The sequence below is a fragment of the Eucyclogobius newberryi genome, unplaced genomic scaffold, assembly GCF_026437365.1.
Source record: "Eucyclogobius newberryi isolate DKJ021-1_F unplaced genomic scaffold, fEucNew1.0.hap1 SCAF_9, whole genome shotgun sequence".
Taxonomy (NCBI): Eukaryota; Metazoa; Chordata; class Actinopteri; order Gobiiformes; family Gobiidae; genus Eucyclogobius; species Eucyclogobius newberryi.
Genome location: NW_027316532.1, coordinates 3,449,447 through 4,026,162, shown reverse-complemented (window position 1 = coordinate 4,026,162; position 576,716 = coordinate 3,449,447). Strand labels below are relative to the sequence as shown.

The following is a 576,716-nucleotide window of genomic DNA, read 5'->3' as shown; positions in this document are numbered from 1 at the left end:
CAAATCCACCCAAAACCCTCCCCTCAGCCACATCGAAACCTGCATCTCTACAATAAAATCATCACTCTCAACTTCCTCAAACTGAACAGTGACAAAACAGAGCTCCTCCTCATTGGCACCAAATCCACTCTCAATAAAACTGGTCCCTTTTCACTCAGCATCGACACCTCGACCATCACCCCCTCTACCCTGGTACGCAATCTCGGTGTCATCATGGACCCCACCCTCTCCTTCACTCCCCATGTCAGCCACATTGTCAAGACCTCATACTTCCACCTCCGCCGCATCGCCAAAATCCGACACTGCCTCACCCTCCCCGCTGCTGAATCCCTCATCCATGCCTTCATCTCCTCCCGCCTCGACTACTGCAACTCCCTCCTCACTGGCATCTCCTCCCATTCCCTCCATAGACTCCAAATGGTCCAAAACTCCGCTGCCCGCCTCCTCACCCACACCCGCCTCCTCACCCACACCCGCCTCCTCACCCTCACACGGTCCCGTGAACACATCACTCCCGTTCTCCGCTCTCTCCACTGGCTCCCCATCAAGCAGCGCATAAACTTTAAAATACTCCTCCTCACCTTCAAAGCTCTTCACCACCTTGCCCCCCCCTACCTGTCTGACCTCCTCATCCCCCACCGCCCCACCCGAGCTCTCCGATCCTCCTCCTCTCTCACCCTGACTGCACCAACATCCCGACTCAAAACTTTTGGCGACAGAGCATTCTCCCGAACAGCACCCCGACTCTGGAACTCCCTCCCCCAACCTGTCCGCCACTCTCCCTCACTCACAACATTCAAATCCCGCCTAAAAACATACCTCTTCACCCAAGCCTATGACCTCCCCTACCCCTAGCCTCCTCTACCCCATTGCCTACTCTTCTACCCCCTGTTACATCCCCATCTTTTTCTCTCTACTTCTTCTGTCTTGTTCATTTTATCTGTATATTAATGTGTATTGTACGTGTTGTCCCCCCCTGTCTGTAAATACCCCCCCCCTTTTTTGTATATGTTCAGCGTCTTTGGGTCACTGAAAAGCGCTATATAAATAAAAGTTATTATTATTATTATTATTTAGACATGCGCTTGAGCGCCGTTATTTTGCAATCTCATGTTTTAGAACAGGTGTCCCAGGCTATAGTTTTTTGTTGCCCTTAGACCTTGTACTGAATTAGATCATAGTCTAAATGATCATAGGCAGAACTTTTACTGTACTGTAATGCTCCCACTATAATGTAACATTGCATTAAATGAATGACAAAAGTCTTATTAAAGGTGGTGGTGAATGATTGTCTATGGATCCCCAGAATGTGGCGCTCCGCTTCGAATATGTAATACAATCATACATGCTAGCACTCCATCTACTGATGCAAGGGGACCTACCATGGGGAAACAAACCAAAGGCTAGTGATATTGGCTTTATTTGACAGGACAGTGACGTGTGAAATGGGAATGAGACTGGGAAATGACATGCAGCAAATTGTCAAGAGCTGAATTGAAACTCACAACACTGCTTCCTGCCCCACACGGGGGGCATATGTGCTATCTACTTAACCATGAGCGATACCTGACATGCTAATGTAAAGGGTCATCACACAGTTGTAATGATTGTAGTTTGACAGTGGAAATACTCAGAATGAGTCTGATTTATAGACTTCAAAACAAGATTCCTTGTAACAGAATGCATGCAATACAACTCCAGGTATGTTTTCATAAAAATAATAATATAATTGTTAACACATTTTAAAATCTCAAGTCTATTCAAAGTCTATTTTGCATAAAATGTGTATTTTAAATTGCAATATAAATATTTGAGCTGCAGGACTTTGACGATGATACTCAGTTTGATGCTATATTTTCTTAAACAATTCATTATCTGCATACTAATGCAAATGCAAACAAAACAACTAATACCAATATTTAAGACGGAAACAGATCAATCATTTGAAAAATGCAGTACACTAACCCTGTCCCTTGAGCATTTCCGCTATATTTTGTGCCCAATAATACAAATACAATATACCTCCATCACAATTCATCCATGTGGAAAGCTTGACTGCTGAAATTCACTTTTTTCACACCTTAGCTGGTTGCCAAGGGAGATTAAGGGTTTAAATCAATTCATAATCTATTGCTATCGATCTGTTGCAGAATTCCTTCCCACTGGCCAGTCCCGGGTGGAAGGCAAGGGAGATATTTTAAAATCTGAACACATTATATGAACATGGAGTCGGTCAAGCAAAACTGTGAGCATCAACAACATCTAACCCAGGGATACACGGGACCCAGAACTGCGGCATTGATTTAAGAACATTCAGGAACAGTTGTTCAAGGCACAAAGGACACACTGCATGGGCAAAAATGATGAGCTGAAATGTACACAGTCTATTTTAGCAAGGAAACGTACCATCCACACAGCAACACTTGTCCTCTGCATTAGACCCACCCTTACTCCATGAGAAGTACGTGCTTGAGTTATTTCCAGGTGTTTTATTTTGTAAACTGCCACATTGACTTTGACTCAAATTTCCGTTAGTCAATCTGCTTTTAAGTCAAAAAGAAGCAGGAAGTTCAAATCTGCACTAATTAGCCAATAATGCGCAAAGTGTGTGGCTTTGACAGGCCAGACTGTAGGTGTGTTTTGTCGAGGTTTAGGCCCTACAGCAGCAGCTCACCTCTCCTTGGACGTGGCCCCAGCAGCATTGAGGGACGAGTCAAATGCGCAGAAGGATTAGCGAGGTACACCTTAGCATTAGCTTGATTTGATTTTACCCTAATCACGCTTTTGTTAATGTGGGTATGTTACTGTCCGCATGAAAAATGGAAAGTTTATGTCTGAATTATTTAGTTTTATTTATTTCTATGTTCAGCAAACATTCAGATCTAATTATTTCTCACCAGTTTAATCCTTCAAGAAATACTAATACTGTTGCTAATAAGCGTAGTTCTATTTATGTTATTATTTGATTGTTTTATGTCTGTGGAACAATTTGTAATAAAATGAATTGACTTAACTTATCCTCGCTCTGACCCTGTCGGCCAGCTGTCTGAAAGGCAGGGCGGTCCTAGGCGAGGGGTTAGAGGTCTGTCAGGGGTCTGGATGATGTCACCTGGGACATCTAGACCACGCTGACAGTCTTCCCTGTCTTCCCTGTCTTCCAAGAGGCGGACCCGGGCTGTTGTTGGCGTTCATTCACACAATGAGGACCCAGTAAACAGGTGTAAATCAATTAATAAATAACTGCATGTTTAAATTGCTCTTGGCTCAACACGTTATTTTGATTTCTCAAAAATCTCGAAGAAGATGGAATTCAAACATGTACTGTACTTTCCGCTTGACATTTTATAGCAGCAAAAAAAAAACCTACCTTCTCCGGCGTGGTTTGAATATCCTCACATTTGACATGTTAAATTGGTGTAAAATAATCCCCAAAGTGCCGTCACACACTCCTACGTAGCGAGCGCGGACAGGACCAGAAAGTGAAAGAGAAGCCAGGAATAAAGTGGAAATGTCAAGAACAATGGAGCCACTGGAGATGCATGTGGGCCGTAGGACGCACAGAGTGACAGGCTTATTATACAGGCCCTGCTACTCCAATGCAAACTCATTTAACTCCAAAGCAGGTGAAAACAAGGGTAAACTGAATGGAGATTTGAAAAAGCAGTTATGGATAAACGAAACAAAATTAAGCGTGAAGTAGACTTTATTACCCGCACAGCTATCATTCAAGTCTGCAGGGGGTGGGAGTTGGTCCTGGAGGAGGGTCTGAAACTAAACCATGAAGCACATCAGAAAACGGTCAAATTTTGGGATGTTCCAATCACAGCTTATTTGTCGTGCGTGTCTCTCCAATGTGGAAGATATCGCTCATCAGAACCAAATCAAAAATGTCTTTAACCACAGAGATTTAGGCTCCATTTTCTTACATAAACAGATCTGCGCTTTCCAATCATACCGTTGTTGCTTTCACCACATCCATACGTCCCACGGTTTCTGATGTCAAGACAGTGTTCTAAAAAAGCCAGAAGAGGACGCTAAAAGCCAGGTACAGAATTGACCACAACGTAAGAAAAAGCAATAAAAGCAACCCTAAAGGTGCCCACAGAAGTTTTTAGATAATATTTGTTGAAAAAGAGTAGAGAAAACCAGCTGAGCAAAGCATTTATTCAATGTGCAGCTTGGTCTAGACATTATTTTGAAAGTTGAGCATCCACTGTTGAGCTACATTCACTACTGCCCCCAGTGGTCAGCACATGTACAGCACAGGCTCTGGGCCAGATGAACTGCATACAGGCAACAAACAACAGCAGACTACCAACAGAAGTCTCCGTGTGTGCTTCGATTGTAGAGCATAAATGAGCCTTTACAGAGGCTTCATGATTCTGGAGAGATCTGTGCTGTTTTTTTAGAATACTGTTATGGTTAATGTTAATGCGCCTGTCAATCACGCCCATCAAAATCTGTGGGGATATGATACAGTTCCAGTCTATGTCCAGTCGCATGTTAAATGCTGTGTTCACGTTGATAGATCTGTGCTTCCACCACGCCCAGTGTTCACACAGGTTGTTCGTTCTTTGATGCCAGTTTGACTTGTTCGCGTTGCTCGATTGCCCAAAATGCAGAAAATGCATCTCAGCTCACGACTGATAGACAGTGGAGCTGGAGCCACAGTCCATCTGCAAATTGAAGCACATCCACCTGTCCCTCGGAGGGAGATGGAGCTCTCCTTCACTGTGGAACTTCTCAAGGTTTCTATGCTGGGAAGCTGCAAAATTCCTACCAACATTGTTTGATCTGATTGTCGCCCTTCGGGGCAATCGTCTCTACTCATCTCTACATAGGGTAAACATAGAAAATGCTCACACAGACGTGTTGAATGTGTCAGTAGCTTTAGTCTTTAGTCGACTAGAGTGATGACACCAACTCTTGCTCAGTCAGAAGCTTTGTTACTTTAATCTGAGCCTTGTTTTAAACACAATCTAACCATAAAGAATTGATTTAAGAACTACTACATGTCAGCTAACAGGTGTGCAGTGAAATCTTTCAAATGACATCATAGAGAGGATTAGCAACAGTTCTCCTGTAAGTCACTCTCATCTTTCGTGCTGAAAAAAACACTAAATAAAACCATGAAATATCGTACTGATCACTGAAATCTGTTGTTAAACCATTATGTGTGTATTTTTCAGACCATACAAACGTATGTCCCTCATGTTTATGTATCTTATTGCCATGGTAACTAACCCCCAGCAATGTTCAAAAGCATCATACCTCTAATCCCTCAAAACATGATCTCCAAACAGAGAACGCTTTGGTCTCGGTCCTTGAGAGAATTATGTTAATTGCTTGTAATTGCTTGTAACTGCACTCAGGCTGTTTACATCCATACACTTTCATTAGGCTGACAATGGCTCCATACAAGGGCCAATGTGTACAGAACATTTCATTTACACAAAACAGAACATTTACAATTGCTTTGTCACAATCTTGAACTAAAACCACATTAATACTTTGAAAACCTCAATAAATTCAGACATTTGTAGTTGAAGAATAGTTCTCTTTTTTATAACATGCAATGCTTTTTAATTATTTATGTGTGATACATACAGACATGCGAACAGTAAAACTGAATGTGTACAAATATATTGCCTTGTTTGCCAAAATGGCAAACATTTTGAAAATACTTACTATCTCCTTAACTTTGCGTCACGGCTCTTCGTCTTTGCGGTTGGATTTCGTTTCCCCATTAGGGCCCTCTTTAGCCATCTTAATATTATTCAAATTAGTTTCGATGGCACTCTCCTCCAGGGGCCTAAAATCCTGCCGTCTCTGGATTAGTACAAGGACCCTGTGAGGAATGGGAATGCTAAAAGGAGGACGCTAAGTTTTAATTTCAAGAGTTGGGAAAGTCTAGCATGTCAGCGAGCTGTGGAATGATCCGACTATGGAAATAAAATGAGACACTTATGAGAAATGTGAGCAATAGAGAAAGCATGTACAGGATAAAAACAAGAACTTCATTTAGAGCGATTTGTTTTGCTAATTGCATGTAGAAGGATCCAAGAGGATAATGGTGTGTAGAATAGAACAACAATGAGGGATTTTTTATTATTTTTTTCTTCTGAGGATCCCGCAGCACCCGTTGGGGTCTTTTGGGGTTGTTTGGAACTGTACCTGATTTTTACCTTCTCAAAAATATGAATAGTTTATTTTTAAGTATTTTCAAACTTTTCCTAATGCATTCCAAGCATCTAATGATTCAGTGATAAGTGTATATATAGGGCCGTTTCACAAATTTCACGGCGGAGTTTTGACAATCAGCACGGTAGCGTTATTTAAGTAAAAACACGTTATAATTAGATGCAGACAGCAAATAGTAGTTTTATTTTTACCCTTAAAGCACGTACAATACATCTGAACTGTTCCGCTTGAGAACCGATTCAGTTAACGATTCCTCTTATCGATGCCGCGGTACCTTTCTACTGCCCGTTGTGGCGAGTCTGTGGGGATACAGGGTTCAGAATAAGTGGTATCGCATCGCAAAATGCGACGCAATTTCTCTCAAATGCGATGCATTCGTCAGAAAAAAGTGTGTTTGTATCACAGCTTTTGCAATGCAAAAATGTGTGTTCAATTGTATAACCAACGCGCCTAAAAGTTCTGATCACTCGTCAATCGATCGTCAACAACGACATGACACATGTAGGATGTGTGTTGACATGACGAGTCCCGCTGCTGTCTCAGATCACGAGTCTGAAAGTGGGAGGAGCCACGTTGGGTAAAGTTAGCGTCATATTCACAGATTCGGACTTCCGAGGTCAATAGCTCCTATACGCAAACGTCATACACTGCCAAAATATTCATATTTACACTGCCTAGAGACACGACCTCGTTTTTAACAGTCAGATGCGTATTTTGTGCGCAGCAAATCACACTGATCCGAATGTGCAGACGGAGCCGAGACGAGTGCTTAGGGATCGTCATCGAATGTGCAGCCGGAACCAAGACGAGAGTACTTAGGGACCGTCATCAAATAGCAAAACGAAAAATAGAAACGTTTTATAGCTGGAATAAATAAATAGAGCGGTACAATTTGAATAACACAATAAATACACCATGATGGACACCACAGCAACCTTTATTTTTCCATCAGAAGCTTAACTACGTCATAAGGCGCTGGTACAGCTAGCAGCCCGGTGTAAACGCTCCTCTTTTTTTTCACACTTATTGTGCTTTATCCGCTATATTGTGTAAATATTATTTTCTGTTTTACTGTACGATAGGGACACGCTCTGGAATAGTTTTTAATTCAACTGTTTTTGACTTTTTTCGGCTGGATTTGAGTGTTTTTCGTCGTGTCGTCGTGATGAGAGCTAGCTCTGAGTTAGCCCCCAGCCCCCCCGCGCCCTCCGGCCGCTGCTGACGTACAGTATGCCGCCGGTACACGTTTATATAGAAGAGGAACTTCACGAACGATTGGGACACGCACTGGTTATCGCTTTAATTCAACTTGTTTTGACTTTATTTGGCTGGATTGGGTGTTTTCGTCGCAATGTGCCTCGGCTCCGAGCCCCCCCGGCCCCCCCGCGCCCCCCGGCCAGCGCCGTACCGAGTTTACACAAAGGAAGAACTCATGAAACTGCGGAGAACAGTCGTCTTACCCGGAGATCGTCACGTCATCCCGGCGAACATCCTAAGAAAAACGAAGCGAAGCAGAAGGGCTGGACATAAAATCCGAGAGACTACGCCGGTTCCCGCCGTAGTCATGGGTAACGTGAGGTCCCTTCAAAATAAAATGACGGAAATAGTGAGCCTCATGTGGTCCCAGATGATTTATAGGGACAGCAGCGTCTTGATTTTCACAGAGACCTGGTTAACAGCAGAAATGCCAGACTCTATTGTAGGTTTGGACAATTTTCATCTGCTGCGGGCGGACAGAACGAGAGAATGCGGAAAGAAAAGAGGAGGAGGTCTGGCTGTGTATGTGAACACGAGCTGGTGCAAACCCGAACACTGCACAGTGAGGGAGCAGCTATGTAACAGGGATATTTAACTATTGGCATGAGGCCATATTATCTGCCCCGGGAGTTCTCACATGTGATTTTGATCGCCGTCTGCCAATGCTGAATATGCTTGTCAAGCACTGCTCTCCTGCACTTGTAGGCTGCAAACACAGCACCCACAGGCTCTCTTCCTTGTCTCGGGTGACTTTAAACACGCTTCTCCCTCTTCTGTTCTACCAACATACACCCAGTATGTTACCTGCCCCACCAGAGAGAATAGAACATTGGACTTGTTTTTTGCCAACACCAAAGAGGCTTATTCCTCTTCCCCCCTCCCTCCCCTGGGCAGCTCGGACCACAACCTTGTACATCTGAGGCCTGTGTATGAACCCATCGTGCGCAGGCAGCCTGTGGTGTCCCGTGAGGTGAGGATGTGGTCTGCTGAGAGTGAGGAGGCTCTGAGAGACTGCTTCAGCACCACTGTCTGGACTGAGCTCTATGGCCCACATGGGAAGGACATCAACACCATCACAGAGTGCATCACAGGACTACATAAACTACATTGTTCCCTCCTGGACGGTGCGGTGTTTTCCAAACAACAAGCCATGGATTACCCGTGAACTGAAGGCTCTGCTGAAGGAGAAGAAGAGAGCCTTCAGGTCAGGGAACAAGGAGGAGCTGAGGACTGTGCAGAAGGAGCTGAGGAGGAAGATCAGGCAGGCCGAGGCCGGCTACAAGAGGAGGATGGAGGAGCAGCTGCAGCAGAAGAACATTCAGGGAGTGTGGAGAAGCCTGAAAACCATCTCGGGCTTCAAAATCCCCCCTGCCCAGACAGAGGGGGATCTACAGTGGGTTTAAATTCTCACTTCTTGAGATTTGATCGGTCACCCGCCCCTCCCCCTGCACAGCTGCATGCTCCCTATTCCACAGCTGGACAATGCCCTGCATCTGTTCCTCTTCACTTCTCTGCCCCGGACCATCAGCTCCCCACTTCGCCTGGACTCACCCATCCCCCCAGCACACAGTCCCCCTGCCAACCACTGACTGTCTCAGCAGCACAGGTGAGGAGAGAGCTGAAGAGGATTAAAGTGAGGAAGGCAGCAGGACCTGACGGCATCAGCCCCAGGCTCCTTAAGTCCTGCGCAGATGAACTGTGTGGAGGTATGGAGCATGTCTTCAACATGAGCCTGAAGCTGAGGGTGGTACCACAGGTCTGGAAGACCTCCTGTCTGGTACCTGTGCCCAAGACACCGCGCACCAAAGACTTCAACAGCTTCAGGCCGGTGGCTCTCACGTCCCACCTGATGAAGACATTGGAGCGGCTGGTCCTGGACTACCTCCGCTCCACCGTGAGCTCAGCCATGGACCTCCTGCAGTTTGCATACCGGCCAGGCATCGGAGTGGAGGACGCCGTCATCTCCCTGCTTCACCGCTACCTCTCTCACCTGGAAAAGCCTGGCAGCTCTGTGAGGATCCTGTTCTTCAATCTTTCCAGCGCCTTCAACACCATCCAGCCGCTGCTCCTGAGGGACAAGCTGGAGACGGCTGGTGTGGAGTATGACCTGGCAGAGTGGATCCTGGACTACCTCACGGACCGACCCCAGTTTGTGAGAGCAGGGGACTGTGTGTCTGACACTCGGACCTGCAGTGTGGGGGCGCCCCAGGGCACTGTCCTCGCGCCCTTTCTCTTCACCCTTTACACTGCAGACTTCAGACATGACACGGACAGCTGTGTCCTGCAGAAGTTCTCTGATGACTCTGCCATCATCGGACTCATCACGGACGACGATGATGCGGAGTACAGAAGACTGGCGCAGGACTTTGTGGACTGGTGTCAGCGGAACCACCTCCTCATCAACGCGGGGAAGACCAAGGAGATGGTGATGGATTTCCGCAGACGCCACCCCACTGCCCCCTCACCAGTGAACATCCAGGGACGGGACATTGAGAGAGTGAACTCATACAAGTACCTGGGTGTTCATCTGAACCACAAACTGGACTGGACTCATAACACAGACGCACTGTACAGGAAGAGCCAGAGTCGGCTCTACCTCCTGAGGAGACTCAGGTCTTTTGGAGTGACAGGGCCACTCCTGAAGACCTTCTATAACTCTGTGGTGGCATCATCTCCTGTATGGTGTGGCCTGCTGGAGCAGCAGCATCACAGAGAGGGAGAGGAGGAGGCTGGACAAAGTCATCAAGAAGTCCAGCTCCGTCCTGGGCTGCGCTCTGGACTTGGTGCAGGAGGTGGGGGACAGAAGGGTCCTGGCTAGATTCACATCTATGCTGGACCATGAGTGTCGCCCCCTGCAGGACACTCTGTCCGCGCTGTGTGAAGGAAAGGTTTCGCAGGTCTTTCCTTCCTGCTGCCGTCAGACTTTATAACAAACACTGTTAGTCCTGAACACTCGCAATACTGACCTACCCATGTGCAATTCCGTCATATGTGCAATTACTGTGAAATTCATGTGCAATCCATGTACCGTCGTGACACATATTCATGTGCAATTACTGTCGTGATCACATGCAATGGTATTTATGTATTTATGTATTTATTTTTATCTTTATTATTTTTTCCCCTCCATCCCTTGTTGGGTTTTGTCTATGGGAGTTTTTGTTTATAGGAGATCTTCTACTGAGAGTGTTTTTCAGACTTCCTATAAGTGATCTGTTCTTTTCTTTTGTATCTACCTGTGTATCTACCTGCGTTGCATCAATAAAATTTCCCCATATGGGACAATAAAGGAACATCTTATCTTATCTTATGTGCTTCTCCAGGCTCCATGTGCACGTATTAGAGCCATTATAAAACACATATAAGAGATGTATTATATAATGTTGAGCTACATTAGCTTCAATGCTTTTAAAAGCTTTCCTTTGTGTTATTTTGGTCTGTGGAGATGTGATCAAAGGTTACACAAAGTGGTCCAATAAGCAAAAGCAACTAGATGTGAGACCCTTGTCCCGGTTATGGTTATAGTCCAGTTAGAGTTCCCAAGTAAATCTTGGGAAGTGTCACGTTTTTATACCGTCATTTTATTTTATTTCTTGGTTCAAAGTTTTCAAAAGGGGCAAAAGAGAGGAAAAGTAATTGCCACCGCCGGGTTGATGTTGTACAGTATGTATTTGGTAATTAGCAATGTGAATGTTAATGACTCATTTAAATTCGTCAAAATTATGCTAAATTTAGCTTTTTTGAGCTTTTAACCATGATCTATCATTGATCCCTCATCAAAAACATACCTGGAGTAGATTTTAACTTCATTCGCACTAGTCTGAGGAATCCTGGTTAGAAAATGTTCTCCCCTCCGTAGCCCTCCATCAGTCAGCCAACAGCCCATTCAGAATCTCCACGATTACTGATGTTTCTTTGAAAACTGAGATTGTTCTGACGTGGCTCAGACGTGGCTCTGATGTGGCTCTGACGTGGCTCAGACGTGGCTCTGACATGGCTCTGATGTGGCTCTGACATGGCTCTGATGTGGCTCTGACATGGCTCTGACGTGGCTCTGAGGTGGCTCTGACGTGGCTCTGATGTGGCTCTGGCGTGGCTCAGACGTGGCTCTGACATGGCTCTGATGTGGCTCTGACGTGGCTCTGATGTGGCTCTGAGGTGGCTCTGACGTGGCTTTGAGGTGGCTGACGTGGCTCTGATGTGGCTCAGACGTGGCTCTGATGTGGCTCTGGCGTGGCTCAGACGTGGCTCTGACATGGCTCTGATGTGGCTCTGACGTGGCTCTGACGTGGCTCTGATGTGGCTCAGACGTGACTCTGACTTGGCTCTGAAGTAGCTCTGACGTGGCTCTGAGAATCAGCTGTTCAGATGAGTACAACTGCGTGCTGAGACCAGGAAGGAAACCAAAAGAAATCTGGATGTTACACTGTTGTATGGTGGCGCCATCTAGCGGCTATAAGGGTTTATCACACTATTTGGAGTGTTGGAAATATATATAAATAAACATTTTCTTTTTTATCTCCAAACGATGAGATACCCTACTAAAAGTACTCAAGAGCATGTTTAAAGGTCAGTAAAAATAGAAATAAAGCATCATATCCCCCTTTAATCATCCACCTTGTTTCCAATATTGATGTCCAATGGTGAATGTATGAGTGAGACAACAGAGGAAAATTAACTCAAGGCTACAATCCAGCAGGTTTGCCACTTATTCATTTCATATACATTGTAAAAAAACTGAATCTAAAATTGAGCCCCTTCATAGGATCGGTTGAAGTTTTTCTGACACGTTTGAGTTGGCGTACATGTCCAGAGCATTACGGTTGCCAAATCCACCATAGACTTACGTGGCATTTAATTTACTCCAGTCTTCCGAGTGTCATTGTTCCACAACTTCCCGCTGTCAGCTTATGTCCTGACTGAAAGCAAGAGTGGCAGGGTAATTATGAGATGTACAGAACGTGATCAAGAGAACGTCTTATAACAATAACTATCAAAACACAGTGACATTAGCGATAAACGTTTTATTCACAGCAATTTATAACATTGTCACAATGTCAACGTTGATGCCAAATTATATGTAAAATGTGTGATGGTCTTTTGAACCCTTTCCAAAATATGTCCTGGAACAAGAACATCTGTTTGGAGTGTATTTCTGGAGTGTACTTCATATTTAGGCTGTACATAACATTATTGTCAGTTTTATCAATGATTTTATACTTTGCAAAATTATATTATTACTACTCAACAAAGCATGCATGTTTTGTTTTATGTTCATGGTGAAGAAGCCTTTCCTATTCTGATAAAACTGTCACGATGTTTCAAACGGTCGATGAAGCACAGTGTTTGCAAGCATGGCGGGATCTGGTAACGTTCTGCTTAGTTGAATGAGTTTACCCATGAAATGTGATGTACGTGATCAAAATCCTGGCTCAAATCTGCTTAAGTGGTGCTCTACGTGAAAATTTGGTATTAGAAATGTTTCGACTGGGTCTGGTTAATGAAGAAACTGATGTCACCCCCCCAAATGTTTAACAAAATAAACTTGTACCTGAATCATACATGTTACTCATGACGCTGAGCTCAGGAATTGACAAAAAAGATGTTTAGTAATTCCATGTTTGTGGCGCTGTGTGACGTGGCTAAAGCTACACTAAACAGGTGCCAGTTTATGCAAACTTTTTCTACATTTATTTCACCTTCCCTGCAATCGCTTCATCCCTTTTCAAACTACACATCTATATCTGAAATGTTATGTTCTGTGAATTACTATATGTACTGGTTTGAAACAAAGAGATTTAATGTGTCACTTAAACACATACATCAAACCACACACACAAAATTCCTCTCTTCTCTACATCACATTTTCACATCTCTCTATGTAATACGTTGGGTTTGTCTAATGCTAGATGCATTAAGAACTGGAATGGAAATGCAATATTTTGATGCAAATAGCGTGCGTCAATAAACAGGAATCCGCTCTTGTTAACATGTGCTAGCTGTGTAAGGCTAACAGTTCAGCATATAAGTTATCATCAGTAGAAATATGGCGACTTATCACAAGATCAAGTCGGCATTTGAGGAGGAATTATTATTTTCTGTTTATATCGCCTTGTATTTACCTGACTCAGCGCGGTAAAGACAGTGGAGACCCTTTCGGACCGTACTGTAGAAACATGGCTTGAGAGGTTGCCATAGCAAAGTGGCTGAGTGGGTCAAACACAGAGGAAATTCTCTCTATGGGGAAAATAACTTCTATAGTCAAAATAGAAGCATCACATTTGAATTATTAGCCAAGGCAATTTCTGCAAAGTTGGACGATTACAAAAGAACCCACACAGTCTGTCAAGGGCTTTGGAGACACACATTACAAATGGCCGAATCGACAGAACAAGCTCCTATTTCAGACACCAAGTTGACAGCGGGGGCGACGGGGTTGACACCGGTCAGAGAGGTCCCTAACTCCACCTGCTCCGCCTTCTGTCCCCAAACAAACGCTTCGCCCGAGCCTTCCAAGGACCGCACTTCACAGAAGGCATCTCGTTGGCAGCCGTTGTTCCGCACGTCGAGAGATCATCTACTCTGCATAAAGGTTAGCGGCAAGGACGGCGCGGTGGAAGTAGCTTGGCGTGTCCCTCATTAAAACACGCCTTTCTGACCAGGGCTCAGGGGAACGCTGGGTCTAATAATTGAATGTTTTCGCCACGCACAGCTGGTTGGCACAACACGCCGCGATCTCAATCAGGAGCAAGAGAAACAAGCTCTGTCAATCAATCTGACAGCGCCTCGGTGCCACGAGCTGCAGAGCTTTCACTGCTGCTGCGCTGACCGAAAAAACAGAAGGGCAAAGCGAGTAGCAATGTGTGAAATCAAAATGTCTGCCTTTTCTTTAGGGGTTTTATCTTGTGTCAAACCCCAAAACTCCGACTGAAAGAAAAGTTGATTCAGTGGTTCAGTTTTTGACATTGAACATTGGGGTTTGTCACAAAATAATGTGCATGACAAACAAGAAAATGATCACTTTTAACCTTGATATGAGAGGGAGGGATGTATCAAAACTATCAACACTTTCAATACCAGCTGATCTAATGAATGGTATCGATATTTCTGGAAAAGTACAGATTAATGATTTTCTTGAAGCTGCATCATCAATTGTCAGTCAATATATGATACGAAATACTGGAAGAGCTACTTTCATTAGTGCTCATTGACGCCATAACATTACCCATTCGCCAGACTGTTGACATTAAGTTCTAATGGTATAAATGTTTTAGAAATGTGCAATTATGTCTGATATACTTACATGTATTCTCTATATTTTAAATCAGTAATGTTAATGTTTATTTCAGCCTTGTTACTGATTAGAATTGCATTGAAAGGGATAAAAGATGGTATACACATCCTTGATGAAAAGTTCCTTAAAAACTCATATTCTACAAAATATAAGGTAGTTTTTAAGCCTGCATCAGCATGTTGGGGGCAAGCTAGGTTTGTTGCTGAGTTTTAAGTCTGATGAGGGACCGCTTCACAGATATAAAGTATTGTGTGTGTAACCGAGTGGAGGCGGGGGACTAGTATAATGCTTTCTGAGCCTTATTGATGTTATACTAAATCTGCCTTGCAAGCAGATTCTTTGTATGAAACATTAACATTAAGACTTTGTTTAAACTAATACATTGTCATTAATCTATTTAATATAACCATCAGCCAGTTTGATTTCACATCACCCCAATCGTCCATATATTCCAGTCCTAGTTTCTTGTTTGATTAAACGTGACTGTAGTATACTGATGCTGCTAACAGCCATGGCATCCTGGCGTGTGACGTCGGGGGGGAGAGGTCAGGTGGGGATGAGCCGGCCCCTTTTAAAGGCTACGAGCATCTGACATGTCCGCACAACTACATGTGCTTTCCTTATACATTATTTCTAAGTTCTAAAACATGACATGCCATAGCAGAGGTTCTCTTCAAATGGCAAAACAATATAAATAATAAGTACCCAAAGTACTTTGCATGGCACGACTCTTTCACTCCACACTTGGGCGTGATAAGATATTACTGTCACCCGAGGCTAACTGATGGAAATGAGGCTGCCAGTAGAGTAGGTGCAATGACCAGTGCTGTGTCCACTACAGAACCTGGTGTTCTCAGCGCTCTTCTGTCCAAGTGCCAACCAGGTCCACTCCTGCCCATCTTCTGAGATCAGACGAGGTTTGGCATTCTGCAGGTGGCATGCCTCTCTGTGACTGATACTTTCCTATCAGTTAGCGTTCAACCATTGACAATACAGTCTATCCTATTTTTTTAAATTTAGGAGAGTGATGACTTGCAGTAGTGTTGGATTTATGTATTTTATCTTACTAATGTATCATGTATATTATGCTTAACATTTAGTTTGCTTCAAAGTCTCAGAAGTGATTCTAAGTGTGTGAGCTGTTTGCAGACGGAGCAGTTTCTCATGAAAGACGAAAACAGATGGAAATACATTACTCGCTTCGCAACGACAGGACTAACTAACTTGTTAGCTTCACTACCAACCGTCTATGTCAACAGTGTAAAGTGCTGAGATGTATTAAAAGTGTGGGCCAGCTGTCCTAAATGTGACCTGTGATGTGACCTGTGATGTGACCTGTGATGTGACCCTTTTCCACTTAGGAAAAGCTGGTTAATGTGTAACTAAGGCGTTCCTAAATAAGAGCGAACAGACAAACTCAGAGCACTCAGAGCCGTGGGCCACTGTGCATGTCACTGAGGTTTACTTCTCTGTCCGCTCTCCTCCGGAGTAAAATACCTAATCTCTCTTGTCATCCTTTCTCTCATTTAATGAAATTTGGATTTTGTGCAGTTTTAGATCCATCAAGTAGCCAATGAGCAGATAGATTCCCTACATTTGTCTTTATGTTAATAATATATTTGGAAGCAGTAAAAGCAACAGTGTACCCCTGGAGGTTAAATGATAGTGTTGGAAATGAGACTGCACTAATGAGCCAAATTCAATTCATTAAACCTGCTGCTGGGAACATTTCAGAATCATGCAGGTTTATAAAAAGTTACCACTGTGCAGTAAAGAGGCCCCTATGGTTAAATGAGTCCTGAATGAGGCGATTACCTCAGTATTTTATTTCTATTTATCAATAAATGCATAATAGAAAGTGCCATGAGTGTGCTGTAAATGGCATGGAAAATCATTTATTTTCAGAATGTTTGTTTGCATGTACAGTATTTGAGTAAACCTTTCTCTCAAATGTGAGTACTTAATAACATATCAACACATAAAAATACATACATAAAAAGTAATCATCTCAACATTTGGATTTTTAGGCAAGGCAAGTTTATTTGTAGAGCACATTTCATACACAAGGCAATTCAAAAGGCTTCACACAACAGGATAAAATGCATTATAATGGCACAAACATGACAGGAATCACACAACAGTTTAAGCTATATAAGGGTTCGGGTTAGAAGAGTGCAAATTAAATCCTTTCAATCACATGCACAGCTAAACAAAACTGCTTTTAGCTTGGATTTGAAGATTGTCAGAGTTGAACCTGTCTCACATCTTCAGGAAGAATGTTCCGGGTTTTAGCTGCATAAAACTGAAACACAGATTCCCCATGTTTTGTCCTGACTCTGGCACCAGCAGGAGGCCGGTCCATGTTTAGTCCTGACTCTGGCACCAGCAGGAGGCCGGTCCATGTTTAGTCCTGACTCTGGCACCAGCAGGAGGCCGGTCCATGTTTAGTCCTGACTCTGGCACCAGCAGGAGGCCGGTCCATGTTTAGTCCTGACTCTGGCACCAGCAGGAGGCCGGTCCATGTTTAGTCCTGACTCTGGCACCAGCAGGAGGCCGGTCCATGTTTAGTCCTGACTAAAATGTGAAAATCTAAAATCTGTTAAATGTGTGATTAAAAAGAACTTGGAGAAATGTCACTTATATTACAGCTATGCTTTGTTTTTTTTTAATCTATACACAGACAGAAGAAGTCTGACTAACTTTATTCCCACTCCCCACCTCCGCATTTAAAATCAGCATAAAAATACGAGAACGTATTTTCAGGAAATTATGCAAAGAAGATGTTCACTTTCCTGGTTATACAAGAGAAAGAAATAAGACTGAAATTGAACATGCTCGCAGCCTCACAGAGCAAATTGCAGATCCTAATATGACCATTTGATGCTATCAGTGGTAAGAAAGAGAAAAGTAGAAGCAGAGATGAGTGAGACTTGTATGATATTACTCTCTTATTCTACAACTTTATATATGAGGGAAAAGCATCTTTCCTTTTCTACTTTATAATATAAATAATATGGTTTTGTAACAATCAGATTTGTGGTCATGTAAAGACAGTCTATAGTGTATATTACCTGGGCAGAAGCCAAAGCTAATCAGCAACAGATTTGTCATACATTTCTGCAAAACTTTGGTAAAAAGGTAATTCCTTATCACGAAATTCTGCTCCTCTTTACCAAATTAAATTATTAAAGATTGAATTAGTCAGAAAACGAAATAAGATATATGTGGTGTTATATCGTTGATGCTGCTCCTTCTGCTCCTTCTTTTGCTGTTGTGCTGTGCACAATAAATGAGCATAAAGCTGATGATCATGTATTTTCCCTTAATTCCTTTACACAGTATGAAGTATTTCATATGTTGCACTCCATGGATCCCAAAAAGTCCACTGGAGCTGACACTCTCAAACCTAGGCTGTTATTGTTTAACTCTTTTAATCTTACATTTCACACTGAAAGTATCTAATAACTGTGGAAAACTGCTTTTGTTCTACCTGTGCGCAAAGGAGGTCAGAAAAATCATTTGCATATTTTCTGTCCAATCTCAAAACTATCCTGCCTCGCATAACTCTTGGAGAAGGATTCGAATATGTAACCAGGTGTGTGCTTTCTTGACCAAATATTCAGCTGCCAGTCAAATTTTAGACCAGGGCATAGTACTACGAGTGCTGCTCCCAAAGTTATAAAGGATATTGCTATTCTGTTGGATAATCATGAAGAATGTGCAGCAGTTTTTGTTGATTTGTCAAAGGCCTTTGATTCAGTGGATAACTTACATACAAATTTTAAAAATGGTTTGAAGATTACCTTACAAAGAGAGCTCAAGCTCTTTCTGCTGATGTCTTTCAATCTGAATTTTGTTATCTTAACAAAAGTATTCCTCAAGGGTCTGTCCTTGGACCACTACTATTTCCAATTTATATAAACTCAATTGGGCATTATCTAAAACACAGTAACATCCACTTGTATGCAGATGATGTAATTAGGGATGCCAAGGCGCCTTCTGCTGCACAAATGATGTAAAATGATGGATTTAAGTGGTTTTTCACTCCCTCCAACAGAAAATTGTGTAGAAAGGTATTGGGACAAAGGTTAATAGGAGCGTTAAAGGGCCGATCATGAATGGCAACCTCCTTAGCCAGAAGGTTGTCCACATACTCTGGATTTGTGAACACAGATTGAAGATTGCAATGCTTTCATGCCATGATGGTGGTATTGAAGAGAGAACAGAGAAGGTCTCTCCTCAATGCTGATGTGGGCACGCACCGCTGCAGAAGGAGAAGGTGTGGCGAAAGCTCCAGTTGGACGATGCACAGCCCAAATCCTACCACCCTGATACAAGATGGGACTTCTTCTGTTCTTCTGTGTTGAAGAACGGTTGTGGGAAGGCACAGTTATCTAGCAGCTACTCCGCAGAGAGCACACAAAAGCGAGTTGAAAGCTGCAAAGACCCTGGAGTGCATTTGAAATCTAAGGCCCCCCAATAGGTGCTAAGTCTGCTCATTGTAATACCAAAACACAGTGCTCAGGTAAATGTCCAGTTCAAATCAAATCAAATCAATTTATTTTTGTAAGGCCCAAAATCACAACAACAGACAACAACAGTTGTGTTCTCCTGTATGGTAAATCTATTAAATTGAATCAGCAGAAAGCAAGAACAAACTAATTTGAAGTGAAATCCTTGGAACTCAAAGGGAGGGGAAAAGTGATAGAACAGAAGAACAAATTAGAAGGCTTTGCAGCTATAGGAACCGTACAACGTTGAGAAGTCCTCTGTCTCGCAAATCTCTGGGAGTTGCCTCTTCGCGAGGAAACGTCTATGGTGAGATCCATCCATCCATCTTCTGCCGCTTTATCCGGGGCCGGGTCGCGGGGCAGCAGTCTGAGCAGGGACTCCCAGACTTCCTCTCCCCAGACACTTCCTCCAACTCCTCCGGGGGGATCCCGAGGCGTTCCCAGGCCAGCCGAGAGACATAGTCTCTCCAGCGTGTCCTGGGTCTTCCCCGGGGCCTCTTCCCGGTGGGACATGCCTGAAACACCTCCAGAGGGAGGCGCCCAGGAGGCATCCGGAACAGATGCCCAAGCCACCTCAGCTGGCTCCTCTCGACGTGGAGGAGCAGCGGCTCTACTCCGAGGTCCCCCCGTGTGGCCAAGCTCCTCACCTTATCTCTAAGGGAGCGCCCAGCCACACGGCGGGGGAAACTCATTTCGACCGCTTGTATCCGCGATCTTGTTCTTTCGGTCACTACCCAAAGCTCATGACCATAGGTGAGGTCAGAATGTAGACCGACCGGTAAATCGAGAGCTTTGCCTTTCGGCTCAGCTCCCTCTTTACCACAACGGTCCGATGCAGCGACTGCATCACTGCAGCCGCTGCACCGATCCGCCTGTCGATCTCACGCTCCATCCTTCCCTCACTCGTGAACAAGACCCCGAGATACTCGAATTCCTCCACTTGGGGCAAGGACTCCCCACCCACCTGAAGAGGGCAAGCCACCTTTTTCTGGTCGAGAACCATGGCCTCGGATTTGGAGGTGCTGATTCTCATCCCAGCCGCTTCACACTCGGCTGCAAACCGTCCCAGTGCATGTTGCAGGTCCGGGTTTGATGGAGCCATCAGGACAACATCGTCTGCAAACAGCAGAGATGGAATCCTGTGGTCCCCAAACCGGACACCCTCCGACCCCTGACCACACCCTCCGACCCCTGACTGCGCCTAGAAATTCTGTCCATAAAAATTATGAACAGAACCGGTGACAAAGGGCAGCCCTGGCGGAGTCCAACATGCACTGGGAACAGGTCTGACTTACTGCCGGCAATGCGAACACAGTTCCTGCTCCGGTCATACAGGGACCGGACAGCCCTGAGCAAAAGGCCCCGGACCCCGTACTCCCGGAGCACCCCCCAAAGGACACCCCGAGGGACACGGCCGAAAGCCTTCTCCAGATCCACAAAGCACATGTGGACTGGTTGGGAAAACTCCCATGAACCCTCGAGCACCCGATGGAGGATATCGAGCTGGTCCAGTGTTCCACGACCGGGACGAAAACCACTCTGCTCCTCCTGAATCCGAGGTTCGACTATCGGTCGGATTCTACTCTCCAGTACCTTGGAATATACCTTACCGGGGAGGCTGAGGAGTGTGATTCCTCTGTAGTTGGAACACACCCTCCGGTCCCCCTTCTTGAACAGAGGGACCACCACCCCGGTCTGCCAGTCTAGAGGCACGGTCCCCGACCGCCACGCGATGTTGCAGAGACGTGTCAACCAAGACAGTCCTACAACATCCAGATACTTTAGGTACTCAGGGCGGATCTCATCCACCCCCGGAGCCCTGCCACCGAGGAGTTTGCGAACAACCTCAGTGACTTCAGCTTGGGTGATGGATGAGCCAGCCTCCGAGGGTCCTCAAAGTATTCCTTCCACCGTCCGACGACATCCCCAGTCGAGGTCAGCAGGCCTCCACCCGCACCGTTAACGGTGTTGGTGAGGCGCTGCTTTCCCCTCCTGAGGCGCCGGACGGTTTGCCAGAATTTCTTTGGTGCCGACCGATAGTCCTCCTCCATGGCCTCCCCGAACTCCTCCCAGGCCCGGGTTTTTGCCTCTGCGACAGCACGAGCCGCGGCTCGCTTGGCCTGCCGATACCTGTTGATGACCTCCGGAGACCCACAAGCCAGAGTGGCCTGATAGGCCTCCTTCTTCAGTCTGACGACATCCATTACTTCCGGTGTCCACCACCGGGTTCGGGGGTTGCCGCCACAACAGGCACCGGAGACCTTGCGACCACAGCTCCGAGCAGCCGCATCAACAATGGAGGCGGAGAACATGGTTCACTCGGACTCAATGTCCCCAACCTCCCCGGGACATGGGAGAAGCTCTCCCGGAGGTGCGAGTTGAATACCCTACTTACAGAGGGCTCCACAAGATGTTCCCAACAGAACCTCACAATGCGCTTGGGTCTGCCAAGTCTGTCCGGCTTCCTCCTCCGCCAGCGAATCCAACACACCACCAGGTGGTGATCGGTTGACAACTCTGCCCCTCTCTTCACCCGAGTGTCCAAGACACGCGGCCGGAGGTCAGATGACACAACAACAAAGTTGATCATTAACCTCCAGCCTAGGGTGTCCTGGTGCCATGGCGACTGATGGACACCCTTGTGCTTGAACATGGTGTTCGTTATGGACAATCCGTGGCTAGCACAGAAGTCCAATAACTGAACACCGCTCGGGTTCAGATCGGGGAAGCCGTTCTTCCCGATCACCCCTCCCCAGGTGTCACTGTCATTGCCCACGTGGGCGTTGAAGTCCCCCAGCAGCACAACGGAGTCCCCGGTCGGTGCACTGTCCAGTACCCCTCCCAAGGACTCCAAGAAGGCCGGGTACTCTGCACTGCTGTTCGGCCCGTAGGCCACCACAACAGTGAGAGACCTGTCCCCCACCCGAAGTCGGAGGGACGCGACCCTCTCGTTCACTCCAACACGTGGCGGCTGAGCTGAGGGGCTATAAGCCCACACCAGCCCGCCTCTCTCCGCGGGCAACACCAGAGAAGTGGAGTGTCCAGCCCCTCTCGAGGAGATGGGTCCCAGAGCCCAAACTGTGCGTGGAGGTGAGGCCGACTAAATCTAGTCGGTATCGCTCAACCTCCCGCACAAGCTCAGGCTCTTTCCCCCCCCAGCCAGGTGACATTCCATGTCCCCAGAGTTAGTTTCTGTGTCTGGAGATCTGGTCGCAGAGGCCCCTGCCGTCGACTGCCGCCCAGATCTCTCTGCACCGCCCCCTTATGGATCCTCCTGCGGGTGGTGGGTCCACAGGAGGGCGGCCCCACGTCGCTCTTTCGGGCTGTGCCCGGCCGGGCCCCGTGGGGTAAGACCCGGCCACCAAGCGCTCGCCATCGAGCACCCATCCCAAGCCTGGCTCCAGGATGGGGCCCCGGTGACGCCGGTCCGGGCGACGTAAACGGCCTTGTTTTTGATGTCATCATAAGAGGCTTCTGAACCGATCTTGGTCTGACCCGTCACCTAGGACCTGTTTGCCTTGGGAGACCCTACCAGGGGCTTGAAGCCCCTGACAACATAGCTCCCGGGATCATTCGGGCACTCAAACCTCTCCACCACGTTAAGGTGTCGGTTCAAGGAGAGGTATGGTGAGATCCATTTTGACTAATAACCACGGCCTGTATGTCTGTCACCCTGTCCAGAGCCTGGGTAATTAGAGGTGTGGTTTGCAGAAGGAAGAGGTTCAATAACATTAAATCTACTTTAACATAATAGTAGCATTCAGATCAGTTTTATATAGAAAGCTTGATTCAAATGCTGAAATTAAATTAAATCAAATTATTTTCTTATCTAAAAGTAATCCGTCTTTGGCAGTGCATAAAGGAGCAAATAGAGATAGGGACAATTAGGACTCAGTAACTTGTATTTCATGCCAGAATTATACTCTGACTAGATTGGTACAAATTTAAACCTGTACCTGTACTTGGAATAGTACAATTACAGCAATGTGAAAATGTGTACCGGTAATTCGTTTTCCACCCCTGTGTATATACAATATATTATCCAAATAATTGAAGCAATTTTCTGATTTCATCCATTCGAATTGTGCTTTTGAAATGAATTGTTCAGTCAAATGTAACATTCACGCAACATTAACATTACAATTCAAATGTACAATAGCATTGTAAAACTTGTCAAATGCATTAAGTAAATTAGATAATCCTCTTGAGCAAATTGGAACAAATCACCTGCCAGTTTTACGCTGTGTCAAGTAGGTATATATAGTATATTTTCATCTGGTGAAGGTTTGATTTTGAGGCTTTTGGTGTATTCAAAAAGTCTTCAAAAAGTGAGGATCTCTTCAAATTCAGCTTCTCAGTGGATTTGGTAACCAAGGATGAAACAATTGTGTTCCAGCCTTGACTTTTTAAAAGCACATGTTTTTGCAGGTATACAAATAAAACCGTTTTCTACTAACTTGTTTTCATCAGCTCACATTTGAATAGGTTTTGTTTTTGTGTAGAATTCAATGATGTCCACAAACATGCAATATTAGTCTTATGGCTTAAATCAACTGACAACAATCACATATTTGGGGTTGAATAATGATATAACAAGCTATTGTTAAAAAATATATGTATTTTACAAGAAAGTAGAAATTTTATTTTCATCTGGCTGGTATTTACAGAGATATGGTTAACAATTCTGACCTGTCCTCCAGCTCAATTTAAAACTGTAGGCATGTCACGAAAAATCAATACATTCTTAATTTAGGTATTTTACATTTTTTGAAGGTTATGTTTTACTGAATATCTGCTGGGAGTATGGAAATATGAAAAACAGAACTAGTTCATTTTAAACTGTTTGCACTGGTCTTACATTGAATGTATTGCTCACGTACGTAATGCTTTTCAATTATTCATGTATTATTGATTTTAAGTGTTAGTGCTTTTCACAACTTTCTGAGGCCAAAGCCTCAGAGATTATTGTCATGGTAACGCTTACAAACATTAGGATGTTAATGTTACTTTCTGCTTTACAAATAATATGTTTTATAATTAGATGCAGACAGCATCAGTCTCATTTTGACCCAAATAACTGCTGTTACAAAATATTTGTATTTAGGCAAAACAGATTTTACTTTAAGTGGAAATTAAATAAATTGGGTACAGCTTTTTAAAAGTATCTTACAATGAGTGACACTCAGAATGCTGCTGAAAAGGCCGAGGTCCTGTTGTGCCATTCTCCTGTTCCATCAGGCTCTTGAACACTTCAGACCCATAAGTTCATCTGTTGCCTAAATGACTGTGTGGCGATGCTGGTCAATCCCATGTTTTGCGCTATGCACCACAGTCCTCTGTATGGAAACACTGACACTGCTGTCTTTTATAATCCTGTTTGTATTATTGTCTTGTGCATTCTTTTTATTTTTGCTCTATGGACCATGAGACAGGAAATAAATAATTTAAGTACATATTTTTTTTTCATCACTTTCACCTGTTATTTTTTGCAATTTAACGCAAAACTTAATCGAGTAGAGCTCCCCCTGCAGCCCTCTTGTGAAAATACACTGTCAGAGGACAGACCCAAAGGCGTGTATTTCCCCACTTGATTGAAACTATATAATCACATATGAAAACATTTAATGTTCCTAAATATTTTAAAAAATTCAACAAATGCACCATAAATACATATTCAACCATCACAGGGAAATTTAGTTATCCTTTAACTTTACAAATATAAGATTGTATTGTCATTTTCTATTTAAGATCAATGCATTGTCAGGTCATTCACAACTGAACCATATGCATACATGAATAAAATTGATATATCTAATATTACTCTAATTTGTCATTCCCTTTGACAGGCGGGACAGGGTTGCCTCCTTGATTGCGTTCTTATCTCTGTGTTAGCACATTAAGCACATTTGATGGCCTCAACACTGCGTTCGTTATGAGAATAAATTGGATTAAGATGATTTTGATTAGCGTTGTCTTACACTTTGGCCGATAACTTCATCAAGAACATCTGTTAACGACAAAAACAATGCCCCGCAGCAAGACAAGATCAGACACAACCCCAACAACATGAGATTGTGTTCCGATAACAAATGGTAGATACGATAGGGGTGAAATGAAAGTTTGTTACTTTCGACGTTGGAAAAAGATGTTGAAAATCTTTGCCAGTTGAGCTCTCCGTCATTGTCGCTGGGACCAGTGCTGTAGTGTTGCTCAAGACCTCATAGTTCGGGTTCATGTAAACTAGTTTGAGTCAAGTCATTAAATCTGAGTCGTCAATGTTCAACTCCAAATTCAAGTCGGAGTCATTAATCATGCTTTCTCACAGTCAGCAGTGCGAGGACCTGAGAGCTATAAGTAATCAATTCAGGGGTCAGGGTTGAGTCAAGTCATCTGATATTTAGCTAAACCTGTCTGCAGAGCTGGGGGCCTCTGCAATGCAGCACCTCGGAACAGTTCTCCTGAGCCAGGATCTTGCTCAGGAATACCTAGCTGGAGGAGTTACCTAGACCGCTTCTAGTGTTTGTTAAAGAAACACCTCCAGTACCAGTCTACGAGTTAACGCTAAATCATTTCAATGGGAGAGTTAGCGTGAGTGTTTTGTTTAGAATTCATATTAGTTTAACTGTTTCGTTTTGTATTGCCTTTGGTTTTCGATAAAGTTAGTACAAAGTCAGGTGCATCACTTCCTGTTTTGATGTGGTAGTAGAGACAGGGAAGCCTCATGGTCGGCAGCTAGACAATCTGGTCGTATCCACGGCTAAGGACTGATGAATACATGTCGTAAGTTACTGGGTTGCATAATATGGGAGTTTATCTTTGTATATTGAACATTATTTAATTCAAATGTTTAATCATTTTGGCTAAAAACATGATAAATGTAATGCCACAGTTTTCACCCCTTGTCATGGTGAAAGAGTCAACAGTAAAGACTCAAAATACTACGTCGACTCTTCTCTTCGTCTTGAGTTTAGCGTGGTGTTTAGTCTACGGTCATTGCACCTTGATGAGAACACTATAATGAGCCTTCAAACCTCACAAACTATACAAATCCAGAGCTATTTTGGGTTGTTTTGTTTCATCAAGTGCCCCAAAACCTACAGTACCAAGTAAACTTTAGAAACTAGAGATTGAAGTTAATCTACAAAATACCAATTTTTTTTTTTTTTTAAATTTGCTGTCTCATTAAAATAATGGATTTGAAGTACCAAGCTGTGTGTGCCGTTGCCAGATTCCTCCCATTAGACTCCATTATAATCTCACAAATAGTTGATGGATTCCCCAAATGTTTGCCAGATGCTTTACCCGCTCACAAATGGAGAGAAAGGTTCCCCCCAAACCAGAGACCAAATTAAGCCCTGTTGTTTAGATTAAATGATATTAACGAGAACACTACCACAGAATACACAATATATCCACAATATAACTATAACAAGTTGTCACAAGCATTAAAGGCGTTCACCACCTTAAAGCCACGGGGTGCGCGCCAACGTGAACAGCACGCCTCTCATCACGCCCCCTCCCCCTCCAACCAGTACCAACTTTATACTACTTAATTCATCGCAGTGAGAGATGTTCTAACATTTTCACGGCCGCACGGTTGGAGATAGAGATATGTCCCCTTTAGCTTTTATGTTCAGTGTGATTTGGAGAATAGGTGTGCTAAATTTCACTTCACCTGTCTATGGTTTACATTTTTAACATAATACCTTGGGATTTTGACCCACTAACAAGAGCCGCTTACGTTAAGGACAGTTGAAATGTGTGATCTGAGCCGTCTTTTTTCCTGTATCAATGGCAACCCTTCTCACTTTACAGAAACAACAGAGCGGAGCTAATATGAGGTAAACAAATGCATTTACAATACAGTGATGAAGATAAGGTCATTGGAATTTTAGTTTGTTTATTACCAGCACTTTATTGTCCAAGTGAAAATCCTAACCACCTGAGACCTGCAAGTGTGTTTAACAGATGGCCACTCTCCTTAAATGGAGTTTGCAGATTCTCTTTCCATCTTCACCAATGCCAAATACTTCAGGATGCTGGGCCTGTTTTCCTCAAGACAAGAGCTTTACCAATTGGACACCGTTCCAAAACAATCCCTGGTTTCTCATTAGTGTAAGCCCCACTCGACTGGCCCCGACCATTTACCAACCATCAGACGGGATTATATTTTAATTGAAATTACCAGCAACAGATCCCAAAGGGTTAGTTTATTGAGAACAGTTGGTCTATCAAAGATTGCTCCAAAACCTTCTCTACCATAAATGTGTTGCCAAGTATTGTGATAAAACGTTTTTGGCCTCCCATGTAAAATGTAAAAGTTCAATTATCATTAAAAAAAAAACGTCTCCAGCAAGTGACTACGATGGTACGCTGTGGGTCATAATAAATGTGTATTCTTATTCCAAAAGTTAAAACCATGTTCTTCAGGATATTTTTAAAGGAACTGTATGTATCCTGTGTTTTAACTGTTTTAAAAAATGAACTACTGTCTTAAAGGAGGCACATTATGCTTTTCACAGGTACTTTGTATTAAGCTACAGTAAATCGATCAGTTACAGGACAATACAGGATTAAGCAAACAGGCAGGAATCAATCAAAATACAACTCTGTGTAAACTAATGGTGAGGAAACACTGTTGTAAGGTTAAAAGATCATTCCAGTAGATTTATTTCCCCTTCAACCTGCGCATAGAGGACACATATAACTGTTTGTCCTCAGTTTGTGAGGACAAACTGGCCCTTTCAGAAGACATCTGAAGAAAAATGTCTGCTTTAAAATAAAGTGAATTGGAAATTAGTTGAACTTCAGTGGATGGATTTGATAATTTTTGTTCATTGTTTGAATATTGACATTTCTCTAAATAAAATCTATAGAGACATTGTCTGTAAAGTTCTACTGTTGGAAGTCTGAATGCAAAAGTTTCTCATTTTCACTGGTGCCTTTACACTCTTGACTTTCGGACTGGCTTTCTCTATGTAATATTCAAACAGTATTCACTAAATCTGTCACAATTTCATTTCTGGCAAACAGCATGGTCGAATGTGCCTCAATTTGACAGCTCAAATTCACACAACCCTTCACATTCTATTTCCCCCCTCCTCTCCGTGATTGGCTGGTCCGGTGCGTCACGTTCCTGTGTCTCCGTCCCCTCTGCTGCCTTTTTACAGACTCAACAATTAAACTCAGAGCTGTCCTGCCGCATCACTCCATGTCACAATCAAAAAGAGTATGAGGTATATTTAACAAGACAAGGTGTTGGCAATGACTTGGGCTGGTTATAGCTATGGATGTGGTTGCACCTAATTTACTCTCAGGACCTCAGCATCAAGCAGAAGCCAGCAACAAGCCTACGGGCACGAAGGGGAGACAGGAGTGGGAAGTGCCAACGAATAATAGGACTATTATTATCAACTCCAAAACAGGCACGTAAGGTGAAATCCTCCAGCCAAGTATGGAACTCAGGTAGTTCTGGAACGATGAAACAAATGCAGAGGACTAATTTCCCAATAGGGACATAAAGTGTTCCTTGACCCGTTGATTTTCTGCTGGTGTTAATGAATTCACATATTAATATAAATGAGTAATTAGCCATTTTTGGAGTGGCCTGTGCAAGCTTCTGATGAAAAAAAGAAAAGGCAAAACAGTCCCAAATTTACAGTATACATATATTTGGTAATGGTAATGGTGTGGTGTAAAATCGTTTCGACCTAAAATTTGTGCCGTGACTCAAAAAAGAGCGCATGATTTAGAAACTCTTCATAACCATAAAAGTCAGATTATAAACCACAACTTTTTTTACACGCTTTGAACCCTGCGTCTAATATCACGATGCGGCTAAGTTGCAGGCAGCTCTCGCTCTCTTGCTTGCTTAAGCACAAGCACAAGGGACTGTTCGAACATGTTCTCTGTGTATGTCAATATAAATTCCGATGGTGCAGTTTATACTCCGGAACGCTCTATAGTCTGACTTTTACGATAGTTCAAAATGAGAAAATAATTTATTAAAAGTGCTGAACCTGATTTTGAATGGTATGGAACATGAAAAGTTCACTCTAAACTCTTTACAGGAGTCCATATGTTTCGTTCAATCCCAACCCTATATAAGTACTTTTCACAACTCTGCCGTCCCGGGTGCGTCATTTTCCCCCACAACTCAGTCCTGACCCGGGGAGCTGACCAGTTCTAACCAAATTAATCTTTCCTAATCCTAACCCCAGTGTTGTGCCTGAACGCGTTCATTGAAAGAAAGTTCATGAACGCGTTCATAATTTTGGTGAACGTGAACTGAACGAACGGTTTTACTGCTGAAGAACAAAACTGTGAACGCGTTCATTCTGGTGTCTGTGAACGGCAAAATTCGTTCTTTTTATTTTCGTTCAATAAAGTGTCAGATTTCTAGAGACTTCCAGGCGAAAAACACCGTTATGTTCCCCAAAAAGAGCCTGTGTCTGGCAAGTGTGAGAGCTCCAGAGTTGTAGAGGCGATAGATCACGCAGACAGAGATTTCGCGTGTCGCACCGCATTGCGCATGCGCATCAAAACAAAAAGCAGCATGGATGCGACCGCAACGTGTGAAGTGTGGTCAACAGCAGCAACGATTCGCCCTGCTACGACCAGTTACGTGAGTTTTATGATAAGGTCGGTGAGGATGGGAACAATCTAACATTTCTGTGCAAACTTTGCCCAGCAAGTTTTCCCTCATGTTTTTGAGAATATACTGTGGGGCTGAAAGCTGCAGCTGCTGCTAGTGTGGTGCTGAATGGACAGCAACACATGGGGAAGTCTGTCCCTTCAATGTGAAAGTAAATCCTGGGGAAGGATTCAGAATTGGATATGAAGACGAAATCTGACACATATTTTCAGCAATAAACTAATAAAATAATTGCTGCCTGTGATTGTATTTGGGCTGTGGAAATAATTTAGAACAATTATTGCATATATTGAAAAACAGAACTGAACTAGTTCATTTTTTGGAGCTGTGAACTTAGTTCAAAATTTTGAATAATGAACTATGAACTGAACTAGTTAATTTTAAAATGTGTGAACTATGACCTGAACTAGTTAATGTAGAAAGTGAACTTTCCCAACACTGCCTAACCCTTGCCCTAATTGCATAGCACAGCCACCTTTTTCACAGGAACAGATTCCTAGTACATACAAAACATCAGGTCCAGGAACAAGTTCTGTTTTTCACATTTCAAAATGGTAAAAATCAGGTACAGTGTCTTAAATGAGTAAGTAAGCTTAGTAACTACTTTATTACATGTGTTATATGAGTCCTTTTTAATGGGGTGTAATTAGCTTAATTAAATAAAATTAAGTCATATCTTAATTAAGGTTCAGTTATTATATAGAGGTACTGATAATTTGCCATTTTGTGTGTTTTAGATTGAAAGACACAAGCCTGGGACTCAAACCTTGGACCTTCTTGCCGTGAGGTGAAGGTGCTAGCCGCATGCCGACAGTACTAAACCTTAGACTAATAATAGGACCTGACCGGTTATGCCTGGAGGGATTGTGGTGACACCTAATTAACTGTCACAACCTGGACAATGGCACCAGCACCACGCCTGGGGGTGTGGAGGGTGAACGGGCAGAGAACTGTCAGGGCTGCCCAAATGCCCACTGTCTCACTGTCACATTATGAACACTGGTGGAATAGACATCTTTCATTAATGTATTCATGTGAACTTCTGTGATTTCTAACTTGCCAGGATATATTGAATCCTACAGTCTTTTAGGGTTTTACACTGGTTTTAGTTGTAGAACGTGAAAAGAAAGAAAAGAAACTAGATAGTATAACATACATTTTGTAGGGTTAGAGTTGGGACTTGAATCAGGGACAACTATGATTTGATGGCATATGGTGTATCCACACTATCTCTTATATGAATACATCCTGGATTGTTGGCGCTGGGAGGTAAGGTTCTGAGCAGGATTCAAACCCCAGTCTTCAGTCTCCATCTGCTGGGTCTACTAGTGACTACTTTTTGAACGTATTGACCTTATTCCGCCCCGCCCACTTTTCCCTCTTTTCCCACATGGTCAGCACTTCTGTTGTAATGGCACTTCCGATCCAGCGGGAAGTGAACTCGTTTGGTTTACAAACAATGCAAACATCTTGCCGCTAAAACATGCTATAAAGTAGACTGATTTGTGTAAAATGTCAACGTTCATGTGACCAACAAGTCAACAATGCACCTATTCTCTGGGCGGCCCGAAAACTGCTTTTTAGTGCGTGTAGAATTTATTTTCTCAGGAGGTCGATAGCTTTATGTTAATACAACCATAAGAAGGATTACATTGTACGGTGGAATGAGTGGAATAATTGCCTCGAATGCCAAAACACAAAACATTATACATTTGATTTTGACATGTTTTATACATGGGGGTGCACGGTGACAAAGGCGGTTAGAGCTCTTGCCTCCCAAGAAGAATCATGGGTCCGGGACCAGACCAACATAAGATGACCTCCCTGGGTGTAGTCTGCATGTTCTCCCCGTGTTACTGTGGGTTCTCTCCGGGTTCTCCGGCTCCTCCCACCGTCCAAACACATGCATGTGTTGGGCAAAATTGGTGACTCTAAATTGCCCCTAGTGAATGAATGTGAGAGTGAATGACTGTCTGCAATGTCTATGTCTCTGTGTTGGCCCTGCGATGAGTTGGCAGGGTGTACCCCGCCTAAGGCCCGAAGTCACTGGGATAGGCTTCAGTCACCCGCAACCCCGAAAGGGAACAAGCGGTAGAAAATGGATGGATGGATGTTTTATACATGCTTTATATTTGACACATTCTGACTCAAGCCGGTCTAATCGAGGTCCACACCAGAGCTGTGCACAAGCCCGGGGGTGTGGTGAGGCAACAGCTTGGAGTAGAGAACTGTCATGGCGGCCCAAAAGCTCACTGTCTTCCTGTAATGAGCAGTGGTGGGCCGGCTGTCTCCTCGCTGTGGTAAAATGTCGCTGGCTCAGACCCAAAAGTGCGAGGGCTGACAGGGCTGGAGGCGATGAAGCTGCCTGGCAGAGCAGCTGTCACGGCTCTGTGAAGGCCGTACAGCCACACTTTTTATCCTCCGCGGGGAAGACTCTGGCAGAAAGGGGGAGTAAGGGATTCTTGTTGCTAAGTTGCCCCTGATGTAAAGTAATGGCTACGTACTTTAGCACTGGTTATTGTAAATTGCTCTTGTTTGAATGGAGGTTTTGGAAAAAGCATACTATGTTTGGAGAAAAATAAATGTTGTTGTTTTTGTGGTAATTTGCTGAAATCTGATCTGTTAAAAGCCCTTCTAGAGACTGGTGTGCAAATTAGCCGTAGCAATGAACTGTGATACCTGCATCAGAATATTGTTAATCTATGTTTGTTGTATATGTCCCTATCAAACAAATAAATAAATGAATTAATAAAGATTAATGTTTGGCATATGGAGCACATTTTGTCAGTGGTAGAAGTACAAAAGCAAATGTACTGTACGCTATCTTTACACAAGATATTTTATTTTTACTTTTTTTTTAGAAAATGCTTCTCTACATTCTGACAGAAGCAGAATTGTCGGCAGCGCAATTATTTGCCTAATGTTAGGGGGAGAAAAAGGACACTTCAGAACTATAATATTAATATTTGCTTCATGAGTTAGTTGATTTATTGGAGACAGGGACAGTGCTCAATATACATTAACTGACATTGTACCAGGTGTAGCGCAAATGCTAATTTGCACCTGTCCCTGGGCAGCTGATGTTATTAAGTCCCACTGAGGGGAGGAGCTTGCTTTAACTGCACAGACCTCAAGTGCTTTTCAGTACCTTGAACAGCCTAGTGAACCCTACTGAGTCTAGCAGTACTGTATTGTAAAAGTCACCTTGTGTAGCTGTAGACCCATCTGTAAGTCCTGATTGTACTGTGATTTTTGTCTATTAGTGAAGTCATTGTGTCTCAGCTAAAACGTGTACACTTGATTGTGTTCCCTCCAAACTTCTAAAAGGTGTCTTTCATGTTAGTCCTTATTATGGAATATTATAAACACTTTTTTGAATACAGGCTTTGTGCCAAGTGCTTTTAAACATGCTGTTGTACAGCCCCTGCGTAAAAAGCTCAACTTGGAGGTTTGTCAAACTATAAGCCGATTATTAGCTGCCATTTCTGTCCAAAGTGTTAGAGAGATTGGTCTATCTATGGGCAAATCCAAAACCCATTTGGAGGAACAATGTCTCTTGGAAAAAAATCATTCTGCCTTTAAAAGGCGTCACAGTACTCAAACTGCACCTTTAGGTTTTTAATGATCTTATTTTAACTGTTAACTCTGGCTCCTCCACTCTTGTATTGCTTTTAGAGTTGACTGCAGCATTTGATACTGTGGATCATAAAATTTTGATTTCCTGTCTGGAGAACTATGTTGCTACCAAAGGTGTGGCCCTAAAATGGTTGGGGTCAAATCTGGAGGATGGGTGCTTCTCTGTTCAATTAGGCTCTCATAGTTCAGACATAGCCCAACTTGGTTTTGGAGTTCCACAGTATGTAGTATGCTACCCCTGGGGGGGGGGGAGTTCCTTCTACCACCCATCTGCCAGAAATCGATTAAAGTTTGACCAGAAAACCAACCAAGTTCTTAGATCTCAGTAAGGTGAAACAATATCTCCACCACACTGGAAAGTGTCATTCATACTTTTAAAACCTGCCACTTAAGACTACTGCAACTCCCTGTATTCCAGGTTGGACCAGGCCTCCATCCACCGCTTGCAGTTAGTCCAGAATGCAGCTGCTCGTTTGCTCACAGGCAGCAGAAAATACAATCATATTTCTCTGGCCTCTTTGCATTGGCTCCAAAGTGATTCAAGATTGATTTTGAAATATTGATGATGGTTTTCAAATTTTGAATGGGCTGGTTCCTCCTTATCTTTCAGAGCTTTTATCCGTCCATGTTCCTAGAAGAGCATTAAGTTCAGTAAATCTGACCTTGGATGTTCCGAGGTCACGTCTGAAAACAGAGGGGACCACGCCTTTGCAGTAGCAGGTCCCAGACTCGAATATCTTCCTCAGAGCAACAGCCAAATCTCTTAAAATTTAAAAACAAAAAATGTTTACACGGCTCTTAACACAAGAAAATGTTATAGCGTTATTCAACCCTGTTTTTTTTTTCTTTTTTAATGTATGTCTTGTATGTTTTATTGTATATTTTATTGCCTTTGTACAGCACTTTGGGCCATTGTGGTGTTTTTAAATGTGCTTTATAAATAAAACTTTACTTACTTACTATAAAACAAATTCTGCCTCAAGTGACGATATAAACTTTTATGCGATTTAAGCATTTCCACCTCCCGTTACGTATGTGATAGTTCAAAATGCACTTTAAAAATAAGGGGTTGGAAACGCAGTAACTGATAAATGTGAGCGTATCTGTTTTTCTACTGGTTTCTTTTTTGGCCGTGGCTGCAGAGCCGCGGCGCGGTCAAATAACCCAGCAGTTTCAGGAGCCGCGGCACGTCCATATAGCCTCATGGCTAACCCTAACCCTGACCCTAACTATAACCCTAACCCGGTGCGGTCTAACCCGGCTCGGTCAAATAACCCAGCAGTTTCAGGAGCGCGGCACAAAAAACCCATGCGCGCCGCGGCTCTGTAGACACTCGTTTTACGTGCTGATGTAGCCCATGTGGTCTTACAGTTTGTCAATTTCACCAAAAATCACATTTTCTTTGCAAATAACTATCAGATTGTACAGATGTTTAATGCGCAACTATATTAGTCAAAGGCTTTTATTTTGGCGGTGCTGAAGAATTAGCGAAGTCCTGACACCAAAACAGCCTCAAACAGATAGAAACGGAACTAAATTCACATTTGTTATTCGCTTTTCTTACGTATATTTAGATAATCTGTGCATTTCGTGAGGGTGAAAATTAAGTTAGTGACACCACTGGACCAAATTACAGGTCGGATCTGGGGAGGTTCTACCAACCGACCAACTGACTGACCAACCCACCAGAGAAGTTACATTGTGCACCTTTTCTAGCTGTGCTATGGCATTTCAACACAGCGTCGTCATGATGATAGCCAGCAGCACTGCAGCAGCGTATGTCTTTGCAGAACCCACTAGCGCTAGTTAGAAACTGTGTCATGTTTGCTCAACAACAATACACTCCCTTTTACCGCAAAGCCACTGCAGTCCCAGAAGCACCCGCCGCAGTTAATATGATGTTATGCCTCCTGCTAATGAATAGTGCTTGTTCTTGTTGGCTACAAGTCTGCAGTCATGTCATATTACCTCATGTACCCTGTGAATGGTGTCATTTAGGAGTGGAGTGTGCACACAGCCATTAAAAACCTCATTGGGGACTCTCGTTTGATGTGTTAACCTTTCAAGGAGAGCCACTTTAGCTCCCGAAATTGGCTCAGTTCTCTACTAAGCCCTTCACCACCTGTAAGTCAAAGCCTCTATGGAATAAAAGGAACAAAAAAAAACTAAAAAGAAACACACATTCCAGACCGAATGCAACTTGGGACCAAAATAGGAATGTCTAATTGCCAGTAGCTTAAATTGGCTGACATGAGCATCCATCTGCTGAAGGTGCAAGATGTTGCAGAGAGCTTTCTAATTAAAGATACTTGAAAGATAATTTGGGGAATTGGAGAGTGTTTAATGGTCGTTAATGTAATTCGAGAGCATTAGGAAACACAGGAGGAGACGCATGTTATTATTGGATATCTTAGAATAAAAGTGAGACAGGCAAGTAAAGAGGCCCGTATCTGATTTTGAACCGTGAGCCAGAAACATATTTTAGTTTGTTTATCCCACCAATTTTGACCCGATGTTTAAGGTGTTGTACAGTTTTTTTGATGTAATTAATTCAAATCTGTTTTGCTCCATTCAGATATATTGTATAAACAGCTCTTAGTGTTGGAATGAGATAAGTGTTTTCTTTCCGCCTCTGATTATATAGTGTTTTATTCTCAGCGAAGCAAGAAGTGCTCCTTTAGCTTGCTAATGTTTGTTAGCTTAATCGTGACGACAAAACTTGCACGCTCCCTTTAAACATTTTTAAAAGCGCACATAAACAAATGGAGAATAACAGTTTAAACAGTTTAAAATTAACTAGTTCTGTTTTTGGTTGGTTGGTTGGTTTTGTTGGTTGATAATTACACATGTTAATAAGTAGACCAGTCCTGGTTCAGTCCTGGTCCAGCCCTGGTCCAGTCCTGGTCCGGTCCTGGTCCAGCCCTGGTCCGGTCCTGGTCCAGTCCTGGTCCAGCCCTGGTCCAGCCCTGGTCCAGTCCTGGTCCAGCCCTGGTCCAGCCCTGGTCCAGTCCTGGTTCAGTCCTGGTCCAGCCCTGGTCCAGTGCTTTATCTACATTCTGTCCTTCCCTGGGAGTAGAATCTCTACTTGAAAGTGGTTTGAGGTCTCTACTTTTCCCCACAGGTTTTTTTTTTTATTTTAATTTTGGCAGTAGGATGGTCTAAGAACTGGGGATGCTCTGTGACAGTTCTTCTTTTGCTTAATTCCTGAGAACCGTGGTTAGTCTGCTTCTCTATTATTGACCAATGACTGTTTTTTTCTTCTCTCAATAGGAAGCCAGTGAAGAGACTCTGGCACCAGGGTGACGTACTCTTCTTTTAGCCCCTGTGGCTGCATTTTGAACCAATTTTATACAGATGGTGGACAGCTGAAATTATTATATAAACATTTTGTTGTGATACAAATAGTTCTTGGGTCTAGTCACAAAGAGAAATCATCAGGTTCAACATTTCTGAATGATCCTTTTAGATATTTCATGGCAAAGTCCAATGTAATCAATAGGAAAATGCCTCTTTCCTCCATCTGAGGTTATGACTGCCTCAGATCCTAGAACTTAAACATAACTTATTGAAAGCTTCTTATTGACACGCTACAAGCAGAGTTACAGTGGTCTAATCTTAATGTAACCAACATATGAATACGTTTTTGAGAGGAAAGATTTTTCTATTCTTCAAATGGAAATAGGCTGTTTTTCTGTCTCTGATTCATGTAAATCATTAAACTAAGTATTCTTCCCAATACTGATTATGCACATTTTCAAGTACATATGTAGATTATGGACACACAATTATGATAAAAAGTCAAACTGTACTTGTCATTGCAATTGCATGAGCATAATTCCCGGTGTTCTGTTTTCCTTGACTGTAAAAAAGTCCCGGGGTAAGGCAGGTGGAGGCTGCAGAGAATATGCACAATATTTATGAAGCGCTGTCAGTTTAATGCCATGCAACATTTATCGGCGCCATAATGTTTAATTTAACATACACAGCTGTAATAAGCCATTAGCCGTGCGCTACCATGATTCAGGGGTGCATGTCATTGTATCTGCACCTTGGACGGACAATATGCAGATAAATCTAACCTGGAGTACATTTATTGAGGAGATAGACAAGAAAAATACATGCTTTGGTGATCGAGGAGGTCTGCGTGTTCAAAGATGTGGCTGTGAATTAGAAAATGCAGTACAATAAAGATAGATAGGGTTAAGATGTTAAAGAACAAATATTATAATGTACTAACTTGTGATTGGCCTTTAAACATGCTCATGAGTACCTTTACTTGGGTATCTCATGTTTTAGAACACATGACTTCTCTCAGTCATGTGTTCACCACATCAGGAATTGAGCTAGAACTCCATCTACTGGCGGCAGGTATTTCAAAGGGGAGATATACAAATCTAGATTTCCTCTGACATATGCATGAGATGAGATGAGCCACAGTTCCAACTCTAATGATGGTTCCCCTCTGGGGATACAATAAAGCATTATCCAACTAATATAGGCAAAGGTTGCAACACATATACATTGTTTTCTTTCTATGCGCCTTTGTTAAATATGGCACATCCGTGGTGTGTTTTTGGGGCTGTGGGTCATTAGCAGCATTACAGCACATTTCCCACATATATTCTATACAAGTCTATAGTCTACTTAAAAATAACACAAACTTGTGGGTCACCAGAAAAAAAGTTTGAGCAGTCCATCTTGGGTAATTTCCTCAAGTCACAGTCTGACACTTCTCTGGGGTCTCTGATGCAGATTTGATATTATAACGACAAGTGTGAGCGCACCCTAAATGAGCCGAAAACCTCATGCTGCAAAGCTCTTATCAGCCTGTGCAGACCTCATTTCTCATTTAGTCACAGATAATAACAGACATAGGGTTAGGGCAACTCATATCTGCACTCATACTTCCCCTGCCACGCCGTGAGAAGACTCTGGACGTGATCAGGTGAACGGGACGGCTCTTTGGTCTGGATCCAGAGCAGAGTCCAACTTTTCCTGACCAGGATATAGAATCCTACAAACCCCCCCAAAAAAAAAAAAACAGTTAAACCTACTAAGACATTCGAGCAGGACAGAAATAACACTTGGAACAGAGAAGATTGGTGCTGCATATTAAACCAGCTGACACTGAATAGCGCCAGTCCTCCAAACCCATGGTCTTGACTATTAATCACTGTCGTGGGATACAAAATGGCAGCGGCGGTGAAGGAGACCTGACATTGGAGATAAACCCGGGTGACATTGTGGAAGTGTCCTTTTGTCCTGTGTGATTAATGCGTCTAATTTGCCTGTTCGGACTCCCCCCGATAGGCTGTGTGATTGGAGGTTTTCCCAGCATGCATTTCCACAAAAACAGAGTGGACTGACAGTGAGTTAGTGCAGGATTAAAGAGTAGATTATCACATCATAAGAAGTGACGGTTCAGCGATTGAGCTCGACGCCATGCGCATATGAATGAGCCGTGCACAAATGTGTGTCATGTTCTGTTTGGGAATCAGGTTTCAGAGTTCACGGTTGCCCTGTAAAAAAGAAGAAAAAAACATAAACTGCGCTTCACTTACCTTATTTTTAGAGCAAATTTGAAGTATCGCAGAAGTCACGGGAGGTGGTAAGGCTGCATAAAAGTTTATACACTCAGTTTAGGAGGATTTTGATTCAACTGTTTAAGTGAATTTTGGCAGGTGGAAACGTTGTTAGCTGCATTAACTCCTGAAGAGAATATTAAAATGTGATCGTCGGACTACACACTTGCACAGGAGTGGTGGATACAGGGGACGAACAAATCCAACATAATCCCATCAGGCTGGCTGTTTGCCCAACATCCTCCCGACAAACATTGTTACACCCCACACTGCATTCATTTCTGGCTAAAAAACTAAATTGTTGGCCAGCTAATGACTTGCTGTGATACATAAATGAGCGGTTTGGTCTTTTTTAAAGGAGAAACTCTAGGAAAGTTTATGCTTGTTCTTCTGCTTTGAGGCTAGTGTTCAGCGGTCCGTCTTTTTAACTTCATTAGTGTGCTTTGGCTAAAACGGAGGCACCAACCTTTAGTGTGGTAGTAAAACACAACGATTGGATTATTACATTTGAAAGGAGAAGTGAGTGACATTTTTATCATACTAAATGTCTGTGCGTGGCCCTGTGATGGATGGATGATTTGGAAAGGCCCAGTGCAATGTGCACTGGAGATGACTCAAATTATCCCAAAAAATCTTCCTTTAAACAACCTTGGCTATAATCACACATTGTTACATATTGTTCTTAACATAAAAAGTAACTACAGTTTAAGAATGGCTTCTTAATATAGGTTTTACGTGACCTTTATACTCCACAAACTGTATGTGAAATTAAGACAAACATAAAAATGAGTTGTGCCTCTGTATATTGAGAAAACGCTATGGGAAACATTGTCCAGTTGTAATAGAAATAACGACCATAAACCAGGTCAAAACATGCACATTTTGCAAGTGATAATCGTGCCCCGCCCTCCAACTAAATGTAATGGGCAAGTTAGAATGTTGTGTTGAGCAACAGGAACTTAAATTATTATCTTGATCGTTCTGAAGTCTCCAGCAGATTTTTGTACAATTGACATTAATTCGAGTCATTTCACTTTTTGTCGTGTAGCATATTGAAATCTTACTTCAATGAATATGTCTATGTTTGATTCTAAAGCGACAAAACATATAAGGCATGTTTCCACTGGTTCCCTCTGAAGTCTGTTGTAAGTAAACCGTCCCGAACCAGCACACGTTCACATGGGCATTGTTTTAATAAGCTGCAATGTCAACAAATATATTTCTAGTGTTCTTAAGTGTTGCATATGTGTTTCTTGTATTGATGATGGGAGAGAGTGACCACTGCACAAAGCCTTCTCCAGCTCATCCCAAAGATCAGTGGCAGACTTTGAAATTCGGGGGCCAAAGCGAAATTGAATTGAATTGTTTTTTATTCACTCTTTGTTGTGCATTTTTTTAACAAGAGTTTTTTTTAACAAGGGACCTGTGATCTGCTCCTGTAACAGACAACAAAAGAAGTGACTGTGTAGGAAAGAAGGAGTGATGCAACTGCTCGTGCGTGTACTCTAAACATTGGAAGAAAATAAAAAGAGGCGTAGGTTTGCTGCATAGAGTCTTGCTGATCTGTGGGGGGCGCTGTAAATCTGGGGACTGTACCCTACTCAACATGTCCCCACCAGTCTTACGTAACACATCAGCGGGTCCCCTCCCACTCAGGACGCACTCACGGACTATTCCATTCTAATACAGTGGGGGAGATTGCTTGGATAGATAAAATATATTTGACATTCAGAAAGAACATTGTTGGTCTTTTTAAAGTAATAATAATAATGCATACTACTCATAAAGCGCATTTCTACACACTCAAAGACACTTCCCATTGTATTATTCATTCACTCCGCACACAGTAGTGGTACATCATCAGTTACTGTGACACTGAGAAAAAAGCAAGTGTTTCAGGGATTTGTGCCAGTGATGGTTGGGGAGGGCATCTGTTCCTTCCAGGGGGCTCGAGGCAAAATCAGCCTGCTGCCCTAATGGTAAATCTGCCACTGCCAGAGACTCTCACTGGGGTTCAGATCTGTAGTACATTAGCTTCTGCTTCTCCTTTAGATGTTTTCTCTGCTCGATGCCACTGATTTGACCCTTCTCGAACACACTGACATCTTTTCCACGACCACAGGATTTGTCTTTCCACATGGTGGTTTCAGAAATGAGAAGCCGCTCACTGCATCAGTCTGATTTAAGTACCTAATATAATCCAAATATGAGATTATACAAAACGTACAAGGCATAATTTCCACTGGTTCACTTTGGAGCGGATTGGGACGGTCTGAAAGTGTCATCCCCGTCTGAAGTGAACCGTACTGACCCATTTAAGCGATCCAAAGTGGACCCCTTGTGGCTTTCTTCAGCTCCCGGAACACTTTCGAGCAAGATGATTGGATAAGAGAAAACAGAGGTGAAAACAAGACCGCAAAAGCAGATACAAACTGGAAAAAAAATATTTCTTACCAAACGCTGACTATATCTCCGTATTTCCAGTGATGATAACTTGGAAGACTTGGCAAAACAAAGCTAATTCACTTTAGGATTAGCCATTTCCTGTTTATCTATTGAGAAAACATTTGTTATATTTAGATGATGTCAGTTCCTCATGAAAGCAGACACAACCTGGGGGAGTTCCACAGTGAAGGAACTCCCCCAGGTTTCTACTTTTTCCCAAGGAGGTTTTTTGTAGTTTTTCCTGGCCGAGAAGGAGGCTCTAAGGACAGAGGACTCTGGAACATCGTCCCTCGCCACCACAGACATTGCTTGATTTGTTTTTTTGGCGTTACAAAAATAAATTGAATTGAATTGAACCTCCACATTTAACAGAAGCAAGCCCGAAGCGCTCTTAAGCAAACTGGTGCGCGGGATCAAGGTCAGTCGAAACTACAGACTTTATTATTCCATTCCTTTATCGCCAACACATTTTCAATTCATGAATGCTATTAATAAATCAATAATGATTTGGATATTCCTTTACAACATAGAGAATTTCTTATTACATTTGTATGTTTTAGTGAAGCAGTGCACTGTATGCGTCCCGATTGTGTACGAGATAGAGAAACTGTAAAAATCTGTATATTTAAGGTGCCAATGAACATCACAAACATCACTACATGATTTTACAAATCATGTAGTACCTTAAAGCGTCAGCAGCTCTGTATCCATTGTCCCATCTCCCCAAAACCATTAGTGCATTTCTGAGACTAAAATGTGCAAAAGGACAAAGAAATCACACAGGGACCTGAAATGAGCATAGCCGACACAAAGGAAGCAGCCAGGGGAAAGGAGTAAAAGAAAATTATGCTCTGAACTTTCAAATGAACTTTAAAAAATGTTTCATGTGTTACATTAGTGTTGAAACCCCAACGTGCTAGCGTGCGAGTGCATGGAGAGATTTGGACCGGGAAAGTAGACGAAATTGTGCACTATTTTAATACTAAACTGCAAATAATGAGTCCCACTAAACTCTGACGCTACAGGTCTGGAATTAAATGAGTTGTGGGAAAGTAAGCGTCTTTATCTTGCTGTACTTACTGAAGAAAATATGGTAACACATTGTATTATTGGCATCATGGAATTCCAAAGATGCAAGTGTGTAATTAAGTGTGGATTATTTATTATTTCAACTTTCAATAGGAAAAAAAGGAAATTATCCTGTTGGTTTATGTGTGGATTTACTGTATGGATTTATAAAAGAAGGTAAAACAAAATTCTTCACTTTTACTGTCTAATTTACAGTGTTTCACGATACTTATATAGACACATTTAAATATAGCGACATTGTAAAATAAATAAATAATATGGAGAGAGAAAAAAACTTGACTTGAAATAATAAAATTAATCCATAAATGAAAAAAAAAACATTAAAAACATTCACTTTGTATTTATTTTTGTTTGGTTTTATTTTTTTTACATCTTTGTTTTTTACCCTGCAATATTCTGTCTATTACTAACCGATTCACTTAGCTACAGTTTGCCTTTTACTTTTCTTTAGTGTGTTTGTCACATATTTTAAACACTGTGATGAGTTTCTGAGCTCATTTCACAACGTTCAGGGGTCAAAACACTGATGGTGTCACAGGACTGCTAAGCACCCCTAGCATGTTAATAATAAGATAAGATAAGATAATACTTTATTGTCCACACATGGGGAAATTTCATTGTCGGTAGATACAGAAGAACTCTTATAAACAAAACTCTTATAAACAAAAACTCCTATAGACAAAACCTCTCATTTCTTAATAAGGAATGGAGGGGGAAAATGAAGTAAATCAAATAAAAACAGCTAGCATAAGACAAAATATTACTAATAATAATGGTAAAATAAACACTATATTTACATCAGAATAATATATAATGCACCAGACAGTGCTACTTCGGGGTTTGGGATTGATGAAAACGCTTTATGCAGACGGCGCACAGCAATTCCATTTTTACTGGAATTGTACAAAATGCTACAGAGGCTTAAATGTCTAAATGTCTTTGAAATCTTGAATCTTCTGCTCCATGTGATATAAATATACACCAATTCATCTAACAGACAGGTTGTTTTTGTTACATTAAAACATAATTGCACAGATTTATCTTTCCCCAGACACTTCTTTTGGCCATTTGGAGGAAAACTTGTGGCATTGTCCAGGTCAAAAATGTTGCAGTCACCTCCATCTATCAGAGAAGTGTCATGCTTTTCTACGTCTGAATTCACACGATTCTAATTACGGTAGAACATAAAAGTCTGATCAATTTGACAAAATGATCATCAAATTAAATTTGTCAATACAAAATACAGATAACGAATGAAAACCTTTATTTTTACTTCCTCCTCCCAAAAGGATTTGTATTTATTTTTTTCAACTGATTCAGGTTATAGGTCAGATTAAAGGTGGAAAAAGTTCTGAAATGTTCTCCTTCATGGATATTTCATCCTGGATAATGGCTCTCAAATTCACTAGTCCACGGCATCCTTCCTTACGGCTAGTGTACAGTCTGAGAGTGCTGAATTTGGGGTGGAACCCTTCATGCATGGTGAGGAGCTTTCACGTCTTAACATCTGTGGTCTGTATCTCTTCCCTTGGCCACATTATTAATCCTGCAGGGTATCGGATCACTGGCAGGACGTAGCTGTTTAGTGCCCAGGACTTGGTTCTTAACATTGAGCTGGCTTCTTAGGACTTGCCTTACTCGTTGTAGGTATTTGACTGTTACCAATTTCCTTGTTACCTCTTTGAGGTTGCTATTTGCCTGTGGGATTCCAAGGTACTTGGCATAGTGTACAGAAACATCTGCCCAGAGTACGGGCTGGAGACCCCAAGGACAAAGTGTGAAACACCTCCAAAGATGGTGGAGAACGACCGAGCCAAGGTCCTCTGGGACTTCCAGATACAGACAGACAGAATGGTAATGGCGAACCAACCCAACATAGTGGTGGTCGACAAGGGTCAGAGGAAAGCCGTGGTGGTGGACATTGCAGTACCATGTGATGGTAACATCCGGAAAAAGGAACACAAGAAACTAGAGAAATACCAAGGCCTCAGAGAGGAGCTGGAGAAGGCCTGGAGCGTGAAGGTATCGGTGGTGCTGTAGTGACCGGAGCACATGGGGCAGTGATGCCCAAACTGGAGGAATGACTTGAGCAGATCCAGGAAAAACATCAGACATCTCGGTCCAGAAAAGTGCAGTGCAGGAACAGATACTGTATATATATATATATATATATATATATACATATGTGTGTGTATATATATATGTGTCCAGAACATCCAGGAGTCAAATGCAAGGCAAAATTTAGTCAACAAGTATTTACTTCATAAGGTTCATTCAATTCCAATTCATCCAGATTCAATTCGCCAATATGTCTTTTTTCTCTGCTTTTTGGTCTTCTTCTCTTACATTTACTCATATCAGAGGCAACGCACTGGAATTCATTTGAACTGAACCAAACATGGCAAGTGCGAAAACACCCCAAGGCCCGATGTGTTGTTTTGTCCTTGTCACGGAAGTCTGGACTCGCTGCATCGCCCCACCACGACACACGCATGCAATTTCACTGACCAGATCCCCAAGCTCTAGGCCAACTGCCAACGATTTTAACAGCCAAATTACATGGAAATTAGGTAGCAGAAGATGTCCAGCGTGATTTTCTGCCTGCTAATAAGGAACTCACTCTCTGTCACTCGAATAAGAAATGAAGTAATTTTAAAATGTTTTATTGAAGCTGAAATTCCTGTTCTAATACTCTTAATTTGTTTAAAAAGTCAACAACACTTGGTGTGTTGGGAAGTGTCAAAAATTCATACTTAGAATACAAATTTTGAGTAATTTTATTTAAAATAAGAGGAATACATTTTGGTATTCAATCATGAAATTTAGGCTTTGAACTGCACTGGGGAAAACAGAAAATGCATCTCTTATAGTGAGTGCAAGGGCAATTTTTCCTTCTCCATTTTGTGATAGCGGTTCTCTTATCTTATAAGTAAATGCTTGACAAATGGTGAAACAAAAACAAATCGTTTCAATCTTTTTTTCACTCTGAATTATGAAGTATTTCAAATACGGTACTCTGATTAGCCCAAGTAACGAAATACATTTTAATGCAGGTACTCAGTATTATTATTAACTAAATATATTTTCATTTGAACTGAGGAATTCTTCCCAACACGGTCCTTGGATAATACTAGTAGTTGCAGGATTAGTCGTAGTTATAGTAGTGGTAGTATTAGTATTGGTATTAGTAATAGTGGTAGTAGTATCAATCAATCAATCAATCATTCATTTTCTACAGCTTTAAGTTGCGCTTTCCACCCCCGTTCCAAAACATTCAAGATGGCGGACCCGGCTCGTGACCGAGTGTTTACTTCTGCTCTCGCTTCGGTTTGAACAATCAGGAGAGTCCGCTCTACTTGCCGTGATGAACGTGCGTTAGATGCGGTTATACGAAGGGCGTCATCGCGATTCAGGAGACATTTTCTGCGTTCTGGGACGGATAATGCGGAACACGCCTTGTTGACATGGGCTACGTAATATCCGGTTAAGCGTGTCGCGGTTTTTGCGTTATTTCTGGGTTTATGTGATTGGTTCTGTCTCTGCTCTAAACTCCGCCTTAGAAATTGAACCGCAGCGCTCGAGCCCCAGACCCACACACAGTTTTGATGAGTAGTTTGCCAAAACGTGTTGGGAATGGCTGGTCAGGCAACCAAAACCAATGCATGTCTTTGGACGGTGTGAGGAAGCCGGAGAACCCGGAGAGAACCCACAGTAACACGGGGAGGACATGCAGACTCCACCCAGAGACATCATGTGATGTAGGTCTGGTCTTCTTGGAAGGCAAGAGCGCTAACCGCCTTTGCCACCGTGCACCCATCAATCAATCAATCAATCAATCAATCAAATTTTATTCATAAAGCACAATTCATACAAAGTGCCATTCAAAGTGCTTTACAACAATAAAAACACATAAATCACAATAAATATAAAAACACATTAACATGGTATTTAAGATATAAACCAGATAAAAGTATTTCAGTCATAGGTGTGGCTAAACAAAACAGTCTTTAGCTTAGATTTAAACACAGCTGGAGTGGGGGCCTGTCTCGCAACCTCAGGAAGGCTATTCCAGACCTTTGCTCCATGGAACTGGAACACGGATTCCCCGTGTCAGGCCGGTCCCTGAGGTCCTCAGAGTCCGAGATGGTTCATATGGCACTAACATGTTCGAGATGTACTTTGGTGCTAGGCCATGGAGAGACTTGTACACAAGCAGAGCTGCTTTAAAGTCTATTCTCTGAGCCACAGGGGGCAGTGCAGAGACCTGAGAACAGGACTAATGTGATGGTACTTCCTGATTCTAGTCAGGACCCGAGCAGCAGCGTTCTGGATGTACTGCAGCTGTTTTACAGCTCATTTGGAGAGACCAGTGAGCAGGCCGTTACAGTAGTCCAACCTGTCCGGTCTGGTTGGTGCCCACATTTCTCTTGTCTGGAGCTGCTGTGTATGAAGATTGAACTTTCTCATTGCATTGTATGTTTTCATCAGTCTGGTGGGAAGGCTGTGTTGTATTTCTCTTAGTATTGGAACAACCCTCATTCATACATAGGCGCGGTGGGTGAAGTGTCTCGCTCTTAGACACAAGACCAGCATTCACTGATTGGTCTTAAATAAGGCTTGACACGTTTCAAATTCAGTGGTAAATGTAGAGTCTTACCGCTTGGGCAACCAAAATATTGTTTCTAGGCCTATGTCCAAAAACTAAAACCAAACATCAGAATTAAGCCTGTTTGGTGTGTTTAGGGGGTGCCAGAAATTGTTCTCATAGTGGTCACAACGGGAAAAAGTTTGCAAAGCAAAGCATGTAATTAATAAGCATTTAATATTGTATGCATTAATAAACCTTTCAGGGTTATGCATATTGGACACACGCACACACACACACACACACACACACACACACACACTGCACATTCTTGCTCTGCTTCTCCCCCAACCAACTTCTCAGACTGGGTCAAGGATCACAGCTCACGATCATATTAGGATGTTCTGGAAGGTACAGCCTGGTACGGCTGGTGCCAGAGAAGATCCACCTTCTTATGAATATTCATATTCTTTGCCCTGTGTGTGAGAAGCCCCCATTGCGCTTTGCCAGACGTCTGGTGGGAATTTGTGAGGACAGGACATGCGTGTTTTAATCTGTTAGTTTTGTAATTGTAGGGAATAAATTATTTTATTTTAATGACCATATCTTGTCTTGTTATTCTCAGTATATTAGAACCTAACAATGTGATCACCACAACTTGATTTGGTCTGGTTTAGGACGAAACACAGATTAAACTGGAACTAAATCTTAACCTAACCTAAAAATCATAATGAAAATACTGTATTATAATGGCCACTATCATTTCTTGCCTCAATAATGACCTCCTCCAGCATTTTCTGATGGTTCTTAGATTAATTGACTTGAATGATGATGAGTCGTGGTCTTTCCTCTGGCTCTGAACTCTGAAGCAGAGTCCAGCACTGTGTTTTAATGAGACGGACCTCATGCAGAGACCTCCAGGCTCAAGCACTGACGCTCTCGTTAGCAAACTTAGAGGAAACCTGCAAAACCAAGAGGAAATGAGGACAATAACAGTCCTGAAGCAATTAGGTCCACGCATTTCTACACACTTAATGGACACTAAAATACAGGTTCAGCAACCCAGTTTAGACTTGAAAGAACATTATTTATTTAGGTGTAGTTGTTGTCAATGTAATCCTTTATTCGTTTTGAAGTAGCCTCTAGGTGAAAAGGTTTCAAAGGTAGTCATCAGGACGATGTTTTTCAAATCAAGACATTTCTGCCATCTGGAAGCCATTGTCAATATGAAAGTACTGGTCTGAGGCACTACAATTTATACTGTCCTGAGGAAGGACAGTTAGATTACTCACTAGAGAACTTATTTCTTTACGATTGCATATCTACAACAAAGAAGCTTCAATTTTCAGTTAACCAACTAGCCTGTATCTTAAGGCCAGAACACACTACAGGATCTTTGTTGTTTTGCAAATGTGAGACCACAGACTTGAAGAGAATTGTATGATATTTAAATCTCATTATTTTGTGAGCACAAACACTACAGAGCCAAATGTAGCGAGCTAACGGAGCTAGCGCAGGTAGCATCAGCTGTTTCCTGGCCATAGCGATTACTTTGACTTTTGACTTTTTGATTAACTATAAAATGTTCAAAACAATCAACAAAGATAATTGCTCTTCTAATGTATATGGGAGTTGATACTGAACAATTATTATTTCGTAAAACGTGGATCCGAAAAATCTTTAGCACAGAAAGTTGGCTATAGACGACACAGGAAGTAGTAATGTTTTTTCTGTAGTGAACATTTGGCAGCTTCACGATACATGCGGCGTGAATACTGAACACGTGGGAATCTAGTTTAGCATTTTCTCACTTTTTTTATGTTTAAACAATGCTTAAGCTGGACTAATAGCAATGTTTATCATTGGGTGTCATTTGCACACTCGAATACTTTTGGAAAAAAGGACATGGATGAGGACGCTGCAGAGGTGAGTAATCTCTGCCTTTATTTCCTGTGTTATTTTATATTTTATTCATCCCACACATTTAAAACATCTGTAATTTAAAGAGCAAGCATATGGCAAGAAATCAAACATAAAAAAATATATAATAATTTAGACCCTAACATTTATTTTTAGATTAATTAATTTGTCAGTACAGATAAAAACAAACCCAGAGCAGGTTAAAACACAACTAGTGCTGGTAAAAAACAACCATTTTGTTAAGATATAATATTCCACACTGGATTCAATTGAATTGGTTTTCTCTGTTTACAAATTTAAAACGTATTCTTCATCTAGAAAACAAATCCAACAACAATAAATGGAAACAAAAGTATGAAAACATAAACCTCGTCAGTGGCCCTTCATGCGTGTGGCGACGTGCCCACTGCTTACCGAGAAAACATGGCACCTTGTTTGAGAAAAGGCTCGACCCACACAAGGGAAATGTTCCTCTTTGACAGTGTTTCCTGTGGCAGAGAGGACCACAGGGTTCCCCTCCTGTACCTTTGTTATGTCAGTGGTCCCTCCAGTTTCCTCTATAACCTCATAACCTTCTCAAAAAACTTTTAAACATTATCTTCATTGAAATCATTGACCCTTTTTGTTTTTTTCTCAGTTTGTTGAAATAGGAAGGTCAAGCCCACTTGTCCTGTTTCCCATTTAACTTGATGATTTTTAACATATTCCTCAGTCTCATCTTCACTCCCCTTGTGCCAGTATCTTGCAGGTGTTCTGTAGTTTATTAGGTGTTCTTAGCTATTCTCTATAATCAGTTTGTCATGTAGTCTCACATCACTGTAATACTTCTGTGTCTGACCCTTCTCTGTCCACCTAGCAAATGTTCTGACCATTAATATAAAAACATAAAAGAATAGCAGAGTGTTGGTCGTCATACCAAATAACTCTCTAATGAAAACGCATCATATTTCCTGTAAAGTCAGTTGAGAACGTAGCAACTTCACAATCTTCAAAGCTTGTCACGTAAAAATAAAATAAAACAACGCTATTAACGTTAAATTTTTCTTAAGGCAGCAATATCAGTAGAATAAGCTTACCACAACCACATACAAGTGAAAGTAAATGACCCACTGTACCACTTTGAGAAGCTTGTCAAACCTGAAAAATGCTAAATAAATCCAGCTCGCATACATTCACATATCCGTGTTCTACATAAAAATGTCCCTGGACAGTTGCCGACATACACACACTCAGCTTGTTTTGCAGTTTTGGCAAGCACTACCACTCTAACTAGTATCTTAACAAGCAGTGCGTGTGTAGCTCATTGTAACTTAATGTATGATTCATAATGTCCCTACAAGGCTTGGAACCTCAATCCAGTCTGACAGCTGAGGAGCCACTAAGGCGTATCCCTGGGAAAACCGCGACCCTGACAGGATATAAATAAAAAATGAAAACTTGCATGTTGATTGGCAGTGGGATGCCAGGGTTATATTTCTCTTTGGAGTGAGATTAAAGAAGAAATACCATGTTTTATTTGGGTTTTTATTGGCTTCTCACATAATAAATGACTATATTTTGAAAACACGCTTTAAAAACGACAAAATCTGATGTGCATTAGATCTCCCTCTGCTGACAGCAATTAGAGGCATTACTCATGAACAAACAACAAAGCAAACAAACATAGCAACGTGACTGACGTACTAACATGTGCACGCGGGTGTAGTGAGACCGATTTGATGGCAGACGTGCTCAAAGCCAGTCACGCAACTTTCCCATTATACCTGTTACATAACTGTCTGGGGAAAATTGAAACAGACTCTTTGTTCAGTCTCAGAGAAGACAAGCTTGGAAACAAGATTAAGGAAACAAAAGGTGCAAACTACTTTTTATAAGATTATCTAATATGCATGCATTATGGTCAAAAAAGTAAAGTTAGCATAATAAGCATTCTGTACGCGAGATACTTTTTTATGGAGGCTCTGATTTGCCTCACTGTGGGGCAAAAACGTGTTCAATATATAGATTTTCCTCATAGTGTATGTAAAAATAACTCTAAAAGATGGTACTGTTCTGTTCATTTGTGTCAATGTAATTTCAATGGCAGCATTAGCCTCCAAACTGTGAAAACCAGGGCTGTTGGCTACTAATAATAACAACTCAACGACACAGAAATTTAAGTGTTGATGTAGCAATTAGTGACATTTAGTATAAATGTTATTAACTACATAACATTTCATAGATCTAATGCTAGACAATAGTAACCAAACAAAGTTGACACCAATAGATTAATAATGATTTTTTTATTTATTTTATGGCATAAATGAGTGAACTTTAGAAACTAGAGCTGGTAGATAGTCCCTCTTAATTGCTAAATGTAATGAACATATAAACAAGAACCATTTGTCTTTGTCTACAAATGTTAAAATTATAGTTTATATTTTGATGCCTCTTTAAAATGAATGGGGTAGAATGATCAGTTCATATCAACACCAGGCTGTGTCCGCAGCTTTTTTAAATATGTCACTCTTGAGAAAGCTCTTGATTGGCCAGTTCCTTCTGGAGTGGGAGGGGATGGGAACAATAAAATAGGTTGAGAAAATCACTGCATTTTCAGCTTCTATTAAAGGTGCTGTACCTGATCTTTACGGTCTTCAAAATGTGTTGAACAGAACTACTTCATTTTAAACAGATGCAGCAGTCCAATTTTACTGCTCACTTACCTCATGCATTCTGAGCACCTTAATTATTCATCATAAGGCCTTTATGAGTGCTTTTAACAACTTTCAGAGCCCAGAGGAGAGTATACTGTCACGGTAAAGCTAACAAACAGTAGCATGCTAACAGCGTACTTTCTGCTTTGAGAAGGATTGATGCTTTATAAATACACAGCATACATCTAAAACAAGGATTTACCTCAATAGGGAAAAATATTAGGAGAAAAGCAATTCTTAACTATTAAAGGCGGTATGGACGATTTTTCGGCGATTTGAGAACGAAGGCGGAAGTGCGCATGCCACTCCCCCGTGCAGTCTGATACAACACACACGTGTGTTTGTTTATTAGCGCAACGGAGCGCATCGCTTGTCTCCCGTAGATTTCAGTCCACTTCTGCGTCAGCTCGAACTGTCTTTCTCCGTCTTCATTTTGCCCCGTACACTGAGGGAACTATATTATGATAGATCCATGCGCTTAGGCACGCGGAAACGTGGGGACGAGCCTGACGTGGCTGCAGGTGAGCGGTAGGTGCGTTTTATGATTGATACGTGGCAGGACAAATGATTTATCCACGACACGAGGAAATATGATAAAAAAAATTGCTGAAAAAAATCATCCATGCCACCTTTAACTATATATAAAAATAAAATCTGGTTATTGTATTTTAGACTCAACTACAAAACCACAATTCTGGTCCAATGAGGCTCGACTCCCGCGCCCTGCAGACTTGTCAAGGACAGCGCGGCACTGAAGCAGTAGCAGAGGTTATTGGACTGCATTTAGCGCTGACTGACTGCAGAGGGACCCACATGTGCCCAGGGCAGCTCAGCGTGCACCCGCCACTCCAGTCCCTTTTTGAACGGATTTTCAAGCTCAATCTGACATTTGCTGTTTGGCTCTGGGAATTGAAGGCCCGGTTTGTTTTTTTAGGAGGGTCCCATATGTGCAGAAGAGAAATACTGGTGACCTTAAAGTGAAAGTATGCATTGTGGGACTAAGACTAAAGGATTCATTTCGTGGTGTTTTGCAGCATAGTTTTGTAGACCAAAAATAACATCCAAGCTGTTCTTTCTGCTTGGATTTGAAATAATTCAAAAGTTGTGCTGCCAGAAGGAGTCATACGTTGTTTTTTTCTATTTAAAGGAAACATGCAATATAGACTTATGAGAGGGAATCTGTCTATAGGACAACTATTAGTCCTGCACTGCACAAATCTGGCCTTTATGGAGGCGTAGCATGAAGAAAAATATGTTGAAATGTGTGGGGGACACAGCAAACATGTGGAAGAAGGTCTGAAGGGAACAACATTTTTGGCCTAAAAACAAAACGCGATGTATTGCTGAAAACATGGTGATGTAGCATCAGGCTGTGGGGCTGATTTTTGTCAGCAGGAACAGAGAAGCTGCTCAGAGTTGATGGGAAAATGGATGGAGCCAATACAGGGCAATCTTGGAAGAAAACCTGTTGGTGTCAGAGGCAGAGGTTCACCTTCAGCAGGACAGATTCCTAAACATAATGGATCAATGGAATGGTTTAAAAAAAAATGAATGGCCCAGTCACAGTCTAGGCCTAAATCCAACTGAGTGCTGTGTGCACGCGCACTGGAGTTGAAGTCCCCCCATCACAATAGAAAAACCTGGGCAAACTGATAAACCACGAGGCCTGATATTGAGGCTTCTTAATGATTGTGTGAAGAAACGTGTCATGAAGGTTGCAAAGGTTAAAGAAGTCGTCCAGTACAAAGACAAGCGCGTCTTCTTTGCCCCAGATATTCCATACGAGGTGCATCAACACAACAAAAGTTCCAGCACATCTGTGAGGAGCTCAGGTTATATGGGTTCTCATTCCTGGCAACTCTTCTGGTGACTTCGGAAGGTAAAAAACACGTGCTCAGAACACCACGAGAAGCAGAAGTGTTTCTCAGGAGGATGCAAGACTCAAAGAACTGAACAGCAACTAGAGATGGAGCCACCAATGTGGGGGAATGTGGGGGGTGTGAATTCAGGTTGTGGTCACATGGTAATACATTTCTGTTGATTAGAGGAGACTGATGATAGTCAGTTGTTTTCAACATCTTTATGCTTCATGCTGACTGTCTGCTTTAGTACATAAACTCTGTGTCTAATTGCATCCACTCATCGGATTACAAATGTGGGCAAATGTACTTTTTGGACAATTGAAAAATACATATTGAGGGCAGTGGGGGAGCGTGATGGACTGAGGAGGAAGTGTGTCCAGTTCTTTGTTAGGATTTGAGCCGGAAGCATTCGGGGACATTTATTAGGAATGGACTTCTCTCTACTTTTTGGATAATTTACGATCAGGTTTTGGGTTACGTTTTCAGCATGAACCCTTTTGTTTTCTGTTATCCTTCCACCTGTTTCCTGTTTCCGTAGTTCCTGTGTTTATATATTGTGTTCGACCACAGAGTTTATAGCCACTCAAAAGGTATTAATGGAAAAATCAATCCAATCAACCAATGGCGTTGGGCGTTGTACAATTTGCATCCTTTAATATTAACAGCATATTGAACCCAATTAATCAATCAAAAATGTTAACCAAAATGAGAAAACAAAGAATAGATATTATATATTTACAAGAGACTTTGAACATCAAAAACCAACCAAATTTTGTTATGGAAAGTCGTGATCGTGGATACAAGCGGTCGAAATGAGTTTTCTCCGCAGGGTGGCTGGGCGCTCCCTTAGAGATAGGGTTAGGTGCTCAGTCACACGAGGGAAGATCGGAGTAGAGCCGCTGCTCCTCCACGTCGAGAGGAGCCAGCTGAGGTGGCTCGGACATCTGTTCCGGATCCTTACTGGGCGCCTCCCTGAGGAGGTGTTTCGAGCATGTCCCAACGGAAAGAGGCCCTGTGGATGAACCAGGACGCGTGGAGCTATGTCTCTCGGCTGGCCTGGGAACGCCTGAGGATCCCCCCGGAGGAGTTGGAAGAATTGTCTGCGGAGAGGGAAGTCTGGGAGTCACTGCTTAGACTGCTGCTCCCGCGACCCGGCAGAAGAAGATGGATGGATGGATATTTATTTTTTTTATTTTTAAAAAGCTATTAAGTATGCCAAAGACTCACCAAAAGCCAAATCAAATGGATGATCAGCCATTCTCTGTGGTCCGAGGACAGGGGATTTCATCAGTTTCTGGAGCATATCGACCCCTCTTATGCCATACCCAGTAACTACAATTTTTTTCCCTTTGGACTCCCAGAACTGTACGAGGACATTGCCAGGGGCGTACGAGAGCTTTGTACAGCAGCAGCATAATTGATCTCAGCTTTACAACTGACATACAGTATGGAGCTGCTGATATGTTGAGTCTCAGCTCAGTGGATTGATGAGAAGTTAAAGCTTGAAAGAGCCGTGTTGCATACAGAAAAAGCATTCTGGCTTGCAGACAGGCATCACCATTGACAATACCATAGACAGCATATAACACACGTGTTGGAGAGACAAAGGAGAGAGTACATGTAGTTCTTCATGATAACGCAGCCAATATGCAAAACATGACAAGTGTTAAAAGCCTCGGCTGCATGGCACACAAACTACAGCTAGCGGTACATGGTGGACTTTAGAGCCAGCATAATGTAACTGACTGTTGCTATTGCAATACAACAAATGGAGCAATTCAAGCACTCTCATCGAGCTACTTCAAGACCGCAAGACATTCATAGTGAGTAAGGCCTGCTCAATAAGAATCCTGCAAGACGCCAATGCCGATTGGAATAGTATGTATTATGTAATAGTATTGAACAGTTTACTGGAAGAATGGGTTGTGCTCGGGGAATACGGGGCAGATCACGAGGCAAGGCAGGTTTATTTGTGGAGCACAATTTGTACACAAAGAAATTCAAAGTGTTTTACATGAAAGAAAACAGAATACAATCTTAAAAAATATAATATATAAGATGCATGAAATTCACAGTACCGGTACAATCAGATTAAAACATAAAATAATCATGTCGTGTAATCCTCATTCGTCCAGGAGGGTTCCATTGTAGAAAATGTGTCCTTCAAATGTCCCGCTTCATGTTGGTAATGGCAGGTAGTTGTATAGCTGAACAAAGAGAGATGTTTTGCTGAGAAATATTCCACAAAACCATCGAGTTTGTGCACTCGAGATCGTCAGCAATAACACAATTATTTGTACCTTTGATAAATAACCCAACCCAAGAAGGAGAACAAACATGCCTTGCTTTTCTAGACAAACTAAATCATGTATAAAAAGGTTCAAATAGGTTTTCGTGGCCCTAAGATCGGATAAACTCCCTTTCACACAGCAATACCAAGTAGAATAAGGACAAGGCTGAGCTGCAACCAGGAGGTAAGTTTCTGAAAATCCAATAAACACCACAAAGTTTGTTTTGTTGTGGACGGTTCCCAACGGATTGCAAACCTCAAAATTGTCACAAACACATCTCCGGTTGAAAAGAACAGATTATTTTTCTGATGTTCACCATCCTGGAAAAAAATTACTGAAATGTTTATATTCGATTTAGCATCTAAAATGCACTTTTCCAGCTCGACAATGTTAATATGGGCTTTATAGATTTTTTGATGCTCAAATGTGAATGCAAGTGCCTCTCCTTTTCCAATATATTTAACTACAGCATTTTCGGAATATAAAGCTTAACACAATATGCTGTGTGTGAGGTAAAGCAGTGGAAGTAATGTACCTCCAGTAAACTGTCTATTTCTGATGTTGGTACATGTGAAGACCTCCAATGTCAGTTAGAAAGATGCACGTCTTATAACAACTATCTCTTTTATACCTTCATCGACCTGCAGCAGCTTCGCTCAAAGGACCCGAGTCAAGATGCAAAGACCCTTCATCTGCAGATTCGACTCAAAAGCTGATGCTCTTCAACAAATTCACTTCTGTTCACTACTTAATCTTTGAAATCTGAATGTGCAGTGAGAATGCTTTCTGGTCTTATGTGTCTGGAAAGTAGCGAATATATATCAGTTTTGAATGAAACATTTTTGTACGTCTTTGATAACTCTTAATATGATTGCTAAAGTGAACGAAGAATTTGTTACTGCTTGTTTTCGTCTTCCAGGTCAAGTTAAAATAACATGCGCTGTATTCTTCTGGGGCAACACAATTATATGCACATGGTTTAAATGCTTTCGAAGTGCATTCCACATTTTAAAGATACAGAGACAAGGATTATAAATATGTATCTTAGACTCAAATGGCTGTGATTCAATCTTTAGTGTTGGTGTAGAATTCGGTACCTTCTCTGAGCAGAGTTTGCACCGCCACATGTATAAGCTGAAACAGAGCAAACATTAAAAAACGATTTTACAATATCCCTAGTATCTTAACAAAAATGTAATACTTCTATGTGGCTTTAGGAACAATTGCCCATATTGGCACAAAAGAAAATACATAAAAATGTTCCTTTTGGATTTTCAGTCCTTCATATGTGAGATGATCTGCACTGTCAAAGAGTAAAACGTGAATGACTCTATACAACTTAAAGAGCACAGACCACACATTTCACTCAAATGTAATGAACATGATTAGGATTTCACCAAAAAATATGCCTATTTTTTCCCCAGTTCGACCATTTCAGTGACGTAGATTAAAGTAATTCCATAACTGTTTGCAAGAGCAACCAATCACGGGCCAATACATAAATGAAAAGGTGACAAATAATGAATACCTTCACGTAGGTGCTTTGGAAGAAGCCCGGGTTTTATTCAGTCACAAATGTTGCGTAAATGACAGATCAATTACCATGTAGACTCTTGTCAATTAGTTACCAAAAGGAAGTGGTTTGAAAAGGAATTATTCTTAAAATTGTTTCAACCACTGATAGTATTGGATACACTCAAAACAAGGTGCTCGTAAACACGACATGTTCAGCTAAAAACACCACAAATACAGTCGATATCTTGCACAAAAGCATTGATTTAATGACATACTTTCAATTAGCCGGCGTACTTACCAATATGTGGATGGATTGAGAGTTGCTTCACAAAAGTAGCTGGTAACAGACCAAACAACATTGCTTAACATATGGGAAATGGGCATGTGCAAGAATTGTGTGTGTGTTGTGTGCGGTTTCTTTGAATTAAACCTAAACTGTTAAATGTACATATAATACAATATAGTGTTTCTTTGATTTATAATGTTATCCTATAACTAACATAAGTGAAAGATTTATAATTCAACTTGAAAAAATAAATCCAAAACAAACTGTTTTATGTCTTGCACAGGACACCGAACCTCCACCAGGGGGCCCATTATGTCTTGTTTAATATATGACATTGCATAATCTTTCTTTGTTATAGTCGTCTTAACGGTAGAAAAGATGCACTAGTAAAGTTTCTCTACCTGTTTTTCTTTTTGGACATGTTATTGCTTTGCCTGGAAAGTTTTACAGTACGGCATTTAACTTATATTTAGCATAATATTCGATTACAGGTATTTTTACTGCTCAGAAGAATTAAAAAAAGCTTTACCATTTGGTTATTTTATGATCAGAAACAACTGCAGGTAATCCGATAACCCAAAAATGTATCATTGATATGATCAAATGAATCAAATGATTCAAATATATGTGGATATCAAACTATACATATTATATAGGTCTACATTTTTTTTAAGACATACTCACATGGCGACACCAGATGTGTGGTATTTACTACATAAGATGTAGTGTATTTAGAATCTCACACACAAAGGGCACTGGATGTATTGATTTCATTGATAATGAACAGTTGCACCTTTGATGTAGTCTTATTCCCTGTGGGTTACCAATATGTAAAATTAATACAAATGGTTATGTGTAGGTAATTCATCCATCCATTCATTTTCTACCGCTTGTTCCCTTTCGGGGTCGCGGGTGACTGGAGCCTATCCCAGTGACTTCGGGCCTTAGGCGGGGTACACCCTGGACAGTGGCCAACTTGTCGCAGGGCCAACACAGAGACACAGACATTACAGACAGTTCACGCTCACATTCATTCACTAGGGCCAATTTAGAGTCACCAATTTTTGCCTAACACATGCATGTGTTTGGACGGTGGGAGGAGCCGGAGAACCCGGAGAGAACCCACGATAACACGGGGAGAACATGCAGACTCCACCCAGAGAGATCATGTGATGTTGGTCTGGTCCGGGAATCGAACCCACGATCTCCTTCTTGGGAGGCAAGAGCGCTAACCGCCTTTGCCACCGTGCACCCGGGCACAAGGGCAGAAGCTGGACATTGTCCAGCAAAAACATCAATTCTGGAAGTTCTCGACTCAGTGAATAACTCTATAACTCCCAACGATCAATAATCCAGAAGGATTTTGTGTGGTTTTATATAAAAGGAAATTATACATTTGGTTATGCCAGGCTAGACCTGGGGTTGGACTTAGTTACAGGTTTTGCTGGTGACGCAAAAGTTCTTTGATAAATCAAGGGAAACTTCAACTACTTTTAATGCCAGACTTTTTGGCTCAGTCTTACATGTCAGAGGAAAGGCCGAGCGCTCTGGCTCATTGGGTCACTTGGAATTGTCCGCAGCGTGCTGATCTTTGTGCAGGGTTGAGTGTTCGAAGATGTTAAAGAGTCCGGTGAAGCAGCCTGGTGCTGAGATGTTTTCAGGAGCAGATTTTTCATGATCTCTCACATGTGCCATCTTTTGCTGAGAAATGGCAACTCTGGTCATTTTCTGAACTCAGAAGTGAGAGCAGGCTAAAGTTTCATATAGGCAAAGGAGCCCCACCCCAGTGGGGCAGTGGGGGGAGGGGCCTTGGGGGGTCAGGTAATTGTGGCTTGAGAGTGGGAGGGACTCTGGCTGAATCTCAATCGAACGTAGAGCCACTAATTTGGACAATTTGAACTTAAACCAGCACAGAACATATGTAACTATAACAAGATATTACACATTTTAGTGTTATGAGTATTGTGAAAAAAAAAACAACAACAGTAAAATCTTAAATGTTTCTTTCATTCCATTATCTAATATATACTGTTCCTCAAGTTTGTGACCGGCTTTACCAAATTGAACTTTCTGGATGACAAAATAAAGTGAAATGTGACAAACACAACCCAACAGTTCTTTACATTTAGGTCTATTTTTGGACTATATATTGAAGACTTAATTGTACCTCTAAAATTGTGACAATTATAATTTTTTTGGTTCCTCCCATTATATTGCGACCTGAATAATCACAGTTATCGATTAACCTAATAATCTTGACATCCCTAATTGTCAATGAATACACACATCATAAGCAGGTAATGAGGAAATGTACATTCTGGTATTATTTGTCTTTGAGAAAGTTCTTCATAGCTTGTCCCAAGGGGATCAAAGGGGATTTGTCACTGCAGGGGTCAGGTTCTTTGAATGCGACAACTTAAACTTAACACGAGTTAATTAGGCCCGAGCGCCACAAGCTGGCGAGAGGCCTATTAATCTCGTAAGGCCGTGCGAAGCACGGCTGCGAAAGTGCGCACGTAGTGCGCACAAAATCGAGCGCGAAGCGCTCGCCCACTTCCAAACACTCACTAACGCACTCCTCCACTCATGCACGCCCCGTGCATACTAATTAGTTGTAGGAAAATGGAACATTACCGTTGTAAACGGGCGAAGCCCGTGCAAAAGTTCGCACTAAACGAGCACTTTACATTGGGATGACGACCGCGAAGCGGTCGTCATCCCCATATAAAGCACTCATTTGCGCTAAGTAGCTCACGAATACGTTCCCCATCTCTTGCATGTTCCGTGCATATAAGCATGTAAGGCAAAAATTGAACATTATTACTGTATAGAGGGCCAAAAACACAAAGTGGGCGGAGCCCACTCAAAATTATCGAAAGTACCCGTCAGTGACCAGGGACCCACACCATGAGGTAGGAAAGCGCGAGCGCTTTCCGAAAATGTATAGTTTATGATATTTGAAAAATGGGAAACATTGTTTTCGCATCGGAATATTATTCTTTCTTTCTTTCTTCTTCTTCTTCTTCTTCTCGGGACCAACCCCCCTATTTTTCACCCAGTGAACATTGACGAAAAGTCACAAAAATTTGCACGCCTCTAAAAATCGTGCCTCTCTACATTCTGGCTATTTCCCTTTTCTAAAATTAAAAAAATTGGCGCGTCAGCGCCCCCAAATGTACCAAAAATGCATTGAGAGATGGGAAATGACCCAAAAAAAATCTGATCGTAGAATCATGAAATTTGGCGCAGAGGTAGATGGTGACAAGAGAAGTAAAAAGTATTATTACGGCAACGCCGTCCGCCCAACCAAATGTCGGCCATATTGCTTCAAAAATGGCTAAACATGACTTCGGAGTTTTTCCAAACGTCGTACTTTTACGAACTCCTCCCAGGGCGTTGGCCCTAAAAAGCTGAAATTTGGTGAAAATGCTACTGAGGAGTGGGACATCAAAAGTTATCCAAATTACATTGATACCTCTCACGGTCTCTGTGCGGCGAAGCCGCAAACTGTAGCTAGAATTTCAGAAATCTCCCATATTTAAAATTTCTGCCGTTTGCGCAGATAAAGTCCGAATTGCGTCAAATTAGAATCAGTTGTTAAACTCTTTGCCCTAAACCTACTTGAAGTGAAATAAATTCATTTGGCGCCACAGCGCCCCCTACAGATTTTATATGGAGGTTAAATGTTTAGTTTTGCGAAATTATATGAAATTTGACACACAACTCAATTTTAGCATCCCCATCAAAAAAGTCAATGACTCATGTCATAATTGTTATGGCGTTGCCGTAACGATGACCGAAACCTTTCATGTTATTCCAATGGGGAAATCGCCAGAACATGTTTACACTTTAGACTTTCACAAACTCCTCCCAGGGCGTCAGCCCTATTAACCTGAAATTTGGTGAGACTCATCTTCAAGACCATCAAAAGTTATCCACATTTTCATTCAAAGAGTCACGGTGTCTGTGCGGCAAAGCCGCACATTTTGCCAAGAATTCAAAATAAAATTGCTTTTTGATGGTAAAACAAAGGGGAGAAGATGTGACAGCGTCACAGATTCAGCAGTAGGCGTAATAAAAGGACAATTGGGGCGCGTTAGCGCCCCCTCCTCTTGCGGCGTGGCGGCGGCGTGGCGGCGGCGTGGCGAGGGCCGATCATTGCCGCTTGCGGCTATATTTGTCTTTTACTTTTACAGAGGTGTCAGAGTGCTGTGTGCCTTTGTGGTGATGAGTGAGAAGTTAGATGGTTTTGCTGTTTGCATATCATTCTAATAATCTAGATAATAATCATATTTTGAGTGTACGTGTAACACTCATGTACACTCAAATAGTCTTGAAATAATCTGACACCTCCAGAATTCAGATAATCTAACTCCTTAAAAGACAATATGTTAAATGTCAAGTTAAAGTGAACATATCCCCTAACCTGAGGGTCAACCACCAAGCCACTGGTCAGGGGTCTCATTTATAAAGCGAGTGTACGTACAAAATGTTATGGACGCTATTTCAAATGCAAAGTTTGTGACCTACAAAACCCTGATCTTTGAATATGTGGGCTTTCAGATGTGAGTCAGGAGACGATTGGAGCTCAAAGAGGAGATTCTCACTTAAATCAGGAAATGTGTTTAAGTTTGTGCTTTGTCTGTAATTACACTTTAATTCAAACGTTTATAAATGAGACGCCAGATCTCATTTATCATCAGAGCCTGCTAACTTTGACAATGCATGTTTTTCAAGGTAATTGGTTCAAAAGAGAACTGTTAAATGTTAAAGGTTCTGTTAAAACTGTTTTGTGAGTCCTTGTGATGGTTACATGTGTATTTCTGGGCCTTTGAGGTGTCCGTCGTCGCCCCCTGCTGTCTCCGGGCAGAAAACCAGCCTTACAACATTGTTCATATCCACCCGAAGATAACTCTCCTGGGAAACCCTGGCTCTTTTTTTATGTTTGGCACAATTTTTTATTTCTTTTTAATTATACTGCATTATTATTGTTTTGGGTCTGCTCTCTGACTGTGTATTTTCACGAGCTCCAAGGAAGTTAACAGTGGAGTATTCCAGGAAAAGCAATAACATCTCAATGAGAGAAGCAAGTATATGTTTTCTGATTTAAAAAAAAAAAGGAATGAATAAATAATCATTAAAACTGAAGTCAAAATGTACACTCTGAAATAACTTAAAGAAATATGACTAAATTCCTGCAGCTATGACTTTTCCTTTGAGTAGTTTCCGTCATCGTTACATTATTAGTGTCTTGTAAAAGTCCTTGAGAACGATCCAATGAGCTTCGAGTGTCATTGTGGATTAGAAAAGCTTTGGAAACCTCTCATGTCCCGAATGTGAGGACAAATTCTTCTCTCCTCAGTGACACTTTGACAGACTATAATACTTATTAAGCTGACAATGCCTCCACCGCTCCAGCTGCGAAAGAGACGGAAACAGAAAAATAGAATTTGATATTTTTGCTCTGCCCTCGCTCTGAGTCTGACAAACCCTCTTGAACGTCCCGAGTCAAGGATGTAAGTAGTAGAGGAAAGGCACTTTGAGCAGAGCAGGCTGGTGACGGAGGGAAGAACCTGCTAGTGAAAAGAATAGAAGTCATAGAAAACTCCAGAAAACCGGAAAGAAGCCCATAGCAAAGAAATTGATGACACAAACCATACAAACCTAAGGACTGCACTGACATAATAACAGATATTAGACAAATAGAAAAAGAAAATTTGGAGGTGGAAAGATTTGATGGACTTTGGACTAGGTGGGACTTGTGTTTTGAGTTTGATGTGCCGTGATTTTGTTTTCTATCGATGTTTGGTTGATGTGTTCTTGTGTTCTTCTTTCCAGTACCTCTAATTTGCTGTTTAATCTTTATTTACATTTTATCATTTGACATTTGCCATTGAATTTTGCTTTTTTGCCTCACCAGTAAAGTCGACATTGTCTTTTCAAAGTCCAGGACATTGTTTTATCTTCCTAAGTTCTAATAGGTGGGATTGACAAGCGGACAAAAACAAGTATTTAAAACTTACTCAAAAACTCTTAGAAACCCTTTTGCACAATGCTAGTATGCACGTACATGAGTTTTGTCTATCTACTGGCAGCAGAGAGAACTACCATAATACACAAAAGCTAGCTTGCCCCCACCACGCTAATGTAACCATGCAGTTGTAATGAAAGTGATTTGAGGCAGAAATGCTTGGAACGGGTGATTTTTTTCTGGATTTAGCACCTCTGGATTTCTGTATTCAGAATCACAAATCTGGGACATTTGAAACTGAAGATCAGCTTTAAACAGGATTAATGAAACAAGCGAAGTGAATGAAGCAAAATACAACTCCAGGTATGTTTTTGATGAGGGAACAAAGTTATAGTGACTTACTTTCAAGTATCATTTATATTATATTTTAGGTGAATTTAGACTTTTCTCTAGTTTTCTATTGAAATGAAATGTCAGTTGCAGCCAGATGTAAAAGTGAATAAGTTGAATAATTTTGAACTGCTTTTCAGAAAATATGAATAAAGAAAAGTATTTAACTGGGATTAGAGCGGTTTAAAAATTGGCCCATGTTCCAAAATACAAGGACAAACTGCTCTGACAGGTTCAAAGAGTTAAAATAGTGTGCAACCACATTTTAGCCTCAATGACACCAAACCTCCACGAGCCTGGAGTTAGCGTTAGCCCTGCACAGGAGTTGACATTGCGCTGTCAGACAAAGGAAGGCTGCGCTGACCTCTCAGTACAAACCCAAAAGAGTGGTTTTGTCAGCGAAAAGTCGATTTTTGGAGGCGTGAGGACTTATTTTTCATCGTCGTGTTGACATTTCGGAAGTGGGATGTTTTTTTTCAGCTGTAACTGGATAATGTCCTGACTGTGCACTGTTTAGAGGAGAGACTCGTGCGTTTCATTTCTTCATCTAAAAGGAAAAGAGAGGGTGAAGGCACTTCTACAGCAGAGAGGGGGATGAGGGACAAGCACAAAACACATTTATTTGGATGTTTTCAGTTTTGGGGGTAAAATTATATAAAATAAATGTATTTACAAAAAATAAATAGATACAATGCTCATAAAAACAACTGGTCTACAGTAATAGTAACAATAATTTACAAATATAGCCGCAAGCGGCAATGATCGGCCCTCGCCACGCCGCCGCCACGCCACAAGAGGAGGGGGCGCTAACGCGCCCCAATTGTCCTTTTATTACGCCTACTGCTGAATCTGTGACGCTGTCACATCTTCTCCCCTTTGTTTTACCATCAAAAAGCAATTTTATTTTGAATTCTTGGCAAAATGTGCGCCAGACACCGTGACTCTTTGAATAAAAATGTGGATAACTTTTGATGGTTCACCCCTGAAGATGAGTCTCACCAAATTTCAGGTTAATAGGGCTAACGCCCTGGGAGGAGTTTGTGAAAGTCTAAAGTGTAAACATGTTCTGGCGATTTCCCCATTGGAATAACATGGGAGGTTTTGGTCATTGCTACGGCAAAACCATAACAATTATGACATGGGTCTCATTGACTTTTGTGATGGGGATGCCAAAATTTAGTTGTGTGTCAAATTTCATAAAATTTCGCAAAACTAAACATTTAACCTCCATATAAAATCTGTAGGGGGCGCTGTGGTGCCAAATTCATTTATTTCACTTCAAGTACGTTTAGCGCAAAGAGTTTAACAACTGATTCTAATTTGACGCAATTCGGACTGTATCTGCGCAAACGGCAGAAATGTTAAATTTGGGAGATTTCTGAAATTCTAGCTAAAGTTTGCGGCTTCGCCGCACAGAGACCATGACAGGTATCAATGTCATTTGAATAATTTTTGATGTCCCACTCCTCAGTAGCATTTTCACCAAATTTCAGCTTTTTAGGGCCAACGCCCTGAGAGGAGTTCGTAAAAGTACGACGTTTGGAAAAACTCCCGAGTCCTGCTTAGCCATTTTTGAACCAATATGGCCGACATTTGGTTTGGCGGACGGCGTTGCCGTAATAATATTTTTTACTTCTCTTGTCACCATCTACCTCTGCGCCAAATTTCATGATTCTACGATCAGATTTTTTTTGGGTCATTTCCTATCTCTCAATGCATTTTTGGTACATTTGGGGGCGCTGACGCGCCAATTTTTTTATTTTAGAAAAGGGAAATAGCCAGAATGTAGATAGGCACGATTTTTAGAGGTGTGCAATTTTTTGTGACTTTTCGTCAATGTTCACTGGGTGAAAAATAGGGGGGTTGGTCCCGAGAAGAAAGAAAGACGAAAGAAGAAAGAAAACAATGTTTCCCATTTTTCAAATATTATGGGTCTCTGGTCACTGACGGGTACTTTCGTTAATTTTGAGTGGGCTCCGCCCACTTTGTGTTTTTGGCCCTCTATACAGTAATAATGTTCAATTTTTGCATTACATGCTTATATGCACGGAACATGCAAGAGATGGGGAACGTATTCGTGAGCTACTTAGGGCAAATGAGTGCTTTATATTCGCGGTCGTCATCTCAATGTAAAGTGCTCGTTTAGTGCGCACTTTTGCACGGGCTTTGCCCGTTTACAACGGTAATGTTCCATTTTCCTACTACTAATTAGTATGCACGGGGCGTGCGTGAGTGGAGGTGTGCGTTAGTGAGTGTTTGGAAGTGGGCGAGCGCTTCGCGCTCGATTTCGTGCGCACTACGTGCTTCGCACGGCCTTACGAGATTAATAGGCCTCTCGCCAGCTTGTGGCGCTCGGGCCTAATTAATATTATTTGTCTTAATTTTCTTTGGTTGGTTTTAAATATTATACATTATTTGTATTGTTGGTGGTCTTAAAACATGCTCTTGAATAATTTTGCTTTGGGATCATACGTAAAATACACACTACTTTCTATCAGAAATACTCCCTTTTGCCCAGCGCTGCACGCCAGCCACCCGTCTCCGTCTCTTCATTTCCTTTTCTTTTGTTGTCCACTACACATCACGTCAGTGGATAGTGGAAGCCCGAAAAGATTAGTTGTCAGTTGTACGAAATCAACATTTCCATTTATTTTATTATTGCAGTTGACAAAGAACAAGATGTAAGACAGTAATCTCCAAACATGATCGTTATTTACTAAATACCAATAAACAAGCACAATGTTTTCTTCATTGATCTTGTCGGAGAGCTAATGAAAACTCTTAAAAGCATCGGACTGTGGACTGGTGGAACTCCTGTGAAATATGTCGGTGGAATCCCTCATTTGTCCTAGAGAGTTCAGTTGTAAAAAAAAAATCAGGACTCGATTGGACTCTCATCCAAGAGTCATTCTCAATCTGCAAATCGACGGTTACATAGGTGAGACTAAACAACCACTTCACAAGAGGCTTTATTTACACAGCAGACATAGAAGGCTAATTCAGGGTTACAGGTACAGAGTGCTTCCAGAGAGGATGGGCTGAAACAGGGACTCACCATGCTGACTCATCCTGGTGTGTAGGCCCCGTCTGTCTGCTCATCCGAAGGGGAAGGATAGAGACTGTTCTCTAGCTAAAGAATCAAAAAAACACTTTTGGCACCTTTTAAAGAGGCAAGCTTTGTTAATCTTAATTAATCATTTTTTTAAATGGAAATGTTAAGGTTTAAGATTATTAATAGTGTTTTGAAACCCTGGAGTGGGGGGCATTCTGATGCTAATCTGGTCCTCAGTGAGGACGGAGCGAAAGTCAGGTTATAATAGGATGTAGATAGCCCATTACAGGGCTGTTAAAAAACAAAGAGGTTAGTTTCAAGTGAAACCAAAAACTCCCTTTATTGGGAGGTCCCGCCCGGTGGGCAGAGCTTACACAGAATGACTCTTGGAAGAGAGTCGAAAAGAGTCCAAATGAGTCCAGATGGTACAACTGAATGTTTTCTACTCCTGTGAAATAGTGTATATTTGTGGCTCTGGCAGCTAACACAGAAGGAGCGCTGGAGAGTTGGATTTATAAAAGTGTTTTTGAGAAAGAGAGTGACGTGTCGCTTCATGACAAGGACTGCATCATCTGCTCCATCACTCAAAAAGTCTTGAATCATGAGGCACCCACTGGCACCCGCACAACCAGGAAAGTTTAACGGATTAAGAACTGGCTTGGCTCTCCAATCCTGGCAATGATTTAGATGTATTACAGCATACGGTGAAAACAATCCAGCAAGACAACCAATTTAAACACATATTATCTTGGTATACCAGACTAAAAGGTGTAACTGCAGAGCACTGTATGGATTGGTTTATAGTAAGTAATACTACATCAGAAAATTAACCTAACCCAAAAGGCTTCAATTTCCAGTAAGCCTAATGTTAAACCAATGGAGATATCAGGAGGTCCATGTTAGTTCATTACAATAGATAATGGTTCAATTTATGAAGGAAGTAATCTCTGAAACCACAATAAATAATGGTAATTGCTGATAAATCATGTGAACTCATGCATATGCAATAAATCATGAATTCATGCATGGCTATAACAGTAGTTCAGGCATAAATCCATGTCCCCTTATTATAAAACGTTTCTGATTGAGGGTCTTCCATCTGTTTGTCTTCATGTGGATTGCTTTGCCTGGAATGTTTCATTCTTTTTTTATGGAATGCGTATAGCGTATGTAATGTTTCATTATTGTCTTATGGAATGCATATGGTGTTAAAGCAGAACCAAATAACTTGATTGTGAGGGCTATAAACACTGCTGCTCTGCGCCCGGAGCGCATCTCTGGTCTGGTCTCTCTAGTCAAATAGTGAACTAAAAGGGCTATACCCTCCGAAGTCAGATTTAAAGCACTTTGAGTTAAGTTTTGTATGAATTGTGCTATATAAATACATTTTAATTGATAATTGAAGTCAAAACTACTCACAACCAATCATATAGTACATTATATTAAATTCGATGTAACTCATTGAACAGCATTTCATTCATTCTCATCACATGTTCTTGTTCTTTCCGTTTATCTGTCGCCAAATTCCCTTTCAGCTCCATTTGCCACCACGGTGAGAATGAGCGCCTGTTTCCTGACACACCTGCCTGTCCTGACACGCCGCCTGAAATCAAACCAGCACATTTATCTACACGAGCCTGCTTCATCTCGCGCATGTGCTACACTCAATTTCAACACATCTCGGTGACAAATGACACCTAAAATTCAAATCACGTCGGGAAAAACGTAGAAATATCAAAATGTCATAACAGGAGAGGGAGAAAAAAACATTTTTTGCAAGTCTGGTATCAGAAGGAGGAGGTTTAGGTTGTCAAGTTTGGTGTTGCGTGTCATTACGATAACAGGGATTCGTAGTCTGTCTTCCACTCTTCTGGGCAGAGATTCTGGTTATTGTTCTTGTTTGACGGTAACCGGTGGTGACAGAATTATTTATTGCGACGCATGCAGGGGTTATTTCTGGAAGTCACTTCAATACGTTCAGCCTCAAAGAATATGTATCAGCAGATCACACGGGCGCTGCTGGAGAACAGGCAACAAGGTAATTGGATGGATTTGAGTATCTTATTTTTTGAAGCTCTGGAGAAAAGATTGATAATAGCAATGGTTTGTTCAGTATTTAACTTAATTTTTTATGTTTTTAATACATTTGAGACATAAAGCGTAGAGATATTTCATTTGAATGTGAGTTTTCTGGGGGAGCGTCTTATAATAAACTTATCGTAGAGTATCTCCACGGAGACAAGCTGGTGACTGGTCGGATCAGTTGTTTCTTGGATTGGACCTTTTACTGAGGAGTTGTAATTATCCCACAATCAATCAGGACCCGTAAGAGAGGTCCCCCTGGATGCTGCACGGCCAAAAAACAATATCGAAACCTTTAAAAATCACTTAAATTCAGAAAGTTTGCAACCAGCCATCCTGAAATATAGTTCAATCTGAAGGTACTGCCAACCAGATAGTATAAATCAAAAGAAAATAACGAAATCACGGTACAGCTCGACTCCGACGGTCCCTCATCTGCCTGAAGAGTGGGTCCAGCTCGACTCAGACGGTCCCTCATCTGCCTGAAGAGTGGGTCCAGCTCGCCTCAGTCGGTCCCTCATCTGCCTGAAGAGTGGGTCCAGCTCGCCTCAGTCGGTCCCTCATCTGCCTGAAGAGTGGGTCCAGCTCGACTCAGACGGTCCCTCATCTGCCTGAAGAGTGGGTCCAGCTCGACTCAGACGGTCCCTCTTCTGCCTGAAGAGTGGGTCCAGCTCCAGTCTCCCTCGTGTCCGTCTGTCCGTCTGTGAGAGTCGGATCTCTCCTTCACTGGAACTCCTCCAGGTTTCTACGCTTTTTTCCCAAAGAGGTTTTTTTGTAGTTTTTCCTGGCCGAGAAGGAGAGTCTAAGGACAGAGGACCCTGGGACATCGTCCCTCGCCACCACAGACATTGTCTGACTTCATCGCCACCACAGACATTGTTGATTCATTTCTCCCTGTGGCCCTCAGAGGCAACTGTTGTTGTGATTTTGGGCCTTACAAAAATAAATTGATTTGATGATTTGATTTGATTGAATCAAAACAAAAGTTGGTCGAATTTGTCCATTTCAAAACTAAGTCTGAATTTCATTTTTCCACATGTGATTTTGTAATTTTTTTTACATTTACCCATTCTTGATCCGTCAAATTAAAAGTACCCTTTCTTTCCCATTTATTTTTAATATCATTTGTAGAGTGGCTGCCTGAATCATCAATACATTTATATAATTTAGATATTATTCCCCTTGAAATTTCTGATTTATAAGCCTTGATAAAAGAAAATCAGGGTTACAATGGTCATTACTTTGTTTAATTCCTTGGTTATAATAACTCTTTAGTATTTTTAAATACTGTTTCTCCAAGTTAAAGGATTCTTCCAACACATCAAAACTTTCCATGTGATTATCTATTACAATCTGGTGAAAGACTTGTATACCTTTTGTAATCCAGACCCTGAATCTATGATCAGTTCTATTTGGTTCAAAACCTTGGTCACAAGCCAACCAGTTTAAGATTTCAACATCTTTGTTTAGTTTGTTTGTTTTGATCAGCTCCTTCCATGTTGTAAGCATTGATTTTACCCAGGGATTCCCAACGTCCTCCAAATGACTCAACCGTTTGTCATCTGCCTGTACAGGCCAGTACAGGAACATCCAGCGCAACATTAATCTCAATATTGTTCCTGCTGTGTTTGTTTACCTTATTGTTTACCCTACTGATTCATTTTATGCAAATGAAAAAAAAAAAACATTTTGCCTTGCTTTTTTTCCCACTCAAATCAAGATGAATGTTAAAATCCCAGAGTTTTTAACCTGTGTAGATGTTCTAGTTTTTGCAGAGTTGCAGTGACAAAAGAATTCATTTGAGAATTTTGTTTGGGAGCAATTATTGTAAATACTCTTTCAATGTTCGCTCAATGACTACATACAGAGATTTCCATTTTTGCACAGCAGTGTAATGTCTATTATTAAGATCTTTAGAAGTCTATTTTGCAAAGTCACATGCAATCTCTGAAAGTCTCTTGACCCTAGAGAATCCTTTTAGCAGCAGCCTGAAGCTCAATTCCCCCATCGTTTGGGTAAATCGCGCGGACATAACAGCATGTTGCCTGCTTAGTGCCATTCGCTGCTCATAAATATGTAAGACCACTTTCAGATCGCGAGTGGGCCCGTGTCGAACCTCCACAAAATTAGACGCAATGAAAGATGCGATTGTGCGTGGCATGGGGAAAAAACGTCTTAAATCTAGCATGAAATAAATTATACATTTTTTGATTGCATGTCTCTTTGTACAGTGCACCTTAACAACTCCGTAATGACCCAAAACCGGTGCAATCATATGCCGGCGATGCATGACAATATTTTCATTTCAGCAGCCCCCCATGCGTAGAACAAATGATATCCGGCCTTATCTCCAGAGATAGAAAACTTCACAGTTAAAGGTTTTTGAACAAAAGCGGAATCGTAATTACTCTTTCTTTCAAGGGGAGATAATTAAATGACTTGTGTTCAGTGTTGTTTGAAGTTAAATGTATGCATGATTCTGTTCTCCGATGGGATAGTCTGGTTGCTAAAAGCTTTTCTCTGTTCCTGTCTGCGGTGTTTCCCCAAACACATTAACACCTTCTTCTGACAGTCGATGCTGACCTCGGCGGCGTCCACTTTTCAAAGTGACTCGTACTGAAGACCGAATAGACTCTTTTTGACCTTGATTACGACCACTGAAGCTCTGGGACTGCACTGTTTAAAGATGCAAGAGTGCTACACACAGAAGGAATACTAGTTTGTGTGACATTCTTCATTTTAAAGGATCGTAAAAGGTGTTCTATATTGTTCTTGAAGAAAACGTGTGCTCTGTATTTGACCCACCTTTTCTTGATTATTTCTTCACTTTTACATGTACAGACACTCTATTGAACGTACGACTACTTGGGGAGACAATCTGCACATGCAGGAACCATTTGAGCTGAGCTGTGTTTAATTGCCCCAGGAAAACATGACTCAAAAGTCATGTTGAGGTATGTAATGCAATTTTTTATGCTCTAGTATCACAGAAGCATAAATTGATGAAGAAAAGTAGGTTTCTTGTTGTAATTTTGCCTATTTAGCCTCATGTTTTACCAGTTTTGGATAAGACAATACATGTCAAATTTAAATACATTTTATCACAGTAGATCACCCCTGGACAAATGAGGGATTACGCCGACAATATTATAATGTTGCAGTATATTAAACCACTAAAAGTTATACGTAAAGTTTTACTGTCAGATATTGATCTAATTAAAAGTTAGCTCAGATTGGTGGAGCTATTGATTTGTACCCATAGCTTTAGAAAGTGGTGCCATTATTCAACTCCAAAGACGTGCTTGTGGTCCACGTGGTGGAAATGGTGAATAGAAATGTCTGCTTTTTAAAGTTTTGGCCAACATACTCTATGTCAGATGTAGGCAAACCTTCCATTTATAGACACAATTATACAAGATTATTATTCTAATCTGAAGCTGCTAACACGTGTAATGGCAGAAAATGGGTCATGTCATGTCATTCTAATGTTGTTTTAGGCCATGACATGTCACGGAATTAATATCTTTGTTGTTCTCCTGTGCAGATGGGATAAGAATATGAGGTCCTGATTATACTGAATATCTACTGTCCGGCGCCTCTTAATCATCAATTAATGCGTCAGGACCGGATTCAGTGTGGAAATGGTCTTAGATTAAACCTCTGAAGAGAGAGCTGGAACCGTCACAGACGTGATAGTCTGGTCTATCTCTTTTTGAGCTGATTTGGGTTGTGATTATGTTATGTTTGTTACCACCTATAAAAGGTGTACTTTGTAACTTGTAAAGTTAGGTAGGGACAGAACGAACTTGTCTTAGGGAAAGTGAGGGTGTTTATCCACTGTGCACGTGAATAAACTTCCACCTTTTGAGAGAGACCGAGAGACTCTGTTTCTGCTTCAAGTTATTGCCTGGTTACTCTTTACTTGATCATTGTTTACAGGAAACTGCCGTAACACACGTTGCTCAAGTGGACAAACTTAGCAAAGTTCACTTCGGAGAAAGTCCACAAAATTATGCATTTGTAAAATATCTTCAAAAAAGCCTTTTTCCCCAGGCAGAATTGGAAAATGACTTTATTCTTTGCCATGTACTTTCTATGTAATACCCCTCCACTTTCCTAACCCTCCACACAAACACACTCTCGGCAGAACCGCAATTGCAACACTTGTCTCAAAGAAAAGACTGAATGAGCAAGTTTTGATTTGTTCACCTTTGGAGGCTGAGCGCCGCTAAAGTGAAGCCGGTGCTGAAAAATGAGCGTCCACAGAAGTGTGTCACAGAGAGCAGGTGCATGGCCGGGCTAGAATAATGCAGCAGGCCCAAGGACACCTGCTGCATGTGGACATCTGCTTCTGCAAAGGAGGGGCGCCGCGGAGGTGCTGTAAGGATCAAGATGTTAGGCGAACACGTGTGAAAGAAAGTCACTTAACTACACACAAGCGTAAAGTCTGCTTATTTACCAGAGCGAAAGGGGAAAAAAATAAGAAGTTGTTGGAAGAAAATGTCAACCCTTGTGCAGCAGTAAACGGAGAAACATTTATCTTTCGTTTTCTACCGCTTGTTCCCGTTTAAATTGGAGTGGAGTGTATCTTTTCATAAATATAATGATAGTTTATTCATAATTACAAAGGACATTGTAACCTTTAACATCCTAGTAATTATTACTTGAATTTCACTTATTATCATTATTCTAAGCTTTACAACTGGAACTAGGTGAACATTTTCAAGACATGGTTATAGTATGATTGTGCTTGTTTTATTGCATGGCTTTTTATTCAAAAGCAACATAAAACAGTAAATCTTTCTCTGTTTGAGATAATGAAACCTAATTGTTGAGTAGCAACTTGCAGAAATTGTGGAATATTTTATGGTCAAAAATATACATTTGCTAAGAAAATGCAACACATTTATCTCTGGCCTTGGAACGAAACAACAAACATTTAAAGAGAATAGACCCTGTGCACAATGGCGTGCTGGCTAGTTTTGCGCTAATGCTAACTTGTTAACCATACAATGTAAACAAGAGAATAATCAACAAATTAACATTTTAAATTAAGACTCGTTAATATACACACACACAAGTGTCTTCAACACGAGGGTCTTCAACACAACACGAGGGTCTTTAACATGAAGACAGTGACATCCACCCTCACCTCAACTCACCCTCTACCGTCTGATCTGTAAGTATTTATTCATTTTAGCAGAACGCGCCTGGACCTTAACAGATGTGCATTAGAAGCTGCAAAGTAAATGTGTTAAATAAAACAACAATGTAGTAAAGGTTGTGTTTAAAGTGGTGGCATTAAAAGATGCGTTGTGTAACTTTTCTGTTGGAGGGTCTGCCACCTGCTTGTCTCCATGGATAAGTTATGGCTTTTCTCCACAGCGTTGTACTTGTTTATGTACATGTTTATGTACAGAGGCAGCAAATCTATGAAAGAAACATGTTTGACAATGTGTGGTGTGGTGCAATTCTGGAGCCTGCAGGTCATTTTTTTTACCCAATTGACTTTATTGACCTGTGGGGACATTTTTGTCTTGGCCATTATTCAATGCCATTAGAGATGCCAGGGGACTCTTCTGCGGATCTCTAATCAGGAGCTTCTGCAGACTCAGGAAGACCAACGTAGCTGTAGCAAACATAGAAAGCAACTTGTTTTTCAGCAGTGCAGCAACATAACAACTGCTCCTTTGGTATGACATCCATGTTACTAAATTTGAGAAAGAATAGAAGAAAAGAGAAGTAATGACCATGATAGGCCTTTGACTGAAAGGGCTATCTGATACTTTCAAGGTGAATAATATCTGAATTATATTAATGTATTTATAATTTGGACAACCACACTACTAATTATATTCAAAATAAAAATGAAAAAGAGGGTAATTTTGTTTTGACTGACAAAGAATGGGAACATATATGCACATCCCAATGGAGAACCACAAAATCACGTGTTTGGAGGGAATTCTGTGGGAAAAATCTGTCACGTTTTTTCATAACACCATGTCCAAGAGCCCATCATTCACGGTTTGATTCTAATTGTTGGAGAAACTGTAGTTGCCAGGAAGCAAGCCATTTCCATGTTATTAGGACTGTCAGAAATATTGGCCCAAAATCATCAGAGAGCTGCAGACTATTTTTGACACTGCCATTCCATCTGATTTCAGAACTATGTATTTGAGCCTTAAAACTCCTGCCATGGAGTCAATCAATAAATATATTTATATATCCAAACAAAGAATAGAGGAAAAGAAAGCTGCTTGACCAACTTTTGAGCTGCAGGGCACATTTGTACGTATGGGGTGCAAAACTTTCTAACTAATTCTTAGTCAATAGCTTTGCTGTAATGCATTTTTTCGGCCAATCACAGCCTGCTACAGTCATATCTCAACAACTCTTAAGACAAAAAAAACAAACAAAAAACACACACAATGACAAAATACTGCTTCTTACGCCAGACGGAAAACATGCTGTGGAGGGGTGCAATGTCCAATGAAAATAGACTAACAGAAGGATTCCGGAGCACCTCGGCAACACCGCAGTGATTGTCGTGCTCTCGGAGCTACTCTTAAGAGCTTTGCCATTCTTGCGGCCGCTGCACCTCTGGTGCAGCTTGAGCCAGGAGTTAAACTAAACCTATCATAGCTGAACAATCCAGCTGCTGAAAGTAAGGAGGACTCGATGCAGGATTGGGTGCAAGACTACTTAAATAGTGAAACGCCTGTTCTATTGTCTGGTATATGTACAGACAACCACATATTTTTTTAAGGCACACAGTTACACAGTTTCTTACAAATTAGTAAAAAGGAAAAACTTACTATGGAGGGTTCAAGAGAAAAATAGGTGTGCGCTTTTTTTTCTTTCTTTTTTTGCACAATTGTCTTTGTTTCTCTTCTGCCTTTAAACATCTAAAGGTGTGAAAGGAGAGAAACGCAAAACAAATCCATGTGTTCATGCCCAGTGTTTAGTTAATCTAGAAATTTCAAATGAGAAATTTCGCCCTCAGAGGCAACTGTTGTTGTGATTTTGGGCGTTACAAAAATAAATTTAATTGAAATTAATTGAATAGGTGATGAACTATTAACCCTGCATCAAGCTGGCCCCAGTCCAGGGTCTGCCCCGCCTAGGCCCAATGCCACTGGGACAGGTTCCAGTCACCGGCGACCCCAAATGGGAACAAGCAGTAGAAGACTAATTAATGTTGAAATATCCTATATTGCTATCGGCTGTGTTTAAGTCTTAGAGGCGTAATGGACGATATTTGCCGATTTGAGAACTCAAGCGGAAGTGCGCAAGCGCTCTCCCCGTGCGGACGCACAAAAAACACACGTGCGTTTGTTTATTAGCGCAATGGATCGCATCTCTCGTCTCTTCCGTCTCTTCTGAGCCAGCTCGAACTGTCTTTCTCTGTCTTAATTTTGTCCTGTACACTGAGGGAACTATATTATGATAGATCCATGTGCTTAGACAAGGGAAAACGTGCTGCTCTCCTGGGAACGAGCCGACGAGGCTGCAGGTGAGCGGTAGGTGTGTTCTATGAAAAATTGTCCGTTACGCTTTTAAGTCTTTATCCCTTTAACACGTTGTCAGTGATGTCTACCCACACTGTTCTTCCAACTGCAGGATCTTTATTAATTTGGTGCAACTCTACAAAAACCCCATTGAGATGCAGGAACAGGAGCAGAAGTAATGAGGATAACATGAGGGAGGCACTGAGCACATTTAGATACAATCAAAGCCACAAGGCTCAAGACATGTCAAGAAATACATTTATATTTCTGTATGAGCCATCTTTTTATTTTTCTTCCATATTCATTTTGGCCTTGACAAGTTAGTTTCTTGAAGTTGAAGTGTTAATGCAGTCATTTTTATTTTAGCAGTGATTTTGCAAAACGAGCAAAGTATCAGTTATTTTTCTTTCTTTTGATGGATTTCTAAAATTAAACAGCATGTGACAGGTTTTCATGTCTTTCTGATTATTACTTAGTTTGGCATGATCATTTTCACACACTCAAGGAATTCGGGAAGACAATTTGAAAATACAAGTTTAAAAATACGGGAAGTAGCAGGAGTAAATTCATATCAAACAGCATTCCTTTAAACATGCTCTTGAGTATCATTACTGTGGCATCTCATGTTTTAGAACTTAAAATATTGTATCCATCAACACAAACAAATGTAGCATATATCAAGTGTTACAGAGTTGTTGTGAAACCCAGGAGCCCTCCTCAGGCACATGAATAAACATGTACATCTCTCATACACTGGCACAGAAAACTACATCAACAAACATCTCGTCCATTACAGCGTCAATTATCGATATCTTCTCCCTTCGCTGAGTCTTTTATTCAGAAACATTGAGTTGAGGATATTTTTAAGCTTTCTCCGCAGACAATTTCAAAGCAATTACATGAAAGCACGTTTTTGAATAGTATAAAGATGCTTTAGGAGGGCACTTATGGGATTCGTGTTTCGAGGTAACAAAAGCACCAGAAGGAAATAAAAAGGACTGACTCGATCTGAGCTAGTCTAGATTTTATTTCAGGGCTTTGGAGAGACCCCTTGTTTTTAATGGCCCACTCTTTAATTTAACATGTTCATTAAGGTGTTACCTCATCAAAAAATATACTTGTACTGTGTTTCACTAATGCATAAGTAATCTGTTAGTCTTTGCAGCCGTGTACGCTGAAAAACAATGGTTGTTCTTATCTTTGACTACTCTTCTAATTCCCTCCTACTCCAGAAAGTGTTGAACAAGCTTTGAATTATTTATCAGACAAATCATTACCATGTGTTGTGGGACTGTCCTGTCGCACAGAAATATTGGGCATGAATTACAAGGCAATACAGACTGTTTTGACACCGCTATTCCACTCAATTTTGGAACAATGTATTTAGGCCTCAAAGCTCCCGTCATGGACATAATGGATGGATATCTTTGGAGTGTAATTCTGGCTCTAAAATGGATGGATACAAACTGCTCCGATTATTAAGTATTGGAAGGACATCTTAAGTGACATACGCACCATGGAAAAAATAACCGCCAAAATCAACTTGAAAAATGGACAGATTCAATAAACAATGGACAAAATGGGACACTTATTTGTTCACACTGAATGCATTAACCCCTCTTTCCTTTTTATTATTTACTTATCCTGAGTTCTCTATGGTCCTGCCGAGCAGTTTTTTATTTTTTATGTATATTTTCTTCTTTTTTGCATAGGTAAGTTTTTTTATGTATTTAAAACATATGTAGATATATAACTAAATGCTTTATTGAGAGAACTTGACCAACATTGCTCCAGACCTTAACATCTTACTGATGTACTTTTTTTTTAGACTTAAATAGTCCTTGTGTGAAATTCCTGGTAAAGTGGTTACAGCAATTGCAAATCACTTGTTCCTATAGCTATAGGAGAATAGAAACCTTCATGATTCATATTTAAAGGCAACAAGGCATGAGACTGAAATGGAAAGAAATGGAGCTCTGACTAGGCTTGCTCTGTGCGAGCTACTTTTGCATATATTTTTTTTCTTCCTCCTTCCACTTGCGGCATGTGTCTTGCTCCAGAGCCCTCCTCATCAATAGTGAATGAGCTTATATGTGTGAACAGTGCAGTGGCTGTCAGGAGGAGCTGTGGCTCGTCTACTCTCTGCCACAAGACAAGTCTCCAGAAATACTTAACTCACCTGCTTCGGCACAGCAGCACCACAGACTCTGTCGCTCAGTCAAATGACACAAAAAGTCGTGCTGAGGACTTGGTCAATGCATAGTACATTTAAATGAATGCTATGCAGTACGTTCTAACTGTAGACTACGGCCATATTTTACAAGAACATTGGAATATGCTATCTACTATACAGCACAGACAGTTAAAGGCTAGAAATGGCATGATATGGTACTGTAAATTAATTACAATTCGCAACAATACTTCACTCATACCCATAAATGTGTTATGCAGTTCAGTTATAGATGGCTGACCTCGCTTCCATTTGTGTAAGCAGCTGTGGTTATAGAAGTAGCTTACCATCAAATGTGGAGGAAAAAAACCCACTGTAAATCCAAAATATGTAATATGCATTGAATATGTTTTCACAATTCAACAACAAAATTGAAGCTCTTAAAAGTTTAAACTCAGGCCCTTGAAAAACTACACCCGCAATGCAACTTTACTGTTGGATGGTCCACCGTCTGCTGTCAGTGCTTGGAATGTTCCACAGTATGGCATTAAATGAATCTATCTCCATGGAGACAGGCAGGTAATGCCGCCAGGACAAATTGGTCAGATTGTAACTTGAGATGTGGAGAGACAATGAGCAGAAGGTAAGGTAAGGTCAGTATAAAAATCATAAAACATAATGTTAAAGTAGACCGGTATTATATAGAAGAAAGGATTGAATTCCAAAGCAGGATGTGAGCAGGCTCTCTCGGAAATCCAACCCCTGAAAAGCTGCTGGACCAGACGGTGTCCCTCCTGCCACCCTGAGACAAGTGGAGGAATTCCACTTGTTCACAAGTGAGGGAAAGATGAGGGATGATGGGGCCTTTCTGTGTGGAGTTTGCACGTTCTTCCCGTGTCTGCGCAGGTTTCCTCTGGGTACTCCAGTTTCCCCTACCCCTAAAAACATGTTCAGCAGGCTCCTCCCCTCAGTGGGACTTAGTAACATCAGTCTGCCCAGGGATGACAGATGGATATTAGCGCTTGAGCTAAACCTGGTACAATCTATCTGTCCTGATACGATTAATGTTTATTGTGCACTGTCCCTATCTCGAATAAATAAACCAACTAAGTGATGCGGTCGCTGTATTGGACTGTTGTGGTGAAGAAGGAGCTGATTTGACAGGCAAAGCTCTCGATTTACCAGTCAATCTACATTCCTACCCTCACCTATGGTAATGTGCTTTTGGTGACTGAAAGGACATTACCCACAAACAAGTTTCCTCAAGGTGCACCCTGTCTCCAAGGGAGCTCAGTCTCACGGGGGGAGGTTGGAGTAGAGCCGATGCTCTGCCATGTCGAGAGGATCGTGTTCCAGATGCCTCCCTTGAGGGGGTGCTCTGGGCAGGTCCCACTGGGGACAGGCTGGAGAAATTGTCTTCCGACTGGCCTGCGAGCACCTCGGGATCCCCCCAGAGGAGCTGGAGGAAATGTCTGAGGAGCTTAGACTGCTGCCCCCTTGGCCTGGATACCTAGGATTGACAATACAAACTAAAATGAGCAAAAAGAAAGACAGTAATTCAAAGTAAGATTGTCATGGTTCTGCTTAGCATCTCATATCAAGAATAATGTTTCATAAGATCATTCAACAACCATCACGCTCTTCAAAACATAAACTTAATTGTCTTGCTGTAAGACAATTAAGCTTTAAGTATAATCTGTATTACTTGAACTCAAAACCCCATGTTGATGGATCCATCTCTTGTGATGGTTCAGTTCTTTGTGTTTTGCTTTTTTCTGGGGAACATTTCAGCTTCAGCTGGTGTTTTGAGCATGTGCCTTTTCCCCCTCAAACACCAGAACAGCTGTAAATGAAAAGCCATGCCTTAGTTGTTGCTTCTTGAATTTTGAACAGATGTGGCGAAACTTTGCACATTGCTGATGGATTTCATATCAAACTAGATAATGACTGTCTGCATTCTTGCGTGAAAGTACTACATGTGTAGTAAAGACTTTATTCTTGTTGCTCGTTGCTTCATTGATATTTCCTCCTTTTATGTTTTGAGACCTTTTTCCCAGTTTGGAGTAAATCAAGTTGATGACCAAAATGAGCTGTTGTTGTTGTATTTGTTGTTTTATGGCAGTTGGTATCCAAGTGTTACATTACCGCCAGACTTTATTCTTTAGACTTCATTTTTCAGAGTCCAACCTTTATTCCAGGGCTGACTCTTCATCTTTCCCTCCTTTGATGTTTGGTGCTTCCGCCGTACAGCTTTATCCTTTAGGCTTCATTCTTTAGGCTTTGATATTTCCACTGATCTGCATCTACGAGACTGGGCGAGGAAAGGAGACCGCCCCACCACCAGATCTTCACTCTGATCACACTGAATCCCCAAAAGTAGACCTCCGTCACTCCGACTCCCATTTAGCGCCTTTAGCCTGTTTTCCATTTCTGCCCAATCAAGCTCTTTTGTTCCAAGGAATCTTCCTGCAGCTTTAGCAATGATCCTGATCCTTTCAGTTCTCTTTTGAGTTTGAGCAGCACAGTTTATGACATCCACGATAAAGAGTACAACATCCTCTCTATCCACAACCAAGGTATTCTCCTTAATTTTGGAACCTGCACACTTGGAACCTTCACACTTCTTGGGAGCAACGCTGGCTTCCCTCACGTCGCTCTGGCCATGAGCAGCGCTGGCTCCTCTCTCTGTATTAACTTTAACCTCGTTACTTGACATTTTCTTGACTGCATCTGCATAGGATATACCTTGAGAGACTTTAATTTTCTGCACCTGCGCAGCTCTTTTGCTAAACCTGCATCCCCCGTAGGCAGAGCTATGTTCTTCCCCACAGTTACAGCACTTGAGTTTTGCTCCTTCGTCACACTTCCCATACTCGTGATCTCCTGCACATTTACCACATCTTTGCTTCCCTCTGCAGACCGCTGCAATATGCCCAAAGCCCTGGCACTTAATGCAACGCATGGGCGGTGGAACATATGGCCTGATGCCATAGCTCACGTATCCAAGGAACACCTTACTAGGCAGGCATTAGGCTTAGCATTAGCGTTAGCATTAGCATTAGTTGAAAAATATTCTGGTATGTAAAAATGTCAAAAGCAATAGCCCCCCTAAGATGGTGAAAGTGATCGTAAAGAGGTATAGCTTGTTGAAATCGGTGAAAGTGTTAAAGGTGCCATAACATGCTTTTTTTCACATTTCGTAGTCTATCCTAAGTGTATATTTGATAATAATAAGGGTTGTGCAACACCCTTAACATAATAGTTAAGAAATATCACCCAGACCTTGGACCCCCTCACCAACCCGGAAATGCGGGAGGCAGGAGGGGAGGGGGGATGATGACGCGTGCTTGCCCTTATGACGCGGTCTTGCCCCACCGCCCGTCAGTTTGGAGATTCGCGGAAAGGAGATAGTCTGTAATATTGCTAAAAACTGCGGGAATCAATCAAAAAAAACACTCTGGGTATATATATGAAGTACAAATAGCAATGTAAGAAGGTTAAAAGATGTACAAATGTCAAAAGCAACAGCAGCAATGAGACGGTGAAAGCGATTGTATAGAGGTATAACTTGTTGAAATTGGTGAAAGTGTCAAGGAGTGGAAACACGTCAAAAATCCAACAATCCTAAAAAGCAATAACATATAGCGTCTGCTTTATGACATCATAAGCAGACACTCAATATCACCTCCTTGCCTTTACACTGTAGGTCTCCTTAATCATCCTTCATGACGCGCTCCTTCTCATGATGGCTAAGGAACTGCATTATCAGTAATTCTTCTCCGCGCTATAGTGCTTTTATTATATAGTTATAATGAGTGCATCATGGACTACATCAACTTCTGTTTTGAGAACATTGTTCCCTCCCGGACGGTGCGGTGTTTTACAAACAACAAGCCATGGATTAACCGTGAACTGAAGGCTCTGCTGAAGGAGAAGAAGAGAGCCTTCAGGTCAGGGAACAAAGAGGATCTGAAGAGTGGGTCCAGCTCGACTCAGACGGTCCCTCATCTGCCTGAAGAGTGGGTCCAGCTCGCCTCAGACGGTCCCTCTTCTGCCTGAAGAGTGGGTCCAGTTCGCCTCAGTCGGTCCCTCATCTGAAGAGTGGGTCCAGTTCGCCTCAGTCGGTCCCTCATCTGCCTGAAGAGTGGGTCCAGCTCCAGTCTCCTCGTGTCCGTCTGTCCGTCTGTGAGAGTGGGATCTCTCCTTCACTGGAACTCCTCCAGGTTTCTACGCTTTTTTCCCAAAGAGGTTTTTTTTGTAGTTTTTCCTGGCCGAGAAGGAGAGTCTAAGGACAGAGGACCCTGGGACATCGTCCCTCGCCACCACAGACATTGTCTGACTCCATCGCCACCACAGACATTGTTGATTCATTTCTCCCTGTGGCCCTCAGAGGTGACTGTTGTTGTGATTTTGGGCCTTACAAAAATAAATTGATTTGATGATTTGATTTGATTTGATCTGAGGACTATGCAGAAGGAGCTGAGGAGGAAGATCAGGCAGGCTGAGGCCGGCTACAAGAGGATGATGGAGGAGCAGCTGCAGCAGAAGAACATTCAGGGAGTGTGGAGATGCCTGAAAACCATCTCGGGCTTCAAAATCCCCCCTGCCCAGACAGAGGGGGATCTACAGTGGGTGAATGATTTAAATGCTCACTTCTTGAGATTTGATCGGGCACCCGCCCCTCCCCCTGCACAGCTGCATGCTCCCTCTTCCACAGCTGGACAATGCCCTCCATCTGTTCTTCACTTCTCTGCCCAGTGAGCTGAAGAGGATTAAAGTGAGGAAGATAGCAGGACCTGATGGCATCAGCCCCAGGCTCCTTGAGTCCTGCGCAGATGAACTGTGTGGAGTTATGGAGCATGTCTTCAACATGAGCCTGAAGCTGAGGGTGGTACCACAGGTCTGGAAGACCTCCTGTCTGGTACCTGTGCCCAAGACACCGCGAACCAAAGACTTTCAACAGCTTCAGGCCGGTGGCTCTCACGTCCCACCTGATGAAGACATTGGAGCGGCTAGTCCTGGACCACCTCCGCTTCACCGTGAGCTCAGCCATGGACCCGCTGCAGTTTGCATATCGGCCTGGCATCGGAGTGGAGGACGCCGTCATCTCCCTGCTGCACCGCTCTCTCTCTCACTTGGAAAAGCCTGGCAGCTCTGTGAGGATCCTGTTCTTCGATCTTTCCAGCGCCTGCTCCTGAGGGACAAGCTGGAGACGGCTCCTGAGGGACAAGCTGGAGACGGCTGGTGTGGAGTATGACCTGGCAGAGTGGATCCTGGACCACCTCTTTCCTTCCTGCTGCTGTCAGACTTTATAACAAACACTGTTAGTCCTGAACACTCGCAATACTGACCTAACAATGTGCAATTCCGTCATATGTGCAATTACTGTGAAATTCATGTGCAATCCATGTGCCGTCGTGACACATATTCATGTGCAATTACTGTCGTGATCACGTGCAATGGTATTTATGTATTTATTTATTTTTATCTTTATTATTTTTTCCCCTCCATCCCTTGTTGAGTAATGGGAGGTTTTGTCTATGGGAGTTTTTGTTTATAGGAGATCTTCTACTGAAAGTGTTTTTCAGACTTCCTATAAGTGATCTGTTCTTTTCTTCTGAATCTACCTGCGTTGATCAATGAAATTTCCCCATGTGGGACAATAAAGGAATATCTTATCTTATCTAATTAATCATTAATCCCGTAGCATTCATCATCTCCTCCGTACCGTTGGCACACACGCCGACCTCTACTCCATAGCCAACGGGACCCATGCTGTCTTCTCCTCAATCGCGGCATCCTCTCTCGCTCTTCTCCCCCGCATTCAACCGGCCACCGCACGGCCTCAGCTCCCCGCGATGCCGGCCTGCAGTGGGCTCTGAAGTCGGAAGGCATTTATTTCAGACGCTACGATGATAAAATCTCCCCCTCCGGACTTCCTGGTTCCCTGTCCAGGGCATGCGATGACGTCATCGTCACTCCACGGCCCCGCAGCCTGACTTCTTAGCTCCCCCTGGTGGCGGGAGCCAGGTTGTTTAACCCCCTGTGCCTGCTCCCTCTGTTCTTAAAGGTTGAATAGAGGATTTTTTGCCGATTTGAGAAATCAGCAACTGTTAGTCCTTTTTTTTTTTGAATGTCGATGTCACCCCCTCCTTCCTGTTTTTTCTGAGAGGCTGCCTACAATCAAACCGCTGCAACACATGCGTTTGTTTATTAGCACGGCGGATTGCATCGCATCTCTCGTCTCCGCAGATTTCCATCTCTTCTGAGCTCAAACACAGTCTTTCTCTGTCGTCCCTCAGCCATTTTTGTACTTCGCAGTCCGAAGTGAGAAGCTACACTGAAGGAGCTCGCTGCTAGCTTCGTTAAACACACACCGGCATATCAACCACGCGCAGCCGGGGGAACGTGCCAGAACGAGCCTGCAGGTGTGCACTAGCACGCAGAGAATAAATGACATGTGGCATAACTACTCAGGTGTCCACGCCACGAGGAAATGAGACTCAAAAATCCTCTATTCAACCTTTCTCATCTCATACGTTCTCTCATCCCCCTCTTTGCAGTGTACTTAACCCCCACGCACATGCATTCTTCATACCTTCATCCCTCCTCTTCATCTACTGCTACAACCTACAGCTGAAATCCAAGGTACCTAACGTAAATTGTGTTAACGTAACTATTAGCACATATGACATAGACCAGGCTCTAAACCACAGGGCCTTCTCAGCCAATCACCCAAACATTCTCTCATATTCCATTGTTGTGGGGTGGTCCTTGCTAGTGAATGAGTGGTTAAATGAGAAGGGAAAACAACCAGAATATGGTTAAAAGCTCTTTGATTCTGCATAAAAGGTCTCTTTTGATAGATCATGTCTGATGATTACTAGTTCCATTCTTTTAGCCACTGCACTCACATTAACTCATTGTCATTCAGTGAAATGATACAGACAGAAGTAGGATAGAGGAGGACAATGCCAGAGCATTATTGATGGAAATGAAGGCAGTGCAGTGCATTTTACTGTCCAATAGTGCAACACTGTGTAAGAATGCTATCAGTTTATGCCAGCGTGTGTGGGCTGCTGCGGCTCAGTCAGTCAGAGATGTACATGTTTTTATGCTCTTGATGCATATTGATAACTAGACTAAAATCATGTGGTTCTTTTTCTACCTAAACAAAGGGTGGTAAACCACTGAAAACAGCTCTGCATGACCAATCTGTTGAAGCACTCTCCCACATCATGCTGCAGTGTGGTGGGTTGGTTTAAAGCTCGCAGCCCCTGGACAATGAAGAAGAACCACAGGGAGAATCAGTGCTGACACCTGGAAGTGGCTGACCCTATTCTGCTGCAGCTGCTCTGATTGGCCAGGCTCCAGCGCATTTATGTGTCCACTCTTTATTTTGGACTCAAATCAGTGTGCTTTAATGATGTAAATATAACAAAAAAATAGGGTCAACAGCTGGTCGACACAAGCCCAGAAATGTTTATAAGTTAAGTGACTCTCTTTACAAAGACCATGCCCCATCAAATAAAAAAATAAAAAAAACACAAAAAATCTGTTCAACATTGTCAAAGTCAATGACAATGTATTAAAAGGGGACACAATCTCGAACAAAACAACAAGGACCTAGCAATTTATTTGTCTGGGTTATGTTGTGTTGTTATTGAGTGTCTGCGTGATGTCACGCAGGCACTATATGTTCTTGTATTTCACGTATTTTGTATCATTATATTTTCCATGATTTTCCATTTAGCAAGTTTCAACTCCTTAACGCTTCAACCGATTTCAACATGTTATACCTCATTACAATCGCTTTCACAGTAGTGCTGCTATTACTTTTGACATTTGAAACACTTGTACTTTTTAAAGAATTTGCAAGAATTTGCAAAAGTATTAGTTTTCCCCATTTAAATGAATTTGGGCATTATGAGTGTCTGCGGAATTCTTAAGACTTTATTCTTTAGAATTTTGTGACGGAGCCAGGGAGGGAGAGAGAGAGAGAGAGAGGGGGGGGGGAGAGGGGGGGAGAGGAGAGATGCAGACACTCCAGCAATGGCAGTGGCAATGCAGATTTTCTAGTTGTTGTTGTTGTTGTTGTTAATGTTATTGTAAAAAAAATTGGCAATATATTGGTACTAAGATTAGTATTGGTCATATTGAGGAAAATTGCTTGCCGTAATTTTGTTCTACAGTGTTCTATTTATACTATACAGTAAATAGGAGAGCAATTAAGCTAAAGCGGTGGCTGTATGTATGCCATGGTGGCCATAACAGCTCAACAAATATCAGACATTGATCAAAACAAACAACATCTGAAACGATCTGAACAACATCTGAAACAATGCCATTAAACTCTCGTGGAGAAATTTAAGTTGAGTGATCAAAGAGCAGTGAAACAAAGAAAAGAGCAGTGAGACAGCTGTCAATCAAAGTCACAACATTAACCGCAATAGTGTTCAATGAAGCGTAGAAAACCTAGAAAACTTCCAACTGTCACTTTTAATGTCTCCAGTGTGTCTCCAGTGAACCACTATGGAAGCAATCCACTGTTGTTTTGAGTTGGTAAAATCAACTCGTTTACAGTTGTTACGTGGTTGCCATTGGTCTCGGGAGTAGAGTTCCAGTTCTCTGACAGCAGAGTGAGGCTGAGGAGACATGACTAATTAATGCTTGTGTTTACGCCCCATTAAACCAGGCTTTGTGACTGACAGACCCGGCCTTTGAGACATGGAACTCTTCTCCTCACATTTATGTGGTCGGCAAGGAGACGGCAGTGATGCTATAATTACAACTGTGTCCCAATTCAACGGCTGCATCCTTTGAAGGACCCTGCAGACGGACCCCGCTGCTCCTCCGTGTAGCCTCCATGGACCGCAAAGGCCGTGCCGAAAAGGGACGGGTCTGACCCACGAAGCTGCTCCGTCGGCCAGCAACCCTAGACTCGCGGCTAATGCTAACATTATGCAAATTACATCATAGTTTATCTCACCCAAATCTTATGTCTAAAACACACTTATATTGCAAACGTTCTTGTGATAAATCTCAAAAAATTACCTTTAAAAAACCTATGAAATATGCTGTCTCAATTTTGGAATAGGATTTTAGGATGACAAGGGGAATACACAAAAGGTCGAATGTACATTTAAGTCAGTTTATAAAAAGAGAGATCTATGTTTATGGAGAAAATGTGTTTATTAATCAGAAGAGACTACTTAGAATATCTAGAATTACACTCATTACATAAAATACATTAAAAAAGGTCAGTGAAACCATTTGTATATCCATAATAAACTTATATTTTGTCATATTTTATAGGAGCATCTGACAGTCAAAAATGTATTTATTTTCTTGCTGTTACTCCTTAATTGCAATACAACCCTACGTTAAGTCAGTAATTTATCTCACTATAAACCCAAAGTCTGTTCAGTTTCCTCCTCACACAAGCTAAAACGTAACATAATTATGGTGAATATTTATACATATATCATTATATATCATAATTATAGGACACATACGTCTTAATTTATGTAAAGACTTTATCTTTACATAAATTAAGACAGTGATGAAATTCAAGTCACTGTTGTGTAGAACAATACAAAACGTTGACTGGACCAAAGTGACCCATCCCCATGAGGCAGCTACACTGTCTCTACAGCGCTCTGATGACACAAAGGTCAATGTCATGTCACCAAATGACTCCAAAGACACAATTGAACTTCCCACTGCAGACACAACCCTTTTGTTTGTTCTCTTTGTTCTGCTGGATTTAAAGTTTCTCAGGCCAAAGTCTTTAAATTACTATATTTCTCATCTTAACAAACTTAATGCTTCACTGTGTGATCTAAGGGATCATCTCAAAATGGGTTGAAGCTGAAGCAAATTTTTTTCGTCTTTCTCTGGACCCCCTCCCCCCCCAAAAGACTAATGTCTGGCTTCACATAAAATGTTACGCGTTGATAAAACAATAGTAGTTTGATAGACCCTGCTCAGCTCTAGTGAACATCCCTGAACATCCTTCTACTGTTTATCAGCAGAAGTTATGAACTCTCCAAATAATGTCACCTGTCGCGCATGTTTGTTTACTCAATCAACATGGTCACGGGCACTAGGGGCCCTACGACCGTCCCATTCAACCCAAACTGTGAGATGACCACATTGATAACTCATGTTTCTTGACAAAACCTGTAATTGTCAATTGCCTGCGTTTAGACCTTAGACATGTCAGAATGACAGAAGCAGAACATGTGCTTTTGTCTCAGTGAGAATCTCACGTCTTCTGTGATTAGCCGAAACCTCATGCGGGGTTTGTTTTGTTTCCTTCTTCCGGTCAGTGCGTAGCATGTTACTAGAGCCAAATCTCTTGATCATTTGCTGCGCCGCGTCTTGTCGCAAAAAAGCTTTTCCATCCCCTGCACGCATCCGCCTTGCTCCCTGTACGCACGAGAGTTTTTTAGCATTTCAAAACAATTACTGCCACAACGATGTATTGGAGCTTCAAAGCAACAAAAAGAAAAATATTAAGTATTTTCAGCTTCAACTCATTTTGAGATGATCCCTAAACATGTAACTAAGTTTTAGTTTATTCAATTAATTTCAATTTATTTTTGTAAAGCCCAAAATCACAGCAGCAGTTGCCTCGGAGGGCCACAATGAAAAATGTATTAAACAATGTTCATAGGGACTTAGCAATGTCCCAGCGACCCCTGTCCTAAGACCAGTTTCAATTATTTTCTGATAAGCCCCCCTAGGAAGAAGAAAACACTTCGCGCCCCACTACACTCCGCAACGACTATAAATACGGTGAGCGTATAAACTCCGCACCCCCGATATGTTAGCGAAACAAAGTGTGTGTATTATTGATGTGTAATTTATTTGGCTTCATGCTGTCGCTGCCAACATTTGAAGACACAGTAGACACAGTGGTCTTTCCTCGTCTCCCACCAGTGAAGCCAAGTGCTACATACGCTTCGTCATATTTCCTCGTCTTATTAGATTTTGGGTGACTTTTGTTTGTTTCGTTATCAGGGATGTCAAAATATTCATTTTAGTCACGTTTATCGCGATTTTTCAATTATTCACAATTATCTCAAAAAATTAAAGAAATATTTGTTTTTTATAATTAACTTCCTTACTCTTTAATACAGCATATTCATTTTAAAATCAAATGGCCACAAATGGATTAAATAATATAAAAGTTTCCTTATTGGCCCCTCATGTAAACTGGATGCTTTGACGCGGCGGAGTGAATTGGCCATGGGGCCAGGGGGGCGCGCCCCACTATTTGAGAAGGACTGCCTTAGACTATCCTTCTCGGCCAGGAGTTTAGTTTGCCTTAAGAACTGTATTTGAAATGGGTTTATGTTTACTGCTAATGATATGTGTTCACTGACATTGTTACAATATTTTGTAATGGTAATGTCATTTTGCCGGTTTAAGTGAAATTTGTCTGACAGTTAAAAGCCAACCTTAACGTCACTCCCACTTTAAGCCACACCTTAGAGGTCACTCACACACTCTCTTCTCTCTCAGGACACTCAGACACATCTGGTCAGAGACCCCAGGGGCCCCTCCTCCATCAGGGTTGCGACCGAGTATTGAGGAGACAAGGACACATAGATCTAAAAAATGTGCTCCTGAAAAGCCTCAGGACTACGCTGCATTGTTGGACTCTCAAATACTAAACCTTGAACAAAGATCAGCACCACTGACAGCTCCACAGACCCAAAGAACTGAGGAAGCCTTGATTCACATCTATTCCCTCAGACTCGTAAGACCTGAAAGGGGCTGAAACTGGCAGAGGGGCAGTAAAGTAAGGTCTCCCTTTGATTAAATTACACAAAATTGTTCTGGTTTATAGACCCTTTTTATTGATATTTTATTGAGTTTATGAAGATAATTGTCAATCAATGAATCAAGTACTCCCTTTTCAGAAAATGAGACTGAAAAGGTGATAATGTTCACATGAATGTTCAGCAAAACCTTAACTATCTAAAAGTGATATCCACAATGTTTGGCTAGTCCCAGAGAATATACATTACATCTTTGTGACCCCTGTGGAGGAGCAGGATCTCCCCCCTACACATTGGTGCTTCCTCATGTGAGGACACAAATAATATTGGTGCCACCGTATGGCTATGAAACAAGACATATACACTACATAATACTATTCATCTTTGGATGTTGAAACACATCAAAGGAAAATCATTCACTGACAATGGTAATAAAACCTTTTATGATTCTCATCTCATAAAGCTGTTTAGGTGGTCGTCAGTTAAGATACAAATTTTGAGAAATCTGTAGAGGACATTTATTTTACTCATGCAATATATTAGAAGTTAAGTCTTAATTTTACAGAGACGTTTCTGCTGTGCCTGATCTACCCGGATACTGCAAATTGTGAGCTTGATATGGACCCCACAGATTTTGTGCCGTCAGCTGGAAGAGATCAATCACCACATCTTCAGTGACTCTGGACAATGCAGTGGACCACTCGGTTTGATGCTTGTTAATGACTAGGATCAAGCCAAGATTAACCAAGGCCTGGCTGAGAAGGTTCACACTGAGCAGAAAATGCTCTTGAACAATAAGATAATGGGTCTTGTGTCTTGTTGGTTTAAAAAACTGCCAGTGAAGTCAAAACCTTTCACGAAATGCACAATTTTCAGGCCAGCCATGCATTTAAATAAACACATCCAGGTGCATTTGCATTTGGGAGAAAATTACCTGCTGTTCCAAAAAAAGTAGCCACTTGGATTCAGCTAAGCCAGGGGTGTCCAAACTTGTTTTCACCGAGGGCTGCATTTTGTAACTTATACGGAGCAGAGCGCTACAAACAACCCGACAATGTAGAATGAATGCTTTATATACCGATACTATTATACTAGTCAAACCTTATGGGTGAAGGCATCTCAATAAATACATACGTTATAAACCAGGGCAGCCCAAACGTTTTCCTCCAAGGGCAAAACTTAAAACCGACAAGTTCTTATTTTGAAAGACAATTTATTAAATGAGTGTTGTATTTTCTGCTTTTTAATCAATGGAAATGGCATGCATCAAAGAAAATAATTGAACACTACAACAAACCTGTAGTCCAAACAAAAAAACAGCAACAACAGCCACAACATAACAGGCAAACAACAAACACTATGCAAAAAAGGCCAGGCTCGGGACGACGCCAGGAACTTAACCAGGACTTGATACTGATGAGACACATGCAGCTGGTCTTTTGCCTTCACTAGCTTCTCAATGTTAAGCTGCAGCTGCTGACTCACAAGGTTAGAATGTCATCCAGGTGTGAATCTGTCAAGTCTCGAGTCGTTGCGTGGGTACCGTTGTAGTGGGACTTGTGCATAAAATTCATAATCACACTGAAACTCAATCTGTTCCATCTGAGTCAGGGCATCGGGAGTCAGGGCTAATGTTTAAGGGTCAAAAGAATAGCTCCATATCACCAAGACTTTCCCTGACGTCCACAAAACCCAGCTCAAACTCCCTGTTTAGGTTCCAATTCAAATTAATTTCTGTTTATAAGATGAGCAGCCAGAAGCAGGTAAGCGCACCAAACCACGACAAACCCCAAAAGTTACCTACAAAATAAGCACCACGGACAGCGCATATTGGAACCCACACAGCGGCAAACACATTCAAGAGCACGCAATTGCTGGCCGTAAAGGCAAGAGCTGTATATACTGAAAGAAGACATTTACAAACCTGTGAAGTGTATCATGTTCTAACGCCAACCCAGATAAACGACAACAGAGTAGCCCCAGCTTCATTTGACAGGCCTTCACCGGGTCAAACATCTCTGTTATGATCTGTTCCTTTCCTTGAAGCTGAACATTCACAGAGTTGAGAAGGTCTGTGGTGTCCACCCTTAGAGTCATGTCACCAATAAAACTTTCATCTCACAGGACTTGGATGTAACCTTCTTTGGTTGTCAGAAAGGACGTAAGGGCGTGGCTCAGTTCAGAAAACCTTTTCAGCACTTTCCCTCTGCTAACCTAGCTGCTTTTCAGGGTGGTAAAGTACATCACTGTATGAATCGATTTCCTCCAAAAGAGCTGTGAACTGGCTGTGTTAATGGTATACAGTATTTTAATGATGTCACGCACAACGTTAATCATGGCAGATCCACAATCCGTAGTTATCACAGACATCTTCACCCAACACCTTTCTTTTTACCTGCTGCAAACAAAGCCTCACTTTTTGTTGTCCCTCGCAGCGTTTCAACACCAGCCAGCTTCATGTTGTCGACTTGCGCCTTGATTAAAATAACGGATTGTCAAGACAAAACGCAGCAAATCTGAAGATTTGTCCTTGAATAGTTCCTTAATGTCCTGACTCATGTCTTCAATTCAGCGGGTCAACGTGTGGCGCAAGAGGCTAATCTGAGAGAAGGTCCGGGTCTGGGAAACCCCTACGGACAGACCCTCCTTTAGAAACTCTTGAATGTCTGTGAAAAAGTATTCCTCTTCCCATGTTTGTTGGAAAATATATCAATGATTCAATATCAATACTCCAAGTCTCAACCAAGTCAGTGGGTAATGAGCTGCTAAAGTCCACCAGACATCCGGATATTATCTGGTATCTGGGGAGAACCTCCAGCCCACTCCGACCTTTTGCGTGTGTGAGTGTGTCTGCAATGTGTGCCTCTGCAGGTAAACTATGAAGATATAAGAATTATCTATTTTCATGGCACCACTAGCAACAATTCACTACATCTATAATTCACCATGTTTTCTGTTTTTCTTACTACTTTCCTTGTGACTGAATCTCCCAAGAAAACAACTAGACAATAAACTGACCTGCAGTAAACCTGCCGACAAGACATGTCACAGCAACATCACATGACCGCTCTGAAGAAGACTGCGAGTTGTCCAATCTTTATTGTTGCTTTTACTCATTTGAAAAGCATTTTCCTTTAATAAATGTAGCATTAAACATAAACCACTAATTAATTAACCCTACTCTTTAATTTCTTGCCAATATGGAAATTAAAATATGACCAGTCTAACAGAGCCGCTGAGTTATTCCCCCCAGACTATTGGGTAGTGCCTGCGCCAAAAGTTTAATGTGAAGAAAGAGAGAGCCGACAGTCCCTCTGGCTCTGTGGCTCACTTTTCCTGAATCTCTTTGTGTCTCCTTTCTCTTTCTTTCTCCTCCCATCTCTTCTAGCCTCCTTTTAATTCTTCTCTATTCCTTTTTTCCCTTTCCTCATTGATCTAGCTCTCTCTCGCTCGCCGAATGTCCACTTAAACACTGCACTTACTAATATGGAGGGCGAAACTCGGATCTCGGGAGTGATGTTTTGAGTGTCTATTACAGTAACAACCCAATCAAGCAGTGGCTGCTGGTGGTACAAATTATAGGGGGGGCTATTTGACATGACCGTGTTTTTGTTTTTTTTAAATGTCCAAAATAGAATTTTTTAACATTGACTGTATGGATACATATTTTAAATACACATTTACAACTGAATTAATTAAGTAAACACACTTTATTTCCACTTTTGTTAATGATAAGTTAGAAGTTAAGATAAGATAAGATAAGATAAGATAAGATATTCCTTTATTGTCCCACATGGGGAAATTTCATTGGTGCAACGCAGGTAGATACAGAGGTAGATACAGAAGAACAGATCACTTATAGGAAGTCTGAAAAACACTTTCAGTAGAAGATCTCCTATAAATAAATAAAAACTCCCATAGACAAATAAATACATAAATACCATTGCATGTGATCCCGACAGTAATTGCACATGAATATGTGTCACGACAGCACATAGATTGCACATGAATTTCACAGTAATTGCACATGAATTGCACATGAATTCCAACAGCAATTGCACATATGACAGAATTGCACATCAGTATTAGGTTAGGTCAGTATTGCGACGGGATAACGTGACGATCTCCGGGTAAGACGACTGTTCTCCGCAGTTTCATGAGTTCCTCCTTTGTGGAAACGCGGTACGGCGCCGTACCGCGATACTTAATGCTTAGCGTTAGCCTTATGCAAGTAATAAACTAAAAAAAAAATGCGTGTTTGTTGTCATGGTAACGTAGCACAGGGTTTGACAGATCACATGTCTCGGCTCGGATTGATACAAAATTAGCCGCTTTCAACACGAATAACGCCAGCAAACAGTTGAACAGCTCATTTTGAGTCGTTTTGGACGTACCTTTTGTTACAGACGTCTGTAGATGCAGTTTTAAGACGTAAACATGGAAAACACGGCGTGTGTGGCACTTCCGCGTATGCGCGCGCACATGCCTCAGTCTCTAGCGTAAAAAGTGTAGCTCCATGGCGTAACTACTACGTTCAAAAGGGCGCTTTCTGGAGCGCCCCAAAGTCGCTATTTTCCTATGCAGAAAACCATAGTGACGTAGTCACTTTTGATTGTGATTTGATTGGCTAAAAATCCCCATTGATTTTCTATGGGGCTCTGGGGCGCTATTCAAACCGCCCCACGGCTACGTAAGTATACATCTATATCTATTTATAGATATATATATGGATATATATTATTATTATTTTACACATTTACACTAATAAGAATATAATAAATCATATTGATTTCAGACACAAAAGAAATTGACGTAGTTGGCAGATTGACAGGGGGGGCGGCGCCCCAGCGCCCTTAATGCACCAGCCACTGCTGCAATCAAGTAATAAAAACTAGAAAAGTGCTAATCAACCAAAATGCAGGTCAATTTAGTAAATTAATTGACCTGGACATTGTTATTACATTTCTAGTTAAATAAACAATGTTTGAGTGTTTTCTTTTTAACTTGGTGCAGGTTCTCAGACAGCGGGTGGACAGGAGGGAGCAAATCAAGGCAAAATAACAAACTATCACTAATGGAGCTGTTGGGTGATTATTTTTTTAAGGTGCAGCCATGCTACATTTTCTAACTAGCAAGTTTTTGTTTTGGAATTCCAAGTTTGAATTTCCAAGTTCAATCAATCAATCAATCAATCAATCAAATTTGATATGCACAATTTGTGTAAAAACGCAATTCAAAGTGTTTTGAATGTTAAAAACACAATCCCAAAAGTCACAAAAAAACATAAAAATACTAGAAAATATTGTTTAAAAAGGTAAAAAACAGATAAAAATATTTGAGTCATATGCACAGTATCAAGCCTAGATCTAAACACAGGTGGGGGCCTGTCTCACAACCTCAGGAAGACTATTCCAGACATTTTCCATAGAACTGGAATGCAGATTCCCCATGTTTAGTCCTGACTCTGGCACCAGCAGGAGGCCGGTCCATGTTTAGTCCTGACTCTGGCACCAGCAGGAGGCCGGTCCATGTTTAGTCCTGACTCTGGCACCAGCAGGAGGCCGGTCCATGTTTAGTCCTGACTCTGGCACCAGCAGGAGGCCGGTCCATGTTTAGTCCAGACTCTGGCACCAGCAGGAGGCCGGTCCATGTTTAGTCCTGACTCTGGCACCAGCAGGAGGCCAGTCCATGTTTAGTCCTGACTCTGGCACCAGCAGGAGGCCGGTCCATGTTTAGTCCTGACTCTGGCACCAGCAGGAGGCCGGTCCATGTTTAGTCCTGACTCTGGCACCAGCAGGAGGCCGGTCCATGTTTAGTCCTGACTCTGGCACCAGCAGGAGGCCGGTCCATGTTTAGTCCAGACTCTGGCACCAGCAGGAGGCCGGTCCATGTTTAGTCCTGACTCTGGCACCAGCAGGAGGCCAGTCCATGTTTAGTCCTGACTCTGGCACCAGCAGGAGGCCGGTCCATGTTTAGTCCAGACTCTGGCACCAGCAGGAGGCCGGTCCATGTTTAGTCCTGACTCTGGCACCAGCAGGAGGCCGGTCCATGTTTAGTCCTGACTCTGGCACCAGCAGGAGGCCGGTCCATGTTTAGTCCTGACTCTGGCACCAGCAGGAGGCCGGTCCATGTTTAGTCCTGACTCTGGCACCAGCAGGAGGCCGGTCCATGTTTAGTCCTGACTCTGGCACCAGCAGGAGGCCGGTCCATGTTTAGTCCTGACTCTGGCACCAGCAGGAGGCCGGTCCATGTTTAGTCCTGACTCTGGCACCAGCAGGAGGCTGGTCCATATTTAGTCCTGACTCTGGCACCAGCAGGAGGCCGGTCCATATTTAGTCCTGACTCTGGCACCAGCAGGAGGCTGGTCCATGTTTGGTCCTGACTCTGGCACCAGCAGGAGGCCGGTCGATGTTTAGTCCTGACTCTGGCACCAGCAGGAGGCTGGTCCATATTTAGTCCTGACTCTGGCACCAGCAGGAGGCCGGTCCATATTTAGTCCTGACTCTGGCACCAGCAGGAGGCTGGTCCATGTTTGGTCCTGACTCTGGCACCAGCAGGAGGCCGGTCCATGTTTAGTCCTGACTCTGGCACCAGCAGGAGGCTGGTCCATATTTAGTCCTGACTCTGGCACCACCAGGAGGCCGGTCCATATTTAGTCCTGACTCTGGCACCAGCAGGAGGCTGGTCCATGTTTGGTCCTGACTCTGGCACCAGCAGGAGGCCGGTCCATGTTTAGTCCTGACTCTGGCACCAGCAGGAGGCTGTTACAGCAGTATAATCTACTGGAGACAAATGCATGGATAAGTCCCTCCAAGTCTGGTATAGACACTATACTTTTGATTTTGGCAATGTTTTTTAGATGGTAAAAAGCTGCTGCTGTTATTGATTTGATGTGGCTGTTGAAATCCAGGTCTGAATCCATAATTACTCCTAAAAGTCTTACTTTTTTTTTTTTTTTTTACAGGTTTTAGAGCGAGATTCTGGAGGTGACCGCTCACACTTTCTCTATGTTTCTGTGGCCAAAGACGATGATTTCAGTCTTGTCTCAGCTGAAGACAGTGGTTTGGCATCCACAAACTGATCTGTCGTTCCTTAATTTTTTGCCATAGAGGTTTAGTAAAGAGTTTAAGGGTACGGCAGTAGCTTTGTGTGGCAAATAATGTCTAAAACGTGGTTATTTTAGAATTATGCCCAGTGGTCAAGTGTTGTGTTGACAACTTACTGCATGACCTCCCTTCTCTCTCACCCCCATTTCACACTCAGCGGTCCTGTCTAATAAAGACCATGGGCAAAAAAAACCCTGCAAAATAACATGGCAGTTCATACAAAAAAACTTTAAAATGGATCACAGGCTCATTACTTACCACAGAGCTGATTAGCCATGAGCAAGAATTCACATACTTTTTGTTTTCAAAGCCCTAAGGCAAAACTGGATGGAAAATAATTTCCTTCTGGAACCAAGCGGTGGGCTTCACTGTTGAGCTCTATAGGTAACTAAACTTAACTACAGAAGAAAAATTCATTCATTCATTCATTTTCTACCGCTTGTTCCCTTTTGGGGTCGCGGGTGACTGGAGCCTATCCCAGTGACTTTGGGCCTTAGGCGGGGTACACCTTGGACAGTGGCCAACTCATCGCAGAGCCAACACATTGACATAGACATTACAGACAACCATTCACTCTCACATTCATTCACTAGGGCCAATTTAGCCAAACACATACATGTCTTTGGACGGTGGGAGGAGCCGGAGAACCCGGAGAGAACCCACGGTAACACCGCTTTTAGTGCAATTGCGATTGTTAAAAAGGCTCTATGAGAGAGACTGTCATGCTGGCCCTTTAAGGGGCGGAACCTAGACCACAGATGCCAGGGTTGGCACTAGGTCATATAGGGAATCGGACAGGAGGAAGTGACGACAAGGCCCGTAACAACAAGGCGAGGGCGACATGGCGGGAGCGGAAGTAAACAGGTGGTCGACCGTAGTAAACATGGGGAACGGTCGTATCATATTCATAATTTAGAAAGAAATAGTGTTAAATGGGCGTGCATTGAATGTAAAACACAGAATTGTGAAAATGTAAATCACATGGGTCTGGGTTTAACCCTAAATCCTAACCCCTGACCCTAACCTTAACCCTAACCTTAACCTTAACCCCTAAACCTAACCCTAGGTTTTAGGTTTACTTTGTTTGGTTAAAACTAGTTTATACCACGACTTTGTAAGCTAACTCATCCCAAAACAAACTAGACTGCAAAAAAAAATGTTGAACTCGAGATAATAAATCTCCGTGCAAAAATCAAACCCACAAATTATTTGCACAAAGCCGTGTCTCTAACCATCAGGCCAACATGTCTGCTGAGTCAGAGCTGAGAGACAGTAAATGTATCTCTCTCACCACCACGTGTAGCAAAATGGTGTAGCAAAATGGTGAACCGCAAGTGATTTGGGCCGCAAGAGTGCCGCCATCTTGGATTTTGTCACTTCCTGTCCAATTCCCTATATGACCTAGTGCCAACCCAGATGCCAGGAGCAGGGATAAAAGGAGTTTGGAGTTTGCCATCGCAGTTTATGAGAGTTTACAGTTTAAAGTAGTAGTTTGTTTGCATCCCAAGTTTTGTATTGTGTGCGTGACATAAGACCACACACATACAACCTCACCTGCAATCAAACTGTAAAGAATCATTCAAGCTATCAATAAACCACCCTCAAGTAAAGAGCGACTCTTCATTTGAGCTCACCACAGTGATTCGTCAGCCCACACCAGCACGATAATTAAAACCCATCTTTTAGCGATTATTGAACAGCTCAGTACAGTAAAGCTAACATCAGCCACTTAACATTGTAACGGTTTCTTTCAAAGCGGTTTATTCAAAATCAAGGCAAATCATAATCACAGTCAAACTTCTCTTCTCTGCTTTCATTCAGTCGTGTTGTGCCCAGTCAAACCCTGCCGCTACCCGCTTTTTTTTTTATATATATATATATATTGATCAGTCTAGTGACCAGCACTGGACACTACTTTCCAAGGGTCATTGTGGAAAGTTTTGAGTGCACAACATTTTCACCTGCTGGACAGTAGGAAATAGTGTGCACAATCTTGCTTTTCCACTGTACCTCTTTCTCTTCTCTTGCCCTTTTCTCTTTACTGTGTGTATCCTTTTCTCTCCCCTCTCTCTCTCTCTCTAACACTCCAATTGCTCCTTTCTCTTTTACCCTCTCATCCCTATCATTCTCTCATCTCTCATTTTCCCGCTTCGTTCTCCCTCTCCAACATTTTTCTCTCTCCCCGGTTCTGCTCCCACACTCGTTCCCTCTGCCTCGCCAATGGGCACTCGCCAATGTTTGACTGAGCTCGGGCCAAAACCAACATGGCAACACGCAATTAAGAGCTTAATAAATGAGGACATGGCAACCAGCGACAGAGTGTCAACACGGGATGGCACTGCGAGCGACACATAGGAGCAGACTAATGAGGAGTGATTCAGGGTTGGGGAGGGGTATAAGTACCGACACCGCAGCTCCCTGTGTTCTGGAGAGGCCCCGGGCCCTTGGGAGAGCCCTATTTTGGAAAGGTAATGATTCAAAAGTGAATGATTAAATAGGTTAGCATGTCAGAGGCCAGTCATTGTTTCAGATGATATGAAAAGAATGTAAAAGCATGTTGTGTTTGAGAGATGTGGACAGGTAAAGTGTCTGTTGTTGATCTGCACATTTTGTGGTTGGATAAAATACAATTACTAATAATACATAATACAATTCAATAAAATTTTCCTTTGGACATTTCTGATGAAAATACCACCTAGACCAGGGCTATCGCACTAAATATTAGATGCAAGATTAAATTCAAATAAAATACCGTAGCCTTTACCAACATTACTCTGGAAAATTGTGTTTGTGCTAATAACAACTCTGTCTGAACAAGGGCTGTCCAAGAACCAAATCTACTGTTCCATCATCTGGAAATAGGAATGTGTGGCACAACTACCAAGACATGGCCGTTCACCACAACAGGCCAAACAGCAGAGCACTGATCAGAGATGCAGCCGAGAGTAACTCTGAAGGAACTGCTGAGATCCACAGCTCAGGTGGACAGGGAATCTATCCACAAGACAACTATTAGTCACACAAATCTGGCCTTTATGGAAGAAGCAGGAAAAAGTCATTGTTGGAAAACTGCCATAAGAAATTATGTGTGCAGATTTCCAGAAGCCACGTGGGGGACACACAAACATGTGGAAGAAGGCGCTCTGGTGCGATCAGACCACATTTTAATTTTTGGCCTAAAAGCAAAACACTGTGTGTGGTGTTAAAATGGCACATGATTCTGAACACACCATCCTCACTGTCAAACATGGTGGTGCAGCATCAGGCTGTGGGGCTGCTTTTTGTCAGCAGGAACAGGGAAGCGGCACTGCGTTGATGGGAAGACGGATGGAGCCAAATACAGGGCAATCTCTGAAGAAAACCTGTTGGTGTCTGCAAAAGACTTGAGACCGGGGCGGAGGTTCACCTTCAGCAGGACAATGACACAAACGCTCTCCATCAAACCTTGAGCTTGAGCGGTTTTGCAAAGAAGAATGGGCAAGATGTCAGTCTGTCGGTGAGCAAAGCTGGTAGAGACAAACCCAAAAAGACATGCGGCGGGAAATCATGTATAATTTTCCTTCCACTTCACAATTGTGTGCCACTTTGTGTTGCTCTTTCACAAAAAATGCCAATACCATTTATTTAAGTTTGTGGTTATGATGTGACAGAATGTGGAAAAGTTTCAGGAGCATGAATACTTTTCCAAGCCACTGTAAAAACAGGACTAAAGCAGGACTAAATAAACCCAGTGAAACTTAATAATCAGGCTTGAACTAGAGCTGATCATAGCAGAAGGTCCAGGACAAACCCTAGTGTGGGTCTTGGGTCTAGTGTGGGCATTACATCCGGCGTGAACCACATCTGATCCAGGACTAAAGCAAGACTACGTGGTTTTAAATAAACATTACAGTAGTGGGTTAGGTGTCAGGTTTACTATAAATAACAGAGCTAATATTGCTTAGAGCTTAGAGAACAAACGCAGCTTTGTACTACATCTTTCTGTCCTTACCGTGCAGTCACAGGTTAAGCCCATTTGATGAACGATGAAGCCTGGGACACACTCTGTCTCTGGCCAACCGTGAAAAGCAACAGAGTGGCCGCAGATTAGCCCCAAGCAGCAATAGACCGTAGAGTGGATCCAGTCTGAAAAGTGGGTAGAGCGAGGCCAGTGCGCGGTCACCCAGACAGTAGTGCGGATACGCAGCCCGGCTCGGCAGGTCTTGTTTGGGACGGCTTATCCCCGTGCTTGGCCCAGACACCCAGAGGTCTTCCCCGCTCCCTTCATCTGAGCCGGGCCTTAACCAGAGCGGGTCTCCACTGGTTCAGTCGCCTGCATTCCTCACACTTGAACCAATGGATTTGGCTATATGCACTCCAAATATGAATTACAAATTAACAAGTGTAGACAAAGGCTCTTCTTGAATTATTTTATCCATCCATCCATTTTCTACCGCTTGTTCCCTTTCGGGGTCGCGGGTGACTGGAGCCTATCCCAGTGACTTCACTATTATTTATTTGTATGTAATTTGTGTGATTATGATTAGTATAATTTCCTGTTCAGACAAACGCTGTGTTTCTCCGTGTTCTGATCATCCATGCCATGAATCCCATGCGTGAGACCACCAGAAATATTTATATTTTGAAGCATTTAATTCAAATAACTGCGGCTCGTGCTCCTGGCAGGATCAGAGCTACTGAGTCTGGTGTATGGACAAATATACAGCACATCCGAAAAGTATTACACAGCCTTGACGCTGTAATTAGTGCCAAAGGTGCTTCCGCAAAGTATTGAGGAAAGGTTCTGAATACTTATGTACATGTGCTTTTTTATAAATATGCAAATAATTCAAACCTTCTTTCATGTTGTCATTATAGGGGAATTTTTGTAGAATGTTTAGGCAAATAATGAATTTAATCTGTTCTGGAATATGCTGTAAGATAATAAAAAATTTGAAAAATGAGGACCAGTCTCAGTAGAGCAAACAAACAAACAAACAAACACACAAGGCAACATTATGTATAATTAGTGACCATCTGGCATTACGTCTTTTGCATTGTGATGTCTTTGTAAACATTTTTGTTGAGTTTTGTTCTCAATGTTTTGCCCTCACAAGAACACAACCTGTTTTCTCCTCTTTCTTTTCCGTGACGGTCCACAAAGACCCAAACAGCTGAACCATGTGTTTCCCCGTGTGTGATTACTGCCTCACTCGGCCCGGCCGTTAAGGGCGGTGGGGATGGCACGGTCTGATATATGTGTTGTCACAGCAAGGTAATGGTGTTATTCCAGACGAAAGAATCATAATTAAAAAAAGAAAAAACATGAATAAATGTTTGGGCTTTGAACTCTGTGGAGAAAAAGAAAGGGAAAAACAACAAGCTCAAAGTGTGTGTTGTTACGTGAGTGATGAAAAATGTGCACCGTTGCCATAGCAATTAATGATTCAAAACAAATATGACATTTTCTGAATGGGCAAAAGCATAGACATGGATAAATGAGTAGATGTAGCTTTCGATATTGATGCTATTGATCACTTAGCACTCGGCTAGTCCAGGAAGAGAAGGACTCCGGAGCCGGTCTTTCTCCTACAGCTGTTATGAAGTATCCAGAACCACATTCAGGTCAAAGCCTCATTAAAAGTTATTTTGTTGTTTTATTTTAGATCATAATTATAGTGTAAAACTGGCATCTGGGCTATAGGGTAACTACGTAACTAAGAGTGCGTTCATAATACACTTCTGATCCAAATCAGAGTCCGTTTACCTGGCTGGTTCGGTTCGTTTGGGTAATTGTGAACACGTAATTGAACTCTGTGCCGGACCACAGAGGCAAACTCTGGAAAGGTCGGTCTCGGTCCGATTGAATCAAGCTCTGTTGTGAATTGTTTGAATTGTGAAAGCAAACGAACGACAGAGCAGAACAAACCAGGAAGTGACCGTGAAGTGAGCCACGCTGATACGCACGTGAGGCTCAGGGTCAGGAGAAAATGTTTCTTTTAAATAAGTATTGCAACAACCCCACCCCCGTACTTTCACCGGGAGAATATTAATTCAATGGGATCCCCAGGGCGCACAGGTAAGCATACCAAACACCGAGCCAGGTTCCAAGTTAGAGTATTTTATTTTACATTTTTAAAAATACTACATATTTCAATTTAAAATCACTATAAGAGTTAAAATGCTGGATCAAACACGCCTTCATGCACTCTTCATGCCTTTCCCACTCCCCTCAGGCCAGACTGGGTGCAGGACCACATGCAGCGAGCCAGGCAGCGGAAGGGCTAAACAGCAACACCGCCGAGAGGACAGAAGACAGAAAGAGCAAGACAAGCGAAGCAGCAACACAGTAGAACTGTAGAACAGCAAAACAGTAAAACAGGAACAGCGGCGTGCCCGATGCCGCTCCTGACCACTGCTGACCACTGCTGACACCTAGAAAAATAGTTTGTTAGAGATTGACTTAAAATAACCTAGCTCAGGCATGTCCAAACTAGGGCCCGGGGGCCAAATGCGGCCCTCAGACCAATTTTTGTTGGCCTTCCAGCTTCCTGCTATGTCGGCCTAAACAACAAAATGTAGTGCTTTTTATTGTGAAATTGGAAAATTCAGGCATATGGATGTTATACCAGCCTAATATTAATGTTCCAAGTCTAATTAAAAATGTGGAGGCTCATCGCAATTACGTCAAATGCAACATTTTCGAATTATTCACTTTGTCATTCAACAAATTCGACATTGTCAAGTCGTGTGTGGCCCTCTGCCCCGTATAAGTTTCAAAATGCGGCCCTTGGTGGAAAAAGTTTGGACACCCCTGACCTAGCTATTGCAAAAGCTCAATACCACAGGATAGATAGTCATTTAGAGGAAGTTATGTGTGTAGTCCACGGTGTGAGGCCAAACAAAAGGCGGCGTTCAGACAGACCTGTGAATGGACCAGGAGGAATGACCAACCTGCACTGCTCAGGCTAAGGTCAGCCGAGCAAGCTACAATAAAATAATCTTTGCCTAACGTTTGCTTTGGGACCGGAATTTACAATCATTTGAAATAAAACGCACCTTCGGCACAGGCTCCAATCACCGTCTTACCACACTTGAAAAGAATGAAAAGTACAAATACAGGAAGCATTTCGTAAAATCAGAATATCTACAACTATGTCAATGCTGAAAACTCCATCCAAAATGCAGGGACAATTCTGGGCCGCACGACAGTTTAATAATCAATTTAACAATATAAAGGTCTTAAATAACAATAATTAGACAATTTGAAGTTTTTGCCACATTTAACGTTATGAAAAACAGTTGAAATAATAGTTCTGAAGTTAATAACTGCGTTTAAGTCTTGGCAGATTTGAAGTAATTCATTCTGAATGCCAACATTTCCATATTCCCTTAAATCCTTCTGGGATGGGAAAGTCAACCATTCACAGCACCTATGGATCCACGCTAATCCAGCCAAGCTTTAAGGTTCAACGCTAAACACTTTAAATTAATTCATATCACAGCGATACATTTAAAAAGCAGAGAAACGCTACATTTATACAATAGTTGTAGGACTCTGAAATCAGCTTGAGCAGTTCAAAGTGGGCCGAGGGTACATGTTCTGGGTGTTAAGAGGAACACAACTTTGAAGACAGAAAATTAATACAAAAAATCCAAAGAGAAGGGAAAATGTTTCAATGTTTTCTAGCAACCAGGAAAACCTCTCAAATTTAGTCTCATTACACACAAATAGTCGTGAAAATGCCAAATGTATACATTTTTTCAAGCACAAGTTCTGAAATCAAAAAGATTCTTTCAAAATGTGGTGTCAATTTTTCCTCTCGTTTTCAGTTTAAACATTTTTTATTTGTGCATGGAATATCAACTATAATTTTATTTGCTAAAGAGGAATACAGCATTTAAATACAAATAGCAGTGTTTCTAGGGCTAACGTTGAGCAAGCCAAAATATCAACCTTTTGCTTTGTCATATATATATATATATATATATACATATATATATGTATATATATATATATATGTATATATATATATATATATATACATATACATATATATATATATATATATATATATATATATACACATATATATATATATATATACATATATATAATACATTTTTTTTTTGAGTATAATGGCCTAAAAAAATATTGAATAATAAAGTAAAGAAATGTTTACCGCATAAAATGTCCAACATTTATGTCCCATTTTGTTTCATCTCTGTACAACAAAATAGGCCAATCCTTAGTAAGGGGGCAATAACTGTGATGTTTGTTTGTTTGCCATAGATACGCTTTTGCTTTCTTTTTTCTTTTCCCTAACAATTAATGATTCAATACGAAATAGTCCCATCTTTTAAATGGCCCACCGTCCTCAAAATGGCCTTAAATATCAGGAAGCTTAAACCCATGGATACTTTTTGATACTTCAGTCTGTGAACTCAACAAACCTTGCTTATCTTGCTGTGTATTGTAACCTTTAAGGATTTTTTTTTTTTTGTGGAGAAACTGTGCTTTTGTCCACCACATCAACCTTCTACGCACCCACAGTTCTTCCCTTTGTTAGAACAAGGACATCTCACTCCTAGTTCAAATGCATTGTATTTGAGACAAGGAACTTAGACATCCGTCCTGTGGATAATCTATGCCCCCTGCTTTGCATTGTCTGTTATAATTAAAACCCAATCTCCCTTGTGTCTTTTGAACGCGCTCAAAACGGACTGCTATGTCCCGTTTCCCAGTGGGCAGTTTGCGTTGTCAATGGCGCTTTATCGATGGCTCCCATCTTCATCTTTCTCAGTCTGATACTGCACTTTCCTCCGGCCTTTTCCACATCGACCTTTAGCTGAGCGAGCTGAGCGAACGCCTCCCCGCGGTGCCACAGATTGTCTTTAAATCCCAACGGAAATTAACACAAGGCCAATGTTTTGCCTCCTATATTTGGCTTAATGGCTTTTTAATGAAACGGTAAAAGGGAGCGCTTCAATTTAGTAATTACCCGTTAAAGTTTAATGTTTACACAATGAGTCCGCACGGCACTTTTAACACAGTAGCCTGGGCCAGAGTTATAAGCGCTACTATATGTTTTAAATAATACTTATATATACTTTATATAATCATTTAATATGTGTCATTTAGAGATGATTGTAAGGATAAAAAAGTGCATTGCTGTTAGAATATTACTGTTAACATTATTAATTAAAAGGTCTAAGGTTTATTACACCATGTCTTTAGTTTTCATCTCAATGACACATACATTACAATAATACCACTAATTAGACCATCTACGTCAAGGCCTCCATGGAAGGACCCTCTCCCCAGCGCCATCATCGCACTCAAGCGGGCGTGGCCTGTCCGTCTGTGAGAGTCAGATCCCTCACTTCACCATGGACTCTCCCAGGTTTCTGCGCTTATCCCAAAGAGGTTATGCAGTTTTTCCCGGCCAAAGAAGGAGGGTGGAAGGACAGGGGACGTCTGCATCATGGCTTCCGCACCTGCTCCTCATCCCCAATCAACGCTCTCAAGTGACTCCTCCCCGCTCCCAATCAGCGCACAGGCGGTCACATTTAAGCCTCAGGCAGATGGCTCGGCCGCTTCAAACCGTACTGCGACCCACCACCTCCCCAGCTCCTCCTCTACATTCCCCTCATCCTCTACCTCCTCTTCACATCTACCACCACCAGTCTCCAGGCTCCGGGGGGAGACATCTAATACAAATAGATCATGGAGTGCCCATGATCGCAATGTCTTCCGCCGGGGTCTGAGCGCCAAATAACTCACGAATAAAGCTTGCTAAACAGTCCTTTCTCGTGGTCTCTTTGTCTCTCCAGGGTGAATTACTTTTCTGGTGGGGGTTCCATCACCTGGTTGTCTCCATGATGATAGATACAGTATGTTACTTTTATTCAAACAAAGGTAAAGCGTAAAGACTTGGGGCATGTTGATGGACGCATGGCTTTCATTTTGTGCCTGGAACTAATTCAGAGTCTTGTTTATGTTCAGGATCAAATTGAAAGACATATGTATTTGTTTTTAGCTTAGACAAAAAAAACAACAATTGAAACTGTGTTTTTATAAGAGAAACATAAAAATAAAACTAGAAGATTTCTCCCCTGTCTCCCCAGTACACATTGCCTCATATTGGGTGCTTTTGCCATGACTTTTGTAGAGTCATGATTTATATTGTGTTTGGTGGTCTTGGAGTCTTTGAAAAAAATGTATTAAAAAAATAATGTCCTTTAATTTGTGCTATTCAAATCAACAAAGGCATCGTTTAAAATAATCAGTATACAGTTTATAATTTAAGATAGTATTAAATGACCCATATTAAAATGATTGTACTTTATAATTACAACAGTGTCAGGTTCTCTGTGGAGCCTCGGCTGCCTCCCCGTGCTCTACTCCTGCTCTCAGCTCCAGGCGCACCGTCTGTGAGCTGCAACTCACACTGAACTTTGGACAGAAATACTAAAGGCTGAAACTTTTGTGAACACTCCTGAACTTACTGTATGTTTTATGTTGCTTTAATGAAGAATTCGACAAATATGTGTCAAAGCTTCACTGCAATAACTCGCTATGATATCCACTGAAGTGTAAATGCATCTGCTATATGTGCTTGTAATTCCTCAAATACAAGGCAAATTAACCAAAAACATTGCGTGTTGTGTGATGTTTAATGTTCCGGTACATTCAGCCTTTTATGCAGCTAAAATCTGGAACAGTCTTCTTGAAGATGTGAGACAGGTTCTACTCTGGCAATGTTCAAATCTAAGCTAAAACTGTTTTGTTTAGCTGTGCATGTGACTGAAAGGAGTCTATTTGCACTCTTTAATTTCTTTGACTGTTTTGTGATTTCTGTCATGTCTTTGTGATTTTAATGCATTTTTCCTGTTGTGTGAAGCACTTTGAATTGCCTTGTGCCCTACAGAAAAACTTGCCTTGCCTTACACAGTTAATGTCACTCTGAGGCCCTTAAGTCATCATGCAACCTCAGCATTTATCAGTGCAGATATCTTGAAATAGTAGACCGCTGTATGCCTGCATCTAATAATAAAGTGTTTTATCCTCCAAGAAGAAGGAAGTGCGCTCATGTTTCTTGGCTTTACTGTGACTCTCTCGTGGTCTGGGCTTTTCAACTCATTGGAGGTGGATAATTAGGATGCTCATACTGCCTTAGTGAGAAAATAATACTATTCGCACCACTACAAACAGTTTTTTCAAGACAGTAAAAATTAGGTACAGCACTTTGAACATCTCTTCCGTCAAGCTCTCCAACAAAAACATGCTATTAATGGGAATGGAACCGGCAAATCATTTTTAAAACCACATTAAAAAAGCACCCTTTCTCATCTTTCAGCATCGACAATTTTATTTAAGTCAGATCGGGATAGTCGTTGTTTTAAAACTGCTGTAAATCTAAAACTATGAGCTCTTTCTTATCTCCTATTGAAAAGAAAAAGCAGCCACTAGACCCATCCGAGACCAGGCGTTTGGAGATATTTCATCAAAATCATAAAGTGCGCTCGCTGCAGGCGCTGACAGCGGAGGTGAGTAAGAGGTTAGCATCTCTGTCCCACAAAAGAACGTTGTCCCCAGCGTACCCCGCGACCCTTTCTGCTGTAGAGTCCCCCCCCCCCCCTCGTCCCCCGTCCAACGGCATTCATCATAGGCCGTATAATGTCCGGCAGAAATATGCTGCTCTATGTATCATCGTTCACCAGTGTCAAAAGGCTTAGAACCCATTTGTCCAGCAGCCCATAAGAGCCCGGTCTATTCTTTAGGCCCAGATAAGAGAGGGACCACAGGGACGACAGGTGAGGACAAAATGACAACAGGGGTAGTGGTAAAACGCCAAAAAGAGATGAGTGAGCGCGTGGGCAGGATTGAGATTGATAAGGGGACGCTACTTTAGGTGTCCACATACAGTAGAAGCCGGCCGCAGACACACTGAGAAGGTTAGTTCTGTTTGGAATAGACTAACATGCCTTTTCTTTTTACGGTTGTCCTTCTAAAAGCGATGTTTGCCATGGTAAAGTGTTTTGTATTCCTCCACTTTGAAAATAAATTCTTCTTTGACCACCACGAGTCCTTTCTTGAGGGCTTGGATGCGATGCACATTGTGGTTGACATGTGTTTGAATGACCTAGTACGAAAAAAGGAAAGTATATAATACTCGCATATAACGTTGTTGGTGTATTTTCTGAGCAAACTGCTTTGTACGTGTAAACTGGGGGTTACATTGAGGACAACAACAAACATTCAATAACAGTAAAGATTCAGTTTGACTTCATTCTTAAGAAAAGAGATTTAAAAAAGCATATTTTGTCAGCTATGCTTCAGACACAGAAGGATTAAATGTTGAATTGTTAGTAAATTAAACCAAATCCATTACTAAGCTCCAGACAAAGAATGAACTTTTCTTCACTGTTTTGTGAGGTTATTGCTTTGCCCGGAGTGTTCCACAGTACAGAAGTATTCAAGGTATACAAATCATCTCATCATGTTTATTACGATGCACTGTCCCATCTAAATAAACCAATACCTCACTGTGAGAAGACCTCTCTCACAGTAAGGTATGTTTTTAGGTATTCTTGTGCCTCTCAATGCCTGTAATGAAATAAAACATCAAAGTACTAAATAAATACTGTGAAATATTCCAAAGAAATAACATCACCATGAGACAATCAGATGGCAGACTCCCCTTGCCAAGGTTACACGAAGAAAAGTACATTTAATGACACGATCTACACATCCATTCAGCATTATAGTTTTGTTCTGTTAATTGGATAAATGCCAAGGTCAATGGCAGCGTAGTATTTAAATGTCCACATTTCAATATTGTACAACTGTTTAAAACTCAGTTAAACAAGCATGACAAAAAACAGTGTTGCCATGGAACAACACCATGTTAGAATACACCAGTGCCAAAAGGTATTACATTTACATATTGATTAAAATGCTATTTCTTTCGCTACATATTTAGGTTTCTTCACCTTCTAAATTTGACACTCCACTCATTAAAATCGAAAAGAAACCAAAGGCTACATTGTCTCCAAACCGTCCCAAATGTTCTCGGATGAACCTGTTTGGTCGAGGTTCAAAAACAACATGCTACTCCAGGCCCGGCACCTCCTCTTTTATTTAACAGCATCCACTCAGATGTCGACACCAAAGCAGTACAAAGCCCACCCAATGAACTGCCTTTTTACTTATTTATAATCCACTCTAGATGTAGGAATAGCTAGCAAGTCAAGGAAATGTTTCGAAGTCGAAAGTTTTCAGGGGCTGCCACTCCGCCGACCAAACCAACAATGCTGTCAAATGGCGGGGAATGTTGCAACGTGGATTGGAGGGATGCGAACAGCGACGCAAAACGTGTCAAGCAAAAACCAACAAGGCACAACGTCGTCAGAAAGACAACCAATTTTTGAGAGAAACCTTCCCCTTTATCTATGTATAGTCGTTATCATCAATCAATCATCCGTCTACTTGGATTTGGACGGACTTTCTATATAAAGGTAGAAAAAGCTTCAGTTGTAGTCATCTGGACTCAGTTTGCAAAAATAGACGTTTCGACTCTCATCCAAGAGTCATTGTCAATAACAGAATTTAGGTCGAGAACTCCGATATTAATACTGTTCTGTGGTAAGACCCGCCCATTGGGAGGAGCCTTCCTGAAGTAGAAAGAGTTGTTTGTTTCAACAGAAACTCCCCCCTTGTATCTACCGAGCTAGCTTATTCAAAATCTTAATGGGCTGTTAGAATCCTCTTTGTCTTTGTGAGACCCTGGCTCAACCACCCTGAGTACCTGATTAACATCTACATGTCCTGGTCCTGGTCTTCTACCTTTCCAGGGGTTCAGTATACCATTATAGATACCAGGAAGATTGAATCTTAGCCCTCCATTTCTGTTTAAAGAAGGTCTTTCTTTTTTAGCAAAAATAGCTTCCTTGACTCCTCTTTCAAACCATCTTTTCTCCTGCTTAAAACCTTCACCTCACCGTCTTCAAACGAGTGATTAGAGGCTTCAAGGTGGAGATGCACGGCACTCTGAGGTCCTGAACTTGTATTTCTTCTGTGCTGATAAAGCCTCTTGTGTAGAGTCTGTTTAGTCTCACCTATGAAACGTTCTTTACAACTTTCTTCACTGCATTGGATCGAATAAACTACATTGCTCTGTTTTTGAGTCGGCAACTTGTCCTTTGGGTGAACCCAAGCGGGGTAACCACAGGCTGAGAGGGCATTACGGACATGTTTTTCCTCTTTCTTCTTGCCCTCTGAGCTGGTGGGCACACCTTGAGCTCTGTGTTGTAAGCTCAAGGTGTGCCCACCAGCTCAGAGGGCAAGAAGAAAGAGGAAAAACATGTCCGTAATGCCCTCTCAGCCTGTTGTTACCCCGCTTGGGCTCTCAACAGAGTGAAGAGAACCAAGAAGCAGGACAAAAGGGAAACTGAACAGAGAAGGAAGGGTGTCTCTATCCCTTATGTGTCTGGCCTCTCGGAAAAACTGCAGAGAATTTTTAGACAACACGAAGTCCCTGTTTATTTTAAACCAGGAAACACTTTAAGACAAAAACTGGTTCACCCAAAGGACAAGTTGCCGACTCAAAAACAGAGCAATGTAGTTTATTCGATCCAATGCAGTGAAGAAAGCTGTAAAGAACGGTACATAGGTGAGACTAAACAGCCTCTACACAAGAGGCTTTATCAGCACAGAAGAAATACAAGTTCAGGACCACAGAGTGCCGTGCATCTCCATCTTGAAGCCTCTAATCACTCGTTTGAAGACGGTGAGGTGAAGGTTTTAAGCAGGAGAAAAGATGGTTTGAAAGAGGAGTCAAGGAAGCTATTTTTGTTAAAAAAGAAAGACCTTCTTTAAATAGAAATGGAGGGCTAAGGTTTAATCTTCCTGTTATTTATAATGAGTTACTGAACCCCTGGAAAGGTAGAGGACATTCAGATGCTAATCAGGTACTCAGGGTGGTTGAGCCAGGGTCTCACAAAGACAAAGAGGATTCTAATAGCCCATTGAGATTCTGAATAGGCTCGGTAGATACAAGGGGGGAGTTTCTGTTGAAACAAACAACTCTTTCTACTTCAGGAAGGCTCCGCCCAATGGGCGGGTCTTACCACAGAACAGTATTAATATCAGAGTTCTCGACCTAAATTCTGTTATTGACAATGACTCTTGGATGAGAGTCGAAGCGTCTATTTTTTCAAACTGAGTCCAGATGACTACAACTGAAGCTTTTTCTACTATGGAACACGCCTGGACGAATGAGGGATTACACCGACATACTTTCTATATAAAGGCAAACGTGTTTTTTTTTTTGTCGTTTTAGCTTGGATGGCAAAACGGCATCTTTCAACGTTAGATGAAGCACAAACTTGATGATTATACTAAAAAGCAAGGGATTAAGTTGGGGCTCTGCATTTGTCCAACTCGTCAGTGCTTCTCGCTTGACATTTTTTTCATATGACCTCCCGGAGTTAAAATCAAAGTCGACATATCGTACAGGAAAATCATGGTCCCTAAACCGCGCACATTAAAACAAATACCATGTGAACGAGTGGTTCTCTAAGGTTTCATGTAATCAATTTTGGATGTCTTCTTTAAGAGATTGTTATAAGTTCTGCTCCAACTCCTCAAAGCCCTTCAGTCATTATCCGTTTTAGGTTCTGCAGTGCCTCCAAAGACAGTGCTAATGTTTTGCAAGGTGCTAGCATTCGCAATTTGCTGCAATCTCGGTCTGTCTTAACGTCGCACCTGAGAGGAAAGCTGCATGGAATAATATCACAACTGACTTTTTATCATGAAAGGTGTGATGGTCCAGCCCTATGTAGCGCACTGCTGTTTTTTCAGAGTTGCACTGGCCAAGTTGAGCAGTCCGGCAAGGGTTTCAATGCCAGTTCTAGCCATCATTTTAAAATATTCACACTATTTTAATAAGAAACCGATCGACTCCAGTCACTGAAATGTGAAGATGAATGACTGAAGCTTGTGTTTTTCCTTCTTTTTCAATTTATAACAAAAACAAACAAGCAAAAAAACATGAAAAGATTAATAGTAGTCTAGAATAAGCGAATGTTCAATGATATTTCCGTCCAGTCCTCAATAGTTGGTACCACCCTTGTCGTTCATCTCCTTGTTATTGCTCTTTATGCTGCAACAAAAAGTACATTCCATGAGTATCTATGTATAATTTCCCTTGTTGGTGTTTTGTGTCCATAGTTTAAAAGTTGAATGGAATGTCGATGTTGAAGACAGCTTACAACCAGCACTTCCTGTTAATAATGTGTCACGATGTTATAATATACTGAGATACATTTTACCAACAGAATTATGAGATTTTGTACTTCCCTGTCTGATCCCTCTCCAGGTCAGTTTTATTAAAAATGTCCCCTTTTTCCCATTTATGTTTCATATAGAATGAAGGCTTTTCAATTTATGTTTGCAATGTCACATTTCTGACCCGGTAGCATGGATTCTGTCAGTAAAATTATAATTGACACTATAGAAACTGTATATCGGGCATGGTGTTCTGGCTGGTTAAATCCATGGAGAAGGATGTAGTTCTGCAGTGTGAAAATAAATGTCTTGTCAGGAGCGTCAGCATGTTCAGGGAGGCTTTTCGGCAGCTGTGAAGATGCTGGGATGAGAATGGGGCGCCATGTTCTGTCAGTCAGTAAACAGTAGCCAGACCTGTCCCACTCGGAGAGGTGTCACATTCTTAGCGAGTGCGACATTGAATTATCTGGTATATGTAAGTGTCATGTAAGTCTATCCCTATTGCCTACAAGCTTTAAGCTATTTTCTCTTTTTTTTATATGCTTTTGAGTGTCTGCATGATGACGTCACGCAGACGCTATATGTTCTCGTATTATTTCCATGACTCATTATGATCGCTTTCACAGTAGTACGTGTGCTATTACTTTTGACATTTGAACAACTTGTACTTCTTGCAGAATTGTCAAAAGTATTAGTACTTTTTCCCCATTTTAAATGAATTTGGGAATTATTATGAATTCTTTAGACTTTATTCTTTAGAATTTAGAGAGAGAGAGAGAGAGAGAGAGAGAGAGAGAGAGAGAGAGACTGCGTGGAGGGAGAGAGGGGGAGGGGCGGAGGGAGAGGGAGAGAGACGCAGACACTCTAGCAATGGCTTCAGCTATTGCAAATTATCTAGTTTTTATTATTATACTTCTGTGCCGAACCTGTTTCTGTGCTTAATCTGTGTTGCACAACTGGAATTTCCCCATTGTGGCACAAAATAAATGTTAAAAAATAAATAAATCATTCATTTTGTATTCTTTTACATTTCACTGCATGTGGTAAAACTGTAAGTAATTTACAAGAAAACAACCTTGCCCTCTTATTCCCTTCTTTCACTGATGTTGAACTATGGCAAAACATGAGTCACATGCAGCAGTATCCTCAATGGCATTTCTCACTCTAATATACCTCTAAACTGTCTGGGACTGTCACAGAAAGTTTAATATGTGCATTATTTATAAAACAATAAACTAAACTACATATATACATAGATCTTATCCAGCCACGCTCTAAAAAAGACAAACAAAACTGTGTCTCTCAGCAGTGTACCTTTTACAATGCATAGGTTCATTTTCTTTCTTAAATACACATTTGAATTCTCGAATACCCATTACGCTGGTCAGGGTGAAGGAAATTAACCAGAAAAAAGAAAAGTCACATACCGACAGGACCGGTAAAAAATGTATAAATACAATCTTATCAGCGTAGGCTTTGTGCGTCTTTTCAAACCGTTAATAGGAAATAATCCACCTTTGACTCCACAAGGCGCCGTCGATCTGAGCAATGACGCATTTGTGAACCACTAATCATCTTCACCACCAAAATCTGTTCAGTCTTTTGAGAAATGGCTCGTGTGAAGTGCTGTTATCTGCCTCACCTCCACATGCACAGGCGTCTCTAATGAGTGCTGTGTTGGTGGAAACTGACGGAGGCGATAATTAGCCCTAGCATCTTTCCATAACGAGGCATGAAGCTGCGATGAGTGAAAGAGCAGGAGTTTGACTGGCCAAAGGTTGTCCAATAATAAGTCCAACGCTCACCCCCAGATGTGTCGCGCAATAAATTAGCGAGTGCTGCGTCCGTGTGATGGGAACATGACGCATGCGTGACGGGTCGTTTGTCTTCCTCTTCATCAGTGTTCACATCTCTGAAATCAATCATTGACGGTCCGTAAACTAGATCAAACTATTACAACTAAAATGTGCACCGAATTTGAATCTAGATTATTGTCACTGGGTTAGAGTTATAGAAATCATTTGTCGACTGAAGACAGATTTTACGATCTCTTGCAAAAAGAACAACGTACACAGAAAAGCACAAATTATCGGCTTATTTATACCCAAATTATGAAGCAGAAACCCAGACAGAAATTTGCACAATGGAAAACATTAAGTTCTGTCCAATTTGACTTTGGACTAAGTCGGACTTTTTTTGTTGGGATTGGACGGTCCGTAATTTTAATTTCTCTGTATGTCATGTGCTACTTTGTTACACTATGTTCTGTGTTTTGTATTTTTTTTTTTTTTTTTTGAAGAAAAAAAACAATAAACTGTCCAATCTCTCCCATAATTCCAGCTAACTCACTCCATGCTTTCTCCATTCCACATATAAATCCTTATAATCCTTACAAAAGAATAAGTCTGATTCAGTCTAATTCTGACATAATTACAGATTTTTTTTTATCAATATGCAATGTCCCTGAAATAAATAAATGAGCCCTAAATAAGTAATTACACTCCAAACATGAAATTTGACTTCAAATAAATCCTATGTCCTTTAAGTAGCTTTCTCTAAAATTCAAATAGTTATTTTGGATTACCATTAAGTCATTGGATAAGAAAAAAATAGACGTACAAAGTGAATCTACTTAAAACATATACTTTCAAGTAACATCAAATATTTTTGTAAGTAATGTTTGTCTGTCATTCAGCCAGAATCCAAGACACAACAAGACATAACACAAAATGTTAGCAATGTACTTCGTTTTAGTGTTGCATATGTGAAATTTACTTTTATGAGCTTTTAAATCAAGAATGTAATTCAATTTGCATTTAGCTTTATTCACGCTAGTTTCAGTAATGCTGTTTACGAGCTCGTTCTAAACCTTAGAAAATACATGTACAAACACATTTCAAACTATAACGTCAAAGGTAGACATCTGGAGGTCGCCTGTGCTGTATCAAAGTCCATTAAGCATCACCAGATGTGTTCATTTTGGCCGTCATTAGCATGTTTGGGCATTGTAATTACCAATGGAAGACAGAATGCTAACCCCAAATCCTGACGAGGGAAGGCCTGACTGCTAGAAAATTGTCTGTGGTTTTAAGTACATCATTTTAATTTATAAAACAAGAGATGACAAAGCAGACGTACTCAAGAACATAATTTAAAGCCAATAACAGTCCATAAAAGTATGTTATATGTCACATGTAGTCATAGCTCATTATCTGGAGGAGGTTTTTCTCATGGAAATCCACAGCTCCTGGTTTAACCCCAGCAGCATAGGACACGTTTCCGTCTGATCTGGGAGCTAGCACAAACTATTACCTCTGCTATGATTGTGAATATAACTAGATCAGTGAGAAGTAACTCTTTTTATTTTTTAGGGATTAATATGTAATGAATTCTGAAATAGTTTTGTGCTCGTTCCCTTCTTTGTTAAATCTTCAATTATTTTACTGTGGCTCAAATTAATATCTACTTCAGTAACGTCTCTTTTTCTTCTGTTTTTACTTCTGTAATTTTGTTCTTTAATCTAACTGAAACCCATTTATTTTCTAGTCGAATAGCATAGTGATTTTTAAAACGTCATAAATCCATATTTTAGGGGAAACTGGAACTGAAATTTAAACCATTCTTTTAGTCCCATTATCTTGAACCAGGAGTAACCTGCTGGAGGATAAGCTAATGGGGAAAACCGGATCAAACACAGCAAACTCTAAACAAACTCAGCATGGCTAGGGAATTGATTCTGGAACCTTGTTGTTGTTGTTGTTGTTGTTGTTGTTGTGTATCAGAAAAGACGATTCCAGCAGAGTCAAACACGTAAACAAGGGTACATTTCTACCTTCACGTGTCGGATCCTGAGCCTGTCTGATAAGGAATACAACCACGTATCAATCATTTTGACTTCACAACAATACATCATGGTTGAACGTATATGTAAGATCATGGCTTTAAAAAAAGGCAATCAGTCATCTGTGTCGGTGGGGTGACCTCCAAACTTAGGGCTTCTGGTAATTGCCTTTCGTGCCCCTTGTAAAGAATTGCCCTTGAGCTAACCCACCGTCACATCCATACGATATATATCAGCCAGTATCTGTATCAGTGTTCCAATGTACACATCACTAGCAAGGACCACAACCCCAGCTACGATGCAAAGTGTTTATTGGCATGCGAAAAACTTTAACAACACAAATGTAGAGAAATGGATGCCGTTTTGGGGGCTGTAGGCCCCCTGGCCTCGATACCCCCATCTAGGAGATGAATTTGAATAATTAGAACAATTAAAAAGAGGGTGGGATGGAGGGGCACAACGACATGAACACAGGTGTATGTGATCTGGATGCTTAAATAGTGTAGCCGCAGAAATCGGCGCGGTCCTGCTCCCGATAACATAACCAATTTATCTGAATTAATATCGGTATTAGCCAAAAACACAGAGACCAGTCCACCATTATCACGCTCCAGTAATTTGCAGAAACAGGAAGAAAACTAACGGCTGTGGACAGTGTCTTTCTGCTGCTATATTCAGAATAGGATGTGAACTGTAATCCTGTGTCGTGAGTTCGAATCCCGACTCTGAGCATTTACTGCATGTCCTCCCTTCTCTCTCCCCATTTCGCTCTCATCTGTCTTGTCCAATCAAGGCTACGGGCCAAAAGAAAAGTTTTAGACAGAACTTATAATTAAACATATGCACGCAAAAGAGAGAAATTGGAATAGCAATAGGTGCTAGCATACAAACTTGAAACCTGGTACGCCCTAAATTCAATTAACTGTAAATAACACAATGATTATTTGGGGTTGTCCTGTTGCCGCTGACATATTTGGTGACCCATTCAATAAACACAGGTTGGGGCCCTAAAAGAATTGCAGAGATTATGTGAGTGTTAAAATGTTCTATAATTTGAACAAATATGTAACATCGCCCCCTGGAGGCAAAGATAAGAATCATAGTTTTTTTAGGTAACTCAAAATCAGTATAGCTTTGTGGACCCCTGTGCTAAATTCTACTTGGGGGCCCTTGGTTTGCAAAATTGAGAGAATGCTCAGCTCTTAGATCATCAATCCAACTGTCCATTTTAGTAACAAGTAACAATACATAACAATACTGTTAAAAGGTATAAAACCAAAAATACCTACTGATGAACCCTCTTAATATATTATAACTGTCAGTGAGGTGAATCATCAAACACCTCCTCTTTTATTGATTAAACGTCCATTCATTTTAAATGTGCCATAACATGCTTTTTTTCACGTTTCGTAGTCTATCCTAAGTGTATCATTGATAATAATAAGGGTTGTGCAACACCCTTAACATAATTGTTAAGAAATATCACCCAGACCTTGGACCCACTCACCAACCCGGAAATGCAAACGGCTTGGTTTGATATTCGCCCCATGGATGTATTATAATATCTGGATAGGCCACGCCCCCTCTGCCTCTGGCTCCAAATTGAGTAGTGGCCACTTCGCAGAATGCAGCCTTTTGGTCGGACCATTTCAGGAGTTCGGCCTCTAAAATTACCAAACATGCTAAATTGTTTTTAGTCTAAAAATAAAATAGAAGGAATTTCACTCTTTAACTGTTTCTAAAATACTTAAAAAATAAATTTTTAACCTTCCGGTGAACGGTGTACGAGCACCGAGCGCGCACGTAAACCTCATGAACGAGCCTCGGGAGAACACGTGACGGAAACTAAACACAAGCAGAAGAAAGAGACGAGACCACGATACACGTAAGTTGTGTTTGTTTGTCATTCCTCACGTTTCACACATCGTTCCATATGAAGTATAAAACAACAATTACACAGTTAACACGAGCTAACACAAGTTAACACGAGCTAACGTAAGCTAAAGTTTAGCTACACAAAGATGCAACAACACGTCGTGATGGCTCGTGCTTCTGCAAATAAATAACTAATTATTTCTCCTACTAAATGTTCTAAGAGACAAAAGGTTAAGCACAGATCAAGGAAAACTGGAGAAAGAAGGGAAATAAAGTGATGTTTGTATGATGTGCAATCAAAAACTACAAATAATTCAAATATAACCTGCTGAAATGGGTCATATCTTACATATATAAATGTAAACGTATGTAAAAGTGACAGTGCTGTACTTACAGGGGCTGAGACGACATTTAAGGTTTTATTACCCATATAATAATGAAGTGTGCTGTGTTTAAACAGCAAAGCACACGCTTGTTTTCTATAGGAATGTTATGGATTTACTTCCATTGAATATGTAGAGATTTAGCAAACATGTCAGTTATGTTCTAACTTCTAAGGTTTAAACTTATGCATAAGTAAATGACTTTTGGTTCTAGCTTTAAAAATTTATGTGAAAAGAGGAACTTTTGTGTTACAGAGCGAAATGTAAATCTGTCAATAACATTCCATTTAACTCCGTTAAATGTGCAGAATATATCAATGTTCTAATGAGTATCTTTCTCATCTTCAGAGTGCTGACCAGTGAGTTTAGTCTGTCTGTGCTGACCAGAGCTCTACAGGTCACTGCAGGTCACTACAGGTCACTACAGGTCACTGCAGACACAGAGTGATCTCAAGTAAACTCCTGACGACTCCAAAGCAAAAGGTATTTTGATAATAACTTGTGCCTCGAATCAGTACTTTGAATTTATAAAATGTCTGTTTTGTTATGACCAAAAAAAACTAAATGATAATTGTTCTTCAAAAGAGCCACTGCTGTGTCACATGTGTCTGTGAAGCAGCTTCAGGACAAACATGTGAAGTGTATGTTCTATGACTTTTATAAATCTAAACATATGAAGTGTATGTTATGTGACTTGTATAATCTAAAGCTGTGACATGTTCTGTTTGTCTCAGTCATACGATGGAGCTGAACGGAGGAGTTACTGAAGTACAGAAGACTGCGTAGCCATGGAAACAAAGTCTTGTTAAATACTGAGATATTCAGTATTTAACACAATAATGTCACATTCATGTGCATATAACTGATGTAAAAAGAGTGTTTATTTTACCATTATTATTAGTATTATTTTGTCTTACGGTAGCTGTTTTTATTTTATCTTTATCTCTATTTCCCCCTCCATTCTTTATTAAGGTATGAGAGGTTCTGTCTATAGGAGTTTTTGTTTATAAGAGTTCTTCTATTAAGATCGATCTATTAAGAGTGTTTTTTAAACTTCCTATAAGTTTTCTGTCCTTTTCCTCTGTATCTACTGTGTTGCAACAACAAAATTTCCTCATGTGTGGACAATAAAGGAATATTTTATCTTATTCAGTTTGTTCCATTTGACTTATACAGGTTGTTTTATCATTGTTAATATTTTTATGTTGCACTGAATCACCAAAGCAAGTTCCACTGTTTGTGAATTCTGTTCTTTGACAATGGCAATACATTTTCTGATTCTATTAATGATGATAATAATAATGAACAGTACAGACTCCAAAACTCCTTAATAAGGGACTCCCACATTGTAGCTTTAAAACTCATTGTAGCTTTAAAACTCAACTAAAACTGGCTAAAATCAATTTATCATTTGTAGTTATAATCAGATTTGCATTTATTGAACAAGTTCATTCATGTTCATTATTCTTATTAAATACATTAATAAACAAATGTGTTTTGTATTTATTAAAGATTGACATGATACAAAAACGACACAAAAGGAAACTGAATATAATTAAATACTGCTTAACTCAATTATGTAACAGAATCGATGATTATATTTAGGCCCGAGCGCCACAAGCTGGCGAGAGGCCTATTAATCTCGTAAGGCCGTGCGAAGCACGGCTGCGAAAGTGCGCACGTAGTGCGCACGAAATCGAGCGCGAAGCGCTCGCCCACTTCCAAACACTCACTAACGCACTCCTTCACTCATGCACGCCCCGTGCATACTAATTAGTAGTAGGAAAATGGAACATTACCGTTGTAAACGGGCGAAGCCCGTGCAAAAGTGCGCACTAAACGAGCACTTTACATTGAGATGACGACCGCGAAGCGGTCGTCATCCCCATATAAAGCACTCATTTGCGCTAAGTACCTCACGAATACGTTCCCCATCTCTTGCATGTTCCGTGCATATAAGCATGTAATGCAAAAATTGAACATTATTACTGTATAGAGGGCCAAAAACACAAAGTGGGCGGAGCCCACTCAAAATTAACGAAAGTACCCGTCAGTGACCAGGGACCCACACCATGAGGTAGGAAAGCGCGAGCGCTTTCCGAAAATGTATAGTTTATGATATTTGAAAAATGGGAAACATTGTTTTCGCATCGGAATATTATTCTTTCTTCTTCTTCTTCTTCTTCTTCTTCTTCTTCTTCTTCTCGGGACCAACCCCCCTATTTTTCACCCAGTGAACATTGACGAAAAGTCACAAAAATGTTCACATCTCTAAAAATCGTGCCTCTCTACATTCTGGCTATTTCCCTTTTCTAAAATAAAAAAATTGGCGCGTCAGCGCCCCCAAATGTACCAAAAATGCATTGAGAGATGGGAAATGACCCAAAAAAAATCTGATCGTAGAATCATGAAATTTGGCGCAGAGGTAGATGGTGACAAGAGAAGTAAAAAATATTATTACGACAACGCCGTCCGCCCAACCAAATGTCGGCCATATTGCTTCAAAAATGGCTAAACATGACTTCGGAGTTTTTCCAAACGTCGTACTTTTACGAACTCCTCCCAGGGCGTTGGCCCTAAAAAGCTGAAATTTGGTGAAAATGCTACTGAGGAGTGGGACATCAAAAGTTATCCAAATTACATTGATACCTCTCACGGTCTCTGTGCGGCGAAGCCGCAAACTGTAGCTAGAATTTCAGAAATCTCCCATATTTAAAATTTCTGCCGTTTGCGCAGATAAAGTCCGAATTGCGTCAAATTAGAATCAGTTGTTAAACTCTTTGCCCTAAACCTACTTGAAGTGAAATAAATTCATTTGGCGCCACAGCGCCCCCTACAGATTTTATATGGAGGTTAAATGTTTAGTTTTGCGAAATTATATGAAATTTGACACACAACTCAATTTTAGCATCCCCATCAAAAAAGTCAATGAGACCCATGTCATAATTGTTATGGCGTTGCCGTAACGATGACCGAAACCTTTCATGTTATTCCAATGGGGAAATCGCCAGAACATGTTTACACTTTAGACTTTCACAAACTCCTCTTAGGGCGTCAGCCCTATTAACCTGAAATTTGGTGAGACTCATCTTCAGGACCATCAAAAGTTATCCACATTTTCATTCAAAGAGTCACGGTGTCTGTGCGGCAAAGCCGCACATTTTGCCAAGAATTCAAAATAAAATAGCTTTTTGATGGTAAAACAAAGGGGAGAAGATGTGACAGCGTCACAGATTCAGCAGTAGGCGTAATAAAAGGACAATTGGGGCGCGTTAGCGCCCCCTCCTCTTGCGGCGTGGCGGCGGCGTGGCGAGGGCCGATCATTGCCGCTTGCGGCTATATTTTATATTTCTTCTCATCTGATAAAAAAAATGCACATTGGCCAAATTATATTATGTAAATTAATAACTGAAAAGTTAATAACAAAATTAATACCCAAATCAAAAACTACAGAAAATGATGAGGACATTATTACACCTCTAAATGTAATTTATTGTCATTAAACCAGACTTTTTATCTTAACACTTCTTTATAATTCTCTTAAATATCAGAGCTTTACAACATGATACATGTATATTTATAGATGGATATAACAATTCATCATTATACGTTACGTAAAGACTATTTCAAGCCGAATCATTCCAAAAGTCCGTGTTGACTCTTCTCAGTCGTTCACGCTGCTGTGACGTGCGCGCTCCCGACGCCAAAGCCTCACGGCGATGACGTCACAAAAATGGGAGGAGATATACCAGTATTCAGGAAGTAATGCGGAACTAAAAAACTTTTTTGGAACCATGCGCCAATGAGCAGCTCCATAGGCTTCAATGGCGGCCATCTTGGCTTCCGGGGGCTTGATTCGCCCCCACCCTTGTGAAGAGCCATCTGGCTCCCCCGCCCAACCCGTGACGTAGTCTCATGGCCCGTTCAAACCGCAAACGCCTATTCGCGCGTTATGGCGAAGTTGGACGCAAGTACGCACGAAGAAAAACGCAAATACGCCGCGTTCTCGACGCAGCGGAGCAGAGACGAAGTATAGTAAGCAGACGCGCGTTTGCCGCGTGCGCATGTGCAGTGGAGGTGTTGTCAGTCTGGCTTCTCTAATGGCGGATCAAAGTTGAGACAGAGCCTTTTGCGTATTTGCTCTTCAAAGCCCAAAAACAGAGACGCTCGGCGGCGTGTCTGGATCCACCAGTGATCCGAGTTGAGTCAATAACATCATTTGCTTCAAGACTAGATAAATCTCGCTCTCAGCTGTAGTTTCGTTTGTCCCGGGTCCTGTTTGATGACTTGTTTCCCGCATTGGTGCGCGGACATGTACCAGGACAACAACAACAGACGCCTGTCCATCTGTCCATCAGGTCAGTACAGAAATATTCATGTTTGAGCGCAATAATAAAGTGTATCTGTTGTGTATGTGCTGTGTATCTGCTGTGTGTGTGCTGTGTGTCTGCTTGTGGTTGTGTATAAAACCAATGAAAAGTACATAGATAGTAAAAATTAATATTTTTTTTAGTAAAAAAAACATAGTTTTCATAGCGTTAATATTTTGTTCTAGTGAACCATTTAAAATTTGATTGTGGTATATTTAATGAAAGTACAAGTAAACTAAATTTAGGCTATACAGTTATTTGTTAGGCCCGAGCGCCACAAGCTGGCGAGAGGCCTATTAATCTCGTAAGGCCGTGCAAAGCACGGCTGCGAAAGTGCGCACGTAGTGCGCACGAAATCGAGCGCGAAGCGCTCGCCCACTTCCAAACACTCACTAACGCACTCCTTCACTCATGCACGCCCCGTGCATACTAATTAGTAGTAGGAAAATGGAACATTACCGTTGTAAACGGGCGAAGCCCGTGCAAAAGTGCGCACTAAACGAGCACTTTACATTGAGATGACGACCGCGAAGCGGTCGTCATCCCCATATAAAGCACTCATTTGCGCTAAGTAGCTCACGAATACGTTCCCCATCTCTTGCATGTTCCGTGCATATAAGCATGTAATGCAAAAATTGAACATTATTACTGTATAGAGGGCCAAAAACACAAAGTGGGCGGAGCCCACTCAAAATTAACGAAAGTACCCGTCAGTGACCAGGGACCCACACCATGAGGTAGGAAAGCGCGAGCGCTTTCCGAAAATGTATAATTTATGATATTTGAAAAATGGGAAACATTGTTTTCGCATCGGAATATTATTAGGCCCGAGCCCCAGCAGGGCGGAGGGCCTATTGCTCCCGCAACGCTGCCGAAGGCAGCGTTGCAACTGTCTGACCCCGTCGCCCCTGGCAAGTACAGTGAACTAGCCCATGCCGAAGGCATGGATCATGCATACTTACTCCTGCTATGACAGAAATAGTCAACAATGAGTGAATGTGGCTCAGTAAGGGGAAAACCCTCCTGGCATCGTCCCGTACGCGAGAATCCATGCCGCAGGCATTGGTACCCCGTCGCCCCTGGCAAGTACAGTGAACTAGCCCATGCCGAAGGCATGGTTCATGCATACTTACTCCTGCTATGACAGAAATAGTCAACAATTAGTGAATGGGCGTAGCCCATTCACTAATTGTTGACAACAGCAGCGCGAAGCGCTGCATTCCTTCAAAAACCCTCTTGGCATCGTCCCGTATGCGAGAATCCATGCCGCAGGCATGGGCCATGCTTGTATCTGCTCAAATCAATGGAAGTCTATGGGGAGTGGGCGGGGCATCCCGACGGAATAGGGAGTGACGAGCGCGTAAGCGCTCGTAATGATGATTCCACCCCATGGCGGCATCGGGAAGGCTTAGAGCTTTCAAACGATGTATAATTTGTTGTTATAGTCGAAACGGCTATATTGTTTTTGCTAAAAATATTATTATTATTTTTATTATTATTTTTCTTGTTCTTCTTCAGCGCTTTGAGCTCTAATTTGACCCCCTGAACATGCTCAAAAACTCACCAAACTTTGCCCAAAATTCAGAATCGGCAAAAAATTTTATTTTTTCTGGGCCATTTTTTTTTTTGTTAAAAAATGGCGCGACAACTTATTTTGGAATATTGCAGGTCTAAAAATTGCTCCCATTTGATCAAAACCAGTCCGATTAGGACCAAATTTGAATCATTTGTTAAACTTTCTAGTTTGGACCAGTTTAGGATGACAAAATTGAAATGGCAGTGATAGCGCCCCCTACAGAGTGACCTTTAAATTAACATTGAAGGTCAAAAATTAGTTTTACCAAAATTGTCTAAACTTTACCCAAAATTCTATTTTGCCGTCCCGATCACAAAAGCCAATCACAAAAATGCCTAAATTTTTACGCCGTAGTCGTAGCGATGACAGAAACCTCCCATGTTATCCCTATGGGAAAACCACAAAATCTCTCAAATTACCACATTTTTATGTTTCACACTTTAACGAACTCCTCCTAGTGCGTTTTGCCCACCAACCTCAAAATCGGTGTACGTCCTCTAGACAAGTGGTGTATCTAAAGTTATCCAAATTTTAAGGATAACTTTTACGGTCTTTGTGCGACGGAGCCGCAAACGTTTCCCAGAATTCTGACTATTTGGCCTTCAGAGTGGCCTATAAACAATAGTGTTTTTCCAAATGACATGATATTTTGAACAAAATTCTAATTTGCCATCCTGATCATAAAAGTATGAGAGCCAAAGTCATATTTTGTACGGCGTAACCGTAGCGTTGACAGAAACATCCCATGTTATCCTTATGGGAAAATCGTAGAATCGCTCAAATCACCACATTTTTACGCTTCACACTTTAACAAACTCCTCCTAGGGCGATTGTCCGATCAAGTTCATATTTGGAGAATATCATCTACACAAGCGGGGCATCAAAAGTTATCCATATTTTGATTCTAAGTGCTACGGTCTCTGTGTGGTAGAGCCGCAAATATATGTCAGAAATGGGAAAACAGCGAAATCTCTAAAATCACCACATTTTTACGCTTCACACTTTAACGAACTCCTCCCAGGGCGATTGCCCGATCAAGCTCATATTTGGGGAAAATCATCTACACAAGCGCGGCATCAAAAGTTATCCATATTTATATTCTAAGTGCTACGGTCTCTGTGCGGCGGCGCAGCAAATTATTACTTGTGTTCATTTGCACTGGATTGGCCATGTCCAATGTGTCGCCGTCTGTCAAGTTCTTTTTTTATTCAACACACAATAAGGGCGCCATCTTTATCAAGTCAAAAGCGCAGAGTCGGAAGGCCGGCGGCCCGCGAGGGCCGTTGGATGCCGCTTGCGGCTTTAATTAGGCCCGAGCCCCAGCAGGGCGGAGGGCCTATTGCTCCCGCAACGCTGCCGAAGGCAGCGTTGCAACTGTCTGACCAAACATGCGGGCGCAGCCCGCATGTTTGGTACCCCGTCGCCCCTGGCAAGTACAGTGAACTAGCCCATGCCGAAGGCATGGATCATGCATACTTACTCCTGCTATGACAGAAATAGTCAACAATTAGTGAATGGGCGTAGTCTATTCACTCATTGTTGACAACAGCAGCGCGAAGCGCTGCATTCCTCCAAAAACCCTCCTGGCATCGTCCCGTATGCGAGAATCCATGCCGCAGGCATGGGCCATGCTTGTATCTGCTCAAATCAATGGAAGTCTATGGGGAGTGGGCGGGGCATCCCGACGGAATAGGGAGTGACGAGCGCGTAAGCGCTCGTAATGATGATTCCACCCCATGGCGGCATCGGGAAGGCTTAGAGCTTTCAAACGATGTATCATTTGTTGTTATAGTAAAAACGGCTATATTGTTTTTGCTAAAAATATTATTATTATTATTTTTCTTGTTCTTCTTCAGCGCTTTGATCTCTAATTTGACCCCCTGAACATGCTCAAAAACTCACCAAACTTTGCCCAAAATTCAGAATCGGCGGAAATTTTTATTTTTTCTGGGCCATTTTTTTTTTCGTTAAAAAATGGCGCGACAGCGCCACCGACAAAAGTCAAAATACATTGCGCCTATGGGAGACGCCCCGAGGTCAACTTTGGCGTAAAGCTACGAAATTCGGGACACGCATTCCTCTCGTGAGGATAAACAAAAAAAATCATTGTGGCCACGCCCCCAAACTTACCCTATGGCCGCCATCTTCCTTTGAAAATGAAAACAAGCTGAGTTAGCCATTTTGTTTACGTCAAACTTTGACGAACTCCTCCTAGGGCGTTTTGCCCACCGACTTCAAAATCGGCGGACGTCCTCTGGACAAGTGGGGCATCTAAAGTTATTCAATTTTTTGAGATACCTTTAACGGTCTGTGTGCGGCGCAGCCGCAAAGTTGGACAACTTCTTTTGGAATATTGCAGGTCTAAAAATTGCTCCCATTTGATCAAAACAAGTCCGATTAGGACCAAATTTGAATCAGTTGTTCAACTTTCTAGTTTGGACCAGTTTATGATGACAAAATTTAAATGGGCGCGATAGCGCCCCCTACAGAGTGACCTTTAAATTAACATTGAAGGTCAAAAATTTGTTTTACCAAAATGTTCTAAACTTTACCCAAAATTCTATTTTGGCGTCCCGATCAAAAAAGCCAATCAGACAAATGCCTTAATTTTTACGGCGTAGTCGTAGCGATGACATAAACCTCCCATGTTATCCCTATGGGAAAACCGCTAAATCTCTCAAATTACCACATTTTTATGTTTTACACTTTAACGAACTCCTCCTAGTGCGTTTTGCCCACCAACCTCAAAATCGGTGTACGTCCTCTAGACAAGTGGGGCATCTAAAGTTATCCAAATTTTAAGGATAACTTTTACGGTCTCTGTGCGACGGAGCCGCAAACGTTTCCCAGAATTCTGACTATTTGGCCTTCAGAGTGGCCTATAAACAATAGAGTTTTTCCAAATGACATGACATTTTGCACTAAATTCTAATTTGCCATCCTGATCATACAAGTATGAGAGCCAAAGTCATATTTTGTACGGCGTAACCGTAGCGATGACAGAAACATCCCATGTTATCCTTCGTAGAATTGCTCAAATCACCACATTTTTACGCTTCACACTTTAACAAACTCCTCCTAGGGCGATTGTCCGATCAAGTTCATATTTGGAGAATATCATCTACACAAGCGGGGCATCAAAAGTTATCCATATTTTGATTCTAAGTGCTACGGTCTCTGTGTGGCGGACCCGCAAATATATGTCACAAATGGAAAAACAGCGAAATCTCTAAAATGACCACATTTTCACGCTTCACACTTTAACTCCTCCTCCTAGTGCGTTTGGCCCACCGATCTCAAAATCGGTGTACGTCCTCTAGACAAGTGGGGCATCTAAAGTTATTCAAATTTTATGGATAACATTTACGGTCTCTGTGCGACGGAGCTGCAAACTTTTCGCAGAATTTGGACTATTTGGCCTTCAGAGTGGCCTATAAACAAGAGTTTTTCCAAATGACATGACATTTTGCACACAATTCTCATTTGCCATCCCCAAAATAAAAGTATGGGAGCCAAAGTCATATTTGGTAAAGCGTAGCCGTAGCGATGACAGAAACATCCCATGTTATCCCTATGGGGAAACCGCAAAATCTCTAAAATGACCACATTTTTACACTTCACACTTTAACGAACTCCTCCTAGGGCGATTACCCGATCAAGTTGATATTTGGGGAGAATCATCTACACAAGCGGAGCATCAAAAGTTATCCATATTTTTATTCCAAGTGTCACGGTCTCTGTGCGCTGGAGCTGCACATTTGACCGACATTTGTGTTCATTTGCACTGGTTAAGCACAGCATTGTACATGTCCAATGTGTCACTGTCTTAGTTCTTAGACAATTGCGTTAGCGCCAACTCTGTAAAATGCAGAGAGCAGAGTCGGAAGGCCGGCGGCCCGCGAGGGCCGTTGGATGCCGCTTGCGGCTTTAATTTTTCTTGTTCTTCTTCAGCGCTTTGAACTCTAATTTGACCCCCTGAACATGCTCAAAAACTCACCAAACTTTGCCCAAAATTCAGAATCGGCGAAAAATTTTATTTTTTCTGGGCCATTTTTTTTTTCGTTAAAAAATGGCGCGACAGCGCCACCGACAAAAGTCAAAATACATTGCGCCTATGGGAGACGCCCCGAGGTCAACTTTGGCGTAAAGCTACGAAATTCGGGACACGCATTCCTCTCGTGAGGACAAAAAAAATATATCATTGTGGCCACGCCCCCAGACTTACCCTATGGCCGCCATCTTCCTTTGAAAATGAAAACAAGCTGAGTTAGCCATTTTGTTTACGTCAAACTTTGACGAACTCCTCCTAGGGCGTTTTGCCCACCGACTTCAAAATCGGCGGACGTCCTCTGGACAAGTGGGGCATCTAAAGTTATCCAATTTTTTGAGATACCTTTTACGGTCTGTGTGCGGCGCAGCCGCAAAGTTGGACAACTTATTTTGGAATATTACAGATCTAAAAAATACTCCCATTTGATCAAAACCAGTCCGATTAGGACCAAATTTGAATCAGTTGTTAAACTTTCTAGTTTGGACCAGTTTAGGCTGACAAAATTGAAATGGCCGCGATAGCGCCCCCTACAGAGTGACCTTTAAATTAACATTGAAGGTCAAAAATTAGTTTTACCAAAATTGTCTAAACTTTACCCAAAATTCTATTTTGCCGTCCCGATCACAAAAGCCAAACAAAAATGCCTAAATTTTTACGGCGTAGTCGTAGCGATGACAGAAACCTCCCATGTTATCCCTATGGGAAAACCGCAAAATCTCTCAAATTACCACATTTTTATGTTTTACACTTTAACGAACTCCTCCTAGTGCGTTTTGCCCACCAACCTCAAAATCGGTGTACGTCCTCTAGACAAGTGGGGTATCTAAAGTTATCCAAATTTGAAGGATGACTTTTACGGTCTCTGTGCGACGGAGCCGCAAACGTTTCCCAGAATTCTGACTATTTGGCCTTCAGAGTGGCCTATAAACAATAGAGTTTTTCCAAATGACATGACATTTTGCACTAAATTCTAATTTGCCATCCTGATCATACAAGTATGAGAGCCAAAGTCATATTTTGTACGGCGTAACCGTAGCGATGACAGAAACATCCCATGTTATCCTTATGGGAATATCGCAAAATCTCTAAAATGACCACATTTTTACGCTTCACACTTTAACGAACTCCTCCCAGGGCGATAGCTCGATCAAGTTCATATTTTGGGAAATCATCTACACAAACGGGGCATCAAAAGTTATCCATATTTTGATTTTAAGTGCTACGGTCTCTGTGCCGGTGAGCTGCAAATATACTGTCACAAATGGGAAAAACGCCAAATCCTTGAAATATTCACATTTGTGACTGACCGTGGCTAAACCAGTTACAAGTTATTCTGAAAGTGTGAATTCAAAGCTTTCCAATGATGTCTCACTCATGTAGATCTGATAATATTTGAGTAAGTTGTGGTCATTTGAATGTATACAACTCTAAAAACCTTTCACTGAGAAAACGGGGCTCAAAGTTTCTCACCGGAGTGAGCCCAGAGTCACAGGGGGGCGGGGCTCATTTGCATCTCATTGAGATAAGCCCTCCCCCCTGTCACACTGACACCACCTCCCCCTACAGCTGTCACTGAAGACTCAAGAGGAGTGTTGTTATTGATGGTAACTGGACTTGAATCAGAATTAGAAGTTACTATATTAAAATGGAAATACTTGGATTACAAAAGACCCTGAATAGAATCAAAGAATCAGAATCAGAACAGGGTTCATTGCATTTGTCGATAAACATAATTCACAGGTGATTCAGTGCCAGCAATGGTGCACTGAATGATTCAACACAAACAACAAAAGATAAGATAAGATAGCCTTTAATGTTACAACGCAGTAGATACAGGGGGAAAGGACAGTAACTTATAGGAAGTTTAAAAAACACTCTTAATAGAAGAACTCTTATAAACAGATGCCAGGGCCAGGTATACGAACTGCAACGGTTCCATGGCTTTGAATATATGAGATATGAGATAATAGATATGATATGTACACCACCAGAGTCCAATTACATCAGAGATCACATCCTCATCCTCTTCTTCGTCTGTGCACTCTTCTGTGCTGTGACTCTCGGCTCTTGGCATCAAAGCTGTAAACAAATAACAGGACATTTAAGAAATGGCTAACTATTTCACATAAAACACTCATTAACTATTTTTTTTAACACAATGTGAGAGTTTCAATCTAAATACCTGAAGTGCTGATAACTCTTGATCTTTGGAAGCCGTCTGAAGAAGGGACTCAGATGCTTCTGCCAGTCCAAGTTCTTGACAAACACTTTGCCATCCGCCGTTCAAACAAGCTGTGGGATATTGAAGTGAGACGTTGGCGGTGAGGGTTTGAAAGACAGCACATTAGATTCTGTTAGAGATCTGTGCGTGGCCTGCAGCTTCTGATGTGTGGGAGAAGCTGTTTCCACAGTGATCTGAAGCTTGATGTACAAACTGCAGGCTCACCTGAAAAACAGATGTTACTTATGGTTAATTATACTCTAATCATTAAAACATGAAAATCACCAAAATAATGTTTTACACTTACCACGCTCCTTAGCAGACTTCACGTAGAGACAGGTCATGTCAGTCAGGGTGTCTTTGCCAATTCTGAAAAGGGGGAAAAAAGGATTAGGGTTAACAGTAATATGGGAATAACACGCTTCACAGATAACAGTTCACATTGTGACGTTAACGGTGTATTTAAGATGCAAAACGCGGAGATATTTGGACATCTGCCCTCGGCCAGCGGGGCTAGCTAGCTCACTTGAGATAACACGGCTCGTAAAAGCAAAACACTTGCAGAACAGCACACCAAAACATAAACATACACTCGAGTTTAAAACCGGCGCACATTAAAGTGATTAAAAGCGGGTGTTTTAGTCGCAAAGCTTACCTGGTTCAGCCGTCCTGTTGTCTCTCCCAACACCGTGCACAGAGAGACACACAGGAAGCTGATAATGGCCAGGCAAGCGCGTGATTGGGTCGAGTGACGCAGTGCGTGCGTGACGTGCAACGTACGTAAGCCACGTGACCAGAAGTGGTATTGGGAGTTGTAGTTTTTTTTCTCTTCCCACGCCGAAAAATAACCCGATAACATAGCAAAGTTTAGCTTACAACTTAGCTCCGAATAGCTGCGTTTAGCTCCGGGCTGTGGGGCTAACAGCCGGTTTAGCACCATAAAAACACACACAAAGCACGACCCACGGGTCAAGAAATACTACATAAGTATATTATAATTTGTACGGACAAAACGCCAAAAATAACCCGATAACATAGCAAAGTTTAGCTTACAACTTAGCTCCGAATAGCTGCGTTTAGCTCCGGGCTGTGGGGGTAACAGCCGGTTTAGCACGATAAAACAGACACAAAGCACGACCCACACAACCCACGGGCCAACCCACGCCGAAAAATAACCCGATAACATGGTGGTAACAGCAAGTAGTCACATTAAGCCCGTATTGCAGAGTGCACTGAAGCAACATGTTAGCTTAGCATTAGCTCCACCGGAGCAGACAAGTAAGATTCTAAAGTGATCACGAGACCGCCTTAAAACACAGCGTTAAAGCAATAATTTAGTAGTAAAGTAAAAGTGTACCTGAGTAAACAGTTCCGTTGCAATGTAGTCCAGGAAATGTAAGCTCTGAAGACTGTGCTCTGCAGACGGTCTGGAGTAATGAGAGGAAAACACGGAGCACGCAGCTGGCCATGCGGATCACAGCTGATTGGTGGAAAATGTAAAAAATATGTTGGCTAGAAAAAGGTGACGCCCCCCAGGAGAGCAGGAAAAAGACCCCAAAACTCCACATTTTTAACAGCTTAATGTATACGTTTAAGACAACCAATAGTGTTATCTGAAGCACACAGGGGCTTATTCATAACTTCAACTAGCACATTCTGCAAAAAAATGAAAATCACACATTTGGGGAAAAAAAAGTAAAATGCTGTTTTTCTCAGTTTCACCGAGGCCGACATGGTCCGACAATTGCGGCGGCGGGGCACATTTACGCTTCACACTTTAACAAACTCCTCCTAGTGCGTTTGGCCCACCAATCTCAAAATCGGTGTACCTCCTCTATACAAGTGGGGCATCTAAAGTTATTCAAATTTTATGGATAACATTTACGGTCTCTCTGCAGCTGAGCCGCAAACTTTTCGCAGAATTCTGACTATTTGGCCTTCAGAGTGGCCTATAAACAAGAGTTTTTCCAAATGACATGACATTTTGCACACAATTCTCATTTGCCATCCCCAAATTAAAAGTATGGGAGCCAAAGTCATATTTGGTAAAGCGTAGCCGTAGCGATTCATCTTTAAATAGCCACTGAATGACCGCAAAATCTCTAAAATGACCACATTTTTACACTTCACACTTTCACAAACTCCTCCTAGGGCGATTGCCCGATCGAGTTCATATTTGGGGAGAATCATCTACACAAGCGGGGTATCAAAAGTTATGCATATTTTGATTTTAAGTACTAGGGTCTCTGTGCGGTAGAGCCGCAAATATATGTCACAAATGGGAAAAACGCCAAATCCTTGAAATGTTCACATTTATGCTTCGCACTTTAATGAACTCCTCTGTGGGCAATAGCTCGATCAAGCTCATATTTTGGGAAAATAATCTACACAAGCGGAGCATCAAAAGTTATCCATATTTTTATTCCAAGTGCTACGGTCTCTGTGCGGCGGCGCAGCAAATTTGACTGACACTTGTGTTCATTTGCACTGGATTGGCCATGTCCAATGTGTCGCCGTCTGTCAAGTTCTTTTTTTATTAAACACAATAAGGGCGCCATCTTTATCAAGTCGAAAGCGCAGAGTCGGAAGGCCGGCGGCCCGCGAGGGCCGTTGGATGCCGCTTGCGGCTTTAATTTTTCTTGTTCTTCAGCGCTTTGAACTCTAATTTGACCCCCTGAACATGCTCAAAAACTCACCAAACTTTGCCCAAAATTCAGAATCGGCGAAAAATTTTGTTTTTTCTGGGCCATTTTTTTTTTCCTAAAAAAATGGCGCGACAGCGCCACCGACAAAAGTCAAAATACATTGCGCCTATGGGAGACGCCCCGAGGTCAACTTTGTCGTAAAGCTACGAAATTCGGGACACGCATTCCTCTTGTGAGGACAAAAAACAAATATTATTGTGGCCACGCCCCCAGACTTACCCTATGGCCGCCATCTTCCTTTGAAAATGAAAACACGCTGTGTTAGCCATTTTGTTCACGTCAAACTTTGACGAACTCCTCCTAGGGCGTTTTGCCCACCGACTTCAAAATCGGCGTACGTCCTCTGGACAAGTGGGGCATCTAAAGTTATCCAATTTTTTGAGATACCTTTTACGGTCTGTGTGCGGCGCAGCCGCAAAGTTGGACAACTTATTTTGGGATATTGCAGATCTAAAAATTGTTCCCATTTGATCAAAACAAGTCCGATTAGGACCAAATTTGAATCAGTTGTTCAACTTTCTAGTTTGGACCAGTTTATGATGACAAAATTGAAATGGGCGCGATAGCGCCCCCTACAGAGTGACCTTTAAATTAACATTGAAGGTCAAAAATTAGTTTTACTAAAATTTTCTAAACTTTACCCAAAATTCTATTTTGGCGTCCCGATCAAAAAAGCCAATCAGACAAATGCCTCAATTTTTACGGCGTAGTCGTAGCGATGACATAAACCTCCCATGTTATCCCTATGGGAAAACCGCTAAATCTCTCGAATATCCACATTTTTCTGTTTCACACTTTAACGAACTCCTCCTAGTGCGTTTTGCCCACCGACCTCAAAATCGGTGTACGTCCTCTAGACAAGTGGGGCATCTAAAGTTATCCAAATTTTAAGGATAGATTTTACGGTCTCTGTGCGACGGAGCCGCAAACGTTTCCCAGAATTCTGACTATTTGGCCTTCATAGTGGCCTATAAACAATAGAGTTTTTCCAAATGACATGATATTTTGAACAAAATTCTAATTTGCCATCCAAATCATAAAAGTATGAGAGCCAAAGTCATATTCTGTACGGCGTAACCGTAGCGATGACAGAAACATCCCATGTTATCCTTACGGGAAAATCGTAGAATCGCTCAAATCACCACATTTTTACGCTTCACACTTTAACGAACTCCTCCTAGGGCGATTGTCCGATCAAGTTCATATTTGGAGAAAATCATCTACACAAGCGGGGCATCAAAAGTTATCCATATTTTTATTCCAAGTGTCACGGTCTCTGTGCGGCGGACCCGCACATTTGACCGACACTTGTGTTCATTTGCACTGGATTGGCCATGTCCAATGTGTCGCCGTCTGTCAAGTTCTTTTTTAATCCAACACACAATAAGGGCGCCATCTTTATCAAGTCGAAAGCGCAGAGTCGGAAGGCCGGCGGCCCGCGAGGGCCGTTGGATGCCGCTTGCGGCTTTAATTCTTTCTTCTTCTTCTTCTTCTTCTTCTTCTTCTTCTTCTTCTTCTTCTTCTTCTTCTTCTTCTTCTTCTTCTTCTTCTTCTTCTTCTTCTTCTTCTTCTCGGGACCAACCCCCCTATTTTTCACCCAGTGAACATTGACGAAAAGTCACAAAAATGTTCACACCTCTAAAAATCGTGCCTCTCTACATTCTGGCTATTTCCCTTTTCTAAAATAAAAAAATTGGCGCGTCAGCGCCCCCAAATGTACCAAAAATGCATTGAGAGATGGGAAATGACCCAAAAAAAATCTGATCGTAGAATCATGAAATTTGGCGCAGAGGTAGATGGTGACAAGAGAAGTAAAAAATATTATTTCGGCAACGCCGTCCGCCCAACCAGATGTCGGCCATATTGCTTCAAAAATGGCTAAACATGACTTCGGAGTTTTTCCAAACGTCGTACTTTTACGAACTCCTCCCAGGGCGTTGGCCCTAAAAAGCTGAAATTTGGTGAAAATGCTACTGAGGAGTGGGACATCAAAATGTATCCTAATTACATTGATACCTCTCACGGTCTCGGTGCGGCAAAGCCGCAAACTGTAGCTAGAATTTCAGAAATCTCCCATATTTAAAATTTCTGCCGTTTGCGCAGATAAAGTCCGAATTGCGTCAAATTAGAATCAGTTGTTAAACTCTTTGCCCTAAACCTACTTGAAGTGAAATAAATTAATTTGGCGCCACAGCGCCCCCTACAGATTTTATATGGAGGTTAAATGTTTAGTTTTGCGAAATTATATGAAATTTGACACACAACTCAATTTTAGCATCCCCATCAAAAAAGTCAATGAGACCCATGTCATAATTGTTATGGCGTTGCCGTAACGATGACCGAAACCTCCCATGTTATTCCAATGGGGAAATCGCCAGAACATGTTTACACTTTAGACTTTCACAAACTCCTCCCAGGGCTTTAGCCCTATTATCCTGAAATTTGGTGAGACTCATCTTCAGGGGTGGACCATCAAAAGTTATCCACATTTTTATTCAAAGAGTCACGGTGTCTGTGCGGCAAAGCCGCACATTTTGCCAAGAATTCAAAATAAAATAGCTTTTTGATGGTAAAACAAAGGGGAGAAGATGTGACAGCGTCACAGATTCAGCAGTAGGCGTAATAAAAGGACAATTGGGGCGCGTTAGCGCCCCCTCCTCTTGCGGCGTGGCGGCGGCATGGCGGCGGCGTGGCGAGGGCCGATCATTGCCCTCGCCACGCCGCCGCCATATATTTTGTTTTATTATTCAGATCTCTTGCCACTGGGGATTTCTACAGGACAATCACCAGCAGCTTCAGGTCCACAACAGAGGACTGAACGTCCACAACACAGAGGACTGGACGTCCACAACACAGAGGACTGGACGTCGACAACAGAGGACTGGACGTCCACAACAGAGGACTGAACGTCCAAAACACAGAGGACTGAACGTCCACAACACAGAGGACTGGACGTCGACAACAGAGGACTGGACGTCCACAACAGAGGACTGGACATCCACAAAACAGAGGACTGGACGTCCACAACAGAGGACTGGACGTCCACAACACAGAGGACTGGACGTCCACAACACAGAGGACTGGACGTCCACAACAGAGGACTGGACGTCCACAACACAGAGGACTGGACGGCCACAACAGAGGACTGAACGTCCACAACACAGAGGACTGGACGTCCACAACACAGAGGACTGAACGTCCACAACACAGAGGACTGGACGTTGACAACAGAGGACTGGACGTCCACAACAGAGGACTGGACGTCCACAACACAGAGGACTGGACGTCCACAACAGAGGACTGGACGTCCACAACAGAGGACTGGACGTCCACAACACAGAGGACTGGACGTCCACAACACAGAGGACTGGACGTCCACAACAGAGGACTGAACGTCCACAACACAGAGGACTGGACGTCCACAACACAGAGGACTGGACGTCGACAACAGAGGACTGGACGTCCACAACAGAGGACTGAACGTCCAAAACACAGAGGACTGAACGTCCACAACACAGAGGACTGGACGTCGACAACAGAGGACTGGACGTCCACAACAGAGGACTGGACGTCCACAACACAGAGGACTGGACGTCCACAACAGAGGACTGAACGTCCAAAACACAGAGGACTGAACGTCCACAACACAGAGGACTGAACGTCCACAACACAGAGGACTGGACGTCGACAACAGAGGACTGGACGTCCACAACACAGAGGACTGGACGTCCACAACAGAGGACTGGACGTCCACAACACAGAGGACTGGACGTCCACAACAGAGGACTGGACGTCCACAACACAGAGGACTGGACGTCCACAACAGAGGACTGGACGTCCACAACACAGAAGTGTTTTTGATAAAGGGATTTTCATATTTATAGCAAAGACCACATGCTCACTCAAGATTGAGCCCAAATGTCATGTTGTTTACACAGAATGAGATAAAGTTAAATGAATAAAACAGTGAGAAGCCTCTCAGCTCTTTAGTTCTCTGTTCTCTTTACTTCTGTACCTACTTGTGCGTTGTAACACTGAAATTTCCCCACTGTGTGGACTAATAAAGGATTATCTCATCTTGTCCTTGTTTGTTTTTGTTTATGATCTTAAATTGTGGTAAATTAAATAAGTTCATCTTTAAATAGCCACTGAATTTCCCACAGACTCCCCAGTATTATATATATGAAAAAGATGCATGTAAACAGGACACACATTTTATAATATAAAATAATTTATTTTGTGGAAAAATAGAACAGTAAATAATTATATATATATATATATATATATATATATATATATATATATATATGTATATATATATATGTATATATATATATATATATGTATATATATATATATATATATATATATATATATATATATATAGATGTATCTGAACTTATTTGCGGCGAACCGTTTTGATGCTTTGATGCTTTTACGCCCGTCAAAGCGTCTCAAGCGGAAAACGCAAATGCGCGCCCGCCTCGCCGCGCTCCTCGGCGAATCGCGCCGCAAATAAGCGGAAGCCGCGCCGCAAAAACGCAGGAGGTGCTCGACGTGCGTTTACATAGACTTTGAATGTAAACTGGACGCTTTTGCTGCACCGGTCTGAACGGGCCATCAGAGAGCTTGTGTGCCCCACAGCTGTTAGCTCCGCGGGTGAGTGAGAAAGAGTCTTTTGAGACTAAATAAAACTGGTGTTAATTCTATAGCGTGCGCAGAACAGATATATCTATAGATCTATATGTATATATGTATATGTATATATATATATATAGATATATGTATATGTGTATATATATATATATATATATATATATATATATATATATATATATGTATATGTATATATATATATATATATGTATATGTGTGTATATATATATATAAATAAAAGTCTTATGTCCATCGCGCTCTTATTTCCTGTTTTTTTGGTATCGGATAGAACTTCTCTCTGTTTATTGTCCCGGTTGCTGCATCAACTGCCACATAAACCTTCACCATTGTGATAATAGTAAAGAATGCGATATCATTAATTAATTAATAATTAATGAAGTTTCGTCGTAAATCGAAGCAGAAAAACTCCGGAATGGGCTTGTATGGGGAGACACGGGAGCCTTGAGCAGCGCGGAGCCGGGGGGAAGGGGGCGGGGGGCGGATGGAGAGGGGGGAGGGGGGATGATGACGCGTGCCTGTGGTTATGACGCGGTCTTGCCCCACCGCCCGTCAGTTTGGAGATTCGAGGAAAGGAGATAGTCTGTACTATAGCTAAAAACTGCGGGAATCAATAAAAAAAAACACTCTGGTACATATATGAAGCACAAATAGCAATGTAAGAAGGTTAAAAGCTCTGAAAAGTAAATTTTGCATGTTAAGGGACCTTTAAGCTATAGAAAATGAACAGGTACACACCGTACTGTTTATGCCAAGCCATTTTGCAATCCGATAAAACACTCTTCTCTTCGCTTTATTATTTCTCTTACATGCCTTTGAATTTGCACAAGCAACATTGAAAATAGCAGACCCTTCTCCTGCACAGATCGAATTAGCCTGTCTGGTAACACGATGTACTGGACTCCGTGTTTTTGAGTGTCTGCCTGCAGGAATGTTGTTACTCGGTATTGTGCTTGAATGGACGGCATGGAAAATAACTACAAAGTAATCCACATGATTCAAACCTGGGGCGGCCTGCGTGCTGACAGAGAGCGCTGGTTCAATTCTGGGCTGAGGGCGGAAATATAATGAAGCTGTCATGTATGATGCGTGCTCCACTAACACTGCACATTCACACGTCCACAGTCAAGCAACAGGGAGGAACAGGGTACACGTTTTATATTGTACAGCGTTCAACCGCAGAGGAGATGCGAGCAGAGGCTTTGGATATACCAGCTATTTTATGCAGCAATTTATGTAGTTTTATGTTGTGTTTTTTCGAAAAGTGAAAGCTTCTGCTGGATGGCTAGAAAACTTGATTGATTCATTGACTGCAGCAGACGGCGCTAGCATTGTGGTAACATTGAGCTACCGTTACTCTCCTCAAGGTGCATGTATGTATGTAAAAGAGTGAGTGCCCTGTTTCAAATACATAAAATAAAATAAAACATGATGGTCACCTTTGGATATAGTATTTTACATGTTAACTTAAATTAATATCCACATAATGGAAATGGCACTGGAAAAGTTTTTTTACCTGCATCGCAACAATACAGGGGAAATTCTAACAGACTAATTTGTTTATCAGAAGAGACGATCTTGTAAACAAAATGAATGGAACAGTGAAGCTAAAGTGTTTTTGATGAGGGATCAATGTCACAAGTGGGGGGCCACCATCAGCTCCCTCATCAAGAAGGCCCAGCAGAGGATGTACTTCCTGCAGCAGCTGAGGAAGGACAAGCTGCCAGTGCAGATGATGGTGCAGTTCTACACAACCATCATTGAGTCCACCCTCACCTCCTCCATCACCGTGTGTGGTACGCTGGAGCCACAGCCAGGGACAAACAGAGACTACAGCGCAGACTTCCATCTCTGCAGGACCTGTACGTCTCCAGGGCTCTGGGACGAGCAGGTCGGATCACAACCGACCCTTCTCACCCTGGACATGGACTATTTGAACCACTCCTCTCAGGCAGGAAGCCACTCCCCTAAGGCAGGAGGGTACGGTCCATCCGGACCAGAACCTCCTGCCATAAGAACAGTTTATTTCCCTCTGCTGTTGGACTCATGAACACTTCTTAAACACTGTCACTTTAACCATAATGTAATCACTCACTGCACTGTTCACTGCGCACTACATCTTTATATCTGTACAACTGTAAATATTAAGCCTATTTTTAATTTGTATTCCTATTTTTATTTCTGATAGCTTATTGTTATGACTTATTCATTGTTTCATTGTTTTATCTTGCACCGAATCACCAAGACAAGTTCCTGTTTGTGAATTTTGTTCATTGACAATGACAATAAACCTATTCTGATTCTGATAATGTGGGTAAAAGTTCCGTTTTGCATAATATTTGCCCATAAAGATATTAGTGAATAATATGAAAGTAATGTCCATTTTTCAAAGGACATTTGATTTAATCTCCATAAAACACCATTTGACTAGATCCGACAATTAAATAGATGATCTTGGACAAAGAATGAAAAGAGAATTACCTTGATGTAAAAGTGCCAAAGTGCTCAGGAAGTCAGCCATACCTTTACTATTCTAGCGCCATTGTTTGGCTTTTGTCCTCCTCTCCAATGGACTCCAATTCTTTCTGATTTATTCTTACTCAGAGAAAAGCACCACTTAATTATAAATCCGCAGACTCCAAAAGGTTTGCAATATTTCAAAAAGGCGAACCAGACAAAAAGTCAAAAACGGCATTATCATTAGCTGCCCTTTTTAAAGTTACTCTGCTGATTAAGTTTAAACGTTTTGAACCACATATCACAGCTTGGCACAATCACATTCTAGCTTCATAAATTCCCAAGCCTTTTATGAAATGGCACATTTGGCAAAAGTTGAATAGCTGGTTCATGCAGGCAGACTCGCGTTGTCACTAATGGAAGATATGATTTGTTGGGGACATGTTATGTACTCTGGCTTTGTTTGTTGTTTGTCTGTTGGCATATTTTGATAAAGTAGCACTTAAAGTATGCTACAGACGTTGACGCTCGGAATATGCATCTTCTCCCAGGGCCACTTAGCAAAGCATTAATTATGGTGTCGTCTGGGTCCGGCCTAAATCTGAGCATCGTTGACACCGGAGCTAATGCTGTATAATTTCATGGGGATGGGTCTACGAGTCAATAACAATAATTCCTCACTAAGGATTGCTTCTGTTTGTGCAACTGATATCATAAATTATGCTGCTGAGTGGTGTTTTAAGTTGGCTTCACCTGATGTAACCTGCTTTTAACTTTCATATAAAGTTAAAGTGCGATTAAAAGGGTTTTATGGTTTTATAATTTGGACTTTAGTTTTAGTGTATTTATACCTGTTGTAAATTTAAATTATAGTTTTACACCAATCAAGAAGCTGTGTGTGGAGAAAATCTGTATGAATTTACAGGAAGTGACAGCACACCAGAGACACTCATTCCATCCAAAGTTTATGCATAATTTACACAAAATAAACTACTGTTTTGACCCTCTAAACTGCAGCTAATCAACTTTATTTTCTTGAGGTCCAAATTTTTCGGAGGGCCAGGGCCTCTGAGCCAGCCGCACAAATAATCCCCAATACGGTTTCAATAAATTGCATTAAAACAGTAAAATGCGAGAAATAAAATATGAAATGCTTTATTGATATTGCCTTTCAAAATAGCCCATCCAGTTCTGAACCAGATTTAAACCAGGACTAGACTAGTACAAAACCAGGTCTGGAACCAGGACAAACCCAGAATCAAACCAGGTCTAAATTAGAGCTATCACCAGCTAAACCAAGATTTTCTTAAACTTGATTTGGCCCCAGGGGCCTTATGTTGAATAGCTCTGATCTAAACATCAATTCAACAAATAAAGGTGTTCATGTATTGTATGTATTGTTTTAGCTCAGTGGTTGCTAGGTAACGTCCTTGTGTGATGTAATCAATTACAACCAGGAAGTAAAATAATAAACCTGTAAATGTACTATACTGACAACTATCTTGGCCTTTTAAAAACTTCATGGTGTGTATGTATTTCTTGTTTCTGTCAGAAACAGTGCTATTTACTACGACTTGGAAAGGAATAAAAAAAAATGACGTTATAGTTTTGGAGACTGTCTGAGCCCTTCGGCTATAGCTGGAAAACTACCCACAAAAGTGCAGAAATATTGCTTTTTATTTTGGGAGATAAACAGTAGTAATGGATGATATACTTGATAGTGTGTAGAGTCTTGACTCAGCTATAGCCTGTTATATTCTAGAGCGTCAAGGTCATTTCAACTGAATGCTGGTGTCCTGATATCTCTAACCCTTTCATTGTAAATGTATTCGGACAATTTACAGTTTGGTGTGGGCGATATAGACAAAAAGAAATACCTCAATATTTTTAAGGATTATCACAAGCATGACTGTTGCAGAATAAATGAAAGTAGCCCGAGAGTTAAAAGAAGAGGCATGAAGTTGGAGATATAACACAGGAAAAGTTTATTTCCATCAGAACGGCACCCAGAGACATGAGCCCAAAGACATTGCGAGTGTGTGCATCCCAGTCTGATCCAGTCCTGTCTGGTTCTGCTTCTGTAATGTACCTCTGATGATGTAGGCTAAAGTAACAAGAGCGGCGCTGGCAGTATCTGTCAGGCAGTGGAGAAATATTACTTTCCCCAACAATGATATTCAGACAATATTTTAACAATGCATTGGAATGTGCTAAAATATGCCTAAAAAGTATTCAAGTCTAGCACTTAACAGGAATGGACTGTAACTACCCACAAAAGTGCATAAATATTGCTTTTTACCCTTGTTTAGGAGCTAAACAATAGCAATGGACGGAGTCCTTGCCCCAAGTGGAGGAGTTCAAGTATCTCGGGGTCTTGTTCACGAGTGAGGGAAGGATGGAGCGTGAGATCGACAGTTGGATCGGTGCAGCGGCTGCAGTGATGCAGTTGCTGCATCGGACTGTTGTGGTGAAGAGGGAGCTGAGCCGAAAGGCAAAGCTCTCTATTTACCGGTCGGTCTACGTTCCTACCCTCACCTATGGTCATGAGCTTTGGGTAGTGACCGAAAGAACAAGATCGCGGATACAAGCGGTCGAAATGAGTTTCCTCCGCCGGGTGGCTGGGCGCTCCCTTAGAGATAAGGTGAGGAGCTCGGCCACACGGGGGGAGCTCGGAGTAGAGCCGCTGCTCCTCCACGTCGAGAGGAGCCAGCTGAGGTGGCTCGGGCATCTGTTCCGGATGCCTCCTGGGCGCCTCCCTCGGGAGGTGTTTCAGGCATGTCCCACCGGGAAGAGGCCCCGGGGAAGACCCAGGACACGCTGGAGAGACTATGTCTCTCGGCTGGCCTGGGAACGCCTCGGGATCCCCCCGGAGGAGTTAGAGGAAGTGTCTGGGGAGGAGGAAGTCTGGGAGTCCCTGCTCAGACTGCTGCCCCCGCGACCCGGCCCCGGATAAAGCGGTAGAAAATGGATGGATGGATAGTCTAATTTTGCATAGCTCCAAAAAAACAATTGCAATATTTAGATTTGTTCTATAAATCTCCTGCTTCAATTTACAATTACATTAATACAGTGACTCTTATGAAGTTGGCACCAAAGACTTGTTTTGTCAAGCGACTGCAGTCCATGAAAGTCGGTACCAATCACAGTGCAATGACTTTCTCATGCATTCAATCAGTTTGGGTGTGTTTGGGATGCGGAGCCATCATAACAATATTCAGGCAATATTTTCACAAAACATTAGGATTGATTGATTTTTAAATGTGCCTGCAAATGTCTTGGTTAAGGTTTAAATATTGGACCAAATGTGAATGAACCATAAAAGTGCCCTTGTTTGGGATATTAAACTAGATATACTATTCAGCTTATTCCAGAAGGCCGTCTGAGCGCCATCATATGACGTATTCTTTCTTCCAGTTATATTAGTCAACATAGAGCTGCCGACCTCAAGAAGAAATAAGTTCTACCGGTTCGGGCCGCCCAGGGAATCGGTGCATTGTTGACTTCTTGGTCACATGATCATTGGAAAATTACGCAAATCAATCTACTTTTCAGGATATATTAGCAGCATGACTTTTCCCTCGCTCTCCATTTAAAAGAATGGCGTTCGGGTTTAACCAGATGTGCCATTACAACAGAAGAGAAGAAAAATAAGTAAAAGTGTGGGGGGGGGGCATAATAAGGTCAATAGATGATATACTTAATATTGTAATTTCGTATATTTCAAAAATAATAATGACATGATTTTTCAACAAATCTCCCATATCTTCACCAACATTTAAACTATAGTTTGCATAATTACTCTTTTTGTACTTAAAGGCGCTGTAGCTGTCGTAAAACATGAATAACAGAACTAGTTCAACTTAAACTGTTTGCAGCGTCCCACATGTCTTGCTCACTTAACTGATTCCTTCTGCGCATCATAACTATTCCTCCCTTTGAGTTTAAAAGCACTTTTCAGCACTTTCAGGAGGAGCAAGCCAGTTTTGCCGTGAAGCTAACCAGTATTAGCGTGCTAACAGGACACTTGTTGCTTTGCGGCATATTCAAAAATACTTATGCTTTTACAATATCTACAAATCTGTTTTAATAAATGTCTTGTATTTCGTATTTGTATTTTTTTGTAAAGATGACGCCATCGTTTCACATAGCCCTCAATGAAAATGTTTCCCTCTGACTTATTCCGGTGAAAATGCACGCCTGTGGAGTCCTGCGTTCGGCGGAGCGTACAATCCTAATTATAAGCTGCCAGTGCGAGAGAGTAGCTAATGTTTTGATGCTGATTTGTGTGCAATCACTCACGTGTGTCTAAGGCCCACCACCGCGCTTGTAAGATTCCTGATGTTCAAATGACTGCGCTCTGCTAGGCCCACTGTCTTTCACGGCCTCGGCACAATGTGATTTATATCCAAAAGAAATGTTTGCAAAGCAAAAACATCCACGCGCGAGATACAGGGACTATTTTGTGCAAACTAAACGCGTTGGGTCGATGTGTGTGGAGAGTCTGGGGAGGATGACTGATGACTTCCTGCATTATCCTTGCATGAACTGCGTGGGCACTCGACAGATCAATGCTCGCGGTAATCTTTAAATGTCAGCACACCGGACTGGGCAAGGCATTACATTCTAATAACCAGTTTACAGCTGCTAAGTCCTCTCATTTATTTATGCTGCCGTAATTACATAGGATTAAACAAATGAGGTGTTTCTTTGTCAGGTGATGTTGTAGTGATTGGGTTTTTTCAGAGTGCTTACGGTGGCTCAGTAAGGGGAATCATGAGGAATATTGAATAAGATCTTAAAAGGCACTGTACCTAAGTTCTTAAAAAAGTGAAAAACAGAACTAGTTAATTTAAAACTGTTTCCAGTGGTTCACAGATATTCCTCATGTACCTAATGTATTCCTAGTATTCTAATTATTTATTGCAATGAGTTTATACACAGAGGTTTAAGGTTCAATTCAAAAATATAAAAATATGGAACAGCATTTTGAAGGCCAGAAGCATCAGTCCAGACAGATGCTATTCAGGTACTCACCAGCGATGAAGGAGCTGCAGCCAATCAACAGTATGATTTCTATGGCCCATTACAGGGCTGTTGGGGTAACAAAGAAGATTAGTTTCAGGGGAACTTAAAGCAGTACAAACAATAGATGAACAGGACAGGCTATAATCAGGCGTAGGATAAATATCTGAGCTCTCAGGCCAGATCCACAGATTGAGAATGACCTTTGGAAAAAAGTCTAAATGTCTTGTTTTTCAAAAACAGTGTTCAGATAACAACAACTGAATCTTTTCTCTGTAATAAAAAAGTAAAGCTAATAACAACTAGCATGCCCACTTCCTGCTTCACGATGAATGAAACGCTTCATATGCAGACGGCACATAGGTCTCATTTTGACCTGAAGATCCCCTTTAATTGTTCTATGGATATGATGTAATGATTATACACTAACAAATCAAAGTAAATGCTACACAATATAAATATATTATCACCTTTTTCCAATATTTATATTTTTGTTCATCCAAAGCAAATCATTTTGATTTAATTGAGTTACAAGATTTAACATTAAACATAAAATCCTTCAACTCAAAAAGGCGATAGGAAGTAACTAAACATAGTCATATAATGAGTAGATGCAGCGTTTGATGCTCATGCTAATGATCACTTAGCAACTCGGCTAGTCCGGAAAGTCTACAAAGAACACAAGTTAAATTAAAATTAAATGAATAATCAACCTCAATTACGTCAAAAGCTTGTTAAAAGTCATTGTTTAAAAAAAAGAGTATAAACCTTTTGTTGTTTAAAAAAAAGAGAAGAGAAATAGTAAAACCTTCACCTCCTCAACCATAACCACCGTCTCCCAGCTGCTGCTGCCTCTGCAGCTAGCTCAGCTGGGATCCTTCGCCGGCCCCGCTACATCCACAGGGGCTCTGGTCTCTCCCATAACCAACACTCCAACGACGGCTCACCTATCCCCTCACTCTGGGCTAGTTTTCGCCCCCCCGTCACCCCCACCTGCCGCACTGCCAACCTCAGCAACCTCCGCCCCCCCACCCCTGCGCCCCCATCCATCTCCGCGCCCCCATCCATCTCCCTTGCACTGCTGAACTGCCGCTCCCTCTCCAACAAATCACCTGTTATATCTGAACTGCTACTGGACAATAACATTGATCTGCTTCTCCTCTGTGAAACATGGCAACAGCCCTTGGACTTCTATGCTCTCAACCAAGCCACTCCCTCCAACTACACTTACACTGCCAAACCCCGCCTCTCCGGGCGTGGGGGAGGTCTTGCTGTTATTCATAAAAAATCTACATCCATCACTGAACTGAACCTCAACCTTCCATCCATCTCATCATTTGAATACCTCGCCTTCTCCCTCCCCAACTCTATCACCGCTATCCTGATCTATCGTCCCCCAAAGCCCCACCCCTCTTTCCTCACTGAATTGTCTGAACTCCTCACCATAGCATCCTCTCTCTCTGCCCGCCTCCTACTCACTGGTGACTTCAACATCCACATTGACTGCCCCAACGCCCCACTGACATCCGACTTCCTCTCTCTCCTGGACTGCTTCCATCTCACCCAACATATTGACTTCCCCACCCATACCAAAGGCCACACTCTGGACTTAGTCTGTTCCTCTCTCCTACCCATATCTAAGCCCCACCCCCTCCCCTTCCCACTCTCTGATCATCTCTGCATCCTTTTCTCCGCCCCCCTACCCTCGCCCCACAACCCCAAAAAACGCACCATCACCTACCGCAATATCAAGTCAGTCAACCCCCTCACGCTCTCCCAGCTCATATCCTCTGCTTTCCCCCCTGACTCCCCCCCCTCTTCCCCCGACGACTATGCTGTCATGCTCAACACCACCCTCTCCGACTCCCTTGACTCCCTAGCCCCCTGGAAAACCTCCTCCGTCTCATACATCAACCCCGCCCCCTGGTACACCCCTGAACGCCGCACCATGAAGCAGACTGGCCGCCAACTCGAACGACTCCTCAAAAGAACCCGCCTCACCGTCCACGCCGAAGCTTTCAAATTACACATCTCCTCCTACCGTGACGCTCTCCAAGCCGCCAAATCTGCCCACCTCTCCACCCTCATCAACAGCTCCCACCGGAGCCCTCGCACCCTGTTCTCCACCGTCAACAAGCTGCTCCAGCCACCGGACATCACTCCACCCTCCTCCCCTGACCTCTGCAACTCTTTCCTCCTTGCCTTCAATGACAAAATTTCCAAAATCAACAGCTCCATGACTGCCGTCTCCATTAACTCCATCACCACCCCCACCCCTTCCCCCCCTCCTCTCCCTGACCACCCACCCTTCCCTCCCCTCGCCACCTTCTCCTCTGTTAACTCCTCTCATATCATAGACCTCATCACCGCTTCCAAAACCACCACCTGCTCTCTCGACCCCCTCCCAACGAATCTAACCAAGGCCTGCCTCCCTGCTCTCATCCCCCATCTCACCACCCTCTTCAACCAGTCTTTATCCCTCGGCCATGTTCCTTCCATCTACAAACTGGCCTCCATCACCCCCATCCTCAAAAAACCCACCCTAGACTCCGCCAACCTCTCCAACTACCGCCCCATCTCCAACCTGCCGTTCCTCTCAAAAACGCTGGAACGCATCGTCGCCGCCCAACTTCACACCCACCTCCAGTCAAACAACCTCTATGAACCCCTCCAATCTGGCTTCCGCCCACTTCACAGCACTGAAACAGCCCTGGTCAAAGTACTCAACGATCTCCTCACCTCTGCAGACTCCGGGGCCCTCAACATCCTGTTACTACTAGACCTCAGCGCAGCCTTTGACACTATAAACCATTCCATCCTCCTACAAAGGCTGCGCCAACTGGGTGTTGAGGGCTCTGCACTTGACTGGCTCACATCCTACCTCACCAACAGACAAGAGTTCATTTCCCTCTCCGGTCACTCATCCACCCTCTCCCCAGTAACGCAGGGGGTCCCCCAGGGCTCAGTCCTTGGCCCCCTCCTCTTCATCTGCTACATCTTCCCCCTTGGTCACATCCTCCGCCAACTCAACCTGGACTTTCACTGCTATGCTGACGACACCCAGATATACCTCACCACCAAATCCACCCAAAACCCTCCCCTCAGCCACATCGAAACCTGCATCTCTACAATAAAATCATCACTCTCAACTTCCTCAAACTGAACAGTGACAAAACAGAGCTCCTCCTCATTGGCACCAAATCCACTCTCAATAAAACTGGTCCCTTTTCACTCAGCATCGACACCTCGACCATCACCCCCTCTACCCTGGTACGCAATCTCGGTGTCATCATGGACCCCACCCTCTCCTTCACTCCCCATGTCAGCCACATTGTCAAGACCTCATACTTCCACCTCCGCCGCATCGCCAAAATCCGACACTGCCTCACCCTCCCCGCTGCTGAATCCCTCATCCATGCCTTCATCTCCTCCCGCCTCGACTACTGCAACTCCCTCCTCACTGGCATCTCCTCCCATTCCCTCCACAGACTCCAAATGGTCCAAAACTCCGCTGCCCGCCTCCTCACCCACACCCGGTCCCGTGAACACATCACTCCCGTTCTCCGCTCTCTCCACTGGCTCCCCATCAAGCAGCGCATAAACTTTAAAATACTCTTCCTCACCTTCAAAGCTCTTCACCACCTTGCCCCCCCCTACCTGTCTGACCTCCTCGTCCCCCACCGCCCCTCCCGAGCTCTCCGATCCTCCTCCTCTCTCACCCTGACTGCACCAACATCCCGACTCAAAACTTTTGGCGACAGAGCATTCTCCCGAACAGCACCCCGACTCTGGAACTCCCTCCCCCAACCTGTCCGCCACTCTCCCTCACTCACAACATTCAAATCCCGCCTAAAAACATACCTCTTCACCCAAGCCTATGACCTCCCCTACCCCTAGCCTCCTCTACCCCATTGCCTACTCTTCTACCCCCTGTTACATCCCCATCTTTTTCTCTCTACTTCTTCTGTCTTGTTCATTTTATCTGTATATTAATGTGTACTGTTTGTGTTGTCCCCCCCTGTCTGTAAATACCCCCCCTTTTTTTATTATGTTCAGCGTCTTTGGGTCACTGAAAAGCGCTATATAAATAAAAGTTATTATTATTATTATTATTAAAACGAGCATCTGAGCTAACTGAGCCTGAGCTTGACTCTAAAGGATGGTTTTTGAGTCACTTGTTGAAACTTGGCGCTGCTGTTTCTTCACTTCTCCTCTGCACATGCTCAGTTTCATCCTTGTTTCCCACACAGGTTTATTCAGTGTGGTTTGAGCACAGATCCATGGGTTTGAGGCTGTGTGGTCCTCAGAGCACATGTGCAGAGCTCTAACAGAAGCTGCTGTCCGCTCTGGTTCTAAAAGCTCATGTTCGAGAGCGGAGCATGAACGGACTGCGGGAGAAGAAGAACCAAGCTTCCTGCAGTACTGCTCAGTGGCCAGTAGATGCCAATAAAAGACAGTGACTTCCAGCCAAACTTCAGCAGCAGAAGTGAGAAAAAATAGGCACAATTTGAATATAGTTGTGACACACGGTCATTTTAATTCACTGCTTGCTTTGATTGCCCTGACCGCACGCCACTGATTTAAAGCATTCTCAATCATTATTATGATCATTATTGTTATTGTGAAAGGAAAGTAAACTATGCTGTTGAATGTGAGATTAGATTCAGGATCAGAAAAGGTTTTCAATAACATAATGTTTTGGATATCATTGTGAGCCTGCATGAGATTGGAAAACAAACTGATGCTTTTAGACAAATCACCAGAAAGAGTCAAATGCCAAGGAAGAAAATGTCTCCTTAATTGATTTGGTTCTAAAGAAACATGGTGTGATTTATGCTTAATGTAGTTACTGGGACAATAAACATGAAATCCAAACTGGCGAGAGTATTTTAAATGACAAATGATGATGACTATATAAACAAACAAACGTGCATTTTGAGATGATTTTTTTTCCCAGCCTAAAAATAAATTGTCAATGTAAATAATAGATAAAGACATTAATTAATTCATTCATTCATTTTCTACTACTTGTTTCCGTTCGGGGTCGCGGGTGACTGGAGCCTATGTGCCCCAGTGATATAGATACAGACATTTCAGTTAATACGCAAAAGAGAGACATCTTAAAAAGAACTTTGTAAACTAAAACACAGAGAAATTACTGACGAAAAGAAAGAAAAGGAAAAACAAAACAAAAAGCAGTATTCATGCGCGTGCTTGAAATCCTACGTTGTTTTCAAGGTTGGGAAAGTGCTTGAAATTCAGAAAAAGTGCTTCAACATACTTGAAATTTAAACTTGCCTGTGTTTCTGAGTCATTTTGACAGTTAAGAGCACTTGTAGCCTTCAATGTGTTTAGAAGTACTCTAACGTGTAATGAATTCAAGCAAATGAAAGAGAACATGTGCTGGGTAACATGGCGCTCTCGTGTCACAAAGTGTTATGTATTCATTTGGAGACCTAGAGCATGTTTAGGGGCCTAGTGTGGCACCACAGCATAACAATGTATTATCATTACATTATACATAAATGAAATGACTCTTAAGCCAAATGGGAACCAAATTAAAACTATAATATTGCTAGCCTTTTGTACTGTGGCTTTAAATGTTCTCAGCTCTCATCTATCTCCATTTATGAATTAATAACAAATTAAAGCTCATCCGCCTGAGCGTGGGAGTAAGATCTCTCCTTCACTGTGGTTCTCCACGAGGTCTCTACTTTCTCCCAAAGGGTTTTGTAGTTTTCCCTTGACAGGGACAGGGGGATGCTGGGACATTTGCTAATTTCCAATCAACAATCTGTTTTTCCCAGTCACCCCTCAAGGAAACTGCTGTTGTGGGAGTTACAATCTATTTCAATCAATTTCATTTTCATTTAAATTAAATGAGATAAAACAAACTACCGTAAACATAAGTTTAGAAGCCCAGAGGAACGCAATACAGGAGGTACGGGAAATAAAAGTGATTTACTTCCAGAAAAAGTCGAACTGAACCCCAAATTCAATGAATTGATTTAAATCAATTTATCACCCAGCCGTAGTCCAGGAAAAAACACAATTCAGGAATTCTGCATTAATATTATTATATTGATATTGGCCTTTAAATATGTTCTTGAGAACCTCCCCATCTGCATGTTTTAGAACTGAAAATAATGTATCTACTGAAACCACACATTACTTTATCTCAGATATTCCCTCACAGGCAATTGAGTTACAACTCCATCTACTGGCAGAGGTGAGGTAAACAAACCAAACTTGCCCTCAACATACTAGAATCTGGAAATGATTTATGGATCTCTAAATACACTAAAGTCCAGGAATATTGTTGATGAGGGTACATTGTCATAACACGATTAAACGCTCAAAGAAATATAATATGTGTACTTAAGTTGAATATTTTGTACTAATAATGGCCATAATGTAGTTCTACGCCATTGCAAGATGAACTATTTCTTTAATATGCAAAGACAACCAACAATGTGCAGTTCACGCTCCGTAACTTGCATCATATGTTTTCAATGTATTGTTTATGTGCTATTGCTTGAGGAGAGGTCTTAATGCGTATTGGAGAGCCCTCAAATATATAAAATCGGACCGTAACGCTAGAAGTGGCATTAAAATCAAATCACAATTACAGCCGACCACCACGCGTATCCCTGGTGCAGTTGGACGCTCTGACCTTTCCCTTAACGACTCCTCAACTATGGGTAATTACTGTCGGAGAGCGGCTGAACCAGACGCTGGGCTCCTTCATTCTCCGAGCTCATTGCCCAGGACTATCCATCTATCACAGGCAGATGACAGCCTACATATCATCCATGTAAAACGAACACAGATGATTTTCACAAAAATTCCGGGCTCTGGCAGCGCTAGTCCTGATAAGAGGCGGCAGAGTGGAGGGAAAGAGAGCGAATGGAGGGTCGATAGTCTGGATACGAGATGAGAAAGGGGAGATGATGGAAGAAGACTGCATTACTATGAAAGAACTGTGTTCAAATGAGCTTTTTACTGCATAACAAGCGCTGAATGCAGAAGGGCTCTCGGCGTAAGCAAAGAAATGACAGACAATTTAATAAACGGCACACAATTTATGCAAAAACTATCCAACGAGTTGTATTGTTGTACCTTTTGGTAAAATATGCTTTGGTAGGGTTTTCGAAATTGTTGCACAGCGATATTATGATATGTGCCCTTTTTATTATTCAAAAGAAATTCTATCATTGCCGACCATTAGTCAACTATCACATTTACACTTTCCAAGACTATGTATTTCCTTGTCGGTTTATTAAATGGCACATACATATTTTTATCAAACCGTCTTCAAAGGGCACTTCTGTAACTATTTATGCCTCTGGTTGTTTCATGGAGAGTTGTTTGCCTATGATCTTTTACTGAATGATGAAAAACTTATTTCTCTTCAGCGAGGCGAGCAGTTCATGCCACCAAGTCATATCTGTGGAGAGGTGACCCCACTCACAGTTTATAAATACTGCTATGTCCTCTACATTCCTTGTGCCAAGATCTTCAACAGCTCTGGTTGCCATGGGAATAGTGTTCTAAAAACAGAAAGATCAGTCCTGCTTTTTTTCATTGACAAATAACTTTCAACTTTGGTGTAATTTGAAGACAGCCAAGTCCTTTCCTTCCCGATGTAAATGTGCCTTTGAGCAAGACACCCTGTTGAAGTGTCTGCCTGAGTGAGAATGTGGTACACTGTCCGCTCTGGAGAGCAGCTTCAGTGAGAGACTGATCCACCCGTAATGTTGAAGGAGAGGTTTCTTAGGTCTTTCCTTCTGCTGCTGTCAGACTTTATAACAAACACTATTAGTACTGAACACTCGCAATACTGACCTAAACATGTGCAATTACGTCATATGTGCAATTACTGTTGTGATTCATGTGCAATTACTGTGAAATTCATGTCCAATCTATGTGCTGTCGTGACACATATTCATGTGCAATTACTGTCGGGATCACATGCAATGGTATTTATGTATGTATTTATTTGTCTATGGGAGTTTTTGTTTATAGGAGATCTTCTACTGAAAGTGTTTTTCAGACTTCCTATAAGTGATCTGTTCTTTTCTTCTGTATCTATCTCTGTATCTTCCTGCGTTGCACCAATGAAATGTCACCATGTGGGACAATAAAGGAATATCTTATCTTATCTTATCTTGCACAACCAAAGAGTGCGATCACACTCGAACTGTGCCCAAAGTCGAGGAATGTCCCAAAAACACAGTGCATTTGTCCAGTGTGAGCGCAGACAATCTGTGCTCAAGCTCGGCGCGCTTCGGACTTTGGCACGTTCGCTTAAGGGAACAAGCCCCGCCATGTGCGCTGATGAAATGGCAAGTAAACTCTGCTTCAAATAACGCTGCGGATCAGTAATCACCTTGAATAAGGACGACTATGGACAGCGACAGAGGTTCTGAAGTCTCTCGTCTCCTGTTGCCCTCCCTGCTCCGCGCTAAAGCTAAACGTCAATCCAAATCGGGGATTGTAGTTTGACGGGGGCTCGGATCGCCTTTCAGCTCTTTCTTCCGCTTTGCGATCAATTTCTCACCAAGTAATTTTTTCATAAAGTGCTGCTTTTATATACAGACGAAGGGGGGAAAGGAAAAGTATTCTCGCACAAGAATACAGTCAGGTACCCCACTGTTCCTTTGATTGAGAGTATATTTCATCACTGTCTGTAAATATCTGCTTCATTAGAACAGTCAAATGTGATCTTGCCGCGTATGCCCAAATAATTTCTCGATTTTGGTATTTGCGCTTAATTTGGTGCGTAATTTATTTTCATCTGTCATGGCCATGGGGAGCGTACATGTGTTAGAATCCAGAGTAATGTGCCTTAATGTCAGGAGATAACGCCCCTGCTGCGTATCATTACAACTGATTTGCATGAAAAGTGGTGGCTCATGGGAAAAAGCAGCGAGGTATCAACGTGAATCTACTTTTAAAAATCACAACAGTGCGGCGGAAATTTCAGCTTTTAGCGCGAGACGAGTGAAAACGCATTGCTTTTGTCAGCGTTTCTGGCATCGCGTTGAGAAATGGAAGTTTGAATATTTTCTTTTTCGTTCTACTAGTGCACATGCTGACAGAATTTTAGCGTACGTTTCCCCCAAGAGATTTTCCCATGAAGCCGGGAGGTATTTTAGCTACTCTTCTGCGGAACATCTACCTCCCCCAAGGGACTTTCAAGCAACACAAATCACTTTGACTTGTTTTCTTCTTACAAGATGTGGAAATCCGGCTACGAACATCCAACCGTCTCAAGCAGCGCCTCTCCACAACTTGTAATAAGTGCAAAGCTAGCATCTGCGCGGATAAACATTTAGCTGCCACTCAAAATGTGATTAAACGACGAGATTCGCTCAAAGTTGTTCACGAAATTGGATCTTGGTGGTACATGTAATGCTCGATTTGCAGAATGTTCAGCTCCCATGGGCTTGCGTTAGTTCATTTTGTTTGAGTTACAAAACCTGCGAATCAAGCGTAAAATACTGTTTGATTGAATCATGGCAGCTGAGCATGGTAATATGGAAATACTCGCGGTTCGAACAGGATTAATAAAAAAGGAGCTATCGTGGATCCCTAAAGTGTATTCTCTGTGTGCTGTCCATGGGTAATTAATGGATGTTTTTTTGCTCTCTGGTCCTGAGTCCCCGAGTCTCCTACTGCAGACCCCAACCTGAGTCCTCCACCCTGAGTCCACTACTGCAGACCTCCACCCCGAGTCTCCTACTGCAGACCTCCACCCCGAGTCTCCTACTGCAGACCTCCACCCTGAGTCCACTACTGCAGACCTCCACCCCGAGTCTCCTACTGCAGACCTCCACCCCGAGTCTCCTACTGCAGACCTCCACCCTGAGTCCTCCACCCTGAGTCCACTACTGCAGACCTCCACCCCGAGTCTCCTACTGCAGACCCCAACCTGAGTCTCCTACTGCAGACCTCCACCCCGAGTCCACTACTGCAGACCTCCACCCCGAGTCCACTACTGCAGACCTCCACCCCGAGTCTCCTACTGCAGACCTCCACCCCGAGTCCACTACTGCAGACCTCCACCCCGAGTCTCCTACTGCAGACCTCCACCCTGAGTCCTCCACCCTGAGTCCACTACTGCAGACCTCCACCCCGAGTCTCCTACTGCAGACCTCCACCCTGAGTCCACTACTGCAGACCTCCACCCCGAGTCTCCTACTGCAGACCTCCACCCCGAGTCCACTACTGCAGACCTCCACCCCGAGTCTCCTACTGCAGACCTCCACCCTGAGTCCACTACTGCAGACCTCCACCCCGAGTCTCCTACTGCAGACCTCCACCCCGAGTCCACTACTGCAGACCTCCACCCCGAGTCTCCTACTGCAGACCTCCACCCCGAGTCTCCTACTGCAGACCTCCACCCCGAGTCTCCTACTGCAGACCTCCACCCCGAGTCTCCTACTGCAGACCTCCACCCTGAGTCCTCCACCCTGAGTCCACTACTGCAGACCTCCACCCCGAGTCTCCTACTGCAGACCCCAACCTGAGTCTCCTACTGCAGACCTCCACCCCGAGTCCACTACTGCAGACCTCCACCCCGAGTCCACTACTGCAGACCTCCACCCCGAGTCTCCTACTGCAGACCTCCACCCCGAGTCCACTACTGCAGACCTCCACCCCGAGTCTCCTACTGCAGACCTCCACCCCGAGTCCACTACTGCAGACCTCCACCCCGAGTCTCCTACTGCAGACCTCCACCCCGAGTCTCCTACTGCAGACCCCAACCCGAGTCTCCTACTGCAGACCTCCACCCCGAGTCCACTACTGCAGACCTCCACCCCGAGTCTCCTACTGCAGACCTCCACCCCGAGTCCACTACTGCAGACCTCCACCCCGAGTCTCCTACTGCAGACCTCCACCCCGAGTCTCCTACTGCAGACCCCAACCCGAGTCCACTACTGCAGACCTCCACCCCGAGTCTCCTACTGCAGACCTCCACCCCGAGTCCACTACTGCAGACCTCCACCCCGAGTCTCCTACTGCAGACCTCCACCCCGAGTCCACTACTGCAGACCTCCACCCCGAGTCTCCTACTGCAGACCTCCACCCCGAGTCTCCTACTGCAGACCTCCACCCCGAGTCTCCTACTGCAGACCTCCACCCCGAGTCTCCTACTGCAGACCTCCACCCCGAGTCCACTACTGCAGACCTCCACCCCGAGTCTCCTACTGCAGACCTCCATCCCGAGTCTCCTACTGCAGACCTCCACCCCGAGTCTCCTACTGCAGACCTCCACCCCGAGTCTCCTACTGCAGACCTCCACCCCGAGTCCACTACTGCAGACCTCCACCCCGAGTCTCCTACTGCAGACCTCCACCCCGAGTCTCCTACTGCAGACCTCCACCCCGAGTCTCCTACTGCAGACCTCCACCCCGAGTCTCCTACTGCAGACCTCCACCCCGAGTCCACTACTGCAGACCTCCACCCCGAGTCTCCTACTGCAGACCTCCACCCCGAGTCTCCTACTGCAGACCTCCACCCCGAGTCCACTACTGCAGACCTCCACCCCGAGTCTCCTACTGCAGACCTCCACCCCGAGTCTCCTACTGCAGACCTCCACCCCGAGTCTCCTACTGCAGACCTCCACCCCGAGTCTCCTACTGCAGACCTCCACCCTGAGTCCTCCACCCTGAGTCCACTACTGCAGACCTCCACCCCGAGTCTCCTACTGCAGACCCCAACCTGAGTCTCCTACTGCAGACCTCCACCCCGAGTCCACTACTGCAGACCTCCACCCCGAGTCCACTACTGCAGACCTCCACCCCGAGTCTCCTACTGCAGACCTCCACCCCGAGTCCACTACTGCAGACCTCCACCCCGAGTCTCCTACTGCAGACCTCCACCCCGAGTCCACTACTGCAGACCTCCACCCCGAGTCTCCTACTGCAGACCTCCACCCTGAGTCCTCCACCCTGAGTCCACTACTGCAGACCTCCACCCCGAGTCTCCTACTGCAGACCTCCACCCCGAGTCCACTACTGCAGACCTCCACCCCGAGTCTCCTACTGCAGACCTCCACCCCGAGTCCACTACTGCAGACCTCCACCCCGAGTCTCCTACTGCAGACCTCCACCCCGAGTCCACTACTGCAGACCTCCACCCCGAGTCTCCTACTGCAGACCTCCACCCCGAGTCTCCTACTGCAGACCTCCACCCCGAGTCCACTACTGCAGACCTCCACCCCGAGTCTCCTACTGCAGACCTCCACCCCGAGTCTCCTACTGCAGACCTCCACCCCGAGTCTCCTACTGCAGACCTCCACCCCGAGTCTCCTACTGCAGACCTCCACCCTGAGTCCTCCACCCTGAGTCCACTACTGCAGACCTCCACCCCGAGTCTCCTACTGCAGACCCCAACCTGAGTCTCCTACTGCAGACCTCCACCCCGAGTCCACTACTGCAGACCTCCACCCCGAGTCCACTACTGCAGACCTCCACCCCGAGTCTCCTACTGCAGACCTCCACCCCGAGTCCAATACTGCAGACCTCCACCCCGAGTCTCCTACTGCAGACCTCCACCCTGAGTCCTCCACCCTGAGTCCACTACTGCAGACCTCCACCCCGAGTCTCCTACTGCAGACCTCCACCCCGAGTCCACTACTGCAGACCTCCACCCCGAGTCTCCTACTGCAGACCTCCACCCCGAGTCCACTACTGCAGACCTCCACCCCGAGTCTCCTACTGCAGACCTCCACCCCGAGTCCACTACTGCAGACCTCCACCCCGAGTCTCCTACTGCAGACCTCCACCCCGAGTCTCCTACTGCAGACCTCCACCCCGAGTCTCCTACTGCAGACCTCCACCCCGAGTCCACTACTGCAGACCTCCACCCCGAGTCTCCTACTGCAGACCTCCACCCCGAGTCCACTACTGCAGACCTCCACCCCGAGTCTCCTACTGCAGACCTTCACCCCGAGTCCACTACTGCAGACCTCCACCCCGAGTCTCCTACTGCAGACCTCCACCCTGAGTCCACTACTGCAGACCTCCACCCCGAGTCTCCTACTGCAGACCTCCACCCCGAGTCCACTACTGCAGACCTCCACCCCGAGTCTCCTACTGCAGACCTCCACCCCGAGTCTCCTACTGCAGACCTCCACCCTGAGTCCACTACTGCAGACCTCCACCCCGAGTCTCCTACTGCAGACCTCCACCCCGAGTCTCCTACTGCAGACCTCCACCCCGAGTCCACTACTGCAGACCTCCACCCCGAGTCTCCTACTGCAGACCTCCACCCTGAGTCCACTACTGCAGACCTCCACCCCGAGTCTCCTACTGCAGACCTCCACCCTGAGTCCTCCACCCTGAGTCCACTACTGCAGACCTCCACCCCGAGTCCACTACTGCAGACCTCCACCCCGAGTCTCCTACTGCAGACCTCCACCCCGAGTCCACTACTGCAGACCTCCACCCCGAGTCTCCTACTGCAGACCTCCACCCCGAGTCCACTACTGCAGACCTCCACCCCGAGTCTCCTACTGCAGACCTCCACCCCGAGTCCACTACTGCAGACCTCCACCCCGAGTCTCCTACTGCAGACCTCCACCCCGAGTCTCCTACTGCAGACCCCAACCCGAGTCTCCTACTGCAGACCTCCACCCCGAGTCCACTACTGCAGACCTCCACCCCGAGTCCACTACTGCAGACCTCCACCCCGAGTCTCCTACTGCAGACCTCCACCCCGAGTCTCCTACTGCAGACCCCAACCCGAGTCCACTACTGCAGACCTCCACCCCGAGTCTCCTACTGCAGACCTCCACCCCGAGTGCACTACTGCAGACCTCCACCCCGAGTCTCCTACTGCAGACCTCCACCCCGAGTCCACTACTGCAGACCTCCACCCAGAGTCTCCTACTGCAGACCTCCACCCCGAGTCCACTACTGCAGACCCCCACCCCGAGTCTCCTACTGCAGACCTCCACCCCGAGTCCACTACTGCAGACCTCCACCCCGAGTCTCCTACTGCAGACCTCCACCCCGAGTCTCCTACTGCAGACCTCCACCCCGAGTCTCCTACTGCAGACCTCCACCCCGAGTCTCCTACTGCAGACCTCCACCCCGAGTCTCCTACTGCAGACCTCCACCCCGAGTCTCCTACTGCAGACCTCCACCCCGAGTCTCCTACTGCAGACCTCCACCCCGAGTCCACTACTGCAGACCTCCACCCCGAGTGTCCTACTGCAGACCTCCACCCCGAGTCTCCTACTGCAGACCTCCACCCTGAGTCCACTACTGCAGACCTCCACCCCGAGTCTCCTACTGCAGACCTCCACCCTGAGTCCACTACTGCAGACCTCCACCCCGAGTCTCCTACTGCAGACCTCCACCCCGAGTCCACTACTGCAGACCTCCACCCCGAGTCTCCTACTGCAGACCTCCACCCCGAGTCCACTACTGCAGACCTCAAACCTGAGTCCACTACTGCAGACCTCCACCCCGAGTCCACTACTGCAGACCTCCACCCCGAGTCCACTACTGCAGACCTCCACCCCGAGTCTCCTACTGCAGACCTCCACCCTGAGTCCACTACTGCAGACCTCCACCCCGAGTCTCCTACTGCAGACCTCCACCCCGAGTCCACTACTGCAGACCTCCACCCCGAGTCTCCTACTGCAGACCTCCACCCCGAGTCTCCTACGGCAGACCTCCACCCCGAGTCTCCTACTGCAGACCTCCACCCCGAGTCTCCTACTGCAGACCTCCACCCCGAGTCCACTACTGCAGACCTCAACCCCGAGTCCACTACTGCAGACCTCCACCCCGAGTCTCCTACTGCAGACCTCCACCCTGAGTCCACTACTGCAGACCTCCACCCCGAGTCTCCTACTGCAGACCTCCACCCTGAGTCCTCCACCCTGAGTCCACTACTGCAGACCTCCACCCCGAGTCCACTACTGCAGACCTCCACCCCGAGTCTCCTACTGCAGACCTCCACCCCGAGTCTCCTACTGCAGACCCAAACCTGAGTCTCCTACTGCAGACCTCCACCCCGAGTCCACTACTGCAGACCTCCACCCCGAGTCCACTACTGCAGACCTCCACCCCGAGTCTCCTACTGCAGACCTCCACCCCGAGTCCACTACTGCAGACCTCCACCCCGAGTCTCCTACTGCAGACCTCCACCCCGAGTCCACTACTGCAGACCTCCACCCCGAGTCTCCTACTGCAGACCTCCACCCCGAGTCTCCTACTGCAGACCCCAACCCGAGTCTCCTACTGCAGACCTCCACCCCGAGTCCACTACTGCAGACCTCCACCCCGAGTCTCCTACTGCAGACCTCCACCCCGAGTCCACTACTGCAGACCTCCACCCCGAGTCTCCTACTGCAGACCTCCACCCCGAGTCTCCTACTGCAGACCCCAACCCGAGTCCACTACTGCAGACCTCCACCCCGAGTCTCCTACTGCAGACCTCCACCCCGAGTCCACTACTGCAGACCTCCACCCCGAGTCTCCTACTGCAGACCTCCACCCCGAGTCCACTACTGCAGACCTCCACCCCGAGTCTCCTACTGCAGACCTCCACCCCGAGTCCACTACTGCAGACCTCCACCCCGAGTCTCCTACTGCAGACCTCCACCCCGAGTCCACTACTGCAGACCTCCACCCCGAGTCTCCTACTGCAGACCTCCACCCCGAGTCTCCTACTGCAGACCTCCACCCCGAGTCTCCTACTGCAGACCTCCACCCCGAGTCTCCTACTGCAGACCTCCACCCCGAGTCCACTACTGCAGACCTCCACCCCGAGTCTCCTACTGCAGACCTCCACCCCGAGTCTCCTACTGCAGACCTCCACCCCGAGTCCACTACTGCAGACCTCCACCCCGAGTCTCCTACTGCAGACCTCCACCCTGAGTCCACTACTGCAGACCTCCACCCCGAGTCTCCTACTGCAGACCTCCACCCTGAGTCCACTACTGCAGACCTCCACCCCGAGTCTCCTACTGCAGACCTCCACCCTGAGTCCACTACTGCAGACCTCCACCCCGAGTCTCCTACTGCAGACCTCCACCCCGAGTCCACTACTGCAGACCTCCACCCCGAGTCCACTACTGCAGACCTCCACCCCGAGTCTCCTACTGCAGACCTCCACCCTGAGTCCACTACTGCAGACCTCCACCCCGAGTCTCCTACTGCAGACCTCCACCCCGAGTCCACTACTGCAGACCTCCACCCCGAGTCTCCTACTGCAGACCTCCACCCCGAGTCTCCTACTGCAGACCTCCACCCCGAGTCTCCTACTGCAGACCTCCACCCCGAGTCTCCTACTGCAGACCTCCACCCCGAGTCCACTACTGCAGACCTCCACCCCGAGTCTCCTACTGCAGACCTCCACCCCGAGTCTCCTACTGCAGACCTCCACCCTGAGTCCACTACTGCAGACCTCCACCCCGAGTCTCCTACTGCAGACCTCCACCCTGAGTCCACTACTGCAGACCTCCACCCCGAGTCTCCTACTGCAGACCTCCACCCCGAGTCCACTACTGCAGACCTCCACCCCGAGTCTCCTACTGCAGACCTCCACCCCGAGTCCACTACTGCAGACCTCAAACCTGAGTCCACTACTGCAGACCTCCACCCCGAGTCCACTACTGCAGACCTCCACCCCGAGTCCACTACTGCAGACCTCCACCCCGAGTCTCCTACTGCAGACCTCCACCCTGAGTCCACTACTGCAGACCTCCACCCAGAGTCTCCTACTGCAGACCTCCACCCCGAGTCCACTACTGCAGACCTCCACCCCGAGTCTCCTACTGCAGACCTCCACCCCGAGTCTCCTACTGCAGACCTCCACCCCGAGTCTCCTACTGCAGACCTCCACCCCGAGTCTCCTACTGCAGACCTCCACCCCGAGTCCACTACTGCAGACCTCAACCCCGAGTCCACTACTGCAGACCTCCACCCCGAGTCTCCTACTGCAGACCTCCACCCTGAGTCCACTACTGCAGACCTCCACCCCGAGTCTCCTACTGCAGACCTCCACCCTGAGTCCTCCACCCTGAGTCCACTACTGCAGACCTCCACCCCGAGTCCACTACTGCAGACCTCCACCCCGAGTCTCCTACTGCAGACCTCCACCCCGAGTCTCCTACTGCAGACCCAAACCTGAGTCTCCTACTGCAGACCTCCACCCCGAGTCCACTACTGCAGACCTCCACCCCGAGTCCACTACTGCAGACCTCCACCCCGAGTCTCCTACTGCAGACCTCCACCCCGAGTCCACTACTGCAGACCTCCACCCCGAGTCTCCTACTGCAGACCTCCACCCCGAGTCCACTACTGCAGACCTCCACCCCGAGTCTCCTACTGCAGACCTCCACCCCGAGTCCACTACTGCAGACCTCCACCCCGAGTCTCCTACTGCAGACCTCCACCCCGAGTCTCCTACTGCAGACCCCAACCCGAGTCCACTACTGCAGACCTCCACCCCGAGTCTCCTACTGCAGACCTCCACCCCGAGTCCACTACTGCAGACCTCCACCCCGAGTCTCCTACTGCAGACCTCCACCCCGAGTCCACTACTGCAGACCTCCACCCCGAGTCTCCTACTGCAGACCTCCACCCCGAGTCCACTACTGCAGACCTCCACCCCGAGTCTCCTACTGCAGACCTCCACCCCGAGTCCACTACTGCAGACCTCCACCCCGAGTCTCCTACTGCAGACCTCCACCCCGAGTCTCCTACTGCAGACCTCCACCCCGAGTCTCCTACTGCAGACCTCCACCCCGAGTCTCCTACTGCAGACCTCCACCCCGAGTCCACTACTGCAGACCTCCACCCCGAGTCTCCTACTGCAGACCTCCACCCCGAGTCTCCTACTGCAGACCTCCACCCCGAGTCCACTACTGCAGACCTCCACCCCGAGTCTCCTACTGCAGACCTCCACCCTGAGTCCACTACTGCAGACCTCCACCCCGAGTCTCCTACTGCAGACCTCCACCCTGAGTCCACTACTGCAGACCTCCACCCCGAGTCTCCTACTGCAGACCTCCACCCCGAGTCCACTACTGCAGACCTCCACCCCGAGTCCACTACTGCAGACCTCCACCCCGAGTCTCCTACTGCAGACCCCAACCCGAGTCTCCTACTGCAGACCTCCACCCCGAGTCCACTACTGCAGACCTCCACCCCGAGTCTCCTACTGCAGACCTCCACCCCGAGTCCACTACTGCAGACCTCCACCCCGAGTCTCCTACTGCAGACCTCCACCCCGAGTCTCCTACTGCAGACCCCAACCCGAGTCCACTACTGCAGACCTCCACCCCGAGTCTCCTACTGCAGACCTCCACCCCGAGTCCACTACTGCAGACCTCCACCCCGAGTCTCCTACTGCAGACCTCCACCCCGAGTCCACTACTGCAGACCTCCACCCCGAGTCTCCTACTGCAAACCTCCACCCCGAGTCCACTACTGCAGACCTCCACCCCGAGTCTCCTACTGCAGACCTCCACCCTGAGTCCACTACTGCAGACCTCCACCCCGAGTCTCCTACTGCAGACCTCCACCCCGAGTCCACTACTGCAGACCTCCACCCCGAGTCTCCTACTGCAGACCTCCACCCCGAGTCTCCTACTGCAGACCTCCACCCCGAGTCTCCTACTGCAGACCTCCACCCCGAGTCTCCTACTGCAGACCTCCACCCCGAGTCCACTACTGCAGACCTCCACCCCGAGTCCACTACTGCAGACCTCCACCCCGAGTCCACTACTGCAGACCTCCACCCCGAGTCTCCTACTGCAGACCTCCACCCCGAGTCCACTACTGCAGACCTCAAACCTGAGTCTCCTACTGCAGACCTCCACCCCGAGTCCACTACTGCAGACCTCCACCCCGAGTCCACTACTGCAGACCTCCACCCCGAGTCTCCTACTGCAGACCTCCACCCTGAGTCCACTACTGCAGACCTCCACCCCGAGTCTCCTACTGCAGACCTCCACCCCGAGTCCACTACTGCAGACCTCCACCCCGAGTCTCCTACTGCAGACCTCCACCCCGAGTCTCCTACTGCAGACCTCCACCCCGAGTCTCCTACTGCAGACCTCCACCCCGAGTCTCCTACTGCAGACCTCAACCCCGAGTCCACTACTGCAGACCTCCACCCCGAGTCTCCTACTGCAGACCTCCACCCTGAGTCCACTACTGCAGACCTCCACCCCGAGTCTCCTACTGCAGACCTCCACCCCGAGTCCACTACTGCAGACCTCCACCCCGAGGACCCTCAGTAAACTAAAATGACACAAATGATTTATACTGGAGTATGGTCGAGAACTATCATTGCCATCATGTAATAGCGATTGTATTATTGGAGGATTTATTTGACTATTATATTATATTATTATAGATTTTGATTTGGTAGCCTACACCGCATGTCCAGTTCATGTTGTATTTATTTTGTATGCAACGTTATAAAGGTAAATTTATTTCCATTACACAATACCAAACCTTTTTCCTAACCTTTAGTATAGTTATTCCTAATCTTAAACAGACACAGGGACAAACTACATCAGGCACATTCGAGTTTAGCCTTTTCTGATGATCAACGATCAATGAGAGTTGAAATGTCAACATCAACATGGATCGACACCATTCAGTTCTGTGCAGGTCAAGCTTAAGTAAAATCTGTCTACTAATATGTGTTACCTGTCTCATGTTATGCAAAATTGTATTTGTAATTGTATTTCAAGTGCTTCCCTCTAATTAAGTACGTAACCTTGCTTATTGTTCCTTGAGTGATCGGTCTTCTATATTGCTTTTACAGATTAAATTAACTAAACTAAAATAGTATAATAGTGATCTGTGGATGGAGGTCACATGAGGGTCCGCATTTATCTGGTCTCTTCGCCAACATGTAATAGAGGATGTATCATGGTCACTTGAGTCCTCTTGGAAGGACTTAAATCTCAATTTGAAGGGGTTGGACAAAAACATGTAAAAAGTAAAATCTGCTTTGTCCCAAACAGTAAAGATAGATATTAAGTAGTTATTCAGTGGTCGAGGGCCGGCTGCAGCGACGTGAGTTTAAATCCAGCTCTAATCATTTGGTACATATCTTAGCCCCAGTTCTCCAGGTTCCAGGTTAGCTGTGAAAAGTACTAGTAAACTCATTGTGAAGAGAAGTTAGGACGCTCAGATCGCATTAAGTAAAAAGGCAGTATATGTGGACTGTTTAACATGTACTGGCTCCTTTTTCACATTTTTAAGACATTAAAGCACCTCAGGTAAAGCTCAAATGCCAGGTTTACACACACTTGACATATAACAAGGCTTTGACATAAATGTGGTTGATGGGTTAAGTGCAAATCCTCTTGATCATCCATAATTTGCATTTTCGGTGGGCTAATGCTAACGGCTATAGGAAAACAAAAACAGGGGACAGGCTTTGGGATTCAAGCAAAGCAAGTCAAATCTTAGTCGAGTTGCTATGAGAAAAATGCAGTGTCAAATCACAAGTCTATGTTTTAAATGGTGCTTGTGTGCAAGATGTTAAAACCCACAATTAGGGACAGATGGGTGTTTTTATGGTACATCTGTGGGTCTAGTTACATCTTTGGTTAAGGGTTAAAAGATTAGATTATTGTGTCTAAAATCGATTTTATTTGGCTATACTGAAACCTCAACCAAGATAACAAAACTTCCGATGGATGTGTCAAACGTGCTTTTAGATTAGACTCTTTTAGATTAGACTCTTTTTTTAGACATTTTTCGTCTTATCTTCCCCTTGGATGCATCTCTTCCTTTGCATTTGGGAAGTCAAGCATTCATATTATAGCCTTTGCCAAAACCACTATTTATTTATTCATCCACATTAATTATGGATTGGATGATAGTCTTCCATCCTCACACATAACTGGCTCATAGTGACGGAAATAAATCCGCATGGCTGCCCTAGTTTAAAGGACACATATTATGCATTATTTGTATAGTTATTGACCTTTAAACATGCCCTTGAGTACATTTACTTTGGCATTTCCATCCATCCATCCATCTTCTGCCGCTTTATCCGGGGCCGGGTCGCGGGGTTAGGGTTAGGCAATTTGGCATTTCCTCTTTCAAAACTAAAAAATAAGTTTCATCCATGAACAATGGTCTTGGGAAATGCCAGGGTAACTGAGCTTTGGCTTCATCTAGTGGCCACAGCATCAGCATTGTTTGCAAAAGCATTACATTCTTTTGTTTTCGATTTTTTATAATATGATTTAATGTATTTGATCATGAATTTAGGTTTGTGCAAATCATCCAATATAAGTAAAACCTATTTTAATTGATTGAACTTACATTTTAAGAAATCTTACACTGTTGCACTATGTACTTTTCAGGTGTTTCCATAAAAAAAGGTCTGTGTGGAGCTTGCGTCTGCGTAGGTTGGACTTTCCAGGTTAAATAATGGTCATTACAAATTGATATTACACCATCTCCATAAGCGGCTGATGCCACTAGGCCCAGTTACAGGTCAGATATGTGAAGAGGTGACCCCCACAACACGCTACAGGATATTTTGTCCTATTTAGGCTTTGTTTTGCTTCTCCCCTACTTCAGGGGAGTGTAACCCGAGTTAGTATCCTCGTAAGCGATTTTTAAGCCACTGCACTCTTCATGTATGACATATCATAACCATAAAATATCCCTGCTGCAAGAGCCAATAAATCAGAGCGTCAGGAGCCAATGGTGTGACAAACACGGGAAAAGCAGCAAAAAGACAATAATGACCTCTTGTTAAGTTAAACTGCAACATTCTCAATCATGTCCTTTTATCTAATAGTATTCAACTACGCAAATGACACCCAGTCCACAATACATCGCAATTGTTCCAGTTGTAGCATTGAATAAACATAAAAAAGTGAGAAAAGGTAGAAATAGATCCTCACAAGTGTCAGTGTTTACTCCGCATGGGTCGGTGAAGCTGCCGCATGGTCGCCACAGGAAACACGACGGCACATGTCATCCGTCACCTATCCCCATCTTTCTGAGCTAAATAGTTTTCTGATACACATTTTAACAAATACTAATTGCAGTTTGGAAGCGCAATACTGTGATCGTTTTTGAAACAGCCGATGCTAGCTTTATTAACGCGCATCATTCGCCTCCGGAACGTTTGCGGATCATAAATAAATCTCACACACTATATGTCTGTGGTCTTTTTGTGCAAATTGTTCAAGGTTCAAAAATTCTGTAGCTTGTTCCAACCTTTACAACACTTCTTTTCCAACTTATTTTTTAGCAACGAAAACACCTGAAATTGAATGTATGTGAGAGGTATATGATTAAAACCATGCTGTGGAACGTTCCTGCAACACTCTGACATCTCCATAGAGACAAGCATGTGGATGTTACATAGAGCACCTTTAATTAAATGGCATTAACCCTACACCATAGAGACAGAATCCAGATGGTGAGACGGGAAGGTTTGAGGTGAGTAACAGCCCAAAGGACAAAAAACGTTTCAGTTTTCTGCAATCCAGGCTTCACTGTGTCTGGTGTCTGCAAATTAATGGGATTGTCAAGCATTAAAAGTATTACAATGGATTACTGTGATGATGTTAACATGTGCTGGTAATTACTTACATGGGCAGTGCAAATGAGGCAAGGGAGGAGAATTAATGGAACCATGATTAAAATCTGGATAAATTAATTACTTGTATGTAAAATCATCAGATAGCATGCTTGTTTAAATGGAAGTGCGTGTAATGCAAATGCTAATACAGTATTGGCTTTATGAACGTGGCGATGTTGGAGTTGGAGGAAAAGCTGGGCAGAAAGAGGAAGTCAGTGCCATTTGTCATTTTGCTGCTGACGTGATGTTCTCTGAAGCAGGTGCGAAGCGCTTGACTGCTCGGAAATATGCCCCAAAAACACTCAAAATCAAACAACATCAACATGTGAAATGTGAAATGAGGTTTTCCAATGTTTGAGTTGGGAATGATCCAAAGTGGGGCCTGTAGTAAAGTGATGATTACACTCAAATTACAACCAGAAAGTTCCAGGGTCTTTCTGTTCGCAGTGTCCATGTTTCCCCCACTGTCTGTCGCCTTCATCGACGACCACATCGTCCCTCATCTGTGGGTTTCATGGACTACCTGAGGCTTTAGCATTGACTACTTCAATGGAGGACACCAATGTATACAAGTACTTGACGTAACATATATTTTTTGCGTAATCAATTTAAATTACTTGCTAAATAATGTTTTTATTGCTCCAAAATCCAACTTGACATTGCACACAAATGTCCTGTGGCGTGGCCTTTACACAATTATTGTCACCTAAGGTCTTGGCATGAAGGTAAGTATGTTCTTTTATGTTTATCTCTAATTAAAATAAAAAAACAAGACTGAACAAAGTGTTTCCTGCCATGTGACATTAAAATTCACACATTTAAAAAGACAGTTCCACAAAAAGGAGGAGCTCATCTGTCATTTATGCGCCAGGTCAAATGAAATCATATCTTTATGTAGAATCCAACTTTTCTGAATTTTTTTTTTTTTTTTTGCAATGCGACAGCTTTTCCTAAAGAAAAGTATTCTATAGATCCATTCTAAAAAAGATACCCTTTCGAATGGGGCAGTTACATATAACTATAGACATTAAAAGGTACTGTATATGTTGTGCTGCAGTGATGCCTCAAAGGCGCAGGACTCGTTTTGAAGGCATGAGTGCTACTTGGATGTGTAGATGGTATAAAATTGTCCTTTTGGCTGTCTTCAGTCCAGGGATCAGTCTCAAATGAAAAGTACAAAGAAGCTGAGGCACTCACTAAAGTTCACTAAACCCTTTACCATCACCCATATATTCAACATACTCCACAATATCAGGGAATCACTGACAATTTCAATTACATTTTATATTACCAAGAATTGTCCTTGCATGGCACTTAAAGCTGTGCTCTTATGACTATTTAAAAGACATCATATCATGGGTGTTTTTTCCACACTATTAATTAGTAACTTTTGGTTGTTGTGCCTGCATCAGTTGCAATCTACACTAAGTCATGCTTTGTCATTTGAACAGGTTCATAGATTGTTATTGATATTTAGCCGTATACTCAATTGTTTTTCTTTTTGATTTTATATAGGTTGTTTTATCATTATTCATTGTTCAATCACCAGGACAAGTTCCTATTGTTTTTATTGTTCATTAGCAATGGCAATAAACCTTTTCTGATTCAGATTGTTGGGTTTCAATAATACTTAATACTGAAATCATTATTGTTAAGTGTTTGTTGTAATATGTTTGTTGTTCTAGGGCCTAGTCACAAATAGAAATGATCATGTTCAACATTTGTGAATTTACTTTTGAGGTATTTCACAACTGGGCCCTCCCCTCTCTGAAGTTATAATGTGACAGGTTAAAAATGTTGAATTGTCAAGAGACACTATTTTCTACTATTTTCATCTTTTATTTCATGCTTGTTGTTAAAAATGTATTCAGTACAAAAAGTATAAATACTAAAAAGTACATCTGACATATTTACAATGTCCATTTCTATTGGCTAGCGTAAATGTGTGTTATGCGCCTGCGCAAAGCTCTCGTTCTTGTTTTAAATGAAACGAAAGAGTGAGGATATGAATGTCTCATTTGTTTTGCACAAAAAGCAACTACATGCCTCTCCCAGACCGTCGGAGCAGAGGGCGCAACAATGACGTGATCCGAAAACTTTCACCAAATTGGTTGTTTGTTTGTTGTTTAATCATGTGCCTATGTTGCAGGGGTTGTAATTATATTTCCCTCCTGTAAAAACAGAACTGTGCACTGCCTACATCTATTAATAAAGTATTTTATCTTTCTCAAACCTGGAAGTAAGAGCCAAAATCAGCGCTCTGATTGACTGAGCCATCATTTATTTATGCAACACATTTAAAAAAACATCCAAAGTGCTTTACAGGTTCAGTTTCACCCCCGAAACATGCACACACACACACACACACACACACACACGCGCACACGCACACGCACACGCACACACACACACACATATATATAATACATACAGAAGAGTTCAAATAAAAAGCGCTTGTGAAAAGAGTAAAAGAGTAAGTCATCTTTTGCTCAGTTGCGGGCGGCTGTCCCACAGTTTAACTTCGTCATCTGAAAAAAAGTTGTTTAACAGCCAAACGCGCTCTCAAAATTATTGCAACTGAATATTTATGATGCGCCAAGGTGTGTGCGAGCGTTAGGAACTAGTTAGAGAGATATAAATACATACTTTCTCCCTTCGCGATTTGGAAATCAGACATTACACCTTTAATCTTGTGCAAATGAACATACTTCAAGGGACCCATATAGTGTTAAAAAAACATCCCAACAACAAAGCAATCAAATCCTACTTTAATTTGCTGTTGACAGTCCACTCGGAGCGACTCAGAATTACCATCTCCCCATTTGCATAGCGTACAGGTTGTATTTTGAGTGACTTATTTCTTGTCAGCCGCTAAAATATTACCGCCGTCGGATCCGCTTTGCTTCGCGTTGCCGAGTGGACGACCTTGATGAAGTGTGATGCTTTATCAGACAGAAAAGCAAAATGAATTACTTTTCCTCCAATTTAGGACCGCTCCAGGAGTTTTTCATCATCCGAGGCGCAACAACGCGGCACAAATAGGTGCGGGCACGTCGATGGAGCCTTCTTCCAGCCGTCACCTCCGATCCCCTGTTGGGAGACGGCGAGAAGCACGTGCAATTAATGGCTTTTTTGGGGGGGATAATTTATTGTGAGACGCTGGTGAATTTATGCCGTCTGACAAGCGCGCCATCAGCCTGTTAATCGTGATGGGAGACCAAATCGAGCAACGGAGACGGAAACATCAAATCTTTTACAAAGTAGGACTGATGATGAGGACGACCATGAATTTGGAAGTGAAGTAAACACGCTACGTACTCCAAATCTTCCACGGCTAATTGGTTGCATAGAAATGTTTACTGGTTCACTGACAGAAAATAAAGAGTACAAATGTTTATTGAGTCGGTGAAAGGTCTGACGCTCGCTTGCCCTGAACGTTCCATTATATGATGTCGAACCTGTCTTTTCAGAGCTTTTAACCAGATTATAAATATTTTTTCTTCTTCTCATTTGCCCAATTTCACCTGCCTCAGTTAAAAAAGTTTTGCAGCAGGTTCTTGTTCCGCAGCAGGAGACAGAAAGTCACATCATCCACATTAAAGTGTCTATGACAGGTTTTTACAGTTCTCTATTTGGTGTATTTTTAAATATTGTACATATATATTGTAGTTTTAGACCAATCGAGCAGGTATTTTTTGAGAAAATGTTGAAAACCCGGTTGAAAATGACAGGAAGTGACATCACAACAGGGACGTCCATTCCAAGTTTATGCATAAGTTACACAAAGAAAATATTTTATTACTCACCTAACATTAATTCAACACAATAAAAGTTGCTCTTGTATATTTTTATTTGTCTTTTTTTTTTTTTTTAATCTGACATCAGATTGGGAGATTAGTAATATCCTACACCTAGTGTGATGTCATCAATTACAAAAAGGAAGTGAAATTATAAACCTAAAAAATTGTTATTCTGTGATCATTTTGAAATATTTTTTAGCAACATTTTAAATAAATTTATATCTTAATGGCATTTTAGTTCAACCTGTCAGAGGCACTTTAAGAGCAGACAACCACAAAACCCACAGTGACTCAAGTGTGGCCTTCAGCTGTTTACTTACTTAAATCTAATGTTTTCATTTATTTAGGCTCAATTCAGAAGGGATTCGTTTTATCTCGGGATCTCAGGTAAATTGTAATCATTGTGAACGTCATCTGTGTTCTGCTCTGAGCCCCGGGCGCAGAGCAGCAGTTTAAGACGCTCCTCTGTCGCTGAACTCTAGCCCGCTCTGTCACATGTGAAGTGTTCAGATTCAAGACAGATAGAGACTTAATGTGTCCATCGTACAAATAATGCCAAAAAGTCACATCTCAGAAAAACTATTTCAGGCGTCAGACCAAATAACTTAAGGAAAATAACAATCACAAATGACACAAATATACAAATGAATAAACACGTAAAATGTGGACTGCTAAACATTAGAGCAATTTCCTCCAAATCGCTCTCAGTTAATGAATTAATTAGTGACTATAACATAGATCTTCTAGCTCTAACTGAAACGTGGCTTCAACAAGACGACTACGTCAGACTAAATGAGTCCACCCCACCCACCCATGTTAACTTTCAGACCCCCAGGACCACAGAGGTGGTGGTGTGGCAGTGATCTCACACTCAAGCCTACTCATGAGCCCTAAAACTAACAATGCATTTCACTCATTTGAAAGCCTCATGTGTCAATCACATGTCCAAATATGAAAAACCAAAAAGGAGTATTGTTCATAGTTATCTACCGACCCCCTGGTCCCTATTCAGAGTTTTTAACAGAGTTTTCTGACTTTATATCATACTTAGTGCTAGCCTGGGATAAAATAGTTATAGACTTTAATATCCACGTGAACATGAGTGATAACTCTCTCAGTAATGCCTTCAGCGCCTTGTTAGACAGCATTGGTTTCACTCAGAATGTAAATAAACCGACTCACACTCACAAGAACACTCTGGATCTTGTCCTAACGTATGGAATAGAGATTAGTGACCTCATTGTCCTCCCTCAAAACCCTATATTGTCAGATCATTTCCTAATTACCTTTCAGTTTATACTTAAAGATCATCCAGCCACACAGAATAAAGTTATAATGAAAAGGACAATATCTGAAAAATCTATCTCAAAATTCAAAGAAATAATAGAGCCAATATTCAGTGACATGTCATGTGATCATGTCATGTGATCATGTCATGTGATCATCTCATGTGATCATGTCATGTGATCATGTCATGTGATCCTGCTGAGAACAGCTTTAGTCCAAGGGTAAGTGACCAATTTGTCGACTTGACCATGAATTCTCTGAAGTCTGCTCTTGACGTTGTCGCGCCGTTAAAACAGAAGGTCATTAGGCCAAAGCGCGCCTCCCCATGGTACAACCAAGAACTGCGTTCACATGAACAAAGAGTTAGAAAGTTAGAGGGATTATTTCGCCGCTCCCACACAGAAGAATCCCTAAAAGCATGGAAAAGTTGCCTGCTGTCCTATAAGCAGGCTCTGCGTAAGGCCCAAACCAGATATTATTCAAATCTAATAGAAGTCAACAAAAGTAACACTAAATTTCTTTTCAGCACTGTAGCTAGGCTAACAAACTGTCACAGCGCAGTAGAGCCCTCAATCCCAGCTACACTCAGCTCTGATGATTTCCTCCTATTTTTTAACAATAAAATAAAAACAATCAGAGATAAATTAGATGAAATTACCCCCGCTATTAGCCCTGAACTAGCCCAAGCTGTAAAACTAATGTCCCATATAAATCCACCTGTAAACTTAGAAAGGTTCACAGCTGTTGATCAAGCAGAGATAACTTCAGCCATTATGTCCTCTAAAACTTCAACTTGTGTCCTAGACCCCATTCCAAGCAGACTCCTTAAAGACATTCTCCCCCTAATTATAGACCCTATTCTCAATATAATAAATACTTCACTCGAAAGTGGCTATGTTCCACAGTCCTTCAAACATGCAGTCATTAAACCTCTTCTGAAAAAGCCTAATCTAGATCCCGACCTATTGGTAAACTACAGACCTATTTCAAATCTTCCCTTCGTCTCTAAAATCCTTGAAAAAGTTGTAGTAAAACAGCTTTGTCGCCACCTGCAGGACAATAACTTATTTGAAGTTTTCCAGTCAGGGTTCAGAGCCCACCACAGCAGGGTTCAGAGCCCACCACAGCACTGAAACTGCACTAGTTAAAGTCACAAATGATTTGTTATTAGCCGCTGACGATGGACTGGTCTCAATCCTGGTTCTGTTGGACCTCAGCGCAGCGTTTGACACCATCGACCACAACATTCTACTGCAGAGGTTAGAATGTGATGTAGGTGTTGGAGGAACAGCCCTCAGCTGGTTTAAATCCTATCTATCTGATAGGTACCAATTTGTTAATGTAAACCAGAGCTCCTCACCAAGCTCTAAAGTAATTTACGGTGTGCCACAGGGTTCAGTATTCGGTCCAATTCTGTTTACTCTTTATATGCTGCCATTAGGTCACATGATCAGGTCACATGGCATTAACTTCCACCGCTATGCAGACGACACTCAGCTGTATTTATCAATGAAACCTGATCAGTGCGATCAGGTAGACAGACTTAGTGCTTGTGTGAAGGAGATAAAAACCTGAATGACACTAAACTACCTGCTTCTTAACCCTGAAAAAACCGAGGTCATTGTGCTTGGCCCTAAGCATCTACGAGACGCTCTATCTGAGCAGATAGTCACACTGGACAATGTCAGTGTAGCCTCCAGTTCTACTGTAAGAAACCTTGGAGTCTTATTTGACCAGGAGCTCTCATTTAAAGCTCATATAAATCAAGCCTGTAAAACCATACCTTTCCATTTGCACAACAAGAGCCAAAATCAGAAGGATCCTGCCTAAAAGTGATGCTGAAAAACTTATCCATGCATTTGTAACGACTAGATTAGACTACTGTAACTCCCTGCTTGCAGCGTGTCCTAAAAGCTCCATAAAAAGCTTTCAACTGGTTCAAAATGCAGCAGCAAGATTACTAACAGGAACAAAAAGAAGAGAGCACATTACGCCAGTGCTGGAGTCTCTTCACTGGCTCCCCGTCGAGTCTAGAATCAAATTTAAAATTCTACTCTTGACCTACAAAGCCATAAATGACATGGCCCCATCCTACCTCAAAGATGCTATAGAACCATATCATCCAAACAGAGCTCTTCGCTCTCAGAATGCCGGCCTTCTGGTGGTGCCAAGAGTCTCTAAAAGTACAGTAGGAGGTAGAGCGTTTAGCTACCAAGCTCCTGTGTTATGGAATCAGCTCCCGACCCATGTTAAATATGCTGACACAGTCTCTTCATTTAAGTCCAGGCTTAAAACGTTCCTCTTCGAAATCGCTTATGGTCAGAGTAGTTAGGAACAGAAAGATAAACCCACAGCTTCAGCTACGCTGCCCTAGGAGCAACTGTGCTGGGGGAAGTATGACAGCTTGAGCACTATCCTCTTCTTCTGACTAATTATGCTATCAAAAATATTTATTTTTTAATTCCACTTGCAAACTGTTCACCGCCTTCTTTCTCTTTTTCTCACTCCTGAGGACCTGTGGACCCAGATGTCCCTCTCCTGGTGAAGTGGTCCCTGCCCCGTGTGGTCGGTCCCTCATCTGCCTGAAGAGTGGGTCCAGCTCCAGTCTCCTCGTGTCCGTCTGTCCGTCTGTGAGAGTCGGATCTCTCCTTCACTGGAACTCCTCCAGGTTTCTACGCTTTTTCCCAAGGAGGTTTTTTTGTAGTTTTTCCTGGCCGAGAAGGAGAGTCTAAGGACAGAGGACCCTGGGACATCGTCTCTCGCCACCACAGACATTGTCTGACTCCATCGCCACCACAGACATTGTTGATTCGGCCCTCAGAGGCGACTGTTGTTGTGATTTTGGGCCTTACAAAAATAAATTGAATTGAATTGAATTCTCAATCCCGTGCGAATCGTCCACGTCTGTGAAAATGAACTTACGGTCTTTCAGCAAACATAAGAGATCCTTGAGTAAATCTAATCCCGTGTGAATGCTCATGTCCATATTTGTCCACAATTATTACTATTAATTTGCCACAGCCCATTCTTTTTTACCACCACTAAAAAGTAGAAAACACAAAACAAACCACAGTAAAGATGTGACCTGGTAGTCGTAGCGATGGAAGTTCTTTGGAAAGGTTTGGGTGTTTTTGGTGCAAAGTTTGGATCAAAAATCTTTACCAGCTTGAATGGACCATTTGCCTTTGGGCCAGAAAATATTACAAAAAGATAAAAGACAGAGGCAACGGCCGTTTTAGAAGAAATATAATTACGAGGATTGCAACGTCGCGATACAGGTATATATATATATCTGTGGCCCTCAGAGGCAACTGTTGTTGTGATTTTGGGCCTTACAAAAATAAATTGATTTGATTTGATTTGATATAATGCTAATAACACATTTGAATTTACGCTAACAATATGATGACTCAAGAGGTTATTATCATATATCAGTGTATTTACCTGTCAAAAGTTTCTGAATTGTAAGTCAGTAAAAACAAGTACATTACTGCAATTACTTATTCTTTCTGAAAGCACCAATGGAAAACTGATCGCATCTCGTCCCCATCCCAAATAGTGCTTTAATCGCCTGTACACGTAGTATTCAGCATTTTTACGGAGCAATTTTGGCGCTGATTTTGGCTCACGTTTCCTGCAGCTAAGTGGCCCCGACGTACGTGCAAAAGTCAGCAAACCTGCTTGTTTTATGAAATGGTTGCAGATTAGAACGTAGACTCTGGTCACGTCGACGTCAGGTTTGTGCCGAGAATCTAAACTCTATTCACAAACTTAACAACTTTGCATTTATTTTACTGTCCTGGTTTGAAAGAAGTCTATTCCATTCCAGTTGTCGACAATATATACAGTGTGTAGCGGAGGGCCTGTGGGCGTAAAACCACTCTATGAAAAGTTTATGGCACGGTGCTTTATGGAGGGCAGCAGCTGTGGCGAGCCCTCATTCTCTGCAGGTTCAGCACACAGTATATTAACTCGACTGCGCCTTCACTCTTAGAGACACTTATATTCTCCCCAAAAACGATATTTAAGTGCCTTTGTGTCAGCCAACGCGACCCCGGCACATGGCACTACTGTAGCCCGGAGCCGAATCGACATCTTGAACCGGGAGTTTTTGTCAGGCAGGGCTCATAACGGGGCCATTTTGCATCGCGGATTTTCAATATTTGCTTATCCCGCGGACATGTTTTGTGACTTGAGCAGGTCGAGGTCATGAAAACAACTGCCGGTATTTTGGCAAGCTGAAAAAGACTGGGAGGATGAATGTTTATCATGATACTGGTTGAGTAACAATGGTTTCAAATCACAGAGAGGTCCAATTTGACAGGTTTTTGTTGTTGCCTGGTTACTGTACTTGGGACCTCATTTCTGACATTCGTTTCATAAAATTTACTCAAAATGGTAAAATGTTAACATGACTACATTTTAAGTGCTGCTTGAGGTTACAGCAGAGAGAATAAACATGTTAAGAGTTAAAAAGTCCAATAGTGAAAGATCCTCTGCTTATTTATTTATTAACAATTATTTGCTTTATTGCTAGATGTGAACGCATTTAGATCGAGATTCTTTTTCAAGTGTGACCAGCTGTCAGTGTCATGAGATTGGTTGAGATCCTTAAATTCTATTCTATTCATTTAGGTTCTCCTGTTTTTCTTTTCTTTTCTTAAGAGGAAACATAAAACACAGAAGTTTAAAGCAGAATCCCTGTGACGTCATCAATGAGACCGTTTACCCTTAACTGACACACTTTTCTGACAGTTTAAACCATCATTCGACCAAATATAGGTGTTATATGGTGTTATTCTTTGTCAAATCCTAAAAATTGTTTATAGTATGGTTGCTAGGAAACAGCTGTAGAATTACATTTACCTATACCATATTTGTGCCCAACCGGGAAGTACAAATATAAGCGTTTACAAAAATGGTCAATCTGGGGACAAACAGGCAAAATGTTAAGTCAAGACTGAACTATAACTGTGTTTACTATGTTTTAGAGACATTTGTAGTTGAACCTGTCATATAGACTTTATAAAACACGTATTATGCATCGCTTGTATAGTTATTGGTCTAACAACATGCCCTTGAGTACGTTTGGTTTGGCCCCGTATACGTACTTGTCTATGAGATGCTGAGAATACTGTGCCATTGGATGAGTTTACACTTTTTTGCTGGTCATTTAATTTAAAGACAAAACATAAAACACAGAACAATACAGAACACAACATGACCAGAGAGCGAAAAACAAAATAAGAACACACGTAGACATCCACTAAATATTCAAAGGAACACAGCAGAATCATCACAAATACTGCACATGTCAATGATTGAGGTAAATTGTAAGTTGTAGAGAAGAATCTGTCCCACTTTACCCACATTCACCCTGCGTTGCAGTCAGTCGTGCTTGAGTCCTGCCCTTTGTTTCTCTTGCCGATCCCTCCAGCTGTCATCTTTATTACTCAATCATCTGCCCACATGAAATGACATGTACTTGTACTGACTTTTCCCTCCCTCTACAAAAGAACTGATTATATTCCATTAGGCTACACTGCCGCAGCACAATCCCCCCGAAGGTCTTTTGTACTATATTTCATAAAAAGCACATTTGCCTTATACCCCTTGTATAGGCTTTTCTTCTCCATAATGTCTTGTACAGCGGGCCGTAATGCTTCCAGATATTGTACATGACGAATTGAAACGTAACCCCGGGCCCCGCTAATGTCTTCTTTTTTACGCGGAGGCTAACGCATTCCACTTGGACGGTGGGGGTTGCGAGATAATAGAACAAATGCACGGCGTGACAACAGCTGACCTGGATTTAGTGGCTCGGCTGAGCTGCCAGGAGAAGTAAAAGAAGAGCGTTTTAGAATATGTCCCACAAAAGAGCGATAAGCAAAGCAGCACTCTGGTACCATTCATCACTGCCACTGTCTCCAAAACGCGCCTGCACCCTTCTCCGCTCGCCTAATGGAATGAGAAATTGACTTATTGTTGACAAACACTTCCTAAAAAGGTAATTACCTTTTTTTTTCATGCCTTCTTTCACGCAGCATTTCCATTTCCAAATTGTACTTGTTCAAAACAAGTTGCTTAATATTAAAAGACAAATAATCAAGATACTGGCCTTTTTCACAAAAGAAATAAGGTGCATTAAGCTGGTTTTCATACCTTACTGTATATAATTTTCAATATTAATTTAGTATTTTGTAAAATTATTAGAGAAGTGCATGCTAAAGCATGATTAGAGAGTGCATGCTTTTCCCAGGTACAATTCACTGAAGTGCACATAATCATTTTGCAGCCTTCTCTACCAAAACTAGGGGTGCCCATTACTTTGTTTAGTCCATAAATCAGGGGTGGACAACTAGTCAGAGACGAAGAGCCACATTTTTTACTGTGTTACTGCAAAGAGCCACATCATACACATGGCACACATGAACATCACCCCATCCCTTCCTCTTACACACACACCTCTGCTCAGACAAATTACATTAATTTACATATTATTATTAACAATATCATGTCACACACCAACATGATAATGACATAAATTGACTCCTACAGTATAAGACCACAAGGCAGTCATTTTCAACAATGAACATTGTGTCTCACACAAACTCTCAATTCAACAAAGTCCACAAACAAAAACATAATCATTTACAATAGCGTTTTTCACTTACTGTGCATGTTGCTTAGTGCGACTTCTGGCATTCCTTGCCTTGAACAATCCTCTTCAAATCTGGCTTGAAAAATATAAACTTTCCCACTCCTGCGTTCATCTTCATATTTTCGTTTAGCTGTGCATTTTTCCCCTGTCATTTTGAGAGCGAAATTGACACCTGCTTTGCACAATTTCACCTCATGCGCATGCGCGTTTGACGAAAATACTATATTGAAGTTCAATATTGCTGGTTTTCTTTTAGATGAGGGCCGTCTTCCCGTATTTTGGACGGGGTATTTTGAAATGTGGACGGGCATTTTCAAGTGCAAGGACAGGGTCATTTGTATTAATAAATCTTAGAAAAAAGGGAATATTGTCATTAAATCGGGCCGGGAAGCGTTTAAGTGGAAATTTGCATACTCCGCGCTGATTGGTCGAAAAAGTTTGTGTGCTTGGCTCTGATTGGCTGCCGAGCCGTGGTCCGGAGAATGGCAAAGCTCGGCGCCTCCGCGCACGCAGGTCGCAGTCTGACGCAACACTAACACAAATGTTGATATGAACGTAAAAGAGCCGCACGCGGGTTGGCCAGGCCTGCCATAAATCATAGCAAAATTGCTTCTGGGCATTTCTGCCATCAAATTGCATTTATTGCAACTGTATGCATATTGCGTCTGGGCAATCTAGATTTTGTTTTTTCTCCATGGTAATCCCTCTGCTGCCAGAAGATGGCGTGGTTACACCAAATCTTGATGAGATGAGAATGCTGTGTGGGTTTCAACACATACAAACGTAGGTGATGTAGTTTGCACTGCCATTGTGTGTTTGGCAAGACATTCAGCACACATCTCCATTGCTCAGCGAAGGTTGTGAGCATGTTTTTGGAGTGCGAACGGGTGAAAATTGAGCCTAATCTGAACCTAACCTCATTGTCTTAATATTACTTTTTATTATTTATTTTTGCAATTCATGAATAACAAAAGATTAAATCAGAATAATATTCTTATGAAGTTTGAAAACGATACAGCTACATAGGAAATGAAAAAGTCTTCAGGTTCATTTAGCTGAGATGTTTTTCGCAAACTAAATGATATACAATATATTAACACAATCTACATGATATAGAGTATAATTAGTTCCCAAATGAGCGTGAGTGAGGTTAGCAAGAGGGCGTTCTCATCACAGCAGGAAACGTTGAAGAGTGCTGCGAGGCCGACTTCAGAGCTGATTAAATATGGAAACGCTGTCTGAGCCTATTCACAGTCTTTATGGTTTTGTGCAGGTAATCTGAAGTGTCGCTACAAGTACAATGACTGAGGAAATCTATCAGCTGAATTAGACACTCCAACGACACGCTCGCACTTCTCCCCTGTGAGTTATTATAAGGATTACCATGGGAACTGGCTTTTTCAGTGTTAAAGATATCAAATATAAAAGCGTTGTGGGTGAATCATCTGAATACATTTTGATGGAGATTTTAATCATCGTCCCTGACTTGCTGTCTGTCTTTACACTTTCAGAATCATTTAAGATTCAGTGTTATTTTTTTTTGGAAGATACTTAATCCACGTTAACTGTTTGACTGCGTGTGATTGTAGTGGTCAGAGAAGCATGTGGGAGAACGTTATGGGAACAAGCAGATAGTTGACCCCCAAACTAAAGAGGTAAATAATCACGTTTTGACCGGTTCACTTCAGAGCAGATTGGGACGGTCCGAAAGGGTCTCCACTGTGTTAAATGAACAGTACTGGGCCTTGTTCAAGCGATCCAAAGGGCGCGGTGTCGGGTCCTAGCTTCCCAAGCAGCCAGGACGCTCAGCTCCTGGCTGCGTAAGCTAAGACGTGGCTAATGCTGTAAATGCACCTCAGCGAGATGATTGGATAAGAGAGAATGCAGACAGGTGAACATTTTCCCACAAGATTTTAGAATAATGTTCTTGGGCCTCAAAACCCCCATCATGGACACAGTGGATGGCTAACTTTGGAACATACTCCTGGCAACTACGACGAAGTTATGAAAAATTATGATTCAAACCTCTCCGACGATTGACGATTGGACTAATCTCATAAAAGACGTACACACAATGGAAAAAATAACCTCAGGACTCAACTTGAAAAAAGACAAATTTTAAAAAAACAGTGGACAAAATTCCACTATTCCATTATTATTATTATTTTGTTTTATGCCACTTCCTTATTTTACACTTTTATACCTTTACTTACCTTATGTGCTTCCTGGTCCAGCTCGTTCTTTGTGCAGTTTTTTGTGTCTGTGTGTTTGTTTGTTGTTATTGTGGTGTTGTTCTGTTGTTTCTGTTGTTCTATGTTCTAATAAAAAAGAAAATAGCAAGAAAAAGGAAAGCAGAACCAAACAGAAAATAATTATTTCTTGATCTAAACCGCAGTATTTCCATTGATGGTGACTTTATATGTTTAATCAATGTACTCAGCAAAAACATCAGCTGTTTCCTGTTTATTGATGTGTGGCACAAAATTGAAAATATTATATTTACTTTGCCATCATGTAGAGATGTTAAACGTGGTGTCGAAACATGGCTATAGCGCACCTTTTACAAAAACAAGATGCTTATGAATTGTTAGTATTTATTTCAACATTCTGGATTTTACAATGGCATGAACCCCTCTTCCAATAAATGGTGAATATTTATCTAAACTGCCAGAAGGCTCGTTTACTCGGAGCCCTGTTAACCTCTGCAGTACACTTAAACTCACCTTCGTTTAGTTGGCCATTTTTGCCAATTACTCTGTGACATTTAAGGGTTTGACCAGTAGGGCTGACAAAATACTACCATGTACAGGACCACAGCCTTTGCCTCTAAATGAACACGAGCCGGCATCATTATTACGCAGTGTGGTTAAGTCATTTTGTCTTCAGCTACTGCTATTTCTTCTATATTACACAGTGGAAATGTGGTGGACCAGATGAATAAAACATTGGCGACTGCTTCGTAATACATTCATAGAGCTCGGCACAGGGTTCACCTCCCAATGCCTCTGGAATACAAACTTATGTACCCTGCACATTTTGGCCTCAAATGTGTTTTGCGTGAATCTTAACCTGGCCAACTCAACCTCCGCTGTACAACGAGATTTTGCTGGCGCCTTGTCAAAAACAAACTTGGTGAGTGGAAGATTTACATTTGGATGAAGCAATTGGTGAAACAAAGCGATATTTCCGAAAGCAATAGGACGCTGGTGTGGTTTATACATATGGTAATAAAACTAGTGCAAAAATCACAAACAGGATTTTGGTAGCGGGGTTTACCTTAGTCTCATTGCTGAGATGCAAGAGCCACTACGGTATTTGTATTTCATGTTCAAGGCATATGTTTGAAAAATACACACGCAAAGTCCGCATTTTCAAGTGAATAAACTTGCGTTAGGGCTTCCCCTCTGCTGCCAATGGAGCTTGTGGGAATCACATTATTCGGAAATTTGGCAGTGAGTGGTAAAATTGTATGATTGTCAGAGGTGAGTAATTACATTCTCTCCTGTAAGAACTCAAATCACATCTGAAATGTAGAAGAGCTGCGACAATCTGATGTCAATTGTAAAAGTCTACAACACTGCTACAGTAGGCAAGGAAAGTTTATTTGTACAGCACAATTTGTACACAAGGCAATTCAAAGTGCTTCACACAACAGGAAAAATGCTGCATAAAACTGAAACCCAGATTCCCTGTGTTTAGTTCTGACTCGGGGCACCAGCATGAGGCCGGTCCTGAGGTCCTCAGAGTCCGAGATGGTTCATATGGCACTAACATGCCCAAGATGTACTTTGGTGCTAGGCCATGGAGAGACTTATACACAAGCAAAGCTGAGTTGAGCTGGAGAAAGTTGTTGTGCTCCACAAACTGATCTGTTGGATGCAGTGACAGAGTGAATCCACTGGTCCATATTCATCTGCGACAGTGAAACATAGATCTGACTCGTCTGCATCATTGTGAATGGACAGATTTTTGCTGCTTATCAACTGACCTAACAGCAGCATGAGGTTGAACAGGAGGGGTCCCAGGACTGACCCTTGGGGCATTCCACAGGTCAGGGTCATGTGGTCTGAGACACAGATAATGAATTCAACAAAGTACTTCCTGTCTTCCAGATAGGACTTTAACCAATTTAGGACAGTGCCAGTGATGCTCCTTAAATATGATGTTTATGATGAGTCCATGTGTTTAGGAAATTAGATATTGTGGCACGAGTTGAAGTGTCTCCCCCATACCGTTAGCAAACATGCTAGCAAAGCTCTGCACAGCTGGAGCGAAAAAGAATGTTGAGAGGTTGTCAGCATAACCTTTCAGTGACAAAAAACATAGTTTCAATCAATTCATCCAATTTCAAGTAATAACTTTAAGATACAAATTATACTTATTAAAGATATCCATGCATGTCCACTACCAACACAAACAGAACATGCTAGTCTCTGTTCTAAGTCTCATACAAGATCTGTTGAAGAATGAATCAGACCGTCATTGCCATGATTAAAGCAATTGTCTATATTAAACGTTAGTAAGTTCCATTAGGTCGGTTTGATCTCTCAACTTTCAACAGAATGACTCCCTTTATTTGGCCTGGCAGGTACTTGAGTCTCTTGTCCGTACAAAGCTCTTGGCCTTTGAACAGACTGTCAATTTAAAATATTCCAATGGTGAGGGCCATTGCTTTGTCGTCATAAGATAAAGGTGCTCAATCATCTTTGCCCGTTCCATTGAAACTTTATACTTTATTTAAATTTTCATTTTGTGCAAGCAGGAAAAACATCCTTAAGTGCGTAGTATTATTCTCCGGTTAATGTCAAAGTGTATTCACAAGGAAGTATTGGTTGTTGGAGAATGTGCGGCTGCCACTTTGCTCGTCACTATCATGTTTTGGGACTGTACTTTTATTCATAAATACTGGCCTGAGATGAATGAGGCGCTGCAAACTGTCAACATCAACCTTCCACTAGGTTTTAAAACTATGTAGCTAGGACGTAAAACTCCAATAATGGAAACAATAGATGATACTATGGAATATACTGTTGGCTGCAGTGCACTTATTCTGTGCATTACTGATCCATTGCTTATTATTTATTTGCAATCTATTATTACATTGTTAAAAACGTGTCCTTGACCATACATATTAGCAGAAACAATGAACACTTTTGGCCGATGGTCTGGTTTCCCTCTTAGTTCAGGGAGTTCAAATGATCAACAGTGCATCTTTTGAAAGGTTAATTGCATCAAATTATAAGACCGTCTATTAAATACCTGGCAGAATGGTTCGTTTAACAAAGTCATATTCAATTCCAGGATCAGCAAGGTACACAGTGTTTGAGTTTTTACCGTGTTATTGATTAAACTTAAATTCTTAAGTATTCGTCCAATTAATTTCTTCATGCCTCAAGCCAGTCCGTCTCCCATGGTGACATAATTATTTACTCAGTCCCTTCAGCACGGCCCTAGTATAAAAGGACAGCCATGTGTTGGTCATTGGAACATATTGTTTTTTTATCATATGATTAAAGATGTGATTTTTTTCATTTGTTAAATTGATGATCTCCCAATAGTTATGTTTTTGAATTTCAAGTTATCAGAGAATTGATAAATAATGTACAGCTCAATTCAGTGTTTTAGATAAAAGGGAAAAACATATTTATTCATCTTTTATCATTATCCAGATGACTAGTCTTGAAACCTTTGAGTCTATGAATCACTTCTGGACGCATTAGAGATTACATCAACATTTTCCCTGTCATGTACAGATTAACTTTTGGTTTATAACTGTTGTATATGTGTTTAATAGCATTGATTTATGGACAGTTCCTACTTGTTGTTTTTTCTCCTTAAAGGTCCCATAACATGCAAAATCGACTTTTCAGAGCTTTTAACCTTCTTACATTGCTATTTGTGCTTCATATATGTCCAGAGTGTTTTTTTTGATTGATTCCCGCAGTGTTTAGCTATAGTACAGACTATCTCCTTTCCTCCAATCTCCAAACTGACGGGCGGTGGGGCAAGACCGCGTCATAAGGGCACAAGCATGCGTCACCCTCCCCCCTCTCCACCCCCCTCCTGTCTGCCGCCTCCCGCCCCCTTCCCCCCGGCTCCGTGCTGCTCCAGGCTCCCGTGTCTCCCCATACAAGCCCCGGAGTTTTTCTGCTTCGATTTACGACGAAACACGGCTCAAAGAGGCACAAAGCTCTCTGAGACTACGTCACGGGTTGGGCGGGGGAGCCAGATGGCTCTTCACAAGGGTGGGGGCGAATATCAAACCAAGCCGTTTGCATTTCCGGGTTGGTGAGGGGGTCCAAGGTCTGGGTGATATTTCTTAACTCTTATGTTAAGGGTGTTGCACAGCCCTTATTATTATCAATAATACACTTAGGATAGACTACGAAACGTGAAAAAAGCATGTTATGGCACCTTTAAAAGACAGATGATTTAAAAAAGTTTCAGGTGCCTCAATAAGTATTCATATGTTAGAATGACCAAGTCACAGTTCAGACCTAAATCAAGAATCTGTGGCAAGATCTAAAAACCGCTGTTCACAAACGCTCTCCAGCAAATTGAGCTATTTTGCAAAGAAATGTCAGTCTGCAGGTGAGCAAAGCTGGTAGACACAAACCCTAAAGCTGTCAGCTGTAATTGCAGAGAAAGGTGGTTCATTAAACTATTGACTTAGGGGGCCTGAATAGTTTTGCACATTACACGCTGCACTTTTCAGTTTCTATTTTTATTTTTTTAAAGAAAAGAAAATCCGACAGTCATGTATAATTGTTTCTTCAAACTAAAAAAATGCAAATATTCATTTAAGTTTGTGTTTGTAATGTGACAGAATGTAGAAAAGTTTTCAAACTTTTTCAAGCCACTGCACGTAAATGCTTATTTACTTAACATCTTTCTGCAGCAAGACTTCTGCCTTAATCAGAAGAGTCCTCTGATCGGTTTGATGTGTCTCTAATCAGATGTTGTTCCCAGGCGTCGTCAGTTTGACAGAAGTGGCAGATCCATCAGATTGACGACGACTGTTCCCTTTTGCAGTGGTCACGTATTACAGCCAGATAAGAGACAAGAGGACCTTTATTTGTCCAACAATGGAGACATTCTGATGTTGCAACGCACAGCAGATGAACAAGAGCGTGCAATAAAAACTAGATACAAAACTTTAACTATAGACTTAAATCTAACAGAATGTGCAGGTAGAGCAACAACAACATATGTACAACAAGTACAGTGCAGCTTATGGAGTACTGCACATGAAGAGTGGATGACACATGTACAGGGCTAGTCATTTACTTGAGCTTTCTAGTCGTGTACTTGAGCTTTTCTTCTTATGGATAATGAGCCTATAGCTTTTTTTGCATAATTTCTCTTATTAGAAGAAACAAAACAAGAAGATATTAAAAATAAGACAGAATTAATTGTCCAAAAATATCAACATTTTCTAGTTTTATTCTTTTCTTCAAACTAGGTTAATTGGCTTGAAAACAGTTTGAAACCTAGTGTGTGTTGCTATCAATGATTAAACTATGTCACTGGATTTTTTTTAGAATTACATACCGTATTTTGCGCACAAAAAGACGCACCGGATTATTAAGCGCACCATCAGCCATTTGTGTACCATGTGTCCTGGTCCATACATAAAGCGCACCGGACGATAAAGCGCATAAGATAAACAAAACAGACAGATAAGTCAGAGTCAGTTGAGCTTTATGAAACGCGTTCAACTCATTCAGATCATTGTTCAACATCAAAACACACTCTGCTATCGCTAACAGACACGTTAGCATATCCAAATCAATTCTCAGTCAAGATCACTTGTAATCACGTAAAATACAAACACAGAACACACTCTGCTACCGCTAACAGACACGTTAGCGTATTCATAACAACTCTCAGCCTCGTTCAGTTGCAACAGGTAAAATACAACACAATTCACTCACTTTTCAGTTCATTCCTCGTCATCAAATCCTTCAAATGCAGCTGAAGTACATCCCGCACAGCTATGACCAGACGTCCTGATTTACCCGGGACAGTCCTCCGTGTCAGTGTGATCCCGCATCTCAGATCCACGCGGCAGTTCAGTGATGATTCCGGCCTCTGACCACAGTTGACTGATTATTTAGCCCGTAAGCGCATTTCTTGCGATAATATAACAGATCCAATGGTCTCTTGGCAGGAGCCATCTTGGGCCAAGATTCTTCGGGTCCTTTATTTACTGGTAGGTGTCTGCGTTGTGCCTGACTGAAAATGTTGTTACATTTTGACAGAGCGCCGCGTGCAGCTACTGTTCCCAGAATGCTTTGCATACATGTTGTATGCAAAGCATTAGTATATTTACAGTACTCCGGTTCCGGAGTACTGTAAATCTAGACGTGCATTAACGTCTCGTGTCCCAAATCTTCTTTATACACCGTGTACCACACAAAATATCTTGGCGGTCAGTAAGCACAACCAGAAATAAACCATATATTAAGCGCACCGGACTATTAAGCGCACGGACGGCTTTTGAGGACGTTAAAGACTTTTACGTGTGCCTTATAGTGCGGAAAATATGGTAATTAATTCATTAATCTTTAGACAATTAGACTGGGTAGTTCTAGAGTGAGATGCATGCTAATGTAAAACCGCAGCTGTAATGAATGTGATTTGATGGCAGAAATGCTCAGGATGGGTCTGGTAATGATTTATGGTCTTAAAATAGCACAAGAGATCTCTAGATTTCTGCCACAATTCTGGGAAATGTGAGCGTTTTCTGAAGCTCATAGGGGAGAAGACCTTGTTAACATGATTACAGAAACAACATATAACATAGATAAAGGCCTTAAAAAATAAAATGTTGCTGCTTGGTGGTTGATTGAATACACATGCCATGTGAGTTTAAATCCTGCTTTGACCAATTGCTGTATGTTGATCTCATCCCCATTTCACATAGTCCTGTCTAAAAAATCCAATTTTGCAAAGCATGCGTCTTTTAAAATGGTAACAACATAAGACAAAATCCAACCGAGGACTAAATCTCAGTAGTGTAGACTGCAGCAGAAATGACAGGTGAGTTTATAGAGATAATCATATAAATTCAACTATAGAAAGTATACTGTGCTTGTAAAAGTCATACAGACAGAAATCAAACTGGCATCCTAGGCAAGTGAGGAAATATGTATTGAAATTGGGTGTATGCGCAACCCGAACTTTGTAAACATCTCAAAAAAAACATCAAACCACTCTATTTCTCCCTCTTTAAATTGAAGCATATCCAGACATTGTGCCGCACTTTTGCCTACAAGGACGCAAATATGAGCTCAAAGTTCAGAGGTGAAACTAGCGCTGTCTGAACCCCATTAACCGCGCTGCATTCACTGCCCTTGGAGTAAAATGGGAAAGCAGGAACGGGACTGCTGCTGCTGAATCACTGCGCGGCACTTAAAATGAGAAGTGTTTAATGAGAGCAATGACCCCACACTCCGAAACATGACAAATGCACTGCAGTTAATTACACGGCCCTGATAGCACTGAGGAAGGACACTCCACTGGTACAAGAGGGTGATACCATTATGAGGACTACAATCATATAAACCATACCGTAGAAATACTCTATATGGGACTCTTTTTAAAGGTTCTTATTCTGCTTATTTTACTTTTAAGGATGTTAAAGAAGAACTAAGTAACTTTAGCAAAAGAGCTCCCCCTTTAGCTCCTTTGTGCAAATACACTTTCAGAGACTTCTTCTATTTTATCAAAATGAGACAGTATAATCACATCTTACATTTAATTTTGAGGGGGGGAGCTAGGTTTGTTTATCTCAGCTTTTGTAATTCCCTTTGCATCCAATAGATGTAATTCTAACACAAATCCAGGTGAAAAAAATGCCTGAGGATATTTTGTTTTAAATTGTTAACTGATATGGCAACGATCTTATATTTCAACCTTCTGAAACTTGTGGATAGCCTAGTTGGGTTGGCAGAATACACGTCACTTGATAGAAGCCTCAAAGATAATTTCATTTTGATAAAAGAGCTAAGTGGTTCTACTTTAACATTAGCTCAGATGACGAGACCGTTCTTTGTAACAGGATTCTTGGTACAAATGATCCTGACATGAGACTGAGATGATAATCAAAAAGCATTCTTGGTTCTAGCATTTTTAAATACTCCCTCTTCCTCCCCTTTTGCGTACTTTAGATTTTAAAGGACGCTTAGGCTTCACCAGACGTGGTGATGAGACCGGGGAAGGACACCGCAGCAAACCCACCACGCTGCAGGCCGCCTGCCTGGAGCACACTGTATCATTGCTCTCCTCATGTCAAGTGCATTTGTAGCACATCTCAAAATCCTGTCACAATGCTTGTGTTGCCACTTGCACACGCCACATCAAAGCTGGGACTAGACTATTACAAGTGGTAGAACACCCCAAAAATGACTGTCCGCCAGCTAAGACTACACACTTTGAGAGAGATTTGTAGTTTGGAACAGAATTCTTTCTCCAATGGGCATGACTGACTGGTGGGTAAAACAATCAGAGAAATGTTATGTCAAAACCAAAATTGCTGCTTATAAGTTAAATTAAAAAAGCGCAATGGACTGAGAAGCAGCGTGGCTTTCTCCAGGATCAACTATTGAAGCACTAAACAACGTAAAGGGGCTGTGATTGCATTGTCCCAGCATTGTTGAACTGTATGTTATGTTTCCAGACCCCTCTGCTTCACCAGGGAGTAGCAGACAACAACATGTATTGTTCCACCAGCAGGTCCCAAAATACATTTGTTTGTATAGCCATCTTTTTCTTTTTGTCAATTATAAAACAACAAAGGCCTAAATCGAGTGGCACCCACCTCATGTTCAGATTATATTATCATAAAAAGTGGATGCCATCTGCTTACATTCTACACCAGGCATGTCCAAACTAGGGCCCGGGGGCCAAATGCGGCCATCAGACCAATTTTTGTTGGCCCTCCAGCGTCCTGCTATGTCGGCCTAAACAACCAAATGTAGTGCTTTTTATTGTGAAATTGGGAAAATTCAGGCATATGGACGTTATACCAGCCTAATATTAATGTTCCAAGTCTAATTAAACATGTGGAGGCTCATTGAAATTACGTCAAATGCAAAATTTTCGAATGATTCACTTTGTCATTCAACAAATTCGACATTGTCAAGTCGTGTGTGGCCCTCTGCCCCGTATAAGTTTCAAAATGCGGCCCTTGGTGAAAAAAGTTTGGACACCCCTGTTCTACACCAATTATTTATCATTTCACCCCCAATCTACAGCGCTGAATGAAGTCAACCATATTCAGAATCAGAATCAGAAAGGCTTATTGCAATTGTCACAAACATAGGAACTTGCTTTGGTGATTCGGTGCAAACTAAATCATGTCCACTTTTGAGAAATGTACTTGTCTGTCTGTTTAATATCTCGCCCTGTCAACCAGTCAGAACACTGCCGTATGCAAATAGATTGTGACCAACAATTCTGGCAAAGGCAACCTAGGGCTCTCCTCGTCCTCTGCCACTCATCGCGGTCATGTCTTTATTCGTATCGCAAATACTATCATAGCTTCGTGTCATAGGTTTCCTGCATTGGGTGTGTTTTCGCCGGAAGGAGCAGGTTACATCACTGAGGGTGGCGCTGGAGTGAGATGAGCGGGAGTGAAACGCGAGGCAGAAGAGAGAATGGACACCGGCGTTTAGAGGTAAGCTTATATTAAATAGACAGTTCACTTTGCAGCTGCATGTTTGACTGAGTCTACCAGCTTTGATATTATACATGAAGCAACTGCTGTGTACGGCTAACGCTAGACATGACAGGCAAGCTATCCAATAACTTACTTTATTTTTGAGCTTTCCCTTACAGAGAGTTGCCACAGTAAATCACACACATCGCTTACTGCCAGCACATCACCAAGACAGGCACCTGATAAACGTCAAAGTCTGATAATGAGGTTTCTTAACAATCATGTAAAGGAATGCGTCATGAAGGTCACAAAGGTTCGTCAACAACAAGAAAAGTTTTGCTACGTCTGTGAGGAATTGAAGAGAGAACTGAGGCATAGCTTTTCGTTCCCAGCAACTCCTCTGGTGACTTTTGATGGTAAAAAAAACATACGATCAAACACTAGCAGAGACTGAAGTGCACAAACCTCAGGAAAATGCAAAACACAGAGAGCTGAACTGAAGAAATGGAACCACCAACGTGCGTGGGGTATGGGTAAGTTCAAGTGATGGTCACTTACTTAATCTGTCCTGTTGTTTTTGGCATCAGACTAAGTGCAAATGTGGGAGATTGGGTTTGTAGGAAAATATATATATATATATAAAGAAGTTGCTGGAGGAGAGTAGTGGTCTGGGTAAGGGGTGTATCCTATTATTTGTGAGGATTGGTACATGGAGCAGGCAGGGAGACATTCAGGGGACCTTCTTTAGGAATGGATATTTTTATGATCTTTTATATGATCATAAAATATATGTGCATTTTCTTGGCATGGACCCTTTTGTTCTTATCTTTTCATCTGTCATGTTTCTGTGATTCTTGTGTTCAAATGTTTCATGATATTAGTAAATTGAAAAGGGCTAAATCAATACAATCATCCCAATGGCATCAAAGTGTTACGATTAGCATCCTTTAATGTTAATAGTATATTGAACCCAATCAAACGATCAAAATATAATAAACAAAAATAAGAAAAGAAAAAAATAGACATTATATAGAAACTAAAAACAAACCAAATGTTGTTGATTTCGAACCGAAAAACCTTTGAACAAAGATTTAAATGTAAAGACAAAGCTGGCAGATATGGATATAGATACTGGTTAAAAGAAATATTAATGGAAAGGTTTTTACTCTATTGAATGTATTATGCTCCACCAGTGAGTGACATCACCTTCCATACTAATATTATGGACCTGATTGCAAACCACTCTGAGAGAACCCTGATCTGTGGCGGCAACTGGAATCTTCACATTCAACCTTCATTAGACGTATCAAACTCAAGAGGCACTAGAGGAGCAATAAATAACTAATTACATGAGTTAATGAAGAATATAGGACTGATTGACATCTGGAGGGAGATGAACCCTAGTGCACGCCAATACAGAGACAGATATAGACACAATAGACTTAAGTGACCATGCTTCTATCTACATTACATTTATTCAAATCTTAAAGTGGATCAGAGTTTTGCACCGAACAAAACAGATTTGAAATTTTAAGTCTGGATTACAAAAGGTATAAAGCTTTTCTACCAGATTGGACAAGATAATCACATGAAATGGAAATGTTGAAATAATCTTTTGACTAGGAGAAACCGGACTTTTATAAGTATTTACATATAAGGATTTAAGGATATAAGGATTTTATAACCAAGAAATTAAAGAAAGCAACGACCAATATTTATTAAAGCTTATAAATCAGAACTTTCAAGGGGAATGATATCTAGATTATATAAATGTATAAACAATTTGCACAGCCACTCTACTAATTACATTAAAAATAAATGGGAAAGAGAAGATATATTGATTTTGGCTGATGAAGAAAGGAATCTCCGTGGAGAACAACAAAATCACATGTGCCAAGTTTTTTAATAACAGCATGTCAAACAGTTTGTCCAATTGTGGTGGGGGGGGGACTGTCCTGTTGCTCAAAATATTGGACTGAGATCACTAAAGCGCCACAGACTGTCTTTGACCCCAGCGTCCCACCTGAACTATCTCTCTGGGCATCAAAACCCCTGCCATAGACACAATCAGTGGATACCTTTGGAGCATTCTCCTCGCTCCAGGAAAGACGGCAATTACAAAAAAAATCATGACTCAAACTGCACCGACAATCAAGGACTGGACCGACATTATAACTGACATACAGAACATTGAGAAGATCACACAGACTTAACTTGAAATTGAACATTTTGACCGACTTTGGACCAATCGAGACTTTTATTTTGGAGTTTGTGTATATTTTGGAGTAGTTCTATCTTGATTTTTTTTGTCTCCTATTTTCTCTCTGGTCTTGTTTCTTGTGTGTGTTCAGCCCATTAAACATGTTGAAATATTGAAAACAAATCAAAAAAGGAAACAGAAATATGATAATCTGTGGCTTTGTGGTGCCTGGCTCCGAAAAATTTGCTGAATGTCCTCCTTTTTCTCACTCCATTTTACGCTACATTGTCCTGTCTTTTAAAACTGGCCAAAAAACCCTTTAAAAAAATAAAATCTGCTTCTTGCCACAAAGAAATCCCATAATGTGGAGACAGAGCTTATCAGTTCTGAAGTTTTTAACAGGAAGTCAATTATTCCATTTCAATTATTCAGTTGTTTTGGATCAATATTGTGATTTACAATGACGAAAAAGTAAAATGATGATCTACACATTGTATGGTTTAGTACTAAATAGCTGAAAAAGGTATATTATGTTTCCTAAAATATGTAATCTATAAAAAGCGCACAAGAAAAACTACCAAAAAATATATATCAAAAACGACTTGGTTCACTGCATCATCTATTAATCAGATGAATCTTATTTACATTATACTCCTTGTGGGCTTGTTTATTAGCAGTCATTACAGTTACAAATGACACTATGATTATTCTATACAGGCATTGACAGTGTAACAAATCAGCAGTACGCCTGTTTGTACGTTTAACCAGCCGAAAGGTCATTATGAAGATTAATTTGTTATTTTCACAGCTCACAACAGCCTAATTATGAAATCTGGATCAATAATTCTGTATGTTCCATCACAACAGCCGCCGCACTCTATGTATCTTCAATGACAAACGCTTAAGGATTTTTTTAGCTGCAAGATGGAGGTATTTGTTGCCAACTCAGCCGTAACTGATCAATAATGATATAAGAATGCTGTTTTGATCCTTACATGTTTATCTGTGTTAGTGTAAAAGGTCACGCATTAACATTGTTCTCTCCTCAAAAACATACCTCGAGTTGTAATTAGCTTCATTTACGCTTGATTCATTAATAATGTTTACAAGGTCTACTTATCTTTGCTTCTTCTCTGAGCCCACACTTGGTTTCAAATTGACCAGAATTGTGTATCCGGGGGTCTCCAGTGCCGTTTTCAAGTCCAGAAATCATTGTCAGGCTCGTTCTGAGAATTTCTGAGTCAAATCAGATTCATTACAACTGCATGCTTACATTAGCATGCTTACATTAGCATGGGCAAGCTAGGTTTTGTTTATTTTCCTATGCCTATGCAGTCCTTCAGTCGTCCAGGTAGGTTCCATAGCAAAAGACAATTGAATTCTGTCAACTGGGCAATTGTTTTGATCGTGAAGACGTTTTGACACTGATCTACTACTTCTTCAGTTCATCTGACAGAACTGGTAACTGTAACTAGTAAATATGTGTTAACGACACTGGAAGTAACACAAGCTAGTTTTAAGGAGTATCTGTTGTTACTTAAGTGTATTGACTAACAAGCTTGTCTTAGTTTGAGTGTAGTTAGCTCCTCCCTTCAGACAGATATACGGCAGTGACTCACCATTTCTGTCACAGGAACTGAAGAAGCGACTTGGATGAGAGTTAAAACAGCTTCACTCTTCAAACTTTTGTCCAGTTGACAAAATTCAACTTTTTCCTTTGCTATAATTTCCCCATGGTAATTCCTGCTGCTGCCAGTGGGTGAACTGCTAACACCAATCCTGATGAGGTCAAGGGAAATCATGTGTGGTTTTCTTTTCTTTTTCCCTTCTTTATTATTGAATAGAAGACATTTATGTCCCACATGCGTAACCTGACCGTGTTTCTCTTAAACTGCAGAAGAAAACAACCGTAATAAACCAAAAGGATACAGTGGAAAGGTTGTACTGGTAATGACTATACTTTTATAATCACCAATTTAAAAGAGACTAGATATTTAATCTTTACTTATTTAAGTAAAGAAAAAACTATTCAACAACAGAAAGTTTTATGTGTGCTTTTCCACTCAAACAGTATAACAAATTAGATGCCAAAGCAAAAGTATTCAAGGGCATGTTTAAATAGCGAATACAAATAATGCAGAATATGTCCTTTAATATTTGAGTTCATTGAAGTTCAAAAACAACGAACCTGTGAAGTCATACATTTTAGTCCTCTTAATTTCCGACAATGTTCAGACAGCTCCAATCAATTACTCAGGCCTTTTACTCCTGTAACAAAGAAAAATAAATTAGGCTTTGCTAAGTCAACGAAGCTAAACTCACTTAGTTCCGTAAACTTTCCCAGCAATTTCCACAAATCATAAATATTTAGTGTCAATTTGAGCTAAACAAAATCAGTCTTAGTCACCACAGCGGGACACAAATCTCTGCTCCCTAAAGGATTGGTTTAAAGCTGGGTAAATTCGGAGTTCAGTGGAATGGTACGGCCCCACGCTGCGCCCGGGAGACGGGGGGGGGGGGCGCACGCTGACAGCTCGTCACAATGCCTTTCCTCCGCTTAATTGTAGTTTTCCGCAGATGGAAGACAACTCAGGAGTTCAAGTCTGAGTTGCGAACGGCACTCGAGACGCGCTTATAGAAATCAAGAGGCATTAGAGAGGAGCCAGCCAGAGAGAGACGCACGCTGGAGATGGGCGTTTAGTGAACTTGACGTAAAAGGAGACAAAATGCAGCTTTAACAGTGTTATAATGTTTGTGAGGCAAGCTTGACTAATCCTTTTTATGGAGGTGAGGTTGTCTGCCGTTAATTGTGTTCACAAAGTTGCTGGAAGCCTTTTTTTCCTGGCTCGGTATTGACTGTAAAATTAAAAAAAAACATCTCTCAGATCTAAATATACTTGAATACTTGAATTTGTTCACAAACTTTTTTAATAATTTGCCAAAATACCAATGAGAGTCTTATGAACATAATTAACTTAATGATTTGACATTTCCTACTTGAATATTTGCCACTGCGAATATGTGCTGTAATCAAAGCTAAAGGCAACAAAGTAGTTTTTATTTTATTTTTGGGAAGAGCCAAATATATTTCACTTAATTAACTCCCTTGTTGCTCCCTGTCAGTAAAGAAATCACAGCGACTATTGAAATGTAATTATGATTTTAAAGCACTGGTTCAGGACTACCCACAGTGCAGGTGCTCTTGTTTTACATGATTTTATCTCATATTGTATGTGTAAGTGTGTCGTTTTGCATTGTTGTTTTATTGAATGTTTGATTTTGATAGCCATTGTTTTTAACAATTTACTCACAATAAAATCTTTTTTCCTGTGTAAATAAAAGCGAAATAAAAATGAAATAAAATATTACATAATAAGAAATCTTCCCTGTTAACAGTGCAATATGTAACCTTTCTGGTGAAGGTGGAACAGGAAGGTCCCATTGAAATGTAGAGAGCTCGTCTAGAAACAGTGATATACCAATGATTGCGTCCAGGTCGTTCAGAAAGGTGCTAAAATGAGCAATAGGCACAATGGATTTTGAAGTTTAAATAATATATATCGCTTTCTGTACTACACGATACTGAAAAGACACCGTTACCCCAGAGCAGGGGTGTCAAACTCATTTTGGGCCGCGGGCCGAATTTGGACGCTCAGGCTAGGTCACGGGCCGAACATAATGTAAAACATAAAACAATTAAAAAATATATAAGAAATAAGTAGCTTTATATAACCTACGCTGTTTTTGAAGCAATTACTGGATCGATTAAAATAAATTACAAACACGTTTGTTCTCATAAACTGAAATGTATTAAGAAAAACAAGTGTCATTTCACCAACACTGAGCTTCAGTTTATGGGCATCACAACTTCAGGGTTGATCTACAGAGATAAACATTTAATCTATTGTTAAATATTGTTAAATAGGTATTTGGAACTGAAAAATATTGTATTTGACTTTATAACAAAATAAACTCTCAAGATTTAAAAAACCTTTTAAATGTACTAACTAACATTTCCACGTCTCTGTAGTTCTCTGTAGTTCTCTGTAGTTCTTTGTAGTTCTCTGTAGTTCTCTGTAGGTCTCTGTAGGTCTCTGTAGGTCTCTGTAGTTCTCTGTAGTTCTCTGTAGTTCTTTGTAGTTCTCTGTAGTCCTCTGTAGTTCTCTGTAGTCCTCTGTAGTTCTCTGTAGTTCTCTGTAGGTCTCTGTAGTCCTCTGTAGTTCTCTGTAGGTCTCTGTAGGTCTCTGTAGTTCTCTGTAGGTCTCTGTAGTTCTCTGTAGTTCTCTGTAGGTCTCTGTAGTTCTCTGTAGTTCTCTGTAGGTCTCTGTAGGTCTCTGTAGTTCTCTGTAGGTCTCTGTAGGTCTCTGTAGGTCTCTGTAGTTCTCTGTAGGTCTTTGTAGTTCTTTGTAGTTCTCTGTAGTCCTCTGTAGTTCTCTGTAGTCCTCTGTAGTTCTCTGTAGGTCTCTGTAGTTCTCTGTAGGTCTCTGTAGTTCTCTGTAGGTCTCTGTAGGTCTCTGTAGTTCTCTGTAGTTCTCTGTAGGTCTCTGTAGTCCTCTGTAGTTCTCTGTAGGTCTCTGTAGTTCTCTGTAGTTCTCTGTAGGTCTCTGTAGTTCTCTGTAGTTCTCTGTAGGTCTCTGTAGTTCTCTGTAGTTCTCTGTAGGTCTCTGTAGTTCTCTGTAGGTCTCTGTAGGTCTCTGTAGGTCTCTGTAGTTCTCTGTAGGTCTCTGTAGTTCTTTGTAGTTCTTTGTAGTTCTCTGTAGTCCTCTGTAGTTCTCTGTAGTCCTCTGTAGGTCTCTGTAGGTCTCTGTAGGTCTCTGTAGTTCTCTGTAGGTCTCTGTAGTCCTCTGTAGTTCTCTGTAGGTCTCTGTAGTTCTCTGTAGGTCTCTGTAGTTCTCTGTAGTTCTCTGTAGGTCTCTGTAGGTCTCTGTAGTTCTCTGTAGGTCTCTGTAGTTCTTTGTAGTTCTTTGTAGTTCTCTGTAGTCCTCTGTAGTTCTCTGTAGTTCTCTGTAGTTCTCTGTATTTATCTGTAGGTCTCTGTAGTTCTCTGTAGGTCTCTGTAGTTCTCTGTAGGTCTCTGTAGTTCTCTGTAGTTCTCTGTAGTTCTCTGTAGTTCTCTGTTGGTCTCTGTAGTTCTCTGTAGTTCTCTGTAGGTCTCTGTAGGTCTCTGTAGTTCTCTGTAGTTCTCTGTAGTTCTCTGTAGTTCTCTTCACACCTGAACTGACTCACCACTAAACACAAACACACGTGGAGCGTTTAAGCAGGTTAAGTTTCCCCTCAGGCCTTGAAAATATAGAATAAGTGCATGAGCCACAGTTTCCATCAAACCAAACTCTTTTCTCAAATCGTGGGCCAAATATTATGTACGAAATAAAACAATAAAAATATAAGAAATAAATAGCTTTCTTACAGCTTAATAATAGTTGAGACTGTTGCACAAATGTGCAGCAGGTGAAAGACTGAGTCCATGTTCAGCAGCAGCAGCAACAGGAACATGGACTTTTGATGTGATTTATGATGTGAAATGTTCATATCGCAGACATGTTTCCGTGGGATGTTTGACACCCCCTTCCCCAGAGTGTGGACATCCTGAAGACAAACTGTGAGGTCCACCAGGCCTGTGCTGAAGATACACACTTATAGAAAGCAGAACATGTGACACCAGAGGACAACAGAGGCACAGCTTGTTAGAAAGCACAAGGAGGCATGAAAGAGTGAATCCAGTGACTGTAGTGCTCGGGGCATGCATATTGATACGTTTTTAGGGGTCAAAAACCTGGGCACGTACTCCATAGTGGGCATGCAGAGGAATTTAGAGTTCCACGCGCTGCAAACTGGTCATAAAAAGCATCTGCTCTCGTAAGACACATCATAACTGACACGCTCTCGCAGCTCAGAGCAGGTGATTGACATCTGCTTCTGTAGCGACACGTTCTTTCAGCCCCTCCCTCTGTGCCCACCGCGGCTTTGGGGTCTTTCCCGTTCACTTGCGCGCTGGCACCGAGCTGGAGCACAGTGCCCTTTAGCAGAGGCGCGCCCTGGCCCTGGGGTTCGAGCCCCGCTGTTTGCTGCCCCGTTTTATCCTCTTTCTTTCTGCCTTTTTATCATGAATATGTCTTTGATGATTCCAAATCCGCGGTGAGAAAGGGTGGTGTTGCTGTGTGTCATCAAAATATCGCCAACAGCAGCCAGACACTTCTCGAGGCCCTTTAAAAATAACTAAATGCCTGTATTGTGGCTGCTAAAAGAGTCTTATAAGACGAGTACACTGACATGAGAAGAAGCAGCTGAAGCACAAGGATCGCCTCAGAATAAGATACTTTCTCATCTGAAGTTGAGTTTAAACTACAGTGGAAAGAGTAAAAGAGTGTATGTTTGTAGGGATAAATGATATGAAATACATTATGGGGAGTAAGCCTGCAAACCAGTCCAGAAAGAATCTCAAGAGTTTGATAATTTGATAACATTATTAATGAATGAGCTTCTCTAAAATTAGAATATAAAAACTGCAATGTGGCATTAGAATATATGACAAGAAAAAGTGTTGTGAGATGCGTCTACTGTGGCACTCGAAGCCAAAACGTTAGCCTTTTGATCCAACGTGTCGAAAGGAAAGATATTCTTTGTGGACTTTCCCCAACAAAGTTACATTTTATTTCATCATAAACATATCTGGAGTTGAGTGTTTTCGTAGCTTTGAGCTTGAGTAATCTTTTCTCCTGTCCTTGTGTGAGCTGAAAACTATTTGTTCTTCTTATCTCCGCCTATTCTTTCCTACTCCATAAATCACTGGCCAATCAGACAGCCCACATTCAGCCTTCTCCTTTTTTTAAAACATTTTATGGTGAAAAGCCAAGGTTTAAAATGAACGTACTACAGTACATTGGAACAGTTTCAGTCAAGAACCACAACTAAAACGAACAAAAACGTGTGACGAGGAAAGAATATTCTATTGTAGTTTGAAAAAGCAAGCACAATAAACACAATATCTAATACCATACCGCCAATTTTGGGGGAGACCGTTTTACTCAATCTCTGTCCCTTGACATTTTCTGGTCCGTGAAATGGTGCACATATATCGTTTGAAGCCTGGGAAGTCCTGCTCACTAGGGCGTCCCCTCAGGCTGAACGGAGAAGAGGAAAAAAAGCATGTGGCAGCACTAAACCTTGGAAACATCTCCGCGTTTCAAGAGCTGTCACGATTCTGATGATGACTCAATGCATTTGAAACACAGAGACGAGGATGGGAACGAGGGAACGGAGTGACAGATGCACGGACGTTTTGCTTGCTTTCATTTTTTTTATGCCATGAGGTGTTTTGTCTATGTTTTTGATGACGATGGAAAACGTTGGATTCAATGCTAGAGTTAATCTCGAATTGTTCTGTCACATGTAGTTTCTTGATTTTTCTACCAGCAACAATGACATGTTTTTTATTTTTTTCAATTCAATCTATTTTTGTAAAGCCAAACATCACAACAGCTTTGCCTTGCAGGGCTAGAGAACCGAACAATGAAACAGTCGTGGGTCAATCATGGAAAAGAGTTTATCCTACTCACAAGGACGAACAGGATTTCACAGAGACATTGTACATTCACGAACTTTTCTGGAAATGTATCAGAATATTTAGTCATCCTGATGGGAGTCCCCTGCTGGTCTCTCAAAGCCGTACTGTGGAACATTTCAGGAAATAACCTCTTCATGGGGTCAAGCCATTTACTAAGCCGTATTATCACCGGACTAGTTTTGTAGAGGGACCTTGGGTAAATTCTACTAGTTTATTTGTACAGATCAATGTGTGCACAAGGCAATTCAAAGTGCTTCACACAACAGAAAAAAATGTGTTAAAATCAAAAAGACATGACAGAAATCACACAACATTGAAGAGTGCAAATAAAATCCTTTTAGTCATATGCACAGCTAAACACAGCTTAGATTTGAACATTGTCAGAGTAGAACCTGTCTCAAATCTTCAGGAAGAATGTTCCGGGTTTTAGCTGCATAAAACTGAAACGCAGATTCCCCATGTTTTGTCCTGACTCTGGGCACCAGCAGGAGGCCGGTCCATGTTTAGTCCTGACTCTGGCACCAGCAGGAGGCCGGTCCATGTTTAGTCCTGACTCTGGCACCAGCAGGAGGCCGGTCCATGTTTAGTCCTGACTCTGGCACCAGCAGGAGGCCGGTCCATGTTTAGTCCTGACTCTAAGCACCAGCAGGAGGCCGGTCCATGTTTAGTCCTGACTCTAAGCACCAGCAGGAGGCTGACCTGAGACCTGAGAACAGGACTAATGTGCTCATACTTCCTGGTTCTAGTCAGGACCCGAGCAGCAGCGTTCTGGATGTACTGCAGCTGTTTTACAACTCGTTTGGAGAGGCCAGTGAGCGGCCGTTACAGTCTAATCTACTGGAGACAAACGCATGGATAAGTCTCTCCAAGTCTGGTTTAGACACTATATTTTTGATTTTGCCAATGTTTTTTAGATGGTAAAAAGCTGCTGATTTTATTGATTTGTCGTGGCTATTAAAGTTCAGGTCTGAGGCCATTATTACCCCTTTATTTGAAGGTTTTAGAGCGAGACTCTGGAGGTGACGCTAACACTTTCTCTTTGTTTCTGTTTGTTTCTGTGACCAAAAATGATGATTTCAGTCTGAGTTCAGCTGGAGAAAGTTGTTGTGCTCCAAAAACTGATCTGTTGGATGCAGTGACAGAGTGAATCCACTGGTCCATATTCACCTGCGACAGTGAAACATAGATCTGAGTGTCGTCTGCATCATTGTGATAGGACACATTTTTCACTGCGTATCAACTGACCTAACGGCAGCCTGTAGAGGTTGAACAGACGGAGTTCTTTCTAGTCTTTGTAAATTTCCATGTAATTAAGCAAACTCAGACTTGTGTGACTGATCATGTCTGTTATTTGGACTGTTTTTAGTCTGAGCGTTGAAGCTAATATGGAATATTGATGATTCCACTGACAGCTTTGAACTAAATGAATAATATTATGTCACCACAGACCAATCTTCAAGCCAATTATTGCTTTTTCTACAATTAAAAAGTACAAAAATACGTAACACTCCATCCCTTGTTGGGTTTTGTCTATGGGAGTTTTTGTTTATAAGAGATCTTCTATTGAGAGTGTTTTTCAGACTTCCTGTAAGTGATCTGTTCTTTTCTTCTGTATCTGCCTCTGTATCTACCTGCGTTGCATCAATGAAATTTCCCCATGTGGGACAATAAAGGAATATCTTATCTTATCTTAAAACCAACACAAGCAACATAAATTAAAAGGCTACTGTAATTTTTCATTGTGTTTATTCGATATTTCTGGAATAGAAAACATGTCAAGAAATGCTTACAAAAAATACAGATGTCGTGGAGTAGGTTTAATTTTACAGACGTCCCTAGGTACAACTAATCCAGCACAAATAAGGCTTTGGATTTCCTCCCTTGGATTTGTATTTTGCCTGTCAAGCCCCTCAAAGCTCTAGAGTAGGCCATTAAGTATTTGTTCCACACACTGTGATTAAACTTTCCCAAGTGATTTCCCTGTATCACTTGAACTTGCCCTGGGTTGACTATTGAAAACAAGGCTGCTAACTGTGCCTATACGAGCTTGTCTGACCTCAAACAATCATGGACTCAAACGCCACACCCACATGGCAGAATGTGGCGAACCTCACAACCTGCTCTGAGCACTGCATAATGTCATTGCATCCTTGGGCAAGATCCCCACTTGCCTGTGACTGTGAGGTGTTTGATTAGTGGAGTTTGCACAGATTGGCAGCCTTGCTTTCCCCCCAGGGCGGCTGTGATTAGAGAAGTGGCTTACAACTGTTGTCGCCAACAGAATTAAGTCACTAAATTTATTTTACAATTCACACATTTATATTAGATCGCCACACAAAATCCGGGAGGTAGTAATAGCTCAAAACAGCCACATTTCAAATCAGACACTCTACACTCTGCGATGGTAAGCTGCTATTGTAGCCACAGTTGCCTTGGTGCAGACAAGGGGAGGCAAGGCTGCCATCTGCCCCTCCCACCAACACCAAACACTCATGCACAGACCACATTCTTGCTAGGCAATGTGGGAGAAGTGTCTCGCCCAAGGACTTAACGACAGAACTTGGTCTGAGCTGGAATCAGCTTTCGGCCCCCGGGCTATAATGTGGACACCCCTGCTTTAACCCTTGAACAAGAAAATCTCCAAAGGAGAATACTTTCACTAATGCCTGTGCTCTTTTTCACTTGAATGCTTTCTTTCTTCTGCTTTCCTTACTGTCGCCCTCAGGCATTTGATTGTTTTCCATCGTAATGAAACACGCTTTGCTAGCTTCAGACATCCCCATCGTTCCTTTATGTCTGATCTCAAATCTGTATCGCTCCCTTTTCCAATACCCCTCAGGCTTTCCAACAACAATATGTAAATACAATACTAACTTTTTAATTTAATTTTCTTAAATAAATCCCTTTAGGCCTTCATGCATGCTTAGAAAGTACAGCACCGTAACTCCTGTCTTTAAATGTTCTTTCAAGCCATAAAGGTGAGCTAAAATATTCTTCAAACGTTGGAGCTGGGTGTCAGTTTTTCAGTGCATGTCAGCACAGCCGTATTCGCTCTTGGAGGGGAAAATAATTGGCTTCACTGTGCGTCGCCAACATGTCAGTTCTGGATACGGGTTTTGCATCTTTTTCAACTCCAACCAAACTGGTAAATAAGCCAATAATAATAGCATTTTTGTATAATTGAAAGAGAGTCTGTTTTGTTTTGTGACTTTTTTGTAAATTGTCCAAGGTAGTTTTGTGTTAGTGATTTGTTTAAGATGATGTTGAAAAAGTTGTACTCTGATAATTAGCGGATCGGGGCGCGTTTGGGGTGCACTTCAAAAGGACGACGCTGGAGGAGGGAGGGTGTGGAAATGACAGGTTCCTCACGAGCCTCGTCTGATGCTTTTGGCTCATAGCTCCCCCAACGATCCGCTTTTAAAGTGAGCTGAGAAAATAGTTGAATAAAAAGTAGAAAGGATCGGGTGATTAGTTTTACAACAGCGATCGCACAAATTGGTTGAAGAATAAAGAGCACCCAAGATACAGGTAAAGAAGGGATAGCCAAGGGATTGTGTGTCATTTTCAAACTTATCAAATGTTTAGAGCTAAAATTGCAGCTGGGTTTGTCACCTGCTCGTCTTCGTGGCGATGCTATTGCTTTATCATCTTTTATTGTTACTCTCAATTGAGAAAGCAGTGGCCAGGTCAGTGACTTCACGTCTGTTGTGGGGTGACTGAGGCGTTTCATTCTGGGTTGGGACCATGTCGCACACAGACTACTTTCTGAACGCAGGGCTCACTGAAAAGCCTTTTGGAATGAAGCGAAAAGGGAAAGGGATGTAAATGCAACATATTATTCAAATAGGAAAGGATTTATATTTGCAACTACGCGGTCAGTTAGCGGTTCTTTGGTGCTAGGCCATGGAGAGACTCACAGGACAGAAGGGAGAATTAGGTAGAGTGTAAAATATAATATTAATTCTAGGGCTAGGATCAAACATAAATTGCAATGCTATGACGGTCAGAAAAACAATTTGATGTTGCCTTTATATATGGGAGTGTCTACAGAGCCGCGGCGCGCGGCCGAAACTGCCATGTTATTTTGTGCCGTGGCTCCTGAAACTGCTGCGCTATTTGACCGCGCCGGGTTAAGGTTAGGGTCAGGGTCAGGGTTAGTGTCAGGGTTAGTGTTAGGGTTAAGGTTAGGGTTAAGGTTAGGGTTAGGGTTAGCCATGAGGCTATATGGCAGTTCCGCGGTTCCTGAAACTGCTGGGCCATTTGACCGCACCGCGGCTCTGTAGCCACGGCCTTTATATATATATATATATATATATATATATATATTGTAGGCAATATGTGAAGGCTGTGCAAAGGGGGCCCTGAGACAATCCCGCACATAACTGCAGGGTGCAAGATGCTGGCAGGGACAGCATACATGGAGCGCCATAACCAGGTGGATGGCATAGTGTACAGAAACACATGTGCAGAGTACGGGCTGGAGACAAGGACAAAGTGGGAAACACCTCCAAAGATGGTGGAGAACGACCGAGCCAAGGTCCTCTGGGACTTCCAGATACAGACAGACAGAATGGTAATGGCGAACCAACCCAACATAGTGGTGGTCGACAAGGGTCAGAGGAAAGCCGTGGTGGTGGACATTGCAGTACCATGTGATGGTAACATCCGGAAAAAGGAACACAAGAAACTAGAGAAATCCCAAGGCCTCAGAGAGGAGCTGGAGAAGGCCTGGAGCGTGAAGGTATCGGTGGTGCTGTAGTGATCGAAGCACATGGGGCAGTGATGCCCAAACTGGAGGAATGACTTGAGCAGATCCAGGAAAAACATCAGACATCTCGGTCCAGAAAAGTGCAGTGTAGGAACAGATACTGCACAGAACCTTCAAGCTCCCAGGGGCCTCTGGTAGAGGAGACCACCCACGGAGGGTGAGATGACAGTTTTTTTATATATTTAATATATATATATATATATATATATATATATATATATATATATATATATATATTTTTTTTTTTTTTTTTTTTACACATTTGTTAGCCTTAACTCCTGCAACTGTTCAAGCGCCTTTGAGTATAATTTAGTTATTTTAGTATAATTTATTTTGAACGTTGCAGAGAAAAGAAACATGTAAAGTACAAAATGTTACGTTTGATGTTCCGTGTTGTTTTGTCTTTGTCAATTAATACTAATAACATAATATCTCACTAATTTCTTCCCTGTGGTTATTGAAGATGTTTATTTTATATTTGAACTGTCTTAAGTTTTTAAAATGTTGTATTTCCTCACTTAAAGTATTCCACAATCTTTCCTCACTAGAAGAAACGCTAAAGGTCTTACTGACTTCAAAATTGTGTTGTCCCCTTAAGAGATACTTTCTCTCTAGATTTTTTTAAATGTTTTATATATTAATTGGTAAAAGGTTATTACTTGCTCTGTACATGATTTGTTCCGTTAATAATTTGACTATATTTAATAGCCTGATTCAACAAACAATACAACCTTATGTATGCCTCATATGGCCTTTTTTGGAGAGTTATAAGTAGTTTAAGTGACGTATTGTAGTTATTTCCCTAGATCTCTGTACAGTAGCTAAAATAAGGTAAAAAATAGATAACAATACAACATATGGCACAATATATTTTGTAGTATATGTTTTGTTTTATTCATTATGGATATGTTTCTTGATATCTTGCCTTGAATGTATTAAATATGTGGTTTCTAAGTAATTTTGTTTTCATCAATCTTTTGAATTTGAACTCCATCAAATACTAATGAATGTGTGCATTATTATTACAGCTTCCAAATAAAAGAAATGCAGTTTTTCAAGATTTTAAGCCAAATATGAGGTTGAAAGGTGCTGTATTAACGTAACATGGTATGAGCTTCTTAAATAAACAACTGAAATAAAACTTTCTCTCCTCCCTTGTTAACAGTTGCCTATAGCCACACAGTATGAACAGCAGCCTGTCAAAGTTTAATAACGTTCGCATCCCCAGCTGAAACTCAACAGGAAGGACCTAAAAAGGCAACAAAATATACTGATAAGCATTTCTATGAGCAAACGCTGCAGTTATTATTTCATACGGAAAAAAGGAAATTAATGCAGCTCGTCTCCTCCAATCCCGCATCTTATCTGCTCGACCACAATTTCCCAATAGTTGTTCCGAAATGGTTAGATATCTTTTCAATATTCACTTTTTGTTATTGCCGCTGGCGTACAAATTATTGAAGCTGTCACAGTGCAATTCTATGGCTCGGTTGTAGATTATTAGCATAGCTTTTCTTACACTTTCCTCCCAGACTTCTACGTATTATAATTTAGAGAATATTTCAGGGACACAATATGCAATTTGCCGCAGATTTCAATTTGTAATGGAACAAATAATGTCCGAGATATGTTCTGAAAGGTCAGGTTTTGCAGCAGTTCAAAATTGGCTTTTTGAAAACAACTCCTTAACTTCAAATACTTTGCATTTTTTGTTTCATTATTAACCTTTAAACATGCTCTTGAGTACCTTTTAGATTTGCGTCTCAAGTTTTAGAGCTAAAAAAGAAAATGTTTATAAGAAACAAAATTACATTTACCTAACCCATACTCTGTTTCCCATGGAACTAACTGGGTAATTCCCTCTGCAGCCAGTAGATGGCGCCAATACCCAACAGTTTAAGATAAACATGTTAATTCCTGGTCCAAGCACGCAGTTGTACTGATCGTGATTACATGGAAGAAGTTCACAGAACGAGTCTCTTGATTTATGAGGCTCAGTGGGAGAGGACTTACTAAACAGTTTGAATTAAGCTGAAGCTAAATACAACTCCAGATGTGTCTTTTAATGAGGCAACAGATGTCATAAAAGGGTAGAAACTACAAAAATATCTTATATACCATGTGTTGTTTAACTTGTTGGTGCGACAAGATTAAATACCCCTGTATTTGTTTTGCAATATTCAGACAGTTTGATGGCAATCCATCAGAAAAGTTCTCAAATGCGCCTGTAAATATATATACTTACAAATATGTGTGTGTATATAATGTATATATAATATTACTATCAGTGTTGGGAAAGTTTACTTTCTACATGAACTAGTTCAGTTCATAGTTCATAATTCAAAATTTTAAACAAAGTTCACAGAAGAAATGAACTAGTTCAGTTCTTTTTTCAATATTATGCTATAATGTTTCTAAATTATTTCCACAGCCCAAATACAACCACAGGCAGCAATTATTTTATTAGTTTAATGCTGAAACTATGTGTCAGATTTCATCTTCATATCCAATTTTTAATCCTTACTCAACCAGGATTTACATTCACATTGAAGGGCCTTCCCCAGAGGCAAAGTTTGCACAGAAATGTTCCCATCCTCACCGTAGCTGGTCGTAGGGCGACTCCTTGCTGCTCTGTTGCTGTCGCGTCCATGCTGCTTTTTGTTTTGATTCGCATGCACAGCGTGGTGCGACACTTGACATTTCTGTCCGTCTGCAATAGCGCTATTGGCCTCTACAACTTCGGAGCTCTCTAGAGTCTCTAGAAATCTGACACCTTATTGAACGAAAATGATGAACTTTCGTTCAATGAACGCGTTCAGGCACAACACTGACTACTATACACTAAACCAGGGGTGGGCAATTCTTTTCCTCCGAGGGCCATATTCGAATCCAGGAAAGTAGCGGAGGGCCGGCCCGCCATCATTGGTGTGAAAAAAAAATTGAATATAAAATAAAATGTCATTTTTCTATAAAATATAGGCTATTGAATCTATTATTTAATTCATTTCACGTCATATTTAGGAAGGATACAAGTGCAGACAGATGCCTGAGGGCAAAAAAGGAAGAAAAAAAAAATATTTATTTATTATTATTATTTTTTAAATATTACTTGGACGAGCTTGGCGGGCCGGATTGAAAGGCCCAGCGGGGTGGATGTGGGCCGCGGGCCGTAGTTTGCCCACCCCTGCACTAAATCAATAGATTATGGATATTATTATGTCTATGCGTTTTCATTACCATTCTTTTGTTGGTTTCATGTGCTTGGTAAATGGGAGTGCATACATTATGAAGCTAATGTCTCAGCTGAAGTTATATATGGAACACTTTAATAACTCAATCAATTAAAGACATCTCTGGGGAACTCATTGTTTTTCCTTCATGTGAACAAAGTGATGCATAAGTGCTCAGATGGGTAGAAGTGTCTCGCAGTACTTCAAATCCATCACAGCACTGTGCAGATGCTCATGAACCTGTTCTCCTCATGTTTACAAGAGAGAATTGCATTGCTAAAAGTGTTTTCTTCTTCTTGTCATCGCTTTCTGCACACTTCAGTCTGTTTGATAAGCAGTGTTCGCTTCTGTATGAATCAGGACTTGTATCTCGGCTAGTTTTAAAGGTGTGAACCTTATATGGTGGAGGGGTCTGCCACAAACTGAGATACATGGATATGTTTGCCTGGAATGTTCCACAATATGGCATTAAACATACCCATGTTCTTGGAAACAAGCTGATTAATTCAGAAAAGGTTTATTGCAATTGTCAATGAACAGAATTCACAAACATAGGAACTTGCTTTGGTGATTCGTTGCAACATAAAACAATGAATTACAGGTCAGATCAGTGGAAAGGTGACCTCCCTCAAAGTAAAGATGTTTATCATGTCATTATTTATAAGTTAGATGAGCTTTTCCTTGTTCAAGAATGGGTGCTAGCTATACAAATTGGAAATGGTTCTGTTCACAAAAGCTAGTTCTGCTCATTTCCTTCCACATTCCACCTCTATGGGGCTTTTGCTAAGTAGCACTTCAATCAATAAATGCTGACAGCAAGCAGCAGATGTCACTGACCACGTGTCTTTTGGTGAATACCGGAGGACCTGTAAGGTAGGTCTTTTTGTCTCACAGTTAATGCCATTTTGCCATGAGCTGTTTAAACTAACACGAAGTCTCCTTGTCGATTACTACGGAGAAAATTACACATTTTGAACTTAATTTCAAATTGATGTATTTTTTGCCTCGAAGGGCGAAGAAGCCAACATTAATTCTACTCCTTCAAAAAATTCTAAATTGAATGAATTATAAAACTTTAGTCCGCATTTACGATGTATTTTTTGCCTTGAAGGGCGAAGAAGCTAACATAAATTTTACTCCTTCAAGAAATTTTAAATGGAATGCACAACAAAACCTCAGTCCGCATTTACCTTCAAATCTGACACAAGTCGCTATGGTGATGCTAATGAACCAGTTTCCCCTTTGTACTCACAGGAGAGGCATCGGCTGCTAAAACCGCGCTCCTCGCACTCTTTAGCCCAGCTCCTGTCAGTTTGATACACAATGTTCACCGCGCCTCGGAGCCCACAAAAACAAAACGCCAGCGTAAATATATGATTCTGAGGCAAAAGGAGGCTATTCATAGAGGGACTTAAGGGAAAAGTTTGAGCGGCGATAGAAAACACCTGGACCATCCATTAGAGACTGCGCGGTCTCACAAGGCCCATTCTGCGCCGGACCACATAATTAGTTCTGTCTCTATCACTGCATCGACTTAAGTGTTGTTTCACTTGGGACTCCCACCTGCACCGTCTCTGCTCTGTCGCTGCACACTGTATAGGACACAAGACGGCCAAGTGCAGCAAGTACGCAAGGAATATGATCAAATTGTGATCAAAAGCTGTCAGTGCGAGGCTAGCATCTAGGACAAGTAGAATCAAAAGTTCGGTTTGGCTCTTCGAGGAGTGGCACAATAATAATAATAAATATAATAATACAACTAATACAAAACAACAGGGGAAAACTCAATATTTACAGCTCACACAATCGAGTTATTCCCACCCAGACTTTGCACAGAATCCGGAACTTTCTTACTGTGAAGCGAGTGTGCTAGCTTCTCAGTCGCCAAGTACACTTATACATTATTTGAAATGGTTTACAGAATGGTTTGAATGGTTTTCAACAGTGGTTGCAAATTATTTTTAATTTGTTAGATTTGAAAATAAATAGTAGTAACAGTTGTGTAATATGTTTTGTGTAGGTATTTTTCTTAGCACAATTAGATTACTTGATGGCAAATGTTTTAAGGTATTAAGCCGAACCCATGTTTCCATTATACCCAATATTACCACCAAGAACATCATAAAACATCTGACAGTGCTGAAGGAATTAATAAGCATTTAATATTGTAATGCATTATATACCTATCATTGTTATTGCAGACTGGACACACACACACACACACACACACTCTCTGCTCCCCCAGCTTCTCTGTCTGGGTCAAGGGTCGCATCTCACGACCATATTAGGACGTCCTGGAAGGTACAGCCTGGTACAGCCTGGTACCAAGAGGTGCCAGAAAAGATCCACCTTCTTATGAATATTCATATTCTTTGTCCTGTGTGTGAGAGGCCCCCAGATGAGGAGCACAGATGTCTGATGGGAACTTGAGGGACATGACATGCGTTTTAATCTGTCAGTTTTGTAATCGTAGGGAATAAATACTTTTATTATAACGACCAGAATCTTGTCTTGTTATTCTCAGTAATTAGAACCAACAGTGCAAAGAATAATCAACGCACAACAACACAATGGCATTTTTGGCGTCTACTGGGTCCTTTCAAATCTACTAGCACATTTTGCTTCGTCATCGTCAAGCAGACTGTAAACCTTTTAAATCTTGCACTTTCACCCGCTCCTCTCCTTCACCCCCTTTCATGTAATCAGTGAAAACGGGAAGGATCTATCCGACTGCTCACGTCATCACGCGCTCCTTACATTGTGTTTGCCTTCCTCTGATTGCTGCAGCTCACCGATTCCCGTGCATTGTTCCATCTTTAGTTTAGTGTTCCGCTGCGTCTTTCAGCTCGCCTGTCCATTTGTCCTCTCTCTATCGTCCCGCCCGGCTCTCCACCCCTCCTCACTTATCCCGTCTCCAACTCGGTCTAGCTTGTTAAACAGAGCCCCCTGCATTACCCCCCTTCGCTCTCTCTGCAATGGGGAGTGGGGTGAGGTTGGTTCGCTGTCAGCCCCAAGCCTTGGCTAATCACTCAAGCAGGCTGGCAGTGGACTAGCTCTCCCTGCGCGGACGCCGTAATGTCCTGACAACCGGAGAGCAGGACGAGGGGGGCGGGCGGCGCTCATTAGGAGAACAGGTATTTAAGGAAATGGTCCGTTTCAAATCAAAAGATCGTTTGTCTTCGCTTCTTGTACAGTTATTGTAGAATAGGAAAGGCGGGTGGGTAATTAGGTTAGGGGCGTTGAGAAGAAGTGCTTTGGCGACATTCATGTTATTGGGGAGCTTGACATTGGCTAGTTTTGTCATTGATCGTTGCTAATTGTACAAATACACACTCTGAATATAAAGGTTAAGGTAACTGTTGTTTTTTCCCCTACATTTGACCCATCCTTAAATGCCGGTGGGTTTGAACCTGTCGAGAAGTGGGCTAGGCTTGGTCAGTAGCTAGAGGATTTTACCTGGTAAAGTTTTGGGCAATAAGCATTTAGTGTGGTGTAATTATATTTACAGAATGTTGTTGCAGGGTTACAAAGGAAAATCATATTTGCAGCATATTTGATTTGAGTATTTAACTGGATTGACCACCCAGACCTAGACAAAATAAAACAAATTTGCTCATGGGCTCACTAGTTTTAGTTAACTCGAAGGCTCAAAAGAGTTAACTAAAAAAGAAAGATTAACTGATTGTATGCATTCTGTGCAGTTTCATGGGCAAAACACCTACAGTTAAATACATGCAAGATATATCACTTTAAAGGCAACATATTATGCAAAATTGACTTTTTTGATCCCTCTTGTAAAAACGTATGTGGAGTAACATTTAGCTTAATTTTTACTAGTTTGATTAATCCTGGTAAGAAAATCCTCTCTCTCCCGGGGTCAAAAACAGTCGTCTCTGCCGCTCGATGATAACTGACGTTTCTTCAAAAACTGGTGTTCACCAAACTCCACACATCATCTAAAATATCACCATGACGTTTCTGTCAGCTTATCATAATCAGAACAACTGTGTGCTGAGACCAGGAAGTAAACCGACATTATGTTGAACAAACAGATCCAAACGTAATTTTTTTTGTTATAAATATTTTAGTACTAAAACAATTGATGCCCCAACTAAATGTACTTAAGAGCATGTTCAGAGGCTATTAACAATATAAATAATGCATTTCATATTTTCCCTTTAATGCTATGCTGTGGAATATTCGGGTAAAATTCAACATTTCCATGGTTACATAGTGCCCTTTTAACTTAAATGTGTCTGTAATATAAAGCGAATCTGTTGTTTTTTTAGTAGGAGAAAAATTTGTTGTGAAGTGCTTGTTGCTGCCGGCTATGTCTGGGCCGGTTGACATTATCACTGTGAACTGTGATGAATCTGCCTTGTGTTGCGATGGCATATTTTATCCCCAAAAGAGTGCTCGGACTGCCACCTTAAGGCATTTCTTTCTGCTGACTCCTTGTTGCTGGCCATAGGAGCGTGACCGGATAAAAGGTGAAATATGAGCTCTATTTGCACAGCGGCGTGACTTAAAATACAGGAAAGAGCGGCTGTCATGCTCCAGGAGTGATCAATGCCTTTCAAACTGCCCTCCCCGGCCCATTTGGTGTTAGCTCGCATGGATCGATAAGCAAATAAAATATTCACATCCAAAAAGAAAATGAGAGAAGGCTGTTTACAAATTAACTGCTATTTTGTTCTTCGTTTATAACATTTTATATTTTAATCTATATTGTAATGAATTATAGTCGTGGCAAGAGAGATGGAAATTCCCTTGTTTTTAGTGTAAACACGAGCAAAGTACTCCTGCTACTACTATAACTAGCCCACTACTTCATCTGAAACATAGTACATCAGCTGAAATGAACTTGAAGCAGTCCATTGTTTTGTATATTAAGGTGCATTATGTAACTTTTCTCCATGGTATCAGCTTGTCTCCATGGTGATGTTCTTACTTTGCCATGAGTAGTTTTACTCCTGCTCCATTACGGCATTAAATAAAACAGCTATTGTTACTTGCTTGCCTCTCCACAGACCTGACTTGCATGTTACTGGCTTGCCTCTCCACAGATCCGACTCGCATGTTACCGGCTTGCCTCTCCACAGATCTGACCCGCATGTTACCGGCTTGCCTCTCCACAGATCTGACCTGCATGTTACCGGCTTGCTTCTCCACAGATCCGACTCGCATGTTACTGGCTTGCCTCTCCACAGACCTGACTCGTATGTTACTTGCTTGCCTCTCCACAGACCTGACTCGCATGTTACTGGCTTGCCTCTCCACAGACCTGACTCGTATGTTACTTGCTTGCCTCTCCACAGATCTGACCCGCATGTTACTTGCTTGCCTCTCCACAGACCTGACTTGCATGTTACTGGCTTGCCTCTCCACAGATCCGACTCGCATGTTACCGGCTTGCCTCTCCACAGATCTGACCCGCATGTCACCGGCTTGCCTCTCCACAGACCTGACTCGTATGTTACTGGCTTGCCTCTCCACAGATCTGGCCCGGATGTTATCGGCTTGCCTCTCCACAGACCTGACTCGCATGTCACCGGCTTGCCTCTCCACAGATCTGACCCGCATGTCACCGGCTTGCCTTTCCACAGACCTGACTCGCATGTTACCAGCTTGCCTCTCCACAGATCCGACTCGCATGTCACCGGCTTGCCTCTCCACAGATCCGACTCGCATGTCACCAGCTTGCCTCTCCACAGATTCGACTCGCATGTCACCGGCTTGCCTCTCCACAGATCCGACTCGCATGTCACCGACTTGCCTCTCCACAGACCTGACTTGCATGTTACTGGCTTGCTTCTCCACAGACCTGACTCGTATGTTACCGACTTGCCTCTCCACAGACCTGACTCGCATGTTACCGGCTTGCCTCTCCACAGACCTGACCCACATGTTACCAGCTTGCCTCTCCACAGACCTGACTCGCATGTTACCAGCTTGCCTCTCCACAGACCTGACTCGCATGTTACCAGCTTGCCTCTCCACAGACCTGACTCGCATGTTACCAGCTTGCCTCTCCACAGACCTGACTCGCATGTCACCGGCTTGCCTCTCCACAGACCTGACTCGCATGTTACCGGCTTGCCTCTCCACAGACCTGACCCACATGTTACCAGCTTGCCTCTCCACAGACCTGACTCGCATGTCACCGGCTTGCCTCTCCACAGACCTGACCCACATGTTACCAGCTTGCCTCTCCACAGATCTGACTCGCATGTCACCGGCTTGCCTCTCCACAGACCTGACCCACATGTTACTGGCTTGCCTCTCCACAGATCCGACTCGCATGTTACCGGCTTGCCTCTCCACAGATCTGACCTGCATGTTACCGGCTTGCTTCTCCACAGATCCGACTCGCATGTTACTGGCTTGCCTCTCCACAGACCTGACTCGCATGTTACTGGCTTGCCTCTCCACAGACCTGACTCGTATGTTACTTGCTTGCCTCTCCACAGATCTGACCCGCATGTTACTTGCTTGCCTCTCCACAGACCTGACTTGCATGTTACTGGCTTGCCTCTCCACAGATCCGACTCGCATGTTACCGGCTTGCCTCTCCACAGATCTGGCCCGGATGTTATCGGCTTGCCTCTCCACAGACCTGACTCGCATGTCACCGGCTTGCCTCTCCACAGATCTGACCCGCATGTCACCGGCTTGCCTCTCCACAGACCTGACTCGTATGTTACTTGCTTGCCTCTCCACAGATCCGACTCGCATGTCACCGGCTTGCCTCTCCACAGATCCGACTCGCATGTCACCAGCTTGCCTCTCCACAGATCCGACTCGCATGTCACCGGCTTGCCTCTCCACAGATCCGACTCGCATGTCACCGACTTGCCTCTCCACAGACCTGACTTGCATGTTACCAGCTTGCCTCTCCACAGACCTGACCCACATGTTACCAGCTTGCCTCTCCACAGACCTGACTCGCATGTTACCAGCTTGCCTCTCCACAGACCTGACCCGCATGTTACCAGCTTGCCTCTCCACAGACCTGACTCGCATGTTACCAGCTTGCCTCTCCACAGACCTGACTCGCATGTCACCGGCTTGCCTCTCCACAGACCTGACTCGCATGTCACCGGCTTGCCTCTCCACAGACCTGACTCGCATGTTACCAGCTTGCCTCTCCACAGATCTGACTCGCATGTCACCGGCTTGCCTCTCCACAGACCTGACCCACATGTTACTGGCTTGCCTCTCCACAGATCCGACTCGCATGTTACCGGCTTGCCTCTCCACAGATCTGACCCGCATGTTACCGGCTTGCCTCTCCACAGATCTGACCTGCATGTTACCGGCTTGCTTCTCCACAGATCCGACTCGCATGTTACTGGCTTGCCTCTCCACAGACCTGACTCGCATGTTACTGGCTTGCCTCTCCACAGACCTGACTCGTATGTTACTTGCTTGCCTCTCCACAGATCTGACCCGCATGTTACTTGCTTGCCTCTCCACAGACCTGACTTGCATGTTACTGGCTTGCCTCTCCACAGATCCGACTCGCATGTTACCGGCTTGCCTCTCCACAGATCTGACCCGCATGTCACCGGCTTGCCTCTCCACAGACCTGACTCGTATGTTACTTGCTTGCCTCTCCACAGACCTGACTTGCATGTTACTTGCTTGCCTCTCCACAGACCTGACTTGCATGTTACTGGCTTGCCTCTCCACAGATCCGACTCGCATGTTACCGGCTTGCCTCTCCACAGATCTGACCCGCATGTCACCGGCTTGCCTCTCCACAGACCTGACTCGTATGTTACTGGCTTGCCTCTCCACAGATCTGGCCCGGATGTTATCGGCTTGCCTCTCCACAGATCTGACCCGCATGTCACCGGCTTGCCTTTCCACAGACCTGACTCGCATGTTACCAGCTTGCCTCTCCACAGATCCGACTCGCATGTCACCGGCTTGCCTCTCCACAGATCCGACTCGCATGTCACCAGCTTGCCTCTCCACAGATCCGACTCGCATGTCACCGACTTGCCTCTCCACAGACCTGACTTGCATGTTACTGGCTTGCTTCTCCACAGACCTGACTCGTATGTTACCGACTTGCCTCTCCACAGAACTGACTCGCATGTTACCGGCTTGCCTCTCCACAGACCTGACCCACATGTTACCAGCTTGCCTCTCCACAGACCTGACTCGCATGTTACCAGCTTGCCTCTCCACAGACCTGACTCGCATGTTACCAGCTTGCCTCTCCACAGACCTGACTCGCATGTTACCAGCTTGCCTCTCCACAGACCTGACTCGCATGTCACCGGCTTGCCTCTCCACAGACCTGACTCGCATGTTACCGGCTTGCCTCTCCACAGACCTGACCCACATGTTACCAGCTTGCCTCTCCACAGACCTGACTCGCATGTTACCCGCTTGCCTCTCCACAGATCTGACTCGCATGTCACCGGCTTGCCTCTCCACAGACCTGACCCACATGTTACTGGCTTGCCTCTCCACAGATCCGACTCGCATGTTACCGGCTTGCCTCTCCACAGATCTGACCCGCATGTTACCGGCTTGCCTCTCCACAGATCTGACCTGCATGTTACCGGCTTGCTTCTCCACAGATCCGACTCGCATGTTACTGGCTTGCCTCTCCACAGACCTGACTCGCATGTTACTGGCTTGCCTCTCCACAGACCTGACTCGTATGTTACTTGCTTGCCTCTCCACAGATCCGACTCGCATGTTACCGGCTTGCCTCTCCACAGATCTGACCCGCATGTCACCGGCTTGCCTCTCCACAGACCTGACTCGTATGTTACTGGCTTGCCTCTCCACAGATCTGGCCCGGATGTTATCGGCTTGCCTCTCCACAGATCTGACCCGCATGTCACCGGCTTGCCTTTCCACAGACCTGACTCGCATGTTACCAGCTTGCCTCTCCACAGATTCGACTCGCATGTCACCGGCTTGCCTCTCCACAGATCCGACTCGCATGTCACCAGCTTGCCTCTCCACAGATCCGACTCGCATGTCACCGGCTTGCCTCTCCACAGATCCGACTCGCATGTCACCGACTTGCCTCTCCACAGACCTGACTTGCATGTTACTGGCTTGCTTCTCCACAGACCTGACTCGTATGTTACCGACTTGCCTCTCCACAGAACTGACTCGCATGTTACCGGCTTGCCTCTCCACAGACCTGACCCACATGTTACCAGCTTGCCTCTCCACAGACCTGACCCACATGTTACCAGCTTGCCTCTCCACAGACCTGACTCGCATGTTACCAGCTTGCCTCTCCACAGACCTGACTCGCATGTTACCGGCTTGCCTCTCCACAGACCTGACCCACATGTTACCAGCTTGCCTCTCCACAGACCTGACTCGCATGTTACCAGCTTGCCTCTCCACAGACCTGACTCGCATGTCACCGGCTTGCCTCTCCACAGACCTGACTCGCATGTTACCAGCTTGCCTCTCCACAGACCTGACTCGCATGTCACCGGCTTGCCTCTCCACAGATCTGACTCGCATGTTACCGGCTTGCCTTTCCACAGACCTGACTCGCATGTCACCGGCTTGCCTCTCCACAGATCTGACTCGCATGTTACCGGCTTGCCTCTCCACAGACCTGACTGACTTGCATCTGAATTATACTTTTTCATACATAAGGCTGATCTAAATTCAGAATCAGAAACTGTTTTATTGCCATTATCGGCGTTAAGGTTCTACATAACACAGTGTATTATAATTATAGTTAAAAAGTATAGACTAATAATAATAGACTAATAAAATAAATACAATGTGTAGATTAAGAGGGAATTAAATATAATATATATACAACAACAGGTTCAGAACGATAGTGCAAACTGTATAAAACAGTGGATATTAGGCGTTTACATGAATTAAAGGTGTTTCACAAGAAGACGTTCAGTAATTCCAATGTTAGTGTTGCTGTGAGACGTGTAAACAGGAAACTACTGCATTTATTTCACTTCTCTGCTCTTCTACATTGCGTTTTTTAGTTTTTATGTCATGCATTGGGTTTGGCTGATGTTAGATGCATTATGCACTGCATGTTCAATCTTCAAGCAAATCCATAAACAGGAAACAGCTGTTGCTAAGTATGTGGCCATCTCTGGAAATATGCAGTTCATCACAGCTGACTTCTTTTTTATACAATCATCTGAATGTAGTGCGTAGTTCTGAGCTGAAGTAGACATGGAGCCAGTACCCCTTTGGGAAGCAGTCCTCCGTGGGCCCCTTAGGACCCCTCAAACAGGCGCATTGAAAACCCTACTGGAACTCACTGCTCTGCCCCGAACCAACCCATGGAACCAAGGCTAACATCTCCATGGAGACGAGCAGAAAGGTTGCATAATGCACCTGTAATAATGCCAGAATGTCCTTAATTTTCCCTTCCATGTGGCTTCTTCAGGTCAACATAAATCAACAAATAAAGTCATTTGGATGTCTAAAATGTGCTGTTCTCCTCCAAATGTTGTCTTAAACCGTAGCTACATTTTGTCGGGTCGAGTAACTTTTGGAGCAGTTCTGAAAAGTTTGAAATGACCTGTAAATGACCTGTGGTGTGTTATGTAAGGTGTGTGCAACGTCTCAGAGTGTCGAAGTGTCTGTTTTTGACGTTTGTGCTCATGTTACAGATGCTCCATCGTGCCTTTCTTATTGTGGTCCCACTGGTCACTACTGCAATGACAAGTACGACTGCAATACTCCGGCCTTATTACCCATAAAGAGTACGCACTTTGACAACCAAGGTCTGTTTACTTTTACCCGGACAAAAAAGTAAATAGTACAGCTTCTATAAGACCATACTGTTAGCCTGGCCAAGACTACACGTACACATGTTTGCTATATCTGACATAGACATATTCTGTCTCCAAAGGGCATGACTGACAGTTTAAGTCAAAACAAACATGGCATCTTACGAGTATAAAAGAAAGAAACATAAAAAGACACAGAAGACTGTAAAACAGCACAGATCTCTGTCATATTAACATAACTCTGTAACACGGTAGTATAATAAGTTACAAGAATGTTGAATGTTACAAGGATATTCCAGAGGAGATGTATTCTGCATTTGAGAGACATTCACAAATCATCAGCTGGGACTGGATTTGCAGAATCAGAATCAGATACAGGAATCAAAAACTAGGAACTTGCTTAGGCGTTTGGTACATACAACAATGAATAGTAAGAGTTGCAAAATATATCAAAAAGGGCACGCATATAGTTTAAATTTACAAATAAATAATATAAAATGAAATAAAATGAAATAGACTTGGTCTGAATATATACACAATTTACAGATGGTCAGAATAGTGCAAATGTGAACCGTGGATGAATGGTTATTGGTTGAGGAATTGTTAAAGTAGCTGGTGTTAAATGTTCATGGGTCCGACGACAACGGTTCGGTAGTCTCCTACCTGAGGGGAGTGGCCTCCTGCCTGAGGGGAGTGGCCTCCTGCCTGAGGGGAGTGGCCTCCTGCCTGAGGGGAGTGGCCTCCTGCCTGAGGGGAGTGGCCTCCTGCCTGAGGGGAGTGGCCTCCTGCCTGAGGGGAGTGGCCTCCTGCCTGAGGGGAGTGGCTCAAATAGTCCATGTCCAGGGTGAGAAGGGTCGGTTGTGATCTGACCTGCTCGTCCCAGAGTCCTGGAGACGTACAGGTCCTGCAGAGATGGAAGTCTGCAGCCGAACACCTTCTCAGCAGAGGCACAATGCGCTGTAGTCTCCGTTTGTCCCTGGCTGTGGCTCCAGCGTACCACACGGTGATGGAGGAGATGAGGATGGACTTAATGATGGTGTAGAACTGCACCATCATCTCCGCTGGCAGTTTGTCTTTCCTCAGCTGCCGCAGGAAGTACGGGTGATGGTGGTGTACAGGGAGAAGAGCCTATTGAACTGGAAACATGTAGGCAGCAGTTAAAGGTAATAAATAGTACTAAATTTAGACATGTATTTTTTATCAAGGTTTATATTTTAATAAAAACATTGCCTGTAATTGAATAAATGCAGCAAAAATACATTTAACACCTAACCATCAAACATTCCAGGCCAACCATCCACCCGAACAGTTAGATAGTGGAGCTTTAAGATTCATGAACATCGGCAGGAATCTTAAGTCAATGTCATTAAACAAAAACAAAAAAACAATTATTCGACCAAACCCTTGCGTCATCGTCAAACCACATGCTTTCACTGCCACAGGATCGGCTGATAGACCCATTGGCCACAGCTCAGCTCCATGCGCAGCTCTCATTGGTTCATGTTCCGCAAACGCGTGTGCACAGTGGCATGTTTGTTGTCGTTGGGAGAAGTACAATATTCAGACTGAATTAAAAGTAAAAGGAACTAGAGAAAAACAACAAGAAGTGCACAAACTGAACGCTGCAGCAAGAACTAAGAGACCACTGACTGACTGCCACCTGACCATTTCATTATCTAATAGTGCAAAATCAACAACGCTGGAAACAGTTGGGAATCTAGAGAAGGGTTTTATTCACAGAGTTATGAGCACAAACAGCTGTGAAACGCGCACCTCTCTAGATGTAATATAGCAAATTACTGCACCATATTTCTCTCCATATTTCAGTAGAATTCTTTTAGAAGCTAATTTAAACATGAGGTTTCAGGCTTTAGTTGTTCTGTCCACACAGCCCAGTGTTCAGTGCAGCTTACAGACAGGGGGCGCTGGAGAGCAGAAGTGAGAGCTCAGAGAGGCAGCAGAGGGTTTGGACCTTTTTTAACAGGTTAAACACGACTGTGACACAAGTGTTCTTAGAGTAAACTGTGGCCCCGTTTGAGTGAGAAGTATTCTGCAGTCGTAATGTTTGATTAAAGCTGCACTATGTAACTTTTGTGTGGAGGGAAATGATATACAGAAATGTTACAGTCAGATGTATTGTAATTACGGCGCTGTAATAATAATTAATGTGTAATAAATAATTGTGTGTGCCCATTTTATACTAAATCAACAGTATTCATCCATACAACCCGTAAAACAAAAAACACTTTCACAACTTACCAAAATCCAGGAAATGTAACCAATCCGACAAAAATGTAATTTTCACAACCCCAAGTTAAACCATACAGCAAATATGCGAATGCTTTATTTAACTATAAACTCTGAAAGGGTTGAAGTATTTATTCTTGCAATGGCAGCTAATATTTCTTTAAAGCTAGTTAATATATTGTACACGTACGCTGACAACCTCACAGCACGTTTAAAAGGTCACACTGTAAGAACACTTTAAAAATAGAAATACAACTTTAATCTCACATAAACTGATAATGTTGAATTATGATCTTTTAAACTGAACTTGTATTCTAAAAACAAGATGGCGGATGTGTGTGTAAAAATAGCTGGCAACAGAAGCCGAGCGTCACAGTGAAAAACACATGAGTGACATCGTATTGTGATGTTTTTATTCTCCTTCTGACCAGTAAGTTGCAGGGTCTAATCTTGTTGGAGGTGCATACTGTTGTTAAAAATAATATATATATATATACATATTATATATGTATATATATATGTATATACATATATATATATATATATGACATTATGTCACAGTATTGCACATGATTATGAAAGCTGAATGACACATATTCAGGGCTAACAGTGTTGTTTATTGTAGAGTCTGACTGCAGCAGATGGAAAGACCTTCAAAACCTCTCCTAATAATGACATTCCACCAGAAAAGGTACATATTGCACCATTTACTTTGGTCTTTCTATTCCCCCACTTAGCCAGATGGTACGTGGTACTGTATATACTATATTTTTATGCAGACACCACATTTACATGCCACTCAGAGGAAATGGCAGCAGCCCCCGGACACGTCTCCTCCAATGTTTGAGTGATGCCAGAGCTTGGGTGACTCGCTATCACCCGTCCTCACGCCGTAGTCCTCCCTTTCTTTCCCTTTTACGTTTTTGAAACTGTCCAGTTTAAAATTGCTACCTCTACTTCTTCTAAATGACAATTTCACGCTTTTAAAATCCTGCCTAGAAACTCTAAAGAATCATGAAAAACAAACACCCACATAACCAATTTTTCTTCTGCTGAGGGGTGAATAAAATAATCCCAATCCGCCAGTTTCACATAGAAAGCATAGGAAGGTAGTTCTTAGTATTAGAAGTGGACTGTCACGCTGTTGATGTCTTTGCTATAACAGAAGCGCTCTCAGGTGCAGTAGCAGAAGTCTCTGGTGTTTACTGCGAAGCATCATTAGCCCAGCGTCTCCCCAGCCTTAAAATGTCACATATCCACCATAATGAACCGTGAGAGGGCCAGCTTATTCCCCCTACTCCGCCTCCTCTCTGCTACACCACACGGATAAATCCTCCTGCCGAACCACGCCAAACCTAAGTCCCCACACTCATTAACACTGGCAGATATAAAGATAGGAATAAATGAGCCGGTGCCCACAAGTCAGAATGTATATTAAAGTAAAAACACACGGAGGAGAGGTTGGGTTGGCAGGGTGGATGAATTCAGTAGAAACACCTCAGAGGAATTGCGACAAACAGAATGCATTGATATTGTTTGCTTGGCTTTCTTGACAGTAGTATGTTTGAATTTGCACAACTGTGTCAACCGTGTAATTGTGCAAATGTACAGGGCTAAGCAAAACAGACAATAAAGAGAGCTTTTATGAGGAAATGTGATGCGGGGTAAGTACAAGAGGGACGGTGGGAGGTGGTGTTTTGAAGAGATAAAGAAGAACAGATGTGATGGTTGATCGTAAAAAAGGAATATTGCATGTGAACAAGTTCTGTAATAATGTTTATTGTTGTGTGTCACTCAGGGTTATAATACAGGCAGTGTGTTATTGTTTTATACAGCTGGGAATAAGGAGGTATAGAAGACAGTGTGAGGAGTTCAAGGCTCGAGGAAAGTGACAAAGGACAAGTCGTTTCTATAATGTTTCAGTTTCAGTGAACTCAGCTCTTACTTGTATTGGGATATTTGAAAGTAAATAGACATTGTACAATTAAGTTATTCCTCCTGTATGTTGTACTACTTTGATGTATTTCAGTATTCAAAGTAGAACTACAGTATTAAACGTTTTAACTCTTGAATTTACAGCTACACTTTTGATACAATTACTCAAAGTGTTCTAAAAAAAAAAAGTGCTTCTAAATGGCCTCATTCAGACTATACAAAGAGCAACTGCGACGCTGTAATGAGGGCCAATCAGACCCTTGGAACAGTGCAGTGCCGCAGTGCTCTGGATTAATTCCATTGGGAATCTATTTTCACCGGACACAGCAGCGCTCCACAGGCTTCTTTCCTTTATACATTCATTATCTATCACACAGAGTCTGTGTTCTTGCAAGTGCAGCTTTAAAAAGCAACAGCAGCGGTCCGCGGCTCATGTGATTTGTACTCTTCAAGAAGTCTGTGTACTCCCTAAGCAAAATAACGAATACTGCTCCAACAGTTGCATCTGCTTTAACGGCTTCACATCCATCAGATGAAAGGACTTTAAACCATTAGAAGAATATGACAGACACTACTGGATCTTAGTTTTGGATATTTCGTTCCTTTCATAGTCATATAGCTCCCTCCACTACATATGAATTTATGACTTCATCAAATTGTAGAACATGAACGCAACCCATTCTGAAATAGCCAAAAATAAATCATGACTAACCCAATAAATAGTTTGCTTTGCCAGAATATATGCATAATAAACCACAGCATCCATCAGCCTGGGCCCTGTTGAATTTACACATGTCTAAAAAGGAGGACAGCTTAAAAAAAAACCTCTTTCCATTTTATTGATTGACCTCCTTACTTTACCATCCTAATATGGCCGCTGCATGTGTCCCAGCCGCTCATATTTCAGTGACAAAACCAGCACCTACCTCTGCACTCCTCTCCACCTCGGCCCGACTGCTGACGGATACATAAATCACAGGGGCCCGGAGAAACTCCTGCCATGTCAAAATTAGAGACACATCCAGAGACGACTTTTGGAAACGTCTAACTTTTGTTTACTCCGGGTAATATCTGCCTTTCTCTGTCAAAGAAGTCCTACTGTGTACCAAAAGATGCAGGAGAGATAAAACCCGCTGACAGCTCCATTCGAGGGAAGAGAAAAGATGTTTCTATATGGCAGGATATCGCGGATCTTGTGGATGTTGAGTTAATTCGCGGGCTTTGAGAGGGCCGTATATAGCTGTCTACAAATACTCGGCAGCTTTTGGCATCATCGTGAGACTATCCATCTTGCAGACAGGTGTTCAGACGTAGCACAATTTTTTGGTCTGCGGAAAACAGGTGCATATAGGCAATTAAAAAGTGAAAGTTGGAAGGCGGCGTTCAGGCAGGGAATGGATAATGTCTAGCAAAAGTTTTGGACAGTGCTGGCAGATGTTGGTAATATATGAATGTCAACGTTCAGCCTGTGTGTTATCAACAGAGGATTGTGGGGAACAAATGTTTTATTGAACAACATCGTCTTTGCCGACTGATGTACCTTGACTACATGTATTCATTCTGCTGAGTCATTATGGAAAGCAACAGTTGTTTTACTCATTTATTTAACCTTTATTGAGAATAGCTTTGTATTTCATGAAACTATGACCGAAAAGCTTTCGTCTGAAGCAAGGTGACCCTAACCCATTCTAAGACTATATAGCTTTTTCCCAATAATAATATAATAGAATAACCCAGTTTCTTCCTGCACTGTCCAAACTCAAAATGGCCAAAAGCTTTTACTGACAGTCGGTAAAAAGAAATACCTCAAACACATCATTGACATATCATTGGACATGACTGAATTTCGGTCTCGATTAAAGTCTGATGAATTGCCCAGTCAAAACCATTAATTTGTCCCCATTTTATACACAACATGCTCCAGTTTTTACCAATTTGACACCCACCTATACTTGTTATACAGAACACAAAGAAATACACCCAGCTGTATTGACAGAAGTCTCTCAGATCATATACTCACACTCCAAAGAGTCATGAAAGGTGTGAATGAGCCACTTACGACCAACTACATAGTATTGTAAATATTCATTTCCAGCACCTTTCACAATTATATTATTATATATAATAAACGCCATAACCGAACCTGGGGCTGTTATTGTGTTGCCTGGTGGTTGAGTAGCTTTTAGACATAGAGTCAAAACAAACAACACATAGATCTCAAAACAGAATCAAGACATAGAGAGAGAACATCCAAACACAGTCCTGACGTAGAAAGGGTTTCAAACAACAAACAACACTGTCTAGCTTTGAAACATTTTCTATGATGGATCGCTCCTGGATGAATGAGTTATTACAACGATATGGTGCTAAACATGTAGTCCAGCCCCATTTGGTCCAAAGTCTATGCATTTTTTTCCCTTTTCAAATTAAGTCTGAATGTCTTTTTTGTTTTATTCTTTTTTTTTTTTCCATTTTGCTGATGCCCTTTACATTTTCGGTCCAGTCCTTAATCGTCGTATCATCAGTTTGTGTCATTTCTTTTGAATGGCCCTCTTCCCTGCTGCCAAGAGTACTCTCCAAAGGTATCTATTCATTGTGTCCATGGGAGGAGTTTTAAGGCCCACATAAATGGCTCTGAGGTCCTGTGGGATGCTTCGACCTGGTGTTATAAAATACTGTGATCTTTTTTTCCAACAGAATTCTTTCCAAATGTGATGTTGTTCTGCTTTGGAAAGGATACTGTAAACTGAATACTTTTTTACACTTAAACATGAACTAATCACCACATCCATGGAACCACTTGTCCATGACTAATGACACCACTGTAAGTCGTGCACATGTAAGTCTTGTGCCGTTTTCCATGCTAGCTTTGCGCTTCTTATTAGCCTCACACTTTAATCATACGAGTCTTACATCTCTGCTCCTTAGAGAACTGCTCTTATTACACGTCCATCCATCTCACAGATAACATCAATATCATACCTCCTCCCCCCTGTGTCACCGCCAAGCTATCGACCCAATATTGTTTTTCATTTTCGGACCAATGAGAGGCGTACGATGCGTCTCATTATGCCCCCTCACTATCAATGCTTTTGATGCTGGCGCTCGTTTCCGGTAAATAAGGAAACGGCCACTTGCGCGATGGAGAGAATTCACAGAGATGGTTGGAGGAGTTGAACTCGGAGCGCGTCAAGACTCAATTAGTTTGTGCAGGAATGAGTTAAAGTGACCTGTACCTGTCAACTGTATCGGTTGGAATAATGAGGACGAGAGGGAAAAAAGGGAAAAGGCCAAAATGTTGTGGAACATTTTTGTTTCCTGGACTAACGACAAACCAATGTGAGAAGAACCTACCAGGCATGTTAGACAAAGGAAATAAATAATAAATAATTGTATTCATATTGAGAATAGCTCTGAGGAAAAAAAACAAAAAAACTATAAAATATGTCTCAATATTTTGACCCGAGGATTCTTTTTGTGATGTCATCAGAATAAAAATCTGTATTGATCTAATGTGACCTATAAAGCATATGAACAACTCTAACTACACATATTTCCCCAGTTCAATATAGCCGTACTTGTTCTTAGTAGTTATATGTAGTAGTAGTACATATGTATTATATACTTTTAAAATTAAAAAGAAAGTATGTGTACTAGAGTGAGGCAGCGTGTATGTCCCCTTCTTGGTTCATGTTAGTTCAAACAATTGAGCATATACAAGAGTTCATGGCAGTGGGGCCACTGCCAGGGACAGACGCAGACATAACAGTACCGAGAACTAAGTCCCTAATCTCCCAGTTCCTGTTTAGTCAGAGGAAATACCCAGTCCCCCTCGCTCACGTTCACAACAGTGCCAGAAAGAGGCCCTAACATTAGCATCTGTTTAGTGTGGATTGGAACATTTACATATTTAATTAAATGGGGTTAGAAAAACCCTCTCCTTGAACCGACACCTTAACGTGGTGGAGGGGTTTGAGTGCCCGAATGATCCCGGGAGCTATGTTGTCGGGGGCTTCATGCCCCTGGTAGGGTCTCCCAAGGCAAACAGGTCCTAGGTGACGGGTCAGACAAAGATCGGTTCAGAAGCCTCTTATGACGACGACACGAACAAGGCCGTTTACGTCGCCCGGATCGGCGTCACCGGGGCCCCATCCTGGAGCCAGGCCTGGGATGGGTGCTCCATGGCGAGCGCCTGGTGGCCGGGTCTTACCCCACGGGGCCCGGCCGGGCACAGCCCGAAAGAGCGACGTGGGGCCGCCCTCCCGTGGGCCCACCACCCGCAGGAGGATCCATAAGGGGCCGGTGCAGAGAGATCTGGGCGGCAGTCGACGGCAGGGGCCTCGGCGATCAGATCTCCAGACACAGAGACTAACTCTGGGGACATGGAATGTCACCTCGCTGGGGGGGAAAGAGCCTGAGCTTGTGCGGGAGGTTGAGCGATACCGACTAGATATAGTCGGCCTCACCTCCACGCACAGTTTGGGCTCTGGAACCCATCTCCTCGAGAGGGGCTGGACGCTCCACTTCTCTGGTGTTGCCTGCGGGGAGAGGCGGCGGGCTGGTGTGGGCTTGCTGATAGCCCCTCAGCTCAGCCGCCACGTGTTGGAGTTTACCCCGGTGAACGAGAGGGTCGCGTCCCTCCGCCTTCGGGTGGGGGACAGGTCTCTCACTGTTGTGGCGGCCTACGGGCCGAACAGCAGTGCAGAGTACCCGGCCTTCTTGGAGTCCTTGGGAGGGGTACTGGACAGTGCACCGACCGGGGACTCCGTTGTTCTACTGGGGGACTTCAACGCCCACGTGGGCAATGACAGTGACACCTGGAGAGGGGTGATCGGGAAGAACGGCTTCCCCGATCTGAACCCGAGCGGTGTTCAGTTATTGGACTTCTGTGCTAGCCACGGATTGTCCATAACGAACACCATGTTCAAGCACAAGGGTGTCCATCAGTGCACATGGCACCAGGACACCCTAGGCCGGAGGTCAATGATCGACTTTGTTGTCGTGTCATCAGACCTCCGGCCGCGTGTCTTGGACACTCGGGTGAAGAGAGGGGCAGAGTTGTCAACCGATCACCACCTGGTGGTGAGTTGGATCCGCTGGCGGAGGAGGAAGCCGGACAGACTTGGCAGACCCAAGCGCATTGTGAGGGTCTGTTGGGAACGTCTAGTGGAGCCCTCTGTCAGTAGGGTATTCAACTCGCACCTCCGGGAGAGCTTCTCCCATGTCCCGGGGGAGGTTGGGGACATTGAGTCCGAGTGGACCATGTTCTCCGCCTCCATTGTTGATGCGGCTGCTCGGAGTTGTGGTCGCAAGGTCTCCGGTGCCTGTCGTGGCGGCAACCCCCGAACCCGGTGGTGGACACCGGAAGTAAGGGATGCCGTCAGACTGAAGAAGGAGGCCTATCAGGCCACTCTGGCTTGTAGGTCTCCGGAGGTCATCGACGGGTATCGGCAGGCCAAGCGAGCCGCGGCTCGTGCTGTCGCAGAGGCAAAAACCCGGGCCTGGGAGGAGTTCGGGGAGGCCATGGAGGAGGACTATCGGTCGGCACCAAAGAAATTCTGGCAAACCGTCCGGCGCCTCAGGAGGGGGAAGCAGTGTCTCACCAACACCGTTTACGGTGCGGGTGGAGGCCTGCTGACCTCAACTGGGGATGTCGTCGGACGGTGGAAGGAATACTTTGAGGATCTCCTTAATCCCTCAGTCACGTCTTCCGAAGAGGAAGTAGAGACCGGGGACTCAGAGGCTGGCTCATCCATCACCCAAGCTGAAGTCACTGAGGTTGTTCGCAAACTCCTCGGTGGCAGGGCTCCGGGGGTGGATGAGATCCGCCCTGAGTACCTAAAGTATCTGGATGTTGTAGGACTGTCTTGGTTGACACGTCTCTGCAACATCGCGTGGCGTTCGGGGACCGTGCCTCTGGACTGGCAGACCGGGGTGGTGGTCCCTCTGTTCAAGAAGGGGGACCGGAGGGTGTGTTCCAACTACAGAGGGATCACACTCCTCAGCCTCCCGGGTAAGGTCTATTCCAAGGTACTGGAGAGGAGAATCCGACCGATAGTCGAACCTCGGATTCAGGAGGAGCAGAGTGGTTTTCGTCCCGGTCGTGGAACACTGGACCAGCTCTATACCCTCCATCGGGTGCTCGAGGGCTCATGGGAGTTTGCCCAACCAGTCCACATGTGCTTTGTGGATCTGGAGAAGGCTTTCGACCGTGTCCCTCGGGGTGTCCTTTGGGGGGTGCTCCGGGAGTACGGGGTCCGGGGCCCTTTGCTCAGGGCTGTCCGGTCCCTGTATGACCGGAGCAGGAGCTGTGTTCGCATTGCCGGCAGTAAGTCAGACCTGTTCCCAGTGCATGTTGGACTCCGCCAGGGCTGCCCTTTGTCACCGGTTCTGTTCATAATTTTTATGGACAGAATTTCTAGGCGCAGTCAGGGGTCGGAGGGTGTCCGGTTTGGGGACCACAGGATTCCATCTCTGCTGTTTGCAGACGATGTTGTCCTGATGGCTCCATCAAACCCGGACCTGCAACATGCACTGGGACGGTTTGCAGCCGAGTGTGAAGCGGCTGGGATGAGAATCAGCACCTCCAAATCCGAGGCCATGGTTCTCGACCGGAAAAAGGTGGCTTGCCCTCTCCAGGTGGGTGGGGTGTCCTTGCCCCAAGTGGAGGAGTTCAAGTATCTCGGGGTCTTGTTCACGAGTGAGGGAAGGATGGAGCGTGAGATCGACAGGCGGATCGGTGCAGCGGCTGCAGTGATGCAGTCGCTGCATCGGACCGTTGTGGTAAAGAGGGAGCTGAGCCGAAAGGCAAAGCTCTCTATTTACCGGTCGGTCTACGTTCCTACCCTCACCTATGGTCATGAGCTTTGGGTAGTGACCGAAAGAACAAGATCGCGGATACAAGCGGTCGAAATGAGTTTCCTCCGCCGTGTGGCTGGGCGCTCCCTTAGAGATAAGGTGAGGAGCTCGGCCACACGGGGGGAGCTCGGAGTAGAGCCGCTGCTCCTCCACGTCGAGAGGAGCCAGCTGAGGTGGCTCGGGCATCTGTTTCGGATGCCTCCTGGGCGCCTCCCTCGGGAGGTGTTTCAGGCATGTCCCACCGGGAAGAGGCCCCGGGGAAGACCCAGGACACGCTGGAGAGACTATGTCTCTCGGCTGGCCTGGGAACGCCTCGGGATCCCCCCGGAGGAGTTAGAGGAAGTGTCTGGGGAGAAGGAAGTCTGGGAGTCCCTGCTCAGACTGCTGCCCCCGCGACCCGGCCCCGGATAAAGCGGCAGAAGATGGATGGATGGATGGATGGATGGGGTTAGAAAAACAAACATTTCTCCCCTTCATTCAACTTCTATTGAGTACTGTAAACCATGAGCAACAAATTCAAACAGTATTACATGAACAATTAGACTCATGGTAGAAAAAGCTTCAGTTGTAGTCATCTGGACTCAGTTTGAAAAAATAGACGTTTCGACTCTCATCCAAGAGTCATTGTCTCATGTATGTATTACTCAGATTACTTACTTAAGATTATTTTTTTTGAGCTACTGTGTTCAGTCATTTCTCTTTCATTTTCATTTCTCTTTTGTCAGAGTTAGATAATGAGTGAAACAGATTTCCCAGGAAAGTCAGTGTTGTACATGTGCTTGTGTCACTAAAAGGTCCTGGCCTGGAAAGTACAAGCCCCTGAGCTGGTGATAAAAGAGTCCCCAAACTCTGTCCCGAGTTCCTCCTCTGTGAGAGCATGCATGGACCTGTATGTCTCCATGACCTGTACGTCTCCAGGACCTGTACGTCTCCAGGACCTGTACGTCTCCAGGACCTGTACGTCTCCAGGACCTGTACGTCTCCAGGACCTGTACGTCTCCAGGACCTGTACGTCTCCAGGACCTGTATGTCTCCAGGACCTGTACGTCTCCAGGACCTGTATGTCTCCAGGACCTGTACGTCTCCAGGACCTGTATGTCTCCAGGACCTGTATGTCTCCAGGACCTGTATGTCTCCAGGACCTGTACGTCTCCAGGACCTGTATGTCTCCAGGGCTCTGGGATGAGCTGGTCGGATCAGAGACCCTTCTCACCCTGGACATGGACTATTTGAGCCACTCCTCTCAGGCAGGAGGCTACGGTCCATCCGAACCAGAACCCCCCGCCACAAGAACAGTTTCTTTCCTTCTGCCGTTGGACTCATGAACACTTTAACTTTTGTCGGTTTATGTTGTATTGATTTTTATTTATTTATCTATTAATTCAGCTCATTTAAATGTAATTCTTTATCTTTTATATACCTTTATTATATCATAGTTTATATTTTACTTTAATAATCTATACATTTAGAGCATGTATAGAGCACAAAGAGCTTGAGCTTGTGCGGGAGGTTGAGCGATATCGACTAGATATAGTCGGCCTCACCTCCACGCACAGTTTGGGCTCTGGAACCCATCTCCTCGAGAGGGGCTGGACGCTCCACTTCTCTGGTGTTGCCCGCGGGGAGAGGCGGCGGGCTGGTGTGGGCTTATAGCCCCTCAGCTCAGCCGCCATGTGTTGGAGTTCACCCCGGTGGACGAGAGGGTTCAGGTTCTTCACGCCGGTGTCCGCTCCGTGCGTTCTTCACGCCGGTGTCCGCTCCGTGCGTTCTTCACGCCGGTGTCCGCTCCGTGCGTTCTTCACGCCGGTGTCCGCTCCGTGCGTTCTTCACGCCGGTGTCCGCTCCGTGCGTTCTTCACGCCGGTGTCCGCTCCGTGCGTTCTTAACGTCAGTGTCCGCTCCGGGTGTTCTTCACGCGGGTGTCCGTGCATTTTCCAGCAAATGTCCACGCCGTTCGCTCGTTGTCAACGCGTTGTCAACGCGTTTTCACCGCGTTTTCAACGCGCCATGTCCAAACTTTGAAAGTGGGAACAAACCCGCCTGTAACAGGCTTTGCAGCGTCGGCGTTGGACAACCTCTCCTTACAATGTCTAACTTTTCTTGAAAAGTTCGTCTTGAGAAAGGCAATATAATTATATCCTCGACCAAATCGATATATTGTCCTCCTTCCGCCGTTGTGGGTTGAAAAAACAGCTTAGTAGTACAGGATTCATGTGTCTGTCAAATCCAGTTTCCTCATTCAGAGTTTCTGAGGTTTTGCATAGCTCCGCCTATAGGATCTGTTTCTCAATATTGGTGATCCAATCAAAAGACGTGCACGTGATGCACCTGCTGCTGCTCCTGTGGAACAGCAGCAGACGTACAAGAGCCAACTCTGATTGGTTGACACATCATTTTCATTTCCATTCACTTTTAGCTACAAGCACCAGCTCTGTTGAGTCTGAAGGCCTCGGCAGATTTTAGAACCCTGGCAACACATGATGGCTGAATATGATTGGATAAAAGCTCTAACATAAGACCAGCCTCCAAATTTGAACCTGGGGCAGAAGCAGTGCAACCAAGAGGAAAGCCATGAAATGAAGAGGATAACTCTTACTCTGGGGAATAATGTAATAAATATTTGTGGGAAAATATATATATATATTTTTAATCATATTCTGATTATGTTTAGGCTCGCAGAGAAGGCCTTGCTTGCCCTGACGGCCCACCACTGTCTATACTCTACATCGGGTGCTCGAGGGTTCATGGGAGTTTGCTCAACCAGTCCACGTGTGCTTTGTGGATCTGGAGAAGGCTTTCGACCGTGTCCCTCGGGGTGTCCTTTGGGGGGTGCTCCGGGAGTACGGGGTCTGGGGCCCTTTGCTCAGGGCTGTCCGGTCCCTGTATGACCGGCGCAGGAGCTGTGTTCGCATTGCCGGCAGTAAGTCAGACCTGTTCCCAGTGCATGTTGGACTCCGCCAGGGCTGCCCTTTGTCACCGGTTCTGTTCATAATTTTTATGGACAGAATTTCTAGGTGCAGTCAGGGGTCGGAGGGAGTCCGGTTTGGGGACCACAGGATCTCATCTCTGCTGTTTGCAGACGATGTTGTCCTGATGGCTCCATCAAACCCAGACCTGCAGCTGCACTGGGAGGGTCCACGTTGAGAGGAGCCAGCTGAGGTGGCTCGGGCATCTGTTCCGGAGCCTCCTGGGCGCCTCCCTCGGGAGGTGTTTCAGGCATCAGGCATGTCCCACCGGGAAGAGGCCCCGGGGAAGACCCAGGACACGCTGAAGAGACTATGTCTCCTGGCTGACCTAGGAACGCCTCGGGATCCCCCCGAAGGAGTTGGAGGAAGTGTCTGGGGAGAAGGAAGTCTGGGAGTCCCTGCTCAGATTGTTGCCCCCGCGACCTGGCCCCGGATAAAGCGGAAGAAGATGGATGGATGGATACATTTATTCACTATTGCAAAAAACAAAAAAACATTCTGATTTTCAAAAAACAGATTAGTGCCGTAATAATATTATTCCAATCCCTTCTTGACCACATCCCTATACTATACCGTTATGAATAATATGTGTGAAAGATTAACATTTCCAAACGGAACTTAATTTGTCCTCTAAAGTACACTGTGGTCATTCTGTTGCTCTGGGTGGTTTGCATGCCGTGTAGTTTGCTAACCAAACCTGACCTCTTCATTGCATAATTGAGGGAGCGATATTGACCAAACGTCTGTCGTTAATCCTATGCCAAACGCCGTATAAAGATAAACACAAGGATTACAAATGAGGTCAGGGGCCACGCATTCTACTGGCCATTCTAAGCCCTTACACTTTGAATACCTTGAATTTAGTGTGATAAATGCTACAGTAATTAGTTTGCGGTACGTTCCCCTTTACAGGATTTATAGTCAACAAGAAAAAAATCAATTGCTATTATTACTTTAAGGTCACATTTTGGTTTATGTTGTTAAACGTATACTGCAAAGTTACCAGACTGCAAAGTTCTGAAAACACTTTTAACTCCTTGGGGAAACTGACATTTGCGTTTGACCAGATCTTTAATCAGGATCTTGTGTTCTTCAGGACATTGGCGTGTGCGATGTTGGCCAAAAAAGGGCAGAAAGACGTTATAATTGTTTAATGCAAAGAATGTGGACATAATGGTATTGTCCATATGTCCAACGGTGGAATAAAAGCTAACAATGAACAAATTAACAATGCATTTTGAATTATCTTACCATGTATTTACACATTTAAAGGACAAAGGACGATCACAGAGCACAGGAAAAAACAGGAATGAAATATTTAGGCCCGAGCCCCAGCAGGGCGGAGGGCCTATTGCTCCTGCAACTGTCTGACCAAACATGTGGGCGCAGCCCGCATGTTTGGTACCCCGTCGCCCCTGGCAAGTACAGTGAACTAGCCCATGCCGAAGGCATGGATCATGCATACTTACTCCTGCTATGACAGAAAAAGTCAACAATGAGTGAATGGGCGTAGCCCATTCACTCATTGTTGACAACAGCAGCGCGAAGCGCTGCATTCCTCCAAAAACCCTCCTGGCATCGTCCCGTACACGAGAGTCCATGCCGCAGGCATGGGCCATGCTTGTATCTGCTCAAATCAATGGAAGTCTATGGGGAGTGGGCGGGGCATCCCGACGGAATAGGGAGTGGCGCTCGTAATGATGATTCCACCCCATGGCGGCATCGGGAAGGCTTAGAGCTTTCAAACGATGTATAATTTGTTGTTTTAGTGGAAACGGCTATATTGTTTTTGCTAAAAATATTATTATTTGTATTATTAGGCCCGAGCCCCAGCAGGGGGAGGGCCTATTGCTCCCGCAACGCTGCCGAAGGCAGCGTTGCAACTGTCTGACCAAACATGCGGGCGCAGCCCGCATGTTTGGTACCCCGTCGCCCTTGGCAAGTACAGTGAACTAGCCCATGCCGAAGGCATGGATCATGCATACTTACTCCTGCTATGACAGAAATAGTCAACAATTAGTGAATGGGCGTAGCCCATTCACTAATTGTTGACAACAGCAGCGCGAAGCGCTGCATTCCTCCAAAAACCCTCCTGGCATCGTCCCGTATGCGAGAATCCATGCCGCAGGCATGGGCCATGCTTGTATCTGCTCAAATCAATGGAAGTCTATGGGGAGTGGGCGGGGCATCCCGACGGAATAGGGAGTGACGAGCGCGTAAGCGCTCGTAATGATAATTCCACCCCATGGCGGCATCGGGAAGGCTTAGAGCTTTCAAACGATGTATCATTTGTTGTTATAGTAAAAACGGCTATATTGTTTTTGCTAAAAATATTATTATTATTATTATTATTATTATTATTTTTCTTGTTCTTCTTCAGCGCTTTGATCTCTAATTTGACCCCCTGAACATGCTCAAAAACTCACCAAACTTTGCCCAAAATTCAGAATCGGTGAAAAATTTTATTTTTTCTGGGCCATTTTTTTTTTCGTTAAAAAATGGCGCGACAGCGCCACCGACAAAAGTCAAAATACATTGCGCCTATGGGAGACGCCCCGAGGTCAACTTTGGCGTAAAGCTACGAAATTCGGGACACGCATTCCTCTCGTGAGGATAAACAAAAAAAAACATTGTGGCCACGCCCCCAAACTTACCCTATGGCCGCCATCTTCCTTTGAAAATGAAAACAAGCTGAGTTAGCCATTTTGTTTACGTCAAACTTTGACGAACTCCTCCTAGGGCGTTTTGCCCACCGACTTCAAAATCGGCGTACGTCCTCTGGACAAGTGGGGCATCTAAAGTTATTCAATTTTTTGAGATACCTTTTACGGTCTGTGTGCGGCGCAGCCGCAAAGTTGGACAACTTATTCTGGAATATTGCAGGTCTAAAAATTGCTCCCATTTGATCAAAACCAGTCCGATTAGGACCAAATTTGAATCAGTTGTTAAACTTTCTAGTTTGGACCAGTTTAGGCTGACAAAATTGAAATGGCAGTGATAGCGCCCCCTACAGAGTGACCTTTAAATTAACATTGAAGGTCAAAAATTAGTTTTACCAAAATTGTCTAAACTTTACCCAAAATTCTATTTTGCCGTCCCGATCACAAAAGCCAATCACAAAAATGCCTAAATTTTTACGCCGTAGTCGTAGCGATGACAGAAACCTCCCATGTTATCCCTATGGGAAAACCACAAAATCTCTCAAATTACCACATTTTTATGTTTTACACTTTAACGAAGTCCTCCTAGTGCGTTTTGCCCACCAACCTCAAAATCGGTGTACGTCCTCTAGACAAGTGGTGCATCTAAAGTTATCCAAATTTTAAGGATAACTTTTACGGTCTTTGTGCGACGGAGCCGCAAACGTTTCCCAGAATTCTGACTATTTGGCCTTCAGAGTGGCCTATAAACAATAGAGTTTTTCCAAATGACATGATATTTTGAACAAAATTCTAATTTGCCATCCTGATCATAAAAGTATGAGAGCCAAAGTCATATTTTGTACGGCGTAACCGTAGCGTTGACAGAAACATCCCATGTTATCCTTATGGGAAAATCGTAGAATCGCTCAAATCACCACATTTTTACGCTTCACACTTTAACAAACTCCTCCTAGGGCGATTGTCCGATCAAGTTCATATTTGGAGAATATCATCTACACAAGCGGGGCATCAAAACTTACCCATATTTTGATTCTAAGTGCTACGGTCTCTGTGTGGCGGACCCGCAAATATATGTCAGAAATGGGAAAACAGCGAAATCTCTAAAATCACCACATTTTTACGCTTCACACTTTAACGAACTCCTCCTAGGGCGATTGCCCGATCAAGCTCATATTTGGGGAAAATCATCTACACAAACGGGGCATCAAAAGTTATCCATATTTTGATTTTAAGTGGTACGGTCTCTGTGCCGTGGAGCTGCAAATATACTGTCACAAATGGGAAAAACGCCAAATCCTTGAAATGTTCACATTTACGCTTCACACTTTAACAAACTCCTCCGTGGGCAATAGCTCGATCAAGCTTTACTTTGGGAAAAATCATCTACACAAGCGGGGCATCAAAAGGTATCCATATTTTTATTCCAAGTGCTACGGTCTCTGTGCGGCGGCGCAGCAAATTTGACTGACACTTGTGTTCATTTGCACTGGATTGGCCATGTCCAATGTGTCGCCGTCTGTCAAGTTCTTTTTTTATTCAAGACACAATAAGGGCGCCATCTTTATCAAGTCAAAAGCGCAGAGTCGGAAGGCCGGCGGCCCGCGAGGGCCGTTGGATGCCGCTTGCGGCTTTAATTTTTCTTGTTCTTCTTCAGCGCTTTGAGCTCTAATTTGACCCCCTGAACATGCTCAAAAACTCACCAAACTTTGCCCAAAATTCAGAATCGGCGAAAAATTTTGTTTTTTCTGGGCCATTTTTTTTTTCGTTAAAAAATGGCGCGACAGCGCCACCGACAAAAGTCAAAATACATTGCGCCTATGGGAGACGCCCCGAGGTCAACTTTGTCGTAAAGCTACGAAATTCGGGACACGCATTCCTCTCGTGAGGACAAAGAAAAAAAATCACTGTGGCCACGCCCCCAGACTTACCCTATGGCCGCCATCTTCCTTTGAAAATGAAAACACGCTGTGTTAGCCATTTTGTTCACGTCAAACTTTGACGAACTCCTCCTAGGGCGTTTTGCCCACCAACTTCAAAATCGGCGTACGTCCTCTGGACAAGTGGGGCATCTAAAGTTATCCAATTTTTGGAGATACCTTTTACGGTCTGTGTGCGGCGCAGCCGCAAATTTGGACAACTTATTTTGGAATATTGCAGCTCTAAAAATTGCTCCCATTTGATCAAAACGAGTCCGATTAGGACCAAATTTGAATCAGTTGTTAAACTTTCTAGTTTGGACCAGTTTATGATGACAAAATTGAAATGGGCGCGATAGCGCCCCCTACAGAGTGACCTTTAAATTAACATTGAAGGTCAAAAATTTGTTTTACCAAAATGTTCTAAACTTTACCCAAAATTCTATTTTGGCGTCCCGATCAAAAAAGCCAATCAGACAAATGCCTTAATTTTTACGGCGTAGTCGTAGCGATGACATAAACTTCCCATGTTATCCCTATGGGAAAACCGCTAAATCTCTCGAATATCAACATTTTTCTGTTTCACACTTTAACGAACTCCTCCTAGTGCGTTTTGCCCACCAACCTCAAAATCGGTGTACGTCCTCTAGACAAGTGGGGCATCTAAAGTTATCCAAATTTTAAGGATAGCTTTTACGGTCTCTGTGCGACGGAGCCGCAAACGTTTCCCAGAATTCTGACTATTTGGCCTTCATAGTGGCCTATAAACAATAGAGTTTTTCCAAATGACATGATATTTTGAACAAAATTCTAATTTGCCATCCTGATCATAAATGTATGAGAGCCAAAGTCATATTTTGTACGGCGTAACCGTAGCAATAACAGAAACATCCCATGTTATCCTTATGGGAAAATCGTAGAATCGCTCAAATCACCACATTTCTACGCTTCACACTTTAACGAACTCCTCCTAGGGCGATTGCCCGATCAAGTTCATATTTGGAGAATATCATCTACACAAGCGGGGCATCAAAACTTACCCATATTTTGATTCTAAGTGCTACGGTCTCTGTGTGGCGGACCCGCAAATATATGTCAGAAATGGGAAAACAGCGAAATCTCTAAAATGACCACATTTTTACGCTTCACACTTTAACGAACTCCTCCCAGGGCGATTGCCCGATCAAGCTCATATTTGGGGAGAATCATCTACACAAACGGGGCATCAAAAGTTAGTCATATTTTGATTTTAAGTGGTACGGTCTCTGTGCCGTGGAGCTGCAAATATACTGTCACAAATGGGAAAAACGCCAAATCCTTGAAATGTTCACATTTACGCTTCACACTTTAACAAACTTCTCCGTGGGCAATAGCTCGATCAAGCTTTACTTTGGGAAATATCATCCACACAAGCGGGGCATCAAAAGTTATCCATATTTATATTCTAAGTGCTACGGTCTCTGTGCGGCGGCGCAGCAAATTTGACTGACACTTGTGTTGATTTGCACTGGATTGGCCATGTCCAATGTGTCGCCGTCTGTCAAGTTCTTTTTTTATTCAACACACAATAAGGGCGCCATCTTTATCAAGTCAAAAGCGCAGAGTCGGAAGGCCGGCGGCCCGCGAGGGCCGTTGGATGCCGCTTGCGGCTTTAATTCCTTTTGTTTCACTAAAATGACTTCCAATTCAAACTGAAGCTGTTCCTGCTTCTGAGTTGAACACAAAGCAAAATCAGACTCTCTTTGGTAAAAATAAAGAGCGGTAAAGCTGATCGACTTCAGATGGATTGGGAATTTGTTGAGTTTGGACGATTCTACTTTCAAAGCTAAAGCTAAGTTTGCCAGAAATGTTTATTTAGAGACTCAATAAAATAATAAAGTTAGAAAATGAAAAGAGAATCCATATAAAAGGCGAATTAAATGTGAGTTTTAGGGCAATTTTTTGGAGGACAAACAGATTCTGCTTCAGCTCAGAATGTTTGATTTGACTGGTGGCTTACAACTTTCTTTTATGTTTGAAATGCCCTGCAGCTTGATAGTTCCATTTCATCAGGTGGCTGACAAAATATATAAATTACGAAAAGGTCCAGAGTAAAATGTCTAAAACGCAGTTATTATGTGCACAAACGTTTAACATCATTCTGGGTAGAGATCGGCGACATATCGGTTCCAGCATCTGTATCAGACAACGTTTTTGTAAAATGGAAACAGAAGCTGTATATTTACTCAATCATCTAACAAATTATTGGATATCCCCAATAAATACATTATATTAATACATTCTAACTTTACTCAGCTAAGTATTGATATTGGCTGTTGGAAAGTGGCAGCCAGCCAAATATTGGATATCAGTCTATCTCTAATTTTAGGGTCAATTGGACATTTTTGGGCCATTCAGACATTTTTGGGGTCAATCGGACTACTATAGGGCCAACTTCATACTTAAGCCGGATTATAACCAATCGATAGCTCATTTAATATCGGAGCTTGCACAAATGAAGCCTGCGTAAATTCACCTGGAAGACCTAACTTAAATCTGCGTCGGCCTCCATGGAAGGACCCCTCTCCCCAGCGCCATCATCGCACTCAAGCGGGCGTGGCCTGTCCGTCTGTGAGAGTCAGATCCCTCACTTCACCATGGACTCTCCCAGGTTTCTGCGCTTATCCCAAAGAGGTTATGCAGTTTTTCCCGGCCAAGAAGTAGGGTGAAAGGACAGAAGGAGGGTGTAAGGACAGGGGATGTCTGTGTCATGGCCCCTACACCTGCTCCTCATCCCCAATCAACGCACCAAAGTCACTCCTCCCCGCTCCCAATCAGCGCCCAGACGGTCACATTTAAGCCTCAGGCAGATGGCTCGGCCACTTCAAACTGTACTGCGACCCACCACCTCCCCTCCTCCTCCTTTCCATTCCCCTCATCCTCTCAACCTTCTCTCCACATCTACCACCACCAGTCTCCAGGCTCCGGGGGGAAGGTATCTAATTCAATCAGATCATGGAGTGCCCATGACCGCTACGCCTTCCACCGGGGTCTGAGCGCCAAATAAACTTTGCAATAAAGTTTGCTAAAAATCTTTTCTGCTTTTGTGTCTGAGTCTCCTCAGGGTGAAATGCTGATACTGCACAAAACTTTGACGCCATTTTTGGCCTTGATTAAGCTTCATTCTACTCTGTTCTCTGTATCAAATTACTGTGCAGTATTCTCAAAATGAACTTAAAAGGCATCTGTCTTCAAATCATTATCAGACTCGCCAAGCACTAATCTAAAAATCCACTGGTTTTAATGAAAGTACATTCAGTAACAGCTAATGATTCATATCCAACTTTTCCCTGGAACTCCGAGAAGTTCATTTGGCCGTGATTGATTTAGCGTTTCACTGTTGAATCATTAGCTCCACAGCATGAGGAATGGCTGCCACTTGAATTAAACCCTACAAGCCTCTGGATAATAAGAGCACTAATTAGCTGACATTATTTGAATACATTTGCCGAAAGAAAAAATTGATCTTTGGGTAAGAAATCGTTTCGAGTTTGGTTAATGGCGCTCTCTCGTCACCGTTCATCCAGTTAGCGAGGGAATGCTAGCGGCTTTGATGTCACCTTGAAAGGGCTTTTGGTGACGTACAAAGGCGCATGTTGCCACGCATGTAGGTATGGCAGAGTAAGCAAAACAGTTAAGTGAAAGAAATACAAACCAATACGCTACTGTTGAAACTACAACGTAAAGGTATCGATTCTACGCTAAATATTTGTGTAGCCAAGTCGTCAAGCAATCTCTGATTCGATACTCGCCCGTCTGCCAAAAGATTAACATGGGTTCTAAGTAACTAAAAGTCATGTTTACATCACATTTAAAGACTTAGAGTTTAGCTGTTTTCCCCTTGATAAGTAGAAGTCTTGTGTTTTTCAGCCCTTATTTATTTCTATTGCAAACTGCCGTGTTGCAGAGTGGATAACACGGTGCCAGGAGTCGTGAGTTCGAGTCCGGCTCTGACAATATCCTGCACGTTCTTCTCCCCGTCCCCATTTCACGCTACACTGTCCTGTCCATTGCAGCCAAAAGTCCTTGATTTGAAACTGGTTGGAACAGTCCACGTGTATCAATCAGTATTCAAGCTTTACTGGGGATAAGGCCGGGGAAGGACATGCAGTAAATTGTCGGGATCCAGTTTCGTACTAACGACGCTGCTGCCTGTTCCAAGAGTTTAAGATAAAAATAGGAAAGAGTCTAGGTTTTAGAGTCTAATGTTTTTTTCACCTGGATTGCTAAGATCATTTCAACGCCAAAATGGCCTTCTCTACAAAGTATTTCTCGTTAATAACAACTTAAATGGAACCACTACAGATTCCGTCAAGGCAAGGACGGAACAACATTGAAAGCTAAGACGTCCAATAGCCATGTTAAAAAGCAAGCATGAAGCACAATATCCAAACGGAGTCTTGAAAGCCGCTTTAACGCCGCTGCTGTCACGTACAAAGCAGCGCGTTTGGCTCGCCTCTCATGTCTCTGCGCTTATTCTAAATGGCATGAGCTACTTATAGACGCGGCTTTTGCATCAGTCTACTCTCCCATCGCTTCATCTGCAATCCGCGGCTCTCGCTGACAACTTGTTCCTCTTATCTCCTCTGCTCTCAATCTCCCGTGTGCCGAGCAGGAAACAGCAAAAAGCCTTGTGCAGCGGCGCTCATTTGAATTCAGGACAGCGCTAATCAGTTAGCTCGTCCCCGTCACTGGATTAGAGTGGTTCGGCACGAGGCAATAAGTCAATGGAAGTGCGACCGATGATGAATAGGCGTCACGGGATTGGGGAATGAGGAGAATTGTCAAAATGGACGGGTGAAATGAACTTTAGATGAGATTCTTGGAGATTATTGCTTGGTTGTGTTGAGTTTGAACGTTATTATGAGGCGATACTACGCACAGGAAAGCCCGGAACACACTACACGATCATTTTCCCGATTTAGGCCCGGTCTTGCTACTCCCCGACTTCGGACTTTGGATCCTTGTAACCAATTTTTACTCACTGCCACAGCAATAAAGCAAAAGCGTCAAGAGTCAGGAAAATAGAAAAATACACTTACGCTCTTGTTAAATTATAAAGTTAAACTGCAGCGTTTCTCATCCATCATCCATGTCCTTTTATCCATTAGCGTTGCAATAATACTACAGTCTACAAAACATCGCTGTTCATCCAGAGTGAAGCCTTTGAATAGATTTAAATGTAAAGTTAGAATCTGTTTGTACTCACACCGCGAGGATCGCTGAAGCTGCTGTAGATTAGTTTCAGTAAACTGTATCCACGTTTTACAAAATAATAATAGCAAACTTTTTACTTGTATCTGAACTAGAAGTGCAATGCTCTGATCGGTTTGTACACTTTGTAGTGTCTAAGTGAGAGTGCTCAGGGGGCGGGGCACGTGTGCATTATGAGAGTTGTGTTTTAATATTTACTGTAGGACTAGGCAGCTCAACAGTCACGTCATGCTGAGCTGACAAATAAGTTTAAAGCCAGATTGTCATTCTTCTTCAGAAATAAAATGTGTTTTCTTCTTCATTGTAGAATATTTTTTTTTGTTAAACCAGGCTACATTTCTTCAATTCTAGATGATGGTGATATTATATATGCATTCTACAGCAACAGTGTTAAATCATTCAGCTTTGAGGTTCAGCTCTAAGGTTCATTACTGAAGGACACAGTCAGTTATATTCTAAAGTTGGATGTGAAGAGAACAGCACTGCCTTTTGTTTGTGCGTAAGGCTTTCGTTGGCATTTTGCCTGATTATTTATCAGGTTTATTGCACATCAGTTCAGGTATTCACCGTGTGAGGTCTCAGGATATTTTTATCTTACAATCCCATCGTATCAACACAGAGACAGGAAAAAAGGCTTTCAACAACTTTGTTCCTGTGGAATAAAACAGACTTTTTAATTTAAATCATTTTATGCCTTTGGCACTTGTTTTATATGATTTTATCTCATTGTATGTGTAAATGTGTTTTTATGTATTTTATTATTTTTGTGTTTTAGTATCCTGTGTTTGTTTGTTGTTTATGTTGTGTTTTAAAAAGGGACCCACGAAAAAATCTACTTTCAACAAAAAAGAAAGGATGATTATAAAATAATAGGAAAGTTACTTTTGTAATATATTTAGGGGAAAACACAACTGCATGTTTTATAATATATTTCAATTGTGTGCATCCTAAATAGGCGGAGCTACTTCCTCACACATGGTTCAAAATCAAGTGCAGGACATTTAATGTAAACGGAAAGGACAATGTGTTCCCTTTTAAGGACACTTTGTACCAATTGTAAGTAGCTCTGTGATGCTCTCACACACTATCCAATCATGCTTTTAGAACAGTGCAGCATTATCCTGCTTTGGTCCTTGTTTTGTGGACGCAGCTGAATGAGTGCACTTTACCTGGAGCAGCGAGCAGAGTTTTGGAAAATCACCATCTCTTTTCTCTGCCTCTGTTCATGCTGCTCCAAGAGTATTGAGCTGTGAGAGAGGTAAAAGTCTGGTGCTTGGGCCTCGGTGGGACGTCACGGATGAAGAAAGACTATGATCGACGCTTTGGGTGAAGAGGAGGAGATGCAGGTGAAAAAAAGGTACTGATACTGTATCAATTTAAAACATTTGTCATACTGTATAATGTATTTTTAGATCAAAACAAACACTTTATTTTGCTGTTTTGCGTTTATTTGGCATATAAATCTATAACTAATAAAAACAATCGCTATTACCACTCATTTTTTAGCTAAAACAAAGGAGCCATATTATGCAACTTAGAAACTTTTTTTTATCTTTCTCCTTCTGATTAAACCACTGGAAGTTGTATTGAGAGAGATTCATGGCTGAGTGATCTTTGACAATTTCACCGCTCCATAGATTCCCCATCGATACACACCCACTTCTTTATATTCATCCCATTTATAATATAAAAATATCACATGATCCACGAGTGCCGTATATTAGAACTATACAGCAGTAAAAAGCACTTATTTAAACACGTCGGTCTTAGCATTAGACATCGACAACTCCTTCAGTACGATCCATCACAATCTTGTCATTGTAGGTGCTACTTTAAAGCTTCTGTACATGATTTTTACTGTCTTAGAAATATTAACTTACGGCTCACTGACCTAAAGCATTCTGAGTCCTAATTATTCACCGCAATGTCTTTAAAATCACTTCACGACATTCAGATAAGAGTTTACAGTCACCGTAACACTAACAAACATTAGAACGTTAACAGACCACTTCCTACTTTCTTTCATTAAAAGCAGACCGCACACAGCGGTCTCATGCTGACTCTAAGAGAAGCTTTCACGATATATCTGTACTGGAGCAACCAATTTAACTTTATTACATGAAAAACAGATGGGTTCAGTCCCTTTAAAAGCTGATCTTTATGTCTCTAGGGGAGAAAACGACCTTTGAAGTTACGTCGTCTCATATAAATGAAATGAAATAATAAAACACTTTAAGGTTCAGATTTGACCTTTTTGTTGGCTTATGTGTATGAGAGAAAACTGACACAAAAAAGTTTGTCTATTGCAGTTTGTAGATTTTACAACTTGACTATCGCTTCTATCAATTACAAAATGAAAACTGAAGAAAAACAAGAAAAAATTATTCAATTAAAAAAGTAATACATTTTGAACCTAATTGTTCAATTATCGAATGCTTGGAATAACAGTTAATATCCCCTTACACTGTTAACCCTAACGTTTTACTGACAAGACAATAAGTTGTAAATAATGCTTATGTTATGCCATTTAATCAACTGTACTTGCTAAATGTTAGTTCTATGTTTTGTTTTAGTTTTTTTTCGCACATGTTGTAAATTTTACTCAATTGACTTGCACTTTCAAGTACGTTTTGGCACTATATCGTTGCAATTATGATGTTTTTATTTCTAACTAATAAATATTGCTGCTTTTGTGATGAGAAATGCAACTGTTGTATCTGAAATAGGATATAAATGGGAAGAAAGTGTATTCATTTGAAATAATTGGAAGCTGACTGAAAGCAAGGATATGAATCATAGAAATGCAGTATTACTTTGTTAAATTTGTGCTTTAGCTGCATGAGTCTGCAATCCCCAGTCCTTATGTGAAAAGTACAAAGAATTTACCATAAAAATGAACAAAAACATGACAAAAATGCTGCTGCATTGAAAATGATGGACTCCATTAAACTGTGCACGAGCCTGAAAATGGAGTGTACAATTTTATAAAGGTAATTGCTGATTGAATTCTGTGAGCAACGGAAATGCATCATCGAAGAGTCTAAAAATGGGTTTTCATTTTTTCCAACCTACTCTTTTACAATGAAGGTAATAGTATAATAGTAAATAGCGCGACTTCATGGTGCTTTTTCCTCGTGCCGTTCTCTTGCTTCACTTTGTGCTGCATTTCATTTACATTTAGAGATGACTGTATCTTAGAGCTGTAAGTATGATCAAAATTAGAATTTGAAGAGTAGCAAGGCAAATAGCAAAGAATGCATATCTTAAAGTAAATGCTAATTAAACATACAGAATCCTACTGTTCAAACGTTGGCTCTGAGCATAACGGCTAGCTCATTGTTAGCATAAATATAACTCCTGTGGCTGCATCATCAGTACTTAAACCCTCCGTAGTTGCTGAATATATTATTTAACAATATTCAAGTCTTTTCTTTGACTGTATTGATGATAGATGCTAATTAAACCCTGGTAGAAGTGTTTTATATTATTTAGTTGCAAGCATCATCGCAAAATTAATGAGCCGCTATTATTTTTTGAGGTGAGAAAGTGTAATGCCCCGATTTAAAACTTTAATACACTTTGCTTGTTTGATCAAACTTAAACTACTATATTTACTGTTCAATATTTGCTCGTTTTTTTAAATGAAAATGCAGATTGTGCAGATAAAGAACTTACGCTCCTGTCTTATCTCTGTGGGGTTTTCGTTTGTAGTCCGCTGTTCTGGTTTAATGGGCCAATAACATGACATTTAGAGCCCGCAGGTGGGACTGGAACCAATCACAAAGCAGCATTGTGGTTTGGGCAAAGTCAAAACAACTGAATAAAAAGAAACATTGTGGCGCCGATGGCCATACTTCGACCTATTTTAGGAGAGATACAAACTGTTTTGTTTTTCAAAACCCTGCACACAGGATTTAACACAATTTAGATTTTTCAACCAATCACTGTGAAGCATTTCTTTAATATCCAGACGGCTTTCGGCCGATCTGACGTGAGCCAGGTAAGTTTTCCCATTGATGTACAATACAATCTGGAAGATGAATCCATTGTTTTAAATGCCTTGTGTAAATTGAAGCGTGATGCCAACTAACATTTTTCTTCCACATTACTTCCTGAATAGGGTGTGACGACACAAATGCATGATCAGTTTGGACAAATCAGCGGGATTGAGCAGTTACAAAAAACTATTTAAGTTTATGTTGTGACATTCTGTAGGTACATTCTGTAGGTACATTCTGTAGGTACATTCTGTAGGTACATTCTGTAGGTACATTCTGTAGGTACATTCTGTAGGTACATTCTGTAGGTACATTCTGTAGGTACATTCTGTAGGTACATTCTGTAGGTACATTCTGTAGGTACATTCTTTAGGTACATTCATACATTGTAGGTCAGCTGAGCAGGAGCAGTTTGATTCTTCAAAATGTTTTGGCGCCTTATGGAGAGGCCACTATTCAATCTGGCCAAGGCACCATTGTGTTTATTGTCAGAAAAAAATATTTCCTATTTTGACCAAATTGATGTATCCCAGGTGATTAAATTCATTTTAAGTAACTGTATGGTTCTCATTCAGTCATATGATTTCCACAATTTGTAGCAATTTTGTCCAGCATTGCTTCTTTTCCCTAATAAGCTGCTTCAGTCATGGGGCATAGACTTTCTTTTATTTGTCCCTTTTCTTAACATGCTGAGGCTTGACGATTTTCACAAACACACATTTCCATTATGTCTTCCTCCTCTTCCTATCTTGCTTGCACTCTCCCCCGGGAGAGAGCCACAGAATGGGCATCCTTCACCTCCGCTCCTCCCTCTCTGTTTGTTTGACCATTTGTCCAAAAGACCAAAGCCTTGGACCGAGATGAATGCTTTAAAACACTTGAACTTTTCTCTTCGTCGGCCAGCGCGGCTCCTTTCTGGCCCGGCCCTGTGATTGCCTGTCTACCGTCGGGGCGGGCGACGGTTGCTGCGCCAACGGTGGGGGCAGGTGGCGCGGCTGGCAGCTTTGGTAATTGGTTTGGCGAACGCAAGCTCTCTCGGTCTCCTCCTCCGCCGGGGCCTTACACTGCGAGTGCCGCGAAAGAGCAGAGCAAAATGAGCCACTGCATCAAAGAATTGGGGTTGGCAACCTCCGCGTGCGACCGGGCGATTTTTCAGACGAACATTTTTTCGTTCCCCAAGGATACCGCTGGGCTCGCTTGCTGCAGCCGCTCGCTGTCGTAAGCAAACGGAACCAAAACGGACACGAGGTTTTCATTTTTCTCACCGCCCTGGCATGCATAAGTAGGTTGTGTGCGGGAGCAAGCTGTGATGTTCAAAGGCTGTCCGATATGCAGGAACAAAGAGGGACATGTGTTTCGCCTTTGTTTTTGTTCAAATGTTTTATTTTTTATGGAAGTAAAGGGGTATTTGCGATGCAGAGACAGACCCCCCTCACGTCTTCCTGTCCCTGTCCCTTTTAAAAAATGAACATCAGAGGAGCATTGTAAGGCTTTTATGCCATGTCCTCAAAGTCCAAAGCAGCAGCAGCAGCAGCAGAAATAGCATTTAAACTTCCTTTTTTAATCTAATAAAAGTGTGATAAATACTGCTTCAGACAAGAGTATCTTTAATCACAGGGAGCTGTAATAACACACAGGCTTGGTGTATTAGATAAAGCATAACATTATTTAAAATGTTTTATATTTGGGTTCTTGTAAAATTGACTTACCATTGATTAATTATCTTTTTTATAAGATTTTTCCCCCTGTAGGCTTTATTTGACAGGACAGTGTTGGCCACTGGGCTGCACGGTGATTAATTATCTATGACATTATTAGTAAGATTCTAATATGAAAAGAGATGTTGAGCTACTGTAAATTAATTAGATGTTATCAATAATGTTCATTAGCTATAGTCTGTATCACACGTAAATCCAAAATTAAATTCCTTGCATTCAAATCACAGGGGAGACCAAATTTTTAAATATTTTTATATTAAATTATTTTTAAATTGAAAATAAACTTTGGGCTAAAACCTTGTACATTTTCCAAATACTGTACATACATTAATGTAGGGCTATTCAGTTATATTTTTGAAGGCACTCAAAGCACTTTACGTCTTTACATTCACACACCAGTTGTACGACACTGGGGGCGAGGCGGCTTAAATGTTCCATCCAGTAATCACCTGAGGCAGCTGCGATCGTACGGCCGACCTGTGGGTCAGTGGATCTGACCGCTCTACCGGGATGTTAATGTCGAAAGCACTTTGCCGCTGAGCTCCTGCCGCCCTCTGTATGTTCTTAAGTGGTAAGTATGTACATAGCATTAGCATTTGGGTCAAGGTAACGTGCTTTTACGGTTGTACCAGACAAATAAGCACAGAAATGTTCATGTATTATTGTTGGACGTATTTCTTCAATTCATTTAAATTCAGCTTTTCATGAAGTATTTCTTATCCCTGACGGTGTGGAGGCAAGAGCTGTGTTCTTTTCTTTTTCTCCTTTCAATTGATAAACAATCTGACATTTCGACTCTGGAAAATTCTAAACTAGCAGTTTATATTTCAGATTATAATACTTCAAAAGGTGAAGCATAATATATTAATAAACTAGTTTACTTAAACTTAATCTTAATCTTAATGCTAATGATTTTTTGATTTGAATTACTGTCTGTTTGTTTGTAACTATAAGCAAATGTAAGATATGTGGTATAGGTCAATAACATTACACCACAGACAAGGAAAGAGAGCCAGTGCGCTTGCGAGCCCCACACGAACGCCCTTACCTGGGATTTTTCTAACGTGCACTCACTTTCCAACCAGCTGGATGAACTGGCGCTGCTGATAAGACAAAACAGAGACTTTTCTTCATCTCCTGTTTTGTGCTTCACAGAGAGGTGGCTCAGTGAGTCGGTCCCGGATTGCGCAGTGCAGGTGGAGGTGCCATTGGAAGTATTTAGTTGCTGTTTTGCTTTAGTGGAACTTTCATAAATAGAGATCCTTTAGTCATAATTGCAATGCTGTGTTGGATAATTTATTAACAATTCTATGAACATGATAAAAAAAGCACATTTATGAATGGGATATGTGTAAAACAAAAGGAGCATGAAGCAGGCGCCTTCAGCCAGCACCGAGAGTGATTTTATTAGGCTACTTGTTTTACTTTTTTGAGTGGGAGCAGAGTTGGAGACAGGTCTGCTGCTGATGCAGGTCTCAAAGCAGATCAAGTGTCCTGGTCAGACCTCACCACTAACAACCCCACCTCCAATTAACAGAATGTTTCAAACCAATGAATTAAATAACTAAAAAGCCTGATAAAAGACAGCCACGGCAGCCTGTAATATGAGCACTGGAGAGAAAGCTAGGACAATATAATTGTTTGAGTTGATGTAAGATGGGTAAAGTAGATTTTTGTTATCTCCAAACTTTAGCTAATAATAAAATACATTTCTGGTTATTATACGTGGGTAAAAGGCATTTTAAAGATTATAACCATCAATACTGGTACATTTCTATAAAATAATATTATATATATATATATATATATATATATATATATATATATATGAATTTATATTATGTAATTATTTGCATTACATAACATCTACGTCATTTTGTGTGTTTCTAGAACTGTTCTGGCCTGATCCCCCTGCCTGTTCACGACAAATGAAGAACTGATCTACAGGGTTCAGTTACATGACTTGGTTTCTTGTCACCATTTTGAAGACGTCACACATGCTGTTGCCTCCGCTGTTAGAGTCATCAAAAACAGAGCATACAATTGAAAATGAAAAGGGTTAACACTTTAAGACGGACGTTTTGGGCTTTGGTAGTTGCTGACAGTTAAAAGCAGTGACAACCTGCCACAACAAGCTTTTGTGTACATTTCCATCTGCTCTTTCTCGTCCACAAGGCCTCTGCAGCGGACAAGTCCTCAAAGCTTTCAAGAGCACGGACTTTGTGACTGATCCTAAAATATAACACCCAGATGGTTGAAAATGCTCGTTAATACTGTCTCTATATTGCACTGTCTGCATGTAAGCTAACGTTTATTAGCATGGCCACACAATGATATGTAAACTAGCATTAGCTAGATGCTAACTACCTGAAACAAACAGCTCAGCCTCAGTCTGGAGTCTGAAGTCCATGAATACCATTCAGCCAGAGCATCGTGGTGAAGCTCAGTAGGATAAGACTTGGATTGTCGTGGACCATGTTCAAGACCTGCTTTTGTGCCTTTATTATTATTGTTTTAATTTTTGTGTGTTGAGAGAAAGTATTGAATTGAATTACATTTTTTGACAGCCAAATGTTATCAATTATATTGTTAACCACCCCAAGTCTGCATGGCCGTCCATAAAGGTCACAATATATGTGCAGATACACGAAAGAGAAGATCTGGACAGTATTCACTCAATTAAAAACAACTCATTATAAGTAAAATCACTTGTTCAAACTCAAAAAGTACAGCTGCCTGAAAGGAATCTGCTCAGAGTATTTGTAATTAGTTACTTTCTACGCCCTCCCACTGCCTACCAGAACAAATGTGTTTCACCCTTATAAGCGCCTCCCATTTTGCATTCATATTATCATCATTAGTAATAAGATGCATACCTAACATATCAGTCCCAAAAAGGCTATTTTTTGTCCTCTGTTTTAATGACGCTGATGTCTTTCCAACCAGTTAATGCATAGAATGAGCTGAAAGTGAAGGCTGTCCTCAAACCAGATGATCTTGCCTCCTGTTCATTTGAGCTCAACACATTTGCATTTGTCCGAACAGATTTTTGTTTTTATCACCTTCTTCCACAATTAGATATTCTCCCGTTAATGCTGCTTCCGGCGTAAATTGGTCCTTTATGTGCTTGCAGTCCATTAATTTGGTTTTATTGCTACTAAATTAGATACTCACCCCTGTGGCAGGCGACGCAAGATGCATAAAAATAACTTGTGTGCCAAAAGATTTGCCAAATACACAGCATAAGTAGGCCACTGACATCAGAAGGTGCGGGTAGAGTCGTCAAACTATCTGAATTTGTACGGCAAAGCAAAACACTGATCCAAAACTCTACAATTATATTTAAAAAAGGAGGTTTGGGTTTAGCTTGTCTGAAAAATGACTTAATTTCAGCTCAAATCAGAATTGCTGCACTGGTGCGACTCAGAATATGAAACTCAATGGGAAAATATTGAATGTAATGTTGTGCCAGAGATCCCTGTTCAGGCTTTTGGTGGCAGATGACAAACACCCCAGTCATTTGGAGGAAATTAAGAATCCCTGGGTAAAATAAGGTTAGCACAAAGCACCAAACAACACCTGAGATTTAAGGTCTGGAGAACAAAAGGTTCAAAGGTTTTTACCAGATTGTAAAAGAAAATCAAATGCATGTAAATCAAAACTTTCAAAAGGAATAATATCTGAATGATACAATTGCATTAACAATCCAGATAAACATTCTACTAAATATGTATTAAAAATAACATGGGAAAGAGAAGGTCATTTTGTTTTGACTGACGAAGAGTGGGAAAATATACGTCTCAATGGAGGAGCAGAAAATCACCTTTCTGTTGCAATAGATCCACGGTCACATGTCCTCACAGTTCCAGGGTCACATGTCCTCACAGTTCCAGGGTCACATGTCCTCACAGTTCCAGGGTCACATGTCCTCACAGTTCCAGGGTCACATGTCCTCACAGTTCCAGGGTCACATGTCCTCACAGTTCCAGGGTCACATGTCCTCACAGTTCCAGGGTCACATGTCCTCACAGTTCCAGGGTCACATGTCCTCACAGTTCCAGGGTCACATGTCCTCACAGTTCCAAGGTCACATGTCCTCACAGTTCCAGGGTCACATGTCCTCACAGTTCCAGGGTCACATGTCCTCACAGTTCCAGGGTCACATGTCCTCACAGTTCCAGGGTCACATGTCATCACAGTTCCAGGGTCACATGTCCTCACAGTTCCAGGGTCACATGCCCTCACAGTTCCAGGGTCACATGTCCTCACAGTTCCAGGGTCACATGTCATCACAGTTCCAGGGTCACATGTCCTCACAGTTCCAGGGTCACATGCCCTCACAGTTCCAGGGTCACATGTCCTCACAGTTCCAGGGTCACATGTCCTCACAGTTCCAGGGTCACATGTCCTCACAGTTCCAGGGTCACATGTCCTCACAGTTCCAGGGTCACATGTCCTCACAGTTCCAGGGTCACATGCCCTCACAGTTCCAGGGTCACATGCCCTCACAGTTCCAGGGTCACATGTCCTCACAGTTCCACGGTCACATGTCCTCACAGTTCCAGGGTCACATGTCCTCACAGTTCCAGGGTCACATGTCCTCACAGTTCCAGGGTCACATGTCCTCACAGTTCCAGGGTCACATGTCCTCACAGTTCCACGGTCACATGTCCTCACAGTTCCAGGGTCACATGTCCTCACAGTTCCAGGGTCACATGTCCTCACAGTTCCAAGGTCACATGTCCTCACAGTTCCAGGGTCACATGTCCTCACAGTTCCAGGGTCACATGTCCTCACAGTTCCAGGGTCACATGCCCTCACAGTTCCAGGGTCACATGTCCTCACAGTTCCAGGGTCACATGTCCTCACAGTTCCAGGGTCACATGTCCTCACAGTTCCAGGGTCACATGTCCTCACAGTTCCAAGGTCACATGTCCTCACAGTTCCAGGGTCACATGTCCTCACAGTTCCAGGGTCACATGTCCTCACAGTTCCAGGGTCACATGTCCTCACAGTTCCAGGGTCACATGTCATCACAGTTCCAGGGTCACATGTCCTCACAGTTCCAGGGTCACATGCCCTCACAGTTCCAGGGTCACATGTCCTCACAGTTCCAGGGTCACATGTCCTCACAGTTCCAGGGTCACATGTCCTCACAGTTCCAGGGTCACATGTCCTCACAGTTCCAGGGTCACATGTCCTCACAGTTCCAGGGTCACATGTCCTCACAGTTCCAAGGTCACATGTCCTCACAGTTCCAGGGTCACATGTCCTCACAGTTCCAGGGTCACATGTCCTCACAGTTCCAGGGTCACATGTCCTCACAGTTCCAGGGTCACATGTCATCACAGTTCCAGGGTCACATGCCCTCACAGTTCCAGGGTCACATGTCCTCACAGTTCCAGGGTCACATGTCCTCACAGTTCCAGGGTCACATGTCCTCACAGTTCCAGGGTCACATGTCCTCACAGTTCCAGGGTCACATGTCCTCACAGTTCCAGGGTCACATGCCCTCACAGTTCCAGGGTCACATGCCCTCACAGTTCCAGGGTCACATGTCCTCACAGTTCCACGGTCACATGTCCTCACAGTTCCACGGTCAGTCACATGTCCTCACAGTTCCAGGGTCACATGTCCTCACAGTTCCACGGTCACATGTCCTCACAGTTCCACGGTCAGTCACATGTCCTCACAGTTCCAGGGTCACATGTCCTCACAGTTCCAGGGTCACATGTCCTCACAGTTCCACGGTCACATGTCCTCACAGTTCCACGGTCAGTCACATGTCCTCACAGTTCCACGGTCACATGTCCTCACAGTTCCAGGGTCACATGTCCTCACAGTTCCAGGGTCACATGTCCTCACAGTTCCAGGGTCACATGTCCTCACAGTTCCAGGGTCACATGTCCTCACAGTTCCAGGGTCACATGTCCTCACAGTTCCAAGGTCACATGTCCTCACAGTTCCAGGGTCACATGCCCTCACAGTTCCAGGGTCACATGTCCTCACAGTTCCAGGGTCACATGTCCTCACAGTTCCAGGGTCACATGTCCTCACAGTTCCAGGGTCACATGTCCTCACAGTTCCAGGGTCACATGTCCTCACAGTTCCAGGGTCACATGTCCTCACAGTTCCACGGTCACATGTCCTCACAGTTCCACGGTCAGTCACATGTCCTCACAGTTCCACGGTCACATGTCCTCACAGTTCCAGGGTCACATGTCCTCACAGTTCCAGGGTCACATGTCCTCACAGTTCCAGGGTCACATGTCCTCACAGTTCCAGGGTCACATGTCCTCACAGTTCCAGGGTCACATGTCCTCACAGTTCCAAGGTCACATGTCCTCACAGTTCCAGGGTCACATGCCCTCACAGTTCCAGGGTCACATGTCCTCACAGTTCCAGGGTCACATGCCCTCACAGTTCCAGGGTCACATGTCATCACAGTTCCAGGGTCACATGTCCTCACAGTTCCAGGGTCACATGTCCTCACAGTTCCAGGGTCACATGCCCTCACAGTTCCAGGGTCACATGTCCTCACAGTTCCAGGGTCACATGTCCTCACAGTTCCAGGGTCACATGCCCTCACAGTTCCAGGGTCACATGCCCTCACAGTTCCAGGGTCACATGCCCTCACAGTTCCAGGGTCACATGTCATCACAGTTCCAGGGTCACATGTCCTCACAGTTCCAGGGTCACATGTCCTCACAGTTCCAGGGTCACATGTCCTCACAGTTCCAGGGTCACATGTCCTCACAGTTCCAGGGTCACATGTCCTCACAGTTCCAGGGTCACATGTCCTCACAGTTCCAGGGTCACATGTCCTCACAGTTCCAGGGTCACATGTCCTCACAGTTCCAAGGTCACATGTCCTCACAGTTCCAGGGTCACATGTCCTCACAGTTCCAGGGTCACATGCCCTCACAGTTCCAGGGTCACATGCCCTCACAGTTCCAGGGTCACATGCCCTCACAGTTCCAGGGTCACATGTCATCACAGTTCCAGGGTCACATGTCCTCACAGTTCCAGGGTCACATGTCCTCACAGTTCCAGGGTCACATGTCCTCACAGTTCCAGGGTCACATGTCCTCACAGTTCCAGGGTCACATGTCCTCACAGTTCCAGGGTCACATGTCCTCACAGTTCCAGGGTCACATGTCCTCACAGTTTCAGGGTCACATGTCCTCACAGTTCCAGGGTCACATGTCCTCACAGTTCCAGGGTCACATGTCCTCACAGTTCCAGGGTCACATGTCCTCACAGTTCCAGGGTCACATGTCCTCACAGTTCCACGGTCAGTCACATGTCCTCACAGTTCCAGGGTCACATGTCCTCACAGTTCCACGGTCACATGTCCTCACAGTTCCACGGTCAGTCACATGTCCTCACAGTTCCAGGGTCACATGTCCTCACAGTTCCAGGGTCACATGTCCTCACAGTTCCAGGGTCACATGTCCTCACAGTTCCAGGGTCACATGTCCTCACAGTTCCAGGGTCACATGTCCTCACAGTTCCAGGGTCACATGCCCTCACAGTTCCAGGGTCACATGCCCTCACAGTTCCAGGGTCACATGTCCTCACAGTTCCACGGTCACATGTCCTCACAGTTCCACGGTCAGTCACATGTCCTCACAGTTCCAGGGTCACATGTCCTCACAGTTCCACGGTCAGTCACATGTCCTCACAGTTCCACGGTCACATGTCCTCACAGTTCCACGGTCAGTCACATGTCCTCACAGTTCCAGGGTCACATGTCCTCACAGTTCCAGGGTCACATGTCCTCACAGTTCCAGGGTCACATGTTAAAGCCTGTTGTTGGTTTGTTTACAGTAGTTGCCGTGGCTCTGGCCGTAGATCAAGGTGTGCATTGGAGTCACACTTTTAAGTTCTCTTTCTCTGTTTTTGGCACAGTTACTGACAGAGACAAAGTGTAGGTGAGGAGGTTTTATTATATAAAAATCAACAGAAATGTCCAAAACAGACCCTGCTCTCATCTGCTGCACTCACTCTCTGCCACCAGGGGGTGCACACTTGCCAAAAATCCCGAAGTAACAGCATTCACTCTGTAGCTGCAGCCAGCACACTGCGGTCACATTTTCACTCTAAGAGCTGCTTTTGTCGCTTTGACACAGCATAGTTGTATCTGTAATGAGACAAAACTGAAAAAAATATTAAAGAAGTGACGTACACATTTAGTTTAGCATCAGTCCTTCAACATTTAGTGCTTAAACAAGGCATACAAAACATGATGTTATTTGATTAAATTGTATAATGAATATTTGTGTTTTCATCTGTTTGCGTTGTCTTATTTTAATCAATTATTATTAGCACTCTAAATTATTTATTCTACGAATAAACTTACCTTCGCCATTAAAAAAACACATTGCAACACAAAGGTGCTTTAATATTGTCAACATAAAGATAGGAGCAAAAGTATGGGCTCTAAAAACTACAATTATTATTAAAAGTGACGTGTACCACTAAACTTGAATCATCACCCTACAGACAGGTCTTTTTAAGTTCACCCATTTGTCTTCTTGGTGCACAGCTCGGACACAGTGGCTTCTTTATGGAACGCTTTCAAAGGGACCACAATTCTCTTTGGGACCGGTATTGACTTGTTAAAATTGTCACCTTCACCCAATACTTTACGGAGAAAGACTGCGCTCAGCCTCCAGTTTTTGCAATTTTTAGCAATATATTTTACTGTTGTCCTGAAGGAGAGTTTAGCCATTGAGACCGCCCCATCACTCGCAGGGCCGTTTCCAGCATTCTGAGGGGCATGTGCAGAATCCTGGGACACGCCTAGTTTGTTATCCTAATAATGATAATGTAATAATGCCATAATGTGCTGTCACCAGAAATACGTGTGAAAGTCTGGATGGTTACACTTTTAGGAAAACTATAGTGAAAAGAGTACTCAAATATGTTTTTTAGAGTAACGAGGAACGTGTTTTGTGCACCCTTGTGATCTAGTACTCGCCAAATGACTTAAAGTAACGTGTTAGTTTTGGTTTGGTCCCATCACTGCGGAGCTAGTGACCATGTTAAATACTTTAATATGGGCGGTCAAAGCCAATTATAGAATTGTTCCGTAAACAGATTAAATATACTGACAGGAAAACAAACATTGAGGCACCCACGGGACCTTTTTTTGATCACGTTTGATGGAAACGAGTCAAGGAAACAGCTCAATTGCTACACATCCACCAGCTCTGAGGAGACCAGAAAGAAGCACACAAGGGACGAACAGAAACCGTCAATGTTTATCCGTATGCTTTCACAGCGTGGAGGATAAATTACCCTTAAGTCTTCATTTAAATGTTTGTAATATTACGATAAATACATTGTCTGTTTACTGCAATGTTGAATCACATGACCAAAAAGTCAGATGATGAAACTAGTCAAATACTTCCATCGCAAGGCTGTTGGTAGCAGAAAATAAAGACAATATAAACCCAGTAAAGTGATGTTGCCGTAACAAAGATGTTGTCTGGTGAAGTTGTAAGAAGGCGCGGAGGAGGGCCCTTCAATCTAATGCAGTTAAGTCTAGCAGCTCTATTTCCGTTGGGAGTGTTATCGTGTTAATTTAGTTTGTGAGAACGTAACATTGAATAGTCAAATACAAACTTAATTTAGACCATTTTCTCAAGTCAGAGAAATTCAGCTAAACTCTGAGTGGTGAAGTGTCCTTTCTCTCACTTTGTCTGTGCAATGGGCAAAGAATGTGAACCCAGCGCCACAAATTAGAATCTAGATTTTAAAAGTTAAAATGTGTTTCTGCTAATGAGAAGATTGGAAATGAATAATGTCTAAATGACGCAAAAAAAATATTTCGTAAACTTGTTTTTTTGCATTCTTTGTATTGTTATTAGTCTTTAAACATGCTCTTCTACTACTTTGGCATCTTGTGTTTTATTTGGTGTTTGTGCTCCATGACCATTACCAGGACACGCTAAACAAATACAAATGCTCAGAACGACTTAAAGACAGCACAGGAAACCTCAGAACTTCACCTTTGATCCCACAGTCTGTGTTCTGAGGATTAGAGGGAGAAACAGGATTAATGATTAATAAATAATGAATTAGTGCGAATGAAGCTCAACCAACTCCAGGTATTTTTTGTTTGATGAAGGAACAATGTTGTCACATGGTTAAAAGCTCAAAACAGTTAATTCATATGGTTGTATGGGGGTTGAATTATTTTGGGGGTCCCGTTTGGGAACCCCTGCTTTAAAGTACCAATAAGAGTACAATTAACTTTACAAAATGTATAAGCAGTATACATTAACAATATCAATCCCCAGAGTTGAATTATGTGCTGAAGTCAGTTTGTCTCACTCTGAAATATTTTTCCATATCTAAAAAATGCACATTCAGTGCTAATTTTTTTAAATAATATGAACAGACATAACAATTATGTGAGTTGAGTTTATTAAAACTTCAATAAAACAGTTCAAGCAAGTAATTATGTTGTCATTCCTAGACAACATAAATATACACAGGATTTTTTTTTATCATGATAAGTTAATTGCCAATGTAAAAGTAAATGAGATTAGCTAAATACTCTGGCTGTGCAACAGTAACATTCTCTGTCGGGTAAATAAGTCTCTGATTGACAACTTAATGAAAGTGTTTTCAAATTCAGCAAATCTGACAAACTTCAATTTATCTACTGCTATTTCTTTTGGCCGTGGCTGCAGTTTCAGGAGCCGCGGCACTGCCATATAGCCTCATGGCTAACCCTAACCCTAACCCTAACCTTAACCCTAACCCTGACCTTAACCCTAACCCTGACCTTAACCCTAACCCTAACCTTAACCCTAACCCTGACCTTAACCTTAACCTTAACCCTAACCTTAACCCTGACCCTAACCCTAACCCCTGCCATATAGCCTCATGGCTAACCCTAACCCTAACCCTAACCCATAGCCTCATGGCTAACCCTAACCTTAACCTTAACCCTAACCTTAACCCTGACCCTAACCTTAACCCTGACCCAAACCTTAACCCTTACCCTGACCCTAACCCTAACCCTAACCCTGACCCTAACCTTAACCCTGACCTTAACCCTAACCCTAACCCTAACCCTAACCTTAACCCTGACCTTAACCCTAACCCTAACCTTAACCCTAACCCTAACCCTAACCTTAACCCTAACCTTAACCTTAACCCTAACCTTAACCCTAACCCTAACCTTAACCCTAACCTTAACCCTAACCCTAACCCTAACCCTAACCCTAACCTTAACCTTAACCCTAACCCTAACCTTAACCTTAACCCTAACCTTAACCCTGACCCTAACCCTAACCCTAACCCTAACCCTAACCCTAACCCTGACCCTAACCTTAACCCTGACCTTAACCCTAACCCTAACCCTAACCCTAACCTTAACCCTGACCTTAACCCTAACCCTAACCTTAACCCTAACCCTAACCCTAACCCTAACCTTAACCCTAACCTTAACCTTAACCCTAACCTTAACCCTAACCCTAACCTTAACCCTAACCTTAACCTTAACCCTAACCCTAACCCTAACCTTAACCCTAACCTTAACCCTAACCCTAACCTTAACCCTAACCTTAACCCTAACCTTAACCCTAACCCTAACCCTAACCCTAACCTTAACCCTAACCTTAACCCTAACCCTAACCCTAACCCTAACCTTAACCCTAACCTTAACCCTAACCCTAACCTTAACCTTAACCTTAACCCTAACCTTAACCCAGCGCGGTCAAATAGCGCAGCAGTTTCAGGAGCCGCGGCACAAAAAAACATGGCAGTTTTGGCTCTTCAGACGCTCCCGTTTCTTTGATCAGACCCGTGTTTGTGAGGAAATAAAAGTATGCAGATCAAGGAAGATTAAATGAACCTTTTGGAGAACTTCTTATTTTCATTATTTTTCACATTAATAATACAAAACAATAAGCAGTATTTTACGTGCATTGATAGACACAAAGTCACCTTTAAAAAACCTTTAAAATACAAGGATTAAAGACAATCAAACACACAGTTTTGAGCGACGGGGTTTTGCTGATCAACTTGGATTAAGCGCAATGTCATTAATTTATGAAATACCGTTTATACATTATCAATTGCAAAAAATAAATTAAATACATTGATTTGCATTTGCATTATTGTCATCTTCTTCAGTGAAATAAGTTCTAATTATGCATTACATAATACGGCAGCAAAATTTGAACTGAAAAGTCTCAAAAAGTCAGTTGAAATAGCAAAACGATATGGATCCAATCCAATTAGACACAAAACAAACGCAAAAACACAGAAACATCTCAGCGGCGTCTCACATGGAACAGTGCGTCTGAAGCGTTGGCCAGTTTGTTCAGAAGAGGGAATTGGACGTGAACAGTGTTGGAGACGCCCACTTTGTTCCAATGACAAATGATCACTTTTAGTATAATACACACCTTCAGAGAGTGACGGGGGTGACTTCAACGCTTCTTTGAAACTGCATCGAACAATCATTTCTGCTCAAAGTCTTGCCAGCGCTCTCTCAAATCCTTGACACGCTGCAGTTGGCTTGTCCATCGGCAATTATTCTCTGCTCTCGATCAAGGGCCTTAAAAAAAGACAAATATCCTCATCTGCATTAAAGGTGGAATGGACCATTTTTTTCAGGAATTTTTTGTATCATATTTCCTCGTGGTGTGGATAAATCATTAGTCCTGCCACGTATCAATCATAAAACGCACCTATCGCTCACGTGCAGCCGCGTCAGGCTCGTCCCCACGTTTCCGCGTGCCTAAGCGCATGGATCTATCATAATATAGTTCCCTCAGTGTACGGGGCAAAATGAAGACGGAGAAAGACAGTTCGAGCTGACGCAGAAGTGGACAGAAATCTACGGGAGACGAGAGATGCGATGCGATCCGTTGCGCTAATAAACAAACGCACGTGTGTGTTGTATCAGTCCACACGGGGGAGTGGCATGTGCACGGGGGAGGGGCATGTGCACTTCCACCTGCGTTCTCAAATCGCCGAAAAATCGTCCATACCGCCTTTAAAGAAAGGTCTCCGCCCCTCGAAGTCCAGGTCCAAATGTTGTGCCATGTTTTGTTTGCGATACGTGCCTAGACTGCACAATCCTGCTGTCATTAACAAAAGACATTTATGATTTTTTGATTTTTTATTTCTAATACTTTGTCTGGACTTCACCTCGCTCCAGCTCTAAGTGCTGTCGCTGAACTGTTAAAAAAGAAGAGAAACTGCTGAGTTTGTTTTTGAACATTTTGATGGCGCTTTTGGTGTTAAATCAATTTTCTGACAGCAAAGTGGTGTTGTGGTGTGGCTCTGATATTATATTTTAGTTTTAGGAAAGCAACAGGATTTAATGTTTATTGATTATTATATAAAGGTTTCGGCACAAGAGAGGAATAAAGGATATTGAGTTACATTTATCCAACAATTTCATCTATTCCATTCAGGGGTTGACATTAAAAGTGCACTTTGTAACTTTTCTGGTGGAGTGGTGACTCTATAGCCAAAAAAACTGCCTATTTTCTTGATCCTGGCAGGTCAGGTGGTGGAGTGCCAGCCCCTCAACAGCAGAGTTTAAGTCCAAACCTCACTCACACAGAAGACACTACAAACATGCTTTGTTTGCATTGCACTATTTAATATCTGTTTATATTGATGTCTGTACTTATAATAACTAATAACATGTATGACTGAAGTGGAGACAGGTGCAGTGGGTGGGGGAGGGTCAGACAGGTGCAGCAGGTGGGGGAGGGACAGACAGGTGCAGCAGGTGGGGGAGGGTCAGACAGGTGCAGCAGGTGGGGGAGGGACAGACAGGTGAAGCAGGTGGGGGAGGGACAGACAGGTGCAGCAGGTGGGGGAGGGACAGACAGGTGCAGCAGGTGGGGGAGGGACAGACAGGTGCAGCAGGTGGGGGAGGGACATACAGGTGCAGCAGGTGGGGGAGGGACAGACAGGTGCAGCAGGTGGGGGAGGGTCAGACAGGTGCAGCAGGTGGGGGAGGGACAGACAGGTGAAGCAGGTGGGGGAGGGACAGACAGGTGCAGCAGGTGGGGGAGGGACAGACAGGTGAAGCAGGTGGGGGAGGGACAGACAGGTGCAGCAGGTGGGGGAGGGACAGACAGGTGAAGCAGGTGGGGGAGGGACAGACAGGTGCAGCAGGTGGGGGAGGGACAGACAGGTGCAGCAGGTGGGGGAGGGTCAGACAGGTGCAGCAGGTGGGGGAGGGACAGACAGGTGAAGCAGGTGGGGGAGGGACAGACAGGTGCAGCAGGTGGGGGAGGGACAGACAAGTGAAGCAGGTGGGGGAGGGACAGACAGGTGCAGCAGGTGGGGGAGGGACAGACAGGTTCAGCAGGTGGGGGAGGGTCAGACAGGTGCAGCAGGTGGGGGAGGGACATACAGGTGCAGCAGGTGGGGGAGGGACAGACAGGTGCAGCAGGTGGGGGAGGGACAGACAGGTGAAGCAGGTGGGGGAGGGACAGACAGGTGCAGCAGGTGGGGGAGGGACAGACAGGTGCAGCAGGTGGGGGAGGGACAGACAGGTGCAGCAGGTGGGGGAGGGTCAGACAGGTTAAGCAGGTGGGGGAGGGACAGACAGGTGCAGCAGGTGGGGGAGGGACATACAGGTGCAGCAGGTGGGGGAGGGACAGACAGGTGCAGCAGGTGGGGGAGGGACAGACAGGTGAAGCAGGTGGGGGAGGGACAGACAGGTGCAGCAGGTGGGGGAGGGACAGACAGGTGAAGCAGGTGGGGGAGGGACAGACAGGTGCAGCAGGTGGGGGAGGGACAGACAGGTGCAGCAGGTGGGGGAGGGTCAGACAGGTGAAGCAGGTGGGGGAGGGACAGACAGGTGCAGCAGGTGGGGGAGGGACATACAGGTGCAGCAGGTGGGGGAGGGACAGACAGGTGCAGCAGGTGGGGGAGGGACAGACAGGTGCAGCAGGTGGGGGAGGGACAGACAGGTGCAGCAGGTGGGGGAGGGACAGACAGGTGAAGCAGGTGGGGGAGGGACAGACAGGTGCAGCAGGTGGGGGAGGGTCAGACAGGTGCAGCAGGTGGGGGAGGGACAGACAGGTGCAGCAGGTGGGGGAGGGACAGACAGGTGAAGCAGGTGGGGGAGGGACAGACAGGTGCAGCAGGTGGGGGGGGGTCAGACAGGTGCAGCAGGTGGGGGAGGGACAGACAGGTGCAGCAGGTGGGGGAGGGTCAGACAGGTGAAGCAGGTGGGGGAGGGACAGACAGGTGCAGCAGGTGGGGGAGGGACAGACAGGTGCAGCAGGTGGGGGAGGGACAGACAGGTGCAGCAGGTGGGGGAGGGACAGACAGGTGAAGCAGGTGGGGGAGGGACAGACAGGTGCAGCAGGTGGGGGAGGGACAGGCAGGTGAAGCAGGTGGGGGAGGGACAGACAGGTGCAGCAGGTGGGGGAGGGACAGACAGGTGCAGCAGGTGGGGGAGGGTCAGACAGGTGAAGCAGGTGGGGGAGGGACAGACAGGTGCAGCAGGTGGGGGAGGGACAGACAGGTGCAGCAGGTGGGGGAGGGACAGACAGGTGCAGCAGGTGGGGGAGGGACAGACAGGTGCAGCAGGTGGGGGAGGGACAGACAGGTGCAGCAGGTGGGGGAGGGTCAGACAGGTGCAGCAGGTGGGGGAGGGACAGACAGGTGCAGCAGGTGGGGGAGGGTCAGACAGGTGAAGCAGGTGGGGGAGGGACAGACAGGTGCAGCAGGTGGGGGAGGGACAGACAGGTGCAGCAGGTGGGGGAGGGACAGACAGGTGCAGCAGGTGGGGGAGGGACAGACAGGTGCTCCTCCTCTGCCCCTGAGGAGAAAACACAAAGCAGTGTTAACAGTACAGCAGAAGAATATAATGTTCTTTCACTGTTTGTATGTCATATTTTTCTGTTAATACAATATGACTGGACATACTTATTGACAACTAATAAAACTCACCATGCAAAAAAAATATAATCATTACATATTTGACAAAACGTGGCTAACAAGATGTTTATTTGATGTATATCAGGTGCAGCCACTTTGATAAAATAATAATAATTGAATTTGATATCTGATAAGATCAAACCCCTTCATCTCAAGTTCTGATGCTATAATCCCAGACAGACATATTTGGTCTCACAAAGTAAAAGTAAAAATCAAGAGAATCGACTTCAAATGCCTTTGCATCCGTGTTCCCGCCGAGATATGAAGAATACCTGTTTCATCAGCGAAGGTCGGCTAAAGCTGACGTCTTTGAGAGGATCTTTGTGCTTTCAAACGCCCGTGTTCTTTGCTTTAAACGAGCGCTCGGCAGACGGCGGAAATGAAAAGGCCCTGTTTTTAAAGGCACCACCTGCTGGCAGCTTAACGATCCATTAGCACTTATAGGGGAAGCCATTATGTGCCACGTTAATGGGCCAAATAGTTTTTTTGGAATGAGACTTGAAACGGGGAAGGAGGACGCACACACGAGGTGAAAGACCTGTTAAAAAATCATAATTGTAATGAAAGATTTGGCCTTTTGATAACAGCAGAATGGGCTTTTGAAAGAACAATAGGACATTGAATTGGTTTTAGTTGTCTTGGTGACTACATTGTGGAAAAAACAACAACTTGAATGCCCTTGAATTTCGACATTTAAAAATTGGTGCGTTAAGTAGCCCTTTGTAATAAACATCTCAGACACAAACACGCACATTATTTATTTCATTTGGAGCTCAACCTGGAGCTCAACCCCCAGAAGACAGTGGAAATGAGACTGATGCATTGTGCCTCTAACTTTGGTTTTATTTGGTGGATTTACATGAAACAATCACTCAGGCGTAGCTTCGGGTCTCCACTTCCGCATGACGTCGACGGCTTGGTTTTCATGCTGCGCGGTCCTAAAGCCGACCATGTTTGCACATGCGCCGGCGTCGACCCCGAAGGGTTAATGTTATATATGTTGTTTTATTATTGTTCATCATTGTAATTTTCACCATTCCATTTTTGTGAATTCTCTTCATTGGCAATGGCAATCAACTTTTTCTGATTCTGAAAATGTTCTACCGCTTGCTCCCATTCGGGGTCGCGGGTGACCCAGTGACTTTGGGCCTTAGGCAGGGCACACCCAGCTCGTCACAGGGTTAAATAGAAATAAATCGCTTCCTTCACTCTTGGCTGGCTTTGAATCGACGGTCGCATTCTTCACCTCTGGCCGTGTCTGTGTGAGCGTGTGACGGGGGAATAATCACGACCTCTGACTGCGTTCATCACACGGACGCAACGGAACGACAGCACGCTCGGAGGACGAGGCGGGAGGAAAGAGTGGAAGACAGAGAGGGAAGGAGAAAGAGATGATGTAAGAACTTTTACCAAACGCAAATTCCACTAAATTGATTCTGATTCTGAAAGGGAGGTAAAAGGTGCAGAGAGGGGAAGAAAGAGGGAGGAGGGAGTGATAAGGCCGGAAAGAGATGGAGACGGGGCAGAGAGAGTGAGGGTGAGAGAAAGAGCGAAATGGAGGATACTGAGAGAGAGAGGGAAGTGAGTAAGAGATGAGGTGGAAGAAAGGGGGGGAGAAAGAGAGAGAGAGTGAAGGTGGGAAGAGGTGGTGAAACAGAGGGAGTTGTAGAGAGGTGGCAGAGAGAGCGAGGAGGGGACACAGGGACAGAGGGATATAGGGAGGAGGAAGAGAGGGGATGTAAGGTAAGGAGGAAGAGAGAGGACAGGGAAGGAGAATGAAGAGAGATAGAAGGAGGGATCTGGGGGGCAGAGAGCGCGTGAAGGTGGGAGAAGAGAGGGGGAAGGAGGGGTGATACAGTGGGGAAGAGAGAGGTGGAGATGACGAGGGAGGAGGTGAGAGAAGGGGCAGAGAAAGAGGGAAAGTGTCGGGAGGTAAAAGGTGGAGAGAGAGAGAGAGAAGGAAGTGGTGAGAGCGGAGATAGTGGGAGGAGGGAAGAGAGGTAAAGAGAGGAAAAGGAGGAGGGAAGAGTGAGAATCGGAAAGAACAGAGAGAGAAAAAGAGGAAGCGAGTAAGAGATGAAGTTGAAGAGTGGGACAGGGTGAGGGAGAAAGGGAGGAAGGAGACAAAAGGTGGAGAGCGCAATGAGGGATAGAATGGGGGAGGGAGAGCGGGATGGACAGGGACGATGGGGAAAGAAAAAGAAGGAGGGAAAAAGGGGAAGGAGGGTAGAGAGAATGGAGCGAGGCAAAAGTAGGATGTGATGAAGGAGAGCGATAGAAAAGGAAGTAAAGAGGGAGCAGAGAGAGGAAGGAGAGAGGAAGAGAAAGCAGTTTATCGCCAACGCTGCACAAAACACTTTGGAGGCTTGTGCTTTTATATCAGGACGTGGAGAAAAAGAGAGGGAGACGTAACTCGCGGTAAATTACGAGAGACGAGCAGCCAGAGCCCAGAGGAGTTCGAGAAAGAGAGAGAGAAAGAGAGAGAGAGAAACAGGGGGAGAACAGGCCTTTGATGGAGAGACGAGCCCGAGCCGGCGGGAGATGTCCATCACAACAAACCAATCCCCAGATCTAACGGACAAAAACTCCAAATCATGTCCAACTCAAATCGACTTCAGTCAGAGAGATGATGAGCAGGAGCAAACTGAGACTCTGTCCCGCTTTAGAAGGTTTAGGACTAGTTTAGTCCTGGTTTAGTTCTGGTTTAGTCCTGAACTAGTTTAAAGTGACGTATGTTTTTACGATTTTCTAATTTTGACTTTATTCTGTGTTGTACATAGAAATGATAGTTTTACACCAATCGAGGGGGTATTTGTGGAGAAAACGTTGAAAAATATGTAGAAAATGACAGGAAGTGATGTCACAACAGGGAACCACTCATTCCAGGGAAACTACTTTTTTTTTTGACTCTCTAAACATTAATTCAACAAAATAAAGTCGCTCTCATACATTTTATTTATGTGACATTAGGTGAGTTTTTGCCCAGTGTTTGCTGGGTAATTTCCGAGTGTGATGTCATCAATTACAAACAGGAAGTGAAATTATAAAAACCGAAAAAAATTCTGTGACAGCATTTTTATTGTTTTTTTGTAATCATACTCGTTTCCTCCTCACACATTTTGTATGAATGTGGCAGTAGAGCCTGATAACCACTGACAGCCTATGGCCTGTGACCTGGGCCTTTAAAAGGAGGCTTCCTCACCTGCCATGGCCCTTCGAGCCTCTGACGTCACCCGCCACCTGGAGCAGTGCAAGCGGCACGAGGACCAGAGCATTAGTCCTGATCGCCCAAAAACAACTCAAAGTTTAGGCTTAAAGTCAGCGATCTCACACCAGTGTGTTAACCAGGCTGGCTTGCGCACGGTGCGCTCACCAAATTGTAACCAAACACGCTTTAATTTGGCACTGTCTGTAGTGTATGACGTTAGGTGCAGGCTTTGTGCGTCGGGATTCCTCCCAGCCACGGCGCCTCATCCATATTAAGCTCGGTAAGCATGGTCCATCCAAATTAAATGCATTTGTAAGATTTCAGCTGTCTAATCGCTGCTTTATAGCGTGTTGTGTCCGTGTCTACGGCAACCCGTGTCGCTTGCCCCAGGCGCGCTTGGTGCACAGATTTGAGCATCGGTATTTATTGCTTTTCCTCTCTCCCTCGCTTGTTGCGCACGGTTCTGGACATTCACATTAGAGTTAATTTTCCAAAAAATATTGTACATTCTAGGATAACTCCGCTGGTCTCTCCTTCGACTCAAAACCACAAACTTCCCTCCAAGTGTCCTTGGTGGGTTCAGGCACGTTCGCACTAGCTCCATTCTCCACTGACAGACTAACATATCAAAGTTGGGAGTGTCGGCTCTGGAACCCGGCTGGACTGTACCGGGGCCCAGGCCTACTATACGGACCAGCACCACCTCTGGTAGGGTAATTGGGCTAAGTGCCTTAGGGGACAATCTGGGCTGCTGTTTTACTTATTTGTTTCTGTGAATCGTGTTAAAGGTGTCCACTGTTTTAAAGGTGTGAATGTGTGAATGAGAAAGTAGTCTACCGAATTTTAATAATGAAAATACAAATGTTGTGTTATTTATCCTGACTTTAAATACAATAAACTAAGCTTTTCCCATATCTGAGTCTCCTGGTCCACTCAATCAACAGTCTGCGCTTGCCTTTACCTGTGTATGTGTCTCTGGCACCAATCCAGGGTGGCGTTGTTGGAAACTAAAGTAAATAACTATTGATTTAACCCATAAATTGGAATTAATGTAGAAGACATCCATCTAAATATATTAACCCTATCGTAGCCACGACACCAAGATGTAATGCATATTCTCTGGGACAAGCCATTACATTGTGGACCACACATGTAGGATTTTAGGTAGTTAATGTTCATATTTATATTTAAAAGGGGCTCCATCTGAAGCTTGTTCAGAAAAAACATTAATACCTCCTCAGTCTCATTCTCTGAAGGGGAGAACACGATTCATTGACTGACAATTATAATTCTATAAAGATCAATACAAAGGCTCTATAAACCAGGATTATGTTGTGTGGTTTAATAAACAAAGATATAAAAGCAGTTAATGACACATTTGGTTACACAGGCTGTGCCTGGGCTCGACTTAGTTAAAGGAAATGCTGGTATTAAGAATTAATCAATTAAGATTTTCTGGAGAATAATTCAAGGGAACCTGACTTTAAATGCCGTTCTGCAAATATCAGCCACTCAGGTCTCACGTGTCCAATGAAGGCTCGGATGTGGATCAAGGCCTTCTCACGTCTCTGCGTCCTTGGAGCTGTCCGTGGTCTGCTGATCTTTGAGCAGGTTTTAGCGTTAGAAGAATTTGATGAATCCAAGGTCCGTTGACTTGTGCATTCTTCGATGAAGATGTTTGCTTCAGCCTTTGCTGAAAGTAAGAGAGAGTTTTTGGAGACAATGAGCCTCCCTGGTGGGGGAGGCCCCCCCCCCGGGGGTCCACGACCCGGTGTGTCGTCCTGGCAGATCACGTTGCGAAGGGAAGAGAGCGAGAGAGAAGCTCGCCTGCTCTTTTTATCTGGCCCCAGAGGAGTGGCCTTGAGTGACTTTAAAGGTGCCATAACATGCTTTTTTTCACGTTTCATAGTCTATCCTAAGTGTATAATTGATAATAATAATTGTTGTGCAACACCCTTAACATAATAGTTAAGAAATATCACCCAGACCTTGGACCCCCTCACCAACCCGGAAATGCAGACGGCTTGGTTTGATATTCGCCCCCACCCTTGTGAAGAGCCATCTGGCTCCCCCGCCCAACCCGTGACGTAGTCTCAGAGAGCGTGTGTGCCCCGCCCAACCCGTGACGTAGTCTCAGAGAGAGCGTGTGTGCACCTGTTTCAATGGATGCAGAGAAAATTGTTCTATCTGCAGTAAGTGCTTTTAGAAGTGGTGAAAAGTATTTCACCCTGGAGAGACAGACACAAGGAGACAGTATTAGCAGGCTTTATTACGGAGGTTATTTGGCGGGGGGTCTGAGCGCCAAATAACCTCCGTTATGTATAGATGTCTCCCCCCGGGTCTGGGGACTGGTGGTGGTAGGTAAGAGGATGGAGAGGATGAGCGATGCAAAGGAGGTGAGGGGGAGGTGGTGGGTCGCAGTACGATCAGGAACGGCCGAGCCAACTGCACAGGGGTTAATATGGGACCGGCTGTGCGCTGATTGGGAGCTGCGTTGATTGCGATGGGGAGCAGGTGAGGGGCGATGTCCTGTTCTTGGACCCTCCTTCTCGCCAGGAAAAAACTACAAAAAACCTTTGTGGGAAAAAGTAGAAACCTGGAGGAGTTCCGTGGTGAAGAAAGGGATCTGAACTCTCACAGACGGACAGGCTGGACTGGGCGCGTTGGTGGAGCTGGGGAGCAGGAGGCCTCGATGTAGGTGGAGGAGTTAGGTCTTCCAGGCTGAATTTACGCAGGCTTCATTACTGAAAAGCTACCAAAGAATTTGTCCTTTGTCTAAAACGATATTGAACATGTGACATTATTTTTGCAGGTCGTTGTGTCAAAACCACAGGATTCATCAAATAACCAAGACTTTCACTCCATTAGCTCAAACAAAGCCTATACAAGACAAAAGTGACGTGCTTTGACTTTGTTGAATTGATACAATATAATTTAAATGGGTTCTTTAATTCCATTATAGACTAACAGTAGAAAGTAGAAAGAATGGAATAAGTCCAATGTCAATGTCATTCAATCATCTCTTCATGAAAATATGAAAGCAGCAATATTGTCATTTCCTTTTCACTTCAAGGGATGAATAATGCAAAATTTTTCTCCATTTATGCAATTACTCCTGATCATTAGCGTTATTTTTTTCCAAAATCGTCCGACTAAAATGGTCCTTATTTCAAACAAAGCTGTTCTTGAACTCTTTGGGACACAAACAAATGGCTGAACTCTTTGAAATCCAACTCTCTGCAGACTTCGCCTCTGACGTAGGAAAGTGTTGGAGAAATGGACTGAGCATTTTTGGGGTTTTGACAATTCCCATTTCAAAGCGGAAGTAAATATCAGATTATGAAATGGGATTTAGGGACTTGTGATAAAGTAGAAGTCCAGACTGAAAGCTTATATTTTAATTGTGGGTTTGGAGTGCCAACTATTTAGAGAGTACACTGCCCGTCCAATAGGCACTGTCGCCACAGAAAAAAAGGGGCACAAGCTCTTATATTCCATCCCCTTTAGCTTTGATTACAGCACACATTCCCTGTGGCATAGTTTCAATAAAACTGCAATATTAAAATGTATTTCCATCCAGTGTGTCATTATGTTTCATAGTTGATCTTGTGTTTTCTTGCGTCGGGTACAGCACCTGCTTTAGTGTCGTGTGGGTTGTCTTTTGACCCGTAAGTCCCGCTGGTTACACACCGGTTGGGTTGGGGCTGCCAAACGAAATTATCTGTGAATTGCAGAGCGTTGGGGCAGGTTATAAAATACTTACGGCCACCTCGGATGTTCCATGTATATCTTTGCAGTTCATCATTTGGCTAATTTCTCAGTGAATATGTCGGATTGTAATAAAACACATCATCACATCATTTTGTAGCTTTACATACAGAGAACATGTCTCAGTCCATGATTTATCTGTGTGTGCTGATTTACCTGTGTCTACCTTCTTCCACGTCTGGCTCGGCTTCTACAACCTTTTCAATAAACATTACCTTTTTAATAGACATTAAGATATTTATTCATGTAGTTGAGGTAAACTAGTTTTGCCATCGTACAGATATATTGTAAAAGCAGCTCTTAGAACCAATATGATACTGCTGTGCGCTGTCTGCATTCTAAACATTGTATTGTCCGAGAACCAGGAATTGGGCAGTTAGTACGCTAGCTGTTGTTAGCTTTACCGTGACAGTAAAACAGTAAAAAAAAAAAGAAAGTTGAAAAGACTCAGCGTGGTCAAATGATTGGGACGATCAGTGCATTAAGGAATTCTTTGGACCACTGCAAAGAGTTGACCAAATATCGATATATTGATACTGACTTGAAAATATCAATACTTTTAAGTGTTTTTTCATCAAATTTTGAAATACAATATCCTGCAAAGCACTTCCCCAACCACCATATGTGATCATGTTTTCGAAGTAACTCGCTGTTTATACTCTCCAAATATAATCGTCTTTTATTATGAAAAAGTTAAAGTCAATAATCGCTGTTATCATTAATAAAGACCACACTTTTATAGACCACACATAAAAATGTATTTATTTAGTGTATTAACAAACTGTATTATACATTTTATAGACAGTGTTTTTTTGTAACTTTTTCTCTCACAAACAACTGGATTATAAAAATAAAAGCACATGTAACGTGATCATGGTTGTGTCTGCACTTCAGCCGTGGTACAATATTTCATAAGAGTATTTTTCTTTATTACAAAAATGTATAATACGTATTTCAAAAGAGAGCTGTTGTTGAAGCTAATGTGCCTATTATTCCCCGCGTTAAAGGTATTGGGGCACTGGATTAGCGATGGTATTTCTGCATCTAGAAAGAAACGACAATGACAAAAGCGAAAAGAAACTTAAACATGCTAATGCTAATGGCGGTATGACATTGTGTATATTTTTTTCTGCAAAGCCGGGGTGAGCCAGAGTTGTGCAATCTACATATGGCAGCGTTTGGGGGGGTGACGTAGTGATTATTTGAAGAGAGAAGATAAGATCAAATCAAATAAAAAAAATGAGGCAAGTTTGGTGAGACCCTTCGTAATTTTACAACGTTGTACAAATCCATACGAAACTTGACTTGGGACTCTCAAACGCACTCGAGGTCCATGTCGAAACTCTTCATAAAATGCCTCCATGGCGACACCAAAACATCAACCGTTCGTATTAGGGTTGCTCCGATAGTCACTGTCCCATTTTGTCAACTACTGAATTAGTTTAATTATGATCTCTCTTACTGTAGGTGGCAAGTGACGCAAAATATCTATGGTCGGAGAATCAATAAAGATCGCTGTGTTTCAATGTTGCTTCCACATCAAACCCTTCAGTTGTGTTTTGTTTAATTTGTGTGTGTTTAAGTGTTGTGTTTTTGTTTGTCTTAACATCAACTGGTCTAAACTTTGTTGCTCCTGTGCGATTTTAAACTCTGTATAACACTATATTTGATCATTTCAACATTTACATTGCTTTTAAGGACACATATTAAGCATAAATTACTTTCTTGAGCGTTTGACCATGTTATAACATTGTTGCATCTTAAAAAACATACTTGGAGTTGTATTTAGTTTCATTCAAACACATTTCATGAATCCTGTTCATCAGGTCCTCACCCTTTTAAACCTCAGAAAACATTCAATTTCAATTTTCCCTGGATTGTGACATCCGAGATAGACATGCAGAGGTTATGAGCATTTATGTCATATAATTGAGTTCATTACTACTGTGTGCTTACATTTGCATGTCATCTACATTGCCAGCTGTTGCCTGTACATGGCACGCTAACACCAACTCCAAATGACAAATACCACTTAATGTGTATTTTCTATACATACGTATTATTTTAAGTTCTACAGCATGAGATGCCAAAGTAAAGTACTCAAAAGCATGTTTAGAGGCTGAAAACAAATGAAAAAATGCATTATGCAGTATGTGTCCTCAAAGTAATGTATTTCTCCCGTCTCTTTCTTGAGATCTCAAGCCTCTTGACATCAACTGGTCTAATCTGGGTTTTTCCAGTGTGATTTGAAAAGATATAATAATTTGGAATATTTTGGACGACATTCAAAAGTCCTTCATTGAGCAGCTGAACCACTACAGTGTCTACATGTGGCCTTTAGTTGTTTGCAATTAATCACATTTTAATCGAATCAAGATACAATTATAACCAATTGTCAATGGTTATTGACAATTGTAGTAAAAAATATGTTTTAATAAGTTAGTAAAAACAAAAACTTTTATTGAATTGAACATGACCAATCAATATGAGGAAAATCCTTTACCAAAGCTAAGTTGAGCAAAATCCCTTTAAAAGTCTGAATAGCGTGCTGCCCTGTGGTGGAGTGGTTATGGCACAGCACGTATGCCAGGCTCAAGTGCAGCCGGCCGCAGAGTAGTTCAAATCCCAACTCCGACAATTTACTGCATGTCCTCCCTTCTCTCTCATCCCCCATTTCACGCTGAGCTGTCCTGTCCAATGAAGCCTTTGGGCCAAAAAGTCTCTCTCTCAAAAAAAGAAAGAGAGTTACACAATATACACCATTTAGACAGGGTTTTCTAATAAGCAGGTATATTAAAAAAAACATTGTATTATGCAACAAATTTAATTATACATACATTCTGTGCATAAACAATACACAATGAACCAAAGTCAATGGGAAGTTGCCAAACGCTTGTGTTTAAACATATTTTTTCCACTGGCTTTTTGTTCCGTTGACAAATAATCGAATCTGTTTTGACAAAATGGGACAGTATTGCCTTGCTACATCGTTTGAACTATAATATACCATCCAATAAAACCATTTCAAACTGCTCCCTTCTCATGAGGCATTTGTGATCACTGCAACATCTGTTTACAGTCCACACGAGGCTCCGGCTGATTAGCTACACAATTTGGTTGTTTCGTATTCAATCGAGTTGGGCTGTTTGGCACTGAAAGTCTGCAGCGCTGCCTGAATCCGCGCGACATCTGTGGTGGAAAGTTTCAGCCTGTGCCGCAAAAGACACGAGAAAAGGTCCAGCGTTTGAGAACCGGGCGGCGACAGGCGATTGACCCGATCGCGGATTTCCAAAAGCTGCAACAGCGCCGAGTCCTGAGATCCCTGAGTGTACGGGTAGTCCAACTGCAAAATCAAGTCTTGTATCGCCTCCGGGTCGAAATGCATACTGTAACCATAGACTTGGATGCTGTTGATTTTCATGTATCCGAGATTCCGACCTGGTTCGATGTACTCCAACGGTTCGTAGTATATCGTCCCGTTTCCGTTGGGCGATGGCCCCTTGATGCGACTTCGAAGGTAAAAATGCACGGTCTCAAAAAATGTTTTCCACTTGTTCCCTAAATTCAAGGTCCAGTTGTAGCAATCGTAGGGTAGGTCTAGTTTAGTCCTCTCCCACGTTGGATAGTCCGGAGTCTGGTCGATTGGCATGATCCAGCTTTCGGAATGGCTACCTCCGAAAGGATTTATGTAGATGGACATGATGGGGTCTAGCGTCGTGTTCTTGGTAAGGCAAACTTGCAACGACATCCCTAAAAGCATGTGCACGTGATTCGACTTGTACTTGTTACTTTTCAACGTCAGTAACATCCTCTTTCTCCACGAAGGGTCGAACCAGTTGTTCAACCGCACGTCGTTGCTGACAAAGATCCCATGGATGCTTATGCGATTGTCCCGTTTTTGAAGCAAGAAGCGCATCTCCGCGTCCTGCAAATCTGTCTCGAACCCGATGTAGTGGTCGGTGGAGTCCGGGACCTCATTTCGGCACACGCCTTGGCTGAGCATGTAGCCCTGGTTGCACGAGGCGCATCGGGAGCGGTTTTCGTAGGAGCAGGAGGCGCAGGCCGTGCCCTCCCCCACGGTGCAGGGGATGACGCCTTGGCAAGGGGGGTGTTCGTACGGGCAGGAGCAGGATTTGGTCTCTTCCAGGTACGAGCCGAGGTGGTTGTTCTCGCTGCAATACATGATGGACAGGATGTAGTGGAGCCAGTAGCTGAAGGGTCTGGAAGAGAGGAGAGGGAGAGGTCAAAGGTCAAGTGGAAAAAGACTCAAACACGTTCCAGCTCGACGACCAAAGCGCTATGGCTGTGTTTAAATGCACACCAAAAATCTGATCATTGTCGGATTTCTGGAGTTATCGGATTATTGCATGTAAACAGTTCCATTTCATATGAGGAATCTGTTTTATTTCAGATTGTTTGTCTGACTGTAGCAAAGACAAACAAATGTTAAAGATTGACAGAGTTATCATAAAGGTTACTCTACATGTGTTACGCGTGTTATTAATGATCAGATTTATCGTATACATGTAAACACACACCGATACATTGGGTTCTCTGGTTACTGTAGACATCTGATTTATGCTAGTCATGTACATTTACTCAGTGTTATTACTACAATTTTGAGTTCATAATACATTTGCTCCATACACATGTAGTAAACTTGTAGTAGACTTTCATTTCATTTTAAGATTGTATTTTATACTTTTAAAGGCACTGTAACCTTAAGTACAGAAGTAAATGTGGTCTAAATGTATTCCTCACTTATCTAAAGTTATTCACACAAAGAGTTTTAAAGGCACTTTTCAGAAGGACAGTTTACTATCACGGTAAAGCTAACAAAAATTAGCATGCTAACAGCGTCACTTCCTGCTTTGCTTCTTTAATTACATAAGGGCAGACAGCACAGATTTGCTTTTACAATATATTAGTGCTGGAAATATATATATTTTATGACTTTATTATATGAAAAAAATAAAACAATATCCCCTTTAAGTATCTTTTTGTTTTTTTTAAACGTTATTTTAAATTTAATTCAGCCTTTTTTCTTGCCATTCTTACGTAACTGCTAGAGTGTTTGTGCTTTGCTGTTGCATCGTGGGACAAATACAGCTTTTCCTATCTTCAAATAAAAGTCAAAGTTCAAATCCGGCACGTGAACATTGCTGCAATGTCCTTCCCCAGTCTCATCCCCATTTCACACTACACTGTCTAATAAAGCAAAAAACAAACAAACAAATCTATAAAAAAAGAACCAGTTTAACTCTAAAATGCATTGACGTTCTCCTCTATAGGTTAATGGGAAAAAAGACAAATACTAACAAATACTAATATTACAGAATTTAAAAATGAATTCAAGATCTACACATTTAAGATAAGATAAGATAAGATAATCCTTTATTGTCCCACATGGGGAAATTCCATTTTTAAAGAGTTGAACATTTGCACTGACTGTATTTTATTTCAATGATGCAAAAGTAAAATGAATGTGAAGAAGTTAAACAGACTTCACAGTAAAAGTCTGCAGATGTCAACAATCACCAGCAACAATTCCAACAAATCAAGTACAAACAAACAAACAAACAAACACGCTCTGCTTCCGTACGGCAGAAAGAAAAGCAGAAATAAGTATTTCAATGTGAACCTTTCTGAAGAAGAACATGTTTGTTGTTTGGTTTTTGCACAAAGACACGAAACACTTTTGTTCAAAATGTTCCAAGGATAAATTCTACCATTCACCTTCAAACTTTACCTTTCTCAAAACAGACAAAATCAAAAGTAACGACTTATAATATTTCCTGCACATAATACAATTCAAGTGTTTGTTTAACGCTGCTATCGTCGTATCCATAGCAACCATATAGTCACTCTCCCTCCTCTGCACCGTGTGAATCTTTGTCATGATCATTCCTCGTCGAGAAAAGTCGTTGATTAGTTTGAATCTTTTAAGATGGACAAAAAAGCATTTTCAAGGAGGAAAGTCCCGAGATATTTGGCACCGTTGGTTAAACTGTCCCAAAGCTTTAAACTAAACTATTTAACTAATTAAAACTTGGACATTCACTACATCAAAACTGGGACTAAACCAGGACTATACTTAAAACTGAGCCTGGACTAGAACAGGACCAAACCAAGTCCAGAGCAGGACTACAATGGGCTCAAATTAGGACCAAATAACGACAAGTTAAGTTTGAACTAAGTTATTTTCAGACACTTAGTTTGATCATTATTTAACATTTTGTACATTGTAAACCACCATTGATCTAATAGAGTAATAGAAAGCAGGTCCATGGAGGTCTCACTCGACATGTGTCATTCTGAGTCTTTCATTTGTCAAATAAGCACTACTAAGTACAGGGATGGGGATAGGGGGTAGGTGAAAACAGGAATTTTCACTTGATCCTCATTTGCAGAAATACACAGAATAACAAAAAAATGCAGGAATCAATCAAATCAATCATCACTTTGAGAACACACCATCGTCACAAGGTTAAAGCTTCAGTCAAGTTGATTTGGTATAAAACGTCCCCTTTAAAGCTGCTTTATTACACAAAATCTGCCTCTTGTGAACTTTGAACATCCCAAACATACCTGCAGGTTGTTTCCTTTCATTCGCTGTGTGAGTGATCCTCCATTATTAGACTGTCTACGTCTCCAAAGCTCAAACTTCTCTGTTCCACCTTGTGATGTCATTAAGTGGTGATTCTAAAGTTAACTGCAATTTTAACCTTGCTTGAATTGGTTTACTCTATAATACACTACATTGGATATTTATGCAGATCACCGGAAGTCTTCCATACTTTCTAGTGTACAGAGAAGTGTGGCAGTTTCAACGAGGCTAAAACAATAGCTGCTGCTTCCAAATGAGACAATAATAATGAGGCAATCCCAGGTCTGAAATGATCCAAATGGTTCTAGTGAAGGTGGGTGGAGTTTATAAACACAGTGGAGCACTTCCTGTATTACCACTGAATGACATCACGAGACGGAACAGAGCTGTTTTCAGTTCGAGGGAAGAACACGGACAAAATATGCAGGATTTGTGCGTTAAACGTGCGGAAATGAAACGAAACACAACTCCAGGTATGAATAATATGGGCCCTTTAACCTGATACAATTGCTATCATAGCCACCAATGCTAAGGGAAGAAAATGCTAAAAAAGTGACTTAAAACGGCTCAAATGAAGATAAATATTCTGTAAATTTGGACATTGTTATTTTACGTCACGTTCCCTTTGTCATCATCTGTGGCCGTCCAGCTTTTGCTTAATGTATTCTACTCTCGCACATCGAATAAGCGTCTCGCCGTCTCATTTACTCGGCTCTAACTATAAATCTCAATGAGTGAAACGGTGAAGGATCAGCATATGGGCACGACGTCCAGAATTGAACTCGGCAAATAACGGCGCGCCTTGTTTGTCCCACATCTGCCGCGCTTTAAATCCGCTCAGACGCTTAGGCGCATTAGCGATCCAGACATATGCAGATGCTAAATTCATTTGGAGAGAACGGGCGATTTGAAATTCCCCGACAGATTTTTTTAGAAAGCGTAAATAACATTTGTCCAAACATTTGCGGCGGTAAATAAAAGGGAGATGGAGCCGTGGGTGTGGGAGAGCGGAGCAGATGGAGAAAAGGAGATGAAAAGAATGAATGCAGAAATGTCGATTTGTATAAATATGAGTTATTCTAGAAAGATTTACACAGAATTTACAAGTGTTAAGATGTTTCTTTTAGTTCTTTTTGATTGTGTCGACGGGAGGGTTGATATAGTAAGACGCTGTTGTTAAAATGAAGATGAAAAATGGCAAATCTGGTTGTGAAGTCGTTTTGATTTAGCATTTGATTTTGTACTATTTTGTACAAAATTGTGAAACTGGGAAATCATGTTTTATTGTTAAACTGTGAAAATAAGAGATTGTTTTCCAACATTCAAAACCCAATTTATTCTATTTTTAGTTTGATTTGTCATTACAATTTTGTTTTTCAATTATTTAGTTTTAACCTTTGAATTTTTTTTTTTAATTTTGATTTTTTTTTTCAATTTCCTGGTCCAAAGTCCAGCTCAGGTCCAGATCAGAAGAAAACTTTCCCAGTTTCACATTTTTGGTTTTTAGTTTCAAAGATAAATCTCTTTTGGCTTTTTGGAAAATAACAAATTATGCAAATTTTGATCTTTGCCAGTTATGAACATTTGAAATATGCATTAGCTCACATTGAAATGAATAATGGGTTTGAACCTTTTCTCAAACGTAGGGCAAGATGAGGGACTAATTGGAATACAATTTGTAAAAGGCTTTAATGTATTATTCAGTGTTTTTTCACACTTTTTTGGGACATGTTTGAACGGCACATTTTACATATTTAAATAACGGAAAGAAAACATGTTCTAAAGAGCTTAGCATAATACATATTTTATGGGTTTCAAGTCAGATTGAAACAAGTAATTTGATTACAAAAAAACATTGATTATTGTTTTATTGCCTTGATAATTAGTTTAATCTACATATTTAATCAAAACTGCATGAATCTGTGGCACACGGTGCACATGGAATAGTTGTGGCGCTTGTTTCACATAAAGCGCCTGCAGCAAGAGGGCCCCAAGGATGAAACAGAGGGTCCACACCGAGGGCCAAAGACACAAAGGGCCCCAAGGATGAAACAGAGGGTCCACACCGAGGGCCAAAGACACAAAGGGCCCCAAGGATGAAACAGAGGGTCCACACCGAGGGCCAAAGACACAAAGGGCCCCAAGGATGAAACAGAAGGTCCACACCGAAGGCCAAAGACACAAAGGGCCCCAAGGATGAAACAGAGGGTCCACACCGAAGGCCAAAGACACAAAGGGCCCCAAGGATGAAACAGAAGGTCCACACCGAAGGCCAAAGACACAAAGGGCCCCAAGGATGAAACAGAAGGTCCACACTGAGGGCCAAAGACACAAAGGGCCAGAGACACAGGGGGCCACGATGATGAGACAGAAGGGTCACACCAAGGGCCAAAGACACAGAGGCTAAAGTGAACGGCTCTCGGAGCTCATGCTGCAATAAAAGTCCGGCTCAGAGAAGAATCAACTGCAGAGTTACAGCTCAAAACTGTCACACATGTGTAGATGTTTCCTATCTTGAGTGATGTTACATCAAACGTACATTAACTGTTACTGTTCAGATTTATTCCGGCCGGTTTACAGTACAGTCTGGTGACAAGTGAATAACATATTTATAAAGAGTCCAACAGAAAACAATTATGTTTTGTCTTTCTTTTCAAGCTGTAAAGTTTCTGTAGAAGACACATTGATCCTTTTCCGTGGCTTCAACATTCCATTCAGAATTGAACAAATAAATGAAACTAAAGGGACTGAAATGTGACAGATGCACTCATCATGGACATTTTGACTGGTGAAGTGAAATGTGGCTGTTTGACAATTTTAAACAGAAGCTCCTATTTATTTTTTCTTTATTACTATGACATATAAGTTTGACTTTGTTAAGGCAGCAGCACACATGCCAGGCTCTATCTGCAGCCGGCCGCAGTCTCCTGAGTTCTAACAGTTTTCTGAATGTCCTCCCTTCTCTCATCCCCATTTCACACTGAGCTGTCCTGTCCAATAAAACCTACGGGCCAACAAATGATTAAAAAGATCAAATTAATCCTTAATCCTTTAAACCATTTTTTACAGAATGTGAAAAAATGTATAGATTACACGATTCATGTGAGAAAATAATCAATAGATAACTACATTACTAAAATAATCAGTAGCAGCAGCCGCCCCAGTTTCAAGCTATATAGCAGCAATTGAAATAAAAATATATTTCCCTCACATTTGCCTTTTGCGTTCGTGAGCACTTTTCCACTTAAATATGAATTATTTTGGCTAATATGTTGATGCATATTCAAACTGCATGGGAGGAAACGTTCTCTAAAACTCGTTCTTGTTTTTCCTTTAGTGGCTTGTGCAGAGGCAGGTCTCAGAGGAGCTCACGGGAGAGGACACGCCTCCTCTGGCAGCGGGACACGGGAGTCTAACAGAGTCTAACAAAGCAGGGCGGGGCCGTGGGGGTGGAGCAGGGGCAGGCGCTCGTACCACTTCACTGACACGCGTCCATCCGGTTCAGATTTAGAGTACAATATAATGTGCTATGCAGGGCCGCTGCTAGGCATTTGGGTGCCCTAAGCAGAAATGCTCAGTTAAGAAAAATACATTTAATATATTTAGCAAAAAAGTGTACAAATTTCATCCCAGAATAGCAGACCTTTTTATAATTTTACTTCCTGGTTGTAATAGGAAATCACCCAGCAAATACTGGGCCAAAGCTCCCTGGCATTTCTTTAACTGTTATATTGTTTGTTATAAATGTCTCGTTATAAAGAATTTTGACAATAATAAATGAAACAAAAAAATAAAAATAAACTGGGCCTGAACTTTATTTGACAAATACAAATACATGAGAGCGACTTTATTTTGTTGAATTAATGTTTAGAGGGTCAAAAATAGTTTTTTTGTTAATTCTGCATAAACTGAGAGTCCCTAGTGTCACTTCCTGTTTTTCAACTTTTCTCCACAAATAGCTCCTCGATTGGTGTAAAACTGTCATTTGTATTTACAACAGGTTTAAATACACTAAATATAGTCAAAATGAGAAAATTATAAAAACATTTTAAATATGCCATTTGCACCAACAATTATCCAAACAAACTGAATGATTTCGACAAGTTTTTGTCAGTTGGATTTGGCCCGTGTTCTGACATTTGATTGGTGCAGGTTTCCACTGGTTTATTCCCCAAACAGCCGCAGACACGCCACACAGAGCGATGAATAACTAACATACATTCCCAGTATTCACCGTAATGACTTTATGTATAAGCTATATTAGCGTTTACATTAGCACCCGGGGCTGTTTGCGCTCGGCCGATGCAGATCCGGTACAGTGAAAAGGCCGCGTTGCCTAAAGACATCCACGCCTGCAAATTGATAAATATTTATGCAAGCAAATCATCCGCTATTGCTGCGAGCTACAAATGCAAAACGCAAATAACTCCACGTCGACTGGTAGTAAAAGTCGAATATGGAATGGTCAAGTAGTGAATGCAATCTGCAACACACTGCCAGAATGAATGCTGCTTTATGTTTCTGAGAGACTTTTGCAGCACAAATCACTCTAAAGTAAATACTGAAAAGTAATGTTAATGTGGTCAAAATGTGTATTCACTTTGAGCTGAAAGTGTGTGAAAACCCAGACTTTATAATAACTACACGATTAGGAGCCTGAACAAGAACAATTCAGCTTAATTCATAATGACTCATAATGATGTGGATAAAGAGTTACCAAAAAGTCTAACAAAATTCATTTTCATACCTTGTTTTGTCTGAAGTCAAAATAATAGAATGAGCAATTTATATTGTTTAAATCATTCTGGCACCTTCTTGTCCCCGTGGGCGATGTCATTGCTTGTCTGGAAAGTTTCCCCGAATGGCATAAAAACTATATTATTTTTTTTTAAATTATATATATATATATTTACAGAGGGCAGCATAATGACATGTATTTGAAGTGAAAAGAGCCACTTAATATAATTGGTGATTAATACAGTGGGTCAGACAGATTTACCCTAAAACACTTATCTTAGGTCACAATATAATATGATGCAGTAAAAAGTATTGATGGCCGTATCTGGGCCCCGGACTATACGTTGGTAAATAATGTTTTTATTTGTTACCTTTTTTTGGTCAGTGTGACAACAAAATGTTCCAATCTACAGCTCAAGATATTTTGTTATTAATATATATATTTATACATTTCTCTGGGACGTTGTAATTTCACAGGCCGTTTTCTCCAAATGCATTATTCTCTCACAGAGACATCAAAATATCTACACAAAAACATTTCTACATATTTATATCTATTTTAGAACCCTATATACTGTATATAGATTTAGTTTATAAGAAAAACTAAAATCTACAATTATTTTTGATGTAAAAAAATAAATGCACTTTTGCAAAAAAGCAGTATTTAAATATGAAAACATGACATGATGAAAAACATGTAATACATTTTCTTCTTACATTTATGTGAGAAAACTACGACAATATTTTGATTGGATTTCTCTTTTAATTTTTTGTTTTTACCTTATTCACCTGGAAGTCAGTGCCTCGCCTTAATGCCACACGGAGGAACATCCCAGGCAACCAATATCACCTCCATGGAGACAAGCAGGAAGCGGACCAACACAATTCTCATTTGTTCTGTTTATTTACTCAACAATACAATCAATCGCGTCTCAAAATGCCCACTGCGTACACCAAACAATCTCCCCGTCGACAACAGGAGACGTGTTTCCGTTAGGCTTCACTCATCCGTCAAACTCCATGACAACAAGGCCTGCCAAGTTTGAGAAGAATGTGAAAAATATGAACTGGGTCGCAAACAAAAAGAAGCGATGTCGGGAGACGACGGGGTTATAACTAATACAATAAAGGCGTGTTTGGAGTTGAACAAATAAGGACAAGTTTGAATCATACATGCCGAGGCTTGTAAGCAGATGAAGACGTGACAGGGTTTTCGGGGCATAAAGTTGTAAAGCAAACAAACTTTTTCTTTCGTTGTGTTTACTTAATAATGGTGTTTTGTTTTTGCTGCTATCAATTATTTTAGCTGGAAGAGGCGAGATGTTTCAGCTCTTTGTTGATTGTTGAAACAGATGGCGGGATGAGGATTAAAAGGACGATTCTTGTGAAATTCTTTTTGGCGCTAAAGTGGGATTTCAACATGCCTTAGAAGCGTGATGAATAATAAGATCACTTTATGGACAAGCAACAATGTTTTCTTGTTCATGACTTCAACTGGTCTACGTTCTGACCTCACCTATGGTCAGGAGCTTTGGGTAATGACCGAAAGGACAAGATCGCGGATACAAGTGGTCGAAATGAGTTTCCGTGGCTGGGCGCTCCCTAAAGATGGGAGGAGCTCAGAGTAGAGCTACTGCTCCTCCATCTGTTCCGGATGCCTCCTGGGTCCCCGTGGAAGACCCAGGACACGCTGGAGGGACTATGTCTCTAGGCTGGCAGGAGTTAGAGGAAGTGTCTGAGGAGAGGGAAGTCTCAGAGTCCCTGCTTAGACCCGCCCCCAGATAAGCAAAAGAAGATGAATCGATGGACTTCAACTTTAAAAAGACGATAAAAGGACTCACACTCTAAAGGGACCGTGCCATATTCATTCTTATGATTATGATGTAAATATGACAGATTTTAGCCACAATTTAGCCGCATTTCCATCTGGACAGGCTGATGGGACCATTAATAACTCGAGGAGCACTTACTGAACCTGACTTATTATGCTAATCATCATTGAAATGTCCTAATTGTTTCATTCGAGACACCATTGCTGCGAAAATCCCGTTTTCATAAGATAAGATAATCTTTAATGTCCACACATGTCCTACACCATGGACACGCCCACTGCAACATACTTACTTGGTTATTATTAATACATATTTGTTTTAGTAGTTACTAAGCTAATCATACTTAAAACACTATTAGTTCATTATGATTTAAGTCTTTGTTCATGCTTTGTTACTTGGCTCTTTCATGAACTTGTTTTGGTTGGATATCGCAATTTGACAGATTTTTACATATTTTAGTGGCAAGACTTTTCTCTCGTTTTCCATTTAAACCAACAGTTAACCAGCAGAGTCGCTCACGTGGTAAAAGAGGGAAAAGGGGCGCAATCAGGTCAAATATAAGCATAGTATGTGTATGTTGTGATGACAATTTAAAACATGCATCACATTAAGCATTTTAGTTTATGGACTGAATATTCACTAGAGCTGCAACGACTCATTAATTGTAACTAGTCAACAATAAAATAATAATTGTAGTCATGTGCAGTAGTCATAGTTATTTGGACTAAACAGACCTTTCATAACAAATTCAGTGGCATTATTGAATCAAAATGTCAAAAAAGAATAAACAAATTTAGATTTTCATAACACTTGTAAATATTCTCAAACTAGAATTCTTCAATCACATTATTTTGTAGAAAATGTGTTTAAAAAGTCTCAAAATAACTGTTTGCCCAGGCGGCTAATCGAAAAATAACTCATCGACTTCTGAAATAATCGTTGGTTGCGGCGCTGCTTTCTCGCCTTTTACTGAATGTGCATGAAAAGAAACAGAATCACTCATTATTCTCAGCCGAGCATCTGAAAAACACAACCTTTATGCTAATGTTACACACAGGTGCTTTATATTGCGCTGGAGGTTTTGAAGAGGTGAGCCCAGCCACACCTGAAGATTGCAATCTCCAGCACTGCTCTCCAAGTACACGCGGCCAATCAGAGCTAGCCTAGTGTGAAATTAAACTTTTCTGTGTTTTAAAAGAAACGCCTCAGTTTTTCTTTAGAGTCTGCGGGTTTAACGAGCGGGCCCACATCAAATCGTATATATATATATATATATATATATATAATATATTTTGAGAGGAACATGTCGCTCGAGATTTTCAGCTTAGAGATCGGTCAAGACGAGCAAGTGACTACACATGCCACTCCCCCGTGCACATGCCACTCCCCCGTGCACATGCCACTCCCCCGTGCACATGCCACTCCCCCGTGCACATGCCACTCCCCCGTGCACATGCCACTCCCCCGTGCACATGCCACTCCCCCGTGCACATGCCCCTCCCCCGTGCACATGCCACTCCCCCGTGCTCATGCCCCTCCCCCGTGCTCATGCCCCTCCCCCGTGCGCATGCCACTCCCCCGTGCGGACCGATACAACACACACGTGCGTTTGTTTATTAGCACAACGGATCACATCACATCTCTCGTCTCCCGTAGATTTCTGTCCACTTCTGCGTCAGCTCGAACTGTCTTTCTCCGTCTTCATTTTGTCCCGTACACTGAGGGAACTATATTATGATAGATCCATGCGCTTTGACACGTGGAAACGTGGGGAAGAACCGCACACGGCTGCAGGTGAGCGATAGGTGTGTTTTATGATCGATACGTGGCAGGACAAATTGGCCGTCCACACCACGAGGAAATAAGACTCAGATTCGGGCCAACATTTTTTTTGTCCATTCAACCTTTAACAACCGTCTTTTAAAAGTATTTCCAAATTAAGATAAGATAAGATAAGATAAGATAAGATATTCCTTTATTGTCCCACATGGGGAAATTTCATTGGTGCAACGCAGGTAGATACAGAGGTAGATACAGAAGAACAGATCACTTATAGGAAGTCTGAAAAACACTTTCAGTAGAAGATCTCCTATAAATAAATAAAAACTCCCATAGACAAATAAATAAATAAATGCATAAATACCATTGCATGTGATCCGACAGTAATTGCACATGAATATGTGTCACGACAGCACATAGATTGCACATGAATTTCACAGTAATTGCACATGAATTTCACAGTAATTGCACATATGACAGAATTGCACATCAGTATTAGGTTAGGTCAGTATTGCGAGTGTTCAGTACTAACAGTGTTTGTTATAAAGTCTGACAGCAGCAGGAAGGAAAGACCTGCGAAACCTTTCCTTCACACAGCGAGGGTGGATCAGTCTCTCACTGAAGCTGCTCTCCAGAGCGGACAGAGTGTCCTGCAGGGGACAGAGTGTCCTGCAGGGGGTGACACTCATGGTCCAGCATAGATGTGAATCTAGCTAGGACCCTCCTGTCCCCCACCTCCTGCACCGAGTCCAGAGCACAGCCCAGGACGGAGCTGGACTTCTTGATGACTCTGTCCAGCCTCTTCCTCTCCCTCTCTGTGATGCTGCTGCTCCAGCAGGCCACACCGTACAGGAGGGCCGATGCCACCACAGAGTCGTAGAAGGTCTTCAGAAGTGGCCCTGTCACTCCAAAAGACCTGAGTCTCCTCAGGAGGTAGAGCCGACTCTGGCTCTTCCTGTACAGTGCGTCCGTGTTATGAGTCCAGTCCAGTTTGTGGTTCAGATGAACACCCAGGTACTTGTATGAGTCCACTCTCTCAATGTCCCGTCCCTGGATGTTCACTGGTGAGGGGGCAGTGGGGTGGCGTCTGCGGAAATCCACCACCATCTCCTTGGTTTTCCCTGCGTTGATGAGGAGGTGGTTCCGCTGACACCAGTCCACAAAGTCCTGCTCCAGTCCTCTTTACTCCGCATCATCGTCGTCCGTGATGAGTCCGATGATGGCAGAGTCATCAGAGAACTTCTGCAGGACACAGCTGTCCGTGTCATGTCTGAAGTCTGCAGTGAAAAGGGTGAAGAGAAAGGGCGCGAAGACAGTGCCCTGGGGCGCCCCCACACTGCAGGTCCGAGTGTCAGACACACAGTCCCGTGCTCTCACAAACTGGGGTCGGTCTGTGAGGTAGTCCAGGATCCCCTCTGCCAGGTCATACTCCACACCAGCCGTCTCCAGCTTGTCCCTCAGGAGCAGCGGCTGGATGGTGTTGAAGGCGCTGGAAAGATCGAAGAACAGAATCCTCACAGAGCTGCCAGGCTTTTCCAGGTGAGAGAGAGAGCGGTGCAGCAGGGAGATGACGGCGTCCTCCACTCCGATGCCAGACCGATATGCAAACTGCAGCGGGTCCATGGCTGAGCTCACGGTGGAGCGGAGGTGGTCCAGGACTAGCCGCTCCAGTGTCTTCATCAGGTGGGACGTGAGAGCCACTGTCCTGAAGCTGTTGAGGTCTTTGGGGCGCGGTGTCTTAGGCACAGGTACCAGACAGGAGGTCTTCCAGACCTGTGGTACCACCCTCAGCTTCAGGCTCATGTTGAAGACATGCTCCACAACTCCACACAGTTCATCTGCGCAGGACTTAAGGAGCCTGGGGCTGATGCCATCAGGTCCTGCTGCCTTCCTCACTTTAATCCTCTTCAGCTCACTCCTCACCTGTGCTGCTGTGACAGTCAGTGGTTGGCAGGGGGACCGTGTGCTGGGGGGATGGGTGAGTCCAGGCGAAGTGGGGAGCTGATGGTCCGGGGCAGATAAGCGAAGAGGAACAGATGCAGGGCATTGTCCAGCTGTGGAAGCGGGAGCATGCAGCTGTGCAGGGGGAGGGGCGGGTGACCGATCAAACCTCAAGAAGTGAGTATTTAAATCATTCACCCACTGTAGATCCCCCTCTGTCTGGGCAGGGGGGATTTTGAAGCCCGAGATGGTTTTCAGGCTCCTCCACACTCCCTGAATGTTCTTCTGCTGCAGCTGCTCCTCCATCCTCCTCTTGTAGCCGGCTTCAGCTTGCCTGATCTTCCTCCTCAGCTCCTTCTGCACAGTCCTCAGCTCCTCCTTGTTCCCTGACCTGAAGGCTCTCTTCTTCTCCTTCAGCAGAGCCTTCAGTTCACGGTTAATCCATGGCTTGTTGTTTGGAAAACACCGCACCGTCCGGGAGGGAACAATGTTCTCAAAACAGAAGTTGATGTAGTCCGTGATGCACTCTGTGATGGTGTTGATGTCCTCCCCATGTGGGTCATAAAGCTCAGTCCAGACAGTGGTGCTGAAGCAGTCCCTCAGAGCCTCCTCGCTCTCAGCAGACCACATCCTCACCTCACGGGACACCACAGGCTGCCTGCGCACGATAGGTTCATACACAGGCCTCAGATGTACAAGGTTGTGGTCCGAGCTGCCCAGGGGAGGGAGGGGGGAAGAAGAATAAGCCTCCTTGGTGTTGGCAAAAAACAAGTCCAATGTTCTATTGTCTCTGGTGGGGCAGGTAACATACTGGGTGTATGTTGGTAGAACAGAAGAGGGAGAAGCGTGGTTAAAGTCACCAGAGATGAGGAAGAGAGCTTGTGGATGCTGTGTTTGCAGCCTACAAGTGCAGGAGAGCAGTGCTTCACAAGCATCTTCAGCATTGGCAGACGGGGCCACATAGACTGCGATCAAAATCACATGTGAGAACTCCCGGGGCAGATAATATGGCCTCATGTCAATAGCCAATAGTTCAATATCCCCGTTACATAGCTGCTCCCTCACTGTGCAGTGTTCGGGTTTGGACCAGCTCGTGTTCACATACACCGACAGACCTCCTCCTCTTTTCTTCCCGGATTCTCTCGTTCTGTCCGCCCGCAGCAGATGAAAATTGTCCAAACCTACAATAGAGTCTGGCATTTCTGCTGTTAACCAGGTCTCTGTGAAAATCAAGACGCTGCTGTCCCTATAAATCCTCTGGGACCGCATGAGGCTCGCTATTTCCGTCATTTTATTTTGAAGGGACCTCACGTTACCCATGACTACGGCGGGAACCGACTTCCTGTTTGTCCCTCTCTTCTCTTGGAGTTTACGTCCAGCCCGTCTGCTTCGTTGCGTTTTCCTTAGGATGTCCGCCGGGATAACGTGACGATCTCCGGGTAAGACGACTGTTCTCCTCAGTTTCATGAGTTCCTCCTTTGTGTAAACGCAGTACGGCGCCGGCCGGGGGGCGGGGCCGGAGCCGGGGGACTCGGAGCCAAGACACATCGCAACGACACGACGAAAACACTCAATCCAGCCGAATAAAGTCAAAACAAGTTAATTTAAAGCGATTCCAGTGCGTGTCCCGATCGTTCGTGAAGTTCCTCTTTCATATAAACGTGTATATAAACGTGTACCGACGACACGCCGTACTTTAGCGCGGCCGGAGGGCGCGGGGGAGGGGCTGGTGGGCTCGCTCGGAGCTAGCTCACGTCACAACAACACAACGAACGCAACGAAAAACGTTCAAATCCAGCCGAAAAAAGTCAAAAACAGTTGAATTAAAAAACGATTCCAGCGCGTGTCCCTATCGTACAGTAAAATAGAAAAAATATACTAACTATATTTACAAAATATAGGAGATAAAGCACAATAAGTGTGAGAAAGAAGAGAGAGCGTTTACACCGGGCTGCCAGCTGTACCAGCGCCTTATGACGCTGGTACAACTTAATTTTTTCCCATGTGTCTAACGTCTGTTACCATGTCACTGGGTACTCTCATTATACCATGTCACTGGGTACTCTCATTATACCATGTCACTGGGTACTCTCATTATACTATGTCACTGGGTACTCTCATTATACTATGTCACTGGGTACTCTCATTATACCATGTCACTGGGTACTCTCATTATACTATGTCACTGGGTACTCTCATTATACCATGTCACTGGGTACTCTCATTATACCATGTCACTGGGTACTCTCATTATACTATGTCACTGGGTACTCTCATTATACCATGTCACTGGGTACTCTCGTAATACCATGTCACTGGGTACTCTCATAATACCATGTCACTGGGTACTCTCATTATACCATGTCACTGGGTACTCTCATAATACCATGTCACTGGGTACTCTCGTAATACCATGTCACTGGGTACTCTCGTAATACTATGTCACTGGGTACTCTCATTATACCATGTCACTGGGTACTCTCATTATACCATTTCACTGTGTACTCTTATTATACCATGTCACTGGGTACTCTCATTATACCATGTCACTGGGTACTCTCATTATACCATTTCACTGGGTACTCTCATTATACCATGTCACTGGGTACTCTCATTATACCATTTCACTGTGTACTCTTATTATACCATGTCACTGGGTACTCTCATTATACCATTTCACTGTGTACTCTTATTATACCATTTCACTGTGTACTCTTATTATACCATGTCACTGGGTACTCTCATTATACCATGTCACTGGGTACTCTCATTATACCATTTCACTGGGTACTCTCATTATACCATTTCACTGGGTACTCTCATTATACCATGTCACTGGGTACTCTCATTATACCATTTCACTGTGTACTCTTATTATACCATGTCACTGGGTACTCTCATAATACCATTTCACTGGGTACTCTCATTATACCATTTCACTGGGTACTCTCATTATACCATTTCACTGGGTACTCTCGTAATACCATGTCACTGGGTACTCTCATTATACCATGTCACTGGGTACTCTCATTATACCATGTCACTGGGTACTCTCATTATACCATGTCACTGGGTACTCTCATTATACCATGTCACTGGGTACTATCACAATACCATGTTACTGGGTACTCTCATTATACTATGTCACTGGGTACTCTCATAATACTATGTAACTGGGTACTCTCATAATACCATGTCACTGGGTACTCTCATTATACTATGTCACTGGGTACTCTCATTATACTATGTCACTGGGTACTCTCATAATACAATGTTACTGGGTACTCTCATAATACCATGTCACTGGGTACTCTCATTATACTATGTCACTGGGTACTCTCATAATACAATGTTACTGGGTACTCTCATAATACCATGTCACTGGGTACTCTCATTATACTGTGTCACTGGGTACTCTCATTATACTATGTCACTGGGTACTCTCATTATACCATGTCACTGGGTACTCTCGTAATACCATGTCACTGGGTACTCTCGTAATACCATGTCACTGGGTACTCTCATAATACCATGTCACTGGGTACTCTCATAATTCCATGTCACTGGGTACTCTCATATTTGCATAGTTTAACTCCAGCATTTTTTTCCTTGCAGATCATTTAGCTTTTTCTCTATTTGTTTCGTTTTTGCTAAAGCAATGGCTATAATTTTACCTCTCAAAACTGCTTTAGCAGAATCCCTGAGGATGGACGGGTCATTTTCCTCCACATAAGACTTAACGTCATTTGACATCATTTAATAAACAAAGGGTCTGACATTGAACCTCCAAGTCAATAGTAATGAAGATATGAGCAGGGTCACTTCAGGTCACCATGTTTATTACTATTGTGTCTATATGTGGGATTTTTGATTGAAGATAAATAAAGTAATCTATTCTAGAGTAAATTGTATGTTGAGAATATAGATAGAGGCGGAGTCTAGTGCCTTTTGAGTTTGATACGTCTAATGTAGGTTGAATGTGAAGATGATTTTAGAATAGAAGGTGATGTCACTTCCTGGTGGAGCGTGTGTGCCAATGAATAGAGTAAAAACCTTTCCATTAATAATTATTTTAACCAATACAGATCTGCCCTCTTTGTCTTTACATTAAAAAACTCTTTTCAAAAGCATTTCAGTTTGAGGTCAATATTACAATATATGCCTCAGTTTCTTCCTCCTCCCTCCAGAGCCGCCACATCAGCTTTGAGTTTTTTAAAGCAGTAACAGCTCTTTGCCCGCACCCAGACGCCGCATGCACATACTACTTTTTACATTTGATTATTTTCAATGCAATGTGTTTCCTTATTATGTTATGTAAAGCAAAACTCCCTGTGTTGCACTGTGAAGTCGGTATTGTATTTATGTTTTATGCATTCGTATAAAGACAGTTATTATTATTTGGCGCTGTTTACTTCAAAGAAAAAGTTTTGATTTGGCTATTCAGAAAATCCCTCTGCTGCCTCTTTGAGCTCTCACTTCTGCTCTCCAGCGCCCCCTGTCTGTAAGCTGCACTGAACACTGGGCTGTGTGGACAGAACTAAAGGCTCTTAGTGCACTGCAGACTGCTTCATGTGCCTCATTTGAAAAGCAGCTTTAGTGCAAAACGCTATAAACCTCCATTCTGTAATAAAGGAGTTATAAGCATATGGGGACAGAAGAAAATGTATTTGTGTTGTTTGATTTTTTTTTTTTTTTAAGTTAATAATCGTTTAATCACATAATTGTGATTTAATTATGACAAAAAGGAAAGAGCAGCTCTAAATTGTACCCAACTTCCTCATTAATGCTCTTTAAGTCAATGTTTTTTGTTTAAGAGGAGGCAGAAATATGGACTGAAATTGAGCATCTGAAGCAGCCTGTGTGTGACACATGCGGCGACTGCAACGTGAACAGTTCTTTTCGCGCCTTCATCAGGTTCATGTGGAGCTAGTGGCTGTTAGCGAGCCACTGTTAGCCAAGCACACGTCCACACCTCCTGAGGCCGGTGTAGCAGCCTCTCACCTCTGCTGTGGCCACGGAGGTGTCTGCGGACGCTCAGGAACACATGTGGAGAGAACAATGGGGTAAACCGATCCGATACTAGACTAACATGCGGAGAGATGTGAGGGAGGGAGGCCAACAGAGAACAATGGGGTAAAGCGAGCCAATACTAGACTAACATGTGGAGAGATGTGAGGGAGGGAGGCCAACAGAGAACAATGGGGTAAAGCGAGCCAATACTAGACTAACATGCGGAGAGATGTGAGGGAGGGAGGCCAACAGAGAACAATGGGGTAAAGCGATCCAATACTAGACTAACATGTGGAGAGATGTGAGGGAGGGAGGCCAACAGAGAACAATGGGGTAAAGCGAGCCAATACTAGACTAACATGTGGAGAGATGTGAGGGAGGGAGGCCAACAGAGAACAATGGGGTAAAGCGAGCCAATACTAGACTAACATGTGGAGAGATGTGAGGGAGGGAGGCCAACAGAGAACAATGGGGTAAAACGAGCCAATACTAGACTAACATGTGGAGAGATGTGAGGGAGGGAGGCCAACAGAGAACAATGGGGTAAAGCGAGCCAATACTAGACTAACATGTGGAGAGATGTGAGGGAGGGAGGCCAACAGAGAACAATGGGGTAAAGCGAGCCAATACTAGACTAACATGTGGAGAGATGTGAGGGAGGGAGGCCAACAGAGAACAATGGGGTAAAGCGAGCCAATACTAGACTAACATGTGGAGAGATGTGAGGGAGGGAGGCCAACAGAGAACAATGGGGTAAAGCGAGCCAATACTAGACTAACATGTGGAGAGATGTGAGGGAGGGAGGCCAACAGAGAACAATGGGGTAAAGCGATCCAATACTAGACTAACATGTGGAGAGATGTGAGGGAGGGAGGCCAACAGAGAACAATGGGGTAAAGCGAGCCAATACTAGACTAACATGTGGAGAGATGTGAGGGAGGGAGGCCAACAGAGAACAATGGGGTAAAGCGAGCCAATACTAGACTAACATGTGGAGAGATGTGAGGGAGGGAGGCCAACAGAGAACAATGGGGTAAAGCGAGCCAATACTAGACTAACATGTGGAGAGATGTGAGGGAGGGAGGCCAACAGAGAACAATGGGGTAAAGCGAGCCAATACTAGACTAACATGTGGAGAGATGTGAGGGAGGGAGGCCAACAGAGAACAATGGGGTAAAGCGAGCCAATACTAGACTAACATGTGGAGAGATGTGAGGGAGGGAGGCCAACAGAGAACAATGGGGTAAAGCGATCCAATACTAGACTAACATGTGGAGAGATGTGAGGGAGGGAGGCCAACAGAGAACAATGGGGTAAAGCGAGCCAATACTAGACTAACATGTGGAGAGATGTGAGGGAGGGAGGCCAACAGAGAACAATGGGGTAAAGCGAGCCAATACTAGACTAACATGTGGAGAGATGTGAGGGAGGGAGGCCAACAGAGAACAATGGGGTAAAGCGAGCCAATACTAGACTAACATGTGGAGAGATGTGAGGGAGGGAGGCCAACAGAGAACAATGGGGTAAACCGATCCAATACTAGACTAACATGTGGAGAGATGTGAGGGAGGGAGGCCAACAGAGAACAATGGGGTAAAGCGATCCAATACTAGACTAACATGTGGAGAGATGTGAGGGAGGGAGGCCAACAGAGAACAATGGGGTAAAGCGATCCAATACTAGACTAACATGTGAAGAGATGTGAGGGAGGGAGGCCAACACCGGTGAGTTATTTTTGTTTTGTATAATATTGCTCTCTGTTCATGTCAGGAGGAGGCCAACAGAGAAGAATAGGGAAAAAACTACTCAACACTAGGCTAGCAGTTTAAGAGCTCTGAGGAAGAGATCAACTGAGAACAGTATGGTAAAAATATCCGACCCAAGGCTAGCAGGTTAAACGTTGAAAATTGAGAGAGGAAAATAGTGTACAATAGGGTAGAACAGCCCATAACAAGGCTAGCAGGCAAACAAAGGCAGGGAAGATTCAGTCAACTCCTCCTTTAGGGCAAGACTGATCCAGCTACAGTCTGAAAACTGTAGCTTCTCTGACCAATACCACAGTTGCAAAAAATCTTCTATTTTCGCTTGCAATTTTTGAGGCTAGCCTTTTAGCCTTTTTTAATTCAGTTTCACAATAATAGACCCAGTGATTATAAAAATATTATATATTATAAAACAAATGGTTTAAAGCTGTTATTTACATAAATGATGCAACGCTTATTAGTGCTTATTCAGTGGCGACACATTCTTTTTGTGAGGCTGGGGTTGTTTGTTTTGGGCTTGTTTTCAAAGGTTTGGTTTCTTGTTTCTCACTGAAAATTTGGAAACACTGAAGACTACTTTCGACTCTATCTCTACTACAACTCTATTTTGCTTTTATGATTATTATAAGACAAAATATTAAAAACAGTTGATTCTGCAGAAAATGAAGTAAAGTGATAGGACCACGTTAGCTTCTCACCTCTCCCTCAGCATGACAATCTGGGGCTGGCTGCGGCACCGTTTGCTCAGGGTGAAGAGCTTGTGGATGATGCGCCGTGCCTTGCTCAAGAGCTGCTGGGTGTTGACCTCCAGTTGCCGGTAGCGCTGGTGCACTCCCGCGTCCGACTTCCAGTAGAACTGAATGGCCGATGTGTTCAGGGCGTTGAACGTGGGCAGCTTACGCACAAAGTTTTGGAACTCCTCTGCAAAAGACAAAGCGACAGACATGATCACAATGACCGGAATATTTAGAGGTCGACATTTTCAATAGCATAAATAATACATTGGCAGATGATTGTGCACATCTGTGAAAAACTATCTTGAGAGTGAAAAGGGGTTTACTTTGCTGAGCCTAAGCACCATCTATTTCTAGCGCATCGATAAATTAACACATTTTTTACTATTTGATGAGTTCATGTAAAAATGAGGCATATTATGTGTACAAATGGCCCCATATACACATAATTAGTACTCTTAAATCTGAATATGTCGCCTGCATAATTCCATAGAAAGTTAAAGCCATCCTTCGGAACATTCTTCATGCATGTAGAAAAGGTTTATGTCATACTGTTGAATATTATATCTAAAGGAACAACATTTCCATTGAAACCATTTGTAAGGTATTTCAATGGTTTTCAGTGCAATAAATACTTAGAATAAGCATAAATTAATCTGCTTTTCCAAGAACTTTTTTGCAATAAAAACACTTCAATAAAATACAACAAAGATACATTAAATGCCATTTCGTCCAACGTTCCAGTCAAGCAATAACATCTCCATAGAGACAATCATGTGGCAGACCCCCATGACAAAAAGTCCATAGTTAAAATGAGTGAATTAAATCATTCCATTCTCTACCTTTTTGTCATATGTTGGCTTCATGGTTGGATGTCTACAGAATTTACCAGAGATTATTTTTGAAGCTCTTGTTAAATATTGCACGCACACTAATCCTTTCCCAGTGTTTGCCATATTATGATGAGGCTCGTTGAGTTCATTTTCTGAGCGAAGCGTGAATTTCTTTCCAATAAACCTGTTAGATTCGTCTAATGCAAAATGAACGCCCGGTTTATTAGTTTGAGCTGAGAAAACTCCCCTCGAGCATCATTTATTATGAGTCGTGAAAAAGTCAATCCTCCTCTTCTCCTGCGGCTCTTTTCTCACTAATCTTTTTATTATCGTCAACACCAAATGGTTTTAAATCAGATTCTGTACACACAATAACAAATACAAGTCATTTAGATTATGTGTGGGGTATACTTTGGACGTGAATGTTCGTCGCAGGAAAACAGGGAAGTTAAAAGATATTTTAGGCGTTAAGTGGCAGCAGTACTTTGCGACTCCAAAAAAAAAGGTTCAAATACTGGCAGGGAAACAACTCATTTGAATTAATATTATTCAATCAAGGCAATTGTGTGTGAGCAAGAAGTCCTGAGCTGAGCGCGCTCGTTTGAAACGTTTAATAGAGCTAACCTAGATGTGTGGTTGTCCTTAGCCTTCTCTTATATATATATATATATATATATATTACTTTTATATATATGACTTTTTCAGTTTTTATTTACAAAAACAAAGAATGTGACATAGAGTGGAATACGCCGCTCGAACCGGTAACGTGGAGCTGGTCGACACGCGAGATCAACCGTGACGTGTTATAAGAAAGATAATTAACCAACACATAAACGATGTAAACATTTGTTAAATGTTAAATCAGAAAATAATCTGTTTTCAAGAATGTTTGAGACGTTCGTTTGATATTTACATTTGTTTAGCCTTAGCCTTTAGCATTAGCCACATTGTCGGAAAATGACCGACGCAGTATGAGTATGAAGTTTGGCAGTAACAGTATTTGTCCCAATTAGTCTTAAGCCTGGCAAAAACAAATTTGGAAAACATCCTGTTACTTTTATTTGAACTAGCGTTACATCGGTAATCATTAGAATAGTATTAGTCATTAGAATTCACGTAATGACTAAAAAATAAAGTTTCACCTTAAAACCAACTTTTAACACATTTACCAGTTTCAAAATGAAAGCTAACACAACACAGTCACTAATATTCAGTCCAGCCGTAAAAAAATAAATTAATTAATAAAGAAACTTATTTCCATAAAAGTGCGAAGGAAAGTTCTCAAAAGGCAAAAGCAACACTTGTTTTTCCTCCTACATTTTAACACTGTAATTAGGCCTAACATTATGTGACACTTTTGGCATTAGCACAAAGGTCACTACGGAGAACTTCACATCTAATTAATGGCGGTCATTCTCCTCTTTAATCCACCGTGGTTTGTTTCTGATCATTACCTGAACAATCTCATGTTTCAAGGCCAAAAAAAAAATATTTAACCAAAAAGATATGCTCTTCATTTTGCACTTAGCGATTCTTCATTCACACTCGTGCAGCATTTTGACTTTTAGCTTGAGTTTAACCACATTACAATTGTTTAAGAAATGTAACAGCGTTTTTCTATTTGTGCCACTGCTCAAAACAGTTTGTGTCCAAAATGACACAGAGAGCCACATCAGAAGGAGCTCTAAACCAGGTCTAAATCAGGACTAAACCAGGTCTAAACCAGGTCTAAATCAGGACTAAACCAGGTCTAAATCAGGTCTAAATCAGGACTAAACCAGCTCTAAACCAGGTCTAAATCAGGACTAAACCAGGTCTAAACCAGGTCTAAACCAGGTCTAAACCAGGTCTAAACCAGGTCTAAACCAGGTCTAAATCAGGACTAAACCAGGTCTAAACCAGGTCTAAATCAGGACTAAACCAGGTCTAAACCAGGTCTAAATCAGGACTAAACCAGCTCTAAACCAGGTCTAAATCAGGACTAAACCAGGTCTAAACCAGGTCTAAATCAGGACTAAACCAGGTCTAAACCAGGTCTAAATCAGGACTAAACCAGGTCTAAACCAGGTCTAAATCAGGACTAAACCAGGTCTAAACCAGGTCTAAATCAGGACTAAACCAGGTCTAAACCAGGTCTAAATCAGGACTAAACCAGGTCCAAACCAGGTCTAAATCAGGACTAAACCAGCTCTAAACCAGGTCTAAATCAGGACTAAACCAGGTCTAAACCAGGTCTAAATCAGGACTAAACCAGGTCTAAACCAGGTCTAAATCAGGACTAAACCAGGTCCAAACCAGGTCTAAATCAGGACTAAACCAGGTCTAAACCAGGTCTAAATCAGGACTAAACCAGGTCTAAACCAGGTCTAAATCAGGACTAAACCAGGTCTAAACCAGGTCTAAATCAGGACTAAACCAGGTCTAAACCAGGTCTAAATCAGGACTAAACCAGGTCCAAACCAGGTCTAAATCAGGACTAAACCAGGTCCAAACCAGGTCTAAATCAGGACTAAACCAGCTCTAAACCAGGTCTAAATCAGGACTAAACCAGGTCTAAACCAGGTCTAAATCAGGACTAAACCAGGTCTAAACCAGGTCTAAATCAGGACTAAACCAGGTCTAAACCAGGTCTAAATCAGGACTAAACCAGGTCTAAACCAGGTCTAAATCAGGACTAAACCAGGTCCAAACCAGGTCTAAATCAGGACTAAACCAGCTCTAAACCAGGTCTAAATCAGGACTAAACCAGGTCTAAACCAGGTCTAAATCAGGACTAAACCAGGTCTAAATCAGGTCTAAATCAGGACTAAACCAGCTCTAAACCAGGTCTAAATCAGGACTAAACCAGGTCTAAACCAGGTCTAAACCAGGTCTAAACCAGGTCTAAACCAGGTCTAAACCAGGTCTAAATCAGGACTAAACCAGGTCTAAACCAGGTCTAAATCAGGACTAAACCAGGTCTAAACCAGGTCTAAATCAGGACTAAACCAGCTCTAAACCAGGTCTAAATCAGGACTAAACCAGGTCTAAACCAGGTCTAAATCAGGACTAAACCAGGTCTAAACCAGGTCTAAATCAGGACTAAACCAGGTCTAAACCAGGTCTAAATCAGGACTAAACCAGGTCTAAACCAGGTCTAAATCAGGACTAAACCAGGTCTAAACCAGGTCTAAATCAGGACTAAACCAGGTCCAAACCAGGTCTAAATCAGGACTAAACCAGCTCTAAACCAGGTCTAAATCAGGACTAAACCAGGTCTAAACCAGGTCTAAATCAGGACTAAACCAGGTCTAAACCAGGTCTAAATCAGGACTAAACCAGGTCCAAACCAGGTCTAAATCAGGACTAAACCAGGTCTAAACCAGGTCTAAATCAGGACTAAACCAGGTCTAAACCAGGTCTAAATCAGGACTAAACCAGGTCTAAACCAGGTCTAAATCAGGACTAAACCAGGTCTAAACCAGGTCTAAATCAGGACTAAACCAGGTCCAAACCAGGTCTAAATCAGGACTAAACCAGGTCCAAACCAGGTCTAAATCAGGACTAAACCAGCTCTAAACCAGGTCTAAATCAGGACTAAACCAGGTCTAAACCAGGTCTAAATCAGGACTAAACCAGGTCTAAACCAGGTCTAAATCAGGACTAAACCAGGTCTAAACCAGGTCTAAATCAGGACTAAACCAGGTCTAAACCAGGTCTAAATCAGGACTAAACCAGGTCTAAACCAGGTCTAAATCAGGACTAAACCAGGTCCAAACCAGGTCTAAATCAGGACTAAACCAGCTCTAAACCAGGTCTAAATCAGGACTAAACCAGGTCTAAACCAGGTCTAAATCAGGACTAAACCAGGTCTAAACCAGGTCTAAATCAGGTCTAAATCAGGACTAAACCAGGTCTAAACCAGGTCTAAATCAGGACTAAACCAGGTCTAAACCAGGTCTAAATCAGGACTAAACCAGGACTAAATCAGGTCTAAACCAGGTCTAAACCAGGTCTAAATCAGGTCTAAACCAGGACTAAACCAGGTCTAAATCAGGTCTAAATCAGGACTAAACCAGGTCTAAACCAGGACTAAACCAGGTCTAAACCAGGTCTAAATCAGGACTAAACCAGGACTAAATCAGGTCTAAACCAGGTCTAAACCAGGTCTAAATCAGGTCTAAACCAGGACTAAACCAGGTCTAAATCAGGTCTAAACCAGGACTAAACCAGGACTAAACCAGGTCTAAATCAGGTCTAAATCAGGACTAAACCAGGACTAAATCAGGTCTAAATCAGGACTAAACCAGGTCTAAACCAGGTCTAAATCAGGACTAAACCAGGACTAAATCAGGTCTAAACCAGGACTAAACCAGGTCTAAACCAGGTCTAAATCAGGTCTAAATCAGGACTAAACCAGGTCTAAATCAGGTCTAAATCAGGACTAAACCAGGACTAAACCAGGTCTAAACCAGGACTAAACCAGGTCTAAATCAGGTCTAAATCAGGACTAAACCAGGTCTAAACCAGGTCTAAATCAGGACTAAACCAGGTCTAAATCAGGTCTAAACCAGGACTAAACCAGGTCTAAATCAGGTCTAAACCAGGACTAAACCAGGTCTAAATCAGGTCTAAATCAGGTCTAAACCAGGTCTAAACCAGGACTAAACCAGGTCTAAACCAGGTCTAAATCAGGTCTAAACCAGGACTAAACCAGGACGAAACCAGGACTAAACCAGGTCTAAACCAGGTCTAAACCAGGTCTAAATCAGGTCTAAACCAGGACTAAACCAGGACTAAACCAGGTCTAAACCAGATATAAACCAGGACTAAACCAGGTCTAAACCAGGACTAAACCAGGTCTAAACCAGGACTAAACCAGGTCTAAACCAGGTCTAAACCAGGACTAAACCAGGACTAAACCAGGTCTAAACCAGGACTAAACCAGGTCTAAACCATGACTAAACCATGACTAAACCAGGTCTAAACCAGGTCTAAATCAGGTCTAAACCAGAACTAAACCAGGTCTAAATCAGGTCTAAATCAGGTCTAAACCAGATCTAAATCAGGTCTAAACCAGAACTAAACCAGGTCTAAATCAGGTCTAAATCAGGTCTAAACCAGGTCTAAACCAGGACTAAACCATGACTAAACCAGGTCTAAACCAGGTCTAAATCAGGTCTAAACCAGAACTAAACCAGGTCTAAATCAGGTCTAAACCAGAACTAAACCAGGTCTAAATCAGGTCTAAATCAGGTCTAAACCAGGTCTAAACCAGGACTAAACCAGGTCTAAACCAGGACTAAACCAGGTCTAAACCAGGACTAAACCAGGTCTAAATCAGGTCTAAACCAGGACTAAACCAGGTCTAAACCAGGACTAAACCAGGTCTAAATCAGGTCTAAATCAGGACTAAACCAGGTCTAAATCAGGTCTAAATCAGGACTAAACCAGGTCTAAATCAGGTCTAAACCAGGACTAAACCAGGTCTAAATCAGGTCTAAATCAGGACTAAACCAGGTCTAAACCAGGTCTAAATCAGGACTAAACCAGGTCTAAATCAGGTCTAAACCAGGACTAAACCAGGTCTAAATCAGGTCTAAACCAGGACTAAACCAGGTCTAAATCAGGTCTAAATCAGGTCTAAACCAGGTCTAAACCAGGTCTAAACCAGGTCTAAATCAGGTCTAAACCAGGACTAAACCAGGACTAAACCAGGTCTAAACCAGGTCTAAATCAGGTCTAAACCAGGACTAAACCAGGACTAAACCAGGTCTAAATCAGGTCTAAACCAGAACTAAACCAGGTCTAAATCAGGTCTAAACCAGGTCTAAACCAGGTCTAAATCAGGTCTAAACCAGGTCTAAACCAGGTCTAAATCAGGTCTAAACCAGGTCTAAACCAGGACTAAACCAGGACTAAACCAGGTCTAAATCAGGTCTAAACCAGGACTAAACCAGGACTAAACCAGGTCTAAATCAGGTCTAAATCAGGACTAAACCAGGACTAAATCAGGTCTAAATCAGGACTAAACCAGGTCTAAACCAGGTCTAAATCAGGACTAAACCAGGTCTAAATCAGGTCTAAACCAGGACTAAACCAGGTCTAAATCAGGTCTAAATCAGGTCTAAATCAGGACTAAACCAGGTCTAAATCAGGTCTAAATCAGGACTAAACCAGGTCTAAATCAGGTCTAAACCAGGACTAAACCAGGTCTAAATCAGGTCTAAATCAGGACTAAACCAGGTCTAAACCAGGTCTAAATCAGGACTAAACCAGGTCTAAATCAGGTCTAAACCAGGACTAAACCAGGTCTAAATCAGGTCTAAACCAGGACTAAACCAGGTCTAAATCAGGTCTAAATCAGGTCTAAACCAGGTCTAAACCAGGACTAAACCAGGTCTAAACCAGGTCTAAATCAGGTCTAAACCAGGACTAAACCAGGACTAAACCAGGACTAAACCAGGTCTAAACCAGGTCTAAATCAGGTCTAAACCAGGACTAAACCAGGACTAAACCAGGTCTAAACCAGATATAAACCAGGACTAAACCAGGTCTAAACCAGGACTAAACCAGGTCTAAACCAGGACTAAACCAGGTCTAAACCAGGTCTAAACCAGGACTAAACCAGGACTAAACCAGGTCTAAACCAGGTCTAAACCAGGTCTAAACCATGACTAAACCATGACTAAACCAGGTCTAAACCAGGTCTAAATCAGGTCTAAACCAGAACTAAACCAGGTCTAAATCAGGTCTAAATCAGGTCTAAACCAGGTCTAAATCAGGTCTAAACCAGAACTAAACCAGGTCTAAATCAGGTCTAAATCAGGTCTAAACCAGGTCTAAACCAGGACTAAACCAGGTCTAAACCAGGACTAAACCAGGTCTAAACCAGGACTAAACCAGGTCTAAACCAGGTCTAAACCATGACTAAACCATGACTAAACCAGGTCTAAACCAGGTCTAAATCAGGTCTAAACCAGAACTAAACCAGGTCTAAATCAGGTCTAAATCAGGTCTAAACCAGGTCTAAATCAGGTCTAAACCAGAACTAAACCAGGTCTAAATCAGGTCTAAATCAGGTCTAAACCAGGTCTAAACCAGGACTAAACCAGGTCTAAACCAGGACTAAACCAGGTCTAAACCAGGACTAAACCAGGTCTAAACCAGGACTAAACCAGGTCTAAACCAGGTCTAAATCAGGACTAAACCAGGTCTAAACCAGGTCTAAATCAGGACTAAACCAGGTCTAAACCAGGTCTAAATCAGGACTAAACCAGCTCTAAACCAGGTCTAAATCAGGACTAAACCAGGTCTAAACCAGGTCTAAATCAGGACTAAACCAGGTCTAAACCAGGTCTAAATCAGGACTAAACCAGGTCTAAACCAGGTCTAAATCAGGACTAAACCAGGTCTAAACCAGGTCTAAATCAGGACTAAACCAGGTCTAAACCAGGTCTAAATCAGGACTAAACCAGGTCCAAACCAGGTCTAAATCAGGACTAAACCAGCTCTAAACCAGGTCTAAATCAGGACTAAACCAGGTCTAAACCAGGTCTAAATCAGGACTAAACCAGGTCTAAACCAGGTCTAAATCAGGACTAAACCAGGTCCAAACCAGGTCTAAATCAGGACTAAACCAGGTCTAAACCAGGTCTAAATCAGGACTAAACCAGGTCTAAACCAGGTCTAAATCAGGACTAAACCAGGTCTAAACCAGGTCTAAATCAGGACTAAACCAGGTCTAAACCAGGTCTAAATCAGGACTAAACCAGGTCCAAACCAGGTCTAAATCAGGACTAAACCAGGTCCAAACCAGGTCTAAATCAGGACTAAACCAGCTCTAAACCAGGTCTAAATCAGGACTAAACCAGGTCTAAACCAGGTCTAAATCAGGACTAAACCAGGTCTAAACCAGGTCTAAATCAGGACTAAACCAGGTCTAAACCAGGTCTAAATCAGGACTAAACCAGGTCTAAACCAGGTCTAAATCAGGACTAAACCAGGTCTAAACCAGGTCTAAATCAGGACTAAACCAGGTCCAAACCAGGTCTAAATCAGGACTAAACCAGCTCTAAACCAGGTCTAAATCAGGACTAAACCAGGTCTAAACCAGGTCTAAATCAGGACTAAACCAGGTCTAAACCAGGTCTAAATCAGGTCTAAATCAGGACTAAACCAGGTCTAAACCAGGTCTAAATCAGGACTAAACCAGGTCTAAACCAGGTCTAAATCAGGACTAAACCAGGACTAAATCAGGTCTAAACCAGGTCTAAACCAGGTCTAAATCAGGTCTAAACCAGGACTAAACCAGGTCTAAATCAGGTCTAAATCAGGACTAAACCAGGTCTAAACCAGGACTAAACCAGGTCTAAACCAGGTCTAAATCAGGACTAAACCAGGACTAAATCAGGTCTAAACCAGGTCTAAACCAGGTCTAAATCAGGTCTAAACCAGGACTAAACCAGGTCTAAATCAGGTCTAAACCAGGACTAAACCAGGACTAAACCAGGTCTAAATCAGGTCTAAATCAGGACTAAACCAGGACTAAATCAGGTCTAAATCAGGACTAAACCAGGTCTAAACCAGGTCTAAATCAGGACTAAACCAGGACTAAATCAGGTCTAAACCAGGACTAAACCAGGTCTAAACCAGGTCTAAATCAGGTCTAAATCAGGACTAAACCAGGTCTAAATCAGGTCTAAATCAGGACTAAACCAGGACTAAACCAGGTCTAAACCAGGACTAAACCAGGTCTAAATCAGGTCTAAATCAGGTCTAAACCAGGACTAAACCAGGTCTAAATCAGGTCTAAACCAGGACTAAACCAGGTCTAAATCAGGTCTAAATCAGGTCTAAACCAGGTCTAAACCAGGACTAAACCAGGTCTAAACCAGGTCTAAATCAGGTCTAAACCAGGACTAAACCAGGACGAAACCAGGACTAAACCAGGTCTAAACCAGGTCTAAACCAGGTCTAAATCAGGTCTAAACCAGGACTAAACCAGGACTAAACCAGGTCTAAACCAGATATAAACCAGGACTAAACCAGGTCTAAACCAGGACTAAACCAGGTCTAAACCAGGACTAAACCAGGTCTAAACCAGGTCTAAACCAGGACTAAACCAGGACTAAACCAGGTCTAAACCAGGACTAAACCAGGTCTAAACCATGACTAAACCATGACTAAACCAGGTCTAAACCAGGTCTAAATCAGGTCTAAACCAGAACTAAACCAGGTCTAAATCAGGTCTAAATCAGGTCTAAACCAGATCTAAATCAGGTCTAAACCAGAACTAAACCAGGTCTAAATCAGGTCTAAATCAGGTCTAAACCAGGTCTAAACCAGGACTAAACCATGACTAAACCAGGTCTAAACCAGGTCTAAATCAGGTCTAAACCAGAACTAAACCAGGTCTAAATCAGGTCTAAATCAGGTCTAAACCAGGTCTAAATCAGGTCTAAACCAGAACTAAACCAGGTCTAAATCAGGTCTAAATCAGGTCTAAACCAGGTCTAAACCAGGACTAAACCAGGTCTAAACCAGGACTAAACCAGGTCTAAACCAGGACTAAACCAGGTCTAAATCAGGTCTAAACCAGGACTAAACCAGGTCTAAACCAGGACTAAACCAGGTCTAAATCAGGTCTAAATCAGGACTAAACCAGGTCTAAATCAGGTCTAAATCAGGACTAAACCAGGTCTAAATCAGGTCTAAACCAGGACTAAACCAGGTCTAAATCAGGTCTAAATCAGGACTAAACCAGGTCTAAACCAGGTCTAAATCAGGACTAAACCAGGTCTAAATCAGGTCTAAACCAGGACTAAACCAGGTCTAAATCAGGTCTAAACCAGGACTAAACCAGGTCTAAATCAGGTCTAAATCAGGTCTAAACCAGGTCTAAACCAGGTCTAAACCAGGTCTAAATCAGGTCTAAACCAGGACTAAACCAGGACTAAACCAGGTCTAAACCAGGTCTAAATCAGGTCTAAACCAGGACTAAACCAGGACTAAACCAGGTCTAAATCAGGTCTAAACCAGAACTAAACCAGGTCTAAATCAGGTCTAAACCAGGTCTAAACCAGGTCTAAATCAGGTCTAAACCAGGTCTAAACCAGGTCTAAATCAGGTCTAAACCAGGTCTAAACCAGGACTAAACCAGGACTAAACCAGGTCTAAATCAGGTCTAAACCAGGACTAAACCAGGACTAAACCAGGTCTAAATCAGGTCTAAATCAGGACTAAACCAGGACTAAATCAGGTCTAAATCAGGACTAAACCAGGTCTAAACCAGGTCTAAATCAGGACTAAACCAGGTCTAAATCAGGTCTAAACCAGGACTAAACCAGGTCTAAATCAGGTCTAAATCAGGTCTAAATCAGGACTAAACCAGGTCTAAATCAGGTCTAAATCAGGACTAAACCAGGTCTAAATCAGGTCTAAACCAGGACTAAACCAGGTCTAAATCAGGTCTAAATCAGGACTAAACCAGGTCTAAACCAGGTCTAAATCAGGACTAAACCAGGTCTAAATCAGGTCTAAACCAGGACTAAACCAGGTCTAAATCAGGTCTAAACCAGGACTAAACCAGGTCTAAATCAGGTCTAAATCAGGTCTAAACCAGGTCTAAACCAGGACTAAACCAGGTCTAAACCAGGTCTAAATCAGGTCTAAACCAGGACTAAACCAGGACTAAACCAGGACTAAACCAGGTCTAAACCAGGTCTAAATCAGGTCTAAACCAGGACTAAACCAGGACTAAACCAGGTCTAAACCAGATATAAACCAGGACTAAACCAGGTCTAAACCAGGACTAAACCAGGTCTAAACCAGGACTAAACCAGGTCTAAACCAGGTCTAAACCAGGACTAAACCAGGACTAAACCAGGTCTAAACCAGGTCTAAACCAGGTCTAAACCATGACTAAACCATGACTAAACCAGGTCTAAACCAGGTCTAAATCAGGTCTAAACCAGAACTAAACCAGGTCTAAATCAGGTCTAAATCAGGTCTAAACCAGGTCTAAATCAGGTCTAAACCAGAACTAAACCAGGTCTAAATCAGGTCTAAATCAGGTCTAAACCAGGTCTAAACCAGGACTAAACCAGGTCTAAACCAGGACTAAACCAGGTCTAAACCAGGACTAAACCAGGTCTAAATCAGGTCTAAACCAGGACTAAACCAGGTCTAAACCAGGACTAAACCAGGTCTAAATCAGGTCTAAATCAGGACTAAACCAGGTCTAAATCAGGTCTAAACCAGGACTAAACCAGGTCTAAATCAGGTCTAAATCAGGACTAAACCAGGTCTAAACCAGGTCTAAATCAGGACTAAACCAGGTCTAAATCAGGTCTAAACCAGGACTAAACCAGGTCTAAATCAGGTCTAAACCAGGACTAAACCAGGTCTAAATCAGGTCTAAATCAGGTCTAAACCAGGTCTAAACCAGGTCTAAACCAGGTCTAAATCAGGTCTAAACCAGGACTAAACCAGGACTAAACCAGGACTAAACCAGGTCTAAACCAGGTCTAAATCAGGTCTAAACCAGGACTAAACCAGGACTAAACCAGGTCTAAACCAGATATAAACCAGGACTAAACCAGGTCTAAACCAGGACTAAACCAGGTCTAAACCAGGTCTAAACCAGGTCTAAACCAGGACTAAACCAGGACTAAACCAGGTCTAAACCAGGACTAAACTAGGTCTAAACCATGACTAAACCATGACTAAACCAGGTCTAAACCAGGTCTAAATCAGGTCTAAACCAGAACTAAACCAGGTCTAAATCAGGTCTAAATCAGGTCTAAACCAGGTCTAAATCAGGTCTAAACCAGAACTAAACCAGGTCTAAATCAGGTCTAAATCAGGTCTAAACCAGGTCTAAACCAGGACTAAACCAGGTCTAAACCAGGACTAAACCAGGTCTAAACCAGGACTAAACCAGGTCTAAATCAGGTCTAAACCAGGACTAAACCAGGTCTAAACCAGGACTAAACCAGGTCTAAACCAGGACTAAACCAGGTCTAAACCAGGTCCAAACCAGGTCTAAACCAGGACTAAACCAGGACTAAACCAGGTCTAAACCAGGACTAAACCAGGTCCAAACCAGGTCTAAACCAGGACTAAACCATGTCTAAACCAGGACTAAACCAGGACTAAACCAGGACTAAAGCAGGTCTAAACCAGGTCTAAACCAGGTCTAAACCAGGACTAAACCAGGTCTAAACCAGGACTAAACCAGGTCTAAACCAGGACTAAACCAGGTCCAAACCAGGTCTAAACCAGGACTAAACCAGGTCTAAACCAGGACTAAACCAGGTCTAAACCAGGTCTAAACCAGGACTAAACCAGGTCTAAACCAGGACTAAACCAGGTCCAAACCAGGTCTAAACCAGGACTAAACCAGGTCTAAACCAGGACTAAACCAGGTCCAAACCAGGTCTAAACCAGGACTAAACCAGGTCTAAACCAGGACTAAACCAGGTCTAAACCAGGTCTAAACTTGATCAACATGAAGTGTGCGCCTCATTTTGCTATAACTATATTACTGACAATGAAATACTTGAAATACTAAAACTCTCCAAAACTATTAAAAAACAGCAGGGAATCCTCTCGTTTGTTCTTCCTCTTTGGCTATTTGTCATGTGACTTATGTTTACATTCCTCGTGTGCGTCCTGAACATCCGTGTTAGCACAAGGCTAACGTTTTTTCCGTTTTGTTTTATCACAAAAGACGACAAAGTTATTATAAGAAATGTAACGTGCGCAGATAAGAGCGCATATTTTTCCGCACATTTTTAATGGAATTGAAATGATCATAACTTTGGTTTTAATGGATTCACATAAAACAAAAACTCAGACGTTCCTACGGGTCTCCACTTCCGTATGACGTCAACGGCAGCCGTCTACGTTGCTTGGTTGTCATGCTACAGGGTCCTAAAGCCGACCTTGTTTCAAAACGCACCGGTGCAGGCGTCGACCCCGAAGGGTTAACACATGCTACTCACTGTATGCAACGTTCTGGAGGTGGAAAGTCACCTGCACAATTCCATGGAACTAGAGAGTTAAAAGCATACTTCAGAACATTCTCCGTGTAGATACAAACGTTTTATGCCATACTGAGGAATATTAGAGCTAAAGAAACAACATTTCCATGGAAACAAGCATGAGGTGACCCACCCCCAGGACACGTTGGAATGACTTTGGTGGAGATGTAAGCCTGCTCACAGAAAGGACACGGTTTCTTCGATACAGTTTTAGTGCAATAAAACAAACAAACATACTTTTGCTTTGGTTTGTTTTGTGTCTAAAACGTTACATACTGTGCCTTTCAGTTTAATTACACATTTGCAGTGTATCACAGCTGTCGTGAGATTCTCGGAGGTCAAGCACAGGACATGAGTCTGAGGGACATGAGGGACTGCGCTGTGGGGCGGGGCCATCAGCAGAGGCATTAAATATAAAACAATGTAAATCAAAAACAAATGTGAATCCAAAACACATAATAAAAAACAGTTTGATGTGAATCCCTGTGAGCACTTGACAGACACTTCCTTTCGGGATGCGTGCCTGTTGGCAGAGCAGTGTGAGGCTCCAGAAAGTGTCCGGACTCATCAGACTGGAGGCGCTGAAGCTAACTCCGTCAGCGCCGTTTGGCTAATGTGTCGAGACCAAACTGGGGAGTCACTTTGCGGCGTGTCTCTGAGCTCCAAAACACGAGTGATACTGCGAGACACGGATGCTAATTGGAAAGGGCAGCGCTAAATACGGATCTAGACTGTTTTTGTACAACATTAGGGAAAGACTGTTCTACTGAATTGTTTGGCTTTACTGTCTATTTATTTAAAGTGGGATTTTCAAAAAGTCCATATTTCATTACTAACAAGATCTTCATAGATTGTATGGAAGGGTTTGTAGATGGCAAATTCTAAGCTTGAATTATTAAAGTTCATAAGATTTTGTGAAATTATTTTTTTCTCACCAATTTCTAGTCATATATAATTTACAAAAATGCTAAATAAGATATTCAATTTCTCAAAAGGAAGCAAGATATTTAAACCTGGCTCTGATTTTCATGTGACATTTTGACACATAAAATGTCTTATTTATTAACATTACAAGATGAAAAACTTACTTACAATATATTTTTTCTTTTTCTCATTTATTAAAGTAAACCATGGGAGTAGTTTCAAATTCATGCCTCTGGATTCGTTTTCACCATTGCCCTGCAGTGTCACCTTGATTATTATTAATGATGAATGAATAAGTTCAAAGTCTGTCGAACGATATTTCTAAGATTTTCTGGGGGGCTGGTGGCTGTGACCTGCTTGTCTCCATGGAGATGTTTGTATAAATGTTCCATATTACATTTATCAATCTTAATTTAGTTGAAATACAGTTTTTTTTTATTGCAAAACTTAAAAAACCCACAATCTTTCTGTCAGAGGGTTCACATACTATAGGACATTCCACCCAAAATGTTACATAGTGCACCTTTAAAGCAAATTTGAGCATTTCACTTGTTTGATAAATCCTGTTTACAACGTCTTCTTGCTCTGAGCCTCAGAAAAACACACATTTTCAAATTACCAATATTTATGTCCAAAATCCTGTCAATATCGTCACCAGACTGGTTCTGAGCATTTCTACTTCAAATCTGCTAGCTTACGTTAGCATGTTGGAGCAAGCTAGCTTTCATTCATTTCTTCATGGAAATTCTCTCTGCTGCCAAAAGATGGAGTGCTAAGACCAATCCTGATGGGGGAACGCTTGACGGATGAAGTTATGTGTTGTTTTCAATGTATTCATTATTTTAAGATCTAAAACATGAGATGCCAAAGCAGAGGTGAGTTTTAAGGCCCCAACAATCCAAATAATAGTAAAATAGTAAATCTGTTGTGGCATGTGAAATGTGAGCTATAGAGTTAATTAGGTGCCAGGAGTTAAAGGCCCTGAAAAAAGCCTGCCCCACCCTGATGGAGGGAGAAGACAGAGTCAAATCAAATCAAATCAATTTATTTTTGTAAGGCCCAAAATCACAACAACAGTTGCCTCTGAGGGCCACAGGGAGAAATGAATCAACAATGTCTGTGGTGGCGATGGAGTCAGACAATGTCTGTGGTGGCGAGGGACGATGTCCCAGGGTCCTCTGTCCTTAGACTCTCCTTCTCGGCCAGAAAAAACTACAAAAAAAACCTCTTTGGGAAAAAAGCGTAGAAACCTGGAGGAGTTCCAGTGAAGGAGAGATCCGACTCTCACAGACGGACAGACGGACACGAGGAGACTGGAGCTGGACCCACTCTTCAGGCAGAAGAGGGACCGTCTGAGTCGAGCTGGACCCACTCTTCAGGCAGATGAGGGACCGACTGAGTCGAGCTGGACCCACTCTTCAGGCAGATGAGGGACCGTCTGAGTCGAGCTGGACCCACTCTTCAGGCAGACGAGGGACCGTCTGAGTCGAGCTGGACCCACTCTTCAGGCAGATGAGGGACCGTCTGAGTCGAGCTGGACCCACTCTTCAGGCAGAAGAGGGACCGTCGGAGGCGAGCTGGACCCACTCTTCAGGCAGACGAGGGACCGTCAGAGTACAGGGTGTGGCTCTGATTGGACAGAAGTACTTTGATCCTGGCCAGCGTCCTCTTCTCCACCACCTTCTAAACAGACTCCAGGCCCAGTCCAACCTCAGAGCCGGCTATTTATTTATAAGACTTCATACTCAAAATCCTCAAAGGACCAGTTACTCATTGTAGTTCCAATAGCGCCGAATAACAATATGAGCATTAAGATGATTAGTATGGGAAATCGCTACAAGGGTATCGGTGATGAGCAAACTTCTGCTAACTGCTAATTAGTCCTCCTCATCTCAATAACACCGCAGCGTCGCATTGGAAAACCAATAGGAGTCAGCGACAGCGTCCTCCCTGGTGATTATGTGGAGGTGTGCTGCGTGTTAGGCACAAATTAAAACAGGTTATTAAACGGCTTGTAATAGTTTTCTTTTTTCCAAGAGAGGGGAGGGGTTTGTTTACATGATTAAATGAGACATTTCTCCCAGGTTAATTAATTAAAAGGTGTCGCCATTCCAACGCGGCGCAAGGTGACAAGGGCGGCTCAGATTGTAATCGGGCTGTAATTAAAAGTGAAACTGCGGCTGGTTTTGAATTGAATTCATCTGCATTTTAAAGGCGATTTAATAGGGTAAAGACATCAAGTGGCATGAATCGAGTCAAAATCAATATGTTTGGAGATTTTTATAAAATTCTAGCAGTGATTATAATAACTTGTCCATATTGTTTATTATATTTAGATGTACCATACTTTTTGTACTTTAAGCCGCTACTTTTTTCCACGCTTTGAACCCTGCGGCCCATACAGCGGTGCATCTTATTTATGTATTTTTACAGGCTAATGGCCATCAGGGGGAACTCTGGCAGGAAGTGCAAGCGTTTGACAATGTAGAAGACGTCAGTGGATACGTCGTGTTCTCTGTATTTTAAGAGGAAGTGAATCTAGACCTGGCAGAATACAAAGACACACCAGCGCGGACATGTGATGTACGCCAGTCTTTAGAACCTGCCACATAGAAATGAAGACTTTCTTGGCCCGACCTGACCCACAGGTCAAAAGACAACCCTGCATTACAACCGTGGAACATATTTCTGTGTAAATAGCTCACTCACTCGCTAAGTACAAGCTCAGGAGCAGATGAACCAGATGTGAAGAGTCCGGTAAATCAGCTCAACCAGAGTAATCCAGGACAGAGGACAGTAGGGACAGCTGTGATGTGTTATTAGTATGTGAGACTTCATAATGCTGTGTGTTGTATTACAATCCAACTCATATTCACTGAGAAATTAGTCTAATAAGACCCGCGACGCAGTGGAGCACCGCGAGCCTCCCGGTTCAAAAGACAAACTGCGCTATATTTATGTGTAAATATCTCATGTTACAACGTGGGCACCTGCAGCTTATTGACAGGTGCGGCCCGTGTGTGTACAGATGTGTAGTTTTTCATTGGCACTGCTTTCATTCAGGAACTCATGTGTTTTAGAGTCTGTATAGTCCAAAGAACAATTCTGATGATCAAAATATGACTACAATTATTTTCTATAGTTGATTAGGATCATTTAGTCAAATGACAAAGACAAAGTTTAGTCAGCTCTAGTGGTTTTCAGTACATGCATATTTATTTTATAATATTATGTTCGAAAACATGAGATGTCAAAGTAAAGGTACAAGAGTATGTTTAAAAAACAGTAACAAATAATATAGTATAATACAAAAAATGCAGAGTGTGTGTCCTTTTTACTGTATGCACACCTTTTATTTTCTGTTTACTTTGTTACATTAGTCATATGCTCTTTGTTTTTTGTTCACTGGCAATGATAATAAAGGTCATCATTACCTTTATTATCATTGCCAGTGAACAAAAAACAAAAAGCATTCTGCCCTTTACATTGCTTGAAGAGGTAAATTAAGTAATCCGTCTACATTATCATGTTGTAAATGAATAATTTGTTCATATAAAGATGTGCAAATACAGGTCTATTGAAAATCCAAAGGCATCCATTAAAGAAAATAAGATAAAAAAGTATCCAAGTGCACTTTGGAAGGATGTGGTTGCCTGGAAACAAGGACATCATGTTCAGAAGAATTTTGAATGGAACGCGAACGAAAATAAAATGTAAAATTGGGCAGTGAAAAATAATAAAGGGAATTAATTTAGTTTAGTTTCGTGACCTGCTTAAAAAGAACAAACTTCAGCTTGCACTACCAAAAGCTGTTGGTGTGGTGTCATTGGGCATATTGATGACATTCAGGTCGGATGAACAGGACCTGAGCATTCAAACAGATACATATCGTATTTACTTCCACATACGAAAGTGGCCGGGGTAAAATCTGACCTGTGCGGTCTATGCTGCCTATGTCACGGGGAAAGTGGCAACATATGGGACCTTTCACAACAAGTCGGGCTTTGTTACTACTTAAAGGCGCAATGGACGATTTTTCGGTGATTTGAGAACTCAGGCGGAAGTGCTCATGCCCCTCCCCCGTGCACATGCCCCTCCCCCGTGCACATGCCCCTCCCCCGTGCACATGCCACTCCCCCGTGCACATGCCCCTCCCCCGTGCACATGCCCCTCCCCCGTGCACATGCCCCTCCCCCGTGCACATGCCCCTCCCCCGTGCACATGCCACTCCCCCGTGTGGACTGATACAACACACACGTGTTAATCTTCCTGTTATTTATAATGGGTTACTGAACCCCTGGAAAGGTAGAGGACATTCAGATGCTAATCAGGTACTCAGGGTGGTTGAGCCAGGGTCTCACAAAGACAAAGAGGATTCTAATAGCCCATTAGGATTCTGAATAGGCTCGGTAGATACAAGGGGGAGTTTCTGTTGAAACCAACAACTCTTTCTACTTCAGGAAGGCTCCGCCCAATGGGCGGGTCTTACCACAGAACAGTATTAATATCGGAGTTCTCAATCTAAATTCTTTTATTGACAATGACTCTTGGATGAGAGTCGAAACGTCTATTTTTTCAAACTGAGTCCAGATGACTACAACTGAAGCTTTTTCTACTATACAACACACACGTGCTTTTGTTTATTAGCGCGACGGATCACATCACATCACTCGTCTCCCGTAGATTTCCGTCTTTTATGAGTCAACTCGAACAGTCTTTCTCCGTCTTCATTTTGCCCCGTACACTGAGGGAACTATATTATGATAGATCAATGCGCTTAGACACGCAGAAACGTGGGGACGAGCCTGACGCAGCTGCAGGTGAGCGGTAGGTGCGTTTTATGATTGATACGTGGCAGGACTAATCGGCCGTCCACGCCACGAGGAAATAAGACTCAGATTTGGGCCAAAAAATTGTCCATTCAACCTTTAATTTAGTGCTTACTAAGCCTGAATCATTCTTTATAAACTATGTATTCATTATTGAGTGACTGTGTAATGCATTACATTAATGTTGTTACTTTCCGTATCCCTCTGTCTAATCGTTTTTTTCGGGATCCGAAAACTCTTAGAGTAAGGGAATGTTGGTGATTGGTGACATAACCGTTAATAGCGTGATATCATTGTCACGGCAACTGTACATATCGGTCTGGCATCGGAGTGGAGGACGCCGTCATCTCCCTGCTGCACCGCTCTCTCTCTCACCTGGAAAAGCCTGGCAGCTCTGTGAGGATTCTGTTCTTCGATCTTTCCGGCGCCTTCAACACCATCCAGCCGCTGCTCCTGAGGGACAAGCTGGAGACGGCTGGTGTGGAGTATGACCTGGCAGAGGGGATCCTGGACTACCTCACAGACCGACCCCAGTTTGTGAGAGCCCGGAACTGTGTGTCTGACACTCGGACCTGCAGTGTGGGGGCGCCCCAGGGCACTGTCCTCGCGCCCTTTCTCTTCACCCTTTACACTGCAGACTTCAGACATGACACGGACAGCTGTGTCCTGCAGAAGTTCTCTGACAACTCTGCCATCATCGGACTCATCACGGACGACGATGACGCGGAGTACAGAGGACTGGAGCAGGACTTTGTGGACTGGTGTCAGCGGAACCAGCTCCTCATCAACGCGGGGAAGACCAAGGAGATGGTGGTGGATTTCCGCAGACGCCACCCCACTGCCCCCTCACCAGTGAACATCCAGGGACGGGACATTGAGAGAGTGGACTCATACAAGTACCTGGGTGTTCATCTGAACCACAAACTGGACTGGACTCATAACACAGACGCACTGTACAGGAAGAGCCAGAGTCGGCTCTACCTCCTGAGGAGACTCAGGTCTTTTGGAGTGACAGGGCCACTCCTGAAGACCTTCTCTGACTCTGTGGTGGCATCAGCCCTCCTGTACGGTGTGGCCTGCTGGAGCAGCAGCATCACAGAGAGGGAGAGGAAGAGACTGGACAGAGTCATCAAGAAGTCCAGCTCCGTCCTGGGCTGTGCTCTGGACTCGGTGCAGGAGGTGGGGGACAGAAGGGTCCTGGCTAGATTCACATCTATGCTGGACCATGAGTGTCACCCCCTGCAGGACACTCTGTCCGCTCTGGAGAGCAGCTTCAGTGAGAGACTGATCCACCCTCGATGTGTGAAGGAAAGGTTTCGCAGGTCTTTCCTTCCTGCTGCTGTCAGACTTTATAACAAACACTGTTAGTACTGAACACTCGCAATACTGACCTAACCTAATACTGATGTGCAATTCTGTCATATGTGCAATTACTGTTGGAATTCATGTGCAATTCATGTGCAATTCATGTGAAATTCATGTGCAGTCTATGTGCTGTCGTGACACATATTCATGTGCAGTTACTGTCGGGATCACATGCAATGGTATTTATTTATTTATTTGTCTATGGGAGTTTTTATTTGTTTATAGGAGATCTTCTACTGAAAGTGTTTTTCAGACTTCCTATAAGTGATCTGTTCTTCTGTATCTACCTCTGTATCTACCTGCGTTGCACCAATGAAATTTCCCCATGTGGGACAATAAAGAAATATCTTATATTATGGTCATGCATTGGTCAATGGTCAATGCAGGCAATATGGTCAATGGCTTCGTGCCATTGCACAGCGTCACAGGTCATATCTCTTGTCCAATTTGGGTCGTTCAAAGTTCATTTAGTAGATATTCATCGTCTGATTCTTGCTGTTACTTTCAGCATCTGTTGGTCATCGTTTTTTCAGGATTTTTTTCGGGATCCGTCGTCGACTTTCCGATTCCTCCCTATCTCTGAGGGAATGTTGATGATTGGTGAGGTCGGTGTCAGTCACATCACATCATCGTCACAGCAACTGTACAGAATATGGCCACGCATTAGCAGTCACTCGTAATGGCTTCTTGCCATTGCACAGGGTCACAGCTCATATCTCTTGTCCGATTTTCATAGTTTGAAGTTTGCTTTGTAGATAATCATTGTCTGATTCTTTCTGTTACTTTCTGTATCCCTTGGTCATAGTTTTTTTCGGGATTTGTCGTCAACATTTAAAATTTCCTCTCTCTCTTAGAATAAGGGAACGTTGGTGATTGGTGACATCATTGTCAGTGACATCCCCGTCATGGCATGACATCATCGTCACAGCAACCGTACAGAATATGGCCATGCATTACGCAGTCACTTGCAATGACTTTTTGCCCTTGCACAGCATCTAGTTGATTATTTGTTTTTATTTTATGTATAAGAGACGAGCTTACAATCAGAGGTGGGTTGTACAAAGTTACATTTGACTACATTCATAACTTTAAAAAACCTACCTCTTGGAGTAAGTTTCATCATACTTCTAGTTCTACAGGAGTAATACTGTAGAATGAACAGTAGTCTTATTGACAGCGACGAAGCTGTTTTTGTGTTTGACTCCCGTTCTGGACCAGGCAGAGTGGGTTTCCCCCCCATCAATCCAAAACATACATCATCACTTACTCCTTTTGGGCACTGTTTTGTCATTGTGTTTTTTGTTATAGTGTTTTCAGCTGTTTTTTTTGTTTTTTGTTTTTTTAAAGCTGAAAGGTTTAATCCTCTAGCTATGATAGTCCTGACCGACAAGGATGGGACAAAAGAGGACACATTTCCAAATAGGCAGAAGGCTTGTCAAAAGTATCACAAATCAGACACAGAAATGTGACTGGAATGATCTTGAGCTCTCATCCGAACTAGAACCAGACCACATGGTAATAGAAATAAAGTATAATTACTTTGTGTTGGGAATTTAACTCTATTGTAAAACAAGTATCAAAATTGAGTTGTGGGAAGAGTACTGAATATTTCTACTCAACTAAAAGTAGTCACATGGCTAAAAAGGTATTTAAGTACTGCAGCCAAAATCTTACTTCAGCAATAGTAAAAAACTACAATACTGAAAGTCGTTACAAGTTACTTTTTAAAAGGTTTCATTCACATCATAGAATTTAATGAGGTGATGTGAGAAACGTCCAAAATAGAAATCCACAAATGTTGAACCTCATTATTTGTTTGGGCTTGGCTCCGAAAATTAATCTCATGCCTTTAAAGTACTTTCAATTGACAACAATCACACCTTTGGGGCTGAATATTGGCACCACTTTCTGAGGCTGTTACAAACTGAATGAATTATTAATGCTGACAGAGAAAACTTTACACCAGTTTTTGTTTCATGTGGACAGGCACAGCAATTAGAGAAACAAACCATAAACCAGATCAACAAATCAGCAATCTGACTCATTGTTTTGTGTTTTTATAATTCATTACATTCCACCCCTGCCTATGGGGACAGTGAAGTGTACTTTAACCTAATCTTGATGCCATACTACATTCCAGGCAAGCATTCACATCTCCTTGGAGACAAGCAGACGACGCACCCTCCACCATTAAAGTTGCATAGTGCACCCTTAAATAAGTCAGAGTGCATGTTAGGCTGACTCCATTGGCTCTCAGCTGGTGATAAGTTAAACAGCAAGGTGCCCTGAGCTGAAGTGCACAGTTTAATTACAAAGCAACAAGCCTGGAGCGCGGGGACTACACATATACATCTACAGAACAACAACACACAGATACACACATATGCATCCACTTTTAGGCCTCCACAGTCTCCTGATGTACTGTATGAGGGCAGGAAAAAACCCTGCGGGGACGAGTACAACTGAAATGTGTGCGTGTGGATTTATGTGTTTAAGTCTTTTATTTTTTAATATTGTGTGCGTTGTTTTAAAAGGGAGAAGGTACATGGATATTTGCAAAGTAGGACAGAAATGACTACCTTCGGGGTCCGGAGCTTTTTTGGCCGTTTTTGGGTACCTTCAATTTTGCCCTGATATACAACATTAAGAAATGTTTACCAGACCAATGTTGGGTATCTTTTTTTTCAGCACAACCTCACCTATATGATCAGTTAGTTCGTTTTTCACTTTTACATACTATTTTGACAAACTGGACCTAAAAACAGAAAGTCCGTTTAGAAAAATTATGTTTTTTTTATTGTAAAACCCTCAAACATGCTCAACCAAGCATTTAAAAAGCTTCAAACTGAACCACAAAGTGCAAATATGAACATATAAAAGTATTCTTGTGATATATACAAGCAATAAACAACTATTTACAATAGAAAGTAGGTAAATCCACAGGCGTTTTTCTTCTATTATAACCCTAACTCTATTTGTGCCACTGCTCAAAACATTCTCTGTCCAAAATGACACAGAGAGCCACATCACAGGCCTTGTACTTCCATCTGAGTGATGTTCAGAAGGAACTCTGAACCAGGTCTAAACCAGGTCTAAACCAGGTCTAAACCAGGTCTAAACCAGGTCTAAACCAGGACTAAACCAGGTCTAAACCAGGTCTAAACCAGATCTAAACCAGGTCTAACCCACGTCTAAACCAGGACTAAATAAGGTCTAAACCAGGTCTAAACCAGGACTAAATCAGGTCTAAACCAGGTCTAAACCAGGACTAAACCAGGACTAAACCAGGTCTAAACCAGGACTAAACCAGGTCTAAACCAGGTCTAAACCAGGTCTAAATCAGGTCTAAACCAGGACTAAATCAAGTCTAAACCAGGTCTAAACCAGGACTAAACCAGGTCTAAACCAGGTCTAAACCAGGTCTAAACCAGGACTAAACCAGGACTAAATCAGGTCTAAACCAGGTCTAAACCAGGACTAAACCAGGACTAAACCAGGTCTAAACCAGGACTAAATAAGGTCTAAACCAGGTCTAAACCAGGACTAAATCAGGTCTAAACCAGGTCTAAACCAGGACTAAACCAGGACTAAACCAGGTCTAAACCAGGACTAAACCAGGTCTAAACCAGGTCTAAACCAGGTCTAAATCAGGTCTAAACCAGGACTAAATCAAGTCTAAACCAGGTCTAAACCAGGACTAAACCAGGTCTAAACCAGGACTAAACCAGGTCTAAACCAGGTCTAAACCAGGACTAAACCAGGACTAAACCAGGTCTAAACCAGGTCTAAACCAGGTCTAAACCAGGTCTAAACCAGGTCTAAGCCAGGTCTAAACCAGGACTAAACCAGGTCTAAACCAGGACTAAACCAGGTCTAAACCAGGTCTAAACCAGGTCTAAACCAGGACTAAACCAGATCTAACCCACGTCTAAACCAGGGCTCAACCAGGACTAAACCAGGTCTAAACCAGGTCTAAACCAGGACTAAACCAGGTCTAAACCAGGACTAAACCAGGACTAAACCAGGTCTAAACCAGGTCTAACCCAGGACTAAACCAGGACTAAACCAGGTCTAAACCAGGTCTAAACCAGGACTAAACCAGATCTAACCCACGTCTAAACCAGGACTCAACCAGGACTAAACCAGGTCTAAACCAGGACTAAACCAGGTCTAAACCAGGACTAAACCAGGACTAAACCAGGTCCAAACCAGGTCTAAACCAGGTCTAAACCAGGACTAAACCAGGTCTAAACCAGGACTAAACCAGATCTAACCCACGTCTAAACCAGGAGTAAACCAGGTCTAAACCAGGTCTAAACCAGGTATAAACCAGGTCTAAACCAGGACTAAACTAGGTCCAAACCAGGACTAAACCAGGTCTAAACCAGTACTAAATCAGGTCTAAACCAGGTCTAAACCAGGACTAAACCAGATCTAACCCACGTCTAAACCAGGTCTAAACCAGGTCTAAACCAGGACTAAACCAGGTCTAAACCAGGACTAAACCAGATCTAACCCACGTCTAAACCAGGTCTAAACCAGGTCTAAACCAGGACTAAATCAGGTCTAAACCAGGTCTAAACCAGGTCTAAACCAGGTCTAAACCAGGACTAAACCAGGTCTAAACCAGGTCTAAACCAGGTCCAAACCAGGTCTAAACCAGGACTAAATCAGGTCTAAACCAGATCTAAACCAGGACTAAACCAGGACTAAACCAGGTCTAAACCAGGTCTAAACCAGGTCTAAACCAGGTCTAAACCAGGTCTAAACCAGGACTAAATCAGGTCTAAACCAGGTCTAAACCAGGACTAAACCAGGACTAAACCAGGTCTAAAACAGGACTAAACCAGATCTAACCCACGTCTAAACCAGGACTAAACCAGGTCTAAACCAGGTCTAAACCAGGTCTAAACCAGGACTAAACCAGGTCTAAACCAGGACTAAACCAGGTCTAAACCAGGTCTAAACCAGGTCTAAACCAGGACTAAACCAGATCTAACCCACGTCTAAACCAGGACTAAACCAGGTCTAAACCAGGACTAAACCAGGTCTAAACCAGGACTAAACCAGGTCTAAACTAGGTCTAAACCAGGTCTAAACCAGGTCTAAACTAGGTCTAAACCAGGTCTAAACCAGGTCTAAACCAGGACTAAACCAGGTCTAGACCAGATCTAAACCAGGTCTAACCCACGTCTAAACCAGGACTAAATCAGGTCTAAACCAGGTCTAAACCAGGTCTAAACCAGGTCTAAACCAGGACTAAACCAGGTCTAAACCAGTACTAAATCAGGTCTAAACCAGGTCTAAACCAGGACTAAACCAGGTCTAAACCAGGTCTAACCCAGGACTAAACCAGGACTAAACCAGGTCTAAACCAGGTCTAAACCAGGTCTAAACCAGGTCTAAACCAGGTCTAAACCAGGACTAAATCAGGTCTAAACCAGGTCTAAACCAGGTCTAAACCAGGTCTAAACCAGGTCTAAACCAGGACTAAACCAGATCTAACCCACGTCTAAACCAGGGCTCAACCAGGACTAAACCAGGTCTAAACCAGGTCTAAACCAGGACTAAACCAGGTCTAAACCAGGTCTAAACCAGATCTAAACCAGGTCTAACCCACGTCTAAACCAGGACTAAATAAGGTCTAAACCAGGTCTAAACCAGGACTAAATCAGGTCTAAACCAGGTCTAAACCAGGACTAAACCAGGACTAAACCAGGTCTAAACCAGGACTAAACCAGGTCTAAACCAGGTCTAAACCAGGTCTAAATCAGGTCTAAACCAGGACTAAATCAAGTCTAAACCAGGTCTAAACCAGGACTAAACCAGGTCTAAACCAGGTCTAAACCAGGTCTAAACCAGGACTAAACCAGATCTAACCCACGTCTAAACCAGGACTAAACCAGGTCTAAACCAGGTCTAAACCAGGACTAAACCAGGACTAAACCAGGTCTAAACCAGGTCTAAACCAGGTCTAAACCAGGTCTAAACCAGGTCTAAGCCAGGTCTAAACCAGGACTAAACCAGGTCTAAACCAGGACTAAACCAGGTCTAAACCAGGTCTAAACCAGGTCTAAACCAGGACTAAACCAGATCTAACCCACGTCTAAACCAGGGCTCAACCAGGACTAAACCAGGTCTAAACCAGGTCTAAACCAGGACTAAACCAGGACTAAACCAGGTCTAAACCAGGTCTAAACCAGGACTAAACCAGGTCTAAACCAGGACTAAACCAGGTCTAAACCAGGTCTAAACCAGGTCTAAATCAGGTCTAAACCAGGACTAAATCAAGTCTAAACCAGGTCTAAACCAGGACTAAACCAGGACTAAACCAGGTCTAAATCAAGTCTAAACCAGGTCTAAACCAGGACTAAACCAGGACTAAACCAGGTCTAAACCAGGTCTAAACCAGGACTAAACCAGGTCTAAACCAGGACTAAACCAGGTCTAAACCAGGTCTAAACCAGGTCTAAATCAGGTCTAAACCAGGACTAAATCAAGTCTAAACCAGGTCTAAACCAGGTCTAACCCAGGACTAAACCAGGACTAAACCAGGTCTAAACCAGGTCTAAACCAGGACTAAACCAGATCTAACCCACGTCTAAACCAGGACTCAACCAGGACTAAACCAGGTCTAAACCAGGTCTAAACCAGGACTAAACCAGGTCTAAACCAGGACTAAACCAGGTCTAAACCAGGACTAAACCAGGACTAAACCAGGTCTAAACCAGGTCTAAACCAGGTCTAAACCAGGACTAAACCAGGTCTAAACCAGGACTAAACCAGATCTAACCCACGTCTAAACCAGGACTAAACCAGGTCTAAACCAGGTCTAAACCAGGTATAAACCAGGTCTAAACCAGGACTAAACCAGGTCTAAACCAGGACTAAATCAGGTCTAAACCAGATCTAAACCAGGACTAAACCAGGACTAAACCAGGTCTAAACCAGGTCTAAACCAGGTCTAAACCAGGTCTAAACCAGGTCTAAACCAGGACTAAATCAGGTCTAAACCAGGTCTAAACCAGGACTAAACCAGGACTAAACCAGGTCTAAAACAGGACTAAACCAGATCTAACCCACGTCTAAACCAGGACTAAACCAGGTCTAAACCAGGTCTAAACCAGGTCTAAACCAGGTCTAAACCAGGTCTAAACCAGGACTAAATCAGGTCTAAACCAGGTCTAAACCAGGACTAAACCAGGACTAAACCAGGTCTAAAACAGGACTAAACCAGATCTAACCCACGTCTAAACCAGGACTAAACCAGGTCTAAACCAGGTCTAAACCAGGTCTAAACCAGGTCTAAGCCAGGACTCAACCAGGACTAAACCAGGTCTAAACCAGGTCTAAACCAGGACTAAACCAGGACTAAACCAGGTCTAAACCAGGACTAAACCAGGTCTAAACCAGGTCTAAACCAGGACTAAACCAGATCCAACCCACGTCTAAACCAGGACTCAACCAGGACTCAACCAGGACTAAACCAGGACTAAACCAGGTCTAAACCAGGACTAAACTAGGACTAAACCAGGTCTAAACCAGGTCTAAACCAGGTCTAAACCAGGACTAAACCAGGTCTAAACCAGGACTAAACCAGGTCTAAACCAGGATTAAACCAGGACTAAACCAGGTCTAACCCAGGACTAAACTTGATCAACATGAAGTGCGCCTCATTTTGCTTCACAACAACTATTGTGACAATAAAATACTTGAAATACTAAAACTCTCCAAAACTACTCAAAAACAGCATTGATTCCTCTCGTTCGTTCTTTTTCTTTGGCTATTTGTCATGTGACTGAATGATTACATACTCATGTGCGTCCTGAATCCGGGTTAGCACAAGCACACGCTTTTTTCGGTTCCTTTTTATCACAAAAGACGACAAAGTTATTATAATAAATGCAACGCGCACATAAAATAGCGGATATATTTTCCGCATTTTTTTAATGGAATTGAAATGATCAAAACGTTGGTTTTATTTGGTGGATTTACATGAAACAAGCTTCGGGTCTCCACGTGCAGCTAAACCAAATCACGTGCAGCCATCCACGTGACTTGGTTTTCATGCTGCAGGGTCCTAAAGCTGACTCGTCGACCCTGAAGGGTTAAACATATATTGGAGTGACGGGACGAACACTGAACACGTGCAATGGTAAGAAGCCATTGCAAAAAGCCAATTGAGTGTTGGTGACGAATGGCCATATTCTGTACAGTTGCCTTGATGTCGCGCCATGACGGGGATATTGCTGGCGATAATCCCCAACACTTTAAGAGATAGGGAAAAGTCCCAAAGTTGACGACGGATCCCAAAAAAACAACTGAAAAGACAAAGGGGATACAAATAAAAACAGCAAGAATTAGACGATTACCTGATTCTTAAACAAAAAAACAGCACTGCATTGCCCGCTCTAATTGGCCAAAGCTGAGTTTTGTATAGAAAATATGTAAAATGGAACAAGAATTGAGTAAAAAATATGTGATTTGCATTTTTCATACTATTGATAATACATACTCTTAAAATACATTATACCTTTACTAAAGTACATATTTGGCAGCAGTATTTATATTTGTAACCGAGTACATTATGAGCCATGTAACTGTACTTTTACTTAAGTACACATTTGGCAGATGTATTTGTAGTTGAGTACATGATTAGTCACGTGACTGTACTTGTAGTGAGGACTGTAATTACATGATATTTGAAAAGGTTTGGATACTTTTTAGCAATCAGCGCATGGTGTTGGGTCAGGAGAACTATATGTTCAGGTGAGTGAAGAGAGTGAGAAGACACGGCGACGAGTCAGGAGCTTTATTAAACCTCACAGGTACAAACAGATTATTGCCCGCCCTTCCCCTTCTTCTGTCTTCTCTGATTCCTCCCTAATCTGATGGATCAAATCCGTCGGCAAACTTGTCGTTGTTGGTTTTAATAACATGAACGAGTCCGCCGACTGATCAAATGGATTGAATCCAATGGCGGACTCGTTGTTGTTGCTTTTAATTACAACGAGTCCGCCGACCAATTCGATCCATTCAATCAATCAGATCAGGGAGGAATCAGAGAAGACTCAGAGACTCGCTCTTTTTTTAATGGTATAGCATAAAACAAATACTTCGAAGACGTACAACTACAGAAGACGTACAACTACAGTTGAAAGCATATCTGCTGTGATGTGAGCTGCTGTTTAATAACGGGTTTCCGGGGCGAGGAATGATTTGCACTGCTCTCCATTTCCTCCTTTGAAGTTGGTACCCTGCTCTGAGAGGAGCTCATAGGGTTTCGCTCTACGAGCAATAAAGTACCTGAGTGATATCAGAAAAACACAACATAAAACAAGAAAACGCAGGTCTGAAGAGCCTCAAACAAGAAGGCGGCAGATCAGCCATTTTTGGCACTTGAGGAGTGCCTCTCCACTCCACTGTGTGGACGTTCTAGTTCACACAGTGGAGTGGACTGTTACTGGTTCCTAAATGATTCTGGCGGAAGTCTTCCTGCCAGAGGGCTTCCTGCCGCTCCTCCTGGAGGACTTCCTGCTGCTCATCCTAACTACCTTGGCCTTCGTTGGTGCAGCTCTCTTGGTGCGCTTGGTGCGCTTGGTGCGCTTGGTGCGCTTGGTGCGCTTGGGGCGCTTGGTGCGCTTAGTGCGCTTGGTGCGCTTCTTGGGCGCCGTCCTCTTCCTTGCCGCAGACTTGCGTCTCTTGGTGGCAGTCCTCCTGACCACCTTCCTCTTGCGGGGAGCTGCTCTCTTCTTGGCTTTAGTGGGCCTCTTCTTCAGTTTGAAGGAGCGGTAAGCGCCCATGCCCTTGGTCTGGCTCACGGTGCCTGAACGCACCATCTTATTCAGAGCGGTGGTGATGCGCCTGGTGGTCCTCCCTACTTTGATGCCCTTTGCCTCCAACGCCTTCTTCACAGCGGTCGGGGAAATGCCTTTGCGCTCATTGGACTCTGCGATGGTTTTGATGATCAGTTTCTTGAGGATGGGGCCGGTCACGGCCTTCTTCCTGCTGATCCTGGTTTTGGCTCTATTCTTTGCCATGGTCCGAAAAGTATTTGAAAAGGTTTGGATACTGGTTAACAGAAACGGCGAAGGGTCAAGAGCTTTATTGAACTTCACAGGTACACACACAGATTGTTTCCTTTTTCCTTATCTGATTTGTCCCTGATCTGATTGATCAAATCCTCTTCTTTGGTGTTTTATGGCGGTTGGTATTGATCAAATTTTCTTCTTTGGTGTTTTAAGGTTGTTAGTTGGAATATAAGCTGTTGTTTTTTTGGTTGTTTTATGGCGGTTGGTATCCAAGTGTTACTTTTCCCCCAGATTTTATTCCTTAGAGTTTATTTCCGGAACATAAGCAGTTGCATTACCGCCAGACACCACTGTTTATATTCCCTTATCGTCAAAGTGAATGAATTCCAAGCAGATGAGGTCATCAAAACAGATGATCTCATGATGAGGTCATCCAAGCATGCGTTCCAATGATGGCTCGAGGAATAAAGTCTGGCAGTAATGCAACAATTGGATGCCAACCGCCATAAAACAACAACAACAACAACATCATAAAACACTAGACATTCCACAAATGGAATGTCCAATGTCCTTTTTTTTTACGGTATAACGTAAAAATCATTTGAAGATGTACAACTACAGTAGTTGGTGGTAAATAGAACTTCTGTTAGCTTACTGGGTGAATGTGCAAGGTCATACGAGCTCTCACCCGGTGAGGGACTTTCTCAGGGTTGATGGGGGGCAGAGTGAGGCTGGCGGTATGGTTTTCAGCCAGGTAGGAAATGCGAAGGCGCGGCTTGCGGGGGTTGGTGATCTGCGTGTGAGCCCGTCGGTGGCTTTGTCTGCTATAGCTCCGTGGAAGTTTGTCCCGGCTCCTGTTGATGTTAGCTTGCATGGCAAGCTTAGAGGAGTCGCTGGGAGGGCACCGCAGTTTGCCGTTCAAGCGATCATCGATAAGCACTCAGGTGATGTGTTTATTTATACCGACGGGTCTAGGGATCCTGAGAGTGGGCGTACTGGCGCCGCTTATTTTGTGCCTGACCTGGGGCTAGCGGTCAAGAAGAGGTTGACAGATCGCCTTTCTGTTTTCACGTCGGAACTTATAGCGATACGGTTGGCGTTGGAATGGGCGGAATCTGCTTTGCAGTGTTGCGGCATTGTGGTGGCCTCTGACAGCCTTTCTGCATTGCAAAGCATTAAATCTGGGAAATCGGATTGCAGACAGGATGTGTTGAATGGCATCTTCTGTCTGATGCTCTCCCTGTCCAGGAAGGATGTGAGGGTTTCCTTCATTTGGGTCCCTGCGCATGTGGGGGTGGATGGTAACGAAATGGCTGATGCACTGGCTAAACGTTCCCTTCGGCGGCCATCAATTGATGTGGCGGTTGAGTTGGGCAAGTCTGAAATCAAGCCCGTTATCAAGAGTCATGTGGTCGGCCTTTGGCAGGAATTTTGGAGCCACTGTGTTACTGGACGGCATCTCTATCACATACAGGGTAGTGTGGGTCCTTGCGGGTCTATGGGCAGGAACGCGTGGGAGGAAAGGGCCTTCGCCCGCATGAGGATTGGCCATACTGGACTCAATTGGTCACTGAGTAGGATAGGCAAACATCCGACCGGTCTGTGTGGTCACTGTCGGGTGCCAGAGACTGTCGAGCATGTGCTGATTTGCTGTGAGGCTTATGATAGGGAAAGGGCCGGGTTGGCCTTGTGGTTTCGGAATAATGGGCGGGAGTTCAATCTGCGGAACGTTCTGGCGATCCAGTCACAGGGTTTGTGTCAGGCTGTGGTTGCTTACTTATGTAGCACAGGGCTGGGTAAACGTTTATAGAGGTGGGGGGTGTTGGAGACTGAGCCGAGGATGAGGAGCAAGAGGATGTTCTAACGCGCTTGGACTTCGTGGGCCTAGAAACGCCAAAGTGATGGAAGAAGGACTTCTAACCGAACGTCAAAGAGGGCGAGGAAGGTGAAGAAGAGTCTCCCTGGAATAAAGCCGGTTGGTCTCTGACACAACAACTATTCTAGTCACAAAAACACATCATGACCTCATGGGCTTTGTACGCCAAAGCAATGGGAGGAGTACTTTTACGGACTACGACAGAGTCTGAGGACTACGAAACGTCTGAGGATTAAAGTCTGGCGGTAATGCAACACTCGGATGCCAACCGCCATAAAACAACAACAACAACAACAACAACAACAACAACAGCAACAACAGTCTAAGGAATAAAGTCTGGCGGTAATGCAACAATTGGATGCCAACCGCCATAAAACAACAACAACAACAACAACAACAACCATTAAAAGTAACACAAAAACAACATTTTTGTTTTGTTTTTTCAGTTTGGAGCCGCAAATAAAATAAAAGCCTAATATGTATGTGTATATTAGTTATATTAGCATACTATCAAAATGACTAGGCTACACATACATGATGAGGATTCCTGATTAAATGTTTATTTTCCCTGCAGCGCCCCCTGGAGAGAGACGCACCACGTGACTACTCTACTCTACGATATTTGGTGCTTTAAGTTTAACTTCCATTACAATGTTAATGTATCATATTTTGTTGCAATGGTGAAAATTTAGAAATAAAATTAAGAAATCTGATATTTGGTGTCATTTTTATTTTGAGGATTCGAAAAAATACAAAAAACGCAGTCCTCTTCAAACAATAAATTCCTCTTCTCTTTCCCCCTGGACAACAGTGGAACGGAACACCGCTACAATTATATATTTCATCATTTCTTCTTGCGGCCCCTCAGAGTTTACATACCTGCATAACTGCTGCATGTTCGATATCGATCGCGTCACACGACTCATCACAGGCACTTGAGTATGCTAGAGATGAATTAATGTCCTTGATTTGCCGATTGGTGATGTTGCCTGCCGACTGCGCAGAGAGAGACAAAGGACAAGAGAAGTCCAAGAGGATATAAGTTCCTCAGGAAGTCGGAGAACTTCAACCTACAGTAGACTGGTTATGAAACAGACGTGTTTTATTGCTGTGAGGTTTTAGAATACCTAAAAAAAAAGAGAATTCGTTCCGAAAGGGTGTGGGTCGGACCGACGAACCACACGGAGAATAAAATTATGTATTTGAAGGATCGAACTGCAAAATTCTAATTGGGATGGGCAAATTCTAATCAGGATAGAGAAATAAGAAAAAAGGAAAAAGCTTCTTAAAGATTAACGCACGGAGATAGAGAGAGATAGGGACAGTCAGGGAGAGAATGGAGAGAAAAAAGGAGGGGCCTTTGAGTAACTCGAAGGGCGGGGCTTTACACCTCCCTTGAGGAGATTAGGGTGCAGAGTCAATGAACAGAATTCACAGACATAGGAACTTGCTTTGATGATCATAAAACAATGAACGATGATGAAAAAACTTATGTAAGTCAAAAATATTTCAATATTCTATAGGATAAAAAATAAAATAGGCTATAAGATTCAAAATAAATGAACAAATAAATAAAAAAATATAATAATTAAAAAAAGGGTATGGACATGACAACGACACTTCAGGTATAACATAGGGAAGAGAAATGCGACAGACACGAGAAACTCTGGAGAAACGAAACTTAGACAGAGAAAAAGGAGAAGAACTCCTCTGAGAGGAGGAACATCAAAGGATGTTGGACCAAGAGGAAAAGGACCAGGTCAAAGGGAGGAGGGAAGAACTGAAGAAATCAGCAACTAAGAGAAATAAAAAACGCCAAACAGGTAAGAAACAAAGAGGACACACGGACACTGAATCATCAGAGGAGGAAGGATCCTTGTTGTCCTCCTCCAGTCAGGAAACAGACAACGACGACTCTGACCTCGGACCAAAGATGGTAATTGAAACAGCCGCTCAAAATACAGGGATGATGAGGAAGGCATGAACACGAGTGAAAAAAGATAGGAAAGGAATATCAAAGAAGGAAAAGATAAAGTCTGGTCAGACCAGAACCAGAATGCTATGCTCCAAATGCCTTTCATGGTGGACACAAATTGAGGATTGGGAGGTTTCCAACCATTCCAATTCAAAGATCTATGCATAGCTGCTAAACTTCTTCCTCTGTGCAAGGGAGGAACCAAACGGATCAGGGCTCTCCATTGTCTAACAGCCTGACATCAGCTGACAGCTGGGGACATCAGGGGCATAATGGATCAGTGCTGTAGTAGCTATGAAACAGCAGATAATGCACCCTTTGGCCTAATTATTGAACAAAAGATTCATTTGTTTTGCTACTTAACAAAAGTATTCGGGTATTCACAAGCCTTCAAAGTGCTCTCCAAAGAAACAAACGACTAATACAATAATCAAAGAAACATATCCTACTCCGGCTGCCAGCATTCCCGGCCTCACACCATGGACTCCCCCTGATGGACCAGACAAATTGTTCCAGAGGTGTTCAGTGGATAGATGTGGCAGGATTCAGGAGATACGTGGCGCACGCTTAGACTAAACACTGTAGCAAGGAAAAAGGTAACAAATCAGAGACACAGCAATTGCAGGAACAGTTATTAAAAATAAAAGTAAAAGATCTAAAAGACAATGTACATAAGGAAGGTTGAGGTTTTAAGGGAGGATTCAGAGGAGGCTTTGAAGGAGCCCAAGGTGGAATAAGTTGTGGTCGAGGATTTAAGACTGATCAACAACGGGAGGAGGAAACATGCTATTGCTGTGGATCTATTGATCATTGGGTGCGAGCCTGCCTGCAACCGGTTCCTCACCGTGGAAGAGGGGGAGCACCCACTGGGCACAGTGGGCAGTTTTACACTGGCCACGAAGACAAGGAATACTATGGGCGTCCAGAGAGGCAGGAGCTATGTCAAGCAAAACCTATGCTCCATGTGAAGGTGGAGGGACAAGCTGTACCTATGCTGGTGAACACCGGAGCCACGCACTCGTCCATCAACTTCTTCCTCCACCGCAAACAACTATTCGGACTGTCACTATCCTTAGTTGGTTTCTCTGGGACTCAACAATTTCTGCCATGGACTAAACCTCTGAACACTGCCATTGAACCTGCTTGAACGCAATCTCCTGATGACTGGAGCTACTATTTTATGCTCTAATAACGACAAATTTTTGTATTTCCGCATGGACAATCTGTATGCTGTACTGCTAGTATCGCTACTGGACAATACTTAATGCATGACCAAGAGACATTTACTGGGCCCGCCTGACCGACATCACAGAAGGCGTGGCTGCACAGTACCTGCCATGGACAGCCTGAATTCCACCGGACTCCCTCCATTGCACTCTGTTTCATGACAGGTTCAATAATGAAGTATTTCAAACTGAATTTTATGTTAAAATTTCGGGACTTACTAAGATTATAGCATGTGATAAAATTTTGGTTGGAAAAGAAAGTGTAGATGCTTATTGTCAGCTGATCAAAAACAATTGGATTGGTATAGAATGTCGAGGGTAGCGTGCCACACGTGTCCCTGGCTGTCTCACCGGCTCATCAGGTTAAAGATTTAGGACCAACGACTAAAGACAAACCTCTGTTACTTATTGGCATCCCACTAAACTTCCCCCAGTTACAGAGAGGTGATCTGGGTTGTGGACTGCTGGTGTGCTGGAACTATCATCATCTAACATGAACATGAGTTGGCCAATGCCTGTATCTGCATCCTGCTGTCTCTTGAGGCCCGACATGTTTTTGCCTTCACCCACAAGGGTGCAAAATTGCAATACACTAGATGGCCACAAGTGTTTAAATGAAGTCCAAGAATCTTTAACCAAGTGCTTTCAACCTATTAGCTGCCAGAGGATGTCATACTGAGGCAGTATGTGGATGATCTCCTGCTGGCGGCTCCCACTGTCTCAAAGTGTCTGTCCGCCACCAAAGATGTCTTGCTGAGGCTTCACAAGTGCGGCTTTAAAATCTCTCAGTAGAAGCTACAATGCTGTAGGAGATCTGTGAACTTCTTAGGATGAGCAATGTCTAGTATAGGTAATTGTATTTCTCCTGAACATAAAAACATGATTCTGACCCATCCTAAACCCATGACTGTGGACACATGCTCTTTTCTTAGCTTTTGTGGCTACAGTTGCCTGTTCATAACCGACTATATATTGGTCACTGCCTCTTTGCGTGCACAGGTGACGTCTCTTCCGGGTGAGTGTATCGCATTTTCAGAGTTGTTTGTTGGCTACTTTTTATCGTTAATCCACAAATTATTCACACTATTTTAGCCTCATATACACAACAGTGACAGTTTGATTGCTCCACAAACAATCCACAACAGCTCACGTTTCAGTATTTCGTGGATTTAAACGCCCCTCGCTCTCTAGCTTCAGCCTGAACTAGCCTAGCCTAGCCGCTAGCGTCATGGCTGAATCTCCCTCTGCCTTTACCTGCTCAAGTTGTCATATGTCGAGTCAGAACCCTGGCTCCTTCTCTGACGACAGGTGCATGAAGTGCAGTGTAGTGGTAGTTTTGGAGGCCAGGGTTACGGAGTTAGAAGCGCGGATCCGCTGTTTAGAGGAGCTAAAGTCTAGCTATAGCCAGGTTGTAGCGTCAGGTTTACCGGACCATGCTACAGGGCGTAGCATTAGCATTAGCAGTGCTGGTAAGGCCGAGTCTAGCCCCTCAGCGCCTCCCGTGCAGCCGGGACTAGACCAGGAACAAAATAGAGACCAATTTGTGACAGTTCGGAGGGACCGAGGCACTAAACGCCGAACCGTAGTGCACCGTGAGCTTCCTGTCTACAATAGATTTTCTCCCCTCAGCCATCACACGCCTGCTGAATGGACTTGTGACACTCATAGTAAATGGAAGTTCTATAGTTAGTGACGTGAAGCTGCCAGCTGCTGCTAGCATTAGGTGTTAGGGTAGGGTAGGCCAGAATGGGTGACATCGAAGGAAACCTTAGGCTCTTAAAGCAGAGTGGACAGAGGTTCCCTCGAATCGTGATTCACGCATGCGGTAACGACGCCTGGCGGAGACAATCAGAGGTGCCCAAATTACAAGTTACAAGTAGGTGCGGTGTGTGAATTGGCAAAGTCGATGTCAGATACAGTAATATTTTCTGGTCCCCTGCCCAATCGGATTAATGCTGAATTTTACAGCCGTCTCTCAGCATTCAGCAGCTTGTTATCTAGATGGTGCCCTCAAAACAATGTAGTCTTTGTTGACAGCCGGAGTGCGTTTTGGGGAAAGCAAGGGCTCATACGCAGGGATGGCCTCCATCCGATTTCGGAGGGTACATCCATATTAGTTTGGAATTTGACCGATAGCCTTAGTCGCCTAAAGTGACCCGGGTGCAGAGCAGCAGTGTAAGACGCTCCTCTGTCGCTGAACTCTCGCATATGTCACATATGAAGTGTTCAGATTCAAGGCAGATAGAGACTGTGTGTGTCCCTCGTGCATATAATGCCAAAAAGTTAAACCTCAGAAAAACTATTTCAGGCGTCAGACCAAATAACTTAAGAAAAATAACACTCACAAATGACACAAATAAATAAGCATATAAAATGTGGACTGCTACACATTAGATCAATTTCCTCCAAATCGCTTTAATTAATTAATTAGTGACTATAACATAGATCTTCTAGCTCTAACTGAAACGTGGCTTCAACAAGATGACTACGTCAGACTAAACCAGTCCACCCCACCCACCCATTTTAACCCCACCCACCCATGTTAACCCCACCCACCCATGTTAACTTTCAGACCTCCAGGAGCACAGAGGTGGTGGTGTGGCAGTGATCTCACACTCAAGCCTACTCATGAGCCCTAAAACTAACAATGCATTTCACTCATTTGAAAGCCTCATGTGTCAATCACATGTCCAAATATGAAAAACCAAAAAGGAGTTTTGTTCAGTTATCTACCGACCTCCTGGTCCCTACTCAGAGTTTGTGTTTAACAGAGTTTTCTGACTTTATACTTAGTGCTAGCCTGGGATAAAATAGTTATAGCTGGAGACTTTAATATCCATGTGAACGGAGTGATAACTCTCTCAGTAATGCCTTCAGCGCCTTGTTAGACAGCATCGGTTTCACTCAAAATGTAAATAAACCGACTCACAGGCATAAGCACACTCTGGATCTTGTGCTTAACGTATGGAATAGAGATTAGCAAACTCATTGTCTTCCCTCAAAACCCTATATTGTCAGATAATTTCCTAATTACCTTTGAGTTTATTCTTAAAGATCATCCAGTCCCACAAAATAAAGTTATAATGAAAAGGACACTATCCGAAAAATCAAAGAAATAATAGAGCCAATATTCAGTGACATGTCATGTGATCCTGCTGAGAACAGCTTTAGTCCAAGGGTAAGTGACCAATTTGTCGACTTGACTATGAATTCTCTGAAGTCTGCTCTTGATGTTGCAGCTCTGCTAAAAAAGGTCATTTGGCCAAAGCGCGCCTCCCCATGGTACAACGAAGAACTGCATTCGCATAAACAAGAGTTCGTCGCTCCCACACAGAAGAATCCTTAAAAGCATGGAAAGGCTGCCTACTGTCCAAACCAGATATTCAAATCTAATAGAAGTCAACAAAAGTAACACTACAGATTCCTTTTCAGCACTGTAGCTAGGCTAACAAACTGTCACAGCGCAGTAGAGCCCTCAATCCCAGCTACACTCAGCTCTGATGATTTCCTCCTATTTTTAAACAATAAAACAAAAACAATCAGAGATGAATTAGATGAAATTACTCCCGCTATTAGCCCTGAACTAGCCCAAGCTGTAAAACTAATGTCCCATATAAATCCATCAGTAAATTTAGAAAGGTTCACAGCTGTTGATCAAGAGAGATAACTTCAGCCATTATGTCCTCTAAAAGCTCAACTTGTGTCCTAGACCCCATTCCAAGCTCCTCAAAGACATTCTCCCCCTAATTATAGACCCTATTCTCAATATAATAAAAAATCGAGTGGCTATGTTCCACAGTCATTCAAACATGACGTCATTAAACCGCTTTTGAAAAAGCCTAACCTAGATCCTGACCTTTTGGCAAACTACAGACTTATTTCAAATCTTCCCTTCGTCTCTAAAATCCTTGAAAAAGTTGTAGTAAAACAGCTTTGTCGCCACCTGCAGGACAATAACTTATTTGAAGTTTTCCAGTCAGGGTTCAGAGCCCACCACAGCACTGAAACTGCACTAGTTAAAGTCACAAATGATTTGTTATTAGCCGCTGACGATGGACTGGTCTCAATCCTGGTTCTGTTGGACCTGAGCGCAGCGTTTGACACCATTGACCACAACATTCTACTGCAGAGGTTAGAATGTGACGTTGCTAGTTTAAATCCTATTTATCAGATAGGTACCAATTTGTTAATGTAAACCAGAGCTCCTCACCTTGTACCAAAGTAACTTACGGTGTGCCACAGGGGTCAGTACTCGGTCCAATTCTGTTTACTCTTTATATGCTGCCATTAGGCAACATTATCAGAAATCATGGCATTAACTTCCACTGCTCTGCAGATGACACAGCTGTATTTATCAATGAAACCTGATCAGAGCGATCAAGTAGACAGACTTAGTACTTGTGTGAAGGAGATAAAAACCTGGATGACACTTAAAGGTTGAATGGCCCAAATCTGAGTCTCATTTCCTCGTGGCATGGACAGCCGATCAGTCCTGCCACGTATCAATCATAAAACGCACCTACTGCTCACCTGCAGCCGCGTGCGGCTCGTCCCATGAGAGCAGCATGTCTAAATTTCAGCTACTACGCAATTCAGCTGTTCTGCTTCTGGTTGACAATCTCCATGTCTTGGTCCCACCTGGACTGAACATTGACAGGCAGACCTATCTGCATGAAAAAATCAGGCCTTTCTGTACTGACGAGGCAAAAGACATCACATGCCCAGCGCCGAGAGTCACAGCACAGAAGAGTGCATCCTACTTTATATTTCATTATGTACATATGTCGTTTTGTTCTCAGTGTTCAATGTTTTGCTGTTTGTGTTGCACTGAATCACCTGTGAATTCTCTTTATCGACAAATGGCAATAAACCCTATTCCAATTCTGATTCTGATTCTTGGATTATAAAAGGCCCTGAATAGCATCAAAGTATTTCCATTTCAATACAGTAACTTCTAATTCTGATTCAAGTCCAGTTCACATCAATAACAACACTCAAGTCTTTAGTGACAGCTGTAGGGGGAAGGTGTGACAGGGGGGAGGGTTTATTTCAATGAGATGCAAATGAGCCCCCCTGTGACTCTGGGCACTTCCACTTTATATACATATTTAAGAAAATAAATAATCTACCTACAAAAGCTTTGTAGGTAGGGAGCTCTAGTGAAGCCATCACCAGAGCACCAATATGCTCATGCCAGTTACAGAACCACGCTAATTGAATTGTGAACTTCTAAATGGAGTTCAAGATAGGGAATGTTGTCATTAATAAACATTTTATATTGTAAACCTTCCATTGTTATGCATACTGACCACACACATGAACACGCACACACAACACAGAAAATATATTCTTGCTCTGCTTCTCTCATAGACCCATGGTCTAGTGTCTTATCCCATGACCATACTAGGAACGAGCATGTCTGTGGAAGGTACCGAGAGGCTGGTCCCGAGAAGATCCACCTTTTTATGAAAATTCATATTCTTGTGAGAAAGGACTCTTGGCAGACCTTCTGTGAGGGACAGCATGCATGCTTGAATGTGTTAGTTTTGTAATTGTTAGGGAAATAAATTATTTTGATCTACACGACCACATCCGTCTTGTTTTCTCATTTATATTAGAATCCAACACATACATGTTAAAATCAATTGAAATTGATTTGAAACAAGACAAAACAGGTCCTACAGTCTTTTGTACAGTACTTTTACTTAAGTACACAGTTGGCAGAAGTACTTGTTCAGTAATTGAGTCATAAATGTATTTTTACTTGAGTACAGTTGGAAAAAGTACTTGTGCTTGTATACATATTTAGCCATGTAACTACTGTGCTCAAGTTACAAGCAGTCAGGATGTGTGAAGTGTCTTGCCCAAGGACACAATAACACAATGTGAATGCTCTACTGTTGCTCTACTGTTGAAATGGATGGATTGATTGAATAATAGTTTTATGTAAACAATTGCGAGAGAATGTGTAATGCACGGCCCAATTCTGTTCAGTTGCTGTAACAATGATGTCACGAAATGACGGTTACCCTTAGGGCTGGGTATTGCCAAGACCCTCGCAATACGATACGTATCCTGATACAGGGGTCACGATACGATATGTATCTCAATACATGTGTATTCCGATACAATTCCCTCATTACGATACGTATCCCGATACATTTTTGAAAAAAGGGTCTTGAAAATTTACCAAATAGGTAAATGTTTTTACTCTGGATAAGATAATCTATGAAATGTCATGTTTATCCACAAAGCACTTATTTATAAAAATCCATTAATTAAATCCATAATGCTCTAATAACTTCATACAGCCAACCAATTGATCCAAATAGAAATATATGGAACTCATTCTAGTAAAGTATTGCATGTTTCTTGCCAAACAATTGGCATGGGTCTAAATATGCTGCAGCAGCATCTTCTGCAAGGATCAGCTTCTTATGAGGTCCACAGCTTTCTCACCTCGGCCGAGTGGAGCGCAGCACAAACAGCATATCAACAGTACTATTCAACCTTGTTTAAAAGCCTACGAGCCACAAAAATCTTTGACATTTTTTTTTTTTAATTAAAAATGTTTTAAATAAATAAAAATATTGATACTGTGACTCGATGCGGAGTCCGTGACGATATATTGTCGTATCAATATCTTGAACACAACTCGAAAAACGGTGAGGTCACTGACGATTAGGGATGCTTAACGGTACATCAGACAGGTACTGGACAGAATGTTTCGGTTCAGGTCCAAGAAAACAAAACCCTGGTGATTTGGTACTGGACTGAAAAAAATCTAGCACTCACATACTGTGTAACTCGGGTGAAAAACACGTAGCGTATTCTCTCCTCTTTATTCCTCTCTTCTCCGCTGGGGCCGCTGTGTTAGTGCGCCAGCCCACGTGACCCGTTGCGTCCGTTGCGTAACATGCGTAACCCTTTGAGTTCACGCACCTGGCGCTTTGCGGCCTGGGGTTCAGGGGGTAATATTAGTCGATAGCACAACACTGTCTGTAGGTGCGGGACTAGTGAATTGAGCTTCATTTTAAGCATTTTGCCTAGAGTAAGCCCTGCCCTTGTTCACATTGCCTTTTTGTAGCAATATTTGCCTATAATGAATATCAACACCATTAGTGTTATTTATTGGCTCGAGCCATGAAATGGCAAAGAGCCATTGTTCTTAGTCGGTTTCTTATTATTCTTATTTTTTTGTAGGTTTGTAATTGCATTTTTGACCCCCTGAACGTTGACGAAAAGTCCCACATAGGGGTATGGACGCGATCGGCTCGGCAAAAAAATCAAAAATTTCTGATTGATTGAATAGATCGAATCGGTCAACAGAATCTGTTGACGGACTCGATATTGTTGCTTTTACTAACAAGTCCGCCGACCAATTCGATCAATCAGATCAGGGAGGAACGCTCAACTACAGAAGACGTACAACTACAGTTGGAAGCGTATCTGCTGTGATGTGAGCTCCTCTTTAACCACGGGTTCCAGGGCGAGGAATGATTTGCACTGCTCCCTATTTCCTCCTTTGAAGTTGGTACCCTGGTATGAGAGGAGCTCATAGGGTTTCCCTCTGCCAGCGATAAAGCACCTGAGTAATATCAGAAAAACGCAACATACAACAATAAAACTCAGGTCTGAAGAGCCTCAAACGGGAAGGAGGCAAAGGAGGCACGAGAAGGAGGCACTCCCTCTCGTGCCTCTCCACTCCACTGTGTGAACTAGACAGTCCAAACAGTGGAGTTATGTTGGTTGTTCTTAAACGCTTCTGGCGGAGGTCTTCCTGCCGCTCTTTCTGGCTGAGGCCTTCCTGCCGCTCTTTCTGGCTGAGGCCTTCCTGCCACTCCTTCTGGCGGAGGTCTTCCTGCCGCTCATCCTAACGACCTTGGCCTTCCTTGGCGCCGCTCTCTTGGGGCGCTTGGCGCGCTTGGTGTGCTTCTTGGTGCGCTTCTTGGTGCGCTTCTTGGGCGCCGCCCTCTTCCTTGCCGCAGACTTGCGTCTCTTGGTGGCAGTCCTCCTGACCACCTTCCTCTTGCGGGAAGCTGCTCTCTTCTTGGCTTTAGTGGGCCTCTTCTTCAGTTTGAAGGAGCGGTAAGCGCCCATGCCCTTGGTCTGGCTCACGGTGCCTGAACGCAGCATCTTATTCAGAGCGGTGGTGATGCGCTTGTTGGTCTTCCCTACTTTGATGCCCTTTGCCTCCAACGCCTTCTTCACGGCGGTCGGGGAAAGGCCTTTGCGCTCATTGGACTCTGCGATGGTTTCGATGATCAATCTCTTGAGGATGGGGCCGGTCACGGCTTTCCTCCTGCTGACCCTGGTTTTGGCTCTAGCCTTTGCCATGGTCCGAAAAGTATTTGAAAAGATTTGGATATTGGTTAACAGGGCGAAGGGTCAAGAGCTTTATTGAACCTCACAGGTACAGAGATTGCTTGCTTTCCTTTTCCTTCTTTGAGTCTTCTCTGATTCGTCCCTGATCTGATTAATCGAATCCTCTTCTTCTTTGGTGTTTTATGGCGGGTGGTATCCAAGTGTTGTTAATGTTGTTAATAATGTTGTTGTTGTTTTATGGCGGTTGGCATCAGTTGGTGAACGGCCAGACACCACTGTTTATATTCCCTTATCGTCAAAGCCAATGAATTCCAAGCAGATGAGGTCATCAAAACAGAATGGAATGCATGAGCCATCATTAAACACTGGATATTCAACAAATGGAATGTCCGTTTGTCTCTTTTTCTCCCTCTCCTCTATCTTTCTGTTTTTTTAAATGGTATAGCCTAAAACACATAATTTGAAGATGTGCAACTACAGTAGGTGGTGGTAAATGCACATTGGCTGCCAACTGCCATTAAAAGCAACACAACAGCAACAACACAAATGGTTGCTTACCTATATAACACAGGATTAATTGGAAGATAATAGTTGAGAGTATCGTTTTAGTGTTACACTACAAACCCCTTTATGGTCTCCGTTGATCTCCTGTCCACACTCAATCCAGATGGTAAATGTACCTTTGCAGTTGGCTTCCTGCCGCCATTAAAAGCAACAACAACCACAACAACAACAACAACAACAACAAACTGCTCCACAAAAGCTCTTTCTGTCTCTCTCCTTGTTAACATGAATGTTAAAATCAATTCAACTGAAATGACAGCAAACAAGACCAAACAGGTTCTACAGAGTCGTTTGTACAGTACTTCTACTTAAGTACACAGTTGGCAGAAGTACTTGTTCTGTTATTGAGTTGTTATTATTAGTCATGTAACTGTACTTTTACTTGAGTACATTGCTGGAAAAAGTACTTGTGCTTGTATACATAATTAGCCATGTAACTGTACTGTGCTCAAGTTACAAGCAGAGTCAAGATATGTGTGAAGTGTCTTGCCCAAGGACACAATAACATAAGGTGAATGCTCTACTGTCGCAATGGATGGATTGATTTAAACTGAATAATAGTTTTATATAAACTACATACTGCAATGGCAAGAAGCCGTTGCGAGAGAATGTGTAATGCACGGCCCAATTCTGTTCAGTTGCTGTGACGATGATGTCATGCCATGGCGGTGATGTCACTGACAATTAGGGATGCGTACCAGTACACCGGACCAGATCTGGACTTGTAAAAACGTTTCGGTTCAGGTCCAAAAAAAAAACCGATCCCCGGTGATTCGGTACTGGACTTACACTCGCATACTATATGTAACCCGGGTGAAAAACACGCAGCGTCTTCTCTCCTCTCTTCTCCGCTGGGGCCGCTGTGGGCTAGTGCGCCATTGCGTAACATGCGTAAACCGTTGAGTCCACGCACCTTGCGCTTTGTGGCCAATCAGGGGCTAATATTAGCTGGTAGCACAAGACTGTCCGTAGGTGCGGGGCTAGTGCAGAGAGCATGCGACGCCGGAAGCTTTTTAAGTCATAAGCTGGTCTGATTTTGCAGTTACATCACACCTACTTTACATAACCCACTGTTCCATCATTAGGTGTTGATCATCCAGTCCTTGTCGTGTCAGGAGTGAGATCTGAGTCAAAACTAAACGGGGATTCAGTGAGTTTGTTGTCAATGCTAACGTTAGCCAAACATCCATTCATTAGTAATGGGACATAGCGTTGGGTTATAACCCGTTTTTTCCACTGCTTTTGTACTGTGAACTAATATACAATCTGTCCAGTGTTATTCAACTATGTTAAGTATTAATGCACTGTTGAGGTATTTTCTAAGCATTATATTGACTGTTTCACTGGTGCTAATGAACTGGGCTACATTTTAAGCATTTTGCCTGGAGTAAGCCCTGCCCTTGTTCACTAGGGATGTTTCCGATCAGGTTTTTTTGGCCCCAATTCCGAGTCATCTGATTTTGAGTATCTGCCGATATCGAGTCCAGATCCGATACTTACGTTAAACATTAAAAAATGCACAAATGCAACATAAACAGGTTGTCCCCAGTTTTGATTTTATTTTTTAACACTTTAACAGTGCACCTTTCTTTGAGGTAGCTTGAATAAGAAATAATAGTGTACAATTTGAATTAAATAAAAATAGCAGCTCAACCACTAATACCCAGCAGGCATGTAGATAAATAAGCAAAGTGTAAAATGTTGTGATCTATTCATGCATTATGCGGAGGTGAGAGACTTCTGCTGTTTTCATGTCTAATAATAAGCTTGAAATGTATAGCGCTGATCCAACTAATGTTACATTCTTCCCCTGCCCAGTCATCTCCTAACAGTAGTATAGAGGCTGAGCAGGCATTTGACTCCTTTGCAACACGATTTTATTTAGTTACATGAACCAGGATGCAGAGAGCATACGGACCGGCAGCAGCAGACACACACGCCCCGAAAACACAACGAAAAACACCAACACACTTCCGGCTACCCACAATGCCCCTCTCTCTCTTAAAGGGCCAGCAGGCTGGTAACACTAATAAGAGTAAAATTTATATCCGATCACTGATTGGGATGCAACATCATATGCAGATGACCTCCCCTGTTGCCATGGTGACAGGAATGCGGGCTAGAGTGTTATCAGCTGTCCGTGTGGAGTTTTATGATTCTCTGCAGGAGCCGAGAACGTGAGCGAACGAACAGAGACGCTTTGAACGTTGAAAATAACGTTTCCATCAAATTACTACTTTCGGATTAAAATGAACTCAGAGAGTCACTTCCCCTCCAAGACAAAAGCTAAAACGCTAAACAGACTATGTGGTTTTAGTGGTTTTAGTAAACAACCATCTGGTTAGAGACATTGTCCACAAGTGATTTTACTGTACATAATGATTGTGTTGATGTCCATTTAACTGTTTCATAACTTGTTTTGTGGATAATTTTACCTTTGTAATTATGTGGCTGAAGCCACGGCGCCAAAACCCCCGCTAGGACAAGTAAGATAGAGAGACAAAGGGAACAGGCAGTTCCATTCGGGTCCCACCTGAGGAGGTCCAGGAGACCAGACCTTGGGAGAAGACCTCTGGCCTAGCTAGGCTAAGCTAAGCTAAGCTACGGGACCAAGACTTTTCCAAGAGACATGCCCGCAGAAGCTAACTTTTCCTCCCAGAACTAAGAATTCTGTGCCCGTTTTTAAATGTGATTGATACTGCATCATGCAAAATCAAGCAAAGGACCTTTTTGCAACTTTTCAAGTCCAGGACAGCTTACAGACCAGCTTCATCTGTGAATCAGCGCAACGGCCCTTCTTCTGAGGATCGCCTCAGAGCCAAGGACAAGCAGGCTCTTGGACTCCACAGGCCCGTCTCCTCACAGCTTCTTGTTCCGTTCGTATAAATGCACTTCACAGGCTGATAATATCATTTGTGACTCGCCACGAGAATTGTCGGACCATGTCGGCCTCGGTGAAACTGAGAAAAACAGCATTTTACTTTTTTTTCCCCAAATTTGTGATTTTCGTTTTTTTGCAGAATGTGCTAGTTGAAGTTATGAATAAGCCTCTGTGTGCTTCAGATAACACTATTGGTTGTCTTAAACGTATACATTAAGCTGTTAAAAATGTGGAGTTTTGGGGTCTTTTTCCTGCTCTCCTGGGGGGCGTCACCTTTTTCTAGCCAACATATTTTTTACATTTTCCACTAATCAGCTGTGATCCGCATGGCCAGCTGCGTGCTCCGTGTTTTCCTCTCATTACTCCAGACCGTCTGCAGAGCACAGTCTTCAGAGCTTACATTTCCTGGACTACATTGCAACGGAACTGTTTACTCAGGTACACTTTTACTTTACTACTAAATTATTGCTTTAACGCTGTGTTTTAAGGCGGTCTCGTGATCACTTTAGAATCTTACTTGTCTGCTCCGGTGGAGCTAATGCTAAGCTAACATGTTGCTTCAGTGCACTCTGCAATACGGGCTTAATGTGACTACTTGCTGTTACCACCATGTTATCGGGTTATTTTTCGGCGTGGGTTGGCCCGTGGGTTGTGTGGGTCGTGCTTTGTGTCTGTTTTATGGTGCTAAACCGGCTGTTACCTCCACAGCCCAGAGCTAAACGCAGCTATTCGGAGCTAAGTTGTAAGCTAAACTTTGCTATGTTATCGGGTTATTTTTCGGCGTTTTGTCTGTACAAATTATATACTTATGTAGTATTTCTTGACCCGTGGGTCGTGCTTTGTGGCTGTTTTATGGTGCTAAACCGGTTATTAGCGCGCAGTGTTATCTCAAGTGAGCTAGCTAGCATCGCTAGCCGAGGGCAGATGTCCCAATATCTCCGCGTTTTGCATCTTAAATACACCGTTAACGTCACAATGTGAACTGTTATCTGTGAAGCGTGTTATTCCCATATTACTGTTAACCCTAATCCTTTTTTTCCCCTTTTCAAAATTGGCAAATACACCCTGACTGACATGACCTGTCTCTACGTGAAGTCTGCTAAGGAGTGTGGTAAGTGTAAAACATTATTTTGGTGATTTTCGTGTTTTAATGATTAGAGTATAATTAACCATAAGCAACATCTGTTTTTCAGGTGAGCCTGCAGTTTGTAAATCAAGCTTCAGATCACTGTGGAAACAGCTTCTCCAACACATCAGAAGCTGCAGGCCACGCACAGATCTCTAACAGAATCTAATGTGCTGTCTTTCGGACCCTCACCGCCAGCAAGCAAAGACATCAGGATGCATTACAGCTTTGACTTTGCACAGCAGGTACTAATGATAGTGCAAATGCAGAATAGCAATTATAGAGACATATACGTCTTAATCAAATGTCATATGTATTAATCTAATCTCCTTTTCTCTCTCTGTCTACTACCCTCTGCAGACGGGGCCAAGCTTCACTACACAATGGACATCCACTTCCTCATTGCTGGCCACACCAAATTCTCCCCTGATTGTGGCTTTGGACTTATCAAGCGAGCATACATGAAGACCAGGGTTGACACTTTGGAAGACATCGCTGAGGTTAGTTTATATTATTTGACTACTGTAATGTGTAAACATTAGCCTGGCAAAACTTCAGTGCTGCTCTCTGCTTAAGATATGTTTCTTCTGTTCTCATTTTTTTACAGTGTCGCCCTTGTCATCAGGGAGTGGAAAACAGCTCTCCTGAGTCTCACCTCAGTATCCCACTTCTTCAGACGGCTTCCAAAGATCAAGAGTTATCAGCACTTCAGGTATTTATATTGAAACTCTCACATTGTGTTAAAAAAAAAAAATAGTTAATGAGTGTTTTATGTGAAATAGTTAGCCATTTCTTAAATGTCCTGTTATTTGTTTACAGCTTTGATGCCAAGAGCCGAGAGTCACAGCACAGAAGAGTGCACAGAGGAAGAAGAGGATGAGGATGTGATCTCTGATGTAATTGGACTCTGGTGGTGTACATATCATATCTATTATCTCATATCTCATATATTCAAAGCCATGGACCCGTTGCAGTTCGTATACCTGGCCCTGGCATCTGTTTATAAGAGTTCTTCTATTAAGAGTGTTTTTTAAACTTCCTAGAAGTTATCTGTCCTTTCCCCCTGTATCTACTGCGTTGTAACATTAAAGGCTATCTTATCTTATCTTTTTGTTGTTTGTGTTGAATCATTCAGTGCACCATTGCTGGCACTGAATCACCTGTGAATTATGTTTCTCGACAAATGCAATGAACCCTATTCTGATTCTGATTCTTTGATTCTATTCAGGGCCTTTTGTAATCCAAGTATTTCCATTTTAATATAGTAACTTCTAATTCTGATTCAAGTCCAGTTACCATCAATAACAACACTCCTCTTGAGTCTTGAGTGACAGCTGTAGGGGGAGGTGGTGTCAGTGTGACAGGGGGAGGGCTTATCTCAATGAGATGCAAATGAGCCCCGCCCCCCTGTGACTCTGGGCTCACTCCGGTGAGAAACTTTGGAAGCCGTTTTCTCAGTGAATGGGTTTGAGAGTTGTAACATTCAAATGACCACAACTTACTCAAATATTATCAGATCTACATGAGTGAGACATCATTGGAAAGCTTTGAATTCACACTTTCAGAATCTGTGAATAACTCAAAATGTCTCCGGGTAGACATGTAACTGGGTTTCATACGGCCGGTCACATTTTAGAATTAACTCCAACTCACAACTAGATAGATCGAGAAACAATCATGTCTAGTGTTTTCCATCTGTTATCAACCCATTTGCATATCCCATATTCATATTTATTTGTTTAATTCTTTGGTCATTAAATCTTCATATACCACATTTGGTTAAGTGTTCATTCATTTCCAGAAAAGTTGTCAATGTCACGGTTACGTTCTCACAAACCTTCAGAACAATGAGCAAATTCATTTTTAATACATAAATTAATTTAGATATTTGATTATAGAGTTATTAAATGCCTAATCTATGGCTGGTGCCCCAATCTACTCTTAAAATATGATATTAAACATACCCACACTTATGCAGTGTGTCATGTCTGAATTCTTGAACAATTCTTTAATTATTGTCAACCTTGAATGTCCCCCCTCTTTCACAAGTGGGAGGACATGCATAACCTTGCAGTACTTGTACTAGTAAGCATACCCTACGTGATCGGGCCCGATTTCCGATCACTTGATCGGATCGGTAGGCAGCTCACTGTAGCCTTTGAACGTTTTTGCCTCATGCCTCATTTTTGCTGGCTCATTTTGCTGGTTAAATGTATTAATTTACACTACCTCAAATGAAACCATGGACTATCTAGGTTTTGGACATTAGCCCATTGGATTTGATCCATTTGAACTGAACTGTGTGGGGGGCGTGGGTTATATGAATACAGTATGTACAATATATGCACTATCATCGTGAAGCACTGAACAACAGCATCTAAATGTAGAGGACCATCTAAAGGAAGAGGACCAGGACCAAGACATTTAGATGCTAATCAGGTACTCAGGGTGGTTGAGCCAGGGTCTCACAAAGACAAAGAGGATTCTAATAGCCCATTAAAATTCTGAATAGGCTCGGTAGATACAAGGGGGGAGTTTCTGTTGAAACAAACAACTCTTTCTACTCCAGGAAGGCTCCGCCCAATGGGCGGGTCTTACCACAGAACAGTATTAATATCAGAGTTCTCGATCTAAATTCTTTTATTGACAATGACTCTTGGACGAGAGTCGAAACGTCTATTTTTTCTAACTGAGTCCAGATGACTACAACTGAAGCTTTTTCTACTAAAGTCTCTGTCTTCTCTCTCTCTCTGAGTCGTATCTGTTCTTCTGATTCTAGCCCAACGATCTGCTATAATATACAACTTATATATTATATAGCAATTTATTTACATCAACTTATTATAATAAGTTGATGTAAATAATAAATCCTTTTTGTTCTAGACCATCTTAAACCTTCACTAGATCGCAAAATTTGCGCTGGAAAAGACGTAAACACTGCCATGCATCGCTGTCAATGGCGGAGAATTCCCGGAGTCTTGCAATTCGTCGCAACTTCTCACGAGATTTGGATTAAACAGCTGCCTTGACCGGTTGACCCAGACTGACTGTCAACTAACTTCTGTTAAAAACAGTGAATAAACCAGACAAGTTGAGTTTATTTAAATCTGATAGTCGTCCTTGTTCAAGTGTCTTAGCCAAGTTGCTTGTGTTACAATGTTGAAACATTATGCAAATATGGCATGTGTTCAGGTCCGGACTCATCAGGTCCGGACCTGAACCTAAACCTCTGGATTTGAATCCGGACCTGAACCTGAACGTGGGTTTAGTTCTGCATCCCTACTGACGATGATGTCACCAATCACCAACATTCCCTCACTCTTGAGCCACGTTCACACCGCAGCGTCCAATTCGCAAAATGCGACGCAATTTCTCTCAAATGCGATGCATTCGTCAGAAAAAAGTGTTTTTGTATCACATTTTGCGATACAAAAAATCGTGTTCAATTGTATAACCAAAAAGCCTAAAAAGCCTAAAAAGCATTGATCACTCGTCAATCGATTGTCAACAACAGCATGACACACTTGACGGGTCCCGCTGCTGTCACAGATCACACGTGTGAAAACTGCTGAGCGGGAGGAGCCACCAGGAGAGTGGGAGGAGCCACCGGGAGACGCGGCGCTCGTAAAACCCCTCGTCGCCTCCGCGCGCTCCTGTTTTCACCCCGTTTCACCCCGAGGATGTGGAATTCAAAGGGTCAAACTCAATCATGTCCAGGACAAAACCAAAAGGTGTTGTGTGTGTAAGAGTCATTCTGATACAAACAGCTCATCGCCATGACGACTCTGGTGGTGATATGTAACTTGTGAGTGTAAAGGCAATATGTAAATGAGACACATGCAAATAGTCATCTGATGATGATGATGTGGAAGAAAGTTGTAAATAAGACCATCTGACTTGGTGTTAATTAATTATTTCAACAAATAATTTTATTTGCAAGTTTTCTGTTTTATTTTGAAAAAAATGTAAGTGTTTAAAAGTTAATTTGTTAAGATTTTTTTTTTTAAATAGAATATTTACAAATACATTTGAAATAAATAATCTTGTTACATCAATGGAAAATATTGATTGCTAGTCACTTTTGTGTTTTGCTATGCAATTATCAAATTGCTATACAAATTTGAAAAATGTACGGATCGTTTAGCAGCTGCTGCTGCACAAGTGAAAATCCTTAATCTGAGCCCTGAAACCCTTTGTTTAATCCTGGTTTAGTTGCGTTTAGTTTTAGGTTTGTCCTCTGTTTGATATTGCCAACTGCAGGCTGCAGACATGGGGACATTTTGCAACGATTACTTGTCTCACACGAAGCACAGGCACATCACACGCTTTTGGGATTTTGGGGAAAGATTAGTTACAAGTGGAGGAGAGTGATGGAACAAGACAAGAGGATACAGGGCGAGCTTGAGCTGCCTTTACTCTCTTATTTAGAGCCAAAATAAAATCAAAAGAAGAAATGTGTGAGCTTTTAAAGGACACAGGAGAGTATTCACTGGAGGTAAGTCACTGTAGCGCTGATGGAGAAGTACATATTTTGAGATTAAGTGAATGTATTAAAAGTATTGGGATGTCCCAATCAGGTTTTTTTGGCCCCAATTCCGAGTCATCTGATTTTGAGTATCTGCCGATATCGAGTCCAGAGCCAATACTTACGTTAAACATTAAAAAATGCACAAATGCAACATAAACAGGTTGTCCACAGTTTTTATTTTATTTTTTAACACTTTAACAGTGCACCTTTCTTTGAGGTAGCGTGAATAAGAAATAATAGTGCAACATTTGAATTAAATAAAAATAGCAGCTCAACCACTAATACCCAGCAGGCATGTAGATAAATAAGCAAAGTGTAAAATGTTGTGATCTATTCATGCATTATGCGGAGGTGAGAGACTTCTGCTGTTTTCATGTCTAATAATAAGCTTGAAATGTATAGCGCTGATCCAACTAATGTTACATTCTTCCCCTGCCCAGTCATCTCCTAACAGTAGTATAGAGGCTGAGCAGGCATTTGACTCCTTTGCAACACGATTTTATTTAGTTACATGAACCAGGATGCAGAGAGCATACGGACCGGCAGCAGCAGACACACACGCCCCGAAAACACAACGAAAAACACCAACACACTTCCGGCTACCCACAATGCCCCTCTCTCTCTTAAAGGGCCAGCAGGCTGGTAACACTAATAAGAGTAAAATTTATATCCGATCACTGATTGGGATGCAACATCCGATTTCGATCAAGTCTGAAACAAAGTGATAGGGCCCCGATTTCCGATCACGTGATAGGATTGGGACATCCCTAATTAAAAGTAATACTTTTTTAAATTGTGTTCGTCTTTGGGCATCATCATTCCAACCACTGTACTATGTTGTATGTGTGAATGTTATATACATTTCTGTTGGCTCAAAAGCTGGGAATTGGACTCAAAACATTCAGACAATGTCATTATGAACTTTCTAAAAATATAACTGCAAAACATGAAAAGTTCATAAATGTATAGGTGTAGGTCTCTGTAATGTAGTGAAGTAGGGCTGCAACGATTACTAGTAAATTGAGAAATTCAATGACAAAAAAGCTTTATCATTCTATTGCCTTGATTTGTTTATTTTACATATTGAATTAAAAGCACGTAAATCTGTGGGGCGCGGAGCACACGGAACGGCTTGTACTTGCTGCTTGGTCGTGTGAAACGAAAGCTCCACAACAAAGAGCGACGTGTTTTAATCTTACGATGAAGCTTGGATTAAGGTAGATTTATGCTCAAGTCCACGAAGCAAATTTTATATTTTTTGCCGACATAACCTCCTTGTGCGGCGTCAGCGGGGAACCTATTTTCCGCGTCTGTATCAGGGGAAAAAAAAGTAATTATTGCGGAAGAATAGTCCAAGCTTTATACTTCAATAAATTTATATATACATTCTGCAAGGAAATGAGACGAGAGTAGGGCAGCGGCGAAGACATTGGCAGTATTTATAATCTGCGCAGTTTCATGTGTCAAGAGTAGAAATCTGAGCTAGCTGATATGAAATACCCTTCATTTCCACGCGGAACCGTCCGCAGTTAGTTTTTTACCTGACGCCAGTGAACGACACAAAATTAATGCTGCAAAATAACAACATGCAGTTACAATTCAAAACACCAGGGAACACTGAGACATCTCACTCAACAAAGTTTTACAAAGGGTTAGCAAGTCTGACAAGTGAATTAGTCCTTTATATATATTCTTTATATACAAACAGAACAGTTTGGACTGGTGAAGTGAAATGTTGCTGTTTTGGGGACAAATGCATTGTGAAATTAGGTATAATGTGGTATTTTAAGCAGACACTCCTCCATTAGAAACTATAACGCTTAGTTAATCAAATATTGATTATGTTTTTAAATAGTTTACAAATATATTTAAAAAAAATACTCTATTAATCGAGGAAAAGAATCAATAGATTACTCGATTTCTAAAATAATCGATAGCTGCAGCCCTATAGTGAAGTAAAAGTTAAAAGTGTACACGGTAAAATGTATTTGACTGAAGTAAAGATACCTAAAAATGTACAGCATTTACAGTATGTTTACTTTGTACTTTCCACCACTGGCCTTAAGATATAGAACTAACTCTGATTGTGGGTGCATTTTGGCTTGTGTAGTGAGGCATTTGTACAGAATGCCACACCTCTTCTTTTTGCGGTGGCCAACTTTAACAAGCATGGGTCCGAAACAGTCAACATCTGTAGAAGAAAACTCAGGTCTGAAGAGCCTCAAACGAGAAGGAGGCACGAGAAGGAGGCACTCCCTCTCGTGCCTCTCCACTCCACTGTGTGAACTAGACAGTCCAAACAGTGGAGTTATGTTGGTTGTTCTTAAACGCTTCTGGCGGAGGTCTTCCTGCCGCTCTTTCTGGAGGTCTTCCTGCGGCTCATCCTAACGACCTTGGCCTTCCTTGGCGCAGCTCTCTTGGTGCGCTTGGTGCGCTTGGTGCGCTTGGTGCGCTTGGTGCGCTTGGTGCGCTTGGCGCGCTTGGTGCGCTTGGCGCGCTTGGTGCGCTTGGTGCGCTTCTTGGGCGCCGCCCTCCTCCTTGCCACAGACTTGCGCCTCCTGACCACCTTCCTCTTGCGGGGAGCTGCTCTCTTCTTGGCTTTAGTGGGCCTCTTCTTCAGTTTGAAGGAGCGGTAAGCGCCCATGCCCTTGGTCTGGCTCACGGTGCCTGAACGCACCATCTTATTCAGAGCGGTGGTGATGCGCCTGGTGGTCCTCCCCACTTTGACGCCCTTTGCCTCCAACGCCTTCTTCACGGCGGTCGGGGAAATGCCTTTGCGCTCATTGGACTCTGCGATGGTTTTGATGATCAGTTTCTTGAGGATGGGGCCGGTCACGGCCTTCTTCCTGCTGATCCTGGTTTTGGCTCTATTCTTTGCCATGGTCCGAAAAGTATTTGAAAAGGTTTGGATACTGGTTAACAGAAACGGCGAAGGGTCAAGAGCTTTATTGAACTTCACAGGTACACACACAGATTGTTTCCTTTCTTTCTTCTTCTCTGAGTCTTCTCTGAGTCTTCTCTTATTCGTCCCTGATCTTATTGATCGAATACTCTACTTCTTCTTTGGTGTTTTATGGCGGTTAGTTGGAATATAAGCGGTTGCATTACTGCCAGACACCACTGTTTATATTCCCTTATCGTCAAAGTGAATAAATTCCAAGCAGATGAGGTCATCAAAACAGATGATCTCATCTGCTTGGATGAGGTCATCCAAGCATGCATGCGTTGGAATGCATGAGCCATCATAAAACACTAGACATTCCACAAATGGAATGTCCATTTGTCTCTCTTTCTCTCTCTCTATCTTTCTCTTTCTGCAAAAACACATCATTTGAAGATGTACTACAGTAGGTGGTGGTAAATGCACCTTTTCAGTTGGCTGCCAACCGACCATTAAAAGTAACACAAAAACATCAACAACAAACGGTTGCTTTATTTTTCTTTCTGTCTTATATAAGCCTTATATGAAGGGAACAAAGGATGTCATTAGCTATATTAGCTTACTATCAAAATGACAAGGCTACAAATATATAATGAGCATTCCTGATTAAATGTTTATTTTCCCTGCAGCGCCCCCTGGAGAGAGACGCACCACGTGACTACTCTACTCTACGATATTTGGTGCTTTAAGTTTAACTTCCATTACAATGTTAATGTATCATATTTTGTTGCAATGGTGAAAATTTAGAAATAAAATTAAGAAATCTGATATTTGGTGTCATTTTTATTTTGAGGATTCGAAAAAATACAAAAAACGCAGTCCTCTTCAAACAATAAATTCCTCTTCTCTTTCCCCCTGGACAACAGTGGAACGGAACACCGCTACAATTATATATTTCATCATTTCTTCTTGCGGCCCCTCAGAGTTTACATACCTGCATAACTGCTGCATGTTCGATATCGATCGCGTCACACGACTCATCACAGGCACTTGAGTATGCTAGAGATGAATTAATGTCCTTGATTTGCCGATTGGTGATGTTGCCTGCCGTTATAATGTCCCTTTCCTGCATCATCTTTGCGAAGAATCCTTCATGTCATCCTGAAAATGTCTTTCCAAATTACTCTTTTTGTTATTTGACAAGTTATTACAAAGCAAACATGCAGGTAATCCTTCTGCATTGGCAATGAAAGCAAATTATCCGGTCCATTCGTCCTTGAATCCTCTGTTATCGTCAGCTATCGTTCTTTACGGTTTGTTTGCAAAAGCTGCTCCGCCCACGTGCGCCGCGTTGCGCCACGTGTGTCTCAGTTTTTGTTGACAGAAATGTTGAAATGTAATATTATAAAAATTTACAGCATTGGAAAATGTTAATAATGTTTACAACATGTTTGTCCTCCTAATATACATATTAAAACAACAAATATATCCCCCCCATCTAGTTCCATTTTCAGACATTTTTGAAAAAGCTCCATGGAGCCACAAGGAAGGCGCTAGAGAGCCGTGGGTTGCCGACCCCTGGTATAGGGTAAAACAACTACAGAGGACGTACAACTACAGTGGGTGGTGATAAATGCACCTTTTCAGTTGGCTGCCAACTGCCATTAAAAGCAACAACAACAACAACAACAACAACAACAAACTGCTCCACAAAAGCTCTTTCTGTCTCTCTCCTTGTTAACATGAATGTTAAAATCAATTCAACTGAAATGACAGCAAACAAGACCAAACAGGTTCTACAGAGTCGTTTGTACAGTACTTCTACTTAAGTACACAGTTGGCAGAAGTACTTGTTCTGTTATTGAGTTGTTATTATTAGTCATGTAACTGTACTTTTACTTGAGTATACAGTTGGAAAAAGTACTTGTGCTTGTATACATAATTAGCCATGTAACTGTACTGTGCTCAAGTTACAAGCAGAGTCAAGATATGTGTGAAGTGTCTTGCCCAAGGACACAATAACATAAGGTGAATGCTCTACTGTCGCAATGGATGGATTGATTTAAACTGAATAATAGTTTTATATAAACTACATACTGCAATGGCAAGAAGCCGTTGCGAGAGAATGTGTAATGCACGGCCCAATTCTGTTCAGTTGCTGTGACGATGATGTCATGCCATGGCGGTGATGTCACTGACAATTAGGGATGCGTACCAGTACACCGGACCAGATCTGGACTTGTAAAAACGTTTCGGTTCAGGTCCAAAAAAAAAAACGATCCCCGGTGATTCGGTACTGGACTTACACTCGCATACTATATGTAACCCGGGTGAAAAACACGCAGCGTCTTCTCTCCTCTCTTCTCCGCTGGGGCCGCTGTGGGCTAGTGCGCCATTGCGTAACATGCGTAAACCGTTGAGTCCACGCACCTTGCGCTTTGTGGCCAATCAGGGGCTAATATTAGCTGGTAGCACAAGACTGTCCGTAGGTGCGGGGCTAGTGCAGAGAGCATGCGACGCCGGAAGCTTTTTAAGTCATAAGCTGGTCTGATTTTGCAGTTACATCACACCTACTTTACATAACCCACTGTTCCATCATTAGGTGTTGATCATCCAGTCCTTGTCGTGTCAGGAGTGAGATCTGAGTCAAAACTAAACGGGGATTCAGTGAGTTTGTTGTCAATGCTAACGTTAGCCAAACATCCATTCATTAGTAATGGGACATAGCGTTGGGTTATAACCCGTTTTTTCCACTGCTTTTGTACTGTGAACTAATATACAATCTGTCCAGTGTTATTCAACTATGTTAAGTATTAATGCACTGTTGAGGTATTTTCTAAGCATTGTATTGACTGTTTCACTGGTGCTAATGAACTGGGCTACATTTTAAGCATTTTGCCTTTAACATCATTTCAATGAGCCTCTACACCTTTAATAAGACATTAATATTAGGTTCATATAACATAAACATGTTTGAATTTTTCCAAATTTACGGTAAAAAGTACTACTTTTTTGGGCTTGCAGGAAGCCCTAAGGCCAACAACAATTGGTCGGAGGGCCAAATACAGCCTTCGGACCAATTGCTACAGTTTGGACACCACTGATGTAGATAATGTAGAAAGGTGGTAGTAGGCCTATATTCTAAGAATGAAATAAATGTATTTAGAAAGAAATGTTATTTCTAAATTCAACTCCGACTTCTGGATGGTAGAGATGTGATTTTATAAACGTGAAAATAAAATGTTATTTTCATTTTTATTACGTACTCCCCTCCGTGTCCGTGAAACAACTTATTAAAAAACTCGCCTTACCCTAGGAAAACCAACATAAGTAGTTTGTTTATAATATCTCTAGAGTTAAAACAGGGCTATATAAAATGTATTAAATAAAGATAAATATTATTGTTATATTATATATTATAGTTGTAGTAAAACAGCTTTGTCGCCACCTGCAGGACAATAACTTATTTAAAGTTTTCCAGTCAGGGTTCAGAGCCCACCACAGCACTGAAACTGCACTAGTTAAAGTCACAAATGATTTGTTATTAGCCGCTGACGATGGACTGGTCTCAATCCTGGTTCTGTTGGACCTGAGCGCAGCGTTTGACACCATTGACCACAACATTCTACTGCAGAGGTTAGAATGTGATGTAGGTGTCGGAGGAACAGCCCTCAGCTGGTTTAAATCCTATTTATCTGATAGGTTCCAATTTGTTAATGTAAACCAGAGCTCCTCACCTTGCTCTAAAGTAATTTACGGTGTGCCACAGGGTTCAGTATTCGGTCCAATTCTGTTTACTCTTTATATGCTGCCATTAGGCAACATTATCAGAAAGCATGACATTAACTTCCACTGCTCTGCAGACGACACTCAGCTGTATTTATCAATGAAACCTGATCAGAGCGATCAAGTAGACAGACTTAGTACTTGTGTGAAGGAGATAAAAACCTGGATGACACTAAACTACCTGCTTCTTAACCCTGAAAAAACCGAGGTCATTGTGCTTGGCCCTAAGCGTCTACGAGACGCTCTATCTGAGCAGATCACACTGGACAATGTCAGTGAAGCCTCCACTTCTACTGTAAGAAACCTCGGAGTCTCATTTAAAGCTCATATAAATCAAGCCTGTAAAACCATACCTTTTCAACAAGAGCCAAAATCAGAAGAATCCTGCCTAAAAGTGATGCCGAAAAACGTATCCATGCATTTGTAACGACTAGATTAGACTGTAACTCCTGCTCACAGCAGGTCCTAAAAGCTCCATAAAAAGCTTTCAACTGGTTCAAAATGCAGCAGCAAGATTACTAACAGGAACAAAAAGAAGAGAGCACATTACGCCAGTGCTGAAGTCTCGTCACTGGCTCCCCGTCGAGTTTAGAATCAAATTTAAAATTCTACTCCTGACCTACAAAGCCATAAATGACATGGCCCCATCCTACCTCAAAGATGCTATAGAACCATATCATCCAAACAGAGCTCTTCGCTCTCAGAATGCCGGCCTTCTGGTGGTGCCAAGAGTCTCTAAAAGTACTGTAGGAGGTAGAGCGTTTAGCTACCAAGCTCCTGTGTTATGGAATCAGCTCCCGACCCATGTTAAAGGTCCCATAACATGCAAAATCAACTTGTCAGAGCTTTTAACCTTCTTACATTGCTATTTGTGCTTCATATATGTCCAGAGTGTTTTTTTGATTGATTCCCGCAGTGTTTAGCTATAGTACAGACTATCTCCTTTCTTCGAATCTCCAAACTGACGGGGGGTGTCTACAAGACTGCGTCATAATCACCCTCACCCTCCCCCTCTCGCCTGCCGCCTCCCGCCCCCTTCCCCCCGGCTCAGCGCTGCTGCAGGCTCGTCTCCCAATACAAGCCCCGGAGTTTTTCTGCTTCGATTTACGAGGAAACACGGCTCAAAGAGGCCCAAAACTTCATTAATGATATCACACTCTTTACTATTATCACAATGGGAAGGTTTATGTGGCAGTTGATGCAGCAACCGGGACAATAAACGGAGAGAAGTTCTATCCGATACCAAAAAACCAGGAAATAAGAGCGCGATGGACATAAGACTTTATATATATATATATATATATATATATATATATATATATATATATATATATATATATATATATATATATATATACATACATATCTGTTCTGCGCACGCTGTAGAATAAACACCAGATTTATTTAGGCTCAAAGTAGTGTTGATCTGAAGTTCTATCGTTTCTCACTCAGTCGCGCGGCAGGAGCAGCGCAGCGCGGAGCAGACAGCTGTGGGGCTACGTCACGGGTGGGCGGGGCACACACGCTCTCTGAGACTACGTCACGGGTTGGGCGGGGCACACACGCTCTCTGAGACTACGTCACGGGTTGGGCGGGGGAGCCAGATGGCTCTTCACAAGGGTGGGGGCGAATATCAAACCAAGCCGTCTGCATTTCCGGGTTGGTGAGGGGGTCCAAGGTCTGGGTGATATTTCTTAACTATTATGTTAAGGGTGTTGCACAACAATTATTATTATCAATTATACATTTAGGATAGACTACAAAACGTGAAAAAAAACCACGTTATGGCACCTTTAAATATGCTGACACAGTCTCTTCATTTAAGTCCAGGCTTAAAACGTTCCTCTTCGAAATCGCTTATGGTCAGACTAGTTAGGAACAGAAACATAAACCCACAGCTTTAGCTACGCTGCCCTAGGAGTAACTATGCTGGGGGAAGTATGACAGCTTGAGCACTATCCTCTTCTTCTTCTGACTACTTATGCTATCAAACAATATTTCTTTTTTAATTCCACTTGCAAACTGTTCACTGCCTTCTTTTTCTCACTCCTGAGGACCTGTGGACCCTGATGCCCCTCTCTGTAGTTTTTCCTGGCCGAGAAGGAGGGTCTAAGGACAGAGGACTCTGGGACATCGTCCCTCGCCACCACAGACATTGTTGATTCATTTCTCACTGTGAATTGAAATTGAATTGAATTTAGGGGGGGTGAATCCAGAATATGAGCACAGCTTTACAATATTAATGCTGGAATACAAATTGGCCATTGTAATGTTCCGACGAAAAGGTTCTAAAAACAATACCGGACAAAACGGACAAAAATACTGACAAAGATGAGAAAAGAAAAAATAGATATTGTATACCTACAAGAAACTCATCTAAATGACCCAGAACATCAAAAATGATCTAGAGCTGGTTACAATAAGCTTTATTACTCCTCATACAGGGGCTAACATACACGGGGCGTGGCTATAATTATCTCAAGCAAAATTGCCTTTGAACAGACTTTTGAACATAAAGATAAAGAAGGTTGATTTGTGTTGGTTAAGGGAACAATAAATGGAGCTATGTTTACATGGATAAATGTTTATGTGAGGAAGCGATCTCACTTTCTACACTAAAGTAATGGACCTTATTGCAAACTATTCTGAGGGAACCCTTATCTGTGGCGGCGACTGGAACATACACGTTCAGCCGACAAATTCACAAAGTGCTGGTAGATCAATAAATAATAAATTCTGTAAACTAATAAATAACATTGAGCTAATTGACATCTGGAGAGAGATGAATCCTAACATACGCCAATATACACACTTCTCTAACCCACATAACAAATATACTAGAATAGACTATTTTTAACAAAGACAGGTCAAAAATCACAAAGGTGGACATTGGTACAATAGATTTCAGTGATCATGCCCCTATCTACATCACAATAGAGCTGGACCAGAAACGGAAAAACACACTCTGGAAACACAATACTAGTCTATTCAGGAAAATGGAGGGAAATGATAATGGTGAAGTTTCCCCACCCATCATTTGGGACGCAGCTAAGGCTGTTCTGAGGGGCAAAGTAATTGCCTTTGCCTCAGCTAAAAAGAAAGAAAAGCAAGAAAAGCAAAATGAATTACAGAACAAATTTAAATGTTTGGAAACTAAACACGCAGTACATAAGAACCCTCAAACACTACAGGAAATTAAAAAGATAAGATGAAATTGATGAACTTGCCTCACAAGAAATATATTTTTTAAATGCTGTTTCACTAGACAAAGATAGAGAGAGAGAGAGAGAGAGAGAGAGAGAACAATCTTCAAAATACAAGACAGCCAGAACAATGAGATCTTAACCAAACAAGACCAAATACAATCAACGTTTGAACCCTTCTACAAAAAACTTTTCTCTAAAAGACCACAAAACAATGAAGACGAAATACAATCTCTTCTAGACACACTCAACTTACCAGCTATGACGAAAGAGCAAAACAAAAAAATAGGTGTTGAAATAACTGTTCCTGAAATTGAAAGGGCAATTAAAAGAATAACAACAAATCTCCAGGGAGTGATGGGTTTAACTCAGAGTGGTACAAAGCGCTAAAAGATACACCTACCCCTCTGCTTTTATAAACTTTTAACTGGGCGCTTAAAAAAGCCCAGATCCCGCTGAGCTGGAAGGAAGAAATCATATCCCTAAAACCTAAAGAGGGGAAGGACCGTCTGGACCCTGTCTCATATAGGCCAATCTCAATCTAGAATGTGGACTATCGTTTATACACCTCAATCATGTCCAAAAGAATGGAACAAGTACTCCTAAAATTAATCCATAATGACCAGACAGGATTCATAAACAAACGACAAACACAAGACAACATAAGACAAACTTTACATATAATGAACCACATACAAACACAACAAAACAAGGCAGTAATAATAAGTTTGGATGCCGCGGAGACATCCAAACTTATTAGCTGGCTCTATGTATTAGCAAATTCCAAATAGATGATTTACTAATAAAAAATATTGGGGCTCTCTATGATAGTCCAACCTCAAAGTAGCTACTTGACCGACCCTTTGACTTTGGGGTGAGGCAGGGTTGCGCGTGGTCCCCCCTTTTGTTTGCTTGTTTGCCCTGTACCTGGAACATAAAATCGCCTGTTACACTGATGATGTCTTGCTGTTTCTGACCAAGCCAGAGAAATCAATACCTGAAGTCATGCACTTTTTTGACAAAATGTCCCAATGTCCAGACACAAACAGAATTATAGTTTTTTGTATGTTCTATCTTACTGGCAACCCCCTTCGACATTTAGAAAGACCCACCCATTCAACGGAATCCCTCAAATATCTAGGAGTGGTTCTCCATAAAAAAAATGACATTAATTTGGGAGGAAAACTATATCCCCCTCTTTTCCTCCATAAAGATTGACCACAAAAAAATGAACCTTATCCCACACTTAAGTCTATGTCAAAGAATTGAAACTATAAAAAATGAATGTCCTGCCCAGATTTACCCGTTTGTTCCAGACTCTTCCAATTTCCGTCCTCAACCGGCTGATTGATAAATATAACAAAACACTCTCAAGATTTATATGGCAGGGTAAAAAAAAACGTATCAGATTTAGGACTCTACAATTGCCAAAAGAAAGATTGGCAAAAATCTGTTCTTATGGCCTGGAAAAAGCAACTCAAAACATATAAATTCAACAAAGATATTAAAGTCTTGGGCTGGTTGGCTTATGACCAAGGTTTTAGGCACCGACTTGAGATTTAAGACCTGGATAACAAAAGGCATTCGAGTTTTTTACCAGATTTTGAAAAATAATCAGATGAAAAGCTTTGATATACTGAAAAACACCTTTGGCTTGGAGAAACAAGACTTTTATAGATATCTACAAATAAAAAGTTATAACCAAGAAATAAAACAAAGCAATGATAATTATAACCCCCTGACTGAACTCTTTATCAAGGCATACACATCAGAACACATCACGTCACGTCACATCGTTTGTCTTTATAATCCGGCCCGCCAAACATGCCAAGTAACATTTTTTAAAAAGGCAGACAGGCATCTGTCTGCACTTGTATCCTTAATAAAGATGATGTGAAATGAATTAAATAATATATTCAATAGCCTATATTTGACAGAAAAGTGATATTTTATTTGATATAGAATTATTATTTTTTCCACACCAATGATCGGCCCTCCGCTCCTTGCCTGGATTCAAATATGGCCCTCGGAGGAAAATAATTTCCCACCCCTGCTCAAGGGGAATAATATCTAAAATATATAAATGCATTAACAACCTGGACAACCAATCTACCAGATACATCAAAATTAAATGGGAAAAAGAGGGTCATTTTTGATCTGATTGACGAGTGGGAAAGTGTCAGATCACCTCCTGTCTGGAGGGAGTTGTTGGAAGAATGTGACCCGTTTCTTTATAACACCTTGTCAAAGTTCTAATTACTCACAGGGAGGGGCTGAATGTTGGAGGAAGTGTGGTTGCCAGGAGGCACATCATTATAATTTATTTTGGGACTGCCCTGTTGTAAAGACTTATTGGTCAGAAATTAAAAAGGCACTGCAGACAATCTTTGACAGTACGATCCCATCAGACTTTAGAACCATGTATGTGGGTGTCAGAACCCCTGCCACAGACAATGGGAATGGATATCTCTGGAGGATACTGTTGGCGGCCGGGAAAAAGGCCATCACAAAAAAAGAGATGACACAAACTGCACCAACAATAAAGGACTGGACCGACATAATGGACACACGGAAAATGGAAAAAATAAAATCACATACGGACTGAAATTGGAAATGGACAAATTTGACATAAACTGGACTAAATGAGACTCACATTTTGGACCTGGTGTGCTTTAACCTTGTGTTTATTTTCATCTGGATGCATTGTTCTAAAAACAGTAGTCTCAAACAATACACACGTATTTTCTCTGGTACTGCCCACTCTGCACTTTTCTTTTTTTGTCTTTGTCTTATTTCTTTTTCTTCTCCCTGCCATTGCTATTGTTGATAATGTTACTAAACTGTATCTTTATTTACACACAAGTTTTGATTGGTCTGTGTTTTTCTCGGAAAAAAATACAACATTTCACAGCGCGGCAGTGAATGGGACATAAAACTAATGCAGCAAAATTACAAAATGCAGTTACAATTCAAACCACCAGGGAACACTGAGACATCTCACTCAACAAAGTTTTACAAACAAGTTTCTTTTAAGGCATCGGTACCTGTTTACCAACAGTCTGACACGTGAACTAGTCCTTTATATATATTCTTTATATACAAACAGAACAGTTTGGACTGGTGAAGTGAAATGTTGATCTTTTGGGGACAAACGTATGTGAATTAGGAATAATGTGGTATTTTAAGCAGAAACTCATTCTTTAGAAACTATAACGCTTCGTTAATCAAATATTTTAAATAGTTTACAAATATGAAAAGAAAATAACCGATTACTCTATTAATCGAGGAAAAGAATCAATCAAGTAAACATACCTAATAAGGCACAGCATTTACAGAACTTTAACTTTTGTACTTTGTTACTTTCCACCACTGGCCCTAAGATATAGAACTAACTCTGATCGTGGGTGCATTTTGGCAGATTTGTTTATAGGTATTGTCTATAGACATATAATAGTATATATAGTGTTTATTTTACCATTATTATTAGTATTATTTTGTCTTACGCTAGCTGGTTTTATTTCCTCCCTCCATTCCTTATTAAGAAGGATAGGAGTTTTTGTTTATAAGAGTTTTGTTTATAAGAATTCTTCTATTAAGAAACTTCCCATAAGTTATCTGTCCTTTACCTCTATATCTACGTGCGTTGCAACAATGAAATATCCCCATGTGTGGACAATAAAGGAATATCTTATCTTAATATCTTATCTCATCTTAGACAAAGGGACTGCAAGAGTATATAAACGTCCTCCTTTGAAGTTGGTGCCCTGAGAGGAGCTCATAGGGTTTCCCTCTGCGAGCGATGAAGCTCCTGTGTGACATCAGAAATTAGTCTGCGTCCATGTTCGGCATTAGTCTAGGTGGATGGTTCGTGTAGTGAGGCATTTGTACAGATAGCCACACCTCTTCTCGGTGCGTCGGACAACTTTAACAAGCATGGGTCCGAAACAGTCAACACCTGTAAAACTCAGGTCTGAAGAGCCTCAAACGAGAAGGAGGCACAAGAAGGAGGCACTCCCTCTCGTCCCTCTCCACTCGACTCAACTCTACTGTGTGAACTAAACAGTCCACACAGAGGAGTTATGTTGGTTGTTCTTAAATCCTTCTGGCGGTGGTCTTCCTGCGGCTCCTCCTAACGACCTTGGCCTTCCTTGGGGCCGCTTTCTTGGGCCGCTTGGTGCGCTTGGTGCGCTTGGGGCGCTTGGTGCGCTTGGGGCGCTTGGTAGTGCGCTTCTTGGCTGCTGCTTTCTTGGGCGCCGCCCTGCTCTTTGCCGAGGACTTGCGCTTCCTGGAGGCGGCCCACCGGACTACCTTCCTCTTGCGGGAAGCTGCTTTCTTCTTGGATTTAGTGGGCCTCTTCTTCAGTTTGAAAGAGCGGCGGCCCATGCTCTTGGTCTGGCTCACGTCCCCTGAAGCCACTGTCTTCATCAGAGCGGTGGTGATGCGCTTGTTTGACTTCACCACTTTGACGCCCTTTGCTTCCAACGCCTTCTTCACGGCGCCCACGGAAACGCCTTTGCGCTCATTGGACTCTGCGATGGTTTCGATGATCAGCTTCTGGAGGATGGGGCCGGTCACGACCTTCCTCCTGCTGACCCTGGTTTTGGCTCTATTCTTTGCCATGGTCCGAAAAGTAGTTGAAAAGGTTTGGATACTGGTCAACAGACACAGCGAAGGGTCAAGAGCTTTATTGAACTTCACAGGTACACACACAGATTGTTTCCTTTCTTTCTCCTTCTGAGTCTTCTCTGATTCGTCCCTGATCTGACTGACTGAATGGATCAAATCCGACGGCAGATTCTTCACCACTTGTTGTTGTTGTTGTTGTTTTATGGCGGTTGGTATCCAAGTGTCACATTATCGCCAGACTTTATTCCTTAGACTTTATTCCACGCCAGACGGTTCTTCACCACTTATATTAGCGTATCGTTAAAGTACATGAATTCAAAGCACATGATGTCATCAAAACGGAATGGAATGCATGTGATTAAACACCCTATCCGTGACGATGACGTCACGCCATGACGGTGAGCTCACTGACGATGATGTCACCAATCACCAAAATTCCCTCACTCTAAAGCTACGTACAGACAGCCGCGGCCTAATCGCGCCCGACGCAGAATTTGAGCGTGTGTACATTTGAAAGGTTTACGCACCGGACGCGTGCTATCGTCGCCCCGGCCACTGTACACAGTGCGGCGCTTGAGCTGTCATTGTTTGTTCATTGTGTAAAATGGCGGATATCGAGAGCGTTTTGGGTTTTCAAAACTCTCACACGGAGGCGCTGGGCTTGTTTCTGTCTCTGTTCCACCGTGAATATGTATGTACGTACGGACGTCACTGGAGCGTCAGCTCTGATTGGCTGTTGCGGCGGCTGCTACGCTTCAGCTGCCAGAGACCTCAACATATCTGAACGCGTCGCGTAAGCCGCTTTCGTCGCCTCGGCCGGCTCATACGCGCGCTCAAAGCGTCGAGAGCGTAAAAACACACACCAATCGCGCCGCAAAAACGAAGAAATCGCGCCGCGGATAACGCACTACGTGCTCGACGTGCGTTTACCATAGACTTTGAATGTAAACTGGACGCTTCGGCCGCGGCGGAGTGGAACGGCCAGAAGAGATAGGGAAAGATCGCAAAGTTGATAACGAATTTTACAGGAAGGATACAGGAAGTAGACGCAAAACTACAGTAGGTGGCGGAAAGTAACACTTGGATACTAACTGCCATAAAACACCAAAGAAGAAGAACATTTCAGAATAAATCTACAAAGATAGTTGAAGATACTGTATGAGTCATGTGTACTTTTGATATACCGTATCAGCATAGAGTAATGACTCATTTTCTGACTTGTTGAAGTGAAACGGACCTAACAAAATCATTAAAACACTTTTCAAGTGCCATTTATTGTCAATGAACAGAACTCACAAACAGGAACTTGCTTTGGTGATACAGCGCAACATAAAACAATGCAACAAACAATAAAAATCAGCTACAAATACGATTTAAACATTTAAAGTAAATTAAAATGTACTACCACAGTACTATACAGTACTTCCTGCTTCCGAGGAGTTTAGACACTTTTTTGCTCGCTCCAGCTTGCTATCGCTGCTTTTCTTATTTATTTTGCTTTTTAATCAGTTTTTGTCTTCCAAACATTTTTGCGTATGACTTTTTATTAAGTAAACCACATTTTAAGAAACCAACATTTTTACAGTTTTAACAACATATCTGACGAGCCAGTGACATGTCCGGGAGAAGAACATACTCTTGTAAACACTGTCGGAAATATCAACAAGAAATTAATGAGCTAAAAACATGGATTTTTGCTTTGGAATCTGAAAAAGGACTCCAAGATACAATTCCAGAAGAAAAACAACTATAAAATGTAATACATGACGTGGGCAAAAGGCAGCAGGTAGACCTCAAGGTCACTGATACGGAGATGCTGCAATACAGCATGTGACGCATGGAAATATCAACACATTCTTTTCCCAGCGCCACCGTTTCTGAGATAACGTCACTCCTTCCAAATGTTTTGGCTAAACATCGAGGAGTTAAACAGCTGATTGTGCACGTGGGTGCAGTGGAAATACGGCGAGAACAGACTGATGCACGTCGAAGTTATTCTACGTGCATCAGTCAAAAAAGTGGACCTCTTCCAAACATCGACAGGAAGAGAAACAAGTTTAGCTGCTTCAGCTGAACACATGGCTGTCCAAAGAGTGTGCACCTCGGGAACTACACGACATTGAGAACTTAGCCCCCACCTATGCGGAGGTGGAGTGAGGGTGCTGATAGAGAACCTGCTCCACGCTCTGAGGCATTGGACTGGGCCTGGACAGGGTCCTGAGCAGATAGTTAGAGAAGAGAGGAATGAGAGAAGAATTCTTGCTCCATCAGCCAGAGACCGAGCCAATGTTTCAACATCAAAAGCACCACAACCTCAGCCTCCACCAAAGGATTCATCAGCAGCTGCTCCACCACCACCAGCAAAGATTTCAGCTCCAGCTGCTCCACAATTACCTCCACTGCCTCCCGCGAAGGACTCATCAGCAACAGCACCGCAACAATCTTCACCGCGACCAGCGCAGGAGTCATTCCCCATAGGGTCCTCATCAAAGGCCTTGGAACCATCTGTGACAGGCTCGACAGCATCCCTGTCATCGCCCCTTCTTTCAGAGCAGCCCTGGGTCCCCCCTACAACATCTACTCCCATTAAAGATTCTTCACTCCCCTTCCTATCTCCACCCTCACGAGGGGCTTTCCCAGCCATCTTGAATGTCTGATCAAATCAGGCTTTAAGATGGCTCCACTCACGCCCAATATTGCAAAATCAAGAGTTATATCAACACTTCCGCGCGCAAGCCAATTACAACAACAAAATCCCCACCACCTATCCCCCCTCGCCTCTCACCTGGTCCCAAACTCCCCCCAGCTACAAAAGCCCCACCACCCGCCCTCCCTCGCCTTTCACCTGGTATCTCCCATTGATAGGATGCACTGGGTCTCAGCGTTGCCGGGACTTATTGTCATATTAAAAATCAAACCAACCCGGGGCCCTATGTAAAAAGAGCCCCCCCTAGTGTTATTTCTGTAGTCACATTATCACACAGATGGAAAAACAAAATGCGAGTCAGGCTACCCAATCTGAGAAATTTGATTCATATTCCCTGTGAAAAGATAAGGCCCAAGCCCAGTCCCACTGAATTTATTGCTTTTTTTATTATTTACTCTTACGCTTTTATTATTTACTTTAATTTTATTTCTCTTATAATCTTGATTTTATGTTTTTAACTAAAACATGGCTCGACAAAAACACAGGAAATGTAGTTCACCCTGGAGAGACGACAAAGGAAGGACTGTTTAGCAAGCTTTATTACGTGGGTTATTTGGCGCTCAGACCCCGGCGGAAGACATAGCGATCATGGGCACTTCATGATCTATTTGTATTAGATGTCTCCCCCCGGAGCCTGGAGACTGGTGGTGCTGCTCCCCAGCAGGTGGTCACTAGATGGGTGGAGTTAGGTCTTCCAGGCTGAATTTACGCAGGCTTCATTTCTAATAGAATCTGCTCCACCAAATAAAAAATAAAAATAATAAAAACACCTAGCCAAATCCAAATTTATCAGACCATATTGGCAGGCATTCCAGACACTCCTTCCCATATTTATTTGACATTGCAGCATGACAGGCGTCTCCGGGATGGACACATCACTTCTCGATTGATTTGTTCCCATATCTACGCGCTTTCTGTAAACGTCTGTGCTGAGCGTATGTTTCTTTTACGACGTTAGCTGATACGCAGTGAAAATGTGTCCTATCACAATTATGCAGACGACGCTTAGATCTCTGTTTCACTGTCGCAGGTGAATATGGACCAGTAGATTCACTCTTTCACTGCATCCAACAGATCAGTGTGTGGAGCAAAACAACTTTCTCCAGCTGAAATCAGAAAAAAACTGAAATCATCGTTTTTGGCCCACAGAAACAAAGAAAAAGTGTTAGCGTCACCTCCAGAGTCTCGCTCTAAAACCTACAAACCAAGTTAGAAATCTGGGGGTAATAATGGACTCAGACTTGAACTTCAACAGCCACATCAAATCAATAACATCAGCAGCTTTTTACCATCTAAAAAACATTGCCAAAATCAAAAATATAGTGTCTAAACCAGCGTTTGTCTCCAGTAGATTAGACTGTAACGGCCTGCTCACTGGCCTCTCCAAACGAGCTGTAAAACAGCTGCAGTACATCCAGAACGCTGCTGCTCGGGTCCTGACTAGAACCAGGAAGTATGATCACATTAGTCCTGTTCTCAGGTCTCTGCACTGGCTCCTGTGGCTCAGAGAATAGACTTTAAAGCAGCTCTGCTTGTGTACAAGTCTCTCCATGACCTAGCACCAAAGTACATCTCGAACATGTTAGTGCCATATGAACCATCTCGAACTCTGAGGACCTCAGGGACCGGCCTCCTGCTGGTGCCAGAGTCAGGACTAAACATGGACCGGCCTCCTGCTGGTGCCAGAGTCAGGACTAAACATGGATCGGCCTCTTGCTGGTGCCAGAGTCAGGACTAAACATGGACCGGCCTCCTGCTGGTGCCAGAGTCAGGACTAAACATGGACCGGCCTCCTGCTGGTGCCAGAGTCAGGACTAAACATGGACCGGCCTCCTGCTGGTGCCAGAGTCAGGACTAAACATGGACCGGCCTCCTGCTGGTGCCAGAGTCAGGACTAAACATGGACCGGCCTCCTGCTGGTGCCAGAGTCAGGACTAAACATGGATCGGCCTCTTGCTGGTGCCAGAGAGTCAGGACTAAACATGGACCGGCCTCCTGCTGGTGCCAGAGTCAGGACTAAACATGGACCGGCCTCCTGCTGGTGCCAGAGTCAGGACTAAACATGGGGAATCTGTGTTTCAGTTTTATGCAGCTAAAATCTAAAGTCTTCCTGAAGATGTGAGACAGGTTCTACTCTGACAACATTCAAATCTAAGCAAATAACAGTTTTGTTTAGCTGTGCTTATGACTGAAAGGATTTTTTCTTTGCACTCTTCTCTGTTATTTGTTAAACTATTGTGATTTCTGTAATTTCTTTTTGATTTGAATGCATTTTTTCCTGTTGTGTGAAGCACTTTGAATTGCCTTGCCTTACCACAACTGGCAAATATGTTAACTGAAGACAAAGAAGATAATAAATCCTAATAATGATCAGATGCAGACAGAACACAATGGACTGAGTTTTACTTTGTTACATGAAAAAATGGTGTAGAACCATGTAAGCTCTAGTCCTAGTGTAATCCTGGCTCGGTTCTTGCATTCTCACTACACATCTGAGCTCTCTGTTGTGCGTTTTCGATTTGAAATGAAGGCCTTTTAGCTCTTCTTCAAGATGAGCCCGATGACAAGATAATAAGAAGGCTCAGGTACAGGGTTTCCAGGGATCAGAATGTTTCGTTGTCGTGGAGATGACAAATCCCTTGTTCGGTTGGAATGAGATTTTTTTTTTCTTTTTTTTTTCTAAACCAACTGTAAATAGGTATCCACTTTATTGTATTACAGAGGTATTGGACTGTTACTTCAAAACACAGTTTAGTGGTTAAGTAGAGAGTAATGCAATATTTATGGAAAGTACTACTAATGAGTAAGAGTAACTAAACATAACATTGGATTTATCATTTACTGTTAATGTAATTGAAAGGACAAACTTGAATAAGAAAAAATAAATAGTCAAATAAACCTAAATCCTATCCGAGCAGTATGTTAAGAGTCAAAAGGTACGTTAAGTGTTTTGTAACTTACGTCCATCGTTTGTTTATGTGATTGTTTAAAATGTTTTATTGTGCACTATGAGCTTTGTTTTCCCCAAAAATATCAATACAAATATACACACTGCACCTTTTAAAAAAACATCATTACAATCACAACTGAACCTATAATGTCATTTATTATCTGTCACACATGTCTTATCATGGGTTCCAAACTGGTTTTAGTCGCACGATCTGGCAACCCAAAGTGAGGAGCCCTGTGATAGGGTACTGGACATGAGAAACAAAACACAAACAACTATAAGGTATAATGAATCAATTAACACTTCATAATTACCCTTAAAGGGCCTGCACTAGATGTTTTGCATGTAACAATGTAAAGCCTGTTTTGAGTGTTTTATTCTCCACAAAGCAGGAAGTGTGGCGCTAGCATGCTAATGTTTGTTAGTTTTACCGATTTGAGAAAAGTGCTTTTAAACTCATTACGGTAAATATTTAGGATACTCAGAATGCATTAATTGAGTAACTGAAGCCCCCAGGCTGTCAGAGCTTTTTAGCCTCAAATATAACTCCCTCCTCAGGAAAATTTAAGACGATTTCAAACTCTCCCTCAGATTAACTACCTCTTCTCTAAGATCCCCACTACTCCAGTGTTCTCGCTGAGGGGTTTTGGCATGGTGGGCCGCCATGCTCCGGCGGGCCCCCGCCATGCTCAAAAGATACCGCCAGGTATTAAGATAATCGCGCTCGCTCGCCGCGGCGCCCCCACGGTGATCTAGATCGCCATCCTTCAACCTCAGCCCAGCGAGAACACTGCTACTCCCACAGACAATTGGTTCAAAACTCTCAATTCACTTACAACACAATTCTATTGGAAAAATAAAAAAAAACAGAATATCACTCTTAACACTGCAAAATAAAAACTCACATGGCGGGCTTGAGGCACCAAACTTCCATCACTACTTCCTGGCAAATCAGTTACGATACCTATTTAATAGATCAACATGCAAAATCACTACTACCCATGGCTGGAACTAGAACAAACCCAATGTATAAATATCACAATAGCAGACCTCCCCTTCCACTTACAATCAACCAACAAGTCCAACTTCTGTCAACTTATTACCATCAATTCAACTTTGACAGCCTGGTGGAAAACAAACCAAATCACAAAATCATCCCTAACATTAAACAGGTACAGCCCACTCTGGCACAACCCAGTGTTCACAATACAGAACAAACCTCTTCACTTCTCCACATGGGCACAAAAAGGAATCTTCACCACCTGTTCGACAACCACCTATTCATGTCATTCAATACACTAATACAGAAATATCAACAGCTCAAACTTAAAATTAAAGATAAACAAGCCTCTCTAACAACACATTACAACCATCTCAACTTGTAGAAAAACTTAATCACTTCAAAAAATTAACCTGCCAGCCATATAGACTGATCACAAACCTAAAAATAACAATAACTCTCACAACAACCAAGTGAGAAAATGACTTGACGTTCTCTCCCAACCCTGATTATTGGGAACAAATCCGCAATAAAAAAAATGTCCATTACACTAACACAAACCAACAACTTGTACAGTATAAAGTCATACATAGATCTCACGTCACTCAAAGTAAAATCTTAAAAAAAAAAAGTGAGAAACTGAAGTTGCTATAGTAACCATACTTGGGTAAAACCTTATTTCGAGAGATTCGTTTGATCAAATTTACTCTTAGAATAGAGTGTTTTCCGGATGAAAAAAGTTACCAAACATTATACTTTTGAGCCGTTGCTGAACAACAGAAAACACAGAGCTGAATAAAGTCTTACTTAAGATGTAAAACGGCTAGGTTTGATGATAATGATGTGCGAAATAGTCAGATTTGGACATAAACACATTTATACTGAGCACTTCTTGAGGCCAGAGTTACCAAATCAAACCGGTGAATAAAGCTAGCACACCTAGCATCAACTGCTTCCTGTCTAGGTGCAATGCTCTGATCGTTCTGAACACTTCTCACTTCAGATTCAAGTCAAAACTGATTATTATTTCATTAAAAGTGGTTATGATTATTTGATTGAATTGAACATACATATTTTATGACAATTCCATATAGTATAAAACCGTAAAAAGTAAAGGAATAAGAACGGCAGGGACGGACTGGTGCAGGGTTATACAGTGAGGTTTTCTATAAATAGTACATGAGAAAACAAGGCAGTCCGGCCAAACCCTGACACTCCAGAGCAGTGGAGTGAGAAGGAGCTGGGAGCAATTACTGAAGCTGCCCAACAATGAAATCAATGCAATCAGGTGCAGTGAGTGTTGTAGAAGAGACAAGCACATGTGTGAGAACTGTGTTAGACAATGTGCTGTGTCCAGTCCCTCCACGCTGACAACAGAGACAAACAAACTGTGTGCTACCAAAGACATGCCTGTACACATAGATCTTGGTGGAAATACTGAGATAATCTTAAGTGTAGCAGTAAATGTAACGACAGGCAGGTGGCCCCATCAGTTCTTTCATTACTCCCTAGGAATAAAGCCAAAAATTGTAAGTTCATTAGGCAAGAGTTTTTTAATTTGTTGTTTCACGGACTTTCCTTGGCATTTTTTAAGAGGGGAGAACGAAATTTTTTTTTTTTTCTGAGTTGAATTCAAAAATTAAATTTTATTCTAAATACATTTCTTGGATTCTTAGAATATAACTATAATTATCTACATAATTGTAAAACTGAGCGTTGTAAAAAAAATGCCTTCAAAAAAGATGGCTCCAGCAAAATGTCAATGATGTAAGATATTTATGTATTTATTTATTTATTTGTCTATGGGAATTTGTATTTATAGGAGATCTTCTACTGAAAGTGTTTTTCAGACTTCCTATAAGTGTTCTGTTCTTCTGTATCTACCTCTGTATCTACCTGCGTTGCACCAATGAAATTTCCCCATGTGGGACAATAAAGGAATATCTTATCTTATCTTATCTTATCTTATAATAGATGCACCACTGGTGTGCAGCCTGTTCACAAAATGTTTAATTAAATGTTGGCCAACAGCACAATAAAGTAGACTAGAAAAGTGATTCCCTTAACCCTACGCCTGGTGAATGAACTTCACCTTTAATGTGGAGTACTATGATGGCCTCATGTTTAACACACTTACATCCATTGTCATTTGTTTTAAAGTAAACATTCCTTCCATAGGTTTCAGAGATGGAGCGCTGCCGTTGCAATGTCATAAACTGTTTAATGGAAGGTGGAACTCACAGTGATCAGACAGAAAGTAGTCCCAGACTGACAGACTTGTTTGGTCACGGGATGATTCATTTTCTGAGAAGCTGTTTGATAAACTTTATTGAGTCTTGACAGGAACACAAAGTGAGCAATGGATGAAAATGTCTTATTGAGCTTAAATTTGGCCACAGTGATTTAGTCCAACGCTGTAGCGTAGGAATCTTTCACACGCTCGAGTTGGAAGTAGTAGGGAAGTAGCGGCCTTACAATGCGATCAGATGAGAACACGTGACTCCACAGACGAGCTGGACATGTCCACATGACTCCACAGACGAGCTGGACATGTCCACGTGACTCCACAGACGAGCTGGACATGTCCACGTGACTCCACAGACGAGCTGGACATGTCCACATGACTCCACAGACGAGCTGGACATGTCCACGTGACTCCACAGACGAGCTGGACATGTCCACGTGACTCCACAGACGAGCTGGACATGTCCACATGACTCCACAGACGAGCTGGACATGTCCACATGACTCCACAGACGAGCTGGACATGTCCACGTGACTCCACAGACGAGCTGGACATGTCCACGTGACTCCACAGACGAGCTGGACATGTCCACGTGACTCCACAGACGAGCTGGACATGTCCACGTGACTCCACAGACGAGCTGGACATGTCCACGTGACTCCACAGACGAGCTGGACATGTCCACATGACTCCACAGACGAGCTGGACATGTCCACATGACTCCACAGACGAGCTGGACATGTCCACATGTGGAGGACTTGTGCTACTTAAATGACAACAACAAAATGATTCTGATATAATCTTCATTTCCTCGTTCGAACACGGCGAGTTCAATGAATGGGAGCCCGAGCCAAAGCCACGCCCACCCCACATCCTTTAAATTAGCAGTCCATCTATGAAGCCGTGAGTTGCATGAGTTTTAACGCTCTCTGACGTTCTGACGCAAGTGATCTAACTCGGTGTCGGAGATGCTGGTGCAGAATAATTGTTTATTTTTATTGTTATTGAGGTTTTGGCCAAAATAACTGCAGATTTTTTTTTCATTTTTTTATCTCCGTTTTTTGTTGTCGGCGGGCTCGCGAAACAACTTACTAAAAAACTCTTGCCTAAGGTGCGATGTGAAGGAATTACAAATGCTGAGTGTGTAGAGAAAACAGAAGGACTAAAAAAAACCGAGAGGACTTTTAGATTACCACCAAATGATGAGCGAAGAGGAAGTCAGAGCGGTGCAGACTGTCAACGTGTCCTTAGGCTAGGACACAAGGGGTGCGTGCAGATTGGCAGGTTCACCCGAATCTGCCCCAGGACAGCTGTGGGTACAGGAATAACTTACCACCAGCAAGTATGGAGTGAATGAATATTAAAGGTGCCATAACATGCTTTTTTTCACGTTTCGTAGTCTATCCTAAATGTATAATTGATAATAATAAGGGTTGTGCAACACCCTTAACATAAGAGTTAAGAAATATCACCCAGACCTTGGACCCCCTCACCAACCCGGAAATGCAGACGGCTTGGTTTGATATTCGCCCCCACCCTTGTGAAGAGCGTTCTGGCTCCCCCGCCCAACCCGTGACGTAGTCTCAGAGAGCGTGTGTGCCCCGCCCACCCGTGACGTAGCCCCACAGCTGTCTGCTCAGTCTATTCTAACATTTTCTTTTAAAACCCCAATGTTTCATTCGTCCGTTTGCCATAAAACAGCCAGAACAGTGTCTTCGTGTCGGATCCTGCAGTGTTCCAAGTGCAGACTCCACTATTTCGGGTCCAGCCGAGTTTCATCCCGGTGAAGCTCGGGGACTCGCAGGTTGTTTGGCCTCTTCTAAATGAGCCATAACGGTCATTTTAATGTGGGTCAGAACATAATTGTCAAGAGCTTTGCAGCGACCTCATAAAACTGTGAGGTTAACAAATAAAGAGGTTAATAAACGACTGGCGCAGTGTTGTAGTGGGTCTGCTGTAGTCCTGTCTCTGAGTCTGACTGATGGACAGCAACAGTGGGAAGAGCAATGTGCATTTACAATCAACAAATGGTAACTTCTTTTTTAGGTTGGCATTGGTGTAGTTGGTCGAGTATGGCATTTGCGAGGGAAAGATCTCGATCCAAACGATTTAGTGGGATAAAAGTACCACAAGATTATGCACACAACGGAAAAATGATCTCAGAAGATATATTTGTGTTTCTCTCTGGTAAAGAAAAAAGGTTTAAGAAAACAAATTTTGTTATAATTTTTAAGTTGGCTTATAAACCTGCTTTTGGTAAATTAAAGGTGGTATGGACAATTTTTTTCAGCAAATTTTGTATCATATTTCCTCGTGTCGTGGATAAATCATTTGTCCTGCCACGTATCAATCATAAAACGCACCTATCGCTCACCTGCAGCCGCGTCAGGCTCGTCCTCACGTTTCCGCGTGCCTAAGCGCATGGATCTATCATAATATAGTTCCCTCAGTGTACGGGAAAAAATGAAGACGGAGAAAGACAGTTTGAGCTGACGCAGAAGTGGACAGAAATCTACGGGAGACGAGAGATGCGATGTGATCCGTTGCGCTAATAAACAAACGCACGTGTGTGTTGTATCAGTCCACACGGGGGAGTGGCATGTGCACGGGGGAGTGGCATGTGCACGGGGGAGTGGCATGAGCACGGGGGAGTGGCATGAGCACGGGGGAGTGGCATGTGCACTGGGGAGTGGCATGCGCACGGGGGAGTGGCATGTGCATGGGGGAGTGGCATGTGCACGGGGGAGTGGCTTGTGCACGGGGGAGTGGCATGTGCACGGGGGAGTGGCATGTGCACGGGGGAGTGGCATGTGCACGGGGGAGTGGCATGCGCACGGGGGAGTGGCATGCGCACGGGGGAGTGGCATGTGCATGGGGGAGTGGCATGTGCACGGGGGAGTGGCTTGTGCACGGGGGAGTGGCATGTGCACGGGGGAGTGGCATGTGCACGGGGGAGTGGCATGTGCATGGGGGAGTGGCATGTGCACGGGGGAGTGGCTTGTGCACGGGGGAGTGGCATGTGCACGGGGGAGTGGCATGCGCACTTCCACCTGCGTTCTCAAATCGCCGAAAAATCGTCCATACCGCCTTTAAGATAGTGTGGACACAAAAAAGCACTTTATAAATTACACCTCCGAGAGCAGAGAGTGCATTGGAGCACAATAGACAATGGAAAAAATAGATAAATGAAGCCCTTTGGCAATGTGACGCAATGCTAGTTTCGTTGTGAACACAATTTGACTCAAACGCGAGTCCGGTGATGGTTCATGGACTTCAAACGGATTGATTTCTGAGGCTGAGAGGTCAAGAGATGACCACCTTGTAAACAAGATTAATAAAACGACATCTTCAGGTATATTTTTGATGAGCGAACGACAATAGAACATGCCTCAAATAAAAATAAAAAATGTTCTTTAAGCGTTGGTTAGTTACATCGAATGAGAAGCTGTAGTAAAAAAATAAAATAAAAAAAGCTTCTACAATGACAGCAAAAATAGCAAAGAAAAAAACAGGTGAACCAAACAGCAACCAGCATGTATTTACTCTAAACTATGCCAACATATTATCTTGTGAGAATTCTGTCTTTGTCGATGTTGTGAAACGTATTAATCTCCCATTTTCTTTCTCTGCAATCTACAGCTTTCCACTTCTATTATGATTCACAGCAACTTTGTAAACTCCTTCAGCCGCTGAACGCCGATGACAGACATTTTGACACAGTAAATACAGGCTTCACAGAAAAGCACCGTGTTGGAGCCGGCTGCTGCAGGTCAGTAACAGAGGAGCTAAATTGCACTATTGGCTTTCCGGGATTCGTGCGTCGATGTGTTGAGAAGAACCTCACGCTGATCATAAAATGGCTCATTTGGAGGAGACATCATTTCAGAGCTTGTCCGGCAGGTTCAATAGACTATAAGAACAGAGCGGGGAGCGTATGAGCGTTTCCTTTGCACGTTAAGATGATCCAAGCATACGTTCAGAATCAAAATTACTTTATATGTTCACCTAACTAAAAAGACTCAAAGTGATGATGAGATCAACTGATACGAGTTGTCATGGCCAATGCTGATGATTTCATGATATAATATAAACTCATCCTCTAACCTGTTTTACTACAAACTAGTTCTACAAGCTGGTTTACTTTATGTGCAGTTTTCTGTTCACACTTAAAGGTCCTACATCATGCAAAATCGACTTTCCAGAGCTTTTAACCTTCTTACAGTGCTATTGGTGCCTCATATATGTGACGGAGCAGCGTAAATGCCGGAACATGTCGGCCTCGGTGAAACTGAGAAAAACAGTGTTTTAGGTTTTTTTCCCCAAATTTGTGATTTTCGTTTTTTTGCATTATGTGAAAGTTGAAGTTATAAAGGAGCCCCTCCGTGCTTCAGATAACAGTATTTATTACCTTAAAAGTACACATTAAGCTGTTAAAAATGGGTAGTTTTTGTGTGTGTTACCCTTTTTTCAGCACGTACTGTTGACATGTTTCCACCAATCAGTCCAGTCCAGTCCTGGTTTAGTCCTCCAGTCCAGTCCAGTCCTGGTTTAGTCCTCCAGTCCAGTCCTGGTTTAGTCCTCCAGTCCAGTCCAGTCCAGTCCAGTCCTGGTTTAGTCCTCCACTTCAGTCCAGTCTAGTCCAGTCCTGGTTTAGTCCTCCAGTCCAGTCTAGTCCAGTCCTGGTTTAGTCCTCCAGTCCAGTCCAGTCCAGTCCTGGTTTAGTCCTCCAGTCCAGTCTAGTCCAGTCCTGGTTTAGTCCTCCAGTCCAGTCTAGTCCAGTCCTGGTTTAGTCCTCCAGTCCAGTCCAGTCCAGTCCTGGTTTAGTCCTCCAGTCCAGTCTAGTCCAGTCCTGGTTTAGTCCTCCAGTCCAGTCCAGTCCAGTCCTGGTTTAGTCCTCCAGTCCAGTCCAGTCCAGTCCAGTCCTGGTTTAGTCCTCCAGTCCAGTCCAGTCCTGGTTTAGTCCTCCAGTCCAGTCCTGGTTTAGTCCTCCAGTCCAGTCCAGTCCAGTCCTGGTTTAGTCCTCCACTTCAGTCCAGTCCAGTCCAGTCCTGGTTTAGTCCTCCAGTCCAGTCTAGTCCAGTCCTGGTTTAGTCCTCCAGTCCAGTCCAGTCCAGTCCTGGTTTAATCCTCCAGTCCAGTCCTGGTTAGTCCTCCAGTCCAGTCCAGTCCAGTCCTGGTTTAGTCCTCCACTTCAGTCCAGTCCAGTCCAGTCCTGGTTTAGTCCTCCACTTCAGTCCAGTCCTGGTTTAGTCCTCCACTTCAGTCCAGTCCAGTCCAGTCCTGGTTTAGTCCTCCAGTCCAGTCCAGTCCAGTCCTGGTTTAGTCCTCCACTTCAGTCCAGTCCAGTCCTGGTTTAGTCCTCCAGTCCAGTCCAGTCCTGGTTTAGTCCTCCAGTCCAGTAGTCCAGTCCTGGTTTAGTCCTCCAGTCCAGTCCAGTCCAGTCCTGGTTTAGTCCTCCAGTCCAGTCCAGTCCAGTCCAGTCCTGGTTTACTCCTCCAGTCCAGTCCTGGTTTAGTCCTCCAGTCCAGTCCAGTCCAGTCCTGGTTTAGTCCTCCACTTCAGTCCAGTCCAGTCCAGTCCTGGTTTAGTCCTCCAGTCCAGTCCAGTCCAGTCCTGGTTTAGTCCTCCACTTCAGTCCAGTCCAGTCCTGGTTTAGTCCTCCAGTCCAGTCTAGTCCAGTCCTGGTTTAGTCCTCCAGTCCAGTCCAGTCCAGTCCTGGTTTAGTCCTCCAGTCCAGTCCAGTCCAGTCCTGGTTTAGTCCTCCAGTCCAGTCCTGGTTTAGTCCTCCAGTCCAGTCCAGTCCAGTCCTGGTTTAGTCCTCCACTTCAGTCCAGTCCAGTCCAGTCCTGGTTTAGTCCTCCACTTCAGTCCAGTCCTGGTTTAGTCCTCCACTTCAGTCCAGTCCTGGTTTAGTCCTCCAGTCCAGTCCAGTCCTGGTTTAGTCCTCCACTTCAGTCCAGTCCTGGTTTAGTCCTCCAGTCCAGTCCAGTCCAGTCCTGGTTTAGTCCTCCACTTCAGTCCAGTCCAGTCCTGGTTTAGTCCTCCAGTCCAGTCCAGTCCTGGTTTAGTCCTCCAGTCCAGTCCAGTCCTGGTTTAGTCCTCCACTTCAGTCCAGTCCTGGTTTAGTCCTCCACTTCAGTCCAGTCCTGGTTTAGTCCTCCAGTCCAGTCCAGTCCAGTCCTGGTTTAGTCCTCCACTTCAGTCCAGTCCTGGTTTAGTCCTCCACTTCAGTCCAGTCCAGTCCTGGTTTAGTCCTCCAGTCCAGTCCAGTCCAGTCCTGGTTTAGTCCTCCACTTCAGTCCAGTCCAGTCCTGGTTTAGTCCTCCAGTCCAGTCCAGTCCAGTCCTGGTTTAGTCCTCCAGTCCAGTCCAGTCCAGTCCTGGTTTAGTCCTCCACTTCAGTCCAGTCCAGTCCAGTCCTGGTTTAGTCCTCCAGTCCAGTCTAGTCCAGTCCTGGTTTAGTCCTCCAGTCCAGTCCAGTCCAGTCCTGGTTTAGTCCTCCAGTCCAGTCCAGTCCAGTCCAGTCCTGGTTTAGTCCTCCAGTCCAGTCCAGTCCAGTCCTGGTTTAGTCCTCCAGTCCAGTCCAGTCCAGTCCTGGTTTAGTCCTCCAGTCCAGTCCAGTCCAGTCCTGGTTTAGTCCTCCACTTCAGTCCAGTCCAGTCCAGTCCTGGTTTAGTCCTCCAGTCCAGTCTAGTCCAGTCCTGGTTTAGTCCTCCAGTCCAGTCCAGTCCTGGTTTAGTCCTCCAGTCCAGTCCAGTCCAGTCCTGGTTTAGTCCTCCACTTCAGTCCAGTCTAGTCCAGTCCTGGTTTAGTCCTCCAGTCCAGTCCAGTCCAGTCCTGGTTTAGTCCTCCAGTCCAGTCCAGTCCAGTCCTGGTTTAGTCCTCCACTTCAGTCCAGTCTAGTCCAGTCCTGGTTTAGTCCTCCAGTCCAGTCTAGTCCAGTCCTGGTTTAGTCCTCCAGTCCAGTCCAGTCCAGTCCTGGTTTAGTCCTCCAGTCCAGTCCAGTCCAGTCCTGGTTTAGTCCTCCAGTCCAGTCCAGTCCAGTCCTGGTTTAGTCCTCCAGTCCAGTCCAGTCCAGTCCTGGTTTAGTCCTCCAGTCCAGTCCAGTCCAGTCCAGTCCTGGTTTAGTCCTCCAGTCCAGTCCAGTCCAGTCCTGGTTTAGTCCTCCACTTCAGTCCAGTCCTGGTTTAGTCCTCCAGTCCAGTCCAGTCCTGGTTTAGTCCTCCACTTCAGTCCAGTCCTGGTTTAGTCCTCCACTTCAGTCCAGTCCAGTCCAGTCCTGGTTTAGTCCTCCACTTCAGTCCAGTCCTGGTTTAGTCCTCCAGTCCAGTCCAGTCCAGTCCTGTCCTGGTTTAGTCCTCCACTTCAGTCCAGTCCTGGTTTAGTCCTCCAGTCCAGTCCAGTCCAGTCCTGTCCTGGTTTAGTCCTCCAGTCCAGTCCTGGTTTAGTCCTCCACTTCAGTCCAGTCCAGTCCAGTCCTGGTTTAGTCCTCCACTTCAGTCCAGTCCAGTCCAGTCCTGGTTTAGTCCTCCACTTCAGTCCAGTCCTGGTTTAGTCCTCCAGTCCAGTCCAGTCCAGTCCAGTCCAGTCCTGGTTTAGTCCTCCACTTCAGTCCAGTCCTGGTTTAGTCCTCCACTTCAGTCCAGTCCTGGTTTAGTCCTCCATTCCAGTCCCGGTTGAGTCCTTCAGTCCCAGTTTAATTCATGGTTTGCCAAGTTTAGTACAAGTTTATACAGAATTGGAAAGTGTCTATTCAACCAATCACAGTCAAGTAAGGACAAAGAAAAAAGTAAGTATAGTCATATTTCATGTGCAATTCATGTGCAATTCATGTGCAATTACTGTGAAATTCATGTGCAATCCATGTTCTGTCGTGACACATATTCATGTGCAATTACTGTCGTGATCACATGCAGTGGTATTTATGTATTTATTTATTTATTTATTTGTTTATGGGAGTTTTTATTTATTTATAGGAGATCTTCTACTGAAAGTGTTTTTCAGACTTCCTATAAGTGTTCTGTTCTTCTGTATCTTCCTGCGTTGCACCAATGAAATTTCCCCATGTGGGACAATAAAGGAATATCTTATCTTATCTTATCTTATCTTATTTTTCCCTCTCATTTGTCTTATTGTCCATCCGTATTCAGTGGATAGGCAGAGACGCTATCAATGACATTCGTGGAGATAATGATAGATTTGTAAATATAAACTGACTTACTTATTATATTACATTTACTCCACAACATATAAAATATATACAATATACAAATATACAATACAAAATATAAGAAATAAATAGCTTTATATAGCCTACGCTGTTTTTGAAGCAATTACTGGATCTATTAAAATAAATTACACGTTTGTGCTCATAAACTGAAATGTGTATTTATCTGTACACCTGAACTGACTCACCACTAAACACAAACACACGTGGAGCGTTTAAGCAGGTTAAGTTTCCCCTCAGGCCTTGAAAATATAGAATAAGTGCATGAGCCACAGTTTCCATCAAACCAAACTCTTTTCTCAAATCGTGGGCCAAATATTATGTACGACATAAAACAATAAAAATATAAGAAATAAATAGCTTTTTTACAGCTTAATAATAGTTGTGAGACTGTTGCACAAATGTGCAGCAGGTGAAAGACTGAGTCCATGTTCAGCAGCAGCAGCAACAGGAACATGGACTTTTGATGTGATTTATGATGTGAAATGTTCATATCGCAGACATGTTTCTGCTCAAACTCAATATGAGCTATTTTCATAGTTTAAGTTTGATCTCAGTGACAAATGATTCATGTAGTGACTCAAATGAGGTCATTGTGTTTGTGTTCAGTCACATTAGTGTGGACACAGTCATGTTCAGACTTTATTACACTCTGACCTGTGTTTTACCTGTGGCTCCTGATCTGTCCAGGTTTGTAGAGGATGTTTTCCTCAGAGCATCACAGAAGTTAGTTTTCTTGTTGTTAGCTCCACATTAGCTCCACTTATATATATATATATATATATATTTTTTTTTTGTTTTTTAAATAATAAAATAAAATGTTCGGCGAACATTACTTTTTTATAAGATGTGCATTGTGCCACTAATGACCCTCTCTTTTGTTACAACCACTATTTTGTAACTGAGGAGTAAATGTAGGGTCACAGCGATGTTGAGTTGGATTGAAATAAACTACAGCGCTAAAACAAGCGTGTTCTGTTGTTGTGCGCAGGTACTCTTGTCAATTCACACATTTTGTTTTTAGCAGCATTTTTCATTGCACATTTACTTTGTTTATTTGATATTTTAATGAAAGGCAGCAGAGAAGACAATCTCACAAACAATTTTAATGAAACAGAATGAAGCTAAATAGATCCCCAGGTATGTTTTTGATGATGTTTCAGAGAGAGGAAAAAAATAAGTCACATTTGCATAATATGTGTGTCCTTTCAATGCCTTATGACGCACACTCATGTTAGCGGCGTGCAGATGCACTGTCCAAGTAAGACAAGACACAATTTCAAATTTTCAGTATTTTCCTTTCTGTGTGTTAACTCTTGGGTAAGTTCTCACCTGACTCCTCAAAGTCGTGGTTGGCTAGCGTCCAGGCCTCGCGGAGCTGCAGCAGGCTAGCCTCCATGGCCTTGAGCTCCACCGCAGGGCAGTTACAGAGCGGGTAATCCGGCCCACATGCGCACCAGCAGTCATTGTCCCGGCAGACCAGCGCTCCCTCCTCGTTACAGCCAATGTAGCTCAGAGCTGCCTCCACGAACCTGGCCCGGAGGTACTCTGGCAGGACCGACTGCAGGCCTGGGGCAGAGAGGCGGAGTCACAATGTCATGTTAATATTGAGAAGCTTCTGTGTGACATTTAGCTTGATATTTTGTTATTCAGCTATTTATGTTGTTGTTTAGGAATTTCTTCTGCTTCTTCTTTGGTGTTTTATGGCGGTTGGTATCCAAGTGCCACCTATTGCTGTTGTACGTCTTAGACTTTATTCTTTAGACTTTATTCTTTTGACTTTATTCTTTTGACTTTATTCTTTTGACTTTATTCTTCAAACTTCATTCTTTATTTAGACTTTGTTTTGACTTTATTCTTTGGACTTTATTCTTCATGCTAATACTGTGATGCTATATGAATTTATATATTTGTATAAATCTTTCAAACCTATTGAATGTGATACAGTACATGAATTAATGTCCTTTTGTATGTATAATAATGTATTTAATTTTTCTTAGTTATGATGTTGCTTGGAATTTCAATTGTATGTTACATTGCCATTTTGATTATTGAAATAAAAGTAATTTAAAAAAACAAAAAAACATGATGCTATTGCGTTTTTAACTCTATTGTAAATGATGCTAATATTATGACGCTATTGCTATCAAGAATCTTATGATTTGTGATTAAAAAACAAGTACCTTAGCTGACACTATTATCTGTGTATTCCAATTAAAAATGCACTGAAGGTTATGACCCCTGCTGGTTTCCATAGCGATGTTATTGCTTTGCCTCGAATGTTCCTAGTGCATTAAACATAGACAGCCACACAGGTTACCCCATGCATCTTTAAATCAACTATTTATATGTTTGAATTACTTAGTTACATAGTAAATCAGTTTGATTACCCAAAATACAAATAGGCAAATGAACAAAGCAAAATTCATTTCAATACGCTTCATTTGTAGATTGCATTTATATTGGTTCTACTCTACTCTAAATATATTTTCCTTTGGAGGCTTTGATAATACGACATAAACCAGAAGGCTTTTCATTCTTTAAAACCTCACAAATACAGGCACTTGACTCTCGATTATATATTTTCAAGAGGCTCCTTTTCATGTGGAAGAGGAGGTTATTTAAAAGGGTCAAATGGACGATTGTGTTGAGTTTCAAGTGCATCTCATATCAGCATAGCTTTAAGGGTCGAAACATAATGTCAATTTAATGTCTAAAAAGACAACATTATGGGGACTTGTTGAAATTGGCATCAGTCCATCTTAATTTTCTGTTTCTGTTATTAAACTGCACTGCTAAAATGTATTTGAAAGATGCACTATGTAACCGTTCTGGTTTTTGGCTACTGGAACACTTTAGCACGAAATGATTGGTCAAGAAAAACACACAAAAAAAATAAAAACAAAGAGAAAATAATTGTTTCTCATCAAACACTGACTTGATCTTAGGACGAAGCGCCATATTTTCACTTATGGTAACTTTATGTGTTCAGCCCATATGCAAAACAAAGCTAGCGCATGTTAGCATCATCTGTGTCCTTTTTATCGATGCACGTCACTCGCGTCAATACTGAAGATATTACGTTTCCGGTGTATAATGTGTCTAATATTATCTCTATTATGCATTTTTTGGCTGGTGTGACTTACTCCAGTGCGATTTATAATCCGGAAAATTACGGTAGTCCCGCAGGTGCACCGTGAGACCCCAGCATCACTACCATGTACTATGTGTAAATATATCATGTTACAACGTGGGCACCTGCAGTTTATAGACAGAAGTATATGTACTATTTCTATACAGCTTTTATTCAGGAGCGCTTTATAGCCCGAAAAGTACTGTAATACATTATTTATTTTTTTATTGTCTAGCCAACCTTCAAATTCCAGCAAATCCAAAACACTTTACTTGCATGTTATTATTTTAGGTCCAGGGGGATAACAGAGCGACCCAACATACTCATTGTGAATTTTCTTGCACTTCTTGTACTTTCTCAATTTCATTACTGGCTGCTTCTCACTAACTTTGGCACTATACAAGCGGAACAAATAAATAAATAAACTGGAAGAAATAGAATGATTGAAGCTTAATTCATTGTGACACCCTCAGCTGCGCATATGAGCTTTTGCCAGAGAAATGTAGCAGTGACAATTCCATTAGAAATTGGTGTGGGTTCAATTATGGATAGCCGACCTTGCAAATTAATCTTGTTTTCGGGGCTCTGGACCAAAACAGAGCTGACAGAATCCAGGTTGTCATAGTTACTGCATCCGAGAGGGCCCGTCCTGGTCTCGGTCACCTAAAGGGAAGAGAAAATAAAAAGAAACATTTATAACACTGTACGATTGGGGTGAGTTTTGAGAGAGAAGATAAACACATTTTTAGTATGTTTATTCTCTGTTTCCCCAGTCTACCTCAGGGTAGCTGTGGCTACAATTGATCATTCAATTGATCACGCTGGGGGGCAACTGCGTGTATATCGATTCACCTTATTCCATAAAGCCGTCTGAGCGGCATCATATGACGTAATCCTTCTTCCGGGTGTGTTAACATAGAGCTGCCGACCTCCAGAGAAATAAGTTCTACACCGACTAAAAAATTGTTTTCAGGCCCAGGGAATCGGTGCATCTTTGACTCGTTGGTCACACACATGAACGTTGGATATTTTACACAAATCAATCTGCTTTAGAGCATGTTTTAGCAGCAAGACTTTTCCCTTGTTCTCCATTTAAACCAACAGAGTTCCCGCTGGACTGGATGTGCCATTACAACAGAAGTGCTGATTCGTAGCAAAAAGAGGCAAAAGTGGACGGGGTGGAATAAGGTCAATACAGGATTGCTCTACCGTTACCATGATGACACAATGCACGCACTAGATTGAGATGTTACTAGTCTGAAATACAAAGAAATACTAAATTGGTTCAAACATTTTCAGGACCTTTGATTCGTCAGTGTTCATGGTCCTGTTTACGTGTTTGATTTTCATCAGAAATACTGTTAAAAACAAGCTAACGCGAGCTTGTGACTGTAATGCAATTCCAAATGTTCAGAGCTCCTTTGACACAAACAGCAGAAAGAAAAAGGGATTTGGTCTGAGTCACCTAGTAAATTAGACATATTAGGGATCATAAACGGTTTCACACTAATAGCAGAGGATGTAACAATTTGTATCACTTTATCTTTTACTTTTTGGTTTTCGTTCTGGTCGTGGAACACTGGACCAGCTCTATACCCTCCATCGGGTGCTCGAGGGTTTATGGGAGTTTGCCCAACCAGTCCACATGTGCTTTGTGGATCTGGAGAAGGCTTTCGACCGTGTACCTCGGGGTGTCCTTTAGGGTGTGCTCCGGGAGTACGGGGTCCGGGGCCTTTGCTCAGGGCTGTCCGGTCCCTGAATGAAAAGTCTTGTACAGTAACAAACGTGAGCGTGGCTTCCAGTGTTCCCATCGTTTATCAGGTTTACTACAGTTTATTCTCTTTTTTTCATTTTTTAAAAGTATCAGCAATTAACTAAATATCAAGCAAAGTTATCGACTTTATAGACTGCCATTTCCTGCAAAAACACCAACTGTTGTGCTGTTGTTAGCATAGCCTCTTTTGTAGCCGGATGCAAAATATAACATTTCAAATAGCGATACAAGAAGTTAGTTGGTGACAGGAAAGGTAAAAGGCCACTGCAAAATGTTTAATGGCAATGCATTAACATGCCTTATTTACACACATCTTCTGCGTCTGATATCTGATATAATTGTGTGGAAATTGAGTTGGTGAAAGGCTTTTGGGAGTGGAGAAGTCATTTCGGACTCTTGCTGCCCTGCGTTGACAGCGCTAACATGCTAGAAGCTAATGTGGTGTATGTTCTACTTGATTATACCGACTCTGGGGGATTCATGGCAGCTTTAAATTAGCAGGGAGTATTACGGGTGTCCAACACTCATGATCTATTATGGTTGTAAAGGGTTAAAATATAGCACTTGTATTTATCTGTAGTTTTTTGCACCGACATTGCTAAATTGACAATTGACAATTAGTAGACGTGGTGTTTGATGCTCATACTATTGACCACTTAGCAATACGGCTAGTCTTGTTCGATCTGAAGGACTCCAGAGCCAGTTCCCTGTATTTTTTTATTCCAGCCGTTAGCATTAGCCAACAAAAAAACGCAAGTTATGAATAATGAAGAGGTTTTGGGCTGGTACAAACCCATTGACTACATTTATGAGATGTCAAAGCCTCGTAAAAAATACAGTATTGCTTTGTTAACCCTTATCCTTAGTTTTGACAATAGCATGTAAAACCGCCACCTGAGCAAAGTGCTAACTAACTGATCTTGTGTGCTTCTTGTAAGCTAGTGACATCCTCTTTTACATGTTACTGGCGAGGAGAGCAGATGAATGACATGAAATAAACATTTATATACTTGAATATGGGGATTTGCTTCACCATTGATTTGTATGTAAAAGAATGTTCAATTTGAGTCCAGTTAGCATGGGCTAGCTAAGTGATTGAACTATGGGCAGCGATGAAAAATTTTGCGTCTATGAATGTCTATCGGTCGGTATTGAGAATTCCAATGCAAACTGTTGTTGTAGGCGCCAGATCTGTCTGATGCTGATGATGTCATACTTGGCGGACTGTGATGAGCAGAAATAGAACTACCAAGAAGATTGAACGTTTTAACTTTTTCCTAATCAATATTTCCGCTGTGGTAATCTTCTTAGCAGTTCATTTCGGCCAATCAACGTACTACAAAAAAGCATTTATTCAATTATTCTATTTTTATTACAAACATTTGTTCCAAAACATTAACCTGGCTCACACAGATTGATCTGTGTCTCACTCCGAACCAATCAGGGAGGCCGACAGCAGAAGGAGCAGGAAACACGTAAATAGTGTTAAATCCAGTGTTCAGGAAAGCACGGTCCTCTTTCTCATGCACAAATGTAAGTCAGTACAGGCTTTAATGAGGCCACAATCAGTATAATGCACTACAAATGTTCCTAATAACATTTAAAATTTCAGTTCTGCACTTGTAAATGCCACTGAAAATCAAATGCCACAAAAGCCTTAAAATGTCCAATACACATAATACCTTAACTACTTTCCTCCGCCGCACTCTAACAATTTTAACACTTTGTTCAAAATCCTTCTAAAACGTTGCCATGAACTCAAAGCAGAATCATGAGGTGTCAGTAAATGGGCCGGGGATTCAGTGTTGGTAACGTTGGTAAACGGCAGAGCTGAATATAGAACAATGGGACAGGAATGTTACTGTGCAATGGAGGTCGGGTTTCAGTTGGTTTTGTGTAAAAATACAATGGCAAATTTAAAAAAGTGAAGTGGTAATTTGTAGGAGAAAAGAATACTTTGTTAAAACTTGGTAATTTCCTGAGAGTAACTGTTTGCAGGAAAAAAGGGGCAAAACTGATATTTCTGGCTAGTTTCTGGCTCGGGTATATAGTTTACGTTGTCTTTTTTTTAAAATCAGCACATAAATAAATAGAAAGTGTCAGCTCCAGTTTCTCGCTCTAAAACCTACATATCAATTTGGAAATCTAGGCGTTAAGGCTGTCCTCAAAATACAAATACAGCAATATACAATACTCATATCAAGAATGAGAAGTGTATTGTGATAGAGCAATAGGAGGTAAGAATGGACTCTTTTTGTTAGTTGAATTAAATGTTTTACAGTGGTTTAAAGGGTCATCGGTTACATTTTTGGCCTCGACCATTTGCTGAAAGTCTTTACCTTTTCTCTCCCCCATTTCACGCTTCATCTGTCTTGTGAGTAAAGAATTTGGGCCGGAAAAAACAATATCTGGCACTGCATCACACGTCATTACAACATCACCGATATTTCTGAAAATGAAAAATAAAAAATAGAAAAAAGGTTCTACTTGGCGCGCTTTAATGGCGGTTGGCAGCCGACTGAAAAGGTGCATTTACCGCCACCTTCAGTAGTTGTACGCCTTCAAAGTATGTGTTTTACACTATACCGTAAAATAGGGGGAAAAGAAATAAGAGAGAAAGAGACAGCGAGAAAGAGAGAGAGAGAAGGATGAAGAGAGAGAAGGATGAAGAGAGAGAAGGATGAAGAGAGAGAAGGATGAAGAGAGAGAAGGATGAAGAGAGAGAAGGATGAAGAGAGAGAAGGATGAAGAGAGAGAAGGATGAAGAGAGAGAAGGATGAAGAGAGAGAAGGATGAAGAGAGAGAAAGATGAAGAGAGAGAAGGATGAAGAGAGAGAAGGATGAAGAGAGAGAAGGATGAAGAGAGAGAAGGATGAAGAGAGAGAAGGATGAAGAGAGAGAAGGATGAAGAGAGAGAAAGATGAAGAGAGAGAAGGATGAAGAGAGAGAAGGATGAAGAGAGAGAAAGATGAAGAGAGAGAAGGATGAAGAGAGAGAAGGATGAAGAGAGAGAAGGATGAAGAGAGAGAAAGATGAAGAGAGAGAAGGATGAAGAGAGAGAAGGATGAAGAGAGAGAAGGATGAAGAGAGAGAAGGATGAAGAGAGAGAAAGATGAAGAGAGAGAAGGATGAAGAGAGAGAAGGATGAAGAGAGAGAAGGATGAAGAGAGAGAAGGATGAAGAGAGAGAAGGATGAAGAGAGAGAAGGATGAAGAGAGAGAAGGATGAAGAGAGAGAAGGATGAAGAGAGAGAAGGATGAAGAGAGAGAAAGATGAAGAGAGAGAAGGATGAAGAGAGAGAAGGATGAAGAGAGAGAAGGATGAAGAGAGAGAAGGATGAAGAGAGAGAAGGATGAAGAGAGAGAAAGATGAAGAGAGAGAAGGATGAAGAGAGAGAAGGATGAAGAGAGAGAAAGATGAAGAGAGAGAAGGATGAAGAGAGAGAAGGATGAAGAGAGAGAAGGATGAAGAGAGAGAAAGATGAAGAGAGAGAAGGATGAAGAGAGAGAAGGATGAAGAGAGAGAAGGATGAAGAGAGAGAAGGATGAAGAGAGAGAAGGATGAAGAGAGAGAAAGATGAAGAGAGAGAAGGATGAAGAGAGAGAAGGATGAAGAGAGAGAAGGATGAAGAGAGAGAAGGATGAAGAGAGAGAAAGATGAAGAGAGAGAAGGATGAAGAGAGAGAAGGATGAAGAGAGAGAAGGATGAAGAGAGAGAAGGATGAAGAGAGAGAAAGATGAAGAGAGAGAAGGATGAAGAGAGAGAAGGATGAAGAGAGAGAAGGATGAAGAGAGAGAAGGATGAAGAGAGAGAAGGATGAAGAGAGAGAAGGATGAAGAGAGAGAAGGATGAAGAGAGAGAAGGATGAAGAGAGAGAAGGATGAAGAGAGAGAAGGATGAAGAGAGAGAAGGATGAAGAGAGAGAAGGATGAAGAGAGAGAAGGATGAAGAGAGAGAAGGATGAAGAGAGAGAAGGATGAAGAGAGAGAAAGATGAAGAGAGAGAAGGATGAAGAGAGAGAAGGATGAAGAGAGAGAAGGATGAAGAGAGAGAAAGATGAAGAGAGAGAAGGATGAAGAGAGAGAAGGATGAAGAGAGAGAAGGATGAAGAGAGAGAAGGATGAAGAGAGAGAAGGATGAAGAGAGAGAAGGATGAAGAGAGAGAAGGATGAAGAGAGAGAAGGATGAAGAGAGAGAAGGATGAAGAGAGAGAAGGATGAAGAGAGAGAAGGATGAAGAGAGAGAAGGATGAAGAGAGAGAAGGATGAAGAGAGAGAAGGATGAAGAGAGAGAAGGATGAAGAGAGAGAAGGATGAAGAGAGAGAAGGATGAAGAGAGAGAAGGATGAAGAGAGAGAAGGATGAAGAGAGAGAAAGATGAAGAGAGAGAAGGATGAAGAGAGAGAAGGATGAAGAGAGAGAAGGATGAAGAGAGAGAAGATGAAGAGAGAGAAGGATGAAGAGAGAGAAGGATGAAGAGAGAGAAGGATGAAGAGAGAGAAGATGAAGAGAGAGAAGATGAAGAGAGAGAAGGATGAAGAGAGAGAAGGATGAAGAGAGAGAAGGATGAAGAGAGAGAAGGATGAAGAGAGAAGGATGAAGAGAGAGAAGGATGAAGAGAGAGAAGGATGAAGAGAGAGAAGGATGAGAGAGAAGTGAGAGAGAAGGATGAAGAGAGAGAAGGATGAAGAGAGAGAAGGATGAAGAGAGAGAAGGATGAAGAGAGAGAAGGATGAAGAGAGAGAAGGATGAAGAGAGAGAAAGATGAAGAGAGAGAAGGATGAAGAGAGAGAAGGATGAAGAGAGAGAAGGATGAAGAGAGAGAAGGATGAAGAGAGAGAAAGATGAAGAGAGAGAAGGATGAAGAGAGAGAAGGATGAAGAGAGAGAAGGATGAAGAGAGAGAAGGATGAAGAGAGAGAAGGATGAAGAGAGAGAAGGATGAAGAGAGAGAAGGATGAAGAGAGAGAAGGATGAAGAGAGAGAAGGATGAAGAGAGAGAAGGATGAAGAGAGAGAAGGATGAAGAGAGAGAAAGATGAAGAGAGAGAAGGATGAAGAGAGAGAAGGATGAAGAGAGAGAAAGATGAAGAGAGAGAAGGATGAAGAGAGAGAAGGATGAAGAGAGAGAAGGATGAAGAGAGAGAAGGATGAAGAGAGAGAAGGATGAAGAGAGAGAAGGATGAAGAGAGAGAAGATGAAGAGAGAAGATGAGAGAGAGAGGATGAAGAGAGAGAAGGATGAAGAGAGAGAAGGATGAAGAGAGAGAAGGATGAAGAGAGAGAGAGAGGATGAAGAGAGAGAAGGATGAAGAGAGAGAAGGATGAAGAGAGAGAAGGATGAGAGAGAGAAGATGAAGAGAGAGAAGGATGAAGAGAGAGAAGATGAAGAGAGAGAAGGATGAAGAGAGAGAAGGATGAAGAGAGAGAAGGATGAAGAGAGAGAAGGATGAAGAGAGAGAAGGATGAAGAGAGAGAAGGATGAAGAGAGAGAAGGTTGAAGAGAGAGAAGAGATGAAGGAGAGAGAAGGATGAAGAGAGAGAAGATGAAGAGAGAGAAGGATGAAGAGAGAAGAAGGATGAAGAGAGAGAAGGATGAAGAGAGAGAAGGATGAAGAGAGAGAAGGATGAAGAGAGAGAAAGATGAAGAGAGAGAAGGATGAAGAGAGAGAAAGCGAGAAAGCGCCATAAAGCCCTGTGACGGAGCCAAACAGATGAAAGTATGAGGCGCATTATATTGTACAGTTGCGCCGGAGCCAAACAGATGAAAGTATGAGGCGCATTATATTGTACAGTTGCGCGTACTATGAATGGTCATGTGATCAAAAGTATTTATTTGGCCATTTTTGTTATTCACTCTAAGTATCGTGTCCATTCATTGGAGGAATGGCTGAGTAAAGTTTTGAATAATCTTGGAAATATTTTTTATGTATTACTTTGGGGAACATTGTGTTCTTTTTGTAATTGCATTTTGATTGGGTTATGTACTGTATAAAGTGTATAAAGCGGGGTCATTTTAGCTGCGGTGTGCGGTGGCAGAGTGGGCAACACCTGTGCAGAAGAGAAAGACTGGAGGTTAACCTGTAAATATGTTTTAGTTTCCTTTGTACTTTGTAAATAGAATCGTTTTTTTTCCATTTTTGGCACAAAATAAAACACCAAAACAGAATTTTTGCCTCTTCCATTGTGTTTTCGTAGTGAGCCCACAGTGTTTTCAAAAATGTGTTCGTTGCACCGCTGAACTTTGAACCTGAGACTGCAAACTAAAGTTAAAAATAGTTAGACCTTTTTCCGATTAGTTGGTAGCAATATTCATCCATAATAAAAAGAGAAATTTAGTCTCTGAAAATAATAGATTAGAGATAAGCATCACTCAAAGCTTTTAATGCAAATGTAATGCCGTTCAGCATTAATACCAGAACAAATAAACACTTGCTCTTTGTAAAAAAATGGAGGAGAAAATAAGAGTGAAAAGAACAACCTGAGGACAAAACAATGTAGCACCTCAAATACAGTTTCAGACATTGTGAGGGTAAATAAAGTATCCTGCTCCCCAAATGGCCAAATAGTGATGGGCGACACCAGGGACTTTGGTGTCGCCCATCACAGAGTGGCCAGGGGCCCTGTGCCTCTGGCCACTAGACTGACAGAGTTAAAGGTGTCAGGACACGTGGATTAAGAGCCCAATACTCATGTGTTTAGTGAAGAATCCTTTTATTGGCTCCTGTTGCCATTTTTAACACCTACACAACAACCACGGTCACAAACTGTATGCCTCCACTCTATAGCCCCGAGGCCACCGTGATTAGGCCTTAAATAGACACACTTGCCCACACCCAGACAAGTCCAAACAACCCACAGTGCCACACAGTGGCTGGTGGTGCATGCTACATGTAACAGGCCTCAATATGGCTCTATGGAAGAAGAAGAATCTTTCTGATACCAATACAATGAGTTTTGAAGTGTGTTTTAATGGAAACTCCTCAACTAATTTACATTTTTTTTGCCCCATCTCATATTGAACTGTTCTATAAGTAAATACATGTGCAGATAAACCACAACATAAACAATGTATTTCAAAATAGGGACATTCATTGTGATTATTCCGGTCACAATATAATCCTGAGAACCAAAAACATAATAATTGTGACTAATTTGGAAGCAAAATTAAAGGCGCAATGGACGATTTTTCGGCTTTGAGAATTTGAGAACGCAGGCGGAAGTGCACATGCCACTCCCCCGTGCGCATGCCACTCCCCCGTGCGCATGCCACTCCCCCGTGCGCATGCCACTCCCCCGTGCGCATGCCACTCCCCCGTGCGCATGCCACTCCCCCGTGCGCATGCCACTCCCCCGTGCGCATGCCACTCCCCCGTGCGCATGCCACTCCCCCGTGCGCATGCCACTCCCCCGTGCGCATGCCACTCCCCCGTGCGCATGCCACTCCCCCGTGCGCATGCCACTCCCCCGTGCACATGCCACTCCCCCGTGCGCATGCCACTCCCCCGTGCACATGCCACTCCCCCGTGCACATGCCACTCCCCCGTGTGGACTGATACAACACACACGTGCGTTTGTTTATTAGCACAACGGATCACATCACATCTCTCGTCTCCTGTAGATTTCCGTCTTTTATGAGTCAACTTTCTCCGTCTTAATTTTGTCCCGTACACTGAGGGAACTATATTACCTACTGCAGGTGAGCAGTAGGTGCGTTTTATGATCGATACGTGGCAGGACTAATCGGCCGTCCACGCCACGAGGAAATGAGACTCAGATTTGGGCCAAAAAAATAGTCCATTCAACCTAAATATAAATCACTTTTTATCATGCTATTTTTGTCGTATTTAACTTTATTTTGTCTTTCAGAAAGTTACATTTCGTAATGCCGGTCACAAACATGTTAGACAACGATTTTTATCAAATATTTTTTATTTATATTTGTATTCTTTTTCTTAAGCAGATCCAAAGCAGATTTAAATTGTTCAAAATTTTGAACTAAGTTCACAGCTCCAAAAAATGAACTAGTTCAGTTCTTTTTTTCAATATTATGCTATAATGTTTCTAAATTATTTCCACAGCCCAAATACAACCACAGGCAGCAATTATTGTATTAGTTTAATGCTGAAACTATGTGTCAGATTTCATCTTCATATCCAATTTTGAATCCTTACACAGGATTCACACTGAAGGGCCAGACTTCCCCAGAGGCAAAGTTTGCACAGAAATGTTAGATTGTTCCCATCCTCACCGACCTTATCATAAAACTCACGTAACTGGTCGCAGGGCGACTCTTGCTGCTCTGTTGCTTTTTGTTTTGATGAACTTTAGTTCAGGCACAACATCGATCACCAAGACAAGTTCCTATGTTTGTGAATTCTGTTCATTGACAATGGCAATAAACCCTTTCTGATTCTGATAATCATGAATAATCATTATTCGTTAAATCGTGATTGTTTTTTTTCCTCACATTTGTCATTTAAAACTTTTTTGAGAAATTCTAAGAATCAATATTTTTGCGCGAGAATTTTTAATACCTCAGTCAGTATCAATACATCAATATTCGGTATCGATCTGCCCTTCACTACTGCCAAACCATGACTAACATAATTAAATGGTTTATGCAAGACAGAAACAAATATTGTCTAGCGAAACGAGTTAGCAAATATCCAGCTTCTCAATTTTGTGCAGATATGCAAAGGGAGTAAATAAATCAAAGCTAGACATTCATACAACATCTTAAATACTGCTCATGAGTAGTAAGTTAGTGCTACAAAAGACATTGGGTGAGGTATTTCGCTCTAACAATGCAGTGTCCAGACCTGGAGTTAGGGGAAAAATCCCTTTGCAACTTGGATTGAAATGTCTTTATTTAAAGGGACACAGTCAATTACAAAGGACAACACGAGAGTTAAACACTTCAGAATCATTCTTAAGCCAACTGTGAGGTTTGTAGTAAATGTGTTGTTTTTTGGGAGAACTGACACAAAGTTGTATTTTTATGAAACCATACAAAGATAGATATGTAAAAAACAACAATAACAACAACAGAACCAGATAAGCGCAAATAATTCAAGGAATGTGGTGCAGTGGTTGTCAAGATTCTGTAGTGGAAAAGGTCAGCAAAAACAAATGCAACTCTGCTAAATATAGTGTTCGGTCTGAAGTGTCTTATTAGAAAAATACTAGTTGTTTTTTTGTGTTGTTTTATGTGTGTAAATTGAACTTTTTATTTCCTCCTGATTTTTTACTCATTTTTTTCAGACATAACAGTCGCCAACACGCCAGAGAAGAGAGGTGCTTACCTTTGACCTTTACCTAACATACGTACATGTCTATGTGACACTAGGCAGATAATAATGAAACAATACACATATATAAATAAACAACAACAATGACGAAAAATCAATCAGAACCTAAAATGTCTTAAATGCGTTGAATGTCAGACTGTCACTGGGATGCTGTTCTGTGTCTCTGTGCCTTTAACTGACAGCACTGGATTTAATAAACTAATTTAAAGGCTGAGAAAGACCATGTTATCAAGCAATGACGTAATGAAGAAGGTTTTTGTTCTTCATATTTTTAAAGCTCCTTGTGTTAGCAGTTCATTCTGTGTTAAGCCTGGGTTGTAATTGACCAATTTCTACTGCGATATTCAATAAGTGAAGTGACAATAATGATCTAATTTCTTTAAAATCTTGAATATAGAAAAATACAGTGTTTTAAAATATGTCAGACACTTTTGAACTCACCATCCAGTGAGTTCAAAGTACACATTGCAAACTCCACACAGAAAACTCCACATGGCCAAACTTCACATCCTGAGCAGTAAAGTTAGAGTAACTTCGCTAATCTTGCAAACTTCATAAAATGTCATAGTCGTGCTCGCTTTAATCAACCTCAATTCAACCCGTTTTGTGAGATTCTTGATTATTTTGGTGCAATCAAACACCAAACAAATGAAACGGTAGAAACACATTAGCTAAAATTCAAATCTCATCAGTTTCAAATGAATTGTGATGGAAAGTTCCCTCCAGCCGTCTTAGAGGAGTTCACACTTGCAAACACGCCACATCGAAATGAACTCGGAACTAAACCAAGACTATAACGGCACCGAACAGGAACACACACATTAAAGAACATTTACGCTCAATCCGACGTAAACAGATCTGTGTGTTCCCATTGTTGTTATCATCTCACTGCATTTACACATTGAGCTGTTTCTAATGTCAGCTCTGTGTTTACCAGAGGAGGCTAAAAGTGAATTGACCAAAACGGAAGAAAGAAAACAAACATGGCGCCCACATCAGATTTTACATCACATTTGTTGGAAAACCAGGTGAAAATGGCATGAAAAAAATAATAATAATAAGTTGAGCTTACACTGTTGCACTGTATTCACTACTGCCCCCAGTGGTCAGCACGTGTATAGCTCCGATGCCGACAGAACAACGCAAAGGACAGAATGAAGCTTCCAATGCATCTCCCTAATGTTTGAACATAGAGGATAAATGAGCAATGTCGGGGGGCTCATGTCGGGGGGCTCATGTCGGGGGGCTCATGTCGGGGGGCTCATGTCGGGGGGCTCATGTCGGGGTGCTCTTGTCGGGGGGCTCATGTCGGGGGGCTCATGTCGGGGTGCTCTTGTCGGGGGGCTCATGTCGGGGGGCTCATGTCGGGGGGCTCTTGTCGGGGGGCTCATGTCGGGGGGCTCATGTCGGGGTGCTCTTGTCGGGGGGCTCATGTCGGGGGGCTCATGTCGGGGGGCTCATGTCGGGGGGCTCATGTCGGGGGGCTCTTGTCGGGGGGCTCATGTCGGGGGGCTCATGTCGGGGTGCTCTTGTCGGGGGGCTCATGTCGGGGGGCTCATGTCGGGGGGCTCTTGTCGGGGGGCTCATGTCGGGGGGCTCTTGTCGGGGTGCTCATGTCGGGGTGCTCATGTCGGGGGGCTCATGTCGGGGGGCTCATGTCGGGGTGCTCATGTCGGGGGGCTCTTGTCGGGGGGCTCATGTCGGGGGGCTCTTGTCGGGGGGCTCTTGTCGGGGGGCTCTTGTCGGGGTGCTCATGTCGGGGGGCTCTTGTCGGGGGGCTCTTGTCGGGGGGCTCTTGTCGGGGGGCTCATGTCGGGGGGCTCATGTCGGGGGGCTCATGTCGGGGGGCTCATGTCGGGGTGCTCATGTCGGGGGGCTCTTGTCGGGGGGCTCATGTCGGGGGGCTCTTGTCGGGGGGCTCTTGTCGGGGGGCTCTTGTCGGGGTGCTCTTGTCGGGGGGCTCTTGTCGGGGGGCTCTTGTCGGGGGGCTCTTGTCGGGGGGCTCATGTCGGGGGGCTCATGTCGGGGGGCTCATGTCGGGGGGGCTCATGTCGGGGGGCTCATGTCGGGGTGCTCATGTCGGGGGGCTCATGTCGGGGGGCTCATGTCGGGGGGCTCTTGTCGGGGGGCTCATGTCGGGGGGCTCATGTCGGGGGGCTCTTGTCGGGGGGCTCTTGTCGGGGGGCTCATGTCGGGGGGCTCTTGTCGGGGGGCTCTTGTCGGGGGGCTCATGTCGGGGGGCTCTTGTCGGGGGGCTCTTGTCGGGGTGCGCTTGTCGGGGGGCTCTTGTCGGGGGGCTCATGTAGGGGGGCTCATGTCGGGGGGCTCATGTCGGGGGGCTCATGTCGGGGGGCTCTTGTCGGGGGGCTCTTGTCGGGGGGCTCTTGTCGGGGGGCTCTTGTCGGGGGGCTCATGTCGGGGGGCTCTTGTCGGGGGGCTCATGTCGGGGGGCTCTTGTCGGGGGGCTCTTGTCGGGGTGCGCTTGTCGGGGGGCTCTTGTCGGGGGGCTCATGTAGGGGGGCTCATGTCGGGGGGCTCATGTCGGGGGGCTCATGTCGGGGGGCTCTTGTCGGGGGGCTCTTGTCGGGGTGCTCATGTCGGGGTGCTCATGTCGGGGGGCTCATGTCGGGGTGCTCATGTCGGGGGGCTCTTGTCGGGGGGCTCTTGTCGGGGGGCTCTTGTCGGGGGGCTCTTGTCGGGGTGCTCTTGTCGGGGGGCTCTTGTCGGGGGGCTCTTGTCGGGGGGCTCATGTCGGGGGGCTCATGTCGGGGGGGCTCATGTCGGGGGGCTCATGTCGGGGTGCTCATGTCGGGGGGCTCATGTCGGGGGGCTCATGTCGGGGGGCTCATGTCGGGGGGCTCTTGTCGGGGGGCTCATGTCGGGGGGCTCTTGTCGGGGGGGCTCTTGTCGGGGGGCTCATGTCGGGGGGCTCATGTCGGGGGGCTCTTGTCGGGGGGCTCTTGTCGGGGGGCTCATGTCGGGGGGCTCATGTCGGGGGGCTCTTGTCGGGGGGCTCTTGTCGGGGTGCGCTTGTCGGGGGGCTCTTGTCGGGGGGCTCATGTAGGGGGGCTCATGTCGGGGGGCTCATGTCGGGGGGCTCTTGTCGGGGGGCTCATGTCGGGGGGCTCTTGTCGGGGGGCTCATGTCGGGGGGCTCTTGTCGGGGGGCTCATGTCGGGGGGCTCTTGTCGGGGGGCTCTTGTCGGGGGGCTCTTGTCGGGGGGCTCATGTCGGGGGGCTCTTGTCGGGGGGCTCTTGTCGGGGTGCGCTTGTCGGGGGGCTCTTGTCGGGGGGCTCATGTAGGGGGGCTCATGTCGGGGGGCTCATGTCGGGGGGCTCATGTCGGGGGGCTCTTGTCGGGGGGCTCTTGTCGGGGGGCTCTTGTCGGGGTGCGCTTGTCAAGGGGGCAGTTAGTTCCAGAGTCTGGGACCAGTGACAGAGAAGGCTCGCTCCCCCCAGTGTTTGAGTCAAAACTAAACCTGGACTAGACTAAGAAGACCACATCAGGACCAAAAAGGGCTAAAGATGCACTCTGGGTATCAATATAAACCAGACCAAATCTATGCAGTAATAGCTGGTTTGTTCTAACATTTCAAACTATCCAAAACTACACTAAACATTTCAAGTTTTCCATATGACCTCTCCATCTGCTGAATGAGGCCAAATCTCCTCTCTGGTCCCTTAATCCCCCTCAGACTGGCGGCTCTACCCGCACGCCCCTGCACCCAAACTAATAAAGCAGCTCATCAGTGTAAAATCTGCTCTCGCTTTCAGCTCTTGTTTGCCTTGTCCGTGGCCCTTCGCTTCAATCACGCCTGACAATATCTTGATTTAGAGCCGTCGCGCGAGTCCAAGCTCCGCAGGCAGCCCAGAAGAACTGCCAAGCTGAAAGGAAATCCATCTCCAGAACTGCCATCCAGGAATTATGACTCAAGCAAACGGGCGTGTCGTCTGCTAATATTATCCCGCAGGTCTCATATGAGTAACGCGCACTGCAGGCGTCGCAGCGACAGATACATGGACAACAGGAACACCATTGTACATCTGAAAGCTCAAACCTTGTTTTTGTTCAGATCAATCCAAGACAGTTTGGTTGAATGTTTTTAAAAGTCACCAGAAGCCAAAATTGTGCATCACTACCACTTTATAGCAACTACACTTTAAAGGGGATATATTATACAAAATCAACTTAAATACGCTTTTCACCAACAGTGTTTATTCATCATTAGTTCACCTACAGGATTTGATTGATTCCTGCATGTTTGAGTAATCCTGAATTGTCCTGTAACTGAGGCTCGAGTTCCTGTCCCCGCCCACACCCCTGAACTTAGTTACAATTATTTAAAAACAAATACAAATAAAATAAGAAGCAGAGTGATACATGTAGGGTTCTAAAATGTCACACCGTCATTTTTCAAAAACATGCAAAAGACAATTCACTGCTTGTTACAGTAAAATGTCACTATCAGTTCTGCAGTTATAAACAGGAAGTCAATGGACCCATGTCTGTTACTAGGCTGTTTTAGACCAATATTGCAGTTTACAATGAACAAAATGTAAAAATGATGACCTACTTATGCTAAAGTTCAATAATAAGCACCTGAAAAAAGTAAGTAATAGGTCTCCTTTAATTAGCCATAATAAAGCATGAACAAAGACTTAATTCATAATGAACTAAGTACTTTAATAAAAAATGATAGGGTTAGAATATGAATTAAGTATTTTCTAAGCCTGAATAATTCTTAATAAACTTTTGATGTCATGATCAGTATCGACTGCAAAAACATCCACATTGATTGGGCCCAAAAAGCAATAACATCTAAAAGTAAAAGTACATAATGAACATAGTAAACTATCAAGAGCTGATTGATCTCAAATAAAAATTGTGCCCATGAACGTCTTTCAATTTTGAACACACTGTGGATCCATACATTTCATATGTCGTTTAGAGTCATGCACATGTGTTTGTCCGACTGCTCAGGGCCCGTAAAAGAAGTCCATAAATGGTGGAGATGGGAGTGCTCTGCTGTAACACATAATAAAGAGCCAAAGCTGCAGAGACAGTATTGATCCGGACAGTTCATGGTGACCTTGAGTCATGATCCTCCAGCACTGAGCCAATGACCAGCCACAGGGATCTAATCCGGCTTTTATATCTCAGGATGTGATCATTACAAAATATTAGGTATTGTCATGACCTCAATACAGAATGTATTATATAAAAGATTCAACCTTTGTACGAGAAACAATGCAGATGATTTAGTCAACGTTTGTCCTACTCTGTAACCATGGCAGAAAAAAACAGATGCACAGGCAATTTAAGCCTTATTTGTTTTTTTAAATGTTTTTTTTTTTTTTTTTTTTTTAAGTTGGACAACTCATTGAACTAAAATGTAGTTAAGATAAATATGTTATTATGGAAAATGTTACCACAGAATTGCTGATTTTTTAGGTTTATAATTTCACTTCCTTGTTTTAGTTGATGACATCACACTAGGAAATGACAAAGCAAACACTGGGCAAAAAATCCTCTCATGTCACAATTTTTGTAATATTTGACAAATAGAAATACATGAGCGCGACTTTATTTTGTTGAATTAATGTTTGGAGGGTTTTTTCTTCGTGTAAATTAGGCATAGACTTTGACTGGCACGAGTATCCCTGTTATCCCCCTGATTATACCGTCATTTTCTACAGCTTTTTCAACATTTTTAAATCCCTCATCCCTACTCAGTTCACATCCCCACTCAAACCTGTCATACACTAAACACTAAAGGAAAGAGAAAATACTATTCACTACATAGGGCACTATTTAGAGCTTACACCTGTATTCGTGGTGTCTGAAAGTCCAGCAGTAAATGACCTTTGTGCCTGTTGGCTTTATAAGACAGGACAGTGCGGCGTCAAATGGGGAAAAGACTATGGGGAAGGACTTTGCAGCAAATTGTCGCGAGCCAAACCTGGAATTCACTCAAAAGTTCAACTAATTGCGACAGCAACAGGTCTTTAACTCAACGACTGAATGAAACCAGATCGAAAAGATGTTTTAGCAAAGCTCTGTTGACCTGTGATTATTCTATTTTATATTTTGGATCAGTATAACAAACAGAGACAAAATCAGAAAGTAGCCAAAAGAATAAAACAGAAAATAATAAGTCATTTTTTTCTATTTTGTAAATGCCCAATGTTATGTCGACTCTACCCTTCTCATCCAATTCCTTGTAATTGTTTATTTATTTAAGTATCCATCCATCATCTCCATTGTTAGAGCTTTACATCCGATATACATTGTTTTAAAATCAAATGGAACGTCGATGCTGAAGACAGATTGCAAAGCCTCATTGATCTGAGTCGAGTAAGTTAGTTACTATGGCAGTCCGCACAAGCCAACACATGATAGTAATGTGTTATTGGGCAGTCTATAGTGCACGTTGTTGATACAAGTGCTGTGTTAATCCTTAGCTACACAGATGCATTTTTTAAATATTTATGAAATTTCCCCATGTGGGACAATAAAGGAATATCTTAAAGTCGAACAAAAAGTAGTTGGGGTTGTTCCCAAGCTCTTTTCTCTTATGCTTCTCTACAGACGTTTTGCCTGCTGACAACAAACACGGTAGATTTCCCAGTATGTTCAATTCATGGAGTTCAACTGAGGTCTGTCGCCATCATAATAATGTATAGAAACCTATTACAAATATGGAAGGAATTTAAAGCGCTCACATACAAAAAAAGAAAACAGCACAGTAAAAATGTTATTTGTAACTTTATACAGCGAAGAAGAGCTTACATTTGTGTGGTATTGGGAGCTGCCTGCTTCTTTAGATCAGACATGCAGAGTCCAGTGGTTTTCAGACAGAAACATCAGAAGCGAGGTTGGATCAAAGGCCTGACAGTGCCACGTCTGCAGACCTCAGACTCAGAACTCCGGAACATGACAGGCCGGAAACCCTCCACCGAGCTGAGCCTGGCTCTTCTGTTCTGTCCACACAAGACTGCAACAGCATTCTTCCTCTCTTAAGTAAGTATACCTCACCACAAGTAAAAACCTTAACAATTTGTGAAAAAATATATATAGTTATTTAGGTTATGATTACATTACATTGAAGTACTGCTTAAGAGACACCTGGACTACGAAAGGATGATAATAGCAGAGTTTGAACTCGGGGAAAGAGGTGAGATTCAGTTACCGTATTTTCTGGACTATAAGTTGCACCAGGAGTATAAGTTGCACCAGCCAAAAAAGGCATAATAAAGGAGAAAAGACATGTATAAGTTGCACCCCGGCCAAAACTATGAAGATATGGTAGTTTATACTTCGTCCCACATCCTTTTGAGATATCTGTAAAAGTATTGTTGGATACATGCTTTATGAACCATCAAATACATTCATTCATTTACGCCAACAATGGCCAACGTTGTTCTGTTTCTGAATTTAGTCTGGGCACGTCATTTACTGAGGTTAAGGTACACTTTCTTTATGATCTTGGTCAGGACCTTAGCTGGAGGACTTTACCTGCTGTGCATGTTTTGTGTTGTTGGTGGAAACTGGAGGAAGCTCACGCAGACACAGAGAAACACGCAAACTTGTGCGGACAAGGAGTCGAACCCTCCTGCTGTGAGTGTTTACCACTCTGCCGCCATGCTACACTCTCCACTTGTAGTTCAAGGGGACAGCGAGAAAGTCCCGGGTTTGATTCCAACTCCACGTGGTGCCCTTCTATGAGCCGTGTGCATCTTCCTCTGGGTTCTCCTGTTTGCTCTGCCAATAGTCGTAAATTCCCACTACATTTTAAAACTTGGCGAGACTAGATTGACTATTTTCCATCAAATTATTGCACAAATCATTCTACAAACAAGCGCCCACGAGCGGTATAAGCTTTACAAACACATTTCCCACTCTTCACATGTTTTTTTGCTCCACCAATCGCCCACACACTCTCTCCATCTGCCCTGGACTACTGAAGGACACAGAGAAACATACGGACCAAGAAAAACCCAAGTTGGATGCACCCAAAAGCCTCATCTGCGAAAACCAGCGCTCATTTAGCATCAACAAACAAGAACCCGAACAATTCCGCGCAAACCAGGCAGCCATCCAAAAAAGATGAAACCCCAAAGTCATTCTCTCCCATTATCCCTTTTTTATTATTGACTCGGTACAACACAATTAATTAAAATCCCAACTTGGTCCATGGGGACGTGAAGATTCATTTCTAACGCTGACAGATGTCCAAGTTTAAAAGGGAAAATTGAGCAAATGCAAATCTTTTTTTCCATGCATAGCAATGAGGCCATCTGCGGAGGGTCCAGCGGTGCAGAGCAAGCGTGCCAAGCAGCCGGCTTCATCCAAAACTGACCCTGGGACACAAAAAAAGAAAAAGAAAAACTGTCTGGAATGTTCAACTCTTCAATGGTGAAATGTAAAAAGGAAATTTCAATGTTATGAAAAATGATTACGGTTCGTGAGAAATCTAGTGGTTCTGTTCCGCAACTGACGTCAATAAAAACAGGCCATAGGAGTGGTTTAACTTTGTAATTTGCCTGGGATCCAGAATAAACACTTTTTACGAAGAGTGAATCTGGTGACCACTCCCTTTGTTGCGCCTCAAGCAAAACTCAAACAGAAAGGTGCAATCATGTTGTATTATTTCCGTGTTACGTGTGAAACAGAGGAGCTCATTGGTCATCTATTATTGGAACGCGCATTGATTTAGCAGAAACTTGAATTATTTTTCAGTCTCAGTAATATTTGTTTTATTCAGCCATATATGATGATACTGAGGGACCATGTGTGTCCCTGATGTGGGCTAATCCACCTGTTCATCACAGCTATGTGAACTCCAGGAGATGGAAACAGTGACCAGGCCCCCCCTCACTCTAACAGACTCCCCCATCTTCCCTATGGACTCCTGTCACTTCCTCTGCACCACCATCACCCGGGACCTCAAGTGGGGGCCACCATCAGCTCCTTCATCAAGAAGAACCAGCAGAGGATGTACTTCCTGCAGCAGCTGAGGAAAGACAAGCTGCCAGTGCAGATGATGGTACAGTTTTAATAATGGACTCATGAACACTAAACACCTGCCAATTTAACGATTAGGCAAGGCAAGTTTATTTGTGGAGCACAATTCGTACACAAGGCAATTCAAAGTGCTTCACACAACACGAAGAAATTATTAAAATCACAAAGACAAGACAGAAATCACGAACGAGTTTAAGACAAAACAGTTCACATTAAATCCTTTCAGTCATAAGCACAGCTAAACAAAACAGTTTTTAGCTTAGATTTGAACTTTGTCAGAGTAGAACCTGTCTCACATCTTCAGCACGACTGAAGACTGAAACGCAGATTCCCCATGTTTAGTCCTGACTCTGGCACCAGCAGGAGGCCGGTCCATGTTTAGTCCTGACTCTGGCACCAGCAGGAGGCCGGTCCATGTTTAGTCCTGACTCTGGGCACCAGCAGGAGGCTGGTCCATGTTCAGTCCTGACTCTGGGCACCAGCAGGAGGCCGGTCCATGTTTAGTCCTGACTCTGGCACCAGCAGGAGGCCGGTCCATGTTTAGTCCTGACTCTGGCACCAGCAGGAGGCCGGTCCATGTTTAGTCCTGACTCTGGCACCAGCAGGAGGCCGGTCCATGTTTAGTCCTGACTCTGGCACCAGCAGAAGGCCGGTCCATGTTTAGTCCTGACTCTGGCACCAGCAGGAGGCCGGTCCATGTTTAGTCCTGACTCTGGCACCAGCAGGAGGCCGGTCCATGTTTAGTCCTGACTCTGGCACCAGCAGGAGGCCGGTCCATGTTTAGTCCTGACTCTGGCACCAGCAGGAGGCCGGTCCATGTTTAGTCCTGACTCTGGCACCAGCAGGAGGCCGCTCCATGTTTAGTCCTGACTCTGGCACCAGCAGGAGGCCGCTCCATGTTTAGTCCTGACTCTGGCACCAGCAGGAGGCCGGTCCATGTTTAGTCCTGACTCAGGCACCAGTAGGAGGCCGGTCCATGTTTAGTCCAGACTCTGGCACCAGCAGGAGGCTGGTCCATGTTTAGTCCAGACTCTGGCACCAGCAGGAGGCCGGTCCATGTTTAGTCCAGACTCTGGCACCAGCAGGAGGCCGGTCCATGTTTAGTCCTGACTCAGGCACCAGTAGGAGGCCGGTCCATGTTTAGTCCTGACTCTGGCACCAGCAGGAGGCCGGTCCATGTTTAGTCCTGACTCTGGCACCAGCAGGAGGCCGGTCCATGTTTAGTCCAGACTCTGGCACCAGCAGGAGGCCGGTCCATGTTTAGTCCAGACTCTGGCACCAGCAGGAGGCCGGTCCATGTTTAGTCCAGACTCTGGCACCAGCAGGAGGCCAATAACTATTAATTGCACATAATTTTTTGAACTATTCTGACCAACTGCAATTTGTGTGTATATTCAGTTCAAGTCTATTTTAATTAATTTGTAAATAAAAAAATTTATGCAAGCTATTTTTGATCTATTTTGCTATTATTAACATTCATTGTTGTATGTTGCACCTTAACGCCAAAGCAAGTTCCTAGTTGGTGAATTCTGTTCACTGACAATTTCAAATTTCTGAATGAGGATTACACATATTTATACAGAGGGATGATTCTGGATTTTTCTGGATTTTCGAAATTGCTCTATACCACTGACACAATGGCGCTAATGCAGAATTATCCCCAAAAAACAATTCTAAATGTACAATATTACATAAAAACATGGGTTGCCATGTATAAAAAAACCAGAATAAAACACTTTAGTACTTAGTTTGCATCAACAGGTGATTCATTTAAACCAACTGGAGCTTTTTACACCCCTGTCCTTGCTCCAGTCAGTTTATCCAGGTGAAACTTCCTTTGCTCGTTGCCAGGTGTTACACTTGCCAGATGTTTTTTATATATATTTTTCAAATCAAATATAACTTTTCTGTCAAATATAGGCTACTGAATCTATTATTTAATTCATTTCCTGTCATCTTTATTAAGGATACAAGTGCAGACAGATGTTAAAAAATAGAAACTAGAATTAGTTTCGTTCAGATTAAAACATGCCGAGGGCCACATCTTGCTCCTGGGACCACAAATGCCCAGGTCTGACCTAAGGAAAAAAAATATATATATAGATATTACTTGGCATGTTTGGCGGGCCGGATTATAAAGACAAACGGGCCATATGTGGCCCGCGGGCCGTAGTTTGCCCAGGTCTGCTCTAAATCATCCACAACAACTCACTCCACACTCACACAGCTGTCTGATCAAAACGTGGCTCCAGCTTAACTTTTTCAAACTAAACTGCGATAAAAACTGACCCAAACTGGTCCAAAATTCGAAATTCATACAAAACTTTCTCCATTCCCAGGCATTTAGCGTCTATCCTTTGTCGCGTAGTACTGTTGGCGTGTCCTATAAATAAATTGTATCATGTAAAAACTTCCCCCACTCCAGTACAAAGAAAAAGTTCCCATGATAAATATTCACCTACAAAAGTATTGAGCCGTATGTGATTTACAGAATGATAAATGTACATAGTCATTATCGTGGCTGATTGCCCAAACGTCCAAATGTTATTTAGCTCCTTGACATAGAACCTTGACTTGAAGTAACTACTACAACTCTTTTCTTAGCAGAGTGAAATGTAAATGAATAATTGCGTACGCGATAATTGTGCTGACTGCGCTGGAGATGCTAACAGCTGCGTTTAATGGAACATTTAATTGCACTTAAAGTCTTTCCCAGAATAAGCAGTGTGCGGCGCGGGGATACACATGCGGCGGACATGATCTGTTTGTCTTCTCCTAATGAATTCTCCCTTAAGACATCCCCTTTTGTTCCTACCTGATTTGCATTTCCCCGTTTGTTTCTCTATGTGCATTAGCGCTAAGAAATTAATCACCTTTGGCTTGTAATTGTGGAACTGTGGGGATGGTGTCTCCTCGGCCCCGCGGACACCGACTGTTTCGTTTAGATTCCCGCATAGATTAAAAAAAAGTAGAACAAGATGCACTTTCACAAATTAAATTAACTGGAAGAACGATTGCATTTCAATAATTCAGAGGTTTCGATGTTTACGCTCAACAGAACGGGATTGACCTCTCCATGGAGAGGAGCACGTGACCGCCGGGCCCAGTCACATCACATTTCTTTTTAGGCCCGAGCCCCAGCAGGGCGGAGGGCCTATTGCTCCCGCAACTGTCTTACCAAACATGCGGGCGCAGCCCGCATGTTTGGTGCCCCGTCGCCCCTGGCAAGTACAGTGAACTAGCCCATGCCGAAGGCATGGATCATGCATACTTACTCCTGCTATGACAGAAATAGTCAACAATTAGTGAATGGGCGTAGCCCATTCACTAATTGTTGACAACAGCAGCGCGAAGCGCTGCATTCCTTCAAAACCCCTCCTGGCATCGTCCCGTATGCGAGAATCCATGCCGAAGGCATGGGCCATGCTTGTATCTGCTCAAATCAATGGAAGTCTATGGGGAGTGGGCGGGGCATCCCGACGGAATAGGGAGTGACGAGCGCGTAAGCGCTCGTAATGATGATTCCACCCCATGGCGGCATGGGGAAGGCTTAGAGCTTTCAAACGATGTATAATTTGTTGTTATAGTGGAAACGGCTATATTGTTTTTGCTAAAAATATTATTATTATTTTTATTATTAGGCCCGAGCCCCAGCAGGGGGAGGGCCTATTGCTCCCGCAACGCTGCCGAAGGCAGCGTTGCAACTGTCTGACCAAACATGCGGGCGCAGCCTGGCAAGTACAGTGAACTAGCCCATGCCGAAGGCATGGATCATGCATACTTACTCCTGCTATGACAGAAATAGTCAACAATTAGTGAATGGGCGTAGCCCATTCACTAATTGTTGACAACAGCAGCGCGAAGCGCTGCATTCCTCCAAAAACCCTCCTGGCATCGTCCCGTACGCGAGAATCCATGCCGCAGGCATGGGCCATGCTTGTATCTGCTCAAATCAATGGAAGTCTATGGGGAGTGGGCGGGGCATCCCGACGGAATAGGGAGTGACGAGCGCGTAAGCGCTCGTAATGATGATTCCACCCCATGGCGGCATCGGGAAGGCTTAGAGCTTTCAAACGATGTATCATTTGTTGTTATAGTAAAAACGGCTATATTGTTTTTGCTAAAAATATTATTATTATTATTATTATTATTATTTTTCTTGTTCTTCTTCAGCGCTTTGATCTCTAATTTGACCCCCTGAACATGCTCAAAAACTCACCAAACTTTGCCCAAAATTCAGAATCGGCGAAAAATTTTATTTTTTCTGGGCCATTTTTTTTTTCGTTAAAAAATGGCGCGACAGCGCCACCGACAAAAGTCAAAATACATTGCGCCTATGGGAGACGCCCCGAGGTCAACTTTGGCGTAAAGCTACGAAATTCGGGACACACATTCCTCTCGTGAGGATAAACAAAAAAAATCATTGTGGCCACGCCCCCAAACTTACCCTATGGCCGCCATCTTCCTTTGAAAATGAAAACAAGCTGAGTTAGCCATTTTGTTTACGTCAAACTTTGACGAACTCCTCCTAGGGCGTTTTGCCCACCGACTTCAAAATCGGCGTACGTCCTCTGGACAAGTGGGGCATCTAAAGTTATTCAATTTTTTGAGATACCTTTTACGGTCTGTGTGCGGCGCAGCCGCAAAGTTGGACAACTTATTTTGGAATATTGCAGGTCTAAAAATTGCTCCCATTTGATCAAAACCAGTCCGATTAGGACCAAATTTGAATCAGTTGTTAAACTTTCTAGTTTGGACCAGTTTAGGCTGACAAAATTGAAATGGCAGTGATAGCGCCCCCTACAGAGTGACCTTTAAATTAACATTGAAGGTCAAAAATTAGTTTTACCAAAATTGTCTAAACTTTACCCAAAATTCTATTTTGCCGTCCCGATCACAAAAGCCAATCACAAAAATGCCTAAATTTTTACGCCGTAGTCGTAGCGATGACAGAAACCTCCCATGTTATCCCTATGGGAAAACCACAAAATCTCTCAAATTACCACATTTTTATGTTTTACACTTTAACGAAGTCCTCCTAGTGCGTTTTGCCCACCAACCTCAAAATCGGTGTACGTCCTCTAGACAAATGGTGTATCTAAAGTTATCCAAATTTTAAGGATAACTTTTACGGTCTCTGTGCGACGGAGCCGCAAACGTTTCCCAGAATTCTGACTATTTGGCCTTCAGAGTGGCCTATAAACAATAGAGTTTTTCCAAATGACATGATATTTTGAACGAAATTCTAATTTGCCATCCTGATCATACAAGTATGAGAGCCAAAGTCATATTTTGTACGGCGTAACCGTAACGTTGACAGAAACATCCCATGTTATCCTTATGGGAAAATCGTAGAATCGCTCAAATCACCACATTTTTACGCTTCACACTTTAACAAACTCCTCCTAGGGCGATTGTCCGATCAAGTTCATATTTGGAGAATATCATCTACACAAGCGGGGCATCAAAACTTACCCATATTTTGATTCTAAGTGCTACGGTCTCTGTGTGGCGGACCCGCAAATATATGTCAGAAATGGGAAAACAGCGAAATCTCTAAAATCACCACATTTTTACGCTTCACACTTTAACGAACTCCTCCTAGGCCGATTGCCCGATCAAGCTCATATTTGGGGAAAATCATCTACACAAACGGGGCATCAAAAGTTATCCATATTTTGATTTTAAGTGGTACGGTCTCTGTGCCGTGGAGCTGCAAATATACTGTCACAAATGGGAAAAACGCCAAATCCTTGAAATGTTCACATTTACGCTTCACACTTTAACAAACTCCTCCGTGGGCAATAGCTCGATCAAGCTTTACTTTGGGAAAAATTATCTACACAAGCGCGGCATCAAAAGTTATCCATATTTTTATTCCAAGTGCTACGGTCTCTGTGCGGTGGTGCAGCAAATTTGACTGACACTTGTGTTCATTTGCACTGGATTGGCCATGTCCAATGTGTCGCCGTCTGTCAAGTTCTTTTTTTATTCAACACACAATAAGGGCGCCATCTTTATCAAGTCGAAAGCGCAGAGTCGGAAGGCCGGCGGCCCGCGAGGGCCGTTGGATGCCGCTTGCGGCTTTAATTATTATTATTTTTCTTGTTCTTCTTCAGCGCTTTGATCTCTAATTTGACCCCCTGAACATGCTCAAAAACTCACCAAACTTTGCCCAAAATTCAGAATCGGCGAAAAATTTTATTTTTTCTGGGCCATTTTTTTTTTCGTTAAAAAATGGCGCGACAGCGCCACCGACAAAAGTCAAAATACATTGCGCCTATGGGAGACGCCCCGAGGTCAACTTTGGCGTAAAGCTACGAAATTCGGGACACGCATTCCTCTTGTGAGGACGAACAAAAAAAATCATTGTGGCCACGCCCCCAGACTTACCCTATGGCCGCCATCTTCCTTTGAAAATGAAAACACGCTGTGTTAGTCATTTTGTTCACGTCAAACTTTGACGAACTCCTCCTAGGGCGTTTTGCCCACCGACTTCAAAATCGGCGTACGTCCTCTGGACAAGTGGGGCATCTAAAGTTATTCAATTTTTTGAGATACCTTTAACGGTCTGTGTGCGGCGCAGCCGCAAAGTTGGACAACTTATTTTGGAATATTGCAGATCTAAAAATTGCTCCCATTTGATCAAAACCAGTCCGATTAGGACCAAATTTTAATCAGTTGTTAAACTTTCTAGTTTGGACCAGTTTAGGCTGACAAAATTGAAATGGCCGCGATAGCGCCCCCTACAGAGTGACCTTTAAATTAACATTGAAGGTCAAAAATTAGTTTTACCAAAATTGTCTAAACTTTACCCAAAATTCTATTTTGCCGTCCCGATCACAAAAGCCAATCACAAAAATGCCTAAATTTTTACGGCGTAGTCGTAGCGATGACAGAAACCTCCCATGTTATCCCTATGGGAAAACCGCAAAATCTCTCAAATTACCACATTTTTATGTTTTACACTTCAACGAACTCCTCCTAGTGCGTTTTGCCCACCAACCTCAAAATCGGTGTACGTCCTCTAGACAAGTGGTGCATCTAAAGTTATCCAAATTTTAAGGATAACTTTTACGGTCTCCGTGCGACGGAGCCGCAAACGTTTCCCAGAATTCTGACTATTTGGCCTTCAGAGTGGCCTATAAACAATAGAGTTTTTCCAAATGACATGACATTTTGCACTAAATTCTAATTTGCCATCCTGATCATACAAGTATGAGAGCCAAAGTCATATTTTGTACGGCGTAACCGTAGCGTTGACAGAAACATCCCATGTTATCCTTATGGGAAAATCGTAGAATCGCTCAAATCACCACATTTTTACGCTTCACACTTTAACAAACTCCTCCTAGGGCGATTGTCTGATCAAACTCATATTTGGGGAAAATCATCTACACAAGCGGGCCATCAAAAGGTATCCATATTTTGATTCTAAGTGCTACGGTCTCTGTGTGGCGGACCCGCAAATATATGTCAGAAATGGGAAAACAGCGAAATCTCTAAAATGACCACATTTTCACGCTTCACACTTTCACCAACTCCTCCTAGTGCGTTTGGCTCACCAATCTCAAAATCGGTGTACCTCCTCTAGACAAGTGGGGCATCTAAAGTTATTCAAATTTTATGGATAACATTTACGGTCTCTGTGCAGCTGAGCCGCAAACTTTTCGCAGAATTTGGACTATTTGGCCTTCAGAGTGGCCTATAAACAAGAGTTTTTCCAAATGACATGACATTTTGCACACAATTCTCATTTGCCATCCCCAAAATAAAAGTATGGGAGCCAAAGTCATATTTGGTAAAGCGTAGCCGTAGCGATGACAGAAACATCCCATGTTATCCCTATGGGGAAACCGCAAAATCTCTCAAATGACCACATTTTTACACTTCACACTTTAACAAACTCCTCCTAGGGCGATTACCCGATCAAGTTCATATTTGGAGAATATCATCTACACAAGCGGGGCATCAAAAGTTATCCATATTTTGATTCTAAGTGCTACGGTCTCTGTGCGGTAGAGCCGCAAATATATGTCACAAATGGGAAAAACGCCAAATCCTTGAAATGTTCACATTTACGCTTCACACTTTAATGAACTCCTCTGTGGGCAATAGCTCGATCAAGTTCATATTTGGGGAAAATAATCTACACAAGCGGAGCATCAAAAGTTATCCATATTTTTATTCCAAGTGTCACGGTCTCTGTGCGCTGGAGCTGCACATTTGACCAACATTTGTGTTCATTTGCACTGGTTAAGCACAGCATTGTACATGTCCAATGTGTCGCTGTCTTAGTTCTTAGACAATTACGTTAGCGCCAACTCTGTAAAATGCAGAGAGCAGAGTCGGAAGGCCGGCGGCCCGCGAGGGCCGTTGGATGCCGCTTGCGGCTTTAATTATTTCTGTTTTTGCTTGGTCACGTTCTATTCTGTGATTTCTCTGTTTAATTTTTAAAACACTGAAAGAAAAGAAAAGGTAGAGTAGAGTTCCGGAGCTCTACCTGTTTTGTTCAGCCGTGCCTGACTGAAATTCTTTTAAATACCATGTTAATGTGTTTTTATTTATTTGTAGTGACATCCACTGTTTTCTGTTTTTTTATGTGTCTTTAACATTTTAAAGCACTTTGAATTGCACTTTGTAAGAATTGTGCTCAATAAAGTATTACATTTGATTGATTGATACCTGTGTTGTAACTGACCAGGGAAATGGAAACTTATTTCTGAGGCTCAAAGCAAGACAACCTTGTAAACGGGATTTACGAAACTAGTGTGAATGAAGTAAAAACACATCTCCAGCTACATTTTTTTTATGACATGGTTAAAAGTGTAATGTGAAAGAAAACGGGGTAAGGAAACTGATGTTAGCATTTTACCACGAATGACAGTAATACTTTTAGGACACATTTAGATAAACAAAACATACACATGCCATATAGAGACGGATTGGTTTCTCCATCAGAAAAGTTACATAATGAAACTTTAAGACATGATTCTCCTTGTACCTTACATAATACTTATTCTATCCTTTGAATACTGCAAATGAATAACATAAGAACACATATAAACGGCAAACTACTTTACTTTTTCCACACATGTAGAGGTTTAACACTAAATTGAAATTCCCTCTGTAATAACATGTCATTTTGATCTTAAAGTTTGTTTTAATACCTTAAAATAACTTAGTAACGTAATGTGTTCATGTTTACGTACCAGTTCAAAAACCTAATACGTCCAGAAATCCAATAAAGTCAAAACGTTTGGAGTGCATGTGTCTGTTTATATCGATGTTTCACGTCTTTGACAAAAGACTACAAAACGTCTCATATTCCTGCTTATACAATGTCGGAATGAATTGCCTTTTCAGACTTGTAAACAGAAGAACCTTCGCCGCTCTGCATCGTCAATACGCCGCCAACAATACAGAGATTATAATGGATGATGGCTTGAAAACTCACTGATATATTTCTACGAATCGTATTTTGCTTTTGCGTCTGTTATCTTGGCTTTTGAGTGTTTTGTCATTGAGCTGTTGTTGCTTCAGAAATTATAACCTTGAGAATAAACAGCAGATATCACAACACCGAATGAATGCGCTCATTGTGAATAAAAACATAAACACGGCATAGAAATGTGTTATTTTGCGGGTATGACAATGCAAAAAGCTCATGCACTAACCTTGTTATTGTCGACATGTTTTTTATCTAGATGCAAATATGAAACTCATCTTTTAAATGGTGACAAGAAAGATATTCCTTTATTGTCCACACATGGGGAAATTTCATTAATACAACGCAGGTAGATACAGAGGAAAAGGAAAGCAGGAATACAGGAGCAGGCGGAGAAACGGACGCACCGATTGGACGCAAAATTACATCAAAAGGTACACTGTTAAAGTATAAGACAGGGGGGGCCAACCAGAGCCACATTTTTTACTGTGTTACCGCAAAGAGCCACATCATACACATGGCACACATGAACATCACCCCATCCCTTCCTCTTACACACACACCTCTGCTCAGACAAATTATTATTATTATTAACAATATCATGTCATACACAACCATGATAATGACAGAAATGGACTCGTACAGTATAAGACCACAAGCCAGTCATTTTCAACAAGAACATTGTGTCTCACACAAACTCTCAATTCAACAAAGTCCAAAACCAAAAATCATTTACATACCATGTTGAAGTTCAATATTGCTGGTTTTCTTTTAGATGTGGGCCGTCTCCCCGTATTTTGGACGGGGTATTTTGAAATGTGGACGGGCATTTTCAAGTGCAAGGACAGGGCCAATTTATTAATAAATCTCAGAAAAAAGGGAATATTATCATTAAATGGGGCCGGGAAGTGTTTGATTAAAGTCCGCCTCGGCCCGCGCCATGACAGTTTACTCTTTACAAGGGAAAATGTGCATGCTGCGCGCTGATTGGTCGACAAAGTTTGTGTGCTTGGCTCTGATTGGCTGCCGAGCGGTGGTCCGGAGAATGCCGAATCTCCACTTCCATGCAAAACTTTTTATTATTTACAAATGCAAGCAGAACACGGGTCCTGAGCTACACATTGGACGTCACACTGTGTTGCTATAGCCTAATTATGGTTAAACAATGTTTAATACTGACAATTAAAATAATACTAAATTATACAATTATTTAGATCTATAGGTAGGCTTTGTCAAATACAGACCTAGATTAAATGTGAAAAGTGAAACACAAATAAAAACAACAAATAATTTTCCCGTTTATTACAATAACAAATGAGTTCAGGGGTTTTGGCAGCTCCTGTCTCGTCCTCTTTTACTATGTCGTTAGGAGACGAGGGGAAAAAATGCAAGATCAAGTGTTTATGTCGAGTATCGATCTCACGGACCTCTGCACGCAAAGCCGTGTCGCTAACCACCGTGCGGGCGCCTCCGCATACGCAGAGCGCCGTCTGGCACAACACAAACACAAATGTTGATATGAACGTAAAAGAGCCGCATGAAACCAGGCAAAGAGCCGCATGCGGCTCGCGAGCCGCGGGTTGGCCAGGCCTGGTATAAGACTTTTCACACATATCGGTAACAAAAGCAAATGAAATGCTAGCAACTGGACCAACGATTTTGCGGTGAAGACGTTGTTTTTCTGCTCATCCAATCAGCTTCTTCAGTGCCTTACAGTATATCTGTCTGAAGGGAGGCGCTAACTACACTTAAAGTAACACCCCGGCTGAAGAGTATAGCAGTTTGTTCGCTCTAGGTTGGTAAAGGTGTGAACTGTCACCTGAGTCGTATTTTGCATCATCGCTCATGGGTTATCCTACTCCTGTTAGCATACTCTGATTAGCCCTAGTTTACGTAGTTTGGGTTTGTGATTGAGGTGTAAAAAAAAAAAAAAAAAGGAATTCTTCTCAGTCCCCCTTGCTCAGGTCCACACAGCAACAGTGGCTTAAAATGGCTCTAATTTTGCACTTGTACAGCCGGCCGCAGTGTTATGAGTTTGAATCTCGACTCCGACAATTCACTGCATGTCCTCCCTTCTCTCTCATCCCCCATTTCACACTGTCCTTTCCTGTCTAATAAAGCCTGTGGGCCAAACATCTTAATTACTAAAATATTTGATATAGTAACGGTCACGACCTTGTTAAAAAGTTTTGGTTAATTTTCAAGCTTGTTTGTACGATAAGGTTAGATTTTTGGCTTTGACGTAGGGTTCAAATTAGAGCCTTGTTGTAGGAGTAAGTTTAAAATTAGAGCCTTGTTGTAGGAGTTTGGTTAAAGTTAGGGACAGGGTGAGCGCAGCGGTTATGGATTTACTTCAAATGTATTTCAACGTGAGAAACAGGGCTGTGGGATCAGAGCGATTGCGTTATATATTGTCCACATCCAGCGTGAAGACCGACTGCATTATTTAAAAACCTACCATTTTCACAGTATCAAAACCACATTCCGACAGAAGCTTTTCCCTGATAAAGATTCATCGCTGTTGTGAGCGCTGTATAAATCATTCCAGCCCAACGTCACTTAGCGAGTTAGCATTGTCAGGCAGCTAAGTAGCAACGGGCCTCAAACGCCTGCACTTTTCTACATTTGTTAAATAGCTACATTTATATAAGCATTAATGTTTTATTTAAGAAAAAAAGACTTGCCGTTTGTGCTTCAATGTGGGGATTTGCATCCGAGATAGGTTTATAGAGACTCGATGAGCGCTAATGTTAGCTGTCGCGGGATAAGCATGCGAAGTGTAATGAAGAGAGGACGCAGGGATTGTATTGAGCTCATGAACGCTGCAAAACAGGAAGCGCGGACGCTAAACGGCACGCACAAGCTTCCAAGTGAGAAGTGGAGTTGAAACGATGAGCGGTTTTATGTGCAATCACAGGAAAGATAATGTATTCTTCTGTACGTTGTATGCAGCTAGCGAAGAGTAGTTAATGATCCTATTCAAAGAAAATATGAGTGACAGTTTTTTCAGAGGAAGTAGCAGTTTCAGAAAAAGTGGGACTGTTGCCATAGCAATTGACAGTTAGTATTCTATGTAATTAATGGGCAAAAGTTCTCTATTTTTGCTGAAACAATGCATTGAAAGAATATCTAGATTAGCTAAATGTATGGATAAATTATTATATATATATATATATATATATATATATGTATATATATATATATAGTAATAGCATATCCATGGAGACAAGGAGGGGACGGACCCTCCATCAGAAAATAACCATATTGCTACTTTAATTTTGAAAGTATTTCAAGCATCAACACATTGAAAATATTTGCGATTTGTACATTACATATCTAAAAAACCAAAGATGACAACCTTTGAAACCATGGACAAGGATTACACCGACTCATAATGAATGTAAGTCATTGGAACAAAAGTTAGATATTAACTCTGTAGAGTATTCTCCCGTGTTCAGGTGGCTTCTTTCTGGGGGCCCTTTCCACACTCAAGATCTGAAGATAGGTCCCTGTAACTCCATATCCACACTGACTGACTGCACTTTGATTACCCATCGCTCCTGCTCCATTACCCCAGCAGCAAGGGATGGGTTCCTTTGATATTCATGAATATTTAAAAGTGCCATTGCTGTACCCAGTGTTACAAACGCAATTATACACAAACACAGACAATGATGTTCTTTTACATGTCAATATAAAAGGGTGGAAATTATGATATATATTGCTTGGGTAAAACAATCCACAACTCAATGAAAACTCCATCGATTGTGAGCTTTATTCTGTTGACACCTGAATATTCATGAGTGCTTGTATCTCATGTTCACACTTATACACACTTAAAAACCCGTAACAGAACTTTGTCTAAACCAGGAATAGAACAGTTCTATATCAGAAATTAATTAGTCTTAAACCAGGACAAAAAAATTGTCACAGAAAATATTGATCTTCACGTTGTTTTCGATTCCATAGTTGATTTCAGCCACTTACTCGTTGCCGATAAGAAGTGGGTATAAAAATACTGGACATTTCTGAGATATTTTTAACAGTAACAACTCGCTGAACTCAAAAATGATGTATCTGCATGGGAGATAAAACTACTGCAATGGAAAAAGCAGAAGGATACTTTGGTAATGTACTTTTGGCAGCAGCAAAAACATAAATCTCACAGAAAATGAGCTAACTGTCAAGGACTGGGAACAAACAATGGTGGATATCTATAAAATGGGGGAGGCAAAAATCACTTTCTCTCTTTTTATCACTTTGTCTGTGTCACGCTGTTTGTTCAGCATTGTGTAAAAAAAAAAAAAAAAAAGATACTAAAAAGAAAATATTCAGTTTCAATATACAGCTAAAAAAAATACAATAAAATTCAAGATATTTTTGAGCAATTAAAACACTGTTATGAAATAAATGCAAGGTAGATGTTGAATTCCACACTGCAACACAGTCAGGCAAAGCAATAACATAAAAAAGGTTACATTGTGCACCTAAAAAACACATACTTAGCACTTAAATGCTAAAATGTTCTTTGTTCAGACCAAAGTGTGTTTTTTTTCATACCAGAGAGTTTCAACTGTATCCCTGGTGTAAGAAGAGTAAAAACGCCCCTTCGTCCCCATTCATAGGTGGGCACATTTCCATATTTCAATTACCTTCTTAATCCAACGGCAATGTCGCCTTGTTTAATAGAATATACTACATATTATTGTGTATTGTTTGATTTTTTTCAATCTCTTTTGTTATTTCCAATTTAACCTTCTACTTTACCCGCCCCCCTTTTTTTTTTCTTGATCCATGTTTTAATCAATGCGATCAATCACAATTTCAATTCCACACAATTTCAATATGCAGCTTTAAGTACAAGTGAGTTCTTAAATGCTACAATATGCATATAAAGCTTTTAAACTATCCAGGAGGTAATGAGCGTGTCACTGAAGCAGCCTTTGCCTATTCAAATGCTCACATTACAGATGCGGCGCACAGAAATGCCAGGCAGAGAAGGTTAAAGAGGGGAAACATGCACGATGCCTGTTCCCCCTCAGCCTCCAATAACGAGATACAAAAATCACATCCATTATTCAAGGTCCACACGCACAAAATGACAAGGCTTTCTGTTTTGGGAGGTGTTTATGCTAATGGTGGCGTCAGCGCTCAAGCAACAGTCGAGTTGTCTGTGTCTTATCTGAAACATCTGACATCCGTTTAAGGCGTTTTTAAGGTTTGAACTATGACACCTGGACGCAAATCTGCATTAAGAAAATAAACCTGCACGTTGAAGGACATCAATTGTGCATTATGTTTATTGCTGTGCTCTTGAGAACCTTTACTTTGGCATCTCATGTTTTAGAACTTGAAAGAATGTACGCATCTGTTGAAAACCACACATAACTTTCTCTTAGTCAGACGTTCCCTCATCAGGATTGGTGTAAACACTCCATCTACTGAAAGCAGAGGGAATTACCATTGGGAAATAAACTAAAGCTTTTCCCATGACATGTATTTGTAATAAACGTGAGCAGACCTCAGGGGCGTTTACGTGAGGCGCAGAGAAGACAAGCTGATAAACCTGAATGAAGTGAACAACTCTGACTATGTTTTTGATGAGAGCAATGTTTTATTTTATTATTGTGCTTTAAAGCGAGAAAAAAAGACATCTTGTTTCAAATGTAACCTCTGTGGTTAATGTCCCGGCAGAGCAAATTCCGACTTCTATTTTATGGTCTACAATTTGCTACGTAACATTCCTAAATGTATTATATTATCCGTCTCAAAATTCTACAAACAAATACACAAAAGTGCTCGTGCCTCTCACAGTCAGTCAGGGCTTTAAGCTCTGGAAACATGTCCTAGTCTGAAGGACGCACTATTGTTTTCTTGATCTCAAATGAACTGATGACAATGGATTGTTACACAGTCTGTCTTTATTGTTCTAGTAAGTATACATTCTTCATTTTACAACACATATCACAATAAAGACTCAACAGCAGCGCACAGATTGTGCTAGCGATGCTAATGTTTTCAGCATAATGTGCTTTCTGCTGCTCAGCTGAAGGCTCAGTACAGATGTGTTGCTTGGTGCCCATTCTTAGAGCAATGGTGAGATGTCTGTTCTGTGTTGGTCTACTGTAGGTGCTATATTAGCTTTGGCTAATATAGCTCTTTTCGTACCAAGCCTGGTTGCACTTAATAGTTTAATTTCTGTTTCATGAAATAATAATAAAACAAAGTTTTGCTCCAGTAAAGAAAAATTGTAAAAGTAGCTCTTGGGGTCAAAAAGAGCTGAGAGCTGTCTGCATCTAGTTATAGAGCGTTATATTCTCCGCAAAGCAGGAAGTGCGCTGTTAGCATGCTAAGCATGCTACGTTAGCTAGGGATTAATTAGGTAAGTGAGTAATAACTTTGGCAAATGTTTTTTCAAGTTTTTTAAGATGGTAAAAATCAGGTAACCCAGTTTTGAAAACTATTCTTATAATTGAAGTGTTTTATTTACTTACATTCTCTCAAGTTTACACTCCCCCTCTATCTCTTTGCTCCTCTCACTCATTATGTGATTGTACCAGCTTTCTCCGGCTTCGACAAATGAACTGCTGCCCAAATTAGGTCAAAAGCCTCCCTCTCCTCCTCCTCCTCCTCCTCCTCCTTTTCTTCTCCTCCTCATCAGTGGTGCTCTCCTCCGACTAAATTAAATGAATCTTCGATAGCAGAGCGCCGGCTGCAAATCAGAGCCAAGCCGATCGATGTGTCAGCCTTTTTCTGCTACAGGCAGCAGCACCAGACTGGACTGTTGGCATGGGATGGGCTTTGTTTGGTGATGTACTGGGATTGTACTGAGAGGATATTTATCTCTATTGGCCATGGGTGTTTCATTGTTCTGTGTTTGAGAATAACAGTAACACTAACATGCAAGTATTTCACTTTAGAGAAGTAAAATAGGCAAATGCTACAGGTGAATGGTGATGAAAGAGACGCCAACATGACAATACATCGCTCGAAATCAAACACTCCAAATTTGTTGTCAATCCGTCTCTTATTCACAGAATGAAACCCACAAACAGCTGATGAACTAATGCTTTTCTAAATGTTATAGCGTGCGAGACGGAGCAAGACACTTCCCTCCAAATCTGAGTTGAATTCTTATAGAAGCAACGCAAAACATGGCACAAGAGTTTGAGGAAATGGTTGGTCCACAGTCTGGGGCGTTGGTCCACAGTCTGGGGCGTTGGTCCACTGTCTGGGGGGTTGGTCCACAGTCTGGGGCGTTGGTCCACTATCTGGGGGGTTGGTCCACAGTCTGGGGCGTTGGTCCACAGTCTGGGGCGTTGGTCCACAGTCTGGGGTGAGGATGGGGCTCATGCGCAGAACACTTGCGATCGGTGTATGTTGGGGAACAATAGCTGCCAGAATAGTGTGTACTGTTGAGACAAGTTAATGTTCATTCTTAAACTCCTTTGTTTGTGCAATGGTCAATTACTGTCCATTTGTGGACGTTTTTGGTTTGGTCTTTGTTTCTGCCACATGCGCTCAGTCAAGCATGTTATTTACGGCCTGTGATGTACAGCCATCTGCAGTTTAGAACCTGCCGCATTCTTGGCCCAAGCACAAGCTCAGGAGCAGATGAAGATGTGAAAACACAGGTAAATCAGCTCACACAGAGTAATCAAGGACAGAGGGGACAGTAGGGACAGAGGGGACAGTAGGGACAGCTGTGATGTGTTCTCTATATGTTGAACTTCAAAATGCTGTGTATTTTATTACAATCCAACTCCCTCCCATATTCACTGAGAAATGAGTCTAATTAGCGGACCATGGGTGTGCTGTGAGACCCCCGGTTCAAAAGACAGGCAGCGTGTTTAAATATCTCAACATGGGCACCTGCGGCTAACTGACAGGTGCAGCCCGTATATGTATAATTTCATTGGAGCAGCTTTTATTCAGGAGCGCTGTACAGCCCCAAAAGTACGGTAACAGGAAAATATATCTGTTCAAAATACCTTTAGCAAAATATATTCTTAAGACTTTATAACATCATATTTTTTTGTACCATGCACATTAAAGATACAAACTTTTTTGTACTTGTTTGTGCTTCTCTCTTCATCATTTCTCTGAAGGTCGATCATAGTCTCCAGGCCACACCTCATTTGAAAACAATCAGACAGCCTGAGATTGTTTGGTGACGTGTGTGATTCATGACACGCTGAAAACAATAGCAAGGTCGAGGCATGAGCCCCTGGGAAACCCCTCAACCCCAAGTCAGGAAAAATCAATATAGGGTAGTTCCAAAGCTTCTGTACCGTGGAGTTGTATTTTTATCACAATTGTCTTTTTTTTTAATTATCAACATTCTATTGTGAAAAGAACATTCAGTCTTTCAGTGTCTTTAGAATGTCAAAAATAAAGAACTCACCCTACGACAAAGTCTGAGGAATAAAGTCTGGTGGTAATGCAACACTTGGATGCCAACCGCCATAAAACAACATGGGCTTTGTAACGCCAAAGCAATGGGAGGAGTACTTTTACGGACTACGACAGAGTCTGAGGACTACGAAACGTCTGAGGAATAAAGTCTGGCGGTAATGCAACACTCGGATGCCAACCGCCATAAAACAACAACAACAACAACAACAACAACACCCTGCATACATCATATTATATGCCATTGAAACAGAAAAACATCCTTCATCAGAACCATCAGATCCTTGTATCTTGTAAGTCTTATTTTTTTGTACATTTCATAAACCATTTAAAAGCATATTAAATTGTAATAAACAAATAACAAATTGAGTTTCTGCGTAAAAAAAACACATTTTATTCTTAATTTCACATAAGTTTGTCCCCAAAACAGCAACATTTCACTTGACCAGTCCAAAGTGTTCTGTTTGTATATAAAGAATATATAAAGAATATATATAAAGGGCTAATTAACTTGTCACCAGACTGTTTGTAACATTTACAGTATGAATTCATGTGCGTTTCTGTCAGATAACTTGAAATAAGACATTAGTTTGTAAAACATTGTGTGTGTGACAGTGATGCTGGTGTTCTGAGCGGTGGCTCTACATTTTGTATTTTGTCACTTTACGGCGTTGGCTCCATGTCATCGCAGACTTTCTGTTTCACATCAGATTATTATAGTTGTCGCGGTCCTCCTGCTGTTTCCATGGATGTATTTGCTGTTTCAAGGTGCCGCAGAGGAGCGTGTGGCATGTTTGAAACGTACGAGTGTGACAGGGAAGCAGAGTGTGGAGCGGGGGGAGCGCGAGTCCCGCTCCACACTCGCGCTCCCCGGTGGCGCGGTGAGGACGCGGGTGCTGGGGCGGGCGGCGTGCGGAACTAGTTGTGGTGGTTAGAGAAGATAAGATAAGATAAGATATTCCTTTATTGTCCCACATGGGGAAATTTCATTGGTGCAACGCAGGTAGATACAGAGGTAGATCCAGAAGAACAGATCACTTATAGGAAGTCTGAAAAACACTTTCAGTAGAAGATCTCCTATAAATAAATAAAAACTCCCATAGACAAATAAATAAATAAATACATAAATACCATTGCATGTGATCCCGACAGTAATTGCACATGAATATGTGTCACGACAGCACATAGATTGCACATGAATTTCACAGTAATTGCACATATGACAGAATTGCACATCAGTATTAGTAGTAGAAAAAGCTTCAGTTGTAGTCATCTGGACTCAGTTTGAAAAAATAGACGCTTCGACTCTCATCCAAGAGTCATTGTCAATAAAAGAATTTAGGTCGAGAACTCCGATATTAATACTGTTCTGTGGTAAGACCCGCCCATTGGGAGGAGCCTTCCTGAAGTAGAAGGAGTTGTTTGTTTCAACAGAAACTCCCCCCTTGTATCTACCGAGCTAGCCTATTCAGAATCTCAATGGGCTATTAGAAACCTCTTTGTCTTTGTGAGACCCTGGCTCAACCACCCTGAGTACCTGATTAGCATCTGAATGTCCTCTACCTTTCCAGGGGTTCAGTAACCCATTATAAATAACAGGAAGATTAAACCTTAGCCCTCCATTTCTGTTTAAAGAAGGTCTTTCTTTTTTAACAAAAATAGCTTCCTTGACTCCTCTTTCAAACCATCTTTTCTCCTGCTTAAAACCTTCACATCACCGTCTTCAAACGAGTGATTAGAGGCTTCAAGATGGAGATGCACGGCGCTCTGTGGTCCTGAACTAGTATTTCTTCTGTGCTGATAAAGCCTCTTGTGTAGAGGCTGTTTCGTCTCACCTATGTAACGTTCTTTACAACTTTATTCACTGCATTGGATCGAATAAACTACATTGCTCTGTTTTTGAGTCGGCAACTTGTCCTTTGGGTGAACCAGTTTTTGTCTTAAAGTGTTTCCTGGTTTAAAATAAACAGGGACTTCGTGTTGTCTAAAAATTCTCTGCAGTTTTTCCGAGAGGCCAGACACATAAGGGATAGAAACACCCTTCCTTCTCTGTTCAGTTTCCCTTTTGTCCTGCTTCTTGGTTCTCTTCACTCTGTTGAGAGCCCAAGCGGGGTAACCACAGGCTGAGAGGGCATTTCGGACATGTTTTTCCTCTTTCTTCTTGCCCTCTGAGCTGGTGGGCACACCTTGAGCTCTGTGTTGTAAGGTTCTGATCACCCCCAGCTTGTGCTGTAGTGGGTGGTTGGAACCAAAGAGCAGATACTGGTCCGTGTGTGTAGGTTTCCTATATACTTCTATTTGGAGTTTCCCGTCCTCTCCTCTGATCGTGGAACAATCAAGAAAGGCCAAGCGATTCTCCTTAGCGTCTTCTCTTGTAAACCTGATATGTGGGTCCACAGCATTGATGTGATCAGAGAAGGTTTCCAGCTCTTGTTTCTTGATTGTTACAAAAGTATCATCGACATAGCGGAGCCACAGTTTTGGGGCTATGCCTGAGAATGAGGACAGTGCCTTCTTCTCAAAGTGCTCCATGTACAGGTTGGCCACTATGGGAGAGACGGGCGAGCCCATGGCACAGCCATGAATCTGTCTGTAAAATTGTCCCCGGAATTGAAAGTAAGTGGTGTTCAGACAGATGTCCAACAGTTTACATATGTGTTCAGGTGTCAGTTTGGTCCTTTCCTGTAGGTGGTGTCTTCCTGCAGTCTGATCCTCACTGCTGCTACTGCATCAGAGGTCGGGATGCAGGTGAACAGGGACACCACATCATATGAAACCATGAGGTCATCTGGGTCCAGTTGGAGATGTTTCACTTTATCCACAAAGTTGTGCGTGTTTTCCACATGATGTTCCGAATTCCCCACAAGCGGAGCCAATATAGTTGTTAAATGCTTGGCCACATTGTAAGTGATGGAATCTGTGCTGCACACTATGGGTCTGAGTGGAACCTCCTTTTTGTGTATTTTTGGAAGGCCATAAATGCAAGGCATGGCTTCACCAGGATACAGTCTGTAATACAGAGGCCGGTCTATCGCTTCCTCTTTTTCCAGCCTTTGTAAACAGTCTATCACTTTCTTCTTGTAGCCACTGGTCGGATCTCTTTTCAAGCGCTCGTATGTGGTCGTGTCCTCGAGGAGGGTGTGGACTTTGGCTTCGTAATCAGCTGCGTTGAGAATCACAGTGCAACGTCCCTTGTCTGCTGGGAGGATGTTGATGCTATGATCTTTTTTCCAGTGCTGAAAGTGCTTTACTCTCTTCAGCTGTGATATTTGAAGGCGGTGGTTTGGCACTCTTCAGGGTCGCTGTGACACGTAACCTCAGGTCTGCAGCCTCCGATTCAGTCATTTTGTTGTTTCTAATTGCCGTTTCAGTGGCTGTGATGTAGTCCTCTGTAGGGATGTGTTTCGAGGTGACAGAAAAGTTGAGCCCTTTAGAGAGCACCTCCTTTTCTGCCTGTGTCAGAACACGATCTGATAGGTTCTTAATCCAATTGTTTTTGCTGGTCGCTAATTTGTCTGTCTCAGTCCTAATGTCTAGCTCGACCTCACCTGCATTCTTTTTGTTCAAAAGAATGTTGAACTTCTTGATTTGGCGTTCTTTGCTCTTCCTGTGCTGTGCTTCTTGTGCTGTCTGTGTAAAATCCAGCACTCTTTTGAAAGCTTCTTCAGGGAGTATGCTGGTTAATTTCTCCTGTAAAGTTCCTGTTCTGCCTTTCAATTTATCAATTCTGACGTTGTTTTCCTGGATCCTTTCACTGAGCATCTGCATAAGGCTCCTTCTCCAAATCTTCTCTGCTCTGTGTCCTCTGACCGGTGATTTGATCTGCAGGCTCTTCGGGATCATGTTGTTCTGTCTGCATCTAAGATTGAACCTCAAGTGGTTCCTGTTGTCTGCTAGTTTCCTGGCTACAGATTCGAGTTCCCGAACTAAATCCAAGGTTTTAGGCCCAAAATTCTTGGAAATATGTCGGTGTAATCCCTCATTCGTCCAGGCGTGTTCCATAGTAGAAAAAGCTTCAGTTGTAGTCATCTGGACTCAGTTTGAAAAAATAGACGTTTCGACTCTCATCCAAGAGTCATTGTCAATAAAAGAATTTAGATCGAGAACTCCGATATTAATACTGTTCTGTGGTAAGACCCGCCCATTGGGAGGAGCCTTCCTGAAGTAGAAAGAGTTGTTTGTTTCAACAGAAACTCCCCCCTTGTATCTACCGAGCCTATTCAGAATCTTAATGGGCTATTAGAATCCTCTTTGTCTTTGTGAGACCCTGGCTCAACCACCCTGAGTACCTGATTAGCATCTGAATGTCCTCTACCTTTCCAGGGGTTCAGTAACCCATTATAAATAACAGGAAGATTAAACCTTAGCCCTCCATTTCTGTTTAAAGAAGGTCCATGTGTCCACCTTGAGCTCTGTGTTGTAAGGTTCTGATCACAGCTTGTGCTGTAGTGGGTGGTTGGAGCCAAAGAGCAGATACTGATCCGTGTGTGTAGGTTTCCTATATACTTCTATTTGGAGCTTCCCGTCCTCTCCTCTGATCGTGGAACAATCAAGAAAGGCCAAGCGATTCTCCTTAGAGTCTTCTCTTGTAAACCTGATATGTGGGTCCACAGCATTGATGTGATCAGAGAAGGTTTCCAACTCTCCAACTTGATTTCTTACAAATATTCAAATATCCATTCCGAAATGGAAATGGAATCAAGATATATTGGTAAATCTCTGTTGATGGTGTGGGACATTTGATTAAGTCTTTCTTAACTACTATCACAATCTAACCTGAAGGTCTGTTCAATTCCTGCAACCCAACCTCCTCTTCACAAGCGTTGATCTATAACAGCGCACTCGAAAACTTCTATAAGCAATTTGAAAGACCCTTCTTGAAGATTATAACATTTACATGGGTGGCCCAAGATGCCAGCTTCATGTCATTCATCATGTCATTTGGCTCAGTTGCCAGACAAAAAATCTCCAAAATAGGTCAGCTCAATCATTTCCTTAAGTAAAATCCTACCTTTTTTATTTGATACATTTCCAGTCCTTAAAGCTAAAATGCTTGGAGGCATGTAATAGCACGATTTAAATCCTTTATCTCCACCAACCAGTACACCTCCTTCGAGCCAACCCAGTTTTGGCATCAGTTTCCATCAAGGTAAGTTGTATAGAAAATCCATCTTGATCATTTGGAATATTACGGCGTCAGTGAACTGGAAATGCCCCCAAAACAAGTGTTCTCTGGGGGGTTTCAACAAGACTTATCTCTAGTCGCAGAGTTTTACAGCGCGACTGCCAACCTTAACATCCGTTTGCCAATTCACTTCACTGGAGAATGAACAGCTATATTTCAGCGCGGAGTCAATGAAAAACGTCGGAAGCTGGAAAAAAAGTCAAGTTGTTCAATGTAATGGAGCTGTATAAAGAGACTGCAGCTTTCAAAATGGTTAGTTGAGTTAAAAATGTATGTGGAAAATGTACAAAAGGCATATTTTTTCCATTTGCGTAATTCAAAAGGGAATACTGTCATCAAATATCGGTCTCAATGAGGGAAAATAGGCTGGATTTCCAGATATTGGCATTATAAATTGATGAATTGATGGAATGAGACTATGTTGGCCCAGAATGTCTCACATGTTTTAACTTTTTTCATCGAAGGCTGTTCTATATTTACCGGCAGGAGAAAAAAAATGGTTATATAATGCAATAATGTTATTTTTTTTAACATCAGCTTTGTTTTAAGGAATTAAATAGCATTCTATGAACTGATTGTTTTAAGACAGATATTTTGATTTTGTAAATATAAATCATATCTTTACAAAGTTGAAAAATATGTTGAAATAGGTAGGAAACTAAGTAGCCCAAAGAAGAGCAAAGTTCTAAAATATAATGATACTAGGGAAAGTCTGAATTGCATCCAAAATCAAAAACCTTTACACAATTTACACACATAAAACACAGTTTTTGACCCTTTAAATCACGGCTGTCCACACTCTTTCACAGAAGGCCACATAGAGTAAATGAAGTGACTGAAATGTTACATTTGACGTCTGGAACATTAGTATAAGGACTGCATCTCATCAATCAATGTCTGTTATTTAAGATATGATAGCAGACATTTCTAAAAGTTGCCGTAAAAAGTAGTACATTTGTACAAATTCAGGAACAGAAAGCTAGAATGGCCAACAAAAGTTGCTCTGACGGTCGCCGTGTCATATTTTGGACCCTACTGCTTTAAATATGATTTTGACTTTGCATATGTGTCCTTTAAATAGTGAACTTCAGCAAATAAAGCTGTAAGTTAAAATTGACTACTCATTGGCAAATGTAACAAATGCCAAATGCGTTCCGCCTCTCTCACAATGCTATCACTTCACAAACAGGTGCTGCGCTCGCTGGTGTTTCGGGTTCCACCACCTGAAGCTAGCTCTAAACCCATCTCCATGTTTCCTATCACCTCCAGTCCGTAATCGTCTGTTTACCGGCATCCACAGTAAACACATTAATGCCACGTGAGGAATCGCACAAAGAACAGATAATACATGGAGAGCGAAAGGAGAAAGAGTGAGAAGAAGTGGGGGAGGAGAGAAGGGCGAACTCAGCCGATTCAATTCATTCCGCTTGATAAGAACAGACAAAGTGATGAATGCGCCGCCCGCAAGCTGTAACACACATATTTACATCATAAGCATATCTCCACACGCAAAGAGCTAGGGTACACAAGAAAGAGAAGCCAGACAAACAATGGGCGCAGAATGGGTTCGCGGCGAGAAAAATACGTCAAAAAATACTAGACTTTTAAACTACCAATTATAAACAAGGTCCCTGAAGTGTTTTGGGGTGGATAGTTTGCATTATGCTCTGTGGTGCTGTTGTGTCACAGGCTTTGATCGCATACTATCAAGACCAAGTGCTGACGCAGTAACTAATCCGTAATATATGGAAAAGGCTCGTGGAGGCCTCCGGTGTCAGGCATCCGGCGAAAAGTCAATCCAACAGAAAGAAACTAGAGTGCCGAGGCACCTTCGCCGGCACCACCACAGTCTGTACTCCTCTAGTTACATTGATTTATATGGAATATCCCTTTTTTGTTGTGATATGTTCCCCTTTAATTTCGACTGAGACTAAGATTGGGGTGCAGGTCCATTTTAGGCTCTATTGATGTAACTGTTATTTTCCACCAAGACCAATATGGTAAGTTAAACCACCATTTTAGTCGAGTGGATGAGTAGTGCTCAACTCTATGCCACACCCTGAGCCAACATTAGAAACTATTTGTTACACATTGCTGCATTATTAAGTTGGGTAACGTTGGGGTTAGGATTTGGGTTTTGAAAATCCAGCATTAGTGTAGGACAGGGTGATATGGTGAAAACAAATTGAGTTCTAAATCTACCTTTCCTTATGATAAGTTGCACCTTTTTACATAGTTTTGTGGTGCGACCTATATGTGATGTTATTCGTTATTTTCACACTGGCAATTGCATTTCACTCTGGGCGCTCTAGGGCCCTCTAGGCTACCTCCGTAGTTTGGGGAGGAGCTTCGAAGTGACCCCGAGGAAGAAGAATTCAATGGATTTAGTGATTTGGGGTAAAACAGATGCTTTGGTAAACTTGTTATTTATGCTATAGTTATCTGAATAAATGTTGATATGTTACGTTAACATACCAGACACTTACGACCGTCTGTTGTCTGTGCGTCATGTAGCTGAAGGTGTTAGCGTTAGCATACGTACACCTATTCACCATGTTCTCTAATCTGTTATTATTTTAAACTGCATTTTAAGAGGAAATGTCTGTTCTTGTTCTTAGATTTGATCAAATAAATTTCCCCGCAAAATGCGACTTATACTCCAGTGCGACTTATATATGTTTTATCCTTCTCTATTATGCATTTTTTGGCTGGTGCGACTTATATTCCGGAGCGACTTGAGTGAGTGACAGGTGGATTCATAACCAATCACAGAGGCATATGAACTCTCAGAGGAAGTAGATCCCTTTAGTTACTTCCCCAATATGTAACAATACTAACTGCACGAATTATGATGAAATTTAAATTGCGATCTCTCGAAAACAATATCATCCGCTTAATTGAATGAGCTTTTAACCAATCTAAAAGCACAATGGACTGCTGTCAGTGTGGTTTGGATTTAAACGCGTAATCATATTCATACCCACCATTAATCTTAACTTTCTCTTTGCTAATACTATTGTGGACCTAAATGATCTGACAGTTGCAAAGCCCGGTTTGGTGTTTTGTCCTCACATTGCCTTTAATAGTGTTTCAAAAAGCCTGAATGAAAAAGCTAATCCTCAGAAAGAGCTGTGATGGCGCGGGTTAATCCGGCTGATTGTAGGATCCACTTAAAACACAGCTTTTATCTGTCCACTGCTGCATTAATGTGTGTGTGACAAGCTAATCAAGAGCTCTGCAGGGTTCACGTAAAGGCAAGGCTGAGGCTGATGCTAATGCAACAACAACCATAATCACTTATAATGCGGACACAATGGGGGTGATTGGATTGAGGGACAAGGGTTTATGAAAGATGTGCTGGATGAACTATGAAGAAATATGTGTTCAACACTAAAGTACTTGTGTTGTTTTCTGTGTGATAAGTCTTAAGTCTTTGTCGCCAAGTTTGGGTCCCAAGTCCCAAGTCCTCTACTTTGAGTTTCAAGACCTTTTAACTCCAAATTACAGAAAACAGCTCATATTTTTGCAATTGATATGATTCCTCTCAATGGTTCTTCTTTTTAAAAGGCTTGGTCACGTCTAAGTATCAAATGTAAAGAGAAAATTGGCTTGAAAAACACATTTTGGTTTCTGAGGAGAAGTCAATCAAGTCGTCTCAAGTCAGAAGGCTCAAAGTCAAGTCCAAGTCTCAAATCATCCAAATAGTAACTTAAGTCTGACTCAAGTCCAAATTATGACTTGCACATGTTTGTTTTGATCTGATATTAAGTAGCACGAGTCTCAATAGTGTTACCAATGTGGAGAATTTATTGAAACTCTTCTAAATAATTCAACCATGGAGTAAAGGGGCTAGCAACTGAAGCAGCTCAAAGGTGGAATGGATGATTTTTTGGCACAAATCTAAGTCTTATTTCCTCGTGGCGTGGACGGCCAATTAGTCCTGCCACGTATCAATCATAAAACGAACGCACGTGTGTGTTGTATCAGTCCACACGGGGGAGTGGCATGTGCACGGGGGAGTGGCATAAGCACGGGGGAGTGGCATAAGCACGGGGGAGTGGCATGTGCACGGGGGAGTGGCATGTGCACGGGGGAGTGGCATGTGCACGGGGGAGTGGCATAAGCACGGGGGAGTGGCATGTGCACGGGGGAGTGGCATGTGTACGGGGGAGTGGCATGTGCACTTCCGCCTGCGTTCTCAAATCGCCGAAAAATCGTCCATTGTGCCTTTAAGGTATAGGTTTAAAAATAATAAGCTTGAACACTGGTCTAACAATAAAAAAACAAAAATAAAGTATGGAAAGCTTAATTAGACATTAAGACCCAACTAGCGGAGTATCGTATGGAGCTCAACAGTCACACACACGCATCGGCGCACGCTATCTTGGCACTTGGCAATCATGCTAGTCTGGGATGTTTTTTAGATTTTCTTAATCAGTCTCCTGTATTTTCTTTGTTCTTCTTATTAGCATTAGCCCAGTGGTTTCTCAAACTTTTAGACCAAGTACCACTAAAGAAATAATTTGGCGTTCCGAGTACCAGTAATTAGGAACACACCATTTCCACTTAGAACTTACTTAAGGAAGAGCATAATGTAGAAAGAAATGTACTAAAAGTGAGAGAAACACAAGAGGTCCGTGTACTGCCTAAAGGACCTCATGTATCGCATTAGCCCTCAAAGTACACAAGGTACAAATAATCAAGGTGTTTAGAATGCCAATTAAACGATCTAGATTAAAGATTGTTAAAAGTCACTGGTGAGTGTAAACCTTTTGGAGTTTTATCTTAGATGATGATTAATGTGTAAAACTGAGATCGAAGCTAAAGGCTAACTGACCTTAAGATGGGATTTCTGTTGTGTCTCTGGAAAGAGTCTCGTGACACTAATCATTCTCTTTTACGTGTTACTGGTGAAGAGGGCAAATACACAAACATTTGATATACTTTTATTTGGGGAATGACTCTCCATTAATTTGTATGTGAAGATACATTTGATTTGATATAACTGTGAGTGATAGAGTCTGTAGCCCTGCTCACTTTTACTTCTGACTGCTACTGACTGGCACTTCTGTTATTTTTGCATTTTCGGTCAAGTGAGAATGCCAAGCAGTTAACTGGAGAACAAAAGAAAAGTCACTATATTCCTATATTCATGTCAACAAGTCAACAATGCACCATTTCTCTGCTTGAAACCAGCTTTGTAGCCAGCATCTTATTTGCGGATCAACAGCCCTATGCAGAATGACACAACCAGGAGGGTTACAATTAACGACGGCACCTATGGCAATTTCCTGAATACGATGAAAAGAATACTGCCAGAAAGTGTCGACGGAGGAGCGGTGGCGACCCGACGGCACTTTGTCAGTTGTGCGTGTTCAAACCGCCTCCAAACATGAACACAATTACACAAACGCATTCCGTCGCATATGCAAAAAAAACACAAACACACGGGAAAAGAAACAGGACACGACCCTACCTTGATGGCAGTGGATGCGATCTGGATGTGGTGCAGCTTGTGCAGAGTGCTCTCGCGATCGATGAAATAGGACGCGGCCAGCTGGTGCAGGGCCTCCAGGGTGACCGCCGTGTTATTGGACTCACTCCCTTCAGGCGAGCGGCTCAGCTTCCTCTTGTCCACGAAGATCATCAAAGACTCCTCTCCTGCAAATCCACACCAGACATAAGCAAAAGGAGCTGGCTTTTTTGACTCATTTGTTCCCTCATTAAAAACATGCCTGGAGTTGTGTTTAGCTTTATTCACGCTGGTTTGCTGAATCCTGTTTAGTAAGTCCTCAAAATACTCTTTGTTCTGAATTTCCCAGTTTTGTTACGTTAGTGGCTGGGCTCCAAGATCAGTGCTGTTTTTAGGTTCATAAATCACTGAAAAATTTGTTCTAGCTAGGTCTGGGTGAACCCGTTGTAATTCCCGTCGCGGCCTGTAGATGAAGCTCTAACTCAATTCCTGATGTGGGAAACGGCTAACTAGTAAAAGGCCATTTTTACTTCATATCAAACACATTATTTTAAGTTCTGAAACATGAGATGCCAAAGCAGAGGTACTAAAGAGCATGTTTAAGACCTTTAACAATACTAATAATGCATATTTGCTCTTTAAATAAGAGGGTACTTTTCATTTATTGGTTTCTGAAAATGTATGGAGCAATTGGAAAATGGATAGGCTCTTGCACAAATAAATAAATGAACAAAACAATCAGCTTTATTGTCAATTTTCCAGACACTTTTTTGAGGCTTGAGGGAAGAGGACTTTCCAAAAAGTAAAATTGAGCATAAAATATTTCCTTTAAATAAAACAAACAAAACATTCATACACAAACTAGGTGGGAGGAGTGTCTTGCCAACGGACACAGTGGTCAGAGCTAAAACCATCGACCTTCAGGATTGTGCACAAAGTCACTGCCACCCCAAAACAGTCTTGGATCAAGAAAAAAAATGGCAGATGCAATATTTTATAAACAATATTGATTTTGTCAAGATGACTTGGTGATAAAGGAAAAAGTCAGCAACAAATGATGTTTGAACATCATACACATATAATCCAGCAACTACTTATTCATCTCCAGATCCTAGTCAGGAGTGTCACATTGGAGAATTAGCCAAACTAGATTGACTGAGAAAAGGTTCAATTCTAATGTTAAAAATTCTATGCGATGATTCTGTAAACTCTATATATATATCACTTTGTAGAGGGGACAAAATATGTTTTATACTGGTGCAACTACTAATACATCTACAGATTATAATTAGGAATACTAAAGTGGAAACTAGATTGTCTGAGAAAATGTTAAATTGTAAAGAGTTGTTGAACAAGTAAAAAAATCCATGTGATAATTAACTGTTAACGATATTGAGTTTATAATCACTTTGTAGAAGAAGTTGGCAAAAAATATTTAACATAAAAAATAATACATCTTTTGATGCAACTTCAAATAAATCCACAGATTATAATTAGGAATACTAAATTGGAGGCTTAGCCAAACTAGATTGAGAGAAACCCATCAAGACAGAGGGAGAAGAACAAACTACAAACAGAACAAACTCAGATTGTCCGGGAAATCAGACTCAAGACCTTTTAACTGTAAAGCCACCATACTAACCCATCTGCCACCATGAAGCTAGAATTGAATTACACCAATTGCCTTTCACTCGTGAATGTTTAACCATATTTCTGTCTTATCAGGCCATCAGATAGCTTTCTCAGTCCTCTGTCTTGCAAGTGTTAAGGCATTGTAGATTCACCACCAAATTATTCATGGTTTGAAATATTTTATTAAGCTCTCCTCTCGTACAGTAAATCTAATTAGCTGGAGTGCACTGTAAGATAATCTTTGGGGGAATCTGTGCAGCCTAAAGCTAATCGCAGCTGTGCAAATAGGATAGGAATGTGTGGCCTACTTTAGAGAATGGATAATGCAGCACCATGCAGCATTATTTCACCTTAACAAGTGACGCTGAGGATTGTGGGAAACAGGTTAGACTTTTTTGTATTACTCTGGTTTTGCAATTTTGACTGAGCAGTTAACTATTACAGCCGTTTTTCCTATTCTGCCTGCATTCTGAAGTCTGGTTGGGCTGAACATAGGCGCTAATGCATTGTCAATGGAAAAGTTAGCGATAGCCACCAAGCATCACAAACGATGACAAACTTGAATGGGTGTCAGTTTTGGCGACTGACAACCGCTCAAGTATCAGTAACGTTGCGGCCTCTGTAGAAAATTCTACAGCATGAAACAGCCTTTTGCAGTTTTCAGACAGATTTATAATAAAAGCTGTTTCCTGTTAAAGGACACATATGCTAAATCCACTTTTTTGAGCTTTTAACCATTAATCCCTCATCAAAGACATACCTCGAGCAGCATTTATTGTTTATTTATTTGTCTATGGGAGTTTTTATTTATTTATAGGAGATCTTCTACTGGAAGTGTTTTTCAGACTTCCTATAAGTGATCTGTTCTTCTGTATCTACCTCTGTATCTACCTGCGTTGCACCAATGAAATTTCCCCATGTGGGACAATAAAGGAATATCTTATCTTATCTTTAGCTTCATTCACACTAGTTTGATGAATCCTGGTTAGAAATTCCTCTCCCCTCCGAGCGTCAAAAACACTCGGTTCTAAATTTCCCAGATGTGTGACGTTTTCTTGATCTGTGAAGTGGCTCTGAGAATCTTCTGTGCTTGTCAATCTCGTTCTGAACATTTCTGCCTCAAATCACGATCATAACTATGTTGTACTTATGTAGCATTATCAGGAAATAGGGAGGCTATTTTGCAGTGTTTATTTATTCTATTTTTTCCCTACAATAACTTTAGCCACATCTCACAGCGCCACAAACTAAATACTAAAGTTTTTTTTTGTGTGTATATTGCTGTGATCGGCATTGTGATAATAATTGTCCCGAATTGTACTTTATAAAGACAACTTTAATATTTGGGTGGCTTAGCATGGAGATGCATTCCAACATAACAAAACTGATTGAAAGCACTCTAAAACAAACCTGTCTGGAGGGCTAGAGCCAGTTGAAACATGGCTTATGGCTTTAGCTATTGTCACATATGTAGGATATGCAGATGTCCTCCCCCTGTTGCCATGGTGACAGGAATGCGGGCTAAAGGTGTTCTCAGCTGTCCGTGTGGAGTTTTACAGCCCTCAAAAGCAGAGGACGTGAAAGAGAACAAACAGAGACGCTTTGAACTTTGAAAATAACTTTTCATCAAATGACTCCTTCTGGATTACAGAGAGTAACGATCTCTCCAAGACAAACGCTAAAACGCTGAAAGACTCTGCGGTTTTAGTGGTTTTAATAGACAATCATCAGATTGCAAAAATGTGTCCACCAGATGACTTTACATGTACATATTGTGTTATCGTGTTTTACATGTCATTTTAACTATTTCATAACTTGTTGTTTTACCTTACGTGTAACGCTCAGCTCTGACCCCTGCGTGCATGCTGATTGGCTGAAGCCACGGCGCCAAAAACCCCCGCGGGGTAAGACAAAGGAAAGAGCAGAGAGTTACAGACTCAGTTCCATCCAGAGTTCCATCCAGAGTTCCATCCAGAGTTCCATCCGGGTTTCCTTCGAAGCTCGACCCTCCATCCAGGGTCCCACCAGCAAGGTCCATGAGGCCTTGGGAGCAGACCTCGGGGCTAGTTAGCGTGAGCGATGCTATGCTACGGGACAAAGACTTTTCCAAGAGAAGCTAATGTTCCCTCCCGGAACTAAGAAACCTGTGCCCGTTTTTAAAAACGTGATTGATGCTACATCACGCAAAATCAAGCAAGGACCTTTTGCAACTTTTCAAGTCCACAGCCTTTTACCAGCCACATCTGTGGAGCAGCACGATGACCTTTTCATTCGGGAACGCCTCAGAGCCAAGGAGAACGCCTCAGAGCCAAGGAGAACGCCTCAGAGCCAAGGAGAACGCCTCAGAGCCAAGGAGAATGCCTCAAAGCCAAGGAGAACGCCTCAGAACCAAGGAGAACGGACTGTGGCAGTGTGACCCCTGAGTGAAGCCTGGAGGTGACACGAACAACACACAGGCCCTTGGACCCCACGAAGGCCCTTGGACCCCACGAAGGCCCTTGGACCCCACGAAGGCCCGTCTCCTCAGGATCACAGCTTCTGGTTCTGTTCGTATGATGCACTTCACAGGCTGAATTTCATCTTAGACTTAACTCTAACACCTGGATAGATCTAGAACCATCATGTCTAGTGTTTTCCATCTGTTATCGACTCATTTGCAAAATACGATTCACGATCAATATCAACCCTGAATGCCCCGCCTCCTTCACAAGTGGGTGGACATTCATAACCTTACAGTACTTGTACTAGTATGTTACCCTACACATAAATTATGTACTTAAGTAACTACCAAGTCTATATAGTTTAATGTTGAAAAATAAATACAATATGTTCTTTAAAGTTAAGGCAGGTTATAACATCTGCTATTTGAATCAGCATAGTCGACACCACACGCCCTTCCAAATGATTGTTACGGCTGAAAATGTAATCACTAATTATAATTACGTATCTATTTTTTTAATCAACAACGCTCAGTGTAAAGCAGCAATTATGACGCACTTAAACAGGCCAGTCTTTGATTGTTGGAGATGGCACTTTCTTTTACAGAACAAACACAACTGACAAACTGAAAAATCAATAGCAAATCTGCTCCAGCGACGGAACCTTTGATTGAATTGGGCTTTAATTGGAGAAAATACATTTAACAAAATTGTAGCCTAATATGTTTCTTTTCTTCCAAAAATACCAACTTCAATACTTCAATCAATTATAACTTCATTGCAATGCTAATATTTGGCTCTTCATGTACAAATTGGGTTAGCAAAAACATTGCGGCCTAATTCGATTCAGCTAACTTGTGTTGCCTTTTGATGTTGCAATTTGCACTGCTTGCTAAAACTTCAACAAAAATTGCTGCCGCTTCAAAACTAAAAACACAATACAACTATTGTTTTCCAGCAAAAACAAGAAAAAACTACTTTGCCTGTAAATATATAAAGGAAATCATTGTAACTGCATCTGCACTAATGATTAAATAATGAATGTAGCAGCAGTTCTTTGTTCTGTTTATAGCCGCAAAGCTAGCCTCGGCGCTAACAGAGATGGCGGGACGTAGCGTGCTTAGCCTTTTGTGGTTGTAGCTTTGTTTTGTTTGTTTTCTTTTCATGTTTTTGTTGTTAATTCGCAAGAGAAATTGAGATGAAACGACTCAGTTGTGAGAGCTGGAAGGAGCTCTGGGAGTAGACAACATGCTCAGATCTAATATTATCCAAAAGCAAAGGTTGCAATTGGCGCTTTGGAGGGAGGAAGAAAAATGTAAACATATATTTTGGATGTTGAACCCAGACCGCGGCACCACAGGGGACAAACATATCACTGTGTTTAATTAGATGTACGTCGATTGTTAGATTTAGGCAGCTGATAAAGTCTCAATGGTGTCTGCTTGAGCGATGGAAGTGTTTTTGAGGTTACTTCAAGACGTCAAGAAGATATTAAAGTCATTTTGAGAACAATGCTGACAATTTTTGAGAGTATTTCTTTCAAAAAATAAAAAATAAAAAAAAGTGTTATTGAGCATGAACAATAATCTATTCTATAAAACTCTACATAAATTACACTTTTCATCAGATTCTGAACACTGCAAGTCAACTAATGTATTTGGCTAGAGACTAGGTTGCATAAATTAGCATGAAATTCCATCAACTAACTAATTTATTTGACATAAGTAAAACTTAACAGAAATTTACTTAAAGGTGGTATGGACGATTTTTTTCAGCAATTTTTGTATCATATTTCCTCGTGGTGTGGATAAATCATTTGTCCTGCCACGTATCAATCATAAAACGCACCTACCGCTCACCTGCAGCCGCGTCAGGCTCGTCCTCACGTTTCCTCGTGCCTAAGCGCATGGATCTATCATAATATAGTTCCCTCAGTGTATGGAGCAAAATGAAGACGGAGAAAGACAGTTCGAGCTGACGCAGAAGTGGACAGAAATCTACGGGAGACGAGAGATGCGATGTGATCCGTCGCACTAATAAACAAACGCACGTGTGTGTTGTATCAGTCCACACGGGGGAGTGGCATGTGCACGGGGGAGTGGCATGTGCACGGGGGAGTGGCATGTGCACTTCCACCTGCGTTCTCAAATCGCCCAAAAATCGTCCATACCGCCTTTAAAGACTAAAACAACCCTAAAATCTGGTTGTTAAGGCGAGACATTACAGATGAAAACGACAAACAACAAGATATTAATTTGAAACTTCTTCTGTAGTTCACTCGCATACAGTAAATGTAGGGAGAAAGTATTAATACGCTTTTATCACGTTTTTTGTGTGTAAAAATGGTCAAAATTATGTGTGAATCTGAAAAGTTAAAGTCTGGTTTAAATTTCTTGGTTAATTTTGTTGACTTATTAATTACAATTACATAAGTCCATTACATATACAGAGGGGATTTTATTTATCTTATTTATGTGAACAGGATCTTAATAAAAAAAAGTTGAGAATTGAGTAAATCAAGCTAATAATAGTCATTAACAATTACAATACGTAAGACGTATGTAAGAAAAATACATTTGGAAAAAAATTGCCTATAAAATTATGAAAACAGGGCATCTGCTGGAATGTAGTCATAGCGCTTCACTTTTTATTTCTATTTTTAATACATTTGCAAAGAATTCTAACAACCTTCTTTCAAGTTGTCATTACGGACGATTGTTTGTAGAATTTTGAGAAAAATAATGTATTGAATCTATTAAGGAATAAGATATATGTGGGAAAAAGTCACACGACTACTTTTCAAATGCATTGTAAATATGTTAATGCTAGTGGATTAAATTAAATAATAAAACATCTTAAAGTTGGTCAAATTGTTTGTGACATTTTACCTGTTTAAAAGGTTTATAAGCCTATTTTTTCCAATCTTCTAAAATACTGTGATTTATTTTTTTTACCACAACATTAAAATGCAAATATATGATATTTTCCTGACAGATTGTGTTAGAAAACCCCAGTGAATAAACGTTTGTACAGTTCTTACCTCCCAGCGTGGCGGAGAGGAGGAAGTGCGTGCCGTATTTGCGGATGATGTTGTCGGTGATGGCGCCAACGCTCGGCCTCCTGCCCAGCTGCCTGATGGTCTGAACAAAGTCTGGATCCAGAGGCAGAGAGTACCCGTTGTTCTCCTGCCTCTCCAGGGCCAGGCTGTTCACCTTCCAGCGCCCGAACTCCCTGCAAAGTCACAAAGAGGAAAATAAATAAAGAAGCATTGCTTAGAGGACGGAAACGGGACGAGTGGAAGCGTACGTACACTGTAAAAGAGTCTCATTTTTCTAACTGAGTCCAGATGACTACAACTGAAGCTTTTTCTACACTGTAAAAGAGGAATGATTACATTACATTACTTGAGTCGTTGGTTTTCGGAAAATTAGTATTAAATATTAACCAAACAAGAATGTTGGCAGAGACAGAGAAAGAATGTGAGTGTATTATATTTATGTCTTTTGTATTCTGACATATTCAATTTACATATGTATTCATTTATATACATTTTAAACAGGCTAGACACTCAAAGACACTTTATAAAGGTTAAAAAGGAGAAATAGAGGAATACTGGTTATGAGCTGAATCAGGGTTACACGTTAGAGTCCTCAAATCACTTATGTAGAGTAATGAGGAACTACATGTAATCTAGTACTCCTCAAAACCTTTTCAAATAAGTAGGGATGTCACAATATCAAATTTTAGAGTTCTGATTATTGTGAGAGAGAAAAAAAAATCACGATTTATTGATTATTCAAGATTATTGTGACTAAACAACAGTGAAATATTTATTTTTCTGGTCGAACATTTTACATTCTACTGATTGTGATCGGCTTTACGAAAATTAATGTGATAGCCAGATTTTTTTTTTTGATATAACAAAAAATACTTAATTTTGCTTCAAAATTGTCACAATATTATCTTTGGTTCTTATGATTGTATTGTGACGTGAATAATGTCGATTAATCGAATAATCTTGACAATCCTTGTAATGCGTTAGTTTTGGTCAGGTCTCGTCTCCTCATCAATCCCTTCGTCCTTCGTCATAACCACTACTGTGTATCTGAGGAGTAATATGTAGGGTAACAACGATGTGGGGAGTTTGATTTAAAATAAACTACAGCGCTAAAACAAGCTAAAACTGTAGTTGTGCGTCGGTGCTCTTGCTAATCCACTAATTTTGTTTTAGTTATGTTTTTCTCTACTTGAGGACAAGCCTAAACATGCTTATTGTATGACATTGTATTGTGGTAATCCATCAACATAAAAGATAAATAACACTCAGTCCAACACATTACTTTGTTTATTTGATATCTTAAAGGTGGTATGGACGATTTTTCGGTGATTTGAGAACGCAGGCGGAAGTGCACATGCCACTCCCCCGTGTACATGCCACTCCCCCGTGCACATGCCACTCCCCCGTGCACATGCCACTCCCCCGTGTACATGCCACTCCCCCGTGTACATGCCACTCCCCCGTGTACATGCCACTCCCCCGTGTACATGCCACTCCCCTGTGTACATGCCACTCCCCCGTGCACATGCCACTCCCCCGTGCACTTGCCCCTCCCCCGTGCACATGCCACTCCCCCGTGCACATGCCACTCCCCCGTGCTCATGCCACTCCCCCGTGTGGACTGATACAACACACACGTGCGTTTGTTTATTAGCGCAACGGATCACATCGCATCTCTCGTCTCCCGTAGATTTCTGTCCACTTCTGCGTCAGCTCGAACTGTCTTTCTCCGTCTTCATTTTGCCCCGTACACTGAGGGAACTATATTATGATAGATCCATGCGCTTAGGCACGCGGAAACGTGGGGACGAGCCTGACGTGGCTGCAGGTGAGCGGTAGGTGCGTTTTATGATTGATACGTGGCAGGACAAATGATTTATCCACGACACGAGGAAATATGATGAAAAAATTTGCTGAAAAAAATCGTCCATTCCACCTTTAATGATTAAGTTAACGTGTTCAGCAAGGCAAAGGGATTGTCGGCAAACTATATACGTAGGTTATACAATAATGTTAATTATTGGTAACCCAAGAGTACTCTTATGTGTTATTTTTATTACAAAGTAGCCATAATGACTTTTTAGCCCTCAAGCTCCATGATGGTGATGACAACGATGATGATGATGATGATGATGATGATGATGATGATGATTGGTATGGTCCATTCTAGCCTTGGAATCAGTTTGAATCAAATGGAAAGGGAAGAAAATTATATTGCACATCCTTATTTAAAATATTCTGAAAAACAGTCAAACAGAGGAGCTTTACTAAATCCAAACAACACTCATTAAAATACAACACGCGTTCAGAATTCACGCCATTATAACTCATGCAGTTGTATATTGTGTTCTATGCATGAAAACAAGAGAAAAACTCTTCAGGGGGCTTTTGTCCAGAGGCTGTGAGGCTGTAACCGTGTGATCCTGCTGTGGAAGAGAAATCCAGCTCTAGGAAAAGAATGTCTTCGAGCATCAGGATATATCCAGTGTTTTGTTCTGCTTTATGGTCTATAGTGTTGTTTGTGGTCGTTTTATATGTGTGTACTCTGAATCCACAGACAAAACCAGCACTATACATAGACCAAACCAGGATGTGAAGCATGATTAAAGCAGAACCTTAAATATAGTCAATAACAAACAGAAACTAAATGTTAACCCTTCGGAGTCCGGAGCTTTTTTGGCCGTTTTTGGGTACCTTCAATTTTGCCCTGATATACAACATTAAGAAATGTTTACCAGACCAATGTTGGGTATCTTTTTTTTCAGCACAACCTCACCTATATGATCAGTTAGTTCGTTTTTCACTTTTACATACTATTTTGACAAACTGGACCTAAAAACAGAAAGTCCGTTTAGAAAAATTATGTTTTTTTTATTGTAAAACCCTCAAACATGCTCAACCAAGCATTTAAAAAGCTTCAAACTGAACCACAAAGTGCAAATATGAACATATAAAAGTATTCTTGTGATATATACAAGCAATAAACAACTATTTACAATAGAAAGTAGGTAAATCCACAGGCGTTTTTCTATTTGTGCCACTTCTCAAAACATTCTCTGTCCAAAATGACACAGAGAGCCACATCAGAAGGAGCTCTAAACCAGGTCTAAACCAGGTCTAAACCAGGTCTAAACCAGGACTAAACCAGGTCTAAACCAGGACTAAACCAGGACTAACCCAGGACTAAACCAGGACTAAACCAGGACTAAACCAGGACTAAACCAGGTCTAAACCAGGTCTAAACCAGGTCTAAACCAGGTCTAAACCAGGTCTAAACTTGATCAACATGAAGTGTGCGCCTCTTTTGCTTCACAACAACTATATTACTGACAATGAAATACTTGAAATACTAAAACTCTCCAAAACTATATAAAAACAGCAGAGAATCCTCTCGTTTGTTCTTCCTCTTTGGCTATTTGTCATGTGACTAATGTTTACATTCCTGAATGTAAACATGAGTCAATGTGCATCCTGAACATCCGGGTTAGCACAAGGCTAAAGTTTTTTTCCGTTCTGTTTTATCACAAAAGACGACAAAGTTATTATAAGAAATGTAACGCGCGCAGAAAAGAGCGCATATTTTTCCGCACATTTTTAATGGAATTGAAACGTTCAGAACTTTGGTTTTGTCGGGTGGATTCAAATAAAACAAAAACTCAAGACGTTGCTATGGGTCTCCACTTCCGTATGACGTCAACGGCAGCCGACCATGTTTTCACACGCGCCGGCGCGGGCGTCGACCCCGAAGGGTTAAAAAGGACAAAAAAACGGACTGTAAAGTACACGAAAATTGATTAAACCAGATCGATCTCAACTAACAATGAGTCAGGAAATACGTACGAGATGTGCACTGTGACTAAAGCAGCTCTACACACAAACTGAACTGTTCTGTAAGTGAACGTAACCTGGACCAAACCTGGACTAGAACAAAACCAAATCAGTGGAGAATAACATTGAAAAAATAAGAAAAAGAGATCTTATATAAGTCCATACATCGCAAGAAAATGGAAACGTTGACTAGATTGAAGTGATATTGAATTCTTGTAATTTCCTTTTTTTTCTCCAATGAAACCAGAACTACACAAAAACAAAGTCTGATCTAGTTATAAATCTGGACTCAAATCTCAGCAGTTTTTTATAATTTATGGGTAGTAGATAAAATAAAATTGGCTGGGCAAATTTGTGTTGAAATTGTTGTATATATATATATAAAAAAAAAAAGAAAAATCAATATATAATTCAATTTAATTCACTATAGGCTGGATTCACAGTATTTAATTTTACACGGCTTGCAAAACAGATATTACATTATTTTTGAATCAAATTGGAAAAATATAGCGCTTTGCTCCTCCTCAGAACACCGTAACGCATTTGTGGGAGATAAAATGTGATTGACTGGCATATTTATATTATTATTGCTATTTTTGCAATGTAAGCAGTTAGCTACATGGCTCCTTCTCGTGTGAAACAGTCGTACGCTTTGTTTTGCTCGACGCTGGAATAATGATGAGCCTAAAAGCAGGCACTTCCGATCACCAGGGAATAACACCATCCTGGATTTCCACAACGAGGAAATGAGATGAAAGTGTAAACACATAAGCGCAGAGCCGGGGGAGTAGACTACATGCTCCGACATGTATATTATTATTATTATTATTAATGTTATTATTAAGGGCAGTAGGGCGTTGAATGTACAAGATGTAGCACACAAAAGAAGAAAGAAGATGCAAGAGAGATACACCAAATTGCAAGAGGTGGGAGTAAGTCACCTACGTCCAAGTCACAAGTAAATCCAGGTCCAGTGTTGCCTAATCTTCGTCCATTATTTATGTTCAGGGCCACTTTAGACTTAAAAAAAAACACATTCATTTAAGATCTTAGTGAATCATTTTACAAAGCAGTAGCAGGAATGTCCGTTTTAATCCTGAAACCAATACTTTTTGAATGTATGTCCTATTGTGTTATAAGTGATCTGTGCTGCTTGTCTTGGCTCTCTTGAAAAAAGAGGATTTGTAATCTCAATGGGACTTTCCAGATTTAAATAAAGGTTGAATATTCTTTGAAGATTGGGAATTGAAGTCTAAACTTATTGTCTGAATGTGCAATATGTAGAGCCGAGAGGTTAAATCACTGAGATAATGATATAAAACAATATAAAGGTAGGTCTGACTGTTTTTCAGCGAGTGGTTCCCACATAAAGCCCAAGCCCCCGTATGCTCCGATCCGCCTCTGCTCAACCTGTGCTGGACTTGCAAAGTGAGTCGTTGGTGGCAACAGCTCAGCAAAGTTCAGTCCAGACATTTGCCCAAGGTGATTCCCAAAGTGAGTTTGAGTTTTGCACTGTGTTGCTGTCTTCACAACGCTTCTATAGGCTACATAGCATTATACGTCTGTGATTGGATATATTTGAATGATCTGGGACAAAAAAAGATCAATTTACTTAACTGTAAAGATAGAAGGCGTGGAATAATTGGGAGTTGACCCTTTTTCACATCAGTTCTTTATGGAGCCGCCTGATAATGAATGACTTATCCATAAAAGTTATTGTGTGAACAATAAACTTCTAATCACAAAGTCTTCCATCCAAGACGTGCACATTTCCACTGAAGTGACGTGAAGTGCTGCGTAAGAGGAGCACATGGCTCATGTAAACACAAATGCACCGCAGTTACACACAGTCCACCTTATTTAGAAATATAATTACCCTTTATAACCCCGTTATTTTAAGTCATTGGGCTCAAGTCAAACTCAAGTCTCAAGATGCAAAAGGGCAAGTCCAAAGTCAAGTCGAGTCTTTGTGGTCAAGTAAGTCTCAAGTCATGAAAATTGCAAGTTAAGTCATGTGACTCGAGTTTCCCACCTCTGAAAATGGACATTTCCAGCCAGTCCCGGTCCTGACCACATTCAGTTGGGAGGCTGAAGGGTCTGGAATTAGACCATTAAAGGCGTCAATAAAACATCTTGAACTGCAATGGTTCAACCACAGCTTCTAATTTACATCATATGTCTGTCAAATGAGGAAGACATCTCTTCTTGAATATACTTGTGTCTTTCAAAACTAAACGGGGGCTAACCACCTTCAACTGAACACTTCCAACAAAGAGATGGGACTGAGCAGGCTGTACTACCTTCGGAGGCAGAAGCTCATTCTGGTGTTTACCAGATAGTCATCTCCTGTATCCTCTTCAACTCTGTATTCTGCTGAGGAGGAAGCCTCAAAAGAAGGACGTCATAAGGCTGGATGAGCTGGTGAAGAAGGAGGGCATTGTAGTGAGTGCAGAGCTTGTGTCATTAACATCTGGGGCAGACATAAGAGCCTAAACAAGCTCCTGTCCATCATGGACAACCCCAGCAGCCCCTGCACTGCATCTTCACCGGACCAGAGAGCACCTTTAGAGACAGGCTGTTGTCTCTGTCTCGCTCTGTGGACAAGCTCTGGAAGTGGTTTGACCCACAGGCCACACATCTGTACAATGCCCCCCTGTGACTGACAAGACCATAAACTGTCAACTTTAAATAACTTATTTTTTTGTTGCTGCTGCTGCCGGACTTTGAATTTACTTTGGGATTGATAAAGTATGCATTTTATATATTTATCTAATCAATCTAAACGTAAAACGTCTAAGAGTTTAATGATTCTGCAGGAATGTGCACTGATTCTCAATCCTCTGTGTGTTTCTCTCCCGCTGTGAGCTGCCATGTTTGCTTACACACAAAGGACTGATTCATCTGCCAGTCAATCATGCCCATCTGAAACTGGTAACACAGAATATACTTCCAGACCCAAACGTTTTTGTAAAGCACATCGTCTTGGCCAGCCAGGTCATATGTCTACTAAAATGAAAGACACAGACAACCAACCAACAATATAAAAGCCCCTAAAAGTTGATTTTAGCCTTCATTTAACCTAGTTTGGCATTGAGATTGAGATTGCCCTCGCCACACGAAACCCAGTATACAGTATATAAATCCATTACTGCCCAATAGTTAAATGTTACGATGACGTTCAGAGTGATATATAGTCACTAGCATGCTAACACATGCTAATGACGCACTTCCTTCTTTGCAGGGAATAAAACACTGGAGAATTTGATGCAGAGAAAGCTCTGATGCTGCTGAATAACTTAATTTTACTTTATTGGGGGGAAAAAATCAAGTATCTTAAAAAAAAGAAATAGGAACAATAGGGGCACAGTACACTATTCAAAGTGTAACATTACTCATACTTTCCCAAATCCTAACATACAACAATTATTCACGCACACATCTTCCCTACTATTACACGAATATTCCCAGTGCAGATATACTGTAGCAGCAGCCGTTAAGATAAGATAAGATAAGATATTCCTTTATTGTCCCACATGGGGAAATTTCATTGGTGCAACGCAGGTAGATACAGAGGTAGATCCAGAAGAACAGATCACTTATAGGAAGTCTGAAAAAGATTATGATACTATCAATAAAATTGCTAGTTAAGCAGCGGCAGTACTGAAAAAACATCCTGAAAATGCAAGTAGTAATGAAGCCTGCGTAAATTCAGCCTGGAAGACCTAACTCCACCCATCTACGTCAAGGCCACCCGCTCCCCAGCTCAACCAACCGGGCGTCGGCTACCATGGAAGGACCCCTCTCCCCAGCTCCATCATCGCACTCAAGCGGCGTCCGCCTGTCCGTCTGTGAGAGTCAGATCCCTCACTTCACCATGGACTCTTCCAGGTTTCTGCGCTTATCCCAAAGAGGTTATGCAGTTTTTCCCGGCCAAGAAGGAGGGTGGAAGGACAGAAGGAGGGTGTAAGGACAGGGGACGTCTGTGTCATGGCCCCTACACCTGCTCCTCATCCCCAATCAACGCTCTCAAGTGACTCCTCCCCGCTCCCAATCAGCGCACAGGCGGTCACATTTAAGCCCTCAGGCAGATGGCTCGGCCGCTTCAAACCGTACTGCGACCCACCACCTCCCCAGCTCCTCCTCTGCATTCCCCTCATCCTCAACCTTCTCTCCACATCTACCACCACCAGTCTCCAGGCTCCGGGGGGAGACATCTAATACAAATAGATCATGGAGTGCCCATGATCGCAATGTCTTCCGCCGGGGTCCAGTTCTTTAGTGTGAGTCCATCAGTTTTTCTTCTCTTTTTTTTTTTCTTTATAGTATCCACATTTATTTTGACTATTTGACAACAATTTTATTTTATTCATTTTATGTTTTGTTTTATTGTTAAATTGTTTTATTTGATTTTATGTATTATATGTTGTTTTTAATTAGTTTTTTTTTTTTACGTATTTATTTTGTATGTTTTTTTTTACATGTTTTTATTTGTGCTTGTTTTATATTCTTTGAAGCACCTTGGAGACTTTGTGTTGGTAAAATGTGCTATACAAACAAAGTTGGACTGGATTGACACTAGGGATGTACCGCTACGACGGACCGGATCCGGACTTCTAAAAACGTTTCGGTTCAGGTCCAAAAAAACCGAAACCCCGGTGATTCGGTTCTGGACTCATTAAAAATCTACCACTCACATTCTATATCCTTTACGTTCTAGAATCTAAACCATCTTAAACCTTCCATAGATCGCGAAATTCGCGCTAGAAAAGACGTAAACACTGACATCGCTGTCAATGGTGCACCCGGAGCATCAGCGACGCACGCGTCTTCCCCGCGGCAGAAGTTGAAGCCGGCGCAATGAGTTTAAAGACGCGAGAGACCGAAGTTGTCACTTTATTTCTTGAACAGAGTTGGTTATTGTTGGCCATAACCATGGCGATGGAACGAGAAATTCAAAAACCACCTCGTCTCCTGAGCCGCTCTTAGCTCCGCCCCAGAGACCACGCGCACTAGAGACTAGAGACGCTACAATATGAATAAAATAACTGTATTATGTTGTGGTGTGATGTATTTAGCATTTATTTCAGTGGGTTAATGTGCGATATACATATTTATACATCTAAGTAAATACTAAGTCAAAGTAATATTGTTTAATTGCTGGATTCATTAATTGGAGCTTATAGTTTGTAATAGTATTTGTATTCTACAGTAGTTAAATATGGTCTTGTGTTTAATGCTGTTAATATGATGTATTGTGTGTAGTGTAAAATATTTTCGTATTCAGTTTTTGAAACTGATAAATTGATTGATTTATAGTGGTTCGAGTTGACTGTTATGCTGGTTTTTGAAGGTTTTTACATGACTTTGATGCCAATGGATCTGCAAAATTAAAGAGTGGAAATGTATCTAAAGGAATTAAACTTCAGGTGTGGGAACAGCCCAGTCAAACCAGTAACACACTTGACAAACATAGTATCAGCTGAAACAGCTGCCCCAATACCAATACTCAAAATGCTCTTGTTCGGAAGTTGTTCCTCTAGTAAAACACATGAATGTGTGTTAGCAGCTAGCAGCTTGTGATTTGTAAGTTGTAACTTCTGTTAAAAACAGTGAATAAACCAGATAAATTGAGTTTATTTCAATCTGCAGTTAAGCCTTGTGTTTGATAGAAGTCCTTGTTCAAGTGTCTTCAACTTAGTGTCTAACTTAGTGTCTTGTGTTATGCTGTTGTAACATTATGCAAAAATGGCATGTGTTCAGGTCCGGACCTGAACCTAAACCTCTGGATTCGAACCCGGACTTGAACCTGAACATGGGTTTAGGTCTGCATCACTAATTGACACCTCTGGAAAATTAGAGATGTACAGTTAAACGTTTTAGCCATGTTTGTGCATATCTTCAACGTCAACCAAGACATGTCAGATGGATGGATTGCCAATCACTAAAATACTTGTCACTAAACTCTAGACCTTTGTTTTCATTCATTCATCTAGTTCTTCCTCTCCTAACCACACTGTGCCTCCAAACCCATAGTACAAAAGCAACCCAGCTGCTGCGTATCATCTCTATTCTCCGCACAATTTCCGCCGATAAGAAGCCTTGTTTTCTGTCACCTCGAAATCAGCAAAAAGGACACGGCGCTTACACACCTTATATTCAGATCTGCTCCTTGCCGCGCGGAAAATACAAAGTCGGCATGACCCTTGGAGAATGGGCCGCAGCGCTCTTTAGAAGATGAATTGTGGCATGCTGGGTCCACCTCTTGCTTGCAAAATTGCTTTGCACCATGCTGGAAGACATTGTGTTTCTCTGCTGTTTTTGAATAATAGTACAAGTCTTTCCAATCTCCAGTCATTTAGTGCTGCTCCGTGCTCGGACTGGGCTTAAAAATGGAGGGTCTATTGCTGTTTTGGCGCGGGAGGAGAGGTCATGTGAACAAGGTGGATTTCCGACTCAAATTCAGTCCGGAAAACTTTATTTGCCAAAACCAGAGTGGCTATAAGAGACATGCAACTCTAACTGTAGGATATTATTCCATTTGAATCTCAACGTACGGTACTTATTGCGAAATTGTGGAAAGTAAGGGCCCATGATAAGCTATATGCAATAAGAAGTATATTAGCCTGTGAGATGGGCAGAGCTTCTTCATTTGTTAGCATACAAATTTAATATCTAGCCTAAAGCAGTTTTGTCTAATACATAATTGAATAAACATAATAACACATGGATAATTCACACAGTTAAATAAGTGAGTCTATGATTATCCCATGCATTCTAGTGAACATGCAGGATATGACTCGAGGCTCATTTATGAAACTTAACGTCAAATTATGGCTCATATTCCCACATGTTAGAAGAAGTTCAGAGTTTTGGGACCAGGCGGCATATTTTCTTTATATTCTTAAAGGTTTTTTGGGCCCTTTAGGCTTTATTGAACAGTACGCTCGCTTTATAAATGAGACCTCAAGCGACTAAATCAGGACTAAACTGGGCTCGAATCAAAATTGTCTTGAAGTGATTTTAAAATTGGGTATATAGTCTATTATTGAAAATATCATCTAAAACCTGAGATTTCTGAACTTCAGTCTGTTTTTTCTTCAACTCAATCAAAACATTTCCAGCCACATTTTTGCATATTTTTGACACCCAACTGATAATATGAACATGTTTGTATCGGCAAAACATTCTGCACCTTAGATTCAACTCTTCAGAATAAGTTTTACTGTTCAGAAACACTGCCCAGTTGACGGTGCTGGAACATCTGTTGGCCTTTATTATTCAAAGTGTTCTTATTATAGCAACTCCCTAATCAAGTTTTTAGGACACTGAGGACTGCAGCGTCCTCCGGAAATATACCCAGCAACCAACTCAGCAAAAAACAGTCCAGTCTAGTACAAATACTGCATAAAGACATGTCCGTTACCTCACAGCTACGTACAAAGTTGTATGAAGTTTTCTTAAAGACCACAGTGTAACTTTTCTGGTGAAGGGGAAATGATAAAACTGCTCATCCATTAACGCAGACGCCTCCAGGCCCGGCACGAGTCAGGTTTGTGGAGATGCAAGTCCGCTCTCATAGTAGGAATACATTTTTTTCTCTGTTTTTGAATAAAATAAAAACATCCAAAATGAAAAAAATATTAAATAAATAAACAAAAAGTACTGGGGGATTTAAATTGAAATATCTTATTTATGATTACACACATCATTTAGATACAATTCAATTTACTCTGACAGATTATTACTAGAACCGTACAGTTTGAGTTTAAATATTGATACCAAAGTCTGCTATCAAAACAAGAAAAGTTATTATTTTTAAAATTATTTTGTATAAGCACCTATAAGGCATTACTAACATTTACCACTTAATTATTGCATGTTTTTGGTTAATGGCCTTTTCATTTATAAAGTATATATAAATCTATCTACAAATGCAAGTAATACATGTTCATACACAAATAACTAGGTGCTTATTAATGCTTTTTATATACTTTGATAAAGACCCCTAATCAAATGTTTTACACTTGTTTTTAGTTGACAAAAACATGATAGAGAGAGGGAACAGGACATTTAAAAGTGCGGTCACTCACACCAGTGGCCAACAAATGTCCATCGTTACTTGGGCCCAGACAATGAGAGCCGGCTCATTCGATTCTACTCTATTCCCTTGCAAAAATGTCTTTTGTTGCTGCCTAAAGTACATTCTGCAACGTATCCATCTAGTGTTTCTATTGCAAGAGTTTTATGTTCACCAATGTTAAATTTGAAATGTTGAAAAGCTGCGTAATGTTTCTAGTTCAGATTACGCCATTATCTTCTCCATGAAGATACTTTTGTTTTGTCAGGAATGTTCCCCAGTGTGGCATGAGATGTCACAATATCACATTTTCCTAACCATTATTGTGAGAGAAAAAAACAACACAATTTAACAATTATTCACGGTTACATCAAACAACAGTGAAATATTAAATGTTTGTTAATAAGATAAGATAAGATAAGATAATCCTTTATTGTCCCACATGGGGAAATTCCATTGATGCAACGCAGGTAGATACAGAGGTAGATACAGAAGAAAAGAACAAATAACTTATAGGAAGTTTGAAAAACACTCTCAGTAGAAGATCTCTTATAAAAATCTCAGGATGTCCGACGGGATAACGTGACGATCTCCGGGTAAGACGACTGTTCTCCGCAGTTTCATGAGTTCCTCCTTTGTGTAAACGCGGTACGGCGCCGGCCGGGGGGGCGCAGGGGGGCCGGGGGGGCTTGGAGCCAGGGCACATCGCGATGACACGAAAACACTCAATCCAGCCGAACAAAGTCAAAACAAGTTGAATTAAAGCGATTCCAGTGCGTGTCCCGATCATTCATGAAGTTCCTCTTTTATATAAACGTGTACCGGCGGCGGCATACTGTACGTCAGGACGGCCGGAGGGCGCGGGGGGGCCGGGGGCTAGCTCAGAGCTAGCGCACATCACGACGAAAACACTCAATAATCCAGCCGAACAAAGTCAAAAACAAGTTAAATTAAAGCGATTCCAGCACGTGGGCCTATTGTACAAGTAAAGTAGATTTTTTTTTTACAAAATACAAAAGATAAAGCACAATAAGTGTGAAAAAAGTGTGAGAAAAGAGCGGAGCGTTTACACCGGGCTGCCAGCTGGACCGGCGCCTTTGTCCAACATGTTACTATTCCTCATGTTTGTGACCAGCTTTACAAAATCAAACTTCCTGAATGACAAAATAAAGCAAATGTGAAAAAACACTGATAAAAAGTACTTTATATATAGATTTTCTTTTACCATAGATTAGAATGTAAAATACTTAATGTTGCTTCTAAAACAGTCACAATTATGATCATTTAGTTCTTATGATTATATTTGGGCCAGAATAATCACACATCTATCTCCATGGAGACAGTAAAAAACTAAAAATTGTCCTTATCCACTGAAGAAAATAAAAAAACAGAACGGTTGTTGTTTTCATGGACATGGACACATTTCTATCTTTAATGCCCTCCTGGTGAAGCCTTGGTGCCCGCCTCATCCTCCCCACCGGGGGCAGCACAGAGCCCTGGGGTGATCCCATTAGGAACAGTGTGAAGCCTCTGTATCCGGCTCCCAAGCCTTTTATTACGCTCAGAGCCACAGAGAGACCAACACAATCCACCTCCAAGGTTCAGTGTGTGAGGATTAGACGAGCCTCGCTGATATTTCTTTTCATATATAGATCTGCTACATAAGGGAAGGCTATAAAAGCATGGATTTCTGAGGCATTTGTGAACAAAAAGATGTTAAAACGTTTTTTTTTCATTGGGTTCATTCTTAAAATAACTGAATTTCATAAACATGATCTCTCTGCGTCCCCAGGTACAAGGTAAACATGTTCTAATCAAATATACAATAGCTTTTGCTGATCCAATCATGAATAAGAGCTAGTTCGACCTCTGCAGCTCAATGAGACCGGAATTCTGGAGAAGGAGCTGAACATGAGCCACAGCCTGAACACAAACTGTGAAGGACAAACACTTGGATGAGTCTCTATCTGCATGTTCTGGACACTGGGGGTGCAGCCCCGTTTTGGGAGCGGTGTACAGTGTGAGCGGGAAAGCACTTTTTTTACAATGTCATATTTTTGTCATCCCTGTCGTAGCAGTTTTGTTTCTATTTGAATAATGCTTGATTGACAACTGCAATATTGTTATTTGTGAAGGGCAGAATGAAGGGCATAAAAGTGGAAATTACAGCCATTGCAGTAACATTCTAAGACCTAACAACGCCATTGATAAATTCAGCCAAAATAATCTACACATTTTACCAACAGCAACAGTACTTATGTGGTATACACACTTGGATGTAAATGTTGTTGCTTTTAAATGTAAGTCCATAGATAGACTGGCAGGACACAAATAATGTCATAGAAACGAGCAGCTCTAACTCTCTGAGCTCAGTGCTCAAAGCCTGAGAGGAGAAAACTCCACACCTACACGGAGCAGTGGGTTGTGTCTGCGGTGGTTTAGGGAGATCTGTTGTCAATATACTCTGATTCATATGGAAATATATACTCCAGGGATCGGATTAAGGATGTCCTCTTGTATAGCATTGCTGCAAAACAATCACATTTGTATAGCAATTTGATAATTGCATAGCAAAACACCAAAGTGACTAACAATCAATATTTTCCATTGATGTAACAAGATTATTTATTTAAAATGTATTTGTAAACATTCTATTTAAAAAAAATAAAAATTTAAATAAAACTGAAAACTTGCAAATAAAATTAGTTGAACAAATTAATTAACACCAAGTCATATGGCCTTATTTACAACTTTCTATCATCATTAGTCAGATGACTATCATTTACATATTAATTGTCTTTACACTCACAAAAAATATGTGTTAAGCTTCTGATGGAAAGGTTGCTGTGGCGACCATGATGGTGTATTTGTTGTGTTATTCCAATTGTACCGCTCTATTTGACGTTCCATTCCAGCTATAAAACGTTTCCATTTTTGGTTTTGCTATTTGATGACGGTCCCTAAGCACTCGTCTCAGCTCCAGCTGCACATTCGGATCAGTGTAATTCACTGAGCCCAAAATACGCATCTGATTGTTAAAAACGAGGTCGTGTCACTGCAGTGTAAATATGAATATTTTGGCAGTGAATGATCTGCAAAGACTTTTGCGTTTAGGAGCTATTGACCTCTGACCTCGGAAGTCTGAATCTGTGAATATGACGCTAACTTCACAGCACGTGGCTCCTCCCACTTTCAGACTCGATCTGAGACAGCAGCGGGACTCGTCATGTCCACACAGCGTCCTACATGTGTCATGTCCACACAGCGTCCTACATGTGTCATGTCCACACACGTCCTACATGTGTCATGTCCACACAGCGTCCTACATGTGTCATGTCCACACAGCGTCCTACATGTGTCATGTCCACACAGCGTCCTACATGTGTCATGTCCACACAGCGTCCTACATGTGTCATGTCCACACACGTCCTACATGTGTCATGTCCACACAGCGTCCTACATGTGTCATGTCCACACAGCATCCTACATGTGTCATGTCCACACACGTCCTACATGTGTCATGTCCACACAGCGTCCTACATGTGTCATGTCCACACAGCGTCCTACATGTGTCATGTCCACACACGTCCTACATGTGTCATGTCAACACAGCGTCCTACATGTGTCATGTCCACACAGCATCCTACATGTGTCATGTCCACACACGTCCTACATGTGTCATGTCCTCACAGCGTCCTACATGTGTCATGTCCACACAGCGTCCTACATGTGTCATGTCCACACACGTCCTACATGTGTCATGTCCACACACGTCCTACATGTGTCATGTCCACACAGCGTCCTACATGTGTCATGCCGTTATTGACGATCGATTGACGAGTGATCAGTACTTTTAGGCGCTTTGATTGCACAATTGAACACACATTTTGTATCGCAAAAGCTGCAATACAAAAGCACTTTTTTTCTGACGAAAGCATCGCATTTGAGAGAAATTGCGTCGCATTTTGCGATACCGCTTATTCTGAACCCTGTACTCTGCCATCTCCTTTATCACTGCAATATTTTATTGATTGAATGTAATAAGAATTATCTTGGGTCAGGAATAGTAGAGTAGTTTCAATATAAATTTAAAAGAAGATTTGTCGGGTAATGGCCCGAGGTACTGTATGCACTAATGAAAAATACTAGAAAGAAAGAGGTATCAAAGTAATTGTAGAGGGAATGGTTCTGGGACTGTAGCTCAGGTTTATGACAAATTCAACGTACTCCCCCTTGGATTGATATTGGCCAATAGTGATGCCCATGGAAAACCAACAGTTAAAGTTTAATACCAAGACGCTGTTAAAGCAGAACTAAGTAACATGTTTAATCCCTGTTAAATATGTATTTCCAAGCTGTTTGAAGCGTCCGTCGTCGCTATCGGTTGCTATCTCTGGGCAGAAAAGCAGCTCTCCTGAGAAACCCTGGCTCTGTTTTAAATATTTTGCAATATCAAATGTTTTGTATGATATTATACAGTCTTGTTTCAATAAAAAGACAATTAAAAAAGCACTTTTGGGTCTGTTCTCTGAGAGTGTATTTTCTAACCGGAGCAGCAGGGGGAGCTCTATAAACAAAGTGACTCGCAGACATGTGTTGAAGCTGCGTTGCCTCTTACAAACTGCCCTTTTTTAAAATCACTCCCCAGCGTCCATAAATCTATACAGGCCCCTTGTTCTTTTACCTGTCCAGCACTTTTTATTAGCCCCAACACCACACTATAGTCCCCATTTACTCTCCACCCGAATTAAAACGGCGTGATCTGTTATGATCCATCAAGAGCAGGCCAAGCGAGCACGTTTAGAAGCCAATAGAAGCTTTAATTGCGTTTTTATACGCGTTTTTATTGTCAACTAAAATGTCAGTGCAGCCTCCTCACTCACTGCTGCCAGGAGTCGTGTACAGGCTGATGAATGGGGCTGACTTTATATGTTTGGGCGCTTTAGGGGACAAAACCCAACAAAAAAAAAAAACTAAACATGACATGTTTTGTTCAATAGACATTAAACATGTATATAAAATAGAACAATAAAGAACACATACCAAAGAGCAGCCATCTCTGCTCTTTGGTATGTGTTCTTTCGTTTTTGATAAAATATACAATCTATGTCAAAGTAGAAATGTTAGGAAATCTACTTTGATTAGAGGTTGGTAACCAAGAATTACTGTCTGTAACATCTGATTTATAATTTGAAGTTAATGTAATTGAAAGGACAAAACATTACATAATGCATAAAATCTGGTATTGTCAAGGGATGGACCCAAATACTGACAACAAACTAAACTGAATCATATCTGACGGGTGCAAGACACATAAATGTTCAAATAATTTCATACTGTGGATGTATTAATTTCAAACTTGATTTCTATACTAAGGAATATGCTTGTATGCAATTTTTAGGTCACATTTTTGGCAAATAGACTGACACAATATTAGAGTACCTTACTTAGCATAACATAGTCTTCAACCACCTGTTCTGATAAAACTCAAGATCATTCTAAAAACGTTCACAAAAGGCAACATATTGAACACTGATTTTTTTTTTTTTTTTAAATTAAATGAATAATAATGATTGTCTAAATTCAAACAGCAGAACAAATAGAACAACCAGAAAGTAAAAGCCAAAATCAAAAAGTAAAATGACTAGTCCAAAGACTAAGCTTGAAAATAAAAGGTCATATACATATAAAGTATAAAAGTAAAAGTACTTTTTTTGTAAACATTATTTCAGTCCAGTTCTTGACAGTCACTCCACAGGTCTCCATCAACCACTTACATGATATTACAGAGTGAAGCATGACATACACACAGCATCATATTTGTTCTACAATTATTTATCACTAATTAACACTGAGAGAGCGGTGTTCTCATTCTGTTTTTTCTCACGCTGAGCAGTTTGAAGCTTTGAGTTTGAAGTTTTTTTAAATAATTGACTTCACAAAATGTGTTTTGGACAGTTAAACAGTTTTAGAATGATTACGCTCAATCAAAACAAGAATAAGACCGCAATATAAGTACTATTATGTTACGTTGAGAATGTCAGTCTATTGTGTAAAAACTTAATCTGAAAAAGAGCATTTTATATTATTGGTTTCGTACAAAATCCGTGTTGAGAATCGAGAACATTCCTTTGTTTCAAAATCAAATTGGAAACTTTAGTAGCTTATAGTGAGCGTTTCTTCTCGCTTTTGTCCTTGCAAGACGCACACAGTTCCATATTTCATCCGTCTCATTCCTCTCTCTCCGTGTGGGTTTCCCCCTGGACACCGGGCAGCGCTAATGGCCGCTCCTTATCGAACAACACTGACATGAAACAGCCTTAATGAGCTCTTCCGAGTTTTGCAATCGTCTCGAGAGGCCATTTTTATTGGTAAGAAATTGATTGGCGGCTGGCTACAGCGCGCGTCCCCCCGGTGTGACGGGATCCGGGGCGACGCCGAGCTGTGCGGGTCGTTGTCGAGGCCTTTGTTCGGCGAGTTTGCCACTTTGTGTGTGTGTGTGTGTGTGTGTGTGTGTGTGTGTGTGTGGGTGGGTGGGTGGGTGGGGGGTTGCGCTCGAGGGGGGGCATACGTCGCCGCAGTGGCAGGAAATGTGTGGCGTAATGTGTATTCGTCCAGCGCACAAATGTGTAATTTCAATGTCATTTGTCACCCAAGGACATTTGCCGGCTCCAGGCGAACACACAGTGGAGAGGAGAAGCTTTATTTTATTTTTATTTTTTATTTCACTTCACAGAATTGCATTTATTGTATTTTTTTTTTATTAATAACTACAGTATTTCGTAAGGGTGAATTTAATGAATGTACCTCCATAATCTTTTTTTTGTGTGTCCTTAGTACCTAAATGCAATAAAATAAAAAACTGTGCTTTACAACAAGCTTAAGGAAAGGTTTTCAAAAGCATTATTTCCTTTTGAGTGTCATATATATTAACATGCAAAAAAACATAATACTTGGTTCTAAATGTGGCTATAGTGTTACGTAATTATATAACTGTTCCATCAGTTTTCTTAGGAAATACAGCTTTTACAATCTTTTTTTTCTTTTCTCTTTTTTTTTTTTTTTTTTTACAAAATAAGAATATAATAATTTTATTTTGACCTGTAGCTTACACCCTGAAGTTTGTCCTGGAGCAGAACTGACAGATGAGCTCCTTCTGGTGTAACTCTCTTTTTAAATATATATAAATAATATAATGATGTGATTTTTCCTGTCACACGGCAGGACACACTTGGATTACAGCGTTCAACTTGTTTTTTTAGATTTCAAGTAGAGATGAAGGTGCAGTTTTAGTAAAGCATGTCTCAGACAGAGGTAACTAATTATAGTATTTAAAGTGTCACACTGCATGAGTGTTTTTGTTAAAAATAAATTCACAAAGAACTGAAATACAATTTCATTTTTTTTTTTTAAACTTCACAAAACGACACCAGCCCTATTATAAATATATTATTTCTTCATTATCTCTAAATATGAGGTAAGCACTTGTAATATCCAGGATTTGTCATTTGTTAAAGTGTATTTTCTTATGGACAAAATAACCAAATGTGCTTGTACTACAACTACAACTACTACTATTACCACCACTAATCCTACAACTACATGCCAACTCAAAAAAGACTTTTGCTTGGGCTTTATAATAGCGTCTTCAGTGTAAAAGCTTTCATTATGAGGTGTTGTTTGTAGAATGTTGAGGCCAATAATGAATGTAATCCTTTTCGGAATAAGGCTGTAACTAGTGATGCAGACCTAAACCCACGTTCAGGTTCAAGTCCGGATTCTAATCCAGAGGTTTAGGTTCAGGTCCGGACCTGAACACATGCCATATTTACATATGTAATAACAGCATAACACAAGACACTTGGCTCAATTCAGTTGAAGACACTTGAACAAGGACGACTATCAAACACAAGGCTTAACTGCAGATTGAAATAAACTCAATTTATCTGGTTTATTCACTGTTTTTAACAGAAGTTACAATTTAAAAATCACAAGCTACGAGCTAAACTATAACTTAACAGTTAACACACGTTCATGTGTTTTACTAGAGGAACAACTTCTGAACAAGAGCAAGTTGAGTATTGGTATTGGGGCAGCTGTTTCAGCTGATACTATGTTTGTCAAGTGTGTTACTGGTTTGACTGGGCTGTTCCCCACACTTGAAGTTTAATTCCTTTAGATACATTTCCACTCTTTAATTTTGCAGATCCATTGGCATCAAAGTCAAATCAAATCAAATCAATTTATTTTTGTAAGGCCCAAAATCACAACAACAGTTGCCTCTGAGGGCCACAGGGAGAAATGAATCAACAATGTCTGTGGTGGCGATGAAGTCAGACAATGTCTGTGGTGGCGATGGAGTCAGACAATGTCTGTGGTGGCGAGGGACGATGTCCCAGGGTCCTCTGTCCTTAGACTCTCCTTCTCGGCCAGGAAAAACTACAAAAAAAACCTCTTTGGGAAAAAAGCGTAGAAACCTGGAGGAGTTCCAGTGAAGGAGAGATCCGACTCTCACAGACGGACAGACGGACACGAGGAGACTGGAGCTGGACCCACTCTTACACAAGTCATGTAAAAACCTTCAAAAACCAGCATAACAGTCAACTCGAACCACTATAAATCAATCAACTTAGCAGTATCAAAAATAGAATATGAAAATATTTTACACTACACACAATACATCACATTAACAGCATTAAACACAAGACCATATTTAACAACTGTAGAATACAAATACTATTACAAAATATAAGCTCCAATTAATGAATCCAGCAATCAAACAATATTACTTTGACTTAGTATTTACTTAGATGTATAAATATGTATATTGCACATTAACCCACTGAAATAAATGCTAAATACATCACACCACAACATAATAGTTATTTTATTCATATTGTAGTGACCCTAATGTTAAGCATTATCTGGTTAAACCAACCACCGGCTCCTTTAACAAGCGTCTTAAACTAACTCACGGAGCGGCACAAGCGGCGACGCACGCGGCGGCTTCAAACGCTTCAATTAAGCCAGCGATCTTCCCGAATGTTCGGTCTCTCGCGTCTTTAAACTCATTGCGCCGGCTTCAACTTCTGCCGCGCGGAAGACGCGTGCGTCGCTGATGCTCCGGGCCATTGACGGCGATGTCAGTATTTACGTCTTTTCCAGCAAAAATTTCGCGATCTATGGAAGATTTCAGATGGTTTAGATTCTAGAACGTAAAGGATATAGAATGTGAGTGGTAGATTTTTAAGTTAAGTTTTTAAGATTTTTGAGTCCAGAACCGAATCACCGGGGTTTCGTTTTTTTTGGACCTGAACCGAAACGTTTTTACAAGTCCGGATCCGGTCCTGCGGAGCGGTACATCCCTAGCTGTAACGTAACAAAATGTGGAAAAAGTGAAGCGCTGTGACTTGTTTGAGGCGTTTTTCATCTGTGTCTTTAAAGTTTCTCTCATGCAGCGGCCGTTACACCCTGGAGAACAACTGACCGTCCAATTACGAAAGTCTAACTGGGCCAGAGCGCAAACAGCCCACCGCGCAGCACGGACCACTGCCGCTTCGGAGCGCGAGGAGAAGCACCCCCCTCACCGCTGGGCATGCTTCACTCAGCCAGCGCGGCCCCCTGCTGTCAGTCGCCTGCCGGAGTCGACACTGAGGGAGGGGCACCTGTCTGTCATGGAGCAGGTGCACGTGGAGACTTTCAGGTCCGTGGTTGAAGCCGGAGGGCCCTGCTCGCTGACCGACAGTGAAGAGGTTTGGTTGGGACTTTCAAGAAAACAGGAACAACAATCTTTTCTACTACGAGACAATCCCCACTATAATTAAACATGCAGTGCTGAGGACTGTTGAGTGTTCTCACACTTCCATCACAGGAGGGGCAGTTCTTCTCCATGGCAACGGTCGCTGCATGAGAGAAAATTTAAAGGCAGGAATAAAAACGCCTCAAACAAATAGAGCTCATTATACTCATTATATTATTATAGAGGTAGTAGACGTATAGATTTGTTGGTGAATTAATATGAATGATAAGGAATGATTTTTAAATGTTTGGTTTGTAAAGTAACTACAGCACCAGAAAATCATTTGACAATGAAACCAAAAGGATGTTATGATGTGAATTAGTGCCGGGAATCACAGGGTCCCTCACGGTACGCGGCTCACGGTACGCGGCTCACGATACGCGGCTCACGGTACGCGGCTCACGGTACGCGGCTCACGATACGCGGCTCACGATACGCGGCTCACGATACGCGGCTCACGATACGCGGCTCACGATACGCGGCTCACGATACGCGGCTCACGATACGCTGCTGTTACAAAATAATTTGGGATATTATACCAAAGATTACTTATGGCAATATATCAATACAGAAGCCAAGGATATTGATAAAGTAATCAATATTTTTGGCACACTCATGTAAATACACTTTAATAACACCTAAACACATCAAAAATAGATGTATGGAGTGTCAAAAAAAACTCAAAAACAACTTTGTTCACATCGGCGCAAAACTGAAACATTATGGTTGATTTGGTTTGGCCAATGTCTCCTTCATCATTCATCAGACACATATTCATTGACTTGGGGACATTTTTCACACTGGTCATATATTTCAAAATCCCTTAAATACAACCTATTGAATCCGACACATGCATAGCTTGAACCCTAACGTCTTTTGTACCTGCCCGTGCTGCGTTGATTGAGTCTTTATGCTGCCATCACCACTGCGTTTAATACTGTACATCTCCATTAGACTGGCAGGGGCCCCGTGCTGTTAAGTCAGCTCATTATCATTACTGTTTGTAAAGACGGCCCCGGGGACGGCTTAGATAAAGTCAATGTGTTCCCTCTTTCAAACGCTGCCCGCTCCAAAGCGTCTAGAGACAATCTAGTCCCGAGTATTCATACGCCAGGCAACGCGATACAGCACGGTGGCTTGTTCACACTAAATTAGGCGACAATATCCCTCCTCCAGGGGTCATTGAACACGTTTGAAGCCATTTCACGGATGTTTAGACACACTGTATAAAATGTGTATATGTTGGGATTAATAGCTGTAACAAGGGCGCCAACTGGTTTGAAAATACAACCGCGTCTGTTTTATGTCATTTATTTTAGTGGTTGGATAATTGTCCAAAGAAACAAACCAAAAAAATACAAACAGAAAGAAAGTGCACATTATGTAACTGTGAATAAAAGAACATTACAACTGATAAAATCTACAATATAAACATTCCTTTCTAAAGGTGCGTTCACTGGTCCGGGTCTGGTCCAAGTTTAAGGCCAGTTTAGTCCTGATGTAGACTTTGATTGGCCCTGTTCTAATCCTGGTTTGGATCCAGGTTTAATCCCAATTGTGATGCTGTGTTTGTGTGCCTGAACACACAATGCTGTGTTCACACAAATTGCCAATTGGGACTAAACCAAACCAAACCTGGATATGGACCAGGACTAAAGCAGAACTAAGACGGAATCATATTGAAGCCACGTTTCAACGGGCCCTGATCCTCCAGAGCGGTTCACCTGGTTCGCCTTAATAAATCAAATCTAAATCATACCTGAATTATTATTTTTAGTCATGAAATCGATCCCGGCAATCCACAAGAACACGTTTATTTGTAGAAAAAGATTCAGTTGTAAAATGTGCTTGGTAATTCCAGGTTTGTGTTGCTGTGAGACGTTGCTAAAGCTAAAGTAAACAGGAAACTACTTCCTGTTTATCTTCAGATTTTTCTGCTAACATACTTTTCTGTCTAAATTGTTCTTTTGCATGAACTCAATGTAGAATTGTAGTATTCTGAGTGCAATTTGGGTTAGATACAAAGAAAAATAGTTTTTATAGCTTTGGCCACACCCTCCCTTTGTCGACTAATCAGTGGCAAGGGCATGTCTTTAGTCCAAAGTTCTTTAGTCGACTACTGCCCTAGAACCAGCGGTTGCAAGCTTTGCTTTGCTAAGTCTGCCGGCTCAACATATAAAATCATCGCCACTGGAAAAAAGATCAACTCAGCGTTTGGTGAGAAAGTATAATTTTCTCATCTTCTCAACTGCATTCACTCTTGTCCAATCAGTGACCAAAACCACTTCAGAAGCTAGACCATGCAAGCTCCAACGCGAACCAGAGCGAACACGGCGTTAATCAGGATCAAACTTTACTCAACTCAGAACCAAACCAGAAAAAAGTGTTAACGCACTCTTTCTTTTTTATATGAAGTTGTAAACGGCGAGAGGTCATCGCTAAGGTGCCCTGGAGCCAAAATAAAGCACATGTCTCCTTTAAAGTAAGTATATTGAAAGAGTAGTATTTGTGAAGGGCAAATCGGCTGCTCCCTGGAGACAGATGTTAAATGAACTCGGGATGGTCATGTATCTGCCACACAAGGGCAAACAAACAATACTGCAGGAAGCGTTTTCAAGCACTGGCAGAAATGTGAACTTACACCTCAGCAACATTTCAGACACCAATGAGACTACGTACGCCAATCCTACTTAATATCATGTCATTCTTTCAAATATTGATGGACATATTCTGCATTATTCAAATTGTTGGCCTTTAAGAGTTTTTTTTTGTCAATTTCTTTCTCAACATATTGGCTTCGGTGTAAAAACAACACCATTTAATCCGTTTGATCCATAGATTTCTCTGGGACATTGTGATTTCAAAGGCCTGTTTCGTAAAAGGTGTTTTTCTCCCACAGAGAGATAAAGATCACCACTTAAAGTAGCACCTACTCACACCAACCTTTAACTCTTGGACATAACAAGATCTTGAAGATACGTACAGAAGGATTTGTTGATTCTAGGCCTGAATTATTCAAGTTTTAAGTCCAAAAAATGTGCCGACATTTGAAATTTTAGGCCAATTTTCATTCAGATCGAGCTCACTCAAAAACAAAGTAAAATATCCAAAATCCTGTGTAAATTTCTTTTCTATCTAATTTGTCTTCTAATTGAACCAAAACATTTGAAGCTGGCTCGCTCCATTTTCAGATTCAAATGTCCCAAATATGTGATGTTTTGGCAGTTTTTACACAAAACATGCCTTATTCCTAAATGAAAACCTTACATGATGAAAAACGTGTACCATAGTACATTTTTTTCTTACAGTTGTGTGAGGAAACTACAGGAGAAGTTTTAAATGTATATCTACCTCTACCGCCTTCAACCTTAAACATGCTTTTGTTGAACTCTGCATTGGCTCATATTTTAAAACCTTAAAATAAAGTATAGATTGAAACGCACACATGACTTTTCCAACAATCAGGACTCCATCTACTTTCAACAAAGGGAATTAATATCGGGAAATAAACAAAAATGGCTTGATTTCGGCATTTTAATACAAGCACGCAGAGTCTGGTGCTGATTTATGGAGTTAAAAACAACACAAAAGATCTCTGGAGCATAACTTATGATGTCACATTTGGCCATTTGGAACCTTGTAAACAGAATTCATCACACTAGTGTGAATGATGGTATGTTTTCTGATGAAGAAACATGTTTATAATTTCTAAAAAGTCAATTGTGCACTCTTCTTAAATAGTCTTCTATGCATTATGCAAAGCACTTTATTGGGTAATACAGTGTTTTTCATCCCTCAGCTCTTTGTATAATGACTGATCAGAATGATTTCTCTGTGTATTTGGTAGAGTGACCTCAGTCTGGTCACCCTCCGTCGTGCCACGAGCCAAACTCAAACGGAACAGTGCAATCAGACGTATTATTTCAGTGACAGATGTACAAAGATTGAGCTCTTTGGACATCCTTCATTTAGAAAAAAAACTGCAAAAAAACTATGTTTTTCAGTCTCCAGTGATATCTTTCTCAAAAAATGTAAAACTCATTTGGCAATTCATTTATTTCCCGCCACATTTTCCCTACAACCATTTGATGATATATATTAATATTTCATCTGCCACATACGGCCGCATATAAGTGAGGTAATTAGCCACTGAATAACACGTTTCAGCGGCGCCGGTTCAACCACCAACGGCACGAACATGTTTTATGCATTTCATCTCCAGCTCGACTGAAAACAATACGTCGCGCTCGTTTTCCGCTGTTGAGGATTTTTGCATTTATTTTGCCATTTCAACCCCAACAGGGAAACGATTGCCTCAGACGGCACTGATTTGGCTGGAAATACAAAATGGCTTCCTCATTATAGCACCAAAAGGACAGGAAAGGGGAAAGTTGTTGGTAAAATAAAATGTACTTTACTTTCTCTCTATCACAATGGTAAAATGAGTATTATTTCTATATTTGAGAGCGAAAGGTATAATTTTAATAGCATTTCATGGACATACAAAGAGCACTTACAGACTTGAGAAATGGTGGCGTTCAATAGTCCGAGGTTAGTATGTTCTTTTTACAGGAAATAACTGCCAACAGAATCGGTGAATAGGAACAAATCTTTAATTTTATAGTTATCCATTTGAAATGTCTTTTGTAGTGTTTGCATCAATGTAACACATTTCTTTGATTAAAATAAGTTTGGTTTTTTTCAAGTTTTCATATAAAATAAATAAGACATTTTATGTGCAATGAATGCCAAAATTGCACATATTTGGGACATACTGTACATCTGGAAAAAAATGATGAAGCCGTTTTTTGATTTTTTTTTTTAATTTGATAAAAAAAAATTAAAAAAATCCGATACCTTATTTAACATTAATGATCTTAAAACATGATATTTGAGTGTGGAAAAAACAGCCCACTATAACAAGACTAAACTGTGTAATATTTAATATTCCATTGTCTAACATGTCTATTCTTCATGTCATTCTGTTTGAGACCAGCTTTATGAAATGTAACTTTCAAGGACCAAAAGGGACAAATACAATTTTAGGACTACTTATTGTGTTTAAGTCAATGCTCTGTGTCTTGTTCTGTGTTCAATTGTGTTGTTTTGTATATGAAAAAACCCTGAAAATAAGTAAATTAAATATATATATTTTTATATGTAAGTCTCTAAAAAATAATCATAGAAAATATAAATGTTACAAAAAAATAGATGTTTTTTTCAGATTTCAGATTAAAAATATTTGAAAAAACAATGATTTAAAAATGCCTCTGGAATTGTCACTATTCGTATGGTTTACTTGAATAATCACGTTTTTTTTGAATAACCTAATAATCGTCACATCTTTACTAATCGAGTCTAGACTAGATTTGAGTGAACATGTGCGTGACGTGCTCCCGAGTGGGACAGTGGGACAGAGCATTCCACCACAGCAGCGACATGGAGTTCATTCCAAAGAAACAAATAACAAGGAAGGACAACTTGTGTCAAATTCAATGCTTTATACATAAAAAATAAATAAAACAAAAGCCAAAATCTTATAATGTCTGCGATTGTGAAGTTTGGTGTGTGTATGTGTTACTTTCTCTCTGTGGGAGAAAAAAGCCTTTTGAGGTTTTCTAATCTAAATCTATGAATGTAAGATAAAAACACCTTTAGGTACAAATTGGACCGTTTCCATGTGAAAGCTTATAAACTGAGAGAGCAAAAAAAAACAACTAAAATGACATGTTTTGCCTGTAGTGTCGCCTTTCAAATGTCCATTAGACTCTTTTTAAACAGGAAATTGTTGCTTCTTTTTCATCATTTTGAAGAATTATCCAAGGATGATTATAAAATAAAACGTTGTCTAGGTCTGTTGTGTGTTTGTGTCGTGTTTACTTGTAAATATCAGCTCACATGTGGTGATTAATTCAGCAGAAGGCACCTGCAGAGTTTGTGTGTAAACTGTGAAAAACTGTGAAAGTATTTGTACTGGTTTGTGAGAACAGAAGGCCCATTCTTTTCTACTGTTTTTCACTTACCAAGGTCGATACAGCAAAGAATCACACTCAAAAACTGCAGCTCGGTATTTTTAACTTGATTCACTCCTTATAGAACCTTTAAAAGTTTGGAAACAAATACATTCTAAATTCCAGAATGGAGAAAACTGAGGGAAAAAGTGAAGTTGAACAGAGAAACCACAGGATTAACCACAGAAATATGAAGAATCCTGGTGTTTTTTTGGCGATTTTTGATGTTATTTTGTCGCTTCAAAAACCAACAAACATTTCAAGATTTCATTAACAGAAACTACGTGGATTTTTAACATTTAACCATTAATGTTTAAAATGGTTTAAACACAAAACATTTAAACTATTCAAACACAAAAAATAGGAGTCTCTGGACCTCTTGATTTGATCTCGAAAGAAAATGTAAATAATTCTCAACAGGAATGAGGATAGAAATTTGAACATGGTGAATAGGTGTACGTATGCTAACGGACAACAAACTGTCATAAGTGTCTGGTATGTTAACGTAACATATTAACAGTTATTCAGATAACTATCGCATAAAGAACATGCTAACAAGTTTACCAAAGCATCAGTTTTACCCCAAATCACTAAATCCATTGAATTCTTCTTCCTCTGTGTCACTTCTAAACAACTCCACAAACTCCAGAGGAAGAGGAAGTGCAGATTCTTCTTCTGCGTCGCTTAGAGCCTAGAGCGCCCTCTTGTGGTCGACAGTGTGAAAATAATCAACATGTGAAATGCGGTTGCCAGTGTGAAAATAACAAACAAAATGATATGATAATGTGTTAATAATATCACATATAAGTCATTCTGGAGTATAAGTCGCACCTCGACCAAATATGTGCAATCTATAATCCAGAAAATACAGTACTTTGACAGAAAAAAGGCAGTACAAACCCTAAAACGTCAAGAAACCAAATAAATCTTTCTTCATCTTTCCCTTGACTTCGTACAGCCTTCCACATCGTCGTAGAGCAGAGTGCGGCGAGCTGATCTATGCATTGACCGCTGATACTAAACATCTGTCGTTTCAAATTGCCCCGGGCGAAATGTTGGAAGCGACACATTTTGTGCTGAGTGAGCCGATCGCCGGGTCATAAAAGCAGCGCACATGAATATGAAGAGGTAAATAAATCAATGCCATAAGTATCCCGTTGGTGGAAAGATGGCGGCGGTGGTGTCGACGCGCTGGTAATCAAAACCCGGAGCGCGTCCATGAAACATCTGCGGAGATAGGATTGGATATTTCTGTTGAACGTTACATCTGGAAAAGCCGTGGTAATTCTGCGGCAAAACTGATGAGTGTGAAAAACACGGAAGGCATTACAAGGTTTGGTTAGGAAGTAGCTGACGATGTCGGCATGCTGTACCGACATTTAGAAAAAGAGTGGTGGGAAGTGTGGTGAAAGATGATGTTCTGTGCTTGCAATAGGGCTTAACAATTAGGCAAAAAATAATCAAATCTGCGATTATTTTGATGCCTTTTTCGTATCTGTGTAATCAGTCGTCCGGGTACGTCCACTGAGCCGCACTGAGCGACTGCTTTGCGCTCCAGCGCCGTCAGAGGTGGGGCCCCTTGCTAAAACTATTCACGCTGACTGACCTCCGTGTCGCGTTTCCGGATCTTTCCGGCGCGCTTCGGCGCGATCGACCCCACTGCCTCTGCGATCTGCAATGCGATCGTATTGGGCACCCCTGTACTAGAGTCTATATAACATAATACTTCTTTGAGACCTCTTCATATAGATGTGTCCAACACTAGAAAAAGGCAATCTAAGACGGTGGCAAAGGTCTGTGCTTTAAACCCTCATCTAATCCATTTACAGTCAGCTCAGGTCTTCTCTATGTTTAACCTGCCTCTTCCTACAAAGACCACCAGTGTTTCACAGCCAGAACCACAACGTCTGTGTCTAATGTGCTTTCAAGGTCAATGAAAAACAAAATCATTGTACTTTTATGTGTACCGGTACTTATTATACCTGACTATACTTATCTGAAAGAAAAAAAAACTGGATCATAAAGTCGAATTAAATGTCTGAATGTCTGTCTGAATGTGTTATGTGTCTTGCCCAGGGCATAGCGACAGGTGGGGGGGGACCGAAACAAAAAAAAACTATAAGATATGAAAACCTATACACAATATTGGTTTGGTAGTGTGAAATGAAGCGCCCACTGCATTTTAATCATTTTTTTGGCAACAGTTAAGAAAAAAACTGCATTCTGTTAGAATCAGCATTTTTAATAATTCAAATTAAAGGGGTTTCTCTGGCAGCAAAAACAAACCTAAGGTTATGGGATTAATTAGAACCACCTACAAACATATTTGGCCTTGCGAGTTCAATCAGAACTTTCTGAATTTTGTGTTTTCATCAAATACACTCAATGTATAAATTCACCTCGTCATTTTCATGGAATCGCGGCTCAATTTCCATCGTAAAACTTCATTTCTCAGCTTGTAGCATATTTTGGAACCAAGATTATTCGATTGCTAAATTAGCCGACGAATCTCAATCAATTGATTATTGTTGCAGCCCCACACTTTTTTCGCAGGCAATAGCGGTCGTTTCAAGTACAACATATACCTTTTCATTCTCCAAGGATTCTGAGCATCCGTAAACACACATCCAATTGAACGCATTGAGTTGGTTTAAGTGTCTTTTCAAACACAAACTCATTTTCAAACTAAGCCGTTCTCAATGCCAAAATAACACAGCTGCTTAGAGAGAGAGAGAGACAAAAAAAAAAAAAGAGTATAGGACGACAAACTCCAAACACTCCAAAGTTATTTCAAGGACCTCCCTGAAGAGACCAGCGGCGCAACATGGGAGACGAGTCCTTCACGCTCCGTTCACTAAGATAAACCAAATTACATATATTCGCGGGACCTTGCATGCAAATGTAGAGCGAGAATGTGTTTGGAATGTAACGCATTTCCCCCTCGTTGGTGCTAATCTTTTCCCTTTTTTTGCTCCTCTCGCCCTAATCTGATGTGACATTCATCCTTCTCAATATGCATGCGGCATTAGCCAAAGAGAGAAATGGTTTTTGAAATCAAGTATTACGCACAAAAAGCGGCTTTCCATTCATCGCGGATCAAAAGCAAATTCGCACACTTGGGCGAGAGACTTTTCTTTTCTCATCTAAAAAGGCACCTTCATAGTTTCCGAGCATTTAATCGAGCGTCTCTAAGTCTTTACAGGAAGCAAGAAGAGGAAAGAAACCCGGGCGATATGGAGGAGCGGGTGTCATTTGGTAATTCAGCCGACGTTAGGGGTTAGCCTCGCACGCCAAGTAAAAAAAGCAAGGATTTAATGATGTGCTTAATAGCAGCTGCACGCCAGCTCTTCAAGAAATTGCCACCGACCGTTTTTCCAGCGACATCAAACAAACATGGGCGCATTAATTTGTGAAAATCCCATTTAAACCCGCAGAGAGGGCTCATAAACAAGAGCAAGGCGCAACGCTTCAGGGTTCATCTCGCCGAGCTGTGTAGTGTCAGTGCGGCGGAGTGTCAGTGCATCGCGATGGGACGTGGTTTATACAGTAATGCCGCGGGCCCCGGGAGGTACAGGGGACGAGGGAATCAGTGCGGAAAAGGGGGCGCACTTGGTAAGCTTGAAAAGTGATTTATTGCTGATGTGAGTTGAAAGGATCTTTGGGATAAATATGTTGTGATTGTGTAGGTGATTTTCAGCTATTTTATTTTTTACTTAGAAAAAGTAGCAAAGTACTTTATAGTATACATACTAAGTTTCAGATTTTTCCATATATTTTCTACTGCTTGTTCACGTTAAGGGTTGAGGGTGACTTTGGGCCTTAGGCGGGGCACATGCTGGACAAGGGGCCAGTTTGTCACAGGGTTAAATATTTAAGACAATGTTATCCCAGTTTGACACTTTGATTGTAAATCATGGCATTACACTAGGGAATTCCATAACTGTTACTTAGCAACCATGATGTGCACCGGAGAAAACTAATTTAATGTGAAAATATGACTTAATAAAATATTACTTGAAAATTAAAACTATAAAAACACCTTGATTTTGTTGAATTTGAGTTTATTTTGTGTCAAACGATTTTCAACTTTCATTCACAACCTGTAACTTTGTTTGTGTAAAGTTACATTTATATTTACAACAGGCCATCAAATAAAGTCAAAATTGGAATATCATTATCATCATAAACACTTCAAAGTGAACATATGATGTATTCTTGTGGCTTTCACTTTACAAACTACATCTCCGTTCTCAATGAGGTATTTAGGAGTCCGAGTGCCCTCTGCTGTCAACAGTGAGAATGAATTATGAGCCAATGGAGCCAGGCGTTATTTTGTGAACACAGTTTGACCACGGAATGAGTATGGACTTCAGAATGTTGTCCAGTGATGCAACAATCCTGGGAAAATTCTAACGGAGTGCTTTGTGAGGCTATGAAAGGATGATCTTGTAATCAGGATTAATGGAAGTGAATGAAGCTTAAAACAACTCTAGGTATGGTTTTGATGAGGGGGAAATGTTAGAAAATGAATGTCAGCAAATGTGTCCATCTCTACGACACTAAAGTACATTTTACAGTGGATACTTTTTACTTTTACTTCACTATTTGAGAGCAAGCAGCTGCAAGTAGCACAATGCATTTTAACTGGACCAAAAACAAAAGTACTTAATCATTTGAGACCTGCTGAATTGGCTAAGGGCTTATTTTTTAGCACAATGAACATGTTTGAGTTGAAGTCCTAAAGCAGACAAAACATATCAAATAAACTGGAAAATTAAGAAATCAACATGAGTTCATTCTAATGCCCAAAACTGGGAAAAAAAAACTTTATTTTATTTATTTTTTTTATTTTAACTTTACTTTATTGTTCAAATCTGTGTGAAATCTTTTTACAGCACAAAGGTAACAAGATTTCACACAGATTTGATCAACTGCTCTTGACCCAGTCCTCCAGCTTTGTTTTTGAAGACAAGTCAGGTAAGAACAACATGAGCAGAATTTGTGCTTTGTATTAACTATATTATTGAGTAGAGCTGGGTTGAAATAATTGTTTTTCCGATTTTTAATTGATTTGCATATTTATGACCGATTATCGATTCGTACGTCCAAAGATCGATTTTTTTTATTTATTTTTTTTAATTAAAATTCTTTTCTACATTTCCCTCAGTGAACTTCAATCTACCTTCAAGAAAGATAATTCAGGACTCCTGGATTCTCTTTCTTGAAGGTAGATTGACCCTTAACCTTTTCATCAGTCTTCCATCAGTAACTACAATACTCTGTTTAATATTGATATAATACTAGTTTTAATATGTTGCTTCTCTACACAGTCATGAAGTACATTTTTCATTTTTAATAACATTAACCCCCAGATCGAATCGAAATCGAATCGGAAATCAGATCAAAATCGGAGCGAATCGGATGGAATCTGAGAAATCGGAAAAAATCCATTTTGAAACGTAAAAATCAGAATTTGTGCTTTGTATTAACTATATTATTGAGCCCTGATTAACCCGCAGTGTTTCAAAAGGAACATTGCACAACCTTTTCTTTTCAAAAGTGGTTCAAGTTATAAGGTGCCAGTTACTATCATCTTCAAGAGTTTATTTGCAAAAGCAGCATTTAAAAATATCTTGACATTTCACTGTAGCAGTGTTTTCAACAGCCAAATAAATATTTAAAGCACAACAACAACTTACATTCTTAACTCTTATGTCACTATTAAAGTCCACTTGACACTTCACAATTTATTCTGTTGTTGACGTGAGCTCAAAGTCTCAAGCCCCGTCCCTAAGCGTTACCATGGAGCTCATCTCACTAATAACTGCTATAATACGAGCCACAATGAGGGGTATACATTTATATCGCTGAATCCATTTGTGGCCATTATATTTCATTTTCAAAATAATCCGCTCAAAGGGATTTTTGCAAGTTGAAACATTCTTTCTTTTTGACGACAATCGTGATTAAATGTAAAATCGCAATATTTCCCCTCACAATAATTGTGACTCTAAAATTTGATATGGCGACATCCCTAATCACGGCAAACTATGGATTTGTCCCCTTTGTAATTCCCTCTGCAGCCACTAGATGAGATTTACATTCATTTCACATTTGTCTAAAGCTTAAACCATTGATAGATTTAATTTTGGCACATTTTCGTTGGATTATCAAAATATCTTCTGATCAGTTTTTCCAATACGGTCATCATTTCTTTTCACCCATTCCAGCTTCATTTTCTCAACACTGACTTTCGATGGCGCAATTATTTCCAAACACTCTTTCCTCTTTAGTCATTCCTTGCACATTCAAATCTCTTTACGGGGTCGGAAGGGAGCAACCTTTTCTCACCACGCCATCGTTTCCGCCACTCTAATCTCTTTGTCAGGTGAAATCCAGGGCAAACATTTGATAGCTGCTCCATTTATCTTCCCATCGCGCTCGACAGAGGACACCCGAATTATAGGCGGCGTCTCGGGCTAATCTCAGCTAATTCAGGTGATTGATGAGCGGCCAGATTGCGCCGCGATTCAGACAGATGCGCGCGGGATGACCGTTAGTCTATCCCGGTCCGTGGCGAGTCGTTTCATTAAAGCCTGTAAAGATTTGGCTTAGGACAAGGAGACAGTAAGGAGAAGAGAGGGCTGCGGGATTAAGGCACAAATGAGACAAGAATTGGACTTTGGGTTTCGAAGACAATGTCCATCTTTCTCAGTTAAGAGTCGAGATTGGACGAGGTACGAGGTAATGGAAAAAGAATCGTTATTTAGATGCATCGTCAAAAGGTCCTGAAGCGATGCAGGCCAGTTAATAATCTGTATTTTTAAGGACAAATATTATGCTAAATTGACTTTTTTTTTTTTTTTATCTTTTAATCACGATGAAAACCCAGTTCAGTTCAAGGTTTTTGGACATTTCTGTGTCAAACTCTTTTGATCGATCACAAAATGTGGAAAGGGTGGAAAGTCTCATCTTTGCATGCTTTATAAATGATTTATCTGACCTGACCTTCTCTCAAATCAACAAACTTAAACCAAAAAAGATGACGCGTGAAAGCTACTATTTCTGGAAAGAGAGACCAAGAAACAAATTGAGCAATCTCGTTTTCGGAAATGATTCAATCAGATCCCTCTTACATGATGGAGGCAACGAGAAACGAGAATTTTAACCCATGCTGAGGCTGTTTTTGGAAGACATATGCGGCAGCGGGAGGATTTCCACAGACTCCCATAAATCCTTCTTGTTCTTGGGAGCGCTCGAACAGCCGATAGTGAGAAAGCAACAGCAGCCGTGCGTGTCCGGCTTTGGCAGATGATATTTCCAGTAACATCCAGGGTTCAACCAAAGTACAGGCCGTGTGCACACTGCCGTTGCTTCTATGTTTCTGCAGTGTTGAATGGAGATTACTGCTCTAGTGTCAATGTGCAGACAAAAGGATGAAGTTACTGGATATTATCACTGGGATAATGGGTCAGTACACAGCAAAAAGAAAGAAAGAAAGAAAGCATGCCATTTGAGCCTTGGATTCTTAGATTGGTACAGCCAGCACACTCGGGACAAACGTAGCTTCTTCTTCCAGACAGCGAACAGCGCTCAGTAGTCTGATTTAGGACACACTCACACTAGGCTTTTTGAATCATACTGTGCTGTTCTCAAACACGATCGTGGAGAGTTCTGTGGCACGCATTCAAAATGTGCGCAAATGAACCGAGCCACAGTTCAGTGTTGTCGAGGAAAATAAGCACAGCGACAATATAGTATTAGATCTAGATTAGCCAAGTATTAGATCTAACATTGCCTTGGAACAGCGAGAGCAACAGGCTCAAAAACGTCTATTGCTCTCCACAGTCTTTACTCCAGGTTAAGTGCAGATCCGCGGTGTTGTTTGTCAGCTCGTCCCCGCACAGCGCTCTTTACTTCCTCCTCACTAGAAGCAAAAGTTCCAGCTCTGGTGAAGTTTATAGCCTGTGCTGCACTTTATGCCGAGGCCGTGTGGATCTAAGCGCTTTAATGCAGGCGGGAAATAAGACAGAAGTACACAAAGTACAGACACCGCTTGTTACGTGAACGGTAATAGGACACATGTGAAGAGCAGGGATGGAGAAAAAAAGAGACAGTTCAGAAAAGTCAGATTTTGTACTGTTATTTTCTTTTGTATCGATACATGCTCAAATAAGTATCTAGTTTTGATACTCCTCTTCTTATTGATTAGTATATAAGATAAGATAAGATAAGATATTCCTTTATTGTTATTATTATTATTGATACAGAAGAAAAGAGCAGATTTCAGACATTTCAAACACTTTCAGTAGAAGATCTCCTATAAACAAAAACTCCCATAGACAAAACCCAACAAGGGATGGAGGGGAAAAAATAATAAAGATAAAAATAAATAAATACATAAATACCATTGCATGTGATCACAACAGTAATTGCACATGAATATGTGTCACGACGGCACATGGATTGCACATGAATTTCACATTAATTGCACATGAATCACGACAGTAATTGCACATATGACGGAATTGCACATGGTTAGTTCAGTATTATGAGTGTTCAGGAATAACAGTGTTTGTTATAAAGTCTGACAGCAGCAGAAGGAAAGACCTGCGAAACCTTTCCTTCACACAGCGAGGGTGGATCAGTCTCTCACTGAAGCTGCTCTCCAGAGAGGACAGAGTGTCCTGCAGGGGACAGGGTGTCCTGCAGGGGGCGACACTCATGGTCAAGCATAGATGTGAATCTAGCCAGGACCCTCCTGTCCCCCACCTCCTGCACCGAGTCCAGAGCACAGCCCAGGACGGAGCTGGACTTCTTGATGATTTGTCCATATGCTTGCAGTAGTGTGTGTACATGAGCACTGCACAAAGCCTTCTCCAGCTCGTCCCAAACACTCTCACTGGGGTTCAGATCTGGAGTACATTAGTTTCTGCTTCGACCACGGGATTTGTCTTTCCACATGCCAGAGACGCGCGCACACACGCGTTTAGTATCATAAAAACAAAAACAGACACACACACACACAAATGTATTAATGACTAAGTTTACTAGCAAGGTGGCACTTTTAATTAACAGTTCATATCTGCAATCATTTGAAATGATTTAATTTTCTTATTTATGGAAATAATTTAAATATTTAATAATGCATTTTTTTTTTTTAATTATATGGAATGTGCAACATGTAAGGACAAACGCACACAGAGTATTCAAAAACATCCGCAGTGCATACTCAGGAGGCAGAGAAAGCACCGTCTGCTCTGGGAAAAAGTACAGCCTAAAATAAGATCACAAGTAAATAAGTGCTTGAAAAAAGTAGTATTCATCTTGTTTTGAGTGTATTTTCAATGGAACAAGCAGAAAATATGTAGTTTTACTTTAAGGACAAATATAATGCATTATTTGTTTTGTTATCAGCCTTTAAATATGCTCCTGAGTACCGTAAGTTTGGTATTTCATGTTTCAGAACACACAAAAAATGAAATACATTGAGAAAATACATTTGAATGTCTGCTGTTTCACTGAGGTTTGGCACCAATCACTGGCTGCAGAGGGAATTACACACTCTAAGCTTAACATAGATCCATAATTTCAGCGCAGTTCTACTGATCGTGATAAGACATTTTACAGAACGAGTCTGGGGATGATTTATGGACGAAAAAACAGCAGAGAAGATTCTTAGAGCCACATCACAGATCTGGAAAATGTCAGTTATCGAGGAGAGTGTTTTTGTCGCTCGGAGGGGAGGACTTTCTGACTAGGATTCATCAAACTGGTATGAATGAAGCTAAATGTTACTCCAGGTATGTTTATGATGAGGGAAAAATGTTAGAAAACCAACAAATCGTGACATCCCTGTGCAATCTGGCTCACGTACCCACAGACTCACACTTATACACAGGTACAGGAAATGTGAAACAGTGCACCTATGGATTTATACATTATTTAAAAAGAAAAAGAATAATAAAGCTATTAGAAGGGTGGGTTTTTGCTTTGTTAAGGATAGAAAAAGTGTAAAATAGTCAAATATAGTGGATTGTCCAATTTATCAATGGTTCCTTGCAATAACCATAAGAAGCATTATAATAAACATTTAGTATACGGTACATGCAATATATAAATGCACATACATCACTGAAAGTTTCAAAATGTGCTCAAGTTAAACTTTTCAAGAGTACGATTTCTCTCTCAGGACACAGTGTTATGTAAATTCCAGGCCTGTGGTGGTGTTAAATCTCCTCTTTCAGGGTGAGTGAAGAGGACTGACCCAAACCATCCAAGAGGCACATTTGTTAAAAGAGTGATTGCTATATTGATTCTTCCCCGCCATGAATATCACTGCACCTGATCAGAGAAGCAAGGGCGGAGGGACGGGACCACAGACCTCAACATGAGCTAATGAGCTAAAGGCATACTTTAATATGTTGTAATGCGCTTCAGGTCGCTCTAGACTTTATTCTCTGACTCGTCCGTTCAGCTAAAACTAAACTATAGGTCATATTCCCTAGTTTCCATCTTAATTGTTCTAAGGCTTGGACACGTTAGCCTCCATCAGCCAAGACTAGACGCTTTTCCAGTGCGAAGACATGTAATCTGGAACATGGAAAAAAAACTAAAAAATAACAATAAAAACAGATCAGACTGAGAAACAGCTGTGTAACGATATCAAATTGTAGTGTTACGATTATTGTGGGAAAAAACATCACAATTTAACGATTATTCATGATTATTGAGAATGTGACCAAACAACAGTGAAATCTTTCATTTTCTTTCATTCCTGTGATAATACTGTTCCTCAAGTTTGTGACCCGAGTTACAAAACTGAACTTCTGAAAGATAAAAACAGCCAGTAAAAAAAAAAAAAAATATGGACTATCGATTGAACTAAAAACACATAATTTTGAGTTGCAATTTTTTGTGTGGTTCTAACGATCATCTTGTGACCTGAATCATCACGATTATCAATTAACCTAATAATACTGACATCCCTAAATACTACTATGAATACTAACTGGTACACTTAATTTGCCTTAACAAAGTATGAACAAAGACTTAATTCATAACGATCATATAGTTTATTAAGCATGATAGTAACTTCTTAATAAAGGTATTAAGAGTATTAGGTGTTAGAGTATTAGTTCAGTGATTAATAAGACTGAATCATACTTACTAAATTATTTGTTTGCTATGAATTAAGTCTTTGTTCATGCTTTACTAGGGAAGATGTTTTTTTTTTTGTTAAAGGTGCCATAACAATCTTTTTTTTTCACGTTTCGTAGTCTATCCTAAGTGTATAATTGATAATAATAAGGGTTGTGCAACACCCTTAACATAATAGTTAAGAAATATCACCCAGACCTTGACTCGTGCTTGCCCTTATGACGCGGTCTTGCCCCACCGCCCGTCAGTTTGGAGATTCGAGGAAAGGAGATAGTCTGTACTATAGCTAAACACTGCGGGAATCAATCAAAAAAACACTCTGGACATATATGAAGCACAAATAGCAATGTAAGAAGGTTAAAAGCTCTGAAAAGTCGATTTTGCATGTTATGGGACCTTTAAGATACATTTTACCCCTTAACTTTGACCTAGACTGCCGCCATTAACTAACGCTAAAGATGCTAATGATGCCAATGCTGAATTTGTATGTATGTGTGGACTGTCAAACTATTCTGGAGGCTCTTGGCTTTAAAAATGTGGTATGGCCTGTCCATATTTGCAGTAAAAAAATGTTAGTAGCAGAATGGGGTCAGTTATGCTTTCATCCTCAACATCGGCGCAAATCTGCAACTTTTGGCTAATGACTTTTGGCTAACAGCTTTTGGCTAACGGCCGATGTCTCGCGATAAAGGGTCTAAAGCATCAGCTGTTTGTCTCAACGGAGATGTCATCGCAAACAGTCCGGCAGAAATGTTGCAGTCGCTTCTACTTTTTCACACACAGACAATAGTTTGAGTCAATTCCGCCTGCCACACTTCCACTGATCTTGTACCACATTTTTTTCCCGAGAACGCTCAACAATAATTTCAAAACCAAACAAATCAAACCATGGCTACATAATGAAGAGATCCGATGGTGTTAATCTACTGCCTGTTCACTGTTTACGCCCCAGCTCATCCGCCAACGCTGACAATCAGATCAGAATGTGTGGACAGGAAAGCCGCAGGACGTAGGGTTTACTCAAAGTTGTATTTTGATTGATTCATGCATGTTTGGAAAATTCCTGTTTTCACCTACCTCCTATTCTCGCCCCCACATCCATGTAGTTAGTTGTGATTATTTGAAAAAAAAAGTGAAGACTCAGTTCTAAAACTCAGTTCTAGAGTTCTAAAATGTCACACGTTTCAAAAATAAAAACACGTAAATGAAAATCTGCTGCTCGTTACGGTGAAATGTCACTATGAAGAGGCGGGGCTTATCAGTTCTGCAGTTTTGAACAGGAAGTCACCCGACCCGTTTTAGCTCAATATTGTGACTTATAATCAATAAAATGTAAAATGATGACAATCTACTAGTGTTACAGTTCAATATTAAGTACGCGAAAAAAGGATTATATCCCTCCTTTCATTTACAAAAAACATGTAAATAAGAAAAACTCGCACTAAATAAAGGTCAATAAACTAGAGCCTTTACTTACAGTACAAAGAGTTATGCAGTGCACCTTTAAGCTCTGAATCTTTCCTATTTCACTTTTTTACAGAAGCCTTTTTGTGCAAAACCCAAAGATAAAAATGAAAAAATAATTAAATCAAATTGTTTAGAGCCGACTGCAAATAGAGAATGAAACTTTGGGGAAAAGCTTAATATTGACTCAAATAAGCTGTTGCAGTAAATACTTTATAGACGTCTTCTCGGTTGCAGTTTGAAACAAAACAAATTCGAGCTTGGTCTGTCTGCTGTGGATGTCTTTTTCATAATGCATCATGCTGTTTTGAAATCGGTGGAAAAGTGATACAACAAATGTAATGCATTGCTTGTGACTTGAAAACACAATACAACAAAGACCTTAAATAGAGGTGTTCAACTGGGCGATACACAAACTGATATCAGGCCAAAACAACACACTATAATGAATAACACAGGGGTCTCGCTACGTACATTCAGGGATGGCGCCGACGCGGGGAGCGCAGTTAGCGTTGTCGTGGCCAGCGCAGAAAAGTTGGAAAAGCTTTCTTTGCGGCAAGAGGCGGCGCAGCAACCAATCAAGAGATTACACACTAGTGAGTCACTAGAGCGCACTACAAACAAACCCAACCCACATGAGGTTTCAGCCAATCACAGAAGACGTGAGAGTACTGCTTCTGTCATTCTGACATCATGTCTAAGGCCCGCGGGCCGGATCCGGCCTGCCAAACGTTTTAATCCGGCCTACGGAACATTTTTGAATTAATGTTTAAAAAAAAAGTTTATAGAACCGTAGTTACATCCGTAACCGTTGTTAGCGCTAAAACTACACGTCCCACAATGCCGCTGGTGGCCGCCCCTCCCCGCGCGGCTCTTCACTGCCTTGTGTACTGCGGAGGGAAAAGTGCAGAGAGACACGCGTTTGTGCACTTTACAGCACTTCTGTACCTCAGAGCAGAGGTCTGAGCGAGGACAGAGACGTGTGGCTTTAGGAAACACGTGGAAGAAAGAAAGGAGAAGGTTTTGTGGATGTTAGAGCTGTGCTAAAAGTGGAGCTAATGTGGAGCTAACAAGAAAACTAACTTCTGTGATGCTCTGAGGAAAACATCCTCTACAAACCTGGACAGATCAGGAGCCACAGGTAAAACACAGGTCAGAGTGTAATAAAGTCTGAACATGATTGTGTCCACACTAATGTGACTGAACACAAACACAATGACCTCATTTGAGTCACTACATGAATCATTTGTCACTGAGATCAACTTAAACTATGAAAATAGCTCATATTGAGTTTGAGCAGAAACATGTCTGCGATATGAACATTTCACATCATAAATCACATCAAAAGTCCATGTTCCTGTTGCTGCTGCTGCTGAACATGGACTCAGTCTTTCACCTGCTGCACATTTGTGCAACAGTCTCAACTATTATTAAGCTGTAAAAAAGCTATTTATTTCTTATATTTTTATTGTTTTATGTCGTACATAATATTTGGCCCACGATTTGAGAAAAGAGTTTGGTTTGATGGAAACTGTGGCTCATGCACTTATTCTATATTTTCAAGGCCTGAGGGGAAACTTAACCTCCTTAAACGCTCCACGTGTGTTTGTGTTTAGTGGTGAGTCAGTTCAGGTGTGAAGAGAACTACAGAGAACTACAGAGAACTACAGAGAACTACAGAGACCTACAGAGACCTACAGAGAACTACAGAGAACTACAGAGACCAACAGAGAACTACAGAGAACTACAGAGAACTACAGAGACCTACAGAGAACTACAGAGAACTACAGAGACCTACAGAGAACTACAGAGACCTACAGATAAATACAGAGAACTACAGAGAACTACAGAGAACTACAGAGACCTACAGAGAACTACAGAGAACTACAGAGACCTACAGAGACCTACAGAGAACTACAGAGACCTACAGATAAATACAGAGAACTACAGAGAACTACAAAGAACTACAGAGAACTACAGAGACCTACAGAGACCTACAGATAAATACAGATAAATACAGAGAACTACAGAGAACTACAAAGAACTACAGAGAACTACAGAGACCTACAGAGACCTACAGAGAACTACAGAGAACTACAGAGACCTACAGATAAATACAGAGAACTACAGAGAACTACAAATAACTACAGAGAACTACAGAGAACTACAGAGAACTACAGAGACCTACAGAGAACTACAGAGACCTACAGAGACCTACAGAGAACTACAGAGAACTACAGAGAACTACAGAGACCTACAGAGAACTACAGAGACCTACAGAGACCTACAGAGAACTACAGAGAACTACAGAGAACTACAGAGAACTACAGAGACCAACAGAGAACTACAGAGAACTACAGAGACCTACAGAGGACTACAGAGGACTACAGAGGACTACAGAGAACTACAAAGAACTACAGAGAACTACAGAGGACTACAGAGAACTACAGAGAACTACAGAGACCTACAGAGAACTACAGAGGACTACAGAGGACTACAGAGAACTACAGAGACCTACAGAGAACTACAGAGAACTACAGAGAACTACAGAGACCTACAGAGAACTACAGAGGACTACAGAGGACTACAGAGAACTACAAAGAACTACAGAGGACTACAGAGAACTACAGAGGACTACAGAGAACTACAGAGACCTACAGAGAACTACAGAGAACTACAGAGACCTACAGAGAACTACAGAGGACTACAGAGGACTACAGAGAACTACAGAGACCTACAGAGAACTACAGAGAACTACAGAGGACTACAGAGAACTACAGAGAACTACAGAGACCTACAGAGAACTACAGAGAACTACAGAGAACTACAGAGAACTACAGAGACCTACAGAGAACTACAGAGGACTACAGAGGACTACAGAGAACTACAGAGAACTACAGAGACCTACAGAGAACTACAGAGAACTACAGAGGACTACAGAGAACTACAGAGAACTACAGAGAACTACAAAGAACTACAGAGACCTACAGAGAACTACAGAGAACTACAGAGAACTACAGAGACCTACAGAGAACTACAGAGAACTACAGAGACCTACAGAGAACTACAGAGACCTACAGATAAATACAAAGAACTACAGATAACTACAGAGAACTACAGAGAACTACAGAGACCTACAGAGAACTACAGAGAACTACAGAGAACTACAGAGACCTACAGAGAACTACAGAGAACTACAGAGAACTACAGAGACCTACAGAGAACTACAGAGACCTACAGAGAACTACAGATAACTACAGATAACTACAGAGAACTACAGAGAACTACAGAGACCTACAGAGAACTACAGAGACCTACAGAGACCTACAGAGAACTACAGAGAACTACAGAGACCTACAGATAAATACAGAGAACTACACAGACGTGGAAATGTTAGTTAGTACATTTAAAAGGTTTTTTAAATCTTGAGAAGTTTATTTTGTTATAAAGTCAAATACAATATTTTTCAGTTCCAAATACCTATTTAACAATATTTAACAATAGATTAAATGTTTATCTCTGTAGATCAACTCTGAAGTTGTAATGACATAAACTGAAGCTCAGTGTTGGTGAAATGACACTTGTTTTTCTTAATGCATTTTAGTTTATGAGAACAAACGTGTTTGTAATTTATTTTAATCGATCCAGTAATTGCTTCAAAAACAGCGTAGGTTATATAAAGCTATTTATTTCTTATATATTTTTTAATTGTTTTATGTTTTACATTATGTTCGGCCCGCAACCCAGCCTGAGCGTCTAAATTTGGCCCGCGGCCCAAAATGAGTTTGACACCCCTGCTCTAAACGGAGGCAGTTGACAATTACAAGTTTGGACAAGTAACATTAGTTTCTCATTAGAGCATCCTCTTGAGACTATCTCAATGTGGTCATCTCTCAATTTCAGATTGTGAGAGGGAGTTCTCCACTTTATGGAGATAAAAGACCAAGACCAAGTTAAGACATTTCCTGTCAACAAAGATGCTGGAGAACCTGATGCTCCTGGAACTGAAGGTCCAAACTTAATGGAATATTCCATGATTCCATTACGTTTTGGGAAGTCAATATTCAAATGTCTTGATGGTGGATAGGCCTGTACACCATGTAATAGTGTGTTTAGACTTATACACCATGTAATAGTGTGTTTAGACTTATACACCATGGAATAGTGTGTTTAGACTTATACACCATGTAATAGTGTGTTTAGACTTATACACCATGTAATAGTGTGTTTAGACTTATACACCATGTAATAGTATGTTTAGACTTATACACATGTAATAGTATGTTTAGACTTATACACCATGTAATAGTATGTTTAGACTTATACACATGTAATAGTGTGTTTAGGCTTATACACCATGTAATAGTATGTTTAGACTTATACACCATGTAATAGTGTGTTTAGACTTATACACCATGTAATAGTGTGTTTAGACTTATACACCATGTAATAGTGTGTTTAGGCCTATACACCATGTAATAGTGTGTTTAGACTTATACACCATGTAATAGTGTGTTTAGACTTATACACCCTGTAATAGTATGTTTAGGCTGATACACCATGTAATAGTATGTTTAGGCTGATACACCATGTAATAGTATGTTTAGGCTTATACACCATGTAATAGTGTGTTTAGACTTATACACCATGTAATAGTGTGTTTAGACTTATACACATGTAATAGTGTGTTTAGACTTATACACCATGTAATAGTGTGTTTAGGCCTATACTCCATGTAATAGTGTGTTTATACTTATACACATGTAATAGTGTGTTTAGGCTTATACACCATGTAATAGTATGTTTAGACTTATACACCATGTAATAGTGTGTTTAGACTTATACACCATGTAATAGTGTGTTTAGACTTATACACCATGTAATAGTGTGTTTAGACTTATACACCATGTAATAGTGTGTTTAGACTTATACACATGTAATAGTGTGTTTAGACTTATACACCATGTAATAGTGTGTTTAGACTTATACACCATGTAACAGTGTGTTTAGACTTATACACCATGTAATAGTGTGTTTAGGCCTATACTCCATGTAATAGTATGTTTAGACTTATACACATGTAATAGTGTGTTTAGACTTATACACATGTAATAGTGTGTTTAGACTTATACACCATGTAATAGTGTGTTTAGACTTATACACCATGTAATAGTATGTTTAGACTTGTACACCATGTAATAGTATGTTTAGACTTATACACATGTAATAGTGTGTTTAGGCTTATACACCATGTAATAGTATGTTTAGACTTATACACCATGTAATAGTGTGTTTAGACTTATACACCATGTAATAGTGTGTTTAGACTTATACACCATGTAATAGTGTGTTTAGGCCTATACACCATGTAATAGTGTGTTTAGACTTATACACCATGTAATAGTGTGTTTAGACTTATACACCCTGTAATAGTATGTTTAGGCTGATACACCATGTAATAGTATGTTTAGGCTTATACACCATGTAATAGTATGTTTAGGCTGATACACCATGTAATAGTGTGTTTAGGCCTATACACCATGTAATAGTGTGTTTAGACTTATACACCATGTAATAGTGTGTTTAGACTTATACACATGTAATAGTGTGTTTAGACTTATACACCCTGTAATAGTATGTTTAGGCTGATACACCATGTAATAGTATGTTTAGGCTGATACACCATGTAATAGTGTGTTTAGGCCTATACTCCATGTAATAGTGTGTTTATACTTATACACATGTAATAGTGTGTTTAGGCTTATACACCATGTAATAGTATGTTTAGACTTATACACCATGTAATAGTGTGTTTAGACTTATACACCATGTAATAGTGTGTTTATACTTATACACATGTAATAGTATGTTTAGGCCTATACACCATGTAATAGTGTGTTTATACTTATACACATGTAATAGTGTGTTTAGGCTTATACACCATGTAATAGTATGTTTAGACTTATACACCATGTAATAGTGTGTTTAGACTTATACACCATGTAATAGTGTGTTTAGACTTATACACCATGTAATAGTGTGTTTAGACTTATACACCATGTAATAGTGTGTTTAGACTTATACACCATGTAATAGTGTGTTTAGACTTATACACATGTAATAGTGTGTTTAGACTTATACACCATGTAATAGTGTGTTTAGGCCTATACTCCATGTAATAGTATGTTTAGACTTATACACATGTAATAGTGTGTTTAGACTTATACACATGTAATAGTGTGTTTAGACTTATACACCATGTAATAGTGTGTTTAGACTTATACACCATGTAATAGTATGTTTAGACTTGTACACCATGTAATAGTGTGTTTAGACTTATTCACCATGTAATAGTGTGTTTAGACTTATACACATGTAATAGTATGTTTAGACTTATACACATGTAATAGTGTGTTTAGACTTATACACCATGTAATAGTATGTTTAGACTTATACACCATGTAATAGTGTGTTTAGACTTATACACCATGTAATAGTGTGTTTAGACTTATACACCATGTAATAGTGTGTTTAGACTTATACACCATGTAATAGTGTGTTTAGACTTATACACCATGTAATAGTATGTTTAGACTTGTACACCATGTAATAGTGTGTTTAGACTTATTCACCATGTAATAGTGTGTTTAGACTTATACACATGTAATAGTATGTTTAGACTTATACACATGTAATAGTGTGTTTAGACTTATACACCATGTAATAGTATGTTTAGACTTATACACCATGTAATAGTGTGTTTAGACTTATACACCATGTAATAGTGTGTTTAGACTTATACACCATGTAATAGTGTGTTTAGACTTACACACCATGTAATAGTGTGTTTAGACTTATACACATGTAATAGTGTGTTTAGACTTATACACCATGTAATAGTGTGTTTAGGCCTATACACCATGTAATAGTATGTTTAGACTTATACACATGTAATAGTGTGTTTAGACTTATACACCATGTAATAGTGTGTGTTATACTTATACACATGTAATAGTGTGTTTAGGCTTGTACACCATGTAATAGTATGTTTAGACTTATACACCATGTAATAGTGTGTTTAGACTTATACACCATGTAATAGTGTGTTTAGACTTATACACATGTAATAGTGTGTTTAGACTTATACACCATGTAATAGTGTGTTTAGGCCTATACACCATGTAATAGTATGTTTAGACTTATACACATGTAATAGTGTGTTTAGACTTATACACCATGTAATAGTGTGTTTAGACTTATACACCATGTAATAGTATGTTTAGACTTATACACCATGTAATAGTGTGTTTAGACTTATACACATGTAATAGTGTGTTTAGACTTATACACCATGTAATAGTGTGTTTAGGCCTATACACCATGTAATAGTATGTTTAGACTTATACACATGTAATAGTGTGTTTAGACTTATACACCATGTAATAGTGTGTTTAGACTTATACACCATGTAATAGTGTGTTTAGACTTATACACCATGTAATAGTGTGTTTAGACCTATACACCATGTAATAGTGTGTTTAGACTTATACACCATGTAATAGTGTGTTTAGACTTATACACTATGTAATAGTATGTTTAGACTTATACACATGTAATAGTGTGTTTAGACTTATACACCATGTAATAGTGTGTTTAGACTTATACACCATGTAATAGTGTGTTTAGACTTATACACCATGTAATAGTATGTTTAGACTTATACACATGTAATAGTATGTTTAGACTTATACACAATAGTATGTTTAGGCCTATACACCATGTAATAGTGTGTTTAGACTTATACACCATGTAATAGTGTGTTTATACTTATACACATGTAATAGTGTGTTTAGGCTTATACACCATGTAATAGTATGTTTAGACTTATACACCATGTAATAGTGTGTTTAGACTTATACACCATGTAATAGTGTGTTTAGACTTATACACCATGTAATAGTGTGTTTAGACTTATACACCATGTAATAGTGTGTTTAGGCCTATACACCATGTAATAGTGTGTTTAGACTTATACACCATGTAATAGTATGTTTAGACTTATACACATGTAATAGTGTGTTTAGACTTATACACCATGTAATAGTGTGTTTAGACTTATACACCCTGTAATAGTATGTTTAGGCTGATACACCATGTAATAGTATGTTTAGGCTTATACACCATGTAATAGTATGTTTAGGCTGATACACCATGTAATAGTGTGTTTAGGCCTATACACCATGTAATAGTGTGTTTAGACTTATACACATGTAATAGTGTGTTTAGACTTATACACCATGTAATAGTGTGTTTAGACTTATACAGCATGTAATGGTATGTTTAGACTTATACACATGTAATAGTGTGTTTAGACTTATACACCATGTAATAGTGTGTTTAGACTTATACACCATGTAATAGTATGTTTAGACTTATACACCATGTAATAGTATGTTTAGGCTTATACACATGTAATATTGTGTTTAGGCCTATACACCATGTAATAGTGTGTTTAGACTTATACACCATGTAATAGTGTGTTTAGACTTATACACCATGTAATAGTATGTTTAGACTTATACACCATGTAATAGTGTGTTTAGACTTATACACCATGTAATAGTATGTTTAGACTTATACACCATGTAATAGTGTGTTTAGACTTATACACCATGTAATAGTGTGTTTAGACTTATACACCATGTAATAGTGTGTTTAGACTTATACACCATGTAATAGTGTGTTTAGACTTATACACCATGTAATAGTGTGTTTAGGCCTATACTCCATGTAATAGTATGTTTAGACTTATACACATGTAATATTGTGTTTAGACTTATACACATGTAATAGTGTGTTTAGACTTATACACCATGTAATAGTGTGTTTAGACTTATACACCATGTAATAGTGTGTTTAGACTTATACACCATGTAATAGTATGTTTAGACTTATACACCATGTAATAGTGTGTTTAGACTTATACACCATGTAATAGTGTGTTTAGACTTATACACCATGTAATAGTATGTTTAGACTTATACACATGTAATAGTGTGTTTAGACTTATACACCATGTAATAGTGTGTTTAGACTTATACACATGTAATAGTGTGTTTAGACTTATACACCATGTAATAGTGTGTTTAGACTTATACACATGTAATAGTGTGTTTAGACTTATACACATGAAATAGTGTGTTTAGACTTATACACCATGTAATAGTGTGTTTAGGCCTATACACCATGTAATAGTATGTTTAGACTTATACACATGTAATAGTGTGTTTAGACTTATACACCATGTAATAGTATGTTTAGACTTATACACATGTAATAGTGTGTTTAGACTTATACACCATGTAATAGTATGTTTAGACTTATACACCATGTAATAGTATGTTTAGACTTATACACCATGTAATAGTGTGTTTAGACTTATACACATGTAATAGTGTGTTTAGACTTATACACCATGTAATAGTGTGTTTAGGCCTATACACCATGTAATAGTATGTTTAGACTTATACACATGTAATAGTGTGTTTAGACTTATACACCATGTAATAGTGTGTTTATACTTATACACATGTAATAGTGTGTTTAGGCTTATACACCATGTAATAGTATGTTTAGACTTATACACCATGTAATAGTGTGTTTAGACTTATACACCATGTAATAGTATGTTTAGACTTATACACCATGTAATAGTGTGTTTAGACTTATACACCATGTAATAGTGTGTTTAGACTTATACACATGTAATAGTGTGTTTAGACTTATACACCATGTAATAGTGTGTTTAGGCCTATACACCATGTAATAGTATGTTTAGACTTATACACATGTAATAGTGTGTTTAGACTTATACACCATGTAATAGTGTGTTTAGACTTATACACCATGTAATAGTATGTTTAGACTTATACACCATGTAATAGTGTGTTTAGACTTATACACATGTAATAGTGTGTTTAGACTTATACACCATGTAATAGTGTGTTTAGGCCTATACACCATGTAATAGTATGTTTAGACTTATACACATGTAATAGTGTGTTTAGACTTATACACCATGTAATAGTGTGTTTAGACTTATACACCATGTAATAGTGTGTTTAAACTTATACACCATGTAATAGTGTGTTTAGACTTATACACCATGTAATAGTGTGTTTAGGCTTATACACCATGTAATAGTATGTTTAGACTTATACACCATGTAATAGTGTGTTTAGACTTATACACCATGTAATAGTGTGTTTAGACTTATACACTATGTAATAGTGTGTTTAGACTTATACACTATGTAATAGTGTGTTTAGACTTATACACCATGTAATAGTGTGTTTAGACTTATACACCATGTAATAGTGTGTTTAGACTTATACACCATGTAATAGTGTGTTTAGGCTTATACACCATTTAATAGTGTGTTTAGGCCTATACACCATGTAATAGTGTGTTTAGACTTATACACCATGTAATAGTGTGTTTATACTTATACACCATGTAATAGTATGTTTAGACTTATACACCATGTAATAGTGTGTTTAGACTTATACACATGTAATAGTATGTTTAGACTTATACACCATGTAATAGTATGTTTAGACTTATACACATGTAATAGTGTGTTTAGACTTATACACCATGTAATAGTGTGTTTAGACTTATACACATGTAATAGTGTGTTTAGGCTTATACACCATGTAATAGTGTGTTTAGACTTATACACCATGTAATAGTGTGTTTAGACTTATACACATGTAATAGTGTGTTTAGACTTATACACATGTAATAGTGTGTTTAGACTTATACACCATGTAATAGTGTGTTTAGACTTACACCATGTAATAGTGTGTTTAGACTTATACACATGTAATAGTGTGTTTAGACTTATACACCATGTAATAGTGTGTTTAGACTTATACACATGTAATAGTGTGTTTAGACTTATACACCATGTAATAGTGTGTTTAGGCCTATACACCATGTAATAGTATGTTTAGACTTATACACATGTAATAGTGTGTTTAGACTTATACACCATGTAATAGTGTGTTTAGACTTATACACCATGTAATAGTGTGTTTAGACTTATACACCATGTAATAGTGTGTTTAGACTTATACACCATGTAATAGTGTGTTTAGACTTATACACATGTAATAGTGTGTTTAGACTTATACACCATGTAATAGTGTGTTTAGGCCTATACTCCATGTAATAGTATGTTTAGACTTATACACATGTAATAGTGTGTTTAGACTTATACACATGTAATAGTGTGTTTAGACTTATACACCATGTAATAGTGTGTTTAGACTTATACACCATGTAATAGTATGTTTAGACTTGTACACCATGTAATAGTGTGTTTAGACTTATTCACCATGTAATAGTGTGTTTAGACTTATACACATGTAATAGTATGTTTAGACTTATACACATGTAATAGTGTGTTTAGACTTATACACCATGTAATAGTATGTTTAGACTTATACACCATGTAATAGTGTGTTTAGACTTATACACCATGTAATAGTGTGTTTAGACTTATACACCATGTAATAGTGTGTTTAGACTTATACACCATGTAATAGTGTGTTTAGACTTATACACCATGTAATAGTATGTTTAGACTTGTACACCATGTAATAGTGTGTTTAGACTTATTCACCATGTAATAGTGTGTTTAGACTTATACACATGTAATAGTATGTTTAGACTTATACACATGTAATAGTGTGTTTAGACTTATACACCATGTAATAGTATGTTTAGACTTATACACCATGTAATAGTGTGTTTAGACTTATACACCATGTAATAGTGTGTTTAGACTTATACACCATGTAATAGTGTGTTTAGACTTACACACCATGTAATAGTGTGTTTAGACTTATACACATGTAATAGTGTGTTTAGACTTATACACCATGTAATAGTGTGTTTAGGCCTATACACCATGTAATAGTATGTTTAGACTTATACACATGTAATAGTGTGTTTAGACTTATACACCATGTAATAGTGTGTGTTATACTTATACACATGTAATAGTGTGTTTAGGCTTGTACACCATGTAATAGTATGTTTAGACTTATACACCATGTAATAGTGTGTTTAGACTTATACACCATGTAATAGTGTGTTTAGACTTATACACATGTAATAGTGTGTTTAGACTTATACACCATGTAATAGTGTGTTTAGGCCTATACACCATGTAATAGTATGTTTAGACTTATACACATGTAATAGTGTGTTTAGACTTATACACCATGTAATAGTGTGTTTAGACTTATACACCATGTAATAGTATGTTTAGACTTATACACCATGTAATAGTGTGTTTAGACTTATACACATGTAATAGTGTGTTTAGACTTATACACCATGTAATAGTGTGTTTAGGCCTATACACCATGTAATAGTATGTTTAGACTTATACACATGTAATAGTGTGTTTAGACTTATACACCATGTAATAGTGTGTTTAGACTTATACACCATGTAATAGTGTGTTTAGACTTATACACCATGTAATAGTGTGTTTAGACCTATACACCATGTAATAGTGTGTTTAGACTTATACACCATGTAATAGTGTGTTTAGACTTATACACTATGTAATAGTATGTTTAGACTTATACACATGTAATAGTGTGTTTAGACTTATACACCATGTAATAGTGTGTTTAGACTTATACACCATGTAATAGTGTGTTTAGACTTATACACCATGTAATAGTATGTTTAGACTTATACACATGTAATAGTATGTTTAGACTTATACACAATAGTATGTTTAGGCCTATACACCATGTAATAGTGTGTTTAGACTTATACACCATGTAATAGTGTGTTTATACTTATACACATGTAATAGTGTGTTTAGGCTTATACACCATGTAATAGTATGTTTAGACTTATACACCATGTAATAGTGTGTTTAGACTTATACACCATGTAATAGTGTGTTTAGACTTATACACCATGTAATAGTGTGTTTAGACTTATACACCATGTAATAGTGTGTTTAGGCCTATACACCATGTAATAGTGTGTTTAGACTTATACACCATGTAATAGTATGTTTAGACTTATACACATGTAATAGTGTGTTTAGACTTATACACCATGTAATAGTGTGTTTAGACTTATACACCCTGTAATAGTATGTTTAGGCTGATACACCATGTAATAGTATGTTTAGGCTTATACACCATGTAATAGTATGTTTAGGCTGATACACCATGTAATAGTGTGTTTAGGCCTATACACCATGTAATAGTGTGTTTAGACTTATACACATGTAATAGTGTGTTTAGACTTATACACCATGTAATAGTGTGTTTAGACTTATACAGCATGTAATGGTATGTTTAGACTTATACACATGTAATAGTGTGTTTAGACTTATACACCATGTAATAGTGTGTTTAGACTTATACACCATGTAATAGTATGTTTAGACTTATACACCATGTAATAGTATGTTTAGGCTTATACACATGTAATATTGTGTTTAGGCCTATACACCATGTAATAGTGTGTTTAGACTTATACACCATGTAATAGTGTGTTTAGACTTATACACCATGTAATAGTATGTTTAGACTTATACACCATGTAATAGTGTGTTTAGACTTATACACCATGTAATAGTATGTTTAGACTTATACACCATGTAATAGTGTGTTTAGACTTATACACCATGTAATAGTGTGTTTAGACTTATACACCATGTAATAGTGTGTTTAGACTTATACACCATGTAATAGTGTGTTTAGACTTATACACCATGTAATAGTGTGTTTAGGCCTATACTCCATGTAATAGTATGTTTAGACTTATACACATGTAATATTGTGTTTAGACTTATACACATGTAATAGTGTGTTTAGACTTATACACCATGTAATAGTGTGTTTAGACTTATACACCATGTAATAGTGTGTTTAGACTTATACACCATGTAATAGTATGTTTAGACTTATACACCATGTAATAGTGTGTTTAGACTTATACACCATGTAATAGTGTGTTTAGACTTATACACCATGTAATAGTATGTTTAGACTTATACACATGTAATAGTGTGTTTAGACTTATACACCATGTAATAGTGTGTTTAGACTTATACACATGTAATAGTGTGTTTAGACTTATACACCATGTAATAGTGTGTTTAGACTTATACACATGTAATAGTGTGTTTAGACTTATACACATGAAATAGTGTGTTTAGACTTATACACCATGTAATAGTGTGTTTAGGCCTATACACCATGTAATAGTATGTTTAGACTTATACACATGTAATAGTGTGTTTAGACTTATACACCATGTAATAGTATGTTTAGACTTATACACATGTAATAGTGTGTTTAGACTTATACACCATGTAATAGTATGTTTAGACTTATACACCATGTAATAGTATGTTTAGACTTATACACCATGTAATAGTGTGTTTAGACTTATACACATGTAATAGTGTGTTTAGACTTATACACCATGTAATAGTGTGTTTAGGCCTATACACCATGTAATAGTATGTTTAGACTTATACACATGTAATAGTGTGTTTAGACTTATACACCATGTAATAGTGTGTTTATACTTATACACATGTAATAGTGTGTTTAGGCTTATACACCATGTAATAGTATGTTTAGACTTATACACCATGTAATAGTGTGTTTAGACTTATACACCATGTAATAGTATGTTTAGACTTATACACCATGTAATAGTGTGTTTAGACTTATACACCATGTAATAGTGTGTTTAGACTTATACACATGTAATAGTGTGTTTAGACTTATACACCATGTAATAGTGTGTTTAGGCCTATACACCATGTAATAGTATGTTTAGACTTATACACATGTAATAGTGTGTTTAGACTTATACACCATGTAATAGTGTGTTTAGACTTATACACCATGTAATAGTATGTTTAGACTTATACACCATGTAATAGTGTGTTTAGACTTATACACATGTAATAGTGTGTTTAGACTTATACACCATGTAATAGTGTGTTTAGGCCTATACACCATGTAATAGTATGTTTAGACTTATACACATGTAATAGTGTGTTTAGACTTATACACCATGTAATAGTGTGTTTAGACTTATACACCATGTAATAGTGTGTTTAAACTTATACACCATGTAATAGTGTGTTTAGACTTATACACCATGTAATAGTGTGTTTAGGCTTATACACCATGTAATAGTATGTTTAGACTTATACACCATGTAATAGTGTGTTTAGACTTATACACCATGTAATAGTGTGTTTAGACTTATACACTATGTAATAGTGTGTTTAGACTTATACACTATGTAATAGTGTGTTTAGACTTATACACCATGTAATAGTGTGTTTAGACTTATACACCATGTAATAGTGTGTTTAGACTTATACACCATGTAATAGTGTGTTTAGGCTTATACACCATTTAATAGTGTGTTTAGGCCTATACACCATGTAATAGTGTGTTTAGACTTATACACCATGTAATAGTGTGTTTATACTTATACACCATGTAATAGTATGTTTAGACTTATACACCATGTAATAGTGTGTTTAGACTTATACACATGTAATAGTATGTTTAGACTTATACACCATGTAATAGTATGTTTAGACTTATACACATGTAATAGTGTGTTTAGACTTATACACCATGTAATAGTGTGTTTAGACTTATACACATGTAATAGTGTGTTTAGGCTTATACACCATGTAATAGTGTGTTTAGACTTATACACCATGTAATAGTGTGTTTAGACTTATACACATGTAATAGTGTGTTTAGACTTATACACATGTAATAGTGTGTTTAGACTTATACACCATGTAATAGTGTGTTTAGACTTACACCATGTAATAGTGTGTTTAGACTTATACACATGTAATAGTGTGTTTAGACTTATACACCATGTAATAGTGTGTTTAGACTTATACACATGTAATAGTGTGTTTAGACTTATACACCATGTAATAGTGTGTTTAGGCCTATACACCATGTAATAGTATGTTTAGACTTATACACATGTAATAGTGTGTTTAGACTTATACACCATGTAATAGTGTGTTTAGACTTATACACCATGTAATAGTGTGTTTAGACTTATACACCATGTAATAGTGTGTTTAGACTTATACACCATGTAATAGTGTGTTTAGACTTATACACCATGTAATAGTGTGTTTAGACTTATACACCATGTAATAGTGTGTTTAGACTTATACACCATGTAATAGTGTGTTTAGACTTATACACTATGTAATAGTGTGTTTAGACTTATACACTATGTAATAGTGTGTTTAGACTTATACACCATGTAATAGTGTGTTTAGACTTATACACCATGTAATAGTGTGTTTAGACTTATACACCATGTAATAGTGTGTTTAGGCTTATACACCATTTAATAGTGTGTTTAGGCCTATACACCATGTAATAGTGTGTTTAGACTTATACACCATGTAATAGTGTGTTTATACTTATACACCATGTAATAGTATGTTTAGACTTATACACCATGTAATAGTGTGTTTAGACTTATACACATGTAATAGTATGTTTAGACTTATACACCATGTAATAGTATGTTTAGACTTATACACATGTAATAGTGTGTTTAGACTTATACACCATGTAATAGTGTGTTTAGACTTATACACCATGTAATAGTGTGTTTAGACTTATACACCATGTAATAGTATGTTTAGACTTATACACATGTAATAGTATGTTTAGACTTATACACAATAGTATGTTTAGGCCTATACACCATGTAATAGTGTGTTTAGACTTATACACCATGTAATAGTGTGTTTATACTTATACACATGTAATAGTGTGTTTAGGCTTATACACCATGTAATAGTATGTTTAGACTTATACACCATGTAATAGTGTGTTTAGACTTATACACCATGTAATAGTGTGTTTAGACTTATACACCATGTAATAGTGTGTTTAGACTTATACACCATGTAATAGTATGTTTAGACTTATACACATGTAATAGTGTGTTTAGACTTATACACCATGTAATAGTGTGTTTAGACTTATACACCCTGTAATAGTATGTTTAGGCTGATACACCATGTAATAGTATGTTTAGGCTTATACACCATGTAATAGTATGTTTAGGCTGATACACCATGTAATAGTGTGTTTAGGCCTATACACCATGTAATAGTGTGTTTAGACTTATACACATGTAATAGTGTGTTTAGACTTATACACCATGTAATAGTGTGTTTAGACTTATACAGCATGTAATGGTATGTTTAGACTTATACACATGTAATAGTGTGTTTAGACTTATACACCATGTAATAGTGTGTTTAGACTTATACACCATGTAATAGTATGTTTAGACTTATACACCATGTAATAGTATGTTTAGGCTTATACACATGTAATATTGTGTTTAGGCCTATACACCATGTAATAGTGTGTTTAGACTTATACACCATGTAATAGTGTGTTTAGACTTATACACCATGTAATAGTATGTTTAGACTTATACACCATGTAATAGTGTGTTTAGACTTATACACCATGTAATAGTATGTTTAGACTTATACACCATGTAATAGTGTGTTTAGACTTATACACCATGTAATAGTGTGTTTAGACTTATACACCATGTAATAGTGTGTTTAGACTTATACACCATGTAATAGTGTGTTTAGACTTATACACCATGTAATAGTGTGTTTAGGCCTATACTCCATGTAATAGTATGTTTAGACTTATACACATGTAATATTGTGTTTAGACTTATACACATGTAATAGTGTGTTTAGACTTATACACCATGTAATAGTGTGTTTAGACTTATACACCATGTAATAGTGTGTTTAGACTTATACACCATGTAATAGTATGTTTAGACTTATACACCATGTAATAGTGTGTTTAGACTTATACACCATGTAATAGTGTGTTTAGACTTATACACCATGTAATAGTATGTTTAGACTTATACACATGTAATAGTGTGTTTAGACTTATACACCATGTAATAGTGTGTTTAGACTTATACACATGTAATAGTGTGTTTAGACTTATACACCATGTAATAGTGTGTTTAGACTTATACACATGTAATAGTGTGTTTAGACTTATACACATGAAATAGTGTGTTTAGACTTATACACCATGTAATAGTGTGTTTAGGCCTATACACCATGTAATAGTATGTTTAGACTTATACACATGTAATAGTGTGTTTAGACTTATACACCATGTAATAGTATGTTTAGACTTATACACATGTAATAGTGTGTTTAGACTTATACACCATGTAATAGTATGTTTAGACTTATACACCATGTAATAGTATGTTTAGACTTATACACCATGTAATAGTGTGTTTAGACTTATACACATGTAATAGTGTGTTTAGACTTATACACCATGTAATAGTGTGTTTAGGCCTATACACCATGTAATAGTATGTTTAGACTTATACACATGTAATAGTGTGTTTAGACTTATACACCATGTAATAGTGTGTTTATACTTATACACATGTAATAGTGTGTTTAGGCTTATACACCATGTAATAGTATGTTTAGACTTATACACCATGTAATAGTGTGTTTAGACTTATACACCATGTAATAGTATGTTTAGACTTATACACCATGTAATAGTGTGTTTAGACTTATACACCATGTAATAGTGTGTTTAGACTTATACACATGTAATAGTGTGTTTAGACTTATACACCATGTAATAGTGTGTTTAGGCCTATACACCATGTAATAGTATGTTTAGACTTATACACATGTAATAGTGTGTTTAGACTTATACACCATGTAATAGTGTGTTTAGACTTATACACCATGTAATAGTATGTTTAGACTTATACACCATGTAATAGTGTGTTTAGACTTATACACATGTAATAGTGTGTTTAGACTTATACACCATGTAATAGTGTGTTTAGGCCTATACACCATGTAATAGTATGTTTAGACTTATACACATGTAATAGTGTGTTTAGACTTATACACCATGTAATAGTGTGTTTAGACTTATACACCATGTAATAGTGTGTTTAAACTTATACACCATGTAATAGTGTGTTTAGACTTATACACCATGTAATAGTGTGTTTAGGCTTATACACCATGTAATAGTATGTTTAGACTTATACACCATGTAATAGTGTGTTTAGACTTATACACCATGTAATAGTGTGTTTAGACTTATACACTATGTAATAGTGTGTTTAGACTTATACACTATGTAATAGTGTGTTTAGACTTATACACCATGTAATAGTGTGTTTAGACTTATACACCATGTAATAGTGTGTTTAGACTTATACACCATGTAATAGTGTGTTTAGGCTTATACACCATTTAATAGTGTGTTTAGGCCTATACACCATGTAATAGTGTGTTTAGACTTATACACCATGTAATAGTGTGTTTATACTTATACACCATGTAATAGTATGTTTAGACTTATACACCATGTAATAGTGTGTTTAGACTTATACACATGTAATAGTATGTTTAGACTTATACACCATGTAATAGTATGTTTAGACTTATACACATGTAATAGTGTGTTTAGACTTATACACCATGTAATAGTGTGTTTAGACTTATACACATGTAATAGTGTGTTTAGGCTTATACACCATGTAATAGTGTGTTTAGACTTATACACCATGTAATAGTGTGTTTAGACTTATACACATGTAATAGTGTGTTTAGACTTATACACATGTAATAGTGTGTTTAGACTTATACACCATGTAATAGTGTGTTTAGACTTACACCATGTAATAGTGTGTTTAGACTTATACACATGTAATAGTGTGTTTAGACTTATACACCATGTAATAGTGTGTTTAGACTTATACACATGTAATAGTGTGTTTAGACTTATACACCATGTAATAGTGTGTTTAGGCCTATACACCATGTAATAGTATGTTTAGACTTATACACATGTAATAGTGTGTTTAGACTTATACACCATGTAATAGTGTGTTTAGACTTATACACCATGTAATAGTGTGTTTAGACTTATACACCATGTAATAGTGTGTTTAGACTTATACACCATGTAATAGTGTGTTTAGACTTATACACCATGTAATAGTGTGTTTAGACTTATACACCATGTAATAGTGTGTTTAGACTTATACACCATGTAATAGTGTGTTTAGACTTATACACTATGTAATAGTGTGTTTAGACTTATACACTATGTAATAGTGTGTTTAGACTTATACACCATGTAATAGTGTGTTTAGACTTATACACCATGTAATAGTGTGTTTAGACTTATACACCATGTAATAGTGTGTTTAGGCTTATACACCATTTAATAGTGTGTTTAGGCCTATACACCATGTAATAGTGTGTTTAGACTTATACACCATGTAATAGTGTGTTTATACTTATACACCATGTAATAGTATGTTTAGACTTATACACCATGTAATAGTGTGTTTAGACTTATACACATGTAATAGTATGTTTAGACTTATACACCATGTAATAGTATGTTTAGACTTATACACATGTAATAGTGTGTTTAGACTTATACACCATGTAATAGTGTGTTTAGACTTATACACATGTAATAGTGTGTTTAGGCTTATACACCATGTAATAGTGTGTTTAGACTTATACACCATGTAATAGTGTGTTTAGACTTATACACATGTAATAGTGTGTTTAGACTTATACACATGTAATAGTGTGTTTAGACTTATACACCATGTAATAGTGTGTTTAGACTTACACCATGTAATAGTGTGTTTAGACTTATACACATGTAATAGTGTGTTTAGACTTATACACCATGTAATAGTGTGTTTAGACTTATACACATGTAATAGTGTGTTTAGACTTATACACCATGTAATAGTGTGTTTAGGCCTATACACCATGTAATAGTATGTTTAGACTTATACACATGTAATAGTGTGTTTAGACTTATACACCATGTAATAGTGTGTTTAGACTTATACACCATGTAATAGTGTGTTTAGACTTATACACCATGTAATAGTGTGTTTAGACTTATACACCATGTAATAGTGTGTTTAGACTTATACACCATGTAATAGTGTGTTTAGACTTATACATCATGTAATAGTGTGTTTAGACTTATACACCATGTAATAGTGTGTTTAGACTTATACACATGTAATAGTATGTTTAGACTTATACACCATGTAATAGTGTGTTTAGACTTAAACACCATGTAATAGTGTGTTTAGACTCATACACCATGTAATAGTGTGTTTAGGGTTACCTTTGGAAATAATTAAGGTACGTTAAAGGAAAATGCAATCCCATATGAGGCATATTTACCATCCCTTTAAAAAATCCTGGGGAGAGCACTGTAACGGTAAGTTCAATGTTTGTTTGATTTGTATTTTTCAAAATGTTCCTTTTTCTAATAATATTCTTTAATATTATTATACAAAAGTCAGTCAGGCACATGTTCCACAATATCTGATGTCTATTGTTATTGCTTTTTCATCCAATCTACATCCATCCATCTTCTACCGCTTTATCCGGGGCCGGGTCGCGGGGGCAGCAGTCTGAGCAGGGACTCCCAGACTTCCTCCTCCCCAGACACTTCCTCTAACTCCTCCGGGGGGATCCCGAGGCGTTCCCAGGCCAGCCGAGAGACATAGTCTCTCCAGCGTGTCCTGGGTCTTCCCCGGGGCCTCTTCCCGGTGGGACATGCCTGAAACACCTCCCGAGGGAGGCGCCCAGGAGGCATCCGGAACAGATGCCCGAGCCACCTCAGCTGGCTCCTCTTGACGTGGAGGAGCAGCGGCTCTACTCCGAGCTCCTCACCTTATCTCTAAGGGAGCGCCCAGCCACACGGCGGAGGAAACTCATTTCGACCGCTTGTATCCGCGATCTTGTTCTTTCGGTCACTACCCAAAGCTCATGACCATAGGTGAGGGTAAGATAAGATATTCCTTTATTGTCCCACATAGGAACGTAGACCGACCGGTAAATAGAGAGCTTTGCCTTTCGGCTCAGCTCCCTCTTCACCACAACAGTCCGATGCAGCGACTGCATCACTGCAGCCGCTGCACCGATCCGCCTGTCGATCTCACGCTCCATCCTTCCCTCACTCGTGAACAAGACCCCGAGATACTTGAACTCCTCCACTTGGGGCAAGGACACCACACCCACCTGGAGAGGGCAAGCCACCTTTTTCCGGTCGAGAACCATGGCCTCGGATTTGGAGGTGCTGATTCTCATCCCAGCCGCTTCACACTCGGCTGCAAACCGTCCCAGTGCATGTTGCAAGTCCGGGTTTGATGGAGCCATCAGGACAACATCGTCTGCAAACAGCAGAGATGGAATCCTGTGGTCCCCAAACCGGACACCCTCCGACCCCTGACTGCGCCTAGAAATTCTGTCCGTAAAAATTATGAACAGAACCGGTGACAAAGGGCAGCCCTGGCGGAGTCCAACATGCACTGGGAACAGGTCTGACTTACTGCCGGCAATGCGAACACAGCTCCTGCTCCGGTCATACAGGGACCGGACAGCCCTGAGCAAAGGGCCCCGGACCCCGTACTCCCGAAGCACCCCCCAAAGGACACCCCGAGGGACACGGTCGAAAGCCTTCTCCAGATCCACAAAGCACATGTGGACTGGTTGGGCAAACTCCCATGAACCCTCGAGCACCCGATGGAGGGTATAGAGCTGGTCCAGTGTTCCACGACCGGGACGAAAACCACTCTGCTCCTCCTGAATCCGAGGTTCGACTATCGGTCGGATTCTCCTCTCCAGTACCTTGGAATAGACCTTACCTGGGAGGCTGAGGAGTGTGATCCCTCTGTAGTTGGAACACACCCTCCGGTCCCCCTTCTTGAACAGAGGGACCACCACCCCGGTCTGCCAGTCCAGAGGCACGGTCCCCGAACGCCACGCAATGTTGCAGAGACGTGTCAACCAAGACAGTCCTACAACATCCAGATACTTTAGGTACTCAGGGCGGATCTCATCCACCCCCGGAGCCCTGCCACCGAGGAGTTTGCGGACAACCTCAGTGACTTCAGCTTGGGTGATGGATGAGCCAGCCTCCGAGTCCCTGGTCTCTACTTCCTCTTCGGAAGACGTGACTGAGGGATTAAGGAGATCCTCAAAGTATTCCTTCCACCGTCCGACGACATCCCCAGTCGAGGTCAGCAGGCCTCCACCCGCACCGTAAACGGTGTTGGTGAGACACTGCTTCCCCCTCCTGAGGCGCCGGACGGTTTGCAAGAATTTCTTTGGTGCCGACCGATAGTCCTCCTCCATGGCCTCCCCGAACTCCTCCCAGGCCCAGGTTTTTGCCTCTGTGACAGCACGAGCCGCGGCTCGCTTGGCCTGCCGATACCCCTCGATGACCTCCGGAGACCTACAAGCCAGAGTGGCCTGATAGGCCTCCTTCTTCAGTCTGACGGCATTCCTTACTTCCGGTGTCCACTCTACATGTATCCATTAATCATCTCCATCGCCAGAGTCCTACATCCGATGTGCATTGTTTTAAAGTTGAATGGAATATCGATGGTAACACGATCGGTAACAGGAGAGTCCAAAAACGCATGGTAACGATGAACAGTTTATTCACAAGGAACCAGTACTTCCTTGTAAATAAAGTGCACTTTGACATGGAGATATAAAAAACATGCACATCTGTTCACCATCTGAGATTATGACATCATCAAATTCAAGAACCTAAACGCTGATAAAGAAAAGGCCGATATTTGGTTTGGGCCAAACAAATGCCCAAAGAAGAGACATTAAGATTTATTCAACACATTCGTCAAACAATGGTATTGCACAACATGTGACTAGCCCTCTTCCTTATGAGTTAGTTTCTATAGATTTGTTTCCCTGCAATATAAGTAAATATTGAGTAAAAAAGTAAGTATGGACAGTAATCAAGACATTTCAAATCACATAATTTTGCGGGAAAAATTATTGATATTATGCTTTATCGGGGATCGGGCAATTCAGAGAAGCGCGCTGAAAAACAATATTCAAACGGCAGATGTTGTGTCCTTGGGCAAGACACCTCAAACTCAGAGATTACTCCAGCAGCAGAAATGAGTGCCCATCTATGCGAAAAAGCGAAGACAAAAAGGTTTTCTGGCAATTTTGGGACATTTTTTTTCTGACCATTAATCGTGAATTACATTTTGATTTTAAAGGAGAAATATTATGTTTGTTTTTCCGTGTACATAGTATTGAACTATAACTATAAGTAGATCATCGTTTTACATTTTGATGATCACAAATTGCAATATTGATCTAAAACGGCTAAGTAATAGAAACAGGTCCATTGACTTCCTGTTCAATACTGGATAACTGATAAGCCTTTTCATAGTAACTTCACCGTAACAAGCAACAAACTGTCATTTACATGTTGTTTTTTAAACGTGGCTATGTAACATTGTAGAACTCTACAAGTATCTTTTTTTCTTTCTTTTTTTTTCAAAATAATCCCAACTAAGTACAGGGATGTGGGCGGGGATAGGTGGTAGGTGAAAACAGGACTTTTCTGAACACTCGATCATCAGTAGCAGGACAATAAAGGATTACTCATACATGCAGGAAAAACAAAAATACAACTTTGTGTAAACTAATGATGATGAAACGTTGTTGTAACAAGAGTAATAACTCATTGAAGTCAAATTTGCATAATACTATGTCCCCTTTAAATAAAAACACTCTAAACTCGTAGCAAAATGAAGCTCTAATAAATATTCTGTTGTAAACATTTAGCAGGGTCTGGTATTCCTTTGGCCGCCGCCTGTCCGCGCCTGCAGCCTCACTCCAGCTGGATGTAAAACTCTGCAAAACCATTGAAAAACACTTCCTTTCAATTACTCGTGTAAAAAAATATGAAAAAGTGGGTTATGGACCTGATCCTTTCTAGGTTCACACTCCGGCAGCTGAAAATTACACTATATTTTTTTTAAGACCAGGAAATTGAAGAATTCTTGGTTTTGCAAGTCTCTTTGAAGAGGTTTATGTCAAGAAATTGCTTTTATGCATCACTGTGTTCAAACGCTTGTGTGTGCAGTTCAATAAAAGAGTATTCCACTTCAATCACTACAGATGCCATTCATATTCAGAATATATACATTTAAAACCGTGTCCTCAATCAACCTACTTCAAATGTTCTTCAAGGAGTTTGAAAGACTATTTATACTTACAAAGCTCAAACTGAGCCGAGGGACCTGCAAAATAATGTACCGTATTGTTCGTATTATAAGTCGTTTTGGTGTATAAGTTAAAAAAAAAATGCATAATAGAGAAGAAAAAAATATATATAAGTCACACTGGAGTATAAAACCCAGGACCAAGAACAGACATTTCATCTTTAAATGCAATTTAAAATAATAACAGATTAGAGAACATGGTGAATAGGTGTACGTATGCTAACGCTAACACCTTCAGCTACATGATGTATGCTAACGCTAACACCTTCAGCTACATGAGGCACAGACAGAACTGTGGTAAGTGTCTGGTATGTTAACGTAACATATGAACAGTTATTCAGATAACTATAGCATAAAGAACATGCTAACAAGTTTACCAAAGCATCAGTTTTACCCCAAATCACTAAATCCACTGAATTCTTCTGCTTCTGTGTCACTTCTAAACAACTCCACAAACTCCAGAGGAAGAGGAAGTGCAGATTCTTCTTCTGCGTCGCTTAGAGCCTAGAGCGCCCTCTTGTGGTTGCCAGTGTGAAAATAACGGATAATATCACATACAAGACACTCCGGAGCGTAAGTCACACCCCGGCCAAACAATGAAAAAAGGTGTGACTTTTAGTCCGGAAAATACAGTAGTTTAAAAGGTCAAAGTGGCAATTATTTAAATTTTTTCTTTGCAGAAATAACAAATAGGAAGGTGAGATCATGCGCCTGAAACTCAAATCTGATCAAAAACCTGGACCGGGACTAAAGTAATAAGTGTGAACGCTACCTTAGATCACAAATGTACTGTATTTCATTCATTCATGAAATATTTGTTGTTGTCTTTTTGTTGTTTTATAGAAAATTTAACAGCTTATGTGAGTTCTGAATGAGACCAATTTTATTTTATGTAAAAAAAATGTTTACTCCTAAATCAATCTGTAAAAAAATGAAATTATAAAAATGTACGTAAGTGGTTAGATTAGTCAATGTCCTATTTTGCTGCTGATTAGACATCAATAATACTTTTCAATTAACATTCTCCTTATTACAGCTTATCAGTGTGGTGTCAAGACATTTTTGCATTAATTAACATCTCAATAAACGTTGTAATTAAGGGCGAGCACCAATAACGAATGCCACTTTTGACTTGTTCAAGTGCAGAAGTGTCTAATGGCGAGGCACTACACACTCTTCGTCCATCACTTGCGCTGAGTCCTGAGGCGCTGATTGCTGCTGTCACAAACCATAAGCCCTTCTACTTCTGCTGATGAAACCCTCGTCACTGCCATCGCTGTGGGGATCACTGCTGCAGCCACATCTTTGCCTCCAGCAACCCACAACCTCTGACTGAAGGACGTGTCTGTGTCTCCAACATCGTGCTACTGGGACAGAAGTTTTAGATTGGTATTATATCTGAATCCTTTTTAAACTGGTGGAGTTCTGACGTACGGTGAGTTCACGCTGGCACATTCACCACATCGAAACTGGGACTTAACCTGAAATGGAGCCTGGACTAGATCACAGGAGTAGAACAGGGCTTACCCAAGTCCACATCTGGACTGAAATCGGCTCAATTTTGAACCGAAGTAGAAAAAGTGTGAACGGACACTAAGACTTGGATTTCGGGTCGTATGAGAGGATGAAGTAGTGGTTTTCCTGTGGCAAGTGTTTATATAATTCAAGTGGCAACGCAGGATGTCAAGATTTTTAGTATAATAGATCATTCAGGCCACAATATAATCGTAAGAACCAAAAAATAATGATTGTGACAATTTTAGAAGCTAAATTAAGCCTTTTTAATTCAATCTATAGTCCAAAAAATAGGTTAATTTATTGGTATTTACGGAGAAAACTATGAAAAATCTATAGAAAATAAACAGGAAGTGACATCACACTCCAAGTTTATGCAGAATTTACACATAGAAACAACTATCTTACGTTATTTCAACAAATAAAGTAGCTCTCATATTTTCATTTGTCAAATAAAACAAATTGTGACATTAGATGAGTTTTTGCCCAGTTTTGCTGGGTAATTTCCTAGTGTGGGATAAGCTCCAGTCACCCCTAAAGCGGTAGAAAATGAATTCATAAATTCATGTTATAAATTACAAACAGGAAGTGAAAATATAATTCTAAATGTGCAAATTTGTGATTTTTTTTTCATAATTTTAAGATAAATTAAAATTATATTTATCTTAACTGCATTTTAGTTCAATGAGTCGTCCAACCTGTCAGAGGCACTTTAACTTTTTTATCTTGCTGTTTTTGTCATATTGAACTTTGTTTTGTTTTACAGTAAGTTCAATTTCATAAAGTCGGTCACAAGTGCACAAACGACTAACAAATCTATCCTAGAGAGAACAAGTAAAATGCACTGTCCCAATTTTACTCTTAGGATTGAGAAGAAACATCACAATTTAGCATGATTATTAACAATTATTGGAACAAGAACATCCTTCATTTTATTAATTATTAATACTCTGACACTATGCAGTTAAACGCAATTTTTATTCAAGTTGAATGATGCGTTGATGATCTTGTGGTGATGGAATAGAATGAGAAAAATGCCAGGTTAAGGCTGGGGCCGAATGTCCACACTCGTCCCCTGACCCCTCATTCAAGTCAGCAAAACTCAGATGAAAATGGAATTATGTAGTAAATATTGGTAAAAATCCATCTGCCACGCACAGATGTATTGACTGATAATCACCATACAAGTCATGGATCTCACATTAAACAACAAACGGACTGGATTATTCAACGTTTTGCCTGTGACGGTGACTCAAGCTAACATAAGCGGCTAACGCTGGCAACTTTGCGGCGTAACAGTGTATTTCATTTTTGTTTTAACTGCTTCATTCAGTCTGTTGTGTACAGTTAAAAGACCTGTTGTTTTTCCGACTCTCGCAATGCATTGTGGTCTATTGAACCATCGCTGGACACTACTTTTACAGGTGCATTGAAGGAAATATGGACCGCAATAGTTATTCACCTGCTGGACATTCAGACAGCACTAAAAATGGCGTGAGCCCTAAATACTGCCCTCTGTAGGGAACAGTGTGGACATTTGGACGCAGCCGTAGTGTGAACGGACCGGGAAGTGTTCTGGGACTGAAGCATGTGTGAATGGAGGTCAGAATGGGGGTCGGAATGGGGATCAGAATGGGGGTGAGAATGAGGGTCAGAATGGGGGTCGGAATGGGGGTCAGAATGGGGGTGAGAATGAGGGTCAGAATAGGGGTCAGAATGGGGGTCAGAATGTGGTCAGAATGGGGTCGGAATGGGGGTCGGAATGGGGGTCAGAATAGGGGTCAGAATAAGGGTCGGAATGGGGGTCAGAATTGGGGTTAGAATGGGGGTCAGAATAGGGGTCAGAATAGGGGTCAGAATAGGGGTCAGAATAGGGGTTGACTGTTTTGGAAATCTGGACATGGCGATTGACTGGGAATTATGTGTGAATGGGGCGTGGCTAAGTATTAAGAGTCAAAATCAAACTTAGTAGTGTGAACAGACCAGGAAGTGTTCTGGAACTGAACATGAGCTCCATTTCATAAAGAAGTTTTGTAAATGTTATTAATGTAAGATTTGTGGCACTTGATGAAACAAAAAAAAATTGTGGCCCACATGCGTCTTTGGTGCGTTCCGTTAAGCTAACTTGGGCGTTAGCGTGTATGCTAGTTCCGGTGCCGATTGCCACGTTCATAAACTAAACTAAACATCAGATCTAACGCGTGGTAATGCGTTGTAACACGGCTCTGGGGTTACTCTTGTGCGGCTGAGTGGTCGTTGCCAACTGCAGCCCTGGTTTTTCATTGTTTGTGATGTTTGGAGGCTAATGCTAACTCCTCCAGCCTTTACAATGCAAGTGCTCCGTTTACAAACTCTAAAACACTTATATGAGCAACAGGATTTTTTTTTTTTTTGTAACAACATGTGTTTTCATAACATTATTAAAATGCAAAGACCATCTCAACTGCCAAATCTTAACATCCTATTTTGTTTTGAATTTTTAATTAGTGCTCGATTTTCATCACTCTGAAAACCATGAATATTCACTATTTGATCATTCTTTAAAAGCTCAGATTTTGACCATGAGTGAGAAACGTGGTTCAGTTTTAGTTGTTTATTCCTCTCACTTCGTCCATCTTCTTCTAATGTTGCACCATGACAGAAAACAACACTCTGGGATTCGCATTCAGTAAAATGCACATTACAATGCAAAGGCAATTTCTGTTATTACAGCGCTGGTTTTACAACTGCATGATGATGTTAATGGATTAGTCGCAATTAACCGATTATAGATTGGTTGTCAACTAATGAAGTCATTGAAAAATTATTATCTGGTTCTACACACATGTTGTGCGCTGAGAGAAGATATTTTATGACTCAGACAAAGTAAAAATCACACCCAATTGACAATGACAAATGAAATTTGTGTTTTGGATTGAAACGCCCTTTCGTCTGTAAATGTCCAGGATGTCCACAAACAGCTTCACCACAGCTTTATCAGGGTTCACGTTCTAAACAACTACCGTAATCGATAAGTCGAAAGAAAAAATGCAGGACAAATGAAATAATTGTTAGTTGCAGTCCTAGTTCTATTCATGGGTTTCTGTCATGTGACTTGTTTGTTGCCGTGACCCTTTTCAGGACATTACTGTATCAGGTAGCCTGTTTCCCCTGTTAGCCTGTAAAAAACTAAAAGGGCTGATACTTTAGGAAAGCAGAAGATTAGGGATTAGATTATTTTGAACCTTATCTACAGCGGCGAGTCACTGACACTTAAAAGCAGCGAAAACGTGCCCTTTGCACCGGACTAATAATCATTTCACAAGCTTTATTTAACATGGACCTCATGTTTAACGGATTAGATAATTCATCTTTTTGATTGTAAAGGTGATTTTTTACCGCTCAATACGATAAGCAGCTAATGCTAGTAACTTTGCAGCTAATGATTTATTTAAAAGTGTTATTTTAAAATCAACAGCGCGTTTTAGCAGCTCTTCTGACTCTCGCAATGCATTGTGGTCTATATTGCCCGGGCTAGTGACAAGTGCTGGACACTACTTTTCAGGGTGCATTGTGGGAAGTTTGGAATGCACCAGTTTCCATCACAGTGCATTATTCTTACTTTGTCCCCTCTAACATCTGTACTAAAAACATGGGGCACATAGTTGAAGCAATGCGCCCTATTTGTTTTCTTTGTCACCGTATTTGTTTTTTCCAACGCTCTTTGTCTCCAAATGAACTTTACAATGCAGCTGCCACTGATTTGACAAATGGATGTTTAAAAATGTATCATGCGTCTTTGATGGCTTCAAGGCTTTCTGTTTAATGCGGTCTTATTCCAGTCAGGTACATTACTAGACCTTATTTTCTCTCTCTTCATTCTCATCTTCGTCGCTTTATGGATATATCATTCACATCACTTATTCCACCCCATTTCGTAATGTCTTTTAAATGTGCTTTTCCATCTGAGGCAAAATGACCCGAGCCGATACAACAAAATCAAAACCGCTGCCATTACCCAAAGCAGCTCAGGTGTATGAATACGGGCTTTATCGCAAACACGGCGATTATTACAGAAGCTAATCGTGAACTAATTGCGTACTGTGGGTAGTTTTATTCCAGAATAATGTGGCGTGTGCGTGTCACGGGGGGTGAACGCACAAAAGAAATGATAAAAGTTGTGAGATGAGGCGTGATGGTGGAGTTATGGCCCGTGAAGATGAAGACTGGAGGAGCTGACATTTTGACTAATAGGCTCGGCGCAGACGGTAGAGTGCAAGAAAAATCGAGGAGCAAGACATTCTCAAGTTCACGACAAGCATTTGGATAAAAGTCTGAATAATAATGTTAAGGGAAAGTTAGAAGTTAGAATGTGGTGTTGCAGGGGTCTGGATCAGTGTTTGCCAACCAGGGGTACGCAAGCGCTCAGCAGGGGGTGAGGAGGAGGTGAAATCGAACAGCATTTGAATTAAAAACAATTATTGTGCATATGCATTGTACATTTTTAACCCCTTTGATGTCAGAATTATTTGCCCACTATATAAGCATTGAGGGTTTTTTTCTTAATTAAATTGCACCTTAATTGTACCTAATATATATATATTTTTTTTCTAAATTACATTGCACCTTAAAGCAATAACACCTCAAATAATGCTACTTATTTATAATCAATAATTGTGATTATTTAAGTCATAATATAATTGTATAAATAAAAATATATAAAATTGGGACTAAATTAGAAAAAAATATGTGGTTTTGATTCAATCTATGATTAAAAAAAATAATAAAACAAAAATTATTGGGCTGTTTTAGTTACGTTTACTTTATTTTGTCATTCAGAGAGTTACAGTTCACAAAGCTGGTCACAAAGAAATAGTAATGTGTTCGATAAGATTTCACACAGTCTCAGTAATAATCGTTAACAATCATTAAATTGTGTTATTTTTTCTCTAATCATAACACTAAAATTTGGCCCAAGACATTCCAGGATGTGCGTCTTATCTGTGAAATGGCGTTCCCTTGTGAAATGGTACAACTGAGGTCAAATGTACGAGTCCAAATCACAACTGGCGCTCCACAGCTCTGCATGACAGTGGTTATACTGTGGGTTATTACTAACAACTACAGCAAAGTCCATTTGATTTAACCATATTTTGTGGTTTAAAAAAATGTACATGCTGAGAATATATATGTATATTTTTTTTCATCATGTAAAAATAAATGAGCGACTGCTATGCAAAGTCACACACACAAATAATGCATGGCACATTGCCACAACCTTCAAAGTGTCATTTGATTTCTAAACACAAAAATGACTGATGATTATTGACTTGGGTTTTGAGGATAATTTATTACTACATTGACTCAATAAATCTCCCAAATACATTTCACTTCACTCTCTCTCCTCTCGTAGCCTCACTCGACCTCCTCCGTGCCATATCTGATTGGTCCGTGGCCTACATACTGTATTTGATTACACTGGTGCAGGGCTTTGAAGTGAGGAAATGATTTGGTGAGTTGGTGTTATGGAGCCAATTTGGGATCAGAATCCTGCAGATTCCACTTGAAATGTTGAGCTCTGCGCTTGTTTGAAGTCGACAAAGTTGTGACGGAGAAAAAGTGCCGTTGTGAAAGTATGATGTTATAATACACATCCATCCAAACGCAGAAGCATAACCACACTGACTAATACATGCAATAAAACTACAGTATATTGCAGTTTTTTTCAGTGATGAGAGATAGAAACATCTTGTGGGACAATAAAGGATTATGTTATCTTATCTTATCTTTTTCGTAGAGATCATTTAAATCTATCCTGATTTTGTTGGATTTTTTGGTACAATGACAATGTAGTGTTTTATTTATTCTGCCTACGTGTCCTGTACTTGTAACATGTTTGAAGTACCTCCAAAGAAAAGATTTTAAAAGTTTAATTTGCAAAAACAGGTATCTGCATTTTGAAAAATTTTATTTTTCTTTTCATTACCAACTTCCACAGATATTATCAATGAAGGTCATGTCTAGCTGAGTATGAAGATAAAATACTGTATTTTCCGGATTATAATTCACACAGGATTTTTTTTTATAGTTTTGGCCGGGATGTGACTTATTCTCCAGAGCAACTTATATGTGATATTATTCGTTATTTTCACACTGGCAACCGCATGTCACATGTTGATTATTTTCACACTGACAACCACAAGAGGGCGCTCTGGGCTCTAAGCGACGCAGAAGAAGAATCTGCACTTCCTCTTCCTCCGGAGTTTGTGGAGTTGTTTAGAAGTGACACAGAAGCAGAAGAATTCAGTGGATTTAGTGATTTGGGGTAAAACTGATGCTTTGCTAAACTTGTTAGCATGTTCTTTATGCTATAGTTATCTGAATAACTGTTCATATGTTACGTTAACATACCAGACACTTACCACAGTTCTGTCGGTGCCTCATGTAGCTGAAGGTGTTACGTTAGCATACGTCATGTAGCTGAAGGTGTTACGTTAGCATACGTCATGTAGCTGAAGGTGTTACGTTAGCATACGTCATGTAGCTGAAGGTGTTAGCGTTAGCATACGTCCACCTGTTCACCATGTTCTCTCATCTGTTATTATTTTAAATTGCATTTAAGATGAAATGTCTGTTGTTGGTTTTAGATTTTATCAAATACATTACCCAAAAAATGTGACTTATATATGTTTTTCTTCTTCTCTATTATGCATGTTTTTCTGGTGCGACTTATAGTCCAGAAAATACGGTAAGTGAACCTTCATTTGTCACAATGGGGAAATTTCTGTGTTAAAACGTTGCAATATTATGATGGATATAAAATAAAATACATTTGGGCTTTTGAAAACATTACGATACAAAGAGTAAACTGCAGAAAATGGTCAAAGTTCGGGCAAAGTTTGGTCTAAAGAACTACAACATTGCTACAGTCAGGTAAAAAACGAAATAACTAAATTCATATTGGACAAAAATGTATAAAAAATAATTAATTAATCAAGCAAGTAATAAAACCCCAACGCAACAGTCAAAATAGTAGAATCCTGAAGAGTTTGCATCACTCAATGGACGCTCCCTTGACATAAAAATCTATATAATTAAACCGGCAATGAGGCAATTTCATATTTTCCTCTAGTCTATGAAATATACTTTGAAACGCTGTCACTAATGAAGCAGAAGTTAGCGCTCAATCATTTCCAGCTCATTTGATGTTATCATTACCCGTCACAACCTCTCATGCGTCAAATGATGAATTTATCTGGTTTCTTCGCACATTTGAAAATAAAGCGCAGTCAGTGAGTAAGTGCTAATTGCTCCAAGTGTGATTTCTCAAACACCTACTACATTAACAATTAGTCAGGTCTCCAAAAAGCTCGTAAAAAAAAATAATAAAAAAAGCTGGCTGCTACCTTGGTATGAGAAAGAAAGAGATGCCAAAATTCACCATTAACTGTGACAGGTTTCTTTGTCTTGAGTTGGCGTAGCTTGTAATGTTGGTAACAGTACTAATCCTCCAAAAGTACACCCACGCCTGTTTGTTCGAGTGAAATATTAGATATATTCAGTCTTATTTGGCCTGCGAATCATCAAATCCACCCAGAACCAGCTTCAGTTATCGATCCAAAGCCTCCAAAACAGACATATCTCAACTGTAGAGTCACAATTCACCTCCCAAACAGCAAAAGTACACTATATATACTGATATCAGAACAGATGCAAGCTGCATGACTGTGCTTGGAGAGAAAAAGCTGCACGTACAATGAGTAGAAAAATAATTGGGCTGTATCCACACTCGCCTGGTTGACCACTCTTGACCATTTCTTAAAACTGCAAACCCACGTGGCACTGCTGTTGTTTTAACTCCCGTCACAAAGAGTCTCCAACTAGTAATATACAAGGCTTGTGTTCAAAAAAACCATACGGCATTATATCGTCACCGACTCAGTATCTACTCGTGTATCTACACTGAGTCACCATATCGATACTTTTAAAGAACGTTCATTTATTGTAAATTGTCAAGCCGACTGTTTAGAAGCAAACTCTTATTGGCCGTATGCCGCCCCGCCCACTTGTCCCTCTTTTCCCTTGTGATCGGCACTGCAGATGTAACTTCCGGTCCAGTGGGAATTCTGTTTAAATGTATTCGGTTTGAATGTAGAAGGAGGGGAAAGTCTGGCCTCTAATAGGGTCCAGCTCGCCTCCGACGGTCCCGCTTCTGCCTGAAGAGTGGGTCCAGTTCGCCTCCGACGGTCCCTCTTCTGCCTGAAGAGTGGGTCCAGTTCGCCTCCGACGGTCCCTCATCTGCCTGAAGAGTGGGTCCAGCTCGCCTCCGACGGTCCCTCTTCTGCCTGAAGAGTGGGTCCAGTTCGCCTCAGACGGTCCCTCATCTGCCTGAAGAGTGGGTCCAGCTCGCCTCCGACGGTCCCTCTTCTGCCTGAAGAGTGGGTCCAGCTCGCCTCCGTCGGTCCCTCATCTGCCTGAAGAGTGGGTCCAGTTCGCCTCAGACGGTCCCTCATCTGCCTGAAGAGTGGGTCCAGCTCGACTCAGACGGTCCCTCATCTGCCTGAAGAGTGGGTCCAGTTCGCCTCAGACGGTCCCTCATCTGCCTGAAGAGTGGGTCCAGCTCGACTCAGACGGTCCCTCATCTGCCTGAAGAGTGGGTCCAGCTCGACTCAGACGGTCCCTCATCTGCCTGAAGAGTGGGTCCAGCTCCAGTCTCCCTCGTGTCCGTCTGTCCGTCTGTGAGAGTGGGATCTCTCCTTCACTGGAACTCCTCCAGGTTTCTACGCTTTTTTCCCAAAGAGGTTTTTTTGTAGTTTTTCCTGGCCGAGAAGGAGAGTCTAAGGACAGAGGACCCTGGGACATCGTCCCTCGCCACCACAGACATTGTCTGACTCCATCGCCACCACAGACATTGTTGATTCATTTCTCCCTGTGGCCCTCAGAGGCAACTGTTGTTGTGATTTTGGGCCTTACAAAAATAAATTGATTTGATGATTTGATTTGATAATACATGCTCTAAAGTAGATTGATTTGTGTAAAATGTCAATGCAACGTTCATGTGACCAACAACTCAACAATGCACCGATTCCCTGGGCCTGAAAACGGCTTTTTAGTCTGTGTAGACTGTCCCAGGCGGGATTCTGGAATACGGTGAATATAGAGCGGTAAACATTCAGGTCAGTGAGTGCACAATATGGAGTTATAACAAGTTATTGTCACCACCAGCCAAATTTAAGGCAAAAATACGGGAGGCATGTTGTATGCAAATATAATAAATAAATAAATAAATAAATAAGTATGGCGGAAATACAACAAATCTCCACCTTCATATGACGAGACATCAGCAACAAGGAGCCTCTACTACACAATCAACTATAAAGGAAACTTTCAATAGCAGCAGATGTCACCAAACTATAGCACGTAAGATGTTTTGCACATCTTTAACATAAGTTAAAGGTTGAATGGACGATTCTTTTGGCCCAAATCTTGCTCATTTCCTCATGGCGTGGACGGCCGATTAGTCCTGCCACGTATCAATCATAAAACGCACCTACTGCTCACCTGCAGACACGTGCGGCTCGTCCCATGAGAGCAGCACGTTTCCGCGTGTCTAAGCGCATTGATCTATCATAATATAGTTCCCTCAGTGTATGGGACTTAATTAAGACAGAGAAAGACAGTTCGAGCTGGCTCAGAAGAAGAAGACGGAAATCTACGGGAGACGAGAGATGTGATGCGATCCGTCGCACTAATAAACAAACGCACGTGTGTGTTGTATCAGTCCACACGGGGGAGTGGCATGTGCACGGGGGAGGGGCATGTGCACAGGGGAGTGGCATGTGCACGGGGGAGTGGCATGTGCACGGGGGAGGGGCATGAGCACTTCCGCCTGAGTTCTCAAATCACCGAAAAATTGTCCATTACGCCTTTAAATCTGGCCGCTCAATGGGCTCTCAAGTCCCCTGCAGTCAGTTTAGAAAGAGCACAACCGCAAGCCACGTCCTCAGGAAAAGGAGAAGCTGCTCTATTTGCCTGAACACAAGCTAATGACTGACATGCAAACGAGGTGGAGCAGCCAGCTGAGGTGAGAAGGAGCTGTGGACCTGATCAGAAGCTCCTCTGGAGGAGAGAAGGAGCTGTGGACCTGATCAGAAGCTCCTCTGGAGGTGAGAAGGAGCTGTGGACCTGATCAGAAGCTCCTCTGGAGGAGAGAAGGAGCTGTGGACCTGATCAGAAGCTCCTCTGGAGGTGAGAAGGAGCTGTGGACCTGATCAGAAGCTCCTCTGGAGGAGAGAAGGAGCTGTGGACCTGATCAGAAGCTCCTCTGGAGGTGAGAAGGAGCTGTGGACCTGATCAGAAGCTCCTCTGGAGGTGAGAAGGAGCTGTGGACCTGATCAGAAGCTCCTCTGGAGGAGAGAAGGAGCTGTGGACCTGATCAGAAGCTCCTCTGGAGGAGAGAAGGAGCTGTGGACCTGATCAGAAGCTCCTCTGGAGGTGAGAAGGAGCTGTGGACCTGATCAGAAGCTCCTCTGGAGGAGAGAAGGAGCTGTGGACCTGATCAGAAGCTCCTCTGGAGGAGAGAAGGAGCTGTGGACCTGATCAGAAGCTCCTCTGGAGGTGAGAAGGAGCTGTGGACCTGATCAGAAGCTCCTCTGGAGGAGAGAAGGAGCTGTGGACCTGATCAGAAGCTCCTCTGGAGGTGAGAAGGAGCTGTGGACCTGATCAGAAGCTCCTCTGGAGGTGAGAAGGAGCTGTGGACCTGATCAGAAGCTCCTCTGGAGGAGAGAAGGAGCTGTGGACCTGATCAGAAGCTCCTCTGGAGGAGAGAAGGAGCTGTGGACCTGATCAGAAGCTCCTCTGGAGGTGAGAAGGAGCTGTGGACCTGATCAGAAGCTCCTCTGGAGGAGAGAAGGAGCTGTGGACCTGATCAGAAGCTCCTCTGGAGGAGAGAAGGAGCTGTGGACCTGATCAGAAGCTCCTCTGGAGGTGAGAAGGAGCTGTGGACCTGATCAGAAGCTCCTCTGGAGGAGAGAAGGAGCTGTGGACCTGATCAGAAGCTCCTCTGGAGGTGAGAAGGAGCTGTGGACCTGATCAGAAGCTCCTCTGGAGGTGAGAAGGAGCTGTGGACCTGATCAGAAGCTCCTCTGGAGGTGAGAAGGAGCTGTGGACCTGATCAGAAGCTCCTCTGGAGGTGAGAAGGAGCTGTGGACCTGATCAGAAGCTCCTCTGGAGGTGAGAAGGAGCTGTGGACCTGATCAGAAGCTCCTCTGGAGGTGAGAAGGAGCTGTGGATCTGATCAGAAGCTCCTCTGGAGGTGAGAAGGAGCTGTGGACCTGATCAGAAGCTCCTCTGGAGGTGAGAAGGAGCTGTGGACCTGATCAGAAGCTCCTCTGGAGGTGAGAAGGAGCTGTGGACCTGATCAGAAGCTCCTCTCGCCTGTGCAGAAGATGCTGCTGCAGCATGTTCAGGCCATGCCCATTGTTTGGCAAGAATCATGCAATACTTTAATAGAATGTGTTCTATCTGTTTCTATTTTGATCAGTTGGTTGGATTTGATGTATTACAAGGCTAAAGTTAAGATGGAAAGTTAAGTTATTAGAGCATAATTGATTTATACATTTTCAGAATATTATTAGGGATGTTTTAAGACCCTTTTTTTCAAAAATGTATCAGGATACGTATCATAATGAGTGAATTGTATCGGGATATGCATGCATCAGGATTTATATCGTATCGTGACCCTGTATCTGGATACATATTGTATCGCAAGGCTCTTGCTCAGTCCTATGATATACGAACCCTTTCAATCGCGCAAGATCAGACTGTTGGCATTGCTTGAATCCCGTTAATACATATTTACATATGTATCAGCTTTATAATATAAAATATTCATGTGTTTCTGAATCCTATTATGTGCAACATTTCCAATACTTTTTCCATTCATAAAACATAATTTGATATATTTTTAATCTCTATGACAACTAACTGTCCTAGTTTCTTATCATTGTGAATGGATTCAATGCTTTCAAAAGCATTTATAAAAGCCAACAGCCTTTATGTGCACAATGTAATTATTGGTGAAGGACCGGTCACCTGCTTGTCTCCATGGAGAAGTTATGGCTTTGCCTGGAATGTTAAACAGAATGAGATTAAAATATTTCCAAGGACACAAGTTAGATCTGTGGAGAGGCGAGCCCGCTCACAGTAAGAATACATATTTTTCAAGCTATTTCTGAGAAATAAAAACACATGTCTTGCCTGTATTCAATGAATATCTGTTTAATGCATACTGTGAAGCAATAGCAGCTCTATGTAAACAGGCAGGTGGGGGACCCATTTAAAGTGCACCTTTATGTGACCTTCAAATAACAGCACAATATCCGCACTTACGTTATGAGAAGCTTGTTATCTGCTGCGTCCCTGTCCTACAGCCGTAATATTGTTAAGTGGTTGTTTTCCCTGCTTTTTACTGCAGAGATTCCATTCATTTTCAGCTCCCATCAGAGAATGTGCCAGACATGACTTTTGGAAGCACATTTGGTGGAGACTGTGCAGCTCAGCATCTTGTAGTGTCATTTTTAAAGTGGCCAAAATCACTTTACTGGCTTTGTGTGCAGGGTCTATGAAAGTGAATGAGAACGCCAGAGGAAGAGTGCACTGAAGTGGTTTCAGATAGTTACTGTACAGTTAGATAAAGCTCTCGAGTTTACAAAAATATATATAAATCAATATTTGCTGTGCCCTGGGTTTAATAAAACTTTTTCAAAACATCAAGCAAAAATAACTTTTTTGCAATTCCTGGAATATTTCATATAGTGTTGCAACCGATACGGACCGATACTAGCTATAAACTATACACTATAAACATTATACTAGCTTTTATTCTTAAAAGATCAAATCTATTTTCAAATGCGTGGACCCACTTGGAACACATATTACCCTTTGTTGGAGGGGGAAAGAAAATATTTTATATGGCATATGTAGCATGTATATTAGATATAGTTAGGCTATTGACTATACTATGATTATTCTTTGTTAGAGTAAAATCAGCCTTCACACTTTTACATTTTGTGAATTTCCTGTTTGATTTAGATTATTTCTCATTTAGTAATGTCATCCTCGTGTTGCTCCGCCTCCTCCTGTAACAGCAGCAGTGACAGTCTCTCCTCCTCAGAGTCTGTATCTCATCACACACTTGTTTTCTCCTTCTTTAAACCTCTCACACTAAAGTTATTTGCAGTAAATATGTTCAAACTGATCGTCCAGGCGGAAAACTAGTCAAATAATGTCGTTTATCCCAGTTGAATTTGTCGCTTATATTTTATGATTAATATGAGACTTTTTACGAGCTTTTAAAAGTCTGTAACTTAAAGTTCAGTCTGTTCTGTTAGAATATAGCAGCAGAAAGCCACTGTCCACAGCCGTCGTTTTCTTCCCGTTTCTGAAGGGACGGCAGAGTTAACTCCGAAGAACCGAAGAATAACCATAGCTCACTGATATCGGTGCCGATATATCATTGCAGCCCTTTTAATGCCATTGTATGGCATTAAAAGGGCTGTTCAAGTAATAAAGTAAAATGTGTTTTACTCCAGCACGGATATGATGTAAAAAAACGTACTTAGGGTCAGAATCAGACTGCTGTGCAGTGTTCTCGCCGGGCTGAGGTTGAAGGATGGCGGTGGGACAAACCATGCGAGCGCCGTCTACAGCGAGCGAGCACCAAGCGCTGAGCGAGCGCAGTGCGCCGAGCGTGCGCCGTGCGAGCGAGCGCCTATGTGCCGTGATCTTAATACCTGCCGGTATCTTTTGGGCATGGCGGTGACCAGCCAAAGCATGGCGACCCGCCATGCAAAACCCCCGCAGCGAGAACACTGCTGTGTGCTGTCTGCATCTAATCATAGATCTTTGCTAGCTCATTACGCTAAACTATGCTCTGGCCTATTAAAGTTGTAAAAAGAGATTAGAAACTCATCACGCTGAAGTACTAAAAACTACTTCTGTTTATCACATTTGTAGCACACCATTAAACATACCAATCCTTAATTTGCATTCTAAGAGAAATCATTCCTCGCTTTTAGCATTTTTTTCCTTTGCAATACGAGGTCAAACGCCAAAAAAGAGACTGGAGAAAATCCGCCATGTTTTTTTGGCAGGATTGAAAAACGTCCAGATACATTAGCTAAAACAATGTAAAAAGTAAACGAAAGTGCGGTGGGACGACCTGATAAAATGCTGGGTCACTCTACAGGGTCAGAATACCTTTTAATGAATACCAACTTTAGCATTTAGCATCTTAATATCTCCATTTTTAACATTAGGCTAACTGAACATTCTGGTGAAGTGTGATGACACAAAAATACACAATTTACAAAAATGACTTTTCTATGTAAGGAAAAATACTCTGTCACTGAACGATTAGCAAAACATTTTCAGTATTCCAAACATGTTAGGTGCCAGCTGTAAGCTCAGGTAGCAACATCAAGACGACATTCTAACTCATTTCACCCACCGCATGACCAACTGTAGCAAATAATAATAATAATAATAATAATGATAATAATAATAGCAAGAAAAAAGAAGCTGGACTTTGTCTGCAGACTTCACAGCACTCTGAAAAGCAGATCTGTTAGCTGTTAGCTGTCATGTATTTGTGTTAGCTAAAGCCCAGTTCATCTCGATGCTAATGTGCTAATCCAAGCCTGGTGGTGAATGCGGAATGTGCCACCGGAGCGAGGGGATAAAGAAGAGCTGTGTCCTCCTCTCCTCTATATCTCTACTCTGTATTTTCTCCCTCTCTCTTCCTCATCTCATTTCTACCGTTGGATATCAAACTTCTCCCCTTCATCGCCTCTCTCTACCTCCCTCTATACTTTCTCTGACCTCCCCCTGACATTTCTCTCTACCTCCTTCTAACCTTTCTCTTTACTTCCCTCTACCTTTTCTCTTTACCTCCCTCTACCTTTTCTCTTTACCTCCCTCTCAATTTATCTTTCATGTTTTCTCTTTAATTGCCTTTACATTTTCTCTTTACCTTCCTCTACCCTTTCTCTTCAACTTCCTCTACAATTTCTCTATTTTCTTAACCTTACCCTACTATGTTTATCTACTCACTTCAACCCTTTTATTATCTTTACCTCCCTCTACTCTTTCACTTTACCTCCTTTTACTCATTACCTCTACCTCTCTCCCATTCCCCTTTGTCCCTCTCTATAGTCTCCTTCCCCCTTTCTTCTCTCTCTCTAATTCCTTCTTTTCATCTTTCCCCATCCCTCTCTTCACTTATCCACCCATCTCTCTGTCTTTTCTCTTGCTTTTCTCTTTCCGGAGTGATTTCTGTACGTCCACTGGTCCCTCCTGTCCACAGTCATACATGTCTGGGCAAACGAGGTCCTTGGGGACATCAGAGAAAAGGAAACTTTTGGAGAAACAGCCCACAGTGAGCATGCGGCTTTCGTCCTCAAGATCAGTAACAAGTGTGTGTCGTCACTTCGGACCCATAAACAACACTTTCAGAAAAACGCAGCTACTTCTCGTACGTAAAGCAACAGGGACAAAAAGCAAACAGTGCAATGGTATAATATTGTTTTCACCATCAAGCACAAACTGGTAGAAAAACATTTTGAATTGAGAAAATATTGTGTTATTTTAATTTGTTTCCGCTTACCTCTGAGGGTTTCTGTACGGACAGGGTGAGACTTGTGTGTGTAATTTAATAGTTCATAAATCTGGTAATTAGTTCATTCAATCACACAGTAACAATGTGACTTACCAAATGAATCCTGTGGAGATGTAACTGGTAACTTACAACTAAGAACGTTTTGAATGCTCTGGCCCAACACGGCTCATAACATGCAAAAGGCCACGCTGTGCCTCACAAACAGCATGTTCACACTGACTCTCGAAGTGCTTCACGCTGTCTCAAAACTGCGAGACATTTTGACTTGTTTTCCTGTTTTAAGTGCTCGCTCGCTTCAACGCAAATGGCGCGCCGCAGCCTGTCAACACCAAAGTCTTTCCTCTGCCGGTGTCTGAGCGCAAAGTGACAGCTCTGTCCGTGCACGATATTTAAAACCTGAAAGGAACGCACCCAAAAGCTAATAAAGTTGTGATCGCGCTCGTGTTTTAGCCTTGAGAGAGAATTGGATTCCTGCACTAATTAGATAAATGGCTGTTGCTGCGTACAAGCCGGAAAGGCCACCAGAGCTCGGGGGAGACGAGGTGATGGAGTTGTCACGTTTGTGTTTTCTGAATGAACATGTGTGCGATCAATACCAGACACTTCGGGGGGCACGGGCTGGTTTTGTCGGGAGTGCCAGCGCTGGAAATGCCACCGCTGCAATGTTAACAGTTAGACGCTTGAATTTGAATAGAGATCATATATAAAGCGGTTCCAAGAATATGCAAATAATGTGTTGTTGCTTTTGGATTCTATGGGGAAAATTAGATGGATTTTGCCTTCGTGGAATTTTCTTTTTTTTGAGGATTTTTAACCCATAAGCATTATTGGACAGGAGAATGTAGCATGGAATGGGGATTAGAGAGGGAAGGACATTCAGCCAATTGTCAGAGCCGGATTAGATCTCTCGACACTGCAAGCGGCTGTTTAGTTTTAATACATTTGCAAATAATTCTAAAAACCCTCTTTCACGTTGTCATTATGGGGTGTTGTTTGTAGAATTCGGAGGCAAATAAAAATTAATTTGATACTTTTTGGAATAAGGCTATAACATAACAAAATGTGGGAAAAGTGCCGTGAACAAAAAATGCAGAAGGAAGACAAATTCAATAAAAATAACACGTTGCATTGCGTTATTCATTAGCTCCACACTCAGCGATGGTAAGTTCATCACCATCAAGGACACAATTCATGCTCTTTTTTCTTGTTATTGTTTTTGTAATGCCAATATGTAGGGATAATGAAAAGCACTGACTTTTCACTCAATGCCAAATGATAAAAGAGTAAAAAATCTCTTCGTTTAGTTTAATAAACACAATGCATGTTCGTCTCTGGCTAGAGCACAAAGAGCGATCGGGAGTGCGGCGGACACTGAAAGAGCGATACAGTCGAGAGGAAGACATTGGGTGGGATGGGTTTTGTGCCCGGTTGTGTCCCCCATTGTCTGAAGAAGATAAATGCCAGTGTCACTCCGGGGATGTTTTTGGGGGGGATCGGCACTCGCTCCACTCAGACAGATGACACTAAACGGCGCCGGAATAACAGGGTCGGGAGGCAGCGGACTGGCACTAACACACCCATGCACCGAGGGGGGAGCGTGTGGGGGAGCGAGGGGAGACAAGGAGAGAGAGAAAGACAGTGATGGGGGAGTGAAAGAGAAATAAAGAGGAGAGACAAGACAACTCAGGGTGAGCATAATAATTCTTTTTTGACTGACTGGATCCAAAAATACAAACAAAACATACATACATTTGTTTCGAATTACTATATGAATGCTACTTTTTACAACTTCTGAATCTAGAAATCAATCTATTTCTGCTCAAATTGACCGAAGTCCAACAAATGTTCTCATATCTAAACCATTGCAATGACTTTCATAATAGTACAATTTGCAGTAAAATGTCTAAGGTTCTTGTATTCAAATCAATATCCCATTTGAATGTGCTGAGCGAGCGCTTCAGCAGGAGGCAGTGATAGGCATAATGATGTACATGTACAAAATACAGCTGAAACACACATGTTTCTAAATGGCCATTCGTAAAATGTCCCATGGATTTTTCAGATTCTGCATTCAATTATTTGATTCAACCCATTTTCAAACCCTGACAGTGAGTGAACTTGCCCCATTACACTGTGGACCAATCATAGCAGTTTATTCTAAATTAGTTTAGCCATAGGATCTGGTTTCTGATTATTTCTGTTCATAAATCAGTTCAAGAAATATTATCCGTAAAATAGAAATTCAATTTGAGCATCTTAGCCTTGACGTAAAACTCCAACAATTGAAATTCTAGTTGGATCCCGTGGAATGTACTTTTGACTGCTGATAATAAGAAGGAGATGGCTGACAGGGACGTGAACTAATCTTACTTTTACCGGCACATTGACCGGACATTTGAAAAAATGGGACGTTGATGTGACAGAATATTTTGTGTTATAAATAAATTAAATAAAATATGAAAAATATGAATATGAATAAATCCTAAATATCCCATAAAAAACTGTAAAACTATGCATATCAGTGATTTATTCAAACTATCGTTACACTACAGTCTTGTTTTTCTTAATTATTGCTATGCCAACAGCAGACGGTATAGGCCTGTATTTGCTGACATAGTGAAATCGACAATAGTAAGTTTGATGACAATCTTCATAGAGAATAACTGGCAAAGGGAAGCAAATTGGCCTAAATTCTAAATATATGAAACACATCACCACTTCAGGTAGGTTTTGTCAAAAAAACCAACATTGTAACATGGTTAAAAGCTTGAAAACATCCATTTTGCAGAATATAATCTTCTAAGGTTAAAATTCGAACTCCATGTTTCTATCGTAGCACTTCTCCACAGGCCATACCGGTACAGTATAATTCTGTACAGATCCATACAGAAATGCGTGCTGAGAGCTGTATTTCCGCTGTTATCGCAGCTTTGGGAACAGTGGGGGGAACAGTCAATGTGTCGGACTTTTTCGAACTGCACCCTGCTGCTTTTCCGCACGCTCGTATTCTCCACAACCACCTGTTGTTTAGGACCACCATTTTTGGTTCCGTTTGATTTTTCTTCTTCTATCAAAAACAAATATGTTTGTCTTTCTGTCAACACAAAAAAGTGGTCCAATTCTCTCCTCAAAAGCCTGAATTCTGCTACAAACCACATGCTTTTACTGACATGCAATTAGTGTCAGAATACTACAATTACAGAGTCTATAGCAATGCCGATACTGGTTTAGATCCAACATTGAGAGCAAAAACAAAAATAAATAGTTAATGCTTTACAGTAACTACACTTTAATTTCTAAAATTCCAAAAAACATGAACAAATACTTAATTAAGTATGATTCAGGCTTAGTAACTTCTTATTTAGGGTATTGATTAAACGGTACTAACTGCTGAAAACTATGCATGTCTCACTCCTAATAAACTATTTGTTCATCATGAATTAAGTCTTTGTTCAAGCTTTATTAAGGTTAATTAAGGTTTAGGTAGTACCAAAGATGTGTAGTTCCAACTGTTCTGATGGAGCGGCTTATCATAGAGATATTGTTGCTTTCCCTGGGATACTCCACAATGTAGCGGCCAGTCTTGCATTTTCAGTAGCCTTTGTGAACAGCGCGGCAGCTAGTTCAGGTCAATAGAACGGTCATCGTAGCCATTCCCTCCACAACTCCATCTTAATGGGGTTTTACTTGAGTTGAGCTAAAATCAATATATACTGACAGATCACACGATGGACAGCCACTGACAACATGCTAAAGACTTTACAAATGAGCTGAATACTAATGCTAACCTATTACTAAAAGGCAAAATATGAAATGAACAACCAATTAAAGTGTACAGTTTTTATGTGTAGTTTATTTCAGTTTGTGGCGTTATTTTATTTTGCTCCAAAATTAGCATTAATTAGCATTGAAACAAAAAGCCCTATGCAGCTTTGCAAACACAGTTAGTGGCCCCCTGTGAAGTATTAACCTCATTTGTAAAAGTATTTAACAGTGTGATCTGTCAGTATTTATTGATTTTAGCACAACTTGGTGAGAGATAGAGTTGCTGATTCCTGTGAGCTAACAGTGAACTAGCAAGGCGTCAAAAAACACCTCGGAAAACGTGTATTCTCTGCAATTTTAATAGTACTATGTGGTCTTATATTTGTTCTAATCCATCTAAAGATTACTATGGTCCAGTTGTGTCTTGTTTACGTGATTTCTTTCAACACATGGGTTTTAGGTTAAAAAAAAATTGGCAATAGACCCCAGTCAATTTACTCCGATTTCAGTCACGCCGAGCTGCATACCCCATTCCCCCTCCATCAAATCTTTACTTTCACTTTCCAACCAGCACGCGGTCTTCTCGTGTAACCACATAATTCACATGGCCACAAAAGAGAAAGGATCCATACGAGACATGCCGCGCTTTGAAACGGGCTTAGCAGTTTACAATCCGCGTCCTACGGCTGACTCCCACTGCGCTGGAGACACAGAAAAGACGGAAATGCACACACGAATTTAGAGAATGCAATTGCAGTTTAGGAAAGTGTGGGAATGGTTTTGTTTCAAAGTGGGTCAATGCAAACTGGTGTAATGCACTCATTTACAAAAGTGAAGTTGTGTAATGCAGCGTTAATCCAAAGTGCTGTGTGCTGAGGAAGTACAATGTAACAAGATGTGATAACACATAACACAAACTGACATTTACAACATGTATTCAAGGGCTATTCAACATCAGGCCCGGGGGCCAAATCAGGCTCTTCAAGCTATTTCATCTGGCCCAAGACCCATCTTCCAAATACTAAACTATAAAACAAAAAAATGTGTTTACTGGTTCCACTTTAGACCTGTTTTGTTTCTGGGTTAGTCACGGTTCAGACCCGGAAGTCTAATTCTGAACCAAAATTAAACTAGGATCTATTTTGCGAAGTAATGTTGATTAAACTTGTATTATTTCTCACAAAAATCAAATCTATCTGTAGTTATGTTATTGTATTAACTCATTTGTTTAAACCGTCTTGGGGATATTTTGTGTATCCGGCCCAGAGGCCTTGGCCCACTGGAAAGTTCCGTTGAATAGCCCTGTACTACATGTTATTATGTGCAATTCAATGTCATTACAAAGCACCAAAAACTGTAAAAAGCAGCAGGGAAAAAGGCTGACAATAAATGGATGACACAAAATGTACCGATAATCAAGGACTGGACTGAATGATCCTGGTCATGGACAAAATTACGGGAAAAAGTACGTTCAAACTCAATTTGAAAACGACAAATTTGAAAGACTTTGGTCTTAAAGTAGCTGTGACTCATAGCCTCAGGTCTGCAGCCTCAGTTTCTGTCATTTTGCTGCTCCTAATGGCTGTTTCTGTGTAGTCTTCTGTTGGGACGTGCTTCGAACTAATCGAAAAGTTGAGCCCTTCATTCGCCCCGGACGAACGAGGGATTACACCGACTTTTGTTGCATAGGTCGAGATAAATGCTCCTGAACGCTTGTTTCCCTGGCTCGGTATTGACTCTATTGATTCTCAAATAAAAATGTCCTGAGATCTTTGCTGATGAATGCCTGATTTGGTGTTCAGTAAACTTGATAAATAATCAGGCAAAACTCCAATGAGATCGTTATAAATAAACAAAAGGCAGTGCTGTTCTCTTCTGAGTTCTGATTAATTGCAATCGCATCAAAATGGCAATTTGAATGGACGCAATTAGCAAATCGCTCATTTTTGAACACCTCCACAAAATGTCCTGTATTATTCTGCATAAAATCGGCAAACCCTGTCGTTTTGAACTGTACAAGCATGTTCTGAAATAAATCGTATTCATTTAAAATGTGAACTTTGAACAGAAATTACAAACCTAATCGCAACAGTAATATTAGTTTTTTCCAAATGGAGCAGCACTACTCTATTTTAGTCCATTTAACGTCCAGATGTTGAACTAAATCAATCATATTAATTTGCCACAGTCCGTCGTTCTGCCCCAGAACAGCTGTTTCATAATGTGTAAATGTCATGCTAATAGCTGGTCGCAACATTATGGTAAAAGAACGACGCTCCAAGCTACGGTAAGATGCTAAAACCAAAGCAAAAAAGGAGGAATGCGACATGAATGAAATAAAAGGTTCTTGTCATCTCAGTGTATTTATCAGTACGACATTTTTGGATTAAAGTCCGTACAAACAAGTGAATTACTGACACTGCTTATCTTCTGCAAAGCTCACAAAAACACAGATTTTGTCAGGTAATTTCAATTCCACAGACGTCCCTAGGTTAAACTAATCCCATCTGAATAGGGCTTTAGAAAAATCATTTCCTGCCCTCTTATAAATTGAGCTGTTCATATTAGAATGTTGTTAATGTTACGGCTCTAAAGTCTGTTCAAAATGTGCAATTAAAACTGAATCTTGATTTAAAAACACAAAATCCTTCAATTTATGCAATGTTAAAATGTCCCCTCGTTTTAAAGCATCTCTTGTAATTATCAAGCAACAAAATAAATGCCTAATTTGTGACTTTCCAAAAGCATCTGGTAACTGAGTCAGTGTAACTGCTCATAATGGTTTTGAATGGGTCTAAACAGCTGTTAATGTCAATGGACCTTACAGCAGTATTACTAAAAGGCATTAGCGGCTAAATTCATTACACATTTGCAGTTAGCATTTCATATTGGCTGCGTCATTTAAGACTCTCGCAGCCAATTATTTCGGGCTACAGAGTCTGTGCATGGTGTGGTTTGGTCTTGGGTTTACTCGTGCTTCAAATGTCCCGATTCAGACATTGTTTCATACTGATTCTCTAGACCTGGTTAGACCTGGTTTAGACCTGGTTTAGATCTGGTTAGATCTGGTTTAGACCTGGTTTAGACCTGGTTTAGACCTGGTTTAGATCTGGTTTAGACCTGGTTTAGATCTGGTTAGATCTGGTTTAGTCCTGGTTTAGATCTGGTTTAGACCTGGTTTAGACCTGGTTTAGACCTGGTTTAGATCTGGTTTAGACCTGGTTTAGATCTGGTTTAGATCTGGTTAAGACCTGGTTTAGACCTGGTTAGACCTGGTTTAGACCTGGTTTAGACCTGGTTTAGACCTGGTTTATATCTGGTTAGACCTGGTTTAGACCTGGTTAGACCTGGTTTAGACCTGGTTTAGACCTGGTTTAGACCTGGTTTATATCTGGTTAGACCTGGTTTAGACCTGGTTAGACCTGGTTAAGACCTGGTTTAGACCTGGTTAGGACCTGGTTTGGACCTGGTTTAGACCTGGTTTAGTCCTGGTTTAGACGCCTAAAAGTACTGATCACTCGTCAATCGATCGTCAATAACGGCATGACACATGTAGGACGCTGTGTGTTTTTTTGTAGGCCCACGAGGAAGAGGTCCTGGAGCCAGAGTCCTCCAGCTTTGAGAGGGAGGTGCTGGAGCCAGAGTCCTCCAGCTTTGAGAGGGAGGTCCTGGAGCCAGAGTCCTCCAGCTTTGAGAGGGAGGTCCTGGAGCCAGAGTCCTCCAGCTTTGAGAGGGAGGTCCTGGAGCCAGAGTCCTCCAGCTTTGAGAGGGAGGTGCTGGAGCCAGAGTCCTCCAGCTTTGAGAGGGAGGTCCTGGAGCCAGAGTCCTCCAGCTTTGAGAGGGAGGTGCTGGAGCCAGAGTCCTCCAGCTTTGAGAGGGAGGTGCTGGAGCCAGAGTCCTCCAGCTTTGAGAGGGAGGTCCTGGAGCCAGAGTCCTCCAGCTTTGAGAGGGAGGTGCTGGAGCCAGAGTCCTCCAGCTTTGAGAGGGAGGTGCTGGAGCCAGAGTCCTCCAGCTTTGAGAGGGAGGTGCTGGAGCCAGAGTCCTCCAGCTTTGAGAGGGAGGTGCTGGAGCCAGAGTCCTCCAGCTTTGAGAGGGAGGTCCTGGAGCCAGAGTCCTCCAGCTTTGAGAGGGAGGTGCTGGAGCCAGAGTCCTCCAGCTTTGAGAGGGAGGTGCTGGAGCCAGAGTCCTCCAGCTTTGAGAGGGAGGTGCTGGAGCCAGAGTCCTCCAGCTTTGAGAGGGAGGTGCTGGAGCCAGAGTCCTCCAGCTTTGAGAGGGAGGTCCTGGAGCCAGAGTCCTCCAGCTTTGAGAGGGAGGTGCTGGAGCCAGAGTCCTCCAGCTTTGAGAGGGAGGTGCTGGAGCCAGAGTCCTCCAGCTTTGAGAGGGAGGTCCTGGAGCCAGAGTCCTCCAGCTTTGAGAGGGAGGTGCTGGAGCCAGAGTCCTCCAGCTTTGAGAGGGAGGTGCTGGAGCCAGAGTCCTCCAGCTTTGAGAGGGAGGTGCTGGAGCCAGAGTCCTCCAGCTTTGAGAGGGAGGTCCTGGAGCCAGAGTCCTCCAGCTTTGAGAGGGAGGTGCTGGAGCCAGAGTCCTCCAGCTTTGAGAGGGAGGTGCTGGAGCCAGAGTCCTCCAGCTTTGAGAGGGAGGTGCTGGAGCCAGAGTCCTCCAGCTTTGAGAGGGAGGTGCTGGAGCCAGAGTCCTCCAGCTTTGAGAGGGAGGTCCTGGAGCCAGAGTCCTCCAGCTTTGAGAGGGAGGTGCTGGAGCCAGAGTCCTCCAGCTTTGAGAGGGAGGTGCTGGAGCCAGAGTCCTCCAGCTTTGAGAGGGAGGTGCTGGAGCCAGAGTCCTCCAGCTTTGAGAGGGAGGTGCTGGAGCCAGAGTCCTCCAGCTTTGAGAGGGAGGTCCTGGAGCCAGAGTCCTCCAGCTTTGAGAGGGAGGTGCTGGAGCCAGAGTCCTCCAGCTTTGAGAGGGAGGTGCTGGAGCCAGAGTCCTCCAGCTTTGAGAGGGAGGTGCTGGAGCCAGAGTCCTCCAGCTTTGAGAGGGAGGTGCTGGAGCCAGAGTCCTCCAGCTTTGAGAGGGAGGTGCTGGAGCCAGAGTCCTCCAGCTTTGAGAGGGAGGTCCTGGAGCCAGAGTCCTCCAGCTTTGAGAGGGAGGTGCTGGAGCCAGAGTCCTCCAGCTTTGAGAGGGAGGTCCTGGAGCCAGAGTCCTCCAGCTTTGAGAGGGAGGTCCTGGAGCCAGAGTCCTCCAGCTTTGAGAGGGAGGTGCTGGAGCCAGAGTCCTCCAGCTTTGAGAGGGAGGTGCTGGAGCCAGAGTCCTCCAGCTTTGAGAGGGAGGTCCTGGAGCCAGAGTCCTCCAGCTTTGAGAGGGAGGTGCTGGAGCCAGAGTCCTCCAGCTTTGAGAGGGAGGTGCTGGAGCCAGAGTCCTCCAGCTTTGAGAGGGAGGTGCTGGAGCCAGAGTCCTCCAGCTTTGAGAGGGAGGTGCTGGAGCCAGAGTCCTCCAGCTTTGAGAGGGAGGTGCTGGAGCCAGAGTCCTCCAGCTTTGAGAGGGAGGTCCTGGAGCCAGAGTCCTCCAGCTTTGAGAGGGAGGTCCTGGAGCCAGAGTCCTCCAGCTTTGAGAGGGAGGTGCTGGAGCCAGAGTCCTCCAGCTTTGAGAGGGAGGTGCTGGCAGCGCTCTGGGACTAACCCTCCTCATGTTCCACCTGCTTCCTCTCCTGCAGAAGGTTCCAGCTCATTCAAAAGGATGTGTAAAATTACAAATGTATAAATTACTATATGAAAATAGTTCATTTGATTTCAATCTGGAACCATTGGAGCTGCATCTTCTGCAGGAGAAATGGACTCCTTTTTCCTCTGTGTCCCCCACTCTTCTCCAGGCCATATATTAGTTAATATATAGTTCTGTATGTATATATTATTTTTATATATAGTTATTTATTTTTCTATTTTTCCACAAAATAAATTACATGTTATATTCTAAAACGTGTGTCCTGTATACATGCAACTTTTTCATATAATACTGGGTAGTTTGTGGGAAAATCAGTGGCTGGATAGAAAATCGGTATCGGAATAATCGGTTTCGGCAGGTCCAACCTCCTTAAAAAACGGAAATCGGTATCGGCCAAGAATTTTGGAATCGGTGCATCTCTAAAAAGTTAATCTAAAAATCTACTGACAAATGTTATGGATAGATGTTGATGATAAGTTTTGCTTGCGAATGTACCAAAAATCTGACTCTGCTCATTGGGTTATCTGATTCTTCTAGTTGCCATGTAAATGTAGCCAGTGTTAAAGGTGCCATAACATGCTTTTTTTCACGTTTCGTAGTCTATCCTAAATGTATAATTGATAATAATAATTGTTGTGCAACACCCTTAACATAATAGTTAAGAAATATCGCCCAGACCTTGGACCCCCTCACCAACCAGGAAATGCAAACGGCTTGGTTTGATATTCGCCCCCACCCTTGCGAAGAGCGATCTGGCTCCCCCGCCCACCCGTGACGTAGTCTCAGAGAGAGCGTGTGTGCCCCGCCCACCCGTGACGTAGCCCCACAGCTGTCTGCTCCGTGCTGCGCCGCTCCGCGCGAATGAGTGAGAAACGATAGAACTTCAGATCAACACTACTTTGAGACTAAATAATTGACGCGTGCTTGCCCGTATGACGCGGTCTTGCCCCACCGCCCGTCAGTTTGGAGATTCGAGGAAAGGAGATAGTCTGTACTATAGCTAAAAACTGCGGGAATCAATCAAAAAAACACTCTGGACATATATGAAGCACAAATAGCAATGTAAGAAGGTTAAAAGCTCTGACAAGTCGATTTTGCATGTTATGGGACCTTTAAGGAGCGCAACATTTAACATTTGTACAGTGGAAAACTGGCTTTTTAAACACAGCACAGAGATGCAATTAGACAATATCACCAAAACAGTTGATCATCACAAGAATCAGATCAAGATTGGATTTTTAACACTTCTTACCTGTAGATCTTGTACTTGGTGGTGAATCCTTGCAGGTACCTCTCGGTGAAATCGGTAAAGTCCTGCGAGTGGTGGAAGGGGCCCTTGTCGGACAGTAGCCAACCCAAGGGTCCGTTGGCTCCACTGAAGCCCGTCCCCGTGGTGGAGGACGAGGAGGCCCCTGGAGGGTCCCCTGGTGCGGCTCTGACCACCACACCGCAGCCCAGCAGCCACACACACCCCCATAGAAACATGAGCGCCCTGGGTCTAGAGGTGGAGATGAACCGGCCACTCATGCTGCTGCCCCCTGCCCCGCCGACTCCTCATTCTCCCTGCACTCCCACACGGCTCTGCGCAAAACACGAAGAGGACAACAACAACACAACAACATCAGTTTCATCAAAGTTAAGTCAGAAATGATTCACACTCTAGACAATTGCAGGGTTCTATCTGCGTGCTTAGTAGATATTTGTGATTCAAGTTTTTGACACTCTTTGATGGTTGGGTCTAAATTGAGAAAATAAAAATGGTGGTACTTCTGGCGGGGCGTTCTGATTGGTCACAACAGCGGAACGAGATCAGAAATCGAACGTTCGTCAAATTCCGTTTAGAGAAAAGCACTGATGTCTTTCATGTTCACAAATGCACAAAACAACACGATGTGAACGTTTTGTAAAAATATAGAGTGGGTATTTTGCCATGTTTGCTTTGATTTGTTTGGTGCGTCGTGCATCTTTGTCTCCACTAAAACCACAATACTGCCCTGTGATTGGTCCGGTCTCGCACCATCGATGGTTCAGCCCCAACACGACACTAACAAGATGGACTCTCTCGCACAAATATAGTGAAAGTCTATCGTGCTGGCCAAGTAAATACTTTGTGGATAGAACTTTTAAATTCAGAAAATGCATAGTTCTCATGAGTTCTAGAGAAACAAGTTCGCACAGAGACATATCAAAGAATCAAGGATCTATAACAGGCTAAATGCCTTCAGGAGCCGCTTAAACCATAATACTACATTGTCTGAAAGTGGTGGGTGTCTGTTGGCACGGTGACAGCCCTGTGGCGCTGCAGTTTAAGGCTCCAGTATTGAGACTTGTTCAAACGAGTATCTAGGAACAATATTAAACGTATTGTTCCTAGATACTATAGCCTTTTGAACCATTAGTTCTTTATTATATTTTGTTTGTGTTGGTTTCAGATCCATTTGTCCTAGTACACTACAGTACCACCTTTTGAGACCCAATCCGTCTCTTTATTGTGTGGCCTAGAATGTTTCAATATGGCAATAAACATATGCATCTTATTAATTTGCAGATGTTTAATTGATCAAAAATACCTTGAAAAACATACATATTTAATGTCAAATCATACTTCATAAGAATCAAGACGTTTGTCCGTGTACCTAGGGCTGCGAGAACAAGAACAAAGTTCATTTTGGCTCTGGCATTTCTACTTTAAGCAGAATCCGAGCGTCTGGTAGAGCACATGTGTACACATGTGCAGAAGTGTCCACGCATCTCTCCTTCCTTTCATTCATTCAGGGAGGGCATCTGTGTCTCTGGTGCACGCTCACAACCGCCTCCTTTACCATTCAGACTCTGTGTTCATGTATCTATGTATGTGAACAAGGCCAATCCTCATTCACGTCTCATTTAGCCTGTACTGTGATAAGTGGCACTATATAATAAGGCACTAAAACACATTTTAGTCTGTCATTTGAAAAGTCAAAGAGGGAGTTACTTTTATTTGCCTCGATAAAAGCCACTGATTATCAGCTCATGATTAGGTCAATCTCAGACTGCGTGGTAGAGAGTGCGTTGAGGGGTTTATAAATCAGGATGCGCGCCTCTAGTGGTCACTACGAGTATGCACATGCTCAGTAAAATTGCTTCACAATATTTGGCATCACCGTCTTGTCTCGGGCTCGAGATAACTTCAGTGCTATACTGTGACACAATCCAGACAAAGCAACATGCTTGTCTCCATGGAGACAAGCATGAAGCAGACGCGCCACGTTTACATAGAGCACCTTTAATATGTCGTCTTCATGGTTTATCATTATTCCTCACAGTATTTTCTCTCAAAGTCTGTTTTAAATCATTGCCTTTGACCAGAGCTCCTTAAAACGTTCATGTTGTTGCCTCGAACCAGTTCCAGCTCAGTGACTGCAGGCCCAGTCAGAGGAGATGGTAGAGAATGAATACATTAATGCTAATGAAGTGTTAATTAATTAACCATGGTATTGATTTGAGGTCGTCTAATCCAGCCCTCTGGTACAATGAACTGTGAGTCAGTGAGGCTTACTCACCCCTTGTGCTAAACACAATGTGTCAGCACATATTTATTTAGCTTTAGACATGCTACAGAGAATTACTCTGCAGTGTGGCAGAGTGGGTAGCACTTCTGCTATCATTTGTTAAAACAGCATCTTCTTTTGAATGAAGAAAAACATATTATTCCAGTGGTAGATAATTATACCTGTTTGGTTGTTTATTCATTTGATCAAAGTTGTGTGAAATATTGACTTTTATGGCATAGCGATAGAAATTAATTACTTATTTTTGATTATAATATGCTCTCTCTCTTCTTTTTTTTAGATTAGATTGTGACTGGAATAATCACAACTATTGATTAATCGAACATTATTGACATCCCAATCAACCTGTTAAATATACATTGAAATGAATGGTGCAGTATTGTTATTGTCCTTTAAACATGCTCTTGTCCCTTCGCTTTGGCATCTCAGCTTTTAGAACTTAAACTAATGCATGTATTGAAAAGCACACTGACGAGTCTGACGAGGAGTTATGGACTTCATCATATCAGAATTGGGATTAAACCAGGACTAAACCCCAAATGAAACCTGGACTAGATTAACAAGGACTAGAAAAGGACCTGTGTAATTTCTTAGCCTCATAATCTAAGAGACCTTGCTGCCCTTTGACCCAGAAGGCAATGGTTATATTGATCTGAGGTCGTATCATGCGACCCTGTGTCACTGCAGCCTTCCATCAAGTGGAGCTTCAGTGTGTGACAATACGCTTTTAGCACAACTCATATTCACTTCATAAAGCATCAAACTGAGATTTAAATACAAAATCACTCAACACAGAGATGAACAAATTTAACTTAGACCTTTTGTGCTTTAACCTTTTTTTGTGGATGTATTACTATTGAAAAATGACAAATATTGCGTCACATCAAATTGTACTTTTAAAAGTGACTTGTGGCATTTGTTTCTGGTGAACGGTCGGTTTGTGTCAGTAGAGATGTTATTGCTTTGCCAGGAATGATCCGATGTATGGCTTTAATTGTATCCATCGTCATAGAAACAAGCCGGCAGCGACTCCCCTGATGTATCTGAGTGGCTTTCATTTGTCAGGCTCCATTTGGTTTTTCATATTTTGTGATATTCCAATTTCTCCATTGTAATCACATTATGTTCCACTTCACTTTTGCCTCCATTTCAGAATTTACAACGTGTTTACAGACTTTTAAAGGGTCCATTGACTATAACTGCCTTCCCATCAGCTTATGTTTAATGTGCATTTTGAAGAATCGCAAACGTCACGCGAGGTAGAAACACCAAATATTGCATTTCGAAACTTTCATTTGCATAAAAATACAAACACCTTTGACAAGTTTATAAAGTTCAGGATGAGAACAAAGCCAACTTCTAATTGGCTCAGATACAGTACGTGTCTCGTGATCTTTAGCATTATTAAAGTGTTAACAACCTGCCAATGTTTGGATACCACAAATACGTAGTAACAGAGTACACGTCTATCAAAGCCAAACTAAGGCGGACCAGAACGTTAAACTGTTAAGCTCAACCACGCAGAGCCGAAACAACTTTATTCACACAAATTCAGACAATATGCCCATTTTGTAATTGTGGAAACGTAGTTATTGATTTGAATATTTGTATGTCTTGCATCGTACATTCAGCAACAAAAGATGTTTAAATAGATGTTTAAATCGAATGCTTTCAGCGGATATTTTGGTTCTTCTTTTCTTTTTAAAGGGGCTGTTTTTGATAAGAATAAAAAGCTGTGGTCATACTATCACTTGCATATTTACATTTACAATATATCTATACTGGGACAAGACGGATTTTACTTTATTACATGATGAAAACAAATTAGGTACACGCCCTTCAATCAGTACCATTGACTTGTTCTTGATTAATTTTCACCTCCTGCCGCCTGGTACAATGTGCAGCTGTCCATCTCTGGTCCTGGGTAATGAATGCACAGATAAATCAGAATTGTCCGAAATGACTGATTGCTTGAGTGAAAGGTCAGACGTGTCCATGACGACTTTCCCCTTCTGGGTCTCTGCACAAATCAACTGACTTCCTGCAGCTGGGATTCATGTATCCATTTTGAGTTTAGAGTCTGGGCGGATGCATTTCACGTACATTCAATGAAAAAACACCAACAGCATACGATAAGCTGCAAGATAAATCTCAATTGAATCATCAAAGACTGCAATTAGCTAGCTATTATAATCTCCTTTGCAAACAACCAAATGTCCTTTCTCCACATATATCCAACCGCCTCAGATTGATTTAAAAAAATAGGACCGTTGTGGTAGTGACTAACAATTTCAAACCAAAAAGGATGTCTGTGTATGAAATAAAGCTCTTAGGCAACGTGGCGCTGTGCTAATGGAGCCAGGTGTTTGTTGTGAACACAGTTTGACCACACAACTGTGAATGAAGCTAAAGGAATTCTTTGACAAGGGGATCTTTTTTTTTGTTGGGGAATTAATTTGCCCTTCACTTAAATTATCAGGTCACACTGAGCTGTCAAGTTGTACATGTCTTATGGTCAGACATGTCATGTATATTTTTTTCATTGATTTAATGTATTTAATTCTTTTGTTTATTCATTGACTTATTTGACTTATTTTATCTACTTCATTTATTTTATTGCATATTAATAAACGCGTCCGTAAATATGCCAAAATTAGCTGTTGCCGCTGTTACAGTCAGCCTAAAAACAGGGAAAAATACAATAACGCCATGATTTTACACAGAAGTTGGACATATTTCTACTATTTACATTATAAGACACAGACACGTCAATACTCCAGTTACAGACACACAAGAGAGCAGACACACACCGTAAAGGAAACAAACACACGCCATTGTTTTAACTGTATTTGAAGGTTCCAACACTGAAGGTACTTTTCCCCCTCTCACTGCGCCTGTTTTCTGCTGTGGCTGGTGGTTCTGATCTTCATAAACTGACTGAGCGGTGGAGATGACAAACCTCTGTCGATTGTACAAAGTCAGAGTATTTGACCGCGTGTTTGCGTTGTATGTCGTACGGTGAGTGTGGTTTGATTTTTCACAGTTCGTTTGTGGCGTGATCCGTTGTGTAGACAGTACGTTACTCGACTTTTGAATTTAATCTTCCAATTTCCTTTTGGGTATTTAGGTTTCCCGTCTATAACGCGTGTAGTTGGCTAATCCTCCAGCGATATTATAAGGACCAAGATCCTGGCTACAAAAAATGAATTACAAAAATATTCGTAGCTGTAGAAATATAATATGATATCACATAGAAATAAGTGTTCTGGTTGGCTTGAATTCAAAGTAATAAGGTCAACTCATCTATGACGGTTGTATTCAAACTGCTTTTGAAGGAGATTAATTGGCATTGAATTTTTAAAGGTTTTGAAAAATGTTTTGCTTCAAAAATTACAGCAATCTATGCATGTCCAAACTATAAAACGTGACTACCGACAAAGTGGTTTAGTAGCAACCCAAAAAATCCAAACCAACATTAGTTTCAATCATTTCGATCGGAATACTTTTATTGTTTATGAGTGGTTTGGACAAGGTGCAATTTACTTACTTTACTATTCAGTTTTGACTTGGAATAAGCTATATAACAGCTAAAAATAATAACACGTACTAACTAAATACATCTATATGAGTCAGAAATACTCACATCAAGCTTGATATTGAATTGAATTAGTAAATCGCAAAGCAAAGATTCACTATGTAAGTTTTCAATAACTTACGTTTCAAAAAGTGAAAATGGAGGAAAATGTTGTAAACTTCCAATAAAAGGCAAAAAAGTGATATTTCCATGTGGCTAATTTGAGTAATTTCACATTTGTCTGACATTTCAACCTCAATTAATACATTCAAAGACAAGTTGTAACACAGTTCTGTTGGATTTATATCATATTGTGTGAATATTGTTAACGCCATACTCTAACAAACAACAAATCAAATTCAGATTCAGATTTTTTTGTATTTTTCTTCCCTTTAAGTAATACTTTCTATGCAAACTAGGGCTGCAGGACATTGAAAAAGATTATGAGATATGAAAAATGTTATCATGCTAGCGCAATATCAATATCACTGTGACATTTTAATACACTTTTTTTTATACACACAATTTTCTGTCAAAAGTTGACAAAATCAAATGGACGTTTTTCATTCACAAGTAAATTTTCGTCCGTTTGTTGCAATATCGATACTTTTGCGATATACTGTGCGGCCGTAACGCCACAAAATACAGTCTTATTCAGTCCAAAAGCTGTCGTTTAGACCTCTACACACACGTTCTGAAATGCATTAGATTCCTGTCTTAGTTTATCAGTTCATAGTTCATAATCTTCTCTCAAAGCTTAATTAATTCCCCTTGCTTCGTTTAAAATGTGTCAGATTACAAAGCAAAGATCACAAATCTAATCACAATCGCAGCATTGTTTTTTTTCTCTGCTCCAAATCGTACATCCCTAATATCCGTTTTTTTTTTTTTTTTTGCAGCGGATACTATGTTAATTACACGTTTAGATAAAGGATTTCATTACTGGCCACGTGCGGGGGAGGGAAGAGGGCAGCGAGCAGTCTTGGCACGGCATTAAAATGGATGAAAAGAAAGTAGCCGCGCAGACCATCAAAGTGTCGTTTAGCTTTGGGCATGGCTCGAATTCAAAGCGAGTGAACAGAAGCACTCTATGCGAGCGTGAAGGAGAACACTGCGTCGCTATTCTGCAAAAAGAACACGAAAATAAACAAAATACCTGAGGAGTTTTTCAGGTTTCGTGATGAAATGTATTGTCGAGGCACGGGTTTGACGGCTCTTTCAACCGCAGTGGAGCTTGTTTTTTTTTTACAGTTTAATTGCGATTGTTCTGACAAATGTAGCAACGATTAGGTTTGCGGTTCAAGTTTTAATGGTGGAATTTTGTTCAGACAAGAGAGTTAACATTTGGGAGAAGACCTAACCTAATACAGGAATTCCATGCCTTTCAGAACATGTTTGTAGAAAAGAAAATTCAAACATTCTCATATGGATCGATCTCGATTTTGGATTCGATTTGATTCGATAGTTTCAAAAACCAAAGTAAAAATGACTTTTAGTAAGGATTTCATGAACATACACTAACCAGACTTCTGTTTAGTTGTGCCGTTTAACACATCTATTCATCAGATTTCTTCCTCTGAAGTCTGATTTCTGCTGCAAACATGTTTTTACCTGTTTTTTTACTGACAGAGAATGATCTGTGGACTCTCGATTCAAAAACTCCTTCAAAATAATGAATCATTTCCCATGACTCATTCTCGATCTGTCGATGTATTGCCCTGCCCTTTGTTTGTAAAGGTCTAAACTACGGGAATTAGCAATTAGTTCTTTGTTTGTTTCGAAAATTCTGTCCCTAAAATAATTGCAGTCTTTGCGATATGTTGATTGTGACTGTACGACTCGATTGCAATAAAGCCAATTTACACATTACTTGTTATTAATCTTGATTCAACAGATCAATTCTGTCATTTAATATTCTTGGAGCCTCATGTATCTTTATTTTGTGTTTGTAAAAATGTATAACTTTGGGGAGAATATGTGCTACAACTGCTACTTCGTTGACGTTAAAGTTAAAGGGGCTGTACCCAATGTTTTTCTTTATGTAAAATATTTGTTGCATCCCAGGAGCAGGAGTGCTGTTAGCATGTTAGTTGTTGTTAGCTTTCACAGTGACTCTCTCTGTCCTCCGTGTAAAGGTGAAAAGTGTATAAACTCATTACAGTGAATGATTAAGATACCCAGAATGCATTAGTAACTGCAAAGAGTTCAATACTCTGTTTTGGATGTTTTAACTCTAAAAATTCAGTTCAGCACCTTCTCCAAAAAGTGCATTTTGGTCAACTCGAACACAGCCAGTACTGTAGCCTACGCGGTGCCATGTTGTGTACCCACGATTAGATCATAATAGGGGGGTCAAGAGTATCGAAAATATGACTAAAACTGAACTGAAAAACATATAGATACAAAAAATTATATTTAATAGGACAAATTTGGACCTTTCCAGAACAGTTTTGCAACGATCTTGAGCTTTATCAGAACTACATTGTATGCAACATAAAGAAAATAGTGTTGTCACGATACCAAGTTTGGAAACTCAATTTCAATTCTGAGGAATACACATTTGATTCTCGATACTGATTTTGATACCATATTAATAATTAAAAATGCTCTTTTTTTAGAGATTGACATTCTCAACACAAAATACTTTCTTGTATTAAACATTGTGGTTCTATTTGTGTTGTTTTGATTAAGCTTCAAATCATTTCACATTCAAATGTCACATTTTGTCCTGTTAATATTATAGATCAAGTATCGATAGTTGTTCAACGAGTATTTCATTTCTATATTAGTTTTAGTATCAATAAGCATCTGGTTTCTGATACTTTTGACAACCCTAAAAGAAAGCACAATTATTTAGTCGTGTAAATTACAGTCAATGGTCAAAAAAATTGAGCCTATTCTATCATGCAAACATTGAGATAACTTTTTAGTATTGTAATAGTTGATTTATTTGTAACTGTAGGGCTTTAGTTTGTGGAGTTTGCTCTACCCTTTGTACATGTTAATATCTAGTTAACAAGTATTTATGTAATGGTTTCTCGCATAAATCCAGTGGTCTTGTGGTCTTGTGAATGTACTTTGGGTCAGAGCATGGATATAGGTTTACTAGCTCCATGCCATGCCCCCTTTTAGCTGACCAATTGATGCACAGGACATGTCTTTATCAGGTGGTCACGAAGGGTTTTAAAAATGTGAGTCATTTCCTTTGTGGCTCAAAAGAAATTGGTCCAAACTCTGGTGTGTACTTTACTCTACACAACACCCATGACATAATAATTACTCTGAATAAATTAGACAATATATTTACATGCATGGCTGCAATACATTTGAGCAGAATTCCAGCAAAATCATACAATCTGGACAGTATCAAAATGTTATGGAGCCTTAAACCGGATTGTTAATAGAATAAATATAGACAATATATGAATACATAGCTGTAAAGAATATGTTTTGAAATTGAAGGGTTCATTTGTAAAAACAGATATCTCATTCCCCCAACCTTTTTTTGCTCTTTTGATACCATCTCCTACAGATATTAATGATAAGAGTATAAACCCTTTAATATCTCATCAAAATGTTCAAAATTCCAGAATAGAGGCGACTGGAGGCAAAATCAAGAACGCATTTTCTAAGATTAACTGACATCTGATCTAATGGATTTTCTTCTTCAAAGCTAAATATAAGATACAATTCTGAATTCCTATGGTATTTTTAATACTAATCGTATTGCAAAGAATGGAGGAAGATTTCTAACCTAAAAATTGTGTTTAAGATAATAAGATAAGATAATGCTTTATTGTCCCACATGGGGAAGATTTGAGCTTCATAAAAAGTATATTTTGTGGCGACATAAGTAATAATCTATATCTGTAGATTAAATGGAAACAAACTGGAAACTATTGTGGGTTCAACATTTCTGTGGGTATTTGTCCGGTTAAATAAGCAACTCATGTAAAATGCATTATTATATGTCTTTTAACTGAGCTTTGATATTAATCACATGTACCCCAGTGGTTTTCATTTGCCAAAATCATCTCGATGTTTTCATATTTTGCAACAGTTTTACCCATTAAAATCACATCATGTTTCACGTTTACCGACATTCCATCATTTAAGAATGCCGTGCTACAAACTTTCAAAACGGCGGAGGGAATTTGCTAAAGAATGGATTTAATATTATTTTCAATGCACTAAAATAGATCCGGCTTTTGGAGAACAATACTGGACACAGAGTAAATTGGAACACTTCGACTAATGATTAATTTATTTTTTAATTGTTTGGAATCTGTTTTCGCCAATTGTCGGAAGAAAATCATAACCACGCGTCTGGACACGTAACGCGGAGTGCCACAAAAACTGCAACACCAGCCGAGCCAATGTCGTAGGTCAAGTCGAAGTTACAGAATCTCGCTTTAACGACATTTTAATCACCATTTTATTATATATTTTATGTTTTTTAGGGGGGGGTTGCACACTTGTCTTACCGTATTCTCAAAGTGCCGTAGTCCGATGAAGAAGTGTCCGTAAAATCCAGCGACAGCGCGTCGAAGTAAGACCAAATTGGACGCGTCGAATCGTCGTCATTGAAGACAAACTACACTTCTCGTTTGTTTGTGTTTTTCTTTTTTTGTTATTCTTGTTGTTTTTTTTAATAAAACATTCTTTAAAAAAAAAAAAAATCGAGGCAACTTGGCATCCAGCGCGGTCCAGTCCAGTCCAGTCCAGGTGTGCAGACTCAACTCGTATCCTCCATCGCGAATAAACACATAAAATCCAACCGGAACACGAAGAAAGTCCTTAGAAACACACGGCAAACATTCCCGGAGACTTGAAAGTATTCATTTCTCTTTCAGTCGCGGAGAACGACCGCAGCAGAGCCCGGACTCCCGCTCCCGGAGAGGCAAAGCGCGCACGGACCGGGGCGGAGTGGATGCTGTCGGTTCGCGGACTCCCGGCGAACTGAGCGTGTGACCGGCTGCGCGCTGTGCTCCCCTCCCCGGCTGAGGTACCACCGCCGCCGCCACCACCGCCACCACCACCGCCGCGGACGAGGGTGATTTATTCCAGCAGAAGAGGAGAGAGAGGAGAGAGAAAGAAGAGGAGAGAGGGATGGGTCTGGAGCCAACAACACAGCAGAGAGAGAGGTGCAGAGTGAGCGCGTTTTCTGTTAAATACTGAGGATGGTGGATGGTGGGAATGAGACTGAATTGGTTTAAAGAAGCAGAGGAAGAAAAAAATATATTGTAATCAAAAATCCGAGGCAGATAGAGCACAATTTGTACACAAGGTTATTCAAAGTGCTTCACACAACAGGAGGGATGCTTTAAAATCGACAAAAAAGACATGACAGAAATCACAAAACCTTTTCAATTTACAATTTTTTCTGACATGAATCATAATTGTGTCTGGATAGGAGTTGTCGAGTTGTAATGAATTTCTCGAAAGAAAGATAGAAATTTAAAGGTGCTATGTTCAGGCTGTCTGTTAAAGAGATGAAGTAGAATCATAAAGGCATTACAGAAATCACAAAGGCATAACAGAGATAAAGACAAACAAGAGGCAAGAGTGTCTTTCTGTTTCGACGTTGTAATAATGGACATCATGTGTAATTTATGCTTCAGAGTTTGAATTAATGACCCTTAAATTGCTTGTTGAGGTCTGAGCACTCTTTAACTTTTTCTGATGGACGGTCACAGGCCTGTTTTCGTGAAGATATCATTGCTTTCTTTCTCCATGGAGACAAGCAGGTGATACCAAGCCAGGGGTCTCATTTATAAAACGTAAGGTGAAGTTTACGGACAGAGAAACTGCCTCAAACTCTTAACATTTTCATCTCTCTGAGCACAGATCACCTTCAGCTTTTTAGGACCGAACAACTCATTGTAGGTCAAGTTTTTTGTAAATCCCAAACTCAATGTGGAAGTTGACGTACGTAGCTTTTTTGTACTTATGCATGCTTTATAAATGACCCCAGATCTGTGGAGCGGCAACACCACTAAGAACGCATGTTTTTAGATTAGGGCTTAGATTCACAACTGAATCAAAATCACTGCAAAGCGCCAAGTCTTTAAATGCCATAATGTCCTCTACAAACAGCAAAATATCATTTCTAATTCCACATAAAAACTGCCAACTATAGTTTAGATCTGTACAAACACACTCTGAACTACACTCAATTTTCAATGTGTCTTAGAAACGCCCAAAATCACAACAGTTTTTGCCTCAATAAGCAATGAGTTTTTGCCTATTTCAATATTTTTGTGAATTTGCGTTTAAATGTTAACTTTGAACAGAATCCTATTACTGAAACATAAATTGCAAATCGAATCACTTTTACCGTTTCTGTCAAAAAAAATCCCAATTTGATTTATTTCCCAAATCGTGCAGCCTTATTTTCAATGTATTTCCAGCAACAAAAACACCCGTAATAGCATGGCTAGCTCACTGTTCATCATTGTGAGGTTTAAGGCACACTTTATTGTCCCCATGAGGAAATGTGTCCTCTGCATTTGAGCCATCCTTAATGCAGTGCCCGGTAATGCATCTTTAGATGGTGTGCAGGTCTTGATCAGGACCTTAGCTGGAGCGTTTAACCTGTTGTGCATGTCTTGAGTTGATGGGGGAACCTGGAGGAAATCCGGACACGAAAAGAAACATGCAAGTCTCTACTTTTACAACTATTATGCTCATACACATTTTCACCACACACGACTCAATTAGCTTTAAGCACGTACCTTTGTAAACACAGAAACACAGACATATTCCTTTTGTTTGATAAGTCTTTGTTGTCAGCGATAGCCACCCACAGCTTGATGTTAACCGCGTGATCTTGAAGTATTTAATCATTTCAGCACGTTGGTGAAAACTCAGAAGCAGAAGTACGTATGATAACTGTGAGCGGTTTTCTTCTTAAGGTTGGCAGTTAAATTTCACCTCATACTGCCATTTGGGCCCATGGGCAGGACATTTACCCGACTTTGTTTGTCTAAATGTGCCTGTTTTAATTCGATCATTGGCATTTTAACCCCCACCCAATCAAAAAAATACTGTCTTGAACTTCTCAAAGAAAACAGAAGAAGAAGTCCGTTTAAAGTGATTTTCACAGGATTCCAGCATTGGCTTTTGGGGCACTGCTTGACGTTAGATGTTTCTTCCTGGTTTCCTTGGCCCAAACATTTTTGTCTTGACTATGGAAGCCTTGAGATGCTTCCTGCGCGAGAGCCGTAACCAAGTAATCAATAGTGCACAGCGGAATGAGAGGTCAGAGAAGCAGGTCTCGAACCGGACATGAAATCCCCTATAGCCCTCTCAATAAATCCATGGCGTTCTGTGCTATCGGACTCGAATGACAAAAGGCTTTTATTCACAGTCATATCGCATTATGAAGGAGTCTACATTGTATCTGCAGTACCAGGAGAGGAGGAAGCAGGCGTTTAACTATGTGACAATGTGGTTTCTTCATTAAAAATACCCAGAGTTGTATTTCTCTTCGCTCGCCCATGTTCCTATCATCTTGAAGGCTTGTTTTTCCCACCTCTCCAAAGTTCAAAACACCTCCCTCTGACTTTTTGATATCACACACCCAATTCTCTATGAAGTTCCATATCTTTTTATAGTCTGATCTTCCCCAAACTTGTTCTGATCCTTTCTCTGCACAAATTGCCTCCCTGAATCTGCGTAGTAAGTGTAGCAGGCTTTGTTTTTACCTCACACAAACTAGGTTCATTTTCAAAAGCAGGTACAGGTCTGTCTTACTTTTGTGAGCAACAATTTCATTGTAAGTGGTTTGGGGGGGAAAAGAAACTTGACAGTTGTACAATTGTTGTGGTGGCATAAATGCTCAAACTTGCAGGATGATTTACTTGGACTGGGAGCTTCCCTGAAAGCAGGAGCTTGATAACTGCACATGAATTGGTATGCTAATATCACACATGCTAATATCACACCAAATCCATCTTCTCATGTGGAAGCACGCAGATCAGCAGCGAGCGATGTTTATAAGTGGTAGAGAGTGGTACCAGTCTGCGACACGGCATAGATGTCAAGTAGAACGAGGTGAGACCTGTGAGGAAAATAAAGGTTGTGTGTGAGCTCTAAAACTAGTCAAATGAGCTAAATATTTCAGCCATCTACTTCTGAACACTGCTAGACGCCGACCCTAGTATTAGTCAACATAAGAGCTAGTTACAACACAAGCGGCACCACACTAATGCTGTGTTCAGACTACGGCGCGTTTTAAGCATTTGGCACAGTGCGTCATGAGCGCTCTCATGACACTGTCTAACTTCCCTGCCGTTAGACACAGTTGGAAAAACTGAAGTTTCAACGGAATTTGCGGCACGTCAATAAGGAGCATCCTGCAGAGCTGAAATAGTTTATCTGAATAACAGTCACTGCACAAGGCAGCGAGAGGTGGATTTGTGTCTAGTTCTTACACGCATTTAGCGTGTCAAAGACGTGTGTCTGATTTAAATCTATTGACAGCACTTACATCATTCAGTTCAATTAGATTTATTTCGTAACAACCTAAACTCACAACAGGAGTTTCCTCAAAGATCGACAAGGAAAACAGATTACGCAAAGTTTATAGGAATTTAGTAATGTCCCAGAATCCCCAGTACAAAAGTGATACCTTCCTTTTGTTCTTTGCCTTCTTCTTTGTGGCTTTAGGTCCAAGGACTATTGTGAAGGCTGTTCGCTTTACAGTAAGTTCAATGATGCCAGGGGAGTCAACGCCTTCTCAAACAGGCTAGAGTTAACTGCAGGGTCATAAATTACATAATCATTCTGATAGTTGGATTAACGTGACATTCTAAACCGCCCGTCAAATGTTAGCCTTTTAATTGTCAGAATGCAGAAGATTTTTGTTGAATATCTCCATGAAAAAAACATGGGCATAAACTGTCCTCTTTGTCAGCAAAATTAACTATGATTATAATGATATGTAAGTTAAAAAAATACAATCACAAATGTGTCATCGATATGAGTTGCAAGGATTAAGTACACTATAATTTCACACGATTTCCTGTTCGTCTCTAAAACTGCAAAATCGCTCATAAAGTTAAAAGACACTGCCATTATCTGGAATTATGGCATCAAATTCTAGAAGCACGTGAACACATTTTAAGCTTTTACTGTAAATTATGCACTAAATCCATGTGCACATACATAGCCGGGGGTAGATGACTTGCTGAGACTGTTCACCCAGGGAAAAAGTCTAAGGGAAAGATTACGGATCAAACAGAATTACATAAGTGACACACAAAGCCATACATTTTTAATCTCGCACGTATGAAGCCCATACATCCCCAGCCATTTAGATAAAATGCACGACAATATATCTGATTACAAAAAGGCTGCATTCCAAACGAGATCGCATGAAAAAGTGACGGAGGGGAGGCGCAGAGGGAGGGGTGTGTTCAACCTCCTGCTGTGGTGCTCCCTGTCTCCCTGAGCTCCTTCATTTATATTTACGGAATAAATCCTCTTTTTATTAGCAGCAAAGTCATATCCAGCGGAAAACATATTTTTCAAACCTTGGCATTTGAATTTTTCCGTTTGAAACATGACATGTGTACTTGATTTATTTTATGTTTTCATTTTTTTTCTAATGCATTCCTAGCATCCTAATTTTTCCACAGCATTGATTTATTTATCAATGTATTTATTTGTGGAGCGGAGTTTTGATGTCAAAGTAAAGCTAAAAACAAATGCTAACTGCGCCCTACCTTGTTCTCAGCGATAAAACACTTTATAGTTAGACGCAGCCAGCATACAGCAGTCTTATTTTCACCATAATATAATCTGTAGTGAGGCTAAACAAATATGACATACTACATGGACAAAAATAAGGTACGGTTACTTACTTTTCTAGTGGAATGTATGCCACCTGCTCGTCTCAATGGACAAGTCATTGCTTTGTATGGAACTGTCGTCATGGAGATGAATAATGCCATACTGTGAAACTTTCTGAACAAAGCATCGACATATCCACGGCAGATCCTCCACCAGAAATGTAATCTGGAAGTTTAAAAAAATGATTAACATGCCAAGATTGTTGACCCAATCTGTAGAAGAAGAAAAAACGGATTAATTTTAGGGAGTGTCTACAGTGTCTACAGTGTCTACAGTGTCTACAGTGTCTACAGTGTCTACAGTATCTACAGTGTCTACAGTGTCTACAGTGTCTACAGTATCTACAGTGTCTACAGTGTCTACAGTGTCTACAGTATCTACAGTGTCTACAGTGTCTACAGTATCTACAGTATCTACAGTGTCTACAGTGTCTACAGTATCTACAGTATCTACAGTATCTACAGTATCTACAGTGTCTACAGTGTCTACAGTGTCTACAGTATCTACAGTGTCTACAGTGTCTACAGTGTCTACAGTGTCTACAGTATCTACAGTGTCTCCAGTATCTACAGTGTCTACAGTGTCTACAGTATCTACAGTATCTACAGTGTCTACAGTGTCTACAGTATCTACAGTATCTACAGTGTCTACAGTGTCTCCAGTGTTTGCAGTGTCTACAGTGTCTACAGTATCTACAGTATCTACAGTATCTACAGTGTCTACAGTGTCTCCAGTATCTACAGTATCTACAGTGTCTACAGTGTCTCCAGTGTTTGCAGTGTCTACAGTGTCTACAGTATCTACAGTATCTACAGTATCTACAGTGTCTACAGTGTCTCCAGTATCTACAGTGTCTACAGTGTCTACAGTGTCTCCAGTGTTTGCAGTGTCTACAGTGTCTACAGTGTCTACAGTGTCTCCAGTATCTACAGTATCTACAGTGTCTACAGTGTCTACAGTGTCTCCAGTATCTACAGTATCTACAGTGTCTACAGTGTCTACAGTGTTTGCAGTGTCTACAGTGTCTACAGTGTCTCCAGTGTCTACAGTGTCTACAGTGTCTACAGTGTCTACAGTATCTACAGTATCTACAGTGTCTACAGTGTCTCCAGTGTTTGCAGTGTCTACAGTGTCTACAGTATCTACAGTATCTACAGTATCTACAGTGTCTACAGTGTCTCCAGTATCTACAGTGTCTACAGTGTCTACAGTGTCTCCAGTGTTTGCAGTGTCTACAGTGTCTACAGTGTCTACAGTGTCTACAGTGTCTACAGTGTCTCCAGTGTTTGCAGTGTCTACAGTGTCTACAGTATCTACAGTGTCTACAGTGTCTACAGTATCTACAGTATCTACAGTGTCTACAGTGTCTCCAGTGTCTACAGTGTCTACAGTGTCTACAGTGTCTCCAGTGTTTGCAGTGTCTACAGTGTCTACAGTGTCTCCAGTGTCTACAGTGTCTACAGTGTCTACAGTGTCTACAGTATCTACAGTATCTACAGTGTCTACAGTGTCTCCAGTGTTTGCAGTGTCTACAGTGTCTACAGTATCTACAGTATCTACAGTATCTACAGTGTCTACAGTGTCTACAGTGTCTACAGTGTCTACAGTGTCTACAGTGTCTCCAGTGTTTGCAGTGTCTACAGTGTCTACAGTGTCTACAGTGTCTACAGTGTCTCCAGTGTTTGCAGTGTCTACAGTGTCTACAGTATCTACAGTATCTACAGTATCTACAGTGTCTACAGTGTCTACAGTGTCTACAGTGTCTCCAGTATCTACAGTGTCTACAGTGTCTACAGTGTCTCCAGTGTTTGCAGTGTCTACAGTGTCTACAGTGTCTACAGTGTCTACAGTGTCTCCAGTGTCTACAGTGTCTACAGTGTCTCCAGTGTTTGCAGTGTCTACAGTATCTACAGTATCTACAGTATCTACAGTGTCTACAGTGTCTCCAGTGTTTGCAGTGTCTCCAGTATCTACAGTGTCTACAGTGTCTCCAGTGTTTGCAGTGTCTACAGTGTCTACAGTGTCTACAGTGTCTACAGTATCTACAGTGTCTACAGTGTCTCCAGTGTTTGCAGTGTCTACAGTGTCTACAGTATCTACAGTATCTACAGTGTCTACAGTGTCTACAGTGTCTCCAGTGTTTGCAGTGTCTCCAGTATCTACAGTGTCTACAGTGTCTCCAGTGTTTGCAGTGTCTACAGTATCTACAGTGTCTACAGTGTCTCCAGTGTTTGCAGTGTCTACAGTATCTACAGTGTCTACAGTATCTACAGTATCTACAGTGTCTACAGTGTCTCCAGTGTTTGCAGTGTCTACAGTGTCTACAGTGCGCGGCCAAAACTGCCATGTTATTTTGTGCCGCGGCTCCTGAAACTGCTGTGCTATTTGACCGCGCCGATTCAGACTGCGCCAGGTTAAGGTTAGGGTTAAGGTTAAGGTCAGGGTTAAGGTTAAGGTTAGGGTCAGGGTTAGAGTCAGGGTTAGGGTTAAGGTTAAGGTTAGGGTTAAGGTTAGAGTCAGGGTTAGGGTTAAGGTTAGGGTCAGGGTTAAGGTTAGAGTCAGGGTTAGGGTTAAGGTTAGGGTTAAGGTTAGGGTCAGGGTTAAGGTTAGGGTTAAGGTTAGGGTCAGGGTTAAGGTTAGGGTTAGCCATGAGGCTATATGGCAGTGCCGCGGTTCCTGAAACTGCTGGGCCATTTGACCGCGCCGCGGCTCTGCAGCCAAGGCCTTAATTTTAATGCTTCAACATGACTTTTTGCTTTTCATTTTGTTGTATCTCCTATAGAATTCTTTATTGGTCCAACAGAAATTATGACATCAAATTGTAGAATGTAGTGTCCAAGTCACGCTCAAGTCTCCATCATTGTAAAACGTATAAAGAGTAACGCAGAGAGGTAGAGGTGTAAAACCAAACTGGTGCGCCACTCTGTGAAGCCGTCCATACAAATCAAGAGCATCTCCATGGAGACAAGCAGGTCCTGTTCTCCAGGTCTGTGAGGAGAGACAAACCTCATCACAGCAAAAGTGAAGGTTTTTCATGTTTTTAGTGTGCAATAAAACACATTTCTTATCTATCTTACGGTGGCAAAGGCGGTTAGCGCTCTTGCCTCCCAAGAAGGAAATCATGGGTTTGATTCCCAGACCAGTCCAACATCACTCTCAACATTCCTCCCACCGTCCAAAGACATGCATGAGTTATAAAACTATACTATAAATTGGCCCTAGTGAATGGCTGTCTGTAATGTCTATGTCTCTGTGTTAACCCTGCAATGAGTTGGCCACTGTCCAGTGTGTACCCCGCCTAAGGCCCACAGTCACTGGGATTGGCTCCAGTCACCCGCGACCCCGAAAGGGAACAAGCAGTAGAAAATGAATGAATACTGTATATTGGGGCAAGGTTAGGGTTAGGATTAGGAACAGTTGATTCATGACCAGATCCCAAGTTATTCTGACCCACTCGAGTCAAGAGTCCCTGAAGTGACTTGGAAAAACAAGTACAACATCTCTACTATAAAATCATGAAAGTAAAACCATTCTCTGTGTTCTCGCCGCGTAAGTGCTGGTCAGAGTCAAATGATAGGTGACCAGAAGCCCCATGACTGCACCAAACCTAATCTTGGAGCTTTCTCCTTGCTTGTTCAAAGAAAGTCTACTATACAGTTGGGATTAGGAGACGCGAGCACCATTAACTTGTGCGATTTTCTGGTTGCCAAACTCAAAGAGAAGAGTCTAAAGCTCGCAGCGCGGCAGAGAAAGAGTGGATTGGTCACAGTTTCATCATGGAGTGGAGGGGATAGTGGGATGGGTTTGCCTCGTGACCCTGCCCGGCGGCCGTGATTACAGCTGAGGGAGAAACAGCTAATAAGAACAGACGAGCTTTGGTCTGAAGAGGACGACCACAACTATTTTGTATTGTACAAGACATATCAATTTGGAACTCCTTTTGTCAACCTTGAACAAAATCACACTCGATAATGATAATGCCAGGTTTACATTTTTTCTCAATATTTAGTATTTGAGCAAACTAGATTTTTACTGACAATGGGCATGCAAATTTAAAATAGCACCTAATTTGTTGACGTTAAAACTTTTTCTTGAGACTAGGATTGGTTGTCAACAAATCCTTCAAAATCGGTCAACATCTTGTTAACTCCAAGATTGTTTGGTGTGTGTAGGTGCTACTTTAAGAGATGCTATTTATTTCCATTCTGAAGGAAAACACATTTTGAGATATTTGATGGTAAATGATTAGGTAAATCTCTGTAAAGTTGCATCCATATTTGAATCAAACTATCCAATGTGGTTATTATAAACAAGAAAGGAGCAAGTACTCACAACGTACTGAACAGTCAATAAAGTAATTTGTAAATTCATACATTTTCTTATATTTAATTATTTGCACATGGGGAAAAACTGGTTGCCATTCCTGTTTCAGTTAAAGTGCAATACTACTACTTTCAAGTCATTTTTATTCAAAAGGCAAATTTATTTGAAGACGTCAAATCAAGATAAATAGTACATTTAACTTTTCTTCTAATAAGACAGTGCTATACCAAACTGTCTTATTTAGAGGAGATAAAAAATAAATTTACTTGAGAGAGAAGACAATGAATTTTCCAAATACAAGATAGATAGTACTTAAAGGGCACATATTAGGCTAAATTGACTTTTTTGAGCTTTAAACCCTCATCAAAAACATACCTTACACACTAGCTTGATCAATCCTGTTAAGTAAGTCCACTCCCCTCTGAGCCTCCAAAAACACTCGAGCTCAGAGATCTTTTTTGCCGTCTATGGTCATTACAACTGCATGACTGCATGAGCATGTCATTTGTTTCTCTCACCTATGTAATTTCCTCTGCATCCAGTAGATAGAGCCAACAGTATATTCATAGCTTGCAAAACATCGAAGTGATATTAAGTCATTTTGATTTAGTAAACATTTTATTTTCTGTTCTAAAACATGAGATCCCAAAGAAAAGTGTTCAAGAGTTTGTTTAAAGGCCAATAACGATACAAATATTGCATTTTGAACGTCCTTTGTCACATCAAGCCTTGAAATAATTATTTTTACGTCCCTGTCAACATGACAGGTACCAATTATTTGGTACCTGTCAACATGACAAGTACCAATTATTTGGTACCTGTCATGGCTAAGTGTGTGTTTTATTGATGTGTAATTTATTTGGGCTAATGCTGTCGCTGCAATATTTGAAGACACAGTACAGACACGGTGGTCTTTCCTCGTCTCCACCTCAGTCACAGTGAAGCCAAGTGCTACTTACACTTCCTCATATTTCCTCGTCTTATTAGATTTTGGGTGACTTTTGTTTGTTTCGTTATTAGGGATGTCACAGTATTCATTTTAGTCACGATTATCATGAGAAATATAACAATTTTACGATTATTCACAATTCTCAGAAAAAAGTAAGGAAACAATATATATATATATATATATATATATTTTTTTTTTTTCAAACAATTAACTTGCCTACTCTTTAATACAGCGTATTAATTTCAAAATAAAATGGCCACAAATGGATTAAATCATATAAAAGTATGCTTATTGGCCCCTCATTGTAGCTCTTTTAAGCATTATATAATTTATTAGTGAGATGAGCTCCATGGTAACGCTCGGAGGAGGGGCTTGAAGCTTTGCCAACAACAAACAGATTGAACTGAATGAAAAAAGCATTTACAGGTAAGATTACATGTCTCCTCTTCTCTCTTTCCCTCCCTCTCCTCCTTTGAGCTTGTGCGTTCCAGGGCGCCCCTTTGCGAGCCGCACTGAGCGAGTGCTTTGCGCTCCAGCGCAGTCAGCGGTGTCCGACAAACTCAAAACGCAGGATTCACGCCGCAAAAACACACGTCCACATAGACTTTGAATGTAAACTGGACGCTTTGACGCCGCGGAGTGAATGGGCCATCAGAAAATTCAAAATGGGGTCACACGCGCCGGTCAGTATGTCCGGAGACTTTATTTTTGAGTCGGTCAAAACTGATTTTTCTGTCGGTCATTGACCGTGTCCGAACCGTTATTTCGAGGCTTGCACATAAACGGCAAAGACATGGCTATACCTTCTTTGCAAAAACAACTGACTTTTATTTTCCTTTTGAATTTACACACCGTGGCAGTAATTACACTTGTTTATTACTTTTTACGAGGCGGCTGCACGGAGCCGATTTGATTGCGACTTGATTCGAGCGCACGTTTTCACAGAGAGGTCTAAATCAAAGGCAATGTCACAGGAACCAGCTCATTATCTGGAGGTGCAGGACATGTGGAGGTCAGGCTCTGTACCCTGACCCGGTGATAAACAGGTCGCCTTTGGTCGTGAGAGACCCCGCTAACAGAGGATTACACCGGCGAGGCGCTCAGACGGCAGCAGGGCGCCGATACACTGACCTAGGCTTGTTATGTTATTCTTAGCCGGCCCAATCCTTATTATGGAGCAACGGTGGATGGACAGGGTCACGTTTGAAGTGACGATCAATCAGATTCACTGCAAAAATGAATATTAAATGTCTTGAATCACATACAATAAATACAGTTATATATATATATATATATATATATATATATATATATATATATATATATATATATATATATATATGTACAGGGCTCAGATTAAGGATTTTCACTTGTGCAGCAGCAGCTGCTAAACAATCCGTTAATTTTTCCAAATTTGTATAGCAATTTGATTATTGCATAGCAAAACATGAAAGTGACTAACAATCAATATTTTCCATTGATATAACACGATTATTTATTTAAAATGTATTTGTAAACATTATATTAATAAAAAACTCTTAACTTATTAACTTTTAAACACTTTTTAAAACATTTTTCTTTAAATAAAACAGAAAACTTGTAAATAAAATTAATTGTTGAACAAATTAATCAACTCAAAGTCAGATGGCCTTATTTACAACTTTCTTTCATATCATCGTCAATCAGATGACTATTTGCAGGAGTCTCATTTACATATTAATTGTCATTACACTCACAAAAAATATGTGTTAAGCTTCTGATAGAAAAATAAAGGTTGCTGTGGCGACCATCATGGTGTATTTTATGTGTTATTCAAATTGTACTGCTCTATTTGACGTTCTATTCCATTTTTCGTTTTGCTATTTAATGACGGTCCCTAAGTACTCTCGTCTCAGCTCCAGCTGCACATTCGGATCAGTGTAATTTGCTGCGCCCAAAATACGCATCTGATTGTTAAAAACGAGGTCGTGTCACTTGGCAATGCAAATATTTTGTGTATGATCTGCAAAGACTTTTGCGTTTAGGAGCTATTGACCTCGGAAGTCTGAATCTGTGACGCTAACTTTAGCACACGTGGCTCCTCCCACTTTCAGACTCAATCTGAGACAGCAGCGGGACTCGTCATGTCAACACACGTCCTACATGTGTCATGTCCACACAGCGTCCTACATGTGTCATGTCCACACAGCGTCCTACATGTGTCATGTCCACACAGCGTCCTACATGTGTCATGTCCACACACGTCCTACATGTGTCATGTCCACACAGCGTCCTACATGTGTCATGTCCACACACGTCCTACATGTGTCATGTCCACACAGCGTCCTACATGTGTCATGTCCACACAGCGTCCTACATGTGTCATGTCCACACAGCGTCCTACATGTGTCATGTCCACACAGCGTCCTACATGTGTCATGTCCACACACGTCCTACATGTGTCATGTCCACACAGCGTCCTACATGTGTCATGTCCACACAGCGTCCTACATGTGTCATGTCCACACAGCGTCCTACATGTGTCATGTCCACACAGCGTCCTACATGTGTCATGCCGTTATTGACGATCGATTGACGAGTGATCAGTACTTTTAGGCGCGTTGGTTACACAATTGAACGCACATTGTTGTATCGCAAAAGCTGCGATACAAAAGCACTTTTTGATGCATTTGAGAGAAATTGTGTCGCATTTTGCGATACGATACCGCTTATTCTGAACCCTGATATATATAATGTCCCCTTTTTCATTCAAATTGTGTATGATATAGTGATGGAACAGTAGAACGTAGAGCATCTTAAAAAGCCCCAGTTTCCAGAAAATACAAGACAAGACAAGTACGAGTCAGGTTTGTGGAGGTGTCAGCCTACTCAGAGTAAAGACAAATGTTTTTCTACTATTCCCAGTGTGATAACAACACACACAATGAAACAAAACAATAACAACAAAAAGCATTTGTTTTAGTTTATTGTTTGGCTAAAAAGTTACATGCTGGGTCTTTAAGTAACAAAATAGTATACTTCTTCTGAAAATAAGGTACCATATGAACTATATTGTTTTTCTTATTTCTCATGTCGTATGCTATTTCTTATACAACCATATGCTACATTCGACAGTAAAATCTACTCAAATCAAGTCAGAATATTTCTGTGTCAAGTCATTTGAACTCATCAATGTTTACTTTTTGCCATGTGGTTAGCATGTTTGAACACAGCGTGCCCTTCATGTCTTGCTCACAACATTGATGACGAGTCTTGTCCAGAAGCACAACAGTAAGCACTCAGGCAAGGTTTGAACCATTGACCCTCTGGATGACGGGCAACATCAAACCCGTCATTACAGCATTGTCACTCGTATAAAGCCATGTTTTTATATTATGTTACATAATAACATGGTATTATGTAATCATATCCCATAATACCATAACTGGTATTGTGTTATATTGCTCCTTCTCTCTTACTTGATTGTGCTTATTGTTACAAGGTCAAGTTTCAAGGTCAAGCAATTTATAGAGCACATTTATGAACAAAATACGCCCTGAAGTGCTGCACATGTCCAATAACTCTGTAAATGAAATAGAAATAGAGAGCGTATCATTTTTAAACTTGCGACACATGTGGCAGCTCTTATGTCCAGAGTAAGTGAGAGTCACTGTTTAGGACCAGCCACAGAAAAAGGTTCTGTCTCTAGTTCTCAATTGGCTTGTTTCCACTGGTTCACATACAGTACAGTACAGTATGTAAGTGTCTCCACTGTCTGAAATGAAGCGTACAGGTCCCGATACAAAGCCAACCCCAAGAGCTCTGGCTTACGCAGCGGTCTGGATTGCTTTTTATCTCCTGGAACGTTTTAATACGAGATGATTGGACAAGAGAAAACACAGACTCAGTTGAAAACAAGATAGCAATAACTGATATAGAAAGAGAAAATAGTAATTTCACACCAAACGCTGACTTGATCATGAGACAAACCACCTTATTTCCAGTGATGGTAACTTAAATGTTGATCCATCGTGCTTAGCAAAACCAAGTTAGCGCCTGTTAGCATCAGTTGTTTCGAAAATATTTATTTATATTTACAGTGCATACTTCAACTAACCAAATACATAAAATAAAGAAATGTATATATTTAAACGTGGTGTCGAGGCTCAGAAGCAAATAAACGCAGGAAAGGTTTGATGATGAAAAGAAAGTCGTTGCCTGTTTGCTATAGCTTTAGTCAGGTCTCAGAGCGACAAACTTTGAATAGTGAATTGCTGAAATCGGCCTCATGGTTAAAAAGTACAATTTATGTCAGGGGTGGCAAACTCATTTGGGCCAAATTTCGACGCTCAGGCTGGGTTGCGGGCCGAACATAACGTAAAACATAAAACTATTAAAAATATAAGAAATTGAATTATTTCTTAAATTTTAGCTTTATATAGCCTACGCTGTTTTCAAGCAATTAGTGGATCGATAAAAAAAATTACAAAACGTTTGTTCTCATAAACTGAAATGTATTTAGAAAAACAAGTGTAATTTCATCAATACTGTGCTTCAGTTTATGTGCATTACAACTTCAGAGTTGATCTACAGTTCTACACAGAGATAAACATTTGACTTTACAACAAAATAAACTTCTCAAGATCTAAAAAAACTTTTAAATGTACTAACTAACATTTCCACGTCTGTAGTTCTCTGTACACCTGAAGTGACTCACCACTAAACTTCTGCTCAAAAGTGCTTAAAGTGCACTTCTCACAGCTCACACAGCAGTGCAGCAGAGCCCCGTGGGGGAGGGGCGGCTCACACAGCAGTGCAGCAGAGCCCCGTGGGGGAGGGGCAGCTCACACAGCAGTGCAGCAGAGCCCCGTGGGGGAGGGGCGGCTCACACAGCAGTGCAGCAGTGCCCCGTGGGGGAGGGGCAGCTCACACAGCAGTGCAGCAGAGCCCCGTGGGGGAGGGGCGGCACCGGCAGCATTGTGGGACTCGTAGTTTTAGCGATAAAAACGGTTATGTAACTACGGTTCTATGAATCGATTTTTTTTAAAAATATTATTTATTTATTTTTAATATAAATTTGAAATGTTCGGTGGGCCAGATTAAAACGTCTGGCGGGCCAGAGTTTGACACCTATGATTTATGCCTTTGGACGCAGAGTCAGGCCCAAAATATTGTAATTCTGCCCTTAAAATAATCGTTCCATAGTTCTAAGCAAACCCGTCGAAACGTGGCTGAATTCAATATGAGCCAGTCTTGTCTCTACAGATATATAAAAGATATTCTACTGTAGATTCATGTATTTTAATGAGGTGTAGCTTTTTATTGTTGATTTGTGGAAACTGTCAAAGAGCAGTTTTGTTTTTGTTTCATTGACTTTGTTGAAAACACATGTGGCTTCTGTTGTTAGCAGCTAATGTCATGTGAACTTAAGAGTTGAATAAATCTGTTACGATATTGTTACTTCAAATATACAGTTATTGATTAACTGTCTCATACTGAAATACTTATACATCAACAAGACTACATATACACTAGAGATGGAAGAAAAATATATATATAATATGGCATTATGTAACCACTGTCAGATCTCCCTGCAGGGCCACAGTAATGTTCTGAAAATAGATGTGAGAGATGTGAAAAGTCACATGTGGTCCAGGTCAACACTTTGAAATATATTATGTTACATTGTGCCTTAACACTTGTGCACATGTCACATCAATATTGGGACTAAGCTGGAACTAAACCTGGACTAGACCAGGACTAAACCAGTACCAGTGTGAAAGCACTCTAGGACAGGTTATAGGTCATCTTACTACCAGTCAATGATTATGGTGGACACATATAACATGTTTGTACTATTTAAACATGCTCTTGAGTACCTGTGTATCTCATGCTCTAGAACTTAAAATAACACTTATTTATAGAAAACACAATTATTTCACATCAGTTGCACTTGGATTTGTTGTGAAAAGCTACCCATTTAAGCAACGTAGTGATTTGATGGCAAAAATGCTCTGAAGTTTGACAAAGATTTATGGACTTAAATACTTTGCGGAAGAGCTCTGGATTTCTGCTTTTGATGGAACAGTTATTTCTGACTCAGGCTCAGAGCAAGAGGACCTGATAAACAAGATTTATAAAACAAGTGTGAATGAAAGTAAAAATACAACTCCAGGTATGTATTTCATGTGGAAACAACAATATAATAATATATGTGGCACTATCACAAAGGGAAATGTTGACTTACTAATAAAAGAATGAGCTGGCGTGGAAAATGATTGGAACGACAGAATGATGCTGAGAGGAATCTGGAGCTGAAGAACTCGGCAAATACAAGCAGACTTTGGTTTTCTACATACAAAACCAAAGTAACAAACTTTAAACCTCCCTCTTTCTCAAAATGGGGGCTCGTATTGAAAGTGAGCTGTGTGGGATTATGGGAAAATCCTTTAAAAAAACTTATAAAAACAAGGCTTTTCACAAGCAATCTACAACTGAAGCTGGAAAGAGCAATTTGCATGAGAAAACTAAGGCATTATGAAATTGTGTGGAAAAGGTAATTGTTATGACCCCAAAAGAGGCTAAAACATACTTAGAAGGACACCGGAGACAAATGCAAATTTAAAGGATTTTATTCATATTTCATACCAAAACAAATACTGGGAAACGGACGGGCAGCGTGGCGTCATGGGGTGGAGCAGAGCTGAGAGAGAGCGAGGAAGCACATCCGGGCTCCATTTAAAGGCTCCAGGACACTCAACCAGGACCGGGAGCCAATCTAAAAAAAAACTGAAAAGATCATTAAACAAAACCTCAACATCAACTAGGAATATATAACAACTCATTTAAGAAATGGAACAGAATAAAACTATTAATACAAACAATAGAGGGGGGAAAAGTGCTCAAACCTAACAGTAATGCAGAAGAATCAACTTTGTAGTAGTGGTGTAGCGGGTAATCGTACCTCCTCCAGCCAGAAGGTTGCCTGTTCAAGTCTTTCCCATATCCCCAATGCTGTATTCACACTACACACGTGTATCCATTATCCCCAGGTTTATTCTGGTCCAAAACCAATTCCTAGTCCCCCATTTTATACCCCCATGATAACCTTTTGTTTCTGAGCTAAGTGACTGGTTCCTTGATGTAAAGCGCTTTGAGGAAACAGGCATTGAACCAAAAACCTGATGAAAAAAAGATAGTAAAGGGGAGGGAAGTCCAATCCTGATGAAGTCACACTTGCCGTTGTACTGGAGGTCTCCTTTAACCCTTGCAGCCTTAAAGACACGTTCACACGATCGTTAAGAAACCTCATTATCAGGCCTGGGCAAAGTGCTCTTACGATTATAATGGGAGGGACTTCAACTCCTGAGCCATCAAGGAGCTCAGGAACAATATTCTCCAAAACTCTTTCTGTATGCTGATCTTTTTCTCCCACCGAGACCCCCAAAAGCCGAAGGTTAGGACCATGTGGTCTGGACTCTAAATCCAGTAGCTTATTTTTCATATTGTCGTTCTCGGGTTGTCATTCTGGCCCGCAGCGCCTCCATCTCGGCCCTTACTGTCTGCAGATCGTCCGTTTTGTCTGAAATGGCAGCTATCACCTCAGTTCTAAGAGACTCCATGGCACACTGCACTTTGGACAGCTTAAGCCATATCTGATGATTGTCCTTCCTCTTTGGGATTAGGTGGGTCAAACGATGATTTTAAAGCTAAGTTTTGCAGCAGCGGTGTGACTCATAGCGCCGCCATGACCGGAAGTTCCCTGTCCAAATCCTCTGTAGACTGAGACAGGAGTCGTCTGACAGGTTTGACACTAATTGAGTTCGTTTTAGCTTTGGTCATATGATTGATCACGTGGACCATGTGCGCTGCCGTACAAGTTAAATTACTCACGTCTCGTAGTGTGACATCTATAAAGACAAAAAAAATCAAAACCAATCCCAGGTCTAAATCACATATTGTACTCTTCACCCGTCACTGCAAAATGGCTGGCTGCAACAGAGGATCATCAGCTAAATAAAATCAAGTTCTAAAACTATGCAAGTGGTTTACCATGGCCCTGACAAAAAATAGACCAAGGAAAAATATGTAATCAAATAAAGCTAAAGAATCCCAAGTGTACAGGTAAGACTGCATGCGTTAAAACCGAGCAGTGCCCTTGCATGACTTTACAAAGGGGAACGATGCTTCTGAGAGCACTGAGCTGATGAAGCAGGAGCCGGCCTTAGCTCTTTATTAGAGAGCGACCTTGTTTAAGGAACACTAACCCTGTGTTTACATGCGCATGAGATGATCAAAAACAACCCCTAATGACGGAACTGAATGTTTCAGCTCATTTCTATGGAAACAATCCCATTTTTAATACAAGGTTAAAGGCACTGATTGCACCATGCGTGTCTCTATGGAGATGTTATTGCTTTGCCTGGAATGTTCCACAGTATGGCATTAAAGTTACCTAGTATCTCAATTGAGACAAGCAGGTGAGGCCACAATGCCAAGTCACAGGTATGATCTGTGGAGAGGCGAGCCCAAACCCAGTGTTTTTCAAGATCTTGTTAAGCAATAGAAATCATAACTGAATAAATGTTTGGATCCCCATAGTGAACCTTTGAAGAATAAAATAATCATTTGTAATATTTGTATTGTTATTTTCCTTTAAACACCAGTTAGAACTCCATCTTATAGCTGCAGAGGAATTTACATAAACCAGGCTTTATGCTCCACATTGTCTCCTTACATAATTAAGATACCATTTGTTTCCTTAACTCTTGATAAATGTTAAAAATTTCAATTTTAAAGTTATAAATGTGTTACAAATTGAAGTTAAAATTGTCTATGGTGCAATTGTTAATTTTATGTTATTGTCTTGTGGGGGGCCTTTTGCTAATTTTTGACAGTGCTTGATTCAATTTTGAGCTGTATTTAATGTTGAGTTAGTCTGGGGTGTCAGTCAGGTCTGCTTCCTGACAAATAGGATAATATACAGGTAAATAGTGTTGTTTTTGCGAGTCAAAAGTCAGTTGCTGTCCGTCTTTTACTTAACCAAACTCTCACTCACTTCAAAGTACCCTCTCATACAAAGGAATAGACATGTATTGAAATAATACAACATAAAACAAAGTGTCTCTAGAGAAAACCCAAAAGAAACTAATGCGCTGGAGCATAATGAGTTCAGGGCAAAGTAAGCAGGTTGAGAAACAGCTCCCCAATCAAGATGCTCCCAACAAAGAGGGATGTTATGTGAAATTACAATGTCCTCTAGAATAACCACAGTGTTGGACACAAGTCAGTCGATCGAGTCACCTGACGTGTTTACGGACGGAGAAATGGAAGGGCGGAGCATGGACGAGGATGGATGTGACCATTGGTACAGATGGGACTAACATGCCAAGAGACAAGCCAGACAGCTCATCAAGGCAATCGCTGTTGTCATTTTGGGGCGTTACAAAAAATTAAATTGAATTTGATTTTTAAAAGATGTTTTCCACCTCACTAGACTTTGGTTTTATTGTTTCTCTCTGTCTTGTTTTTGTCTATTCAGTGTTTATTTATTTTTTATATATAAATCAATAACTTTTGCTACACCATAATTTTAACACATTATTTTCAAGACACAACATCTCTGATAGCAAGTTGCAAAATCTACTGCTGCAATTTTTTTTTTTTTTATTATTATTAAAGGCTCTCTTATGATAATTCCGATCATATTTTGCTTTTATAGATCAATAAACTGCAAATTGCTGCAAATCACAAAAGATTTATTATAAGAGCTACGTTTTTACTACTTCACAGAGTATCCACCATGATCTTACAAGGCGGAGAGCATAAATAAAGTTTTGAACATGGCTAGTATCCAGCCATCATAAAGTGACCTCCGTGCTTTATGTCCTGGCTCCGTTTCAAGGATCCTTTTTGTATCCCGGACACTGCGAGTAGGTCACTGCCATCATAAAAACACACTCACATTCACACATGCACCTGACCAAACTGTAGAGGAGCAGACGGAGCACGCCCAGAATCTCCAAACACCGCTGCAAATCAGAGCACTAAGAAGGAAAGAAGTAACAGCAACAGAACCGCTGCGATAATGAATTGAACACTGGAGCGTTAAGGAATAGGATGAATAAAAAATTATAAGTAGCAAACAGGAAAATATATTCATGCAATAAGGCTGCTTGGATTAATGGAGATGTTACTGCTTTGTCACTTGCTTGTTGTAGTGTAGTGCTTCACTGTGGATCAATTAAGTATTTTTTTTATCAACGAAAACACATCAGATCAAATCAATCAGAACTTTCAAAGGGAATATTACCAAATGTATATAAATGTATTTGTAATCTCAGTACCCACTCTACTATTAAGAATACAACATGTACAATAGGCTCCTCCCCTCTGGGGCCAGGACTCCCCTGCAAAAGAGATTATTAATCTCAGTGGGACTGTCCTGGTTAAATAAAAGGTCAATAAATAAAGTGCAGAGAATTATGGGGGAAATCAAGCAAATTCCCTCATTGGACCACGACCTAAACGTGTGGAATGGATTGTGTGCTTGGATGACCCTAGACCTAGGAGTTATGTTGCCAGGGGCAGAATGATCTCCAATGGCAAACAGCTCATAGGTGACGAGCCAGACCAAGTGTGGTTCCCAAACCACTTAGGCAAGCTTTTAATTGAGGTCTCTTATGTTGCCTGAAAAGGCGGAGCCAGGTCTCTCCCATGGGACCTGGCCGGGCCCAGCTCGAAAAGGCAGTGCTTCACCCACACCGTTTACTGTGTGGGTGCGAAGCTGCTAAGCTCATATGGGGATGTCAGACAGTGGAAGGAATGCATGAGCACTTTATCAATCCCACCGTCAATTCTCCCACAGAGGAAGCAGAGACTGAAAACTCAGACGGGTACTTGTCCCTCACCCAAGCTAAGTCTTCTGAGATTGTTGGTAAGTTCTTTGGTGGCAAGGCTCTGGAGTGGATAACATCAGTCTCAGTCAGTTGGTGACGGTACTTCTGGATTGGCAGACTGGAGTGGTGGTCCCACGATTTAAGAAGGTGGAACGAGGATGTGTTTCAACTGCAGAGATCACATTCCTCAGCTGCCCTTTTCACCGGTTCTGTTGTTTTTATGGACAGAATTTCTAGGCACAGTCAGGGGCAGGAGATTGTTCAGTTTGGGGACAACAGGATCTAATTTCTGCTGCTTGCAGATTATGTTCTCCTGATGGCTCCATCAAACCGGACCTGCAACTTGCACTGGGACGATTTGCAGCCAAGTGTGAAATTACTGGGATGAAAATCAGCACCTCCAAAGCTGAGTCCATGATTCTCAACCTGAAAAAAGGTGGCTGGCCCCCTCCAGTGGGGTGGGGAGTCCTTGCCCCAAGTCAAGGTGTTCAAGTTTGGGGTAAGATGGAACATGCAGCAACTGCAGTGATGCGGTCGCTGAATCGGACTGTTGAGGAAGCAGGAGCTGAGTCGTAAGGCAAAGCTCTTGATTTACCGGTCAATCTACGTTCCTAGTATTAAGGGACAAGGACAAGGGGTGGAACGAGTTCCATTCGCAGGGTGGCTGGGTGCTCTCTTAGCGATAGGGTGAGGAGCTCAATAACACAGAATGAGTACGGAGTAGAGCCGCTGCTCCTCCATTTGATGAGGAGTCAGCTCAGGTGGCTCAGTGATCTCTCCGGATGCCTCCTTGACACGTCTCTGGGGAAATGTTCCAAGCATGCCCCACCAGGAGCAGACCCAAGAGTGTCTCGGCTTGCCTGGGAATGCCTCGGATAAGCGGAAAATAATGGATGGATTACTGTAGATAGCAGTAATTATATTTAAAACAGACAATCAAGACATCAACGCAGATGGCAATTTGGACAGAAAATGACCGAGTCAGACAGGCTGTTTTATTGAATGCGCCACATCACATGAGCCCCACGGGATTGGAGGAGCAGGAGAGGTGCCAATCCAGAGCAAACTGCATAGGACAACCAGAGTGCAGGCTTAGATGGAATTGGTCCACCAGGATCCCGTGTTCACCAGCATAATTAACATGCAAGAACACACACAAGCCAAAGAGGACACTTGTTGCTAGAGAAACTGGTTGTCAGGTAGTCCATCATTATCATGTGTTTTGGGACTTTCCTGTTCATCATTTATGGACTGAGATTAATAAAGCGGTTTAATTTTTATTATTTTCAATATCAACGTACCATTTTAATGGTTGTTCATTGCACTAGCACCGCTTCAAGTGTAATTTTGTGTGCATGCCTGTTTAAGTTTTATCTCAACAAATATGTCATTGTTTTAGCTTCCACATTTAATTTTGTTCTAGGAATGCAAAGCTATCTCCAGCTTATGAATGAGTTCAAACAAAGTATTCATAATTGTGTTGGGTCTGCATTTAACATCTATAGATAAACTGAAGATAAATTTATGTGGTGTAAAAGTGAAGCCCTAGAGGAAATGCAGAGTACTGGATTAAGAATGCACTTTGATATGAGTCTGGAGCAGGGACAGCGTCTGGGCTATAAGCCTCTGGGCTATGCTGAAGCTGTATCTGAGGTAACAGAAGAGAAATCCATTGTACTTTGCCTGTTGCCTCATGCCAGTCTCACGCATAGGAATGACATGTATACTGTACGTGAGCGTGCAGCCTGTCAAACTGATGAGAATATATTGGTGTCGGCCTCACACAACATGGGGACAAGCAGGCGGCAGAAAAAAAACACCAATTACCTTTACTCACAATTATTTAGTTTTGACTACACCAACCTCAATAGAAATAAAGTATGCTTTTTAATCTGTTTTGTTCCTAGCTCTCACAAACCCTTTGGTATATCACTTGAACATCACCGGAGCTTTAAAACTGCTTTTAACAAAGTGCCATCTGCTTACAGCTTTTACTTCTGTGTTAGCGAGAGATGAAATACTTTATTATTAGCTGCAGACAGTTTTTGAGTCTGTCACAACTATAATATCTAAAATAATCGATGGAAGTGGTTACCAAACATTTGATTTGCATAATCATCCGTTGTGTACCCCCTACTCTGTATTTGAACGCACTGGAAGAAAATATCTGTAGATACTACACACATATCTAAGAATATTTATTTATTACACTAAAGCATCCATTCATTGACGTCCGCTCATCTGGGGCTGAGTCAGGAGGCAGCAGTGTGAGTAGGAAGGCCCAGACCTCCCTCTCCACACACTTCTAAAGCTCATGACCATAATTGAGAGTAGGAACATAGATTGAACGTTAAATCTCTCTCTCTAAATCCCCTCAATCTTGAACAATACCTCAAGATACTCCTGCACTAAGGGCAAAAGACTCTGCACCCACCTGAAGAGGGAAGCCACCTTTTTTACCTGGCCCCAGATATTGAGGTGCTGATTCTCAATATTTTATGCTAGCCTTGGAGATTGAAATAATACATGTACATGACTGCAGATGGAGACGAGCACTGAGAGCTATAGTCTGGTTCAAAAAGTCTCATCAATGTTTTCTTTGATCAGTGCTCTTGTACACGGTCCTTTGTCAAATGAACTAACTGAACTGAAAACTAAACTGGAGCAACCCGACAACAATGATCATAAAAAATAATCATGTGGCTCAAAGATACAAAAGCATTGCATGGAAGGGGTGATTGATTCAAGCACCTTATTTTGTTCAACTCTTTGGTGCACTGCCAGATTACCTCAATTGTTACACTAACTTCAAAAAAATCTCATTTGGGTTGGTGGAAAAGTGTCTCGCTCAAAGAAACAATGACGGGAGAGATTGATTCCAGGGATAGATTTGCTTCTCAAACCACCAATGACAAAACAACATATTCATGAACCGCTATGGAGAGATGTTTTGCTCGAAGATACAATCAGCAAACCTTCCATTTACTCAGCAAGTGTCTCTCCCTAACAAACATTTGTTTTTCCCCAGCAAACACATACAAATGCTTATCGAAGAACGATTGACTCTCCTTTGTTCTTCCACCCATATTACACAAGCTCACAAATCCTTGTACACACCGCAACAATAACTTACAAACAACTGAATTTGTCCACTGGGTCGTAAAACAAACCCTGGTCTTAGGTCTGCCGGTGTTTCAGGCTTGGACAAATGGCAGCGAGCGACGAGACATTTACTCAGCACCGAGACAGAGAGATCATTAGAAAAGGTAAACATCCATTTGAGATGCAGCCGTTCCATGTCGGCTGCTCCGGAGTCCACAAGAGCGATCTGGGACCAGCAGAGTTTTTAATTAGACAAGACTTGATAGGAAGAGTGCTCGGATTTGTCAAGGCAACATGGTTTTGTGTGTCCGTTCTTTCTGTGTGAGACAACAATACGTTTGCGATGACAATTGATGTTGTAATTAATCTAAAACAAAAGACAAATCTTTCTCTCCACGGAGACAAGAATCAACAATAAGAAGAATGCATATCTAATGCTATTCTGTGGAACATTCCAGGCTAAGAAATTACACCAGAAAAGTACCCTTAATGTTATAATGAAAACTATGCAACAGATTTTTTTTCCCTTGTTTGACGAGATGATGTTTTAAGTAACTGCAGCAGAAAAGATAATTAGATACTGTCAAATTCATACAAATTTGCATATAACAGTGGGTAACTTTCCGGAGATGGAATGATTCCATATGATTCCATGGAACAAAAGAGTTAACACATACTTCAGAACATTCTCCATGGAGATAGATCAGTTTAATTCCACACTGTGGAATATTATAGCCAAAGGAACATTTGTTAGCCTTATCACTGTTAGGAAGCATGTTTTTTTTTCAATGCAATAAACAACCAATATTTTGATTAAAAAGCTACATACTGGGGCTTTAATAGATGAACCACCATGTTTTGGGCTATTCTTGCTTAGTGCTACCCAGTATGACTGTGACAATTGTATCAGACATCAACAGGCTAATGTAGTAGGGCATCTGACAAAAAATAATTTCCCAAAGGCTTTATTAAACAGGACAGTAGGGTGATTCAGCAAACATCGATGTGAGCAATCGAACCCACAACGTCACACTAGTAGCAACCACACAAGTGCAATGTCTTAAACCACTGCACCACCGGTAAGGCAAATTGTGAGCACTCATAACACTGACATTAGAGTCGGTCCTGAATAGTGCCCCACTGAACAGCACCGAGGCGAGTCTAATGTGGTGACTGCAGCCCAACTGACCAACAAATGTGGGTTTGGGTCAGTGATCCTCTGCCCTGTGGCTCCAGCTCTGTCAGGCTGCTCACACTGCACTGCCCAAACACAATACCTGCACATGTACCAAAATACAGAATATTAAAAGGACACATATTACGCACATTGGCTTTTTTAAGCTTTTAACCATGTTATTGTTGTCCCTTCATCAAACATAATACCCTGAGCTTCAGTCGAACTTATTTGATGAATCCTGTTTAGTGAGTCTTCTCCCTCTGAGCCTCAAAAACCAGGATTTCCAGGTTTGTGACTCGTCCTGTCTCAAATTGCGTTCATTACAATCACATCAGCATGTCAGGGAAAGCTCGGTTTCCTTATTATTCCCCCTGCTGCCAGTAGAGCAACCTCAGTTTGTGACATGGGAAACGACTGACTCGTATAAAGTAATTTCACCCTGGAGAGACTCGGACACAGGACACAGAAGAGAATGATTAGCGAGCTTTATTACGGAGGTTATTTGGCGCTCAGACCCCGGCGGAAGACGTTGCAATCATGGGCACTCCATGATCTATTTGTATTAGATGTCTCCCCCCGGAGCCTGGAGACTGGTGGTGGTAGATGTGGAGAGAAGGTTGAGGATGAGGGGAATGTAGAGGAGGAGCAGGGGAGGTGGTGGGTCGCAGTACGGTTTGAGCGGCCGAGCCATCTGCCTGAGGCTTAAATGTGACCGCCTGAGCGCTGATTGGGAGCGGGGAGGAGTCACTTGAGAGCGTTGATTGGGGATGAGGAGCAGGTGTAGGGGCCATGACACAGACGTCCCCTGTCCTTACACCCTCCTTCTGTCCTTTCACCCTCCTTCTTGGCCAGGAAAAACTGCATAACCTCTTTGGGATAAGCGCAGAAACCTGGAAGAGTCCATGGTGAAGTGAGGGATCTGACTCTCACAGACGGACAGGCCACGCCTGCTTGAGTGCGATGATGGAGCTGGGGAGAGGGGTCCTTCCATGGAGGCCGACGCAGATTTAAGTTAGGTCTTCCAGATGAATTTACGCAGGCTTCATATGTGCTTTTTGTTAAGGCACATAATTTAAATAATGCAGATACATGTTCTTTCAAATTACTTTGTCGTTGCAATATGCTAGTTTTAAATGACTTCATTTACATGTGGGTTCAAGAATACTTTGGTTTGAATTGGTAATTACGATGGCAACAGTTATTTTTAACGGGGGCAGAAAGTCATCTTTGGTTCTTTCCTATTCTTCACCGCTGCTGTACTCTTCACTGAGCAGTTCGAATATCAGACTGTGGAAAGCTAAAGCCTTTTGAACTCTTGTGGTCAAAGCTTTTCCCACATTGCTTTGATCAAAACAGTCTTATGTAAGTGCACTCTGAAGTCAGGTTACTTCAGGATACTATCAATAACCACAAAAATATCTAAGAAATAACATCTAATTACAGGATTTTGAATAATTTGACCTGACGTCCCCTTTTTCCTGGACTTGTCTTCTTTTTTGGGACTTTAAAAAAATGTCTGAATATCCCTCAAACGGCTGTAATTTTAACTTTCCACCAGCCAAGAGATTTGTGTGGGCTTTTCATTGTTTTGGAGACACTCTTGGCTTAACAGATCAGAAATCAGCAGCACTTCTCCTGCAGCTTGTCTTTGCCTCCTACATCTGACACAGGCTGCTCTGATCAGTGAATGATTGATTCAACTTCTTCTGCACGCAGGTAGCCCACTGTGGATATATTTCCTTTTCAGGTCTCAAACTCCACACCACTTTTTATTTGATTGAAATGTATCTAATATTTGTGGAGATATGTAACCCTAACCCTTAAAACCACCTGGTGGTGACTAAATATACACCTAAGAAAAAATATGCTTGTGCTTATGTTATTGGGCTCTAAAACGCACTGGAATACAGCAATCTGCGTACAGTTTGTTCAAAAGATTCCCATGGAGGACCCCCAGACCCCCAACCAATATGAATCTTCTTTGGGTGCCAGGATTCAAGAGATTCCAAATATGAATGGGACTGTTACAAAGGCTCCATTGAGAGGGACTGTCATGCTGGCCCTTTAAGCAAGCTGTGTGTGAGGAGAGAGAGAGAGAGGAAATGAGTTTGGAGTCGGAGTTTGCCATCACAGTTTATCAGAGTTTATAGTTGAAAGTAGTAGTTTGTTTGCCTTTCAAGTTTAGTCGTGTGTGCGTGACAGAAGTAAGTAGAGTTTGCAATACATGTGTATATGTAGTTTAGTGTTTTAGTGCTGTTTTCTGCCTAATTGATGCACGCCTCCATCACGTGCACATCTTAAAGTGACGCTAATGTTGGTGCACTATTTATATGTGTAAATGTGCTACTGTTACAGCGTAAGGCAAGGCAAGGCAAGTTTATTTGTAGAGCACATTTCATACACAAGGCAATTCAAAGTGCTTCACACAGCAGGAAAAATGCATTCAAATCACAAAGAAATTACAGAAATACAATAAAATTAACTAAATTAAAAATTATCAATCAACTGATTTTCTAAACTAATAAAATCACAAACAAAAGAGAAGAGTGCAAAGATAAAAATTAACTACAATAAAATTAACTAAATTAAAAATTATCAATCCAACTGATTTTCTAAACTAATAAAATCACAAACAAAAGAGAAGAGTGCAAAGAAAAAATCTCTTCAGTCATATGCGCAGCTAAACAAAACTGTTTTTAGCTTAGATTTGAACATTGTCAGAGTAGAAGCCTGTCTCACATCTTCAGGAAGACTGTTCCAGATTTTAACTGCATAAAACTGAAACGCAGATTCCCCATGTTTTGTCCTGACTCTGGGCACCAGCAGGAGGCCGGTCCCTGAGGTCCTCAGAGTCCGAGATGGTTCATATGGCACTAACATATCCAAGATGTACTTTGGTGCTAGGCCATTGAGAGACTTGTACACAAGCAGAGCTGCTTTAAAGTCTATTCTCTGAGCCACAGGAGCCAGTGCAGAGACCTGAGAACAGGACTAATGTGATCATACTTCCTGGTTCTGGTCAGGACCCGAGCAGCAGCGTTCTGGATGTACTGCAGCTGTTTTACAGCTCGTTTGGAGAGGCCAGTGAGCAGGCCGTTACAGTAGTCTAATCTACTGGAGACAAACGCATGGATAAGTCTCTCTAAATCTGGTTTTGACACTATATTTTTGATTTTGGCAATGTTTTTTAGATGGTAAAAAGCTGCTGATGTTATTGATTTGACGTGGCTATTAAAGTTCAAGTCTGAGTCCATTATTACCCCCAGATTTCTAATTTGGTTTGTAGGTTTTAGAGCGAGACTCTGGAGGTGACCGCTAACACTTTCTCTTTGTTTCTGTGGGCCAAAAACGATTATTTCAGTCTTGTCTGAGTTCAGCTGGAGAAAGTTGTTTTGCATCCACAAACTGATCTGTTGGATGCAGTGACAGAGTGAATCTACTGGTCCATAGTCACCTGCCGATAGTGAAACATAGATCTGAGTGTCGTCTGCATAATTGTGATAGGACACATTTTCACTGCGTATCAACTGACCTAACGGCAGCATGTAGAGGTTGAACAGAAGGGGACCCAGGACTGACCCTTGGGGCACTCCACAGGTCAGGGTCATGTGGTCTGAGACACAGCTACCAATTTCAACAAAGTACTTCCTGTCTTCCAGATAGGACCTTAACCAGTTTAGGGCAGTGCCAGTGATACCCACCCAGTCCTCTAGTCTCTGTAAGAGGATCCCATGATCGACAGTGTCAAAAGCAGCACTCAGATCTAACAGAATTAAGACTGAGGCTTTGCCCGTGTCAGTGTTCAGGCGGATGTCATTTGTCACCTTGACAAGAGCAGTCTCAGTGCTGTGATGAGGTCTAAAACCTGACTGAAAAACATCAAATGAGTTGTTTATTAAGAGGAAATCTGTGAGCTGTTGGTAAACAACCTTTTCAAGGACTTTGCCCCAAAATGGCAGATTAGAGATGGGCCGGTAATGACTCAGTACTGCGGCATCAAGACTGCTCTTCTTTAGGAGAGGCTTTATGACCGCAGTTTTCAAAGACATTGGGAATGTTCCAGATTGAAGCGACATGTTAACTATGTGAGTGAATGGTGCTAACAAACTGTTCAGCACAGACTTTAGAAATTTGGTGGGTAACACATCAAGGCAGCATGTAGATGAACTCAGACTGGTGATGATCTCATGGACAGTTTTGTCAGTTACTGGTGCAAAGTGAGTTAGCTCTAAGTGTCTTGGTGGTTTTAGGGTAATTTTAAAGGATACATACTCAAATGATGAAAACACCCCAAAAGACAACCTGCGGGTAATTAT

At 41.9% G+C, this 576,716-nt stretch overlaps 3 protein-coding genes across 3 annotated transcripts; all 3 read right to left on the bottom strand.

The window, feature by feature from the left end:
• Positions 1-277,261: 277,261 nt before the first annotated feature.
• Positions 277,262-546,746, bottom strand: LOC140353875 (BMP/retinoic acid-inducible neural-specific protein 3-like). The gene is made up of 8 exons (XM_072438634.1): positions 546,602-546,746; positions 536,245-536,573; positions 442,729-442,919; positions 435,622-435,806; positions 387,553-387,658; positions 385,195-385,431; positions 298,695-298,917; positions 277,262-278,547 (listed from the first exon to the last, which is right to left on the bottom strand). Exons 2-8 carry the CDS (start codon positions 536,517-536,519, stop codon positions 277,428-277,430), a joined length of 2,337 nt encoding a protein of 778 aa, XP_072294735.1. The 5' UTR covers positions 536,520-536,573; positions 546,602-546,746; the 3' UTR covers positions 277,262-277,427.
• Positions 342,570-343,151, bottom strand: LOC140354249 (histone H1.5-like). The gene has a single exon (XM_072439198.1). It carries the CDS (start codon positions 343,149-343,151, stop codon positions 342,570-342,572), a length of 582 nt encoding a protein of 193 aa, XP_072295299.1.
• On the bottom strand, positions 366,201-366,728 carry LOC140354247 (histone H1.1-like). The gene has a single exon (XM_072439196.1). It carries the CDS (start codon positions 366,726-366,728, stop codon positions 366,201-366,203), a length of 528 nt encoding a protein of 175 aa, XP_072295297.1.
• Positions 546,747-576,716: the final 29,970 nt, after the last annotated feature.

Excerpts from the sequence above, each read along its gene's own strand:
- LOC140354247 (XM_072439196.1), bottom strand. The coding sequence starts at position 366,728 with ATGGCAAAGAATAGAGCCAAAACCAGGGTCAGCAGGAGGAAGGTCGTG.
- LOC140353875 (XM_072438634.1), bottom strand. The coding sequence starts at position 536,519 with ATGAGTGGCCGGTTCATCTCCACCTCTAGACCCAGGGCGCTCATGTTT. Across the intron at positions 387,659-435,621 it reads TCGCATCCACTGCCATCAAG|GTGACCGAGACCAGGACGGG; the intron begins GTAGGGTCGTGT and ends TCTTCCCTTTAG. Across the intron at positions 298,918-385,194 it reads CCACGACTTTGAGGAGTCAG|AGGAGTTCCAAAACTTTGTG; the intron begins GTGAGAACTTAC and ends TGTCTTTTGCAG.
- LOC140354249 (XM_072439198.1), bottom strand. The coding sequence starts at position 343,151 with ATGGCAAAGGCTAGAGCCAAAACCAGGGTCAGCAGGAGGAAAGCCGTG.